Source organism: Saccoglossus kowalevskii, chromosome 2, assembly GCF_978046115.1.
Source record: "Saccoglossus kowalevskii chromosome 2, keSacKowa6.1, whole genome shotgun sequence".
In the NCBI taxonomy this organism is placed as follows: Eukaryota; Metazoa; Hemichordata; class Enteropneusta; family Harrimaniidae; genus Saccoglossus; species Saccoglossus kowalevskii.
The window spans coordinates 6,624,578-7,193,850 of NC_140642.1; the positions used below are offsets into that span (position 1 = coordinate 6,624,578).

Here is a 569,273-nt window from a genome sequence, read left to right on the forward strand (position 1 = left end):
GCACAGCATCTCCACCTTACACTGTACAGTACACATCTCCACCATATACTGTACAGTGCATAACATCACCACCATACACTTTACAGTGCACAGCATCTGCACCATATACTGTACAGTGCACAGCATCTCCACCATATACTGTACAGTACATAACATTTCCACCATATACTTTACAGTGCACAGCATCACCACCATATACAGTACAGTGCATAACATCTCCACCATATACTGTACAGTGCATAACATCTCCACCATGCACTGTACAGTGCATAACATCTCCACCATACACTGTACAGTGCACAACATTTCCACCATACACTGTACAGGGCATAATATCTCCACCATACACTGTACAGTGCATGACATCTCCACCATATACTGTACAGTGCATAACATCTCCACCATACACTGTACAGTGCATAACATCTCCACCATACACTGTACAGGGCATAATATCTCCACCATACACTGTGCAGTGCATAACATCTCCACCATACACTGTACAGTGCATAACATCTCAACTATATACTGTACAGTGCATAACATCTCAACCATATACTGTACAGTGCATAACATCTCCACCATACACTGTACAGTGCATAACATCTCCATCATGCACTGTACAGTGCATAACATCTCCACCATACACTGTGTAGTGCATAACATCTCCACCATACACTGTACAGTGCATAACATCTCCACCATACACTGTACAGTGCATAACATCTCCACCATACACTGTACAGTACATAGCATCTCCACCATACACTGTACAGTGCATAACATATCCACCATACACTGTACAGTGCATAGCATCTCCACCATACACTGTACAGTGCACAGCATCTCCACCATACACTGTACAGTGCATAACATCTCCACCATACACTGTACAGTGCACAACATCTCCACCATACACTGTACAGTGCATAACATCTCCACCATACACTGTACAGTGCATAACATCTCCACCATACACTGTATAGTGCATAACATCTCCACCATATACTGTACAGTGCATAACATCTCCACCATACACTGTACAGTGCACAATATCTCCACCATACACTGTATAGTGCATAGCATCTCCACCATACACTGTACAGTGCATAACATCTCCACCATACACTGTACAGTGCAGAACATCTCCACCATACACTGTACAGTGCATAACATCTCCACCATACACTGTATAGTGCATAGCATCTCCACCATACACTGTACAGTGCATAACATCTCCACCATACACTGTACAGTGCATAACATCTCCACCATACACTGTACAGTGCATAACATCTCCACCATACACTGTATAGTCCATAACATCTCCACCATATACTGTACAGTGCATAACATCTCCACCATACACTGTACAGTGCACAACATCTCCACCATACACTGTACAGTGCAAAACATCTCCACCATACACTGTATAGTGCATAACATCTCCACCATACACTGTATAGTGCATAACATCTCCACCATACACTGTATAGTGCATAACATCTCCACCATACACTGTACAGTGCATAACATCTCCACCATACACTGTATAGTGCATAACATCTCCACCATACACTGTACAGTGCATAACATCTCCACCATACACTGTATAGTGCATAGCATCTCCACCATACACTGTACAGTGCATAACATCTCCACCATACACTGTACAGTGCATAACATCTCCACCATACACTGTACAGTGCATAACATCTCCACCATACACTGTATAGTCCATAACATCTCCACCATATACTGTACAGTGCATAACATCTCCACCATGCACTGTACAGTGCATAACATCTCCACCATACACTGTACAGTGCATAACATCTCCACCATACACTGTACAGTGCATAACATCTCCACCATACACTGTACAGTGCATAACATCTCCACCATATACTGTACAGTGCATAACATCTCAACCATATACTGTACCGTGCATATCATCTCCACCATACACTGTACAGTGCATAACATATCCACCATATACTGTACAGTGCATAACATCTCCACCATACACTGTACAGTGCACAGCATCTCCACCTTACACTGTACAGTACACATCTCCACCATATACTGTACAGTGCATAACATCACCACCATACACTTTACAGTGCATAACATCTCCACCATACACTGTACAGTGCATATCATCTCCACCATACACTGTACAGTGCATATCATCCCCACCAAACACTGTACAGTGCATAACATCTCCACCATACACTGTACAGTGCATAACATCTCCACCATACACTGTGCAGTGCATAACATCCCCACCATTCACTTTACAGTGCATAACATTTCCACCATACACTGTACAGTGCATAATATCTCCACCATACACTGTACAGTGCATAACATCTCCACCATACACTGTACAGTGCATAGCATCTCCACCATACACTGTACAGTGCATAACATCTCCACCATATACTGTACAGTGCATAACATCTCAACCATTTACTGTACAGTGCATAACATCTCCACCATACACTGTATAGTGCATATCATCTCCACCATACACTGTACAGTGCATAACATCTCCACCATATACTGTACAGTGCATAACATCTCCACCATACACTGTACATTGCATAACATCTCCACCATACACTGTACAGTGCATAACATCTCTACCATGCACTGTACAGGGCATAATATCTCCACCATACACTGTGCAGTGCATAACATCTCCACCATTCACATTACAGTGCATAACATCTCCATCATACACTGTACAGTGCATATCATCTCCACCAAACACTGTACAGTGCATAACATCTCCACCATACACTGTACAGTGCATAACATCTCCACCATACACTGTGCAGTGCATAACATCCCCACCATTCACTTTACAGTGCATAACATTTCCACCATACACTGTACAGTGCATAATATCTCCACCATACACTGTACAGTGCATAACATCTCCACCATACACTGTACAGTGCATAGCATCTCCACCATACACTGTACAGTGCATAACATCTCCACCATATACTGTACAGTGCATAACATCTCAACCATTTACTGTACAGTGCATAACATCTCCACCATACACTGTACAGTGCATAGCATCTCCACCATACACTGTACAGTGCATAACATCTCCACCATATACTGCACAGTGCATAACATCTCAACCATATACTGTACCGTGCATATCATCTCCACCATACACTGTACAGTGCATAACATATCCACCATATACTGTACAGTGCATAACATCTCCACCATACACTGTACAGTGCACAGGATCTCCACCTTACACTGTACAGTACACATCTCCACCATATACTGTACAGTGCATAACATCACCACCATACACTTTACAGTGCATAACATCTCCACCATACACTGTACAGTGCATATCATCTCCACCATACACTGTACAGTGCATATCATCTCCACCAAACACTGTACAGTGCATAACATCTCCATCATACACTGTACAGTGCATAACATCTCCACCATACACTGTGCAGTGCATAACATCCCCACCATTCACTTTACAGTGCATAACATTTCCACCATACACTGTACAGTGCATAATATCTCCACCATACACTGTACAGTGCATAACATCTCCACCATACACTGTACAGTGCATAGCATCTCCACCATACACTGTACAGTGCATAACATCTCCACCATATACTGTACAGTGCATAACATCTCAACCATTTACTGTACAGTGCATAACATCTCCACCATACACTGTACAGTGCATAGCATCTCCACCATACACTGTACAGTGCATAACATCTCCACCATATACTGTACAGTGCATAACATTTCAACCATATACTGTACCGTGCATATCATCTCCACCATACACTGTACAGTGCATAACATATCCACCATATACTGTACAGTGCATAACATCTCCCCCATACACTGTACAGTGCACAGCATCTCCACCTTACACTGTACAGTACACATCTCCACCATATACTGTACAGTGCATAACATCACCACCATACACTTTACAGTGCACAGCATCTGCACCATATACTGTACAGTGCACAGCATCTCCACCATATACTGTACAGTACATAACATTTCCACCATATACTTTACAGTGCACAGCATCACCACCATATACAGTACAGTGCATAACATCTCCACCATATACTGTACAGTGCATAACATCTCCACCATGCACTGTACAGTGCATAACATCTCCACCATACACTGTACAGTGCACAACATTTCCACCATACACTGTACAGGGCATAATATCTCCACCATACACTGTACCGTGCATGACATCTCCACCATATACTGTACAGTGCATAACATCTCCACCATACACTGTACAGTGCATAACATCTCCACCATACACTGTACAGGGCATAATATCTCCACCATACACTGTGCAGTGCATAACATCTCCACCATACACTGTACAGTGCATAACATCTCAACTATATACTGTACAGTGCATAACATCTCAACCATATACTGTACAGTGCATAACATCTCCACCATACACTGCATAGGGCATAGCATCTCCACCATACACTGTACAGTGCATAACATATCCACCATATACTGTACAGTGCACAGCATCTCCACCATACACTGTAGAGTGCACATCTCCACCATATACTGTACAGTGCATAACATCTCCACCATACACTTTACAATGCACAGCATCTGCACCATATACTGTACTGTGCACAGCATCTCCACCATATACTGTACAGTACACATCTCCACCATATACTGTACAGTGCATAACATCTCCACCATACACTTTACAGTGCACAGCATCTGCACCGTATACTGTACAGTGCACAGCATCTCCACCATATACTGTACAGTACATAACATCTCCACCATATATTTTACAGTGCACAGCATCACCACCATATACAGTACAGTGCATAACATCTCCACCATATATTGTACAGTGCACAACATCTCCACCATACACTGTACAGTGCATAGCATCTCCACCATACACTGTACAGTGCATAACATCTCCACCATACACTGTACAGTGCATAACATCTCCACCATGCACTGTACAGTGCATAACATCTCCACCATACACTGTGCAGTGCACAACATCTCCACCATACACTGTACAGTGCATAACATCTCCACCATATACTGTACAGTGCATAACATCTCCATCATACACTGTACAGTGCATAACATCTCCACCATACACTGTATAGTGCATATCATCTCCACCATACACTGTACAGTGCATAACATCTCCACCATACACTGTACAGTGCATAACATCTCCACCATGCACTGTACAGTGCATAACATCTCCACCATACACTGTGCAGTGCACAACATCTCCACCATACACTGTATAGTCCATAACATCTCCACCATATACTGTACAGTGCATAACATCTCCACCATACACTGTACAGTGCACAACATCTCCACCATACACTGTACAGTGCAAAACATCTCCACCATACACTGTATAGTGCATAACATCTCCACCATACACTGTATAGTGCATAACATCTCCACCATACACTGTATAGTGCATAACATCTCCACCATACACTGTACAGTGCATAACATCTCCACCATACACTGTATAGTGCATAACATCTCCACCATACACTGTACAGTGCATAACATCTCCACCATACACTGTATAGTGCATAGCATCTCCACCATACACTGTACAGTGCATAACATCTCCACCATACACTGTACAGTGCATAACATCTCCACCATACACTGTACAGTGCATAACATCTCCACCATACACTGTATAGTCCATAACATCTCCACCATATACTGTACAGTGCATAACATCTCCACCATGCACTGTACAGTGCATAACATCTCCACCATACACTGTACAGTGCATAACATCTCCACCATACACTGTACAGTGCATAACATCTCCACCATACACTGTACAGTGCATAACATCTCCACCATATACTGTACAGTGCATAACATCTCAACCATATACTATACCGTGCATATCATCTCCACCATACACTGTACAGTGCATAACATATCCACCATATACTGTACAGTGCATAACATCTCCACCATACACTGTACAGTGCACAGCATCTCCACCTTACACTGTACAGTACACATCTCCACCATATACTGTACAGTGCATAACATCACCACCATACACTTTACAGTGCATAACATCTCCACCATACACTGTACAGTGCATATCATCTCCACCATACACTGTACAGTGCATATCATCTCCACCAAACACTGTACAGTGCATAACATCTCCACCATACACTGTACAGTGCATAACATCTCCACCATACACTGTGCAGTGCATAACATCCCCACCATTCACTTTACAGTGCATAACATTTCCACCATACACTGTACAGTGCATAATATCTCCACCATACACTGTACAGTGCATAACATCTCCACCATACACTGTACAGTGCATAGCATCTCCACCATACACTGTACAGTGCATAACATCTCCACCATATACTGTACAGTGCATAACATCTCAACCATTTACTGTACAGTGCATAACATCTCCACCATACACTGTATAGTGCATATCATCTCCACCATACACTGTACAGTGCATAACATCTCCACCATATACTGTACAGTGCATAACATCTCCACCATACACTGTACATTGCATAACATCTCCACCATACACTGTACAGTGCATAACATCTCTACCATGCACTGTACAGGGCATAATATCTCCACCATACACTGTGCAGTGCATAACATCTCCACCATTCACATTACAGTGCATAACATCTCCATCATACACTGTACAGTGCATATCATCTCCACCAAACACTGTACAGTGCATAACATCTCCACCATACACTGTACAGTGCATAACATCTCCACCATACACTGTGCAGTGCATAACATCCCCACCATTCACTTTACAGTGCATAACATTTCCACCATACACTGTACAGTGCATAATATCTCCACCATACACTGTACAGTGCATAACATCTCCACCATACACTGTACAGTGCATAGCATCTCCACCATACACTGTACAGTGCATAACATCTCCACCATATACTGTACAGTGCATAACATCTCAACCATTTACTGTACAGTGCATAACATCTCCACCATACACTGTACAGTGCATAGCATCTCCACCATACACTGTACAGTGCATAACATCTCCACCATATACTGTACAGTGCATAACATCTCAACCATATACTGTACCGTGCATATCATCTCCACCATACACTGTACAGTGCATAACATATCCACCATATACTGTAAAGTGCATAACATCTCCACCATACACTGTACAGTGCACAGGATCTCCACCTTACACTGTACAGTACACATCTCCACCATATACTGTACAGTGCATAACATCACCACCATACACTTTACAGTGCATAACATCTCCACCATACACTGTACAGTGCATATCATCTCCACCATACACTGTACAGTGCATATCATCTCCACCAAACACTGTACAGTGCATAACATCTCCATCATACACTGTACAGTGCATAACATCTCCACCATACACTGTGCAGTGCATAACATCCCCACCATTCACTTTACAGTGCATAACATTTCCACCATACACTGTACAGTGCATAATATCTCCACCATACACTGTACAGTGCATAACATCTCCACCATACACTGTACAGTGCATAGCATCTCCACCATACACTGTACAGTGCATAACATCTCCACCATATACTGTACAGTGCATAACATCTCAACCATTTACTGTACAGTGCATAACATCTCCACCATACACTGTACAGTGCATAGCATCTCCACCATACACTGTACAGTGCATAACATCTCCACCATATACTGTACAGTGCATAACATTTCAACCATATACTGTACCGTGCATATCATCTCCACCATACACTGTACAGTGTATAACATATCCACCATATACTGTACAGTGCATAACATCTCCCCCATACACTGTACAGTGCACAGCATCTCCACCTTACACTGTACAGTACACATCTCCACCATATACTGTACAGTGCATAACATCACCACCATACACTTTACAGTGCACAGCATCTGCACCATATACTGTACAGTGCACAGCATCTCCACCATATACTGTACAGTACATAACATTTCCACCATATACTTTACAGTGCACAGCATCACCACCATATACAGTACAGTGCATAACATCTCCACCATATACTGTACAGTGCATAACATCTCCACCATGCACTGTACAGTGCATAACATCTCCACCATACACTGTACAGTGCACAACATTTCCACCATACACTGTACAGGGCATAATATCTCCACCATACACTGTACCGTGCATGACATCTCCACCATATACTGTACAGTGCATAACATCTCCACCATACACTGTACAGTGCATAACATCTCCACCATACACTGTACAGGGCATAATATCTCCACCATACACTGTGCAGTGCATAACATCTCCACCATACACTGTACAGTGCATAACATCTCAACTATATACTGTACAGTGCATAACATCTCAACCATATACTGTACAGTGCATAACATCTCCACCATACACTGCATAGGGCATAGCATCTCCACCATACACTGTACAGTGCATAACATATCCACCATATACTGTACAGTGCACAGCATCTCCACCATACACTGTAGAGTGCACATCTCCACCATATACTGTACAGTGCATAACATCTCCACCATACACTTTACAATGCACAGCATCTGCACCATATACTGTACTGTGCACAGCATCTCCACCATATACTGTACAGTACACATCTCCACCATATACTGTACAGTGCATAACATCTCCACCATACACTTTACAGTGCACAGCATCTGCACCGTATACTGTACAGTGCACAGCATCTCCACCATATACTGTACAGTACATAACATCTCCACCATATATTTTACAGTGCACAGCATCACCACCATATACAGTACAGTGCATAACATCTCCACCATATATTGTACAGTGCACAACATCTCCACCATACACTGTACAGTGCATAACATCTCCACCATACACTGTACAGTGCATAACATCTCCACCATGCACTGTACAGTGCATAACATCTCCACCATACACTGTGCAGTGCACAACATCTCCACCATACACTGTACAGTGCATAACATCTCCACCATATACTGTACAGTGCATAACATCTCCATCATACACTGTACAGTGCATAACATCTCCACCATACACTGTATAGTGCATATCATCTCCACCATACACTGTACAGTGCATAATATCTCCACCATACACTGTACAGTGCATAACATCTCCACCATGCACTGTACAGTGCATAACATCTCCACCATACACTGTGCAGTGCACAACATCTCCACCATACACTGTACAGTGCATAACATCTCCACCATATACTGTACAGTGCATAACATCTCCATCATACACTGTACAGTGCATAACATCTCCACCATACACTGTACAGTGCATAACATCTCCACCATACACTGTATAGTGCATAACATCTCCACCATATACTGTACAGTGCATAACATCTCCACCATACACTGTACAGTGCACAATATCTCCACCATACACTGTATAGTGCATAGCATCTCCACCATACACTGTACAGTGCATAACATCTCCACCATACACTGTACAGTGCAGAACATCTCCACCATACACTGTGCAGTGCAGAACATCTCCACCATACACTGTACAGGGCATAACATCTCCACCATACACTGTACAGTGCATAACATCTCCATCATACACTGTACAGTGCATAACATCTCCACCATACACTGTATAGTGCATAGCATCTCCACCATACACTGTACAGTGCATAACATCTCCACCATACACTGTACAGTGCATAACATCTCCACCATACACTGTACAGTGCATAACATCTCCACCATACACTGTATAGTCCATAACATCTCCACCATATACTGTACAGTGCATAACATCTCCACCATACACTGTACAGTGCACAACATCTCCACCATACACTGTACAGTGCAAAACATCTCCACCATACACTGTACAGTGCATAACATCTCCACCATACACTGTACAGTGCATAACATCTCCACCATACACTGTACAGTGCATAACATCTCCACCATATACTGTACAGTGCATAACATCTCAACCATATACTGTACCGTGCATATCATCTCCACCATACACTGTACAGTGCATAACATATCCACCATATACTGTACAGTGCATAACATCTCCACCATACACTGTACAGTGCACAGCATCTCCACCTTACACTGTACAGTACACATCTCCACCATATACTGTACAGTGCATAACATCACCACCATACACTTTACAGTGCATAACATCTCCACCATACACTGTACAGTGCATATCATCCCCACCATACACTGTACAGTGCATATCATCTCCACCAAACACTGTACAGTGCATAACATCTCCACCATACACTGTACAGTGCATAACATCTCCACCATACACTGTGCAGTGCATAACATCCCCACCATTCACTTTACAGTGCATAACATTTCCACCATACACTGTACAGTGCATAATATCTCCACCATACACTGTACAGTGCATAACATCTCCACCATACACTGTACAGTGCATAACATCTCCACCATACACTGTGCAGTGCATAACATCCCCACCATTCACTTTACAGTGCATAACATTTCCACCATACACTGTACAGTGCATAATATCTCCACCATACACTGTACAGTGCATAACATCTCCACCATACACTGTACAGTGCATAGCATCTCCACCATACACTGTACAGTGCATAACATCTCCACCATATACTGTACAGTGCATAACATCTCAACCATTTACTGTACAGTGCATAACATCTCCACCATACACTGTACAGTGCATAGCATCTCCACCATACACTGTACAGTGCATAACATCTCCACCATATACTGTACAGTGCATAACATCTCAACCATATACTGTACCGTGCATATCATCTCCACCATACACTGTACAGTGCATAACATATCCACCATATACTGTACAGTGCATAACATCTCCACCATACACTGTACAGTGCACAGGATCTCCACCTTACACTGTACAGTACACATCTCCACCATATACTGTACAGTGCATAACATCACCACCATACACTTTACAGTGCATAACATCTCCACCATACACTGTACAGTGCATATCATCTGCACCATACACTGTACAGTGCATATCATCTCCACCAAACACTGTACAGTGCATAACATCTCCATCATACACTGTACAGTGCATAACATCTCCACCATACACTGTGCAGTGCATAACATCCCCACCATTCACTTTACAGTGCATAACATTTCCACCATACACTGTACAGTGCATAATATCTCCACCATACACTGTACAGTGCATAACATCTCCACCATACACTGTACAGTGCATAGCATCTCCACCATACACTGTACAGTGCATAACATCTCCACCATATACTGTACAGTGCATAACATCTCAACCATTTACTGTACAGTGCATAACATCTCCACCATACACTGTACAGTGCATAGCATCTCCACCATACACTGTACAGTGCATAACATCTCCACCATATACTGTACAGTGCATAACATTTCAACCATATACTGTACCGTGCATATCATCTCCACCATACACTGTACAGTGCATAACATATCCACCATATACTGTACTGTGCATAACATCTCCCCCATACACTGTACAGTGCACAGCATCTCCACCTTACACTGTACAGTACACATCTCCACCATATACTGTACAGTGCATAACATCACCACCATACACTTTACAGTGCACAGCATCTGCACCATATACTGTACAGTGCACAGCATCTCCACCATATACTGTACAGTACATAACATTTCCACCATATACTTTACAGTGCACAGCATCACCACCATATACAGTACAGTGCATAACATCTCCACCATATACTGTACAGTGCATAACATCTCCACCATGCACTGTACAGTGCATAACATCTCCACCATACACTGTACAGTGCACAACATTTCCACCATACACTGTACAGGGCATAATATCTCCACCATACACTGTACCGTGCATGACATCTCCACCATATACTGTACAGTGCATAACATCTCCACCATACACTGTACAGTGCATAACATCTCCACCATACACTGTACAGGGCATAATATCTCCACCATACACTGTGCAGTGCATAACATCTCCACCATACACTGTACAGTGCATAACATCTCAACTATATACTGTACAGTGCATAACATCTCAACCATATACTGTACAGTGCATAACATCTCCACCATACACTGCATAGGGCATAGCATCTCCACCATACACTGTACAGTGCATAACATATCCACCATATACTGTACAGTGCACAGCATCTCCACCATACACTGTAGAGTGCACATCTCCACCATATACTGTACAGTGCATAACATCTCCACCATACACTTTACAATGCACAGCATCTGCACCATATACTGTACTGTGCACAGCATCTCCACCATATACTGTACAGTACACATCTCCACCATATACTGTACAGTGCATAACATCTCCACCATACACTTTACAGTGCACAGCATCTGCACCGTATACTGTACAGTGCACAGCATCTCCACCATATACTGTACAGTACATAACATCTCCACCATATATTTTACAGTGCACAGCATCACCACCATATACAGTACAGTGCATAACATCTCCACCATATATTGTACAGTGCACAACATCTCCACCATACACTGTACAGTGCATAACATCTCCACCATACACTGTACAGTGCATAACATCTCCACCATGCACTGTACAGTGCATAACATCTCCACCATACACTGTGCAGTGCACAACATCTCCACCATACACTGTACAGTGCATAACATCTCCACCATATACTGTACAGTGCATAACATCTCCATCATACACTGTACAGTGCATAACATCTCCACCATACACTGTATAGTGCATATCATCTCCACCATACACTGTACAGTGCATAACATCTCCACCATACACTGTACAGTGCATAACATCTCCACCATGCACTGTACAGTGCATAACATCTCCACCATACACTGTGCAGTGCACAACATCTCCACCATACACTGTACAGTGCATAACATCTCCACCATATACTGTACAGTGCATAACATCTCCATCATACACTGTACAGTGCATAACATCTCCACCATACACTGTACAGTGCATAACATCTCCACCATACACTGTATAGTGCATAACATCTCCACCATATACTGTACAGTGCATAACATCTCCACCATACACTGTACAGTGCACAATATCTCCACCATACACTGTATAGAGCATAGCATCTCCACCATACACTGTACAGTGCATAACATCTCCACCATACACTGTACAGTGCAGAACATCTCCACCATACACTGTGCAGTGCAGAACATCTCCACCATACACTGTACAGGGCATAACATCTCCACCATACACTGTACAGTGCATAACATCTCCATCATACACTGTACAGTGCATAACATCTCCACCATACACTGTATAGTGCATAGCATCTCCACCATACACTGTACAGTGCATAACATCTCCACCATACACTGTACAGTGCATAACATCTCCACCATACACTGTACAGTGCATAACATCTCCACCATACACTGTATAGTCCATAACATCTCCACCATATACTGTACAGTGCATAACATCTCCACCATACACTGTACAGTGCACAACATCTCCACCATACACTGTACAGTGCAAAACATCTCCACCATACACTGTACAGTGCATAACATCTCCACCATACACTGTACAGTGCATAACATCTCCACCATACACTGTACAGTGCATAACATCTCCACCATATACTGTACAGTGCATAACATCTCAACCATATACTGTACCGTGCATATCATCTCCACCATACACTGTACAGTGCATAACATATCCACCATATACTGTACAGTGCATAACATCTCCACCATACACTGTACAGTGCACAGCATCTCCACCTTACACTGTACAGTACACATCTCCACCATATACTGTACAGTGCATAACATCACCACCATACACTTTACAGTGCATAACATCTCCACCATACACTGTACAGTGCATATCATCTCCACCATACACTGTACAGTGCATATCATCTCCACCAAACACTGTACAGTGCATAACATCTCCACCATACACTGTACAGTGCATAACATCTCCACCATACACTGTGCAGTGCATAACATCCCCACCATTCACTTTACAGTGCATAACATTTCCACCATACACTGTACAGTGCATAATATCTCCACCATACACTGTACAGTGCATAACATCTCCACCATACACTGTACAGTGCATAGCATCTCCACCATACACTGTACAGTGCATAACATCTCCACCATATACTGTACAGTGCATAACATCTCAACCATTTACTGTACAGTGCATAACATCTCCACCATACACTGTATAGTGCATATCATCTCCACCATACACTGTACAGTGCATAACATCTCCACAATATACTGTACAGTGCATAACATCTCCACCATACACTGTACATTGCATAACATCTCCACCATACACTGTACAGTGCATAACATCTCTACCATGCACTGTACAGGGCATAATATCTCCACCATACACTGTGCAGTGCATAACATCTCCACCATTCACATTACAGTGCATAACATCTCCACCATACACTGTACAGTGCATATCATCTCCACCAAACACTGTACAGTGCATAACATCTCCACCATACACTGTACAGTGCATAACATCTCCACCATACACTGTGCAGTGCATAACATCCCCACCATTCACTTTACAGTGCATAACATTTCCACCATACACTGTACAGTGCATAATATCTCCACCATACACTGTACAGTGCATAACATCTCCACCATACACTGTACAGTGCATAGCATCTCCACCATACACTGTACAGTGCATAACATCTCCACCATATACTGTACAGTGCATAACATCTCAACCATTTACTGTACAGTGCATAACATCTCCACCATACACTGTACAGTGCATAGCATCTCCACCATACACTGTACAGTGCATAACATCTCCACCATATACTGTACAGTGCATAACATCTCAACCATATACTGTACCGTGCATATCATCTCCACCATACACTGTACAGTGCATAACATATCCACCATATACTGTACAGTGCATAACATCTCCACCATACACTGTACAGTGCATAACATCTCCACCATACACTGTACAGTGCATAACATCTCCACCATATACTGTACAGTGCATAACATCTCAACCATATACTGTACCGTGCATATCATCTCCACCATACACTGTACAGTGCATAACATATCCACCATATACTGTACAGTGCATAACATCTCCACCATACACTGTACAGTGCACAGCATCTCCACCTTACACTGTACAGTACACATCTCCACCATATACTGTACAGTGCATAACATCACCACCATACACTTTACAGTGCATAACATCTCCACCATACACTGTACAGTGCATATCATCTCCACCATACACTGTACAGTGCATATCATCTCCACCAAACACTGTACAGTGCATAACATCTCCACCATACACTGTACAGTGCATAACATCTCCACCATACACTGTGCAGTGCATAACATCCCCACCATTCACTTTACAGTGCATAACATTTCCACCATACACTGTACAGTGCATAATATCTCCACCATACACTGTACAGTGCATAACATCTCCACCATACACTGTACAGTGCATAGCATCTCCACCATACACTGTACAGTGCATAACATCTCCACCATATACTGTACAGTGCATAACATCTCAACCATTTACTGTACAGTGCATAACATCTCCACCATACACTGTATAGTGCATATCATCTCCACCATACACTGTACAGTGCATAACATCTCCACAATATACTGTACAGTGCATAACATCTCCACCATACACTGTACATTGCATAACATCTCCACCATACACTGTACAGTGCATAACATCTCTACCATGCACTGTACAGGGCATAATATCTCCACCATACACTGTGCAGTGCATAACATCTCCACCATTCACATTACAGTGCATAACATCTCCACCATACACTGTACAGTGCATATCATCTCCACCAAACACTGTACAGTGCATAACATCTCCACCATACACTGTACAGTGCATAACATCTCCACCATACACTGTGCAGTGCATAACATCCCCACCATTCACTTTACAGTGCATAACATTTCCACCATACACTGTACAGTGCATAATATCTCCACCATACACTGTACAGTGCATAACATCTCCACCATACACTGTACAGTGCATAGCATCTCCACCATACACTGTACAGTGCATAACATCTCCACCATATACTGTACAGTGCATAACATCTCAACCATTTACTGTACAGTGCATAACATCTCCACCATACACTGTACAGTGCATAGCATCTCCACCATACACTGTACAGTGCATAACATCTCCACCATATACTGTACAGTGCATAACATCTCAACCATATACTGTACCGTGCATATCATCTCCACCATACACTGTACAGTGCATAACATATCCACCATATACTGTACAGTGCATAACATCTCCACCATACACTGTACAGTGCACAGCATCTCCACCTTACACTGTACAGTACACATCTCCACCATATACTGTACAGTGCATAACATCACCACCATACACTTTACAGTGCATAACATCTCCACCATACACTGTACAGTGCATATCATCTCCACCATACACTGTACAGTGCATATCATCTCCACCAAACACTGTACAGTGCATAACATCTCCATCATACACTGTACAGTGCATAACATCTCCACCATACACTGTGCAGTGCATAACATCCCCACCATTCACTTTACAGTGCATAACATTTCCACCATACACTGTACAGTGCATAATATCTCCACCATACACTGTACAGTGCATAACATCTCCACCATACACTGTACAGTGCATAGCATCTCCACCATACACTGTACAGTGCATAACATCTCCACCATATACTGTACAGTGCATAACATCTCAACCATTTACTGTACAGTGCATAACATCTCCACCATACACTGTACAGTGCATAGCATCTCCACCATACACTGTACAGTGCATAACATCTCCACCATATACTGTACAGTGCATAACATTTCAACCATATACTGTACCGTGCATATCATCTCCACCATACACTGTACAGTGCATAACATATCCACCATATACTGTACAGTGCATAACATCTCCCCCATACACTGTACAGTGCACAGCATCTCCACCTTACACTGTACAGTACACATCTCCACCATATACTGTACAGTGCATAACATCACCACCATACACTTTACAGTGCACAGCATCTGCACCATATACTGTACAGTGCACAGCATCTCCACCATATACTGTACAGTACATAACATTTCCACCATATACTTTACAGTGCACAGCATCACCACCATATACAGTACAGTGCATAACATCTCCACCATATACTGTACAGTGCATAACATCTCCACCATGCACTGTACAGTGCATAACATCTCCACCATACACTGTACAGTGCACAACATTTCCACCATACACTGTACAGGGCATAATATCTCCACCATACACTGTACCGTGCATGACATCTCCACCATATACTGTACAGTGCATAACATCTCCACCATACACTGTACAGTGCATAACATCTCCACCATACACTGTACAGGGCATAATATCTCCACCATACACTGTGCAGTGCATAACATCTCCACCATACACTGTACAGTGCATAACATCTCAACTATATACTGTACAGTGCATAACATCTCAACCATATACTGTACAGTGCATAACATCTCCACCATACACTGCATAGGGCATAGCATCTCCACCATACACTGTACAGTGCATAACATATACACCATATACTGTACAGTGCACAGCATCTCCACCATACACTGTAGAGTGCACATCTCCACCATATACTGTACAGTGCATAACATCTCCACCATACACTTTACAATGCACAGCATCTGCACCATATACTGTACTGTGCACAGCATCTCCACCATATACTGTACAGTACACATCTCCACCATATACTGTACAGTGCATAACATCTCCACCATACACTTTACTGTGCACAGCATCTGCACCGTATACTGTACAGTGCACAGCATCTCCACCATATACTGTACAGTACATAACATCTCCACCATATATTTTACAGTGCACAGCATCACCACCATATACAGTACAGTGCATAACATCTCCACCATATATTGTACAGTGCACAACATCTCCACCATACACTGTACAGTGCATAGCATCTCCACCATACACTGTACAGTGCATAACATCTCCACCATACACTGTACAGTGCATAACATCTCCACCATGCACTGTACAGTGCATAACATCTCCACCATACACTGTGCAGTGCACAACATCTCCACCATACACTGTACAGTGCATAACATCTCCACCATATACTGTACAGTGCATAACATCTCCATCATACACTGTACAGTGCATAACATCTCCACCATACACTGTATAGTGCATATCATCTCCACCATACACTGTACAGTGCATAACATCTCCACCATGCACTGTACAGTGCATAACATCTACACCATGCACTGTACAGTGCATAACATCTCCACCATACACTGTACAGTGCATAACATCTCCACCATATACTTTACAGTGCATAACATCTCCACCATACACTGTACAGTGCATAACATCTCCACCATATATTTTACAGTGCACAGCATCACCACCATATATTGTACAGTGCACAACATCTCCACCATACACTGTACAGTGCATAGCATCTCCACCATACACTGTACAGTGCATAACATCTCCACCATACACTGTATAGTGCATAATATCTCCACCATACACTGTACAGTGCATAACATCTCCACCATGCACTGTACAGTGCATAACATCTCCACCATACACTGTGCAGTGCACAACATCTCCACCATACACTGTACAGTGCATAACATCTCCACCATATACTGTACAGTGCATAACATCTCCATCATACACTGTACAGTGCATAACATCTCCACCATACACTGTATAGTGCATATCATCTCCACCATACACTGTACAGTGCATAACATCTCCACCATACACTGTATAGTGCATATCATCTCCACCAAACACTGTACAGTGCATAACATCTCCACCATACACTGTACAGTGCATAACATCTCCACCATACACTGTGCAGTGCATAACATCCCCACCATTCACTTTACAGTGCATAACATTTCCACCATACACTGTACAGTGCATAATATCTCCACCATACACTGTACAGTGCATAACATCTCCACCATACACTGTACAGTGCATAGCATCTCCACCATACACTGTACAGTGCATAACATCTCCACCATATACTGTACAGTGCATAACATCTCAACCATTTACTGTACAGTGCATAACATCTCCACCATACACTGTATAGTGCATATCATCTCCACCATACACTGTACAGTGCATAACATCTCCACAATATACTGTACAGTGCATAACATCTCCACCATACACTGTACATTGCATAACATCTCCACCATACACTGTACAGTGCATAACATCTCTACCATGCACTGTACAGGGCATAATATCTCCACCATACACTGTGCAGTGCATAACATCTCCACCATTCACATTACAGTGCATAACATCTCCACCATACACTGTACAGTGCATATCATCTCCACCAAACACTGTACAGTGCATAACATCTCCACCATACACTGTACAGTGCATAACATCTCCACCATACACTGTGCAGTGCATAACATCCCCACCATTCACTTTACAGTGCATAACATTTCCACCATACACTGTACAGTGCATAATATCTCCACCATACACTGTACAGTGCATAACATCTCCACCATACACTGTACAGTGCATAGCATCTCCACCATACACTGTACAGTGCATAACATCTCCACCATATACTGTACAGTGCATAACATCTCAACCATTTACTGTACAGTGCATAACATCTCCACCATACACTGTACAGTGCATAGCATCTCCACCATACACTGTACAGTGCATAACATCTCCACCATATACTGTACAGTGCATAACATCTCAACCATATACTGTACCGTGCATATCATCTCCACCATACACTGTACAGTGCATAACATATCCACCATATACTGTACAGTGCATAACATCTCCACCATACACTGTACAGTGCACAGCATCTCCACCTTACACTGTACAGTACACATCTCCACCATATACTGTACAGTGCATAACATCACCACCATACACTTTACAGTGCATAACATCTCCACCATACACTGTACAGTGCATATCATCTCCACCATACACTGTACAGTGCATATCATCTCCACCAAACACTGTACAGTGCATAACATCTCCATCATACACTGTACAGTGCATAACATCTCCACCATACACTGTGCAGTGCATAACATCCCCACCATTCACTTTACAGTGCATAACATTTCCACCATACACTGTACAGTGCATAATATCTCCACCATACACTGTACAGTGCATAACATCTCCACCATACACTGTACAGTGCATAGCATCTCCACCATACACTGTACAGTGCATAACATCTCCACCATATACTGTACAGTGCATAACATCTCAACCATTTACTGTACAGTGCATAACATCTCCACCATACACTGTACAGTGCATAGCATCTCCACCATACACTGTACAGTGCATAACATCTCCACCATATACTGTACAGTGCATAACATTTCAACCATATACTGTACCGTGCATATCATCTCCACCATACACTGTACAGTGCATAACATATCCACCATATACTGTACAGTGCATAACATCTCCCCCATACACTGTACAGTGCACAGCATCTCCACCTTACACTGTACAGTACACATCTCCACCATATACTGTACAGTGCATAACATCACCACCATACACTTTACAGTGCACAGCATCTGCACCATATACTGTACAGTGCACAGCATCTCCACCATATACTGTACAGTACATAACATTTCCACCATATACTTTACAGTGCACAGCATCACCACCATATACAGTACAGTGCATAACATCTCCACCATATACTGTACAGTGCATAACATCTCCACCATGCACTGTACAGTGCATAACATCTCCACCATACACTGTACAGTGCACAACATTTCCACCATACACTGTACAGGGCATAATATCTCCACCATACACTGTACCGTGCATGACATCTCCACCATATACTGTACAGTGCATAACATCTCCACCATACACTGTACAGTGCATAACATCTCCACCATACACTGTACAGGGCATAATATCTCCACCATACACTGTGCAGTGCATAACATCTCCACCATACACTGTACAGTGCATAACATCTCAACTATATACTGTACAGTGCATAACATCTCAACCATATACTGTACAGTGCATAACATCTCCACCATACACTGCATAGGGCATAGCATCTCCACCATACACTGTACAGTGCATAACATATACACCATATACTGTACAGTGCACAGCATCTCCACCATACACTGTAGAGTGCACATCTCCACCATATACTGTACAGTGCATAACATCTCCACCATACACTTTACAATGCACAGCATCTGCACCATATACTGTACTGTGCACAGCATCTCCACCATATACTGTACAGTACACATCTCCACCATATACTGTACAGTGCATAACATCTCCACCATACACTTTACAGTGCACAGCATCTGCACCGTATACTGTACAGTGCACAGCATCTCCACCATATACTGTACAGTACATAACATCTCCACCATATATTTTACAGTGCACAGCATCACCACCATATACAGTACAGTGCATAACATCTCCACCATATATTGTACAGTGCACAACATCTCCACCATACACTGTACAGTGCATAGCATCTCCACCATACACTGTACAGTGCATAACATCTCCACCATACACTGTACAGTGCATAACATCTCCACCATGCACTGTACAGTGCATAACATCTCCACCATACACTGTGCAGTGCACAACATCTCCACCATACACTGTACAGTGCATAACATCTCCACCATATACTGTACAGTGCATAACATCTCCATCATACACTGTACAGTGCATAACATCTCCACCATACACTGTATAGTGCATATCATCTCCACCATACACTGTACAGTGCATAACATCTCCACCATGCACTGTACAGTGCATAACATCTACACCATGCACTGTACAGTGCATAACATCTCCACCATACACTGTACAGTGCATAACATCTCCACCATATACTTTACAGTGCATAACATCTCCACCATACACTGTACAGTGCATAACATCTCCACCATATATTTTACAGTGCACAGCATCACCACCATATATTGTACAGTGCACAACATCTCCACCATACACTGTACAGTGCATAGCATCTCCACCATACACTGTACAGTGCATAACATCTCCACCATACACTGTATAGTGCATAATATCTCCACCATACACTGTACAGTGCATAACATCTCCACCATGCACTGTACAGTGCATAACATCTCCACCATACACTGTGCAGTGCACAACATCTCCACCATACACTGTACAGTGCATAACATCTCCACCATATACTGTACAGTGCATAACATCTCCATCATACACTGTACAGTGCATAACATCTCCACCATACACTGTATAGTGCATATCATCTCCACCATACACTGTACAGTGCATAACATCTCCACCATACACTGTATAGTGCATAACATCTCCACCATACACTGTACAGTGCATAACATCTCCACCATACACTGTATAGTGCATATCATCTCCACCATACACTGTACAGTGCATAACATCTCCACCATACACTGTACAGTGCATAACATCTCCACCATACACTGTACAGTGCATAACATCTCCACCATACACTGTACAGTGCATAACATCTCCACCATACACTGTACAGTGCATAACATCTCCACCATACACTGTATAGTGCATAACATCTCCACCATACACTGTACAGTGCATAACATCTCCACCATACACTGTACAGTGCATAACATCTCCACCATACACGGTACAGTGCATAACATCTCCACCATATACGGTACAGTGCATAACATCTCCACCATGCACTGTACAGTGCATAACATCTCCACCATACACTGTACAGTGCACAACATCTCCACCATATACTGTACAGTGCGTAATATCTCCACCATATACGGTACAGTGCATAACATCTCCACCATGCACTGTACAGTGCATAACATCTCCACCATACACTGTGTAGTGCATAACATCTCCACCATACACTGTGTAGTGCATAACATCTCCACCATACACTGTACAGTGCACAACATCTCCACCATACACTGTACAGTGCATAACATCTCCACCATGCACTGTACAGTGCATAACATCTCCACCATACACTGTACAGTGCATAATATCTCCACCATACACTGTACAGTGCACAACATCTCCACCATACACTGTACAGTGCATAACATCTCCACCATACACTGTACAGTGCATAACATCTCCACCATGCACTGTACAGTGCATAACATCTCCACCATACACTGTACAGTGCATAATATCTCCACCATACACTGTACAGTGCACAACATCTCCACCATACACTGTACAGTGCATAACATCTCCACCATACTCTTTACAGTGCATAACATCTCCACCATATACTGTACAGTGCATAACATCTCCACCATACTCTTTACAGTGCATAACATCTCCACCATATACTGTACAGTGCATAACATCTCCACCATACACTGTACAGTGCATAACATCTCCACCATATACTGTACAGTGCATAACATCTCCACCATGCACTGTACAGTGCATAGCATTGGGATAAATTAAATAGTTAGTTACTGTAAAATTCTTTATTTTCGCTTGGCATTATTTTTATGATTTAGTGAAAATAAAATCCAGCGAATATACCTTCATTCCTATATTTTACATTCAACTGTCAAAATAATTCCAGCTAAAATAAAGTACGGTTTGTCAAAAAAGATGTTTTATAATAGGACGCTACGCTTAATACAACGCTAACTTCCATTCGGAGGACTAAGGATATGTGTAACAATAACATAACACTTGGAGTGTCAACCGCCCTCTATAGACACCGTCTCAATAAAACGAATGTCTATGGCGTCACTTCCTAGCATGGTAATTTTGACATAAATCGAGGAGTATTCTTTTTTTTTAAATGCTCTTGTTTAAGAAAGTAAAATAAACATTTCTGTTACTAAAACACGGGCTATAAACAATTGACACTTTGAACCCAAACTCATACGCACAGTATGTTTCTAAAGAAAACTAACAAGGGGCGAAAATGGTAGAGGAAGTATGAAATTAATTAAAACACATTGTAAAGAGGAAGTTGATTTGTGAAAACTTGAAACGATTTCAAGGAGACACATATCACACATGTAGGGCGTATTATCAAAATATAAGTTCATTGATCCTGAGCATATCGAGGACAAAGTTTACGTGTCTACAAAAGACCAGCAGTAATCATGGCGATGGAACGAACTCATTGTGTGTAATTCACTATGTATGTTCGGCGATTCCATGACTGACCCGTAAGCCAACAATTCGTTGAAAATGTCCTTGCGTTCACAGAGAAAAGAAATAACACAAAAGAGTGACATATTTACGAGCCCTCTCCCAACTGACTATAATTTAATTAGTTTATCTTTCGACATCATAGTAGTTAAATTGGTCTACACCACGACGCAAATTGTAATACAGATTGTCAAAGGTAAATTAAATGTCTCGACTTACTTCTGAACTTACAATCAGCGATTGACGTACGGGAGTAAACGAACATGAACATTTGACCTTAATAGTGCGTTTGCACACATCTAATATTGATTTATTTCCCACAAATACAAATTTAAACTGCTAAAATATATTGAATATTAGTTATACAGTGTAAAACACGGTGAACGCCACTGTTAAATGTCAATGTAAATCAATACACTAATTAAATGAGTCTCTGCATATGACGGCTGGTAATTTACCATAAAACTATACAGTCAAGCCACACCAAAAACGTTCCCAAGGCGAATATATACATATCATTTCTAGAATAATAACTGGCACAGGAAGACACGCATTGGGACTGTGATGGAGTAAGATAGTTAGTGTATGCTGACCAAAGTAACGCAATGCGGCACTGTACCAGCGCACCCTGGAGTCAATAAATACTCAGACCAAGCACAGACCTGCATCCACGTGTCGTTGTCCGTAAAGTCAACAAAAATCAATGCAGAAGAATGATTTATTAAAGGGTACCTGGATCAGTTCTGTAATATGACCTTTCACCAAGTAAAAATCTGTACAGCATAGTCAAACGTACGTAAAGTGTAGTTCAATTTTTTCATACTAACATTTATCAAAAATAATATAAAATGGCATAGGTTCGTATGGGATTTGTGATTTGCACACATTGGCTAATTATTGATATTTAAAACATAGTAAGTAGACTGGAGCTGATCGCTGTCTGTGTAAGGATCATGCATCGGCACGTTCAATCATTTTTGCTTGCAAACATATAACTCATTTTTTTTGATATCACTGAACACGTGTGGATTAATGTTGATTTAAAATTATGATAAAAATGGCCATGACAAAGATAAATGTTGAAGATGATTTGGAAACTATGACATGATGAGGGGCTCTCCAAACAGAGAGGGACAATATTGCTACACAAACTTGTATTCGATTAGACTTAAAAGCAAAGACACCAGAGATTCGACCTCTTCTTTGGTGTATTTTGTCTAAATTAAACGTTTTATTGACGAGTACAAGAGTAAATGTTTTGTTTTAAGTATTAGGAGACACCTCTACATGAGTGTTGTGATCCGTTTCATTTGCATAACACGTCTTATATAAGTCGATTATTAACACAGACATCTTCACTTTGCACCTGATCGGCTGTCGTGTAATCCAATCCACAACTACAATCTTATCCAGCAACATGGCTTTCTTGGGGAAATGGGCTTTTGTGAAAAATGAGAAGATGAGAGAGTTTGTAATTGCTGCCGGAGCACCAGAAGAAAATGTAAACAAAATGATTGATGTAGATATAACAGTGGAGTGCACCAGAGATGGCGACTATTACCAGATGTCTTTCATCGGACCCAAGAAAACCGTCGTACAGAAGTTCAAGCCGGGCGAACAATTCAAAGAGGAAATCGGGCCTTTCGGAAAGCACCGACAAGCTATCGCTACATTCGAAGGTGGTAATAAGCTGATCATCAAAGGAGTCAATGAAGGCGAAGCTGTGGAAACAAGAGAGATAAACGGTGACGAAATGACCTTCACTTTCACCAAACCTGGAATTGCATTTGTTGCAAAGCGTTTCTTCAAAAGGGCTTGAACGTATGTGCTTTGAACTAATTCCGTGTTGCTATGCAGTGATTGTCAACTATTCTGAAGTTACTACACCCATGGAGGTGTACTACCTCCATGCTACACCTATAGTGAATATTTTTACGTACACCAAATCAAATATGCATATTCTGTCGCATTTACTCTCTCTATTTCATATATTCGCTGTGAATTAACTTTTATAGACAATAGTAAAGCTCTTTTAAACGTTACATATTCAGTTTGAGAGTCATTCCTTTTTCTAATATTAAATCTAATCTGTCACATTGTATTCTGCATTCAATCGTAACAATGTGCATAATGAATGCCCTACACTGTACACTAAGAATATTCATCGGGTCCAAATCACTCAGTCGCGCTAAATCCATTTTTAACAGAAGAAAATGCACAATTTAAGTCAGATCAGGGTTTATTGTTCGAACTACCACATCGACCCCCACCCCCGCCCACATCGACTTACTTACAAGTGTGTTCTCAGTAATCCAATATCATCCACTACTCACTTCCTATCCCACAAGAGATATTGTGGTTTCCATCATTGATGATCGCCGGGTTACCCACGGTGTCATAAATTACAATCAAACAAACTGTCGCTTTGCCCTGGTGAATGACCATTACTTCGACTTCGACTCTGCTACTCATGTAAAACAAACAAACAACCCATTCTGTGTAGTTGACCATTAAAACACCCCGATGATCAATAGTCAAATGTATGTTCGCTTGTTAATGGTTGTCCAAGCGACGACATCATTCTAATCAACCAAACTGTCTCTTAAATGATGACCGTATTGAATATTACACAACATCAACTGAAAGGAGGAAATAGTTGATGTGTTATAGCTCTTGTATTATATTTGTTTTTCAACAGAAATATACACACTCGGTTTACACGCAGTACATAATTCAAAAAATCTCGCCTAACTACCGGTCGTCGATTTCAACCACTCGGTCGTAGCTCTCGATAAATGTTGTTACCTTAAATTATCTATTCATGAACACACTTTGTTGATAACACCACAACAATATATAGTTTCAAATGCGCCCACTCATTAATGTGTCAAAAAGTAAAAGGGTGTATTTGACCAATGTCTGTTCCCATTCAAGACGATAACCCCGTTCTATTAGTTTCTAGCCATGTTTGAGTGACCAAAAAACACAAAGGACGCCCACTGATTTGTTAATTTACTGTTATTGCAACAATCAGTGAATGTCTAGACGAGTGGACTTTTTGACACATAAATTCGTAATTCGCGAATTGGAACCGAGTGGTGGAAATCGACGACCGGTAGTTGCAGAACTTTCCTATATGTACTGTGTGTAAACATTTCTGAAATAAACATGCGCTAATTCACGCTTGACTGTGTACGAAGACAAAGAAATCTCTAACATATGGTATACACTACACAGCACGCGAAGTAATTAATTAGCTAATTAATATGAGACAACCGCTGGTACAATAAACCATTACAGCAAGTCTCAGAAGTATTGGGGCAGCCAGATTCGAAAGCCAACCGCTCAGACAAAACCAAAGCAGTTAACCAATTCGCTAGCGAGTTTGCAAATTGGCTGCCCCAATACTTCTGAGACTTGCTGTAACTATTTACAAATATCATTACAAGTCCCCTTATTGTCTACTTAAATCATTGGATATGTTGTGCAATTCCACACTGCTTATTTTTTTTAGAGAAAGTTAAACTTTATGTATAAAATGTGGGAATATGAATGATACAATTGGTATAATTAAAACATAGTTATTATTTGGGTGTGATTGAAATTAGTATACGGTTTGTCAAAAAAATGTTTTAGAATAGGATGTTACTCTCAAAACAACGCTAACCTAAAACCGGAAGAATGTGGATATATTTAACAATTATAAAATACCGTTTTCGACTGATAAAAGCTGGATGAATTATAAATAAAAAGCGAGTGAAATGCCCAGATGGCATAATATTATATGGAATGTCAACCGCCCTCTACAGACATCGTTTCAATAAATCGAATGTCAACATCTATGACATCAACACTTAACAAGGCAAATTTGACATAATCTGAAAACCCCAAGAATCAAGAACACATTTTTTCTTAACACTGAGAAGATGCGTTGTAGCATTAAATCTTTTCGTGAATATGGTAAGAAGACTGGTTTCGCACTGTATAATAAATGGCATTTGAGATCTAATCGATAGTTAAAAAATAAAATGTTACCTACTGGTTCCGTCCAAATATCATTTCAAATTCTCTTATCAATTATATGTTGTGTAATTTCATACTGTTTATTTAACTAGAGATTATGTTATAAAGCAGGCCCTGCAGCCTATGACATGACGTTTCCACTAAGTATTTTGTAAATACAATAATAGTAATTTCCATGTCACTGAACTTTATTCGCTAGATGAACCACACACATATACATTACTATCACGTTATGGTGTTAAACTGCATCGTGAAGGGATGAATAAAAGTTCAACTATGGTCTTAGAAATAAGGTATATGGTTCAACGCAGTCTATTGGCTGCATATCTAATCCATTCATTTCAGTAAATCCATCTGTCATTCTACAATATCATCGCGCATTCTTTCCAATCTTTCAAAAAAAGCGACGGGCAAGAAATCATGCAACAAATATCTTATATCACAATATGCCTGTCTGGTTTGACCCTAAATAATAGACGATACGAAACGATAAACCAACTATTTGACATGTTCATTTCACAAATATCGTTTTCTGGTTAGCGCGGAGTTGTAACTAAACGTTGAGTACATGATGGCATGATTAAAAAAAAAAACATTATGTGCTATAACAACCCCAAATATATGAATACCAACACGATTTCAAAACACAATACATGGTATATCGACCCCAAATATATGAATACCAACACGATTTCAAAACACAATACATGGCATGACGACCCCAAATATATGAATACCAACACGATTTCAAAACACAATACATGGTATATCGACCCCAAATATATGAATACCAACACGATTTCAAAACACAATACATGGTATGACGACCCCAAATATATGAATACCAACACGATTTCAAAACACAATACATGGTATGACGACCCCAAATATATGAATACCAACACGATTTCAAAACACAATACATGGTATATTGACCCCAAATATATGAATACCAACACGATTTCAAAACACAATACATGGTATGACGACCCCAAATATATGAATACCAACACGATTTCAAAACACAATACATGGTATGAGGACCCCAAATATATGAATACCAACACGATTTCAAAACACATTACATGGTATATCGACCCCAAATATATGAATAAATACCAACACGATTTCAAAACACAATACATGGTATGACGACCCCAAATATATGAATACCAACACGATTTCAAAACACAATACATGGTATGACGACCCCAAATATATGAATACCAACACGATTTCAAAACACAATACATGGTATATCGACCCCAAATATATGAATAAATACCAACACGATTTCAAAACACATTACATGGTATATCGACCCCAAATATATGAATAAATACCAACACGATTTCAAAACACAATACATGGTATGACGACCCCAAATATATGAATACCAACACGATTTCAAAACACAATACATGGTATGACGACCCCAAATATATGAATACCAACACGATTTCAAAACACAATACATGGTATATCGACCCCAAATATATGACGAATAAATACCAACACGATTTCAAAACACATTACATGGTATATTGACCCCAAATATATGAATAAATACCAACACGATTTCAAAACACAATACATGGTATATCGACCCCAAATATATGAATAAATACCAACACGATTTCAAAACACAATACATGGTATGACGACCCCAAATATATATGAATACCAACACGATTTCAAAACACAATACATGGTATGTCAACCCCAAATATATGAATACCAACACGATTTCAAAACACAATACATGATATGAAGACCCCAAATATATGAATACCAGCACGATTTCAAAACGCATTACATGGTATATCGACCCCAAATATATGATGAATAAATGCCAACACGATTTCAAAACACAATACATGGTATATCGACCCCAAATATATGACGAATAAATGCCAACACGATTTCAAAACGCATTACATGGTATATCGACCCCAAATATATGATGAATAAATGCCAACACGATTTCAAAACACAATACATGGTATATCGACTCCAACTATATGATGAATAAATGCTAACACGATTTCAAAACACAATACATGGCATGTCGACTCCAATTATATGACGAATAAATGCGAACACGATTTCAAAACACATTACATGGTATATCGACTCCAATTATATGACGAATAAATGCCAACACGATTTCAAAACACAATACATGGTATATCGACTCCACCATACACTGTACAGTGCATAACATCTCCACCATACACTGTATAGTGCATAACATCTCCACCATATACTGTACAGTGCATAACATCTCCACCATACACTGTACAGTGCACAACATCTCCACCATACACTGTATAGTGCATAGCATCTCCACCATACACTGTACAGTGCATAATATCTCCACCATACACTGTACAGTGCATAACATCTCCACCATACACTGTACAGTGCATAACATCTCCACCATACACTGTATAGTACATAGCATCTCCACCATACACTGTACAGTGCATAACATCTCCACCATACACTGTACAGTGCATAACATCTCCACCATACACTGTACAGTGCATAACATCTCCACCATACACTGTACAGTGCATAACATCTCCACCATACACTGTATAGTGCATAACATCTCCACCATATACTGTACAGTGCATAACATCTCCACCATACACTGTACAGTGCACAACATCTCCACCATACACTGTACAGTGCACAACATCTCCACCATACTCTGTACAGTGCATAACATCTCCACCATGCACTGTACAGTGCATAACATCTCCACCATACACTGTACAGTGCATAACATCTCCACCATACACTGTACAGTGCATAACATCTCCACCATACACTGTGCAGGGCATATCATCTCCACCATACACTGTACAGTGCATAACATCTCCACCATACACTGTATAGTGCATAACATCTCCACCATGCACTGTACAGTGCATAACATCTCCACCATACACTGTGTAGTGCATAACATCTCCACCATACACTGTACAGTGCATAACATCTCCACCATACACTGTACAGTGCATAACATCTCCACCATACACTGTGCAGTGCATAACATCTCCACCATACACTGTACAGTGCATAACATCTCCACCATACACTGTACAGTGCATAGCATCTCCACCATACACTGTACAGTGCATAACATATCCACCATACACTGTACAGTGCATAGCATCTCCACCATACACTGTACAGTGCACAGCATCTCCACCATACACTGTACAGTGCATAACATCTCCACCATACACTGTACAGTGCACAACATCTCCACCATACACTGTACAGTGCATAGCATTGGGATAAATTAAATAGTTATTTACTGTAAAATTCTTTATTTTCGCTTGGAATTATTTTTATGATTTAGTGAAAATAAAATCCAGCGAATATACCTTCATTCCTATATTTTACATTCAACTGTCAAAATAATTCCAGCTAAAATAAAGTACGGTTTGTCAAAAAAGATGTTTTATAATAGGACGCTACGCTTAATACAACGCTAACTTCCATTCGGAGGACTAAGGATATGTGTAACAATAACATAACACTTGGAGTGTCAACCGCCCTCTATAGACACCGTTTCAATAAAACGAATGTCTATGGCGTCACTTCCTAGCATGGTAATTTTGACATAAATCGAGGAGTATTCTTTTTTTTTTAAATGCTCTTGTTTAAGAAAGTAAAATAAACATTTCTGTTACTAAAACACGGGCTATAAACAATTGACACTTTGAACCCAAACTCATACGCACAGTATGTTTCTAAAGAAAACTAACAAGGGGCGAAAATGGTAGAGGAAGTATGAAATTAATTAAAACACATTGTAAAGAGGAAGTTGATTCGTGAAAACTTGAAACGATTTCAAGGAGACACATATCACACATGTAGGGCGTATTATCAAAATATAAGTTCATTGATCCTGAGCATATCGAAGACAAAGTTTACGTGTCTACAAAAGACCAGCAGTAATCATGGCGATGGAACGAACTTATTGTGTGTAATTCACTACCCATGTACGGCGATTCCATGACTGACCCGTAAGCCAACAATTCGTTGAAAATGTCCTTGCGTTCACAGAGAAAAGAAATAACACAAAAGACTGACATATTTACGAGCCCTCTCCCAACTGACTATAATTTAATTAGTTTATCTTTCGACATCATAGTAGTTAAATTGGTCTACACCACGACGCAAATTGTAATACAGATTGTCAAAGGTAAATTAAATGTCTCGACTTACTTCTGAACTTACAATCAGCGATTGACGTACGGGAGTAAACGAACATGAACATTTGACCTTAATAGTGCTTTTGCACACATCTAATATTGATTTATTTCCAACAAATATAAATTTAAACTGCTAAAATAAATTGAATATTAGTTATACAGTGTAAAACACGGTGAACGCCACTGTTAAATGTCAATGTAAATCAATACACTAATTAAATGAGTCTCTGCATATGACGGCTGGTAATTTACCATAAAACTATACAGTCAAGCCACACCAAAAACGTTCCCAAGGCGAATATATACATAGCATTTCTAGAATAATAACTAGCACAGGAAGGCACGCATTGGGACTGTTATGGAGTAAGATAGTTAGTGTATGCTGACCAAAGTAACGCAATGCGGCACTGTACCAGCGCACCCTGGAGTCAATAAATACTCAGACCAAGCACAGACCTGCATCCACGTGTCGTTGTCCGTAAAGTCAACAAAAATCAATGCAGAAGAATGGTTTATTAAAGGGTACCTGGATCAGTTCTGTAATATGACCTTTCACCAAGTAAAAATCTGTACAGCATAGTCAAACGTACGTAAAGTGTAGTTCAATTTTTTCATACTAACATTTATCAAAAATAATATAAAATGGCATAGGTTCGTATGCGATTTGTGATTTGCACACATTGGCTAATTAATGATATTTAAAACATAGTAAGTAGACTGGAGCTGAACGCTGTCTGTGTAAGGGTCATGCATAGGCACGTTCAATCATTTTTGCTTGCAAACATATAACTCATTTTTTTGATATCACTGAACACGTGTGGATTAATGTTGATTTAAAATTATGATAAAAATGGCCATGACAAAGATAAATGTTGAAGATGATTTGGAAACTATGACATGATGAGGGGCTCTCCAAACAGGGAGGGACAATATTGCTACACAAACTTGTATTCGATTAGACTTAAAAGCAAAGACACTAGAGATTCGACCTCTTCTTTGGTGTATTTTGTCTAAATTAAACGTTTTATTGACGAGTACAAGAGTAAATGTTTTGTTTTAAGTATTAAGAGATACCTCTACATGAGTGTTGTGATCCGTTTCATTTGCATAACACGTCTTATATAAGTCGATTATTAACACAGACATCTTCACTTTGCACCTGATCGGCTGTCGTGTAATCCAATCCACAACTACAATCTTATCCAGCAACATGGCTTTCTTGGGGAAATGGGCTTTTGTGAAAAATGAGAATATGAGAGAGTTTGTAATTGCTGCCGGAGCACCAGAAGAAAATGTAAACAAAATGATTGATGTAGATATAACAGTGGAGTGCACCAGAGATGGCGACTATTACCAGATGTCTTTCATCTGACCCAAGAAAACCGTCGTACAGAAGTTCAAGCCGGGCGAACAATTCAAAGAGGAAATCGGGCCTTTCGGAAAGCACCGACAAGCTATCGCTACATTCGAAGGTGGTAATAAGCTGATCATCAAAGGAGTCAATGAAGGCGAAGCTGTGGAAACAAGAGAGATAAACGGTGACGAAATGACCTTCACTTTCACCAAACCTGGAATTGCATTTGTTGCAAAGCGTTTCTTCAAAGGGGCTTGAACGTATGTGCTTTGAACTAATTCCGTGTTGCTATGCAGTGATTGTCAACTATTCTGAAGTTACTACACCCATGGAGGTGTGCTACCTCCATGCTGCACCTATAGTGAATATTTTTACGTACACCAAATCAAATATGCATATTCTGTCGCATTTACTCTCTCTATTTCATATATTCGCTGTGAATTAACTTTTATAGACAATAGTAAAGCTCCTTTAAACGTTACATATTCAGTTTGAGAGTCATTCCTTTTTCTAATATTAAATCTAATCTGTCACATTGTATTCTGCATTCAATCGTAACAATGTGCATAATGAATGCCCTACACTGTACACTAAGAATATTCATCGGGTCCAAATCACTCAGTCGCGCTAAATCCATTTTTAACAGAAGAAAATACACAATTTAAGTCAGATCAGGGTTTATTGTTCGAACTACCACATCGACCCCCACCCCCGCCCACATCGACTTACTTACAAGTGTGTTCTCAGTAATCCAATATCATCCACTACTCACTTCCTATCCCACAAGAGAGATTGTGGTTTCCATCATTGATGATCGCCGGGTTACCCACGGTGTCATAAATTACAATCAAACAAACTGTCGCTTTGCCCTGGTGAATGACCATTACTTCGACTTCGACTCTGCTACTCATGTAAAACAAACAAACAACCCATTCTGTGTAGTTGACCATTAAAACACCTCGATGATCAATAGTCAAATGTATGTTCGCTTGTTAATGGTTGTCCAAGCGACGACATCATTCTAATCAACCAAACTGTCTCTTAAATGATGACCGTATTGAATATTACACAACATCGACTGAAAGGAGGAAATAGTTCATGTGTTATATAGCTCTGGTATTATATTTGTTTTTCAACAGAAATATACACACTCGGTTTACACGCAGTACATAATTCAAAAAATCTCGCCTAACTACCGGTCGTCGATTTCAACCACTCGGTCGTAGCTCTCGATAAATGTTGTTACCTTAAATTATCTATTCATGAACACACTTTGTTGATAACACCACAACAATATATAGTTTCAAATGCGCCCACTCATTAATGTGTCAAAAAGTAAAAGGGTGTATTTGACCAATGTCTGTTCCCATTCAAGACGATAACCCCGTCCTATTAGTTTCTAGCCATGTTTGAGTGACCAAAAAACACAAAGGACGCCCAATGATTTGTTAATTTACTGTTATTGCAACAATCAGTGAATGTCTAGACGAGTGGACTTTTTGACACATAAATTCGTAATTCGCGAATTGGAACCGAGTGGTGGAAATCGACGACCGGTAGTTGCAGAACTTTCCTATATGTACTGTGTGTAAACATTTCTGAAATAAACATGCGCTAATTCACGCTTGACTGTGTACGAAGACAAAGAAATCTCTAACATATGGTATACACTACACAGCACGCGAAGTAATTAATTAGCTAATTAATATGAGACAACCGCTGGTACAATAAACCATTACAGCAAGTCTCAGAAGTATTGGGGCAGCCAGATTCGAAAGCCAACCGTTCAGACAAAACCAAAGCAGTTAGCCAATTCGCTAGCGAGTTTGCAAATTGGCTGCCCCAATACTTCTGAGACTTGCTGTAACTATTTACAAATATCATTACAAGTCCCCTTATTGTCTACTTAAATCATTGGATATGTTGTGCAATTCCACACTGCTTATTTTTTTTTAGAGAAAGTTAAACTTTATGTATAAAATGTGGGAATATGAATGATACAATTGGTATAATTAAAACATAGTTATTATGTGGATGTGATTGAAATTAGTATACGGTTTGTCAAAAAAAATGTTTTAGAATAGGATGTTACTCTCAAAACAACGCTAACCTAAAACCGGAAGAATGTGGATATATTTAACAATTATAAAATACCGTTTTCGACTGATAAAAGCTGGATGAATTATAAATAAAAAGCGAGTGAAATGCCCAGATGGCATAATATTATATGGAATGTCAACCGCCCTCTACAGACATCGTTTCAATAAATCGAATGTCAACATCTATGACATCAACACTTAACAAGGCAAATTTGACATAATCTGAAAACCCCAAGAATCAAGGACACATTTTTTCTTAACACTGAGAAGATGCGTTGTAGCATTAAATCTTTTTGTGAATAATGGTAAGAAGACTGGTTTCGCACTGCATAATAAATGACATTTGAGATCTAATCGATAGTTAAAAAATAAAATGTTACCTACTGGTTCCGTCCAAATATCATTTCCAATTCTCTTATCAATTATATGTTGTGTAATTTCATACTGTTTATTTAACTAGAGATTATGTTATAAAGCAGGCCCTGCAGCCTATGACATGACGTTTCCACTAAGTATTTTGTAAATACAATAATAGTAATTTCCATGTCACTGAACTTTATTCGCTAGACGAACCACACACATATACATTACTATCACGTTATGGTGTTAAACTGCATCGTGAAGGGATGAATAAAAGTTCAACTATGGTCTTAGAAATAAGGTATATGGTTCAACGCAGTCTATTGGCTGCATATCTAATCCATTCATTTCAGTAAATCCATCTGTCATTCTACAATATCATCGCGCATTCTTTCCAATCTTTCAAAAAAAGCGACGGGCAAGAAATCATGCAACAAATATATTATATCACAATATGCCTGTCTGGTTTGACCCTAAATAATAGACGATACGAAACGATAAACCAACTATTTGACATGTTCATTTCACAAATATCGTTTTCTGGTTAGCGCGGAGTTGTAACTAAACGTTGAGTACATGATGGCATGATTAAAAAAAAAACATTATGTGCTATAACAACCCCAAATATATGAATACCAACACGATTTCAAAACACAATACATGGTATATCGACCCCAAATATATGAATACCAACACGATTTCAAAACACAATACATGGTATGACGACCCCAAATATATGAATACCAACACGATTTCAAAACACAATACATGGTATATCGACCCCAAATATTTGAATACCAACACGATTTCAAAACACAATACATGGTATGACGACCCCAAATATATGAATACCAACACGATTTCAAAACACAATACATGGTATGACGACCCCAAATATATGAATACCAACACGATTTCAAAACACAATACATGGTATGACGACCCCAAATATATGAATACCAACACGATTTCAAAACACAATACATGGTATATCGACCCCAAATATATGAATACCAACACGATTTCAAAACACAATACATGGTATGACGACCCCAAATATATGAATACCAACACGATTTCAAAACACAATACATGGTATGACGACCCCAAATATATGAATACCAACACGATTTCAAAACACAATACATGGTATATCGACCCCAAATATATGAATAAATACCAACACGATTTCAAAACACATTACATGGTATATCGACCCCAAATATATGAATAAATACCAACACGATTTCAAAACACAATACATGGTATGACGACCCCAAATATATGAATACCAACACGATTTCAAAACACAATACATGGTATGACGACCCCAAATATATGAATACCAACACGATTTCAAAACACAATACATGGTATATCGACCCCAAATATATGAATACCAACACGATTTCAAAACACAATACATGGTATGACGACCCCAAATATATGAATACCAACACGATTTCAAAACACAATACATGGTATGACGACCCCAAATATTTGAATACCAACACGATTTCAAAACACAATACATGGTATATCGACCCCAAATATATGAATAAATACCAACACGATTTCAAAACACATTACATGGTATATCAACCCCAAATATATGAATAAATACCAACACGATTTCAAAACACAATACATGGTATGACGACCCCAAATATATGAATACCAACACGATTTCAAAACACAATACATGGTATGACGACCCCAAATATATGAATACCAACACGATTTCAAAACACAATACATGGTATATCGACCCCAAATATATGACGAATAAATACCAACACGATTTCAAAAACACATTACATGGTATATTGACCCCAAATATATGAATAAATACCAACACGATTTCAAAACACAATACATGGTATATCGACCCCAAATATATGAATAAATACCAACACGATTTCAAAACACAATACATGGTATGACGACCCCAAATATATATGAATACCAACACGATTTCAAAACACAATACATGGTATGTCAACCCCAAATATATGAATACCAACACGATTTCAAAACACAATACATGACATGAAGACCCCAAATATATGAATACCAGCACGATTTCAAAACGCATTACATGGTATATCGACCCCAAATATATGATGAATAAATGCCAACACGATTTCAAAACACAATACATGGTATATCGACCCCAAATATATGACGAATAAATGCCAACACGATTTCAAAACGCATTACATGGTATATCGACCCCAAATATATGATGAATAAATGCCAACACGATTTCAAAACACAATACATGGTATATCGACTCCAACTATATGATGAATAAATGCTAACACGATTTCAAAACACAATACATGGCATGTCGACTCCAATTATATGACGAATAAATGCGAACACGATTTCAAAACACATTACATGGTATATCGACTCCAATTATATGACGAATAAATGCCAACACGATTTCAAAACACAATACATGGTATATCGACTCCACCATACACTGTACAGTGCATAACATCTCCACCATACACTGTATAGTGCATAACATCTCCACCATATACTGTACAGTGCATAACATCTCCACCATACACTGTACAGTGCACAACATCTCCACCATACACTGTATAGTGCATAGCATCTCCACCATACACTGTACAGTGCATAACATCTCCACCATACACTGTACAGTACATAACATCTCCACCATACACTGTACAGTGCATAACATCTCCACCATACACTGTATAGTGCATAGCATCTCCACCATACACTGTACAGTGCATAACATCTCCACCATACACTGTACAGTGCATAACATCTCCACCATACACTGTACAGTGCATAACATCTCCACCATACACTGTACAGTGCATAACATCTCCACCATACACTGTATAGTGCATAACATCTCCACCATATACTGTACAGTGCATAACATCTCCACCATACACTGTACAGTGCACAACATCTCCACCATACACTGTACAGTGCACAACATCTCCACCATACTCTGTACAGTGCATAACATCTCCACCATGCACTGTACAGTGCATAACATCTCCACCATACACTGCACAGTGCATAACATCTCCACCATACACTGTACAGTGCATAACATCTCTACCATATACTTTACAGTGCATAACATCTCCACCATGCACTGTACAGTGCATAACATCTCCACCATACACTGTGTAGTGCATAACATCTCCACCATACACTGTACAGTGCATAACATCTCCACCATACACTGTACAGTGCATAACATCTCCACCATACACTGTACAGTGCATAGCATCTCCGCCATACACTGTACAGTGCATAACATATCCACCATACACTGTACAGTGCATAGCATCTCCACCATACACTGTACAGTGCACAGCATCTCCACCATACACTGTACAGTGCATAACATCTCCACCATACACTGTACAGTGCACAACATCTCCACCATACACTGTACAGTGCATAACATCTCCACCATACACTGTAGAGTGCATAACATCTCCACCATACACTGTATAGTGCATAACATCTCCACCATATACTGTACAGTGCATAACATCTCAACCATACACTGTACAGTGCACAACATCTCCACCATACACTGTATAGTGCATAGCATCTCCACCATACACTGTACAGTGCACAACATCTCCACCATACACTGTACAGTGCACAACATCTCCACCATACTCTGTACAGGGCATAACATCTCCACCATGCACTGTACAGTGCATAACATCTCCACCATACACTGTACAGTGCATAACATCTCCACCATACACTGTACAGTGCATAACATCTCTACCATATACTTTACAGTGCATAACATCTCCACCATGCACTGTACAGTGCATAACATCTCCACCATACACTGTGTAGTGCATAACATCTCCACCATACACTGTACAGTGCATAACATCTCCACCATACACTGTACAGTGCATAACATCTCCACCATACACTGTACAGTGCATAACATCTCCACCATACACTGTACAGTGCATAACATCTCCACCATACACTGTACAGTGCATAACATCTCCACCATACACTGTACAGTGCATAGCATCTCCACCATACACTGTACAGTGCACAGCATCTCCACCATACACTGTACAGTGCATAACATCTCCACCATACACTGTACAGTGCACAACATCTCCACCATACACTGTACAGTGCACAACATCTCCACCATACTCTGTACAGTGCATAACATCTCCACCATGCACTGTACAGTGCATAACATCTCCACCATACACTGTACAGTGCATAACATCTCCACCATACACTGTACAGTGCATAACATCTCTACCATATACTTTACAGTGCATAACATCTCCACCATGCACTGTACAGTGCATAACATCTCCACCATACACTGTGTAGTGCATAACATCTCCACCATACACTGTACAGTGCATAACATCTCCACCATACACTGTACAGTGCATAACATCTCCACCATACACTGTACAGTGCATAACATCTCCACCATACACTGTATAGTGCATAACATCTCCACCATATACTGTAAAGTGCATAACATCTCCACCATACACTGTACAGTGCACAACATCTCCACCATATACTTTACAGTGCATAACATCTCCACCATACACTGTACAGTGCATAACATCTCTACCATATACTTTACAGTGCATAACATCTCCACCATACACTGTACAGTGCATAACATCTCCACCATGCACTGTACAGTGCATAACATCTCCACCATACACTGTACAGTGCATAACATCTCAACCATACACTGTACAGTGCATAACATATCCACCATACACTGTACAGTGCATAACATCTCCACCATACACTGTACAGTGCATAACATCTCCACCATACACTGTATAGTGCATAACATCTCCACCATACACTGTACAGTGCACAGCATCTCCACCATACACTGTACAGTGCATAACATCTCCACCATACACTGTACAGTGCATAACATCTCCACCATACACTGTACAGTGCATAACATCTCCACCATACACTGTACAGTGCATAACATCTCCACCATACACTGTACAGTGCATAGCATTGGGATAAATTAAGTAGTTATTTACTGTAAAATTCTTTATTTTCGCTTGGAATTATTTTTATGATTTAGTGAAAATAAAATCCAGCGAATATACCTTCATTCCTATATTTTACATTCAACTGTCAAAATAATTCCAGCTAAAATAAAGTACGGTTTGTCAAAAAAGATGTTTTATAATAGGACGCTACGCTTAATACAACGCTAACTTCCATTCGGAGGACTAAGGATATGTGTAACAATAGCGTAACACTTGGAGTGTCAACCGCCCTCTATAGACACCGTTTCCATAAAACGAATGTCTATGGCGTCACTTCCTAGCATGGTAATTTTGACATAAATCGAGTATTCTTTTTTTTTTAAATGCTCTTGTTTAAGAAAGTAAAATAAACATTTCTGTTACTAAAACACGGGCTATAAACAATTGACACTTTGAACCCAAACTCATACGCACAGTATGTTTCTAAAGAAAACTAACAAGGGGCGAAAATGGTAGAGGAAGTATGAAATCAATTAAAACACATTGTAAAGAGGAAGTTGATTCGTGAAAACTTGAAACGATTTCAAGGAGACACATATCACACATGTAGGGCGTATTATCAAAATATAAGTTCATTGATCCTGAGCATATCGAAGACAAAGTTTACGTGTCTACAAAAGACCAGCAGTAATCATGGCGATGGAACGAACTTATTGTGTGTAATTCACTACCCATGTACGGCGATTCCATGACTGACCCGTAAGCCAACAATTCGTTGAAAATGTCCTTGCGTTCACAGAGAAAAGAAATAACACAAAAGACTGACATATTTACGAGCCCTCACCCAACTGACTATAATTTAATTAGTTTATCTTTCGACATCATAGTAGTTAAATTGGTCTACTCCACGACGCAAATTGTAATACAGATTGTCAAAGGTAAATTAAATGTCTCGACTTACTTCTTAACTTACAATCAGCGATTGACGTACGGGAGTAAACGAACATGAACATTTGACCTTAATAGTGCTTTTGCACACATCTAATATTGATTTATTTCCAACAAATATAAATTTAAACTGCTAAAATAAATTGAATATTAGTTATACAGTGTAAAACACGGTGAACGCCACTGTTAAATGTCAATGTAAATCAATACACTAATTAAATGAGTCTCTGCATATGACGGCTGGTAATTTACCATAAAACTATACAGTCAAGCCACACCAAAAACGTTCCCAAGGCGAATATATACATAGCATTTCTAGAATAATAACTAGCACAGGAAGGCACGCATTGGGACTGTGATGGAGTAAGATAGTTAGTGTATGCTGACCAAAGTAACGCAATGCGGCACTGTACCAGCGCACCCTGGAGTCAATAAATACTCAGACCAAGCACAGACCTGCATCCACGTGTCGTTGTCCGTAAAGTCAACAAAAATCAATGCAGAAGAATGGTTTATTAAAGGGTACCTGGATCAGTTCTGTAATATGACCTTTCACCAAGTAAAAATCTGTACAGCATAGTCAAACGTACGTAAAGTGTAGTTCAATTTTTTCATACTAACATTTATCAAAAATAATATAAAATGGCATAGGTTCGTATGGGATTTGTGATTTGCACACATTGGCTAATTAATGATATTTAAAACATAGTAAGTAGACTGGAGCTGAACGCTGTCTGTGTAAGGGTCATGCATAGGCACGTTCAATCATTTTTGCTTGCAAACATATAACTCATTTTTTTGATATCACTGAACACGTGTGGATTAATGTTGATTTAAAATTATGATAAAAATGGCCATGACAAAGATAAATGTTGAAGATGATTTGGAAACTATGACATGATGAGGGGCTCTCCAAACAGGGAGGGACAATATTGCTACACAAACTTGTATTCGATTAGACTTAAAAGCAAAGACACCAGAGATTCGACCTCTTCTTTGGTGTATTTTGTCTAAATTAAATGTTTTATTGACGAGTACAAGAGTAAATGTTTTGTTTTAAGTATTAAGAGATACCTCTACATGAGTGTTGTGATCCGTTTCATTTGCATAACACGTCTTATATAAGTCGATTATTAACACAGACATCTTCACTTTGCACTTGATCGGCTGTCGTGTAATCCAATCCACAACTACAATCTTATCCAGCAACATGGCTTTCTTGGGGAAATGGGCTTTTGTGAAAAATGAGAAGATGAGAGAGTTTGTAATTGCTGCCGGAGCACCAGAAGAAAATGTAAACAAAATGATTGATGTAGATATAACAGTGGAGTGCACCAGAGATGGCGACTATTACCAGATGTCTTTCATCGGACCCAAGAAAACCGTCGTACAGAAGTTCAAGCCGGGCGAACAATTCAAAGAGGAAATCGGGCCTTTCGGAAAGCACCGACAAGCTATCGCTACATTCGAAGGTGGTAATAAGCTGATCATCAAAGGAGTCAATGAAGGCGAAGCTGTGGAAACAAGAGAGATAAACGGTGACGAAATGACCTTCACTTTCACCAAACCTGGAATTGCATTTGTTGCAAAGCGTTTCTTCAAAAGGGCTTGAACGTATGTGCTTTGAACTAATTCCGTGTTGCTATGCAGTGATTGTCAACTATTCTGAAGTTACTACACCCATGGAGGTGTACTACCTCCATGCTACACCTATAGTGAATATTTTTACGTACACCAAATCAAATATGCATATTCTGTCGCATTTACTCTCTCTATTTCATATATTCGCTGTGAATTAACTTTTATAGACAATAGTAAAGCTCTTTTAAACGTTACATATTCAGTTTGAGAGTCATTCCTTTTTCTAATGTAACGTGCAGATAGACACACATAGAGACACGCATGTATGTCATTCACTGCGTTCTTTTATTCCAAGTTCATACTATGGTTAAGATAACATAAAACAAAAACAAAACAAAACAAAAAAAGAAACCTGTGTAGACAAAATATGTAAACACATTAATAAGTACATTTGACTCAATGAAGTGTCAATATTATACAATTAGTTATTGCAATAAATTTCGATAGGCTGTCTAGCTCAGGGACTACATGTACATTTTGATATCAGGGAGATATAAATACATATTTGTCAGAAAAACAGAAAGTTTATGCTGCTGGCAAACATGATAAATAAAAATATATTCATCTAAGAAATATAACGGCAATAAATCTCAGAAATACAATATATAGAAATATACAAAATAGCTCACCCTGACTAGAACAACTTTAAATTGAGTGAGATACAGTGCTCTCCTCAGCTTCAGGTTGCCATTCACACAGCTCGAGCTCTATATGTCAAATACATGCAATTGTACACATTTTAGAAGATTATAAAGAAAAATGTGCTTGACTGACAATAAACTCATAAAAATTGGGCACAGAATATATATCAAGAACTTTAGCAATGATATCCGAAGGGGATGTGACATTTTATATAAAGCAGAAGTACAATTCAAAAATGTCATAGACGATATGCATTAAGTTCAACACAAAATATAAAAGTTTCGAAAATATTTTAAATAACAACTTCAGTAACCTCAATTACAAAGATTAAACTTACCAGAAAATCATGAAATGGTTTTCAAACTTCTAGAGACTGATAAAGATTGAAACTGGGTGAAATTGCAGACAGCAAACGAAAAGTGTTTGCAAACAGAAGTTTACAAGATGGAGTCTGTCATGTCACATGACCTCGGCAAAAGAAGTGTTTTCTCAAAATTACAAAATACATTGAAATAATACATTACATATCCTCTACAGAAATTAATAATAAAAATAAAGAATTTACAATACATCTCAAAGGTAGAAATATGAATATTTAAAGAAAATATAAATAACACTCAAGGATGAACAGCGCCCTCACACACTCAAGAAGGGTAAACAGCACTCTCACACAGTTCCCTGCTTGAAGGTTGGTGCCCTCAACAACCAAACAATGAATAGAAATTACAGAACAGAAGTTTTGTAATAATCAAAAAGATTCATAATGACATCATGACCAGTTAACAACTAAACCAACATGAACTGGATCCACAAAGACGCGCTAAGAATACGACGCGCATCAAATAGAACAAATACAGTGGCTCCAAATGCAGGTTGCGTTACGCTGTTGTGAAAGGGTCATTATCATATTAACACTTAAACATGTTCATTGAACACAAAGAAGAAATTACAAAGTACAAAGTTCAAATAGCAAATAACCCAATACAAATTACATTTGCGTTACATTACTGTGAAAGTTAAACATGGTTTATCCCAGATAACATCTGCATCATCAGCATATTGGACTGGGCCAAATTAGCATGGCTTTGAACCATATTTGCTAACATTTTAGGATCATATTTTACACACACAGAAGTTTCTTCGATGACTGATTTTGGTAAATTATGTGGGTTGGAATGTTGTCCAGCTGTAACACGAGTTGATCTTCGAGGTTCACTTATTACGTTTTCTGAACTAGTCAACTTTTCCGCTGATCTATCATGAGGAGTTTTATTAGCAATGGTTTCTGTTTTAAGGCAAATACTTGGTTGCTCAACCACTTTATCAGGAGGTATCAGAGGCTTTGTAGGTATGCTTGGATTAGACCTTTCATTGTTATCCACATTAACTTCAGCAGAAGGAGGAATAGTACGCAATTCACACCTGGTCTCACTATCAATACGAAAGTCACACTCTTCATCTTCAGAGTCACTGTCAGATATTTTTTCAGACTTAACATCTTCTTCTGTGGCACTGCCAACTTCCATGTCTTTGACAAGACTTCTGGAATCTAGCAGCTCAGTTCGATGTACAGTCTTGCGCGGTAGCCCACCAGTGACAGGTTCCACTACATAAGTATTTCCACCAGTGTCAAGTCTTTCAATGACCATATATGGTTCAGGATTCCATTTATCTTGGATCTTATTGCGCCCTATCACTCTATTCTTTAAGAACACACGAGCACCAAGCTCCAAATCAGTTTTGTCAGCTTTACTATCATTCCTGACTCTTCTTCTTAGAGCTTCTTTCTCAGTCTTCCGTGAGGCCATTTCAAATGCATTTGTTAATCTTCTGTGATGATCGGCTATCCATCCATCTACCAAGCAATCATCCTTGCACACATCAATGCCAAGTAGATGATCGACAGGAAGTACAGGTTCTCTGCCAAAAAACAAATAGTGAGGAGAGTAGCCAGTAGATGAGTGTGGAGTACAGTTGTATGCATACACTAGCTCGGGTAAGTGCTCAGACCACTTTGACTTCTTCTTCGGAGGGAGTGTGCGCAAACGATCATGGAGAGTGCGATTAAATCGCTCACACTGTCCGTTGCCCTCTGGATGGTATGGAGTTGTGCGACTCTTTGTGATATTGTAGATGTTACAAAGTTCTCGAATAATTTTGCTTTCAAAATTACGGCCTTGATCGCTATGAATTCTACGAGATACTCCAAATCGAACAAACCAGTCACGAACTAAGACACGAGCTACTGTTGTCGCTTTCTGATCTCTGGTTGGTATTGCTTGAGTGAACTTGGTGAACACATCTGTGAGCACAAGAACATTCTCAACACCATTCGAGCTGGGTTCTAGTACAGTGTAGTCCATAGCAAGTATCTCCAATGGCTTTGAAGCAGTCAGGGATCCCATGGTGGGATGGAGCCTCTTCCCTGCTTTGGCCAAAGTACAACGTTGACATCTATTACAGTACTCAGCAATCTCTCCAACCATTCCTGGCCAGTAACATCTTTCTCTCACCAATGCTGTTGTCTTCTCAGCTGCCTGATGCCCAACCTGATCATGCACTGCATTCAACACTTGGTTCTTGATCTGTTCTGGGAGCACTAGTTGTTTCACTTCTCTACCAGTGTCATGGACAATTCGATACAGCACACCTTCATCTTCCATGATCCGTTTCCAACACCGGAGCAACTTACGTGCTTGTTTGGTTTCCCTCATTAGCTGACGCTTAGTAGGAGGGTGCCTAGTTTTCCAGTAGAACCAAAGTCTGCTGATATTTTCATCTAGCATCTGCATACGTGATAAGTCGGTCTTAGAGATAGACGGCAAAGTAGAAATTGTCTTTGGCTCTGTGTTTTGAGTTCTAACGCGAACTTCTCTAAGCAACACTTCAGTAGACATCCTTTCAGAACATGCACGAATGGAGTCTTCAAGAACAGTGGAAACAGGAGTATCAAGAGCGTTTTCAGCAAAATGTTCACTTCTGATTTCCTCCAATGTAACAGATAAACAATCATCCCCATGACTAGTTTTTCTACTAAGAGCATCTGCATTTCCATTGCTCTTGCCGGACCTATATTTTACTGTGAAATTGAACTGTGCAAGGTCAGCTGCCCATCTAGTTTCGGTGGCACCTAGTTTCGCTGTTGTCAGGAAATAGCTTAATGGATTGTTATCAGTATAGACTACAAATTCAGCTCCAATAAGAAGATCTCTGTATTTTTCAGTGATTGCCCACTTTAATGCAAGCAACTCTAATTTCATACTGGAGTAGTTCTGCATATTGCGTTCATTAGGTTTTAAACTTCTACTAGAATACCCAAGTACAACAGTTTTATCACCTTGTTTCTGTGACAAAACAGCGCCCAACCCTAAAAAACTAGCATGAGTTTCTAAGATAAAGGGCTGTTTGAAATTAGGATAGCCCAAGACTGGAGGGGATGTCAGTGCATTTTTCAGTGCCATAAATGATTCTTCACAAGACTGGTTCCAACATTCATTGACATCACATGACCACCCCTTATTGGTAGTAACTCTTTTCTTCCTCCCTTTCTTTGACTTCCCTATGACATCATCAGGCTTCTTTAGTAAGCTGTGGAGTGGGGCAGCCACTTTAGCATATTCTGGAATAAACCTCCTGTAATACCCAGACAATCCAAGAAACCCACGTAGTTCACGTTCTGATTTTGGCCGAGGCCACTCTTGAACTGCACGCACTTTCTCCGGATCTGGGGAAACACCATTACCAGACACCACATGACCCAGATAGCGTACTTTAGTGTGAAATAAATGACACTTTTCAGGCTTTACCTTGAGATTGAGCTTAGTCAAACGAGAAAGTACTATATCGAGTCTCGATAGAGTTTCTTCAAAAGTAGAACCAAAAACTAAAATGTCATCAAGATACACAAGAAGCGTCTGAAAATTGATATCACCAAATACTTTGTCCATCAACCTCATAAAGGTGGCAGGAGCATTACATAGACCAAATGGCATTTTGGTATACTCAAAAAGACCTCCTGTACCTGTACGGAATGCAGTCTTCTCAATGTCCTCCTCAGCAACCGGAAGTTGATTAAAACCATGTGCCAAATCCAGGCTACAGAAATATTTGGCGCCTCCAAGTACTTCTAAAGCTTCCTCTATCCTAGGTAAAGGATATGCATCTTTGTGAGTCTTCATATTCAAGGAGCGATAATCCACGCATAACCTCAGCTTACCATCCTTCTTTTTTACTAAAACTATTGGTGATGCATAAGGGCTAGACGACTCTCTAATAACACCTCTCTCTAAAGATTTCTGTAAGTACTCCCTCACCTCATCCCAGTGATGTGGTGGGACTCTACGATGTGGTACTTTAACAGGCTTATCATCAGTGGTAATTATTCGATGCTGTACTAAATCACAAAATCCAATATCATCCTCATCCTTACTAAATGTGTTCTGATATTTATCAATCAGCATATTTAACTTGTTCTTCTGGACTTGACTAACATCACCAACATTCATTCTTGAGATAAGGTCTTGTACTTCAGGAGCTGTGACATCACTGCCTGGTGCTTCTGTCACTTGTACTTCATTTACATTCACAGCATGAAACCTAATAGTTGGCTCTAAAGAAACAGACTTAGCCACTCCCACTGGGGTGCGAGGGGTTAAATAAACATCACGATCACTGAAATTTGCAATTTGCATAGGCACCCTACCAGTATCAGTCACAGTCACATATGTTGCACCAATGGCCACTCCACTCTGCAACTCTGCAACATGAACTTCATTTCGCTCCAACAACACATTGTATGTCTGTCCAATGGGGGCAGGTCTGAGAGATCCATCAATTACACGTATAGAACGAGCAGGAATCAATACAGGTTTCTTCCCAGCAATTCTCACAGGTCTGTTCTCCACTGAAACTGCAAACACTTCTTCATTGTTTACAAACGTTGGCTTGTAAGCTTCTAGTATATAAAGAAAGTTAATCTCATTCACACTAAGCCCAGTTTGTATTTTCTCTCTAAAGTTATCACCATACTGCCCTACCAATTCATTTCTTATATCCCTAAAAACATTGGACCCTATAACACCAGGTACTCTTTTCTTTCGTGACTCAACAGGAGTATTGGTTGGGTCACGCACAACTAAGAAACCCAAATTATTAAATGTATGATTACAAATAGTAATAGACAGCTCCACATAACCAAGGTAGGGTATATCAAGGCCCTGAGAACCAGTTAACTTAATAAATGATGCAATATCTATTAACTCTGCTTTAACAAGATATTCTCTAAAAAACTGCTCCGTTACTGTTGAGACCTGGGCACCGGTGTCAAGTACACACACACCATCTGTACCTCCCAACTTTAGAACAGCTTCTGGACAATCTCCCACCACGCTATGTATAAATGAGCCTCCATCAATCCTAGTCTCACCTACCACACGGCTCTCTGCAGCAGGCTGGTTTAGTTTAAATCTTGGGGTTTAGGCTTTGGTTTGGACTTTCTCTTAGGGCAGTCTCGGTTTAGATGATCTGGTGAGTTACATGTCCAACATTGAGGTTCATTGTCAGTTGACACAGGTGAACGATTCTCAGGTTTCACAAATTTCTGTACCATTGATGTGAGGGTATCAACTTGTTTTGAAAGCATAGACACCTGTTGAGCCAGTGCTGCAACTTCTCCATCACTTTTAGATTGGTCGCTTAATACCTCACGAACAGCAGCTTCACGTTTTGCTTTCAAAGATTTGCCCCTTTGACCCATCAATTTGATAACCTGGTCACGAGCATCGAAAAAACTAAGTTCTGGCTGATCTGCATTCAGTCTTCGTAACTCCATTCGCAAACTGTCATCTCGAACAGCTTCAGCTAAACGACTTTTTAACTGACTTTCTCTACCTGGTTTGAATGACGAATCTAGTTGTACGATTCTGTCATACAAACAAACTAACTGCAAGGAACATGCAATGATGTCTTCTCCATCAGACTGTGTATACGCAAAGAACTGTTGCTGTAGCTGGGGTAAACTATCACCGTCACCAAACACTCTTATAAGTATTGCAAATATCTTACTTGGATCACTTTTGACGGCATCTCCACGACCAAGTATCTCACGTCTGGCCTTACCAACAAGATGTTCAATGAGAAATGCAGCCTGTTCACTCACATCTAGTCTTCTGGAGGATATAACTGCTTGGGCATCTTCAATCCAGTCCTCTACTGACAGATCACTGGCTTTTTCAGGCTTGTCATGAAACCTGTCAAGTTTCCTACTCGGAGACATGTACACCACCTTTCCCATACCAGTACTAGAGTCTGCACTGACCTTAGATGTCTCTCGTTCCAAAGCAATCAGACGCTTTACCTCCATACTAGATGCTTCAGCATCTGCCCATGCTGCAGCCACTTCCTCATCTTTTTGTGTAACAGCCAACTCCAATGCTTTAATTCTCTGCAACATCCCTTGGACATCAGCCTCAGTAGCAGCTTGCTCTGTATCAGACATGATAGTAGGATATACAGCAAAAAGAAATTGTGAACCAGCAGTACACAAATAGCATTAAACTAAAATAATCTACACTCAAGTACTAAATACATACAGTGTGACCTTAATAACAGATTATCACACAGTAAGGGATCCTATACTACTACATTCACACAATAACAGCTTCAAGTAAAATTTTACAGTGCACCACGTGTAAAAACATACACTGCAGCGATCTACTAAAAACAAACACTGTGAAAATTCTGTGAAATACACAAGTACAAAATAAACATTCAAACAATTATTGTCAAACAAACTTCAATAAAAGAGTCTATTTGAAAGAGTTCACACAAACTTGTCTTTTCATCCTTGATGATGTGTCATCAGCCCAGGTTGAACATCAGTGTCTTCTATGAGAACACAGTAGCACAGTTCAGGTGAAATGTAGCACACCACCCAGGAAACACACTTTCAACTTGGCCTTAATTCTCTCTTCAAGTCAGGGTTTAAACCATGTAGAAGTCGCACTTGGATCCTGCCGACTACGCCAAAATGTAACGTGCAGATAGACACACATAGAGACACGCATGTATGTCATTCACTGCGTTCTTTTATTCCAAGTTCATACTATGGTTAAGATAACATAAAACAAAAACAAAACAAAACAAAAAAAGAAACCTGTGTAGACAAAATATGTAAACACATTAATAAGTACATTTGACTCAATGAAGTGTCAATATTATACAATTAGTTATTGCAATAAATTTTGATAGGCTGTCTAGCTCAGGGACTACATGTACATTTTGATATCAGGGAGATATAAATACATATTTGTCAGAAAAACAGAAAGTTTATGCTGCTGGCAAACATGATAAATAAAAATATATTCATCTAAGAAATATAACGGCAATAAATCTCAGAAATACATTATATAGAAATATACAAAATAGCTCACCCTGACTAGAACAACTTTAAATTGAGTGAGATACAGTGCTCTCCTCAGCTTCAGGTTGCCATTCACACAGCTCGAGCTCTATATGTCAAATACATGCAATTGTACACATTTTAGAAGATTATAAAGAAAAATGTGCTTGACTGACAATAAACTCATAAAAATTGGGCACAGAATATATATCAAGAACTTTAGCAATGATATCCGAAGGGGATGTGACATTTTATATAAAGCAGAAGTACAATTCAAAAATGTCATAGACGATATGCATTAAGTTCAACACAAAATATAAAAGTTTCGAAAATATTTTAAATAACAACTTCAGTAACCTCAATTACAAAGATTAAACTTACCAGAAAATCATGAAATGGTTTTCAAACTTCTAGAGACTGATAAAGATTGAAACTGGGTGAAATTGCAGACAGCAAACGAAAAGTGTTTGCAAACAGAAGTTTACAAGATGGAGTCTGTCATGTCACATGACCTCGGCAAAAGAAGTGTTTTCTCAAAACTACAAAATACATTGAAATAATACATTACATATCCTCTACAGAAATTAATAATAAAAATAAAGAATTTACAATACATCTCAAAGGTAGAAATATGAATATTTAAAGAAAATATAAATAACACTCAAGGATGAACAGCGCCCTCACACACTCAAGAAGGGTAAACAGCACTCTCACACTAATATTAAATCTAATCTGTCACATTGTATTCTGCATTCAATCGTAACAATGTGCATAATGAATGCCCTACACTGTACACTAAGAATATTCATCGGGTCCAAATCACTCAGTCGCGCTAAATCCATTTTTAACAGAAGAAAATACACAATTTAAGTCAGATCAGGGTTTATTGTTCGAACTACCACATCGACCCCCACCCCGCCCACATCGACTTACTTACAAGTGTGTTCTCAGTAATCCAATATCATCCACTACTCACTTCCTATCCCACAAGAGAGATTGTGGTTTCCATCATTGATGACCGCCGGGTTACCCACGGTGTCATAAATTACAATCAAACAATCTGTCGCTTTGCCCTGGTGAATGACCATTACTTCGACTTCGACTCTGCTACTTATGTAAAACAAACAAACAACCCATTCTGTGTAGTTGACCATTAAAACACCCCGATGATCAATAGTCAAATGTATGTTCGCTTGTTAATGGTTGTCCAAGCGACGACATCATTCTAATCAACCAAACTGTCTCTTAAATGATGACCGTATTGAATATTACACAACATCGACTGAAAGGAGGAAATAGTTGATGTGTTATAGCTCTTGTATTATATTTGTTTTTCAACAGAAATATACACACTCGGTTTACACGCAGTACATAATTCAAAAAATCTCGCCTAACTACCGGTCGTCGATTTCAACCACTCGGTCGTAGCTCTCGATAAATGTTGTTACCTTAAATTATCTATTCATGAACACACTTTGTTGATAACACCACAACAATATATAGTTTCAAATGCGCCCACTCATTAATGTGTCAAAAAGTAAAAAGGTGTATTTGACCAATGTCTGTCCCATTCAAGACGATAACCCCGTCCTATTAGTTTCTAGCCATGTTTGAGTGACCAAAAAACACAAAGGACGCCCAATGATTTGTTAATTTACTGTTATTGCAACAATCAGTGAATGTCTAGACGAGTGGACTTTTTGACACATAAATTCGTAATTCGCGAATTGGAACCGAGTGGTGGAAATCGACGACCGGTAGTTGCAGAACTTTCCTATATGTACTGTGTGTAAACATTTCTGAAATAAACATGCGCTAATTCACGCTTGACTGTGTACGAAGACAAAGAAATCTCTAACATATGGTATACACTACACAGCACGCGAAGTAATTAATTAGCTAATTAATATGAGACAACCGCTGGTACAATAAACCATTACAGCAAGTCTCAGAAGTATTGGGGCAGCCAGATTCGAAAGCCAACCGTTCAGACAAAACCAAAGCAGTTAGCCAATTCGCTAGCGAGTTTGCAAATTGGCTGCCCCAATACTTATGAGACTTGCTGTAACTATTTACAAATATCATTACAAGTCCCCTTATTGTCTACTTAAATCATTGGATATGTTGTGCAATTCCACACTGCTTATTTTTTTTAGAGAAAGTTAAACTTTATGTATAAAATGTGGGAATATGAATGATACAATTGGTATAATTAAAACATAGTTATTATTTGGGTGTGATTGAAATTAGTATACGGTTTGTCAAAAAAAAATGTTTTAGAATAGAATGTTACTCTCAAAACAAGAATGTGGATATATTTAACAATTATAAAATACCGTTTTCGACTGATAAAAGCTGGATGAATTATAAATAAAAAGCGAGTGAAATGCCCAGATGGCATAATATTATATGGAATGTCAACCGCCCTCTACAGACATCGTTTCAATAAATCGAATGTCAACATCTATGACATCAACACTTAACAAGGCAAATTTGACATAATCTGAAAACCCCAAGAATCAAGGACACATTTTTTCTTAACACTGAGAAGATGCGTTGTAGCATTAAATCTTTTCGTGAATATGGTAAGAAGCCTGGTTTCGCACTGTATAATAAATGACATTTGAGATCTAATCGATAGTTAAAAAATAAAATGTTACCTACTGGTTCCGTCCAAATATCATTTCAAATTCTTTTATCAATTATATGTTGTGTAATGTCATACTGTTTATTTAACTAGAGATTATGTTATAAAGCAGGCCCTGCAGCCTATGACATGACGTTTCCACTAAGTATTTTGTAAATACAATAATAGTAATTTCCATGTCACTGAACTTTATTCGCTAGATGAACCACACACATATACATTACTATCACGTTATGGTGTTAAACTGCATCGTGAAGGGATGAATAAAAGTTCAACTATGGTCTTAGAAATAAGGTATATGGTTCAACGCAGTCTATTGGCTGCATATCTAATCCATTCATTTCAGTAAATCCATCTGTCATTCTACACTATCATCGCGCATTCTTTCCAATCTTTCAAAAAAAGCGACGGGCAAGAAATCATGCAACAAATATATTATATCACAATATGCCTGTCTGGTTTGACCCTAAATAATAGACGATACGAAACGATAAACCAACTATTTGACATGTTCATTTCACAAATATCGTTTTCTGGTTAGCGCGGAGTTGTAACTAAACGTTGAGTACATGATGGCATGATTAAAAAAAAAACATTATGTGGTATAACAACCCCAAATATATGAATACCAACACGATTTCAAAACACAATACATGGTATAACAACCCCAAATATATGAATACCAACACGATTTCAAAACACAATACATGGTATATCGACCCCAAATATATGAATACCAGCACGATTTCAAAACACAATACATGGTATATCGACCCCAAATATATGAATAAATACCAACACGATTTCAAAACACAATACATGGCATGTCGACCCCAAATATATGACGAATAAATGCCAACACGATTTCAAAACGCATTACATGGTATATCGACCCCAAATATATGACGAATAAATGCCAACACGATTTCAAAACACAATACATGGCATGTCGACTCCAATTATATGACGAATTAATGCGAACACGATTTCAAAACACATTACATGGTATATCGACTCCAACTACATGATGAATAAATGCTAACACGATTTCAAAACACAATACATGGCATGTCGACTCCAATTATATGACGAATAAATGCGAACACGATTTCAAAACACATTACATGGTATATCGACTCCAACTATATGACGAATAAATGCCAACCCGATTTTAAAACACAATACATGGTATGTCGACCCTAAATATATGACGAATAAATGCCAACACGATTTCAAAACACAATACATGGTATGTCGACCCTAAATATATGACGAATAAATGCCAACACGATTTCAAAACACAATGCATGGTATATCGAACCTAAATATATGATGAATAAATGCCAACACGATTTCAAAACACAATACATGGTATGTCGACCCTAAACATATGACGAATAAATGCCAACACGATTTCAAAACACAATACATGGTATGACGACCCCAAATATATGAATACCAACACGATTTCAAAACACAATACATGGTATATCGACCCCAAATATATGAATAAATACCAACATGATTTCAAAACACATTACATGGTATATCGACCCCAAATATATGAATAAATACCAACACGATTTCAAAACACAATACATGGTATGACGACCCCAAATATATATGAATACCAACACGATTTCAAAACACAATACATGGTATGTCAACCCCAAATATATGAATACCAACACGATTTCAAAACACAATACATGACATGACGACCCCAAATATATGAATACCAGCACGATTTCAAAACACAATACATGGTATATCGACCCCAAATATATGAATAAATACCAACACGATTTCAAAACACAATACATGGCATGTCGACCCCAAATATATGACGAATAAATGCCAACACGATTTCAAAACGCATTACATGGTATATCGACCCCAACTATATGATGAATAAATGCTAACACGATTTCAAAACACAATACATGGCATGTCGACTCCAATTATATGACGAATAAATGCGAACACGATTTCAAAACACATTACATGGTATATCGACTCCAACTATATGACGAATAAATGCCAACCCGATTTTAAAACACAATACATGGTATGTCGACCCTAAATATATGACGAATAAATGCCAACACGATTTCAAAACACAATACATGGTATGTCGACCCTAAATATATGACGAATAAATGCCAACACGATTTCAAAACACAATGCATGGTATATCGAACCTAAATATATGATGAATAAATGCCAACACGATTTCAAAACACAATACATGGTATGTCGACCCTAAACATATGACGAATAAATGCCAACACGATTTCAAAACACAATACATGGTATGACGACCCCAAATATATGAATACCAACACGATTTCAAAACACAATACATGGTATATCGACCCCAAATATATGAATAAATACCAACATGATTTCAAAACACATTACATGGTATATCGACCCCAAATATATGAATAAATACTAACACGATTTCAAAACACAATACATGGTATGACGACCCCAAATATATGAATACCAACACGATTTCAAAACACAATACATGGTATGACGACCCCAAATATATGAATACCAACACGATTTCAAAACACAATACATGGTATATCGACCCCAAATATATGACGAATAAATACCAACACGATTTCAAAACACATTACATGGTATATCGACCCCAAATATATGAATAAATACCAACACGATTTCAAAACACAATACATGGTATATCGACCCCAAATATATGAATAAATACCAACACGATTTCAAAACACAATACATGGTATGACGACCCCAAATATATATGAATACCAACACGATTTCAAAACACAATACATGGTATGTCAACCCCAAATATATGAATACCAACACGATTTCAAAACACAATACATGACATGACGACCCCAAATATATGAATACCAGCACGATTTCAAAACACAATACATGGCATGTCGACCCCAAATATATGACGAATAAATGCCAACACGATTTCAAAACGCATTACATGGTATATCGACCCCAAATATATGACGAATAAATGCCAACACGATTTCAAAACACAATACATGGCATGTCGACTCCAATTATATGACGAATTAATGCGAACACGATTTCAAAACACATTACATGGTATATCGACTCCAACTATATGATGAATAAATGCTAACACGATTTCAAAACACAATACATGGCATGTCGACTCCAATTATATGACGAATAAATGCGAACACGATTTCAAAACACATTACATGGTATATCGACTCCAACTATATGACGAATAAATGCCAACCCGATTTTAAAACACAATACATGGTATGTCGACCCTAAATATATGACGAATAAATGCCAACACGATTTCAAAACACAATACATGGTATGTCGACCCTAAATATATGACGAATAAATGCCAACACGATTTCAAAACACAATGCATGGTATATCGAACCTAAATATATGATGAATAAATGCCAACACGATTTCAAAACACAATACATGGTATGTCGACCCTAAACATATGACGAATAAATGCCAACACGATTTCAAAACACAATACATGGTATGTCGACCCCAAATATATGACGAATAAATGCCAACACGATTTCAAAACACAATACATGGTATGTCGACCCCAAATATATGACGAATAAATGCCAACACGATTTCAAAACACAATACATGGTATGTCGACCCCAAATATATGACGAATAAATGCCAACACGATTTCAAAACACAATACATGGTATGTCGACCCCAAATATATGACGAATAAATGCCAACACGATTTCAAAACACAATACATGGTATATCGACCCCAAATATATGACGAATAAATACCAACACGATTTCAAAACACATTACATGGTATATCGACCCCAAATATATGAATAAATACCAACACGATTTCAAAACACAATACATGGTATATCGACCCCAAATATATGAATAAATACCAACACGATTTCAAAACACAATACATGGTATGACGACCCCAAATATATATGAATACCAACACGATTTCAAAACACAATACATGGTATGTCAACCCCAAATATATGAATACCAACACGATTTCAAAACACAATACATGACATGACGACCCCAAATATATGAAGACCAGCACGATTTCAAAACGCATTACATGGTATATCGACCCCAAATATATGATGAATAAATGCCAACACGATTTCAAAACACAATACATGGTATATCGACCCCAAATATATGACGAATAAATGCCAACACGATTTCAAAACGCATTACATGGTATGTCGACCCCAAATATATGACGAATAAATGCCAACACGATTTCAAAACACAATACATGGCATGTCGACTCCAATTATATGACGAATAAATGCGAACACGATTTCAAAACACATTACATGGTATATCGACTCCAACTATATGACGAATAAATGCCAACCCGATTTTAAAACACAATACATGGTATGTCGACCCTAAATATATGACGAATAAATGCCAACACGATTTCAAAACACAATACATGGTATGTCGACCCTAAATATATGACGAATAAATGCCAACACGATTTCAAAACACAATGCATGGTATATCGAACCTAAATATATGATGAATAAATGCCAACACGATTTCAAAACACAATACATGGTATGTCGACCCTAAACATATGACGAATAAATGCCAACACGATTTCAAAACACAATACATGGTATGTCGACCCCAAATATATGACGAATAAATGCCAACACGATTTCAAAACACAATACATGGTATGTCGACCCCAAATATATGACGAATAAATGCCAACACGATTTCAAAACACAATACATTGTATGTCGACCCCAAATATATGACGAATAAATGCCAACACGATTTCAAAACACAATACATGGTATGTCGACCCCAAATATATGACGAATAAATGCCAACACGATTTCAAAACACAATACATGGTATGTCGACCCCAAATATATGACGAACAAATGCCAACACGATTTCAAAACACAATACATGGTATGTCGACCCCAAATATATGACGAATAAATGCCAACACGATTTTAAAAACACAATACATGGTATGTCGACCCCAAATATATGACGAATAGATGCCGACACGATTTCAAAACACAATACAATGTGAGTGGTTGGGCAGAGGCGAACAATGAACAGCGGTTATTTAAGTCTTACCATGCGGATATTTTTAGCATAAATGAGTAGTAGAAGTATTGGTTCCAGCAATGAAGGATAGGTTAAATGTGGCAGAATTAGTGTGTTATATAGAAGGATTAGTATTGATTTAGGGACATAGTGGCGTGTGTCAGAATTAGTGTGTTATATAAAGGGATTAGTATTGATTTAGGGACATAGTGGCGTGTGTCAGAATTAGTGTGTTATATAGAAGGATTAGTATTGATTTAGGGACATAGTGGCGTGTGTCAGAATTAGTGTGTTATATAGAAGGATTAGTATTGATTTAGGGACATAGTGGCGTGTGTCAGAATTAGTGTGTTATATAGAAGGATTAGTATTGATTTAGGGACATAGCGGTGAATACGAGAAATTATGCCTACTTTGGGGCTGATAATTTTCTTAACTTTTTCAATGTGAGTTTTCCATGTCATTGATGGATCAATGCTTACCTCTAAGTAGGTGACAGAAGGTACGCCCTCTACAGGTGAACCGTCAACGTCTAGACAACCTTCCAGCTGGGTAGATTTTTGTGGAGTTTTTATGTTCATATAGTTAGATTTTTCCACACTTATTGTAAGTTTGTTAGCTTTACACCATTTAACGACTTCACTGAAATCTTTATTAATATCAGTAAGGTTAATTTTATTAGTGTTCAAGAATTTAAATAAGTTTGTGTCATCAGCAAATAGACGGAAATCAAAACGGTTAGATGCATGATTAATGTCGTTAATGTAGAGAAGGAAAAGAAGATGACCTAAAATTGACCCCTGGGGAATTCCACAACCGACCCGCTTTAGTGATGACAAGGTCCCATTGATGATGACGACATAATTTATGTCGTAATTTATATGGGTATTGTTGGCATGGCAACTGACTCGTTTATTAAGTTTATATACATGTCAATTACCTAGATAAAAAATGTTCTCTATTCTGTTCCTGTAGTCATGAGGGTTTGCAGTTTGTTAACAAATTTTTCAAATTGTTTTCAGATGTTTTTTTGATGATCTGCCGCCAGCAAATCTACTATGTAAAAGAAATGATACCGAAGGTTTTTGATTATTGTTAAATAATCTATATAATTTGAATACTGATAATATCATTAATTGAAGCGATTTGAACTTTCGTATTGGATCATCAAACGATATAATTAATTGTGTTGAAGTTGTAATCACCAATAGACCCAATAGGCCCATTTAGACCCCCTTCCGATCACCAAGATTTAAAGAGGGAAATCACCAATCACCAGGAATTCCAATTACCTATTCACCAATCACCAGGAATTGTTGTTAAATATAAAAGCATTTATTGAAGATATTTGGCATTAACTTTGATTGCTGGTCAGACCTAGTAGTTAGACAGACATTTCTTAACTGATCTTTCTGTTTGAAACTATCTCCTCCGATTCTAAACTGCTGTTCTCATCATTACTGTAGTCGTCCCATTGTGCACACCCTGCTTCTCTTTGTTCAGCAATTCATGAAATGTCACTGCTTTCGTGTTATCTACTTCCTCAGTTTCTGAACCACTGTTTGCATCACTACTATATTCGTCTCTCTGCTCATCAATTTTCTCAGATGTGTCCTTCTCAACAGCTGACCCATCTGACAAATCATGTTTCTCTCTATGCAATGTTTCACCAATTGGTATCTCCTTCTCGTACAGATTCAGTGGCAATGTACCTGCCTTATACTTTGTGTTTTCTTGTCGGATTGATCTTTGTCTAACAACTTCCCCATTGTCAACAGCCCAATTTCTCATTTTCTCTTGATCCTTTTTTCTCATGCGTACAACTGGTAATGGTTGGAGCTTTGGAGTGTCTCAAAATGAAACTTGGTTTGTGGTTGGTGGATAAAACGATGAAGGATTGGTGAAGTAATAGACTGACCAATTACATGATCTTTTCAAACTTTCTTTAATTGTGTTCCCAAATGATCTGGCATACTGATACAAAATAAACAACTAAATTAAGTAAAGATGACAAAAAATAGTTTGTCAAATAAAAATAACATCAAAGAAAGCTTAGAAAGAACTCTCGTGTGCTGAGTAATGAAGACAGATTAAAAATTAATTCACAATCACAAGTACTTGAGATATTGATGGAAAAGCTTAAAACTAATTATGCAAATCAGATAATTAATATGAGAGAGATTTTTGTGTAAAACCAATAAGGTCTGTGCAATGTAACAGACCATCCATGTAGCAAGTTTCATTTAAATGAGATTAGAACCCAAAACAATATACTATATTATGCTAATCAGGGAATTAATATCAACAGATTTTAACCTAAAACTAATCAGGTTTGTACATTGCATATATAGCCAAATAATGACTTTAACTCGTGATCTAGAAATGAATAGAAATCAGTAAATATGAGGGGAAGGGGGTTAAAGTATGAAGTATGAAAATAATTTGCACATTAAAACCTATTCTCAAATGAATAATTCAAAATTAATTCTAATAATATACGTCCCTGTAGAACAGGAGAAAAACGCTTTGACATTTTTTTCTTGTCTACTATACATTATTAAAAGTGGTGAGCCCTTTAATATTCCATTAGAAAACTATGACGTAATAAGGAATCAATAAACAATAAGACAATTTAGAAGAAAATTATAATTTATCATGTAATAAAGCGTGTTAGCATTGAAAGACGTACATGAAACCACAAGTATTTCCTAGACACACCAGCAAACCACAGGCGCTCGGAACGTTTCTTGGATAATAAAAAATGACCTAAAGTAGGGTCGGCATAGTTAGTCAGTCGCCGATACATTCGCCTACCACTCATACAATAACAAGACGGCGCCAGCGAAATTCGAAAGCCAACTTTTTAGTCAAAACCCAAGCAGTTAGCCAATTCGCTAGCGAGTTTGCAAATTGGCAGCCCCAATACTTCTGAGACGTACTGTAATCATTATAGAACAGTAGATTTGATTTGTAAAAGATCACCATACACTTCGAAGAATTGACCAATGGGAAGAACTCTCATACTACAAGTACACGAGTGTATATAAAAAAAACTCAGGTGTACCAATTTTAAACTATTGGTGGCGCAATTTAGCGTACAATACAGAGAACGGGAAATAAAGTCAAAGAACGCATAACGCGAAATTAAAAGTTGCGAGAACGTATCACCGGGAATTCATTACACCCAATAACGTAGAACGAGAAATTAGCTGAGAACGAAATCACCATGAATTAAAAATCCCGAGAACGCATCACCAGGAATTAAAAAGCCCTCATAACGGATAACGAAAAAAGTATAAAGGGGCCTGAATAGACAGATGATAGATTCCAATGTAAGCCAACATGGTCGTCAAATTCATTCGTCGAATTTCTGAATGATGTCAGATTGTGTCTAAAAGTGATAGCTTGTGGAATCCATTGCCACTTCACAAGTAGAGTGCATTTTTAGTTGTATTACACGTTTCTGTGTGGATGAATACTATCGGAACATGAACAAGTTAACTCTACAATTGGATTGCTCGGTCCAAGCAGGGAAGCTTTATGAGTCACAAAAACCTTTTTGGAATTATAATGAATACAATAAAAATGCTATGAAACGAAATGCGTTAACAGGTTTAACGAAAAGTACTCGTATCTCAGAGTACAATTTAACACAGAACGTAAATAATCAGAAACGTTGTGGGAGCATATGGGAGTATATATGTAAAACACAATAACAATGTGTCTGCGGACTTTTATTTGTACTCAAAAAATAAAAGTATTCAAAAAGTGATTCACCGATAATGATGATTATAGTCATAACAAGCACCGTTAATTTGTTTCAGAATTCATGTGTCAGATTCGTTTATGTCTCTATTAAAACATAAGCAATACTTCAAGTTTTTATGAGATTAAAAAGGTGGATATGAGAAGTAAACATAACAAATCGACGGGTATAGATAATATTACACATGATGTATTAAAATATTATGACGTAGTTCAATTCATTTGACTAGTACGTAGCAGGAAGATATACACAAAATGTTAGATTTCATGACTGATTGGTATTATAAATGGCGTTCTGTGGTTAACAATAACAACTCCCACTTTTGTGAAATCTGGAAAGATAAAAGGTAATTATAATTAATAAAATTATTTTTGATTATTTTTGATTTCTGCTTAACGACCATATAATTATTGGGTTTTATTAACCACCACTTTTAATATGTTACATATATTCTACCAACTACCTCTATCACTTTCCATACCAACTACCACTTTTAATATGTTACATATATTCTGCCAACTACCACTATCACTTTCTATACCAACTACCACTTTTAATCTGTTTCATATATTCTACCAAATACCTCTATCACTTTCTATACCAACTACCACTTTTAATATGTTTCATATATTCTACCAACTGCCTCTATCACTATTCTATACCAACTACCACTTTTAATATGTTACATATATTCTACCAACTACCTCTATCACTTTCTATACCTACTACCACTTTTATTATGTTACATATATTCTACCAACTACCTCTATTACTTTCTATACCAACTACCACTTTTAATATGTTACATATATTCTACCAACTACCTCTATCACTTTCTATACCAACTATCACTTTTAATATGTTACATATATTCTACCAACTACCTCTATTACTTTCTATACCAACTACCACTTTTAATATGTTACATATATTCAACCAACTACCTCTATCACTTTCTATACCAACTACCACTTTTAATATGTTACATATATTCTACCAACTACCTCTATCACTTTCTATACCAACTACCACTTTTAATATGTTACATATATTCTACCAACTACCTCTATCACTTTCTATACCAACTACCACTTTTAATATGTTACATGTATTCTACCAACTACCTCTATCACTTCAACCAAACTATCTATCAAAACAATCTCTATAACTAATAGTCCTAACTTGGACTTTTAATATGTTACATACAATTTTATTTTCTGTAACTGACACTTTTTCCCCAGAATTGGTTTATTTGTTGCAAACTGTCAAATCTAATGATCAATCAGGCAGAAGCGTGCAATGACAAAGGTACAAAACATATTTTGTATTTATGTAATAATGTTGAATTCTTCAATTTTATCGAGAAATACTCATTAAAAAGTGTGGGTTCACAGATATAAACCCACAGTTTTGGTACAGTAAAATGCATTTTTCAAAAGAATAAATTAAATCACATTATGCAGATAAAAATATACGGAAAAAGTGGAAATAAATGCATGAAACTAACATTCAGATCTAGGACACCATTTATTGAGCGTTGTCCATACAGGATCTTAAATATAAAACCTTCTTTAATGTATTCTCTACAGAAACAACATTTCTGAACACAGATTGCGCTATTTTATCCAGTCCCTGGGAACAGTAGACAACTAAAAAATCAGCGGTAGTATAATAATCTAAAATTACATTACATTTACCAAGATATGTATATTCAAATATTTACTAAGGTGTGTAAATGTTTAAAAATCATTTTGTACGTTTCTTTCTTGTCAACAGTAATGACCCGACACTGGTTTTGTATACAGCAAATTCATACAATATAATAGCATTTACACTACGAAGTCATGAAAATAATCATTTTATAGACTTCACACTAATATTTGTAGTTCGTGTTTCCAAGGTTTCTATGACCAATTTCCAAGGTTTCCATGTTTCCGAGGTTGCCATGACCAATTTCCAAGGTGTCCATGCTTCCAACATTTCAATGACCAATTTCCAAGGTTCCCATGTTTCCAAGATTTCCATGACCAATTTCCAAGGTTTACATGTTTCAGAGGTTTCCGGCAAGTACACTCTTCGCTATATACATATTGATGTCCACTCCAGCATAACTGACCCCAGAATTCATTGACACAATTATCCCTGGCTAATTGTTGTTTTCATGTATGTTTACACCGTATCACCTTGGGAAGGGATGGAAAGGCGTGGTAACAAGGTGGGACAGATGCGGTGGCACGAACTTTTGCACGAGTAGGCGAGGTCTGAAATTTAGACTCTCTGAAACGCTATTTCCAGCATTTTGAGGGGGAAATTTTGCTGACACAAAGGATTTCAGCTTGATTTGGGAGGGCGACGCCCTCCAAAAAGATTTCAGGGTGGGCGACCACCCATTCTGCCCCCGGGACAGTTGAACTGTGGCACTTAAACAACGGGCTGCACTGTAAATCTAGGTGTTTTGAAATATGACACATTTTTGTACCCACTTTAAAATCAAGTAAAAGTGTTTTATAATTAAAAACATTTAGTGTTTTTTCTCATTTTTATCGTTTTGTGATAAAACACTTAAAGTGTTTATAATCTGCATAATTGCGAGAACTGTATATTATGCAAACACTTGCAGTTAGTGTTTTTATTTCAACACTTCGAGGTGTTTTTGTACATAAGACATTACGTAAAGTTTTTCCGTTTCCAACACGTTTTAAAAGTGATTTCATTAGACATACTACATTTTGAAAAGTGTCTTCACCACATGTATAAAAAGTGCTTATTATCGCAACACTTTTAAAAAGTGTTTTTACTAGACACGTATTTTGAAAAGTGTTTCCACCAGGAACATGTATAAAAAGTGCTTATTATTTTACTAAACACATATTTTATAAAGTGTTTATGATCACGACTCGTAGAAAAGTGTCTAAACCGAAGACATATTTTAATGAAGTGTTTCCCATCACAACTCTTTAAGAAGTAGACACTAGACACACATTTGAAAAAATTTTCCACTAGAAATATGTATTCAAAAAGCGTTTACCATCGCAACACTTTGAAAAGTGCTTTTACGGAAAACACTGGATATCGACAAGTGCTTGTAACAGATCATACACAATTAAAAATGTATTTACACTGATAATATTGTAACATTATTAACATTATCATTTTGAAAAAAACAAAATAAATCAAATACATATCACATATATAACAATTTTCATTCTCAATATGTAATTATCACTTTAAGCTCTTATAATTTTATGTTTTAAAATGTAAATTTTATTGACCACGGAACGAGTAACTAACCTCCTTCGACCTTGCTTGGTATCTTGGCAAGCGGGAAATCGCTCGGGAATTCCAGATGGATATTAAGCAATTTAAAACCACATTGGAAGCACTAACTGAAAAAAAGCACAAGAACAAGGCAGTCAAAAGTCCAGAATACCAGCAAGTGTATTTACGCAATGCAATGTGAAGCATTAGTGTAATTCGCGTCCAGGTCAAACCTCATACTTGTGATTCCCATTAGAAGAGCGCATTTGATTGTCTGAAAATCAATGTTTATCAACACAAATTCTGCAAATGCGCAGCGCGACGACCACTGCCCGACTGCCCTAAAATATCCATCTGAAATTGTGTTCACTGGTCGTATTTTCTGATTCTGAGTCGTCTATTTAAACAACTCACCTTGACCAGTGTTTCGCGTAAGAAAGTATATTATCATAAAGGTCAACGCAATGAATTTTCTGGTAAATATCTACTCTTTTCATTGTTACGCCATTTCACTTTCCAGCATTTACAGAAAATGGCGTACATTTTATATAACTCACAGTCTCTTGAATGGAAGATTAGTTGTTCTGGGGTCAAACTGCGTCTATTATACCCATACTAGTGTCAACCATGCTCAAATAATCATTCCTCCAGTGCATCGGTTTAGGTCAGATTTATTTAAAACACGGTGAATTCTATAACATAAAAGCAATACAGACGCTGTGAAAGTAACTGTGAAACTATTTGTAACCATGAGTTAACGATCTCACTTCATGAATGACTTTAGAAATATCACACATTTCCAGTAACACAATGTAACAAACAGGTCTTAAATAAGCGTTCAAAAGATTGTAGACTTACATCGTTGGGTCTCTAAAGCAGTATTTCGGTTGAAATGTTCGGTAGACGCTGCGTAGAAATGTGCTCGTAGCTTTTCATCATGGCTGCCTATTATAAACAAGCGTTTTAGCGCGATTCGAACATGACCTGTGATGGCGCACTCTACATGCGTAGGTGGTGCTATTAGCAGCCTTTCTGTTTTGACGAATCACGAAATAAAGATAACAATTGAAATTCTAAATAAACTTGTGTACAGCACACTCCCCGTCTAAAATGCACGGTAGAGCGTGATTTTACTAACTAACATATTTACTAACTACTAACAAGTCTTAAATGTCCATCTTGTTGTTTCTCTGAATTAAAACAAGTTCACTAATCGGCCTTTGGTAAACACGTCTGGTGTTATCACGACAGACCATCATGTCAGCTTTCCTCACTAGGTTGTCGTCACTGGGGTAGACCTTGATTATGCGAGCTAGTGGCCAGTTGTTTCGACAGTGTTCTTTGTCACGTAGCAGAACAATGTCACCTTCCTTGATGTTTAGGGTTGTTTCATTTCATTTGCGCCTTGTTTGACGGATCTGCAGAAATTCTTTCCGCCACCGAATCCAAAACTGATCGGCTAGATATTGTGTACGTCGCCACTGCTTTCTACTGTAGAGGTCTTGTTGTACAAAATCTCCTGGGGGTGGGGGCGAGTGTGGTTTCATGGTCAGGATCATATCTGGACTAAGTGCTTGTGGACCATTGGCGTCAGACGGTATGGTGGTTATAGGCTTCGCATTGACCACAGCACATACTTCCGCCATGAGGGTTGTGAGAGTGTCATGTGTGAACTGTGGTCTTCCAAGCTGTACGTGCATGGATTCTAGAATACGTCTCACTGTGCCGATCTGCCGCTCCCAGATGCCTCCAGAATGTGAAGCATGGGGTGGGTTTAGAATCCATTCACATTTGTGGTATGTAAGGAACTTCTGTATCTGCTTCTGGTTAAGTTCCTTGATGGCGTCATTGAGCTCATTCTTTGCACCTATGAAATTCGTGCCTTGATCACAACGCAGCCTCTTAACAGGACCACGGATGGCCATGAAACGACGAAGAGCGTTTATGAATGCAGAAGTGTCCATTGAATCAATTATTTCTATGTGTATTGCTGTCGTGTATAGACAAAGATAACTGCCCATCGTTTAACTCCTGATGCTCCGCCTCTGGTCCTCCTAGATACTATGTTCCACGGACCAAAGACGTCCATACCGACGTTAGTGAAAGGTGGGGTGTTAGCCATTCTGTCTGCAGGTAGGTCTGCCATTACTTGAGTCAACGGTTTTGCTCGTAATCTTCTACATGTTGTGCATTTATGTAATATGCTGCGTACTAGGTTGTGCAAACCAAGTATCCAGTAGCCTTTGGCTCTTACTGCAGCCAGTGTGAGATGTCGGCCTTGGTGTTGTGTTTCTTGGTGCACATGTTCTACGATGAGTTGTGAGATGTGATTGTTCTTCGGCAATACTATTGGATGGCAACTGGATAGTTTGAGATCTGCTCTGCGAATTCTTCCACCAACACGGAGTAGTTGATCTTCATCCATAAATGTATTCAGTCGATAGAGAGGGCTATCTTTTCTCAACTCATTACCACCAGTGTCTGTTGGCGATAATTTTTTGAGTTCCTTGGGAAAAGCGTCCTTTTGTACTGTGCGAAGTATATGATTCTCTGCACGTTCCAGGATCTTGGGTGTAAGTCTTACGTCGGTAACTTCTTTACAATTAGTCTTGTAGGACTGTATCTTCAGTATAAGGTTTGCTACTGCTCGTCTGAGGGAGGTACATGATGAGAACCTTAGAAACCTTTTAGAGCCTAGGTGGCCAGACGGGTTATCTGGACTTGGTTTGCGTTTTTTGATGTCTGTTGCAAACACGCAAGATTTTTTGCGCACTTCAGGATCTTCATCACTGATGTCATAAGTCTGTTGACCGTTGTTTGTTTCAGGTGTGTGATCTGGCTGCCAGAGAAGTTGTGGGCCTTTGAGCCACATGGTGTTACTAAGTTGATGGGCTGGGACTGAGCGTGTCGCTAGGTCAGCCGGGTTCTGGCTTGTGGGTATATGACACCACTGGTCTGGTGAGGACGAGTTGTGGATTTTCTGAATGCGGTTAGCCACATATACATGGAATCGCTTAGCTTCATTATTCAGGTATCCCAGGACTATTGTGCTGTCCGTGTAGTAGACTGTACAGTTTGTGGGACTTCTGATTTCTGCCTTTATCTTGCCTGCTAACTGAGTGGCTAATACAGCTGCACACAGTTCTAGACGAGGTATGGATACTGCATTGGTTGGGTTCACTTTTGCCTTTCCTAGGAGGAATGCTACATTTACCTCATCTTTATCATTTATTTGTCTCAGGTATGCAACTGCTCCAATAGCTACGTCACTGGCATCACAAAAGATGTGATATTCCCTTCTCTTTACTGGCCCAAATGCATGAGGGGTGTAACAGCGAGGTATATGAACATTCTCAAGGTGGACCAGACTGTCTCGCCAGCATTTCCACCGTGGTAGGTATTCTTCTGGTAGTGGGTCATCCCATCCTACATGCGTGTCTTCCTTTACTTTAGAAGTTTCTGCTATTAGACCACGTAGAATCCGCTTACCCTCTATTGTGACTGGAGCCAATATGCCTAAGGGATCGTAAATGGAGTTCACGATAGCTAGAACTCCCCGCCGTGAAAATGGCTTCTCTTGAAAGTTAACTTTATACGTGAAAGTGTCCAAGTGTAGGGACCACTGGATACCTAAGGATCTCTGTGTGGGTAGCATGTCTTGGTTAAGATCCAGGCATTGTAGATCTTTGGCGTGTATATCACTGGGTACAGAGTTCATGACTTCTTTGTTGTTAGAGACAATTTTGTGGAAGTTTATATTTCTAGTAGACAACATCTCTCGTGTTCTCCTGATGAGACTGACAGCTGCTTCTGCATCTGGCTGAGAGGTAAGTCCGTCATCTACATAGAAGTCTGAATATACAAATTCTCGAACATCTTCTCCATATGTTGTATAAGTCTCTTCTGCTATCATTCTTAGACCGTATGTTGCAATGGCTGGTGACGAAACATTCCCAAACAGATGAACATTCATCCGGTACTGAATCACAGGTTTCTCTGGATTGTTTTCTTGGAACCAAAAGAAGCGTAGATAGTTCCTGTGTTCCTCATTCACATGGAAACTATGAAACATCTGTTCTATATCACCCATAACTGCTATAGGGTGACATCTAAACCTCAGCAAGACACCAATGAGACTGTTCATCTGGTCTGGCCCTTGAAGCAATGCATCGTTCAGGGAAGTTCCATTACACCTTGCACTGGAGTCAAACACTACTCTGATCTGTGCTTTCCTTGGGTGGTATACCCCAAAGTGAGGTAAATACCAAGCGTTGTCAGAAGCTAATTCTGAATCAGGAACAGGACTGGCGTGTTGACGTTCTATTACCTTCTCCATGAATTGTAGGTATTGTTCCATCATCTCTGGTTTTCGTTCTAGCTGCTTCAAAAGATTTTTGAAGCGACTCATTGTTGTCTGGTAGTTGTTTGGTAGTCGCCTTGGGTTGTATCTAAATGGTAGGGGTAGTTCTAAATTTCCCTTCCTGTTGATGTGGGTACCATTTTGCATGATGTGCAAGAAGCGCTTGTCTTCTATAGAGTGGGCTTTCTTCTCATCATCTGGTGTTTCTCGAAATACATCTTCTCCACTGGCTGTGTCAGGTGCTATATTTTCACTGATACGAATGTGATTGTCACATTTAAGTGGGTTCTGTATAGTTGTCCAGCCTACTGGGTTATGGTTGTTGAGACTTATTTTTGTGCGACGAACAGATGCTCTAACTGTACCTCTAACTGTTTCAAAGCACAGGTCGCCAGATACTGTCCACCCTAGGTCGGTACGTTGAGCCCAAGGTGCACTGACTGGTCCATTCCTGGATTCTCTAATTTTTAGGGGCTCTGGGCAGTTTCTCCCTATCAGGAGATGTATCCCAATGTCATCCTGTATCTCTGGGATTTTGTCTGCTATTGGTCTGAGATGAGTAAATGATCTGCATATTTCAGGTGTTGGTATTTCGTTCTTGTCGCAGGGTATACTGTTGTTCTCTAGTACAACTGGGAGGGTGAATTTCTTCTTACCATCAGTAGCCTCGATGATAATGTGATTTCCTCGCCTACCTCTTCTATTTTCCCCTTGGCTGCTGCATGTGGTGAGTTCGTATTCCAGTTCTGGACCTTGTATTTTTAGTGCATCGAACAGGTATGTGTCTCCCATGCAGGCATTGGACTGGTCATCCAAGACAACATACGTTTCTATGATGTTCACTGGATTGTGTTGCATGTAGACTTTTGCAGGAACTATCTTACCACATGAGCGTGCACCTGGACACTTGTTGAGCTTAGTACACTTTGATGTGGCCTCCTGACTTGTTTCATACTTTGGTGTTTCTGTTTTCTGTTCTTTTGGTCTGGTTATCACACCAGGTGTGGTGTGTAGACATGAGACATGTTTGATACTGTTGCAGACTGAGCACTTCACATCAGTGTCGCAGTCTCTGGCCAGGTGTTTGCGTGTGCATTTGAAGCACAGCCCTTTATTCTTACAAAGTTCTATTCTGTCTGCTATTGGAAGCTTTGTAAATGCCTTGCATTCTGTCAGGCCATGCTTAGATGTCTCATGGTAATCACACCGCTTCTCGGTGTCCAGCATTTTCGTAGCGCGGACTCTAGCACTGCTTTTGGCTTGTTGGTTCGATTTAGCCTTGTCAGATGTAGCGATTGAGTTAGCAAACCTCGGTATATCTGGGTCATTCTGTGTCCTAGCTGTATTTCTAAGAAATTCTGCAAAGAAACAGAATGGTGGGAATTTCCCATTGCTTTGCTTGTAACAGGATACCTTCTCTCTCCATTTGTTCAGGATGAATGCTGGTAGTTTTTCAACTATGGGATTCAGAACATGTGGTGTGTTCAATGTGCTGAGATCAGCAAGTTCTTCCATGTGTGCCAGTGTGTCGGTACACAGATCAGCCAAATCTAGGAGCTTCTGGTTGTCATCTGGACGAAATTGGGGAAATGAAATCAGCTTCTTTATGATAACAGCTGTGATCACTGCTGGGTTTCCAAACCTGTTTTCTAATTCTTTCCATGCCTCCTGGTAGGCAGTTTCGACATTCTTTACGAACCGCAGTCTAAATCTGTCAACTAAGATCTTAGGTTCTCCTTTGGTGTATTTACTGAGAAAAGACAATTTCTCAGTTGTTGGCACACACGCTGTCTGGACCATAGATTCAAAGGTTCTGCGCCACGGCAGAAACATGATAGGATCACCACCATATACTTCAGGTTCTTGAACTGGTAGGCGTTGACAAGCCAATATTTTGATGTATTCACTGGGAAGATGTGAGGATTCTGCATTTTCGCCTGCTGGTCTGAATTGCTGTTGTGATGTGTTATTCTGTACCATACTTGCATCCCCTGGCTGTTTTGTAGTTTGGAGTGGGGAAATTGTATCATACCCAGTAAGTGTAGTTGGTGGTGGAGGTCTTGGTTGTTCTAGGAAATAGGGTGAAGCTTGTGGTTTGAGGTTATGTTCGTTACGCGTACGAAAACGTAAGGCGTGATCATTAGACGTTTCCTGAGGTAATGTGAACATCTGTTGTGTTGCAACTTCTTCCACTACTTTCTGAAATGCTTCTGCACTTGCCTGTGTGACTGCTGCCTTTTTCTTTGCTTCTAGTATTTTCAAATTGGCTTTGAAACTGGCTTCCATTGCTGCTTGCTCTGCTTGCTGTTTGGCTATGGTTATTTCATACTCAGCCTCTTCTGCTGCTGCTGCTGCATCGGCAATTGCTTGTGCATGGGCGGTGCTTAACCTTGACGATGCCCTTGACATGACTGAACCCGATACTGAGAGTGCGTGTTGAGGTTCAGGTTTAATTCTTGAAGTTCTCTGCCTTGCCAGTAAGTCTGTTATTTCCATTTCAACAAGTTGTTTATTTCTACGGAAACGTGATTCTGTATAAGCTGCGTCATTGCGCGTTTCTTCTGAATGGTCTTGGTCATAAAGATTCATCACATCTACGTATGTACATTCATACTGGTGGGTAAGGGTACCTAGTTCATTCGTAATTAACGTGGGCTCACTTCGTGTGGTTGGAATACTCAACATGAGCTTATTTATTCGGTTCCAGATTGCTAACATGCTTTTTTCTGCATCACTGATGGCATTTGCTAGTGCTTTAGGTGTTAGCTTTCTTTGGCGTTGAGGGCGCACCTCATCTCCGTGTTCACTGACAGATTCATCTTTCTGCTCATTTTTGTTATTTTGTTCATCATACTGTTCAGAATACACTGGAGTTTTATTGTCACCATATTCTGTCATATCTATTCCATCGAGTTGGATTTTACTATTTTCTGCCATTTCTATTCATAGGAGTTCATTAACAATGTTCTATGGGTTAATAACGGTATACACAAGTGACATCTGAGTTTACCACTAACCTGCCTGATAATGTATGTATGGTATTACATACAGATTGTTTCTGTTCACACTGGTGTACTTATACAGTACAAATGTTCAGCCTAGCGTATCATGTAGAGGTCACGCTAAACATCAGTATCCCTTGTGTTTACTGCCGCTGTACACTGAAGACATCAATAGATTTACTGCAGTATGGATTCCGATAATTCACTGTTCTGGGGTCAAACTGCGTCTATTATACCCATACTAGTGTCAACCATGCTCAAATAATCATTCCTCCAGTGCATCGGTTTAGGTCAGATTTATTTAAAACACGGTGAATTCTATAACATAAAAGCAATACAGACGCTGTGAAAGTAACTGTGAAACTATTTGTAACCATGAGGTAACGATCTCACTTCATGAATGACTTTAGAAATATCACACATTTCCAGTAACATAATGTAACAAACAGGTTTTAAATAAGCGTTCAAAAGATTGTAGACTTACATCGTTGGGTCTCTAAAGCAGTATTTCGGTTGAAATGTTCGGTAGACGCTGCGTAGAAATGTGCTCGTAGCTTTTCATCATGGCTGCCTATTATAAACAAGCGTTTTAGCGCGATTCGAACATGACCTGTGATGGCGCACTCTACATGCGTAGGTGGTGCTATTAGCAGCCTTTCTGTTTTGACGAATCACGAAATAAAGATAACAATTGAAATTCTAAATAAACTTGTGTACAGCACATTAGTGAATAGCAGAGTTGACTTTGCAGAAGCCAAAAACTCAGAAGTCAGGAGTGTCAAAAGAAATTAAATGTGTAATCTCAACATATTCAAAGAACATGATATATTTGCCCATAAATCAAATGTGGATAATATTTCGTTGCGATTTTTTTAAATGAAACAAATCGTTATGGTCAAGTTACAATTTTCGCAGCACTTTCAAGGAAACAATACAATCAATTGCAATTACTTTGTGCATAGTGTCTGAATGCATATGTATTATTAGTATGTCATCATATAAATATAATTATATAATACTGTTCCTGTCGAGATTCAATGCTAGCAAAATTTCCTAATGTTGTGCCGTTTACTTGGAGTTTCTTCAGAATTAAGAGCGTATCCACAATTATATTCGGACAAAAACAAAAACACTGTGACATACAAAACTATATCCTGAAAACGTATAAATAATATCATATTACTGATCATCAATCTGTTTCACGATGTATTGACAAAACAATCAGAGAAAATTGCAACAAAATACATAATTTACTATCTAATTTCTTGTTATTTAGAGGGTTTAGCTCCCATTAATTTATGAGCTCGTTTGAGTAAATCACTGACCGGAAACATTTCAAATGTTCATGCTGTACCATCTGCTTTATCTCCGTTCATTTTTGCGCAAATATAACAAATTACTGCAATGGTGAATATGCTGCAAATATATGAACACACATTGCCTAAAAGCGTAATGACGTGACTTCTCTGTGGCAACCATTTGGGCAGAGTCAAAGGTCGATACTGAGATGCGACGATTTTATTTAATATGGACAACTTTAATGTCAATCTCACTAGTCACAACAATTTATTTTTACACTTCTGAATTTTTGGCTGCTGACATTTGAGCTTCTCACTTCTGAGCTTCTGAAAAGTGAACCCTACCTTTAGTGACCATGTTTCTCTAATTGAAACTGTTGAATTGTTGACCTGAATTGAATTAATATGCTTTCGAAATTTTGTTTGAAAAGTGTTTTAGTTGCTCTTATGAACTTGTGTACATGTCGTATAAATATGCTTGTGTGTTTGGTTTAGAAAGTGCTTTAGGATAAAATAAGTGTACTAAAAAGTACGATTATCATTCTTTTGATACCCTTTCAACCTTTGCTATAACCTTCATCTATTGTGTTCATTCCAAAATTAGATGGGCAAGTTCTGATAATAGTTTGTGTTATTACCACGATAGATATAAATCAATGTGAGTTTATTTTATAGAACTTTATAACTTGCCAAATAAGCAATGCTAGACATTCGTAATGTGAAAGTGCGAATATGGTTAAGACATGTACAATACAATACATTGTAATATTAACTTTAGGTGTTAAATGAGGAAGTCAAGGCAAACAACATGATGCTCCCAGATGAAACCATATTCTCATTTTTTTTATGAGATACGGATATGATGTCATACTTTATCTATACTTCTTTGCGGAAGAATCAAGATGGTTGACTACAAAACTGATGAAAAGTTGAATATCTAGAAAATGAAAAGTGATATAAAAATCTGTAAATTACATGTTTTACATTTGCCGGCTCTTTCACCTAGAAACATTATTTTGTTTGCCTTGACTTTTCGTTCAAGAATATAAAAACAAAGGTAATATTGCGTGTTATATGCGGGCGACACACTAGATTGCTGACAAACCACACAAATTACTACATTATTTATGATGACAGATTAGAAGCCTGATTATATGCTAAACATGACTACTATTAGAAATGATGTTAGCTAAATAATTAATTGTAGTTACTCAAATAGGCAACCTTGCAGGAAAAAAAGTGCTTAATATTCGATTTTCAAAACTCATTAAAAGCACACTGTAATTTTTGGAAGCACTTTCAATTAAAGACATGTGTACTAGTATTATATAATAAAATACTTTTGTATTAAAACAATAGTGTTCTTTCTATGATTTTTAGAAAAGTGTTTTTGAGTTATTAGCACTTGTTGATGAAAATTAAGCACATTGTAAACACACAAAAATACACTTGTTCATAATCAAACACTGAGTGCATTACGAGGGCATACATGTGTCATTGAAGTGTTAATTGTAAGACATTTATGGACATCCAACTTTATGCGAGCAGTATTAACAAAATTGAGTGAAAAGTCTCGTAAGTAAATATTTGGAATATATGCCAGCTAGACAATCAACGAAGGTGAAGTAATTCAACGCATAATGAGAAGTGTCATGACATTACCTGTGTGGAAAGGTTATCCAAATCTGTCTAAACTTACCCAGGGTAATATGACAGGTCTTGACACGGTTGTCCATGAGTGGCGGGCATATCGGGCGGACAAACAGCTATATACAGTATTTGCATCTATGTCGTACAATTTGTTCATACCAAATTAGTCAAATGAGGAATTTGACTTTTTCCATACTACAGACATTCGCAACATTTGTTCGTTTCTCAAATAGTCTGTGTGACATTACACAAGAACATATTCAAGACATTCACGCACACTTACACCAGAAGACAGAAATAACGACTTATGTAGTATGATACCATCAGCTTTATTCAGATTCGTGTAGTGGGTTCTTTTACGGATCGAGTGATCCTAAAAAAAATACATGATTTCCATTATTGAAAAGTTCATAAAAACGTCCTGCGATTATATTATGCACGCTTGAAGATCCGCTTTCCAACAACACTGACGCCTGGTTTGCTCAAGCTGAGTACCATCTCATCACCGATGACTTCACGTGTCTCTACCACTGTGTTTCCTTCTACAGGCTTGATGAATAACTTGTTGGCGCCTTCCATTGTGGCCACGACCATTCTCTCTGTGCCCAATAATTCAATGTTTTCCTTGAAAGGCACACCGATTTTGAACTTCTGCTCCATGGTAGATTTGGGTCCGCTGACCTTGATAGCGTGGACGTCACCGTCTTTGCTGCAAACTACTGTAGTGGCGGAGTTTGCTATGAGTTCGCCCTTACCAGCATCCATACCTATAGCAGAGACGAATTCCTTCATATTCTCGCTTCTGGAGAAATTCCATGTTCCAGCGAAAGACATGGTGATCAGTTCGGTTGTTGAAAGGCTGGTTGATGAGAGGGAAGTAAGTGATGAAAGAAGTGACTGAATCTCAGCGAATCTACCCTTTAAATAAGACCACATATGTATATGAGGGGGTCGTACCATTCTGGAGTAGGTAGACTAAGATATGAGCACACACAGTTGCGCTCGTATGTTGATTTATAGATAACCTGCTTACGTACCCTGTGCTTGAATTCTTGAATTGCGCATCCAAATGTAACCTTTGCACATATTGAACATTAACATATTTACAGCCTTGTCGCGATTTTACAACTGCTCTTGAACCAATTACCCTGATTCCTGTTCGAGGCAAAAAAGTCATGACATAATGTCTAAAATTGTTCCATGGTTTATATTCTCGAAATCAAGCGAAATAATAATCTTGTCATCAGTGTCAAGTACATTGTAATCGGGATTCAATGTGTGTTATCAACATGCAAATAATTAATTAATATATCTTGCGAGTTTATACGAAAAAAATATTATCTAACTCTGAAAATCTTCCCGTGGTTTATCAGAGGACCCAGCACATTATCTAACTCTGAAAATCTTCCCGTGGTTTATCAGAGGACCCAGCACATTTACTTGAAAGTTCTTCAAACTTTGATCTTCTCAATTTAAAAAATTAATAATGATTTCATTCATCCCCCACAGTGTCGTATTATGGGCATCATATGTCTGACCAGTGTAGTACGGTGTCTAAAAAGTACGATTATCATTCGTTTGATATCCTTTCAACCTTTGCTATAACCCTCATCTCCTGTGTTCATTCCAAAATTAGATGAGTCAGTTTTGGTAATAGATTACCGCGATGGATATAAATCATTGTAAGTTTAGGATCGCACGATCCGTAAATGAACCTACTACACGTACCTGAATAAAGCTGATGGTATCATGATAAAACATAATCGGTATTTCTGTGTTCTGATGTGAGTGTGTGTGAATGTCTAGAATATGTTCTTGTGTAATGTTACACATATTATTTGAGAACCAAACAAATGTTGTGAATGTCTGGAGTATAGGCAAAGTCAAATTTGGTGTGAACAAATTGTACGACTTAGATGCAAAGCTGTTTGTCCGCCCGGTATGCCCGCCACTCATGTAGACCTGTCATATTACCCTGGGCGAGTTTAGACAAATTTGGATAACCTTTCCACACAGGTAATGTCATGACTCATCTCATTATACATTGAATTACTTCACCTTCGTTGATTGTCTTGTTGGCATATATATCATAATGTTTACTTACGAGTCCCCAAACTTTTCACTCAATTGTGTTAATACTGCTAGCATAAAGTTGGATGTCCATAAATGTCCTATCAATTAACACTTCAATGACACATTTATGCCCTCGTAATACACTCAGAGTTTGATTATGAACAAGTGTATTTTTATGTGTTCAATGTGCTTAATTTTCACCAAAAAGTGTTTTAATAACTCCCGAAAACACTTTTCTAGAAATACTAAAACACTACTGTTTTAATAGAAAATACACAAGTTTTAATTACAATAGTGTGCTTTAAATTGAAACAATGTGTTTTAATGAAAAACATGAAAGTGCTTCCAAGAATTACAGTGTGCTTTTAATGAGTTTTGAAAATCGAATATTAAGCACTTTTTTTCCTGTAAGGTTGCCTATTTGAGTAACTACAATTAATTATTTAGCTAACATCATTTCTAATAGTAGTCATGTTCAGCATATAATCAGGCTACTAATCTGTCATTGTGTAGCTTGTCAGCAATCTAGTGTGTCGCCCGCATGTTATATTACTTTTGTTTTTATATTCTTGAACGAAAAGTCAAGGCTAACAAAATAATGTTCCTAGGTAAAAGAGCCGGCAAATGTAAGAAAATGCAATTTACAGATTTTTATATAACTTTTTATTTTATAGATATTCAACTTTTCATCAGCTTTGTAATCAACAATCTTGATTTTTCAGCAAAGGAGCGTGGGTAAAATATTACATCATATCCACTGTTGCAAAAAATTGAGAAAATGGTTTCATCTGGGTGCGTTATGTTGTTTGCCTTGACTTCCCCCCCCTTTAACACCTAAAGTTATATTACATTGTATTGAGCATGTCTTAACCATATTCGCACTTTCACACGTCTACCGTAATTACGACTGTCTAGCATTCCTCATTTGGCAAGTTATGAAGTTCTATCCAATCACATTTACTTATTCTGATTGGACACTAGATATAGACAAGATTTTTACTTTGTTTGAGTAGGCAAACAACATTTAAAAATTCATGCTCTTATTAGATCTAAAATATAGTACTTGCCATCACTATTGAACGCCCTCTATCATCCAGGTGACTCACCTGAATTTGGGTCGTTTATCTTATTTTACCCTATTGTGAGTTTTGTGTCTGGTCAAAATAAACTCACATTGATTTATATCTATCGCGGTAATAAAACAATCTATTATCAGAACTGGCCCATCTAATTTTGGAATAAACACGGGAGATGAAGGTTATAGCAAGGGTTGAAAGGGTATCAAAATGAATGATAATCGTACTTTTTAGAAGCCGTACCACACCGGTCAGATAGAGGATGCCATAATACGACATTGGGATGGATGAATGAAATCATTGTTTAGTTGTTAAGTTCAGAGAATCAAAGTTTGAAGAACTTTCAAGTAAATGTGGTTGGTCCTCCGATAATCCACGGGAATTCGAAGTCTTTCCAATGCGCGGATCTAAGCAAGATTTGTTCGGTGTTAGATAATGTTTTTGTCTCATACTGGCAAGATGTATTAATTGATTCAGTTATTTTGATACGTACGACCCATAAATTGCACATAATAATACGTATTATTCGTTGTTAGTCTATTGCACCGGCTCTGGATCATACACAGACTTGGCTTAGAAGTTGGCTATTACATCGTTTCTTTGCGTATATAAAATATGACACTTTAAGTGTAATCCGGTTTGTATTTGCATGTTGATAACACACATTGAATCCTGGTTACAATGGACTTGACACTGATGACAAGATTAGTATTTCGCTTGTGTTTGAGAATATAAACCATGAAAGGATCCTAGACATTACGTCATGTTTTTTTTTCTCTCGAACAGGAATCAGAGTAATTTGTTCAAGAGCAGTTGTAAAATCTCGACAAGGCTGTAAATATGTGAATGTTCAATATGTGCAAAGGTTAAATTTGGTTGCTCGAATGTAGAATGTTCAGAGAATTCAAGCATATGGTACGTAAGCAGGTTATTTATAAATCAACATACTTTTTGTTATTAATGCAAAATTCGATTCTAATCCAATAATTATTAATAAGTATATGGAATCCTGATTTTGATAATGTACGATTTTAATTTGAATATACGAGCGCGACTTTGTGTGCTCATATCTTGGTCCACCTACTCCAGAATGGTACGGTCCCTCATATATATATGTGGTCTTATTTAAAGGGTAGATTTGCTGAGATTCAGTCACTTCTTTCATCACATATTTCCGTCTCATCAACCACCCCTTCAACAACCGAAGTGATCACCATGTCTTTCGCTGGAACATGGAATTTCTCCAGAAGCGAGAATATGAAGGAATTCGTCTCTGCTATAGGTATGGATGCTGGTAAGGGCGAACTCGTAGCAAACTCCGCCACTACAGTAGTTTGCAGCAAAGACGGTGACGTCCACGCTATCAAGGTCAGCGGGCCCAAATCTACCATGGAGCAGAAGTTCAAAATCGGTGTGCCTTTCAAGGAAAACATTGAATTATTGGGCACAGAGAGAATGGTCGTGGCCACAATGGAAGGCGCCAACAAGTTATTCATCAAGCCTGTAGAAGGAAATACAGTGGTAGAGACACGTGAAGTCATCGGTGATGAGATGGTACTCAGCTTGAGCAAACCAGGCGTCAGTGTTGTTGGAAAGCGGATCTTCAAGCGTGCATAATATAATCGCAGGACGATTTTATGAACTTTTCAATAATGGAAATCATGTATTTTTTTTAGGACCACTCGATCCGTAAAAGAACCCACTACACGAACCTGAATAAAGCTGATGGTATCATACTACATAAGTCGTTATTTCTGTCTTCTGGTGTAAGTGTGCGTGAATGTCATGAATATGTTCTTGTGTAATGTCACACAGATTATTTGAGAAACGAACAAAAGTTGTGAATGTCTGAAGTATGGAAAAAGTCAAATTCCTCATTTGACTAATTTGGTATGAACAAATTGTACGACATAGATGCAAATACTGTATATAGCTGTTTGTCCGCCCGATATGCCCGCCACTCATGTAGAATCGTGTCATATTACCCAGGACGACTTTAGACAAATTTGGGTAACCTTAAATACGAGTAAGTTTAAAGTCTATCTTGTGCTTCGGAAAGAATAATATGCAACAAACAAGTGCTCCTAACAAGTGCTCCTAAACACTAATTGTCTAACTCGTTTACCCAAGTCAAATAGGTGTAACTCAGCACATTATGCGATGTGAATTATGGTATATTGAAATGCTTTACCTGGGTAAAGATTATATTGGAAACTATTTGACTGCTTCACAGATACTCTTAATTCAGACAAATCTGGCAAGCTACTGATGCAGGTTTGTATCGCATAGCTTCAATTCACCAGAAGACATCACCCGCATCACATTCCTAAATACCGGGAAATATGTGATCGTGATCAAGTCTATATCATGAATTCAACTATACTGGTTGTATTGAAACGTACTGGGAAAATATTACATAAGGCAAGTTAAATTTGTTATACAAAGATGCTGTGTTATACTAAATCAAATCATTAATGCCACAACATACAGGCAGATAACACCGTACACCGAAGGTGCTTAACTTGAAGTAATACAGATATTTCGTGGCAAAGATGCGGTAGAAATGGTAAAAAAATGTCTGGAATTATTTATGTGTGCGTGTACTTTGATGCGTACCCCGTACGTACTATGATCGACAAGTTATTTTCAGCTGTTTGTGATTTCAGATGATAGCTCTCACAAGTACGGTCGCCATAAAATTTTAGTAATTATTAACTATTCAAACATTGTCAGTGTTTCTAGATCAGTGCGAATTGTGTGTCTGCTCTACCTCATAATTAAAATGAATGAAATGACAGCAAGGACTAAAAAGGTGGCATAAAAGATGATCATCATTATGTTTTTTTTAGACATGACCATCTTGGGACAGCCAGATTAATGATGTCATAACATAACGGGATGAATAAAATAATTACTTAATAAGTAATGGCTGCGGCACGGGACGGGGCAGAGGGAAGGTCGCTCCCTCCAAACTGAAATCTGAAATCCTTTGTGTCAGCAAAATTTGCCCCTCATGAAATGGCGTTTCAGAGGTTCTAGATTTCAATTTGTTAAGGGAGAGCATGCCCCCGGGCCCCCTAGTAAGGTCGCGAGGTTGGTGAGCATATCTCGCCCCCTCGTGCATAATTTCTTGCCGCCACCTCTGACAGAAGTCAGCGATAACACAGAATTCTGAATTTAGACTGGCTTTAATTAATTGAGATGTGAGTAATGACATATGGAAATAAAGTTACTACTAGTTTCAAAATTATTATTATTTTCCGCTCTGTAAAATAAATGCGATATAAGTGTGCCCTGTATACTGGGCAATTCGTAACAAAATGTTTTTCATCTTCAAATTTGTTTTGTGTACATTTATGTCTCCCAGTTTAAATTTTGAGACAGTTACTAATTATAAATATACTCGGGGTCATACACGTTTGTGATGTCAAGGTAACTTTGATTAATACATCAACATAGTATGTCCTTAGTTCACCGTTTTTGATGCGTGTATAGAGATACCAATGTAACGCTTAATATGACCAATTTGGGGTGCAAGCCATTTTCTATTACAAGATTCACTAAAGTGAGGTACAGTAAGGGTAGAAAAATGTCTAAAAGACACACAATCGTTTCAATATATATTGAAATCTCTGTATTATAGTGAAATCTCTGTATTATAGTGAAATCTCTGTATTAAAGTGAAATCTCTGTATTATAGTGAAATCTCTGTATTATAGTGAAATCTCTGTATTAAAGTGAAATCTCTGTATTATAGTGAAATCTCTGTATTAAAGTGAAATCTCTGTATTATAGTGAAATCTCTGTATTATAGTGAAATCTCTGTATTAAAGTGAAATCTCTGTATTATAGTGAAATCTCTGTATTATAGTGAAATCTCTGTATTAAAGTGAAATCTCTGTATTATAGTGAAATCTCTGTATTATAGTGAAATCTCTGTATTAAAGTGAAATCTCTGTATTATAGTGAAATCTCTGTATTATAGTGAAATCTCTGTATTAAAGTGAAATCTCTGTATTATAGTGAAATCTCTGTATTATAGTGAAATCTCTGTATTATAGTGAAATCTTTGTATTATAGTGAAATCTCTGTATTAAAGTGAAATTTCTGTATTAAAGTGAAATCTCTGTATTAAAGTGAAATCTCTGTATTATAGTGAAATCTCTGTATTATAGTGAAATCTCTGTATTAAAGTGAAATCTCTGTATTAAAGTGAAATCTCTGTATTATAGTGAAATCTCTGTATTAAAGTGAAATCTCTGTATTATAGTGAAATCTCTGTATTAAAGTGAAATCTCTGTATTATAGTGAAATCTCTGTATTAAAGTGAAATCTCTGTATTAAAGTGAAATCTCTGTATTATAGTGAAATCTCTGTATTAAAGTGAAATCTCTGTATTATAGTGAAATCTCTGTATTAAAGTGAAATCTCTGTATTATAGTGAAATCTCTGTATTAAAGTGAAATCTCTGTATTATAGTGAAATCTCTGTATTATAGTGAAATCTCTGTATTATAGTGAAATCTCTGTATTAAAGTGAAATCTCTGTATTACAGTGAAATGTCTGTATTAAAGTGAAATCTCTGTATTAAAGTGAAATATCTGTATTATAGTGAAATCTCTGTATTATAGTGAAATCTCTGTATTAAAGTGAAATCTCTGTATTAAAGTGAAATCTCTGTATTATAGTGAAATCTCTGTATTATAGTGAAATCTCTGTATTAAACTGAATTCTCTGTATTATAGTGAAATCTCTGTATTATAGTGAAATCTCTGTATTAAAGCGAAATCTCTGTATTAAAGTGAAATCTCAGTATTATAGTGAAATCTCTGTATTATAGTGAAATCTCTGTATTAAAGTGAATTCTCTGTATTATAGTGAAATCTCTGTATTAAAGTGAAATCTCTGTATTATAGTGAAATCTCTGTATTAAAGTGAAATCTCTGTATTATAGTGAAATCTCTGTATTATAGCGAAATCTCTGTATTAAAGTGAAATCTCTGTATTATAGTGAAATCTCTGTATTAAAGTGAAATCTCTGTATTAAAGTGAAATCTCTGTATTATAGTGACATCTCTGTATTATAGTGAAATCTCTGTATTAAAGTGAAATCTCTGCATTATAGTGAAATCTCTGTATTAAAGTGAAATCTCTGTATTAAAGTGAAATCTCTGTATTATAGTGAAATCTCTGTATTATAGTGAAATCTCTGTATTAAAGTGAAATCTCTGTATTATAGTGAAATCTCTGTATTATAGTGAAATCTCTGTATTATAGTGAAATCTCTGTATTATAGTGAAATCTCTGTATTAAAGTGAAATCTCTGTATTATAGTGAAATCTCTGTATTGTAGTGAAATCTCTGTATTATAGTGAAAATTTAGCATAGCTACCGCTGTGAAATAAAGATTCTCTTAACACTGAGAGCGGTAATACCTAATAATCAAGTTAAAATATTCGACGTGAGTTATTGCCTTTCAAAGAATATATGTAGAATATATGTGACACAGCACTGGCATCCAGTAATACAATATCTATCTCGTATAGGGATTTCAATAAAGTACAATAGACATATAACAATAACATTATACATGGAACAAAGAACATTTACACACATACATAGGTCAGTGTTTACAGTAGTGCATAAATTATTGTGCCACACGAGAGAAATGATCAGACTCGGGGCATTCACAACAATTAATATGCAATAAAATTATATATGGACCTCAAGGTCAAGACCAAGAAGTGATATCAGGTGTGTGCAAATAAGTGAGCATACCCTGCTCTACCAGTAACATCCACAATATATCAATCTGAATAGTCAATTCATATAAAAAATTTCCACATAGGACAAATGATGTTAAAACCGAGATCGTCTGCCTCGGTGATTTGTCGTATTTTGTAACCAGTTCATGATATCTGCTGTAGAAGTGTTTGAATGTTGAAATAAGACGATTTCTTTAAAAAACTTGACTTGGTAGCTTGGGAGACAAGAGTATATGACGTTTTTCAAAGTCATCAAAGTGAAAAATCTAGCATATAGAACAAGTTGTGAAATGAATACACCACATGCAGGTGAAAGGGGAATATTACTACATAGTCACCCTTAGATGAATAATCACCCTTAGAATCAAATTCAAGAACATTAGCATATGAGATATTAACTTGGTTCTGTGGTTTCTTTGACTTTAAGTTCAGATGCATACATAATAGAGAGATAATTGTTGATGCAATGAAATTACACGATTAAAAACCTGAAGGTTCAATTGAATGGTTTTGTCTTCCCGCGTCTCATTTTTTTACAAATTTCTGAAGAAATCCTGCCTCAACTGAGTAAAGAAACAACACGACCAGCACAATTAGAATGCCAATGCTTTTCTGAAAGATATGGCCACCAAATTGCACAAATATGTTATCACCCAAATATTCAAGCATACTGACGATGTTATATTTTGATAATGTTTGCATCAGTTTTATCAGTAACAAAATAGTTTCTGTTGTAACCTGTAGCAAAGAGTTTGAAATTTTGGAAATTCTGCAATATCCACATTTGAAAGTGATAGAGGTAGTTGGTAGAATATATGTAACATATTAAAAGTGGTAGTTGGTATAGAAAGTGATAGAGGTAGTTAATAGAATATGTGTAACATATTAAAAGTGGTAGTTGGTATAGAAAGTGATAGAGGTAGTTGGTAGAATATATGTAACATATTAAAAGTGGTAGTTGGTATAGAAAGTGATAGAGGTTGTTGGTAGAATATATGTAACATAATAAAAGTGGTAGTAGGTATAGAAAGGGATAGAGCTAGTTGTTAGAATATGTGTAACATATTAAAGTGGTAGTTGGTATAGAAAGTGATAGAGGTAGTTAATAGAATATATGTAACATATTAAAAGTGGTAGTTGGTATAGAAAGTGATAGAGGTAGTTAATAGAATATATGTAACATATTAAAAGTGGTAGTTGGTATAGAAAGTGATAGAGGTAGTTAATAGAATATATGTAACATATTAAAAGTGGTAGTTGGTATAGAAAGGGATAGAGCTAGTTGTTAGAATATGTGTAACATATTAAAGTGGTAGTTGGTATAGAAAGTGATAGAGGTTGTTGGTAGAATATATGTAGCATATTAAATGTGGTAGTTGGCATAGAAAGTGATAGAGGTTGTTGGTAGAATATATGTAACATATTAAAGGTGGTAGTTGGTATAGAAAGTGATAGAGGTAGTTGGTAGAATATATGTAACATATTAAAATGGTAGTTGGTATAGAAAGTGATAGAGGTAGTTGGTAGAATATATGTAACATATTAAAATGTAGTTGGTATAGAAAGTGATAGAGGTAGTTGGTAGAATATATGTAACATATTAAAAGTGGTAGTTGGTATAGAAAGTGATAGAGGTAGTTGGTAGAATATATGTAACATATCAAAAGTGGTAGTTGGTATAGAAAGTGATAGAGGTAGTTGGTAGAATATATGTAACATATTAAAAGTATTAGTTGGTATAGAAAGTGATAGAGGTAGTTGGTAGAATATATGTAACATATTAAAAGTGGTAGTTAATATAGAAAGTGATAGAGGTTGTTGGTAGAATATATGTAACATATTAAAAGTTGTAGTTGGTATAGAAAGTGGGACAGGTTGTTGGTAGAAAATATGTAACATATTAAAAGTGGTAGTTGGTATAGAAAGTGATAGAGGTAGTTGGTAGAATATATGTAGCATATTAAAAGTGGTAGTTGGTATAGAAAGTGATAAAGGTAGTTGGTAGAATATATGTAACATATTAAAAGTATTAGTTGGTAGAGAAAGTGATAGAGGTTGTTGGTAGAATATATGTAACATATTAAAAGTATTAGTTGGTAGAGAAAGTGATAGAGGGTGTTGGTAGAATACATGTAACATATTAAAAGTGGTAGTTAGTATAGAAAGTGATAGAGGTTGTTGGTAGAATATATGTAACATATTAAAAGTGGTAGTTAGTATTGAAAGTGATAGAGGTTGTTGGTAGAATATATGTAACATATTAAAAGTATTAGTTGGTAAAGAAAGTGATAGAGGTTGTTGGTAGAATATATGTAACATATTAAAAGTATTAGTTGGTATATTAAGTGATAGAGCTATATAGCACATGAATTGTTAACCAGACCTCGTTTTTACATATATTGAATATGTTTTGTAATATTAAGAATTTTACACGGAGATATATCTTGGCAAAGAGCAAATGTTTTTATTATCCTCTTATAGTATTGTATTTGAATAACTATATGCCACATGGGGCCTTCTCAGCCGCATACTGCAATAGGATAAAATAGAGACGAAGACCTAGGGACCCTGACGCCAGAATTTGAAATATCTTTTAAAGTAAACAAATAATTCTGATGCATTTTACGGATGAGTGAGATCATGTTACGTAAATCGTGCTGCAAAGTTGAGTGCGACAGTTCGGAGTTAATATTAAACACAAAATATATACAAGTGACTATTCACTGAGAAATCGTCGGATTCACTCGGTGGGGCAATTCTTTGGATTCGGCATTCATGCATGGCCACATGAAATGCTAAATAACCGTATGATAAAATATTTGGACGATAGTCATACTAAATCTGAGCTATCAATATTTGGCTTTCATTTCGATAGAGCTTCGCTTGACATATTGAAAAAACTCATTCATTTCATTCATTATTTCACTTGACATTCTGCGATCAAACGTCGTTAAAAATGTGTTCGTATAACAATGCGTTCGTCACAATTCAAGTCGTACAAAGAAACAACGATCAGATTAAGCCCGGTATGTTTTAATCCATCATGGCCTGGTTGCCCCGACATCCGGCCTGTTATTATTGTATTCCTGCACACTGTTAATCTAAATTGCAGACATTTGTGTCCCGTTGCAAAAAGTGTTAATGTTAATGGCTTTCACTCGACGCACATTTTGTATTTTTGATCATGGCACATGTCTCAACCGGAGACATGCTATAAAGAACTATTCATTATCACGTCATTTATGAAAGTGCTTTTGCTTAGACATATTTTAAAACAATTGCATTTTTTTCAGATAAATTAATTCCAGAAAAACTGTAAAAGAGCTCTGGGTGTGCACAGGAAATTTGGTGATATTTTTAAAGATAAGCTCAAATGTTCGTATCGTATTTGTTGAACAATTGTTAACTTTTACAAGTGTTGTAAAGAAAATTTTGAATTTGAACATTAATTAGATATTAAAATAAAAATAATAGAATAGCTTATACTAAATTTAGAACTTCCGCACATTCTCTTCCCATTGAATCCGGTAGACATAAAGGTATTTTGAAGAAAAACAGGCTGTAATCTCCATGAATGCAATGCAGTAGGGGATGAGAAACATTATATTTTATATTGTAATAATTGTCAAATCAAAGAACAGATAACAATCTAGATTCGAATGCTTTGCTGCCCTGTACATCTATGCCCCAAAGTTGGAAGATTGTAGCATGGACGAATAAAATGATATGATATGATATGATATGATATGATTTAATTAATTAATATCATATCATATCAATGCATTTTTGTAACCCATCTTGGGTTGTAGAAAACGATAGCAAGTCATCAGTATATAACAAACAATTAAGCTTCAAGCCATTAAATCTAAAAGGTAAAAATTGTTTATATCATCACATATTCCAGTAACAAAAATATTAAAAGGTTGAGAACTAAGGTTACACCTTTGTTTTACCCATCTGCATGAATTGAAATATGGAGTAATCCCTGCATTCAATATATTTTATGCTATATTTAGTGTTTTTATAGATAGATTTAATAACCTTATACAAATTTCCTCCCACACCTCACCGACAGTTTATATAACAGTCCTTCTCGCCAAACTGAATCGAAGGCTTTGAGGAAATCAGGGGAAATCAATGAAAGATGAAAACAAATAATTACCTGATTTTTCAGTTTGCAATTGACATATTTATTAATTAAGGATTTAAGAATATAAATTTTATCTATAGTATGATGGTTTATCTTGAAGCCAAACTGATTATCCACTACTTTGACTAGTTTTGTAAGTACTTAGTTAATCTAGTATTTAGCATCATAGTATATAATTTAGATACACAATTAGAAATGGCAATGCCTCTATAGTTATTAGCATCCTTTGGGTTACCTAACTTAAAAATAGGAATAATGACTATTATTCCAATGTGATGGCAATATGCCTGAATTTAAAACTTGTGTGAACATTTCAGGGATATATGAACGTAAATATCACCCTGTTACAAGTACACCGACAGAGGGCGCAGTAGTAAATCTGTTTAGCTATTAACAAATAACGCATTACTAGTATATGGCGATAGTTTATTAATGCAGATTGTCATGGAGTATACTCGCTTCCATCAGAGCTGTCTGGACAATCGGTCGTGGTGAAACAACTTGAAATCACAACCAAATGAACGTGTGGGGTTGACAGTTCAAAGGTCAAGAACTACGCTTGCGCACAAAATTTTCAAAATTTCATTGATGACTGTGGGTTGTGAAATAGCAGGATGGAATTAATTTTCGTGTTCTTGTGGCGTTGCCGTGGCAATGAGTAATTTGTATGATCCCGTGGAAATTATTTACGTTAAAAATCACATATACATAGGTCGCTGCGTTTGTATTTCATGACTCTCAAGTGACGGTTCTGTGCGATAAACTGTGCAGTACAGTATTGTATCCGAGCGCTAAACCACAGTTGTAAAGGGAAAATGTCGAAGAGAGTGTGTCCCAATTGCGGTGGCAGTGACATTGACGTTGACCAGGCACGTGGCAACGCTGTTTGTGTTGCCTGTGGGTCGGTTCTTGAAGATAATATCATTGTATCTGAGGTGAACTTCGCCGAAAACTCCCTGGGAGGAACTTCCGTTATTGGTCAATATGTCTCCGCAGAAGGTCAGTAGTCGGGTCGCATTTTAGCAATATATACTGAGCAAAGAATTTAATGAATATTGATATTATATACTTTATTAGGATCTTGCGGTAACGTCCATGACAAACTTCAAAATAAAATAAACACACGAATAACAATTGTATAATACATCCATACACATACCGTTAACTGAACACAACAAAACATGGAACAGTATTGACACTTTGACGATTAGTATTTGTTCTATTAGAGTGCATCTCAAATACAGGTACATGTACTTATTTTATTAGGCTATCACCTGATGCCACTTTTAAAGCTTGTTGATACGAGCGAGGCCAGTATTATCCATGAACCAAAGGTGAGTGGATAATACAGCCAATAACACCATGAGTATCAACCAGCTTCATAAATAAGTGATATCCGGTAGCAATCTTTTTATCACATAACCAAACCTGATTGCTGATATTAAAACTGTAATGTTTCAGAGCTACACTTACGAATCATATTCTAATTTGTACATTTGCAGTTGATTGTGGTTGCTGTTTTTTGATGATAATCAGAATGATTACCCTTCTTTGTTTTACCCGATTTGCTCTAATAGAAGCACATGTCAAATAGCAGCACACATGTGACAAATATTGCAAATAATGTATGCTGGATCATTATAATATGACTTATTATACATCTGTCACCATAACACCATAAGTTACAGCGTGCCCTAATTTTGCGATATTTCACAGAGTATTTTCATCGTACCAGGAAATGCGAATTCCTCTAATAATAAAAACAAACAAGGCTGCCACCAGAGTTTGACCCGACTCCACACAAAGAAGTTCGCTGATTCTGTACTAAACATTTTTAATTTTGGCATTCCCATGGTGTATCTGTAGAAAGAAAAGATGTATAATAATAAGGTTATTACAAGGATACCTCAAGTATGCACTCAAGTATGCCGTGCATCGACCTTCGTTGCATGCCAGTCGATAATCCAGCTGTACTGTCTTTGTGCATACTTGAGGTATCCTTGTAATAACCTCATATTATTTTGACCAGAGACTTACATCTCTAACTGAATACCAGTGTACATTACTGCTTTTATATTTTCAGCCAACAATGTTTCTTTTGTTGTGACAAAATTACACTGACCCATTTATACTAAATGTGTGTCCTTCTAATAAAGTAAATACATTAACAAAGTTAGATAAGGCATGCCACTTTCATAACTGCAGGATGATATGCAATTAATATGCAAACTTATGTATTTTGTATGGGTCAACCCTTGTATTTGTTTAGAAAAGTACTCACTAGCAGCAAATTGTATAAATAGTAGTTCAATTGAAAGTATTACTAAAATACTTAGAATTATCTGAATGTTCCTAAATTTCATTTCTTTAGTCTCGAAAGGTTGAGGTGTACATTTGTAGCTAGACTTGGTTCCAGACCCTCTGTACTAGGCTACTGTTACTTGGGCACTTGCACTAGAGACTCGGGGAAAGGTGGCATTTATTTTGGCAGTAATATAAGATTATTATGAAAACATTGCAAGGTATACATGAAGGCAGTATGACAATCGTATCAACGAAGACATTACAGAGGTCTATGCAATGCCGTACTGCCTGAATGCATAATTTATGGTATTCTCGTGATAACCTTATGTACATTTTTTTGCACTATGTAAGCATATTTAAGTACCTGTAAAATATAACTGCCAAAAATGGCAGCAAAATCCTTACTGCATGATAATTTGTGTCCAGTGACTTGATTCTGTTTTCATCACATGCTGCGTTCGATGTAAATTTCACGAGGCAATGGCAAAATTTTGTTGCATTGAAAATTGCTCTGGTGTCAGTGACTTTCGCAAAGTTTTGTCTTTACGAATGCCATAAAATCTAGAAAATTATACAATTTACAGTATGATGCCTACTTATTATTGAAGATGTCTGTAACACATTGGAACATGTGCATTCAATAATAAAGATAATATTTTATTAGTCTTTGAAACTGTAAAAAGTAAGATACAAGTCAGCAACAAGAAGAAAAAGAAAAGAAAAAAACAATCTATAAAAGCATTCATACATGTAAATTATTCAGTTTCTCGTTTCTGAATTTCCATAGGTGGGTGAGAAAGTTTCGGATTTCGTTTGATGTATTATTTCTCAAATCCTTATTGATTGCCCATAAAGCATCACTGAAGAGAAAACTAAATTTGAAATTAATTCCTCCTGAAAAAATCTATCTACAATAGTTGATTCTTCACTATCTTTATCCTCACATCGTCTATCTTTCTGAAAACAATTTTGTCTAGTAAGTCAGTTTCTTCAACAGGATTTTACAGACAGTTGAATTCCATTGTGTTCTGTGTCAGATGAACAATAATCTATTTATTTTTGAGTTTGTCCGTATGTTATTTTCTTGTCTCTATCATAGGAGGAAAGTCTCATTCTCTTGGAAGTAGTTTTCATCATGGTTTTGGGAAAGAATCAAGGGCTGTAACACTTCTAAATGGTAAGCTGCCAAACTTATTCACTAACTATATTTAGGGGTTACGTACATGTACGTGCATTGTATTTTTAAGTAAAATTGCAGTATCTTTAAAGTGCCTGCGAAATGGCTGCTATTTTCACGCCTAAAATTATCAATTGATACATAAATATTATTAATTTTTATGTTTCTAAGCATGAATTATTTTTTTTAAATGAAAAAATGTGTTTTATACTCAGTCTACGGCAACTTTATTTTTGTGTATTTTAAAACGAGACTCCTCATTAGCTTCTCATTTGCATACAGAAATTTCCTTTGTGACATCAGAAGGGGAAGTCGCATGGCAGCTTGCATTGCCGATACGTGTAAATATGGCAAATTTCTTGTGCAGTTTTCTCGTCTTTGACTATATTGTCACTTATGTACTTGTTCGCCGAGGAAGAATGGACCATAATGAACACATAGTATCAATTTTTGTTGCATGGGGTTAAGTTAGATGTGAAATATGTCCGTTCTGGTGTAGCTGGTCACCGTGATCGTCACCGACACCGGCGCACGTTTGTACATTGCTGCTGGATAAAATAGAATTTGACGTCAGAATTATCTCGTTATTTAGCAGGTTACTAGGCACGTCACTACACTGTTTTATTTCATCGATCGTCTGAGTAAAACTTTCAAAATTAAAATAAAATAGAACATATTTTTTACATTCTATACATTAGACTATAGTGATCACTATAAAATAATTAAAAAAACGACAAATCACAGTTACTAAATAAATGACAGCCGCGTGGAAATAAATTGACATTTTGTTGAAATAGGTGAACGCGTCGGGTCACGGCGAGGGCAAGTGCGTTAAAAGCGGCGTTTAATTGGATAACAAAAATAATTGAGATCGACACACATACAGATAAATTCAGAGTGGATTTGAGTTAGCTTGGTCCATGGTGTGATTGTCATAATTATAACATCGTATTAAAACTTTATTTGGTGGAAACACATTGACCAAGCCCGGATTCTTATTTCATAAATTATTACGCAGATCAAGCTGCAAGCATGGAGGTAAAAAAAGAACAGAGGTGTGAATTCGACATTCAACACAATCCACCAAACAATTCAGAAACTTTTAGCCTTCGAAAATGAAAACAGTTAGCAGTGTGTAAGGGCTGTGTAATTTTCTGTTTGTCCGACGCTTCGTTTTCGTGTCACTGTCAAAATTACTGTTACCTTTTACTTAACAGGGACTAAATGGTTTCTATAAAACGATAATCAGGATCGCAAAAAAAGTCAACTGATTTGAAACACTTGCCGGACATCGCTCTCTCTTCTGAAATCCGCCTTGGTGATCATGGGCTGGTCCGGAATCTATTTCTTTCAAAAGTGTTGCGCCAGGTTTACGTTGTCAGCGTTTCTCTTTAAACCTAGTCGGGTTTTTTTATGGACGAGGACAGTTGAATGATTCTAAGGTTAAGTGATGTCGCACCTTCGGATCGATTAGAAACGTGTGAATACATACACTATGGCTATACGTGACACTGCAACTGCCCACAACACAACATCTAAAAACTCTCTCTCTCTCAAAAAAAAAGAAAAAACGCCGACCGAAAAATGTATATCGTTTAAAAGTATACTGAACGGCCAGTGTTATTACGGCTCAGGGTATGACTTCCTCTCACATTTTGTCATTTGGTGGCGCACTTTCGGCGAGAGCCGGAAATCTGGAAACAGTCAACCGTTTCACGATAGGTGGGCGTGGCTACAACACGAGAAATATCCCAAATTTACTTGGATACGAGTAATCATTTTCAGCAAAAAAATCAGTAACTACCCATTTCAGTGGGACACAGATCTAAAATGGGAAACGTGAGGGTGGGCATTACACAGGCACTTTAAAATAACAAAATCATGATACAATTTTGTTGTTGGAAATGATGAATGTTGATAAAAAGTTAGAAATTAATGTTCAAAATCGGACAACTGAATATCAACTCACTTGCCTTAACAGGCTATAGAAAATATATAGGCAACATGCATTTTGGACAAGTGAGTTTAAAATATAATGCTCTGATAGTGTATAATTATTCAAAATGTTGGGGTGTAATGTATGTTATCATGACTTCTGTCACTATGATACAACTCCATGAATGGAAATACATGTGCTGTCCACAAGTTCAATGAGCCATATTTGATGTTGATTTCAGGTAAGAGAAAGATTCAGTCGCTTGGTGCACAGCTGAAATTAAATCAACACTGTATAGACACTGCATACAATTTTTTCAAAATGGCGGTTTCCAAGAGATTGACGAGGGGTCGGAAGACGAGTCATGTTGTCTCAGCATGTTTGTATCTTGTCTGTAGGACGGAAGGTACACCACGTATCCTTTGCATAAATGATTGATTAAATCAGTATTTGTTAAAGTTGCACTCTGAGAGCATTCATAGAACTTTTGTGTTGAGACTACTAGTAATATATGAAATATTTGATGGTCTGAATTTGTGCATGAATTGTTTAGAATTACTGTGAATCAGAAGCAATACTTTGTAAATCTACATGTGTACAAATGCTATAAAAAAGTGTTAGCAAAGGAAATTCAAACACTATTACTAGTATCAAATGGGAAGCCAAAACGATTGGACATGCAAAAAAGTATTGAAATTTGAGTGTTTATTATACATTTTCTTCAATTCCAGTAATTTCAGACTACTGGTAATGTGGATAATGGAAAAGCACATTTAATTGTACCTTCAATAGTACATTGTTCTTTTCAATATATTTTCTTACATAAATTGTTAAACAGATATGCTATTAGATTTCAGTGACATTTTGCAGGTGAGTGGTTTTTCAAAGTATGTGTCTAGAGTGCTTGTTGTTGTCTTCTGGTCAAAACATCTGCCACAAAAATCAAATGATTTTATTTTGAACTTAAATTAATTTTTTTAATAGTTCAGTGTCAAAATGCCAATCTTCAATATCTGAATATGGCGTTGAGATACTCTTACTTCATTAAAATGACCATCCTCAAATGTGTATAGCAAATTATGAAGCAAGAAAATTTTCCAAAAATACTTTTGCATTTGGCAAATCATACATGATGTTGACACCACTACAACAATATGACCTTTGTTTTTACATATGATTTCATGCATTTCATGGAATCTCACAGTGAACGCAAAAACTTATGCCAGAGAAAAATTGACACCATGTTATAAAATCGTTCTAATGCTCCAGCACTGATCTCCAGAAATGGACCATAATAACTATCCATAATTGTCCACTGTTCATGGAAATCAATGCTTGACCATTATGAAGAAATTACATATTATCGTATTCGCTCTATTAGTAGCACATCTCTAATAGAAGTACATTATAAACCTAAAAACACAATTGTTGTATACTCAAATATTACTTAATTTTACAATGGAAACGCCTCTCTGCATGTGCTACTAATAGAACAAATACATTATGACCCAGAACTAGAGCTGGACTACAATTTCTGTTCTTTAAAATGAAGTTCCCTTTATGTGATAGTTATCATGCATGACTTGATATGACGATTAGTCACCGAGACGAACCATTTGACCATTAGCAACTATTTATCACTGAAACTTATGCATATATTTGCTGTTGAACACCCCTCAAACAAGAATTGTTCCATCACAAAGCTAATCTAGGTACAAGTACTGTGGTTACTGGCATTCTTCCTAAATTTGCTGATAATTGCATCTTTATTTTCCTTTTTAATAGGTTAATGTATATGTGCTAGGTAAAACATACCTGAAGTTGTCAACTGAATTACATATAAATGTTCCTGCAATAGGTAAATTATTTATATCATTACAATGTATTTTTGTTGTTGAAATGAAATCACTAATGAAGATTAGTATATCGTATATTAGCCCATCCACCAACTTATCTATCACATCACAGTCAGTCATGTAACCCATTATTCTGGCGGAGCTGTTCATATAGGTGATTGTCTGTCGTCGAACGTCAACAATTGCTGACTTCTTTTTGAAAATTGCCAGCTCAATTGCTTTGATATTTGGTATGTATGTACCTTGTTGGCCTCTGTAAGATTTGTTCATTTTGTGACAATATCTTCAATTCTCTATTTTTGTCTAATATTTTTGGTCAAAAATGCTATTTTTGACTATTTCTTGAAAACTACCAGCTCAATTGGTTTGATGTGTTATACTTAAGTACGTTGGGTGGACCTCTATTAGATTGGTTCATTTTGTGTCGATATCATTAATTCTCTATTTTGGGCAAATATTTTTGTAATTTTTGGTAACAAATTATAATTTTGAATTCTTCTTGTAACACGTACTGCGAATTACAATTATTTTGATGAAGTTAAGTTGACATCTTCTCAACTGCCAAAACCAAACTAAGTGTGCGTTGCTCGACTTAGCTACCACAATGTTATTGTAGGACAGCAGAGCTATTTTGACCGTTATTTTTCTCCAGCATCCATCAAAAACTGTCTATGTTTACTTGTTGATCAGGCAATTTCAGACAGAATTTGTTCTGTCATGATGAAGGTGCCCAAGAGAGCAACTTTCTCCATACTTTTTTAACTTAAAAGAACATTTCTTCTGATCAGCCAAGCTGTGAAGTAGTCACTCCACCAACTGAGCTGTACAGGTGGTCGATGGGCAATGCAACGAGTAGCCGTTGATTACATTGCATTGTCTTGTCAGGTGTGCCGTGTACAGGTCATTTTTTCTGATCTGATCATCAGCTCATTGTTCATCTACACAAATGGAGTTACATAACATACACATGCATCCACCACAATGGGGTTTGTAGCAACTACTGAAACTCACCAAATTTGTGATATAACAGGTTATTCAGACACGTATTGATTAAACCGAATGTTTTTTTGGGAGTTCGCAGTTACTAAAAACATTGCAAAGTAATTCAGAGAGCGTCCTCATACCTGTTGGTTAATCGATTTTAAAAATAATTTAGTTGAATACCAAGAAATTCATCATATATACATTTAACCATTAGAAAACCCACACTTTCATTTTGTTTATGCAAACCCTGCAGTTGTATTTACATGTGAATTTTAATCAACTACAGCTGAGATTGTGAACCAGCATTGTATTAGTTAGATCACATATTTTGTAAATCTACACAGACCAGACTATTGCATCTTGGTTAAGACTATAGTTATATATAGTTTTTCCTCAACGACTGAAGAAGTTGGTGGGATTCAAATTATACCCACAATGCAAACCAATTCCAAACCATACAGTTACCAATACTTTTCAGATCTGTGGTGACTTCTAGGAGAGAAGTCTACTCAATTGAGATAGACAAACACACTAACCATTGAGATCAAGTGCACATTTGCAAATAAAAATTCAATTTGAAATATTAAAATTATTTTTATTAGCATAACTATCACACCATGTGTTCAATAAAAATTCTATTGTACATTGAATGACAGTTATGTGAATATAATCTAGCCATCAGGCATGTAAATGTTACAGTCAGTAGAAATCTAATAAAAATATGATTCTGTTCAATAAATAAATGTACCACATTCCTTTACTTTAGGGTTGGGATTTCATAATATTGGTAATATTCAATGTTTTGGATTCACTACATACATGTACATAAAATGGCTATATTTCACATTTATATGCAAATGCTACCGGGTAAGTTGCGTTGAAATAACAGTACCGGTATGCAAAATAAGATATACTTGTAGGTACATAGAAAAGAAGGTTATATTCTATTATCAGACTCACTAGTGTAAATAGTTGCAAGCTCATGAATCACATACAATTCTCCAGCCTTTGACTGTGAACTCTTGTCCCAACTCCGACAATTCTAGGTAACTGAAAATGTTCATTCACACACTCTACATATAGAACACAATGAAAACATTTTTCTCTGAATAACGTGTATTAACATAGTAGTCATAAATGCATATGGCTTGGCAAAAGTTGTTAACAGTATGAGCCTATACAAAGGCCTAATATAGTGGAGATTTTATAAGGGGAAACTGTTGCATCTAAAGATCCGATTTGAACTAAGGAACTGATTTAAAATTGCCAGTTACATTGCAGCATGGTTTGCACCATTTGTGATCACACCAGCCATTCTAAGAAATTATTATCATGCAACTTCCAATCCTATAAAATTCCCAGAATACTACTATGTTTTTATCATTTCATTACACTTCTTTTTGCTCGGTGTTAACCACCAATGTTTCGGCAACTACACATGGTATCACGTGACAGTCATATAATTGATATAGATTATTCAAATAAAATAATTTCACAATTCTTTGATGTTTAAAATTGTTTGCATTATGACTTCATATTATTGCTTTTCCATGCCATGTATATTAAAATAATGACACTAAGCATGTGGGATCATCATTCCTGTTTAACTCTTCACATCACTTGTAAGGTATTGTCTACAGCTATTTCACGTCTCAGAACAATATTCAACCTGCATACAACAAATACATGTCTATTTATTCATGCTCAAGTCATATATGAGTGTGTTCAGTGAATTAGCAAATTTGCATTTTTCTTCACAAATTAGGCGTGTTTTGAGCTTTGACAAGTACCAGGTAACACATTTAGTGATTAAAAAATCATATGTGTAGATACATATGTTGTAGTATGAAAGTTGGCAGTTCAATAAACTAATTTTATAATCAGTTGTTTAAACTTTAATATTACCCTGTTTCAAGGTACATGTACCACACTTTCAGCATATACCAGTACATGTAATAGGAGAAAAAAAGGTTCAAGATTATTAGGCATAAAATATCATCTCTGGTATTTGCCCTCCTTGAACACCAGTTCCATTTGTACTCTCTGTGGAACATTGAAATTGAAATATAACGTCCCCACATGACACTTCAGGCAAGCCTTCTTGTCCAAAGTAGCTGAGTTCTGTTCCATCTAATATTACACTTGCTGTATAGTAGGCATCTGGTTCTATCTGAATTGGATGGTCAAACAATACAGGAAAGGTATTACTTGAGCCATCTGTGTAGAACTGAGTCTGTCTCTGTCCAAGAACTTTACCTGCACGTTTTAATTCAATTTTGATCTTGTAATCATATGAGCCAGAACTAGAACCATAAAGACCGTAACCAGCAATGAATATACGCTTATCAACTGAAAACTGAATGCTGTCTGTTCGTCCTCTATATCGCCACTGATTGCTACGATAGGCAGAGGACTGAAATCTGTGAACTCGTTGTGGTTTGAGACCAATTCGAGGTTTTGAGCAGAATTCTAACTGTGGTTTTTGAAGTGCTGTAAAATGCAAGAATACATCTGTAGTTTCTTTCAGCGTAAGCAGACCAGACTGTGCAACGGTGTTTGCAAATTCCTCAATGGGCATTGCTGGTATGCGAACCAGATGTAATGAACCACCGAGTACTTTGCGTTTATTATCAGGGTTAATCTTTATATCCTGTCTTACACATTCTGCTTCAGACCAACGTGAGGCAGCTTCAAAAACTACACTTTCCTTGGCATTGAGTGTTTCTCTTGCCAACACAGATTCCAGAGTAGTACAATCAATATCACAGAATTCCTCTGATGTGAGTGCTTCTTCAGCTTGAGCATCAATCACTTCCCAACAACGTTTTGTTAACTCTGGTTCCTCAAACAGTCTGCTCTGACTTAAAAACACACATGCATTTCTAGCACTCAGGCTTGTTTCCAGGAAGCTTACACATGCCCTCGCTAAATGAGGAACAATGTATTTCTTAGCTGCATACAGTGTACTTAGGACGGTATCAGCTACCAAATCTATCTCATCACAGTATAAATACCTACAGGAAAAAAACAATAGAAATTCAGGAGTCAAGAAGGACTATATTAGTTGACATGGTACCATATCTTATATTAAAGTAAATTTTGAAAAAGTTGGTCTTAAAAATATATGGCTATGTTCATTGGTTTAATAGGTATTGTACAATTTATGAACCTGAACTACATGGTAACATGACACAGTAATGAGAAAATTTGACATAGAATTCCATAGAACCATAGACCTTAGAAAACAAGGTCTATGATAGAACTTACTGCATCAGTCATATTTCATTTTTTTTTTACCTATCTGACACCAGTCAATAAATTGAGATACGATATGTACTATCCACCATAGGAACAAATTTTAGAAGCATTTTAATAATGACATTTACTAAAATATACTGGTGACCTCAATTTTAATTTCGAAGTTAAAATGATTCTTTTACTAACTGAGAGGAGAATTTATTGCAAAATGGATAAATATGAGTATTTTTGTTCGTGAGAAGGCTTCTTCCTCCTTCAAAATTACTGTAGCAGTTAATGTTATTGTAGGGTCTAAGGCATCCAATTCACAAGAATTTAATCTAATTCAAAATAAATCTAGTTTTGATTTTAATCATAGATTTACTTTTATTAAACACATAAAATTCCCCAGGGGGAATTAAAATGGTTACATTTACACTAAACAAAACTAGACTAATAATACAAAAGACTAAAGTAGTGATTAAAAAAAATAATAATTGAAATAAAAGAAATAAAAAAAACATGAATATAGACTATACTGTCTATGTTTTAATAACCAGTTTCTAAAACCGGTAGAAAAAACAACCTACAGCCTAGCAAGTTCACATTGGTTGGGTAATATTTCAAATCATATAAACTATACAATTTAAAATCAGAGTTAATACCGCTGCACATACCGGAGCAAATTAATAAATGCTTGAGGCTCCACATCTGGTATTTCAATTTCGGATCTGTTCTCTGCCAAGTCACCATAAAACATCGCATAGAAGACGGAACTGCCAGTGGCAAGGACGTATTTATGTGATGGCATCAGTTGCGCCGAATTTTTCGGACCGACTAAGAAGTGAATGTCACTCATAAGTTCATTTAGAAACATGTACGAATTTCTTTCGCAGACTGTAGACTTCTCTGCTTGCCAGTTTTCCAGAACTGTCACCGGCGGAGTTACTGGTGTCTTCGGTTTAATACACGATGACTTTTCATTAGTTGGCAACATGACTTGTTTAAAACTATCACCGCGATTTAAATTCATTTTGTCGGTCACTGATCTATTGAGGTAGTACGGCTACTTATTAAGCTGTCTGGCAAATGTAAACAAAAGAAGACTGTCGTGGGAACCCTGGTTGGAGACTGGGGGTCAGCGACCCCGAAAGGAAGGAAGCTGGTATACTCGGATTTCCTTGATGACAGACTGTATACTCTTAATGCATCCGTGCAACGAAATGATAGATTCCAAAGATTACGCATAGAAAATTCTGATAAAAAACAAGTGTCTCTTTACGTCGAGCGAGGGTCCGTTCGTCGGCGGCGGCTTTGGTTAGCAGTGATATTTTTTTCTGTATAATGAGTTGGCAGCACAGTACGATTTCTTACCGCGAATCCTAATATCAAAAAATACAAATGTCTTCAGCAAGACTGCATACCGCCGAAAGATACGCAATTAATTTTGATCAAGTTCTCGACTGCAAAATTAGGAGTCAAAAGGGTCGGCCATTTTTAATAACAATATTACCCATAATTCAATTCGATGTCAGAATGATTGACAGGAAATACCACCTAGGAGACCCGTCAATGAACCATTCTTAGGAGAAGTACTTTATTTGCTGACCGATAAGCCAATGGACGTTCTCGAATTTAATAGCGAGGCATTGTTTATTCTCTTCTGATTAATTCCATGTGTAAATAAATAAAACAAATAAAATGAAAAATAGAAAATTGTTTTCAGGTCGTCACTAAAAAAATTACAACATTCTAAATCAAATTTGCATGCTTAAATATTTCAATGCGCGGTGAATTTGGATATTGGAGTCAAAACTATTTTGTCTAAAATGGATGTTTGACATGGGCGTTATGTGAGCATAGTTCAAAATAACTGATGCATGTGATGACCAAAAATAAAAATATTTCTATTTTTAATCTTGACATTCCTAATTAGTCTTCAAGTTCATTATACTTTTAGCCAGGTTTGTTATAGTTTTCTGAATAGTTATCACTGTACATTGAATCTAGATTTCTTCATGCCTTGGTATAGCATGAAGTATTAGTTATGCAGTACTACCAACAACAAACCCATTCCCCTTATTTTTATAAATCTTCATAAATTTCACAATTCAAACTGAAACAAGTTTTTAATGGCCGACGGAATAACATTGGAATATTTACAAAAGACTTCATTGCGCACTATGCTCGTTGTTTGATCTTTGAAATTTATAAATATGTTTAAAAATGAAAAGATTGGGTTTGTTGTACAAATGTATGTATGTATGTATGTATGACACTATAAGGACAAACATCCTAGTGCATTTGTTCCCCCACAATCAATGATAATTCATTTACTTTTACCAAAAAAATGAAAGCAGCTATTATCATTGAAGTTCAAAAAGAATAAAAGTGGTACAAATTGAGGTATAATATTAAAAATGATTACTTTCTTTTAAAGTTCTTTGCTGTTATAGAACAAAAACTGCCAGGATATGTGAGCTTTAGGAGTTGCACTTATTAAGGTTCATCGGTACCATGTTAAAATAAAGAATGATTCATATTTTTCTTCCCAGATCCTTGTTTGTATATTCCACGTTTTGCCCACAAACTAGAGTTTGGTGATAAAACTCATGATGTTTCCATGACAGCATTGCGTTTGGTGTCTCGTATGAAACGTGATTGGATGCATACTGGTAGAAGACCATCAGGACTTTGCGGAGCAGGTACTGAATATTTCTAGCTTAAAAGTGTTTGTGGTTCTCTAAAGAAAACCACCCCAGTAGACTTTTCCTATAAGTCTTGTCTTTTAGTGGTGATTGAAACACTCCTGTGATGTCAAAATTTCATAGATGGGAGAAAGCAATTGTGTAGTCTTTTGTCATTTAAAATATAGTAAAACTGTTGAGCACCATAGTTTTTCCAGCCAAAATTTTGTGTCATTTTGCCTGTTTTTATTATGTATTTTTTGCATAATTTTGACCAAATGGATATAAATTCCCATTGAGTTCAGGTCCTGCATATAAAGGGTTAAAACAATATGTCACTATGAGCTGTAGTGGCTTTCCTTTCACCCATTGTAATCATAAAAATGCTGGACGATACAACGTATGTATTTCATTTATTATGTAAGAGTTAGAAACTATTGAGTTTAATGATGGGAATGGTTATTAGCAGTCAAGAGTTAGTACTGATGTGGGCTTACGTTTGACCTTTGCATTTCTGTTTCAGCTCTCTTGGTATCAGCAAGACTTCATGATTTTAATCGAACGCAAAAAGAAATTATTCGTGTGGTTAAAGTATGCGATGCAACGTTAAGGAAAAGGTAAAATCACTCCACCAAAAATGTACATAATTTACAACACATTGCATTTTGTGCTATGTTCTATGTATGACTTTGGATGGTCCACTCACTTTTGTAATACTTCTAAGTCATTGTATTACAGATTGACTGAGTTTGAAGAGACTCCTTCAAGTCGGCTGACAATTGATGAATTTCAGAAAATAGATTTAGAAGAGGAACAAGACCCACCAGCATTTACAAATGCCAGGAGAAAAGCCAAAAAAGCACAGGTAAGTTATTATGTATGATGACAAGGAATTATGAGATGAGGGTATGCAACTCTGGTATCTATGTCATGAAAAAAATATCACCTCTTGTAATATCTCAAGCTTATTTCAACCAATGACATCACAGAACACTGTGGATGTTTGGAAATGTTCAAGCTTTAATCAAAATGGCAACCCACATGTAATACATGCATTGCAAATAAGCAGGACATCTGCAGAACAGCCCAAGCAGAACACTACCCAGCTCTTTCACAGAATCACTTATTTGCATTAGTATTTTTAGAAATATTTTCCTTGTGATTTTCTTCGAACAATCACCTTGGTGTCCTTCAAAAAATTCACATTATTCCTGTATACTTAGTCAAAAAAGCCATGGAACTAGGTGCCCTGTATACTTAGTCAAAAAAGCCATGGAACTAGGTGCCCTGTATATTTAGTCAAAAAAGCCATGGAACTAGGTTCCCTGTATACTTAGTCAAAAAGCCATGGAACTAGGTGCCCTGTATACTTAGTCAAAAAGCCATGGAACTAGGTGCCCTGTATACTTAGTCAAAAAAGCCATGGAACTAGGTTCCCTGTATACTTAGTCAAAAAGCCATGGAACTAGGTGCCCTGTATACTTAGTCAAAAAGCCATGGAACTAGGTTCCCTGTATACTTAGTCAAAAAGCCATGGAACTAGGTGCCCTGTATACTTAGTCAAAAAAGCCATGGAACTAGGTTCCCTGTATACTTAGTCAAAAAGCCATGGAACTAGGTGCCCTGTATACTTAGTCAAAAAGCCATGGAACTAGGTTCCCTGTATACTTAGTCAAAAAGCCATGGAACTAGGTTCCCTGTATACTTAGTCAAAAAAGCCATGGAACTAGGTTCCCTGTATACTTAGTCAAAAAGCCATGGAACTAGGTTCCCTGTATACTTAGTCAAAAAAGCCATGGAACTAGGTTCCCTGTATACTTAGTCAAAAAGCCATGGAACTAGGTGCCCTGTATACTTAGTCAAAAAGCCATGGAACTAGGTTCCCTGTATACTTAGTCAAAAAGCCATGGAACTAGGTGCCCTGTATACTTAGTCAAAAAGCCATGGAACTAGGTTCCCTGTATACTTAGTCAAAAAGCCTTGGAACTAGGTGCCCTGTATACTTAGTCAAAAAGCCATGGAACTAGGTTCCCTGTATACTTAGTCAAAAAGCCATGGAACTAGGTTCCCTGTATACTTAGTCAAAAAGCCATGGAACTAGGTTCCCTGTATACTTAGTCAAAAAGCCATGGAACTAGGTTCCCTGTATACTTAGTCAAAAAGCCATGGAACTAGGTTCCCTGTATACTTAGTCAAAAAGCCATGGAACTAGGTGCCCTGTATACTTAGTCAAAAAGCCATGGAACTAGGTGCCCTGTATACTTAGTCAAAAAGCCATGGAACTAGGTTCCCTGTATACTTAGTCAAAAAGCCATGGAACTAGGAGGTATGTAATGGCAATCTTGAGCTTCAACCTGAGCTTGCTCAGAGTCAACCTGAGCTCCACCCTGAGCTCCACCCTGAGCTTCAACCTGAGCTCCACCCTGAGCTTCAACTTGAGCTCCACCCTGAGCTTCCTCAGAGTCAACCTGAGCTCCACCCAACTTGAGCTTAGGAAATTATTTGGTATACTGATTTCATGCAAATTTATCTTAATTTATCATTTGAATAAAATATCTTTTTTGTCCAATACGTTTAGGATAGTATATCTAGTTTGGGTGAAAATCTATACAAATTAATACTGCATAATAATTTGGTAGATTTAATTTGGTTTAAATCACATGTGGATATTGCACAATTCTAAAGAACTTTTGGAAAAACTCTGATCTAGATCTTTATCTGAAATAAAGTCTATTAAAACATTCAATTTTAGATATTGTTCATCAATCATTTTTTCATAAGAATGGTTCTCGGCGATATAAATATATTGTTCTAAACTACAATTCCACTTATTTCGTCAAGAATGAAACTAATGCCACCACTTTTTACAGTGAAGAAGACATTGTCCTCATGCTTGAATTTGTGATAGATAATATATTTGTTAAGTTTGGAGGACATATATTTAACTGTGCTCCCTTGCTGACCGACTTGGTTTTATTCTTGTATGAGACCGAGTTTCTTCAGAAACAAACAATTAAAAGAAGCTAAATCTTTTAATTTTACATTTAGATATATTGATGATGTCCTTTCCATCAACAATCCTAACTTTTGTGATTCGCTCCCATTGATATATCCCACAGAACTAGACATTAAAGAAACTACAGAATCAGCTTCCTCGGCCTCATACCTTGACATTTATCTCGAATTAGACAACAATGGTCATCTTTCTACCAGACTTTATGACAAAAGAGATGATTTGTAAATATTGCCTTTTGTCATTGATTGTTTGGATTATAGTTGGATATTGTTGCTTGGATTTACAGCAGAAACTCAAAACGAATTTGGCGCACCGACACTGTGCTCCAACTTGAGCATCTGAGATCGAATCAGCTCGGTTTAAGTCACCCGTTAAAGCAAGCGAAAGAAACGCACTCACTAGCGAAAATGCACATATCTCTAAATATAGTTTAAACTTGTCATCGAAAATGATTGCACGGTTTGTAAAATGAAGTCTCCCATTGATGGTAGTTTTTTTTTATTGAAATCAGCAAATATGGCAACAAAACTGAGCGTTATACGACCTGGGCGTAGAAGCCAAAACGGGAAATAATTTTACCCCAGTATTAATAGTGGAAGATCATTACAATAACCATGGAAGAACCCCTTACTACCTTCCATGAAACCTGAGCGCTGCGCCACGCTGAGTTTTAACTTGAGCTTGGCATATTGTTTACAACGGAAGCTGAAACAAAGTTGGGGCGCCTACACAGAGCTCCAACCTGAGAGTTCAAGGTCACATCAGCTGTGTTGAAGCATGGAGGTAGAAAAGAGAAGTTAAATATTATGTTTCCAATTCTGTCATCGCCCAAGACTTTCTGATGGCACAATAAGAGCGAAATAAATTCTTGAAACATTATGTTGAAAATAAATCTCACCTTTCTGTCAAAATATTACTATGATACAGTGTATTTGTAGTTTTGTTGTGCTTTTAAGATGTTTTTGTCTCTAATATATTTTATCTTTTGTCTATTCATGGAGCTTTTTTTTTAGCTCCATGGTCTTTTCGACCAGGGTTGTTTATGTTTGAACAATCTAAGGTAACAAATCACTAATAATCGGCTTTATCTGTCATTTACTCATCGAATCTTAGGGTACCAGTATAACAAATTAAAGTGCAACAACACAGAATAATTAGCAGCTTGTGTCTATTCACAGTATTGAGCTCCATCCTATATAGAAAGGCTGTGGTATATAGAATAAAACAAATAATAATAATAACTTTGTTGTTATCGAATCTCTGTTGAAATATAGATAAAATTACAATAAAGAAAAAAATCATAATAATAAAAAAGTAAAAACAGAAAATTCCATTGAGACAAGCGTAAAATAAGTACACGTCAAAAGTACACGTCAAATACAATACATTTATAAAGAACACATCAAAAGTCTGTTTTGGGGTGGAGAGGTGTTAGACCTAGCTTTGTTTATAATAATAATAATAATAACAATATTCATTAGACGCATAAAATCCTTAGGAAAGGATAAAAGGGTCTTACAGAAAGAAATTTAAAAACTATAATCTAAAAAGAAAAAGAAAAACCTATTCTAAAAATATAAAAAAAATCAAAAACAAATATGAATAAACAATAAAGACAATTTGCAACCAATGGTGAATACAGAATATAGAATGAACACAAAATGTAACCTAATACACTGATAGTTGTTGCTGTTTTGTTCCATAGCTGTTTTTTAGGAAGACAGCTAAGGCTGGTGCTAGAGTATGGTGGGCTGTACATTTCATTACAAAATGCTACTCATCCTCAATTATATTTTGGCTGCACAAATCACATGTTCTTTTATCCAGTACGTGGCACATTATTATGTCTTATTTACTAAGTAGGCTTCTCTTAATAATATGTTATCAGAGTTTGTTACTCGGTTGAATATATATATACTTAAGTCGTTGTTTCTTGATAAAACAGTCAATTGGGTACCTTCCTAGCTCACCATAAACAGCCATTTTTGGTGTGAATTTGGAGAGACCAAGAATGAACCGACAAAATGAAAGATGGACATCCTTGGTTTGGTCTTAATGTAGCTTGTAATCAAACCATAGTACATCCATGATCAAACAAACCAGGGCATAGTCAAGCCTGGTTTTTACTCATCAAACTTTGCAAAATTTTGTTTTTTAATTCGGGTTAGATAATCAAATTTACTCAAATCCCTTTCAAATACCAATATATGTACATATATCCCTGTGCTTATAAGTATGCTAATTTTTGTTACGAGGGTTAAAATGGCTGGACAACAGGAAGTGCTCTACCTGCTGCCAAGCTTCAAATTATGATATCACATATTTAAACAATGTTTTTATCGGTACTTTTAATTTGTTTCCAGTTGACGTTTTTGATGAGCAGAAAAAAAAACAAGCGGGTGACGGAACAATCTTTTCTGTTCTGCAGTTTTACTCAAGGAATTGTACCTAGTGTTTATGTGTATTGTTTATGTGTTAACGATGAAAGTGTTTTGTTCTGCCTATGTTATTTGGGGATCAAATTGATAAACCAGTTCTAATGGGCGAGAAACCTATAAATTGCATCCAATATGCAGATGACCTTGCACTTATTTCAGAAACGGAAGACGGCCTACAAAGCTGTCTGAACAAATTAAATGACTATTGTATAAATTGGAATTTAGAAGTAAACGTAAAGAAAACTAAAGTCATGGTATTTAATTGCAGCAACAGACTGATTAAAAACATGAATTTTAAAATCAACAACCAAGACATAACAGCTGTTAGCGAGTTTTGCTATTTAGGGGCAATATTTACTCCAAATGGGAAATTTAAAACAAACTTATCTATGTTAAAAAATAAATCAATGAAGGCTCTTTTCAGCATCAGACAAACAGTCTTAAACCACAAAATAATCTCACCAGCACTTAGTTTGAAAATTTTCGACCAATTAATTTCACCTATACTCATGTATGGTGCAGAAATCTGGGCCAATGAAATCACAACTGACAGTAACAGTTTAGAGCAAGTTTGCAGTCATTTTTACAGGTTTATCCTAGGAGTGAGTAAAATGACGCCAATTAGTGGTTTGAAAGCAGAACTTGGTAGGTTACCAGTAAAATTAAAAATTAATTTGGCTCAAATTAAATACTGCCATAGACTATATAGTCTGCCAGATAATCACATTTTAAAATTAGCCCTGGATGAAATGATAAAAATTAATTCAAACTGGGGAAGGACTATTAATGCTACACTGGGACATGATCTAATTAAAATAAAAAATGATCACAATATGGAAAATTGGAATCAAATACTAAAAAAAGTAAAACTCAGACTATCTGAGTTTTATATTCAAAGATGGAGAGAAAAACTAAATTTCAGTGAAACCAATGAAAATAGGGGAACAAAACTGAGAACATACAAACTATTCAAAGTAAGCTATAATATGGAAAATTATTTGCAAAACATTTCAAATTTCAGCCTCAGGAAAATGCTTTCAAAATTCCGTCTGAGTGACCACAACTTAGAAATAGAATTAGGTAGAAGAACAAAGCCCAAAATAGAATTAGAAAATAGACACTGTAATAAATGTAACACTAAAGCATTAGGAGATGAAAAACATTTCCTGCTATTTTGTACTGGCTATATAGAACAAATAAACAAGCAGCCTGTCGGCTGAGATAGCTCCGCTGTTAGCAATGCACATGGCAATTAAAGAACAGAAGATATCATTAGAAAATGAACAAATCTGAGAGAGGTCCACATGTAGTACCTATATGTATAATATATCAAAGCAATTGGACTTGCGGTTTTCAACAAGAAGTCGAAAATATCACTTTTTACCAAAAATTACAAAAATATTCATCAAAATTAGAGAATTAAAGATATCATTATGAAATGAACAAATCTGAGAGAGGTCCACATGTAGTACCTATATATGTAATATCAAAGCAATTGGACTTGCGGTTTTCAACAAGAAGTCGAAAATATCACTTTTTACCAAAAATTACAAAAATATTCACCAAAATTAGAGAATTAAAGATATCATTACAAAATGAACAAATCTGAGAGAGGTCCACATGTAGTACCTATATATGTAATATCAAAGCAATTGGACTTGCGGTTTTCAACAAGAAGTCGAAAATATCACTTTTTACCAAAAATTACAAAAATATTCACCAAAATTAGAGAATTGAAGATATCATTACAAAATGAACAAATCTGAGAGAGGTCAACATGTAGTACCTATATATGTAATATCAAAGCAATTGGACTTGCGGTTTTCAACAAGAAGTCGAAAATATCACTTTTTACCAAAAATGACAAAAATATTCACCAAAATTAGAGAATTAAAGATATCATTACAAAATGAACAAATCTGAGAGAGGTCCACATGTAGTACCTATATATGTAATATCAAAGCAATTGCACTTGCGGTTTTCAACAAGAAGTCGAAAATATCACTTTTTACTAAAAATGACAAAAATATTCACCAAAATTAGAGAATTGAAGATATCATCATGAAATGAACAAATCTGAGAGAGGTCTACCCAAGGTACATATACACCAAGTATCAAAGCATTCAGGCTTGTAGTTTTCAAGAAGAAGTCGAAAAAGTAAAACATTGACACGGACGACGGACGACGACGACGACGACGGACAATCACTCATATGATAAGCTCCGCTCGACAAAGTCGACAGCGGAGCTAAAAAACTGTTTGATGAGTGTTCAATAAATATTTACACAATGGATGTGAATTCCATATTTAAAAAGATTATGGAGAATAATATAGCTTTAGCAAAATACTTAAAGAGCACAATTTTTAAAACCACAGAAAGTAATTAATTTATTTTTTTATTTTATTTTACTAACATTTTATTTTTATCTCTTATGTATTGTATGTATTTATGTTCCTTACCATACAAAAACCCTCTGAAGGTTTTTTAGTAGTGTAATAAAGTTATTATGTTATTATTATTATTGTTATACCTCAGACTACTATAGAACAGACTAGCAACACCTATTGTATGTGTGAATTGGGGGGCATGTAAGAGAGGAGGTGTGAACCATGGCTAATATGCTGGTAGTTAATTGACACGTCTTTACCCGAAGATCGCATGTTTTCGTAATGTCATTCTAGTGCATCGCACATATTTTCAGATCTAACTGAAATTCGAATCTGAGTTTTGAAATGAACAAATCTGAGAGAGGTCTACCCAATGTACATATACAATGTACACCAAGTATCAAAGCATTAATTGTAAAACATTGACACGGACGACGACAGACAATCACTCATCCGCTCGACAAAGTGGACAGCGGAGCTAATAAAACTGAAGATGAATTACATAATAAAACTGAAAATAAAAACAATTACTTTCAGGTACTTTTGTTTACTATTACCTTTATCTTATTATTAACCAACTCAACTTCCATTTATTACTTTATTGTTGTAGACTGATAGAAAAATAATATTAAATTAACATTATTATTATTTAAATAATTAGTCAATTTTTCCTTTTCAGAATAAAATAAAACTGTAACTGCAGAAATAAAGATTAGAATAAAAAAAGGAAAAATGTTTCATGTGTGTGAAACAACTGCTTTAATGTGTGACTCCAACACAACTGATTTGAATTTAGAGCTTTTGTTGTAAACAATTTCCAGGGTTCAAGTTGGGTGGAGCTCAGGTTGACTCTGAGGAAGCTCAGGTTGAAGCTCAGTGTGGAGCTCAGGTTGACTCTGAGCAAGCTCAGGTTGAAGCTCAGTGTGGAGCTCAGGTTGACTCTGAGCAAGCTCAGGTTGAAGCTCAAGATTGCCATTACATACCTGGAACTAGGTTCCCTGTATACTTAGTCAAAAAGCCATGGAACTAGGTTCCCTGTATACTTAGTCAAAAAGCCATGGAACTAGGTGCCCTGTATACTTAGTCAAAAAGCCATGGAACTAGGTGCCCTGTATACTTAGTCAAAAAGCCATGGAACTAGGTTCCCTGTATACTTAGTCAAAAAGCCATGGAACTAGGTGCCCTGTATACTTAGTCAAAAAGCCATGGAACTAGGTTCCCTGTATACTTAGTCAAAAAGTCATGGAACTAGGTTCCCTGTATACTTAGTCAAAAAGCCATGGAACTAGGTTCCCTGTATACTTAGTCAAAAAGCCATGGAACTAGGTTCCCTGTATACTTAGTCAAAAAGCCATGGAACTAGGTGCCCTGTATACTTAGTCAAAAAGCCATGGAACTAGGTTCCCTGTATACTTAGTCAAAAAGCCATGGAACTAGGTTCCCTGTATACTTAGTCAAAAAGCCATGGAACTAGGTGCCCTGTATACTTAGTCAAAAAGCCATGGAACTAGGTTCCCTGTATACTTAGTCAAAAAGCCATGGAACTAGGTGTCCTGTATACTTAGTCAAAAAGCCATGGAACTAGGTTCCCTGTATACTTAGTCAAAAAGCCATGGAACAAGATTCCCTGTATACTTAGTCAAAAAGCCATGGAACTAGGTGCCCTGTATACTTAGTCAAAAAAGCCATGGAACTAGGTGCCCTGTATACTTAGTCAAAAAAGCCATGGAACTAGGTGCCCTGTATACTTAGTCAAAAAGCCATGGAACTAGGTGCCCTGTATACTTAGTCAAAAAGCCATGGAACTAGGTTCCCTGTATACTTAGTCAAAAAGCCATGGAACTAGGTTCCCTGTATACTTAGTCAAAAAGCCATGGAACTAGGTTCCCTGTATACTTAGTCAAAAAGCCATGGAACTAGGTGCCCTGTATACTTAGTCAAAAAGCCATGGAACTAGGTTCCCTGTATACTTAGTCAAAAAGCCATGGAACTAGGTGCCCTGTATACTTAGTCAAAAAGCCATGGAACAAGGTTCCCTGTATACTTAGTCAAAAAGCCATGGAACTAGGTTCCCTGTATACTTAGTCAAAAAGCCATGGAACTAGGTTCCCTGTATACTTAGTCAAAAAGCCATGGAACTAGGTGCCCTGTATACTTAGTCAAAAAGCCATGGAACTAGGTGCCCTGTATACTTAGTCAAAAAGCCATGGAACTAGGTTCCCTGTATACTTAGTCAAAAAGCCATGGAACTAGGTGCCCTGTATACTTAGTCAAAAAGCCATGGAACTAGGTTCCCTGTATACTTAGTCAAAAAGTCATGGAACTAGGTTCCCTGTATACTTAGTCAAAAAGCCATGGAACTAGGTTCCCTGTATACTTAGTCAAAAAGCCATGGAACTAGGTGCCCTGTATACTTAGTCAAAAAGCCATGGAACTAGGTTCCCTGTATACTTAGTCAAAAAGCCATGGAACTAGGTTCCCTGTATACTTAGTCAAAAAGCCATGGAACTAGGTGCCCTGTATACTTAGTCAAAAAGCCATGGAACTAGGTTCCCTGTATACTTAGTCAAAAAGCCATGGAACTAGGTGTCCTGTATACTTAGTCAAAAAGCCATGGAACTAGGTTCCCTGTATACTTAGTCAAAAAGCCATGGAACTAGGTTCCCTGTATACTTAGTCAAAAAGCCATGGAACTAGGTTCCCTGTATACTTAGTCAAAAAGCCATGGAACTAGGTGCCCTGTATACTTAGTCAAAAAGCCATGGAACTAGGTGCCCTGTATACTTAGTCAAAAAGCCATGGAACAATGTTCCCTGTATACTTAGTCAAAAAGCCATGGAACTAGGTGCCCTGTATACTTAGTCAAAAAAGCCATGGAACTAGGTGCCCTGTATACTTAGTCAAAAAGCCATGGAACTAGGTGCCCTGTATACTTAGTCAAAAAGCCATGAAACTAGGTGCCCTGTATACTTAGTCAAAAAAGCCATGGAACTAGGTGCCCTGTATACTTAGTCAAAAAAGCCATGGAACTAGGTGCCCTGTATACTTAGTCAAAAAGCCATGGAACTAGGTGCCCTGTATACTTAGTCAAAAAGCCATGAAACTAGGTTCCCTATCTACTTCTGTTTATTTTTAGTTTGGAGAAGCTTGTAAACTGCCAGAGCTGGAAGGTGAAATATCATGTGTACAGGAAGAAATTGAAAAGGCTTTACATAAAAAACACAGTAAAAATCCAAGTAAGTTGGGGAATACATTAAATACATTTATCATAGTTTAAATAATAACAATGGTTCATATCATAGCGCAACTATATTAAAAGTTAATTCAACTGTGTGGGTGTGTATGTGTGTTTGTGCAATCCAACCCATACCTGTTATCCCTACCTACTTTCTTTTTGGGATGTACACTACTTTTAGCTATATCAAGTTTCAGTAGCTGCGACACCACAGTTCTATCAAAACAGTTACCACTGCCTACTCCTTGTGTAACAATGCTGGGAGATACATTGTATGCAAGCTCTGACAGCTTTCTTGTTTGAATTCCTACTCTTCATGCCTGTACAATATAATAGTAATTACCCATTTTATCACTGTGTACCTGTTATTTCAGATTTATGTGAAGGTTCACTATCTCAGTCAGATGACTCCCAAGATGTCCAAGAAACGTCACAGTTTGTGGAAGAGGAAATCTTGCAGCAGGTGGAAGAGGAGACGGAAATCTTACAGGACGCGAAAGAGGAAGCGGTGGCAGAGTCGGCTGTGATGCAAGAACCTGTGAAAGACTGCCATGTAGATGATGATGTAGACGATGATGTGGGAATTGACAATCATTGTACCAACAGAAATAATGAGGAACTTGATACTTTACTACTTAGTGAAGCATCATGGGAAGGGGCGTATTCTGGGCCACGGCCATCTGCTGTAAGTCTAGGACTAACGCAAACAATAGAGGAGTGTATGCAAGTGCCAGAAGAGGAATGTGAGTTATAACTAGAATATATATAAATCATTAACAGGGTATTTTTTTGGAAAAAATGAGAGAGTGGGAGCACACACTGGCGAGGGAGTGAAGCAACGCCATATCGGAAGGTTTCTGCGTCGTTTTAACAGTATCTATCGCCATAGAAATAGTTTTGAAGTAATTTTAGTGTATTTGGTGTCCAGACATATTGTCAGCTGGTGTTGCTGGAAAGATTTCACAAAAAAAATATACTAGTATTTAAGAAAGATTTCATGTACCGCTCAAGAAATATATTTATGACTTGAAAGTTCAATCTGCAATTCGGTGAGAGGGAGCCAACCAAATGTCAGGGCCCCTGTTCCCCAGTTTAGAAAAAACCCTGCCTAATTTTCTGTATTGTTGATTTATTTACTACAAAGGGACAGAGAAATATAAAGAATTACATTTTCATCGCTCAAGTTGTTCACCATTTAATGATTTAAGAGTGTCTGTGAGGAAAGAATATAACCATAGTTACAGTGACTACCTAAAGGATTCTACTTAATTTTTCACTGCTACAAAGTTTCGAACACATTCTCCTATAGACACAATTCAGGAATTTCTATTTGTTTGGCTCTGCTCATCAATATGCTTATGTATGTTATAGCTACCTTGATTTTAAAAGAATTTTTCTCTCAAAATACAGCTGTTCCAGAAGATGATGGTGAGTTAGATCTTACTGGAATTGACGACAGTGAGTTGGAAAAGGTATGTTATAACTCTAAACATTACTCAGGTCATGTGATATCTTCTACCAATCACTATTGGATGAGACTGTTCAACATTTAGTAATAAAACACTATGTACATCTTCTATTTGCATTTTGCCTGTGATCAGAAAACCACAATATAGTTTGGAATAGTTCACAGTTGTCCATCCTTTTAGGATTGTTTTACAAACTGTTCTGCAGCTGGATCTAACTAAAAATTGCCTGCTTACAATTTGCCTATGTTTATACTATACCATGCTCCAATGTTTCAGTGACAAAAATACACAATATAAATGTAGTAGAAATTATATAGAAATTAATCTTTGTGGGCAAAACTTGAGAGATATTTTGTTTATTTTCTAGTTTATTTTAAGTGATAATGAAGTTGAGCTAAAAACTGAAATTTGGATGAAAGAAAATGCAGAGTACCTCAAGCAGCAAAAAGGTAGCTATTCATCATTTTACTAAACAGTTTCCTGCTCATTGATGAACCCGCCATTTTGGTTGTCCTGGTACTCATTGGGTTAATGTCTTATTTGAAGTCCCATTATTTCCTGAATATCTAAAATCTGTGATATATTGTCTAGTAACAAAGCTATAAAACAAAACAATAATTTTTCAGAGTTTAAATTACATGGCAGTGTTTTATTAATTTTCTATCATATAAAAGTTGGTAACCACTTTGTGGTGTAAATCCACTTAGACATTCATGTTATTTCATTTCACTGAAATACTAAGTACTAGAGTGTCTTGCTAATATTTATATTTTTGTTGTTGAAATGTTTTGTGAATATTTTAGAAAAAGAAGAAAAAGAGCAGAGAGATCGAGAGTTAGGAATTTCAAAACCTGAATCAAAAAAGGTATAGTATTATGATATTTCTAAACTATAAGTAATTTTTAATAACAGATATCTGTATGTAATTATACTAGTGGCATCTGTAATACATCAAACATCAATCATCTGAATATCATATGATTACAGTGAATTCATGGGCAGCATTAAAACTAGCTAATGAATTGAGAGAATATGACTTGCTATGGTTCAGCTTTGACCTTTGAATCTGAATATTTAATAATAAGGTAAATGGGCATATTAAGACTGTACATTTCGCTATTTTCGCCAATGAGTACGTAAAATCCACTGAATTAAATCCTATTAAAAAGTTTTTGTGAAATTGCTGAAAGCATCAAAATAGGGAAATTAAATGCCAGTGAAAAAAAATGGTTTTAGAGGTCTTAAACCTCAGATCTAATAGATTCTAGGCTAAATGCAATTGTGTGATACTCTTCATTTCTCCAGAAAAGAAAGTACAAAAAGAGAGTTCCCTTCCAAGCAAACACTGCCGGGGAAGCCATTGAAAAAATGCTACAAGAGAAAAAAATATCCAGTAAAATAAACTATGATGTTTTAAGAGATTTGAACAGAGAGAGTGACTGCCAAGGTAGCAGCAAATCACCACCTAAACAGGAAAGTATACCAGAGTCAACAATGTTATCACCATCACCATCACCGATAGCAACGACGAAATCAAGAATGTCAAGTGGAACAATGAAAAGGATACAACCAAATGTAAATAAAAGGAAAACTGACCAATCACAGGTACTGTATCATTCACGAGTAATCTACCAATTTAACACTGATTGCAATCTATAATAATTCAGTCAGATGTTCTTTTAAGAACTATGCCTAGTCTTGCAGTGATAAATGTGTATCTCGAAATAAATTCATATAAATCACATTATTTTAATTACAGCCATCTCTTGCTTTCTTTTTGCAATTATCTTGTTTATTCACACCCTGGCAAACCATGAAATCACTGCTCTACTCGGACACCATCCAACTTATCTTTAGTTTAGGATTCAAGTTCTGGTTTTAACTTGTCACAAACTGAATAAACAAATGTATATTTAGGATGCCAAATCTAATTGATGTTTACCATTACTTCACTAGGTTACCAGCTCAAAAATGGCCCGATTGGAAACTAACTTTCCTGAAAGTCTAAAGAATGAGGATGCTGTTGTCGTGGAGAGTGGACCAGTTACATTTGATAACAGTCATTTGGAGGATGAGGATGCAGACTATTACGAGGAAGAGGAAGGTGAACCAGTCAGTGCTCTACAATTAATGGGACATTCAGGTACGCAGTCACATGGCAATTTTTTGTTTGATTCCAGTATTTTTGAACAATGTTAACTTTCTTCTGGTTGATACAATACATGCATTTAAACATACATTAACAATTATCTCTCTTGTTGATGAAACCAGGTTAATTTGATTGAGCGCTCACATAATTAATGTATGCCTGCCGTTTCTCTTTTTTTAGGGTTGGATAGTTACCATGACTATGATATGGATGACATGGAATAAGTGGTTTTACATTGTCACAAACCAACTAGCTACAATCAAATCCATTCTCATGGGAATTTTTCACTTATTAAATGTAAAGTGTAAATATGAATTATTTTATTGTAAAAATTTTTTTGTTGAAAAACAAGCACGAGAATGAACTGTACAATTTTAGCTCTAATATACTTTTTCCAAGTCTGTGTATAGGACTCTAGTTTATTTATTAATTAAAATACTCAAATCTATCTATTTTGTACATTGTGCTGTCATTTAGGATTGGTTCACTCTGCATTCCACCATTTCATTGTGTACACATAAAAGCAAAGTTAAATTTTAACTATTATTGTTTGGAGCACTATTGCAGATAGACATTCAACCAGTATGTTATTGAGCTAATGATCTGATCAACATATTTACCACCATGTATGGTCATGTGAATTTAAAATGCATAACTATCATATTAGGATCACTATTGAAGATATAAGTGTTCAACCGGAGTTTTAAATAAAGATGCTAGGGTATCTGCAATTCTTGGAAGCCTTGATTGTTTGAAATGAAATCAGGAAACCCCTTGCTTGATTTCAACGCCAACTATTGATGAATATTTGAACTGCCTTGACAAAATGGCACCTTCATTGAAATTTACCTTGCATATAAATAAACAGGGTGACAACATAAAACAATTGGTCATGCCAACATCAATATTTTGTTTGAGCAGCTGAAGTTCATCACGCTAAAACAAAATAAAAAACCTGCGACAATATAAAGTATTTGGATTAACTTTTTAATGATTAGTTACTTGAAATTAAATTTATCTCGAAGTGGTTTCATTCAACGATTACATATCAAGTGATAAAAACATATTAAAAATGTGTTAAACTTGCCAGGCAAACTACCACATAGTTATGGTAATATATTTTGTTAATAGATTGCTGACTGTTAGGACAATGTCAGATGTTTACAGAATCTGCCCTCATGAATGCCATTAAAACATGCCATTTTTCGACATCATTATGCATTAACATTAGCTGAAAAACTAAAGCACCATTTAGCATAAATAGCAGCTATGACATCACATATCGGGTCTCGGAATTGACTGAGGTCATGACTTTGGATGCCCCGGGATTGACTGAGGTCATGACTTTGGATGCCCCACCAACTGCCTTTATATACTCGATTCCAAGCTAGGGCAGTTATAAGTTGTGGGTGACTTTAGATTAGTAAAGTCAAAGCTCTGACACATCATCGTTGTATCTTATGTTCAATAAACTCCAGTAAGATGGCTTTAGATATCTTGTCTTCATCATTCATCCCTTGATCTTCATGTACTTTTACACCACTTTCCCATATCCAGTGATAACGATTCGTTCGGCAATCCCTAATAATAACAAAGAGTTATATGAAGAGAGTGATCACAGTATTGTATGAATATAAACGTAACTAGAGAGACACGTTCAATTGACCAGTAGCACTGGAATAGTCCCACTGTTCATCTGTGACTAATTACTGGTATTTAAGACGAGCAGCCTGTCAGCTGAGATAGCTCCGCTGTTAGCAATGCACATTGCACTTAAAGAACAAAACTATGTATAGTATCAAAGCAATCAGACTTTTCAACAAGAATTCAAAAATATCACTTTTCACCAAAAATCATCAAAATTAGATAATTGAAGATATCACCACGAAATGAACAAATCTGAGAGAGGTCCACATGTAGTACCTATATATGCAATATCAAAGCAATCAGACTTGCGGTTTTTAACAAGAAGTTAAAAATATCGCTTTTTACCAAAAATTACAAAAATATAGAATTTGAGATTTTGACATGAAATGAACAAATCTGAGAAAGAACCATCCAAGGTACTTGCATATCAAATTTAAAAACAATTTGACTTGCGGTTTCAAAGAAGATGTTGAAATTGTAAAGTTGATGCCGACGACGACGGACAATCAGTAATATGAACAGCTCCATTGTGTCGACTTTGTAGACAGCGGAGTTAAAAATTATATTGTACCTTTTATGTTATCCAAATTGCTAATTGGGGAAACCAACTAAGATTATGGTAAACAAGTTATCCAAATTGCTAACTGGAGAAACCTAACTAAGATTATGATACTGTAAACAAGTTATCTAAATTGCTAACTGGGTAAACCAACTAAGATTATGGTAAACAAGTTATCCAAATTGCTAACTGGGAAAACCAACTAAGATTATGGTAAACAAGTTATCCAAATTGCTAACTGGGGAAACCTAACTAAGATTATGATACTGTAAACAAGTTATCTAAATTGCTAACTGGGTAAACCAACTAAGATTATGGTAAACAAGTTATCCAAATTGCTAACTGGGAAAACCAACTAAGATTATGGTAAACAAGTTATCCAAATTGCTAACTGGGGAAACCTAACTAAGATTATGATACCGTAAACAAGTTATCTAAATTGCTAACTGGGTAAACCAACTAAGATTATGGTAAACAAGTTATCCAAATTGCTAACTGGGTAAACCAACTAAGATTATGGTAAACAAGTTATCCAAATTGCTAACTGGGAAAACCAACTAAGATTATGGTAAACAAGTTATCCAAATTGCTAACTGGGGAAACCTAACTAAGATTATGATACCGTAAACAAGTTATCTAAATTGCTAACTGGGTAAACCAACTAAGATTATGGTAAACAAGGTATCCAAATTGCTAACTGGACTACTTACTTGAATCCTGCAATAGACGATGATGGAGTCTCAAACACAGACTGTCTGGTTTGCGTGTCATAAAAGTATTTCCTTTTATGAGTTCGACTTAATTGCATCATCCACGGATCTGAAAAATCAAACAATTTGTGTAATGCAGCTATAGGATGCATATTAGACTGACCCAGCTGTGGTGTTTTTTTTCAGTTGAAAAAATTGTGAAAAAGTTTTGCAAAAGGTGGGGTGAACGCGAAACCACCACAGACTGGTCTTATTGGCAGTGAATCTGCTATTATTTATTCATGATATGTAGTGACATCACTAAATGGATACAAAAAAGGAGTGGGGGCGTGCGCGCTACATAATGAGGTAACATTGTGGGGGGTTCTGTGCTGATCGCGCTTCACTGTAACCCAGGCGAGATAAAGCTACACGCAGGCTACTTCTGTCCATTAGAATAATTTGTACGGAACGTTATAAATAGTAATTCGTTTGTTATGATTAATGATCAAGAAACTTGAAGAAAAGTGAAGTCTTCAGGTACAAAGGTTAACTAGATATAGTTTAAAGGTCAAATTACTCTGATTGGGCGCTCTTGCCTGTCATTCTGCTCATTAACATAAAAACTAGTATGAAAACACACTAGTTCCTGCTTTCACCACAGAGGGCGCTGCAAAAAACGTCCAGTCTGGGAGATTTCGCAGTTACAGGAGATTTTGCGTTAACACCTCCATTTTGCTATTTTTTTTTATTTAATTTTAAATTTAAAAAGAAATAAATCGCCCAGACTGTGCCAGTCTAGGTGCATGTTACAATGAATGAAACCATACTGCTCTGTAAGGTGTCTGTTCACTTATTACATGAACATAAGTTTGACTATCATATGTATGTCATTGAAAAGTTGTTTGAATTTGAATCTGTCAATTTTGAAGTCTACTGTAAATGCTCTATTAGAAGTGCACATTTCATTTATTGTATACTAGATCATTAAAATATCAGTTATTTTTTCAAACACCAAGTCATTTATGTAAGCACATGAGTACACATATAGCAAGTTGGGCAAACCAGTTGGACATAAAGGTATAAAGATGAAGCAGTGAGACGAATAGTCGTTCTTACCTTTGGTTGTTTTCACAAAATAAACCCCAGTTGGTAAAATATAGCGGCCATTTTTAGTTGTATAACATAATCTTGGCTCTCTTGATCCCTTCACTACCTTCATTTCTAAACTAGATAGATAGAGATAATTATATATGCTTTCTGTACAGTTATAGTTGTATATTGAGTAGAACATCTATAGAAACACTCTATCATTTTGTACTTACTTTTTAAACAACATGTGCAGGTCTTCCATTTTATAGATATGTTTTGTCCTTAATGCTGCTAAATCAGATCTACTTGGTTTATGTATGGCTTTCACAAACTTCTCTGCAAGAAGCATTCTGTCAACAGAAACAAACAATGCCACAAATCAGTGCAAATGGAGTTCAGGTCAGATTAACTTATTTTGGTTTTGGTTTATGGAGATTTTACATCAATAAAATGTCAAAGTTTGGGAGACATTGATCAGCCTTGTTGATTTGCCAATGCCAATTTTTGATTTTGACCGTGATAGTACAACGATGGTCCATGTTTTGTGCGTAAAGTTTGATCATTGTCCTTTACTAACCTCAATAAGGATTGTGATATATGAGTTACATGAAAACAGATAGCCGCTAGACTATACCCAACACAATGTTAGCTGTTTAATACTAGCTATATATATACAGTGGTTTAACCTACCTTTCATTGAAGTGTAAATTCCTCAAATCTTCTCCACCAAGACACATAACATCTAAAATATGAACACTTTGTATCTTCCGTTGACCTCTGCCCTAAGAAAGGATTTCAAAAATGTTGGTATTTTTATTCAGACTATAAAACCATAATGTACCTGGTGGTAGATATTATAATTAAACATCAAATTATTAGTCATATTTAACCTGAATATATTTTTTGTTTCCAAACAAATTGTCTGAAAAAATTAATTAATTTGTTACAACATTCATTCGCTTAGACAACTTTTCCCGATTTGATAATTTATGGCTATACACAAGTCAAAGGTTTGATCAGTGGAAGAGCTCAAAATGGCTCAATAGCATTTAGAATGTGATAAATATGCACGAATATGCAAGTAAAAACTATTCAGGGGTAAGGTTTATCCCAGAATGCAAGTTTGATGACAATTTATTGACTAGTTATTGAGATATCAGTGGAATTAGGTGATTAATATGTACGTATTTCCTCCCCCACATCAGATCATATATATATATATATCAAAATTCTTTAAAAATATATTGAGGTTGATCACAGGCATTAACTATTTTTTTATATCCAAAAATAACCTAATAATTTACTGTGGAAATTACATGAATAATATCCATAGATTTCAGCAAATTATATAAGAGCATGTACATGTCAAATTTCATTGAAATTCATTAAGTTTTTCTTTAGATATGAGCAGACATACAGACTCACTTTTTGTCAAAAGTCAAAAATTGTAGGAACTATAAAATTAAGTTTTGTATTCACCTCTCCTTTCAGTTCCTGTGTAATTTCAGCTTCTATCAACGAATTCTTTGGTATTTCTAAACTGATTGTATCAATCAACTTTGTCCACCTTGATGATATGTTACCATCCCATTTATAAACATGTGATCGCTGCATAAAAAATTACAAAAAAATTAGTGAGTTGCTCTTACCAACACTTAATAACCACAAAAATGTGTAAGTACTTAAGTCAAGACTCAGTATTAATGCTAATACCCAACAACATTTGAAGTTGTTAATTATGACTAACTAACTTGGTACTTACGCCAAAACTCACTAACTTGGTACTTACGCCCAAACTCACTAACTTAGGACTTACGCCAAGACTCACTAACTTGGTACTTACGCCAAAACTCACTAACTTAGGACTTACGCCAAGACTCACTAACTTGGTACTTACGCCAAAACTCACTAACTTATTACTTACACCAAGGCTCACTAACTTGCTACTTACGCCGAAACTCACTAACTTAGGACTTACTCCAAGACTCACTAACTTGGTACTTACGCCCAAACTCACTAACTTATTACTTACACCAAGGCTCACTAACTTGCTACTTACGCCGAAACTCACTAACTTCGTACCGTACTTATGCCAAGACTAACTATTAAACTTGGTACTTACGCCAAAACTCACTACCTTGGTACTTACGCCCAAACTCACTAACTTGGTACTTACGCCCAAACTCACTACCTTGGTACTTACGCCAAAACTCACTACCTTGGTACTTACGCCCAAACTCACTAACTTGTTACTTACGCCAAAACTCACTACCTTGGTACTTACGCCCAAACTCACTACCTTGGTACTTACGCCCAAACTCACTAACTTAGTAGTTATGCCAAAACTAACTAACTTGGTACTTATGCCCAAACTCACTACCTTGGTACTTACGCCAAAACTCACTACCTTGGTACTTATGCCAAAACTCACTACCTTGGTACTTACGCCCAAACTCACTAACTTGGTACTTACGCCCAAACTCACTAACTTGGTACTTACGCCCAAACTCACTACCTTGGTACTTACGCCCAAACTCACTACCTTGGTACTTACGCCAAAACTCACTACCTTGGTACTTACGCCAAAACTCACTAACTTGGTACTTACGCCAAAACTCACTACCTTGGTACTTACGCCAAAACTCACTACCTTGGTACTTACGCCCAAACTCACTAACTTGGTACTTACGCCCAAACTCACTACCTTGGTACTTACGCCCAAACTCACTACCTTGGTACTTACGCCCAAACTCACTACCTTGGTACTTACGCCAAAACTCACTACCTTGGTACTTACGCCAAAACTCACTACCTTGGTACTTACGCCCAAACTCACTAACTTGGTACTTACGCCCAAACTCACTACCTTGGTACTTACGCCAAAACTCACTACCTTGGTACTTACGCCAAAACTCACTACCTTGGTACTTACGCCAAAACTCACTAACTTGGTACTTACGCCAAAACTCACTACCTTGGTACTTACGCCAAAACTCACTACCTTGGTACTTACGCCCAAACTCACTAACTTGGTACTTACGCCCAAACTCACTACCTTGGTACTTACGCCCAAACTCACTACCTTGGTACTTACGCCCAAACTCACTACCTTGGTACTTACGCCAAAACTCACTACCTTGGTACTTACGCCAAAACTCACTACCTTGGTACTTACGCCAAAACTCACTAACTTGGTACTTACGCCCAAACTCACTACCTTGGTACTTACGCCCAAACTCACTACCTTGGTACTTACGCCAAAACTCACTACCTTGGTACTTACGCCAAAACTCACTACCTTGGTACTTACGCCAAAACTCACTAACTTGGTACTTACGCCCAAACTCACTAACTTGGTACTTACGCCCAAACTCACTACCTTGGTACTTACGCCCAAACTCACTACCTTGGTACTTACGCCCAAACTCACTACCTTGGTACTTACGCCAAGACTCAGGATAAAACATCTCTCACCACTGGATATCATACATCGATAATCATAAACACTGTGTAATTTCTGATGCAAGATTTCTGGACTGAGTTTTGTAGCTTTGAAGTGAAAGTAATCGTTATTCCTCTCCTATGAGTAAATAAAAATAAAATATATTAAACCAATGAACTACATCCCTGAGTTAATTGTCTGCAAGCCATTATCAAGATACAGATACTCTTATTGTGTATCATTCAGATATTTGACCTTTACTTAGCCTTGGGTTAGGTCAATATTTGAAGGAGGTAACTACAATTATACTAGAGAGTGACTACCAATAGTAGTAAACACAGGAGGTATTAAACTACAATTGCTACGTAATACAAGAGCTGACTAGATCCACTACAACACTAGTAGTGACTAACCATTACTAATACATACTAGATGTAACTACCATTACTCGTAAACAAAGAAGGTGACTACCATTGCTAGTAAAAACTAGAAGTGACTACCATTATTAGTAAACACTAGGGGTTACTAACATTATTTGTAAACACTAGGAGTGACTACCATTATCAGTAAACACTAGGAGTGATTAATATTATTTGTAAACACTAGAAGTGACTGCTATTATTAATAAACACTAGAAGTGACTAACGTTAATTAGTAAAAACTAGGAGTGACTACCATTAATTAGTAAACACTAGGGGTTACTAACATTATTTGTAAACACTAGAAGTGACTATCATTATTATGAAAACACTAGGGGCGACTAACATTACTACTAAACATAGGGGGGGTGACTACCATTAATTAGTAAACACTGGATAGTATACCTTAGTGAGTTCGTAGAATTTATCCATTGCACTTGAAATCTTTGGAGCTGACCGAGTATCACCTGGAATCTAGAATATGAATGTTCAATCGTAGCGCTGTGTTGTATGCTTGGTGCAAGTATTACACAACAAGATAGTATTAGCAATACAATTTCTAAATGATCTAAAATATTTAATATGTATAGATTTATGACTACTGTTTTGTTATTAATATTTAGGGACTGTCATTACTTGAACAATTGTTACTATATATAAATTAATATAGCCTGATATTTACTGGCATTTCAATCATTCTTTGAGTGATAATGTTTGTGTAAATGTTGTGATATAAAATAATGTCACTTACACCCCATTTTCTTAAGCATTCCTTTCTCATATCTGCTTGCTTTGAATCAAACAAGTTTGTATTTTGAGCATATGCTTGGATTTTCTTTAATGCTCTTGCTTGTTGTATGGCTAGGCTGAATGAAAAAAAGATACATTTACACATACATGTACTAGAAGTTTGAATCCTGACAGACTTACAGTTTACAAACAGTTCAAATCCAGCCAGATTTCCAGTTTACACAAAGTATGAATCCAGACAGATTTCCAGTTTACACAAAGTATGAATCCAGACAGATTTCCAGTTTACACAAAGTATGAATCCAGACAGATTTCCAGTTTACACAAAGTATGAATCCAGCCAGATTTCCAGTTTACACAAAGTATGAATCCAGCCAGATTTCCAGTTTACACAAAGTATGAATCCAGACAGATTTCCAGTTTACACAAAGTATGAATCCAGACAGATTTCCAGTTTACACAAAGTATAAATCCAGACAGATTTCCAGTTTACACAAAGTATGAATCCAGCCAGATTTCCAGTTTACACAAAGTATGAATCCAGCCAGATTTCCAGTTTACACAAAGTATGAATCCAGCCAGATTTCCAGTTTACACAAAGTATGAATCCAGCCAGATTTCCAGTTTACACAAAGTATGAATCCAGCCAGATTTCCAGTTTACACAAAGTATGAATCCAGACAGATTTCCAGTTTACACAAAGTATGAATCCAGACAGATTTCCAGTTTACACAAAGTATGAATCCAGACAGATTTCCAGTTTACACAAAGTATGAATCCAGACAGATTTCCAGTTTACACAAAGTATGAATCCAGACAGATTTCCAGTTTACACAGTTTTTGAATCCAGACAGATTTCTCATTTCCAAAGAGTTTGAATCCAGACAGATTTCTAGTTTACATAGGGTTTGGGTTGTGAAAGTTCTGTTTACACAGGGTTTGGATTCAGAAAGCTTTGTTTACATAGGGTTTGGATTCAGACAGTTTGTTCACATAGGGTTTGGGTTCAAAAAGTTTTGTTTACACAGGGTTTGGATTCAGAAAGCTTTGTTTGCACGGGGTTTGGGTTCAGAAAGGTTTGTTTACACAGGGTTTGGATTCAGACAGGTTTGTTTACACAAGGTTTGGGTTCAGGTTACTAGTTACGAGTATTGACAGAATGCAAACTATTTACCTTTCATGTGACTTGGTAACATACTCAAAGAAATTTCTATCTTCCTTTATCATCTCCAATGGCACAACATCAGTGATGTCCTGATTTGTGTTTTCTAATTTATTTAGATGGATATTGACTTCAAATAAATAATCATGTATTGGTTTGGTGTCAGATCGCAGACCTTGGCATACAACATACCTAATTATTAGAAACATACATTAGTCAGGTCTGAACCTGATGAAATGGTGAAGAAACACCCAATTACTGTTAATCACTTCGAAAATCATCAACATATTCACACAGAGGAAACTGTTAAAACATTTTCTCCAATGGATAAGCATGTGAAATAAACAACTCACCTTTCGGAATTTGCAGGTCTACTTGTGACAGGTTTAAATAAAGTTACTCTCTGAAATGCTCTGTACAGGAGATAAATTAATCCAACACTGAATGGAGTAAATAAGTCAAATGTTTTACAGACAAAATTACCACCTGAAACAAATAGAAATTGTTCATTACAGCACACTTATTGTTGTCATAGGATTATGAACACAAAGAAATGGTACACCACTAACTAATTACGTTCTTGTAAAAGTCTACGCAATCTCCAGTAATCAACTACTTTTTAAGCATACATGCACCAAGGACAGGAATAACATACACACAGGACTGACATCTTTGTGTCTCTTCCAGCTGGATGCAGTTTTCCAAACCAGTAACATCACTTTTAATCAAGATACCATTTTAACCCAGTAACATATCATTTACAACAAATTCCATTACAAAAATCAAAAGAGACCACGTCTTGGCATATGGTAACTAGGAGAATGGCCTGGTGAATCACAATGTAACTACGTAATCAGCACAGAATTCTGTGTGATTACTGATTGGCTATCTCCAAGATTTCAATATATTATCATGGGAATCTGCATGTACAAACTGACTAACGACTGACTGACTAACCATACGTAATGCCCACCCACAACACTCGATCAATTCACTTGTCCATTGTTCATAGATTTTTAAAAATATTATGATCATAGATGGCGGCTCGTTAACTAGAAATATAGAAAAAAAGACATACCTTCTCTAATTATTGACAACGCACATAAAAATTGACATAGTAAAAGTTGTTTGCTGAGAATCTCTTGAATATTCTCTTGACCTGCCACGGAGAAACCCTGTTAAATTAAAAGTGAAATAAAAATAACAATTTCAATAATAAATATTGCCAGTTATGGAATATTTAAAACTTGGTGAATGACCTTAATAACTTGGTCAACTGAAACTTGTTTTACAAAATGAATGTTAGATATTCTTTCAGTTAGTTCACCAATCACCATCTTTAATCCTTGGTTCCCAAAACATTTAGTTATAGTTAAATTATCAATAAAATTGATCAACTTATGTTTTAGTTTTAAAAACAATATGTTTCCCAATCATCAGGTTTTAATAAGATTGCAAATAATGAATGTAACTTTGCCTAAATTTATATTCAAAGTACTGTAGTAATCATGAAAATACAATATTAAAAAAGTAGAAGTTTGTGAGTAACTTACACCATCTGCCATGACAAAATGAACGCCTTTACCATCTGTATTTTGCAAAACAAATCTTTGAAATTCTTTCAGGTTATCGGATCTGTAAATGTTACCATCGCCATCTATACCATCAACACCTGTGTAGTAAACAAAATAAATGTCATGTGACCAGTGTATATACACAAAATGTCATGTGACCAGTGTATATACACAAAATGTCATGTGACCAGTATATATACACAAAATGTCATGTGACCAGTGTATATACACAAAATGTGATGTGGTAGAGGTCAAAGGTTAAGAGGTATATATACAAATACTTAAAATTTTCAATCATATGCAATCTACAACGTAACATATTATTCTTTAATTACCAATGCTTACCGTAGTAAGGTTCAAATAACTCTGGTGAAGTAGAAAAGAAATCTTCTAACTTGAAATCATTGGCTCCTTTGAGGGTAAAACCAAAACCTTTAGCATGCCAATTCTTTCTCCAAAGGACATACTCAGAGAAACCACCAGGTCCGGCACATATATCAGCAAAATACAACAATTCATTACCCTTGACAAGCGGTTGCTATGCATAAAACACAATAAATTAATTTTGTGATGTAATTTTGAATATCAAATATTTGTACATAAATTTTCATAGCCAAAATGACACACAAATGAGCATATATACATGTGTCCAGTTTTACAACAGTTTTCTTGAAGAAGCCCTAATTCTAGGGCGAAACGTTGGAATAAATATCACAGAACTGACCAGGTGTATTGTTGTGAAAATCTTTGTGTTATTTGCATATTATCAACCCGCAATACTAGTTACTGGGGATCGTCTGATCTATTATTGTTGAGTGTGTCCAGTGAGTTAGCCCTTGGCAAAACACAGATATTTCTTATATTATTCTTACACACTATAGCAATTTTTATACCATATTAGAATTGCATCTCCATAAGAAGCACATTAAAATCAATAATAACATTTAGTGTATACTGGATCATTGATTTAATAGGACACACATACAGTTGTAGACACACCATTGTCATTTATGTAAGTTCATGCACTACACATAGAGTAATTACAATTTGTGGTATGACATCCAATTTTTTTCGTTGATTCCATGAATTTTCTAGTTTCTTGCAGGTTAGCTAAAATTTCACACATGTAGTCCCTGATATATAAACCTATTATCACAAGTTTAGTAAAAACTAGAAAAGCATGTGCTACCACATTTACATTAAAACAATAAAGTTGTTTCAATCCAAAATACCCTTTATCTTACTGTAGCAGTTCACTGTGGTTACGTAGAGACTTGGAATATCAGTAAGAAATGTGTGAAAGTTTTACAACTTACCCCATCTAGTGTTTTTGGATTGGTGAACATAAAATCAAACACATAATCCATATTTGCCATCTTCATGGCTGCTCTATTCAGAAATATACCGCCACGTATGGTTTCATAGGGATTGGATCGTGTCCTTGCTTGTCTCATTTCTTCAGAATCCAGCTTGTCAAATGTGCTCTATAGTTAGTGAATAAATTAGAAATTCACTATAAGTAGAATTCACAGATATGTGTATAAGGTTTGAATCAATCAACTTTGGGAGGCAGCAGATTTCTTGTGATCAATTCAAACCAATGAATGCCTTCAAGTTACACTGGTTTATTTTGTGAAAGACAACAGATATTGACAACAGCGCCCAAATGATCGAAGTAAATAACCAAACCTATCCGTTTTCTCCAATATCTAAGCTTTCAAAAAATATTTGATTTGTAATTGGTACGAATAGATAAATTACGGAAACTGTCAATGATGACAATTTCCCAAGTTACTAATTTGATGTGATCAATATATATTGAAACATATAAAGATCAATAACATATTTTGAAATGGCAAATGACTTTGATAGCAGCAATTGACAGCACACTGAGAAGTGGTCATCACATTACAAATATGTTCAGAACAATGTAGCTTTTCCACAAAGGAAACAATAATAAATGAAACATGGCACAATCCCCGGTAGTTATCAAATTTAAGATATATAGTTTTGTTTATAGCAATATAAACATGTCAAAGATATGGATATAGAAGATGATGCTTGATTATGATGATTTCTTAACATTAAAATGATTGACATCTTGTATCTGATCGTCAAACGAGTACTTATCCATATTGAGAAATATTGCTCTGGAACAGCATTAATTAAAACAAAATGGCCAGCGGTCTGCCATTGTGAATACATCTATATACTTATAACATGATGTCAGAGATATGGCTCTATAACGCATTCATTAAAAAAAAATCACCGCCAGCCATTTTAAATCCGATCTGAAAAATAAAATGATGTGCATGAAGGTTCCATAATGTTCAACGGATGTACCAAGTTTGAACAAAATCCATCCATAATTGCTTGATATTATGATTTTTTCGGCCATCTTGAAACAGATTGTGAAACAAATTGATGTGCATATGTATAATATTAATATATGATGCATGTGTGAAGTTTGAATGTGAGTGGTCCAGGCATGTCTAAGATACAGACGCACACACGCACGCACAAATGTTAATTGATAAGTCCTCGTTTTCGGTCCGAACAGGGACTAATAAAAAACAGCATACCTTGCACGCCAGCAAATTCATTAATGTTTGTGGATTGCAAAATTCGTTTTCATCATCTATCCGACGTTTTCTCTGTAAAATTAAAAAGTAACTTGATAATACAATCACAACTATTCCTCTGATTGGTAGTGAGTGGCTGCTATCTGTTATTAAATACATGCATGTGAAATTCAAGTCTGAGAGAAGATATTGTTTTGTCCTTTGCAAAAGTTTGAGTGAGTAGAAGTAACTAGTAGTATAGTCTAATGTTGCTATTTTTATTATATATTCTTTACTTAATACATTACTATGTTTTCTTTTTACATTACAATTTTTTATTTAAATTTTTCAACTTCATTGATGTACATAATCAAAAAAAGAAATGTAATATTTGTTACGTTCTATTCTATTCTATTCTATTCTATTCTATTCTATTCTATTCTATTCTATTCTATTCTATTCTATTCTATTCTATTTTTACTGCAATAATTATATTATGGCAGTCATTGTGTTATTGTATTGTTTATTTCACTTACTGGACCTTGTTCCATCCAAGTAAGACATTCTTCATATTCTGGAATCGGTAAATGACATTGTGGCAACCAATCAACAGTTTCATCTGATGATGCCTGGGAGTAAATATTAATTAATCATTAAAATTAACAAGAAAAATAATTTTATTACTGTCATCACAATAATGAATGGAACACTAAATCAGCAATAATGTCAGTTAATTGTCCAACTATACAGTTGCAGTGATATTAATAAATAATAAATTTGAAAGCAAAAAAAAAAATTTAAATTATTATAATTATGTATTACTCATTTGAAACGTAGTTCATCTTGCAAGATGTCAACCATAAAAAATGATGGACGAATCAGAAAACCTGTTTGTTTGTGGTACAAGAGTAGTTAGACAGATCATCAGTTCAATCAATAGCTGTGTTCACAAGGAAACCACTTGGTACAATTCATAATATGGTAAAATAAAATCAACATACTGGAATGGTAAAAACTCAAAAGCCAATCGGTCGCTAATTGTTGAAAACAAGCAAGCCATCATTGACTGAAACCAAAGTCTGTAGAAACCTACTTGACAATATTTGAATTATTTATTATCGGTCATAAAATTTTTTTTTGAAAAAAGGTTCGAATACGAGTCACTTTTCTCAGAGTAACACTGTTGAATCTTTCCTCTATATTTTATTCGAATCTGGTAAAATAGTAAAATCTCAGGTATGAATTTAAAGGATTGAGAGTGTGACCCTTTGCAGTAAATATAATGCATCCTCTTGATAATAATTCGACTCCAAATCAAATCATAGGTTCCATTGTTAGCTGTATGGTTTGCCAAATAGCTGGCAATATTGCTGATTTGTTTCATCCATTGTTGCCATGACAGTAACAAACTACTCCAGTGTGTTTGCAGCCAATATAGCAATGACCAGAAAACAATCATTTGTTCACAATAACAATATACTGGGCATTGTGGGTTTTCTACCAAAGTTTGAGTCAAAGAATTAGAATTCCTAATTTCCATAGTAACTTACTTCCTCTTCATCTTCCCAATTAACATCTTCACCTCCTTCAAATCCTTCAACCACTAGACCAAGACCTCGTCGTCCTCGCTGTTTAGAAGCCTCAACGATATCCACTCGCCCCTCTCCATGCTTTCCCAGACCTTTTCCTTTCCTGTAACCCATTTTTTGCTGAATTAAGAAAAAGTAAAAAATATAACTTATTATAACGTTCATAAACTACACACTAATAAATTATCAATTCTCATTAGTAGTTTAATTACCATCATTTTCAAAGCAAGAGGATTATATTTGCTTTCATGTGGGACAGCTTCTGGTTCTGATGGCGATGAAGTGTTCGCATTTTGAAAGGTAGAAACTTCACCACCCCCAAAACCAAATCCGGCAATCTGTAGTCCATCGCTGTCTGAATCTGAAATCAAAACACAAATTTGCAAATTAATTTATACCATTAACTTTAATTTGGAGCAATCATGTACCAGTGCAAATTCCACTGGGGATTTTTTACATGGATTGAGTCACCAGTGACTTATCAAATTTATTCATCAATTATTTACCTAACTGTGACATTTGTGGTCAAAAAATTTAATGGTTTACACTTAAAAATACAGTTAGACAGTTTCCCACCAGGTAGTTTAATGTTGATTAAATATGTCAAAAAATTACTAAGTTTGTCTTCAGCAAACCATGGAGCTCCATGAGCAAACATATTTGTGTTTCCAATTGTAAAGCTTGATTAATATCACCAAGGATTGAATCAGTTCACATTTGTCCACTATAAATATTTTATTTTACTTTTTATGTTATCTTGCTCGACGAATGCATAATGTAAACAAATTATTGTCAGGCATATGTGAAAAAAAAAATTCACCACGCCGATTTGAAAATGTTAACTCCCTTACTGAGAATACTAGTAGTACTAGTACATTAATTTACATATCAGCTGTTCAGTGCAGAGAGGTGTCTCATCAGATCATCTCAGTTAAAAAAGCATAGTTCCCACCATCATAAACACAGGCTATAAACAACGAAATAGCCAATTATTATAAACAGAAAATGCGTATGCAGGCTCTAACTGAGACTGACCTCAGACTAGACTGAGGAAATATTATGTTTCGTATTGACCATTGTCTAACAAGGTAATGTTAAAGTTCGCTTACCATCTTCGCTAGATTCTGAGCTCAATCGCTCAACTGCACGACGTTTTTTTATTTCTGGTCTCTCAAATTCATTGCCTACAGCTGCAAGCGCACGCTTTTTCGGTAAACGATCCATTTCTTGAAACGATACAAATAATGAAAATAAAGCGCATGGATATGAGTTTTTATGTGTAGGCAGCCATTTTGGCTTTCCAAGAAAGGTTGACACAAACGAAAAAAACACAAGTTTGCCATCGGTGGCGCTGTTCATTTGTAAAGCCTCTTTAATAACTGCATTAAAACCTGGACAGTGACACTGTAGAAGGATGAAAAATACTAGTAGTTACGAAAATGGTGTCTTCTCCTAGTACGGTTTCCATTTCTTGTCTTATTTATTTATTTATTTATTTATTTATTTATTTATTTATTTATTTATTTATTTATTTATTTATTTATTTATTTATTTATTTATTTATTTATTTATTTATTTATTTATTTATGGAAAATAGAACCAATGTTTATAGTTTTCTTAAATTGATACGTGCCTTATTTATTAGAAGCGCACATCCAATAAAGCAAATGCGGTAGTTTTTTTTTAACATGACTTGATTAATTGAATGCGTCAAAATTATTAATTATGTCATTAGCATGTTCAGTTCATTATGATGCGATCTGGTGTCTCTTTAAATTCTCTGTGAAGAGACAGACATTTTTGTTAGCGGGTTTGTTCAATTCTGTGTTACTTTCGGCTTTATTTTCCATTACTTCTCTTTGCCAATTGTATTATGTAATTACTATTTCGAGGATTATTATGTTATTGGGCCACACTAAACCTTTTTTTAAAAAAGAAAAAAAAAACTTTGGCTTTTGATAGCGACCAAGAACATGTCAATTATGATTATACAACTTTTACATCGCTTCACGGTGTTGGAATTCGGAGGGACCCACCATTCTCAGGTAAAGCCTGACGAAAAAACACAACTATAGCAAAGCTTATTTATAAATATGAAATAAATATATATATTAAGTATTTATTGTGGATATTTGGTGACAAAATGAAGAAAAGTGAAGGCAAGCTACCCCAAGGCAGCGCCATGATGGATACGTCGGAATCAGGACAAGCAGGTAGTCACTCCCCGGGCCGGCAACCAGAACAGAACCGCAGGACTGAGAGAGATAAACCTAAATACACCCAGGTCGTCAAGCACGCAGTGGTGATGACAGGAAACATGACAATACTCTACGACCGAGCGCTAAGCATCGGGAGAGAATTGAGGTATGTGGATACGACGTACGGGCAATTTGCAGCAGGGACACCAATCACAATGCAGATCAGCCTAACATATCTAGCGATCAATGACATGGACACAGCGCCCCCATGGACGAATTCACACGCACACGTATCCACTTCCGTGTTAGTACTAGCTCGCATATAACCGCATCAAACATGGCACAAATTCAAGACTCGGTGAGGGGAGTCAGTGAAATTCTCAATGAACATTTTCTCTGAAATATTTGCTGTATAGACCACGCCACCAAATGTATATTGATATGTACATACATGTTAAACACTGTTCAAACGTGAACATTTGTTTTCCGGTGATATTTGGATAATTCGTGTCATATAAGTGTTGTTTACTACGCTGAATAACTTATGCAAATCACGTACGAGGTCGAAGTTCGGCATGCGTCCCGGGTGGCCATTCACTGCACTGCGCCACGTACAAAGACAATATACACAGTATGTTTCACGTACATGCCATATAGTGACATTTAACATGGTGAATTCAATGTGTTCGGGATACTATACAGTACAGCTACATATAATATCGCTCCACAAATGATTGCGGCGATAGATAAATGGCTGCCAAGGGCGATATTGATAAAGTATAAGTGCTTAGTAGGGACAGAGTCTTCCTTTTCCATGTTTTCTACACATTTTAATTTATCAATATCCCACTTCAATGTTACGACATTGTTTTTTTATCCATCGCCACCCTATTTACACAACAGCCTATGCAGTGTGCATGGGGTTATGGCGTTGATTACCATGCAATTTGTTCATCTCAATAACTCTGAGATGCAAAGAAGATTTTTGGTTCTACGGCAGACAGCCCACGTAATAATTCCCTCTCTCGGGTCATCTATTTGTTTAATAATGTGCAAACTAACGAATTAAAGAAGGGAGCAAGGGGAGGGTAGCTGATAAAGGTTACAGGAAATAAAAAAATAGTATTTACGTTTTTCACTGGAAATAAAATGAGTTCCATTTACAGTAAAAAATGGGTTTTTACATTTCACAGATAAAGCAAATTCCATTTTACATTTTTATAATATATCTGATAATTTGTGTTTGAGAATCAAAATTGAAAATTGAATACGAAGTGCTTTTATACGCTTACAAAAAATAAGATCATTGTGCAAATTACGGACTAATAAAATAGTTGATTACGTTTTACACCTTGCCGATGTCTTTTATTTATTGAAATTATATTATTACCAAAATAAAAACAATTGATTAAAGCTTACGAAAATACCCCTTGCCGACCATCATTAAAAGGCGGCAGTCGTCATGCCACGCATGCGCGAGATATGGGTCTCATAATACTAGTATAGCGAATTTAACTGTTGAGCATACCAACGAGTACAAACTGAGAGGTTACCAAGCTTTAATTAGGTGATTTTTTTTGTTTTGGTTATTGGAAGGTAACGAAGAGTCGCCCAGGTCAAAACTCGTGATTTTATTAGAAGAGCGCATTGGATTGTGGGAAAATCAACACAAATGTCGCACATGCACGGCGTGACGACCATCACCCTTTAACCTAATTTGTATATCATATTATATATACCTTCTTCTTCATAAGAATCGAGTTAAACTTTGGCAATATAATTTCCCACGAGCATAATTAGCATTTGATTAGACTGTTGCTTTTCGGCGATAGGCGTTGGCGGCTACATCAAAGGGGTGTGACGTAACATCATCACTGTGTTTATTTTGAATGCGCGTTCCAGAAAATTGTGATACAAGTATTTAATTGGCGAGATGCTTTACGTAAACACATATAAATAAACCTATTACTGATCAATCTTGTCTGTGAATGCATAACTTTTTCCATTTCTTTTATTTGTCCACAGCGATTTTCTACGGTATATGACTTTGTAATGCGTGAGTTTGATCAAAATGTAGCTTTGTTCACAAGATTCGGAGCTTCATTTCTAAATTTATATATTATTCATTAAGGTTTCATATGAAACAAATGCAGCCAATCAAAACACGAAATTGCCACCACACCTATTTACAGGTTTATGTGCACCTCCATTTGGTGAAAGATACAGAATGTGACCCTTTAATTAATTTGCATCCTGCACAAGAGTTAGCAAGTTACATGGATGGAGGAACAAATACGACATTATGTTACGGGCTGATGCCGTTGTAATTATGAAGTTTTAATAAATGAACAAATTAGTTTCATAGATTAGACATTTAATTCAACGGAATTCGTACAGCGTTCCGTGGAATACTGTAAAATACTTTAATTCAGTGAAAATAAAATCCAGCTAATATACTTTTTTTCCTATATTTTAAATTCAACTCGTCAGAATCAGTGAAAATAAATTCCATACAAAACACACAAAATAGTCTTTTCAGTGAAAATTAATTCCAGCTAAGTATTTCAGTACTCAATGATGTTTTGTTGACATTGTAAATAAATACACGGATGTGACGTAGCGCCACTGAGACACATAACTCACCTGAAAGTTGTTAGGTGGCTCACAATGACAGTGTGTTAACCAAGCCCACATTCCATCGACACGGGTACAACTCAGGCTTAGCCGAACGAGTCTCGCAACACCCAGTCAGGCAGATATTAATCTAAGATAATAATGCCACACAATATACAACGTACAGTGAATTCTTTATATACCCTAACCGTTGGTACCAATTGCACGATGGCACTGAGAGACTAAGATCATTGTATCTCTGATCACACATCAAATACATTTGTAAGAGATCGGTTGGTCGTGTCGGGTTGGTTACCTGGCTGGTCGGTTTCTCGGTCGGTTGTTGTTTGTGTGATAGTCTGCTCGATGGATTGATAGGTTGATTTATTGATTGATTAATACATTAAACTACACAAATACACCTGAAATCAAAGAAAGCTTAGAAAGGACTCCCCTGTTCTGAAGGTATTGGAGGCAACACAAAAGCAAATACAGCATTTATAAATATAACTGCAAGGTTTAACCATGGTTTAACCAAAGACACTAGAAAACGAGGGACGTGCAACTGCGTTGTTTTCTTTGATCTCACGTATGTTGGTGACCGTTAAAAGGATTAAAATAACGGGGTGAAAATCCCGATGTTGGACATACTGTCGCTATTTAATCCGGCCCTGTCTTTGCAATGACGTCAGGAAAAAGTCCTTAAATCCCGCAGAATCCCGCGGTAATCCTTGTTTTCACAGCGTGGTTATGCAAATTACACGATTATTTACAAAATGGTGTCATTTTCAAAGATGTGTGTGGCGGTACTTATGGAGAATTTTCTAGTGTCTTTGGTTTAACAATTGTAAATATTTAATGAAATAATGACCATATTGTATTGTTATTTTGGTTATATATCTTATTAGACAAAATTATAGCACCGGTTGAATGTCCCTATCAGCAACAGTACTTATATCACATTGATTTCAACCTAAAACTAATCGGTTTTGCGCATTATCCCGGGGCATCTACGTACCACGTTTCATCAAAATCTGTTGATTAGGTTATTAGTATGCATAGATTTGAACCAAAAACTAATCAGGACTGTGATTAGTTATAGAGCATCTATGTATCAAGTCTCATTGAAATGTGAAGATTGGTACTTGAAATATCAGTGGGAAAGCTAAATAAATACTTATTATACAAATTAGGCAATTAATATGCACATATATTAATCCAATAATTATCAGGTCTGTGCATTGTCCTATGACATCTATGTACCAAGATATCAGTGGAATAGTAAAAAAAAATAACAAATCATTATACAAATTAGGTAATTAGTATGCATGGAATTTTAACTAAAACTTAATGTACCTATGTACCAAGTTTCATCAAAATCCGATGAGTACCTCTTTATATCAGTGAAAATCAGTTAATTGTCATGCAAATTAGGTAATTAATATGCGCGGATTTTAATCAAAACCTAATCAAATCTGCACATTAGCCCAGAGCATCAATGCATCAAGTTTCATTAGAAACCAACATATCGTTCTTGAGATATCAGTGGAACAGACGGACACACACACATACAGCCACACTGCAAAGATTCCCATTGTGTGTTTCGCACACGGGAGTCAAAAACGATAAGATGATAAAAACTCTTCTTTTTTTTCAAAATAGTGAAATGTAATGCATTAATGCTTTTTTGGCATTGATTAACATGTGAGATATTGAATATTTTTTCAAATTCTAATAAATAAACTATCTCTAACATAATTTACTCTACCAATGGGTACGTCAATAAGACTTTGTGGCGAGTAAACATTCAACTAAACACACCATGGTAACAATTACGTTGAACTTAGAATTAAACGTTTATATACTAACACAGTATCAAAAATCACCAAACTACTGTAGTTTTTAACTCCCGCGTGCGAGCAATGGGAGTTTTTTGTGGTTAGTGCATCTGTGTGTGTCTGTTACACTTATATCTCAAGAACCAATTATCAGATTTTGCTGAAACTTGGTACATATATGCTCTAGGATAAATCTCGTGCATATTAATTACTTAATTTGCATATTATTCAACCAAATTTAAGCATTTTCACTTGTTGGAATAATGCGCAGACTCGATTTGTTTTTGGTTAAAATCCGTGCATATTAATTAATTAATTTGCATATTAATTAAGCGATTTTAAGCATTTTCACTTGTTTAAACATTCAACTAAAGACACCATGGTAACAATTACGTTGAACTTAGAATTAAACGTTTATATACTAACACAGTATCAAAAATCACCAAACTACTGTAGTTTTTAACTCCCGCGTGCGAGCAATGGGAGTTTTTGTGGTTAGTGCATCTGTATGTGTCTGTTACACTTATATCTCAAGAACCAATTATCAGATTTTGCTGAAACTTGGTACATATATGCTCTAGGATAAATCTCGTGCATATTAATTACTTTCATATTATTCAACCAAATTTAAGCATTTTCACTTGTTGGAATAATGCGCAGACTCGATTTGTTTTTGGTTAAAATCCGTGCATATTAATTAATTAATTTGTATATTAATTAAGCGATTTTAAGCATTTTCACTTGTTTCTCATGTACCATTAAACAGATCTGAATGAAACTTGGTATATACATTTCTGAGATAATCACTTGTTTCTATTCAACAATATCATTCAACAGATTTGAATTATACATGGTGCATAGATGTTATTAAAACCGGATTAGTTTTTGATTGAAGTTCGTGTAAATTAATGACCTAATTTGCATATAAATTAGCCAATATTTAATTCTTTCACCAATATCTCAACCACTCATTAGATTTAATGAAACTTGGTACATACACATGTTCAGTTTAGGGTAAAATTTTGCGTTACTAATTACCTAATTGTATAAATTAGCCAATTTATAGATGCTGCATAGATATTTTGAGTACCACTGATGATTACTTCAGGGTTGAAATCTATGCATATTAATTACTTGTTATTAGTTTTATGTGTGTTTGTATAACTGTAATATACAAAGTACTAGTACTGTTGCAGTTAGGGACATGAAACTGGTGCTATATAACTACTTGAAACTAACCATTTGCTCTATTAGAAGCACATGTGATTGTTATAAAAATAAAGGAAAACTACAAGTATATATATAGTAAAAACAAGACATATTTCAATGATTTTGCATTCAATAAATAAAATGCTTTAATTATTTGTAATAAAGATGTGCTTCTGTTATAGTAAATACAGTATTTCTTAGTTGTACTTCATGGCTCCAATACATTCAGCACACGCGAGTTCTTTCTAAGTTTTCTTTGATTAAAGTTTGCAGATTATATAATTTGTGTAAAAATAGATAAAACACGACATGATATAAAAAAGTTGGCGTAGAAAGGTTAAATATTTATGTTTTGCTCTTTCTAGAATCCTGTTGGCTTAAATGTGGTTAATGTTAGTCCAAATAATGAGTGCATATTCTAGTAAGGTCGGTTAGTTTTTTCGAGTTGGTTGGCTGGTTGAGTTGATCGGTTGGTTGTCGGGTTGGTTGATTTGGTTAGTTGGCTGGTTTGGTTGGTTGGTTGACTGACTTGATTGGTTGGCTGGCTGTGTCTATTTTGGTCAATGAAATTTGGTAAGAAATTATCAAACAACACACGTTATCTCGTAATTTTAATATATGTGGAATTTAGTTTTCTGACAAAAATAGAATCTCATAAAGATAACGCGATACTGTATGGTAATACATACCAATTTTTAGTTACAATATTATGTGTATTTTCCAGTAATGATTGCCGTAATTATTCCCTTTCACTGTTCCATATATTAATCACGATAAGAATGTGGTAACAAGTGATGTCAAATGTGCCATGGAACTCTTCAAGTTGCAATGACTCCAATAACCACCATACCGATGGGGGGGGGGTCTTACTCTTTGTGGTTGGCGGCTCATCTAAATCTGGGTTTAATAATTGTTTCAACAAAAAACAGGTAATTCAAATTGAATTACGAAATGAAGTACGAAGCTTGATGGCCACATTTTGGTAGGTGGAAAACAAGACTTGTAATATGGACGCACAGACAAGGATTTGAATACTTTACGCTCCCCAATGGAATTTGACAATCATCGTGCTCGACAGAACAATATCGATCACTATCTATCTACCGCTTATAGACAGTCAGTCTAACAACTTTAAATAATGTTCCAGTGAACGAGTAGATATACAGTTTGTGACAGCCTACGCATGAATGCGATGTGACTGAAAGTTCGTATTCAGCGTGGGAGATTCCAATATCGGAGAGATTTAGGTGTGTTACACTGAGAGAGTGATGTTCTTCTTGACATGCACTGTAATCCAAAACCAACAATCGACAATTTGCTTAATACAAATCATTAACAGAAAATGAAAAGCACTGATACATTCCAATCGTCCCGTTATTCATTGTTTACATTTACACAAAAACTATTATTAGTGATTTATTTATTTTAATGTGAGTTCTGCTCGTAGGCCAAGGTTAGACGAACAAACACCAAGCATAAAACAACTTTCATTCAAATCTTAACTAAGTTCATTGCTGCCAAAATTTGACGACAATACGGTTTGATTTTATATGGAAAGAATCAACTCTTCACAATACATACCAATTGAATTGAACGCTTATTTATACTGTTTATAGTAAAAATTTACCCTTACTCTACGTTTTGGTTTCTTATTGTTCAGAGAGTTGCTTTAGAATATATCGGTAGATGAAGGCGTGTTTTTAAGCCGCCGGATCTAATTGTCGTGATTACCCCCGGGGCTTATCTTGTCTAACATTGATTGATTAACATAGGGCCGCGTCTATAATTATAGGGCTCACTCAAGTCAAGTTCAGCTCAGGTTAGGTCAGGTCAGGAGAGGTTTATTTGACTTTGAAAAAAAGTTAAAAAAATTATAAATAATAAACTTTGTAAGGTCATGTAGATTGTAAAGAAAACAATTACTTGTCATAGTAAACTAATGCCAAGTTTGTAATATGGACGCTCGAGGAACATTATTTCTTGAGAATTTGTAATTAGATTAGATTTGTAATTTAGCTTAACCATAAATGCATTCTGATTGCTGTAAATATTTTCATTTCATGTCTCACTCTCCACCCTACCTTAAATTACGACTTCCGTTGCGTTTGTTATGCTGTCTGACATCTGTACTGATAAGGTACATATTTTAAGGCCAAAAATTGTAACAACGCTTCTGCAAACATAAGGAAGGGCAGTTGTTAAAATATGTGGTATTTCACCAACATCGGAGACGCCATCAGTTCAATCTAGGTATATTGTTACCACCGAACAATGTCCATTGTGTTATGAGAAAACGGAATTTGGTTAAATTGACTTCATGCAAAATGTTATTGTTCCGACCTCAATGGTACACTTCGCATTATTCAAGCGAGTAAAAAAGCATTTTAAGATTTCTTTTCCATCGCGGCTGGCATACCACCTGGAACAATAGTGGTGTTAGCCTCTTGGGCATTTTGATTCATAATCACCAATGATAGCGTGAGAAATCAGTTTTTTTTTACAATGATCAATCTACAGGAAATGTTCTTAACTAACATTGCATGATATTCAGTGTTATCGTATTATTAACGGGTGAAAGATAGAACAGTGGTAGTACGACTAGTGTATAAACACCGTGTATAATAATAACTTTGGTACACGCGTAATTTGGTAACCTCATCAAAACAAATTAACGTATGGCGAGGATGTAGCCACTGGATCTTGAGATGCCTCTAAGCATTGTTCCAACTCCATGAGTTGTAGTCCATGTTCCCACAGCTTATAAACTACCGAGTCATTACAGCTCTGCAAGCGACCACATCTGCTTAAATTGGCAATAATTAACGACTCACTGTGACAGTTTGATTGAATATACTTCAAATCAAAACCTAAACATAATCAAAATAATCATTGTCAGGACAATATAATCATGAGTTCGTAAGCTGACACTGTCGGCAAAATTATTTTACGTAGATCACGCGCGAAACGAAAAAGGACGCCGGGTCCCAGTGAACGGGTGTAGTAATCACAGTTAGAACAACATGACAACCATGCATAGCAGTATTTTACCTCGTAATAACAGTTTTATTTATTAATTTATTCAAAGGTCACAAGTTCATAGAAACGTTCATACATAATATATGAATCAATGGGTTACCCACTGAATAATAGAATGTATTATAATTAAACAGTAACGTATTCATAATATACATTAAATAATAAAACACCGGGATGAATTACTACATTATTAATACAGTGCACTTAAATGTATTTTATCACCTATCTTAATTGCGCAATATAACTACCCATTCGTGGGCCGTGATGTTCGTAATGGGCGAATGTATAATTTTAGTTAGATTTAGGAGGTTAATGAATGCATTTTGCTAATGACGTGGTATGCAAATCAGTCGAAAATAGTGTACGTCATCGGGTTTGCTCGGAAAAACGAAACAATGGATGTAAAAAAAAAGACTTAATTGCGAGCAAAGTAGACGCTCACCGTGGGGTATAAAATTTGACCTCCAAGGTCAGGGAGAGTTTTGTTTGTGTAGGAATTCAAGGTGAAGTAATAACGAACTGGCGGGTGTTTAATAAATGTAATTGTGATGAAAAGCCAGTCTTAAAGTCGAGACCAGACAATTACTGCTACAACAATCAAAGGGATGAGTTTAACCCATTTTCAGTTCATTCGGAACACGGTTTAATTCATGAGGTTATCCGAGATGAATAAAGCTGCTGTTCCATTAATGATAGGACCTCTCCCTTGGGACATAACTACGGGATTTCCATCGTAAAAAAATTACACTACACACGGCTGCTATACCTATTTGCATACAATCAGGGCGTCGACAATGCGTCATGTCGCAGTGATAGAGGAACTGTGGTCATAGTGTACATATGTTTGGCGATCGACAATTCCATGTCAAATTGTCATAAATTGTTCTTCAATTCCATGATCTGCAAAAAAAATATTACAATTACAATTAACGACACCAGGCCAAACGTCAAATTGAGCGGTTCGTCGATAACACCATGACCCAGGGCTGAGTCAAGCAGCATTATTGGAATTCACCCTGGCTGTCACTCAGGCATGTTCATTATGCTTAATAAAGCCTAAATTGGAGAGGTTTAAAAACTCCAATAACATGTCCCAGTAGAACATTAAATTACATTATATGACGTATGCCGTCATGCACTCAGTTATAGTAGGTCCACTATAAAAATGAAAGCGTGCTAACATAACCTGCAGTTACATCACGTACAATGAATTACTAATGAAAAATAAAGAACAATTGAAAAATAAATTAACAGATATTTCCTCTACGCGACCGTAAATAGACCTCGCATCTAAATTACTACTGTACGCATTTTAAAATTACTATTCTTGAACGAGGTTGATTAAAATGTCCCATTTGCAATTTCGGGGTCAACCTAATACATCTACGAGTTCGACGTCATGCATGTATTAATCCCGCCGAGGCCTTTAATCCCAATATAGATACATGTGCCACAGCTGGGAGCACAAAGACTGGATAAATACAAACGTTCAAATATTATCTTTGTTAAAAAAAAATCACAATAGCACCCACCCGCCTATATACTATATAAGTTGGGTTTATATTTTATTGCAAAATTTAATTTCAGAGGAAACGAATTTTTGCATTTGCTGTGAAATAACGTTAGTTAAAATATCTGCTCCTATTTATTGTATTTATGTATTCAAACATTCGTGCATATTTTATTCATTATATAGCCACTTTATGAAACACAATGTTTGCTTTTCTAGTCAAGTACATGTTATAACATGCGACGCGCACTATATTGTTACAGTAGGAAACATACGTCCTTTTTTAGTTACGTTCTAAATTATCAACGACGTGCTTGAATTTTTAATTACATTTTGAAGCCATAAAACACTGTTAATGGCCTTATCACAATCCGTTCAGTAATTATCATAGACGTCAGTGTCAAGAGGCTCTTATTATGAAACAAACTGTTAAAACTAACGAAGCTAGGTATAACAAAATAATAATTTAGAAGTGTGTCCATCTTTCATTATATTTAGAATGTCCATCGTTAGATACTCCGGGAACATTACATCGAATGACCTCAATCATGTCATACACCTAGATGTTGAGAAACATCGATAATTCAAGTCTAATTATTCGATGTTCTCGTTGTCATGCTCATATGATTGAGATCAGCGTATTTGCGATATCTGGCGATGCTCTGCAGCCAGCAGTGAAAGTTAATACGGTGATTCTCGGCGAACCAGTCACTGGCGTAAGCCGTTGCAATCAGCATGTGTACATCGTGCTCGTAGTCATCTCCACAACGAGCGTAATTCTCATAACACCGCTTGATGCAGTTAAAAATGCGATTTCTATCCACAACTTCAGGTTTATCTAATAAATTACGGGCAATTAAAAAAGATAATTGCGCGATGCTTTCAGGAGCGTATCCGTAGGTATACTCGGGATCGAAATCGTGCATCTGAGAACTCAATACTTCACACTCGTCTCTCTTCTCATCTAAATCGGCTTTTACTTTGGAGAGCTCTCTTTCCAGTTTCCTATTCTTGGTCTCCGTCGCTTCAAGATCTCTCTTCATTCTTTTTAACTGCAGCTCAAGAGATGCGATTTTACAGAATAGCTCCTGGTAGTCAATCGATCTGAAGCTAGCCACACCGTCCGAACTCATTGCAGAAGCAGTATGCACGGCTGCTGCAGCAGTAATTTCTGGGCATTGTATTTGATGTGCAGCAAGTTGGTATCGATTGAGACCCATCCCACATCCAATGCACTCGACTGGGGCATATCCACATGATTCCAGGTGAGCGCTGAGGCTTTCCATTCGCACTACCATCTTACAGCCTCGTTCTTTGTGATCACACTCGATATCCAGGCTATTGACTATAGCACGAAGCGACCATACAGGACTGACCTGATATTTACTAATCCGGCCACGACAGCACGGACATGTATCGGTATTCGGACGGGTTAGCCATGTATCCAAACATAGTTCACAAAATGTATGTCCACATCGCGTTAACACGGCATCTTCAACAACGCAGCTACAAATACCACACAGCAAATTTTGATCCGGTGTTGTCACAAACCTCTGCACTCCGTAGCCCATCTTGGTTCGACGTGTAGCGAGATATAAACGCTGTGGACGGGGATTTCAATGAACCGAACAATTTCAATGAGTATAGTACCGCGGTGCCCTGCCAATCACAAAGGCGAAGCGAACTCACAATTTAAATGTCGCGAACAGCTGTAAATATGTATACAGGTCATTCAGTAGTTTTTACAGAAAGACCAGTAGAACGTGAAAAATAAAGGCTTTTCAATGTATTGGTCGGACTTCCCCCATGTGGGCTGAGCGCATGCGCAGATGAGAAATATGAAAAGATCCTGGTAGCTGGTTTGACACGTCACATTGTTATAAAAATTCTATTTATATCTATAATACGCCAACAGCAGTGACGCGAAGGACAAGTTACATTTATTCAAATAAACAATAATATTGCGAGTAACCGATTCAATAGTAGTCATGACAGTGAGACATGTGTACACCGAGAGTTCATTAAATGACCGGCGAATATTAGACGCCATGAAATATACAATTGAATGGATAATATAATTAGTGGCCATTGAAAGCAGGCCATTAACGGGTCATTAGAATAACCCGTACACTTTCTCAATATGTAAATTATCACCAAATTTACATTTACATAAACGCAGCAACGAAACAATTAAAAATATTTTTTCGCGGAAAAAACAATCTGGTGTGCATGTTATGTTTCAACAGATTTCATCAATAGAATGGTTTTAAATAAATAATGATGTAATCCGAGATGCAGTGTTTCGTGGATATTAATAAAAGTCAGGATATTAATAAAAAAGTGGCACTATATGTACCGGTAACAATCGAACTATTATCGACATGGGAATATTGTATTGCTTACTCTATCCTAGACTATTCTTACCAAATATATAATAACAATATTCAAAACAAAAAATCTATGTTACCTATACATGTAGTAATTATCGTGCTCGGATATACTAGTAAAATCGTAGTTTTTTTCATTATCTATTGGCAGTGTCAACTCTTTCATATATACTAGTATATCAGCATTTTAAATCTAGCTACTATGGATAGAAATATCCATTAACGGAAAATGTGGCTAACACGCTAGACTGCATACAACACTGTAACGAATCGACCTAGAATAAATGCCATCAGCGGGTGGCCTGTGCACTACTCCATCAGTCGATGCGATCAATAACCTCACTCGTTGACGTGGTAAATTCATCATTTTCTTTAAATACATTATCATTACACTATTTACAACAGAACAGCGCAACTCGAGCGTCACTTTAAAAACAAAACATTCAAAGTGCTTCTCTTTGTGTTCTTTGTTTTTAATTTACAATTGAAATCTCTATTGCGAAAATAGCCTTAACCATTATTTAATACCAAGTATATGAAATAATCGAAATCAGTGTGCTTTCGTCGAAAACAATCTAAAACAATCTAACGAAACGATGCGATAAAGTTTAATATCACATCTTTAATATACTTCTATTTCTAAGAGTGAAATTACTGAAGTGGTAGACACCTGGCGATGAAACGAACAATGTATTAATATTCATTGTCAGTGATCAGAACAAACTGAACAAATGTATAATAATGTCAGTCCAAGTTTAGTAATTCACATCGTAGATACACCGTATACTGTACTTGCATTCACTGGCAACATTTAAATGTAATAAAATAAATAATTACTGTTTTCAGAGATACACATTTTGATATGATTATGTTATACAACATATATAAGTTAAAATATTCGAATATTTATATTGTGTCACTATAATTGTTAATTTAATAATTTTCTAATGTCTCACTAAAAATTGTCGCTTTGAATCCCTCCTTCCAGTGAAGTCGCACTAAATTACAGGCCTGACTCGAACTAGGAAATGAATTAAAACTTCGTGTTACAAATGAGCATTTTACCCATAACCATACATCACTCAAACGGAGAAACTTGTCATTTGCTAGCTTCCGCAAGTCATAAATTATAAATACCGTGCACAAAAATTACTCGATGAAAGGACACAGGAACCTAATGACGTCACCACTCGGTATTAAACGTCATTTTCACCTGTCTGCTAATGACCCGGAGGTCAAAGAGCGACAAAGTTGGTGACATGTCGAATGACAAAAGGTGAAACTGAAAGGCTAATTTATTGGTGGACGGGTTATACCCAATATGGTTTGAGATTGCATTGAGTTTGTTGCGGGTATATGCATATGCATGTGTGGATAATATCTGCAACATATGTGTTTCAGAATCTTTACATTCATACATAGGTTTACCTTGTCGTGATGAAAATATCGCGATTTTCACTACCGATCTGCAACACAATATTTCACAAGAGATGTCATCATAATGATTTCATTAAAATAGTTTTTATTTACAGCGAACATGGTATCATGATGCGGTGTATTGGTTTCAGTCCAAAAATGTGACCGTGGGTTACCCCCCCCCCCTCCACACACACACACACACTAATCACGAAAACGTTATACAGCTACCTTTAATACAGGTGCATCTGATGACGTTGGTAAAATCTGGTATTGAGTTCTCTGTTACCGTAATTTGATGATAATTGGTCGTTGCTAGTGCACACGAACACCTGGAATTCTTCAAATGTATCTTTTCAAATATAATTATGTAGTTATGTAATGAAGTGACTTTTATCAACTACAAATGTAATACGCCCCACTCACAAATGCAATAAACGCATCTACCTACAAATGTAATTACCATCAACTACAATGTTATACAACTTTCCGTTGTTGGACACGATGTAATTTCCGTGTTCAATAATTGGTCTGTTCATATGTTCTCCGATATTAGCCAGATGTATCAAAGTGGACATTCTTAAAATCCACTACACGAGTCATACTGGGATTTGTCAATAATACACACATATACATCAATTATACGTCACATGCCTCTGACGTTTTTATGAAAATACTCCTACTAAGTATGTCATTAATCTCCTTCAATTGATTCATTGTCAGTGGTTCAACTAAAAGGTGATATAATGAACACCATGATTATTTAGTTAATTTTTGTCTCCGTGTTTATTTTACTAATTTAACTGTTTCATTTTAAATATTGATCATACATTTTGGGCTAGAAAATAATTATTATGGTTACAAATTATATTTACAAATTTCATTTACAGAAGATGATAGCAGAAATGACATTGGTTTGTTCAATTCATGGAGATTTAGTATTTTATATACATGTATTAGCTCACACAACAGTTCCTCTACATATATATTGGGACTAGTCTAAATAGGGAGTAAAAAGCCTTCTCTACATTTATATTCATAATCTGGGACAAATAACAAGTTAGAAAACAAATGCAAATTGAACGCTGCCTGTAACCACGCATGGACTATGCGACGAGAAGACATTTGCGTGCTGCAGCAAGAGTCGTCAAATAAAAACGCCCGCTATAGGCGATAACGTGCTTATCAACATTACCTCGCGAGGGTACACTCACCATGCACCAGCACCATGAAAATGACAGTTCGTTGTTTAAAATACAATACCCTAATTCGTGACGCAAATTAGAAATCGCTGTTGAACTGTTAAGACGTGTTCTTCATTTCATTCATATTTTAGTAAACAGTAACCACGGTTTTATACAGAATAACTCACTATACTCCACAACGCCTAGAATATATTCAGTGTTCCACTCATTATACTTCACTAACACCTAGAATCTATGCAGTTTTCCACTCATTAAGCTTCACTCACACCTAGAATCTATGCAGTGTTCCATATATTATACACAAGTGCCTAGAATCTATGTGGTGTTCCATTCATTATACACAAGTGCCTAGAATCTATGTGGTGTTCCATTCATTATACACAAGTGCCTAGAATCTATGCAGTGTTCCATTCATTATACACAAGTGCCTAGAATCTATGTGGTGTTCCATTCATTATACACAAGTGCCTAGAATCTATGCAGTGTTCCATTCATTATACACAAGTGCCTAGAATCTATGCGGTGTTCCATTCATTATACATAAGTGCCTAGAATCTATGCAGTGTTCCATATATTATACATAAGTGCCTAGAATCTATGCAGTGTTCCATTCATTATACACAAGTGCCTAGAATCTATGCAGTGTTCCATATATTATACATAAGTGCCTAGAATCTATGCGGTGTTCCATTCATTATACACAAGTGCCTAGAATCTATGCAGTGTTCCATATATTATACATAAGTGCCTAGAATCTATGCAGTGTTCCATTCATTATACACAAGTGCCTAGAATATATGCAGTGTTCCATATATTATACATAAGTGCCTAGAATCTATGCAGTGTTCCATTCATTATACACAAGTGCCTAGAATCTATGCGGTGTTCCATTCATTATACACAAGTGCCTAGAATATATGCGGTGTTCCATTCATTATACACAAGTGCCTAGAATCTATGCAGTGTTCCATATATTATACACAAGTGCCTAGAATCTATGCCGTGTTCCATTCATTATACACAAGTGCCTAGAATCTATGCAGTGTTCCATATATTATACACAAGTGCCTAGAATCTATGCAGTGTTCCATATATTATACACAAGTGCCTAGAATCTATGCGGTGTTCCATTCATTATACACAAGTGCCTAGAATCTATGCAGTGTTCCATATATTATACACAAGTGCCTAAAATCTATGTGGTGTTCCATTCATTATACACAAGTGCCTAGAATCTATGCGGTGTTCCATTCATTATACACAAGTGCCTAGAATCTATGCGGTGTTCAATATATTATACACAAGTGCCTAGAATCTATGCGGTGTTCCATTCATTATACAAAAGTGCCTAGAATCTATGCAGTGTTCCATATATTATACACAAGTGCCTAGAATCATTATACACCACAAATACCTAGAACTATGCAGTGTTCTATTCATTATACATCACAAACACCTAGAATCTATGCAGTGTTCTATTCATTATACACCACAGATACCTAGAACTATGCAGTGTTCTATTCATTATACACCACAAATACCTAGAACTATGCAGTGTTCTATTCATTATACACCACAAATACCTAGAACTATGCAGTGTTTCATTCATTATACACCACAAATACCTAGAACTGTGCAGTGTTCTATTCACTATACACCACAAATACCTAGAACTATGCAGTGTTCTATACACCACAAATACCTAGAACTATGCAGTGTTTTATTCATTATACACCACAAATACCTAGAATTATGCAGTGTTCTATTCATTATACACCACAAATACCTAGAACTATGCAGTGTTCCATTCATTACACTCTACTAACGCCAAGAATATATGTGGTGTTCCATTCATTATACACCACAAATACCTAGAACTATGCAGTGTTTTATTCATTATACACCACAAATACCTAGAACTATGCAGTGTTCTATTCACTATACACCACAAATATCTAGAACTATGCAGTGTTCTACTCACTATACACCACAAATACCTAGAACTATGCAGTGTTTTATTCACTATACACCACAAATACCTAGAACTATGCAGTGTTCCATTCATTACCCTCTACTAACGCCAAGAATATATGTGGTGTTCCATTCATTATACACCACAACTACCTAGAACTATGCAGTGTTTTATTCATTATACACCACAAATACCTAGAACTATGCAGTGTTCTATTCACTATACACCACAAACACCTAGAATCTATGCAGTGTTCTATTCATTATACACCACAGATACCTAGAACTATGCAGTGTTCTATTCATTATACACCACAAATACCTAGAACTATGCAGTGTTCTATTCATTATACACCACAAATACCTAGAACTATGCAGTGTTTTATTCACTATACACCACAAATACCTAGAACTATGCAGTGTTTTATTCACTATACACCACAAATACCTAGAACTATGCAGTGTTCTATTCATTATACACCACAAATACCTAGAACTATGCAGTGTTTTATTCACTATACACCACAAATACCTAGAACTATGCAGTGTTTCATTCATTATACACCACAAATACCTAGAACTGTGCAGTGTTCTATTCACTATACACCACAAATACCTAGAACTATGCAGTGTTTTATTCATTATACACCACAAATACCTAGAATTATGCAGTGTTCTATTCATTATACACCACAAATACCTAGAACTATGCAGTGTTCCATTCATTACACTCTACTAACGCCAAGAATATATGTGGTGTTCCATTCATTATACACCACAAATACCTAGAACTATGCAGTGTTTTATTCATTATACACCACAAATACCTAGAACTATGCAGTGTTCTATTCACTATACACCACAAATATCTAGAACTATGCAGTGTTCTACTCACTATACACCACAAATACCTAGAACTATGCAGTGTTTTATTCACTATACACCACAAATACCTAGAACTATGCAGTGTTCCATTCATTACACTCTACTAACGCCAAGAATATATGTGGCGTTCCATTCATTATACACCACAAATACCTAGAACTATGCAGTGTTTTATTCATTATACACCACAAATACCTAGAACTATGCAGTGTTCTATTCACTATACACCACAAATATCTAGAACTATGCAGTGTTCTACTCACTATACACCACAAATACCTAGAACTATGCAGTGTTCTATTCATTATACACCACAACTACCTAGAACTATGCAGTGTTTTATTCATTATACACCACAAATACCTAGAACTATGCAGTGTTCTATTCACTATACACCACAAATACCTAGAACTATGCAGTGTTCTATTCACTATACACCACAAATACCTAGAACTATGCAGTGTTTTATTCAATATACACCACAAATACCTAGAACTATGCAGTGTTTTATTCATTATACACCACAAATACCTAGAACTATGCAGTGTTTTATTCATTATACGCCACAAATACCTAGAACTATGCAGTGTTCTATTCATTATACGCCACAAATACCTAGAACTATGCAGTGTTTTATTCATTATACACCACAAATACCTAGAACTATGCAGTGTTTTATTCATTATACGCCACAAATACCTAGAACTATGCAGTGTTCCATTCATTACACTCTACTAACGCCAAGAATATATGTGGTGTTCCATTCATTATACACCACAAATACCTAGAACTATGCAGTGTTTTATTCATTATACTCCATTAATGCCTAGAATCTATGCAGTGTCCTGGGACATTCATTATACTTCACTAAGACCTAGTCAATGTGAGAAGTGTCAATCCCTTAAACATTGCATGGTCCTCAAAGTGCATTGCATGAATTGCAATGAAATAAGTTGAAAGCTGGTCAACATTACAAACCAATCATAGTGTATCTCTCCAATTTTAAAATCAGAGATATGAATCTGATAAACCTTTTATAAGAGATGTCTTTCTGTATATTTCAGTGTGTATAGTGATTGTACTTGATTTCGTAGTCACTTGATGCCATTGTACCGAATAAACGACATAAGAGTTACGTACGCACTATAGTCTACCTTGTCTCTTCACTAGTGTTATCACTACACAAATGCAATAACTGCAGTTTCTGAACCTGATCAAGTGTGAGCAATAAACCACAAAAAATACACTTAATAGGGTAAGCAAATGGCATGGAATCTCCAATACCACACGTTTTCTTTATAGTGTATGTATGGTAACAATAAACACAACTAAGTTTTCAGAAGTTTGTAGCTATCCTGTTTATTACCTTAAAAGGTTATTTCATGTATTCCACAACAAAAATTGTAAATGACAAAAAAAACCACCACCAATAAATGCTATCATTTGGTTTTCAAAACATTACTGTGCTTGAATGATTTATTATTATCTACATGTAACATAGATAGTTATTTTCTAAACAGACAACTAAAATTACTTACAAAATCATCTGTGCGGTGTATATGGAATATGTAAAATGACAATATTTTGTGTTCTTTGTTGCAAAAAAAAAAGCTGATGTGTAGTCATATGGGAGCGATAACTAATTGAATGAATAAACGGTGGTCACAACTGCATCTGTTCTATACAGGTTATAGCAACATACAAGTGTGTCTGTTCTATACAGGTTATAGCAACATACAAGTGTGTGTGTGACAAGTAAATGAAACAGTCTGACGACCACTGTGTCCTTTTGTCAATTCTCCATGTAATTCTAATTTTTCAGTGAACATTTTAGTAGTGACTGTGAAAATAAACTATAAGTATCTCTGAAATACCAATACATTTAGCAGGTAATCATACAGTAGAAAATGAATTGATTTTGGCATGTAGTCAGCTGTTTCATAGACACTACAAGTACACATGTTAAACCCTAGTAGAACTAATGTGTGTGGGTCACCAGTAACTTGATAATGTTGTGTTTTTCAGTTAGTTACCATGACATTGAAGTCTTCAGTGACAAGAGTAAACATGAAAAGTGACTTGTTAAATGATGAAAACATGGAAATTAGAATTGCAAAACACTACAGTCCCATTTTATCATTAATTAATTATCAACTGGTCTAGGGAGTCCAGTAGATCAACTGGCAGGTTTTGATTAAAATTTTCACGTCACACATGTAATACATTGTTAAAATTGTGCTTTTAATTTAAATTTGTTTGCTTACAACAAAAAAATTAAAACGTTTACATTTTTGCAAATCATAACTTCTCAGAGTAAGGGAACGCTGTAACAGACTGTCACATCAGACAGCTGTTTTGAATTACAATAAATTTAGGTTGAATTTTATGCAGATTTCGTGGAAGGTGCACTGTGTTTAATCATAGCACTTCAGAACTTCAAAAATATCATTTTTATAATGGTAGAATTGTTACAACTTTGTAGCCATAATATCATCTACTGGGTATGATTTCTGGAGCTGCGGGTCTCTAGCCGCTTGATTACCTCACACACAATAATCTTATTGGTCAATCAGAAATATGCAGTTATGGCATATATTAATTATAATACCAGCTTTTTGACCTGTACTGCAGGCATCAACATTGTCTTTTAATGTTTACAAAATGTTCGTAAAATATGAAAAAACAACAACTTATTTTTCAATTTAACAGACGTATGAAGCAAGACACAATATAATTTTGGTATCTGTATGTGCACTGTAAGATATCAGTGGGGACAAACCCAACTGTTGGAAATATAAATATGTACAAATAAAAGCATGAATTATAAAATAAATTATTAAAATAAGAATTTTGTTCCTTAAATTTATAACACAAGTTTCTTCTTTTTCGCTTGACCTTATTATTGCTGACCCATGGCCAAATATTTTATTAATCGCACAAACAAAAACAACATAATGTATAAACCTGTCTAAACCAAACTAAGTCATAACTAAACTCTGTCCAAACTGAAGACAATTTTTCAAGAATATTTCCCACAGATTTGCATACAAGACATCTGTACACCAAACACACCTGTCAACAATTTTCTCAGTCTCCTTAGACGTCAGTTTGAACATGTTTCACTGTATTAAATTCAAAAAGTTCTAGTTGATTATTTTTTTTTATTCAGAAATGTTAATAAAATGAAATCAGCCCATAAACATTTTTTAATCAACATTCTTAGAACATACATAGAAACTATGGCAATGTACTAATATATTGAAGGCTGTCTTTGGATCTTTCTAAATGACTACATTCTGAAGTGTTAAGAAGATGGACATTTTGCACCATAACTGAGACTAAAGAAGAGGGTGGATGGGAAAATATTGGGGGTTTGATCTGAGCAAATTTGTATTTAACCTTACAGCAAAATGTACTGATTTAGCAATAAACACTGCATTTCACACAAAAAATATTACCCACGATAATATTAAAACATTTCCACAGTATCTGCTATAGTATCATAGTTGTTTGGGAGTATGCAATTACAACTGTAGACATAAAACAGGCTGTAACAGAGCTACATCAATGCCCAACTTTCTGTGGCACACACTGACATAAAAGACGCAGCATTTGTGTACATCAATGGTTTGCATTGTAAACTTGATAGTATGCAATAATCATGAGAGACGTGTATTTTCTGAATTTGTTCTTAGTGAGATATCTCTACTGAGCATCTCTACTGACAATTTCCACCACTTCTAATCACAGGAATGCTCCTGTACTTGTGTTGCATCTACTGTAAAATCTGTATTAGAAGCAGCGGCTTCTATTAAAATGGCACAATGCAACAGAAGGGATGCGGCTTCTATTAAAATGGCACAATGCAACAGAGGGGATGCGGCTTCTATTAAAATGGCACAATGCAACAGAGGGGATGCGGCTTCTATTCGAGCATCTACACATATGAGAAATGGTGAATTTTTGGTTCTCAATTGCTCAAAAAAAATAGGTGCGACTTCTATTAGTGATGCGGCTTCTAATACAGACTTTACGGTACATCTCCATTTTGAGTCACAGGATACTGCAAGTCTTCCAATATGAGGGGTAAATGACTTCCCTGTCAGTAAGTGAAATCTTTACACAAATATATGGTTATACTTTAACCCCAAATCCATTTTTTTTATACATAGAAAATTCAGTTAGTGGTTAAAATCATTAATAAAGTTAATCATATAAAAGTTGACAGAGAATGGCAGCAAAATTTCCAGATTATTCAGTTATTGTGTTTGTTCAATTAGAAGCATATGCTCTCATGTGAATGGCTGCCAAAAATTTACCATTACTGTGACTTGAAATCTCACCAAAATATTGTATTTGACTCACATTTACCGCAATTAAAATGAATCACATTTGTATGTACATATAACAACCTGTTTTAGATTTCTCTAAATGTAAATAAAGTTGAGATTATAAATGTATTGAACCCTAACCCAATGAACACCATATATGTATTTTCAGATTTCACTTACAATCTACTCTGTCACTACAAATCGTCTTTCTCATAGCATTCTTTACAAACCCTGACAGGGTGGTCCCATCCTCTGGATGGGACGGCTTTACGTGCAGAAGAACACAATTCACAGACGCCATCTCCACATGCACGACAATGATGGATCACCAGTTTAGGACCAAACTTCTCTTTACAGCAACAGCACTGTTCAATTTCACAATCTGCTCTCCAGTATGTTGGTCTAGCTGCGTCAATGACCAAACCTGAAATTAATTAAATTTATTAATTTGCTTATTTATTCGCTTACTGCTAATTAAAAACTGTAGATGATTGACAAAAAAATAAATGAATCCTGGTATTTTTAATAAATATATCACTAATGATCTCTTGAATCAATAAACAGTACAGAAGCATATGCATGATCTACCTTTAGGATACTCAATAGCCGTAGCCACCAGACTAAATGTGCTTCCAATTACTTCGCCTACTTTCCTGGCAGTTACCGGATGACTTTCCGGATCTCCAACAATTGTGCTCTCATTATCATCACCTGAAAAGCATGATATATGAATCATACATTTTATTAACAATGTTAATTGTTGTATATATGTATTTTGCCTTTCATCATTAATACTGGTAAAATATTTTGACTCTATTATACCTTTATTCTTACAAATTCAAGTAAACATACATGCACATATCATTCATCCTTTCAATCAATGGAAGCCACCTTGGATATCAGCAAATAGATATTACCGGTAATAGGTGATTTTCCATTCAATGTAAGATCTTGCATATTGCATGAAAGGTGTGGACCGAACAAACGTCCAATGCAAATATTTAACCATTTGATTTTGGACATGAATTTCTTTTTTTATATAGTCCAGTGTCATAAAGCTGATCTTTGAGAGGATGTATTTCATTCAGATACCTTTACTTCATCAAAATCAACCATAATTAAATGTGTGTTGCATATTATAAAGCGTGGGAATCCTCCCCAAATACTTTTGCGTTTGACAAATTCCATGCGATATTTGACATTATTATAACAATTGAATATGAACTTTGTTTGTCCTGTTCCTACATTCAATTTCACACATAATACAGGATCATGCAGTGAACAGAAAATAGAATGCAATATTTCATCACAGCTCATATACAATACATACAAATTTCAATGAGGCATTAACAGATGGTACAACACATATGCCCAAAGTACTTATTTTCTATACACAAAGCAACATACGTTACATGAAAGACTATGTTAATATAAATCATCCAGGGTTTGGTACACTATATATTGTTAAACTTAATAATTTATTGGGTGTTATATAAACTAAATTTCATGAAAGTCACTATGACCCCCTGTCTTGAGAACTCAACTGAAATATTAACTTCTATAAAGTGTTCCCTAGAGTGTGTATTTTTACTTACAGCATATTGTATTGTAACATTCATCACATACTCTAACTGGGGTCTCACCCCAACCTCTCTCTGGGACAGGAGCCGTATTTGTAGTACAATCATCACAGAATCCTTGACCACAGGCACGGCAATGATGTTTAGTATCAGTGACAGCAAACTTATGTTGACATCCAGCACATTGCTATGAAAATTGAAAAGAAAAATTAGGACATGCCTGCAATTTAGCATGTACATGTACTGTAATTGTTCTATTATTGGCTTTATACAAAATATTACTAATTTTGATCATAGGAAAATGTCTGTAAGCACATGCGCTTCTAACAGAGCAAATACGGTATGGTTAAATTGACACATTGCCAAAGTTATAGTAGCCATAATTTTATAGTTGACATAATCCATTGTTGACATTATTTATTCATAGAGCTTTTTTCGCCATAAAACATGTAACATAGACAAAAAGTATACTATTCCAGCATGTACATGAATAGGAGAACAATATTTTCATATATTTACATGGATTTGGCTATTCGGTATCCAATAAGCTGGTGCAATTTGATCTGTCATCCAATCACTGAGCATCTTGGTGGGCGTGGCACTCATGTAACCCACAGTTCCAGCGACGTGACTGATACCGTCTAAGAGTTTTCTAGCTGCATTGTGTGTACCCTGTAGTACTGGATTACCCTGTAATGTTAGACAGTGTGTGTATTAGCCTTGTAGCATACAATGTACAACACATCATGGAAACAACTTTCTTTCATACTGGGGATGTACAGATATTTATACAGTATAACAGTATTCTGCAAGAATAATTCATGATGATATACTTACTCCAGGCCATACATGTCGTATTTCAGTTCTAACTACTGTTTCTACAGGATCTCTGTTTCCATACCAATACTGACGACTGCGATAGATAATGCCACATTTTGGACATTCTAAGACATAGCTAAAAGAAATATTGGAGTGTGTAAATTGTCACTGTTGCCACATAGCATATGGCACCTGGTGGGTTGTAATAAATCTGTGAGGCAGTTTCATGTTATTTTTTAAATATGGTCTATCAGTGTACCATATTGTCTCCAATAGAAGCACATTTCCAAAAGAAGTGCACATTGACCAAAAATAGTACTTATTGTATACTAGACAATTTAAATATAACTTAGTTTGACATGAACTAATGATATGTGAAATGCAGCTATGCCATTGTACCGGTAATTAAATAAAACAATGTTTATACATACCCAGACCATGCATACTTGGCAAGTCCCATCCATGACGTGTCTACAGAGGCTGATGTCTTAGGCACAACTATGACCTCATCCCCTCCCTCATAACACTTCTATAAATGACAAAACATAATACCAGTCATGTAATGTAATGATAGTACACCCCCACCCCATTATTATGTTACCGGGGTAACTGTATTCAAGGGTCATTTGTAGCAACTTATGCATGTTCTAAAAGTTAATTAATTGTGGGCAGATTGAACAATCCAACAAAAACAACAAAATAAATTGTTGAATTCAAATTCTTGCAACGTGATTTTCCAAAATGATTCGCATTTAATATGCATTCAATATATTTTTAATCTCATCAAAGGTAGATAAATAGATAAGGGCATGCATTTTGCAAAACTAAATGTACCCGGTAAGCATGTTGATATGCGATGAAAATTCCATTCAAACTACTCAGGACTACTTATTACCTTACATGTGTAGACTTTATTTTCATACTGGTGTTGGTATTTACATCGTCCTTTACAGTCATGGCTTAGATTGTCTTTAATGTGATTCATGCTTCTAACACAGCGCTCTCTACAGTTAGTGTATAACAACAGATATTATGTTTTGTATATGAAAACCACTCACACTAACAAACAGACCATCATGGCACCAACAAAAGAACTGATGAGAAAATTGTTCAGTTTACAGATGTCTTTTATAAAAGTGAGTTATGGCTTATACAAATTTGTTAGTAACTGTGGCTTATACAAGTTTGCAAAGTAAACTGTGATGAGCATATTAATGTGATTTCTTGTGGACTACTGTGGGAATACAGTGTACTATATTTATCTGAGTAAGAGCCCATGCCCGAGCAAACGCCCACCCCCCACTTTTGACACAATAAAGAAGTTGAGGTCATATCCGGACATACGCCCAAGGGGTCTTTTTCTACACAAAAAATAACAAAAAGTTCAAAAGTCGGCAAGTCTATAACAAGAGTTGGCAGAGCCATCTCGATGCTGGGAAAATAAGAGTTTTAAAGGTGTGTTTTGAAGCAATGGATTGGCGAACAGACAGAAAAGCAATTTCAAAGACTTTGACTTTGTTTTAATGAAAACTTGAAGTATACATGAGGGTACGAATTATTTGTTTATTTTGGAAACTCAATTTTTAACTGAAGGAATTAAACTAAATTAAATAATCTAGTTAGAAATGACTACTGTTCAACTCTGGACTAGTTGTTTAATTGTACTTAGCGAATGTTGCTATGACAATCAACCAATTCGAGAAAAAAACAGTCAACAATGACTAAATGCATGGTCACAGCCAAATCGCTGTTTAATTGAAATATAAAAAATCAAAGAAAACAGAGAACTCTAAGACAGGAAGAGAAACACAAGCGATGTAGTCGAACAGGCATTACGGCAACCATGTTTGTTTCACCTCAATCAATACAGTATTACCCACGATGCACTATTCCCATAAGCGTGGATATGTGGACGTTCATAGCTAAGCGTACTGCGGTCAAGAACAAGGTAAGAAATTACGTGACGAGACCATCCCGATTTGCCGTTGATTTCTGGATTCGGGTGCGTTTCATAAAAGAAGATCAATACGAACTACACCGCCGAGTGTAGTAGACATAATTCCGATGGCAATAGAAAGTTCGAAGGAGGCTCACACAGTTGATTTATAACAGACTAAGTAAATGGAAATCACTTTTCAGTCCTCGTTGCGGCACAAACGTATTTAAATGAGAGACGATGGCAACTCCACGTTGTGGCAGATTTAATACACACTACTACAGTTTGACAAAAGTTTACAAACACCACGGTCAGTCACACAAAGTCCCCCAAATTCAAAAGGGATTTTTAAATGCACCGGGGAACACGAGACGAACAATTGTGCATACTTAGATGTCTTCCCGTTCGCAAGAACACAAAGCCTAAACTATCAGTAATTCGAGTGATGGTATAACAAAATAACTCATCATTTGTAAATTCAATCCATCGAAAAAATATAAAGAACATTTTTATAAACAATTTTTAATTAAATAAATACACTTTGAAAAAAAACAAGATTTATAAACATAAATCTATTTAAATACATTCTCACTACAAATTACACAATACTTATTTACTAATGGAGTTTCTTCACAGCACAAACTATTGGAATCATGCACACGTGTGAGTACTTCGGTGACACATTTTATAGCTACGCCCAAAATAGTCCATCATTTATTACGTAACTGTGACCACATGACATCATTCTGTTAAAGGGGAACTAAATAGAGCCTATTTTGGTGTTTGTATTTATCAAGTTATGTATATTGATTATAAATTTGAAAAAAAAATGATTATCTTCAGAGTTATGATGATTTAAATATGAGAAACCATAAACCTGCGAAGGACTTCTGTTTGCGCCATCTTGCCATAAAAAAAACGCCCTCATGAGGTATAAACAGGGAAGGTAACAAAGCATGATGACGAAATAGTATCTGATTAAATATAAGCAACTTAGGGAGCCATAGTTGGCTGGACTGGTGAATTGACTTCTAGTCTAGGTTTTTTCGACTTTTACGTTAATGTTATTTACAAGCGTATCAACATACAAACATTATGGATGTGCGATTGATCGAGACAGGCATTTTGTTTTGTTTTTTGTCTAACTGTCTAATAAATGCTGTTTCCAGTATTGCACTGTGTGGCGTGCAAATTATTCAAAGTATGGATGCTGGAGTATGCAATCTTGAGTTCGTAGGGTGGTGGTGGAAACATTTTCGTCCATGTATTCATGGGGCTGCACTGGCAAATCATGGGACAAGTGTCACAGGAACACCAAGCAGATTGTTCACAGACTTCCGTGTAATTTGAAATAAAACTTTCATCCGAACAAGGGGCATCGTCGACGATATACTCTCATCACTCACACTGGACTGATCTGAATCGTCACAGTATACCGTACTTCCCTGATCATAAGCCCGGAGGCATGAACACGTAAAGGAAAAGTAAGGGATGATCTTGTACTCGAGGACCAACTCAGAAAAAAATGATTTTGTTTTGGGGTTAAACACTGTAACCATCTTGCAAACAACGAAAAATTATCCCAAAAAAATATTCGTTCACCACGCCCGGCTCGGGAAAATAATACTTATTTTTGAAAAAAAAATGCGTCATTGATTTGAACGATACTTACAATGAAGAAACAAACATGTTCATAAAAACACACACATTTTATTACAATACGATTTACATACCGTCTGAATTTACGGTGAAATAATGGGTAGGGTCTGTGAGGAAACAGTGGACGAAGGCATTTATCATTATCTTCGTTTTGGTATGTTTTCGATCGTACGCAAACTCACGACGCAAAGCAATTTTTCACCATTAGGTTTTTCAGCACGATTTGACCTGGAACAACTCTCTTTGACATAACAGGTCATGTCTTTCATTAACCAATCAAAATGATGTGTCGTAATGATGAAATTTTCTGATTATTGACGATGATTTTTTATCGCAATGCGGAAGTGAATTACCGCAATGTTAAAATGTGATCTGTAGCACTGATTGCAACAAAAAAACGATGATTTTTTTCCCCTAAAAACTGGTGATTCGCAATTTCCGAAATATAAACGACGGTTAATAGTAACCGTGGGTAAACTGAGTGTGGAGGAAGAATTTAAACACCTTTCTCGGTCACCAACATGTCTCATCGTTCAAACCCTAGGCCTTTCATGATAGTCTCAAAGTAAACCATGCCCAATAACCAGGTACACGCCTTGACGATCACATTTTTGCTTTCGAAGGCTACTACTGTAAAATCTGTATTAGAAACCGCGGCTTCTATTAAAATGGTACAATCCAATAGAGGGAGTGCGGCTTCTATTAGAGCATCTACACATATGAGAAATGATGATTTTTTGGTTCTCAATTGTTTAAAAAGAATGGGTGCGACTTCTATTAGGGATGCGGCTTCTAATACAGATTTTACGGTACTCAAAGAAATATGGATTACTTCAGAAATGCAACATCGATGTTCATCCTGGGTAAATGACAGAATAGAAACGATGCGAATCACGTTGTGTACGTTCGCCATGCACTCTGAACTTGAAATTAGTGCGAGTTTTCTCATAAAACTAAAAGCATGAACCAAACTATTAAACATGCCAATCACGATTATTATGAAATGAAACACACCTTTTACACGCATATTTTAAAGAATATCGTCGACGCCCGGTAAAAACACTCTGGGCTCAGTGTTCTCCCCAGGCTCAGAGGCAAGCATGGCGGTCTAAACTGCATGCTAATTTGCATACTAATTTGCATACTAATTTGCATATTTTCAGGATTCACTCTCACAAAAACAAACATACAAGACAGTATTAAAATGTATGAGAGACTTTATTTAAATTACATAATACTTTACATAATATACCATAATTTGACAAGATCGTCATTTAATGTGAACTGTTCCATAAAACTTAGTCTAAACTAATCCTTCTGACTTTGTTGTGCTCCAAACATTGGCTGCCTTACTGTAGTTAAACTCGTCATAGACGTGCTTTGAGCATTAACTGCACAACATTCCTAGTGGGAAAAAATGAAAAATAATAAAAAAAAAACAATGAGGATTGAGGTTCAAATAAATGTAAACATAACGATTGAATTGTGCCACGATCGGGAACCCAGTGCCGTATGGATAGCATTTCGTCTGCAAAACATGTTGTTTACATGTTGGTTTTGTCAGGTCAACGACAAGGAGACTCGGGAATTTTGAGGAAAAAAAACATGAGGTCACTATTCAATTAAAATTAAAACGTAACTATAGAATTATGTATACAAATCGGGATTCCATCGATCATAGCGCGTGATGATAGCAGCTGTCGTACGCAAGACGTTGACAGGCCGCCATCTTGGAAATACCTACACAGGTCAACATGTGACCGGAAGATTACAAAATTCGATTTTTTTTTTGCTTGGACAAATTATAACATACGCGTACCCATTAATCTATGAAGATATCCATAAATAATCTAAAAAAAGTTGACAGTAACGAGTGATGTTTTTTTTTTCATGTCGTGTCTATACCAGCCTCGTGTCTAAGATGTTGATTGAAATTGGTGTAGGCCTACCATGTTCGGTGTTCTTACGATCGGCAAAATATACACACACTGGCATTTTATTTCTAAAATTACGAAATCTTACCTGAACAATTGACCTTAACCAGGGAAATGTCTTTTTCCACGATTCATCAAAACCAGCCTCACGCCGTTTCCGTGTTTCTACACGCTTCCGTTTCTGTGCTGTGCTAGCGGTGATTGTACGTTTTAGCCGGGCGGCATCACCTATTTTACCTTTACATGTTTAGTCGTATAGATCTCGGTGTTTGCAACTTGAGTGACAATTTGTTCCCCATTGACAGCGTCTGTACTTCACACGTGTTTAACAATGGGACTGTTCAATTCGTCTCGGCAAGTTCAAACCGCCGTGGCGTAGACGGTGATAATTTATGCAGTGCTACGTGTGAGCGGGTCAAAAGGATGTCAACAATGCATCCTATTAGCATGGCGGTGAAGTTGTAAGCATGGCGGTCCGAGCCCAAGCGTGGCGGCCGGGTCGCCAAGCATGGCAGTACCGCCATGCTTTGTTCTATGTGGGGAGAACACTGGGCCCCGGCTTATAATCGTGAATGCTCTCAACTCGATAAATATCAAGTAAAAACATAGGGATGGGCTTCATACTCGGGAGGGGCTTACGATCGGGGAAGTACGGTACTTTAACGCAATTGGGCTTTCACTCTCAGAATACTGTGGTTCAAACGTATAAGGCTCTAACCCAAGTTTTAAAAAGCACATTGTGCATATAAAAGCTGAGTTTTTACTAATAGTACACAATGCTTGGCAGCATGAACGGCTATGTACAATGGCGTATACGAATGCGATCAGATACTAAAACGTCATAGCTTTGAAAAGTACCCGGATGTTAAATATGTTCGTTCGTTAATTATTCCCCTCCATGAATGGCCTCCATGGCAAGCACTTCAAATGCCTATCCAAGCTACAGTTATAATTAAAACAAAATTAAACCACTGCAATATTATTTCGAATACAGTTTAGAATATACACAACTATAAATTAAGGCCGCATTTAGGTTCGCTTTAACATCCACACATTTTCATAAAATCTCCATGCACTTTTTGACCTTTCATAAATACAATACACTACAATTTACTCCAGAAAAACAATTTTCTTGGTGCATTCCTACATTCTTGCATACTAATGAGGGATTCAGACACATTCCAAGCTGAACAATTTTCTTGGACTAACAACAAAGCTGATCAATCCTTTCCCAGCAAAAATGTATATTAAAGCATAAATGGTAGTTCTCTTTTTAAAATATGTTGTGGCCCTAAAAAGGGCCGGCCGTTTGGTTTGTGCTTTCTTAGAAACAATTCAAGCAACTCATATAAGGAGAGCCGCGAAGCAAGTGTGGCACTCGGTCAGCCGTAGCGCCATCAAAAATTAAACCGACATTGCAATATTGTAGCAGCCCATACTGAGAGAGTGGTTGAAATCACGTTATTTTGGCATCACCGCTATTGCATTTCTGTCATGAAAACTATTCTTCTGTTGTTGGATAAAAAAAAACTTCCTATTTCAAGCCCACCGCGATATACATATAGTGAGACATTCAAACCATCGGAACTTGCTGAATGATAACTTTCATCATGATTGATAAGCGTCGAATCTGATAAGAAAGCAATGTCATGATTTGACCTTTATTATGAAACACTAGTAGTGATGTAATTCTTAGCCAATCAGTAAAGCAGATGCATAAGGTCAAAGATGAATGCCAGACTGTAAAGAAAAGCATCGTGTATCATCGCAGCAGAGCGACCCCATATTTCTTGTCTCTTTATTGTGATTAGACATGAATGAAAAGTGCCAAGCTACCAGACTGCGAAATCCGTTGATTAAAAGTGCTAAGTCCAAATTGTGTGGGACGATATCGACGAACTTCAGGACGAAGCTGTAGGGATTTTGTTCGACGGCTACAGTGACGCCGACTTGGACTGTGAGGGTTTTGAGTTTGACGAAGATGGCAATGAACGTACAAATAAAGATCTGAGAAGTTTTTTCAAACAGCTATGAATTTTTATAATTTTTACTGTGTAAATTATTATTGATCTTGTATGACAGTTGATCCGTAATTTTTTGAGACCGGAAATAATTTTACGCAGTTTAACCCCTGACATTTTAGTTCATTTTGAGTTCAAGCGTATTGGGTGTGTTTGTCCGCGATGAAAATTCAAATGATTCCTCACTGTCGATTATTATTATCTCTGGTTTATTTGTCACATTATAAGCAATACATTATTTTTGTTTTACTTCTAATGTTGCATATTGTTCATTTATTTCTGTTGCATGTTTTCATTTGCCGTTCTATTCCCTGCAGCAGTTCGATCTGAGTGTTGTAAATTTTCGCAAATTTTCATGTTTTTTTGCAGGGGATATCCAGGCAAACGCCCACCCCTATTTTTTTGGCAATTTTCCATGTTCAAGACCCTGGGCTCTTACCCGGATAAATACGGTATAAAACAAAGTAGATACAAAGTTCAAATTCCAAAATTTGTCAGTGAATGAAGGTCACAAAAAAACATCCTTTAAATAATTATGAACTGCAATTGAGAGATATATGAATATTAGTCTACGTTGATGTGATAATTATACACCTAATCTAAGCCAAAGCTCCCAGTTAATAATTGTTTTTTCATCAAGAATTCCGGTTGAAAGAATTTTCTCGTAAAAATCGTGTAATGATTTGAATGACTATGGTCTTAGTGGCATGCACTGAAGCACGCTGTCCAACAACCTGGAACTACAATGCAACAGTAACTGTATAAGGAGATATTTATCCTATTTTCAAAATGATTATTTGTCAACCCAGATGATCACCTGGTTGCATGTTTGTTTATGTATTCAAATTGCGTGCTTTATTGCTTTTGTGTTAACAGAAATTAGAGTGGACGCAATCCTGGCAGCTCCTCACGCAATGCAAGTAAAATATTGTTGTGGTTTACTGCATCGTAATTGAAAATATTGTTTAGATTGTCATAGCAATCAAGTGTGCATGGTTGACCTACATGAAGACTCCATTAGTAGAATGTCAACATGATTTGCATAAACTAAGGGGTATATTGTAATTTATTACATTCCACATGACTGACTCCCCTCCAATCAGCTTGGCATACTAGAATATGAGAGATGACAAATGTACTTACCCACATGACAAGCATTTGGAAGAGCAAGAGAAGTATTCATCAGGAAATGTATCAGGAATGATATTTTGAATTTTCTCATTAAATTTGTTATTTAACACCTATCACAAAGAAAATAGATGTTACATTAGATAATTACGATCAATTGGATGTGTATGAAATTTCTGAAACTACTGAACCCAACCAAAATAACCTATTTGTGGGTTTCTGTGCGATGGTGATATTCTGTTTTATCACATAAATCATAAATTACGGTTGTTCCATTGTACATGTAAGTCTTGTGGCCATTAGTCATGAATTGAATAACGAATTTAGTCCAAAATTACCCGGTAGTACTGATAATTATGTTAAAAATGTATCCATGTCACTGTAAATATATTGCTGACCGCAAAAACAAACATACTCCCAAATCACAATACTGGTATATAGAAACAATTATCGTTTATGCAAATGACACTTCAAAATCAAAGCTCACAAAATATAATTCTTGTATTATTATTTTTTGCATTTAAAATTTGTGAACAGAATATATGGAATAAAGAGGATATAAAAATTCTGACTCGACAATATCAGATTTAGTAAATCATGATGTACCGTAAAAACTTGATTAATTCGCGGTCTCTATTAGTTCGCGCACCCATTTTATTTTCGAACGCTAATTTTTAAATGTATCCTTTTAATTCGCGGCGTTCAAAAACATGTTTAAAATTGTATCCTATTAATTCGAGGGCCAGAATAAAGTGGAGAACTCAGAATATATTGCATGAAGACATTAAAAATATACATATAATTTTATGTTATCAGTACTTGGTGTCGCCGCAATCGCAGATGATCTCCGTCATCACAGCCTTTCAATTAGCAAGCAGTTTAGGTTCGGTAAAGATTTGACGCGAAAAAAATCATTCCCCCACGACACTACATATGTTGGGCAAGATTATTACTTAGTCGATAAATATCCATCGGTAAGCACATCGATTACGAAAAGTTTCGTGATGGAAAGCTTAGTACAGGACTTTTTCGTCGCTGGTCCACAGGGTTGCATCCCGGGGTTGCATCGACCATGTGTCCGCCATTATTCTATTACGTCATTTAAGTGAACCGCCATATGGTGCGTAAATTGACATTTTTGATTGGTCGGGCGATTGACCTCTTGTCACATTTTCATAATACCAGATTTGGTAAAAAACAGAGTTATGCGGTCATGTATCTTCTATAAATCTAACCTTGCACACATAATCTTGTACTGACGTGTTTTTTGTCCAAGAAAGACGTTCCCTTTCATTTAACCCCCAGTTAACTCTTCGCGTCCATGGTATTTGTGAGAGTTGAAAGATTCTTTGAACAAATGACAAGTAACTATATTGATTTGCGTCAAGCTGGGTGGCCCGAATTTAAATATCAGTGCATGAACTCTGGATGTCATTGCCCAATTAAATTTGACGTATGGTATGTTAATGTTTGCGTAATTATTACGAATGCAACGAATTATCAAGTCGGTGATATTGAAATATTCACAGACCCAATACCCCGGGTCAGTGCCCTAACAATAGTTTAAAAAACTAATTATCATGAAAGCAATACATTACGAAGTTGAAATATTCAGAGCCGGTACAATATTGTAAACAAATTTGCGTAATTAGAAAAGCAGTGCACTAAGTAAACGACGTTGATATATTCAAGCCAGTACAGAGTTGCATACAAGTTGCGTAATTACAGACCTTCGGATATAATAAAAATTTTACTAGTTTGACGTGCAGGGCATGAAAGAAAAAGGTTGCTAAGGTAACGCGCCAGTTCAGTGCGTGACTTGGGGTCAAACTTCGGTCAACACACACTTGATGTCAGCATCGCTGCGCAACAAGTTTCGCAAAAAAGTACTTGAAGTTCAATTGCGTCTCAAAATGATGTCGCTGATCACTCGTGTGTTGCAGCGTGTGTTGTGTCATGTCCATGATGCACCCAGTTTCGACTTTGGCCTGTTTTTCCTTCTTGTTCACGTAAAATGCAACCTTTCACCAATGTATTAAAACACTTTGAATTTATACTTTGCATGATTATATTTGGTCAACGCGAAACATTATTTTTTCTAAACATTTTCTGAGACCATTTTTATCAACGCAGGGTTATTTTTCCAGACAAAATGGGCTTTGTAATATCTGCCATAACATCGCAGTGCAGCCAAACGGCTACTTTGTAGCCACGTGTTCATTGTTTGTTTGTGTACAGAGTGACCTTTGCCATTTTTCACTGTTTCATTTCAAGTGTAACTTGGTGCCTGATCCTTGACGCAGTGCGTGTTCTCTGCCCGACTATATGCCATGAATGTCGCTAGCCACGAGTCTCAGAGGCACTAAAAAAACGTCCTGTAATCGTGTTCATTGGAAAACAAAACAAATTACTAATAAATTTATGAAAACAGCTTATTTTTGAATCGATCTAAAAGTACTCTTTTAATTCGCGCACCAGAAACCAATAATTTCCGTTTTTACTACCGCGAATTAATAGAGTTTTTATGGTAATTTACATTCACTAAGACTTGCACTCAATCTTATTGATTGTGTCAGCAACTTAGTTCACAATGTTCATGATTGCATATACAGAAGAATGCATTAGACGGTAACAAATGTGTCAGGATTTCAAACATTTACCTGCAAAGACGTGCTGCTGTGATTACAAAATTAACAACTATGAAAGCGACAATAAGATATGATTTTGGCAATTTTTGTTTAAATATAACCCCGTGATGATGACCAAATCTTACAGAAATATTTTTAAAACACAATTGCATGTGCAAAATTGACAGAGAAGCTTAGCCCCTTAAGATGATGACATTTTTGAAATTTCAACCAGGAACTAAGTTGTTATCTTATGAGGGAAACCCTGAGGTTTGCTTGACAAAACTGGACTGGACAATAGATAGCGCGCTCTGGAGACTGGGACACAAACCAGTGGCTATCTTTATTCACTTGCAAGGGATTTAATGTACAATGTATAACATTGCTATGCAGAGTTTATGCTATGCTATCAGTGTTCACATTACGACGATGGCCATTACAAACTGGCACTAATGACATATAAAATAGTTTATGAAAAAAAAAATTGGAGAAAAAAGATCCACAGCTATCGCTGCTTGAACAAACATAAACAAGTTTTAATAGCACATGAAACTTATAAATAGTCATGTATATACAGTCTCTATCATATTCTATGGGTAGTTCTAATATGCAAAATAATTATGTTTATGATATATATAAGAATATCATTTCAAATACCTTTAGTGTTTGATAGATGATGGCTGGTGATCTTGGAGAACGAACTGACTTGTCATCAATATTTTGCTTAATAATTTGTTGTAAAGTTGTGAAAACAGATTCCTGGGTGGTTTTTATACCAACATAATGTAGTGAACTGAATGCATCAATATTGAGACCTGAAGTCTTGAATCGTTCTTTGAGTAACATTACTGGTGTTTTGTTGCCAATTCCTGGTGACTTTCCTTTAAAAAAAAATAGAATATAACATTACTATTATTCTGAAGGTTACCGGTATGTAGTACAGAGATTTTGTACCCTCAAATTCCATATTTTTTTATAATCTAAGTTGTGCTGGCATGCAGAAGCCACAACACTGATCTGCTTTTACGTTCTGAGAGTACACAGATGCCTCACAGGTCAAGTTCGCATTACTGATTATTTTGTTGACTTGACAACACTTGTTAAGCTACACTCAGTTGGAAGAAACAGATCCTACATGTATGTAAAAATACAAATAGTCAACAATGAAAACCAAATTTACTGCTAGATTAATGAATTTTATTTAGCTAATCAAAGCAAAAGATTTGGTAGTACATGTACACTTATCTTATGTGGCATCTGCATGCACACAGATCAACATGCACACACCAGTGTTGTGACTTCTGAATGCCTGCACAACTTACCCTCAGATACGCTTTTGAAGTACCTGAACCTGTTGGTTGGGACAATATTCTAATAAGCATCATGAAATGAACAAACCTAATAGAGTTCCACACAAGGTACATCATTTCATACTAAATATTGCAAATAATAAACACTGAAAAAAAAAATTTAAGAGAATCTACCTAATGGATCTGTGTGCTTCGTTTCATGGAAAACAATAACAGCTGGTCCCAAAGTTTGCAAAGGTACTTCCATTTTCCATCTATCAGAAGCAGCTTTCAAAGCATCAGCAAAATGTTTACTATAGGCATGGGATGCATCACCTAAAAACCTAAACAGATCACTGTGTAATCTGTCAGCACATGTGCGATATATGATAATATCAGATATTGCCAATACTTTCAGGAGAAGCCTGGTTCTTTGGTTCTCATTTGGTGATACACCTAATAATCCCTCAGTATCTAGAGTGATGACATTTTGTGAAGAGTCAAATGCTGCCCAGACACCAATAGTACATGAGTCTTGAGATGCTGAGGTGTGAAACACTTCTTGACCCTTGTAAAATGCATGATTCAAAGTATGGGATTTCCCATCTCCAGTATTACCAAATATAGACACAACTTTCACAGTATCATCATCTCTGCAGTTTAGTCTGGTAATGAAATCTTCAGCTGATGCTACCTGGAAATGATAGAAATGTGAAGCACGTCTTATAGATGAAAGGTATGGGTGCTAGTTAATATCATTTGCAACTTTAAATATCAATAACAATGTCATATTGATTCTTTGGAAATAACATTTTCATCACTGTACAGCAATAAGGTAAAATAGTTTAAAATGAAAAATAAACTCTCTCTCTTTTAATAGAAAAAATGTTAAATAAAAATTTTCCAATCTGTCCAACCATGTGTTTTTCAGTTGAACTGTACTCCTTAGGTAAATAAATTTCTGCTCTTTTGATTATTTCTACTTTTCAGAAGTTAAACACTTGGAAGGAATTTTTTTCAGTGTTTTCTATATTTTGTACATTCCATGAAGAAATGTTGTTCATTTTCAATCTTTTCGTGTGTACAATATTTACATGTTCTGATTTCCAGTGTTCATTTTGATGTAATGAGTGTTACAGTGTACATTTGTGGTTCTTAATTTCTACTCGTGAAATCATATCGCTGCTAGACAGCAATGACCGTCAGATTGCTGTTAGATTGCTGTGGTTCTGTGACTCTCCTTATACAGGCAACTGACTTCCAGTTTTCTATTTTCACATATCTGACGTTTTTTTTTGTTTGGTTGCATTTTGTATATGAAGTCAGATTTTGACAAGTAAGTAAATGGACCAGGGCATAGCCAACACGGGAGTGGAATCACAGGTATGCCCTGAAGGTAGAGTCACCACAATGCATTAATGTACAAAATTAACATTACAATCACACTGGATACGATATACTGGAAAGTGGAAATAATGTATCTTTTAAACCACTGTCGATTTTTTTGGTACTAAAGTCATACAGGGGAATCCAAGAACACAAAACAAACTGACAAAAATCAACAAAAGAATCCGCAAGAACAACTACACAACATAGTCAAAGAGAAAGATATATGGACACCATGGTAGATGTATACTGTAAAATGACTAATTATCACTGGGTTTAAATTTGGCTAATTTACCATTTCAGACATATTCAGTGGGTTTTAATTTAGCGCATTTTCCAGTCAGCGAAACAAGCAAAATTAAAACCCAGTGAATAATTAACCCTTTTACAGTACATGAAAATGTAAATACAAACAAAATGTCTGTGAATGCAATAATTTATGCTAATTAGGCCACCCACCTGCTATCTTGGAATGTGAAGAACACTGAGAATTGTGAACAAATACAAGGTGTCCTATGGTATTCATAAAATGCTTGTTTTGGTAAGAGAATTGTTTTTTTTTTGCCAAAATCGATAGTTTATAAGACTTTCTATAATATCCACCAATAATGCAGAGTTCTGATCTGCAAGCTAGATTTGGTGAAAATTTGTTTACCCTGATAATTTTTCACAGATTTAATACACAATTGTTCATCTTGTGTTTTATCCCATTTCATGTTGTCCATATTATCAACACCCCATATTGATGATCCATATAGTCTTGAATAGATCTATATAGCCTTGAATAGATCCATATAGCCTTGGTCTTGTAGTCTATTTCTGGGTAACACTTTTTGAAGGCCAAACATAGCCTTGGCAACTTTATTTGTTAGGCAAGTTCAAGCCTCATTTAATTCACCATTTGCTTGTGAAACTATACCAAGATAAGAGTATGTATTGACACATATTAAATGTTGAGTTTGGTAATTAAATTGATTTTTGAAAATCATAATTTTAGTCTTGGTTAGATTCACCTGAAGCTTCCATTTATGACAGTACCGTATTCCTGTAATAGATTTATTGAATTCTGTAAGGTGTTTCAGAAATTTGTAGTAAATTATCAGCATATAGTAACAAACTAGAACTAACCTTAGTACATGTATTATCTAACATAACTTGATCATTAACATAACATTACTATCGTACTCACTAATGTATTATGCAAGTCATTTACAGGTAGATACATGTATAGATTAAATAGCAATGAGTTGAACTAAAAAGTTAAAAATTTAGCTAAATGTAAATTATAAGCCCTTTCTTGGATTATCAACATGTTTTATTTACACCACAGCAGTGTTTGAGTGGAACCAACAACTGAATGCAAATGTTTCCCACACGTCCCTGTATTCTCTAATGTTTTTTCTAGAATAAGCTACATCAATAAAAGAAAATTGATACTTATTCTTAAAGTCTGTGGATACATGAATACTGTAGTTGCTCTATTAGGTGTGCATTTCTAATAAAAGTACACACGCACCTCTGTTCTTTACAAATAGAGCAAATTCAGTATATTATTTTGCTTACGCGTATACTGTAAACAAATTAATTATCACAGATTTTTAATTTCAATATGTTAATATTTAAGAATATTCATTTAGTTTTAAATTCACAAATTTTCCAATAAAACCATTTCTGTTTTACATACCTCTTCACATTTAATTGATCAGATTTCACCAAACAGGAGTGTTCCCTCTAAGAAAATTGTTACTGAGAAATGTTTTTATATCAACTTAAAAAACAACTCGAATCAAGTGCTTTCAAATACAACATACTTGAAATTACAAAAAATGTTTCTCAGACTGCCAAACTTCACTGAAAATCTGACTGAGAAAATACAAAAATAAGGCTCAGAGATAACACTGCTTACATTGTACCAGAGAAGATGGTAAAAATAATTAAAACCCATTGTACGTGACTACAGCAGTACTTGTATACATCACCAACTTACCTGTAATTTTTCAGTGTCATCAACCAACAAAAATCCTTTGAGATCCATTTTGGCTTTTCCAAACTCTTTTACATCATCCTTAGGCGAAGAAGCCATGCTGCCTTCACCCATCACATCCATACCATTCTTTCCTTGCATCTCATCAAAATTTGCTTCTTCGATCCCTTTTTGCAGCTGAGGACCGGCCAATTCAAGAGTTGCAGGAAGGGTGGGAGATGGTTCTTCCTTCTTTATTTTCTCTTCTGATGGATGCGGTGTTACCATGGCAACTGCAGTATGAGGATGACTGATATCTAATGGAGTGATTATGGCTGCTTTTCCGGGAATGGCAATAGGACTAGTTTTAGATTGAGCAGGTGATGAGGGCTTAGCAGGGGGAGATTTATTAATACTGAAATGACATGTTATAAAATCAGCAGACTTAAAGTCATCATTGTTATCTGGATGCTCTTGCTTTGGTGTTGCTATTTTTGGTTGTGATGCAGGCCGTGAACTTTGCTCGCTAAGGGTCAACTGTATTATTTTTCTTTCATGGGTTCTCTTTTTCCCTTTAGAATGTAATTTGGCGTCGCAATCTGCACACATAAAAATGTCACACTCTTCACACCTTATTACAGCATCGTTCGGGGGATTGCAGAACACACCACACATTTTCTGTTCCTGTTCATGAATTAATTTTTGGCGATCGTGGAATAGAAATTTAGGTAGCTGATGCAGGTTCTTTTCGCAATGATCGCATTGTAATGTTCCACACTCATCACATTCATACACAGCGGGGTCGCCGCTGCAAGCGAATTTCTCTTGACAAAGCCGTCGATATGGTCTAATACGATTACCTTTACTTCTGCTGGCCATCCTACCAGTTTCTTGATAATCCTGAAAAGTAATTGTAGACATCGACATTTGGAAATCCCCGTATTTCGTTAGTCACTACGGTGTCGCAGCTGACTATGTATGCAAAGGCGAAATGAAAAGGGGTCATAAGGGTCACGTGACAAAACATTTAAACATAGAGATATTTGTTTTACATTATTATTATTCAGTGTTTTTTTTGTAGGCAGATAGTTCAAATGAAATTTTTGATATAGTGTATTTTTAATTTTATGATATTAAAATTTGAACTTATTTTATTTTAATATATACAGCATATATTTTGATAGCGATCCAACTAACTAGCGAAAGAGGATAATAGAGGACACATTTAACAAACTATCAAATGCAATAGCGTGTTGTGTTGTGGGTAATTTGCGCCTTGTCTGTTTGTCATTAGACTTCCTCGTTTGATTTCACTACTGTTTGTCTTCGTTGAAACGACCCGTTATTGGCCATGGCTACGAAAATTGGAAAGAAAAGGAAGAGTCGAATTCTTGTCGATTCCGAAAGTTCTGACAGTGACAGCCCTGCTGATCTTGATGAGGTACCAGCACCTATCTAAATATTCGTCTTAGACAGTAAAAGAAAAAATAGTGTGTTTTGACAGAATCACATGCATCACATGGATTTTGGAGGAACAAAAAGACCGTCACAAGTACCCCCTGTGATTGCTTGTGATAGCAATCTTCTAGTCCGTAATATTTAAAACAAATAGTCCATTATATGTGAAACAGTCTCCAAATTTGGTTCTTAGTTCATAAATATTGATTGCACGAGTATTTGAGAGTTTCGCGTCGTGTACTATTGCAGAGAAACATTCCTAAAAAGTAAACGAAATTCAAATTTTGGAAATTATGAGAAATAAAATTAAGAAAGTAACTAAACTGGTCAATAAATTAAATTCAACTTGTTCTCTCTACTCAGTTTTGTAGCATTGAATATTTCCAGAACTGCTGGACCTAGGTGTATGCTTACAAATCAACTAGTGTTATTAATTATGCTGTCCTATTTAAATATTATTTAAAAAGATACCTATCTTGCTAAACAAAATGTTATTTGAATTTTGCCTTATTCTCACCAAATATTATAATTTTGCAAATGAGTAATGGAACTTCCAAATTTTGTAAAATAAACAGAATGAGTTTTTGCACCCCTATCCTAACTCAAATCCTACCGTCCAGTGCTCCCCAATTTAATTGTATATGCTCTTCTAAGGACACCTATAATTATCTAGCGGGGACATGTACAATTGATTTGCAGGGCTGGTGTTAGGGTTAGTGCTGAAACATTACTTGTGTATTCAGTGACCCATTTACACCTTTGTCACTATTCTGACAAAGGTTTTTTGAGTTCTTTATAAATTCAGAAAAAAACATTTAACTTACCTCAATTAAAAAAAAAAAAAAAAAAAACTGGAACAATTAATGACAGCACTAAAAGTATGCGTAATATTTTTCATGAATATATATTTTATGCCAGTCCCTTTCTGAAAAAAAGTAATGTGATAAAAAAACTTTGACTAGAATCATATACAACTATCAAAAATTACCAATAATTTTTACTCTGGAAATATTTTTTCATTATATACACATACATGCTATACATACTATTTAGAATATGAACAGCGACTGGATTAGTCACCCGTCACGTTTTACACAGAACACTGAGCCTCTGTGTTGTCATGCTAATTAAATAGCATTCAATGTAATTCTGTGTCATTTTGTTAATTAATGTTGCACTTTTGTAACAAACCCTTCATGTCAGTTTTCTTATTAATAATAATAATAATAATAATAACTTTATTACACTACTATGCCATCAGAGGGCGCAGTATGGTTAATAAAATACAAATCATAAGAAAAAATACAGTAGCTAGACTATAAGATAAAATTAAAAATAAAAGATGTTAAAAGCTTAATAGGAAAAACAACTTAAGGATAGTTACAGGATTCTCCCAATGTAGAGGTGATAGCTATCATATACCTGATTTCTGTTTTGCCTTATTTAGAAACTTTGCCAGGGGTATGAAGCACGTCATTATTTTAATGAAATTATCTGTTTTATTTAGTTTATTTTTAAATCCTATTTCTTGAAACAGCTCCCCTCTTTCTTTATTGAGAAATTCACAATCTAGGATAAAATGTTGTTCGTCCTCAACTGAATTTGTATTACATTTTTTACAAAATCGCTCATCCGCAGGAATTTTTGGTCATTGTTATTGATAGCCAGTAATAAATTGGGTGTACTTGGTCAATCTATAATACTGAGTGAAACTGCCCTACACTGCATTGTATGCATCAATATTCTAATTGTTCTTGCAAATGTGTAAATAATGGGGACAGTAGCAGATCTTCATTTTTAAGCACATTGCTCCATATTATATATGAAGCCATGGAATCTAATTTACTGCAGCATAAACATATTAAGCTGCAAGTTGTTTTTTTTATTTCCATTTTAGGACTTGTTATCCCTTGCAAAGAGAAAACGTTCAGCTGAACCAGAACCACAGAACAACAGTCAGAAAAGTGAATCCTCAGGTTCTGAAACCTCAGACAGTGACGATGAGGTAGGTATTGTAAATTTTATACATAATTTATGGTTCTTTTCTTTGAACATTTGACCAACATTATCAGTAAATGCCCAAAGCAGTATACATTTCAGTTTGTTATGGTGCAAGAATTCAGTATGTATCAATTAATGCAATATTAAAACACCCTGTTTGAGATAACACTTCAAACACCCATCACCATGTACCTTGATGGGCATTCAGTGTCTCCAACTTCGAATTGCTGTGATGTAAACTAATCAGTTGACTTCTTTCATGTGAATTTACTATTCACATGCAGGATGTTTTGTGAGTCCTCTAACAGGCTGTATACAGTCGTCTCAGTCTGCTGACAGATATAAACTTGTTTTTTTTCTACTAAACTATTATGCGTTTTATTTCATCCCTCCATAGTGGATGGCAGGAGGCAAAAAGAAAACTAAAAGACCACTCAAGAAGAGGACTCGTAAAACAGCTGCCTCTGATGGTTCAGCTGCAGAAAGTGAATCTGAGAAGTCATCTTTGGAAGAAGGTTTGTTTGGTTTAGGGAAACATTCAAAATCATCCAATCATCCAATTTTTTTTTCCATGTCCAATGAACATCCAGTTCGTATAATTTGTGCAATTCTTCCACCATCCCCCCACCCAATGTTTTTAATGGTCAGCTTCTAAGTAGTTTGGGCATTGGTGTAGTTTAAGGTTGCGTAATAGTCTTGTCATAGGAACGGTATATTTAAAACCATGGTTAGTGGTGTAAAACATTGTTGAAATAGCAATTATTTACTAGATGAATATTCAATGTAAACCAAACTGAGCATTCCATAGTTTTAATAAAGGTGTATTTAGTGGGTTGTTGTCTACTTTTAGGGGAAGTATCAGACTCTGAAAGCAACAAGTCATCTGGGTCATACTCAAGTGATTCAGATTCAGATGAATTCCGGGATGGTTATGCAGATGATATGATGGGTGATGAAGAGGACAGAGCACGATTAGAACTTATGACAGAAAAAGAAAGAGAACAGGAATTGTTCAACAGAATTGAAAAAAGAGAAGTTTTAAGAACAAGGTATTGCTTGAGGCATAATCTGCTCTTCAGTATTTTATTATTTTTTTTAGATTGAAAATAATGTCTCAACTTTAAGCATTTCAACAAATTTTGTTGAGTGATACATGTTTAGTGAACCACTCTCACTCTACCAGTACAGTAGGGAAAGGACTACAAGTATATTTTTATGTTTGTTAGTTTTATCTAATGATCTCTGACAACTTGCATATAGGTTTGAAATTGAAAGGAAGCTGCGGCAAGCCAAAAAGAAAGACATGAAGAGACAGAAGAAACATGAAGGAGAGGCTAGACATGTTCACAGAGTAAAAACCACACATGAGAGAAGCCAAGAAAGGAGGCGGACAATAGATGAAAGAAGAGATAAGAAAGCTGAAGCTATTAAAACCCTTAGAGCAGAAAGAGAGAAGAAGCGAAAGACAGGTACTCTTGCTTCCATAACCTGTTTATCAATTCCTGATAAAAAGACTTTGAAATTCTCTCAAATAATTAGACCAATAGTGAAAGTCTGGTTGTTACCCACCTACCAATACCTACTCTGTCTACCAATAGAGTTGCCCTGGGTAGATTCACAAACCAATATAGGGTAGTCATCATTGTGCACCAAAGTGCGAGAACAAATAAGCAACACTGTTACTGTATACAGGTATTTGTATTTTTTGCTATGCTGTCCATTTTGTAACTTGTGTATATCAAAATATATTTACTGAAATACTGTGTGTATTTCAGTGTCTAGAGATAGGCTGAAGTATATTAGGTAGCTAATTTACATCATTAATGTTTAATTTTAATAATTTTGCATGTATCACACATGGTAGCTGATTTTGGAACATAAATTGTTATTTTACAAATGACAACATTTCAAGACCTTATATTTTCATCTTTTAAGCCGAGGCTCAAGCAAACAAGAAACAGCCAGTTAAAGTGAGTGATGTGTATTCAGAAAGTGAAAGTGATGAAAATGATGATTCTAGTGGAGACCAAAGTGACGACTCATACCGGGCTTCAGACAGAGACGATGAGGAGTAAGTCGTGATGTAATAATGTTCATAAACTGTGTGGCCACAGACATTAAAACAAAAATGTCATATATATATTGATCATTTTATAGGAAGTCTGATCAACACTTATGCAAACAAGTTTATTTGCTATCAGTAATTTATAAATTGTGTAAATAAATGTTGTATTATAGTGTACTATGCTCATTTATGTTTTGTATTTCAAAAGAAAAATGGGTTAAGAAAATGTTGTTCATGTCGGTACATGTGATACACATTCTGTATTCCAACCATAGCTACCGGTATATCCTGAATACATATGTGTTATTCTACTATAACAAAGGATTTAAACAGATTAACTGTATATAGCTTTTAATCTCATCCCCAGTCTGTCGTCATATTTCTGTACTATTGTGGGTAAAATGACCAGAGACCATCATGATTGGAGGAGAAATATTTTCAGAAAATAAATTTTAGTGATAGTTTGCTGGATTACATTTCAGTGATAATTCTGAACATTTCAAAGATGGTGCAACAAACTCTTCTGTTCCATGTATTTCATCAGCCTCCTATGTAATAATACTTTTATATTTTGTATGACAGTGTATATGAAGAGCGTAGGTCCCATACTGTGAACAGTAAAGATGATTTACTCAGGGTCAAACTATCAAGGCATAAACTTGAAAGGTAAGTTTTACATGCATGTTTCAACATTTCTAGTTTGATGCTTCAGTGAAAAGGTGTGCTGTATATAAAAACAAATAAACAAATTCATGAAACAATGAGATGTGTTTATGTGTACTATTAGGCATTAAGATCTCTCTACACAACTGATCTTTCTGTTCTATTGGATGAGTTTCCTGCAATCGGCCAAGTGCTAACACTGCTCCATGTTTACTGCAACCCAAGTGCTAACACTGCTCCATGTGTGCTAACACTGCTCTATGTTTTTTATTTACTGCAATACAAGTGCTAACACTGCTCTATGTTTGCTATTTACTGCAATACAAGTGCTAACACTGCTGCATGTTTGCTATTTACTGCAATACAAGTGCTAACACTGCTGCATGTTTACTCTTTACTGCAATACAAGTGCTAACACTGCTCTATGTTTGCTATTTACTGCAACTCAATTGCTAACACTGCTCTGTTTGCTATTTACTGCAATACAAGTGCTAACACTGCTGCATGTTTGCTATTTACTGCAATACAAGTGCTAACACTGCTGCATGTTTACTGTTTACTGCAATACAAGTGCTAACACTGCTCTGTTTGCTATTTACTGCAACTCAATTGCTAACACTGCTGCATGTTGGCTATTTACTGCAATACAAGTGCTAACACTGCTGCATGTTTACTGTTTACTGCAATACAAGTGCTAACACTGCTCTATGTTTGCTATTTACTGCAACTCAATTGCTAACACTGCTGCATGTTGGCTATTTACTGCAATACAAGTGCTAACACTGCTGCATGTTTACTGTTTACTGCAATACAAGTGCTAACACTGCTCCATGTTTGCTATTTACTGCAACTCAATTGCTAACACTGCTCCATGTTTGCTATTTACTGCAATACAATTGCTAACACTGCTCTATGTTTGCTATTTACTGCAATACATGTGCTAACACTGCTGCATGTTTACTGTTTACTGCAATACAAGTGCTAACACTGCTCTATGTTTGCTATTTACTGCAACTCAATTGCTAACACTGCTCCATGTTTGCTATTTACTGCAATACAAGTGCTAACACTGCTCTATGTTTGCTATTTACTGCAATACAAGTGCTAACACTGCTGCATGTTTGCTATTTACTGCAATACAAGTGCTAACACTGCTGCATGTTTACTGTTTACTGCAATACAAGTGCTAACACTGCTCTATGTTTGCTATTTACTGCAACTCAATTGCTAACACTGCTCCATGTTTGCTATTTACTGCAATACAATTGCTAACACTGCTCTATGTTTGCTATTTACTGCAATACATGTGCTAACACTGCTGCATGTTTACTGTTTACTGCAATACAAGTGCTAACACTGCTCTATGTTTGCTATTTACTGCAACTCAATTGCTAACACTGCTCCATGTTTGCTATTTACTGCAATACAAGTGCTAACACTGCTCTATGTTTGCTATTTACTGCAATACAAGTGCTAACACTGCTGCATGTTTGCTATTTACTGCAATACAAGTGCTAACACTGCTGCATGTTTACTGTTTACTGCAATACAAGTGCTAACACTGCTCTATGTTTGCTATTTACTGCAACTCAATTGCTAACACTGCTCCATGTTTGCTATTTACTGCAATACAAGTGCTAACACTGCTCCATGTTTGCTATTTACTGCAATACAAGTGCTAACAGTGCTCCATGTTTGCTCTTTACTGCAATACAAGTGCTAACACTGCTCTATGTTTGCTATTTACTGCAATACAAGTGCTAACAGTGCTCCATGTTTGCTATTTACTGCAATACAAGTGCTAACACTGCTCTATGTTTGCTATTTACTGCAATACAAGTGCTAACAGTGCTCCATGTTTGCTATTTACTGCAATACAAGTGCTAACACTGCTCTATGTTTGCTATTTACTGCAATACAAGTGCTAACACTGCTCTATGTTTGCTATTTACTGCAATACATGTGCTAACACTGCTGCATGTTTACTGTTTACTGCAATACAAGTGCTAACACTGCTCTATGTTTGCTATTTATTGCAACTCAAGTGCTAACTCTGCTCCATATTTGCTATTTACTGCAATACAAGTGCTAACACTGCTCCATGTTTGCTATTTACTGCAATACAAGTGCTAACAGTGCTCCATGTTTGCTATTTACTGCAATACAAGTGCTAACACTGCTCTATGTTTGCTATTTACTGCAATACAAGTGCTAACACTGCTCTATGTTTGCTATTTACTGCAATACATGTGCTAACACTGCTGCATGTTTACTGTTTACTGCAATACAAGTGCTAACACTGCTCTATGTTTGCTATTTATTGCAACTCAAGTGCTAACACTGCTCCATGTTTGCTATTTACTGCAATACAAGTGCTAACACTGCTCCATGTTTGCTATTTACTGCAATACAAGTGCTAGCACTGCTCTATGTTTGCTATTTATTGCAACTCAAGTGCTAACACTGCTCCATGTTTGCTATTTACTGCAATACAAGTGCTAACACTGCTCCATGTTTGCTATTTACTGCAATACAAGTGCTAGCACTGCTCTATGTTTGCTATTTACTGCAATACAATTGCTAACACTGCTCTATGTTTGCTATTTACTGCAATACAAGTGCTAACACTGCTCTATGTTTGCTATTTACTGCAATACATGTGCTAACACTGCTGCATGTTTACTGTTTACTGCAATACAAGTGCTAACACTGCTCCATATTTGCTATTTACTGCAATACAAGTGCTAACACTGCTCTATGTTTGCTATTTACTGCAATACAATTGCTAACACTGCTCCATATTTGCTATTTACTGCAATACAAGTGCTAACACTGCTGCATGTTTACTGTTTACTGCAATACAAGTGCTAACACTGCTCTATGTTTGCTATTTACTGCAACTCAATTGCTAACACTGCTCTATGTTTGCCTTTTAGGTGGGTTCATATGCCATTTTTCACTACTGTTGTTAAAGGATGCTTTGTTAGGATAGGAATTGGTACAAATGATGGTAGACCAGTTTACAGGGTAAGTTGTATTTTGAGTTTACATGTTGGGTGTCAAAATCACATTGCAGAACCATATTTTATATGTTCTCAATAAAATAAATTAGAGCTTATACAATATAACCGTGGTTGTCATTGGTGTGATCTTTTTCAAGCGTGCTTATAAATTAACAATCTGTAAATGTTGTATGGTGTGTTTCAGGTTGCTGAAATTACGGATGTTGTTGAGACTGCTAAGATCTATCAGCTAGGTAGTACCAAAACAAATAAAGGTCTCAGATTAAGGTAAGGTAGCCACATACCATGGTGACACTATTCTTTATATACTAATGTTGAATATCAGAGAGCCTTTGTATTACAAAATAAAGCTCTTCAGACACATATTTAAAAAAAAGGATATTGGATACTCATTTTATTATCCAAACATCTGACAAATGGCTAACAGGCTTGTTCGAGAGTATTCATCATGAGTTTGACTTCTACTTTTTGGATAATCAGAATGCATGAGGTTCTATATTTTTCTATATTTATAGAATACATTTTCATTGTTAATTTAAATGTTGGACAAGATTCAAGAACAATCTAAAAGTTTATGAGAAGGCATGTTTTATAATGATTGTCAATTACTGGTTTATTCAAATGAAAGTGTTAATCCAGGTTGTTATAGTGACTATGTGCTTTGGAAGTAGACAATTGTTTACGTAAGATGTTAGCAAGTGGAATTATTTAAAAAAAAATATTTCTATGAAGTGTAAGATTTTGAAAACCACGGGCAGCCATAACTACAAATGCATGTTTGATTTGTGGATAATACTAGCCCATGATGTCGCACATATCAACCTGCTCTACAAACGAGTGATATCAGGTGATAAACTAGTAGTATAATATTGAGTCATCTCTTCTTTTTTTGTTTATATCCACATAGACATGGAACACAGGAAAGAGTCTTTAGGCTGGAATTTGTATCAAACCAGGAGTTCTCAGAACACGAGTTTTTTAAATGGAAAGAAGAGGTTTGTGTTATTTGTTATTTGCATTGGTGAAATATATAGTCTATATCTGTGGATAATGTAATGTATGATATGTAATGTATCACTGACGTACTAGGGATAAAATGTCTGTTTAAAGTTGTATTTTCGAGATATATTTTGTTTGTAGCCTTTAATGAATTAGTATGTGTCGTATACCAACTGTAACAATTACACTATTTGCAAGATATTCTGTGACATTTTGGTAGATTTGATTGTGATTGAGTTTTCTGCGGCTTGGAGTCCACTGAATCGTAAAGCAGCAATAGCTACATTTTTGTTTAAATATTACCACATGAAGAGGATCAAACCTTACCGAAATATTGTCACAATATTTAGACACAATTACATGGGCAAAGGGACCCTTCTCAACGCTAAGGGTTGAAATAGGTCATGTGATCATGTGATGGGGATTGTAGAAAATTATGATGCACAAAACAGTGGGAGGCTGTGATGTGATGTACATGTATCACCCACGTGATGTACATGTATCACCCACGTGATGTACATGTATCACACACGTGATGTACATGTATCACCGAAAACTGAATTTCAACGAGGATGCAACTCTATGGTTGTTTTTATGATGTATTATGCTATGCTATGGTTTCGATGATGGCTGTTACATACTGACAGATCGTTTTCAAACATTCCCAAATCACGAGAGTTTACTTCTCATTTGCATATCATTGTACATGATTATGGAAGTTGCATACCTTAATCTTTATCCTTGATGACACCTTATATTTGCTTGCAATGTTTTCATACTTCCTAGTCTTAGGCTAGTTGTGCTGTGCTGTGTTGTGTTGAACATAATCTGGAGCAGGATTCAAAACAGTTTTGTCTTGTTTCAGGATAAATAGCCAATGAGTGACAAGTTTCAACTTGTGAATGCCATAACTATCGATTTTGGTTCGTGACTCAATGTTACCACTAATTTTAGCAGATTATACAACTTTAATCTACAATTTGCATTATTTGTCATTAAAATCTTAAATATTATTTGTTATCATCAGCTAATGTTAAACGGTCTTCAGTTACCAACAAAAGAAGAAATTGAGGATAAATACCGAGAAATACAAAGTGCATTGAAATACAACTTCAATGAAGATGATGTTGATAAGGTTAGTCCACTGATCCCTAGTATTTGGAAACATTGTAGATATACTATGATGCAGAATAGTCTCATCGTGCAGAGTGATTTTCACATAATTATGTTTGTATGGATTGATATATGGGCTCTACCTATTTCATGAATAAAAATTGTAATGGTCATGTGTCTTTTTCGCCATGTTTTTTTCCCAGAAAAATAGAATGCATTGATCTGAAAATTTATTTAACCTCTATGTATAATGTTATAATGGTTTGGCTACCATCTTTGAACAGAAAGTAGTTTTTTTTACAGATGCCACATTCATATGATTATTTTGAAATTTGGCATTTTGCATTTCCATGCCGAACGCCTGCAGACAGCAGTAATGTGATTTTGCCACCATATTGGATTTCTTATTAGAATTTTTTTTTTTTTCATCACTGTTTTAACAGATCAACTTGATATTTTACCTACAGCATGTATGACCAATGCTTATTATGGGAAAAATAACAAATGTTATCCGCTGTCTTGTATTTCTAAAAAATGGCCATAAAGTGGAGCATTTTGTGTCTCATGAATGCTTTAAATGACCAGCTTGTTATTTTGCATGTAGCATGTATGACCAAAGTTTATTCTGTGAAAAATACCAACTTGATATATTGAAGAATCAATGAATTTAAAACTTGCTGAATATCACATACCTTCCAGTCTACATCAATGCTGTTGTCAATCTTACCCAGATAGTTTGGTAAACATTTGGGATTTCATCAAAACCAAAGTACTAAATATTTTGAATTTTCAAAAACATGCAAGTATTGCATTTCTCGTATTTGCAGTGGTCAAGGAAGGCAGTCTGAACTGAATATCATACTAACACTGACATATAGGCTACTGATTTCATGAATCAATGCTATATATTAGGAAATATTCTGTCAGCCTCGGTCCTGACAAACTTGCTCTGCAGTCTAAATAACATTTATTATTTATAGATGGTGCAAGAAAAAAAGAAGTTCCGAAAGAATCCCAGAAACTACGCCATGAAGAAAACAGATTTGATGAAACGAAGGGTGAGTTAATAATTGAGCACTTATGTGTACATTACACCCATCTTTGTTCATCAAACATGAAATGATCTGGACTGGACTTCTGACACTTGGAATATTGTTTGTATTCTTAGGATGAAGCTGATCAACAAGGGGATGTGGAACAAGTCAAGATGTATGCCAAAGAGTTAGAAGATTTGGAAGAAAGAGCTGAAGAGTTGGACAAACAGAGAACGAAGAATATCAGTGCCATCAGGTAAGTACCTCAGTAAGCAGTATCAGAGAAAAAAGAACAGTATTAGAGCCAGGAGAGAACACTTAGTTATTAGTAAGTAGTTGACCTTACAAGACTGGATGGGAATAGTAGAAACCTGGATAATGTGGGTTCACAATTGGTACCTTTGTTATCATGTGACCATGTTTATTATTTCAGTTATATAAATCAGAGAAATAGACAGAAAAACATAAAGGATGCCGAAATAGCTATGGCAGAGGAAATTAAAGAACTCGTCAATGCTAAAGACGATCCATTTACAAGAAGAAAATCAAAGCCACAACCACTAGTGACAAGGGTAAGAACATTTCAAATCAATTGTTTTATGGCCTTCGGCTAGTCACTGAAATAATTAAACATATAATTTCATCTATTCCTTCTCACTTTTTTAAACAGTGTAATTGACATGTATAGATGGTATACCCATTTTCCCTTCTGTGTATCTGGCTTTTTAGAAAATAATTAATACTGCATTGTTGTACATGTACCGGATTCGGCTGATACCCCCCCCCCCCATCCTAAAGCCCGCCCATGGGTGATGTTTCAAATAGTGGGCGATGTTTTGGTCCACACATTGCCTGACTGAACCAACAAACATTTTTACAGACCCAATTTTCCTGTCAGACACCTTGTATCGAGCGCGCTATTTCAAATATGACGCTAAAAATAATTCACTGTGAAGTCGAAAAGCATAAAACTCCAATAAAACCAATGCTGTATACGAATTGTTGTTGCGTATTATTACTCGTTAAAATACATTTCACTTACGTTTATTAGACTCGAATAAAGTCTACGCTTGAAAAGAATGTTATTTACGAAGTTTAAAATAGCCAAGCCTTCCTTATTCGAGCCTCTTGGTTGTTATCAGTAATGTTTAATCTTTGTCTGTATCGCATTCCAGACAAAAAGTTCAAGATCGGTAAACAAGAAATGGGCGAACTAAAATGTCTCCTGCGTTTCACATGCGACATGATTATTAAAAAACAGAGTTAAGCGGTCATGTACGCTCTATAAATCTAACCTTGCACGCATAATCTTGTATTGACATGTTTTTTTGTCCGAAAAAGACATTCCCTTTCAGTTAACCCCCAGTTAACTCTTTGCGTTCATGGTATTTGTGAGAGTTGAAAGATTTTTTTAACAAATGACAAGTAACTATATTGATTTGCGTCAAGCTGGATGGCCCAAATTTAAATATCAGTGCGTGAACTCTCGAGGTCATTGCCCAATGCCGCACGTGGTTATTAGAGTTCAGACTAAATGTACGTGAATATTGCAATCGAAGTGCGCTGTCCAGAGTTTATTATATTATAGTAAAATTTAACTTGACGCATAGTATGGTTTATATTACATGTTCACTTCATTTCGAATAAAATAATTCACCATTGGAACATCGATGAATCACAAGTATTTACAATATTTTCTTGACTTTCCGTAGACACCTGACTACTATTATTTTCAATGATTTAAATGCGCCCATGTTTATGTTTGCGTAATTATTACGAATTCAATGCATTATCAAGACGGTAATATTGAAATATAAACAGACTCAATACCCCCGGGTCAGTGCCCTAACAATAGTAAAAAATAACTTTGCGTATTTATCATGAAAGCAATACATTACACAGTTGAAATATTTAGAGCCCGTGCAATATTGTAAACAAATTTGCATAATTAGAAAAGCAGTGAACTAAGTAAACAACGTTGATTTATTCAAAGCCAGTACAGAGTTGCATACAAGTTGCGTAATTACTAGTACAGTACCGTTGGATATAATAACAATTTTACTAGATCGATGCGCGGACCACGAAAAAAAAAAGGTTGCTAAGGTAACGCGCCAGTTCAGTGCGTGACTTGGGGTCAAACATCGATCAACACACACTTGATGTCAGAATCGCCGCGCAGCAAGTTTCGCAAAGAAGTACTTGAAGTTCAATTGCGTCCCAAATTGATGTCGCTGATCACTCAGTTGTCGCAGCATGTGTTGTGTCATGTCTATGATGCACCCCGTTTCAACTTTGGCATGCTTTTCCTTCTTAGTGCATGTTCTTGTTCACGTAAATGCGACCTCTCACCATTGTATTCAAACACTTTGAATTTATACTTTGCATGATTATTTTTGCTCAACGCAAAACATTATTTTTTCTAAACATTTTCTGAGACTATTTTTATCAACGCAGGGTTATTTTTCCAGACAATATGGGCTTCGTATATCTGCCAAAACATCGCCCGGGCGATCTTTTGTTCCACATTTTTCTTTTAAAAAATCGAATCCTCCATAACATTGCCCAGGGCGGGGTATCAGCCGAATCCGGTATATGATGATTTGTTTTGCACATGTTAAATTGCTAAATATTATGCAATATTTTGTTTATTTCCTCTAGACTCGAGACATACAGCCATCAGTTGAACTTTTAACAAAATTAGCAGAACAAGCAAGACGAGAAGAGGAAGAAAGGAAAAAAGCAGAATTGGAGAAGAAGGAATCGGAAGATGTAAGTTAACAAGATGAGACCACAATGGTTATATGCTGCATTTTGGTGTAAAGATAAATTTGTGTCCATTACATTGGGTGTGGTCATTTGAACTGTACATTAACAATTAAGTGAAAGCTCAGCTGGCTATTTAGCACTGATCAATACAGGTTGGAGAAAAGACGCACATTAATGTATATAACTCGTATAGTATCCTCCGAAACATAGCCTAACACAATAGCTAATTTGCATAACAATTACCTATATTATGTTTATTGTTATGCTCCACATGTTCTATAATGTATCCAATATTTTTTAGGACATGGATATGTTGGGACTTGAATTGACTGCATCTGGTAAATCTACAGCACAAATGCCAGAAAGAAGGGTATCTGAAGATCTGTTCCATGCACATGACTTTGACATTAAAATAGACTTGGATGTCCCAGGTGGAGGTAGGCATAGCTTTCATTGTTGTACATGAGTTATTGAAAGATGAATGCGATTAAGGTAGTGCAATCATGACTGAAAATAACCACAAGACTCAACACTTCAAAGGTTGTTGGTAAATGTTCTCTGTTTCAGTTGGCTCTGCTTGATGCATGCATTGCAAGAACAGATGTTTGAAACATAGGACTGTGTATGTAGGTGCATTTAGTGAAAGCAGCCTGAAGCTGCTGTGTTGAATCTGTAATTTTGTATGTGTTTATTGTATATTCATAATGTTGCTACTTTGTGTTTATAGAATGATATAAAGTAAACAAATCAACTCAGTAAAATATCGGAGTTACAAAATCACTTTCATTGTTATATAGATAATGGTCACATGCATTACTACATAGTGACCAACAATGTTTCAGAATAAGGATGTTATGTCTTGAGTTGTGCGCTGTGTGATGTCAAAAGACTCACACCGAGATCAGGAAATACCACAGAATACAAATTATAGTTGACTTCTCAGTTGCTCATATGATACAAATTATAGTTGATTTCTCAGTTGCTCATATGATACAAATTATAGTTGATTTCTCAGTTGCTCATATGATACAAATTATAGTTGACTTCTCAGTTGCTCATATGATACAAATTATAGTTGACTTCTCAGTTGCTCATATGATACAAATTATAGTTGATTTCTCAGTTGCTCATATGATACAAATTATAGTTGATTTCTCAGTTGCTCATATGATACAAATTATAGTTGACTTCTCAGTTGCTCATATGATACAAATTATAGTTGATTTCTCAGTTGCTCATATGATACAAATTATAGTTGATTTCTCAGTTGCTCATATGATACAAATTATAGTTGATTTCTCAGTTGCTCATATGATACAAATTATAGTTGACTTCTCAGTTGCTCATATGATACAAATTATAGTTGATTTCTCAGTTGCTCATATGATACAAATTATAGTTGATTTCTCAGTTGCTCATATGATACAAATTATAGTTGACTTCTCAGTTGCTCATATGATACAAATTATAGTTGACTTCTCAGTTGCTCATATGATACAAATTATAGTTGATTTCTCAGTTGCTCATATGATACAAATTATAGTTGATTTCTCAGTTGCTCATATGATACAAATTATAGTTGATTTCTCAGTTGCTCATATGATACAAATTATAGTTGATTTCTCAGTTGCTCATATGATACAAATTATAGTTGATTTCTCAGTTGCTCATATGATACAAATTATAGTTGATTTCTCAGTTGCTCATATGATACATGTGTTGTATAATTACTGGAAGCTCTAAATACCTACAGCCATTCTAATACTATGAATTGTGGTATCTTTCAGGTCCACAACCAATCTCTGCACAAAAAACTGCAAACTCCGCTAAGGATGGAGCTCCAAGGAGGTCATTGAATCTTGCAGAATATAAAAAGAAAAGAGGTTTAATATGAACATAGATTTGCATTTTTCTCACTTGTATTTACTGCAAAACATACATTGTCATGAGGGGATGGCAAGAAAAACTAATAGTTTCTAATCTCAATCTACAGAGTACTCTACATGTCCATTGCTTCCCTGATACATGTAGTTCCAAGTTCTGATTGCTCATTTTAATAAATAAGTGATATTTATGAATAAAATGTTGGTATCCATGAACATTTCATGGTGTAATATTTTAATAATTGGAAAACCCAAAAATCATGGCAGGTTTTTGATGATTATGTGTTTTAGAAACTCCACAAAATTAAATTTTGGGAGCTTAATTGTTTCAGAAAATTATTTAGTTTTGTATATTTGAAAAGAATGTTCAGTATAGGGATAAGGTTGGGAGATGTTTTGTGTGTCCATGTGATCTCAGCATTCAGAATATATTTGACATTTTATAATTCTCATATAAAGATTGTGTGCTTATTATAAGGCATTTCTGTTTGTCTTTGCGCAGTTACTCTGCTAAGAAATCAATTAATATTCTTGTTGTTGTGATTGACTCTTCTAGTAGTCGATCTCTTCACTGCCACTCACACAAATGCAAATAACCTGATTTTAATAGATAAAATTGCCTAACATCTGTTCTACCATCTTCTATAATTTGGATACCATATTTGTTCTATTAAAAGCCATATGCTTGTGTAAATGCCATGCCAGTTTTACATAGGCACATAAATGCCTATATTGGAAATTTGCTTCTAATCAAGCAATATACTGGTTGATAACAATTGTGGGTTCACATTTTTCAAGAATAACTCTATATTCAAAGCACTTCTTTAAAGGGAAGTGGTTGTCACACCATGCATGTGCTACATTTGTTTGATAAAAATTGATTTCCCCGCAATCCAATGAGTTTTTACAATGGAAATTATGCATACGTGTTTTGACCAAGGCGCAATATACACTATTAAATTACCGCTGGTGACTTTTTTGATATCATCCAATCACCAAAGAAATTACATAGTTAAAGCTTAGTAACGTCCAAGTTTGTACTTGTTGCTCTGCGCAACAGTCAAAGTTGCTATTGTTGTTCATATGAGTCCCATACCTTGCACTTACATGACATGACTACCACTGCCCTTTAATATCAATACATGTACAAAATTAAATGTTTATTTTTGTGTTATAAAATTTCCAACATGTCTGTAATCTAATACAGAGAAAAATGATATATGAACCTTGACTGTCTAAATGCATTGAGCATCTACTGTAAACTGCTTCTCGTTTACAACAACATTTCAAAAATCCGAAAAAACTCTAAATGTTGTAGCAGTGAACATTTCACTTGGCATCCTGAAGACAATCCCACTAGCTTTTGTCAGTTTTCATCCTTGTGAAATTTCGCATTTATTAAATCACAAACATTTAAAGATTCACAGTACTCTGTTATATAATAACATGTCCATGTTTCGATGTAGTTTGAAATGGGGACTTAAAAATTTCACCTTTGGTGTGCGTCTGTCTGTCTGTGCATCCGTCCGTCTGCTCATTTGCCTATTTCACACAGTCCATCTAGCTCATAAGGGATCATTTTGAAGATGTACAAACAGAGACTGTCATTTTGAACGACTTGTTTTTATTCATCAAAAAATTGTGTGTATATTTGAGTTTCCATTCTAGTATACTATATTACTGTGTAAAGATAGTGTTTTAATTTTACTAGAATCTTTGATTCTTATTTTTCTGACTATCTTTGAATGTTTTGCTCTTATTAAACACAGTGACAACTCCATAGTTATTACTTTGTGTAATAAGTATCAGATGGCACAGGGTTGTCATAGAACATAGTATATTCACAATCAATTTTTTCTTTGATACTTAATGTTAACTCTGCAGCTTACTTGGAAAAAAATGTTCAGCCAGATGTTGTTTGCATGTAATACTAATACGATCCTAAATAATCTGGGCACGGTATTGTCTTGTCACTAAATTGTGACAAATAACTGCACAGCTTGAAATTTCAATAAAACTTCATTCAAAAATATTTTTTAATCTACCACTATAACCCATTTACAGATGGTTTGGAGTTAGAAACGTCTTTTTAAAGCTCCCTATAAAATTAAAACCACTGAGCATTTCCAAAATTATATAATCAGATTGTCAAAAGAGTGAAGTTGTTTCCATGGCAATGTTTGTTTTCACAAATTTTAGGACATGACCTGTTTATTGGATTGTTAATATTATCCAATACCACTGTACATATAGTTTAATTGTATTTTAGTTCAAGAACAGGTAACACATTGACACATGTAAGCCAATGGTTTGGATGTTCCGAACATTCAAACACACAAGATTCCTATAGAAAGTATTCACACTTTTTTGTATATACTTGTATTGCTTTCACAGAGAATTTTGTAAATTATTTACTTTTCTGCCATTCCCATTTGTAGTTTTTTTTTTCCACAATGAAGTGATGTTTATCATCAAAATAAATTAATAAAAACAATTGTATTTCATCATTGCTTTGTAAGTGTGTCACTACTAACACAGGACAGATAATTAATTTGTACGAGTGATTGATAAAAGTATTTCATCTTAGTTGTTTGCACTGTAAGAGTATTACTAACACATAACTGGTAAATGTTTACTAAAGCCCTCGCCAAATGTGCTTGGAAATGTTTACTTCATTATTTCATATTTTAACCAAATCAAGAATTCTACAAACTGTTAAATGAAGCTTATATAACCCTTATACATATTTCAAGCTAGATGTTATATTATTCTGCCTCCCAAGTTTGATTTAGTTACCACACTCTTAATATTGATTGGTGCCCCAAAAGAATCTCCCTGAATCTTTGATGTGCAATGAAAACCAGGATCTCGGAAACTATCTATTCAGCATTGCCAATGCTTACATGCACAATTCCAATAGATCAACAGAGGCACAGTTCACTGAATTAATTTCCAGTAAGAAAATGCTTGCATCAGTGTGTGTGTGCGTGCGTGCGTGCGTGCGTGCGTGTGTGTGTGTGTGTTAAAATATTGTGAATTATTTTTTTAACATGTTAACAGAAAACGCTCGTTGAGTGACGTTGACCATATGATTTTTTTAATTTGCCACACGAGGAACTCTGTAGTCTCCAGGGATGTCAAATATTGTGAAGCGGAAGGCTGATTAAACGTGACGTGGTATTTTGGATAGTCTATAGTTGGTGATGCCAAATAAGACTATTGCATTGCTATAATCTGTGATGTACAGTGCATCAATGAGTCTCTCGGTGGTACGTGTGTCAAGTAGTGGCAGTGGCAGATTCAGCAAAATGTATTGGGGGGGGGGGCAAGCTTCGCTTAACATTACGGAGCGAAAATCGCAGAGAAGCTATGCGTAATCCAGATGATATGAATCGTCATGCATTGCGGGGGGCATGCCCCCCCCCCCTCTGGATCCGCCACTGAGTAGTGGGCAGTGAGAGATAACGTTCCTGCTTATTTTGGCTAATTAATATGAAAAAAAAACACCAAGCTTTCTTGACATAAATAGAGGTAATATTATATAAACTGCCCAGATTTATCATGTTATATTTCCTAATTGCGTTAACTACATCCATCCTTACTTGCAGTTGATTTTCTGGAAGTGTCATAAAATAATTCATTATCAAAATGAAATTGTCAATTTCAACGGGAAAAAAAAAGCAGACCTATGTTCGAAGTCCACGGTAATTTGTTAGGCCAACGCGGTTTATCGTATAACGAAACGTAAGGTTAGAATGGTATTTCCTGGTAAAATAATCTCTCATATTCGATTTCATTGAACACATTTTTTTTATATTTCAATCCCAACTAAGCCAGTTTTCGGGCAATTTTCGTTATTTATTTATCGGGTGATTTGGATCATACAAATGTCGCCGAAAAGTGTAATTATACAGACTATAAGTATATATAATGTATTTGGGACGAATTTGACGCCATTTGACAATTTAAACAATTTATTGTCCAGGAGATAGATATTTAAAAAAAATACGACAAAGAAAAATATGCAAAATGTGTTATAACAAAGCCCCGTTTATATGTAGGTGCATGCCCTCGTCCTCGGTAATCTTTAATTGCCTAAGCGGTATGGTGATTTTCAAATTAGAACCTAAAAATAGGAGTAACTCCTACTCGCAGTAGAATCATTCTGAGATCAACCAAACCTGTAAAATATTCTATTTTTTGTTCTGTTTGGAAACTAGTCTATGCAAAATATATTTTGGCATAATATTGTACAGTTTCTGAAAATGTTCCAGTTGTCTCGAACTACAAGTTACAGAGGTAAAGTATGCAACAGATCAACTATAATGTATGTACATAGATCATAATTAATATTTAGTACTTGTATTAATTTGCATATTCATACGGAAAGCAAATTATTCCGAGCAGGTTTTTTTAAAACACTAATTTGAGCAACGTTATTTCGCAATTGATTTTTAAAAATAAAAAAAAAGGTGAAAATTTCACTTCTCGCTACCTTAAAAACGATTATTGGTAAAAAAAAAAAAAAAAAAAAAACACGACGCCAAAAAGTTAAATATGTGCATAATGAAATAGTGCAAATACACAAAATACACAGTGTGCGACTCAGATAACTAAATTACATGTTTTTTTTAAGGTATGCAGCGCTTGAAGCTGATTTTAAAACTTTTAAATGCTCGAATAGACGTCAGTTTCTTTTAATCTTGGTGGTCATGGCGGCGGTCTCCATGTTGTTGTTACGAACAGAAGTACGATGTACATAAGTCAATGTTCTTTTTAAAATGGCTGTTATACTTGATTTTTAGTATTATCAGTCAGTCCAATGACGACGCAAGAATAGCAGATAGAAGTTATAATGAAGGATATTTGTATAGACACCGTGGCGGTGATTCAAGTAGTGGTTTATCCCGGGGGTTTATCCTTTTGCCTACATTTGATAACGTAACGTGCATTCCTGGGAGTCTGCATTGCATGGGGAGGGTTCAATTAGTTTGCAAAGCGGGCGACACTAGCTGCAGTTCTGTAGCTCGCTTGGTTTCGCTGTCGGTTATTTTGTTCGTCGTGGTGTTAACGCGAAACCAGGGAGCTACAGAACTGCAGCTAGGGCGACACGTAAACGGGCGGGCTTCTCGTAAAACAGTGCCATCATGCTTGAGAAATTTGACATTATACTGACAGAGAGGGCGCTTCTGGTTAAAACAGTTGTACAGCATCGAGCAGGAATTGTGTCCGGTTTTCGATATTTGCTGTGTTAATTTGAGCATTTAAAAAATGTATTCTACAATACTGTACAACACCATTGTTGTCTGTACATATACACTGAAATTGCGTCAAATGTTGATAATGTATATTTCATTCAAAGTCATTGCATAGACCCTACCATAGTCGTTGTTACTCTCAATTTTAATGATTGTTTCAGTATTTCAGTAGCCTCAAGTAGTAGTCCACCAAATGAATCACAAGGTTCATTGGATAGACTGGGCCTTCAAATTGGGTATATGTACAGTGGCCTGGATATATGGTATTACAGTATGTGTCCCTCTATCATAGAGGGACTGTGCTAAGATGTTCCATCCATGACAACAATCTTTCAAATTAGTTGTTTCAACACAGACATCTTAAATTTGATCTAGAAATTCAGTCATATATAATTAAAGACCACACAGCTTATGGTTCATACATCCTCTGTCTTACTCGTATCATAATTTTGGGAGCATTTTTACTATACTATTGCCCATAGTCATAACACGTTTCAGCTAGAGCCCGGGCGTGAGGTCATGGTAATCATATTGACACGCGTACGAGACAATAGCAATATCGTTAACGACTTTCGCAACTACTAGTATCTTCTTGTCTACCGGTATACTTACGCGAAATGGACCCAAGTGAGTCATTGTTACCGTCGACCTTGCTATTACTTTTACTAGGATAACCCCGCCGTTTTATATTCAGTATTGTGTTGTATAGCTACTAACAGTCACAACATTTAGTGTATAATTGTGAATCATTACAAATTATGATCAAGGTTTTGTTTTTAAAATAAAAGTTAAACTTGGCAATGAACAGAGTCGAGCGTAAAAAAAAAAAACATCACGCGAATATCTTTTCCCCAAGGGGGAATTGGCGACTCACTCCTTTTCTATTGTTATTGGGCGTGTGTCCATTTATGAAAGCGAGGCCGTTTACAAACGGGGAAAGCCTTCCGTGTCCTTCGTCTATTTGAATTCAAATTGTATGGTATTTTGATTCAGTGCAGACCAGAGATATCGTGTTGAGGTCCACAAAGTATAACACAATTGCCGAGTACGTTTCGTTTTAGAATTTGTGGATATTACGTCGTTTGTACTGGAGCCAAACATTTGCGGCGATTACCGGTAACCATTTGCGCGACTCTGTCTGGACAACTGCAGCTTGCTTGCTGTTCTCTGGTTGCAACGCCGATCACTGTCTGCTTGCAGTCATTCTGATATTGGCAATACTTGTTTGAAAGTCTGCATTTTTAACCACTTGTAAATATTTGTGCGACATTGTGGAAGCGAAGAGTGAAACAATAAGCACGTTTACGCGTACGGTGAAATGTACACAACAAATATGGCGTCCTGTACACAATAGCGGTAAGAGTGAAAGTTATCGCACATATCAGCTGGTATAGCATTTTTAGGAATTAAACGACTCTAATCACAATGATAATTCGGATCTATCTAAAAATGCATTCAAATAAATTACTACTCGTAGCGTTGTGTTCCATGGCTACAATTTTTATCCAATGTAGTGCACAGGGTTCATTCCCACAGCTGATCAACGCAGGACGACAAAAACCTATCTCAACAATCCCTGATCAAGGAAACTGTGGATACTTAGCCGACGGTTCATCAGTGCGTAGTGCGTACTGTAGAAGTTCTGTTAATGCAATTTATGTGACTGTTTGTCAGCAAGGTATTTGCCTCCAGGATTGTCCACATAGGATATCGACGCCATCGCCATCGGCCGTGTTGTTGAGTTCATCGGGCACCTGTGTCACGTTAGATACAAGCAGTATTAGACCCGGATCATCACCTGGATCACAATCCTATTTATTTCGTAATAACCCCCTGTGTTATATCACACCGTCTGTTATACCCATTGTCGGGTCAAATGGAGCTTTTACTCTGACGGTCTGGTTGAGATTGGACACACCTACCACTGGGTATGTATCTTTTTCCGATAGTAAACACAATTTATAAATTTATTGGGGCTATTTTAAGGAACTTTTATTGCCATGAAAGTGAATGAAAATAAATAAATTTGTGACTGAAAATCACAAGATCATTTTAAGATTATGATTCTTCTGCATAGGAAGTGAATTTCTAATTGAAACATTTTGTTATAATTCCTTGTAACAGAGTATTTCAGTTTGCTGAACTAGTAATTCTTGTTTTGATATACTTAGTTGAACATAATTAACTTTGATTCTTGCACAAATAAGTTATGAAAGAAGCAAATCAAGTGAATATGAACAAGTCTAGTTTGTAAAACATGGATTTAATGAACCACCTGTTTGATCTAAATCTCATCAAATTATTGCTGATATTCAATGAAAATCGTCCAAATTCTTATTACCACAAGGGCTTGTAATTTTGTGTTTGCATCATTCCAGCACACCACTATCACATGTGGTCTCTACCACATACATTTGATTCCATATACATATATACAGCTTCCTGTTAAAATGCCCTCAACAATATTTGATATTAATATTCAGCTGACCTGTTCACTTCAGGATGCAGGATATTTACTACAATGTCACATTACTAATTTTCTCAGGCGAGATTATTCTAGTATAAACTATTAGCATTACAATAAAAAAATGAGGTCTGTTTCTTGAGAAAATTATTCACTTATCTTATGAGGAAAAAGTAAAATACAACCATTTCAAATATAATAAAAAAACAGGAGGAAAATGATGAGAAAAAAATTATCTACAAATAAGAGTAATGGATCACTGCGTCACCAGCTTTTTTTAAGTGGTATTCAGATTCATATTTGCACCATATGTAGGATAAAAAATAAAAAAAGTTTTTTTTTTCGATGAAATGCTTCCACATATACTTCAAAGATTTTTTAACATAGAAACTATTTGGGTTCTATGTAGCATATTCACAAAGGTTCTATTTGAGTCACTGAAGAAGTGCAGTACAATTTTCATTGTAACAAAATTAGGTGGTTTTTCTGACGCATGACATTGTTGGCACTGCTTCTTAATAACTCCCTGGTCAATAGCAGTTATTTAAACTATTATTGGTATCTGACTGTAATTTATTTCACTGAATCATACATGTAGATCTTAGAATGACTGGCTGACTCTAAGGTCTATGACTGAATGAAACAATTCAAAGAGACAAATAAAATAATTGTTGTTATTTTCCAATAGAACAATCATTGAAAAGAAGACGACCAATAATGAGATTATCTTCGCTGTCATGGTGTCAACTACAACTATCAACTTTGATTATAGAACTGCCTCTGGTCTGAAGACTCTGACAGTAGCAAGAGGTCTGAGTCTGAGTACATGGCAGAACTTGGCAATACAGGTATGGCATTAAATATTGCCTCAGAGCTCTCTACTTGGGTAGAATTCATGGTTAAGATTAGATTGGTACTGAACAAGTCATTATCCCATTGTCTTTGAGCAAATCATAGTGATTTGTGTTTTTATCAAAAATGTTCTTTTATACAATAAAAATGAGATGTGAAAACCCCAACATCTTGTCAATGTTTCACTGTATTTTGTCAGTCTTTGTCAATAACCTCACCAAAACTGGATTGGTAACAAAATACCAGTAATACTACCAACTTTTTTGTGGAGCATGTTTATGAAAATCCCAGAATGATGGATAAGAGAGATATGCACTGCTGGTGTTCTGCAGTACAGTCTAGATTTAGCATACCGATATGCACTGCTGGTGTTCTGCAGTACCCCCTAGCATACCGATAATTTCCAAGCTAGATATTAACTCATTTTGCTTTGTCTTTAAATATCAGTGTCATGAATAGTTTCAACTTATTCTTTGTAGTTTTTACCTATGTCATTAATATGAGACATATTTTGGCAGATTACTCTACACAATGACAGCTTTGAGTCTGAGAAGCTTTGAGCCATCCTAAAGCTAGCTATTAAAGTGTTATGCTCGAACTGCACTGTATGTAAAATGTGCAATAACCACTCAATAAAGGCCAGTTTGTTACAATTCAGTAAATGGGTGTTGGTAAAAATCAACCAAAAACTGTTATTTTCCTTTAAATGAGCTCTTAAACTGGTGTACTTTTGTTAGTTTTTCATTCTTGATTCTTTCTGTTATGCAATGCATATACATGTATGTTGTAATGAAAATAACCACCTCCAATAGCTTGGGGTAAGTGCTAAATATATTACTGAATAATCATTGTGTTTGTATCAATTTTCTTTAGCTAGGGCAGTATAGTTAGATTATACCAAGTTAGCTGAATAAAGTTATTATCTAACACCAGCATAGATCAGTGTAAATTATCCTTATAGAACAAGACTAGGGTAAGTGTAGGTGAATTGCGTCAAAATTATTGATCAGACACTGCAAAGCTTACCCATCTATGAGGTCACCGCATTTTGTAATTCACTGCTTTCATTCCCAAATAACACTGCATCTACTGGTCCTGTAATTATTGTTTTCTTGTTATCTAGATTTATGATGCTAAAATCAGTGTTTTCATCAATGGTCTTGAATCCGATGGAAGTCCTTACGATACACAGACTTTGATGGGACCTATCGTAGATTCCAATAGTGCCACCATTAGAGTTGGACAAAGATTGAATGGTTAGTATTACATGAATTTATAATTGTTCTCCCAAGCTGAACTTTCAAGTATGGTTACTGATTTGTATATTTAATTTGTAATTATGAACAATTAGTGTATTACCGGTAATGCTTTTCATTTGCTAGGAAGAAAATTTCATTAATTATATGATCGTCTTTTCCCCAGATCATAATTCAATTTATACTTACAGAAGTGATTGGTGTCAGGTTTTGCATAATAATCGGTATTTTCGTAAATTTGTTGGGCATTAAGTGGTTGGATTGACCTATAAAAAAATCTGTGGTGGTAGTATAAAACGCTGACTGGTGAGTAAATGTGGTGGCATACATACAAATTATTGAATGCCACACCCAATGTATGTGTCATTGTGTATTTACAACTGATAACACATATCATTGCGAGACATGTTGTAGTTCAATGACCTATTGACCTCTATGATGTCACTCATTCGCCGATTGACCTCTATGATGTCATTCATTCACCTATTGACCTCTATGATGTCATTTAGTCTGCATCAGTCGTGGATTGACCTCTGTGCTTGCATTTATACATGTCCAAGAGCATTTGGTGTTTTCTGTATTCTGGCAGTTGTTGTTTTAATTTGGTATTATTTCCAAACTTTCAGCTGCATTATACTTCATTTTTATTTGGATTAGTTTTTTATTGTTGTTGGACAGATAGAATAGCAACAATATATCTCTACTCATCGTCCTTTCTAGTATGCCATAATTTAGAACACTTGAAAATATAATAACAAAACTCTTACTGATATTGTTTTATGATTTCAAGCTTGGATTCAAGAAGACATCATGATTATCTGTACACTGTACTTACAACATATAGACTGGTTATTTTTATCACTATAGTACCTTCCTTTCTATTATTGATTTATAAATAGCAAGTATAATGTGATCATTCTTCTGTTTGTCATTTATTCTAGTATACAAATAGGGAGAAATTCTTTGTTTTGACTGAATATCTGATACACCATTAGTTTCCTCTCTTCATGCATTGGATTACTGTCAATCATATTTGCCTGTAAAAAGATACAATTTAAAAAAAAATAATAGTTCAATTTTGAATATAATTCGATGTTCAACGATAGCCTAATTTAATAAAATAACCTGCTGTTGTAAAGTGATAATTGTATCTCTGACTGTCACATGCTGAATTTTTCATTCAAAATGATTACTTATATTCTATATCATGGTTGAAGTAAAGCTCTATTATAAGCATATTATAAGCTGTTGATTTAAAAATGTTGAAAATATCACATTGATAACGTGTGATAATTCAGTGTTCTCTATAGATATTTCTTTGTAGTATCATAGTGTGACTACTGTACAAAGAGAAATGTTCACTTTATTTAATTTTCGTGGATTTGATGTTGCTGAGATATTAACTTGGGGTTTGAATAAAACGATAATGTTAAATTTAAGTATTCACTGTTTTAACTATCAGTGAAATAAGTGAATATAAACCAAGCATGATATTTAAAACTATAATTTTAATAAACAAGTTCAATATAATTAACATACCGTATTGTCATGTAAATCGTCCACAGTTTTTAACAATTGATAGATGAATTGATGTGAATGAGTTTTTCAAATAATCTCTGTAAGTTCATGATGTGCACATATTTGGGTAATTCTTTTGGAGAGAGATAAATTGGTTTGTCACCAAGTGTAATTGTTTTCATGTTTATGTTCACGGTTGCCTACGCTTTCATTGTGGTCCTTCATATGGAATTATACACTCATGAGATTACCCGATTATTCAAACTACGCATCACGCTGGGCAACAGATGTGGGTGTCGCCGTCTCTATATGCATATGTCCCCATGACATGGTGCATTCATAGTGCTGTATGATAATATGTTGAACAATGTCAGTTTGTGGTGATTATCTGTCACTTAACATGGTACAGTGTAAAACCACTTTTCTTGGGTAAAATGCACATGGTTATTTATTATTATATTATTATTTCTCTTATAGACTCTATGGAAAATGTTTACTTAACCATTCTATACCTCCACATTACAGACCAATAAATATAATATAAGAACAATTACACCAAATAGAATTTTTTTTTTTTACATTGTTTTAAAACATATCAAAGGAATTTTTCATAAAAAAAGGGATTCTGCTCCAAATTGATGTAGAGGGAAGTAAAAACAGCTTTTTTAGTATTTTACAGATTATACCAGATTGTACCAATGAAGTGTATAATTTGAGGAAAGATGGTCTTGTTTCCATGGAAACAGGATAACATCTATGTCTATCATTATGTATTATGTTAAATGGCAACCATTTTATATGCTGTATTTTCTCTATTACCCAATACATGCGCATTTTTAATAAAAGCTCACATAAGGCAAAAATTGCATGTACATGCACAGCTCTGTCATTTTTGTATTCATATACACTACTTGTACTAATAGAGCAAATGCAGTATTATAGTCTGGAAATGTTCTATTAATTAAGTTAATTTCATAACATTTTCAAAAATTGGACTTTCGTTATTTAATTATTTTGTGTGCATTTTGTGCATACAGAGTCATAAATTGGCTCTCCAGTTGCAAGTCAGGGATGGGGACCCCGATTTTTTTTTAAAACATTAAAATATATACTTGTGAAAAGTTCATACAACAAATATTAGTAACTTGGACTACTTTATGTTACTTGATATTTCAACTCTCCTCAAACACTTGCTGTGCTGTCTGTTGGCATATTGTATACATGTACTGAATGAGCCAGTATCCTGTAGTTGGAGTTCTTTCTGCTTCATTGAGCTCAACAATACATGTATTGTTATGTATTGTGTGAAACAAGAATAGACATGACTTGAGAGAAACCATTGTGCATTCTATTCTTTACAAGTTATTTGACCCTATTTATTTTACACCGTGTAAAGTCAACGACAATCATAGATCATACGCATCATAATAGAGGAAATGAACATGAGTAGAAAAACTTTAATCGGTGAATGAATATACAGAACTCCACCCCGTTTATTCTGATGTGATCAATGTAGAGAGAAATTGATATAATGATACATTTCAATTCATGCTGGTGTTGTGTCGATATCCGTACACATAATGTGTGCTTTCACTTTTAAAGTGTATGTCAAGTTAATTTAAATAAATGGTCATATTTCAAGATGGATTATTTTAAGAAAATTTTAAAAGTAGAACAATTGGGTAATTTCATATGGTCATAGATACATGGTGCATATGTCTGTAGTCATAGTTACATCGTAATCCATGACATACAATGTAATGGTTTTCTATAATTTTTTAAATTCAGAATGTGTTCATGGATTTCACTCACTTTTATTACAGGTGCCTCTCAATACATTGGTCGAATGCAAGAATTTCAATTCTATAGCCTGACATTAACAAACAGAGAGATTCACTTTATTGCCACCGGTACTTGGTTATCTGTCCATGTGCAGTCTGAATGTCGTTGTCCAGACAGCCATCCAAGGGTCAATCCTACTGATTCACGTTTCTGCATCAAGAACGATGAACCTGATACCACAAGCAATGCTGAATGGCGAGTTAATCAGTTTGCACATCCGTTAACATTCGCCAACGATGGGGATCTTAGCAGTTACTGGATATCAGCTTTTCTTGATGACATCACTATTGTTATTGACCTGAATAATGGACAGTACCAGGTAAATAATTATTGGACCTTATATCATATTTGAAAAGTGCTGTCTAAAATTACTATTACATAACAGGTATTTGCTGATGGTAATATCTAATAAAAGTATTAATGGGATAACAAAAAATTTATTCATAGTTGTGAAAATTTTGAATAATATTTAAACCTTGTGAGCTTGATTTGATATAAACTTATCAAATCAAAGAGTTTCCTAAAATGTAAACAATGTCTATTTCATTGTAGGTATTCTATGTAGTACTACAGTTTTACAGTCCACAGCCTACGGCGTTAACGATACAAAGGAAGAAGAGTGATGCGTTGTCATGGGAAGACTGGCAGTATTTAGCGCAAGACTGTTTATCTCAGTTTGGTCTTCCCAATGATGGACCATTACTGCAGTCTACATCAGTAAATTGTTTGCAGTTTACAGGGTATGTATAAAGTGAAATTGTATCTATATGCATGCGTACATTACTATTGGTTGGTATAAATCATGTGACTTGTCTCTATGGGTTACGTGTTAACATTCATGAAAAGCAAGTGATGAAAAATTGCAGAAATTAAAATGTGAAAAATGTTTTCATGCCAAATATTTCTCAGATGTTCTATGATTGTGTTTTATTTAATTATTTATTATGACGATTCCTACTTTACTGATCACTCTCACCTTCATGGTGCGCACAATATAGTAGCACTTTCTTGTGTTATTGCAACATGAAAACCATCATTGCGAGGACTTTTTTCATCAAATTTATACCAGATATTGCATTTCACAAACACTAAATGCTAAAGTTGTAGTTCCCCAAAATGTGTGTGTTTTATGCCACAGTTTTTGTACCTTTGAAACTGGGCATCTGAAATTAACAATAAAAAGATAACAATAACTATGATAACTCTTTGTTTGATGATTGGGTCTAGTCGTCAACAGCGATGAACAAATTTAACAACCTGTATACTGAATTTCATGTTCGTTCCTAGATATTTTTCATGACCATCAAATGCCAAGTACAGAATAATTTGACATGTGTTAGTTTGTGATATGAATCATATAGATCAATATAACAGAGTATGTCAACATTATACTGGTTAGATTCATGTTTACGTATTTCATTAGTGTCCTGGAAAAATAAAAAATTTGATTAATTAATATATGTACATTGTATATAACTATGGAAAGATATGTTCTGAAAATGTTATTTCTGTTTGTAACATCAATTTTCATATTAATTTCTACTTGCCAGTACTGCAGATGATCAGATCCCATATTCCAAAGGTAACATCACCTTTCAGCTACTTGCACCAGAACCAGTGGCTCGTCCCGGATACAATGATTTCTATAATACTCCAGAACTGTTAGAGTTTGTCAAAGCTACGCAGATTAGACTACGACTGCAAGGACATTACTATGTGACCAATCCCAGACATAACTATTTTGGAATAGAAGAAATTACTGTCAGTGCGAGGTAAGTTATTTTCATTAATCTTGTAAGAGGTCAATTTGTTTATATCAAGTCCTCACAATTATCATGCCATGTTGCTATGCATACAACACATTGTTCCATTAAAAGCACATCTGAAATAGAAACGCATTTAAAATAAAAATTGTGTTTGTTTTATACTGAATCATTGAAATGTCACTTATTTTGACCTATCAAACAGTTTTGTAATTTACATTTTAGCTTGTTTTGCTGTAGGGATGATTCAGTGGAAATAAAATCCAGCGAATATACCTTTGTTCCTATAATTTTACATTCAACTCGTCAAAACACTGAAAATAAACTGAAATGCAGGATGGACAAAACTGATGATTTAAACTTTGAGATTGCTAATTAATTTTGATTTAAGGGCAGTGTATTGTTGTTTGATACAAGACATTGGAAATAAATATACTCAACAAAGTTTCATTTTAATTATTGAATTTGTCAAGTGTGAATAGCATTGACAAATTATTTGTGTATTAAGACTAGGTTGTATTACTTCATTTCGCCATTCTACATTCTCCACAAAAAAAATGACAGAAGACCATCTAAACATTTACGCAATTTCCCGTCTGGCCAACTGAGGACGTGCAATGCAACATGATATGCCTCGACTTTGAAGCTCTGTATCTTTTGTTTGAGGCTTTTATTCAGAAAGTATTGTCTGATTGCTTGATGTAAACACATCAAAACATTTGCAGTGGTTCTAATTTCACAGTGTTATTGTTTTTTCTTCTTTTTACCCGGTACTTATTTGAAAAAGACTTTTTTTTCAATAATGTGGAAAGACACAAAAAAATCACCAGAAATAGTTTTAATAGGTTCATTTCCTATATAATACTGCAGAAAAACATTCCATATATAAACTTATGATTTTGTGTGCTATACTGTATACAATCACTCTTATAAATTTTTTTTTACTGACGTATTATACATGATTGTTGACAGGTGTAATTGTCATGGACACGGCAGTACATGCGATATGAGCACAAACCCCTACCAATGTGATTGCTTGGCAGACAGTTATACCGAGGGAACTATGGTAAGTTGAACCAAAAATAGATACTCAGAAAACACTTAATATATAATAATATAATAATAATGAATTTATTGCATCCTTAGAAATAGTTTCCATTGGTTGACAGCAATAAAATGTTAGTAATAAAGTACAATACATATAAAACTAAAAGTAAATTGTCAGTTATTGTTATTTCTAATTTCAAATATATACCGGTATATAAAAGAAATTTCATCTTGGTTAGAAAAATATTTTTTTTTTTTTATTTTTAAATAACAACAATGCTAGTTTAGATGATAAAAAATAATACCAAGATCATAAATAATTACATTTTCTGTATTGATTCATAGTGAATGCAAAGTTTTAATTATTCTAACTTGTAACATATGTAATCATGAGGCTGGTTCATGGGATTACCGGTAAACTCCATGTGCCGTTCATAACCAGCTGTCACCGATCATATATCACTCTTATCAGGGGGGGATATGTCATACTAGGGGAACATCTCACATACGTCAAGTCAAGGGTCTGATGAAATATTTTACAAACTGTCTTTATCATGTTCTCACTCTAGAAAGCATAACACTGACATTAGTTGTGCATGGTAATTAAATAAGCACCTGTAATGTGAGAATGCAGTTTAGAACCCCAATTTACTTACATTGTGAATGGTCACTATTATAAAGTGCTTGTGTTTAAGCCTAGTTTTCTGTTCACATTAGTCTTTTTATGTCACGATTAATATTACATAATTATTATATGGCTACTGATACATCCCCTCTAAGGAATGTTAATGCACTATGGTGTTTCAATGAAAGTCAAATCCAGATTATAGACAGCACAGACAAAGGGGATGAATTTCTGTTTCTGGTGTTTTACTGGTACATAGTTTTATAAAGGGGAAGCTATCAGTCCCTGGGAGCACACCATGGAATCATGGGATACCATTTTATGCTAATAAACATCATTAATCCATCAGTCATTGTAATTTTTATTTAGCTTATAGCAAAATGATAATTTTAAGGAATTCTGTACATAATTTTGAATCTTTTTCACCTAAGTTAAGCAAGCATAGGTACAAGATAGTGTTTGGATGAAAATGATTTTTCTGTTTTGACCTTCATTCAGTGTATTGCAGTTGTCATTTAGAACAGACGTTTATCTTCCATATATTGAATGTGACTGAGTATGGTGATACCTTTGACCTTTCTAATACCTGAATTGTGTATGGAATTACAGTGACATTACCCCGGGTACTTGTTTGTAGTGGCCTAATTCCTTAATTATATACAACAAGTTTGCTTATCCACAGATGAATACATTTAGAATATAAGATAAATATACTGTACTTTCCTGATCATAAGCCCCTCCCAGAGTATAAGCCCACCCCTCAATTTTTAGAGATTTATAGTGTTGAGGGCATCCCAGAGTATAAGCCCAAGTGTTTTTACAGGGCATTGATGAAATTTATTAAAATATGCGTGTAAAAACTTGTGATTGGTATTGTAGTTTGTTCATGCTTTTGTGAGAAAACTCGCATTAATTTCAGAGTGCATGGCGAACGTATGCAACATGGTCTGTTATTCACTCAGGATGAATCCTGATGTTGCGATACTGAAATAAGCTTTCGAAACTCCAAAAATGTGACCATCAAGTCATGAAACCTGGTCATTGGAAATTGAGATGGAGTGTGAACGATAGCTGCAAAACAATGTTTTTCTAAATATTTTGTGTATTATTTTTTTTAGTGTGAACGTTGTAAACCGCTATACAATGACAAACCATTTCGTTATGGAGACCAAGTCAATGCTTACAACTGCAAACCGTGTGAGTGTTATGGACATGCAACAAGTTGTTCTTATATTGAATCTGAAGATCCGTTTCCTAATGATCATAACCGAGGTGGTGGTGGCGTCTGCACTAACTGTCAACATAACACTGCTGGTAATCGATGCGATCAGTGTAAGACGAATTATTACCGAGAACTAGGGAAGTCACTTGATGCGATAGACGTGTGTTCAGCATGCAGCTGTAATATTGCTGGTGTAGTTGACGGTGGAGATTGTGCTAAGGTATGCAGCCTTCATTTTTTCAACCTTCCTCTATTGTTTCATTATACAGACTTTTTTGAAAGCTATTATTAAGTGCCTTACGAAAAAAATATTTCATCAAATTTTGACAATAAAAACCCATCTTGTATGTCCTAACATTAATTATGATTGGTTTATATGACATTTTACTAGTTTATATATTAAATTCAACCAAGAATCTATAAAAGTAAGATTTGCAACTTTCATAACCATGTATGCAATAAAGATCTCACAAGCAATGAACTTAAGCGCTTTGTAAGCATTTGAGAGTGATTGTATTCCATGCACATTAATCAAACATAGTTCTAACCAATAGTATGGCAGAACGCAGTGGGAGCTTAGAAATGTTTGATTGCGTCAACAGCAATGAGCGAGACTATTATTTCATTCTAAAACAAAAAGTAATTTGCATAAGTATTTTCACAAATGTAGGTGTAGTATTTGTGTTTAAATTAAATTCATAAATTCATATTAAATATTAATCACATATCACACCCTTGTATATGAATATCTTATAAAAACCATAGTTCAATTTCATATTTCATATTCTGTTGATTTCAGGTGGGAGGGCAGTGTAACTGCAAACTGTACGTTACCGGTCGTCAGTGCGACACTTGTAAGACTGGATATTATAATCTTCAGTCCTCCAATGTTAATGGATGTTCATCTTGTGTGTGTAGTCCAGCAGGCTCTATTGGATCTGGTTCATGTCAGCAGAATACTGGTGACTGTGTTTGTAAAACCAATGTTATAGGTAAGTCATGGGAAAGTTTAGATACTGTATTTGCTCTATTAGTAGTGTATACACTTACATAAATGACATAGATGTGTCAATGATAAAAATAAGTAAAAGTTATATTTTTATGATTCTGCGCACAATAAATGCAATTTTTGGGTTGTGTATACTTCTATGCACCATCTACAGTAGTATTTTATTTATTGAAATACTTGTTAAAATTGTGATGTGTCTCTAATAATTTTCTTTTTACAGGAATTAACTGCAATCAGTGTAACTATGGTTACAAAAACCTGGATATTAATAACCCACTTGGCTGTGACCCGTGTAACTGTGACCCATTTGGTTCTACCAGTCAATACTGTGATCCAGTGAGTGGTCAATGTCAATGTCAACTAACAACCATGGGATTACAGTGTAATTCATGTAAAGATAATTACTATGGATTGGATAGTGGTGGTTGTAAGCCATGTGATTGTGATCCTAGTGGGAGTCTGCCTGGTATAACATGTGACCAAGTTACTGGACAGTGTGTTTGTAAAGCTAATGTACAGGTGAGTACAATTCATGGTTGAGCTAATGTGTCTGTCTGGATTGGCTTCAAAGTGTTTATATCTCTTGTGTGCCATCCATACAGATAAAACAACAGTCTAATATAATTCAACTTTGCACTTTGTGATTAGATTGAGTTTACATATAAATAAAATCATGTGATTTTGTTTTTGTTTATTATGAATTGAAATGATTCACTGGGCGCAAAATACATATAGGATCTTATGACCTTGTCGTTGTTATTACTTATCAATTTATATTTGTATCCCAACAGGGTACTAAATGTAACGAATGTAAAGATGACTACCACAGTCTACTGAGCAGCAATGGTGATGGCTGCATGCCATGTGGTTGTAATACTGATGGTACATTGGCTGGATCCACTGTGTGTGATAAATCAACTGCCCAGTGTCCATGTAAACCACTGGTACAGGGAATGACATGTAATCAGTGCCAGGGTAATAGCTGGGGATTGAGTGTGTCTAATCCTGATGGTTGCCAGGCGTGTAACTGTGATGCATCAGGTATGAAAAGCAGAGATTGGGTACTAAACCCCAAAATATGCTAAGACTCTTAATGATTTTTGAGATAAAAATACAATAGTTTTAAGTACTCCACATTTTAATATATGGTCTCATAGACTTTTGATGACTTCCACCATGTTAATTATGCAAATTATATGCTAATTATTATCTTTCAAGCTTTTTAGTTTGTGCTTAACATTGGCCAGGCAGTATATTATTTACTAATAGCTATTGCATTTTACCATTTCTTGGACTAGATCACTAATAAGATGTTCACTGATGTAATGTAATTAGTATTACGGTATTTTGTTTTGTAGGTACTTTATTTGGTGATCAGGTGTCACCCACTGATCTGGTATGTGATCAAAACAGTGGACAATGTGCATGTTTGACTGGTCGAGAAGGAAGACAGTGTAATAGCTGTAGTTCAGGTAAGATTATTTTACTCTTTGGTTTTCTGTGTTGCCATTGCAATAAGATATGTTATATTTCATATTTTCATAACTAATGACATTGTTTTGTCACTTTGTGCTGTCCTTGCTCATTTTTCAGGTTATTATTTACCCGATAACAATGGCCGTGGTTGCTTGCTGTGTGCCTGTCATCCGATAGCCACACTACCGGGCACCACATGTAGCAGTACAGGTGGGCAGTGTGTATGTAAAGGTAATGGTGCTGGTGTGTCTGGAAGGCAGTGTAACACATGTCTAACTGGATATTATAATTTCAATGATGCAACTGGGACGTAAGTATGATTCATAAATACTTAACTTGAAAAAGTTTAGCAATTCCTCAATTTTCTAATATTTTGTGTATCTGTTCTAGTTTATTCTTTCGAATTGGATACATCATTGTAATCTTATAGCTATGTATATAATCATAAGCTTAAAACAAATATTGATGGCTGATTTAATTAATAACATGGTTGTAACAAAGTGTGGGTTGTTCAGCTAATTATGGCTGATCATTTGGGAAATGTTGAATTCTATATTGGCGATTCAAATGACTCATGACAAATTATTCACATATTTGTGAATTTGTGAAGTCATTGTATTCTAACAACCTGCTGTGTTTTTTCTTTTAATTTTTATAGATGTACCTCATGTAATTGTAATATTGCTGGCAGTGTGGGTACAGGGTGTGATGTCAACTCTGGTGTCTGTCAGTGTAAGCAGTATGTCATGGGAGTCAAGTGTGATACTTGTATACCAGGAAGTAGCAATCTGGATGCTGGAAATCCTTATGGCTGTACAAAATGTAAGCGAAACCATCAACTTTTATCTGATGATTTTCAATGAAGATTAATTTTTTGAAAACGTATGGAGATCATACATGTATGTAAATTAAACTCTGCACTCTTCATAATATGCAAATCATATTCAAATTTAACTCTGCACTCTTTTTACATAGTAACACAAATGTTACTCTGCATTCTTCCTAATATGCAAATAAAACTGCATCTTTCTGTATGGAAGCCATATGCAAATGAAACTCTGCACTCTTTCTAATCATGTGTAAATAATAAGTAAATAATTCCAAATATTGAAATCCCAAACAACATTATAGCACATAATTCCCAGGGGTGAAATTACACTAGCATTGTATAAATCTAACTGTAAAATCTTTTTTCAGCTCCATCACAACAGCCAGCTCCTACTTGGGAAGCATTGAGTCCATATTCTATTAAGCTAACATGGGAACCACCTGATGAACCGAATGGTGCTATACAATCTTACAGTCTGTTCAGAGATGATGTCTTATTGTTTCAAGGAATTACGAATTCTGACCCACTTGGTAGGACATTTATTTATCTTGCTGCTCAAACTTCACCGTTAGTAGTTACAGCTTTCTTATCCTGCTATTACTTGCCGTTCACACACTGGAATTGCTAATGTTGTCAGCAAGTGATGCGTTAACACTATATAGCAATTCCTTTTTTAAAAAATAAATTGTAGTTGTATGTTGTAGTAATAAATATGATGTATTCTGTTTTACAGTGACCCAGGAATACATAGATACACAGAATATCCAACCATACACAGAGTATATTTACTATATTGTGACTGCCAACACCGCTGGTTCAACTCAGAGTCCATCAGTCACAGCAAGAACACCTGATAACATTCCTAATGGTTTTGATATACTGATTGTCAGTAACATACAAGCTAGATCAGCTGATTTTACATGGTCTAGACCCAATGGTATGTCATTGTCAATTGCTTGCAAACAAACATTTTTATATATTATTACCAAATTATTAATATGTATTTATCATATATCTGTAGGTTGATATTTGATGAAGATCCTATGAGTTCCATGTATACATCATACTTCACCTTGGAAAAGTTTAATTGCTTAAACAAAAATGATTGAAATTATTACTGTTCTCGAAAATGCAAAATGCATAGTCCACGCAAAAACACTTACGATACTCGAGTAAAACAACAAGAGAAGAACACTAAACATTTGCATTCATATTTCTAAAAATTTACCTTGTGTCATCATCTCACAATTCGTTATGTGATTTCAAAACTGCATCTCCTATCATAATTGATGGCATATCATCATCTTAAAGAAATGTTAACAGTTGGTTTGTGAAAATCACCAATTATTGATATTCATGCACTATTTGTTGGTATGGGAAAATGCCATAAACTTATCTTGCTTTGTTTTATTCAATATGGATAGATGTCAAAAATAGGCAGTAGTGCGTAGACAACAACTTTGAATTGAGAAGGCAATATTCACCATTTTCAAGTTGATTTCTTTGTAGACAACTAAAACAAGCACGGATATCCTCAATTTTGTATGTAAATATCTGGGAATGTCACAAACTTAGATTCAAGTTAAAGTTAACATGTACTATATACAAGAGTATTAATTACCAGTACCGTAATTAATATTTGTCATATTCTTTGTCTTGCTTTTTAGATGTAAATGGTCCAATCTTAAGTTATACACTGAGCTCAGTTTCACTTAGCGAGCCTGATTTCCCCGTTGAATATTACAACGGTCTAAATACCTACGTGCAGGTATCAACACTTATCCCGTTCACCAATTATACCTTCACATTGACTGTCTGCATTGACAGTGGATGTGGTACTGGTGTACCGGTGATAGTCATCACACCACAAGCAGCTCCTCAAATGCAACTGCCACCGATAGCTACGCCATTAAGCTCTACTGAAATATTTGTGTTGTGGCAACCTCCAATGGCACCTAATGGTAAGTCGTTTTTGCTTTGTGTGTGAAATTAATTAAAAGTTCAGAAAAGTGATATTGGTGTCAGTACCAAGTAAATGATGATAATATCCTGAATATATATCTTGATATCCTGTGATTTTATTTTCAGGTGTCATCACACACTATGAGTTATTCATGAGAGGTGCCCTTGGTCCTGATGGCACCAGAGACCCAGAGGAAAGTCGTATATTTTTTCCTGCTGGATGGTACAATCCAAGACCTACTCTGAGTCCTCTAGATGATCCAGTTGACCCACCAGCTACACAGTACACAGTTGAGGATCTGTCACCCTACACACAGTATGAATTCAAAGTGGCATCTAGGAATTCAGTCGGCTCTACAGAAAGTGCTTGGAGTATTGCCACTACTCTAGAAGCAGGTAAATGCATGTAGTAGTATTTCTTGTTGCTACTAGAAACGACAATTGAAATTCCTAACAGTAACGGCTCTCAATGTTGTAGAATTGGATTGTTACTTTGTCATTTGTCATTATCTTATTTCCTTTATTTTTTTGTGTCTCAGCACCTTTATCAATGCCAACTCCTGTGATATTGACTGTGTCAAGTAGTACACTAAGTGTTACATGGCAGAAACCAAGTAATGATCAAAGTCAAGGTCTTATTACTGTCTATAATGTCTATTGGATGATGTCCAACACTGATCCATTTGGTCCACCAATGATTCCACAGGTATGTTGTCACTTCACTTTATAAAATTATCAGATATGTAATAAATTTTGCATGTATACAAAAAAAATTAAGGGTTATCAATCTTTTTCACTAATTTCAAGCCTCGAAAAGTCTCAGATTAAAAATGTCTTCCATGTAAATACAAAAATTGATTTTAATGAAATGATTTTGATGTTTTATTCTCATCTTTAAACCAATTTAAAACTAAAAATAAGTGTTCTCATTTTATAAGTTAACATCAATGGTGAAAATATTTACCATATTTACTCTATTGTATTTACATCTTAATAAAAGTGCACATTAAATCAAATATTGCATTTAATGTATACTGTATCATTAACATACAACTTATTTTGACAAGAGACATACGGTATCTCTGTCATTAAATATAATCTTATGCTCTACTAATAGAGTCAGTATGGTAGGTATTGTCAGGAAATATTACATTAAGTTTAATACAAGTATGTTTGTTTTTCAGTTATTGTACAGTGCTACTGGTGATGAGTTCAGTTATCTGGCTGGCGGCTTTGAACCATTTAGTACACAGACATTTTACATTGAATCTTGTAATAGTGTAGGATGTGTGTCCAGTTCTACTGCGAGTGGACAGACATTACCTGCTGGTAGGTATACACTTAGGTTGTAACAGCTTTCTTGATTGGACTATTTTTAGGTTCACTTTGAATGTTAAGTAATGTTAACCAATGGCTATGCGTCTTATGAGTCATTAAATTTTGTTGTGTTCATCTTCCGCTGTTATGCCATTTTTCAAAAGTAAATTCAAGAAAATAAACATATGATAGTATTGTATAACAATTTAATAGTGAAAATAAATAATAGAATAATTTTGTTCATATACAATTCAGCTCCATCAAATCAGAATTCACCATCTGTAGAAGGTTACAATTCTACCACAATGTACATCAGTTGGATACCTCCATCTTTATTGAATGGACCAGCACCTAGTTATCAACTACAGAGAACTATGGCATCGTTTAGTATACCGCCACCCAGAGTTACAGAAGGGAGACGTTTTCCCGGTGGTGGATATTATTTCTTTCCAAGTGGTACAATACCATCCTCATCTTACACTGGTAAGTGTAGTGCTATTTTGGTGAATGTTCTAGGATTGTTAATGTTTGAAGTAATATATTGTGAGAATTTATGTGTGATACATAAAGATCTGTATCACAGAAACATTACACCATTGATTCTTTTCTTGTTATTTCTTTCAAAATACTTTCTCGTGTTTAAATCATTGCGTAAAATCATTTTGTTTCTAATTACATATTTTATTAGGTATTGAACTTGACTTTCGAACTCAGCGACCCAGTCCTGCCAGTGCTCCCCTGGATGCATTGCTTTTATTCGCTGTATCTGACGGGCAACAAGAAGAGTACATTGTGATTCAACTCAGAAGTGGCCGGCCTTGGTTTTTGATGGATCCACAAGGTGGAGCTGTTGCCATAACAACATTCAATGATGCAGGTAAAATGTATGATGATGGAGAATGGCATCATATATTAGTTTTGAGAAATGGAAATTTTGGTTCTATCACAGTGGATGAACAATATACAGGTAAGTTTTATGTACAGTGTATTACTGAAACTGAACCATTTGAATCTGTCTGATTGTGTTTTTCATAATTTGTTTTGCGCTCTGGTTGGATGTCAAATCAATTCAATGCAATAAATTGCAATAAATAAATGGTAGAAAAATTCATGTAAAAAATGTGTCACAGTTATACAAAATCTTACAAAAAATAAAACTGACATAATCATAAAATGTACAGCATTTGAATCTAAAATCAGATCTAATGAGGACAACGTTTGCTGACAATGAAGACATTTTTGAAATAAATTGTGTTACTTTGCAGTGATTTTCATAGCTTTTTTGCGAATTCTAAAGAAGATTATTGCCTGAACAAAGTCCTGGAGAAATTATTTCAATGCTACAACAATTATAAATCTGTCTTTTGCTATTTTAGTTTTTGTTCACTATTTTGTTGTACGAATCAAATCATTGTGAATAATTAATTACATTACCGGTTTGTAATGCTTACTAGTGTGATTTTAAACAAATGATATTGCAGTTTTTATTGTGCTCCATGTCTTGTTTTCCATAATAATCTGTTGACCTGCTCTGTATATTTGTACTGTTTTCACTTGTGTGTCTCCCGTTAACAGGTGCTGGCACATCATCCACGTCATCTCAAGTGATTGGAGAAACAATCGGTGTCTACATGGGAGGTCTACCTAACGAATTTGTGATTATCAGATCGGATTCTGGAAACACTGAAGTGGTTCGACAAGGTTTTGTTGGGTGTATGCGCAATGTGAGAATCAAGAAACAGCACACGCCCACTGAGGTGTGGGAGGATTTGGATTGGAACACAGCTGTATCAAGTTCCCATGTATTTCCAACAATGGAAGGATGTCCAGCACAATTGCAACCTGGCATTCAGTTTCTAGGGAGAGGTGAATTAATTTGTTTTTATGTTCCAATGTATGCATCCAATAATTTGAAAAGAATGAAATACAAAAATACTGTTTTCTATTATGAAAACGTTAATTCTAATTCATGCTGTCTTTGCAGGTTATGCTGTTCTGTCATCTACTTACTTCACGGGAGGGTTCAGTTTTTCCATCAGTTTTGATTTCCGAACTGAAATTAATTCTGGACTACTCATAACTGCAACTGGTACTAATGGAGCTTACATCTTGATTCAACTCATTGATGGCAACTTGCAGGTTAGCTAATCCTAAATATTGTACAGCAAATCCACATATGGATAAATAACTATCGTACTCTATGTAATCACTGGCTGGCCTTCGCTATATTTGTCAGAATTAAATACATAAATATTTATAGAATGTATAAAATTTCCAGCCATTTCCATGTTTCTAATAATTCCATGTTTAAAATAAATCTGTAGTTCCAGATATATACTGATATTGGTGTGTCAGCTTCTGTGGCATTGATGGATTCATCAAACTCTCTCTGCAATGGACAATGGCAGAGTGTAACATTCAGCAAAACTACCACCCAGTTGTCAATCACTGTACTCAATGTTGCATCAGAAACAAATCAAGTTACAACAGATAACCTGCAGATATCATCCAGTCTCAACATTGGAGGTGTGTCTGACCAATCAGATACAGGTAGAATCCTCAGTAATGCAGGAATAACAGTGCAGTCTGGTGAGTTCATTTATCTATTCATTCAAAACTTCCATGTTTGTTGATGGAGTGATTAAACTCACTTTCTTATTAGTTTGACTGATGAGATCTAATTTCACTTGAGCACACCAATTCAACACAGTCTATTACCATGATGATCTGTAATGAATATTGTCTTGATTTTCATAAAACATTTTATTGGTCTCAGGTTATGGTGGCTGTCTGAAGAACCTTCGCATCAACAGTGGAACTGCCATTGATTTCATGAAGGATGTAACAGAGATAGTGAATGTGAATTTAGATGGATGTCCTCCGACTGTGTCATCTCAGTCAACGTGTACAGACCCACAGATAACTACCATCTATCAGGGAGTTACCAATTCATATTATGACACAGGATTACAAGTCTACACTGGTAAGAAGGTCATCTTTATGCAATATTGTTATGCAAATGAGTTGTATACATTGTTTTCCTTATTTGTATTGTGCCTCAGTGACTTAGATGATGCAACTCTAGTCTGAAATGCAGATTAATTACAATGAATCATCTCTTCAACCATATTTGGTGTATCATTACAGTATTTGTAAGCCAATATTACATGATATCTTTGTCTGATCTGTTTCATAGAATATATTTACCGTGTGATATCAAGTAATGACCAAGGAAGTGCTACCAGTGAATGGAGCAGTGGAAGAACATTGGAAGGAGGTAAGATTTTAGAAAGTATTACATAATATGGAAATTACACATAGTGCCAGGTAATTTCTGTTACCTGATGTGAGATTGCAGATTTATTATAAGTAAAAGATCGTTCTATCGTTTAAAATTATTACTAGCAAACAGAACATTTTCACTAATGCTACTATTCCTGATTAAGAAAACAAATTCTGAAAACCTTGCGTTTTTATCTCCATAATGGAACTTAACTCTGCATATTTATTTTCATAGCACCGACTGGTATCTCGGCACCGAATGACCCAATATCACCTGATGGTTACACCATTGAAGTACGCTGGCAGCAGTCAGGTGGTAATACAGGTCTTATTACACAATATATACTATCAGCATATAATCTAGATAGTGCATCAGAAGACCCAATCACTGCTGTATATACTGATACCACACAGTTGGAATATGTTGGTAAATAAAATAAATTCTATCTTTTTATTGTTTATATCAATTCATTCACAGGTACTACTAAATAAATGGGAACAAACTAATTTGTATTTTTTTTTATTATGTTCTGTGAATTTAAAGATATTTCTGTCTTCTATTGAAATGTTTATGACGTAATTCTTCTATTAGAAGTACATACACACCCAGAAACATGTTATATTATCTATTTCTGAACACTTCTATATTGTAGTATAAGATAATTAATATTTTTAGTTAACACTGAAGTTCAAAGGTCAGAATAACTGTAGGCATGGTCATAACTGCAGTATGAATGGACAACATGTTTGGCTTACTATATGCTTTTAATATAGCAAATACAGTACAGATAAATGAAATGTTTCTCTCTAGATGTTTTGATTGAGAAATTGAATATGAGAGAAAACAACTACAATTTTGAGATGTTAATTGTTATACAAATACAGAGTTTTATTTCCTTATTTGATTTTTTGTATTTTGATATACATGTACTAACTTGTGATTGTGTTCCTAAACTGTTGCATGTTTATGACATTCACGCTAATTCGTTTGGTGGAAGTCACCGTTTTCTGTCTACAGGATGTGATGTGTCATTTAATTACTACTGCTGCTTTATCTTGTAGCTTATTCCAGTTTTCTACAGTTCTCTTTCAATTTTTGCTTGCTTTATTTAGCAAGTCCTATTTCCAAATTTATGATGCCTTCATTTATTGGTTTGAGAGGAGTTCCCAATGGTTGAGTGAATTGTAAAAAGTGAACAACTCTCTTAGCCCTGTTGGTGTACACATCTGCTTCTGATCAATAAGAATGTGTTCACTAACAAAATTAATCCTTTTTACAAATAAATGATGTCATCAATTACCATCATATTAACCCTGTTATTTTTCCCACTATAACTAATTCACCCTGCTCCATTTTCCATTGTCATACTAGGTTCTTTTCTTGTTGGTAAGTCTTCCTATTCTGCCTCCATTGCATGACTGAATGTCTGGTATGGTTTTATGTTTGATGAAGTACTACCATATATGGACTGTACATGTCCCATATATGAACTGCACATGTGCCAAATATGGACTATATGTGGCTTGAATACATGCCATATATGGACTGTACATGTGCCATATATGGAATGTGCATGTACCATATATGAAATGTACATGCACCGTATATGGAATGTACATGTGCCATATATGGAATGTACATGTGCCATATATGGAATGTACATGTGCCATATACGGAATGTACATGTGCCATATATGGAATGTACATGTGCCATATATGGAATGTACATGTGCCATATATGGAATGTACATGTGCCATATTTGGAATGTACATGTGCCATATATAGAATGTACATGTGCCATGTATGGAATGTGCATGTGCCATGTATGGAATGTACATGTGCCATATGTGGAATGTACATGTACCATATATGGACTGCATTCTGTGGTCATGCATGAACTACGCACCATGTACCACAATTGCATACATCATGTGATTTCACATGCAGACTGCATCATGTGGCATTGTTATGTGGTGTTAATAACAATACTTAACAATATATATTTAATTATCTTTGATAACCAAATTATTCCCATTAGAAAAGTAATATTTTCATGGGTAAATTTCAACAACAAAATTTCAACAATGTGAATTGGTGATATGGATGTATAAGTTTGTTGCTTGTTATATAACTTCATTAGATGAATGGGTGTATTAGAAGTTGGAATGATTATTGCTTGTAATTGGAAAACTAATTTAATATGTTGATAATTAATGGAACCACTAAATTGCCAAGCTTTCATACAATGCCATACATTTCAATGTGTGTGTATGTCATTTAAATTCTTCCTAAAATGGTCTGTAAAAGTAAAAGTAGAAGTCTTGAATCAAAGTGTAAATATATCTTACATGGTTATGATTCCATTTCTTTTTGAAGGTGAATGTTTTAAATTAAAATAATGTGGCTTCAAAACTGTCTGAATTCTTAAATAAACCTAACATTCAACTAGGAAATGTCATCACAGCTAGAAAGATCCTTGATATACCAATCAAGTACTTATACATTTCAATTTGCACTTTATAGTCAAAGTACAATTAATTATTAATTGGTTTTTAATTTAGGTAAATAGTGATGAACAGGTAAAAATTGATTAAGTTAAGATTGTAAATTTAAATTTATAAGTACTTGGGTATTCTATTTCTACAACTTTTCTCTTCTACCTAGTTCTTTTATTACAGTAGTCTGAGACTCTGATGTGGTGTTTCTTTCTGCAGTGGTGAGATAGTCAAAACACTTAGGAGGACCTTAAACCATGAATCCCTCCTCTGAAATGGAATGACCCACTTGGAAATTTAAATACCGTTATGTTCTCAGTTCTAAGTGTCTTGACTATCTACATAATAGCTCAATTTTTTCTTGATACTTCATGGGGTTAAAGGTTAGGTGAATAACAACACAGAAGTCTTCCAAATACTGGATGTAGTAATACTGTGGAATAAACATTGTCAGTAATGATCACACTCGCACACTGATAGTCCAGTAGTGTCCATGGTGAAAATATAACCTCTGTTGTCCAAGTTTAAATAATTAACGGAACTGTTTCTGAAATACTAAAAATTGATATCTGTAAATTAATTAGTTATTCATATTTAATGGGATGAAATTTTCAATTCTAATCTTAACAATTATAATTTTGAGTTGTTATTTAAACTTTGGACAATGTGGCTTAATTAATAGACAAAACCTGTTATAAAGATTGTCTGATTCTATTCACAGGTAACATTACTGGAGTTATACCATATACAAATTATAGAGTGACTGTGACAGCCTGTACTGCTGGTGGATGTACAGAAAGTGATAGTGTGTTTATACAAACCAGTGAGGAAGGTATGTATATCCTACATAAGTGGAAATTAAAAATAATAGTATTACCCGGTAATTATACGCCATCATTTGCATGCATTAATTTGCATTCAGTTATATTTAAATTTTCACATGCAGTAAATTCTGGACAGTAATTCTGATGATGACAGTCAGCAGGGAGACTCTTACAACAACAAATATATTAGAAGAGTTTAATATAAATATTAACAGATTATTATTCAGACATGAGAAGCATTTCTGTAAGATGCGTAATGTAAAAAAGTGATATATCTTTAGAAGGAAAATTTAAATTTGGTGATTGTAAAGTAATTACTGAACTGTTTTCTTTCCACAGAACCAGAAGGAGTTAATCCTCCTGTAGCAACAGAAAAAATGTCAACGTCCTTGAAACTAAGTTGGTCTGAACCATATCGTCCTAATGGAATCATTACTGGATATGCTTTATACATGGAGAATTCTGTCATATATAGTGGTAACCTTATGACCTATACACAAACAGGTCTCAGTACATTCACTAGTTATCAGTTTAAACTCACTGGTAAGTAATTTTATCATGTATTGTATGTGATATTGTTGAATCATTTATGACAAAATTAGTTTTATATCCAAGTCTCAATGAATTTAGTATTCACCAAATATGTTCATTTATGTAAAATAATTACCGTACATTACAAATGTTTCAATGGTTGTTCAATGTGTGGATATGTAAGTGGAACTCCAATCACAGAATTAGTTAAAACTTGTAGTAAAATCTGGTTTCAATCCATTGTAAAACATTGGATGAAAGTACTCAAAAACACAGGGAATTTAAAACTATTAGGCAATCAAGGTTTTTAATGTCAAGAGTATGTCACTTTTTATATCTCATGCATTTTAATTTCTTAACATTACTACTATATTATTCCACTAGCATGTACTGTGGTTGGCTGTACAGATAGTGATGTTGTCTCCATATCCACTGGGCAGTTACCACCCAGCTCAATTGATGCACCGACTATTTATGTGGAAGGACCGAGAACCATTGAAGTTGAGTGGAATCCACCGAACCAAATGAATGGTATATTAGAGAACTATGTACTCTATGTTTCCATCGATGCCAGTGAATTTGGGGATGTTGTGTATAACTCTACAGCTACTGTTATAACGTCATATACACTTAATGACCTCATGCCAGGAACTACATACTTTATTAGAATAGCGGTAAGTTAGCTTTCTTTTCTTTTCAGTATAAAGTGTTTCCAGCATATGACTTTGGTTCTAGTATTAACATATTTCCCCTGTTTAAAGAAGTTGCACTTACAGCATTCTCAAAACTAGTTCATATACTTGTAAAAACAGCTGTAATACCCCAGTAGCTTCACAGCTTCTGCACATGCGTCAGACTGCCATAGCGTGTCATTGTTTACAAACAAACGTCTACCATGAGCCTTTGCATTTTTAGCGTATGTTGTTATCGCTTGGGAATTCCCGCATGTGCGTAGGGGATGACACTCCTGCTTTAAATTAATCTGGAATATATTATGGATAATCAGTAACACTCCTGCTTTAAATTAATCTGGAATATATTATGGATAATCAGTAACACTCCTGCTTTAAATTAATCTGGAATATATTATGGATAATCAGTATTGCACCTGACTTGCAACACTGCAAATTTAATAGATATTATTTGTGCAGTTTTATTTTCACGTAATCAAAAACAATTAGCATGAAAATAATGCATTATTGCATTTTGCAAAATATTTTGTTTGACTGGTATTTTACTTTGTTATGGCGTTGGGGGTATTTCTCATCCGTACACTATATATGTCATGTTGTGAACATGTTACTCAATGTTTTCAATTGTATCAAAGTCAAATACACTTAGGAACAAAATAAGTGTCCATTGGGACTTATGGTGTTTAGTCTTGATTAAGTCAACATCATCTTTGTATACATCAGGATCAGACTTGCAATGCTTGATACACACAGCCGTTGTACACATCTTGTTGTTATTGGACACATGATGATGACACATTGTATGAAGTTTGATTCAGCATGAACATTCTGCTCATTTTCTGCCATTGTTAATATTAATTTTATTTTATTATGTGGTTGTTTGGAGGAATGATAATTTTAAGGAATATAGTAAACTGAACAATTTTCAAAATATTCAGTACAAAACATTATTTATTTTTCAACAGGCATGCAATGGAGGTGGTTGCATCACCAGCAGTGCAAGCATAGCAACTACACATGAAGATCCTCCACAGGGGGTGCCAGCACCTTCTGTAATAGCATTGTCGCCCTATTCTCTCTATGTTAGCTGGACTCAACCAGATCAGCCAAATGGTAAATATGACTACTGTTGTTCACCCAACTGAAATTTGACTGAAATATACAGTGAATGTTGTCTACATATATAGTAAACCAAGAAAATGCTGTTAAAACCTTAAAAAAGTAATTTATGTTTGTTTGTATGTCTAGATGACCTTTGGTGAGATATTTTGAGTCACTATGCAAAACATAACATCATTCAACAGTGTTTGCTCTCATAATAATCAAAAACTCAAGAGAAATTTGAGATGAACACAATCTTGGATAACCATTCTGTACCCGGTCTAAATTTTAGAAGCCAATAAATTATAAAAATATGGTGATAAAATGTTTACAGGGAGACAAAATTTAGTTGTGGAATTTTTTTAAAAACTTTTTCTAATGCTGTCATTTACTGTTTATCTCTTAGGAGTAATAACCAGCTACTCCCTATACCAGAATGGAATAGTCATACAAACAGGTCTGTTAACGACATATACAGTCTTGGGTTTAACTCCATGGAGTTTACACACTTTCCGCGTTGAGGCGTGTACAACATCAGGATGTACTGTCGGCTCCGCAACTGAGGCCCGTACTCAGGAGTCCCCACCTGTTGGAGATATTACATTCCAAGTGAACGTCATCGATGCCTATAGTGTCAGTGCTTACTGGACGTCACCAAGCCAGCCAAATGGAAGGATCATATATGAGGCCATGTTTACTGGTATATTCTATGTATCTCCAGGTAAGTCTGTGCTTTCTTCTCTTCTTCTCGAAACACACAATGAGAGTCTTTGCAGTTACCCTGTCTGTATGTGTGTGTGTGTGTGTGTCTGTCTGTCTGTTCCACGGATATCTCAAGAACCATATGTTGATATTTAATGAAACTTGGTGTGTAGATGCTCTGCACTAATGTGCAGATTTGATTAGGTTTTGGTTGATTACCTGATTTGCATGATAATTAGCTAATTTTTAGCTGTTCTTTGACTGTTTCACTGATATCTGATAGAGCAATTCATTAGATTTTGATGATACTTGGTACATAGATGCTCTAGAACAATCCACAGACCTGATTAATTTTAAGTAAAGATGTGTGCATATTAATCAACTAATTTGCATAATTAGTTAATTTTTGTCTTTTACATTGATATCACATGTACTATTTTTTATTCCATTTCAATGAAACTAGGTACTTTGATGCTCCAGAACAATGCACAGACCCGCTCAGTTTTGAATTAAAATCAGATCATATTAATTTCCTAATTTGCATAATAATTTTAATAATAATGATAATAATCATAATTTTTGGTTCTAATCACATTTCAATAAAACTTCGTACATAGACTGTCTGTGACAGTACTTATCTTAATTCAATGAATCTTGGTACATATGTACTCTAACACAATGTAATGATCAAATTAGTTTTAGGTTTATATACATCTATAATAATTACCTAATTTCTAACTACTGCATGGTATAGATACTGTAAACCGTGAAATTTTTACAATATTAGGATTGTGGGGCATTTGTGAATTCAACATTTTGTGAATGTCACTTCATTTTGTAGAATCTCAGAAATATTTTACTGCTTCAAATTATCATGATTTTCTGTGACTAGTGAAATTTGTCTCAAATGCTTGTTTGTTGTATTGTTTTAGATACTGGTGACTATACCATAGAACAAGACACCAGAATTCTGTACAATGGCACAGAAGCTGAAACTGATATAGTTATAACTGGAGTAGTCCCATTTACAAATTATAATGCACAAGTGAAGGCATCTAACACTATGGGGATGTTGATGAGTAATGTACAATCATTCAACATGCCTGCTGCAGGTAGGTCAAAGGTCATAACATCAGTATGAAAAACATACTTTTTTTACTATGAAATATTTTATACCTCACTGATATCATTTTCACTGATATCATTGTTGACATATTTTTTGGATTTCATATCTTAATTTAATAAATATGTGAAAAATAAACAAATAATATTTTGCCTTGAATGAAAAAAAGTGTTTGCGTGTGTGACCAAGCGCATTAATATTCATTATTAGCTCATTAATATTCATAAGTGTCAAGTACCCAGACTTTTTCCAAAACAACAGTTTCTCATTTTTTAGTAGAATTAGCCCACAAAGTGAAATTATTACTTTCTGCTTGATACAATCTGCTTGATTGTTTTACCACAAAAATGATTGATGTATATATTATCTGTCATGCCTTAATCTTTGTTTTTTTTATAATTCTGCAGTATATATTATTGTTATATCTGTGTAGTTCTGATTCAAAAAACTTTCAATTATCTGACAGCTCCTGATGGTGTTCTGCCACCAAATCTTACACCACTGAGCCCCACATCTATCCAGGTCACATGGCAAGCACCTGCAAGAAATAACGCTCCAGGACAGTCAGTATACCAGGTTGTATATAGACCAGCACAACAACCACAACTAGAACAAAAGTATGTATTAGTCATGATTTATTGAGATACAAGTACATTTGTAATGTGATGTACTGCTTGATATGGATGGATTGTTAAAACTCATTAAAAAAAACAATGCAAAACAAAAAACATATTCATGATTACAAGAGTTAAGGATTTTCACTTGGTTTTCAATTTCATGAAAGTTAATGTGATTCTGACACATACTTAATTGAAGCGTTTTAATGCATACCAAAACCTTACCAAGCAAATGTGGGTTTTATAGTTAGTATTAGAAAAATGTCAGTTAACTCTAGGTGGCGCTGTCATAAATGACTACACGTTTCATATTTCTTTCACAGTTTGTTCAGCTTTCCTATCAGTTCTACAAGCTACACTCTGACTGGTTTGACTTCCTTTATTGAGTATGAATTCAAACTTATTGCCAGCAACAGCATTGGATCCACACACAGTGAATGGGTATCCACGGTTACCAATGAAGATAGTAAGTTTCTTTTTATTTTTTTATGTCACTGTCAATTTCAACGTTTTAAATTTTTTTTGTCAGTGTTTACTTTCTTTCTACTATTCTGACAAAAAAAACTGTTTTTCTGTTTGTAGGTCCAGGTCCAATTGATCCTCCAATGGCGACAATACTTGGTCCGACCTCAATGATAGTGTCATGGGAAGAACCTGCAGAACCAAACGGTGAAATAATTGAAGTTAAATTATATCAAAACGACCTGCTGAGAATCACTGTAAGTATAATGAGCATCACCTCCCTATCCCCTCATATTGTGAGTTCATATACTGATACACACATACATCCTGACCTATTGTTATTTCATTGTTCTAATCTTCTAGTTACCTGGTGATACTGTCAGCTATACACTGGATGATTTGGTTGCAAATACTGCTTATTATTTCAAGGTAGAGGTGTGTAACTCAGCGGGATGTACTGCAAGCGATAACTCATTAACCTATACCACAAATGCTGCAGGTATGTACAAACAAGTCAGATTTATTCATATTATCAATTTTGCTGTGACAACCATTGTTGTGACAATCATTGCACAGATGGGAAAAAAATCTGCTATCCGGATACTACTGAAGACTGAACTGTTAACTCCTGTAATATTTTGTGACACCACAGTCTAGTATATAAAATCAATTTTAATTTTGAAAACTGACATCACTGTGAACATATTGTTTTCATAATACATGTTTTATTTATAAGTAAACAAAATGAAAAGTTAATTTGAGCTTTCATTCACATGTTTTCACTTTCTTAGCACCAAGTGGAATAGCAGCACCCACCCTGTTTTCAGAAACACCTACCTCTATTCTAATAAGCTGGTCACCCCCACAATATCCAAATGGTGTGCTCCAAAGCTATGAACTTGAACGTCGCCTCCAGGGATCTAACACGATAACAACTGTCATCATCGTTGATGCTTCGGCACAGCTTGCCTATGTCGATCAGTCGTCCATTGCTCCTTTCACAACGTACGAATACAGAGTCATTGTAAAGAACAGTGCAGGTAGCACTTCCAGTGAGTGGTCGCAGATTACAACGAAACAGGCTCGTAAGTGACCATTTCCAAGTCTGTTGTGATTACATTAGTTAGAAATATTTATATGCCGCAATCGTCAGTACATTATATTCCATGTATGTTTGATCAAAATTAAAAAATAAATCAGATTGTACTATGAGGTTGTATTGCTGTGTATCTTGGGAAAAGTCTCTTTTCATGTGGAGGTGGGGCTATCAAAATGATTGTATCTATTGTGCATGTAAAAACTCTTATTCTTTGAGTCTTCAGTGTTCTATTAATGATTTATAATAGATATATTTGAAGAAATGTCAATTATTAAAAATAATTAATAAAACATCTATTATTGTCTGTACAGAACCTTCTGGTCTTGCTACGCCAATTGTTGAAATTCTTAGTTCCACATCCATTCGTGTTGCTTGGCAACCACCTGCCCAACCCAATGGCGAGATCGTTAGTTACACTGTCAAGATGCCGAACCCCAGGATTCTGATTGAAAATGTGACTGTTACTGAAATTATTGTAGAAGATTTGGTACCGTATACGCAATACACAGGTAAGAATATCTGACATTGCTAGTATTTGATACAACCACATTGTACTGATATGATATATAATTGAGATGAACATTGATCAAATGATAACATTATTTGTGTTTTCTCTGTGATCCACAGTTACTGTCCAAGCATGCACTGGTGGGGGATGTACTGAGAGCAACTCTGTTGTCATAACAACGGACAGTGATCTTCCTGAAGGATTAGATGAACCTGTAGCCACGGCAATAACCCAGAATTACATAGCTGTTGTTTGGACGCCCCCAAATCGACCTAATGGTGATAATATCAGATATGAATTATCTAGAATGAAGATCAGACAACCGTTGTCTACAGGTAAATAGTAAAATCAGAATTATTATAGTGTTTATTGTAATTTCACTGTTATCCAAGTCATATAGCAGTATTCAATAGCAATAGCCCCGTTGCTTTCAAATTGCAAAGACTTTGTGTAGGAAGTTATAGTTTTAATTTAAATTACTTAGTTGATACTGTCACAAGATGATCAATTCAAAAATACCACACTTTGGATTCGCAATAAAAAACAAATACCCCTTTAAGATCAAGAAACCACCTTAACACATGAATTCAACAAAATACAACCAACCATGCATACACAGTATAAAAACACCATATTTTATACAAGAAATATTCAAAATGTTAACAGGACAGTCAAATAACACATAACAGTGAAAGATGGGCCATCATGCATAAATCTTATAAATTTCTTTTACTGACATCAAAACACATCCACATAACAACATTCAAAAAGCTGCCATTACTATCTCTCTCCTTTGCTTCGCAAATCACATCCTCTATCGGCTTTAGGCATTTTTACTTTCATTTATCTTACTAAAAAATATTAAATACATAATATTTTACATACATATACACATACTAATGCTAAAACATGTATATGTTGACGTGTATCATAACTAAATTTGATGTTGTGATGTAACTTTGTCATAGTGACAGACATTTCTTAAAACAAAACCATAGGCCCAAAATAGAGCTATGAGCATCCATTGTTAATAAATGTGTGCCTGAACTCACCAATACATCTGTCAGAGGATCAAATCATTTGAAGAAAATTAAAAAAAGAAAATTTTGGAATAAATCCTGAACTATTTTGCGTGTTTTGATTAGTTTTATATATGTGTTGTATTTGTATAGATCCTATACTTGGACTTGGATTCTGGGAATTGGTATACTCAGGAACACAGACTTCATTCCAAGATTTAGGTCTGCCATTATTCACTACATACCAGTACAGAGTGACTGTTTACAACACTGTTGGGCAGTTGACATCTGACCCATCAGATGAAGTGACCACACTAGCTGGTCAACCAACAGCTTCTGGTACATTGTCTGCTACGACCATTGACCATACATCGGTATTTTTGGAGTGGACAACACCAAGTAAGTTTGGATTTTGTTTAATAAGTTTATTATAAACTTGTGCATACAGGTTACTGTGCATAGTATGGGATTCATATCAAATACACGTGGTCACAGTGATCACCATCCTCTAATAGGTCACATGTATATGGTGTTTAACATGTGTAACTTGTTTGGAGTGTACCATTCATAATCTAGGAGGCTCGGAAGTTTTTAAGTGTTAAATTTTGCTTTAAATTCTGTTTGATATTTTGTGATTCCAGAGAAGTCAGTTTCAAAAAAACGTTTTCTCTCTAGACCCCCTCTCTTCTATTCAAAATGTTTGAGCAGCTTGTTCATATTTTCATGCATATTTATTTATATGTATTAAAAATGACAATGAAGTCTGAGTTTTCAGTAAAAACACTTCTTGAAATAGGTCTATTTGAATACAAAATTCATAAAATTAAAAGGAACATATTTCACAGAGTGTCCAATTTTTATGCTAAGAAAACTAGGAACCTTACTGAGAACATTATGAAATTACAGCTTAGAAGGAACCCTGATTGTAAAAAGGATGTTTTCTGACATTACTTTATTTGTTTGCAGGTCTAACTGAATTACAAGGCAACGTTGTTGAATACATCATATCGTACAGTAAGACGCCCGGCGTTATTCTTTATGCCACCTATCCAGCTGGTGTGGAGAGTGCTACATTGGTTGGTCTTACTCCAAACACATTGTATGAATTCAAACAAATCATTGATAATGGTGCTTATAATATCACCAGTCCATCAGCGTTTGCTCGGACGTTATTTGGAGGTTTGTACAATAGTGTCTTTCAATTTGTTTCTGCATGTTGTAGGTAATTGTTATAAGATGACATTACTGTATTATTTTTGAGTTGAATTCCAAACTAGGAATGAGTACCAAAAAAAGAGCCTCACACACCAATGATGAGTCTGCCATGGATTCACATAGCATAGCCAAAGCATTGTCAGTTTTGTGTTGCTACCAGGATAGTATTTTAATATGACATAGTGTTACAACATGGCGGTCCCATGCAATGAATATGGTTGCTGTTGAAGAATACTCTCTATTTGTGAGTTCTTCTTGTGGTTATCAGTTAACAAATTTAGGAGAGGTATATCTGCTCATTAAGTTTTTCTGAATATTCAGAATCTTTGTAATTTGTGTGCTGTATGTGCCGTGTTTATCACTGTTTTTATTTTCTTGCAGCTCCAGAAGGGTTTTCTCCACCCAACGTGTATGCTATTAATAGTACAGCATTTCGTGTATCCTGGCAACCACCAGAGAGTCCCAATGGTGATATATTGAACTATACAGTTTATGTTGATGATGTGATAATTGATACTGTGGATAGTGTTATTACATCCTATGTAGTAACCAATTTACAACCGTATACAGTGTATGATGTTAAGGTACGTGTTGACATGTGTACATAGTAACACCAAGTGTGATCAAAATTAAAATGTTAAAAGATGATAAAAAGATGAGAATACTAAAACAACATCATGAAACGTTAAGAGCTTTCTATGCATTTTCACATTTATTCAGGTGGAAGTGTGTACTTCATTTGGATGTTATATGAGTGATGTAACCAAGGCAACCACACAGGAAGCATCACCTAATGGAGTAGACCCACCCAATCTACGTGTTCTAGGTTCAATCTCTATTGCTGTTGATTGGCTGCCACCATCACAGTCAAATGGTGTACTTCAAGGCTATGATATATATAGAAGAACTTTAGTTGCATGTAATACAGAGTAAGTATAGATCGATTTGTCGGTAAATCTGACATTTTGTATATTTCATATCCATTTTGAGAAGTATCTCGACCCATGTTGCATGAATTTCTCTCTATTAGTATTGACTTGAGCATTGTGTAACTAAAGGAGTTATATGTATACTCTTGGAACCTTATTTGTCTACGTAAATAACAGTGTCTCTATAATAAAAATGAGTTGTAATTAAATGATCCTTTATACATAACGTGAAAATTTCCTAAAACAAGCAAATTTGGTGAAGGAATTGTACTATTTTTCTTTATGTCTGGCAAAATTTGCATAAAAGCTTGGCTGATTACATCATATGAGATAATACACTTGAAGGTACAGTGCTTGTTTCAGAGGGAAACTTGATTTGAATTTTAAATATTGATTTGTTACACTTTTCTTCACAGACCCCAGACACCAGATATTTCAGACAGTAATAGTTGTTCTTATGTGCAGTGTCGAATTACAGAGAGTTTATGTGGCACCACATGTTATTCTGGTAATAAGGTAGGTTGTGTACTTGTTTACTCTCTCCATCGTTATGACAGTATTTACAGAATTACTTGTATACCATAACTATGATGTGAATCTGAATGTTTTCAAAATTGAAAAAAAATTGTCCACCAAAAAAAAACATTGGCCTGCATTTAATTACAGTAACTGTATTTTATTGGCTTTAAGCATACCATCTCCGACCGGAGATAAAACAAATTTATCTGCTTTGGAACAGTAATGCTAGATGCAACTAAGGCCAATGAGTGCAAATGGCTGTGTTAAACTTTTTTTTATTTCATTTTTGCAGGCATGTTGTAATTCTAACATTTACGAATACCGAAGTAACTATGAATGCTGTAATGATAACTACATTCCCATGAGGAATAGTGGATCTGATATTTGCTGTGGAGGACAGTTTCATAGCTTTCAAGCCGGATACCAGTGTTGTAATGGACAGTACCTAGCTGTACTTCCAGGACAGATATGTTGCATTGACACCAATGAGAATAGAGCTATAGTTGGTTATGGTGATGCATGCTGTGGAGGAATTCCATATACTAGTGATGGTCCTCAGATTTGCTGTAGAGGTTAGAATAATTTCATTTCCTGTATTGTTGTAATGGTCAATGTTATCACAGATACAGTGAATATTTAAAATATTTTTACCTGGCATTTTCTATGCAAATACTGTAATTAACCTTTGAACTCCACTATCAACTGATGTAATGTTGCCTTTTACTAAATAAACCCATGTATTTTTTTTTATTTTGATCAAGACATGCAGGGAATGGGAAAGCACATGTATTTGGCAAGGAATTAATATCAAATTACAGTAAAATGTTGAAAATGTGGTTTGTTTTTGAAATTATCAGACACTACAATAAACCTCTCATTGATTTCTAGGTATGTTCTATGATGGTTACAACTCACAGTGTTGTGGTGACTCTGTTGTGAGTGACACCATGGTTTGCTGTGAAGACACTGTTAGTGGATCGGCCTATGCACCGGATAACACCAAGCAATGCTGTGGTACTGGTTATGTGGAGCAATCCACTACACTTTGCTGTGAAGATGAAACTGGCAATAGTCAGGTAGGAACAAAGGCATATCATGTGGGTTATGAATATTGTCAGTATTTTGGAAATGATGAGTTAGCTAGCCAGGCTGGCCCAGGACCAGGATGTTGTGCTTGAGTTGTACCTTATAATTTTGCTTAGAGTTTCTTTTGTTCGTTATTGTATGTATCAATAGTTTCAATTACTACAACTATTGTTTAAGTTAGAAATTTGTCAAATTAGATAAAGGGGGTTTGACTTGGTGTCAGCCAGTCTACCCAAAAGGGTTCATGACACCTCCTGGGGTTCCAGGTAACACAGGTAGATAATTTAGTTTGGCCTATTTTTTCATGCTGAGGTACAGAAACTCCTCGAGAGAAACATGCAGGTGTCTGGGGAGTCAGATGCGTAGTGTAATTAATTGGCAATAAACAAATGGACTGGCTGGAATTCAGTTTATTGCTTGACAAGTGATGCAAACTGTACGCGTACTCTGTCTTGTATATTGTATTGGAACACTTTGTTCTTATTCACAGGCTCATTCATACAGCAGTCTTACAGAGAAGCTTGCATCTAATGAGAAATGCTGTGGTCTGGAAAAGATCTCAGTAACTCAACAGTGCTGTAACAATGCTGGATACAATCCATCAGAAGAAGTCTGTGCTGATAAGGGCACACTTGGTGCCCAGGAATGCGGTACAGGCGTGGTCTGTCCAATCATGTATGCAACGAGCTCGTACTGTGACATGTGTGACTTTGATCGTAATAATTACATCTGTGGCTCAGTCTCGGGGTATTATGAACAAGTCCTTCCAATTGATCCAGGCATTGGTGGGAATGATTTATGTGCGACCACAGCACAGTTGGTTTATTCTGCTGACATTAATACATTCACTTATATAGGTAAGAAAGTCAGAAAATAATAATTTATTGTGCATTTGTTGCTGGCCATTGTGGTCATTAGAACATAAATGTAGTACTGTAAAATCTGTATTAGAAACCGCGGCTTCTATTAAAATGGTACAATCCAATAGAGGGGGTGCGGCTTCTATTAGAGCATCTACACATATGAGAAATGATGATTTTTTGGTTCCCAATTGTTTAAAAAGAATGGGTGCGACTTCTATTAGGGATGCGGCTTCTAATACAGACTTTACGGTCGTAATACATTGACATACACATGTCAGCATTCTTGTATTTAAGGTTAATGGGTTTTATTGAAGACAGTATTAACAAATTCTAATGCATTTCTCTGCCAACCCAGATGATGGATTATCTGCATTTACCACCTATGAGTATGCCATCATGGCTACCAACACTATAGGAAGTGTAACAAGTGAATACAGTAGAGCCACAACCGAGGAGTCCACGCCAGATGGTGTACTGCCACCCCAATGGAGTGTTAGACCGGGACAGTTAGACACTATATACCTGTCATGGGTAGCACCTTCATCACCTAATGGTAAGTGAGCATATACTTGCCCTTTTGAACTAAAAGTATGTGCTTTTAGTTTTATATTTTTAGTTTTATGTATTATTGGATTCAAGCGTAGAATAATTCTTTGCTCAAAATGTTTTTATTCACCTACTGTGTTTGAGTGTAAGTGTTTTTTACTGTATTCTAGTTATGTATTGTCTACAAATTAGTCGAAATTAGTCTATTGTTGTAAACAATCAACAACATAAAAAACATTGGTGGATGGAAGATAGTCCACCACAGAGAAACATAATGCCCATGAAATCAACCATCCACAAAGCACCATCTGCAATATTGATTATAAACCACAGTTGTACTTTAAATATGACGCTATTCAAACATTGTCTATAATGATGTTCAGCCATATCTACAGCCATTACTGACTTTACCTTCTCTAAGTAGCATGTAGTTTTAACATGGGTAAATTACTGTCCATTACAAACTCAGGGAAGTGTCTAGAAGCGTTGATTTGTTGTTATCGAAAGTACCAATATTAAAACAAACACTCCTAGAAATGCTCTATGGATTATTCCAATGTTAGAAGAAAAATAGGGATATATTGGTTTTCGTCATCGTTTTATTTCGGTGTTCACTGTTTAATGTTTTGATGTACATATGTACTTGTACATTTACTTATTTCAGTTCTATAACAAACTGTGTGTAACATACTTATAAATTTATATCTCATAACCCTGATATATATTTTTAGGTCAAATTACAAGTTATATGTTGATACGAGATAATATTGAAGTGTATCGTGGTATGGATATGAGTTACACAGATACCAGTGCTATTCAGCCGTATGAAGACTACCAGTATGTGCTACGTGTGTGCACATATCAAGGGTGTACAGACAGTCAGCCAGTAAGTAATCGTAGTGAGAATCGTATCATAAATTGTGAAATGCTATTAATTTTAATATTCACACTGATGATTGAAATTCTCTGAAACTCTCTGTTTTGTTTTGTTTTGAAGGTCACCGCTGCTACACTTGAAGCCCCGCCAGCTGATGTTTTTGCCCCGGGGCTAAATGCTATCAGTTCAACTAGCATTGTTATAACTTGGCAGATACCGGGTCAACCTAATGGTGTCATTACACAATATCAAATATATCGTGAGGGATATACAGCACCGATTTATTTATCAGATACTAGTAGTTTTAGTTATACGTACACAGGTATGTGTTCTCTGTTCCTAATTTACTTTTACCTCAACTATTTTCTTGTTATCAATATTTTAACCTTTTGTGTTTTTTTGAAGATAAGTGTCAATACATGAAATATTTATAAGAGATATACAAATGTTACTGTGTTTAGCAAAAATATTGCTTCCATGCTTAGTTGTTAAGACTGCTGCTGAAACATTCTCCTTAAAGGGAAAAACAGGCAAAAATCTAAGTATACCACTGTCACTCTCTCTGTTTGATAAACTAATTAGACCAATTCTCATATATGGTAGTGATGTATGGGGAGATGAAATTTCACCAAAATCACCAATTGAAGATGTACATATAAATTATCTTCGTTTTCTTTTGGGTACATCCAAAAACATTACAACAATGGGTTTATACGGCGAACTTGGACGTTACCCATTAGAGACTTTTATCGAAAAAAACAAATGATAAAATATTTTAATCGTATAAAGAACTCGTCAAATCCATTACTAAAACTAGCTTTCCAAGAAAATAAAGAAATTAATAGTAAATGGTACACCAATATAGATTCCCTTTTAAATAACATCAACCAGTCTTACCTGATCGACAGCGATGAAACTCTAACAGCAAGGCAATTAGGACAAATCAACAAAAATATACAAACATCATTCATATCAACTTGGAAAAGTTAATTACATAATGACAATCGATCAAAACAAAATAAAAAAAAAAAATTAAGAACATACAGAGAATTAAAAAAAAAACAATTTTGCTTTCGAAACATACCTTGTTACCCTGAAAAACATTGAGATGTGCAAAAATTTAACTAAATTCCGCCTCAGTGACCATAACTTGAAAATTGAGACTGGCAGACACAAAGGAATACCCCTTGCTAATAGATTATGCAGCCTTTGTGATCAAAATGAAGTAGAAGATGAGTATCACCTCATGATGTCATGTAAAAGATATACCCCCGAAAGAAATGTCCTATTTGAAATGGTAAAAACCAAAATCCAAAACTTTAAAAATTTGCCACCAAAGACACAATTCATAACCTTGCTAAACAACAGTGGCCTAACACTCCCCGTAGCAAGGTACCTAAAGAAGTGTTTTGAAATAAGACAGCAACCCCGGTGACAACCTTCTTTCACTATTTGAGTTTTGCATTTTGTTTTCTATCTATCGTAGTATCATAATTTTATACTTGCTATTATCTGTAATGTATTAGCTTAGATTGTTTTTGTTTTTCTATTTACTGTTTTGTAACCTTTTATTCCTTCTTAAACTTTTGTAACCATTGCCAATATATAATATTGTGTATTTATTTCATCCTCTACATTTGTCTCGTAGGTCTTGACGCATATACTGAATACAGTTTCAGCGTTACTGCTTGTACTGTGATTGGTTGTACATCAAGTGATACAGCGTCGGTGACCACGCTACAAGCGCCACCTCAAGGTATGATCTGACAATGATAAAACAATATAACCCTATTTAACAACACTTTTAATAATGAAATGAATAAAGGGTACAGAGCTTGTGCAACCTGTTTGAACCCAAGATTATTGGGATTTATCTTTACAACATGTTGGGCAGAGATGGCCAGGGGTCAGCCAATATAAAACATTGACTAATCACAAATGCTATAATATATAAATTACTGGCATATAGTTGAGTTAATCTCACATTTGTATTAGTGTTCCAATAATGTGTAATCTTTCACTATATCTGTTGTACTAAATCTGTACTAACTTTAACCAATATTTTCAACTATACTGATTTTTGTTCCTTGTTGATTGTTTATTAGGCGTTGAACCACCAACACATGTTGTTGTTAGTGCCACAACACTGGAGATCTACTGGTATGAGCCGACAAAACCAAACGGTGAGATCATCAACTATCGTTTGTTTCGTGATGGCGTTGATATCTACAATGGTCTAAACCTGATGTATTCTGATGTTGGTCTCTCACCGAATACCAGATACTTGTATGCTATTGAAGCATCTACGATTGCTGGTACTACAAAGAGTGTGGATTATATTGTGACTACTCCCAGCAGTACACCTATGGGAATACCGATACCTAGAGTTACTGTAGACAGCTCTACACAGATTACTGCTCAATGGGATCCACCTGTTTACCCGTATGGTCAGATTATTCAATATGGAGTGATGATATGGAGTGGTAGACCTGATCAGTTCATAAAGTACGCCGGTTTAAACCTACAGGTTACTGTTGATGGTCTTTTGCCATATACTCAATATGATGTGCGTGTCCAGGTTTGCTTAGTAAGTGGTTGTGGAGTGGGAGCCACAGTTATTGTCCAGACACTGGAATCGCCACCATTGCAGCAACTACCTCCAACAGTAAAAGCTCTAGGTTCCGCTCTGATGGAGCTGACGTGGGACCCACCAGTTCACCCAAATGGTGATATTACTAAATATTATATATTAAGACGACTTTACGGTACAGGACAGGAACTTTTAATCAATATTGTGGATGGTGATGTATTGTCTTTCCTTGATGCGAGTCCAAACCTGGAAGCATTTACCATGTATGAATACAAGATTAGAGCAGAGAATTCACAAGGATCTGTTGACAGTGGTTGGGCCCAAGGGAAAACGCTAGAATCACCACCATCTGGAATGGGACCACCTAACCTACAGGCACTGAGTTCATTTTCAATTCTTGCAACTTGGAGTGAACCGCTATTCCCTAATGGTGTCATTGTTGCATATAGCATTGAATATCAGAGGATTATATATGATCCAACTTTGGAGTCTCCTATTATCAGAGTGGCTACTGTTGATGGTGAGACCTTAGAAGCGCCATTTTATGGTCTGGTCCCATTCACCAAATACAAAGTACGTATTGTAGCAATGAACTCGGCTGGTGAGGGTAGTGGAACATGGGCGGAGGTAACAACACTGGAAGGAGTGCCATCTGGCATTCAATCATTCATTGTGGAACAGATGACAGACGGTAGATCTGTATTATTGAAATGGAATGAACCGACATCTCCTAATGGTGATATCACTGAGTACAAGATATATGAAGTGGATACAGCTGGGCAGATGGTTTCTATTTACGTCGGACTGAATCAAGAGTATCTTTTCAGACGCTTAGAACCTTTCACAGATTACACACTGGTTTTAGAAGCATGTACTAATATGGGATGTTCCAGAGGGGAGCAACAGGTTATTACAACAGCTGAAGTTCCTCCTGCCAATCAACCTGCACCAACTCTTGGGTTCACAAATGCGACAGCAGTGGAGCTGCAGTGGAAACCACCAATTGATCCAAATGGTGCCATTATAAGGTATGATATTGTAAGGCGATCGGTAGCGATACAGTTAAGAAAGAAAAGAGCTATAGATGATCCTGTATACACAGATAGTCGGGTTGTGTATTCTGAATTTGACACAGAGTCGGAAGATTATAGCTATCTGGATTCAAATTTACAACCATACACACACTATGAGTACAAGATACGAGCAGTCAATTCAAAAGGATTTACCGACAGTGATTGGGTTGTTATGGAAACAGGCCAAGCACCTCCAAGCGGTGTTGATCCACCACGGGTTGAGTACGTTACCAATTATCCAACAAAACTGAAAGTGAGCTGGTCAGCGCCTGCACAGAGTAACGGAATTCTCCAACCATACTTAATACAAAGAAACACCAGTACACCATTTAGCTTTCCTACTGACGCTCCTAAGGAGTTCATTGACACTAATCTTCAAGCTTACACGGTATATATGTACACTGTTACAGCATGCAATTCTGGTGGTTGTACCACTAGCAATCCAACCATAGTGACAACATTGGAGTCTTCACCTGGTGTTGTTTCTCCACCGGAGCTTACACCGTACAGTTCTACGGCCATTCAGGTGAAGTGGACCAAACCACCAATCAGTTTTGGTGAAATTAGTCGCTATGAAATCGAAGTGGATGGAGAATTACGATACACCGGATTGTCACTTCAGACATTAATCATGGAATTGACACCGTATCAGGAGTACGAGTTTGTCTTGGTTGCATGTACAAGTGGTGGATGTTCAAGGAGTGAACCTGTCTTTGGACGACCGCTGGAAGCACCACCAGAGAATATGGAGGCACCGTTGTTATTGGTGATCAGTGCACGGGCGATTGAAATCACATGGAGTGAACCTTTGAATCCCAATGGTGAAATCAACTTGTATGAACTCAGACGTGACAGTCAGTTGATTTATCAAGGCCAAGGAATACGGTATCAGGACTTTGGAGAAAATGGGAGGGGGCTCACACCGGGACGGGAGTATGCATATGTCGTTACAGCTTTCAATAATGAAGGCAGTGCAGTCAGCCCACCAGCAAGGGCAAGCACTGATCAATCAAGTCCTGATGGTGTACAATTAGACAGTGTTGTAGCAGAGTCTTCGGAATCCATACGGGCATCATGGTCTCAGCCTTTGTTTCCAAATGGTGAAATTATTGAATATAACTTATATGTTGACCAAGAATTGGTGTTCTCAGCTCTAGAGTACAGTAAAGTTGTTTATGGTTTAGCGCCGTACACAGAATATGAATTCCGTCTTCAAGCTTGCACTGAATTAGGATGTGCATTTAGTGACAGAGAAATGGTGTACACACTCCAAGATGAACCTACGGACCAAGGATCACCGTTATTATCGCCACTTGACAATGGCGTTCACGTTAAATGGTATCTGCCACAACAACCGAATGGTGTTATTCTTGGCTATGAACTGAAGCGTAGACACTATGAGACATACACAGGACATACAAATGGTCTTGTCTCGGTTGTCAATACAACTGACCTGGAATATAATGATATGGATCCATCATTACAGCCAAGCTATGAGTATGAATATCAGGTCATCTCGTACAATAGCATTGGTAGAGCTCCAAGTTCATGGTCACGAATCAAGATGCCTGATGCACCTCCAGAGGTAACTGTCATTTTTACATTTTTTACATATCTATATTTTCACTTTTATTTGTGTTTTTATGTGCTGTGTTTTTCAAAATATGTACGTTAAGAAATTAAACAAATGAATATTGCATTTTGGAATGTCTTAATGTTAATGTTAATGTTATAAATTTGAATTATAGGAACATTTTATTTCAATAAGTTCATAAATATACCAGTACTATTAAACTATGATACTATGAATATATTTGCTGTAAAAATTATTAATCTAACATTGTGTGTTTTATTATAGGGCATGTTGCCGCCAATAATATCTGATATCCATGCTTATCAGTTGACATTGACAATACAAGAACCTCTGGAAAGCAACGGTATTATCATCGGTTACACAATTAAACAGAATGAAACTGAGGTAAATTATCAACAAATTTCCGATTAAACTTCAAATGTTGAATTTCAAGTGGAAACTATCAATATTGAAATGATCTAAACTTTTATTCTTTCTCAGACTCTTGTTGAAACCAGGCCACTGGTACATATCATCACTGGCTTGCAACCCAACACATACTATCAGTACAGCGTTGTGGCTTGTACTTCTGAAGGATGTGCTGAAAGTGATGCAGTTGTCATAGTGACAGAGCCTGGTATTCCAAGTAACCAATCTGCACCTGTTGTGAAAGATGTTGGCACATCATGGATGTACCTGACGTGGCAGTACCCGGCTCAAAGTAATGGACCAGTTACCAGGTAAGGCTTGTCAGATCTGTCAGGATTGACAAATTTGATGTAAATTTGTTGATAATTTACCTCAGTTTCATTCTGTTTAATTGTGTAACCGATGATAATACCGTTGCTTTCCAGAGGTTCTTGTACATCAATTATACATTATACAAGATAAATTTTGTTTTTTTTATGAAATCACATCATGCACGTTTGAATGAAATTGGTATGCATGGCCCATCAGACTCACCTGAATTTCAAATAAAAGGGAACAATTTAACTTTTGATGATATACTGTGTAAAATTGTGACTACTAGAACTAATTCCTTGCTTGAGCCTATGATTAGATGTAACACAGGACACCAGTAACCAACATCTTGAAATCGTCAGGATACAGATCATGTGAATCTCATGTTCATATTTTTTTTCCTTCAAATTTAGTTTTGAGCTTCTAGGTCGAGAGAGTTGTCCCACCGTGTCACAGCCTGTAGATGTGGTGTGTGTTGAAGGTGACTTTGAGGTGTACTACACTGATATAGACTTAGTGATGGAGTTCAATGCGACTAGTTTACAGCCATATACTGAGTATGATTGGAAAGTGATTGTATACAACGTGGCAGGTTTTGCTGAATCTTCCATCACTACCGGTCAGACTTATGCAAGATGTGAGTATATACATTATTGTCATCTTCAGAATTACGATGGGTTCTGGTGGAAAAGAGAATGTCAATGTACATGTATGAAGGGATAAGCCATCAATTGTAATTAATTAAAAACTAAATTTCTTGATTTTTTTGTGGGAAATAATTCCCATAGTGGTGTTAGGCAATAGAACATCACTGGATAAGAATATATACCACATTTCAGACCAAAATATTGTAAAGTACATTGTTGTCAATTTGCATTTAAAATTGGTGTTAATCAATTCTGCAATTATTTTATTCAAGTTTAGTGGCCACTGGTTATAATTATACACAATAAATATAAATGTACACTGAATGCAGAAACAACAAATTTCTTGCCTCATTACATAGTTAAGTTCAATAAAAATGGACCGGTTTAAGATCCAGAAAGTGGTTGTTTATTTGTGAGAATTATGATTATCATAATAAACAGATCTGAAATCATATTCAGAAGATGCAGATATAATGCAAAACACTGATGATTTCACTTCAGTGTCTCCACAATAACAACAACAACAGTGTCCTTTGACCTACTTTCTACATATCGTTTTCCAGTGCCTGATTACGTGCGACAACCGAGTATAGTGTCTAATAGTAGCATAATCATTGTGGATTGGAGCCAGTCTTTTAGACTGAATGGTAAATTGGTGGAGTATACTTTAACTGAAAATGCTGCCAAAGTGTACAGTGGTCATGCTACTAAAGTGGATAGACCCAACAGTCAATCAGGTAAGAGCAGGCTAAGCTTGTACATAAAATATGGTTAAAAAAGAAATAATTTTGCAGTACAGAGACTAAAATACGTATGGTACACTGTGACACAAGTGATGAACAATTGATTAGACTGTGAAGTAAAAAAAAAACACTCATGTTTTGTTATTCTTGTTTAAATAACGTGATCAATAGAAGGCGACATGCTTGCATCTTATTAGGAATTATCTGACAGATGATCGCATACTGGTATCTACAGTATTGGTACAGTGCTAGGTATCAAATGAAAAACTATTTGTACGTGCAACTAGTTTGTTACTGCCCTCAGCCAGATATGAATCACCTATAGTACTGTGGGTTCTTGATTTTTCAATGATTATGCATTTTCTAAATCCCAACATAAAGTTTGGATATGCTTTAAAAGATTTGAGTTTGTTTAACATGGTTAGTCATATAATCACTGTATTTTTTTTCAGCATATGAATTTGTTGTGTCAGTGAGAACCACACATGGAGAGGCGTCGTCTCCACTTATACTGTATGAACCATCAACATTTGGTAAGTATACTGTGTAATGGATGTACATAGTGTAATGTGTTGTTGATAACTTGTCGATGTCATCGGCATTTAACACCCATTGCTACATCAAATACTGGGATATGAAACATGTTAGCAGCGTTATTGAAGATTTACAAGTTTCTAGGTTTTCTGATAAAGCCCTATAAAACTCATTGCAATATGGACAATCCACCATTCTGATCTCTGGTTCCAACTGAGCAGTATGTCTGAAGAATGATATGCAGTCTATCTGTCCTTGATAAGTCACTTTTTTTTGCTTGGACTTAGCAAGAGGTCACTGTGATTATCCAGTAAATATTAATTCATTTACAGTATTCTGATTTAAATTTTGTATTTATTCATTGCTTTGTGTATTAAAGGTGGTGGTAGTGGCGGTGATGGCGGCACATATGAAGCACAGTCAGATGTTCTATGGTACCAGTCTGTCTGGTTTATTGCACTTATTGTGCTCTTGGTGTTATTGTTATTATTTGTTATCATTGCCGTCTTCTTGCATAAAAGTGGTCCAAAGCAACCGTATGAACGACAGAGACCACCTCTACCTCCAAGACAGAAAAGAGGAAACTATTTATTTAATGCATGTGGATATGCACCCAGTGAAAGTGTTATGGTATGTATAGCTTGGTTGCTATAGTAATAAGAATGTTAGCATGTGTTGCCATAGTAATACATGCCTACCTTTCCCGGCTTAAAATACTTATCCTTGTATTGAATAACTATTCAATTTCCAATGCACTCAGCAGCCCGGCACATGTGTAATTTGGCTTTCATTTCCCATTTTCTTTCCACTGTACTCTAGGATCCAATACCACAGGCACCCAGTCATGTCACGAGTCATCCAAGTGTTACACACATCAGCCACAAATCAGCTGGTCCTAATAATGTGTACATACCGACAGTACTCACAATGCCCGTACATGGCAGTACAATGCATTTAATTGACGATAAAGCGTCTTTAAAATACAAAGAAGAAGAAGATGGCATTTGGGATCATCATATACCGTTAACAGAGAACGGCATTGCTAGTTTAGCGGTGAGTTTGTTTTATCTGTTAATAGTCAGCAAGCTATCAGTTTGTATTCCCATCCCATGTGATTATGTACTTCCTCAAGAGTTGACAATTTTGTTTAAAAATATCTTTTAAACTAAACATTTCTCTTTACCTTGACATCAACAAATGTTTTCACTGTGGAGATAAAACTAACTACACATCATGATGATGTCACTAACCACACTTTCTGATGATGTCACTAACCACACTTTCTGATGATGTCACTAACTACACATCATGATGACATGATAAACTTTATGTCACTTTATAGAGTGGAGTAGAACAAGATTTATTTAACAACTCTTTCTCATTTTTTTTTAAATTTTCTTTGCAGTATGAAATGGATGATGACGATGACACAATGACCCATGAAAGTCGTCCTTACAGCATTACAAAAGAACAGACTATGTTTACAGATACTCATCTCTAGTGCTTCTCAAAACAAAACAAAAATATCACCTTGAAAATTTTTACTTTTTTGTATGTCTTGATTATTTCATAATACCGTAGATCATCTTTTGAGGGGTTCCTCTGTATTTCCCGCCTGATTAAATGGGAATTTGAGTACCAAGAAATGCCTGCCAAGTTCAGATGCTTTGTGAAAGTCTCACATTGAATCAGTAATTAAATGTTACATCAGAAAATCATGTCACTGACACCTGTATTTATCCAAAGTAATTTGTAATAATAATGAAATATGGAATCCAGATTGATTTAATCTTTTTTTGTAATTCTGTGAAAATTGCATTATTTGGAAACTTTCATTTGCATCAATTCAAAACTAACTTTTTATTGTAACAAAATGTAAACTAAAATGCAATTTTTATACAGTATGTAAATGACTTTCTATATTTGGTATGCATATTGACTGATATGTAAATAGATTTCCATATTTGGCATATCTATTGATTGGAAAGAGGTATTTTCTATGCAGTATTTTACAAATTGTATATTTATCTCAGTCTATATTATAAGATTTTTATACTTCCAGGATGAGTGGAATTATTAATGTATGTGTGGGTGGATTTCAGTGTACCTACTTGATAGGTTTGTTTGTATATTACGAGCATTGAGATATTCTAACCATGTTTGTCATTTTGGTCTCCATTTTAACAAAAGATTATTTATTATAATAACATTTTTAGGGTACTATTTGTATATTTTTGCAGCTTTGTATACTCCTTTCTCCAAGGGAATTTTTATCAACGAATTGTTAATTCTTCCACTGTTTTGGAATTTTATTTGTTCTTTTCCTTTTAAAGATATACTTTTAGAAGTATGTGTGTGTGATGTGCAATGTGGGTTCAATAACCTGTACAACAAACAGAATGGTGTTAGTGCCAAAAAGAGAACGTTTTGTATGCATTCCTTGGTATAATATTATAAAATGTGTTATTTTGTTACACCTTCTGATTATGCAAACAATACAATAATTATTAGAAATGTGATTTAAAAACCCATCCCCGTGTATGAAACCTTACCATTGTATTTACCGGTAGTCATTGTGAGACTACCATGATTTCAGTAGGCTTTGTGCATGACGCATAAAGGTCAAAGGTCAGGGTCACACATCCTGGTTCTTCCAGGGGTATAAGTTATCAATGAGAAATTTCACATGGTGGCAATGAATAAGATACATTATTGGATATTTTTGTAGGGGTCATGCATGAGCAGAATGTGTTTGTTAATCCACTAATAATACCGTACACATAAAGTTTGGCGATAAGCTTAGGGGAAGTAAGATTATTAGATTATTATCATGGCGTACACATTAGAGATAATATTAGAGATCTACTTGTAATAGAGGAAATACAGTACATTGACACCATACCAGTCATCAACACCACACCCTTTCATATTTTGATACAGCTACCAACGCTTTCTCCTACTTACTTTGTTGTCATGACAACCTTGCTTTTGTGTTCATTACAATCAGGTGAAGTCAATGCTTTTTTCAGAATCGACCACTTCCGTGTTTTGTTATTTTAAATTTTGTTTGCATGCTATGGTGTGTTGTGTATGTTTCCATCGCAACAGATTTTTTATTTGCAGTTTTCTGATTTTCATGTGATGTAAGATTTTATTGATTGTTATTTATCCAAGATGATTTTTTTGTTTGTTCATAAAAATGAATAAAATTGCAATAAATTTTACAGTATAATCAGCGTCCGGGTGTAACAAATAGTTTATGACATCACAAAAATTACTTCTACTCTTTTTAATTAATTTGTTTTAATTAGACAAAGTTACTTAATTTTTGCATGGACGGGCAAACAATTTGGCAATACACAAGCATATTGGGCAAGTGTTTTCTTAACCGATACTCACTCACATTCACAATATTGATGTGGTGTCAGTGATTTTGCTGGAACTTCAAACTTCTGTATTCTCTTGCCGCAAAAAGATGTGTCAGCTTTCTTGAAATTGATAACTGACCATTGTAAAACAAGTAAAAAAAATTCTTACGAACTTTGTCGTTGAATGGATTGATGAAACTGGTGAAGACAGGCACAGCTAAAGGGTTCTCTAATACCTAAATCAATGGCACAGTAATGAAAGTGTTAACTAAACTGACCAGCAGCTGCCAAAATTCCATCCTGTCGGGAAAAGTGAGGAACTGAAAATACTACATGTATTACCCATAATCCCTCGGTATGCCATGCATCTGGTTGGTGATACCATTTAAGACCCACTTCAAACTGGCACATCAGAATCAAGATAAAATATCACGTTAATGTATACTTGGTAACACATCTCAGACATCAAAATATAAACAATAATGATGTATGACCCAGTTTCCCAGGTGTCGGCCCAAAGGCCACACCTACAAAGGCACACTCAGAGTTACACGCCCCGTGGGCAATACGGTCACCAACTCATCTCGCACATCACTAACTTTACCAACAACTAACACATACTAGTACTATGTATTGTTAGTATGTACTAGTATATTGATTTGTTAAATCACATAAAATAAACTACAATACAATTGGTCGCTACTTAGAAACAGGTATTTATGACACCGTAATGACTGTAGCGAGCGATGTTTCCGACTCCCTGAACAGTCCAAGCGTATTATAACAGCCGTTATAATTATAATAGACAATAGATGTAGAAATATCAAAATATTATATTCTCATGTAAGAACTCTATCTTTTCACATTGACACATAATGATTGGTGACAAGATTGTAAGTGTAGTATTTTATGCTATTCCAAACACTATTTCCATATAATATACTATTTACAGTTAACCTTATACATTGACTTTTCGTAAAAAACAGTCTTCAAAATGTAAACACCTTGTAGGGAACACTTGACATGGGTGGGTCAATAGCCAATATGGTGCATAGTACCACAGATACATCGTGGGGTAAATATAGAACTTTGGCATAATATTCAAGGCAGTGTTATACTGTATGTAGTAAATATTTTGAAATAAATAACTCGAGCAAGAAACGGTAGGGAATCCAGATATGATTATTTCCGGGCGTGGCAGCAGTAATATTGCCTCCGTGTTAGCTCTAGACATGCTGCGTGACAGGGTACTCCACCCATTTTATTATTGTCGTCATTTTCTTCTACCGCAGAGGAACACACAGAGAGCATGCTATTTTGAATGCACAGAAGAGACATACATTTTCACTCCGAGCCTTGGGGGGGGGGGAGATTTTCTGACACACAGTTGTTTGTTCATTGTACGAAATAAAAACAATATAACCTAATCGATAAATGGTTTCGGAATGTCAGATCTTAACTAATCACAAATTATACGACTAATGAGAGTGATAATATAAATAGTTAACAAATAGTTTTATTTTAATTAGTAAAATGTTTAGGCAAAAATTAAATGTCATGTTCGTGTATCAACAGATTTGGGAAATATATATATATTTATATTTGAGCTTAGCCCCTTGTTCAAGTTCAAGCAGATTTCGCAATTTGCTCTGTTTTTTAATAAACTGGCTGTGAATTCATGTATACAATGTTGTGTTCTTTGGTGGAAAGTCAGTCGATAAGCATTTTTTGAGGTGGGTGTGCAGTATTAAAGTTTCAGTATGAAATTATTTGTCTGTTTCTCATGGTTTTATTATATTATAATGCTGGATGTTGCCTTTAAGTACTAGTATCTCGATTTTTGCGTTGATATAATGATAAAGCAGTGTTTTCCAAATTACCCGGTTACATAAAGTTCGATAAAGATCCTGCTTCTTTGTATGGGAAGGACAGACACAATTCATAGCAGCTGCAAATATTTTGTTTTAATTGTAGTTCCTTTATCTAAATTTATTGGCTTTCACGCAGTTCAATATTGGCAAGGTCTGTTATGTATTTTTGAATTCAAATTTCTTTTTAAAGTTTGTTCTTGATTTATTTTTGTAAATTTCTTCTGTCCAATGTTACACGAAGAATTCTTTAAGTTTTTTTTTTTCCTTTTGCGTTGAAAATGTTTGAATCGGTGTTTATAATTACAGTTCGATCTATTTTTTGTTATTCGGCTTTTCACCATTTACCTTTTTTATTGTCTTCTATCTTATTTGAGTAGTAAGTTGTCTGTAGTTAATACACGACTGTAATATTTAATCAGATTTTTTTTATTAATATATCCAACGGAAATCGACCCAATTTCCCATGAATACATATTATTGGTGTATTTTTGGAAACGCCTAGATATCTGAGGTAACTATTATGAACCTCTTCAATGGCAGACTTGTGCGAGCATTCATGCTCCAGACATCACTACCATAAGTTAGGACTGGCCGGATTAATTTATCAAAAAGGGAAAGCAATCTAGTTATTTTATATTGTGTTTATATTCTGTATGAGTATCATTTGGAGAGAGCAAACCTTATCAAACCTTAGTCATCAACCACCTTCTCAATGACTCCTTATTTTCATATTACGTCATTTTCATCACAGGAAGACAGCATTTATATGTGTTTGTGGAGGACACATGTGACAAAATCCACTTGTAAGTTGTCTATATATTCAATTTGCTAATTTATTAGACGCAGTTTTTGTATTGAAGTGAACATACTTTTAAACTAATACATTTCCTCCTTAAAGTTATATTTCTATAAACCGTGTATTTGTGTGGTTTGTCGCATTTGTCTGTATACCCTTCCCTAATAAAACCTCCATGGAGTATATGGGTTAAAGCACATTCCCTCACGAAAAGACTGTGGTTAAAGGTACTGACTATCAAGGCAAAATTCATTGTTTGATCCACAGTCCCTACATCCTAACTCGATCAAAGGTTGCCAACTATATTTATAAAGTTGGGTAGTTACAATTTATTGACTAATGCATGGTTTTCTTTACAAGCAAAGCCATGGAACATTGCCTGCATAGTTTTTCTTTGAAAGAATTCCGTTAAATTTTCTCTTTTAGAAGTTATGTGCACAAATGCTGACGTCGACTCTTTGATAAATATTCATAGCCAATTATAGATAGGATTCAAACACGTTTAACTTGATCGTGTTGTATTATTGTATTAAATATTTGATTGCTATCATCACTTTGTTGTTGTTGTTGTTGTTGTTGTTGTTTCAGTTACTAGTATATCATTCAAAGTGTGAGTGAAAAAGTTCACTGCACGGTTTAATGGTCTCCAATGCGCAACGAAGAATATTATGAAACGTAACAAAGGATATGACGTGGGTAATTGCGATTATAAGGTGTTCGTGGGAAATGATTTGTTCACATTAATTGAGTCGCAACATCCGTCAGTGTAGACGACACAGTGACACCTTCTGTACTCTTCGAGAATTTTTTAATATTTGACTATTAATGTTGTTATTCAAGTCAAATTAGAATTTTTAGTAAACTAAAAACCTTGTTTTTGCAATACGCTGTGTAGTATTGGTAAGATGAAAAAAAACACACTACGCGAATTAACAGTGCGTACATGAGTATGTAATCTTTCTGGAACCCTGTTTTGAAATGAAGAATAAATCCCTATTATGTCATGTCAGTTTGTATCTCAATCTTTGGGAGTTAACTTCGATATTTTTTAGTGACATGCACCAAAGAGATATATAGCTGCAAGGCAGGCAATTGACCGACTACATTATTATTCTGTAAGCATGGTTCGATAACACTATGTATGATTATCGGTTTTAAGTCCGCCATGGACTGTGATGCTTACAAAAACATGACCGCTATTCTAACTTCCACAAAGAACTGCGTCATGTAATACCTGTAGATTTAATGTTTGATACACAGTCAGTATCCAGTGACAGTCAGTATGGTGAATAGAATGGTGTGAACTATCGGATAGCTTATGTCATGTATACTATATGTAATTAAATATCCATCCTTTGTTGTATATCATTTGGCTTCATTGGTTTAAACAATAAATCATAGCAAACAATTACATTTACATGCGACTCTGCAAGTTATGTAACTTGAACCTTATTGTATACTAACTATTTCTGAACACATGAGTGGTGGTCTCCGATCTGATGTGTCACACTGCCACAAAAAGTTCGTGCGTGTCATGTTCACCACCACTTGCCTGCCTACAGCTGAGCTGTCGTGATAGTTTTTTTCACAACCAAGCATGCGATATTAGACTGCCAGGCTGAACCGAAGCCGGACTTTGTTTGTTATTCTGAAAAAAAAAGCATCTTCCTTTACCAATAATGCCATCAGTGGGAGTCATATTGAAAGGCATTTTTGCCCGTATTTTCTACGTGATCCACGGTTTGCTCTGCGTTTGGAGACTGACTGATGTCAATGGGAATATGTATTTCTGGGCGGTTATAGTACCAGTATTACTCTTGCCGTTGGAGATGGTGATTACTATGATGGTTAACAAAACAAAAGGAGAGTGGAAATGGTAAGTAATTCCTCATGTCCTGTGAATCAGAGAAAACTTAATTTGTCGATTTGAATATAATATATATTCATTGCATCATGGTTAGTTAAATTTATCAAATTGAACTCCACAGTTGCCAAGCTATTTTTCTGGAGTGTCAATGTTCGCTACATACTTAATGTGGTAGTTCTAACGCGATGATATTTGCGACTAATTCGACATTATTAATATAATAATAATAATAATTTATTTCTTTACCCATGCAAATATAAATAAAGGAAGGTTTTCTTGAAAAATCGATAATTGTGATGACGTCAAAACAGTGACGTAACTCTGTTCACATCGTTGTGTCGGACGATGACATCGATATCTCTGTTTCAAAATTCAAACGACGATGAATCTCATTTTGTTTTTCACTCAAGATTGCTATTGTTATTGTGGTCAGTAGATTCTTGGTAAAAAATATATCCCTGTGTCCGGGTGACATGCCGTTGAACAAATTTCATATATAGTGACTCACAGGGTACAGTTTGTTTTTTATTATTTTTAAAAATACATTAAATATTGAAATAATACATATGTGACTTTATATTTGACAGGGTGTGTCCCAGTATTTTCCTGTTTTTATGTTGTTCTGTGACGTCAATTTATTTAATGGAAGTGGAATTGATGGAGGATAGAATCGAATACAGAGATGATAACAATCTACAGTCATGTGATATAGAAGAATCAGATCTCTATGCCAACCAGAGCGAACTATTAGACATCCAAGGAGTAAGTTTACATTCAACATTTTACTGAACAATTTCTACCAAATTAAAACAAAAACAACAATCTGATTAAAGGGTAATTTTTAATTGGTCACACTTTGTCTATAATTTATTATATGAAATATTTATTATATGAAAGTGTACAAACAATTTGAATAGGGACATTGTCAAACGCAAAAAATGTTTAAAAGATATATAAAATAGTATCTTTTGACGGTAGAAATATCTATGTAAATGCGCACGCGTTTTGATTACTGGAAGGTACTATCAATTCACAGATATTAAACACAAATTATGAAAAATTATCAAAGTTATCTATATTACTGCTTTGAATAGAAAATAAGAAACATATTAAATAAACTACCAACGTATGTTATATGCATAATACGTATTTTACTTACCACAACAGGTGACAATACCAATCGCGTTTACCAGCGACTATTGGGTTCTGACGCTGGAACAAATGTTGCTGTGTATCGTTATAATCGGTCGTTGGTTTTTACCGAAGGGGAGCCTAACACGGGAACAGTTGTCATCGTTACTCTTAACATACATAGGTATAGCAGCCGACATCTTAGAATTCCTGTTAGAAGGATTGAAGGAACCGCAGGTAAAATGCGATCGTTTTGTAGTCTATTGTATTCTCAGCTTATGGGCAATTAGCATGGCGCAGTTTGCGGTGGTACGAACGGCCAGTAACACCGAGAAGAAAGGAGGCGACGAAAAGAAGAGACAATGCTGCACATGTTGTAACAGCGAAGTGCGCGGTATTATGATCTCTTCGTTGATGCAAGATCTACCATTCTTGGTAATGCGTCTGACGCTGTTACTTTATTACAAAGTGGTGAATCATATGATGGTGTTCTTCACGTGTAAAAACATATTAATGTTGATGTTACAAAGCTACCGTTTTGTGGTGATTATATTTGAAGAACAGGGCGACCCAAATGATGTTGTTCCTCTAGGAAAAATACAGGTTGACGATCCTGCTAAATTCATCCCTGAAGCGAGTGATTTCAAAGGAAACCCAGGAGTTCAAGACACTGTACATAAAAATGACAGGATCCCATGAAATATGCAAATTATATGAGTCAAAAAGGTGAAATAAGTGAACGTCCTAAAGTGTTTGTTATATTTCCCTTAAAAATCAACATCCGATTGTTTTTTTATAGTTATACCATGGAAGGTAGTACCTTCCATGGTTATACAGACATGTAGGTTGTATGTGGAATTGTAACGTGTGTATATATAACATATAACATTTACACTTTCCCTGGTGACTCGTGTTGGCAAGATCCAGGCTGCTCGTCTACTCCTTCCAGCCCGATGTGCCAGTGATATTACAGGTTTGGAAACCGAGCCATAATAGCATGTGCATTGGGTGTACGTAAAATTGTGTAAAATCTGATCATGGGCACTATTATATGCTCTATGTCCGTGACTTGTTTATTTGACTCTGCTCTAATAATATATTTAGTGAACCTCGAAGATTGAATATAATAACAAATAACACATAATACCTCGATTAGATAGATAGATACGTCCTTACTATTATATAATTTTGTTGTTGTACACTATTGTATTTAAACAATAATGAACGACCTACCAACCCATAATGGGCGAAAGCTCATATATGCACGAGGCGTGAACCGAGTACATATATGGAGCACAAAGTGTGCTTGAGTCCATTATGGGTTGTCGGGGAGTTCATTATTGTTATTATTTTGTAGCGTTGTCATTACCAGTGGATTTGCTGCCTCTAAAAAGCGGGGAAATTTGGAGAAAAATCTACAGTGAACGGAATACCGTAGTGTCATGAATTTGTTTTCGCGTATCTGTTAACCGACTTAATTAGTTGATTATTAGCCGAATTGCTGTGTTATGTCTGTCATCGTGTAGGCCTATTTGAAGTTTTGGACGGAACTTGGCTCAGTGATTTGGAACTAATTACCAGATAACCGCCACTTTTTAGACTACTCATTCTGACAGTTGGTATCCATAGTTATTAATGTAGTGAACGATTAATCAAAAGATATGACGTATTCAGTACTTAGTGTGATTGGCTTTATGATTGAAGGTTACGCCCTAGAGTCTTTTACTGTTTTGTAATTGGTTAGAGTTTTGAAAATGAATAAAGAGAGTTTGAGTTGGTCTTGGCGAATACTCCACGACAGACGCAGTCGAGAGTCCAGTCCAGGGGCGAGCCTTGAGGCAGTCCAGTCTTGGGCGAGTCTTGGTTCAGCCTTGTGAGAGTCTTGGGGACTTTTCCCCAGGGCGCTGTGTCTTATAGAGTGCTCCAAAAGATCGACTAAGACGAGAGCTGAAACGTATTTCGTTGTGTGTGTCTTATTTGACTGTAAAGTTAAAGTGACTTCCCCGATCCCGTACCTCAAGGGGACGAGATAGAGCGACGAGACGAGTTTCCCCCTGGCAAGTGTGGAGGACCCCGAGAGAGAAGTTTCCCCCCCTGATAGTAGTTTCAAAGTCACTGGCCCGTGAATCTGAATAATTTAAAATTCCTTTCTGGAAATCTCATATGGCAAACTAAGGAAGAAACTAGTTTTAATCCATCAAATATAATTGTATTGAACTCATTTACATTGCGAGTGAATGAGTGACTGATGTGTGATGTGGAGTAGCATTACAGTGATCGCCCGAGCGAACGGCACACCGTGACTGGTACCGGGGACTGGAACGTCGTATCGGTGTCCACCGCGGCTAGCACTACACTACGCTAGATCGCCGCCGTGGTCCAGCTGGATCGACTGTGCGTAGGGATGCGTACCCGGGCACATGTACGTAGTTGCATCGTTACCCCATCCCACTAGTGTTTTCAAACAATCAAGGTAGATATTATTGGCAACTGTTCTTTCTGTGTAATAGTTATTTTAAATTTCACGGGAGGGCGGGGATTTGACGAATACTATGAAGCCAAACGTAGCGTAGCGGGCGAACGAACATGACCGGAAAGCCAGTGTATAAATAAACAGATACACACCTTGGAACATGGATACTTTCATTTATTTATACAAACTGTGCCCGGACTGTTACATGTACCGGGAGTCGACGCCGAGGAAATAAGAGTCACGTCGCGGTCTTTCGTCGATCTCGTTTCGCAAATTTTGTAGTACAAAAACAGAACAAATTCATCTCTCTGTACTCGTAGACATACATTGTACCCCCATTTTGTTTATCGCATTTGCTTGGATAAATTATCCTCGGTTACCCTCACTTCAACAACACGATAAGGCGAACTAATCAGGAGGCCACCAGGACAGCAGCATAAGTTGCGGAATCTAGAAGTGCGCGTACTAGATGGAACGCTTCGACCGAACACGCGTTGGCGTACAGAGCAGACGACGATGCCTTCAAAATATTGTCTGATTTCGATATTGAAATCCGCTGTTATTGGTTATGGACCGTTTTATTTGATGTCGATTGTGGTATTAAATACTTGTTATCTAACAATATTTCGTCTTTTTCAATAGTTTCTTCTTTATTCGTTTCTTCTTTATTCGCCTTGATGCTCAATAATGTAATACATTATCGCGAATAATCTGTTGCAATGACGTCATAAAATCCACTGGTATTGATAATGCTATAATATAGTTGTTGTTATATCATATTTAGTAAAAATATCTGTCATCTTGTTATACATTGCGATTGTAGCGGTGACCTAGGTAACTGTAGAAGCTTTTAGCGCAATGTTTATGATAGTATCCAAAGTAGACAAGGCTGTGCATGCATCGTGTGATACAATAGTAATATAGTAACACAGTGTTTGTTTTAAAGGGACATTGTCGATTTTGTTTTATCTGTGCGTTTTTGTTCGAATAAGTAGAAGTTTTGAGTGAGATGGATCATGGGTTATCCTCCGCTGTCCAAGGAGAAGGGGATGAAGTAAAAGCCTCAGCTTACCTAGCGCCTGGATCGTCTTAATATAATATTGGCATGGCGCCATGTTTGTCCATTTCTACGTGACGTTCACCTGGGTAGAATTTCAATTGTTTAAATAGTGGTTATTCTAGTACATCCAAACCGCAACGTGTCTCCTGTTCAGTTGAGTCGAAGCATATATGAAAGGCAGAATTCGATACGTCTAAAAACTTGCCGACAAACAGGCTGCTCTCAGGGTGTCAGGGTTGGGTAACCAATAATAGTTACTATCTTGTAAGTAACTTTATACCTTAGTTTGGACGGATGAAACCATAGTTTCGTGTCCATATAGTAGGTTTATTGCTATTAATATGCCACCGGCCCATCGCAAAAATAATTATAACTATAACAATATGAAACTATGACCATAAAGTTTTAGTCACGGTGCAATGCCTAAAGTTCCATTTTTCCCGAGTAGACCAGTGCCGCGGCAAAAAACATACCCCCTGTGGTGCTGGTACAGAGGGTATTCAAAATGAAGGTGAAATGTGTCCATAATACAGCATCACAAGCTTCAAACAGATATCTAGAAACCATCTTTTAAATTAATCTGTTATCATAAATGTAATAGTTTACAAGTCGGTTACTAATTGCCGCTGGTGCATGTCCACGCAATTCCTTTGGGTTAAATTTAAATAGATAAATAGATGACCTGTTAAAACTCCCAGGTGTTAGATTGTACGATCTGTACAAAGTATGTTGTTTGTATTGTCATGGTATTGCCCATCTGTTGGCATGAAATCTAGTATTTCGATTGGTTAACTTGGCCAATCAATTGCGGGAATCGAGACTTCATTCAATTCCTCTTTTCCGGAGAGTAACTAGCGACACTTTGTAAATTGTCAATTTTGACTACGAGTAGTGTTATTTGTCCAGTGACAGCGTGTCGTCATTTTCAAGCTGAAAACGACACCATGAACAAAAGAAGTACAGCAACACTGCGTCCTGTTTCCCAGAAACTGATAGGACTCACAAAGAGCTCTTATCGAAGCAAGAGCGGAGTGGCGACCCTAAAGACAGCGACAGAACCAGACGAGAATTCACCAACCTTTATACCACCTCAAATTAACAAACCAGCCACTGTTCCACTACCATCCTCTGATTATTCACGCATCGTGTTCGATCTTGAAACCACATCGTTAGGTAATATATAGTCTTATTATTTTTGATGATATATGACACGTTACTCAACTCGCTAGTTGAAAGTTATGGAGAGAGAAATGCAAAAAAGGAACCATGGCAACACAGTACATCATAATGCATCTATGAATCGTGTTCTCATCAATGATATACCAGTGATGAAACATTTGTCGTTACTAAAATAATACAGTCTACCAATAGTAAGAAATACGCTGCGATTGACATCATATTTAAATTATCACGTGTAACGTTGGGTTTGGTAACGTTTGCGTTTGTTTTACAAATCTTCATAATATTATACAAATCTTGTAGGTTTCACACTATCATTGAAACTCTAATAAGAGCGCAATATCCTTTCATTAAAGAAATCCGCATAGATACCTTACTAATATTTGAACTTATTGTACTGATAAGCATACAGGAATAACTAGGTTTGCGAGTGGTGTTTAATGACAATCAAATGGCAGGCTGACACTGTTACATCTACATTTTCTAATATTACCCAGTACCAGTGTAATTGAATAACTTGTATTTTGAGGAGTCAAGTACTATGGCAATGTTATTTAATCACTATGGTGATATTATTTAGCACATAGTGTTAACATTGTCAAATATGAAACATTTTCAACAGTTAGCTGTTTGATTCATTTCCAAGTGACTTTTGTCATTGAAAATTCAGTCCCAGTTATCGTATACTTGGTGTATATGTGTATAACAATATCACCTTCTCTACAAATTGTGTCGAAGTTTTCACTCACTCACTCACTTACATAAAGTCAGCTTTACTTAAGATTAAGTTTTCATGGAGAGGGATGGTTGAAGTTGTTATTTCTAGGTCTATATTCAGAGTTTATCGTTTTCAACTGTAACGTTTCATTTATGCGAACGTATTACGTAATGGCTAACTGTTTTTAATTTTATACAATTTCCAAACAGGTGACAATGCCGATATCGTACAGTTGGCAGCTATCCATGACAAAGACGTGTTCAATTGTTACATTCTCCCAAAGAAAAAAATGACAAAAGATGCTTCTAAACTCACCAAAATTTATGTTCGCCGTTACAAAGTATACCACAACCGAAAAGTGGTCCCATCCACTAATTTACTTCGCGCCCTAGAAGGGTTCTGTAAATGGCTGTCTAAGTATCGCAATCCACTTCTCGTTGCCCACAACGCAAAGAGGTTCGATTCCCGTGTGATTGTACAACAGGCTGATAGCGTCGGTTACCTTCCAAAATTACAACAATTCATCGCGGGGTTTGTGGATTCACTACCGCTATTTAAGCTGATGTGCCCAGACATGACATCGTATACGCAAGAGCACCTGGTGAAAGAAATACTACATCAGAGTTACGACGCTCACAATGCAGTCGGAGACGTGAGAAGTTTATCGGATCTTATTTCGCATCTTCATCCGACCGTAGAACACCTTATCAGTCATAGTTTCAGCGTCTCTGATGTTATAACTTATTTAAAATACTCTGCCACAAAAAAGAAAAACTTGTCCAGCTTACAGAAACTAGTATCCAATAACATACTGTCTCAGTACATGATTGAGAGAATCGCCGGATCAGGACTAAATTTTAGGCATTTATTGCTGTGTTACAAACGAGGTGGGCAGGATGGTCTGGTTGAATTATTTCAGGAGAAAATAAATGGTGAAGTTAGAGTGACCGAGAAAACTACCATAGTTGCAAAGTTGGCCGATCACTTGAATGGGTACAACCTTGAGCTTCTCTGAAAAAATGTCTCCATACAAATATTGAAAACGATTCAATGAAAGTTCACCGGGATTAAGACTACAGAGTGCTTCAAAATTCATTGATTAGAAGCTGAATACGACTTAACGTTTTCACAGCATGGATTGTTCTCAGAGTACGTAATCTCATTAGGGCATGCTGTGTTATTTCGTACTGCGAGGTGTATACGAGTTTAGTTTGTCTTAAGAAACTCAAGTCTAGTGACGCAGAACATTGATTTAGCCGAATATCGTCGCCAACTTTGCAATCTATCATGCGGAACTGTCATCGCCTTTGTAGTATATCTGTTAGCTGCCGATAACGGTCTGTGCTGATAAGAGGGATTTTTTTACAATGAATATAACCAAGGGTAGCGTTGCTTTTTAACGATTACATAAACAAAGCCTCTTATAGAATTTGTAGATTTTGTATTCCATATCCACCGTGATGTTGTTTACTCAAATCTTAGTCCGAATGAAATGTACAACTGTACCTTATAAAGAATGGAAAATAAAATATATTTTTAATGCTCTAATTGTTTTTGTGTTTTTTTTCTTGTTGATAGTGAATGATAAACATAACGTGGTTTATATACATGCTAAATTTTCGTTTTTTTTGATATCCTAAATTAGATCATGGGACAAGATGTCGAGCTTTGAAATTGGAGATCGACACTTGTGATGACTTCTTATCAAGATGGCGGTTGGGCATTATCTTGGTGCTGGTGCATCGCTGGCAAGACATTATCTAGACAATGTCTTGCATGGGACAATCGGTCAGATATTATGGCTTCACGAGAACAAACGTACATTGTTGAAAATTTATATACATGTAAATATCAAACTTTGGTGTTAGGGTACTAGAAATATCTTATTTGTTTGGATTCGAACTTTCACTTTGCATTGTCAAGATCTACCAGAATTTCGATGTCATATACCGGATTTTGTACCTTGTTATTTTAAAAGTGTAATCATAAATATTCATAAGTTGATGCAGCGTACGTCGCCCGTCTACGATAAATTTAAACACCTGGCTTGAAATGTACATCTTGAACAAGAATTCACTGGATGCGTATTTTGCGTATTGGATTAATTCACTACGTTCAATTACCCACCATAGACTCCGGTCAGTCAAAATGACTATTTTGAACTGTAGGCATTAATCAGCGATTCTGCCGGTGACGGAGAGATAGAATCTAGGTCAGGGAAAGCCCCATGACCTCAATATTCTTTTACCCCTTACGTCACGAACCCACGTGACCGAGGCCACATGGCAACGCCATAGGCAGCCGTCCATCACTCTTTGTTTCTCTCCGCCTCGTCGGGGAATGATTCTGAGCGGCTCTGCCTGGCTTTGTTGCTTTTTTCCTGTCCGGGTTTCTAGCGTGGGTCGTCGCCGCAGCCGCGGCATCCGACATTCTAGCTGGTAGGATAAGTTTTTCTTGTCGTTTTACCCTCGTGTCGTTTTCCCCCTTTGTGTGTTATGCCTTTTCACAGCAAAGAAATCAAACCCGGGCGCCACCACGTAGTCACATGTTGATTTCATGGCGGCACCTTTTACAACTGTAATACTTTTCCCTCATGCTTATCGTCCTTTATTTTTAATGTGTTTAGAAATGGACAGATGCACTGGCAACGACAGAGGCTCACCGCCGGTTTTGTCTCCTCAGTTTTTGAGGCGAGTTTGTACTGAGTGTACGCAGCCATTGCAGGAATGGAATCCGCATTCAAAGTGTTACCGTTGCTTTACGTGCGTTCGGGGTTCGGGTGTTTGCCCAGAGAATTTGTGTAATCACTGGGTTTCGGAAGCCTGGGAATCGTTCCGGTTCTCATACCGGGATACCAAGCAAAGGGCCCGATAGTGGGGGTGCCGATTTTTTTCGGTCTCCCCCCGCTGATCGGAGGGCATCTACACAGTCTGTTTTTTCAGGCAGTGGGTTTCCCAACTTTACCGGCAACAGCGAGGCTGTGCCCCTGGAGGTCTTTCCTCCTATGGGGCCCGCGCTGGGTCCCGTTGTGGACCCATCCTCGCGCGGCGCCGGTTTTGCCACTGAAATGAGGGCATTGGTCGAAGGACTGTCAGGGCAAATTGCGTCCTTGGCAGGCAGAGTAGATCACCTGCAGGCGGAGCGAGCTGTCTCCACTGCGGCCTCTCAGCCGGCAAATAGGAAGAAACACAGAAAGCACGGTTCGCATTCTAAACACGTCTCTTCCAGGGAACCCCCCGTTCCCAGCCGTGACCCCCCCGCTGATTCGGGGGAGGCCGAGGCGCAGGCTAGTGGCAGCAGGTCCCCTCGGGAACCTCAGACACGTATCACCAACGGGGACGCTGGTAGCCAGGACTCCGTTTTCGGGGCAGGGCATTCGGGTCAGGACATACTTTGTACCTCCCCCCCCCCGCTTTCAACCAGCCAGGGTTCACCGCGCGGTACCGGACTGGTTAATTTACCCTCAAGTCAGAGTTCCGCTGTGGGTTTCTACTCCCTTCTCGCCGACCCACAGGCGTTCCCAGAGGGAACCGACCCTGTCATGAGACGCACTCTTGAACACGCTCTCGCCCACATATTTAGGCTGAAGGGTGGCAGTTCACTCGCGTCGGATACAGTGGGTACCTCGGGCGGTCCCTCAGAGTCCACATTGCGTAACGACTCAGTGAGCCACGCCGTTGGGGTGATGCGGAATATTATCAGTCCAGGTGACGCTATGTATATTCCCCCACCCTCGATCCTAAAGCAGCCGCTTACGGTCGCTTCTACGCTGATGGGATCACAGGCGCCGGGATCCAGATCAACCCCAGCCGCACGTCTCCCCTGGTCCAGCCGAGCGCTGAGCGCGGGGGACGGCGCGCAGACGGTGTTGAGGGGCGGTCGTTGGTCAGCCGCGGAGGAAGTAACGCCGAAAGCCCCGGGCTGGGGTAATCTGTTGCATAACTCCTTTCGCTGGACTAAACGCTACCCCATTGGGGCAATCTCGGATTCGGACCCCAATTCATGGGATGAAACCAGAAGTCCCCGACCGGACCCCAAGGCTCCTTCCCCGGACCCCGGTACCACAAACTTCTGTTTTGCCAGCCGGGTGAAGGGGGATGGCCGCGTTCCATGGTCATTCTCATCGACTCATTCTGAGACTATCCAACATGCTCTGAGAGCGGAGTTGCGACCAATAAATTTCCTTGAATTTGTGGGCGCCACACTGGAGCGCATTCTTGTGCGCGCCCAGGACTCTGAGACCTCAGATGCAGAACGCACTCGCCTCCTAGAGCAGGCGACACAGTTAATGGTAGGCCACCATACGGCTATGTGCGATATCCTCCAGTGTCATATGGCTCTCTTGGCCGGGGCTACTACTGTGCAGCGAGATGCGGTTTTAGACGCGTGTGTTTTCGCCGGCAAACTGAGTCAGGGGGTACGTCACTGCCTCAGTTACGCAGACTGGAGATCCTCCACCCTCTTTGATGGGGAGATAGTGGGGTCGCAGAGCTTCGGGGTGTAACAAACCAGATGGTCCAAGTCGAATCCGCTAGCCAGTTGGCCGCTGCCAAGGGTAAACGGAGGGCGCCCCAGGCACAGAAAGCACAATGCTCTAGGACTAGCTCCGCTAAACAGAGTCAGCCAGGAGGCAAGCGCTCGTACCCATCCGCGGGAGGGAAGGGTAGCGGCGCGCCCCCAGGAAAGAGGGGACCAGGTGGTGGCTCCTCCTCCTCGGGCGGTCATCATCCCCGGCAGCGGGGTAAGCATGTTTGACGCTTACCTCTGTGACGGGGGGGATGGGCCTGTGTTCGGCAAGAGATCAGGCTACAGCTTAGTAACCCCAGTGATCTACGGGGAGGCTCACCTCACGGTAGAGGAGAACCCCCCCCCCCGCCGGCAACCGCCGAACCCATGGCCACAGATCCCTGTTGCACACAGATTGCGCCGGTGCATTCCGGCTTGGAGGCAGCGGGTAACCGATCCCTGGACGCTCCAGGTGGTCACACACGGTTACAGAATACCACTGACATCTCCTCCTCCCTTGTCAGTGTCCCCCCCGTTGGGGGCACTGCCAGGGGACCCCTGCAAGGCAGAAGCAATCAGACAGGAAGTAGACAGTTTGCTAAGAAAGGGCGCCATACGCAGAATAGTTCAGCCGGCACTAAGTCCAGGCTTCAACTCAAATGTATTCGTAGTACCAAAATATACAGGCGGCTGGCGTCCGGTTCTGGACCTAAGCAGACTAAACCAGTATGTGCTTCTCGATGGTTCCGCATGGAGACACCATCCAGTGTCCTACTCTCCATCCACCGGCTGGACTGGCTAGCCTCTTTAGACTTATGCGATGCTTACCTGCACATACCAATGCACCCAGCGAGTTGCCCTCTCCTTCGATTCGCTCATCTGGGCCAAGTATTCGAATTTCGGGTGCTCCCCTTCGGGTTATCCACAGCGCCCTACGTATTCACCAGAGTGATGAATCATGTAGTGCTGCTGCTCCACCAAATGTCGGTACAGATCAATCTGTACCTAGACGACTGGTTGATACACAACCCAGACAAGGGGTTATTAGCCAGACATGTAAGGCTTACACAGGATTTACTTCACCAGTTGGGCTTGTTAGTAAATCACAAAAAGTCCCATCCCGACCCGACGCAACAGTTGGTGTTTCTGGGCATGGAGTTCGACACCGAAGTAGGCCTGGTTCGCCCATCTCTAGCGCGTTGCCTAGCGCTAAGCAACCTAGCAGAACGCCTAGTCAGCGTACCTTCAGTGTCTCTCCGAGAACTAATGCGGCTCATCGGAATGATGACCTCCGTTCGAAGGGTAGTTCCCCAGGCCGCATTACGCAGCCGCCCGGTCCAACGCTTGTTATTGGAATACCGAGCTCACCTACGGGAACTAAACAGACGGGTATCGATCCCGGACCAAGTAAAGGAAACCCTGTCCTGGTGGTCGTCACTGACCAACCTCAGACAGGGGGTCCCCTTGGACCCACTCGTCACAACCATGACTCTGGTAACAGACGCCTCCCTCCAAGGTTGGGGAGCGCATCTATTGGACAAACAAGCCCAAGGAATATGGCCCCCGCAATGGGTTCGGGACCACCATATCAACTGGCTCGAGCTGAAAGCAGTGCACCTAGCACTTTCACACTTTCGACCCGAAGTTCGAGACCACAGAGTCCTGCTCCGCACAGACAACACAGCGGTGGTCTCCTACATCAACAAGGAGGGGGGGACGCGTTCCCCATCGTTGTCGGTCCTAGCGGAGCAAATTCTCCTTTGGTGCCTGGAATACAATGTGGAGCTAACTGCACACCACCTTCCAGGGGTGAGAAATGGTCTGGCAGACGCCCTTTCGAGGCGACTCCGTCTCCAGAACACGGAGTGGCAGATCCCCCAGTGGGTAGCCTCCAGACTGTTTCGGCTATGGGACGGTCCAAAGATAGACCTGTTTGCAGCACCCCGGAACGCCAAGCTCCCGACGTACGTAACACTCCTGCCGACACCAGGAGCATGGGCCGTGGACGCCTTATCGATCCCCTGGTCCCACATGGATGCGTACGCCTTTCCTCCCTTCCCGCTAATTCACCGGGTACTGGAGAAACTTCGACAAGAGCCCACCTGCATTTTAACTCTGGTGGCGCCCAATTGGCCGACCAAGGCCTGGTTTCCGCTACTGTTGGAAATGATAGTCGAAACTCCAGTAGTACTGCCGGACATACCGGACTTACTGTCCCAGCCGGACGGCACACTACCAACAAGCCCAGCAGTGTACCACTTACACGCATGGAGGCTCTCAGTAGACTCGCGCAGACGAAAGGTCTATCTAAGCGGGCTGCCAACGTCCTGGCCAGGGCGAACAGGGATTCCACCAACGCTGCCTACGACTCGAAGTGGCGAGCATACACCGGTTGGTGTAGTGGAAGGGAGATTGATCCATGCCATCCCTCTATCGGCCAGGTAGCAGACTTCTTTGTCCACTTGTTTGACGAAGTGGGTCTGTCCTACGCAGCGATCGTTGGCTACAGGTCAGCCTTGTCCCCTGCCATAGAAGACTCTTTGGGGTCAAGTTTAGCCGATTGTCCCATTATTAGGAGACTGTTTACTGCTTTCCATAATCAGAGGCCCAGGGCCCGTTCAAAGGAACCGCCCGCTTGGGACCTGTCGGTTGTTTTATCAGCCCTAAGCAGACCTCCCTTTGAGCCCCTCTTTTCAGCACCACTCAAGTTTTTGACGTGGAAAACAGTCTTCCTACTGGCCCTCGCCTCAGGTAGGCGCCGGTCAGAGCTAGGCGCACTGTCCTTTGCGGACGGTTGTGCCGCCTTTATGGACGATCAAGTTGTACTAAAGACACGTATCGGGTTTCTCGCCAAGAACCAAATCCCAGGGCACGATCCTCAGCCGATCGTCCTCCCCCGGCTGTCAAATATTGTCGGTCCGGAGGACCAGGAGGAATTGCTTCTCTCTGCCCGGTCCGAGCGCTGAGTTGCTACGAGAACCGTACCAGGTTTTCCAGACAGGGAACCAAACACATGTTTTTGTGTTACGGCCCTGGCAAACAAGATAAGCCGGCTTCCCCGACTTCCATCTCCAGGTGGATTACTGCGACTATACTGGAGGTCTATAGAACACTATCCTCCTCAACACAAACCTTGCAGAGACACCAAGTACGAGCACATGAGGTCCGTGCGATTGCTAACTCACTAGCGCTAGCGTCAGGCGCCCCCCTCGAACACATTTTGAGGGCAGGCTTCTGGAGGACGCAGAACGTCTTCAACTACTACCTAAGAGACACCCAATCTATTGAGCAGGGTCTCTTCAGGTTAGGCCCCGTCGTAACGGGTCAGGCCTTGTTTGCTGACCCAGCCCGTACGACTGCAGGGGCCCCTGCGCATAGGCGATAAGTCAGTCTCGGCATTCTTGCGGGCAGATTGTCTGTACCACTAGCACTCCCTGGAAGCTCCCAGGTTTTCGCTTCTTTCGACCTACGCCCTCATGTGAACTGTTTCGGTCCTACTTCAAGCTTATCACCCCCGAATTCGGCTTGGGTCTAGCTTTCTCGGGCGCACCGAACCCTGTCACCACAGCAGCATTGGCTTCTTGCTTCGTGGACAGCACAGGCAAGGTAAGACACCACCCTTCTTGGGTCTTAACTTAGGTTTTTGAGTTTGTTTTCATCCCGGACGGGGAAAAGACTTTCATCATTCCTTTTTTTCTGTTTACTCGGAAAAACCCGCCACCTATCGGTGTCTGACTCTGCCTACAGTTCAAAATAGTCATTTTGACTGACCGGAGTCTATGGTGGGTAATTGAACGTAGTGAATTTAGGCGAGGGTTCTTCAAACCCGCCTATTCACATAGTTCATACCCACCATAGACTCCGGGTCCCCCCCCAACCTCCCCACTCTTTCCGTCGCGTTGGTCTAAGTCCTCGAGGCGGAGAGAAAGGAACCAGAGTGATGGACGGCTGCCTATGGCGTTGCCATGTGGCCTCGGTCACGTGGGTTCGTGACGTAAGGGGTAAAAGAATCTTGAGGTCATGGGGCTTCCCCTGACCTAGATTCTATCTCTCCGTCACTGGCAGATGCGCTGATTAATGCCTACAGTTCAAAATAGTCATTTTGACTGACCGGAGTCTATGGTGGGTATGAACTATGTGAATAAGCGGGTTCGAAGAACCCTCGCCTAATTTCGTTAGCTATTATGTAATTTATTTATGGACAAATAAGAAAACTACCATAGTTGCAAAGTTGGCCGATCACTTGAACGGGCACAATCTTGATATTGAAAATTCCTCGGGGAAAATGACTATAGAGTGCTTCACGGTCCATTAACTAGACGCTGAATAAGACTTAACATTTTCACCGCATGGATTGTTCTCAAGAGTACAGAATCTCATTAGAACATACTATACCATCTGTATTATAGAAGTCCATACAGCGAATGGAAATGGTCCAATGCTCGAAGTGCGACAATTTATTATTTTTCACAAAGACCAACAAATCATAAGTTTATTTTCATGAGTTAGTTTGACATAACAGTATACTAGTAACCACCCCGTATATTTTAACCCATATTCTATTATGTCATGTATTTGTTTTTATTTCGTGTTGCGAGGTGACGCCGAACAACCATTTAGTCTTTGTAAAAAGCAGCTTAAAATGCTGAAAACTATCGCTAGCTTTGCAACCTATCATAGAGAACAGTCATCGCCTTCATTGTGTATTGCTACCAGTCAGTGCATGGGATAGAGGGATTGATTTACAATGAATATTAGCGGGGGTAGAGTTGCTTTTTAACGATTACATAAACAAAGACTCGTAAATTTTGTATTCTATAACCATCATGAAGTCTGTTTACTTTATAGCCCGAGTGAAATGTACCATATAAAGAATGGAAATAAAATAATGAAAAACTAAATGTACACAGGAGTAGAAACATTACTATTAAATATTAATGAAACACAACTATTACAAAAATGTGATATACTTAGTCCAACACAGATGAAAATTATTGATGAAATAATTGAAATTATGTTTATTATAAAATGAAAAAAAAATGAAATTCATAATGATACTCGCAAAGTAACGTATCAAAAGTTTAAATCTGATTTGGGATTAGAAGTCTACTTAAAGCAACTCAAAAATGCAACAATGAAAAGTTTAGATTAAGTGATCACAGTCTCAAAATTGAAACATGGAGACACAATAGAACACCAACCAATAATAGAACCTATGATATGTTAAAAACAATAACAAGGGAGATGAAAACCATTTTTTGATGGCATGTAATAAATATGATGAATGAAGCCAAAAAATGCATAAAAAACTTTCATATTATTACAGAAGAAAAACAATTCACCAAAATAATGTCGAGTAGCAAATTAATAATTCAATTAGACGTGACAATATAACAAAAATCTACATGGACTTAAGATACAAACACCTGCCGATATAATTACTATAATTGTATGCGCTTCCTTACTTTATCTTTGTAGTATATAGTTTTTTCTTCTTTCTTTCTTTTATCATTAGTAGTTTATTTAGTTTTTGTTTGTTTTACTTTTGTAACCATTTCCATGTGTAAGTGTTAATAAAGATTTGAACTATATATATTTCACATTGACCGACATGAACGTCTACTCGCGCATTATCCTATGCATTTACGCCATTTCAAATTTACAGACTTGATGAAACTTGAATGTGCGAATCGTACTAACTACATTGCTTAAAGTTTATTGAAGACTTTGATTGTGTAATCTAGTAGAGCGCCTCCAACCGGTCAATTTATAAACCATTGAGCACGACAAAACTGAGTACACGCTCCACCCAACTTGAAACCCGCCATCAGCGGTTACAACTAAATTTGTATTTATTGTAACCACCCAATACATTGCGATCACACCCGCTATTTAATACAAGTTAAAGACATTGGCACGAAATAAGGTACGAAAAATGTTTCTATCCCTAGAAGAAAATATGGTCCACTTTTGAACTAAGATGACGTCACGAAAAGACTAATTTCATGTAGAAGTTTTATTACAACATTTCAGTTTTTCTTTGTTTTTAATGATACTCATTAAAATAGATTGACAAAGTTGAAACCTGTCTTTCACCAATCACCTGCTTTTTGAAAGTTTGAGTTGTGGTCGATTAAAACACAAATTCTGACTGGTGTACAACTATCGGTTTTAATAAGACATTTAAAAACAAATGATTGTTAATTTGCTAAATTCTTAAAGCACAGCTCTCGTATGATTTTTAAAATTGTCCACATTTTTTTCCACAAAGAATCGGCCCTAAAATAGACCTTTGTGGCATCCCACTGCGTCGAATGCTTTGGGGGAAACAACCCAATCAGGCATCAGTTATACGATACATGATAATTCTGTTCACAGCCTTGATTAGTGACAGGAAATTAAGTTGTTAGTTTTGATAGTTATACGCTCCATTAACTTACATCAATAACACAGGTCTATAATTAATTGGTAGTCACCGAGAATATTTCTTGTGCACTGGTGTGATGTTTGAATCAAGCCCCAATCCTCAGTTTTTAATGACAGATCAAATATAGTTTTGCAATGAAATGATTAGAGACCTGTATGAAAACATTCACGTGCACACCACGTGGACTTGATACTTTAGTTTAGGACGTAATGCTTTTGACTCAAGCTACAGGTGTGACACCTTTATTCTATTTACATGCTAACGATAGGGATAATAGATTTTTTTTTTTTTTTAGATTTTAACATTAACATTTAACATTAATATTACAAATAATAACTCTCAGTTAAGTACAAGTTTTTAAAACTTAAATCAGGAACACATTATTTTGTCATAAAAATCGATATGTGTACATTTGTTAAAAACTGTATAGTATTAGAATATGCCACTTTACATTAACAAAATTTTACATGATATAACTTGCAATAATCAATTGTCCTTCTTCACACTTAGCAAGTGCTTCATTGATACACCATCGACTTATAAAGTAGTCTGTGTTCATGTAGTTTTTGAAGTAGTTATATTCGATAGGAATAATAACCTATGAAACAATTTACTCGAGATGGTGCCCAAATCCCAATGTACTTCTGTAAAATGAATAAGTGTATTTGTTTTATCCAATCTCCTTTTAAAACTGTTTTTAATATTTTATTTGTATATTGTGATATTTTAACCATATGTTACGTTTATACATGATTTTCCGACTCTCTGGAAATTAATAGTCAAATGTAGCTTGTATCCAGATTAAATAAAATAAAACTAATACAATACGTGATTGGCCCCAATGACGGAACATTTCGACGAATTCACTACGGTACAATAATATACCTCGTAATCAGGTTGGCATTACGTGTGGTACGAAAACAACAATATTCACACGATACTAGCCAAAAAAGCAAACAAACAAACAAGCATTTTTTAATCAGTTAAGATTATATGGGTATCATTCTCGAAAACGGAAACATAATACATTGTAAGATATGTCCCGGTGTGAATGGTGTAAGTGTACGGTGTAGCCATTGTATTTATGTTCAGAGTTACGAATGACGAATATATTGTGTCTCATAATATTTTCGCGCAGCTTCGATGAAATTCGTTTTTGATAACGCCAACTCCAATCCAATGCCAAGACAACAAACAAATCAAACAGATATGAGTGATTCGTAAATTCTTGAATTGTTCCTTTAATATCACTCTCACACCTGTTTGCGTCCCTCGAGTCACTGTGAAATGATAGTCCGCCACAATGTTGACAGGTTATCCCCATTATGTTACTATGGATACCAATTATGATTAATTTGATTAACAAACGCGTAGTGATGGATATTAAAAATCAATCGTCAACTCATTTCGTATGCTAATCAAATGCAAACCAGCCTTACAAACTTTGGCAGTGGTGCAACGGTATCGCACATTACGAATACATTATAATCGCGACACAGTCATTTATCCTCTCGCTAACCAGTATCGTCGATTTCTCACCCGGAAACTAACTGGAACTATGAAGTGTCTGGCTATATCGTTGATCAAGGCCATACTTACCAGGCTGCTCTTCATTATACACGCATTTATAGCCACATGGAAAGTAGTTGACACAAAATCTGACGGTGTCTACTGGATACTGATTCTACCGTCGTTGATGCTCGTCGCGGAATTCTTTGTTACAACTATAGTGAAGAAAGGTGGAGAGTGGAAATGGTACGTTATACACAGCACTGTACTGTTAACCAATTTGACACCATTTAATAATATTTTTATTCATTGGTGAATGTTGACAAAACGTAACTGAGTAAGTAGAAACGTTGAAGTAGAAACTGAACATGTCCCTGTGAGCGAGCTCTGTTATAAACTTATTGATTTATTTGAATTGCGTAATTATTACGGGATTCTTTTTGTTCACAGTGAATCTAGAGCACGAAATCTTCGAAAATCGTTATTGATGTTCACCTGTCAGTTATACAAGCTTTTGCAACACAAACGCATGATAGGTACAAGGTCTTCATTTTGTATTCGACCCATTGGTCGTGCCCCTAAATAAATATGACGTTGGTAGTTCTGGTGAATGCATGGCTATGATGAAAACAAGCATGTTAATACACTCGTGTTACACTTTCCCTTAATCGTATGAAATGGTGCGTTACGCACGACGTGTAGAAGGCGATTAACTGTAGTTGTCGTCACGTAGAGTGACGTATACATATGATGTATGATTATTTATTATAATATATTGTATGAAATTGCTACATTTGTATTAATTGTTCGTATTTATATTTGACTGATATATACCGAGTGGCATTAATAATAATATTAACTCGCCCAAACGTGACCTAGACAGAATCAATGCCAAAATACAAGTTATTTATCAAAAAGTATAAAGCGTTCATTAATGTACAATATGTGCCCAAGTTATACGGACTATTTTGCGTGATTTGGCGATGAACAATACATCCCTACGCAGCAAGTGGTCAATATTTGTCTAGTAATCCTAACGCCATTACCCGATTTGCAAATAACCCCTTGAAATTAGACAAGGTCACCAACTAACAACCTTCATTACACCTGTATAAATATGACAATGTTGATTCGCCAGGCTGCCTCTTTCAATCTGCTAAGTAAAACGACGAGTTTTACAATTGTTATGCGTTGTTCTACAAGCATTCAACTAAGGCCATTCAGTCTTCAACCACAAAGCAACCTCGTTGGGCATTGTTTTCACAGTATACTGACAATACACTTCAACGACAAGTGGTAGTATCGGTTTAAACATGTATGTATGCGTCAACAACTGTTTTACAACTGTTTTTGTAATTTGAAAGTAAAAATACTTTTGTTCCACAGGGTCCTTCGTTAAAAATTTTCAGATTTAAAAAAGGGAGAAACAATTACTGTGACCCCGTGACTATGCAACAGTGTCGGTATTTTATATCCTATGTATAAGAAATATTAATATTTACGGTTTAATCATTTCGCAATAATGTCGTTCATTTGTTTCCAGAATTGTTAACGTACGTTTCGATTTGGTGGGAACAATTTTACTTAAATTCAGTTTAACTAAAAACAATATTGCCATATGGATAAACCGGCGAATGAAAGGGTTTACCCAAATAAAAGCAGAAGAAAAACGAATTGGTGTTGCCATAGCAACATGCTCTTTAATCTCATTTCACGCAAAACTGAATACTGAGTCGCAAAGGTGACTTGGAATCCCCAAATCAGTTTTAATCCTTAAAACATCGCCGCAAGCCAATATTCGTCTGAATTTAACGAACACATATATTTCGAAGGACGTATTTTATATTGGGCTACCCAACGGCTGTCGCGTAGATTGTTATACATTTGGATCCAAAGTGTATATTGTACTGGCGATTTACGATGGGCGGCAATACAATGTGAATTTAATACAATATAAATAACATAAATGTAGATTCCATTATCCATGATTCAATTTCGAGAATCAAAATATGTTGTCGAAATTATTGAAATTAAATAATACTCATTCAATATCTCCCATATCACGTTGTTGTGTATACATTTAAATATACTGTTTAAAGATAAATTTAAAGTGACACGCGATAATTAAAAAACAAAACAGTCACATTCATTATTGACCCATGACCCTGAAAATAACAATGTATGATGTTGTCAGCGGATTTAACCTTCATTTCACAGCTAATGCGTGTCTATTACCTAAATTCGTTCATTCTCTTTGATCGGCATCGGAAAATGTAACACAGTGGTAGTTGTTATTCCAGTTACTTTGTTGCATAAATCACTTCATTATGTCTACCCCTGACTGGAGGCAACAAGTGGTACCAAGCACGTGTGACGTCACAAGTGGAACTGATATATCGAATAACGCTCGCTAGTTTTCAATCCGACTATGATCCGATGGCACAGTGTTGTTCAATGCATTGAACTACAGTAGACTAATTACCGCTGCGTTACCATATTGGATCAATAGAGAACACCCGTTAAAACAATCTGTAACGAATGGATGAAACCCGCAAAGTTGCGGTAAAAAAAACATTTTCCCGCAAAAATGAATACACGATGTGGTAAGTGTTTTAGAATTGTATGTATTAGCTAATTTAGCTAATCCATAATTTCTCTAATTCAAGATTTCGCTGACATAAAATAAAGTTAGTTCTCACAATGATTCTGTTAATTCATGCATTGGGTCACGGTCAAATTTGCATTACATTTTTAACGTATTTTACAGTACATTGATGAAACTAGATTTGCACTACTGGTTTGAAAGTATCAGTCACGGAAAGTATATCCAGGATTTGGAAGCGTTTTTTTTAAACTGGTAATTGTACTTGGAAACCACTGGCTAACTGAGGATGGCAGGGCACATCCGTACACATCCGATGTTGAATATTTGGAGAGTATGAAAGATGCACTACCGCCGTCGCTCAACCAATCTAAAGACACCTCAGAGATAAACCAGCGTAAACACACAAAAAAATAAAAATTAATGAAACTTTATTAAATTACACAAGCCGACAGCATTTCTTCCATTTGATGAAATCTCAGTTTTGTTCAACGAAGAAAGAGAATATTACGTCTAATTCATTATTCATATGTTAAATGTCACAATACATTGTCTTCGTCAGACTTACTCCCAACGTCATTGATATGCACAGTGCGTGATGGGATGCGACACTCGTACGATTGCATTATAAGTCAAGCAGAACGAAATATGCAAATGAATATTCAAATGTTCCAGGCGAAACAGCATAATTAAAAATATTCAGAAAGTTTCTTAGGACACAAAACTTCAGTATTCAATGATTTTTCACAGATTACATTTGAAGGTTTACGGATAAAATATTACAATATCGATGATAGTCGGTTGAGTGATCTATTAAATAAGAGGAATGCCGGAAATTAATATTTTAATTTATTTTAAACATACTGTCTCGCTTAGTATGACGCATTATAAGTAATAAGCTCATGTTCAAATGATATACCGAAATTAAAAATCTAATAAAGAATTTTAGAGTAATTGATTTGAGATTGGAATGATTCATCGCATACTGATAACTTATCATTATATTGGACTTATAGGTGTATTTTACACTTAGGCTATTTTTATTATATTCATGGTGATCAAACAAAGATATGTATTATACTTAGCGCCGACAACACCAAGATATTTTATTGTATGTTTCTATTATCTTTTGTGACACACAAACTATTAGCTGACCGAACAATATTCGAGATATTCTTGGTGTATCTTTAGAATTTAACTTGAATTTCCTATCCTATACACAATGTGTCATGACTATCCAAGTATAAGCTAAGGCGTAATATATTATATAGAATTGTTTTTACATTTTTGTTGTGGTATTTATTTCCGGGATACGGTAGATATTTACATCCATTTGTCTATAAAGAGATATCGCCCTCTACCCGAGGTTATGATAAATCCTAACACCCCGAAATATCATCTTTGACTTGCACACACATTACGTTCATGCATTCAAACCCGATATTATGGAGTAAGTATACCAGTGTTAACTGGTCAATGGGATATCAAACTAGACTCCCATTCCCACTGGTGTGATTACATGAAATTCGGGTATCTTGCGGGGGTATTGATTGTGTGAAAACCTAGAAAATGTCAGAATTGTTGTTGTGTGTTAAAGTAAGCAGCGATACACAATGTTGAGCAACTGAAGAATACCACGTGGTTTTTTTTTTTAAATACCCATCCCCAAAACGAATGCGCGATAGCCAATAAGGATGGAAGGTTGAATTAGCATTTCCAGAAATAGGATTGATATCTTAGGGTACTTGTAGTGAAGTGATATCTTTACTGCCTGGAACTATAAGGAAAGTGCTCTTCAGACAATGCACTTTATATTATTCATCTTCCCCATTTTATGAGTGGTATTTAAGCGGTATTATGTCCACATTCTAAATGAGTGTTTGTTTACATAATTGCAAATGTTTTATTCTATATTAATTTAGTTGTTTATCTCTGCAGGTTTTGTCCGAGTGTGTTCCTCTACCTAGGCACCATAATACCCTGTATATGGATTCTGGAAGAAGACCTTCTCGATAAACGACTACGAATCATTGCAGACACGGGTTTACCCTGTCGTTTAATTGATGACGTATATTATATCAATCAAACCACGTTGTCAGAATTGAGCGGGGTAAGTGACAATGAAAACTTCAGTGACAGTGAACGCTAAACAGGAATCGAGCGTCTTTAAAACAAAGGTTCACACATAAAAAAAGAAAAATAATCTCAACAAACAAACATACATTACATAATTCAAAAATGGTGAATACAAACAATTATTGATTTTGTCGCTGCCAACTCTTTTTAAAACATAAATTAAGTAAACAATAACATGTTGTGTAAAAACAGAACTACAGCCCCATCCCTCCTTGCATATGGAGCATATGGCACAAGCGGTGTAGCCCCCACCGTGACCCCTCTCGGAAGACTGAGGAATATAAGCGGTGCAGCCCCCACCCCTCCAAGAAGATTGAGGAATATAAGCGAAGTAGACGCACCCGCCCGGCAGCTACAAAAGTATACTAGTATACGATGCATCCCATCCCTCCCGGCACAAGGAAGATTTTAAGCGATGCAGCCTCCACCCCTCCCGGCAGATGGAGGAATATGAGCGATGCAGCCCCATCAGCCAAACAGGTGGGGAAATATAAGCGATGCAGCCCCGCTCCTCCTAATGTCATGAATTTGTTTACGCGTATCTGTTGACCGACTTAATTAGCTGATTATTAGCGAATTGCTGTGTTATGTCTGTCATCGTTTAGGCCTATTTGAAGTTTTGGACGGAACTTGGCTCAGTGATTTGGAACTAATTACGAGATAACCGTCGCTATTCAGACTACTCTTTCTGACAGTTGGTATCCGTAGTTATTAATGTAGTGAACGATTAATCAAAAGATATGACGTATTCAGTACTTAGTGTGATTGGCTTTATGATTGAAGGTTACGCCCTAGAATCTTTTTACTGTTTTGTAATTGGTTAGAGTTTTGAAAATGAATAAAGAGACTTTGAGTTGGTCTTGGCGAGTACACCAGAACAGTGGCAGTCCTGGAGAGTCCTGGAGAGTCTTGGGTCAGCCTTGCGATAGTCTTGGGGATTTTTCCCCAGGGCGCTGTGTCTTATAGAGTGCTCGACTGATCGACTAAGACGAAAGTTGAAACGTATTTCGTTGTGTGTGTCTTATTTGACTGTAAAGTTAAGTGACTTACCCGACCCCGTACCTCAAGGGGACGCGATAGAGAGACGAGACGAGATTGCCCCCTGACAAGTGTGGAGAACCCCGAGGAGAAGAATTTACCCCTGATACTAACACAAGGACGAATATAAGCGAAGTAGACGTACCCGCCCGGCAGCTACAAAATATATACGATGCATCCCACCCCTCCCGGCACAAGGAAGATTTTAAGCGATGCAACCTCACCCCTCCCGGCACATAGAGGAATATGAGCGATGCAGTCCCATCCCTCTCGGCACATGGAGAAATATAAGCGATGCAGTCTCACCCCTCTCGGCACATGGAGAAATATAAGCGATGCAGTCTCACCCTTCTCGGCACATGGAGAAATATAAGCGATGCAGTGCAACCCTTCTCGGCACATGGATAAATATAAACGATGCATTTTTAGTTTGCATGTGCAGATAATTTGATTCCTCGAATGATTATTTGAACAGTTTCAGTTTTGTTTCGTGTGATTTTGCAACCATTTCTAGGGATTGAGTTACGTGTTATAAAACTTGATTCACTATATCTAATGCTCGCGGAGATATCACAAAAAAGCGTCCATTCTCCCCAATGTTTCATCATACTTCTTTGGAAGAGATAATACCAGTGATGATCAATTACACTTAAAGAAAATAAAAAAACTTACATGTGTGGGTTTCTGTCAAAAATGATTAGATGAAGGTAAATATCATCGAAAATAAATGTTTTGCACTACCGAGTGGCTTTATCGCTAAGCAGCATAAGCCTCGCCAAACTTAACGTATTTACCATTTTAGGTGTTAAGGTAGCGGGACTATTATTTGCATACTTGTTTTCATCTTCTAATTGTGACTAAATGACTACAAATAGACCCGGGAAAGTATATATTTTTAGAATCGCCAGACTTCAAGCTTTTCACAAGTGTATTTTGCATGCCCGTATCTGCATCAAAGGTGAAAAATTACTTTTTCTGTAAAAAAAATAATTACGCATTTATGCTGGCGATAAGAAGTATTTTTTTTCACTTTTCCTAGTTGTTCAATAGTCTGATAAATTGAATGTGTCTGGTTAGTTTTATTCAAGCAACGCGTTTTAAAAAATAGTGTCCTGAATTTCAATTACTGTTTTAGTCGCATTGCCCCCAACTCAAACCACAACTCGTTGGTAAATAATCGATGAAATAGTTTGTCTGGACACATTCAAGTTCCTCTCATTGTCACCTTAAAGCTGTGAAAATTTGGTGTTAATCCGACGACAATAAGTATACGTTATTTTTTGTTAAAGACCTTGTATTTTGAAAAACATAAACTCCTAGAAAACGTCCATAAAGTAACAGCAAAGATTTTCAAGCTTGTTTATCGGCACAATCAATTTGTTTTCCCATCAAGGTCTGTTTTACCATGTGTAGGGACATCCAAATGTGTAAGGCTATTGGAAACCAAAATATAAAGGAATGGGATAGCTATAATTGGATAAATTCGGCATATGAAAACACCAAAATCAATGATTTTTTTTCAGTGGCTGTGTGACCTTGTGTCTGACACATTCATATGCAAATGACTAATCTGTGAAACAAACAGGGGCGGAAACAAACCACTCAAATGTTTGGAAACACTCATTGTGTGTCAGATAGCTACTGATAACACATCCTAACATTGCTTTGTCTTGAGTTTATCTTTGAAACTTATAGGCACACAGATTAAACCTGTGTTGTTGATTTTGGAAAACACTACTGAGGCTGCCTTGCTTCCCTTCAGAAAATCTATATTTTAACCAACTTACATGACATTCTATGTTATAATGACTTTATCATATGAAAGTTTATGGTGCATTTCATCAATTAATAAATAAATGTGAAAATCGTAATTTTCAACACAAATAATAGTCTCGCTACCTTAAGTGTACGAGTGTAGTGTACTGTAGCAAACTCTTAGTCAATAGTTACCCAGTTGCGCTGTGGTTCGTTGTAGGACATTTTCACACCCATTGGCTCGCTAATGAGCAGTCAAATTGTGCTGTACTGTTCACATAAAATATTAAACTTGCAAGAACAAATCAATCTCCATACATGCAGGTCTTTTTTTATTATTAAAATGATATTTAAGAATAATTTGTTACCAATTTAAGTCACCGACCCTTAGTGATTTACAGCGGAATACGGTATAAAGTAGTAACATTTTATTAATCAATTAATATGTAAATTTAAATACAAGGAGATTTCTGACATCAATTGCGGCTTTTGTAGAGTGTAATTGTTATATTTGCAATTATGTATTTATTTGTGTGCTCACTCGTCGCTGGTCCCCTGGCAAGTGACTAGCCAAAAGCTAGTCTTTCCTGCCTCGATGTACGAGCCCAGGTGGCCATTTGCTCAGCCAATCAAATTACCTTACTACTCCACCAGGTGCTGTTTAACTTAGCACAAGAACGACTGCCACCAAAATGTGACATTTGGGTAGATACTATTTCATGTAGTTACATGCCAGATATTGTAGCAATATATGGTACTCACCGGAATCCCCAATTTCATTATTTAATACGTGGATGACTCAAGGCTTATGTTGATGTCTACCGATTACTATTGCCACAATAAGTTCTGAATCTAAAACGCGATTAAAATTTATCATTACATTAAATATACAATGCTAGTTTTTATTTGCACACAATTCAGAATAGCGCAATTGTCGTTTTGCATCTGTATTGGTTATGAAAAGTGAACACTGGTAATGATAATAGTTTGTACTATTGCGTGTTTTGGGCAATATTCGTTTGTATGATGAACACATATCTTATGTTTATAAATATATCGTTTTGTATTACGTATTGTGAAAAGACCTATGTGCGTTAAGACTAGTCACGTGGCCACGTTATAATGTGCAGCCTTTGACTGTCAACACATTGCTTCGCTGCCCTACAATTGTATGCTTTATGGAAATGTAATTCAATGGTTAGCAACCGCACTGGAGGCGGGAGGTACATGTGTTTGGTGGTTGAGTTGGCGTATTGCGCCATTGTGGTAGATCGGTTGTGAAATAAATGCTGGAATATCATCAAGAACACTTTGCTTTGGGTTCTTTGGGTCGAGTCCGCATTTGAAAAATGAAATTATCGTTGAAAAATTCCACCGCTTATCAGTATTTAAACGGATATTCCATAACAAACACATAAATGTCAAAGCATGTATATCTACCCCAAATGCCACTATTGCTTCAGTGTTTCATGGATTAAAAATATAAAATAATTTGCGTAAAACGCAGACCATGCTTTTTTGGAACGATGACGATGCACACTTTTGCTTTCAAAACATTGTGCAATTTGCCCCGAGTTAATGGCAAGCCGCGCAATCGCACCGTTTGGGTAAAAGATTCTACGATAGTTGAAATTTATGAACCAATTTTATTCGGGTAGTATTGCACCACTAATAATGTACATGTAATAACATCATTGTGGTCGTACTTTGAATTTTGTTAATCACAACTTGTTATTTTCTGCGTGTTGTAATTCGATATTTGTTGTTACGACTATGCCGTGCATTGATTAATTTAAAATAGTAAGTTGATTTCCCCTGCGGCGTTGAACATAAATAACTGACTTCATTGTTTTTTTAGTTAACTTAATAATATGTTAATCTTTTGGGACAAGAAACCGATTTGCGGCCCGCGGTTGTACTTGACTTGCCCGAGCATGCCAGGTACAACGACATAAAGGTGTTTTTCAAAAGCGCTAACAAGTGTTTAATAACTACAAAGTAGTGGGAATGCGACAGAGCCTGGGACAACGTGTTATACATTTTACAGACACGTGACTTGTCAGGGGTCGTACTTCCATTTATTGATATTTTGGGATGACAATATAGCCTAGGAGTTCTATCGAGTATTTGGTAAAGGTTTTTAAACTACACTAATCAGTAATAAACCGGTATAAAAAGACCAAAAATCCAAAAATAGGTAATTTGTAACTGTGATCATGATCCATAATTTAAAGCATATTCTAATATCGTCCAGTAAATAATAAAAAAAAAACATAGTTCTGATTTCTAGAAGGCCATGACACTTGTGAAGCTAATTTACGTACGGTAAATACACTGTGCACCAGTAATGTGAATATTTACATTTACTTTAAATTACCATTTCACTGTTTACACATATATCTTATTGCATTTGACAAGTCGCGTATAGAACTACTTTCCATTAGACAAATTGACTTAAGTAAACGATATTCAATTAAACATTCAGGCCGTGCATACAATACGTTTATTTAGTAGTTTTATTAAATACAGCCACATACAATATAATGGCTGTATTTAATTAAACCGAATGTTGACGGTGTTCTGGTTTCCGAAGGGAGGTGTGTTTTGGATGGCGGTCCACTACAATTTAACTACAAAATACTATAATAATAGTATGAATATTGCCACATAATTCAAGTTAGTGAAACATCACCGGAATTGTCCGATAGACGAACGCACGTCTTAATTGTTTCTTAATAAAAACACACGTTCACATGTAGTATTTTAGAATACATATTCAACATTTGAATTGTGATAATGATATATTGCATTAGAGTTGTGTTCATGGGTTATTACCTACTAATTTATCATAGTTGTACTCATTAACGTACTTATGTTATTTATTTATTATTTAATTGTCCAGATAACTATACCAGTAACGCTATCTGATGACAGTTGGATTCTGGCTTTGCAACAATTGTTGATGTGCCTCATTATTTTGGGAAGATGGTTACTACCAATGGGCGAAATAACACGTGACCAGTTATCACAACTCCTATTGGTTTATCTTGGGATGGCTGCTGATATATTGGAATTTTCATCAGAAAGCATCGAGGAGAATAGCGTAAAGTGCGACAGAGTTCTCGTCTTGTGCATATTGATGATTTGGACCTGGAGCCTCCTACAGTTCACTCTAGTTCTGACAGCCACAAAAGCTAGAAAGCCGAGGGTTTCTGGTTTGAAAGTGCAGAACGTGGTGAAACCAGAAGACGCGGAACATAACAATGATAGTGATCACGCGTGCATGTTCTGTGAAACTGAGGTATGGTCCATCATGATATCCATAATGATGCAAGACGGACCTTTTCTCTTAATGCGGTTATATCTGTTGTTTGGTAAGAATGCTGTCAGTCAGATGATGCTTTGGTTTACTACCAAAAACGTGTTAGTAATCGCATTACAGATATACAGACTTGTGGTACTATACATCGAAGCGCGATCGAAGAAAAAAAACTTATCAACAGAAAACACCGTGTCCTCCGACAAAGAGTTCGAGGCGGACGGAAAACAGGATGAACGAATCATTGGAAATCGCGAAAACGACGAGAAAAGCAGTCACGTACGATTACAAACCTACGTAAATGAAGCCTACCAATAAAGCGCAAAGCTGATCGACTGCTGTGATGTAATGCGACAGTCAGCAGATGTAGAACTGGTAATAAATTTAATTTACTGATATTTAGTATACAAGGGCTTGAAACTAAATAAAGAGTCATAAAGTAAATATCGGTAAATTAATCGTATTTATTATATTATCACGTATACGCCTGCTGACTGTGGCGTGATCATATTTCTTATTGCCATGAATATTATTTATAGAAAACGGCAAGTGTTATACCAAAACAAGCTGTTTCCAATGTCCTGCCAAGCCGTTATTATTATTTTTTTAGTGGTGTAAATACGTCTGTTTGTTTGAAAATAACAAAACAGCAATTAGCGATGGTTCTAATATTTTGTAGGGAACGATTTGAGTGAAGCCATTGTAGCCGTTAGCAACGTATCACATTTCAGAGAGTTTATCTTTCGTGTGTGTGTGTCAGGGGTTCTTTAAATTGGCAGGAATGCCTGTTTGGTGTCGAACATTGCCCAATATATTTATTTACAATACTGTAACATCGAAATAATCTCGCATAGCGTTTTCATATTTATTGCAATTCTCATATATTGTGATGTTTTCATAAATTTATATATAATTGTATATAATATATACTAAATCGTTTTGGAAGTGTGTACGTTATGCCTTTTCAACCGTATCATGTCATATTTGTTCGTCCTTATGTCATATACACGAAGATGTTTCGTCTGTTCGTCAAATTGAATGGATGACCCTAATAATTTTAATAATAACAATAAAATTTTCAGAAATATAGAGGTTAAATACATAATTTGACCAAAAATAATGTAAATACAGAAGTGGTTGAATATATAGGTAGTTGGTGTGTTTATTTATATCGCAAAACAAAATGTTCAATTCAACATAGTAGTTTTATCAATAAGGAAACATTACAATAATTCCATGTATTATGTGATTTAACCAGTTGGATAAACAAAATTCGGATGAGTCATAGCTGTGTATGCTTGTTATATTTCTACAAATTTGGGGAATATTGTTTTTGTACTTAGTGGTTGTAAATGTATTATGTATATTCCCATTTCCACAGTTGGACAGTGTAATATGTGATGTGGTTAGTGATAATGTTGAGTGTATTATTGTTATCGCTGTAGAATTATTTCATATTTACAGTGTTGAAATGTTGATTTTTAAATAAGTTATTTTGACCACTTAACTGTTTATCGATATGACGTATTTCATAACATACAATGAATGTAGTGGCAGTGTAAATATATAATATTCCAAGAATTAATATGTAAACTCAATAATAATACGCACAATTATCATATGCCATTTTATGTTGAATAAAATTACAAGCACATTTATTGATTTGTTCCAGAAAACTTAATTTAACTGAGCCATTTTACTGATGTTGCCAAAGCAACTCAATATATTAATTCAATAAACAATATAGACGTCGCACAATATGTCAATGTTTGTGTGGTTTAATCAAATAAAATATTGACTTCTGTGAATGATTGATTAGTATCCATAATGCTTATGTCGCAGTAATAATAACAGGTTAACTCTTTGGTGCTAGTCATGTCTTGTAATACAAGACATGGAAACTTTGAAACTATGTATGTTGCACGTAATTAAAAGTGCCATTTTGTGTATTGTTGTTACAGTATGCTCTGATTTGCCATTTTCATAGATTAAGTAGACATGAATGGTCCATCATAAAAATCTTATTTGCAATTTCCGCAATGTGGTTAGATGGCATGGTGTCTTATTATCTAGCGAGTATCAAATTCAGTCATTGCACATTATTAAACAAAGCACACGAATTATTGTAGTTGCGTAACCAACGAAACTAAATGTAGCATATAATGACGGGTGATTAACAAATGATTTAAGGCCATTGGCTGGCATATAGCAACTGGTATGTAGAGAAGGCTTGAATGAACTTTACTTTGTTACGATTGATCTCGGGACATGTATATCTGTCCAAAATCACTTTGAACTTTGTAGACAAAGGTTGAAGAACTTGTAGTATTGATGTTACCAGCCCAAGAACTACATTAAAAATCATCATTTAATTGTTGCGTCAATAAATACTGGAATTTTCTCTCAAGAGTTACATACTATATAGAATAACTCAGAGTTGGAGCATAAATTACTGAAGACAAACAAATATTAAAATGAGCTTTACTTTGAAGTACTCCCCTAAATTCTACTGGTCGGAGTATGTTGTTCGAAGATTTGTGGAAACTCTACAGACATCCACAACACTGCAAGTCTCATTCCCAGTTACTATAAGAATAACTAGTGATGGGTTCTGGTGATCAATGCAACACCCAACAAAGCCTCATTTTACTTATTGCTGACTTGCAATTTCTACTTTAAGATCCTGGGCAGGATTGATTACATGTATATAATAACACAACTGTGCATTTGTAATCAAAGCGTGCTAACATTTTTATTTTTTTTATTAAACTAAATGTTGACCCTACAATATAATGTACCCTCTAGCTGTATCTACAAAACAATGTTTTATATTTCATTATATCATGACAATGTTGATTTTGTCATATGTATGTTAGGAAAGTAGAAATAGCCTACAAACTCAACTTATAACTTGGGTACAAGTAGGCGACATATTGACATAATTACAAGCCCAAGCGTATAAAATGTTGCTGTAATTCATAATGGCATACTATCATCTGTGAAACACTGATATCCCACATTGCCACACAGTTAAATACTAATGTATTCAATATGTATGAAACATTATTCTGAAGACGTGTCATGGTATCATCCCTTACCAAATGTGGTATCATGGCGTCAATGTGAATGAAAATCAAGCAAACTTTATGATTGTTCTCCAAAATTTATTCCTGAATCAATTGTTAGTTTATGGCTTGTGTGTATTCTATGTTTTTGTAAATATGTCAAAGTTTGCATTCAGTAATCCTGAAACAATACAAAGGAATTGCCAATGCCCTGGTGGAGTAACACCATGCATATAATCAATCAAAGAAGGCTAGCAAGAACTCCAGTGTGCTGAGAGTATTAGAGACACTTTAAAATTAATTCAAAATTTAAGATTTTCTTTTTCAAACAAGAAGCTTGGCAACTTATTTCTGTCTGCTATATATTTGAGATGTATAACATGAAAAAAATGTAATTCACATTATCAAAATTTATAATACATACAGAAAATGCATCCATGGTTTTAATCTAATTAGTTCCAGAACACCTGTGCGATGAATTCAATTTAAATCAGATTTTTTCTGATATCAGAAATGGGCTAATAATAGATAATCAATATGCATGTTTATAAACATTAAACTAATCTTGTCTGTGGATTAGCTCAATGAACCAAATGAATTATACAAATTAAGCAATTCCGATTCCCGAATTACCGTCAGACGTATTGTATTATGCAAATTACGTAATTAATATAGACGTATATAAACCTAAAACTAATTCGATCATCACATTGTGTTAGAGTATATATGTACTAAAATTCACTGAATTAAGATAAGTACTGTCACAGACCATCTATGTACGAAGTTTCATTGAAATGTGATTAGAACCAAAAATTATGATTTATTATGCAAATTAAGTAATTAATATAATCTGATTTTAACCCAAACCTGAGCGGGTCTGTGCATTGTTCTGAAGCATCAATGTACCAAGTTTTATTGAAATGGAATAATTAGTACATGTGATATCAGTATAAAAGCTGAAAATTGGCTAATTATGCAAATTAGGTAATTAATATGCACTGATTTTAAGCTGACACTAATGAGGTCTGTGCATTGTTCTAGAACATCTATGTACCAAGAATCATTGAAATGGGATGATTAGTACTTGCAATACAGTGTAAAAGCCAAAAATTAACTAATTATGCAAATTATTTGATTAATATGCACGCATTTTTACTCAAAATTAATCAGGTCTCTGGATTGTTCTAGAGCATCTATGTACCAAGTTTCATTGGAAAGTAATGAAGTAATAGTACTTGAAATACCAAAACCATTGAAATTGAAATACCAATACCATTGTGTGCTTCGCACACGAGTCAAAAATTGTTTTATTTAATACCAATATCCTTATAATACAATAAATCAAATATAACAATGTGTTGTTGGATGTACTATAAACCACATTTCCCAGACTCGTTGTTAAACAGAGGTATTAAGAAATGGATATTCCTAGCTACAACTTGTGTAGTAACGTCGTATTCAATTTGAAACCTGATAACCATGAATAAATGACCCAATTGTGATAATGCACCAAAAGAATATTGTTTTTTAATTTAATAGTTTGTTCTAAATGGTTGGTTAGTATGCTAGTTCACCTTGGAATATGAAACCAAGAATTATAAGTGGTGCTAATGAACACATAAAACTTGTTAATAGATGTTGCACTGACTGTTGAAATCTAGAAGGTTGGGTGTCGCACACCTTCATAAATTACAGGTGGGTATGGTAATAACCAACAATTATTAATAATTAATACACCATATGAACTTTGAATTTTCTTTAGCTTATACTATCCCATTACCAGTATATACTCTCTGTGAATAAAGGTGAATGTTATATATGCCACATAAAAAATATTTAGTAAATTAAAATATACCATAAATACCGTAAAAGATTATTTAGAAATTGACATATTGCACATTTAGTAATCATCGTTTTTGCACTTTCATGATAAAATACCCCCTCCCTTTCACAATTTACCAGCTACCAGCCTCAATCTTGAAGTATTTCTCATTTCTGAGTAAACTGGTGTTGAATAAATTGAAAGTGCTTCAACTCCTGATCAGAAACTGATGGAGTGAGTGAATGAAGTGCAGCCATGAAATCATCTTGTTCTACTGATACATTAGTCTCTGATTCGCTGCATTCGCCTATGAACAAAACAGACAATAAATATATAAAACAAAACAGCAGTGATTACCGGTATTTCAATAAAATCCAGTTTATCAAGTTCAATTTAGTAAGAATCAACTGTATAATAAATGAAAAGCAATATAATTATTTACTATTCTGTGTAACTCTAATATGAGCATGTGACGATTTCACTGTATTTTACATATTGCATCATGGGAAAAATGTGACCAAGACTTCAAGCAAAGTCCTGCAAACTTAATGTTTATTTAGTTGACAGAAAAACATTTCCTATGGTCAAACATTATTTTCTTTGCATGTTTGCAAGCCCATCCTATGTGCCTTTAATATCATTTTTGTACAACACAAATAGAAAACTGAACATGTTGTTCCTGACAATTTGAAAGTTATATAATTACCACTGAATCAAATTATGAAGAATTCTTTTGAATTCCATTGCATTATTTGAAACTTACTATACAGACAAATTAAATAAACATAATAATTAACAGCTACCACTTTCTATAGTCCTATTGTTATTGTTCTTACCTATCTGTATTTGATGTATCTTTCTCTTCATGGCATTCAGCATTGCATCTGAACACAGTGAATAAAAGTCAGCACCAGTTAAATTCATTGGACATTGATCCACTATGTCCTTTAATTTACAACTTTCACCCAGTTTAAACCTGCAAATGAAAAATGATTTGGCTGTATAAGTAATTCATACTAAACTCTTTGATCATAAGAATATTAGGTGAGAGTTAAATATTACTTACTTTCTTGTCAGAGCCATGACAATTTTATACTGTGATGATTTATCTTTGCTCACACCAAGGTACAGTAGTTTATCAAACCTGAAAGATGTATAAATACAATAACTCCACAGATTTATCCTGTAATAACTTCATTATTTTAACACATTGCCTGCTATAAGCCTCAATGGATAGCCAAAATGAATGAAAACAAGCCATGCATGGCACAGTCCCCGTTAGTTATCAAATTTAAGATATATAGTTTTGTTTATAGTACCGTATTACCCCGGGCACGCGCCCAGGGGCCAGAACATACAAAATCGGGAAAAATTGGGGGTGGGCGCTTACCCGAGGACCACCCCAAAAAAGATTTAAAAAAGTTGTTTTTGTGATCGTATAAGGTCAAATAAAGGAATGCTTTCGTACACTTTGTACACATACTTATTTCTTGATTTATGCGAGGTTTCAATAAACGTGAGCACTCGGTCAAGAACTGTGGGAACACTAAGACACAGGGTCGAATTTCAAGAATAAAACTTGTTTTATGTCAGCGAATTTAGTAACCGTGATCAGTGCAAGTCGAAACGGCCGGGAAAAACTACCGCTTGTAATCCAAGATGGCGATGACCTCATTAGCATAATTTTGTTCACGCACGTATTGATACATCGCATCGTAATTACTGAAGAATAGCAGACAGGTTTATGAAACAAATAAACCTTTTATTACTGATGTGAAATGTTCACAAACTATTGTGAATACATAAACATATCCAAATGGCGATACATAAAAAACATACTGAAAATGAACTCTGGTCGACCTTATTCACATGATTTATTCACGCACCCACACACATGAAAAAATTACAAAAATAACGATGATGCAACAAGTTTCCATCGTCGGCATGCCTCATTATGGTTATCGTAATGGACTTGAGGTCGGCAAAATGTTTTTTCTTCAACGACAGAAAAATAATCCACATGACCGTAATGCCATAGCTGTGATGAAGGATGGAAAGAAAGTATGGATTCACAGTCAGCGAAATACTACGTTTTGAAACCAAAGCTAAGTGCATCAAACCACTCACCAAGTTATGGATCGTTGCAATATTGCAATATTGGATTCATTGTGAATGAAGAGAAAGCAGAACATGTACGCCATATGCTGCGTGGTTCATCTTACATCGTTAAGTTCCAATGAGTTTTTACGTAAAAACACAAACAAAACGATCCTTTTCAGGGCCACCACACACTCCAAAAAAGAGAACTACCGTAACAAACACACTATTTAAATAAATCAAACGCGTTCGTTTTTGACAAATAAAACTTTATTGTTGACCCGGTTTTTGGCTAAAAATCACCCTGGGCGTTTAACCAAGGATTTCTCCAACATGTAACTTTTGTGAAAACAGGGGGGTGGGCGCTTACCCAGGAAGGGGCGCGTGCCCGGGGTAATACGGTAATATAGCTGGAATATAACCATGTCAGGAATATGATTTTTTTAACATTAAAATGATTGACATTTGTATCTGATCGTCAAACAAGTACTTGTCCATATTGAGAGAAATTGCTCGGAAACAGCATTCAAAATCAGCCATTTTGAATACATGTATATATATAACATGATGTATAATGAATATATAAAGCCCAATCATTAAAACAAAATGGCCGCCAGTCAGCCATTTTGAATCCAATCTGAAAAATAAAATGGCGAGCATCAGGAACCCACCCATAAATGCTCGATATTTGATGATTTTTAGCACAAAAATGACCACCATTCGGCCATTTTGAATAGGATAGTCAAACCAATATATCTGTTTATCTATGACATGATGTATAATGAATATTTAAAATTTGAAAATATTATCAGTCAAAACAAGTCAGACATTTTGGTCTAGAAGCCCATTCATTAAAACAAAATGGCCACCAGACAGCCATTTTGAATCCAATCTGATAAATAAATGATGTGCATCAGGAACCTGTAATGTCTAATATATGTAACAAGTTTGAACAATCTCCATCTGTAAACAGCGAGAAATGGTTGATTTTTAGGATTTTTTAGCACAAAAATGGCCGCCATTCGGCCATCTTGAAACAGATCGTAAAACAAAATGATGTACATCAAGGTCCTATAATGTCTAATGTATATACCAAGTTTGAACAAAATCCATCTGTAAACAACGGAGAAATGCTTGATTTTGATGATTTTTAGCACAAAAATGGCCGCCATTTGGCTATCTTGAATCAGATTGTGAAACAAATTGACGTGCATATGTATAATATCACGTATGATGTATGTGTGCAGTTTGGTTGTGATTGGTCCAGGCATTTTTAAGATACAAGTCCGGACACACGCACAGACACACGCACGCTCACATACACGCACACACAGAGGTAAAAAACATAAGTCCCTGTTCCCGGACTGCGTCCGAACGGGGACTAAAAATGCTGTCAGCAACACATGGGTTAACAAAGTACACATGGTCAATTGATTTAGCACCATATTAAGTTTGTTTTTTGTGAGGGGAAGTTCATATACACTGGGATAAAACCAGAAGAGCATTTATTTTATTACTGGAGTAATTAGATTTGTAATTAACCAACCTTCCAGGTCTGAGTAAAGCAGGGTCTAGCAGATCAGGTCTATTAGTAGCTCCAATTACAAACACATCATTGGCTTTATTAAGTCCATCTAATTCAGCTAGTAATTGAGATACCACCCTGTAAACAAATGGTAGAGAAGAACAAAAGCTATGTTTAGCAAAAGCTGATTAAAGTGTAGTTGGCAAAAGGTATATCCTTGTTGTATTCATTCTGAGGATAAATCACAACTGGATTTAAATGCTGTGATTGATGTATGTCTCATTTGCATGAATTAATATTCATGATAATGAATGAGCTGACAAAAGAATCAAAAAAATTGCTGTAAAGGTGTTTTTAAGACATGTTTTTTGTTATCAGAGCGTAGTTAACTGTTGAAAGTAACCACAGATTTTCATACTGTCGAAAAAATATGAGGAGATTGCCAGGAATAATACAGACCGTAACAAATTTTTTTTTTTTTTTTTTTTTTTTTTTTTGAGGTCAATACCCAAGTGTCAACAAAAATCATAAAACAATACTAGTAAATTGCAAAATATATAGCACGTTCTTCTAATTTGCCATAAAAAGAATCAATAAAGTGAAAGGTATGTGTGGTAAAATACAATGTATTGCAGGAAAAAACTTCAAAGAATGAGACTGTTCAGGCAGCCCTATGTAACTTCTAATTGAGGTACAAAATGTAGGCCATCAGGTAAAACTTTTTTCACAATTAATTGAACCTTGTAAATACAGCTGGAATTTATATTTTTGTTTATATGCAACCTACTCCTATTATATTATTTTATAATTTTTTTCCTCCAGTAACACGGCCAAACACAGTTTTCAGACAGACATAACAAGGTGCATGCCGAGGATGGTCCGAGTCCAAGAAGCGACCGTAAACAGTCGCTATTGTTGGCTTGTACCAGACAAGGTTTCTTGACAATGCTAGTCGACCACACATGCCAAGAAATCTGCATTCATCTGAATGCAGTAAATGTGACTAGGCAGGTAATTCAATCAGAAAATGAAAATAACACTGAGATGAAATGGAAAATTATTAGATCAAATCTCCCAGACCTTTCTGATGTTAAATTTATTCAAAACTAAAATAAATAGCAATACCTGTTATGTTTTGTTAATCTAAATCAGATTAAAATCTTGCTACAAATGTTGACATTGTTCCGTAATTGGTTTATAACTTTACTAGTAAATCAATAAACTATACTACAATTGTCTGTTTGTAGACATAACATCTCAATTTTGAGCCCTGAATGTTTGATTGTTGTTAATGAATTTCTAAATTATCTCTCCAGGTTGGTAATTTAGATATCAATTGTGTGATGTTTTAGTGTTTTCTCCAACTATAATTATTTTACCAAAATGATACAATTCTGACTGATACAAAAGTTTGTGAACGGTTCAAATTTAATAGAGTAAAACTAGGAAATGCGTAGGATACAAACTCAACAAGTCATTTTTAATGACACAGTCCTCGTCTAAAATTGCTGATGAAGTCATTGAGATTATATTGAAACCATTAATAGGAGATGGATTTGTGAAAAATTATGATTTAGTGCTTCTACATAAGAATTGGACAGTCATATTGAATCAAATTACAAAAATCATGTTTTTGCAGATGTATCTCTTGGTATACTAATTTTGTACAAAATTTAAACAGAAACGTTCATTGCATTCAAGATAAAGTAGCATGGGTACCATGAAAAACAAGATGGTCGCCAGTCGGCCATATTTGTTTGAATCATGAAAAAAAAAAATGATGTGCACCTACAACCCAATATGTACGACCATCATACCAACTTTGATCCAAATCGACCCAGTCATCTCCAAGAGACTGCTGCGGACACGTTTAGGTATCAGAAATAGAAAATTTCACATCCAAAATGGCCGCAAGTCAGTCAATTTTTCTCCGATCATAAAGTAACTTGACGTGCATATGTAAGACATTATGTATTTTCTTCATGTAAAGATTGAATGAAAATTGTCAATGGGTGACCAAGATATAGCGTATGTACGTACATACATGCGGACGGAACGATCCCAAATTAATAGTCCCTGTTTACTATAAATAAAACATATACCAAACAATTGAATTACTAAAATAAAATGTATAAATTTTTTTTTTGTGATGTTCATTGTATGTACATAAAACATATCAAAGAACTGTAAGAAACATGCAGACTCTTTGACCATATGGCGGTGTACGTGTCATACCCGGTAATGTATTATATGGTAAGCACATTAGTATCCTGGAAAAACAAACCATAAGGTCTCCAATTTCACAAAGGTTGGTAATAAAACCAATCAAAAAAATAAATGCATTCGCATTCCAACAACAAAAATACAAAACATTTATTATACATCTGTTAAATAAAGTAGTTATTCAAATGCACTTCTATTATAGAGGTCTGAAATGTTTGAAAATACTGCGTCACATTTGTGCACAGTTGGACAGCAATGATTGCATAGAGAAAACAAGTCAAAGATATCACTAGCTTAGGGGTACTATTCAATTGATGAGAAATTCACTTATTTGGTGGAAAAATTGATCATTAAATATGAAAGCATATTGTGCTCCACAATTTTCCCCAAATCATGTCATAGTTTGTATTGTAGGTTACTACAGATGCATCATTCTTTTGCAAGAATACCGGTACACACACAAACATACATACCAGAGCATAATGGAAGTCATACTTTGTTTGGTGTGGTCTGAGTACAATGCCTCATGTACAATACGTAAAAACAGTCTTTTTGTAATTACTAGCTGCCAATGACAATTTTGTTATTTATGTGAATATTGAAAAGTAATTCTGAATATGGTCAATGAATGGGAACACTATCAAATAAGTTATATGTATTCTAGTTTGGGTTAGTCAATATTACCGATATCACTACATGTATTTATTTTATTAGTAGTACATGTGTTTTAGTAGTAAATGACAGAGATAAGTCTCACTCTATGGTGATATTTTTAATGACCCAACATACATAAACAATGTTTGATTTACGTACAATTCTATTACAGATGTGCTTCAAAGAGGTAACACAGTACTCTATTTATGAAGGTTTTATGAAATTTAAAATTATTCATAAATCAAATATTATTATGAAGTTCCCCATTAAAATATAATTATAACATTAAATACTTGAACCATCACTTATTACATTTAACAATTGCACTGTTATATAAAAATAAAGATATTTATAATTACCTATCCATGACTCCACCAGAGTCTCCACTTCTCCCTCTGTTCGGAGCTAAGGAATCCAACTCATCAAAAAACACAACACATGGTCTAGCATTGCGAGCTCTGCTGAACACTAAAATTGAGAAATTAATGGTGGTTGATACAAAACTTGAATAAAATGTGTGATTGTACGTTTTGATATTAGGTAGATCATACTAACCTTCCCTGACATTTTCTTCACTTTGTCCAACATACATATTAATCAGTTCAGGGCCTTTAACACTGTAATATGAGGACAATGTTATAAATAATGAATTGCCATCATATATTCATGTGTTATTTCATGACTTATTGATTCATGCATTAATAACACTCTCATTGTATTGGATTTGGATCAATATCTTAAGGTTTGACAACTATTAAGATACACAGCTCCTCAAAGTTTCACATAAGTATAATTAATATAAATACTGACCTGAGAAAGTTTAAAGAGCATTCTGTAGCGACAGCCTTAGCCATTAATGTTTTTCCTGTACCGGGAGGGCCATACAATAGCACACCTGTAAGCAATCATGTATTGACGTTAGAAAACCTAGTGTTGTGCCGACCACTAAATATCAGAAATGACAAAGTGTACTGTAATGGTATTTACAGAAAACATGTAAAAAAAAATTGTGTTACAAGAAATCTAATAAAACCAAACACATTTTATAAGAAATCAATATATTGTAAATCATTCCAAGTTCAAAAATTTTCTCATCCTGTGTTTAACATTTAACACTAGGTTTCAAAGTCATGCTAGGTATATGGTTACAAACTAACCTGATCTTCTAAGTCCTGATGCTAATAGTTCAGGATGCTGTAATGGTAACTGGATTGTATCTAGTATGTCAGTTTTGACATCATTCAGACCACCTACATCATCCCATCGCACATTAGGCACCTGTCAGTCAACAGATATCTCAAATTTTATGGATTTATCACAATTTTCTTTTTTGTTTCAAAGCATAATATTATGAATATAACCTACTATTGAGCAATTTTCCTGTAGTAAAATTGTTTAAAGTGTACAACACATTTGGAAACCTTCAATAACAATTCATATTCTTGGTGATGGTCAAATATTGGTATAATAGTATATTGTATGTTGACTTTTATGTTTGATTTTTGAATTTTTGCTGGTGGGAACAAATGTTATTGTATTTATAGCCTAGTGTAGACAATAACACATTGCCTGCTGATTTTTCCCATTCATGGAAGTTTTCTGCAGGCAATGTGTTACCATGTACAAGTACAAGTTTAGCTAATCACAATTATTAAATTGCTAATTGAGTAGTTGCAGTGATGAAATGAAAGTGTGAATAAATAACTTATTAATAGAGGAAAAGTACTAATTTGTGATGACTTTTGATTTTAACACTAGGTGGCGCTATTCTCAAACAGGTTACTGCTCAATTCACAGCATTAATTTTGTAGATCATGTTTATAGCACCCGGTAAGTGGTTGTCTAAATAAAAATTAAAAATGTGTATATATTTTATTATGTAATAATACTTTAACTATTTATAACATATACATGATGATAATATTCTGTATCTTGTGCACTCAAACAACTTTCATATTCTTTACTGAAGAGTAACACTGAATATATTGCACACTCTATTAGTTAAATTTATAAGTACATTATTTGCTCTTATTAGAAAATGTACACATCACAGCCTTATTAGAAAATGTACACATCACAGCCTTAATAGAAAATGTACACATCTGTGCCTGTAACTTTTTTTTTTAAACTAAACATTGCCATATTGTATACTGGATCATTAAAATGGATCTGGAGTTATTTTGATCATAGTCATCCGTCATTTAGAGCAAATACAGTAATCAAAATATTGATTAATATCTTTTCTTCCTCACCTTAGGAGCACCTAATGCATCTGAATGAGCCGATTGATAGAGATCTAATGCTGTTTCTATGTCTTTCATATGAACCTGTATACCAGCACTGCATAGATCCTTCTCTTCCAGCATGGACAGTCTGTTACCAAAAGAACTACACAACACAAAATCAGTTACACATGTGATGAAACAAAAAATAACTTTTCATGTTAATTGAAATGAAAGTGATTGATTTACCATGTCTGAACAATCCTCTTATAAGCTGCTCTATTTGTTGATGCCATGAAAGCACAAAGATCTCCTAATACCATACCCTGCAAAGATATTAGTTTTAAAGTTAAATATACTATATATGAGAATATTTTGAGATGAACCAAGAAAACCAATTTACTAAGGCACAGTTCATTTGTTGAAAGAAAAGCAACCTCCCAGCTGAGACAGTTCCGCTGTTTGCAATGCAATTAGATAGAAATATCTTCCCGAAATGAACAAATCTGAGAGATGTACACCTGAGGTAATTAGTTTTTCAAGTATAAGCTGAAAATATCACTTTGCACCAAAAATGACAAAAAATATCCATCAAAATGTTAGAATTAAAGTTATCACCATTAAATGAAAAAATCTGGGCAAAGTCCACCTGAGGTACCTATACATGTATATATATCAAAGCAATCAGACTTGAGGTTTTCAACAAGAAGTCAAAAATATCCATCAAAATTAGAGAATTGAATATGAAATGAACAAATCTGATTTTCTTTTCTGAATTTTAAATTTTCATAATAGTCTAAGAGCTTTTATTATGATTTTCTAATGAGACTGTGATGTGAACATTTTCTAATGAGGCTGTGATGTGTACATTTTCTAATGAGGCTGTGATGTATACATTTTCTAATGAGGCTGTGATGTGTACATTTTCTAATGAGGCTGTGATGTGTACATTTTCTAATGAGGCTGTGATGTGTACATTTTCTAATGAGGCTGTGATGTGTACATTTTCTAATGAGGCTGTGATGTGTACATTTTCTAATGAGGCTGTGATGTGTACATTTTCTAATGAGGCTGTGATGTGTACATTTTCTAATGAGGCTGTGATGTGTACATTTTCTAATGAGGCTGTGATGTGTACATTTTCTAATAAGGCTGTGATGTGGACATTTTCTCATAAGGCTGTGATGTGTACATTTTCTAATAAGGCTGTGATGTGGACATTTTCTAATAAGGCTGTGATGTGGACATTTTTTAATAAGGCTGTGATGTGGACATTTTCTCATAAGGCTGTGATGTATACATTTTCTAATAAGGCTGTGATGTGGACATTTTCTAATAAGGTTGTGATGTGTACATTTTCTAATAAGGCTGTGATGTGTACATTTTCTAATGAGGCTGTGATGTGTACATTTTCTAATGAGGCTGTGATGTGGACATTTTAATTGTTTACTCACAGCAGTCTTTTTTGCAATCTGTGACAGAGAGACATCTTTAGCCAATGGAGTCTCACTCAAAATAGCCTCAAGAAACTCCAATCTTTCATCTTCAGTGGGAACCTGGAAAGGATGCAAAAATATTGTAATAAATAAATTACATCATTTTAATTATTATTATTTGTGGCTAAAAATGCCCAATAATATAAGCCAAGTGTTCGGATTAGGCTTGGTATTAACATTTGCAAATGGTGATATACTTTCAGCTCACCTCAATTACAAAGTGTTGCAGAAAACAACTATGGACATCACTACTCATTCCCTTGGGATTTGTTGTTGTTGCTATAACAACAAGAGGCCATTGTGTTTGTTGTTCTGTGTATGATATCATTATCTGAGATATACTATTAGCTACTCTGCTATCTAAAAAGGAAACATCACACATTGTATTAAGTTGTACATTGTCATCATGTGAGGATACTGGATTCAGAGATAAATGTCGCAAAAACATTTTATATTATCAAAGTGCTATCCTTCTAGAAAGGTCCATTTTAAAGGGGAAGTTAATGTGGTGAAACCTGAAAGATGAACAGGACTGTCTATAATTTAAAATTTGGTCAAAATTAAGTATTTGATGATTATAAAATGTTGAAAACGAGAACCAAACTAGTTCATATTACCAGTATAAGATGTCAACTTTTAAGTATTTCATTCTGAACACTGATATGTTTTGATATTAACATAAAAGCTACCTTCACCAGTTCCATCTTTGTTCTTTGCAAGCACATCAATGTTTTTAAGATGACAAATAGATGGAGAGCACATGTTAGCTGTCAAATAAAGTGAAACATTATCAACACATGAATATGTTCAATCAATCAATGAAATATGTTTTGCTATCTGGTATAAAACCTTATATTGCAGAATACAAATGTTTTTTATTTTCGCTATTTTTACTTCAGGGATGAGTCAGTGAGAAATTAACCCAACGAAATGTACCTTTTTTTCTATATTTTACATTCAAATAATCCAAAATGAGTGGGAATTTCCATACAAATCATCCAAAAAGTTCTTTCAGCAAAAATTAATTCCAGCTATTAAAACAAGCCATGCATGGCACAGTCCTGTTCGTTATAAAATTTTAGATATATAGATTTGTTCATAGTAATATGGATTCAGAAGATGATGCTTGATTATGATGTTTTTGTAACATTATTTTAAAAATGATTGACATCTTGTATCTGATCGTCAATTGAGTACTTGTTCATATTGAGAACCATTCCTCTGGAACAGCATTAAATTAAAACAAAATGTTCACCAGTCGGCCATTTTGAATACATCAATAACATGATGTATAACGAATATATTGAATTTGAACATAATCAGTCAAAGCATATCAGAGATATGGCTCTAGAAGCGCATTTATTAAAACAAAATTGCCACTAGTCAGCATTTTTGAATCCGATCTGAAAAATAAAATGACATGCATCAGTAACCCCTAATCTTTAATGTATGTTCCAAGTTTGAACAAAATCCATCCATAAACGCCAAGATCCAGTTCTGGAATGCCAGAAATGCTTGATTTTTGATGATTTGTTAGCACAAAAATGGCTGACTTTCGGCCATTTTGAATCAGATCATGAAACAAATTGATATGCATAAGTATAATATTATGTATGATGTATGTGTGTAGTTTGATTGTGATTGGTCCAGCCATGTCTAAGTTACAAGTCCGCGCAACACACGAATGTGTCCGAAGGGGGACTAATAAAGTAGTTTAAAGTGTGTTACTTAAGTATATTGCAATATTATTGAGTTCAATATAGAAAAAGATTCTAACACTTTAATGACTTTATTTCCAAGCAAAAAGAGCACTTTAAATAGTGCTATTTGCAAGTACATGTACATGTACCATACCTTGGTGAAATGTGTTTTTTAACTTGGCTTCAGTAGAGGCAGCTGTATCACCACACAGGTCATGACAATTGACAGACATCATATGTAAATTCAGACGTCGACTTAAGGATTTTATCACCGTTGTTTTTCCAATACCATTTGGTCCACTGACTAAAACACAAGGCAGTATTTTGTGACATCCAAATCTAGATAAAAAAGGATAACAGGTACTAAAATAGCTTTCTAAACGAATGGATTATTGCTGGCAAATTTTTCAAACTGGAACTCTTGAACAATACTCAATGGTGAAGTAATAGTGAAAGCAGCCTACAAGTTATGTGGCACTAATATCTCATGAGAGTCAGTAAACAATGCAATCATCTGTAGATTTCTATGACATCCCACAGTGTGTATGACATTTCTATGGATCTAAATAGGTACTGATATTACTAGCATTGTACTTTAATAGGCAATATATTCTAGGCTAAGGAGAAAGGAGCAAATTGACTTGTGCATGAATAATAAACCAATTTTTGTTTTGAGTACTAGTATATTGAACAATTATTGAGTTTGTAACAACCAGTAATTTATTCAATCCATTCTATTACTGAGTTACCTTGGCTGTAGAAATGTGACCAAGTAGTCCTCCATCATATGAACATATTTATTGAGACCAGCTGGTAAAGGTGATTTCCATATGCTATCATGATTGTTTTTAATGTAGCTATCCATAGTTACTGGAACATAGCTAGAAATTGGCACCTCCTACAACAAAACACAACTTCAAATCAAAATGGCAGATTTTTGTTTGCCACTTTTAACTTGTTATTGATTGTATATACAACTTTTCATGCCATTTTTTCATTAAACCATTTATAATATAGTCAAAAAATGAACAAATCTGATAGAGGACCACAAATATATAAAATATGAAAGCAATCAGATTAGCCATTTCAAATAAAATTGATAATAAATTTTCAAAAATATTCACTAAAATTAATACACCAAGTTACCAATCATCCAAGTTACCTGCGTATCAAATATCTAAGAAATTCTCCACAAGGTTGTCTACACAAAGTTAAAAATATATTTTTGAATTCACAGGAGTACCTAACAATGCAACTTGCATAACTTTCAGTGTCTGATTAAACCCATTGACATACCTGAAATACTGATGTTAGATTCATATCTACTCTGTACATTATGGCATCTTCCACAACTGGAATTACTTTCATAACTTTATAATATATGATATCAGGTATAGAGTTATTATCTGGCTGTTCATCTTTAAAATTCACTTGATTATTGAGTGCCACACATATGACGTCATCTACATTCACCAATCTTAAACAAAGTAAATTTTCACACTTGTTTATAATATAGACTTTTCACATGAACATAAAAAGAAACGACTTAGTAGTTCATGTATTATAAAAGGAAGTGACTACAGCTTGACATTGTGACACCTCAACAATACAACAATACAAATATGAGTTTAAAATATTATTACGTACCACAAACACATATTCACCTGCTATTTCAAGTAATGATTCAAGTAATGATTCAAGTATCATACAAATGTGGAATGTTTTCCCCAGATTCTTATAAACATAATGTCCACTATGAAATGAAAGAATAACCTAAAACTGAATATTTTGCCCAAAAGAACACTGATGCCTTTGAAATGCATAATTATGTATTATTCTCTCATAACTTAAAAGTAATGAAATATTACCTGGAAATACTGAAGTGTTTCTTGACAGCATCATCAAACTTACTGTACATTGAATAAAAAGGTGACTTGACTAAAGCAATATGTAATTCTTTAGCCACTGGTACACTCTCACTGTTATCAGAAGTATCAGGATTTACAGACTGTTGATAAAAAACATTCAGTTGTTAATAATTTACCATCACTGATATTGAATTGTAATGACAGCATTACCTCATATACAACTCAATGTGGTTACAGATGCAGGCTACTAAATTTTAAATATTTCAGTTATACTTTTACCATTTTGTATGTTATACCTTTACCTGTCAACATTCTGAAACGACATCTTGAAAATTTACTGTAGTAAATTGCAAAACACTTAAATTGATAATTTTGATGTCAGAATTAAAATAAAGATATACATTAATTTGCATATCAATGGATGATTAATGGAGTTCAGGGTATTTTCTAAACCGGGGAACAGGGATGCAGCGCCCTGATACTCTCGGCTGGCGCCCTCTTTCCGAATTGCCAATTGAGCTTTCAAGTTATAAATATATTTCTTGGGCCACACACTTCAGTGCTGCCGTACAACATGAAATCTTTCTCAAATATATTTTTCTTCCTAGCAACACCAGCTGACAATGTGTCTGGACACCAAATAGACTGAAATTACTCCAAAAATATTTCAATGGCAATAGATACACCATTAAAACAGTGCAGAAACCTTCTGATATGGCATTTCCAAGTCGATTGCCTGTGTGTGCTCCCTCTTGTTCATTTTTTCTAAAAAAACCCATTGAGTTGCTGCATTATTATTTTAAATGGTCATGAAATGTTTTGTGACATTTTGAGCCTGGTAAATTGTAGGTAAGCATCTCAAAATGTTTTAAAACTATTTCATATTTGACTGTGTGATTTATTGGTTATTTATTGGTTGTTAATTTTGACCACTATTTTAAGCCTTTTCATTTATGATAGAGCTCTGAAATTCTCATAGAATAAATAGATATACTTATAGATTCTATAAAATATAAAAAAAAAGGTTCATTTTGATTAACGAATGCAAAATAACTCATCCTCAAGACTGACATGAGATGTGTGCACAATATTCAAGCAGCAAATCTAATTATTTAGAAACCAAGATGGGAAGATAAATGCCCTCACTAATTATCCTATCATCAAGACATTTTATGAAATTAGATGCAAAAGAAATGCTAACCTTCACAACAATCTGGCTGTCACACTGAATCAAAGACGATGGTTGCTGCTGTATATTGAACCACATTACTGGAGACAGGTATATGCAGCTGTCCTGAAATGTCATTACATCTCCCTCAGATTCATTCTGACCATTTTCATCTCCAACAACAAACACTCTAGCTAGCTGTGGTTTCCTGCTATTTACTGACCGAATCTGTTTCTCTTGTACAGTTGTCTCTACTTCCAAAATGATGGAACCTTCCTTCTCTGCTTCCTCCATATACAGCGATACCCATCCACCATTGTAATTGTGTAACTTTATCAGTGTACTCTGAGTGACACCAACACATATTGATAGGTCAACCTGACCTAAATCTGTACAGCAAGTGGCAGCATTGGTAATTTGTTGGAGATCATCAGATTGAGGCACAACAATAGGTTTCAGAATTAATGCTGTTGTTACAGTCTGAGTAAACTGTTTTGAGGACTTTATCTTGGTAAATGTATTGCTGGCTTCAACAGCTTTCACTGATTCCAAACAGAGAAGGGATGCAGTGAAATCTACAGTATTCAGGCAACTAGTGAAATCAGACAGAAGGACAGGGAGGTCGTCATCACAACTGGGGCTGATTTCAAGACTTTGTGATTCAGTAATGTTATTTTCTTCGAATGGCATAACAACCACTGATGTGTGCACAGTTATTGTCCCTTGCTTACAAGGTTCGCATTCAAGACTGACTAAATTCGAGCATAATTGAAAAATTTCTTCCTGCTGTTTGTTTTCTTTACCATTCGTCATAGTACTCAATGGAACAAGTAGTATATCTCCAGCCCTGGCAAGTAGTTTCTGCTTGCAACTCGCCACCAACATACCAGTGCTGAACGAATGACCTTTGCACCACTCATAACTTGCACGGCTTTTTGCAGACAACACAACTTTTTGTAGAGGAAACACACGAACTGGTCTAATAAGAACTGTGAAATCCGATTCTAATTTATAATGCGTATGGAAACAATTGCTTGTATGAAGTATAACTGCCTCGTTAGTTTGGATACCATCTCGGGTTACCGGAGCTCCGCAGTCGAGTGGGCACTCAGTGTCGATGATTTGCAAGCAGACGAAAAGTTCACTGACACAGTGACCAGATTTTCGCGGAACCCATCCATGTGGACTTCGTACCTGGGTTATAGCTACCACAGACCCGTTTTCAGCTTTTTCGCCTAATATACTAGTTATATGATTCTGATATATACCAACGTATAATGGATGAAGAGCTTCAGAATACGAACATTTACAGAACTTCGCTAAAACTGCACTTTTCGAAGCCATGATGAATAAAAGACTCCCTAGGTTACTATTATAAGTATTTCAAATTACATTCGTTTTATTTTTTTCAAAATAATTATCACAACAGTTCTTACAATGTTTTCTTTTTATTACCATATAATAATAGTACCTTAAACGGTCAATTATAACCCAAGTACTTGCACCCAAACTCTAGAATCGCAACAATATTACATCTTCAAATCAAAGAAACTAGAGGGTCATATTAAAACTTCCGGGTTAAAGGTTACGCGATAACTGCAAAGTCAACACATGTGATTAGCAGATATCAACAGTCAAACGCTACGACAGTATTCCTCTCTGTTTTTATATGGAATAGAACAAATTTCAGCATGAAGTGAGCACACATTTAGTGTCTACCATATACAATACATACGTTGACGTTATAATAATAATGATTTATCTAATCTAATATGCTAGCTATTTCCTTAATCTTATTACAATATTTCTGTCATATTTTTATTGTGTGTACAGATTGAATATTGATGGTTTATTGGTGTATTTTCCATATGACTTCATTTATCCTGAGCAGTATACTTACATGCAAGAACTTAAAAGATCTTTAGATGCAAAAGTAAGTTTTGGTTATATATTTTTCAAAATTATTATTTTGATGATTATTTATTATTTATTATGTTAATGGAGATAAAACTTTTTAGTTTTTCACAAAGCAAAGTGATATATTTATTTTCATCGGACTCAAAAGGTCATTGGTGTGCAAACATTTATATTAACACTTCTTTTATTTTAGGGTCACTGTGTCCTTGAGATGCCATCAGGTACAGGAAAGACTGTATCATTGCTATCACTCATTATTTCTTACCAAAAAGCCCATCCATTGGACACATCAAAATTAATTTACTGTTCAAGAACAGTACCAGAGATTGAAAAGGTAATTCTCTTATTGACGTTTTTAAAACCACTTTAACAAAATTCATATTACAATGATTTTATTTAGACAAACATAAAAAAAGTTACTAAATATCAAATTATGTTTATAATCCTGCAAGTTAACAGCATCCCAATATTTATCATAATATATGTTGTTCAGAAGTGTACTTGTACATACTCCAGGCAAATTAGGTTTCACTTCATTAACCAGTACTACACCTCTTCCTAAATTATATACACAATATTGCACAATGAACAACCACATCACTGTTCAGAACATCATGTCAGACAAATGACAAAATTTGTCCCAGCACATTATACATTTTTTGGAGGTGCTTAATTTATTTAGAAATGTTAATATTCTACTAGCAAAAATAAAATGATAAATCATACACCTATATACTGGTATATTTGTTGTATTTTGTATTTTGGAGTCCAAATGTATATGTGTGAGTATAACTCGATCTGAGTGAATATGTTTTTCCTTACCCTATTCTGTGTCTTTTATTTTGATTAAATATCTTTTTATAGGTCCTTGAAGAATTGAAATCTCTAATGAAGTATTATGAAAGTGAAACTGGAGAAGATCCCAAAATTCTAGGAATAGCATTAACTTCTAGAAAAAATCTTTGTGTTCATCCAGAAGTATGTTCTTTGGATTTTAAGTGGATTTTACAATATTTAACAAATTACGCAACTGAGATAAAAGTAAAAAAATAAATTCAGTTGTCCATAATTTTGAGAGTTGAATGGTAACTTGTATATTGCAGGACCAATTTTGTTTACCACAATGAATTCCTGCTTCTTGCTTTTTAATATTTTGCAAATTTCAACCTCATTTAAGTCTGATCGTATACTCATCTGGAAGATGCAAATTGAAGCAGTGAGTCTATTTATTATTAGAAACACCAAAATTGAGTTTTGAATGAAAATTCCTCTTCGCAGGTTAGTAAAGAAAATTTAGGAAAAGTTGTGGATGGTAAATGTTATGGTCTCACTGCTACACATGTGAGAAACAGACATCGACATGATGTGTCAGTTCCAATATGTTCATATTTTGAGGTAAGAATGAAAATACATTAAAAATATAAACTTGATTAACACTATACATTTATATGAGTTGTGTGTAGCATATTGATTAGTGTTTTAAAAAATACTCACTTTTTACTTTCCTGGCTTGCAGCATAAATGGTTGAAAATATGCCATCGGATTGAGTGTACATGAGAATACTGGTACTATTTACAATATATTACAATATTCTTGTAACAATGAGTAGTGCATTATCACAAAATGATTGAAACTCTCCTCCCAAAAAAGAACTCTGTGAAAGTTAGGCCTGTGGCGTAATGGGCTATTAATCAGGAATTTTTTTTAAACAAGGGAACAGAGGCGCAGCGCCTTCATGCCATGGCCATGCGCCTTCTTATCCTGGGGAGCAGATCCTCTGGCAACCATAAAATTCTGATTGACCAGGGATCACATGTGGCCACAGTCTTCAACTGATAGTAATTTTGGCCCCAAAGAATTCATGGAATGCTACATTTTAACTTAGAATTATCAAAAACTCCACACCCTGGTAGGGAGAACCCTATCTCCCCCTCTTGGTGGTGCTGCTGAATTGCAGTGCTCCCTCTCGCAGTTTTTTTAGAAAAAACACTGAACAATAATAATAATAATAATAATAATACCTGTGGTCGATATCAACAGCTGCATGGCAGAAACTGCATATGCTTTTGTTATGTTTAAGACAAGTGTGGCTGTCATTGTGTTCTTGGTATTTATTGTATACATTATAGGAGTTTGACAGTCATGGTAGAGAGGTACCAATACCATCTGGAATTTACAGCATTGATGATATGAAAGACTATGGTAGAGAACATAAGTGGTGTCCATACTATCTGGCCAGATATTCTGTGAGTATTATTATGGTTTAACACATGTGTCTCTTGTACATGTATAAATGTAGTTGTAACCAATAGTGTCACAGAGTGCAGTGGTATTTGGAAACATTTTATTGTGTAAACATTAATTATTGCCAGATTCAGAAATGTAGAACTTGTGTATTACATACTATGTACACAAAGACACTACCAGAAACACGAACCAATTCTTTCAAAGACTCACTAATTTGCATTAGGATTTCTAGAAAGGTCATTTTGTGATCATATCACAATTTGAGTGACTTCTTCAATTCACGTGTGATATTTGATTATTCCCCCTTACAAGTTACAGCGTGCCGTATTTTCATCCTACCATATAAGAAAATGCAAATTCCAAATATGAAATGATTATGCACGTAAACGTCCTCTAATAATAAAAACAAACATGGCTGCCACCGTGGTTTGACCGGACTACATGCAAAAAAGTTCGCTGATTCTGTTTTAAACTTTTTGGATTTCGGCATTCCCATGATGTATCCTTGGAAGGAAAAGATATATAATAATAAGGTTATTACGAGGATACTTCAAAGTATGCACTCAGACAGTACGCCTTCGCATCGAACTCTGCTGGGCGTGGGTTGATACTCCCTCTGTACTGTCCTCGTGCATACTTTGAGGTATCCTCATAATAACCTCATATTATACAAGGGTATCATCCAGAAGTATGATGAGAAACTAGTACTTTATTTAACAAATAATTATTTCTTCTTTGGTTTGACAGTTATTACATGCCAACGTGATTGTCTACAGTTATCATTATTTACTTGATCCAAAGATTGCTGACATTGTATCAAAAGAATTTTCGAAAAAATGTGTAATAATTTTTGATGAAGCGCACAACATAGGTGAGTACAAAAGTTGTTGTACCTACATGTATGCAAGGAATATGTTCTCTCTCTCATACTCTAGTAGGAACCACACAAAATCATTGCATGCATTATTTTAATGTCAAAATTCAGAAGTAAATGCCCCTAGAACCTTCCTGGTGTTTGAAACTGTCCTACCATGAAGCAGATATTGGCCAAATTCATTTTATCATGGAATTTGTGTAAGAATTCATTTTATCATGGAATTCGTGTAAGAATTCATTTTATCATGGAATTCGTGTAAGAATTCATTTTATCATGGAATTCGTGTAAGAATTCATTTTAGTGTGATGTATTCTATACATAAAAAAGTGATTGTTGGATATTTGACATAGAGCACCTGTTTGTGTTTAATATTATTTAACTTCAGATAATGTGTGCATCGATTCACTCAGTGTTAATATTACAAGAAGAATTATAGACAGATGTCAAACTAATTTAGATTCTTTGAAAACAGAGATAAATAAGTAAGTAATTTATTACAGAATTGTTTTTATTGTTGTGTTTTTAGTCCCTGTTCGAACGCAGTCCGAAAACGGGGACTTATGTTTTGCCCTGTGTGCGTCCGTCCGTCCGTGCGTCCGTCCGTGATCACCTGTATCTCGAACATGCATGGACCGATTAAGTTTAAACTTCACTCATACATCACACATTATATGGGACATATGCACATGCATTTTTTTCATGATCCGATTAACGATAGCCGAATAGCGGCCATTTTAAGGCCGAAAATGCATCAAAATCGCACATTTTCACCATTCCGGACCCGGATCTCAGTTATGCATGGACGGATTTTGTTCAAATTTGGAACATACATTAAACATAATAGGACCTTGATGCACGTCATTTTTTTTTTTGGATCGGGTTCGAAATGGCCGACTGGCGGCCATTTTGTTTTAAAGAATTCAGTTCTGGATCCGTATCTGAGACATGCTTGGATTGATCGAGTTCAAACTTCACACACACAAGGTACATCATGTCACAAATATGTATGTGCATTTGTTTCATGATCTCATTAACGATAGCCAAATGGCGGCCGCTTTAAGGCCGAAAATGCATTGAAATCGCACATTTTCACCATTCCGGACCCGGATCTCAGTTATGCATGGACGGATTTCATTCAAATTTGGTACATACATTAAACATAATAGGACCTTGATGCACGTCATTTTTTTTTTTGGATCGGGTTCGAAATGGCCGACTGGCGGCCATTTTGTTTTAAAGAATTCAGTTCTGGATCCGTATCCGAGACATGTCTGGATTGATCAAGTTCAAACTTCACACACACAAGGTACATCCTGTCACAAATATGTATCTGCATTTGTTTCATGATCTCATTAACGATAGCCAAATGGGGACCGCTTTAAGGCCGCCGAAAATGCATTGAAATCGCACATTTTCACCATTCCGGACCCGTATCTCAGTTATGCATGGATGGATTTTGTTCAAATTTGGTACATACATTAAACATAATAGGACCTTGATGCACGTCTTTTTTTTTTTCGGATCAAGTTCGAAATGGCCGACTGGCGGCCATTTTGTTAAAGAATTCAGTTCTGGATCCGTATCCAAGACATGTCTGGATTGATCAAGTTCAAACTTCACACACACATGGTACATCATGTCACAAATAGATATGTGCATTTGTTTCATGATCTGCTTAACAATAGCGGAATGATGGCCATTTTAAGGCCAAAAATGCATCAAAATCACGTATTTTCACAATTCCAGAACCGGATCTCAGTCATGCATGGATGGATTTTGTTCAGATTTAGCACAATGTGTTGTACATATGCAGGTGCATTTCGGTCATGATCTGCTTTGAATGTATATGTCACTCAAATATGAACGGAACGGGGACGTGTCATTGACAATGACTTGTTAAAAGTTATATGTATAAAGTTCATGATATCAGCACTAACAAATGAAAGAAAACCTTTTGTTTTCATAAAATTAATAACTAATTTAATATTTAGTGCCAGCCATCGAACCCTTTTGTTTTTGTTATGGTTTGCATTCAGTGTTTGCAAGCTTTATTTAATAAATGTTGAACATTTAACACATATCTTATTGTGTTGTGTTATTAAATAATCTTAATACAAAAATACTTACCAGTACTTAAAATATATTACGGTACTTATTACATACAATATGCTGTGTTGAGAAAAAGTGAGCAGAACTTAAATGGTGTTGTGACAAATACCACATTCCTTATTCTATGGGAATCTGTTCTTTATTAATGTTAACCTCATACCATGAGAATCCAGTAAGAATTTCACTTTATTTCACTCATCTACTTAGAATTAAAGAGAAGGATGCTAATCGCCTACGAGAAGAGTACAACAGACTTGTTGAAGGTCTGAGGGAAGCTAATGTTGCCAGGGAAACTGATGTGCAATTAGCTAATCCTGTATTACCTGATGAAATATTACAAGGTAAATAATCAATCCAGTTAACTCTTGCCACATTCACAAAATAAAACCATCTATTTAGGGGATAAGAATTTGTGTTCAATCAAAATTAATAAAAAATGGTGTTCAGAAGATTACTCAGTAAACTACCAATTACAGTCGGTCATATCTAGGTGTGTGATGACATTATATACAAGTAGCTATGCTGTTTTCATATAAGCATTACACTCACTTGATTGGACGTAAGGAAGACAATCTGTTATCCTGAGAAAAGTGTTAAAGACAAATAACTATTACTGCATTATTCTTACACTATGGAGAGGTGTACAATGTCTTCAGTGCTGAAAACTTCAAATGGTAGATAAGGTATAAAGGTCAGAACTGTGATGACATACACCGAATGTTCCACATTTAATCCTAATTATAATTCTAAAAAAAATTGAAGCAAATGAGTGAATGAGTGATTCTGTGAAATAGGGTTCATCTTGGGTTTTTTAAGCATTTTAACATATTTGTAGTTTGTGTCATTTTCACTTTCTTGAATATACCGGGAATCACATGATCAGCAATAATGATCGTTTTTAAACCCAAAATAGTTGCATGGTGTTCTGTTCTTATATTGGTCATAAGAAAACTGTGTAATTTCAGTGAACTCTTCATCACCTGTTGGTATGCATGGTTTTGCAATCGCAGACTGAATAATGGTCCCTTTATTTGTATATGATTCATTGAAAGGTTTAAAATGGTAGCATCCCCCTTCACAATCGTTAATTAGGTTTGTTGACCTTTTATTGCTGGGTTGCCATTCAACAACAAATTTCTAGTTCATGAGACATTCTCATAATCAATTGAGATATCAATTTCCACAAAATGTTTTTTACTGGCTTTTATTAAATGGTTGTAGATTTGTTATTTTTTCATCCTAGAAGAGTCAGCTAGATAATTATTAACACATTGCCTGCTATCTGTGTATCTGTGGTAATCAAAAGGTCTACTTACATGTATATAGTTTAGCAGCATTATAATATTGTTTTTCAAACCTAGAAACAGTGTTACAAATTCCACAAATAATGTGGTAGACACAAGGGCTACCATCTCTTAAAAGTTAGTGGTCTTAATGAAAAGTTGGTGGACCAACTTGCCAGTGCTATTAAAATATGCACAGGCAACATTCAGTATATGCAACACTGTGAATAATGATGTGTTTCTTTAATACATGTGACAGAAAACATACTAGATATTCATACCATGGAACTACAAGGGTGGTTTGTAATTTACACTTATTGAAAAACGTAGACTGAAACATGAGAAACATAAAAGTCACAACGATTTTGGATAACTTCTTTTGTATATTTGTTACATTCATCAGAAAAATAAGTTTGTTTTCACATTTATATAGTAAAATCTCTAGAAAGTAAATTAAACAAAGGTTGCCATGACTGTAATGTTCAAATACATTACATAAAATCTCTAGAAAAAAATGATGATGAGTGCCTGCTGAGTAGTACTTGATCAGTTTGATGTGGGAATTAAATCAATGATATACTACATTGCATATCAATAGGTGAATAGTACCGGTAAAGTTGCTGTAGATAACAGGAAAACATGTTTTACATCTAAAGATGTTTTACAACTATCTAATTCCTGACTGAATATTTGTTTATAATAAAAAAAATATAAAGTGAAACAGGTTTACTAGATGGTTTATTACTGACGCTAATCAACCATTGGGTGGACAACCGGGCGATGTCATTACAAGTTTTCGTGGCTCGGCAGAAAACTTTGGTGACCGGGCAACCGGTAATTTCAAACACTGCCAGAAAACATAAATTTCAACCATAGAATAAACTGCACAATTCAGTGATAAAGTTATGAACAACACTAAGCATTTGATTGGTTAATTAGCTGAAAGTGAGGCTACGATTTTAAACTTATACAAAGTGCATAGCAACCACTAGAATGATCAGCATACCTTTATCTATTATCTGATCTTCACTGATCAGTTCTCAATTCTTTTTGTTGCAGAAGCAGTACCAGGAAATATTCGAAACGCAGAACACTTTGTTGGATTTATGAAACGTTTCAGTGAATACATAAAAATGCGATTGAGGGTGCAACATGTTGTATCAGAAAGTCCGCCATCTTTCCTCAAGGATATCTATAGCAAAGTTTGCATCGAAAGGAAGCCCCTCAGGTTGGTAGCAAGAAAGCCCCTCAGAATAGTAAATTTTTGCATAGAAAAAAAGCCATTCAGGTTAGCAAATTTTCATAGAAAAGGTTACAGTAAAGTTTGGATGAAAATAAAGCCTCTCAGTTTATAGTTAAATTTCTGATCAATAGTTTTAATAAAATCAATATGGGAGATCTATTTTGGCGGTTAATGTTTCTGTGTGTATATATATACGTATATATACATGTATGTGTGTGTGTGTGTATGTGTGTGTGTTCTCCACTGATATCTCAAGAACTAATTATCAGACTTTAATGATACTTGGTACACAAATTTCAATGAACAACTTGATACATGTATGGTTTGGGATAATGCACTGATCTGATTAGTTTTGGGTTGAAACATCTGAATATTAACTACCTGCTCCTGGTAATATGCATATAGATTAGCCAATTTAACCAAAACTTGTTACATAGGTGAGGCTTATATATGTTTATTTTAGGGTGAAATTAATTATATACCTTGTATAAATGGGTTCATAATAATCATAAGTGTAGTATCTCAAGTTTTGTTGGAGATAAGGACATTCAATCAGTGCTATAATAAATGCATGCAGCATACCACATGTCCACATATGGTCATGGACCTCATTAATAATAAACGTAAAATCTTAGAAAAAGGCAAGTCTATGGTCAAAATAAAACATACTTCAATAATTTTGCGTGCACAATTTTTGTGTGAATTGTGGATCTGCTTCTAATATAGTAAATACAGTATTCCCTATTTGTACTTCATACCTCCAATACCCTTAGCACACTAGAGTTCTTTCTAAGCTTTCTTTGATTATTATTTTAAAATTGGACTTTTATTTCTTATGACTATGCAATTTTTATTTTTTCATATTTTCTCATAAAAAATTTGGAAAAAGCTGTGACATATACATGTATACTGATGGGTTTGGTTAGCAGACATCTGAATATCTGTTTTTCTGGGCTTCTTTTATACCATTATTTTATGGGCATCAGCTGTGCATGTTTATGATTTTTTATAGTAAATATTATTATGATTTTCCAAAAATGATAATTTCCAGGTTTTGTGCTGAGAGGTTACATTCGCTACTGAGGACCCTAGAATTAGCAGAATTACATGATTATTCAGCCGTGACATTAGTTGCTAATTTTGCAACACTTGTGAGTACATATGCAAGAGGTAAGAGCTTGTTCGCACTACTCTAAAGTATGGGATTCCCATGAACAATAACAGTTTTGAAATGTTGATACTGCATTTGATAGCGACAAGCTGTTCATGTGTACCAATTTTTGCCGGTGGAAGGGGGTTTTATTCATAAATATTACAGATAATAATAGGAATAATGAATTGATATTTTTTTTTAATTTTTATTTGAAAACTCATTATAGATAATATCTTGCATATTTCACAATATATATATTAACTAGTGCATCTCCTATGGTTCTTTCTCAAATGATGCATTAATGAATTGTCATCCATTCACCAAGTACCCATTCAGAATACATGTTAACATTGTTTTCAACGAATAATATTATATATTTGATAACCAATTTTATTATTATATGCAAGGTTTCAGTTTAATCATTGAGCCGTTTGATGACAGGACCCCAACCATTCCAAATCCAATACTTCATTTCACGTGAGTAAGGATATGTTTCAAACAACAACCTGATTGTTCCAGACCTGTATTTAGTTTGAAGTAAAACTTTGTAGTTCCATATCATATTATGACTAATATTTAAGTTTTTTGTTTAACAGATGTATGGATGCTTCCATAGCTATTAAGCCAGTGTTTGACAGATTTCAAACTGTAGTGATCACATCAGGAGTAAGTGTTTCATTTATTTCTCATTATTACATGCCTTAGTAATCAACTCATTGGAGTTTTCCTGAATTCAGCTGCCAAACAGATTAGCCTATTACCAACCTGCAAATGGCCATTCAGCTCTTGTTAAGAGAAAGAGAACAACAAAACTTCTTTTTGACCCTCAAATAGTGCCCACTGTTTTAGTTACCATGGTTACATGGGGGACAGTAGACAGTATGCTAGTGGCAATGGAACACCATTTAAATGGTAGGAACTAGTCTTGTGATTCAATAAAACCTCTACAGACATTTTCGTCCATTTTAGTCTTAGAATATTGATTCTAATATAAAACAATTATGGTATTTAAAAGTATCTAAGTGTACAGGATTTAAAATATTTACTATGTTTGCAGTCAGTATCTGTTACAAATGAAACATTAATTGAATTTATTGACACTTTAATGAGCATGTATATTTAAATTTACTAATTCTTAGACACTGTCACCATTGGATATGTATCCCAAGATATTGGATTTTCGACCTGTAACCATGTCATCATTTACAATGACATTGGCCAGGAATTGCATATGTCCTATGGTAAGTCATTAATACTTATATAGTATGTATAAATCGTGCCAGTAGAATGTATTTGTTTTGACTGTTTATTTAATTTTTTGAAATTTTCATTAAATATTAACTGTATACATGTATGAAGTAATTTGTAATTATTTTATGCTTTCATTAATTTCAAAATTGTAGATTATTGGGAGAGGCAATGACCAGGTTGCGATGACTTCAAAATTTGACAGCCGGCAAGACATTGCTGTTATTCGTAACTATGGTAACCTATTAGTGGAAATGTCTTACATAGTGCCAGATGGAATTGTATGTTTCTTCACAAGTTATGTTTATATGGTGAGTTTGTTTATTCTGCTTTCAGGCAATGTAGTCAAATATGTAGATAAAAAAGTTAAATATTATAATGAAGTTCATTTTATTTTATTTTATTTTATTTTATTTTATTTTATTTTATTTTATTTTATTTTATTTTATTTTATTTTATTTTATTTTATTTTATTTTATTTTATTTTATTTTAATTTATTTTATTTTATTTTATTTTATTTTATTTCTCCACTTGATGTAAAGTAATTTGCCCAAATCAAGGCTTTGTGAATTAGGAATTCATATTCTATGACCATTGTCTGTTTTTGTTTCCAGGAATCCACAATATATAATCATTGTCTTCTTTTGTTTCCAGGAATCCATTGTAGCTTCATGGTATGAGCAAGGAATTATTGATAATATCCAGAAAAATAAACTATTATTTATTGAAACTCAAGATGCAGCTGAGACCAGTGTTGCATTACATCATTATCAAAAGGTAAAAATTCTTATGTTATTATTTCATAATAATAATAGTAATAGGATATTAGTAACAATTTATTACATCTTTAGAAAAGACAATTTTTATCAGTGGTTTCACAATAAATATATAGGTAACAAAAACTGCAAAATATGAATATGTATCCCTGGCACAGTAATAGCTATAAACATGTAGAGATGAACTGCTTATTTTTCTTATGCAGGCTTGTGAGAATGGTAGAGGTGCTGTGTTACTCTCTGTTGCTAGGGGAAAAGTGTCAGAAGGAATTGATTTTGGTAAGACATATATACTGAAAGTTCATTGACAGATTCAAGATTTGACCATTTGACTGTGAATAACTTGATTCAGGATTCTTAGATTCTTAAATTCCCTAAGCGGTTTTTTGAAGAGCAGTGTAAAAATACCCATTAATAATATCTGATGATCCTTGATGATATCAATGTCACTTGTCTGGTGGTGTCTTGTAGAAACCATTTGTGGAGCAAACATTCAACATCATTTTAACTATGTAACATGACGTGCTTATTTGTTTGTTTTGTTTCTGTGGGTTGTAGTGTACTTGTCATTACTTGTCCGTTATATGTTTTGTGTTTTTGGATTAATATGAATTTGGATTTTGTTTAGGTATGTTATTATCTCTACTATGGTATACCAAATCAAAATCAAAATTCATAATCCAAAAACAGAACTTACAAAGATGAATATTTTTTTTTAAATTGCTTAATAATCAAGTTGTTCATGTCTAAGAATTCATTTGAAAGTTGAGATACAATTGACCAATAATAAAAAAAAAATGACTGACAAATAATCCACAAGTACAAAACAAAACAATTGATCATCATTCCACAATGTTAAATATGCTCAATATGTGTATAATAACATCTCACTTGAGGAATAAAACATATATTTCTTGAACGGCATCATTATTTTCTAGACCACCACCTTGGGAGAGCTGTGATCATGTTTGGTATTCCATATGTATACACACAAAGCAGGATTCTCAAGGCACGTTTGGAGTATTTACGAGATCAGTATCAGATAAGAGAGAATGATTTCCTGACTTTTGATGCCATGAGGCATGCAGCACAGGTAAACATTACAATTTATGTGTAATTTAATGAATTATACTATAGTAGTTTTACCCAGTAAAAGTGATGGCCAATTATTTATTTATTTATCAAGTAAATATTAAATGTGTTGTTATGCTATGAATGTCACGATGTCATGAGTATAAATTACATACTGAACTGCTGCTTGATATATTGTGTGCATTGTGTGGTGTAGAAAAGATTAACCAGAAAACGTTTCTGTTATCACTGTAGTGTGTTGGTAGAGTCATGCGAGGGAAAACAGATTATGGTATTATGGTATTTGCTGATAAAGTAAGAAATATTTCAACTCATGTTTTTGGGGGAGAATTTCAAGAATCCACTCTCATAAGTATTACACAGTACAATATATTTATCATAGTGATAATATCCCATATTCTTTCCAATACCATCTTAATTATTATTATAAAGCTGGTTTATTAATAGAGCTCATTGCATGCATTCTAAGAAATTCATCAATACTGAAACTAAAGATTTCAAGTATGTTGGTAATGAGTGTTTAGGTGTTAATTACAATAATCAATCAATATTCTATGCACTGCACTGTATTTGTAAAATAATATCCTGGAAGATATGATCATACATAAAACTAATAACTAATAATCCCGTATTTACTCTATTAGAAGTTAATCTCCAACAGAAGGACATATAAATCACTACTAGCATGTTTTGTATATTAAAATATGACTTATTTTTCCCATATAAATACACCTGTAATGTTCCTAAGTGTATGTGCTTCTATTAGAGCAAGTAGTCTGAAATAAAAAATACACACAAGTTTTATGTTTTGTAATAAAGAGGTTTTCCAGAGCTGATAAACGTGGCAAACTACCGAGATGGATTCAAGAATACCTGAAGGACACTGTGTCAAACCTTTCAACTGATGAAGCTATACAGATTGCAAAGAAGTTTTTACGGATAATGGCCCAACCATTCAGACGAGTTAGTGTATTATTTTTATTTACAGTTAATCCATCCTAATTACACAAAATGATTAAAATGAATGTATGTGGACTTTTCTCTTATCGTATTTTTGCATATATATTATGGATTTATTTCTTAACGAACATATGGTTCATTTTTACACTAACAACATGGGTATGCAGCCATTATAGCTACCATATCGGTATATGGGAGTAATTTATGGTAATGTTTGTGTCTCATTTGTTAGTTTGCAAATTTAACATGAATTAATTTTTTTTATTTAAAAGGAAGATCAACTTGGTTTATCTTTGCTGACCTTAGATCAATTACAGTCGGAAGAGATGCAGAAAAAGATAGAAAAGACGTCCCATCAGCAATGAGTGCTTCATGGTATCCGTATCTGTAATGTAACCAAATACTTGCTTGCTGATTGGTTGATGAGATGAGTGGGAGGAAGGTTCTGAACCTGTCACAATTGTTTTGATACAACCCGTTTTTATACAGTATTATAAACCACATTTAAACTATGAATAAAATTCTCAGTTTTATATGTTTTACCTATATGGATATATATTTAGTAAATAACCTTAGAACATTTAATTTCAACCATAAAACATTGGAAAGAATTTACAAAAAATTGTGTTCCCACTTAATAACAACAATAATGGTTCTTTTGTTATCACTATTTAATCTTGTACAGTGAATCAACCAGAGAGTAGATAGTATATTTACTATTGGCAGGCTGTTATGAAAAGCATATTTCAAATTTATGTATCAAATATCCCAGAAATATCAAGACACTTAAAAAAGGATCATTTTATGAAGTTTATAACAAGCAAAGGCAAACAAGAAATAATTATTGTGCCTACTATAAAGATTATTTTTTATTTAAACTGTTAATATGGGAATGTAAACTTGTCAACTGAAAGACTGATGAGAATACTGACTTTATTAAATCAGATACCTAATGGAAATGGTGTTCTGTAATATAATTTTAGTCAATCATACAGTTGACTAATTCATATAATAATAACTTTAATAACCAATCGCTACCAATACTTTTTATTGTTAGATTATTGTCTAACTAGTCTAATGCTGCAAAATCTAAACAAATCTACAATGTTCTGTGTACGCCTCTCAGGTTGGCTATCAATGACGGGCATCCTAGGGCTACTATATGTTTTTCTCCATGTTGAAGCAGCACAAACACTACCAAGATGTGACATATCACCCAGACATGCATATGCAAGGGGCACAATGTCGATATTATAGGTGAACTTGGACATGTATGCATTTCCACCAATTCACATTCTAATTAGAGAAAGTAGTGGCTACATTGACGTCATCATGACAGTGGTGATCATTCATAGTAAAGCCTACGCCGACCAGGCGAGCTGTTAATATTGACACAAAAGCACAGGGAACTTCCCTGGCACTGTTTCAATTGCGCACATGCCAGCTATCCAGCAATTGGCAACTAGAGGCTTTCCTAGCCGAGTCTCCAACAACATTGCTAATCAGGATTCTATCCCATGCTTCTATGAATGTTCATGTAGCAGTCCTAAATTAGAGTAATAGTAGACAGGCAGATCCACTGGAGCCATCTGTTCCCATAGAAGCTGATTTTTAGATTTTTCTCACAAAAAACATTATGTCCTTCACTATTAAAGGACCCAGTCTAGTGATAATAGTTTGGGTATAACCCAGTGTTTACCAAAAAACACATCCCTAAGAGGTTATTGACTGGAACGTCAGTCTAGTACTAGACTCAATACATAAGTTTTTACTTGAGTCATTTTTATTCAACATCAAACTGTATATAAACAGACTAGATTTGAATACATGACAACAGAAAATTACGCAATTACGTGTTTGATTAAATAAAGTACATGTATTACTAATTCCAGAATCATTGCATATACTTTTTGAACTTACTAAACCAGAATCACAAATAATATTTATCTGCAATAATATTTATCAGTTGTATTTAACGAGGTCCGAGCTGAATTGAAGATTATATGTCATGTTCATCATACTTTCATTATTTATAAGTTCATACCATCAGAAATCTAAAAATAAAAAAATTAGGGTCACTGGATGATTTTTTTGAAATACAATATTCGAAATATCATGGAAAATTGTAATTTTTACACTCTATGGTGAGATTATTAGTCCCAAAATGGGGACTTATAAATCAGTCTCCGTCCATCCGGAGTCATATCTCAGAATCCCTTGGACTGATTCCGTTCATTCTTTGCATGTGCCTAGTACTTTATGTGGGACATATGCATATGCAGTTGTTTAGCGATTCGATTCAAAATGGCCGACGGCAGCCATCTTGTTTTTTGAAAATGTTGGATTTTGGACATGCTTTGTCAGTTTTTATTCAAACTTGGTACATAGATTATACATGTTAGGATACATGTCCATGATGATTTATTTCACAATTGGATCGAAGATGGCCGACTGGCAGCCATCTTGTTTTTTCAAAATGTCGTATTTTGGACATGCTTTGTCAGTTTTCATTCAAATTTAGTACATAGATCATACATGTTAGGATGCATGTCCCCGACTGTTCGTTGAGTTGCTGAGTCTGTCCGTCAGTCTGTCCGTCTGTCTGTGCGTCAGTCTATCCAATGTCATATTTCAGAATCCTGTGGACCGATTCTGTTCATTCTTTGCTTGTGCCGAGTACCTTATGTGGGACATATGCGAATGCAGTGGTCTAGCGATTCGATTCAAAATGGCCGACTGGCAGCCATCTTGTTTTTTTGAAAATGTTGTAGTTTGGACATGCTTTGTCAGTTGTCATTCAAACTTGGTACATAGATTATACATGTTAGGATACATGTTCATGACGATTTATTTCACAATTGGATCAAAGATGGTCGACTGGCAGGCATCTTGTTTTTGTTTTTTTATGCGGTATCTTGGACGTGCTCTGTCAGTTTTCATTCACATTTTGGCATATACATGTACTTTATACATGTTAGGATATGTCCATGACAATTTGTTTCAAAATCTGGTCAAGGATGGCCGATTGACAGCCATCTGACTTTTTGGCCTTACTACTTCAAGTTTCAAGGACACGCTCGCGACAACCCCTCCGCTTTAATATGACGAGCACAAAGGGAACTTAACGGGACTGTGTCATTTTCAATGACTTGTTGAAAACAATCTGACTCGTATTATTATGGTTCATAATACTAGCAGCTTGCAGGCTGTGGCACCCATGTATTAAATTTGATGTAAATCTGGTAATTAAGATACAGAAAATTGAATTTATGTACAAAGATTCATTGTGATGTGATGAGATATCTGTGGGACACAAATCTATCGAGTGGTTCTTGAGATACTGGCGGTACCCTAAAAATTGGTTAATTATTGTGCAAAGTAGATCATTATGTGCAAATTGTGACAAAAACTAATCATGTACCAAGTGGACAATTGACAGCTGACGTGATCAGGCGATTACCGGTGATTTTGTTTCCAATTTTTAATATCCACATTTGATTTATAACTCTTCTGGAAAAGATGACATCACAGTATTTTTGGAGCCCCTTACTTTTATTCGTTTGATGGTAGATAAATTATATGTTAATATTTTGGACATCAACTCTTTGGTTGAACATTTATATGATCCAGTGATAGGTTTTCTACGATGTTTTATGTAGGGTTTGATATACAATACACGAACAATGTATAGGTACAACACAAAGTAGTATGTAAATGAGATCTCATTATATACATATGTATATCTGATGTATCGAATTAAAATATATATATATATTACAATTCCATCTCTGTTCTTAAAGGCATAACCCAACACTTAGTTTATCTTCCTATAACAATTCTCGGGATATAATTCTCTCATTATTAAGATCACATTTCCGAATGAAATGAAACTCATCTTCAATGATTCCATGACTATCGAATCTAAACAAATCTCCCAACTGAGTATTTAGAGAGTGACAGGGTACGCGAAATCAAGTCATCCTTGCTAGCTACGCAAAACACCTTCTAAAAATATTGACAAAACAAAAATCCATCAATTCCACGATAGTTATTGCACTTGCTCCAAGCAGCAATCCCATGGAACCACCAATATCACCTAATGAATAATAAATAAAATAGTATAACTAAGTAAAGTTTATTTGAACTACATAGTTATATACGTTGTTTGTGATGTCCGATATTCGACTTGTGGGTTACCATCTAGTCGCTGTGAAACAGTATTCACTATATGTCATCATTTCCTACTCCGTTTAAAGCACTGTGAGTGTGGCCTCGTAGGTAGCGCATCTGCATCCAATGGGGAAGCGATTACTGTGATTATGAGTTCGCGTCCTGTATTTGACCTTCAAATATTTGTCTGTTTTTGCATGCACAATTCATATTAGTATTCTTGAAAAAGCTGTTAGAACGATGTTTGCAAAAAAAGTCTCATCAATGCTAAACCAAAGATGGATTCTCATCAAATATAAGTCTAGTACACATACTCACACCAAAGCCGATACAACTCGTATGCTTCTTGTTGTTTGATATCCTCGTAACTCATGGCCTCATAAAATACTTCTATTTGTGCATAATTGTCTCTTAAATGTTAGAAACAAGAGGTGAAATTAACTACCACATACAAACAGTACATAATTTAGGAAGTTAAAGCATTTCTTCTTTCAAAATTGTGGATTGTCCTTATTTGTGAGACTATCCTATTTTTTATATATCACTATATTTATATGACGTAAAAGAAATACTTTTATTATGATGTAAGGGTTTTAGAAAACATCATCAGCTTTAATGATCAAAACTACGCCAGTATTAACACAAACAGAATTAGCATAACAACTGAAACAGACATGTCCATACTATCATTGTGATATGATTTGTGATTCTTTCCCATGAATATGGGCTGCATTTTTTAAAGCAACCCACACGTAGATGGATTGGAAGTAACGTAACGTAAAAGTAACGTTAAGATAAAACTATCTCCGAGAAACGAGTAGAACACATGTCAAAAATTCTAAATGGCAACCAGTTGGCAATTTTTAATCAAAACGCGAAACAAAATGATGTCAAGTTTAATAAAATTGGTCAAACAAGTGTTGTTTTGGAGAATTAATATTTCAAACAATTAACATAAAATTAATATCAGCCTTAGCAATTGGCATATAACTAATAAGTAAGTTGTTTTGTATATGTTACAAAATATCGCAAAGAATTTGATCAACTAAATATAAATAACATTGCCCTATATTGGTTCCACAAAATGAAATTCTCCGTATGACTTTAGTAAAAGTATGGAATTTCTGAAAAGAAAGTTCCGTTTGTGTTTGTACATTTTTCCTGATTCGTGCATCAAATGTATGGTGGCTGTCACTGTATTTTGTGTACCAGACAACAGAAACTTTTAAACATAAACAAATTGCTAGTGTGCGACTGAATGAAAGTTATCTGCCAGCTAGAGGGGGGGGGGATTGCAAAGCAATGATGAGATTGCCGGACCCCGGGATTTAATTTTCACGCAATAAATCGTGATTTTAAGTCAGATTAACTTGCAGTCATGCTGTCATTGTGTATACAGAGGTGGCCATCTTGCTAATGAAGAAGATACTATAACACACCAATAATAACGAATAGCAAATGAAACCAACATCAGACAAGTACGGAACAAGCAAACATTACGCTTAAAGAGAGAAACCATAACACAATTGTGAAATACGGAGAGCACGAAAAATATAGATCAGTACAATTGAAATGTACATATAGTTCAAATGTGTATTTTGTTTTATGTTATCGGTCTTTTATTTTTAATTTAGTAATTATGGTTTTCAAATTTTGATTTTGTCTGATATTGCCTCAATTGTTAATCATAATCACAAATAGCAAATAACCTACGGGATGTAATCTTCTGTTAAGTTGTTATTTGCTGCTATTGTCTCTATCGTCTGCTTACTCAGGGATGCATATGATAGACTGTGTGTATATGTGACACGTGTACATGGGATTGGACAGTCACACTGCCGTATACCATCATTAGCAAATGAACCTGTAGTAAGTAAACATATAATTAATAGAACTATCTTTATTTATGTAGTAATTATGTATTGATCGTTGCAGGATATATCACTTAGGAAATTAACTGACTTAAACGCTGTTTAAGTCACCAATAATGTCTGATACCTATTGTATGTGAGGAGTGCAAAATAACAGATTGTATTAATATTATGATGACGTAATTACCATAGGAAATGTCACCTCCTTAAAATCTTAAAAAACAGCGTCTAACAGGTTACTGACACGATGTATGTGTCTCATTCCTCAGATATAACGTTTGTGTTCAGTCGTTGACCGTTAAATACATACGTTTACAACAAATCATGTCTAAATAAATAAATATGTAATAACCGATGGTTACTTACTTTCTGCGATGTATCCGCACACATACAGTTCTTCTGGATTACACTCTGTTGCATTGCCTATAATTAAATTAACTTTAAAATGTAACTTGCACTGCTGTACCATATGTATTTGCAGTGATTTGTGAGGTGCAAACAACAATCAAATTACTATCACGTGATACTATCACTGTGACAATGAAATTTACAACAAAACAATACCAGTCATACTGAGGACGCAAATAACTAGCAAACAATGAATGACAAAAAAAGCTGCGGGACATTAATGAAAAAGAGCATTAAAAAAGTGCCTCATAGCGTTGAGTCTGGCGGCTATTTTGAATTACAATTTTGTCGAATTACATACAATTGAAGTTGGTTGCCATGCGTTTTTCAGCCTATAACATGGAATAACTTGGCAGAATTGCATTCTTTACAAGGAACGCAAAGCGATAGTACTTTTCATTACTAACTAATTATATACGTATTCTGCACATTGCAAAGTATTTGGATTTACCTGGCATATAGAAATTACGACATCCACATTTGCCAATCAAGTAATCTGTTTCACATTCCATGAGACACGCACTATATGTGTACGTACTATAATATCTCAAAAACCGCTCCGCACACTTTCCATGTGGTGACGGCAAATTGGTCATCTGTAGAAGATATTATGTCATTTGTTTTACGTTCTCAATAATACTTTCTAGTTAGCCAATTTGGGTAAGAAATCATTACCTGTCTTTTTTGTATTCCGATGAGAGTTCGTGTTCCTGGTGCTATAGCAAATCCAGAATCTCTGATCATTGGTATTTCAGTTTGTCCATGGATTGCCAGACGAAATCCAGCTACTTCACTTGCACCTAGAATGTAGTCCCACTGTTCCAAGTTAAGAGTCACCGTCAATGCGAATCGACTTCCTGTTTCGTGTTACCAATGTGAAAATAGAGAAACATTACGTTGCAAGTCACTATTTTATGTGCGCCCTTTTGACCGAAATATTCGTGAAATCGACAAAACTCAATACTAGTAGTTAAAGTTGCATTGCCATTCCGTATTTCGCAGAATAACTCAAAATGTTTAATGTAATCACCATGGGAAATGATCGGTTGTTTTGACAGAGACATTGCATGTTAAAGGCACGGTGTCAATCCCGGCGATAGCACCAGGTAACCATAGGACACCATTCTATATGTTGCTTACATTATTATTCTAATTTTGTTTTCTTATGAAATGTTAATTCAGTGTGTAAATTTGCTATCATATTATGTTTTAAGAGAAGTGCTCCCTTTCTAACTTTCATTTTTGTAACCACTCGAGGCTATTTGCATGTTTGTCGTGCTTTTAAGTTCATTTCAGGAATATGTTAGATAATATTTCCGATGAACTGTCACTAAACTGTACACAATGCAAATTTAACTGTTGTAAATAACGAAAAGCAATATCTCGTTAAATTTGAACTCAATACCACAAACCCCAATGAACAGGACATTGACTAGCTTTATAAGCACACTCCTCCCGGACTAACAGAAAATTACGAGCCCAACCAATAAAGAATAAAAATAACACAATTACCCAATTATAAGTATCATTCTTAATATAAAACATAGCAACCCGGAACAAACTGACTATTGTCAATCGATGCATATACAATACCTGATAAAATCAATTTAATTTATACTAGTAAATAAATGATCACAAATATCTGAGAAAGGTGTCTGATAACTTCGATTATTATATTTGTTCACTCCTATGGAATATTGGCAATCATGTTTTTTACACGTATAAAGACTAACCTACCTTTAGCCTCTACCTGCAATAATTCCATGTCAATGTCACCAGAATTGAAAGTGTAGCATACACCAAAGTCTGTTAAGGTCATCGTAAAATTATCTGAACTACAAGGCTGTTGCTTCCAAGAACATCTACAGGGGAAACAGAAAAGTGACGTTCAGTATGATTCGGACCAGGTAAGCAATGATAACAATATACCAATATATAATACATAGATGTACGCATACCTTGCAACCATATCCTCCTTTGTGTGAGCTGTTTCTATGCGGAAGGCTGTCATATCAAACCCTTCAAAGTCAATATTCGAGAAATCCGGAGGGTCAGATTCTACTGTGTACACGGTGAACATAGCCGTGATCATATTCATAATGTCGTCTCCATGCGATTGCACAATGTGATTTCTAACAAAAATTGCATCGTTTATTAGTGATGAAGAAATTAATATGTATTGCTCTATTTTTATAACTTTTGCAACGTATGTAACACATAAAGGTCTAATACTGATATAGGATAATACTGGCCATTAAGTAAACAGCATCCAGTGACAGGTTGGGGTTTTCGCGTAAGCAAAAGCTGTGGGATAGATGAGTAGATTTATAATGATTAGGGAGAAATTTATATAAATCTAAATATAAAAAATCAAAGTCTTATTCTTGAACAGAAAAAGCACGGGTGAACTAAAATGAAATAAATTGTTGTCGTGGTTACGACAAAGATGTCTTATGTCACGTTGTACGAAACATTATTGACCAATAAGGAAACCAAAGTTACCTATGGTAGTGTATATGACATCATATAATCAATACTACTTAAAATTGGAGTTATCGTGGGAGGCGGGTGATTAGTAAATTTAATAGAACAACGAGTACCAAATATTGTCTACAATAGTAAATTGATTAGTCCCGCCTAATCACCTTCGATATGCCGATACTCACCTCAATGGATTATAGTTACAAATAGTTACAGCGGGGAAGACCATTTTGTCAGCATACTCAATTTTCATGTTAGTATTGGTTGGCCAAGATTTGAAAGTAGTTATACTAACTATAACTTGATAACTTAACCCGGCGAGTCCAAGGATGACCAAAACCAACCAGATAAATCTGTAACGAAAATATATTGTAGCTGTATATTTTTTATAGATACCAACAGGCGCCTCTACCACTCGTATTGTCGTGCGTGTAAGTGAATACAATTAATATTTCCAGTATGGAAAGTTATTGCGCTATCCCGGTGTCAACCAGCTCGACACACGCACCCATAAGTTAATGAAATGGCATTTATATTATCACCAATTACTTTATATACACATACCCACTGTAAATAAAAAAATATACGACATTCCTCAAACCATTTGAAATGTAAAGGTGAATAAAAAGTAATGAATATTTGGATATAATTAATCATACAATGAATCTACACTACACTCACATTATGTACGTATATTTTCTGCACAATATCAATATATGGCGAAATAGCTGTACATATTTGCAACCCAAGTCAATCTATAGCGGGCTTGTGCATGGCAACAAATAGACAGTTACAATGATGTCCACCATGTCCATAAAACGCAATTGGAACGTTCGTACAAGTTGTTAAGTACATTTTCCTACTTGGTATATAGTATAGCTTCATCATCTACTACTTGTAATTCAAACTGGTATTCTTATTGTGGATAAGATTCAAGACACCTACCGTCTAAGTATTCCCAGATTGGGGTCTCCAATATACTTAACGCCACCTATGCTGATCTCTTTAGAAAATCCATAAATCAACCATAGACAGGAATTGGACTGTCGCGGTGACACTGCCACGTTGTGCGTATCCTGGTCAACCACGGTGTTGTCACGCTTTCCAACGTGCGATCCATGTAATTGGATTGTATCTTCTCTCACAATCTCTGAGTTTGGATGGACTGAGCTCATTGTTCCTCACCGACGATATCTTAAAACTCAAGTTTAGACTACCGCTAGTAATTATATCCTCATCACCAGTTTATTCTTGATGTTGGAAATATCGTAGTTATGAAATTGTAATAAACAATCCACGGAAAATAGTACTTATCCTAATCAACTTTAAAATGTTGATATGCGCAAAAATGCGGTTGTACACTAGGAACATTCTAGATACATATTTACATGGAACGAAGAACAGAATTTAACAATTGGAAATCGATAAATATTTAAGGTACAAAAACAACTAAATGTGAAATTGTCAGACCGAACGTATTTTGTTTACCCAAAGTACCCAAAACTCTTTGCTTATAACATTCATAACATACAATTTCACTATTTCACAGCTCACTCGATACTATAAAAATGAATCTATGCTACTCACAATCATTCTTATCGACGTATGCTGCAAGTGATGTGAGCTGACAAGTCACACAGTCAAAACGTTTCCCTTTCACTCCGTCACTTATTCAATAATTGATGATTACACAAATTAAACATTGTGTTAATGGAATCATATGAAGACTATTGACATTGAATTAAAGTCGTTACTGCACATGCGCCATGTATTTTATTTCATTCTCATTGTTGGATCTATACGTATTAGTTATACTGAGTTCGTGATGGTTATGAGTAAAAAATAAGGTTTCATATATCCACCATATTTTATTTGTTATTTGGAGTAAAGCATGAACTAACACTTGCATATGTGCATTTTATCTGAATAAAGCACCACTTTTTGTATTAATCATATTAATTAAATAGTGTTAAACATGTTCATTGTCTAAACTACAATATATTCTGAAGGCCTCTAATATGACATGACAAGCAATAATGGTTAAGCAGTAGAACTATAAATTGCATTTACCATCCAATATATGTCCCATGGGCAGGTGAAAAGGTTGCACACAATACAGACATTGATAGATATGTCAATATATGTCACATACATTAGAATGAAAATGTTTATTAGAAATTACATTTTATAATCAAAAGCTTTTATATCCCTTCAAGTAGCACGACTTGTCAGGGCCTTTATATCGCCTCACTAATGGCATTCGTGTAGGAACAATGGTATTCTCGTTGGATAGAGCATGTGTGCTTCAAATCCCGCTAAAATGTATTCATTGATCAAGAAAGATAGTGGCCACACAAGATAGTGATATCATAGGTGATGTGTGTCATTATGATTGCCAGAGATGAGTATCACATATTACAATTAAATGTGGGAGATGCATTCGAGGTAACGCAGTGGCACTCTGCTATGAATCGGGAGTAGACAGATCGGTTTATTGGCTTGACGGTGTAAATGGAAATACAGTAGTAAGATGGCTAGGATACTCGCGATACCCTGTTCTTGAACGTATAGCTAAAATTGGGAACAGAGATCTGAACTCTCGACGTCCCGACGACCAGCTCCAATCTCTATTTTAAACAGAATCTTGTCAGAGTTGGTCCCATAATTTCTAATTTAAGATATTATTCCATTTTCTAACAACTGCACCATTTGCATCAAAAGCAAGCAGAGCAAAGTTTTATCGATCGAGCAGTGCAAAATACACACTAAGATTCCACGTGACAATTGTAATATACATACTACACGTCATGTCATTCAAGTATGACATTGTACAATAATTAAAAACATCAATATGAAAAGATGTGACGTAAACCATTAATTAGGATATATAACGTATTCATAATGAATAATTTCAATTGATTTATCCAGCCCAGAATGTATAGTTACTGGTAATTCAGTTGTATTTAGTACAATAGTATTATGAGATACTATTGTTCATTGGTATTCAGTTATTGTTATTTTAATCATCTAGTACAAATATAACAAAGTAATATATAAGGCCTAACCGAAAAATAATTTTTCCGTTCAAATTATTAAGCAAAACAAAACGCATGATCCTCGCAACATTTTAGTTAAAAAATTGGCCAGAAACATTTAAGAAGACTAACACTATTGTTTCAGAACCAACTCCTTTCAATACATTGATGCATCGTTGTTAAACAAAATACCTTATTTGCATAATGTTTTTCAGTGCCTGATTGTTTGTTACTTCTGATCTATTTTGACAGTGATCTTCTACTGCATAGTTGAGATCGGCAATGCCATGAACCAATTTAACTCAATGGAATTAGTGAAATTAAACAGTGTTTGCAGTTCTTACCTACTAACAGTACGCCTACAATATTGTATTACTGGTTATGTAATCATTTTTACTTAAATTTCAACAGAGCAACATCCTGTTATAGTAAAGCGTGTTCCCATATTGTGTGCATTATCCGGAATGATATGGCGTGTTTGCGATCGTCACCTAGACATGTAGACATGTCAAGAAGTTATATGAGTGCATGGAACATGTTTATAGGATGACCCAATATTGTAAAAAGCATGCGATCATATATTACTGGGGCATATGTATAGGAATTGATTTCAAATATACAAGTGTAACGTTCAGATAGAACCTCACATTCCAAAGCAATCATTAATTTGCAGCCAGTTTCTCAGCTTTTTTTTGTGTGTAAACCTTGTTCATCTAATGTAGTAATCCTAAGCAACATCCTTTGGACATCAGTCTCAGTAACAGCTTGCTCTTGATAAGACATGGTAGTAGGATATACAAAAAGGGAGTACCAGTGCACATACCAGCACTAAACTACAATAATCTATGGCAAGATGTATTGTATATATGGATGTATACGTTGACTGCATTATTTTATTCCACATATAACATAATGGTAAATAAAAAAGAATGACAACTTAACAGCTTCGGGTCGCCATTCACATAGCTCTAGGTCAGAACATTATAAAATGATTTTCAAGCTTGGGTGGCAAACAAAAAATGGCAGATGAAATCGAATTGCCGACAGAAAAAAAAATCTTACTAAACAGAAGTTATCAAGATGGCGTCTATTAACCACAACAGAAGAAAAGCTGTTTTCAAATTACTTAATCCAATGGAATAATACATGATCATCCTCTAAATAAGTTAATAATAACAAAATATTGAAGAATTTACAATGCATTACAAAGGTAGAAATATGTGTAATTAAAGAAAGATCAGACTCAAGAAAGGTGAACAGCGCCCTCACACACAAGGAATGGGAAAAGTGGCTTCACACACTCAAAAAGGGTAAACATCAGACATAAGCAAAACATAAACAATATCAATCTTATATCATAGCTATTACTCAACATGGATTACAGTTTCAGATTCAAACCATTATATTATATTATATAACACAGAATAATAACTGATGTCCAAATTAGCATCCAGGGTCTGGTATGCAGAATGGTCCTCCACAGAAATAATAGAAACTACAGCAAGAACAAATCATATCATGGATAAAACAAACATCCACTGCAATATCACAGCACTCAGTATAGTCTCCACAACATCCCCAGTCGTAGCCTCGAATATACCAACCAAGATTGAACTAAAAGATAGAATGATAATTCCGAAAAAAAAGATTAATTAATTTTCTCGAAAAACGGTTATTTAAATAATTGTTATTCTCAAGACTCAAATTATTATCGTTTCACAGTGATCAGAGTATCCCTGACGTCAATTGTTGTTTTCTTTCGGACACATTTGTTATCACTTTTTGTCGAATGATCAGGATGGTTATAATTGTTCATCGTCACATAAACAATACTAGAAATACTTATATTATTATTTGTTTTACCTTTTCATCTTCACAACCGATAGATTTACAGCTGAAACTTCCACATGCCTTCATTCTAGCTAGATCTTCTGCAAGTTCTTGGAGATTCGAGTGTAAATCGTTTCCTGAGATAGATCCAGCTTCTTCCGTGATTATACTTGTCCCACTGCCATCTGCATTACGTTCCCTTCTGATTATACCAAGTTTATCCACATGTTCTTGATATTCTTGTGAACACATGAACACTCCCTGGTGATGATAGGCTTCATATGGTGGACAAAGTATGTCAGCATTATAGGCAGCTATGCCATGATGGCTCAGTCTCACAGCCGCATGACCCACTGAAGAATGATACATGAGCGAGTAATGAAGCTGTGTAAGTTTCACGTTACTTTTCAACAAGTTAGCAAACAACTGCTCAACGACTTCATCGTAATCCTTGACAAGACTCGCAAGAATTATGCTTTTTTGTTGTGTTACTGTCAACAAATCCATGGCGGCCATCTCAATTAGATGTGTTATACCTATTTAATTGAAAGATAAAGACGCAACTTTTATAGATGACATACATAGGCAACAATTCACTTGTTAGTGGTTAAATCCTAATTTGCTGCATTTAATTCTGTAAAAATTTGGTCTATATAGTTCAATTGTTGTTCTTTCAATTGAATTTTGAGTTCCAGAATCGATTCAATAGAGTCTCGGGAGCCTACACAATCAGAAAGCAGCATGATGGCAACCCATCCTTGCACATGCCATTGTAAAATATGTGACCATAGTATGAGAGCTTATAATACCAAAACTTAATGAGAATGCATTTTTTATTTTAGTGCGAATTGTAGAGAATACAAATACTGTATGTAAGAATCTCTCGGTACTGATCGCAGTCCTTCAAATACAAGAATCTCGACTCAACTGCTGGTGGACAACACTTAAAACGACCATGTCTTTATGCGACAATCGAAGGTGAAATAATTACATATTTATACTCAGCATGCAACTTGTTTTGTTGGGGCGCCCTCTCAGACATGCTTTCCATCTCGAAAGATTATCAAGATTATTCAGCAATTGTATTTCAATTGGGACGTTATACAGTATGACCAGTGTTGGTATTTAGTATATTTTTATATGTCACTTTACAAACTGTGTGTACCTTTAGGCAGCCTGATATACTAGTATCACTTGGTTAGGCCATGGTTAGTAACCTGCACTGCACTGAACCATTCTAGATTAAAGATGGACACTCATTTATCAGATGTTGTTATTATGTCATTAATGGCGCCTTTGGAGCGTTTGAAGTGTCTTGGCATTGGTTGTGGGTTGCTCAATACAACCACTATATTAAAATAAATATATCAATTACAATTATATTTACATATCTGCATACATGGCATTACATGATATGTAAATTAGCGAATCACTAACTATAATGTGACATATAAACATTGCTTCAATGTAAACTTATCTGAATTTATGAGATAAACTGTGATAAATTTAACACTCTTGTCTTTAGATCCAAAGGTGTGCATATATTTTGGTAAAAAAATTCAAGTATGGCCAACAGGAATGTGTGCGACGTTTCCTGTATAACCCGCTGTACCATTCTTGGGAACTGGGGTTTTAACCGCTTTCAAAATACATTACATAATAAAAATGCGTGATCCGAAATGTGCCAACCCCGTACAAAAATAAAATATCCTTAATCTTCGATCCCGGGGTGTTTCCTATTGCCATCTATTTTATAAACCAGTTTATAAGGAGTTTTGTCTATTCTATCATTTGATAGTCCCATCAGTCGACTCAATATTTAATGCACCTAACAATCGAGTAAACAAATATCGACGAACGTCCACACCCTCCCAAACACCGTCATTTGTTGTCGCTGGTCCAACCACTAAAATTCTTTTTCAAAATTTTAGTTATACTCGTTCGAGGTGAATATGTGGTCTGAATCCTTCGGGAATTCACGAATCTTGGCTTTACTGACATGCTAATACTATCGAACATTGTCAAACATATCTCGTAGCTGATTACACGAACATTCAAGCGTAAACCATCTGAACATTGCCTTATTTGTTTGCTTTGACAGGTTGTGAACTGCCATGTTCTACGTGTTTTCTACACCATGAATGTCATTTCGTTTGTTTTTTATTTGTTGTTTATTTGCATTTATTCCCATTGTTCACAGAACACTAGAGTTCAAAGGAGGGGCAGTACATTCAATAGCTTGTTGTACGTAAATACAAAACAGTGGACATTGACTTCAATAGTTTAGATTAAAACGATATAGTTCATGCTATTTTTGTACTACTCGGGGCATTAGTTTAGAGTGGTATTAATGTTGGTTCGGTGTGGTGACTCTTTCATCTACATACATACCTATAAATTATGCGAACACTTATGTGATCTGAGATATACAATAAAGGATAAAACTGCTAATTAAACCAAAGCAAATGTGACACTGTTAAATAAACTGACCTTTGACTTTACGTTCCAGCATGTATTTCGCTGGAATTTTCAATTTTGATAACATGACGTTTTCCCCATTTGTCATCCATGTGAATGTAGAAATGATTGTCGACTCTGAGCATTCATCAAGTATGGCCAACAGATGAAACACACACACGTGGTTATCGTAGTGTGCTTCAATATAACTACCGTTGTAATGGAGTTCATACAAGTATTCGTTCATCTCGGCTGCACACGATGCAGCACAAATATAAAGTAAGATTGAGGGTGCCAATATTTTAAACGTTTTCCACATTCGTGGTGTGCAGCAACTGAGAACAGGTAGCGTTTCTGTCGCCATGTTAGTAAATAGTATCAGTAGTATATATTATCGAATTGATCTGTGTCACCTTTAGACTTTAGCCAATATTCTGTTTATAAATCCTGGGAGCATTAAAACACACCGTTTAAATTGAAAGCACACTGTTGACATTAAAACAAATATCATGTGTATTATATAATAAAACACCAGTTTATCTTCTATCAAAACAATAGTGTTTAGTATTTTTATAAAAGCGTTGTACACTTTCAAGAGAAACACTTGTTGATGAAAATTAAACGTGTTCTTGAAGTATGCATTGGTAAGACGCCGGTGCGTAAAAGGGCTGCTACAAGAGACATAATTCTCTTGTTTGTTTCGCAGTAATCCGGCTTTCGCCATTTATTATTATTAGTAGTAGTAGTATTATTGTATATGTTTCATATTAAGTGTTTATGTATACAACATGCCCACACACTTCACCATTGTTAGCAGACATACTGTGCATATAGCGATAATTGTATTGATTTTAGTAATTACAATAATAGTTTTACATATTCATGTATTTTGCGCGTGTGCCTACCATGCACCTGTCATAAGCTTAGTAACCGACGGAAAAACATACACGGCGTTATCAATTCTCGTGTTAGTAAACTGGGTGAGGCGCATTAGATAAGCGTTAATCCCTGTGATCTAATCAATAGATTGATTATCTTCATAGCTATTATACTATTGGACTAGTGCTGCGAAAGGAGCGTATATGTGTAGAGGACGTCGACTCGCTTGACAGATAACACTTGCAATGTAGGTTCGAGCCAAATGAATACACACTTGAAGTAATCACAGATATACTCTTTATTTATCACTATTTGGCCATACACGAAAAAGCCCGGCTTCCAACTCCCTACTTCCCAACTCCAAAACAATTGCTTACACTTCTGTTAAATATCTAGACGTATGTTATATGTTATTCACCAATAGCTGCAATCCGTTGACGAATTACGTAGTTCTGGGTCTCGACTCTCAAAACTAAATAACCTGCAAATTCTTAATACAGTATACATTTGTATTTATAAACATGTGTTTACCATTAGATAGGATATACGCCCATAATATGCATGATTTATAGAAGATAATATTTGGTAATCGTAGTCCGAAATAACTATTAAAAATAGCTAGACGTTTCGAGCAATGGCTCTTTATCGATAGCATAGAAGAAAGTGTTATAACGTACAGGTAGAACATAGGAACGTAAGAACGCGCATGAAGTATAAGTTAGAATCACAAAAAAATCCACAATAGAACAAATAACGCGCCTTAGGTAGTGAGCTCAACAAATGAGTTGAACTGTTTGTTAATACCATGGGGTTCTTTAGTTCCAAGGCGGAATATAGTTTCCTCCTCGACACGCCTGAGCTGATTTTCGTTGCCATTGACAACACATACACCAGAAATAGACATATCTGTAATATTATGTCCACTAGAATTAAAATGAAGTGAAACCGGATAATAACGATTTTTTCTGTCTAGTTTGCCGTAGATGCTCAGCAAACCGATCACCCAGTCGACGAACTGTAGAACCAATAAAGAGTTTCCCGCATTTAATACATGAAATGCAATATGCAACATTCATAGTGATACAACTGAACGGATATTTGACCTCAACATCTCCCTTGGGACCAAATATACGATTAGAGTCTGTAATAAAAGGACAAGTATTACACCTAGGACGATTACACGGGATAGAACCATATTTCTCAGGGTCTCCCCTTTCACCCGTATGCACCAATAACCTCCTTAAAGTGCCTGTGCAATGCCCACCCTCACGTTTCCCATTTTAGATCTGTATCCCACCAGGTAACAATGGTGTGACACTCAGTTCGTCACCACTAGTTAATCGTCAATACAGCTCAACACAACCAGCTTTACAGGTGCCAGATCATCCAGTGGTATAACGTAATTATAAACGCGAAATTCCTAATGGTGTAGAACACTTGATTATGAGCGATTCACAGACATCCAATATCAACAATGCCAGATTAGCGAAGAACCAAATGATACTGTCATATAGAGGTGCTACAATAGATACAATGAAGAAAGCCATCCTGGAAAATGAATTTCCATCCTCTATGAAAAGTTTGACACTCAATATTGGAGGTAACAACATAGATAATGGAGGGCCTGTAGATGATACAATCAAGTGTTAGGAAGATCTAGTTCTGATTACTCATGAGAAATTACCAAACACAACCTTGTTCCTGTGTGATGTGACAAGAAGATTGGTCTGGGACAAACAACAAATGCATTCAATAAAGTCATTCAATATTGCCATCCTTTCAATGTGTGATACCGATACCAGATATCATATTAGTATGGCAAATATTGAGGATTGCAACCTTAGCAGCGATGGGGTGCATTTGAATAGAGGTGAAGGTACTACTCTCCTAATTAATAATATAAAAGCATTTATCCTGAACCACTTCTAGCTAGAAGCTCGTCCAGTAGCAACAAATAACAAACCAACTTACAGGTCTGACCATGAATCTGCTAAAAGAACTTACACCAGCTATTCTGCAGCAGCAGCTTCACCAATCAAGAAGAGAGTTGACTACCAGGGACGAAAATACAGATATGCTAATAAACACAACAACATCCACTTACAGCAATCACATCTACTTTCAAGAGTAATAAACCTTGAATCGCAATTGAACACAGCTAAAAAACATATTGTACCTTACCAATTGCTTAACATTGGCCATCTTAACTCAGAGGGACTACGTTACAACTATATACCAAATCCTTGCAGTCATGATCAAATAACCAAAGGTTTGTTAAACATTCAACAAACCATTAAGAACTACCATATCTATGCTGTCACTGAAACCTGGTTAGATGCTAACTCCACTGACTTACTGCCAACACCTGTAGATCACTTTGCATTCCATAAAATTAGGAACAAATCTGAAAAGGCATGGAGAAGTTCTGGTGAACTTAGTTTGTACATTAGGAAAACACTTAAACCTGGTGTTACAATACAAGAACAGTCTAGTGTTTACACTATGTGGTGTAGATTAAAAAAGACTATTTCAAGTTAAAGAAACACATCTTTTTATGCACAGTTTACATTCCTCCTGCAAATTCGTCGTATTACAATAGGATCAGTGAAGATCCTTTCAACGTTCTTTCAACAAGAAATCACCATGTACAAAGAAAAAGGGGACATTATTCTACAAGGCGACTTCAATGCCCGAACAGCAAACTTACTGGACATAATTGAAAATGACGAGAATAAATTCAACTTTGCACCAGTTAATTACCAGTGTGACACTAGAACTAAAATGCGACATAACATGGATACACATAAAAATGCATTTGGTACAGAATTAACTACTCTATGCAAAGCTAATGGTTTAATCATACTGAACGGTAGAAGTATAGGTGATAGACAAGGTGTGTTTACCTGCTATGAATGGAATGGTGCTAGCACAGTTGATTATGCTATTACTGATACCAATCTACAGCACCAAGTCATGAACTTCAAAGTACATGAACCCACAATTGCATCAGATCACTGTGCAATATCTGTCATACTTTAACTGCCAACCATCCATGCTATAACTAGCAACCCAAATCAACACCTATATAATTCTCCTAGTTATTATAAGTGGACAAATGAAACAAAAGATCTGTACTTGCTATACCTTAAGACTCCAAAAGGTGAAAGTGTTGTTAACAACTTTTTACACACAGATTTTTCAAATCACTCATCAGATGATATTGCCAGCAAATTCCAACATACCATTAAGCAACTCGCAAATGACTGTTTATTTGACAAGAATAAACACTTTAAATAAAGAAAACTCAGGAAGAAATCATATAAGTATACCGATAGAAACTGTAATATACTCAAACAAGAACTTAAAACATTAGCTAAATCCATACAGCACAAACCCTGGGATACTGATATGCACAACATTTATTTTACTAAGATAAGAAGAAAGCCTTTAAAAAGCATATTAAAACCATGCAAAGACAGCAATGGAACTCTTTTCAGGATAAAATTAATTTGTTGAATTCCGATACTAACACAGGTGATTTCTGGAATTTACTCAAGACATATACCAAATCAAGAAGTACAAGTCTAGTTTCAGATATCCCCTGTGACAAGTGGATAGATCATTTCCAGTCTATCAGTAATAATTCCAATATACCAGAGAATAGACAAGCTGAGATCCACCAGGTATTGACCAATTTTGAAAATCTGGACAATCTCAATTCCAGCATTAATAAGGAGATTGCTATGTCTGAAATTAAGACAACTCTGAAGAGGCTAAAAACAGGGAAATCACCTGGTTATGATGGCATACCAGCTGAAATGCTTAAATTCAGTAGTCCACATATTATTGCAGCCCTTCGTAAATTATACAACCATGTAATGGAGAAAGGAGAATACCCTGAAATATGGAACATTAATGTCATTACACCAGTTCACAAAAAAGATGATTCACTAAATCCAAATAACTACCACGGGATATCAACTAACAACGCAATAGGAAAAATCTTCAGCATGATTCTAAATGACAGAATAAACCAGTATCTACATGATAATGATATTATTCACAAGAACCAAGCTGGTTTCAGGAAAAAACATAGAACAACAGACCATATCTTAACACTGCATACCATGGTCAAAAAATACCACTCAATGAATAAGCCACTTTATTGCTCTTTCATTGACCTGAAAAAATGTTTTGATACAGTTTGGAGATCAGGACTACTGTATAAATTGCAAGCCAACTGCATTAATGGCCGTCTCTATAACATCATCCAAAGTATGTACAATAACATTACATTCTACGTTAAACTGGATGACAAGATGACACCAGCATTTCAGACTGATAACGGAGTAAAGCAAGGCTGTCCACTTAGTCCTACTCTCTTTAGTTTATTTATTAAAGACTTAGTTGAACTATTAGACAGTACAGCCATTGATCAACCAGTACTAGATGGACTAACAATATCCAGCCTCCTCTTTGCTGATGATATAGTTATCACTTCAACATCTAAAGAGGGACTTTAGTCTTCCCTTATTCATCTACATGACTATACTAATAGGTGGGATTGAAAGTAAATACAGGCAAATCCAAAGTCACGATCTTCACAAAATATGGCCACAGATCTGATAACATTGCTCTTAAATATGGTGACACAATTCTTGAAAAAAACAATCAATTCACATAATTGAGCATTACCTTTAATACTAATGGTTAACTCCACAAAACTATGCAGAGACTTACTGATAAGGCAAGGAAAACCAAATATTCAATTGGTAACATCTACAGTGAAAAGTTTAACAATATTAAGTTGAAATCCAAACTGTTTGACTCATTGCAATTACCAATTTTATTGTATGGATCTGAAGTTTGGGGTGTTTTAGAGACTGGTAAATGGGACAAGACTGACACAGAGAAGTTTCACTTAAATTTCTGTTGTCACGGCGCCAGGCAGTAGTAGGCATTAGTGGAAACGTAGAACTTGTCTCCTCGCTGGTCTGTAAAATGTGAAAATGTTTGTACATAATGTTTTTAATCCTGACATTTAAAGGATGGTACGTAAGTGCCAAAATTACACGATCCTGATTGTCACAGGAAATCGTAGATCCAATACAATCCGTTCTTGACATTGACACAACCTTGGCCAATGCTTTCCCAGTGACATTACGAGGATAACCCCGTTTTCTGAAATAATTACATAAATTCCTTGCCTGGTTACGGAAATCAGTATCATTGCTGCATTTATTGTCCACTAAAATTCCGACCGGTCACAGAATAGTGCTATTTGGGGTTCTCCGAAAATGTGTCCATCTTAGACTGTTTTGAGCTAGGATTAAACACTAGTTGAACTGCGATGTTAAAACATCATATTGGTAACAAAATATCCATACGTCAAAATTGTAAAATTAATGATATCGTCATAAAAATATGTAAATCTGATAGATATCCACCCATGGTACCTTTATATAACATATCAAAGATGTTGGACAAAGTCAAAAATATTAAAAATTACAAAAACAAATGCCAAAAATAGATTAGAATAAATTAATAATATCATGTCAAAATGAACAAATCCAAGATACTTACATATAACATATCAATGCAATCAGTAAAGACTGTTCAATCAACAGAGGTGTCAGCCTCACAAAAAGTGGTTTATTGCTATGTAAGAAATGTGAAAGAATTTGTTTTCCTGTAGTTGACAATCTAACAACTACTGTTGATCAGTTTGATGGCAGTATAGATACTAATGGTTCAACAGCTTGCATTACCCATATTATTGTCATCTGATGCATATACACTGATTCAGAAGATGAACTGTGATGGTGAAGGATGCCACTTTCAATTGTCACTGAGGAAGCAAGTGGAAATTGACTACTTGAACTGAAATTGATCAATCACAGGAAGAGAATTCTAAGAGTGAACCACCAATGATTATCAATTGTTGGCGATTCTCTTATTGGAGATGTTAAATCAGAAACATTGGTCAATACTGATGTAGTACTACCTATAAATGGTGCAATGGTTCCGAACATTGGTATTGCAGTGAACGATATGCTTGATTACGTCATGTAGTTGTGCACTGTGGCACAAATTGGATTAATGTGCATTCACACCACAGCCAACAAATGCGAGACAGTTATAGAATCAATCAAGACTTACAATGAGAATGTTAATGTGTATGTGTCAGGCCCATGCCATGATTAGATGGTATTCCTATGTTGAATGTTGTTTTGAGCAAAAAAGCAGACGAAATGATTTGTACATATATCAATAACCAGGACCAGTCGGCCAATTTTGAATTAGATTTAAGCAGAGGGTTTTCAACCCACCTATGCATTTAGTTCATACCCACCATAGACTCTGGTCAGTCAAAATGACAATTTTGAACTTCAGGCATTAATCTCTGATTCAGCCAATGGCGGAGTGGGAAAACTAGGTCAAGAAAAGCCCATGACCTCACAGATATTCTTGCACGTCACATAATACATGAAAAAAGTCAAGTGGTCAGTGTCATCTTGCCTTATGTTCATCCGCCCTGTTTTCTTTGTATGAACTAGGTGAATAGGCAGGTTGAAAATCCTCTGCCTAAATTCACTACAGTCAATTACCCACCATAGACTTTGGTCAGTCAAAATGACTATTTTGAATTATAAGCCCAGAGTCAGACCCCGAGAGTTGGTGGCTTTCAGAGCAAAACAGAAAATAAAGGAGTACTCAAAATGAAGGGTGTCTCGTCCCAAGACAAATTTTACTTATGACTACCACCTAGTTAAGACCAGTAAAAAACGGTGTCTTACCTTGCCAGTGTCGTCCCATAGTAAAAGCATAGGATGATAGGTCGGCATTGCCCGAGGACGCTAGACCCAAACCCAATTTTGGGGGAAACTAATATTCCAAAAAGAAGAGGCCAAAACAGTTCTGCATTAGAGAATAGGTCGAAAGCGAGACCTGGGAAAGTTCAGGGAGCGCTGACAGGAGAAACTTCTCTGCACAAATATGTAGCCGAGACTGCTCTATTGCCTATGCACTGGAATCCCTGGGGTCGTCCGGCTGGATCAACAATCAAAGTCTGACTGCGTGTAATAATTAATAAAGACGTTTTGCGTTCTCCAGAAGCCAGCCTGTACGAGGTGGGATCAATAAGATCTCGGCCTCCCTCATAAAATGTTACAGAAGGAAGATTTTTCTTACACAATTTTTCAACATAGTCCCCTCTAAGTTCAATGCACTTTGTCCATCTATGTTCCAGTTTTCCTATTCCCTGCTGGAAGGTTTTATCTTGATCCAGTTTGGATAACATCATCATCAGTCTCAAAACGGTGAAATCCGATGGTGCCAGGTCAGGTGAGTAGGAAGGGTGAGGTAAGAGTTCAAAACCACATTCGGTTGCTGCTGCCACTGTCCCATGTGCTGTGTGGACAGGTGCATTGTCCTGGAGCAACAGCACACCAGCTTTCCTCTCCTTTTCTCTTTGATTGCTGTTCTTAAATGTCGCAGTTCTGAAGCATAGTACTCTCCATTGATTGTTTGATCCTTTTGCTAGTAGTCAATCATGATGACTTCCTTGTTGTCCCAGAACACAGAGGCCATCATCTTGCCGACTGACGCCACTCGCTTGAACTTCTTGAACATTTGGGGCACCCACCTTGCAGACAGCTTGCTCATCCCCAAGATGTTTGACAAAACATTTTGAACTGTGCCATAACTGATGCCTAGTGAATGCCAGATATGTCGGATAGTGGCACGTCTCTCATTCATTACCATGCGATGGATGGCCTCAACCTGATTGTTCCCAAAAGAGTTCTCAATGGTGGGCGACAAGGCTGACCTATAGCCGATTGCTGCATAGGATAAACCTAACTCATCAAACAGATGGAGTCAAAGGCTGTGTTGGTGGAACCCCTATTCGCCCTGGCCAAGATGTTGGCAGACCGCTCAGATAAACCTTCTGTCTGTGTGAGTCTACTGAGTGCCTCCATTTGTGTAAGTTGTACACTGCTGGGTTCATTGGTAGTGTGCCGTTTGGTTGGGACAGCAGATACGATATCCAGAAGCACTACCGATGTCTCGACTAACATTTCAAACAGTAGTGGAAACCAGGCCTTGGCTGGCCAATCGGCACCACCAGCGTCAAGATACAGGTGGGCTCCTATTGAAGTTTCTCCAGTACCTGGTGAATCAGGGGGAAGAGAGGAAAGGTATATGCGTCCATGTGGGTCCACGGGATCGATAATGCGTCCATGGCCAATGCTCTTGGAGTCGACAGGAGTGTAACATACATCAGGAGCTTGGCAGTCCAGGGTGTGGCGAATATGTCTATCTTGGGACCGTATCACAGTCGAAACAGTCTGGAGGCTAACCATTGGGGTACCTGCCATTCCATGTTCTGGAAACGGAGTTGCTGTGAGCGTCCACTTGACTGTTCTGCACCCCTGGAAGGTGGTGTGCAGTTAGCTCCACATTGCTCCGCCAGAGCTGACAGCGACGAGGATTTTTCCCCCCTCCTTGTTGATGTAGGAGACCACCGCTGTGTTGTCCGTGCGAAGCAAGACTCTGTGGACGCAAACTATGGGGAGAAAGTGTGTGTGCTTTCAGTTTGAGTCAATTGATATGGTGGCCCTGAATCCAATGCAATATTCCTTGGGCTTGAATTATTCGTCTATTAGGTGTGCTCCCTAACCTGTGAGGTAGGCAACGGTGATCAGAGTCATAGCCGTGGCGAGAGGATCCAAGGGGATCCCATGCCTGAGGTTGGCAATTGCCATCCACCAGGGCAAGGCATCACTCCCTTTGTCCAAGAGAGTTACTAGTACTCGCCTCTCCAGTTACACTGGCACAGGGCCTCTAATAAGAAAATGTTATCCTACCAGACACCACGTCTTTCTGTTACCAACGGTCACATGAGGAGTACCTAAGAAAACTTGGTCAAACTGCTGACTGAATCACACCATTTTGCTCCGATGCACACTTGGTGCAGAGAAAAGAGAGTGAACATAAGGCAAGATGGCACTGACCTCTTGACCTTGGTCATGTGAAGTGGAAGAAAATCTATAAGGGTCTATGAAGAAAGTCATGGGGCTTCCCCTGACCTAGATTTCTCTCTCCATCATTAGCTAAATCGCAGACTAATGCCTACAGTTCCAAATAGTCATTTTGACTGATCGGAGTCTGTGATGGGTAATTGAACGTAGTGAATTGCCAAAAAATCTGATGTGCATCAGTAATAGCAAGGTCAAGAACAAGTTTGAATGAAATCAGCCTAGGTATGCCTAAAAAACAGTTGATGACATTTTCAAATTTCAAGGCCTGTCCCAGAAATTATGTCGGACGAATGGACGGACAGAAGAAACCCAACCCAAAACACAAGTCCCTGCTAATCAGCGTTCACCTTGTAATATACAGTTGTACTTTTTTGTTGACTACTCATGTGTACACAAATTTACCAACAAGAAAGCCACATCATATCTTGAGAATTATAAATTATATATACAGAACACTGTTCAGATGAAATAATCATTTTTATTATAAACAGCAAGGTAACCATCACCTCAAGCCAGTTATAAGTAGGAATATGTGAATATCTGGTGAAATAGGTGATTATTCATTACAACACAAAAAGCAGTGTGCAAAGTTTAATTTCCCTATATATAATATTGAAAATATAAATATTGGAGATGTTTAAAGTAATCCAATTAATGAACAAACCTGAAAAGTTGGAACAATTTTGAGCTCTTAAATTATGTGCAAGGCTGCCAGATCCTGATGATTATTAGACATATTTTTGGAAAGCAAGTTGAATTGGAAAACCTTTTAATCATTATTTCATAAATTACTATAGATATTAAATACAGGGAAATTCATCTAAGCTTGGATATCTGCATCAGAAATATTTGTAGCAATTAAAATCTAGACACGAGACACCTATTATGTCAATAAGAGAAAGAAATTATTGTCCAATACAAACATTGGTTTTCACCACTAGTGTAGGAAAATAAACGACCAGAATAAACTAGTAAATGGGACTTTTGTTTTTGTTTGCAATTGACAACATATATATTTATTTACATGCAGTTATTGCAAATATACTAGCATTTTACATCCAGCCGGTGAAAAATAGGTATTTCTATCATTACAAGTATGTTGATGTTCAACAAATTTAATTATAGACTCAGGCAGACCATGCTAAGAAGGGTATTAATCTCCAACCATAATTACATGTAGCAATGGCGGTGGTCTGGAAGTGTAACCATAACAACCATGGTCAACTATGAACTACCAACTATATACAATGTATAGAAAAACAGACATAAGTGATATTTTTATGTATTTACTTCACCAATTACAACATGAAAAAAAAACTAGTTTATAGTCGAAAGCTGGTTTGCCTGGGAGTAGAAACATTGCTCATGAATTTCAAAAACAAAGTACAAATTATAATTAAAATTCAAAATTAATAAATCAATAAATAATGAGAAATCAACATACAGTTTTAGTCAGTTGGAACTGAAAATGTCTAAATACAGAAAATTAAAATGCGATGCACTAAAAGAACTAAAGTTGAAAGACCAAGGTATGCAGAGTAAAGTTGGTCTACCAATCCTGAGTGTGTTCCCTCAAAGTATCAATGACCAGCCTGGTGAAATAAAACACTTTTCAGCTAGACATGTCATATAGAGGTATAACATCACTGAGAATGGGTGAAGCAGCTTAAACTGAAATAAAAAAAACAGAGATACATCACATTAAAAATTGTCAGTGTCAGATGATAGTAAATCACTTATGGACAAATGAGGATTGTTCAATGACAATGAACTGTCATGTGCCGCGCATATGTAGTTGAATCACTAAAATTGTAATGAGCAACCGCAATCCAGTATTTTGAATTATTCTACCAAGTTTGAACAACATCATGCAAGCAATCTCAGAGAAACAGTTGTTAAAATGACATTTTTTGTTGGACTGAGAACTTTTCAACTGTTGCCTAATTTAGAATTTATTGGCAATCAAGGCCTTTCATGCTTGCCTGACACCTAATTAGAGTGATGTCTAAATAAGAATACTTGTGGTACTTGTGTACAAACTTTCAACTGAATCAGGCGATATATTAGCGAGAATCAACATATAGGTAGTCATGAATAAAAACAAAATGGCCACCTATCAGCCATTTTTATTCAAATCTCAAAAAAATATGACATGCACCTGTATCCCAATATGCATGATCCTAGTACAATGTTTAAATAAAATTCATCTGTTCATTCCCAAAAAACAGTTCCCGACAAGCATCTTATTTTAACAAATTTGAGTATACTAGATCACTGATACATGTATGTTCACTTTTTGTTTAATTTCTTGAAAATGCTCAATTACCTATGAAAACCAATGATCAGCAGTCAAGTATTCATTATCTGCTTGATAATGCATTCTCAATTCCAGCAAAAATCTTCTCATACTTGGCTTGAGTGTCAACATAGCCATCTCCATTCTAAAAAAATAAAGTCAATGATGTGAGTAGTTTATCAAAAATCTTAATTGTTTGATGAAATGAAACCAATTTCCTAGTTATCATTTACCTCTGTCACAAAAATAAAACAATTTAAAGCAGATTATCAGATACATAAATCTTCATTAGTTTTTTCGCTTTTCAGTACAGCTTCAAATATATGGATTGTTACTATGGTCTGTCCTAACTGTGGACAAACTGCAAATTACTTTTTTTATTTATACTACCTGACAACACCAATACATACACAAAGACATAAACCATTTGCACATTATGTGCTGGAATTACCTACCTTCTTGGAGTGAATCAACTTCCCACTTGCTTCAATTTCCAACCACCCTGTTATTGTGGGTGTGGCTTTAGTACTCTGTAAAAATAACCCACATTTTACGATCAACATTTATGGCACTATTTGCAGTTGCTAAAACTAAAAATTCCAGTAAATTAAAGTAAAATAAAAAATATGAAAATGAATAATTATATATACATGTACAATATAAAAAAAAAAAAAACGAAGCCTAAAGTAGGATGGCGGTTGTCGTGCCACGTACTGTTTGATATGGAACTCGTAGGGACGTACACAACACATATAAAACACAATGTTTACATGAAATTTGAACATGCACAGTGCGACAACCACTGCCCTTCAATTATAAGCAACACAGTTTAAGCAATTTATTTTGTTACACTTCATAACTAACACACAAATTATATGTAGTACTTACAATGTCCAGGATACCAGGGAATTTTTTCTCAAGATCCGCTTTTATTTTGCGAACCTAATAAATAAAAATTGATTACAATCATAAACTGTGTTTTTTTCAATGACTATTCAGGAATCCTCCATAGACCTGGATACATGATAATAAAGCTTTGAATATTACCGAATATATATCTGGTTTTAGCCATTAGAGAACAGTTAAATTTGTTAAAAAGTAAAAAGAATGAATTGCAGCCACTAAAAGTGTAAAAATGAATTTTCAAAACATTTCTCAAGAGGGTAAAAGTTAGATCAGCTTCTGTTCTGTGAACAAATTACAGTTTTCAACAAACAATGCGAAAACAAAGGGCTTTACCTGTAATTATGTAAATGGGCAATTTTCCAATAGTGAAAATTATTTCCTGTTTATTTTATTCCTGTAACTTATTTCAAGTTTACTGAATGTGCATTGTGTAAGATGATAAATTAAGCCCATGTCATTTCCCAAATTAAATATGCAGTAAACAGACATTTAAAATTAAATGTAAAATAATAGATAAATCTAAAGTGCAAAGAACACAGATAATAGAAATAAATTTGTGCAATTAAAACAAGTGTCTTTACCTTGGATCCATATCCTCACCCGCCTCTGAAAGAAAATAGTCAAAAATTAAATTAGTGTCTTTGACATACCAAATTATCCTAATAATTGCTAATTAATATACAAACCATGTTGATAGCTACTCCTGTATATGCTAAATATTGTGAGTCTACAGTACAGTCCTTGGTTAAGCTGTAATGTACACGTTCTTAGATAATGAAGTGACAAACAGTGCAAAACAGTGTGACAGCATTATTTTCAATGATTTTTTTATTTGTTAATACCTTGTTAATGGTTAGCCAAAATGACCTTTGTTATACCATATACACACTTTAAAACACGTATTTAAAACTAAAAAAAAAATGCAATAAATTTGTACCTCCAATTTCTTCCATATTTCATGTGCTTTGGGAAGGTCTCATTTCAATTTTGTGTCAGTAATCACAATGAATTTTTAATGTTCCACAGCAGCGCGCACCGAGCCCATAGAAATGCCCATAGCTCCGCCCCCGAGGATTGGATTGTTTGAGCTATTACTTATAAAAAAAATGGTGGTATTTTCTTTGTCCCTAAGGAGTCATATTTTTTAATGCACATATTTTTTATATGGTTTAGTTCAAATCAAAGTGGCTAATTTATGTAGAATTCTCAAAATCACTCCATAATGACAGGCATTGTCCGGTTGCTAAGCACCTATCTAACGACTGTGTACTTAAATCTAGAGTAGTGCACAACAAAAGAATATACCAGTAATACCATGACTTTGCAAAAAAAAGTGTTTTATTGGGTTTTTTTAAATTTACCCGTATGAAGGAGTTTTTTTTTTTAATACGCATTTTGACATTAATATAAAATGGTTTTTTTTTGCTTAACGGACAATTTAGTAATGATAATGGAAGTGACCAGTTTATGCAGAATTCTGACAGTTCTTCCCAGAGTGATCGACGCATGAAGACTAATTACATGAACAACCTTGTTACCGTAATATTATGTACAGCACATCCGGGTTTGTATATACATTCCGTTATTTTTAACTGGTGCAGCGATGTAAACTTCTCTCAAAGAAAATAACTTACCAGTAGGTTATTTTGACTTTTAAATTCATATTTGTCCGTTTTCTTCTTCGCAGTCTCCGTCTGTCAGATACACACAGCTAAGGAAGAACGTAAACTTGAGCCAAAGGAAATATGTGGGCGATATGGCGGCGTAATGTGTTCACGTGATTTATAGGTAATGAACAAACGACAGCTTAGAGGGTCTCATAAGAAAGGAGGCGCGCCATTTTCAAGATTCGTATGTTTGCGGGGAACTCGATTGTAACATAACTTCGCTATAATTTTGAGCCGGCATCATGCAATCAGACGAAACATTTAAAGTGTATGCAGTAATGTCAGTGCAAGACACGCCGAAAGAATTGTTCAGGTAATTCATGATAGAGTAATTTAATTACGATTTGTTTATACGGGGTTGTGGACTCGTCGCCCGATCAGGACGGTCAGGCCAGGTTAGGACAGGACAGTCTACTACGTTGCGGACTGTGGTGCAAACCTAGACGTACAACGTTTGGAGGGATTTGTAGGTACATAGAGTGAATGATTATATATATATTGATCATTGTAGTTACAGATATCTTAAAATTTAAAGACACGCGTACGGTCGTCAGGGCGATGCGTTATTTATATGGGCGGGTATTACCCGCTGATAACAATTCGTGTATGTGCATGTTACTACATTTCCCTCTTTGTTTATATGGGTTCCCTTTAATTTTGTTACTACAACTCTATAGACATAACTGGATCAGCAATTAATTCCCATCACCGATTATGTGCAGTGTCACAACATTTTGGCTAATTTTTAACAAATCCAAAATCACTCTGGATAATTATGGTTACTTTGTATGTGAACTATGTTTGCATTTGAAGTTTTGATGATCTGAGCAATTCAAATCAAAACATATATATATATATATATATATATATATATATATATATATATATATATATATATATATATATATATATATATATATATATATATACTATATATATTCTGAAAGCTGAAATATTCAGGAATTTGATAATTCATGTTTTGCAAAGATTGTTTACATAGGGGTCATGTGACTGGAGATTAACTGGATCTTGTCAAAATAACAAATAAAAAAGTTCTGCTCGACAATTTAACCATTTGTTTAGGGTTTTTAGAATAATTTTGCTGTGAAAGGTTCTTATAAAGCGTTGATAAACGTTTGTATTTGATTATTTTTTTTAATGGCTCTCGTTACGTATGGAAGTTATTTCACGAGTGATGCGGTGACGTGTATCCTGCGGCCCTACTTTCACGAGCGAGAACTGTGAGAGGAAGTACCGCCAATGTTTATTTTTGATCACTCGATCACTTCAGTAAAAAACGCAGAGCCACCATGTTTGTGACACATTAGTTGATCGGCATGTGTCCTTTGACCTGATGGGTCAAGAATGCCATTAACCAATCAGAATGCTGCATGGTATTGTCGGTAGAACCTAAAGTTTCCCGAATAGTAGTGATCCTTAAAATTGCATTGCGGAAATAAAACGATGTCATAGCACGATGTGTTGGCATGGATTTCAGTTGAAAACTGCATCATTGAGGTGATTAGCAATTTTTAAAAGGAAAGAGAAGTTATGATTGAAGAGTTTTGTATTTTATCCAATACTTGAATACAATCTAATCATCATGATTTCTGCTTTCGCCATGAGTGATACAACCCTTTGTTTCCATAACAGACGTTCCAATAATGTATTGTTAAAATATTTTGATTGACATATAAAAATTCTTTATTGGAACAGATTATGTTGTTGATTCACCAAAAAAAACTTTGCTATCTATCTAGACACATAACAAACTCAAAACAAATGAAACCGTCCGATCCAAACAACCTGCTTCCTCAAAATTTGAGTATCATCGCCCTTTGAGGTTGAAAACAACTGATTTGTGCCCAATCTTCGATGATATCATATGACATCCAACTGTTAGATAGGTTATTTATTAGAGATGCCCGGGGAACCAACATTTGGAATGACTATGCACAGACCTGATTAGTTTTGCGTTAAAATCTATGCATATTAATTACCTGATTTGTATACTTAACCAATTTTCAGCTTTCACACTGATAGCTCAGTTACTAATTATTCCATTTCAATAAAACTTGGTAAATAAAAGCTCTATGACAATGCACAGAACTTATATATTAGTTTTACACTCAAATCTGTGCATACTGATTATCTGATTTGCATAATTATCAGTCAGTTTTCAGCTATTCCATCAATGTCTCAAGTACAAGTAATTTTGAATTATTTTTAATGTGTCTCCAATACTCTCAGCACATGGGATTTCTTACTAAGCTTTCTTTTATTAGTATTGTTGTTTCATACTGTAATGTTAATGAATACATCAAACATTGATTTACAATGACCTGAAAATACTTTTGATTAAACAATAAAATATTCTAATACACATCTGTACCGATTGTTTTGGTACAATAAAAATCACTGCATATGCATATTAGTGATTTTTCATCAGCCTGTTTCTTTTCAAGTTTCTGCAAATATTTTGTTTATAGACGTAACTATTGTACACTATATTTGTGTTTGTATTTCATTGTAGTAAAGAAGACTGCAGACATTACCATTGCCATTTTCCTCTCCCATTGCCAGAATATTTAGTATGTTTTACATTAGGGCAATGGGATAAAACTGGAAGTGAGTTACATATCAGAATTGTGTTGGATAGTGAAACAGAACCAGTTGAAATTGGAATCCTCACTCAGAATAACAGGTGAAGTACTTGTCATGTTTACCACAAAATATCTCAAATACATGCAACATACAACAAGTATTTTGGTAAATTCAACCTGATTAGGTAATATGATAATGAAATTGATACCTGTCATATATTCAGAGGAATTTAGGGGCAAGTAGAATGATATTAAAAAAAAAATTCTTCATACACTACATATATGTCTAGGCAAACATGGAGTAAAAACAAAACTTAGAACATATTGAATATAAAGTTTAACTAACCTGAACTTGAAACTTGCCTCATCACACAAAACAAATATGAGCTTGGCAACTCACTAAGTTTTATTTAAAGTAATCATAGTCTTGACAATGAAGTAAAAGAATGGTCTTAAAATGAAAATGTGCAACCACGACATTCTTTTAGTGGAATGAAATAAATGCATTGCACATCTTTTCATTTTTTTTCAACAGAAGCACAGTAGAACATAGGGAGATTGCAGTAATCTAAAGTTTATTTTTAATCGTAGACCATTATGGTAACGATGCTTAACACATAAAATATAACTGTATTATGTTTATAGAGCTGTATGTTGGCAGGGAGAATGGGACAGTGACTTTCATAGGAAAAGCCTACATATGTTACAACAAGGGAGAATGGCCAAACTACAAGTAATAGCTGAAGATGTCCCGTCCATCACTGTAGATAGTGGTTTAGAATTGTCAAGAAATGACATGCTACAAGATATATCAACAGCAATGAATAGTGCAGATGAAAACCAGGATATTGAAGAGAGTTTTGTTACACCAAAAGTAAGTGCACCTAATCCTTGGGATTGTGGTGTGTAGTCTAAAACAGATGTGCCATGTACTGTACTGTACTAGCGTGTAGAAATTTCCACCATGTTGTTTTTCTGCACGTTTTGACCTGAAAATTGTCCTCTGACCTGACAGTTCAAGTTTGTTGTCATACTGAATGCTGTTTCATACTGACACAATACCCTGCAAATTTCCAAATATTGGAAAGTAAATGTGCTGTGATCTATTAGCACTGATTTTGATGGCAAAGTGGCAGCATTTTTTTTTACAAAAAACGGTGATTTGAAAAGTGAGGGCAGGGTGGAGGAATACTTCACTTTTGTCAACAGATCACATTGAAGAATAGTTTTAATCGTTCACAGCCATTTCATGAGTATCAAGAGACACTGACTATTCAGAAAAATAAAATAATTTCCAATGACCAGGATTCATGGCAGTCACATTCTTATCGTGGTAAAATGTAATTTTAATTTGACTTTCCTTTTATGTAGGTCATGAATGGAGACTCAAAAACAAAGTCTGCTAGAGGTAGCAACAAAAAAAAAAGGAAACCAAGCTGTGAAGAAACAGAAAATACTCCTTCTTTGAATCCAGTAACAAAGAAAACTAAAAATGCAACTAGGAGACTACAAGAAGAATGGAAAAATAGTCCAAAAAAATGTGTGTTTTTTTTTTTCACTCTGCAACCACTATAACAAGTATTATTCAAATAACCTATTCTCTGAGGCTGATTACTGTGCTCAGTAATAACTGTTATTCTTAAAGTCTATCCATTTCTTCCCAGCATGCACAGCTTGCTTTGGATGAACGTCTGCTTCATGTCCATCTTAGGGACCATTATTTATTTGTTATAAAAGTACTAGGACTAGTATTTACAGATCACCAAATTTATGCAATAGTTATACCAGATGGTACTTATCAGCTGTATTGTACCTGCAAAATATTTTATGTATGAAATATCTATAAAATATCACATATCACTAGATATGATTAGCATGTCACACAAAATGGCCACACTAGCTCTAAATCTTATGCAGGTTGATGGCACTAAATAATTCATTATACAAACACAGCATGTCATCCTAACTCCTTTCTCTTAAACTCAAGCTTCAAACAATTTTCTACTTTAGCTCCAAGCGAACGATGGGGTCATTCCCTGTGTACAATTAATAGCAGTGAAGCGATATTAATTGGAGGTCAGGGAACAAGACAGCAACTGAGTAAAGATTCTATTTGGCTACTCAATACAGGTAAGTCATCTACTCAAGAAGTTTGATTGACACATCTATAAAATTTTAATTAAATTCTCTAGTAAAGTATGCAATTTGGTTATGAATGTTATATACCCTTTTATCTGTACTAGTACATGTACTATTTTTTGAACAAGGTACTAGCCAATAATAATAGTCCATACACTTGCAAGTATTTCTACCAGCTTCACTGGACTGCAAAATACCCAGTATGTTCTTCACCATGTAACAAATTTATGTGGAAGAAAACGTGTATTTATTATTGCTTTCTCACCAACAGAGCAGAAAACATGGAGAGTACCAACCATCTTAAACAGTGATAATGCCAAGCCACAGTACAGAATGGGTCACTCTACTACGTATGATCCAATTGTCAAATGTGTGTATGTATTTGGTGGATCTAAGAACCTTAGATGGTACAATGATATTCATGTACTGGATGTAGAAACATGGACATGGTCATTAGTCAAGGTATGATCAACATTTTATCAACAATTGTCATTCTCATTTGCAATTCTAGATTGGTAGAGTCTGCTTGCTAAAGTGGATGGAACACAATCTTATTTACTGTTCAGCCCATGCAAATATCAAATAATTTTAACTCAAGTCATTAACAAAAATTAAAAAGGAATACAGTATTAATCAAGATGTCACAAAGCTAAACTTTCAAAAAATCTCTGCAAGTCACTGTCTTGATATCTGGAAGAAGGACATGCAAAGGGCTGATTCAAAACTTAGAACATATCAGCTTTTCAAAAATGATATAAAACAAGAAGTATACATAGATCAGCTTAATGATAAACAGGCAGACTAAGCAGCCACAAATTACATATAGAAACAGGTAGACATACACGCCCAAAAACAAATATTGAGGACAGAAAATGCATCAAGTGCCAAGTCATAGAGGATGAAGTGCACTTTATCACAGAATGTGTACTTTATGAATCTGAAAGACAGGAATTATATTCCTTGTTTGATAACATCAATGGTATCAAAAACAAGGACAAATTTATATGTATTATGAATGCCCATACTAGACAACAATTACTGGGGTTAATTAAATATATCAAAACAGTGTATACAATAAGAGAGCAAATAATATTACCACAGTAGTTTACTTTTTCTTGTTTGTTTGTCACACTTTTTGTTTTGTTTGTTTTTAACTTTATTACCTTCTACATGTGTAGAAACCAAAAAAGAATTGTCAAATTCAAAGCAATATTCTATTCTATTCTATTCTATTCTATTCTATTCTATTCATTGAAGAGATATTCCTTAAAGTGCACATTACCTCCACTATATCGCTATTCTCACATACCTGACTGCTCAGATCGAGTGTGAAAAAAAATAGGTGATTTTCCGTACAATTGCGAGATCTCACGAGATGCATGAAAGACGCGCGTCGAACGTCTGCCGCAAAAATCGAACGATTTGATTTTGAACTAGAATTTCTTTATTTCGTAGCTTACATTGACCGGCTAATCTTCGACAGAGGAATATTGCTTCCGAATACCCTTACTTAATCGAAATTGTCTATCATCAAATGTGGACAGCACATTATTAAGCATGGAAATGTCCCCGAAATACTTTCGCGTTTGTCGAATCCCACGCGATGTTTGACGCGACTACGACGCTATGACCTTTGTTTGTCCTGTTTTTACGTTCGATTTCACGCATAACGCGTGATTCTCGCAGTGAACGGAAAATGGTCTATTTATCCCACACAGTGTGGGAACATTTGCAAACATAAACATGATTTGATAATAACAGAGACGCACAGATTACTTTCCAATTGCACAATACTTAACACATACAAGCTGAAACTACAATGTGAGCAGGCATGGTCAATGCAACATTGTTAAAAACATTGCTTCAGACAAAATCCACAAATGACAGACTAGATTATATGATTATCGAATACAGAATGTGCTATATTGAATGTTTTGTCTGTTGTGTGAATGTTTGTTTATTTGTTTGTAATTATATTCAATGGATGATAGAGAGTATGGTTTGTGATGCAAAATTAAACATCCACATCTACTCTAAACACACAAGCTTAATTTGTTTGATAACCTTTTGATGTGATGTGAGCAATACAGATAGAATCCCAGATACCAAGTTCCTAAGATGAAATTTCTCACACATAGAGATTTGTCGTCTCATGATCACCAATAACCTAGGGGTTGAGATTCTATTACTGTCACTTTTAAGCCAAATTGAGTAGTGTGCAGGTAACATTTGCTCTAATGCATGCACTTACATAAATGAAAGATTTTAATGATATTTGCATAAAATAAATGCAATTTCTAGTTTATTGTTGTTTATCTGTTTGTTGTTTATCAGACAAATGGTAAAGCACCAACGAGAGCATATCACAGTACGACTTTATTTGGTAGTGAGTTATTTGTATTTGGTGGTGTATATCCAAATCCAGACCCACAGCCAGATGGTTGCAGTAATCAAGTACATGTGTATAACCCAGGTAGGTGATTGAAACCTTTACTGTTATTGTTACATTTTATCTACAAGGCGGTATTGATATTATAAAATTAATACAATTTTAATAAATGATTTTGTTTTTCATTCAATAGCAACGGAGAGTTGGTATGAACCAATTGTAATGGGAGAAAAACCTCTTCCTAGATCAGGGTGAGTGCAGTTTATTATAAACTATGAACCAGAACATTTCCTGAATTTGGAAAAATTATGAACTTGCGTCTCTGTAGTACTATAATTACACTGGGGTCTTTAGATGACTAAAGAAATTTTGAAATTTTTAGAGGTTTGAACATTTTTTAAACTGACTGATTTTGAACAAACATAGAACACAATACATGACGACATCTTTGAATATTGTATATTCAGCTTTGAGATAAAAACTTGTGTAGGGCTTGAACTTTATAGAGATGTTGAAGGCAATTGCTAGAATCACCATCATTATGTGATGGAACTTGTAACTGAAAGAATCATTTTTGTTGCCATTTTGGGCTCTTATCTCTCAGTAAATCTATACTACAAGCAGAAAAAAGATTTTAATAATTTTATTATTATTAAATTATTATTGTAGGATATAAAAACTTCATACATCCAATATTTAAATAACAAACAAACATATAAAAAGAAATGACATATAAATTCAATACACTAACACTAGAGAAGGTGTAGCGTATACCTAAGTTTACAAAACAGAGCGTAAAAAAAAAAAGCGTGTCAGATGATGAAAACACTACAACGATCCTATTGTCACTTGTAGTAAGATGAGTATAGATTGAAAAAAGCATGTTTCATCTAGCACTACAGTGGGCGGAGCAGGAATAAATGAAATGCATACACGGTAGATTATGATCACTTTTGCAATAGTGTTTAAGCCGAAACTGTGAACAACACATGTTAGGACAAAAGGTTTGGAACAATGTAATTTTAAGCATCACTGTTGTAACTAACAAAATTTGTATATTGACTCTGCCAAGAATCAAACCTGTTTTGAGTCTGCGTCATCCATACAGTTATTAGTAACAACAGATAAACATGCTTATACACAATTCTAACAAAAAGGTTATCCCAGGAATACCAAAAAGTAGGATACCATCAATAACCGCTATGTGATGGTTGATTGGCTCACCGTGTATACTTTATTATTTCTTGTGACAAACTCGTATTATACTAGATTCACATGCTGCAATTGTTAATTTTTACGAGTTTGTGATATTCCCTGAATTCATTATTTCCATAAGGTGATACTGTTAATAATAATGTAATATATTGTGTACTTTCAGGCACTCGGCGACTTTAGTGAATGATAAGCTAATTATCTTTGGTGGCTGGGATGCACCTATCTGTTATAATGATCTACATATTCTGGATCTTAGTGAGTATTGAACTTTCCTGAACTTTGATGCATATTAATTTCACGTAAGAGTTTTCATAACATATTCCAAAATTCCAAAAACATATAATTTAATGAACGTATATATATGTCGTAGGGTGACAGATTTTATGTTAAGGATCTTCTGGAATAAGAAGTCCTCCTTGTGGCCTTGACACTTTATCTTGGACCAGAAAAACCTTTGTGCTTGGGCTATTAATTGATTACATGTTCAGATTGCCACATAAAAATGAACATTGCTGAAATATTGTTTACAGGCATGATGGACTTTACAAAACCAGAAATTAAAGGAACACCACCCTCTCCTAGAAGGTGAGTACCAAAATATACAGCTGATATAAAGCCATATAAGGTTTGGATGTTAACACATAGTAGACTCAACCTGAATATGCATCAAATGCGATTACATTGTCTTTTTTATTTTGTAGTTGGCATGCTGCCGTTGGGTTGTCTAATAATCGGTTGTTAATACATGGTGGCTTTGATGGTGACCATGCTTTGGGAGATTCATTCATATTCCATCTTGGTAAGTGTATTGTTAACACAAACTCTTATCAGTGTTGTATAGATGATATATATGTCAATCATGTTGCAAAGAACTAGCCACCTGATTCTTTGACATGTGATTTTGAAAGGGAATACATTATTTTCTCAATAACAAGCACATCTCCAATAAAAGCCCATTCAAACCAATAAGTGTATCTATTGTATGCTGGATGTGCGTATACACCACTAATTGAACAAATTTGTCTGAGCCACTTAAAAGTGTAAAAAAATTATCTTGTGTTCCTTTCAACAGATACATGTATATGGACACAACTGAAGCATTCCCTACCAATAAGTGCACGGGCCGGACATAGTATGATATGTCTTGACAACCCAGACCAAAACAAGGACTCGACTTTTAAAAGGCAAAAAATATTAGTCTTCGGAGGAGGTGACAATGAGGGATCCTTCTTTAATCAAACCACAGTCTTCATGGTCTCTGATCAACTTTGAACATCTGCTTCTTGAATTTATGGTACATGTATCTGACTCACTCACAACAAACAATACTGAAACATCTAGTAGTTGTACATTAAAAGTTTGTGTGTTGAAATAGTTCAAAGTATGTAGACAAATAAGTGAGGGTACATGAAGTGAAGTGAGGGTATATGACTTGATTTTTAGCTGCCAACTTTGACAGTTTATCTTTCTGTACTCTTTGTTGAACTACTAAATAGATTCTGCTTTATTGTTGTAAGCTAGATAATTGCGACGACAGAAGTTTGAATTAGCACTGTCCAACTTTCCTAACCATGTGAATGTATGTTGCATTGTAATGTCATGGCAGGAGATTCTCGTAACATGAGATATGCATATGTCAAGCTAACAGCATTGCAGCAGATTGTAGACATGATTCTTATACTAGGTTATGAAATGATATCACAGTAGCACTAAATTCGCAACATTTGATAGTCTGTCAAGTGACATATATTTACTGAGAGAGTTGAACATCTTATTTGAAGTACCATACTTAAACATTAAACAAAATTTTTTTATGAAATTAGTGTGCCCATGCAACAGTAACTGTGTATGCAAAAATGAATTCACTCAACACTACTCTGGAATAATTTGCTCTATTACAAGCACATCTTGAATAGAAGTGAAACCAATATTAAATGACTATCTTTCACTCATTTGTGATAGTGTTTTAAACAGTTGTCTTGTATTTGTCTTCTGACTAATGACACATTCATGTACCTGTACCATTAATTTAAAGGTTGGTAAAATATTTATCAATTGTAAAATTATATTATAAATCATTAATAATTAATTTGGACATTTGATTCTGATGTCGTTAGTTTTGATAAAATTAGTAATGCATTATTCAAGATCTGTAAGATACAACAGTTAATCATTGTTCTTACATTGTTATTTTAAGTGAACAATTCAGCCATGGTAGCATCTAGTATTATCTCTAACATTATCAGTCCTATTATTTTAAAAACTAAAAACATTATACTTCAATCAAATTTTCAGTAAATCTTCCGATACATTTTAAAACCTAGTCAGAATCCCTTAGTCTGTAACTGTATATGTATAGAATTTGTCAGCCGACATGTTTTTTCCCCACAACAAACTGCAATACGACATTTTTTTTCGTTTAAAAGTTTTACATATTAATGAGAAAATCAATCTTCAAATCATAACACTGATTATTTTCTTCTTACATACAACTTTAATACAAACAAATATTTTTATTGTTACCATGACTTGAATTCATTGTAATATAAACGTTGGCTGGTTAAGAAAAATAAGGACCACACAAAATTATTTTGCTTGAATACAATGCACAATCCGGATCACACATTTTAGCAAGAAATACATTGCAAGAAAAATTACAAGGGTATTGATTTCTAAAATTGAATATCAGTTGAATTGAATTTTACTGAATGTGCATGCCCTTTCTTTGCTGTATACATGTATATATAGAGTGTTGCCTCGTCTTAAATTGGGATATCATACTGTATTAAACACAAATGTTTCTTTCAACGTGTACTGTATTTTATTCAAATTTAATTTAATTTTGTACAAATAAAAAAAGTTTGTTCATTTTGAAAGATATTGCTGTTTTTATTGTAGAATTTAAACTTTCATAAATCTGCTAATTCAAGTGTTGATTTTTTTTTATTGTCTCTGGTGCTGACACAATGGTTGTCTTTGTACTTACTTTGTGTGTATATATATGTTCCTTGGATATCTGCAGAACATCTTGTCAGTTTTCAATGATACATCTAAATTAGTGCACTGGGACAATGTGCAGACCAAACTAGTTTTCAAAAGTTCAGATTTAAATTGAAATACATTTGAAGTATTATTTATCTTTAAGTAGAAGAACACTTTATTACACACTTGCTTGACAGAATCTGCAGACCAAAGAGTATTTCTTCAGCTGCATGTCATTATGAACGACAAGCTGTGAATTCCCCATAGGCAATATGAATGGAGTATCTCACACTGGAAGCCTTGTGATGTAATGGGAAAGACGTACATTGTACATGTTGAGATGATGGCTGAATAATCTGAACTTGGCAGGCAAAGAGCCAAATTAAGTCTGCTTGGGTCACTGCACCCTATTTTGTAGTTACTGGGTAGCAAATACGGCACACAATGCTTTTACAATTTTGAATATAGTATACTGTTTCTTAGACATGCCTAGACAAATTTTACACTAAAACAAGGTATGTATGCACCTATTTATGTTCATTGACCTTTCCTTTTGTTTAAAACTTCTGATGTTTGCATGTCCTAGTATCCATTTTCAGATACTCTTCACCAGTTAAAGTTGGGGTAAAGGCAAGACATAATGTTAGTGAATTTTGTCTTCAGTTTTTTTTGCATTTCGGTGAAATTTGAATGACTGATGGATATTTTAGTAATAAAAATAATATCACAAAATCTGAACTTATAAAACATTTCTCAGGAGCCTGGGCCAATTTTATTCAAACTTTATATGAACATCACACATGGTGGGTTACTGATGCTTTGTGATTTGATTAAAACTGGTAATCTGGCAACCATGTTGGTTTTATTTTCACACATGCTCAACCATTACCCAAACATGCTTTAACTCATTTCGACACAAGATGGCACTCTGGTTCGTAAATCCTTCAAAGCTGCAGCCTGAATTACAGGAACACCACAATAACCATAATTCAACTGTCAGACTAATTTTATGGTTAGATGATAATTCTGTACATGGAACTAAATCACATAAACATTCATAAAATCACAGACTGAGTCTCTTATAGTTATTTATTAGTCAAGTTACTCAAAATGTCTTTCACATCTTTTAATTTTTTCAAATCTTTCAGTCCTTCAAGTGAAAGATATGAGATTTCACACTGTGGTATTGCCATCCGTAATGAATTCATGGTTGACTCTATATCCTTCACCGCTGGCAGGTCACATAGAAATAATGTCTGCAACTTGCTGCAATAAGCAAATGTAATAAATAAGATGCACTTCAAGCACAGAAAACATTATTTTCAAACATAATTCTATAAATATAACCAAACAACATATACCTCATAAAACTCACCAACATAACTGTTAGCTTTCTATTGATTTGAGATGTGTTTAATCCAATGTCACAAGATTAAGTAGTTGTTTTTTTTAAATTACATTACAATAAAGGCTTACATACATTTGACACATTTTTACTTACAATTTACACTTCTACACAGCGCTACCGTAATACAGTTCATACAACGTGGTGTAACACAATTCACATCATTTAATGTAACACAATGCATACTATTTAATGTAATACAACTCACAGCAAACACTTGTGATACAATTCATACCACTTACTATAACAATTCAAACCATTTGCTGTAATGCAATCCACACCACTTAATCTAATAGAGTTCACATCACTTACTGTAATACAATTCACATCACTTACTGTAATACAATTCACACCACTTACTGTAATACAATTCACACCACTTACTGTAATACAATTCACACCACTTACTGTAATACAATTCACACCACTTACTGTAATACAATTCACATCACGTACTGTAATACAATTCACATCACTTACTGTAATGCAATTCACACTATGTACTGTAATGCAATTCATGCCACTTACTGTAATGCAATTCACATCACTTACTGTAATGCAATTCACACTATGTACTGTAATACAATTCACATCACTTACTGTAATACAATTCACACCACTTACTGTAATACAATTCACACCACTTACTGTAATACAATTCACACCACTTACTGTAATACAATTCACACCACTTACTGTAATACAATTCACACCACTTACTGTAATACAATTCACACCACTTACTGTAATACAATTCACACCACTTAATGTAATACAATTCACACCACCTAATGTAATACAATTCACACCACCTAATGTAATACAATTCACACCACCTACTGTAATACAATTCACACCACCTAATGTAATACAATTCAGACCACTTAATGTAATACAATTCACACCACTTAATGTAATACAATTCACACCACTTAATGTAATACAATTCACACCACTTAATGTAATACAATTCACACCACTTAATGTAATACAATTCACATCACTTAATGTAATACAATTCACATCACTTAATGTAATGCAATTCACATCACTTAATGTAATGCAATTCACACCACTTTCTGTAATACAATTCACATCACTTACTGTAATACAATTCACATCACTTAATGTAATACAATTCACACTACCTATTGTAATACAATCCACAGCACTTTCTGTAATACAATTCACACTGCCCATTGTAATACATTCCCCATCACTTGCTGTAACACAATCCACACCACTTACTGTAATACAATTCACACTACCTATTGTAATACATTCCCAATCACTTACTGTAACACAATCCACACCACTTTCTGTAATACAATTCACACTACCTATTGTAATACATTCTCCATCACTTACTGTAACACAATCCACACCACTTACTGTACACATCACACTGTGATACACTCCCCATTCACATCACTTACTGTAACTGTTGTAATGATAATAATCCCTGATCACTGACATCACCACAGCTTGTCACCTGTAAATCTTCTAAAGTGTCTTTCAAATAATGAAGAGATGCTAGACATTCATCAGTCAGGTATGTACAATGATGTAACTTCAATGATCGAAGATGCTCTAAGCCTTCTGCAAATTTAGTAAATGGAACATGTATGCTTTTTTAGAAACATACGAGTTCATAAAATATTGTTTCTACAGAAAACAAGATGTGTAATGAAATAATGCACAATAAAAATACACTGAAAAAATAACCCCATTATGCTTTGGGTTCTGTTGGCACAAAATCTTTTGAATTTCCACAAGTTTAATGAGAAGTGTAATTTTGCTACAACAAACAAAACATACTTATTTTGTGTATACCTAGGGGGACAAAATTTATTTTTAGCTTAATCACCAGAAGTTTGTAAATCACTTTTCTTTATGATAAGGTTGCTGTGATATTGACATGTGCTACACACAGGTGAAGCATGTGATTGACACTGAATATACTCATTACTACTTATCAATGTACGACCAAACAAGTTCTGTAAAGCATGTGGTATGTGACTTAATATTGCTAGCGCATTATTATTGACCCTGTTTCATATCAAGCTTTTAAAATTGTTCAACTATTGAAAATCTAATATTCAATTATGTCAGTTTTGTCAAGTTGAGCTGACCTAATGGTGGGTAAATGTATCCTAAACTATAATTTGAGATTTTGCTTAAACAGGCTATATAGCCAGACATTCAAAGATATAGTGAAATTTATCAGGCTGAAATGAGATAATATACAAATTAGCTACTTAATATGCATGGAAAAAAAAACTAATCATGTCTGGACATCACCCCAATTAAGGTACCAAAATTTGATACAAATCCGCAAATTGGAGCTAAAAACAGTTTTGTAATTTGTTCGACCATTATTTACCACAAATCAAAGCAATCTTTTTTATATTAGCATTATAATTCCACACTTAGAGGTGTCAATACTGCTAAGTTCTATGACAGATATAAGTCATCTTATCACTCACCAAAATGTGGAAAACCAATATGCATAATACTAGAATCTGTTGCATCCACTGCTTCTATTTTATGTTTCTTTATAGGTCCAGTTGGTAACATATTGTAATCTTCATTCCATTTCTGGAAGTCTTTAAATTTTACATGAGCACCACATCGCAATAACCATTCAGCTGCTGCCCTATCAGGACCTACATCACTAATTCGACCATAATCAACCCTGGAAACACATTGCCATGGTTACAGGACATTATTAGTATCTCAAGTGATTAATTAATATTCCACCTTCCATGATCAGGAAAGCCAGTCTCATCACCGGAATGTGGTCTTAAAACCTACCAGAGTGGAGATAGAAACTGGAATGACCCAATCCTCAAGGGGATACATGCAATACCCTTTAGGAAGAGCAATAACTACAGTCAACTATTCCCAAATTAGAGTCATTTTCCAAACAAAATTTACTGAAATGGTTCTTCATTTATCAATATACTACAACACCATCAACACACGGTGGAAAATTAGTAAGTCATATTAAATGCATGTAATTTAAACACACTAGTTGTTCATAGTTGAATCAGTGATTGCTGCCCAGAAATTGAATTGTGATTTATGACTGTATTTTACGTAGAATTTATTTAGCACAAATTACAAGTAAACCAGGGTGAGAACAATTCCCTTCATTAGCACTCTTTGTAGCCATGTACTCTAATATAATAAAGGTTAATGTATGGTCAGCCTATGGTTGCATGAATTGTAAAAATGAAACCAACATCCTGTACTGTACATTTTGTATTTCAATCAAAGATTATGAAGAAACAAGTGGATCAAATAACATGTCATTACTGAGATGACTAAACCCTGTGTACATGTCTGCTGATGTGCCAGCTATGCCACCCTACCCTACACACATACACCCTGTAGTTTGACTTCACGGCAAATAACAGACATCTCCTGGCGTTACAGCTGTTTATAGCTAGTTTTCTAAGGTAAGTATACAGTGGCGTTATTTAGCCAAGTAGTTTTGTCCTCGTTTGACCTCAAGAAAATATCTTTCACAAGAATTACGTACGGTTTCTAGAAAAAAAACTTCAAACAGACCTATATTAGAAGGGTTTTAACGCTGCTGAGTGTTTAATAAACATACTATCGATTGGTGATAGTTTCGATTGTGTGATATGATGTACCGGTATACTTTTATCAATTTTTATTTGCGATGCCATCGCACGTTTGTGTTACGCAAGTCTAAGGGAACCTGGACTTATCTGTGTCAATACAATACCCACCGCTACCGATCTAGACTAGGACGACCACAGCAACCACTTCATCAACAACAACATTACAATGATCCAAGGTAACTGAACAGTTTAAATGTATACTTGCCTATTAAATATGGCATTCAAGATTCCAAACAGATTTCTTCTTTGTATATGATTAGAAACAGGAACATGGCTCTTACTTGCGAAGACTGTTGTCAACGACGTGGCTAAGCGACCACTGGGTACCACGCCTCCACAATAATTGGATTTCCGTAATATTCCTTTCACAATGCATCCATTCATATCATGAGCCGAATATTTATTTATTTATTTACAGTTACTCTGTGATGCAGTCGATGCCAGCGACATAAAAATGTAGTGATCATGCACCCATTTTGTTTTTGAAACTACCTAAGCAAAGTGAAAACAGCACGATTTTGGTACACCTAAGTTGATGGTGATGTTGATGTCGCCGGTGGCGCTGTTTTTCACTCGTGTACTTTAGGGCTCATACCACTAATTGAATTAAATAAGTTGAAAAAACAGCAATAATTATGAACAATTTGCCAGTACAGTATACTACTTGGCTAAAAATTTGTTCTCCACAACATCATCTGCAAAACTAAAAAATGTACTAAGTATTCAATTTGTTTTTGTATAATATAAAAAAATCATTAACTTACTCTGGCGATTTTAAAGTTTGCCCCCCCCCCCCATAAACAATTTCTGTATCCGCCCCTGGTACCTCATAGCATTCAAGAGTTCTCTCCCCACGGTCATATTCAACTTGGTCGCATTTTAGGGCGATAATGTTTTATTAATTTAGCTAACAAACGCATGAAAAATAAACAAATAAAAACAAGCTAACTTCTAAATTAGTCCGACGATTTTCTTGGAATGAAGACAATATATTGAGGTTGCAAGATGCATTCAAAATTTAACAATAAATGGGATTCCTTTGTAATTTGAGGCCGTTGAACTAATGAACCTTGGGCCAATGCACACTCGGAATAGCAAGCTGTCCCCGTGTCCAACACCCCCATTTTCTTCCTTAACCACTTCTACTATATCGACAAGACATGTCTTAAATCACCATTTTCTTCAATGACTACTTCTACTATATCCACAAAACATTCATCTCATAATCTACAGTTGTCATCTTCTTGTGACTTGAAATGATCCTTGTCATGTGACTTTTGTCGTATTTTCACCAATATCAAATCATCTATCTATAACGATTTTTTGCATGTACCATTTTTTTTTTGTTTAGACTGTGTTCCACTAGTTCCATAATCTCTCCAATCTTATCTCCCATTTTAATCTGCTACTGTTTCAGCTTCCATAAAGCTTTTGGATATTTAGTAGTATAATCACACATTAATACATACTTATTACCATTTCCACCTTTTAGTAATGGCCTACCATATCTATCACTACTTTCTGAAATGGTACATCCACAATTGGCATTAATATCACCGGCACTTTTTCATGAGCCAATATCCTAGCAGACTGTTGGAATTCGGCATACGTTCTGCAATAATGTTCCACATCTGAAAATGTTCCTGGCCAATAAATACGTTGCAATAACCTTTGTGTTATCTTCTCTATTTCTAAATGACTAGCTAAAGGAATATCATTACTGTCAGTAACGGAACCACCAACTGAGTCACCTGCTTCCGAGTTCATAGGTCTCCATTGACGAAATAATAGACCATCCTTCCAGAAAATGCAAGCTATATTTGCTATCATATTTTCTAGCACTATTGCTTTTCGCATCTTTTTCAATGTTGCATCTGATTGCTGCAATTTTATCAAATCCCGTCTTAATCATGATTACCTCATTACCCAAGATAACATCTTCAGCTAAGGCATCTAAAACACCTACATCCAGTTTTCCTTTATAAAAATTACATATGTACTCTTGCCATGAGTACTTGCCTTGTACTACTAACACACACACACTGTCCCAACAAGTATGCACATCTTATTACAAACCTTGACCTTATCAATGTCCGAGTACACCCTGTATCTTGTCAAACTATCACTGGTTGTCATTTCAGCAGTCCCTTACACATTCATAAAACTACCATATGAACCCTACATTTTTTTTGATTCACCTGCATAATAAAATAACTCACTCCCCTTGCCTGATCCAGTATTTGGTCTAGGTCTAAGATTCATAGAACATGTTTACCACACTTCTAACATGGGTTTAATGAATTAGATTGCCATTTTCTAAATTTTCCATTTGATACAATTGACTTATCTGTTTTAGGTTTACCATGAGCAGCAATATATTGCTCAGCTAATTTAATGACCCCACCTTTTGATTTAGGTTCCTGTTCCCGAGTCCATTTCTTCAATTCATAAGGTGAACTCTCTATATAACTCTCTCCACACCGTCAACTTCTGCTGCTTCCAACAAATGTTCCAATAAATTCTCTGTTCTGGCACCCCATTCAGTAAACGACTCACATCTCGCATCCCACTGCTGCCACCATATGTAGACTGAGAGCTGACTTATCAGAGTAGAGTGACCCAAGTGAGTATGCATACACTTATGCCCAATATATAAATTACCACTTTTGCCGCATAGTTGCCACAAAATTATGTTTACTCTGTGTTGTGGCAATGTTGCCACAAATAACTAAGTAGTTGCCAGAATGTTCTGGCAATCAGATATGCTTGCGCTATGCTTGCCACAAGCGTGCGCACTAGTTGCCACAAAAAAACAGTTTGGTAAGGGTGGTCACCGAATCCGAGAGAATAATGCACTGGAGAGGAGCACTTTGTAACTAAGATGTTTATTATTTAACTGCTAGGCCTGGAACTGAGCTCATGTCCTCACAAGATGTTCCAAACAATTTATCAATATCAATTTCATTGTATATGCCTCTTCTAAGGACACCTATAGTTATCTTGAGGTGGGAATATAAAATCGCAACTCTTTTAATCTGTTTTTCATCATGTGGGAACAAATTCTGGGAAAGTGTATGTCTGCTCATTGAACTGCATACACTGTGTTCAAGTGTCTTTGTGCAAAATCAAGTATATGCTATATATGCAAGTAAATGCTATAGATAAATAATTGGTCATGTATCCCTGTGACATGCACTGGTCATAACATATCAGAGTTGTTGTGCATATCAGTGAAGATTAAACATAATTACATTGATACATAATGACTATTGCATGAACATCTTCAAGCAAGACAAAAAATGAGTTTTTGTGAGATTTAATGTACATCAAACAGTCACTGAAATATTTATATGAAATGTTTTGATAAGTCAAAATACTGTGAACATGTTTGTGCCAAGGTCAAATTTTACTCTGAAAATGTAAATCAGATAAGAAATATACCGGTAGTTTTTTAGTCTAAAAGAATTTTTCAATTTGTATTAATCACATTTTTATTAATCACATATTGGCCAATCAGCAGCTGACAACACACACATTTGTATTCAATGGAGGCATCAAACTATGTAAATTATGAATTATTTATAAAGCTAAATATAAAAATGAGACACAGTAAACAAGATAATATTCAAGACATTCCATAATAACTTTCATTTTTTAATTACACATTTATTTAACTCACTAACAAAAATGTTACATTATCTTTTTCATTTCAATATAGCTCAATTTTGTTCGGTTCTATATGAGATCGTGAATTTTTGCAGAATGGTGTGTCTATGATCTAAATAAGTCTTTTTAAAATGATCCAGCATGCAATAAAGGCAATTTACAGATTTACCCGGTAAATGAAAATTTAAGAAATAGTCCAATGCCAAACAAACAAATAATGTCATCACTCATCTTCACTGATGACATTGTTCTTACAGTTACATGAAAAAATTTCATCATTACATTAACAGATTTGCTAAAGCTGTGACTAAACCATGTGAAGAACATATCAAAATGTTTCTGACTATATGGTCATTATTTGAGTGAGTACAGGCAGTAAATGGCTTTAAAACCTACTCTCATCAATATCAACTTATACACAGACCATTAATGCAAGATGAATCTCAGGGCTGAAAAGCAAACCCAGCTTTCCCTTCTTCAAATTTCTTGAACGTTTCTAAATAATGATTATCTATTTGTTCTTGTAGTTGTTTGGGTACAACATGTGAACATTTATAATTCTCACAGATTTTCTTGGCTTTTTCGTGTGTATTAAATTCAATAGCAAGTGCACAGACACCTATGCAATAAAGAAAAAAGTATATGTAAGGCTGTGTCTTAATTTGGGAACAGGGTAAAGTAGCTATAATTCAATTATAATCGTTGCAAGCTTACTTGTCTGTGAAGAAAGTATACAATAAAGGAAAAGAGGAAATAAAAAAAAATGGTGAAATTTGAAATGCATATATCAGTGCAAGACAGCATAAATCAAAGTTCATGTATTTGCCACTTTAAAAAGTAATTTGAGGTTATTACGAGGATACTGCAACGTATGCAAGAAGACAGTACAACGGAAGTATCAACCAACATGCAGCGAAATATACATCTTTTCGTCCCAGGAATACATCATGGGAATGCCAAAAGCCAAAATGCTTAGAACGGATTTAGCAAACTTGTGGGATCTGGTCAAATCCTGGAGGCAGCCATATTTGTTTTTATTATTACTTATGAGCGTAATCGTTCCATATTTCATGTTTCCTTATATGGTAGAATGAAAATACCCAGTGCAATACTGCAAAATTTTGGCATGCTGTAACTTATGGCATTACGATGTTATAGAAATAATATAATATTATTTTTTCCTACCAGCTACTATTCCTTTCATTCTTTCCACTAATGTAATAGCAGCATGCATGGTTCCACCAGTCTCTATCCATTGATCAACCAACAACACTCTAGTACCTACAATATAAAATAATTTAACAGTATAAGTATTAACTGAATTTACATATTTTTGTGTAATTTACCTAACTGAGTTCATTCTTGACAAGAATTATTATATAATTATTTGCCAATAATGCTGAAATGTAATAATACAGTACTCATAATTCACCTAGAATATTGAGCATGTTTATTTTTGACTCCCATGTGCAATGCACACAATCAGAGTCTTTGCAGTTAGTGCGTCTGTATGTGTGTGTATGTGTGTGTAGGTGTGTGTCTGTCTGTGTCTGTCTGTGTGTCTGTCTGTGTGTCTGTCTGTGTGTCTGTCTGTGTGTCTGTCTGTTCCACTGATATCTCAAGAACCATATGTTGGCGTTTGATAAAACTTGATGCATAGATGCTCTAGGCTAATGTGCACATTTGATTAGGTTATTTAATTTGCAAGATAATTAGCTGATTTTTAGCTGTTCTATGACTGTTCCACTGATATCCACAGAACCAATCATTGAATTTTAATGAAACTTGGTACATACATGTAGATGCTTTGGGACAATGCGCAGACAAGATAAGTTTGGGGTTAATATCCAGGAATATTAAATACATACCTAATTAGTAAATTGTTGGCTTTTCTGCTTAAGTCTTGTGTACTAATCATCAATTTTCAATGAAATAGGTAGATGGATGCTCCAGGACAATGCACAGACCTTATTAGTTTTACATTGAAATCTTTGCAATCAATTACCTAATATTGCAATCAATATCAAGTACTTATCATACTTCAACAAATCTTGGTACATAAAAACTTATGTATGTAATCTAAACTTTTTTGTTTATATACATCCATAATTATACATCCATAATAATTACCTAATTTGCATAATAATTAGTCAAAGACAAAGTTGAGATCAATTTGCTATGACTAATGTTTAAGATGAATATATATGGTCAATAATATGCATAACTGTAATATCTTAAATACTGTTGCAGATTGGAACATGTAACTAGCGCTGACCAAAATATCAAGGCATCATATATGGTCAATATTTCAATAAATATTTATAATTATTAAACCATAGCTATTTGGCACCATCCTGATCATTGCTTGCAGTTATATTTTTAAATCCTGTATTTTTGTAAATATATAGTAAATAGTATTTCTTATATGTACTTCATACCTCCTATACCTTCAGCACACGGGAGTTCTTTTTAAGCTTTCTTTGATTTTATTTGACGTAAGAGGGTATTTCTCTACATTGTATTTAATCATAAATAATGGCAATGTAATATTTGAAAAGTAAGGGTAGGTCATGCAAAAATAAACTAGGTAGTTGTCATGCCACACATATGTGAGATATATAGGTCCCATATGAACTAATTTGGTGACTTTAACGAGCAGTAACACATTGACAAGTATTCCAAGTACTATCAATATTTTGGGCCATTGGGAGAATAAATTGGACAGTGGGAAAAAGTTTATCACACAAATATGACATATGCATGAAGCGATGACCACCACCCTTCTGGAATTAAGATTTATTTATTATTTCTGAATTAGCATCAGACACGGTTAATTCTATTTGTGCATGAATAACCTACCTAGCAACGGGTGAGGGTAGGACAAAAATTTAAAAAGTCCAGAAGAAGTCAGCAGCATATTCAAAACAGTTTTTTAAAGATAGCGGAGTGAGTGTGGGTAGGTACAAACAAAAGTAGCTATAATATCTATTTAAGACAGATGATTTTTCATAGAAAATGAACTGCAATTGAGATGGTACGTGTGTGTTTCACAGAGTAAATATGACCAAAAACCTGCAAATAATATGAAAATATTACACGCGATAATTAAAGATAAATTGCATACTCATTATTCTTACTTAGGCAGTATAATGTGCAACTTTTCGAAGGTTGGTACAAGTAAGTTAAAAGATGGCAGTTTTATTTCAGGTGAATTTTTACATTGCGAGTTGGAAACATTGATGTTCGGTGCACTGCGACTCTGCACATTTGAAACATTCAAAATCTATCTTACCTTCCAGTTTGTTGACCCCAGGTCACGCAATATGCGCAAACGTGCAAACGATGAACACGCAAACGCTATCAATTCGGGAAATTTCAACAGCATAGCCGCTATCACTGCTATAGTAATGACATATTTTATAATATCATGCAAAACATAGATAATAAATCTACCTTCAGGAAAAGGGTCAGTTCTTATTTCCAAGGTTTTTTTTGTGTTTTGATAATCTGTGTAATGTACATCTGAAGTGTCAACACACAGACCACCTTTCTTTCTCAATGCAAGAAACCCTTTATCTAAATAGTTTGCTATAGATGAACCTAAAATTAGAAAAAAACAAAATTACTTTTTTGTGGTACCACATGAACACGATGATACGTCATGTAATGACATGCTAAGGGTAAAGCATGCATATATCTTGTTTTTTAGTTCCATGCATATACATACCGAGTATAAATCCCATGGCATCAATACCTGCTACAAGATCTATTTCATTTGTATCAAATGGCTCTAATAAATCAATAACACAGTCTCTAAATGCCTGGTAGTAAAATAACAGAATTATTTAATTGTTTCATTATGGTTGAGGTACATGTTTATGTGTTGTATATTAGGATTTTTGATGATATCTATTAAATCACAATTTTGTGTCTAATAATTACCACAATTACTATTACTGGTACCCCGGTATATCATATCATTAAATCCTTCATAGATGCAGGAACTTGTAATAAATTGATCACAGCGATATCACAAAGTGGGTACAGGGGCATTACAGTTATTATGCCAGAATGAATCTTGTAATAACCTTGTTATTATATATTACATCGGCCCATGGGACAAATTGGCTGCCCACAGAACATAACCAGTAACTTGCATGTATTGGGTATTCACATACCTCACGATTTGCATACAGTCTGGATGGGTCTAACCAGGCAAAACCAGGTCCTTTAACATTAGGTGCTACCAATGACCAGTACCAGTATTTATCTTTTGTGGTGCCCATAATAGACCACAGCACGCTCTATTTGTCAAAAAAGAAGACATTATAAATAACAATATCTTGTTAATTAAAATAATTTATAACAATTTAATTTTTTTTTTAAATAAAGAAAAAATTAACACTTTAATTTAAACACTTCGCATTTTCTGAAATCTCACTCACATTGAAAGTTATATGGGCCCAAACTCCACTAAAACAATTATTAAACAGATATAGCAATGCACAAACAAGGTATGAATATCATTAAAAGAACATGAAACATATGCTAAAAAAACCAAATGATAATGTTTATAAAAATAACATTAATATTTTTATTTACTATCATATCCCTTTGACCCTCTTCTGCACTATGCAGATGCGTCAAGGAACTGTCATGCACACTGTGGAACTAATTATAACCTTGATATTCTTAGAAAATACTAAGCTGATTTCCATTTTTCCTGCACAAAAATTTGGATACATTGGCTCAAATTGCTATATCAACATTTTTGTGAGTTATAGTTATTTCAATACAAGTATGATGGAAAAAATTGACATACAAGCTAGGATGAGGACATGTGAACATCATTAAACATAAACCCAATACTAGTGTACAGGTGTATATTTCTATAAGCGTCAAACATGCCAAAATAAATCCAACCAACCGTTAGCGATGTTCTTAGCGAGTTAGAATGTAATCAGCTCAGGCGTGCCTCAAAAACAGTTGATGACATCTTCAAATTTTGCAATTTTATTCATTTTTCATAAAAATGGCCGCCATTTCACTAAATTTTATTGAAATCTAAAAATAATTTAAAACAACGTTTAACCCATTATATCTTGCCTTTGTGCCAAATTTAAACCCAATCTGTAAAATCATCCCTGTAAAATAGCAACCATTCTGCTATTTTGTATTGAATCATGAAAATAAAAGATGAGCATTAGTAAGCCACAATGACTGATGTTCGAATGAAATTGATCAAAGCATGTCCAAGAAACGGTTGATGACATGTTTGAATTTTGTGATTTTATTCGTTTTTGATGAAAATTGCCACACTTTGGCTAAATTTCAATGAAAACGAAAAGTAACTGAAAACAATATTTAAACCATTATATCTCGCCTTTGTATAAAATTTAATTTAACCCAAATTTGTACAATCATGTAAATGAGCAGAACACTCGCATAAAACAAAATGGCCACCAGTCCATCACTTTGAATCGAATCACAAAAAAGATTATGTGCATCAGTAACCCACCATGACTGATGTCAATGCCAAGTTTGAATAAAATCGGTCAAGGCAAGAAAAGTATTCTCCTTGGGGAAAACAACAATAATTATACAAACCGCGAACACATCGAGAAGAGTCGACAATCAGGAAAGGAAACTCAGAAGTGTACTTTGTAAATCAGACAATCATATCACACTTGTGTTAAAATACATTTTTGTGGTAGTATGTTCTGTAAGAATATTATTTACCGGGTAAATCTAGCAGTCTGTCGGCTGATATAGCTCCACTGTTTGTGATGCATGCTCTGAAAGCAATGACTAAGAAGAAATTTAAACTTAATGCTAGCTGCTTTAATATCGCAAGACACCAACTTTCTTGATTTTGTTGCAGAGAATATTTCACTAAAATTAGAGAATTGAAGATATCTTTACAAAATGGACACATCTAATAGAGGTTTACCCAAGCTGCATGTGTACAAGTATTGAAGAATTTGGACTACTGGTTTTGAAGGACACGTCAAAAATATGTTTTTTGATGAAAAATTTACCTCACTGCTTTTCTTTTTATATATTTTATTTTTATCGAATTCAATACTATCTTCAAAATATATATTGAAGGAACATCTCATGGTTCAGTCGTCAAAGCGAATCAATAAAGTTCACCATGAGTATTATAAAGAGTACCCGGTACATGAAATTCAAAATTGTTGTTAGGTTTGTAACAAATTTTATATTCATTTTATGGTCGGTAATAAAAGCAATTTTTTATAGGCGAATTTGTATCATTTTAAACCTTAAAAATAATCTGCCGAACTGAAATAAACTTCCCCTCCTACCATCTCTCGGCACCACAGTAAATTGTGTACATTTGTTCCTGGCGTTCAGTGATCGGTATAGAAAACGTTAACCTTTCACTGTAAACGAAACGTCTTAATCAGTTGTATCAGAGGTACATTACTTGGGGTTTGCAACTCGCATAGTACTGTATGGTGACATCATGTCAAGATCCCATTCAAGTCTCTTCTCGTAGATAGCGAGACTGAGGCTACGACCTTCTGACATGACACATATCAATGTTCAAGGTTTGTAATGAAAAAATAAAACTTTTCTTGTCACTATCATAGTGAAAAATGTAATACATCGAAAATGTACAGAAAATATAGTTCTCGTAATCCGTCATATCGTGGGCAGCTATTTTGATCCACCTGGACATCCCAGTATCCTAGTTACCTCGGGCATGCACATTCGCATTTTTCTGAGTTGGAACGCTTATGCGAGAGCGAGATTGTGACGGGATCTTGGTATCATGTCATTGTAGTTACAAACTCCAAGTAATGTACCTCTGGTTGTATTTAAAAAAAAATGAGTGGAAGTTTTTCAGTGCTCATTATAACTCTCCTACAATTCATTGCACCATGGAGGTAGAAAAGAGTAATGTCCGACTTTTGCGATGAAAAAAATCAAGAAACAAGTAATCACTAATCTTGGAAGCGTTCGCATGCAGAATTACCGGTACCTACAAGTGTGAAATGACCTTTGTGATCTGATAAAGGTCATTGCGCATGCACAATTCTTTTATTTATGGTTTGCGCATTCAATTTTATAGACGATGTTTAAACGGAATTTATTTTTTCAGTTTTACTCTTGTTTTCTTGTGTAAATAAGCGGCTATCATCATGTATAATCATGACTATAATCACATGAGAGTTCGTAAACACCAACAGAATATCTGTTGTTGTACTGAACAAATGAGCTTATCACTATAATAATGATAGTATAATCCTAGCCCTGCGTACAGTGCTGTGTGCACGGGGACGCGTTCGGTTGATAGATGTCCCCACCATGTACACACAGCACTGTACGCAGGGCAATCCCCACCACAGCCCTGCGTACCTCCATAGACAAAGTCCGGGACTTTGAAAAATATACATTTTTTAATGAAATAACATGCCCAGGTACCAAAAATGATGATCGATCACCAGATATATCCAGAACTCCCAGTTCGGAGCCCAATTGTGGATGAAATTGGCTACTTTGCCCTAAAAACAAACACATTCTCTTTCATGAATGAAATTAAAAATGGCGGCGTTTGGTGGATAATTCCTCCGGTACCTACGCGTTTACATTTTGTCCGTCTTTACTAGTCACTTTTTAAAGACATTTCAGTTTCAGATAACTTTGTAATGGTTGTTACGGATAACTATCGTCATTTCAACAGATTTCGGCTGGGAAACTACTTATTTTCAACTTGCGCATCAATTACGGTGCGCTCCCGGACTTTGTCTATGGAGGTACGCAGGGCTGTGGTGGGGACATCTATCAACCGAACGCGTCCCCGTACACACAGCACTGTACGCAGGGCTGTGGTGGGGACATCTATCAACCGAACGCGTCCCCGTGCACACAGCACTGTACGCAAGGCTAGTAGTATAATATAAATCCTCTTCGGAAACGTTGTAAGCAGAAATGTCCATATATAAATCGCATTATGACACATACCTGTATCTGTGTATTGAATGCGATCTCGGCGGGTCACAGGTGTTGGGTCAGAGCCGGGAACCAGTCACTACACAGCTAGCGTGTGTCACTCTGACTAACGTTTGCTTTACATCTCAAATATGGCACTTGTTATTAAGGATCACGGCGATTGCAGAGGGCGCTCCATGAACGAAAAAGTTCTGCTTACGTTCTGAATCATATTCCACAGTCATGATTTTTATTTTAATCCTACTAACGTATGAAGTCAATTCAGAATTGTATTTTTTTTTTGTGCAATTGATATGCATCATTAAAACAACCTATAATAATAATAATAATAATAATAATAATAATAATAATAATAATAATAATAATAATAATAATAATAATAATAATAATAATAATAATAATAATAATTGGAATCGTATCCACAATGGGGTACTGATAAATACAATAAAGGTAATATATATATAAAAATAATGACAAAACAAAATTACAAATATAACTAAAACTAATGAAATACATAACAGTTAGAAAAAAAGAAGATAATTTATAAAAAACATGCATAGCAAAAAAAATAGTGTTTCTTTGTTATGAGGCAGCTGGAAATACTTTTTTAAAACTGTCTTCCCTCATAATAAAGCACTGGTAAATAAATTTACTTAACTCTTTTAATATTTGTTTATCTTTTAGTTTTAGTATGTTCATAACATTTCGTAGTCAGAGTAATTGTCTGCTTGGTCATCGCCGACCTGTGTTTTGGATTAATAGTTTCCAGATAATTTTCAAAGGTGAAATCTTGTTTTATTTCTCTAAAGGTTCGTAATTTATTTTTGTGGTTTCCGCCTTTCTTATCATCGTGTAGTGATTCCTTTAATTTTTTTTTATATACGAAATTAAAACCACGCGAATAATTTCTACTTCTACAGTAGCAATGTCACAATGTATTACTTCCGGGTTCAACTTGAGTTCGCTGTATTTTGAGCATCAAGAGCATGGGTGTCATAGGCAGATTGGCAAGACTAGCAGTACCTCTATCATTCTTTGGCACAGCTGTCGGATGTACCGTACTTGTAAAGTAAGTTAAAGTTTTCGGAGACACTACGAAAAGGTACCAAAATGATGTCACGTTTCGCGGTTCGAGATCTGATTTCGATCAAGTGTTGGGTTAACTCAGTACTGAAATCTACAAATACAACACTATCAGATATTGACAATAATGATCTAAAATCGTCACAAATGTCACGGATATATGATAAAATAAAAAATGTATTTATAAAGCATTGGATTAACTCAATTAATGATGATAACAGACAAAACACTAATACAAAAAACAAACTGAGGACTTACAAAAAATTTAAAACAAACTTCATTTTGGAAAACTACTTAATTAAGCTAAAAAATAAAGAACTGAAAAGTACCCTAACTAAATTCAGACTGAGCAATCACAGTTTAGAAATTGAAAAAGGAAGACACAACAGAATCAAAAGTAGCGACAGAATCTGCAAATTGTGTAATAAAAATGATATTGAAGATGAACATCACTTCCTCATAATATGCCCAGTATATAGTAAAGAGAAGGTCGTTTTATACAATGAAGCTGAAAAGATTATTCCTGACTTTACTAATCTCACACCTGAAAATAAATTCATAAAAGTAATGTCAAATAATAACTTAGCAATTCCTCTGGCACAATATCTGAAATACAGCTTTGCTATTAGACAGGAGCACCTATATACTTAGTCATTGACATTGGGTTTTTGTTTTTATATTCAGTTTATAGTTTTTTGTTGGTGTTTCATTTTACTTTATTATATATTTCCGTTACTAACTTCAATTTAGTCTGTTTTTGGTTGTCTTTAAACTATTAGCCATTGTAATTTGATTAATTTTTATCTGTAATTTTTGTTGTTGTTGTAACCTTTAACCTCCTTCAGTAGGTTGTTATGAGTTAATAAATTGTTGTTGATAGAGTGAACCGTGTGAGATATAATAATACAGAAACTGTTGTATAATTTAGTTGCACTTCTTTATGCTTTGCTATTGAGGAAACCATTGGGAGTTATTTTGAATGCAGAGGGATTGTGATTTGAACTTGAACCCAGATTATTTGCATTTTGTTTTAACAGCGCCACCTAGAGTTGAAACTTAATCAAGTTCAGTTCTGCCTAGTCTTGACTTATTTTCTGGGTTCACCCTTCTGTGTTCAACCAAACTTTAGTTGTCTGTGTAATGTGTAACCACAACCTGAATTGTTAATTGTAAATTTAATGTTAAAAACAATAAGAAATATATGTTTAAGTTTTGGTTTTGGTTGATATACATGTACATGTATCTTGTATTTTAATCCAAATCCTAATGTTAATGAAGACATGTTAAATTGAATTTAACTCACATTTTCATTAAACTTCATTTTAAAGTTTATAATACAATAATCTGCCTTCTTATATAGGATTGCAATTTAATTGAATTGAATTAAACTTTGATTGTAATTGAACTAATATAATTTTAATAACTGAATTTAAGATAATAGCTTAACTTTTCATGGGAGATCTATGTTTCCAGATCCTCTTCTGCATTTTATAGAAAACCCTGAATGATTAAACATTACATACCTAAATTACTTGTGTTTAACACTCACCCAATGCCAGGATCTGATGTGCAATCTATATAATTACTGTCATTGTGAGAATAACAGCATTGCTAACAACATTGCTATACATCTAGCAGTATTGCTCATCAATTAATAATACTAAATATTGCAACATTTCATTATCCTTGACTAAGCACCACCTCGCATTAAACTAAACATGCCCAAATCGCTCTCACTGGTGAACTTGACTTCTTGAACTCCAGCCACACTACACTGATTACACATTTGAGTGAAAGCAAGAAATTGTTTGCCAGGAACATTTAATTGATAAAAATAATAAATGCACATAGCAGAAAATCCATAGTTTTCTGCACAAAAAACTAAACACCATGTATAATTTTTTGAGCTTTTCCCATGGAAACAATAATTTTGGGTGATGTTAGACACCATCAATTTAATGTGAATTTGGGTTTTAGTAAGATAAAAATAATATAACTACAAATAGTACAACTACCTGGTATATGAACAACTAATACAATTAGACTTTTGCTCATAGTTTTCATTTCATTTTTACCATTGACAAAAATTAACATGTGACATTCTGGTCAAACTATAAATTGCTTCCATAACTCTGGTCGGAAGACGTACATTATGTTGTCAATATGATTCAGTTTCATGAAAAATATTGCCTAGATAGAAATGGTACCTTCCGCATCAATGAATCAGAATTCGCAGTTAATTATGCATCTTTACTGGCAAGTATACTTAAATGCATTCCATATTTTGAACAAATTTCATCCGAGCTGACTCTAATACGATACAGGGACCTGACGTGTGTTTTCACTCACAATTCGTCTGCTATGCGAGACTTATGGAACTGCATCGAGCAAATTGAACTTCTATGGGAAGAAATCTCCAAAAAGAATAACATTTAGAAGTTAATGAGCTTGATTGACAGGCCCAAACTTGGTAACCATTTGTCACTCCTACTGTGATAACAACAAATGTGGACATCTTGTTTGATGGAAGAGTTTCTGCGTCACAGACTTTGTCTTCTAACAGCTGTGACCTCACCTGAGAAGCAGTCATCTTCAAACAGTCTTCAATGTATTCCACTAATTGGGAATCGAATACATCCATGTCCTATTATATTCCTGAGTTGTCATTTAATAATTTGCCACTAGGTAATGAGCATGTGCTTATGTGTTACAGAACATATATTTAGTCTGTATGCAAGCATAACATTTGATGGGATACAAACTGTAGCGCTTTCTATGTGGGGTTAATAATTTAGCTTGCATTCATGGGTTGGTGTACATTCACAATAGTTTGTGGAAAAGGGAAAGAATCCATGTGGTCTTCAATTTGCAAAATAAAATGACTTCAACAAGCTGGTTCTATTTCAGGTCAAAATACTTATTTTGCTGAGTGCATTTGCATTCTGCTATCTCTGAAATGATAATGAAATGTGCTAGGATGTTGTGAAATTGTGGCACCTCTTAGTCTTGGGATATGGATACATTGTCACAATATCTTGTTTACGTTTGATTAATTGAGCAATATGGTACTGTTCATGTATAGAAATGTATGAAAAAACAGTGATGTAAATTACCCAAGGGTTTTTTCTCGCAATGGCAGGTTTTCTTGAATTTTACTGGATCCAGATAAAAATATATGGTCATAAAACTACTTTTTGCAAAAAAAAAAATGAACCAAATAATGAAATATCACTAAAAAATGGTTTCTAAATTAAAAAGGTCTCTTACATATTTATTCTGAAATAATGTATTCACATGAATTCCTATTTTTGAATTTCATACTGGGTAAAAAGTTTGGTATGCGTTTTTTGAACCAAAACAATTTCTGAGTTAATGTATCATCAAGCAATTCTGTGACCTCTGGTATTCCTCTTGGTATAAAGGCATGAGTAATTGTTGCATGTTCATGCCAATTTATTTTTAGTCTCAATAAAATTCTGGTTTCAATGTTTGTCTTAAAAATTCCACATGCCATCATAGTAAACTGATTCCTTTTAGTCATGGCTATGGCAACAAATATGACTACTACCAGACATTTTGTTTTGTATCCCTAACTTTTTTCTGACCTTGTTTGCTCTGATATTGTTTTTTGTTTTGATTAAATTTAATTAACATCCCACTGACATTCAGACTTCTAAAACGAAAGTATTTGAACATAAATTCTGACCACTAAACAAGTGATTCAAATTCATCTCCTCCCATGTCTGTTTAGATAACTCCGTTTTTGTTGTTATTTATTTTTTTTTATAAATAAGAGATTATTACAGTGGAGCAAGATATTCAGGTCAGGCAAGAATAGATGGTAAGACAGTCATCATAACAGGAGCAAACACTGGTATTGGAAAAGAAACAGCAAAGGATTTGGCTGCAAGAGGTAATTTTACTCTTTGCAAATCTGTCTTCACATGATTAAATATAATATATTTGAATCCAAAATGAATTTATGTAAGTTTCATTTATGATCTTATAGGAGGCCGTGTCATCTTAGCATGTAGAGATACTAATAAAGGTGAACAAGCAGCTGAGGAAATCAGACAAAGCACTGATAATAAGAATGTTTTTGTGAGGCAGTTGGATCTATCATCATTGCAGTCTGTAAGAACATTCGCCGACAATGTTGTCAAAGGTATATTTATCAGTACAAGACATAGTGTGGTTTTACTGTGGTGTTACATGATAAAGTACATCAATATGATTGGTCAGAGCAATTTTTCTGTCAGAATTAAAAACTATCACATTATGAACTACAGTCAAAACCAGTACACAATGAATACAAATAAATGCAAACTTTGAACAAAAGATGTATTTTAGAAATATACCGGGTATATATCATATCAATAAACCTTCATTGCAAACATATATGTAAAATTGCTGATGCATCAACACTTTTAAATGTTCTTTTTTGTGCAGTATATCTCAAAGTGACAGTACATTTGTTATACTGCACCTGCAGTACCAGTACATTTGTTATACTGCACCTGGAGTGGCAGTACATTTGTTATACTGCACCTGGAGTGGCAGTACATTTGTTATACTGCACCTGGTATGGCAGTACATTTGTTATACTGCACCTGCAGTGGTAGTACATTTGTTACACTGCACCTGGTGTAGCAGTACATTTGTTATACTGCACCTGGAGAGTGGCAGTACATTTGTTATACTGCACCTGGTGTAGCAGTACATTTGTTATACTGCACCTGGTGTAGCAGTACATTTGTTATACTGCACCTGGAGTGGCAGTACATTTGTTATACTGCACCTGGAGTGGCAGTACATTTGTTATACTGCACCTGGTGTAGCAGTACATTTGTTATACTGCACCTGGAGTGGTAGTACATTTGTTATACTGCACCTGGTGTAGCAGTACATTTGTTATACTGCACCTGGAGAGTGGCAGTACATTTGTTACACTGCACCTGGAGTGGTAGTAGATTTGTTATACTGCACCTGGAGTACCAGTACATTTGTTATACTGCACCTGGAGTACCAGTACATTTGTTATACTGCACCTGGTGTGGCAGTACATTTGTTATACTGCACCTGGTATGGCAGTACATTTGTTATACTGCACCTGGAGTAGCAGTACATTTGTTATACTGCACCTGGTATGGCAGTACATTTGTTATACTGCACCTGGTATGGCAGTACATTTGTTATACTGCACCTGGTATGGCAGTACATTTGTTATACTGCACCTGCAGTACCAGTACATTTGTTATACTGCACCTGGTGTAGCAGTACATTTGTTACACTGCACCTGGTGTAGCAGTACATTTGTTATACTGCACCTGGAGTAGCAGTACATTTGTTACACTGCACCTGGTGTAGCAGTACATTTGTTATACTGCACCTGGAGTGGTAGTACATTTGTTATACTGCACCTGGTGTAGCAGTACATTTGTTATACTGCACCTGGAGTGGTAGTACATTTGTTATACTGCACCTGGTGTAGCAGTACATTTGTTATACTGCACCTGGAGAGTGGCAGTACATTTGTTACACTGCACCTGGAGTGGTAGTAGATTTGTTATACTGCACCTGGAGTACCAGTACATTTGTTATACTGCACCTGGAGTACCAGTACATTTGTTATACTGCAACTGGTGTGGCAGTACATTTGTTATACTGCACCTGGTATGGCAGTACATTTGTTATACTGCACCTGGAGTAGCAGTACATTTGTTATACTGCACCTGGTATGGCAGTACATTTGTTATACTGCACCTGGTATGGCAGTACATTTGTTATACTGCACCTGGTATGGCAGTACATTTGTTATACTGCACCTGGAGAGTGGCAGTACATTTGTTATACTGCACCTGGTGTAGCAGTACATTTGTTATACTGCACCTGGTATGGCAGTACATTTGTTATACTGCACCTGGTATGGCAGTACATTTGTTATACTGCACCTGGAGAGTGGCAGTACATTTGTTATACTGCACCTGGTATGGCAGTACATTTGTTATACTGCACCTGGTATGGCAGTACATTTGTTATACTGCACCTGGTATGGCAGTACATTTGTTATACTGCACCTGGAGTGGCAGTACATTTGTTATACTGCACTTGGAGTAGCAGTACATTTGTTATACTGCACCTTGAGTAGCAGTACATTTGTTATACTGCACCTGGAGTACCAGTACATTTGTTATACTGCACCTGGTGTGGCAGTACATTTGTTATACTGCACCTGGTATGGCAGTACATTTGTTTTACTGCACCTGGAGTAGCAGTACATTTGTTATACTGCACCTGGAGAGTGGCAGTACATTTGTTATACTGCACCTGGAGAGTGGCAGTACATTTGTTATACTGCACCTGGTGTAGCAGTACATTTGTTATACTGCAGCTGGAGTGGCAGTACATTTGTTATACTGCACCTGGTGTAGCAGTACATTTGTTATACTGCACCTGGAGTGGTAGTACATTTGTTATACTGCACCTGGTGTAGCAGTACATTTGTTATACTGCACCTGGAGAGTGGCAGTACATTTGTTACACTGCACCTGGAGTGGTAGTAGATTTGTTATACTGCACCTGGAGTACCAGTACATTTGTTATACTGCACCTGGAGTACCAGTACATTTGTTATACTGCACCTGGTGTGGCAGTACATTTGTTATACTGCACCTGGTATGGCAGTACATTTGTTATACTGCACCTGGAGTAGCAGTACATTTGTTATACTGCACCTGGTATGGCAGTACATTTGTTATACTGCACCTGGTATGGCAGTACATTTGTTATACTGCACCTGGTATGGCAGTACATTTGTTATACTGCACCTGGAAAGTGGCAGTACATTTGTTATACTGCACCTGGTGTAGCAGTACATTTGTTATACTGCACCTGGTATGGCAGTACATTTGTTATACTGCACCTGGTATGGCAGTACATTTGTTATACTGCACCTGGAGAGTGGCAGTACATTTGTTATACTGCACCTGGTATGGCAGTACATTTGTTATACTGCACCTGGTATGGCAGTACATTTGTTATACTGCACCTGGTATGGCAGTACATTTGTTATACTGCACCTGGAGTGGCAGTACATTTGTTATACTGCACTTGGAGTAGCAGTACATTTGTTATACTGCACCTTGAGTAGCAGTACATTTGTTATACTGCACCTGGAGTACCAGTACATTTGTTATACTGCACCTGGTGTGGCAGTACATTTGTTATACTGCACCTGGTATGGCAGTACATTTGTTATACTGCACCTGGAGTAGCAGTACATTTGTTATACTGCACCTGGAGAGTGGCAGTACATTTGTTATACTGCACCTGGAGAGTGGCAGTACATTTGTTATACTGCACCTGGAGAGTGGCAGTACATTTGTTATACTGCACCTTGAGTAGCAGTACATTTGTTATACTGCACCTGCAGTGGCAGTACATTTGTTATACTGCACCTGGAGTAGCAGTACATTTGTTATACTGCACCTGGAGTAGCAGTACATTTGTTATACTGCACCTTGAGTAGCAGTACATTTGTTATACTGCACCTGGAGAGTGGCAGTACATTTGTTATACTGCACCTGGTGTGGCAGTACATTTGTTACACTGCACCTGGTGTAGCAGTACATTTGTTATACTGCACCTGGAGAGTGGCAGTACATTTGTTATACTGCACCTGGAGTAGCAGTACATTTGTTATACTGCACCTGGAGAGTGGCAGTACATTTGTTATACTGCACCTGGTATGGCATTACATTTGTTATACTGCACCTGGTATGGCAGTACATTTGTTATACTGCACCTGGAGTGGCAGTACATTTGTTATACTGCACCTGGAGTAGCAGTACATTTGTTATACTGCACCTGGAGTAGCAGTACATTTGTTATACTGCACCTGGTGTAGCAGTACATTTGTTATACTGCACCTGGAGAGTGGCAGTACATTTGTTACACTGCACCTGGTGTAGCAGTACATTTGTTATACTGCACCTGGAGTAGCAGTACATTTGTTATACTGCACCTGGAGAGTGGCAGTACATTTGTTACACTGCACCTGGTGTAGCAGTACATTTGTTATACTGCACCTGGAGTAGCAGTACATTTGTTATACTGCACCTGGAGAGTGGCAGTACATTTGTTACACTGCACCTGGAGTACCAGTACATTTGTTATACTGCACCTGGTATGGCAGTACATTTGTTATACTGCACCTGGAGTAGCAGTACATTTGTTATACTGCACCTGGAGAGTGGCAGTACATTTGTTACACTGCACCTGGTGTAGCAGTACATTTGTTATACTGCACCTGGTGTAGCAGTACGTTTGTTATACTACACCTGGAGAGTGGCAGTACATTTGTTATACTGCACCTGGAGTGGCAATACATTTGTTATACTGCACCTGGTGTAGCAGTACATTTGTTATACTGCACCTGGAGAGTGGCAGTACATTTGTTACACTGCACCTGGTGTAGCAGTACATTTGTTATACTGCACCTGGTGTAGCAGTACGTTTGTTATACTGCACCTGGAGAGTGGCAGTACATTTGTTATACTGCACCTGGAGTGGCAGTACATTTGTTATACTGCACCTGGAGTGGCAGTACATTTGTTATACTGCACCTGGAGTGGCAGTACATTTGTTATACTGCACCTGGAGTGGCAGTACATTTGTTATACTGCACCTGGAGTGGCAGTACATTTGTTATACTGCACCTGGTGTAGCAGTACATTTGTTATACTGCACCTGGAGTGGCAGTACATTTGTTATACTGCACCTGGAGTGGCAGTACATTTGTTATACTGCACCTGGAGAGTGGCAGTACATTTGTTACACTGCACCTGGTGTAGCAGTACATTTGTTATACTGCACCTGGAGTGGCAGTACATTTGTTATACTGCACCTGGAGTGGCAGTACATTTGTTATACTGCACCTGGTGTAGCAGTACATTTGTTATACTGCACCTGGAGTGGCAGTACATTTGTTATACTGCACCTGGAGTGGCAGTACATTTGTTATACTGCACCTGGTGTAGCAGTACGTTTGTTATACTGCACCTGGAGAGTGGCAGTACATTTGTTACACTGCACCTGGTGTAGCAGTACATTTGTTATACTGCACCTGGAGTGGCAGTACATTTGTTATACTGCATCTGGAGTAGCAGTACATTTGTTATACTGCACCTGGAGAGTGGCAGTACATTTGTTACACTGCACCTGGTGTAGCAGTACATTTGTTATACTGCACCTGGAGTGGCAGTACATTTGTTATACTGCACCTGGTGTAGCAGTACATTTGTTATACTGCACCTGGAGTAGCAGTACATTTGTTATACTGCACCTGGAGAGTGGCAGTACATTTGTTACACTGCACCTGGTGTAGCAGTACATTTGTTATACTGCACCTGGAGTGGCAGTACATTTGTTATACTGCACCTGGTGTAGCAGTACATTTGTTATACTGCACCTGGAGTAGCAGTACATTTGTTATACTGCACCTGGAGTGGTAGTAGATTTGTTATACTGCACCTGGAGTACCAGTACATTTGTTATACTGCACCTGGTGTGGCAGTACATTTGTAATACTGCACCTGGAGTAGCAGTACATTTGTTATACTGCACCTGGTATGGCAGTACATTTGTTATACTGCACCTGGTATGGCAGTACATTTGTTATACTGCACCTGGTATGGCAGTACATTTGTTATACTGCACCTGCAGTACCAGTACATTTGTTATACTGCACCTGGTGTAGCAGTACATTTGTTACACTGCACCTGGTGTAGCAGTACATTTGTTATACTGCACCTGGAGTAGCAGTACATTTGTTACACTGCACCTGGTGTAGCAGTACATTTGTTATACTGCACCTGGAGTGGTAGTACATTTGTTATACTGCACCTGGTGTAGCAGTACATTTGTTATACTGCACCTGGAGTGGTAGTACATTTGTTATACTGCACCTGGTGTAGCAGTACATTTGTTATACTGCACCTGGAGAGTGGCAGTACATTTGTTACACTGCACCTGGAGTGGTAGTAGATTTGTTATACTGCACCTGGAGTACCAGTACATTTGTTATACTGCACCTGGAGTACCAGTACATTTGTTATACTGCACCTGGTGTGGCAGTACATTTGTTATACTGCACCTGGTATGGCAGTACATTTGTTATACTGCACCTGGAGTAGCAGTACATTTGTTATACTGCACCTGGTATGGCAGTACATTTATACTGCACCTGGTATGGCAGTACATTTGTTATACTGCACCTGGTATGGCAGTACATTTGTTATACTGCACCTGGAGAGTGGCAGTACATTTGTTATACTGCACCTGGTGTAGCAGTACATTTGTTATACTGCACCTGGTATGGCAGTACATTTGTTATACTGCACCTGGTATGGCAGTACATTTGTTATACTGCACCTGGAGAGTGGCAGTACATTTGTTATACTGCACCTGGTATGGCAGTACATTTGTTATACTGCACCTGGTATGGCAGTACATTTGTTATACTGCACCTGGTATGGCAGTACATTTGTTATACTGCACCTGGAGTGGCAGTACATTTGTTATACTGCACTTGGAGTAGCAGTACATTTGTTATACTGCACCTTGAGTAGCAGTACATTTGTTATACTGCACCTGGAGTACCAGTACATTTGTTATACTGCACCTGGTGTGGCAGTACATTTGTTATACTGCACCTGGTGTAGCAGTACATTTGTTATACTGCACCTGGAGTAGCAGTACATTTGTTATACTGCACCTGGAGAGTGGCAGTACATTTGTTACACTGCACCTGGTGTAGCAGTACATTTGTTATACTGCACCTGGAGTAGCAGTACATTTGTTATACTGCACCTGGAGAGTGGCAGTACATTTGTTACACTGCACCTGGAGTACCAGTACATTTGTTATACTGCACCTGGTGTAGCAGTACATTTGTTATACTGCACCTGGTATGGCAGTACATTTGTTATACTGCACCTGGAGTAGCAGTACATTTGTTATACTGCACCTGGAGAGTGGCAGTACATTTGTTACACTGCACCTGGAGAGTGGCAGTACATTTGTTACACTGCACCTGGTGTAGCAGTACATTTGTTATACTGCACCTGGTGTAGCAGTACGTTTGTTATACTACACCTGGAGAGTGGCAGTACATTTGTTATACTGCACCTGGAGTGGCAATACATTTGTTATACTGCACCTGGTGTAGCAGTACATTTGTTATACTGCACCTGGAGAGTGGCAGTACATTTGTTACACTGCACCTGGTGTAGCAGTACATTTGTTATACTGCACCTGGTGTAGCAGTACGTTTGTTATACTGCACCTGGAGAGTGGCAGTACATTTGTTATACTGCACCTGGAGTGGCAGTACATTTGTTATACTGCACCTGGAGTGGCAGTACATTTGTTATACTGCACCTGGAGTGGCAGTACATTTGTTATACTGCACCTGGAGTGGCAGTACATTTGTTATACTGCACCTGGAGTGGCAGTACATTTGTTATACTGCACCTGGAGTGGCAGTACATTTGTTATACTGCACCTGGAGAGTGGCAGTACATTTGTTACACTGCACCTGGTGTAGCAGTACATTTGTTATACTGCACCTGGAGTGGCAGTACATTTGTTATACTGCACCTGGAGTGGCAGTACATTTGTTATACTGCACCTGGTGTAGCAGTACATTTGTTATACTGCACCTGGAGTGGCAGTACATTTGTTATACTGCACCTGGAGTGGCAGTACATTTGTTATACTGCACCTGGTGTAGCAGTACGTTTGTTATACTGCACCTGGAGAGTGGCAGTACATTTGTTACACTGCACCTGGTGTAGCAGTACATTTGTTATACTGCACCTGGAGTGGCAGTACATTTGTTATACTGCATCTGGAGTAGCAGTACATTTGTTATACTGCACCTGGAGAGTGGCAGTACATTTGTTACACTGCACCTGGTGTAGCAGTACATTTGTTATACTGCACCTGGAGTGGCAGTACATTTGTTATACTGCACCTGGTGTAGCAGTACATTTGTTATACTGCACCTGGAGTAGCAGTACATTTGTTATACTGCACCTGGAGAGTGGCAGTACATTTGTTACACTGCACCTGGTGTAGCAGTACATTTGTTATACTGCACCTGGAGTGGCAGTACATTTGTTATACTGCACCTGGTGTAGCAGTGCATTTGTTATACTGCACCTGGAGTAGCAGTACATTTGTTATACTGCATCTGGTATGGCAGTACATTTGTTATTTCCTGTAATTTTTCAGATGAGCAAAAAATTGATATTTTAATCAATAATGCTGGTGTGATGTGTTGTCCCCAGTGGAAGACAGTTGATGGCTTTGAAATGCAGTTTGGTGTTAACCATCTAGGTAATTACAGTGTAATTCCTGTCATGTGATTTGTCACCTGATATTTATTCAGATTATGTAGCATTTGGTTTGCATGGCAACTTCTATATTGTAAATTGAGATAATTTCAACTGAATTTGGACAAAATGTCCATGCAGATATACACAAATAGAATCTTACTCTGTTATGCATGTATATTATCAAAGATTTATGAGAATAGGGTATGCAACATTTATAAATATGCGAGATTTGTGAACATTTGAAAGTGATTTCATTTTATGTGCAACAGTCACATTTATTTCTAACCTACAGTATTCCAGAATGCAGTGTGTTTGAAAATGTTTGATTGCATAAACAGAAATGAACAAGATTGAGTAAAAATGTTAAACATACATTTTACACACTTTGCAAATAAGAACTGACATTGACAAAAACTGTCTGAGAAGGACTTGAATTAGTTTTATTCATAGACTCACTAATTTTCATTAGGATTAGGATTTCTAGAAATGTAGCATTCTTTAGCAATTTTGTTACCATATCACAATTTGTATGACTTTTTCAATTTGCATATGATTTTAATTTTTCAAAAAAAAACATTTACCGGGTAATAGACAACAGGCAACATGCTTCAATGACATATTTATATATTCACTGATCTACAATTCTGTAAGTTTCAATCATCTGTGACTCATTGAATTTGTCAGAAAGTTATTCAACTTGTAGTGTTTGTAAATTGCAAACACCGGTAAACGTCTATCGAAGGTTGTAATACTATTTCTGGTTTGTTTGTCCAGGACATTTTTTTCTTACAAATCTTTTACTCGATAAACTGAAAGATTCTGCTCCAAGCCGTATCATCACTGTCAGCTCTGTATCACACAGCAAAGGGGAAATAGATTTGGATGATCTGAATAGTGAACGACAATACAGTAGAACACAGGCATACGCTAACAGTAAACTAGCTAATGTGTTATTTACCCAGGAACTGAGTAAACGATTAAAAGGTAAGTGTCTTTTATTGTGATTATTATGAATTCCAAACTGTCACCTTAACTGGTAGCATAGTGGTTGTTGCATCAGATTCTTGATTGGTAGACCCAAGTTCAAATCCTACCTTAAGCTGAACACCAAAAAGGGTTAACCCCTACAGTGGGTGAGTGTGCCACAGACTCATTCAGTAACGAATGTGACTTTGGGGGAACTATGGTTAAGGTTCGCAGGTGCTTGTGTTCCATTGAGACTGGATAGTGTATTAAATTGCATTTGATAGAGAGATGGCCGCACAGCCATGTCATGTACAAATGTAATCCCAAACATGAATATGACTTCTGTGGCAAAAATGCACTACATGTCAGCACTAGCACTTGCAATTTGCACATACAAAAAAAGTCAGGAAAGACAACAGTCACATCCAATGTCCAGAACTCTGTCGCCTTGCACTAAAACTGAAAAAACTAACCAAAAGCATATTTAAAGATTGGTCTGTGATGCACACCATTGTTTCCTGTATAGCCATTAGGTCCCTCCCTTTTGAATTCATAGGATGACTATTTTACTATATATTGCAGACAACTTTGAAAGGTCAAACATATCAATGCTGCTATAATTTATATTATGAATGTATCATATATTCATCACAGTGGTTTCGCTTGCAGAGATTTTTGCTTGGCACTAGTTTCTATGGTGAAATTAATTTTTCATATCTCAAAATGTTTCTCTGGGATATGGGATGTAAAAGTCATTATTGATATGAATCATGAGATTGTTAAAACATTTAAAAATTGCCATGTAATTTAGTGAACTTCTAAAGTGATAATTGTTTTCTATTGCATACAATGGGGAGTATATCCCATAATACAATGCATATATGTGCAGTGACAAGCTAAGTTGCATACAATGGGGAGTATATCCCATAATGCAATGCATATATGTGCAGTGACAAGCTAAGTGGTGTAAAATTTTAATTCAACTTAAATTGCCATAATTACACTTCATTATTCTTGTGAATAAAAAAGTTGATTGAAATTGTCCAAAAAGTTTGCAGTAAGATTTGTCATAAATTGCCAACCATTGGATGAAACATCCATGCATTCACAGATTAATTTGAATGTGCTAATTAATTGATAGGTACTGGTGTTACAGCAAATGTTCTTCATCCAGGTGTTGTTAAAACTGAGATTGGTAGACACACAGGAATGCACAACTCTGGATTCACTATGGCTGTTCTTGGACCACTATTTTGGTTATTTGTGAAAACACCACAACAGGGTGCCCAAACTACTATATATTGTGCTGTTGATGAAAAACTTCAAACGGTTTCTGGGAAATATTTTGTGTGAGTATTCTTGTAGCATATTTTGTTAGTTAGTTAGTTAGTGTGTGTAAACGTATCCCGCAGTATTTTGCACATGCTTCAACCAATAAAGTTGAATCATATCAGATTGAACATTGTCATTTTAAGGCCAAAAATGCATCAAAATCAGATTTTACATCAATCGGAAGCAGGATCTCAATCATACATGGTGAAATTTCCTTGAGTGAGAATACACGGTTTCAGATTTCATCACTAACACTATGAAAAGAGACTGGTAGTATACTAAGATGTAGACTTTTACAACCTGATACAGTCGTTGAAGTGTCAAAAAATCGTTGAAGTACAAAAATCAGCCTTTCGTAAATTCAGGCACATATCACTTTTGAAACCAGTAGAAAAATGTAAATTTGTTGATCCATGTAAAAATTGATGAGATAACATACTGTCATAACTGATGGTATGCTTAAAAATTATATTTTTTCTATTAATAGAGACTGCCAGCAGAAGAAATGTGCTGCAATGAATGACGATGATGAAACTGCTAGGCGACTGTGGGAAGTTAGTCAAGTCATGGTTGGTCAATGCAAGACAGACACAAATAATAATACAAAAATGCCAAGCTGATATTTCATAATATTGCTCTTTATTATTTCAATTTTATTTTTGTCAATAATTTACATTAAACTGGTGTAAAGCTATCACGTGTGTTGTTTTTTGTTCTAAGTGTTGAACCACAGAGAGCCCCCCGAAAAAAATGGTACACATAGGCATACTAGAAGGAAGTATGTTCATCATAAAACTATAGCAGAATAGCCTCTATATCTTTACTCAGCTTGTTGGGGTGGGGGGTGTTTTATTGCAACCACTCATCTTTCCCTGACTCCCTGTGATTTATTAATACTGGTATTTGTGATACTTTCAGTGATAGAATGAGTGTCTTTCATAAATATTATTCACAGTTCTGACTTAGTTTTCTGATTAGTTTTTATAGCAATAAAATCTGGTTTGGCTGAAAAATTTGATGTAACACAAAATTACTCTGATAATTATGATCTATCAAAATTCATTCAAGATGATTGACTTCAACATTCAGTAAACATTGTTGTGATGTGTAACTTCTTGCTGTTTTTTAACAAGTTTTGCGGTATGGCAATTATGATGTGTGATTCCCCATCGAGTCATCCGTAGTCCAGATATGGTGGTATCAAACTCATCCTTGTTCTCATTTTTCTGAAAATTTGAAAAAAGAATTTTATATACATATATATGCATTTAAGAGAAATGTTTTACTATACAATGTAGATTTTTTTTTACATAAATGTTGATATTTGGACGAGTTATTGTTCATACATGTATTACAATAATTTAATTGCATTTTTAGAAATACTTTCCATCGGTGTATAGCAACAACTAAAGGTACCGGTACATGTATAAATGTGGATAAGTTGACATATGTTGATGTCTAAAAAGAATTGTGTACAGAATTTCCCCATGTTTTCGTCATGTGTGTATTTCTTGAAAATATGTAGTAGGAATGGAGACTTAGATATCAATTCATGAATGAGACGAATTTTTTGTAAACTTGAGTGGTACAAATATTGATTAGACTGACTGTATGCATTCAAACAAGCACTAAATAATATAATCTAATCACATACCACATTTCTATCAATAACATGGTTTGGTTCTTTACTATAGTTCTAATCAGTATATTATCCTTCATACCAAACATGTCACCAGGTAGATCAGATTTTTGTCATTGTAAGTCTTGACTCTAATGTGCTTCAGATTTGTTCTCTAAACTAGAAACAAAAACAGTGTTTTCAGAAATGTGTGAGTTTCAAAAAATGTTCAAAAGGGAGCTCATAAAACAATAAATGTTGATATAGTAATAGCAGCCAGTAGAAATCTGCTAAATGCATTTTAGTAAATTCAATCAATTGTCAAAATTATGTACCATCATAAGTTGAAGGTATTAATGACTGTGAGTATGTTTATTGCTTTTGAATGAACTGTGGTTATGAGGCTGTGTTATGTATGGGATATATGTCAAGACCAAACAGAAATAGACAGACTGGATTTCGTAATTTCGACTGAAAGTTTATTTTACTTTGGTAATTAATCAGCATGAATATGAATAAAACAAAATAGCCACCAGTTTGCCATAGAAAAAAAAATGCACCTGTAGCCTGTTATGCTTAATCATATTACACAGTTTGAATGAAATAGTTCCGAACACATTTAAATATCAGAATATTTGATATTTAAATATTTGATGACTGTGGCAAATGGTAAAAAATATCACCAGGCGTATGTAAGTTATAATACATGGTCTTTAAGTTCGAAAAATAATCGAGCAAAGCATGTTTAAATATGGCTTTGGATACATGGGACCTAGTTCCCAGCCTTCATTCAAAATGGGAACAAACAAAATACTGATAAGGTAATATTTCTGCCATTTATTGATACCGCCAACAAATGAGCATCCATTGATGTGCTAAGATATCTTGTCTTATTAGCATAATATTTGTAAATGGAGTTCCGTAAAATTATGATTTGGCTGTAATATATTAACTGCATCAGAAGCCAAGTAAGCAGTACCTATGGTGTATATGAAAATGCCATATTAGTCTGCTAGCTCATATATACTCACTTACTTTCTTCAATTCTTTAAAGCAGTTGTTTGAGTGGACAAAATTGAATTCTTAAAATTTATATTCAGGAAATACAGATGCAACAAATTTATGGACACTAATTCAACTGACACTGCAAACAAATGAAATCTGATTGTAGCTCACGTACCTTGGTGCCAAGAAACTGTGGCTTCTTTATTGTTTGGTGTCTATTGATATAAATAAATAGCCGAGATATTATAAAAAAAATTATTCAACTTCTATGTTACCATAGTAATATATGGATCTAATTCTGCATGAGTTACACACACTTGTCTTGAATTTTATTCTAACCAATAATAATAATAACTTTATTGCATCCTTAGAAATACAATGTTTCTATCAGTTAATAGCGATAAAGATTTGTTGTGATAACTACTACTACAAAAAGAAAGTTAGTTGTTAATAGGATAAAGCAACTGTTACATATCAAATGTCATTTTCATTTCTTGATTGAAATGCGTTATGAATATAATTGCCAATCTTTTTTATTATTACATCATCTTTTGAAGTCATCAAGAAATTAAATTTCTGGAGATCATCCTGTGTTTCTTCTGGAAATGCAGGTATGTACGACCTAGAAATAGTGCCGTATGCGAGTACCAAGTTGCGAGTCGCAAGTAGCAAAATATGCCATATGCTAGTGGTAAAAACGGCATATGCGAGTGGTAAAATGTATCGTTTGCTAGTAGCAAAAAAGCCCTATGCGAGGGGTAATACAAAGGCTTGTAACGTTTGCTTATAATATAACAACGCACGTTCAATTGTGTTTTATCACAGTAAAATCAAATATTTACCATGGTTATGAAATGATGTGTACATGGTTGGTTAAGATTGGCATGATGCTGTATTAAAAAGTTCGTTCAGTCGTTTGCATAGAATCGATGTTTGCTCTTTACGAAATTGCACAGGAAACGTGAAAGCACAATAATTTAATAAACGGCCATGACCAGCCAGCACACTCCGCATAACATGCGAAATTTTTTTTTTTTCGGTAAAATTAGTATGAACCCGTGGTCAGCGATTAAAGAAACATAGAATTATAATTGTAGTTAATAACGGGTGCATGTTCACGGAAGGGTCACAGAATTCTTGTGTCACGCGCCGCCGTTTAAATGAAGACAATGGCAGGTTTCAAAAGTAGTCACACTTCGGAGAGGTGTTAAATTTGTCACAACCCAAGTGTTAACTAGCACGCAAATCCATAATACATAGTATATAATAAAGAAATAAAGTGCATGTTGAGTGATAAGTCCGCATGTTTACGAGACGTCCCTCACACATGGAATGTATTTACACGCAACCTGGATCAAATTTGAATTGAAACAAATTGAAACAAAGAAGCGTCTGCCATTGCTTGGTCAGGATAGAGACAATTTTCATGAGTAAATGCTAGTAGAAGACCCTCAATGCCTCAAATACTTCGACCTAACCACTTTATTTTTACAAGTAGAAAAAGTGTTATGTTTCGTTAAAACATAGACCTTAGAAAAGATAATAACAATAAAAATATACAGTTCACATATATACTCTCAAGCAAAGATCCTGGCATAATTATAGAACTGGCCAATTATATTTACACAACACAAAGATTTATTTAACATTTAAATCCTAGTTAAGTCCTTTTGTATTGTTTTTGTACAATTCTTACATATATCTTGTTATTATTTTAAAACTCTTTTTTGCTGTACTTATCCTATGTAAAATTTTTTACACGAAGGCAATAAAGTTATTATTATTATTACTACATGCCCGGGACTTCACGTTCAAGTATCCAACTTTCCAATACAAAACATGATTAGTATCAGCAATAATTTCTAGCACTGCCTGGATAATTGCGTATTATTAGTTGACATTTTTCTTGTGGTGTTTTTCGTCAATGTATTAAATATAAGTGCGTTGGGAAATAGCATAATTATATTGCGTGAGTGAAAGAGGCTGGTGATACTGTGTCACAACGCAGTTGAATGCGTTCTATTTATTTCCAACGCGCGTGGTCGGCGCCTCTGATTGCGATTATTTTGTATTTTTATTTTCGAAATCTATCACTGGCTGCGTTTTTTGTTGTTACGTCTCGCAAATGTCCAAGGTCCAAGTAGTCTGGTTGAAACGTGCGTTCCCATTGGTCGACAGAATCAACAGTTTATAGGAGAATTTAGCTAAGGGCCTGTGCTTCATTACAAAGCTGTTGAAATACCACGAAATTAACATTACGTTATTCCTAATCAGCAAAACAGCGAGTTTGTTGTCCATGTCTTGTCTGAGACAAAATTGCTTTGAAATCAGCCATTGTTTCCATTGGCTCGCGTGTGAGTTCCTGTTCAGCGAGTCTACTTGTACTGATGATAACTGTACTTCTATGATTATTTCAATGCTAACATGCCCATGCTTATTTTAACGAAACATAACACTTATTCTACTTGTACAAATAAAGTGGTTAGGTCGAAGTATTTGGGGCATTGAGGGTCTTCTACTAGCATTTACCCATGAAAATTGTCTCTCTATCCTGACCAAGCAATGGCAGACGCTTCTTTGTTTCAATTTGTTTCAATTCAAATTTGATCCAAGTTGCGTGTAAATACATTCCATGTGTGAGGGACGTCTCGTAAACATGCGGACTTATCACTCAACATGCACTTTATTTCTTTATTATATACTATGTATTATGGAATTGTGTGCTAGTTAACACTTGGGTTGTGGCAAATTTAACACCTCTCCGAGGTGTGACTACTTTTGAAACCTGCCATTGTCTTCATTTAAACGGCGGCGCGTGACACAAGAATTCTGTGACCCTTCGGTGAACATGCACCCGTTACTAACTACAATTATAATTCTATGATTCTTTAATCGCTGACCACGGGTTCATACTAATTTTACCGAAAGAAAAAAAAACAATTTTCACATGTTATGCGGAGTGTGCTGGCTGGTCATGGCCGTTTATTAAATTATTGTGCTTTCACGTTTCCTGTGCAATTTCGTGAAGAGCAAACATCGATTCTATGCAAATGACTGAACGAACTTTTTTGATACAGCATCATGCCAATCTTAACCAACCATGTACACATCATTTCATAACCATGGTAAATATTTGATTTTACTGTGATAAAACACAATTGAACGTACGTTGTTATATTATAAGCAAACGTTACAAGCCTTTGTATTACCCCTCGCATAGGGCTTTTTTGCTACTAGCAAACGATACATTTTACCACTCGCATATGCCGTTTTTACCACTAGCATATGGCATATTTTGCTACTTGCGACTCGCAACTTGGTACTCGCATACGGCACTATTTCTAAGTCGTACATACCTCGGAAATGTAATGTCTTGAATGATTTGTTGGCGTATTACTTTATATTGTGGACATATCATGATAAAGTGCTGTTCATCTTCTATTTTATTCTGTGTACATTGTTTGCAAATTCTAATGACAGAACTCAAATATGGACGCTGTTATTATATTAAATATTTTTGTATTCAATTTTCAGTGTAATTTTCATGAATAAAATTGCTTTGTAAACAATTGATAAGGTGTGGGTTTTATAGTATAAATAATATTAAACCGTAATAAATGATGAGTTCATCTTGAGTTAAAGTAATAATGTATACAAAAGTAAAATAAGAGACAATTTTTATGTTTACTAAATGAAGTATGATCAGGTGTGTGTCTGAATGAACTTGTTTGTCTTAGAAAAGCATACAAAGTTCAGAATTTGTTTTGAAAACTTGTTGTACGTTTCTGTACGCTCAGTGTTGTAATTGTCACAGGTTGTAATTAAATTAATTTTACATGTTAAAAGGTTGTCTAAGTAAACAATGCCTGTTTGTGCCATCATCTGTCTTTTACCTCATGGTGCATCAACAGTTTCCATTCGCAAGGAACGCCGGGAAGAAGCGAAATAGCGGTGTTAATCTGCGCCACCACCGTTGACCTGAGAAGTGACTTTAACATTGGCTCTTGTTCCATCGTCAAACAGATACTGTGGTACGTAGATTATTTAAAACTACATGATTATTACGTGCATTTCGTCGACATTGTACGTGACCGTCCTGTTCGGTTTGTGCAGTACCAGGCAAGCAGCCGTATAGTATTTGTACTTGACTGTGTCTGGGGTAATCATTCATAACGAACTCGGGCGGTTATCGTCAAATGATTTTTAAAATACTACTTTACTAGTCTTATCATGGAGTTAAATATTGGTATATCCATAATTATTGTGACAACCACAGACAAATCTGAAATTAAATCTGTAGTCTATGAATAATATTTTTATTTGATGCAATTTCTTTTCATCGAGTCAGTTCATGGCCGTAGCGTGGAGTAGCCGTGGTTTCGCGGAGTTTTTGGTCCGGAAAGGTATTTTGCTTCGTCTGTCTTGCACATCATCGTCCGGACCAAAAACTGCGCGAAACCACGGCTAAGCGTGGAGGTATTCAAAACAACCATACTAATAACCTACATGGTCATAAGAGCAAATCAACCAACCAATATGAACTTAGAAATAAAATAAATGTTTTATTTCTCAAATTACGATGATTTTCCTAAAAATTATCATGTTGTCTGAATTTTCCCGACCACCATTTTCTTGCAGATTTGAATTTGAACTGATTATTAATGTAATTTTAGTGAGGTCTTTGTTCCACCATGTTGGTAACTTATTATTTTTAACAATATTTACAGTTTCCCTTCCCAGACTCCTAAAGCTTTTTAGATGGGAATATTACTATGTGAATATTTTGATGGTCTGAATTTTGGGAACTCTGGGAAATGAATTTCATTTGTACACTGCATCAATTGTTAAAATAACTTCCATACTCGATCCACACACGTCAGGACAAGGTCATGGCGTTCTGGTAATATTACATATGTTCCCAGACTTTACAAACAAATTTCACAAAGTCAGGGATTCTATCTATTAATTGGTTAATCCAGAATTCCATTTTATTCTCTTCATGTGCAAAAGTTGGCAAAAGGTTTTATTATTCCAATATCCATAGTCATAACATTAATACAAATATAAAGTGTTGAAATGTACTGTGGCATTTCAAGTTGTGCATTAAATGACTTGAAAAAAAATCAATTTTATTTCATTTTCATATTTTTGCAATCGATACCAATTATTACACAAGCTTATGAATACCGCAGTAAATATGTAATAATACTTCTGATCTGTCAATATCCATCATAACCACAACAGTCTAACTTGTTTGAACGGTTTGTATGCACGAGTATACGCACAGTGACTGGTTAACAAGAATCAGCATCCAAAGACAAATAAAATACTGTAAAATACTTGATTTTGCTTGGAATTAGTTTTCGTTATTTTTCACCGAAGATCACAAGCTTTTGTGAAATTTATCAGACATTCTGATACTAGTTGGTAAAAATGTAAATAAATGACGTCAGTGTGTTGGCAATTACAAACAGTCTTATATTTCAAAGGACTACAACGTCAGGATAAACTATTGAGGGGCTGGAACGTAGATAAATGACTGATATCTGTAATTGAGCTCATCTTATTAAAATAAAATGATAAATCATTGACATAATCCATGCACAGTATCTGTAAACTATGGGTCAACAAAAATGAGATAAAATGTTTTGGTGGTGGAACTTCTTAAGCGATTATATAAAATAATACCATGGTCTTTTATGGAGTTGTGATATATCATAATACGCTGATGACACCCTTTTGACGTTGCAATATATTGAGATTATTAGTTTCCATTCAGCCGAACTCCAAAAACAGATGTATGTCCATATATCCATCCTTCCACATCTGTATCTCAAACATGCCGGAATCATTTTCAAACTTGACACTTGAATGATTCATCATGTCACACATATATCAACAGGTGGCTAATGGCAGCGTGGTTGAATTCAAAGACATTATAATAGATATTATGAGAAAACACATACAGGACAGTGACCCATGTATATCAAATCTCAGACAAGTACTAAAAGTCACTTGATACTTTAATACACTATCATAACATTTTGGTCATTATCTCTTATCACAATAATACATAACCTATTACAATGAGTAAATGTATTTTTCATTCACAATATACAACTTGTAACAGACACTATAGAACAGTTACTATGTTTATGTGCATGCATGATGGGAGTAGGAGCAGCCATTTTAAAAGTGCATCAAAATTTCTGTATCTCTGTTGTATGCACATGAACAAATTTACTTAGAACCTAGTACAATGTACATGATACATTGGACATAATGAGATCTTGATGCAAGTCATTTTGGGTTATTACTCATTATTAGCTCTGCTGTCTTCATAGATGGCTGAGTAGAGCTGTTTATATAGCTGATTATTAGTCGTCTTCTTTCAACAATTCCAATTTCAGCTTCTTGAAAACTACAAGCCGGATTACTTTCATATCTCGGTTGGACCTTTGTTAGATTTATTCATTTTATGAAGATAAGATTAATTCTTTATTTTTAGCAAATATTTTTGAATGTTTGGTAAAAACTGATATTTTTCACTTCCTCTTTATTATTAATTATCAGCCTGATTGCTTAAATACTTAATACTTGATATGTAGGTACCAAGAATAGACCACAGTCAGATTTGTTCATTTTGAGATGATATCATTGATTCCTTATTTTTAGCAAATATTCTTTATTTTTGAATCCCTCTTAAAAACAACAAGTTAATTTACTTCAATACTCAACTTAAAGATGCCTTGGGTAGAGCTCTGTAAGATGTGTTAATTTTGTGACGATATCATTAACTATTGTTTTTCACAAATATTGTTATCACGCTTAGCACAAGTTGATATTTTAAAAACTACTAGCCTGTTGTCTTTGATATTTGAGGTGTACCATAAAAACTCTGAAATTGCGACCAGTTTTTTTTTGAAAGTCGAATTGTTAGACTCACAAAACCACTTAAAACTCTAAGACAAACAAAATTTCGGAGTGGTCGAAACTCTAGAGTTTTCACGGTATATAATTTTTGTTTTGGGATTGGGTATATGTGCTATTACCCCGGTATATGAGGATAGTCAGATTGCAAGTTTTCAACAACAAAAAATAGCCTGTAGGTATACCATTTATACAATGTGTAATAATTTGTATATTACAGATTCTCAATTATGCTGAATGATGGAGCCTTATCTATTTTTGTACGCTTCTATATATATGCTATTCATGGTTACTTTGCTGAAGTGATGTTCACAGCTGGATGGGAGTTTGTTATCAACATCAACTGGAAGTTTCCAGGCTGCTCTAGTGTATGGTCATTATTTATATATGGCATTTCCACTCTTATCATAGAGCGTATGTATTTGTCCTTGTTAAAAGATCGTTATTCTATACTTGTCAGGGGACTTATTTACACTGTATGGATATACTTGTGGGAATTCTCTTCTGGATATGTGCTCAAACAGTTTGATGCATGTCCCTGGGATTATACCCCGTTTGATGCCGACTTCATGGGACTTATAACGCTGGAGTATGCCCCAGGATGGTACATAGGATCCATTATGTCAGAGCAGGTATTGATTAAAAATGCACTACGTCTGCAGTTCACTTCACCAAATTTCTTATCTACTGAAGAGAAGAATTCAACTGAGAACACAACCTCCAAGAACAGTGGACTGAAAAATAAAAGTGAATAATCATAAGTTATTTTACATCTTGTGTATTTTGAATGTGGTTTTATCAATGATACCAATTTTGATGTTCTTTTTTTCAAAATCGATTCACTGAAAACATCAATCTTCGATGACTCGTTCAAAAGCCTACAACCATCTGTTAAACGTTTGTTTAAATTATTTAATAATTCATTTATTGGGTTGTGTAAAAATATTTTGAATGGTCCTATAAGGTTTTAATCTTCACCGAATATACTTTTAATGTTTTTAATCCAAATTGAAAGCAGATGATGCTAACGTTAATACATAAAATGAGTATACACTAGATAATCACAGTACTAATCTGTCAGTTTACCTGGCTAGAATATGAATTGTTTTCCATCTGTCTAGGTGCTTTCAATGTTTGCACATCCTGTATAATTGTACCAAAGACACTATTTTATAGTATCTCTGATTATACCCAATATACATTTGGTGCCACAAAATTCATTTTGATATGGTAATACATAGATTGAAAAATACAAATAGAAAGAAAAAAATGCAGCTGATGATATTGAATCCTAATACAAGTGTTGTATATATATATATATTACTAGCTAAATATGGGTACTTATCCTGAAACACAGAAGATAATTTGCCAAATGTTAGGATGGCAAACATACTCTTTGCATGAGGACACAAACATCCATATTTGGGATGGAATATTTATCATTACATGCCTCTCAGATGGTAATGGTACAATTCTTGTTTTATTTTCAGATATTTATTTAGTCATTCATTCTCTTGTGTATCATTTTATAAAAACTGGTTCCAGCTTTAATTTATTTATATAAAGTCACTGCCAATTACTTACACTATCTATATACAGGTACAGTTAGATATCTGTCTAACTTAGACAAAAGTAGGAATTATTTGCTAACTGTATTCAAATAGTGGCTAATAGTGACATAAAGACTGAATTTAAATACTGATTTTATGTCCAACAACCAAGAGTTTTGAACCATTAATAACAATTCTGGGTTGAGACTGATTTTATAATAATAATTCTCACTCTTGTTATTAAGTTAGACAGACAACTAATAGTGGTAATAATTGGCTAGTGACAGCATAAACTTATTTATATAATAAGCATTTATCTCAAGTAAATAATTATGTATTCACTTTTCTTAATATATGTATATTTTTATGATATTATATATAAAGAAATTTTATTATAATTATATTTATGAGGCCAAGAAAAAAACTATTACTGGGCATTACACAAAGCAGGTGAAGTTGCATTTTCCACATCACTCCCAGAACAATGTGTTAAAATGATGCGCTTATATTTCCAAACATGTCATGAGTTCTGAAGGCTATTACTCCTTAGATAAACATACCTACTATAGCAACATTCACATTATGGGATCTCGGCACATGTCGAAATTTTGATATAGGAACCAAGATTAAGTTTCTTTTCGACACGTGCCAGGATCTGTAATGTGAACGGCATTACTGTGACCTTCAAGCACAAAAAAAGCTACTTCATGTTGTGAGTGTCTATTGTTTAAAAATCTAACTTTATAATTTGACAGGCCCACTTAAAATCATATTCTGCAATTAATTTTTTATATACCAGTAATACCCATTCACAATTGCTTTTTGGCATATTTGGCATGGCATATAAAACCAGTGGACCAAATGTTTTTCGTAACATACTTCTAATTCATATTTTTCTTGTGATATCCACAACATTAAATATTAGAATTAATGAATTACTACTCACTTAGGCATAATTGCTCTCACACTTAAATGCAAGATACGAGGTGCCACATATGCAAACTCTTTTTTTCTTTGTTTACATCAAAGGCACAACATGAAATAGGATCCTGTCCTGACATTGCAACATGGTTTTTGCCTTTAATTATCTGTTATTTAATTATTTCAAACAGGGAAAAGATGTGTTACAATATATTATAAATGAAAATACTGCAAAGTATGTACACAGGCAATACAGGATCACAGCAATCTCTGCTACATGTTCGTTGATATGATTACCATACTGCTTTTGTACAAACTTTGCAGTGTTCTTGTGAAAACCTTGTAGTATACATGTATTTGAACGTCCAAAACTGATTCATTATTTTCTGCTACCAAAGCTGGTAAAAATGACAGGATATGTGGGCATTGTTATCCATTTACACTGTATTTTTATGAAGTTATTTTCTTGTACAGGGTACTGCATTTCTTTGCTTCACTTGAACAACTGAACTATACATTGTTGAATCTATATTGCTGCATCAATGAATGCAACTATGGAGTTATATATATTATTTTTTTGGGGAATAACAACTGCTACTAAAATAGTACACTGGACTATATTTTTTCCCACATCTCGTGATTATCAGAAATTGGAAAACCAATTATTTCAACAGTTTATTTGAAAATGTACATTCTTTCTACTAAGAATACTATTTGTATTGAAATCTTGACTTTCTGACACTATTTTTCACATATATTTGGAAATAACAGATAACATACATTTTATACAGTTCCTATTTTTATCTTGGAAGCACATCCCCTATTGCTAGGAGTGTATTCAAACTAAAAATGGCATTTGTTGTATATTGAATCATTAAAATGCAACTTATTTTGACCATAGAAACACCCTCATAATTTACACAAGCACATGTGCTACTAATAGAGCAAATATGGTACTAGTATTCTTGTTCTGTTCTACAGTATTTATTCTTTTGCATCATTATTCCATTAGAGTATTTCTAAATGTTTGCATGAAATCTGTTCATTTTCATGACGGTGCTATGATTGGCCAAATCACTGGCCAAATGGGCATTAAGTAAATTTGTATGTGGTGCTACTCCAGCTTTATTATCACTTGTGTTAAAGTTTTCAAATATTGTACTTAATATGCAGATCAGTGAATGAACTATTTGACTGCAATATTTGTAATGTGAATTTGGGGAATTCAGTGTAAAATAAAATTCAAATGATCTTGTGCATTGTTTGTGTATCACTCTCCACAGTAGCAATTAGTTGGTGATAGGCGTCATGTTCAGACTGGATTCTACTATACATAGAATCCACGTTTGTTTTCTAATTTGGTGAATGACAACAGAAGAGTGTATGTTCCTTATAAACTGACTGCATGTTTTCAATTGCACTGATCGATGCATGCATACCTGTACAAGTGTCCTACATTTTGGCTGCATATCAAATTTGATCAATATGTTCATTTAAAAAATCAGATTGTATTGCATAGTAAATATTTGAAAGTTATTAGCACCATTTGTTTGGCTTAAAAATATACCAGGGCATTTCATTTTGCCTTGCCTGTAATATTTTAATATGAAGGGCAAAAGATATTGGGGGTGAAACAGAAAATCCTTCCCAAGTTCAACTGACTATGTCTTGTGCAAAAATATCAAAAGATTTTGTAATATTGTGCTCCAAAAATTTTTTTTTAACTGTATGCATCCAAAATGTTCATTGGTTCTGTCTGCCTTCAAAATTGATCTCTGTAAATTCTTTAGAATACTGGACTGTGTCTCAATATCAACAGTTTGGTGGCGCTGAAAATGATACAAAATGTATACTATATTGGACATGTATAATTCACTTGCCATGGGAGCACATTAAATGAATGCTTGTTTTGTCAATGTTTACAACTTCATAAAATCACAATTCATTATAGAGCTTTCATAATACTAAAGACTTTTTAAAGACAACTTTAATTGAAATCAACAGGAATATAATTGAATGGAGATATCCACACTTTATTCATTATACATCACTCAACTGAAGTATATAACATGATGTAAAAATAACATATCTGAATTATATTTAAAAAGTGACAAAGTTACATACAATGTATAATAACCTGTATCAAATTATTCATTTCATCAATTTCATTTTTTTTCAATGAATATTATTGTTTTTGGTAAAAAAATTATATAAATCTTTCTGAAAACTATTAGCCAAATTGCTTGTATCAGATTTGTTTATTTTGAAAATATTTTTTAAATTCCTTATTTTAAGTGACTACAGGTACATGTACGTTGTCATTTGGGGTAAAAATAAGATATTATTGGATTTCTCTAGCAAACAACCAGCTTGAATACTTTGATACTTGGTATATACATGTACTTTAGGTGTACATATCAGATTTTCCCCCTGTTTGTGATCATACCTTCAATCTAATTGTAAAGAATACTTTGACAAAAATTTATATTATTGTGTTATTTTTGAAAACTACCAAAATATTTAATTACTTCTGCCTGATAGTGATTGTTTCTTGGTTATTTTTGTATTCAGCATGTTCTGAAAATGTATTTACCAATTTAGGTATGCTTCAAAAGTCAACATGGAATTCATATAATAAAACTGATCGTAATCAGTCTGTTTTGGTAAATTTAGCATCATCATTTTCTTATATTCAAACCATTATTCAGAATTCTCAAATATCGGTCATTGAATGCTTACATTGTTTCTTCTCAATTTTGGTTATTTTATCTTGGGTTTATCATACAAGTGACAATACTTTCAAAGAATAAAAACATAGAGCAAGGTAACCAGAGTTTAAATAGGTTTATGTGCATGTATCATACTGATAAAGACATCATAAAGTGATGTAATATGATGTCATTACTTAGTTTTAAAATCCCCACTTTCCACATATACATGATCAATTTGTAAATACCTTACAACTTTCCACTTTTATGGAATTCATCCCTAACCCAATTGTTCAAATTGGTTAAATTTTCAACTTTATAGAACCATACATTGCAACATAGATTATCCAATATTAACAGTAACTAATCATGATGAAAAGCAATGATTCTAAATGTATTACAAAGTACTGAGAAAAGTAGCAGCAAAGCTATTAATCAGGGAAATCGGCAATACATATTTTGCAGCAAGAGACAACAGTGACATTCAATGTCCAGAACTGTCGTCTGCTGGCACAACAAAATTAAAAAAAATACAATTTCCTAATCTAATTCAAAACGAGACAATAAACTAAAAACTTGTGCTGGATAAAATGATAAACACAGCCATTTTAATTATTCTTTTTTCCATGGTTTCTTTTTAGTAGGATCTTGGAAACACACCAGACACAGAGATCCATCACCTCGGTTGGCAGTGTACCTATAAAATACAATGTATGAATCACAAGTATGTTAATTAAAAAGGGAATTATATACTCAGTATCAGTGATACAGAGTCAATGTGTAATTACTACAAGTGATATTTTCAATAGAACTAATAGGTATTATGATTTGTTTATCAAATCTGTATATATTGGGGAAAATAAAAATAAATGTTGTGGTTTCTAAAACATGCCATTAAACAAGCAGCCTCTCGGCGGAGATAGCTCCGCTGTTAGCAATGCACATTTCAATTAAAGAACAGAAGATATCATCAGAAAATGAACAATATGTATAGTATCAATGCAATGGGGCTTGCTGTTTTTAACAAGAATTCAAAAATATCATTTTTCACCATAAATGATTGTGGTTTTTAACAAGAAGTCAAAAATATCACTTTTTACCAAAAATGACAAAAATATTCACCAAAATTAGAGAATTAAAGATATCATTACAAAATGAACAAATCTGAGAGAGGTCCACATGTAGTACCTATATATTTAATATCAAAGCAATTTGACTTGCGTTTTTTAACAAGAAGATGAAAATACCACTTTTTACCAAAAATGACAAAAATATTCACCAAAATTAGAGAATTGAAGATATGATCATGAAATGAACAAATCTGATAGAGGTCTACCCAAGGTACATATACACCAAGTATCAAAGCATTCAGGCTTGTAGTTTTCAAGAAGAAGTTGAAAAAGTAAAACATTGACACAGACGATGACGACTGACAATCACTCATATGATAAGCTCCGCTCGACAAAGTCGACAGCGGAGCTAAAAATAGAGTAGGTAAGTGGGGATAAATTTTTTAACCTTTTTTTTTAATTATAATCAAGATCATGCATATAAGGGCTATTTTGAGTGCAATATGAGTGTCAACAATCATGTTTAATGTAATGAATTTCTGTAAATTTTCATTCAAAGCCTGGCACAATTTGGTGAAGCTTTCTCAAATATGGCCAAAGAACTTTAGGATCGGCCAGTAAAAAATTAAGTACTTGGTAGGTCAAAATCTATGTTGCTAGCAAATTAGTGAGGAAGTATACTTTTGAGACTTGCTGTATTGTAGCACATGAGCAATTAAATACTGCATTTGCAATTAGGATATTCTGTATAAATGAACACACTAGCAATACTGAATTTTCTCTGTTTGAAAGGCACTTCAAAATAGATGTACTTGACTCAGTAATGATTGAACAATGTGCAGTTAACCTAGTTGACTTACCCCAGTCTCAATTCACAGTATTAAAATTGGGATAAGTGAAATTGAACTTGCGTTGTTTCACAGTTTTAGCATTTGCCCTTCTAGCAGGGGCTAGGTCATAGCACTTACTTCCATCCTTGGGGCACCAATACTATGTCATCTTTATTCACTTCATACTTGGTCTTCTCATCACCAACAACCAGTTCAGATTTACCCTCCTGTAATAGTAAGTGTATAAAACTTTTAATCATGTCACAAGTACAACTTTTGCAACATTAAATATGCAATGGCATTCTTGAAAACAGAGCGTCATACTGACTTTTGCTGTCTCGCAGGTTTGTAGATTTTCACAAATATTTCAGTCAACTTATTAATAATTAATTTCTAGTAGTAGTGGGTCAATCAATATTTGTATACAGTTGATTATGTCAGATTTTGTTTCCCAGAGCAACTATTGGATTAGCATTAGAAAATATTCAAGACAAATGTTTTCACAATTAGTATTTTCATAATTAATACATTGGAATTGTTGTCATACCGTTTTTATGTATTTATTTGAAAACTAAATATCTGAGTACCGGTATATATATATATGTAAGTACATTTAGTCGACAGCCTCATAAATAAGTGTGTCGACTAACAAGCTGATGATTTTTAATGTCTGCGTTTTTTCATGAAACTCTCCCATGTCTTTGCATTCTGTCTGTTGTTGTGGAATTTGTTGCACAATGGTCTAACTACACTAAACTGTTTTTAATATTATCTTCTGTTATTCCAAATATACGTCCAGGGTAGGTTGTGTGCAACACAGTGAAAGTAACTCACTTCATATTAAATTTATCGCAAACCAAAACTCCAGTACCTGGTTTCACATTTTCTGTGGAATCTTCATTTATTTCAGAACATCAACTGTCATTTTGAATGCATTGTTTAATCAAGTCAGTAAATGTCTGATCCAAATTCACAGAGGTTAACGTCTTTGGCATTAAAACATTTCTACCTTCACGGCGTACACAGACTATAACGTTAATACTCATCTTGTAAGTTCTTTATTCAATGTGGTAACCATCACTCAGGAAACAAAATTGATGAAGCAATGCAGATAAAAAGATAGCAATGAGAATACAACTTCAATAAATATAACTTTATTATAACTATAACCCTTGAATTAAATGCCATAATTTTTCTCAAACACAATCTGCACATTTTTATATAATTTTCCCAGATTATTCATTACTAACTTTATTAGCTCTGCTGTCGACTTTGTCGAGCGAAGCTTATCATATGAGTGATTGCCCGTCATCGTCTGTGTCAACGTTTTACTTTTTCAACTTCTTGAAAACTACAAGTCTGAATGCTTTGATACTTGGTGTATATGTACCTTGGGTAGATCTCTCAGATTTGTTCATTTTGTGATGATATCTTCAATTCTCTAATTTTGGTGAATATTTTTGTCATTTTTGGTAAAAAGTGATATTTTCGACTTCTTGTTAAAAACCACAAGTCCGATTGCTTTGATATTACATATATAGGTACTACATGTGGACCTCTTTCCGATTTGTTCATTTCGTGATGATATCTTTAATTCTCTAATTTTGATGAATATTTTTGGTAAAGAGTGATATTTTCGACTTCTTGTTGAAAACAGCAAGTCTGATTGCTTTTATATTACATATATAGGTACCACACATGTGGACCTCTCTCAGATTTGTTCAGTTTGTGATGATATCTTTAATTTTCTAATTTTGATGAATATTTTTGTCATTTTTGGTAAAGAGTGATATTTTCGACTTCTTGTTGAAAACAGCAAGTCTGATTGCTTTGATACTATACATATTGTTCATTTCTAATGATATCTTCTGTTCTTTAATTGAAATGTGCATTGCTAACAGCGGAGCTATCTCAGCCGACAGGCTGCTTGTTGTCCTTACATTGTATGCTGAGATGAATAATATAATTACTCACTAATTGCCACATCCAGATCTCTGCAACATCGCTACCACCCTTCTCCTCACCACTACCCCACACTGTTATCTACAAAGAAAAGACACATAGTGGTAAATGAATGGAAATAATATAAATTTGATGTGTACACATACAATATGGGAGCATTTCCTCAAACAATTTATTATTGTTACATGTATTTAGTATAAAACTAATAGAAGACTCACAGAATGCTGGTAATGATCAGCAAATATCTTCTTATATCCTTTAGATTGAATTTCTTCTTTATTCTTTTCTATCCATCCTCTCAACGAGAATGGCATTTCAACTGATACATCTGAATCTAATTCCACCGGTGGTTTATCAGGTAGCTCCTCTAAGAGAAATAAAAAGTCACAATGAGTAAGATTCAATAATTGTAATTCCCTCTCATTACATACACACTCCAGTATGTAACTAAAGCCTAGCTCTTTTGTCATCAAGTACATTAAGGCACGTCCCTACTTTCAGCGAGCAAGATCAGTATTAACAGATTAGCGTCAATTTATGCACCAATCATATTGCATTCAAACGTGCATTCCCCAGAGTGCTTGCATGTTCCTTATGCAGAATAACTGTGCAGTAACTGTAAACTGAGAAATACTATCTTTCTCAGTTCTTTAAAGACCTAAAGATTGAAACAGTTGAAAATTAAATACGATTTTGATTGATGCCAGATGATAACTAACTGTGCAGCATTGCACAAACAAATATACTTATAAGCATTCAACATTACGAGGAATTACCAAAAACGCACTTAATAAATTGGAATATAACAGCCACTATATACCAGTCAAATTTTTTTATGAAACAGTTCAAGAAAAACAAGTTACGTCCATATTGTCTTACCAGGGATAGGTTTTCCTGTTTTATACTGCTCTGATTCAAAGAATGCATTGATGACTGGAACTAACTGAGTTCCCAAATCTGTACAGTGGAACCATTTCTCATACAAGGAATCAGTTGTGCCTTCAACATAATACCTGAAAAAATATACCATCTTTAAGAGTGCAAATCGTTAAATTTGAAAGCACATGTTTCTCATCCTATGGATAAGTAAAAACAATGTGGTGACATGGTTTTAATTTTTTTTTGCACACAACGTATGTTTAATGTTCAACATTTATTGAATAGTGCTTTTAAATACAAGCATTGAAGATCGATTGGAATCTACAAAACATTCTTGCTTGCCCTCTATATGTATGAACGGGAAGATCATAGCATAGGGTATGTGGGATATCATTATATATGTGGGGCAGACCACAGCATAAAATGGCAACATAGACTAAGAATATGAAAGATCACTGCATAGGTTGGGAAAGGTCATCTATGCATACAGATTAAACCATTTATACAAGTTAATAGTAATCACCTAATTAGAATGTATGGTAGAAAAAAGGAAAATCAAAAGCAGGTGTAATTTAGAGAATTGAATGATTTGACACTATAATTGTTAATTTGTTTACCAATTAACCTGATTAGATTAGTTAAATTGCTAGAAATCATGACTGCACATCCCTCCCTATTTTGCTGAATGGTTTAGCCCTAATTAATATCACCACAAATATTTTTTATAAATTTTTTGAATATGTTAAACACAAATTGAACAAAAATTAAAGGGCACATTTAACATAATAAGAAAATACTGAAAAATAGCAAAAAATAAAATAATTTTAAAAAAATTATAGAATTCCTCAATCAAAAATTAAAATAAAGAAAATTTGTGGTACCTAGATCAGCTCTAAAAGCTATACATGTCAACTATGCAAGGCACATGTTTCAAAATGATGTGTGCGATGATGAAAAGTATAACCAGATTAATGTTTGAGATAATGCACGAATTCTCAGAACAAATATTTCAGTTGTTGGCTGTACTCGGTGTCAAATCCTTGGTAGTCCCTGTTAATTAGGCACAGTGACCTTGATCAGATGCTGTACATGTATAGTAATTAATCTTAATTACACCTATAAATTGTCCTTTTGAAAAATTAGTAGCTTTATACATGTTATAGTACTTGTCTACTGGTTTTCCCTCTCCCACAATATTGCTGTTTGGATAAAATGTAACAAAAATTGCAAGTATAACCTTAACCCATCCAGTTCATCTTCAGGTCTCTCCCTCTCTAACACCAAACCAATGGTGTTCTTCTGTCTTTGAGGCGAGTGGGCAACCCTTGCTGGCAACAGGAAAATCTACAATTCAAGTAAAAGTCATCTTTTTAATTCCTTGTTTTTAGTTCTTGGTCAACATAGTTGACTGTGACATTTACCCCCAGAACCCGGGAGTAAATAATTCACTGTGAATAGTTGATTGTGACTCCCTAGAACTCCAGTAAATAATTCACATGAACAGTTGATTGTGACTCCCTAGAGCTCCAGTAAATAATTCACATGAACAGTTGATTGTGACTCCCTAGAGCTCCAGTAAATAATTCGCATGAACAGTTGATTGTGACTCCCTAGAGCTCCAGTAAATAATTCACATGAACAGTTGATTGTGACTCCCTAGAGCTCCAGTAAATAATTCACATGAACAGTTAACTGTGACTCCCCAGAACCCTAGTGAATAATTCACATGAACAGTTGATTGTGACTCCCTAGAGCCCCAGTAAATAATTCACATGAACAGTTGATTGTGACTCCCTAGAGCTCCAGTAAATAATTCACATGAACAGTTGATTGTGACTCCCTAGAGCTCCAGTAAATAATTCACATGAACAGTTGATTGTGACTCCCTAGAGCTCCAGTAAATAATTCACATGAACAGTTAATTGTGACTCCCTAGAGCTCCAGTAAATAATTCACATGAACAGTTGATTGTGACTCCCTAGAGCCCCAGTAAATAATTCACATGAACAGTTGATTGTGACTCCCTAGGGCTCCAGTAAATAATTCACATGAACAGTTGACTGTGACTCCCCAGAACCCCAGTGAATAATTCACATGAACAGTTGATTGTGACTCCCTAGAGCCCCAGTAAATAATTCACATGAACAGTTGATTGTGACTCCCTAGGGCTCCAGTAAATAATTCACATGAACAGTTGACTGTGACTCCCCAGAACCCCAGTGAATAATTCACATGAACAGTTGATTGTGACTCCCTAGAGCCCCAGTAAATAATTCACATGAACAGTTGATTGTGACTCCCTAGAGCTCCAGTAAATAATTCACATGAACAGTTGATTGTGACTCCCTAGAGCCTCAGTAAATAATTCACATGAACAGTTGATTGTGACTCCCTAGAGCTCCAGTAAATAATTCACATGAACAGTTGATTGTGACTCCCTAGAGCTCCAGTAAATAATTCACATGAACAGTTGATTGTGACTCCCTAGAGCTCCAGTAAATAATTCACATGAACAGTTGACTGTGACTCCCCAGAACCCTAGTGAATAATTCACATGAACAGATGACTGTGACTCCCCTGAACCCTGTGAGTAGTTCACTGTGAGCAGTTGATTATGACTCCCTAGAGTTCCAGTAAATAATTTACATGAACAGATGACTGTGACTCCCCTGAACCCTGTGAATAGTTCACTGTGTGCAGTTGATTATGACTCCCTAGAGTTCCAGTAAATAATTCACATGAACAGTTGATTGTGACTCCCTAGAGCTCCAGTAAATAAATCACATGAACAGTTGATTGTGACTCCCTAGAGCCCCAGTAAATAATTCACATGAACAGTTGATTGTGACTCCCTAGAGCTCCAGTAAATAATTCACATGAACAGTTGATTGTGACTCCCTAGAGCCCCAGTAAATAATTCACATGAACATTTGATTGTGACTCCCTAGAGCCCCAGTAAATAATTCACATGAACAGTTGATTGCGACTCCCTAGAGCTCCAGTAAATAATTCACATGAACAGTTGATTGTGACTCCGTAGAGCTCCAGTTAATAATTCACATGAACAGTTGATTGTGACTCCCTAGAGCCCCAGTAAATAATTCACATGAACAGTTGATTGTGACTCTCTAGAGCCCCAGTAAATAATTCACATGAACAGTTGATTGTGACTCCCCAGAGCTCCAGTAAATAATTCACATGAACAGTTGATTGTGACTCCCTAGAGCCCCAGTAAATAATTCACATGGACAGTTGATTGTGACTCCCTAGAGCCCCAGTAAATAATTCACATGAACAGTTGATTGTGACTCCCTAGAGCTCCAGTAAATAATTCACATGAACAGTTGATTGTGACTCCCTAGAGCTCCAGTAAATAGTTTATATGAACAGTTGATTGTGACTCCCTAGAGCTCCAGTAAATAATTCACATGAACATTTGATTGTGACTCCCTAGAGCCCCAGTAAATAATTCACATGAACAGTTGATTGTGACTCCCTAGAGCTCCAGTAAATAATTCACATGAACAGTTGATTGTGACTCCGTAGAGCTCCAGTTAATAATTCACATGAACAGTTGATTGTGACTCCCTAGAGCCCCAGTAAATAATTCACATGAACAGTTGATTGTGACTCCCTAGAGTCCAGTAAATAATTCACATGAACAGTTGATTGTGACTCCCCAGAACCCTAGTGAATAATTCACATGAACAGTTGAGTGTGACTCCCTAGAGCCCCAGTAAATAATTCACATGAACAGTTGATTGTGACTCCCTAGAGCCCCAGTAAATAATTCACATGAACAGTTGATTGTGACTCCCTAGAGCTCCAGTAAATAATTCACATGAACAGTTGATTGTGACTCCCTAGAGCCCCAGTAAATAATTCACATGAACAGTTGATTGTGACTCCCTAGAGCTCCAGTAAATAGTTTATATGAACAGTTGATTGTGACTCCCTAGAGCTCCAGTAAATAATTCACATGAACAGTTGATTGTGACTCCCTAGAGCCCCAGTAAATAATTCACATGAACAGTTGATTGTGACTCTCTTGAGCTCCAGTAAATAATTCACATGAACAGTTGATTGTGACTCCCTAGAGCTCCAGTAAATAGTTTATATGAACAGTTGATTGTGACTCCCTAGAGCTCCAGTAAATAATTCACATGAACATTTGATTGTGACTCCCTAGAGCCCCAGTAAATAATTCACATGAACAGTTGATTGTGACTCCCTAGAGCTCCAGTAAATAATTCACATGAACAGTTGATTGTGACTCCGTAGAGCTCCAGTTAATAATTCACATGAACAGTTGATTGTGACTCCCTAGAGCCCCAGTAAATAATTCACATGAACAGTTGATTGTGGCTCCCTAGAGCTCCAGTAAATAATTCACATGAACAGTTGATTGCGACTCCGTAGAGCTCCAGTTAATAATTCACATGAACAGTTGATTGTGACTCCCTAGAGCCCCAGTAAATAATTCACATGAACAGTTGATTGTGACTCTCTAGAGCCCCAGTAAATAATTCACATGAACAGTTGATTGTGACTCCCCAGAGCTCCAGTAAATAATTCACATGAACAGTTGATTGTGACTCCCTAGAGCCCCAGTAAATAATTCACATGGACAGTTGATTGTGACTCCCTAGAGCCCCAGTAAATAATTCACATGAACAGTTGATTGTGACTCCCTAGAGCCCCAGTAAATAATTCACATGAACAGTTGATTGTGACTCCCTAGAGCCCCAGTAAATAATTCACATGAACAGTTGATTGTGACTCCCTAGAGCCCCAGTAAATAATTCACATGAACAGTTGATTGTGACTCCCTAGAGCTCCAGTAAATAATTCACATGAACAGTTGATTGTGACTCCCTAGAGCTCCAGTAAATAATTCACATGAACAGTTGATTGTGACTCCCTAGAGCTCCAGTAAACAGTTTATATGAACAGTTGATTGTGACTCCCTGGAGCGCCAGTAAATAATTCACATGAACAGTTGATTGTGACTCCCTGGAGCTCCAGTAAATAATTCACATGAACAGTTGATTGTGACTCCCCAGAGCTCCAGTAAATAATTCACATGAACAGTTGATTGTGACTCCCTAGAGCCCCAGTAAATAATTCACATGAACAGTTGATTGTGACTCCCTAGAGCCCCAGTAAATAATTCACATGAACAGTTGATTGTGACTCCCTAGAGCTCCAGTAAATAATTCACATGAACAGTTGATTGTGACTCCCTAGAGCTCCAGTAAACAGTTTATATGAACAGTTGATTGTGACTCCCTAGAGCTCCAGTAAATAATTCACATGAACAGTTGATTGTGACTCCCTAGAGCCCCAGTAAATAATTCACATGAACAGTTGATTGTGACTCCCTAGAACTATTGCATTGATGATTTTTATTTACTACAGTAACTTGCAGTAATTTCAACATAGAAGTAAACTACAATCGAAAGACAACATTTCGCAGGGTCTTTTAGACATCACCATAAACAGTTTGAAAACAAGCTGTTTCAGCAGAGCACAGTCTTACACTTTAATATTGGTATTGCAGGAATCTTGAAGGCTATAAATTGTGCATTGGTAAATCTGTTGGAAATATGAGCACTATAAGCATGCCAGTGATAGACATATTTCATGCTCATGCTTGTTTTAATTTGATGCTGATCCACTGTTTTATTGTCGATGATTTTATGAAAACAATCCTGAATCCTAGTGAAAAACAAAACAAATAACTACAGGCATATCGCCATTGTCTCCTCTAAGATTTTAGAAACTATTATCTCAAAGCTGCAGTATGTTTCTTTAACATGCTCAATTTGGTTTTAAACCTGGGCACTCAATGGATACATGTGTATGTGTATTTATCAACCATCTGATGTATGTCGATGGCTTGGTTATCTTGATCAAGCCCATCTATCTGTGATTTGCAAACTCTTGTTAATGCTTGCTATGAATATGGCTCAGACCTTGATTATATCTACCATGCTGAGAAGTCTGAATGTTAGTAGTGTATTCTAAATGTGCTCTTAAAAGCAGTGTACTAAATATATATAGTATATGTATATGTATATTTTTGTCATTTCTCATTGTTTGATTTTTTTACTGTTGCTTTGCAAATAGGCCTCAGAATTGTTAAGTACCTCGGAGTTTAGGATATATAGTCTGTTCAACTTAATGTACTAAATTTCATGAATGTATCCATTACCTTGTGGTCAGAACTAAAAATCAATGGCTCACAGGTACATTTGTAAGACATCATTTTTTTAGTCTATGACCCTATGGTCACCTAAGATTCACATATATCAGTATCAAGGCAATTGTAGTAGAAATTTTCAAGAAGTCAATTATAGCATTTTCTCCTAAAATATTCACTGATATCATCACAAAATTTAATACAGGGTCCATATATACCATACCACGTATCAAAGCAATAGATTTAGTACTTTTCAAGAAGAAAAAAGGTGGATGCTGGATGATGATGACAACAATGGACAATCACCTATACAAACATTCTGCCTTTCAATTTCCATGGCAAATTATTATGCACATTAGGAAATTAATATGCAAAGATTCCAACCAAAAACTAATCAGGTCTTTCATTTGTTCAAAGACATCTATATACCGAGTTATATTGAAATCTGACAAGCTTTTCTTGAGATATTTACATACATACAATGATGCATTGACAATGGAAAATGAACTGAACAGAAACTTGCTTTAACAAATTAATACATGAGAATACCAGCAACATATGGAAAGAGTTCCTTTTGTACCCTCCAATTCTAATTTCACCCCCCGAATTCAATTGTATATGCCCTACTAGATAACTATAGGTGTTCTTAGGCGTATATAAAAAATAACATTATGTTCACAAGTAAAGACAATGAAGGTCATTTGGATTATATGCAATGCATGATGAGAAGCCATGTTTACCTCCCCTTCCTTTATTGGTATGTCTCTGTGCTTTCCATGTTCTACTATCTTTAAGCACATGTCACCTTTCTCCATATAGAACATCTGAAAAGAAATATATATATTTACTATTTATTTATCAGTTATATTGTACCTACATGTATGTGGAATTTATTATGGCACATTAAATCTTTTAAACTTTAAGTGCTATATAATCTTGTCAACCAAAATTTTTAGTCCTGTGATGAACAAACATAAGTATGTGTTTTGGACTTCTTCCAAATGAGAACTAACAAATCTAGCTCAAACCAAAGCAGGAAAAAATAATTTGAACCATTTTCATATCAAGCCCTTATTTTTTTTTTATAACCAAATGTATTCAGATCAAATGTTCCCTCTCACCTCTTCTCCTTCCTCTATGTGGTAATCTTTTCTGATATTTGGTCCACCAACAAAAAATGATTTCATCTGCCCCTTTTGGTGCCTATTTAACAAATCAATTACCATATAGTAAATATATCAAATAATATATAAAAGCATAAAACAGAAATGAATGAGTTCTGCTGGTGAATTTTTGGGAAACCAATTGATAATGTAAATCCAATTGTCTTCCACCCATATGCACACAAGATAAAAGAATAATTGCAAAGTAAATACTAATTTATTATAACAGCAATATCAACTGATACAAAAGTAAAATCTTAATAGTCCATGATTTCTTACATTACATTACATTCGCATAACAAATTTGAGTTATTATGACGTATGTTGAATTACAATTCCTATGACAAGAGATACAGATCAGGATTCATCTAATATAAACACAGGGAAATTGATCGTAAACCCGAATACCGTGTCACAATGTACAATTTAGTCAAACTATTTTTGTGTCCCTCATACAAGTTGTTGCTCTTGTTCTTCTAGAGAAATTATAATCTCACACCGATCTACAGGTTACTGCTTTGTTCGATGTAATGTAATGTAATGTAATGTGATATAATGTAACTCAAACAGGCAACATAAATGTTCAGTAATTTGCATATGAATAAATATGTAGGTAACAGACATGTATACAATCTGCAACCGCAACAAAGTCAATGTTGCAAATCAAGTAATTTAAACACTACTGTCGTCATACTGCATTGTGTTCAACATAGGACTTATAGTGACCTAGAGAACACACATAAAATACGTTGATATTTTTTACTGCATAGCAGTTTAAGTAACATCAATATGCAATAGGTTTTTCGCTGTGATGTAATTTGAAAAAATAAAAAAAAAGTCAGTATGTACATTAGGTCAGTATGTACATTCACCCAAAATTAGTAAACTGCTCACGGCTGTTTTACATATGTGTATGTGTATGTAAATACTAAACCTATTATCTCTCTGGATAATCTATTATAAATAACCACTGAATTTGTACACTGGTTCACCAAAATAGAATAAAAATTTGAAATGATCGACTAGCAAACCATAGGGTCTATATTTAAAATGGTGACCTATATATGGTTATTATGTTTCTGTGCCTCTTAGCAATGGTATTAAAAATATAGATATATATATACGCATATAATCATACTGTAATGCAAAGTACTTTATTTTAGCTGAAATAAATTTTCACTGAAAAGGATTTTGAATGTTTCGTATGGGAGTTTATTTTCACTGATTATTGAGTTGAATGTCAAATATAGAAAAAATGAAATATTCACTAATCTTTCCTTCAGTGAATATAAAAGATTTTACAGTACTTGAATGTTTTGGGAATGTTCATTATAATGTTAGAGATCGACATATTCATTGTGATGACGTCATACGCTTTAGCACTTATCTGCCATTTGTGGATAAGGCCAGACTTTTATTATCCATTGTTTCATGAACCCGCCGAATGAAGAGGAGCCGAAAATGAAATAAAAATAAAATTTTATTTCAGCGTAATTTCTCGCGCCCACCGACTTGTAAGTGCAAAAAATTGCTAAAAAAAAATTAATTTTATCTTCATTTTGTTTCCGCCCGCCGCATAACAAAGCCAAGTTGCATTTTCGTGGGAGTATCATGATCAAAGTACCGAAGTCTCGCACAGATGAGAAACAAGATTATACATGGAATAAAATTTTATTTCATTTCTTCTCTCCAATCAATGATCTCACTTACAATTCATTGAGAATCACACAAATTTAATGGAAAAAAAAGAATTAATTTTTTTTTTTTTTCGCCCTCCTCAAAAAAATTTCCTTATAAAAACTCGAGAAACAAGGAATAACAAGTACTTGTCCATATTGAGAGATATTTCTCTGGAACAGCATTCAAAATCAGCCATTTTGAATACATATATATATATAACATGATGTATAATGAATATATAAAATTTGAATATAATCAGTCAAAGCATTTAAGAGATATGGCTCTAGAAGCCCATCATTAAAACAAAATGGTCGCCAGTCAGCCATTTTGAATCCAATCTGAAAAATAAAATGACGTGCATCAGGAACCTGTAATGTCTAATGTGTTTTATAAGTTTGAACAAAATCCATCCATAAATGCAAGAAATGCTCGATATTCCAGGATTTTTTTAGCACAAAAATAGCCACCATTAGGCCACTTTGAAAAGGATCGTCAAACCAATATATCCGTATATCTGTGACATGATGTATAATGAATATTAAAAATTTGAACATAATCAGTCAAAACAAGTCAGACATATGGGTCTGGAAACCCATTCATTAAAACAAAATGGCCGCCAGACAGCCATTTTGAATCTGATCTGAAAAATAAAATGATGTGCATCAGGAACCCGTAATGTTTAATGTTTGTACCAAGTTTGAACGAAATCCATCCAGAAATGCCAGAAATGCTTGATATTTGATGATTTTTTAGCACAAAAATGACAACCATTGGGCCATTTTGAATAGGATCGTCAAACCAATATATCTGCCTATCTATGACATGAAATTTGAACATAATCAGTCAAAACAAGTCGAAGATATGATTCTAGAAGCCCATTCATTAAAACAAAATGGCCACCATTCGGCCATTTTGAATGTTATCTGAAAAACAAAATTATTTGCATCAAGGTCCCATAATGTCTAATGTATATATCAAGTTTGAACAAAATCTATCTGTAAACAGCCGAGAAATACTTGATTTTTATGATTTTTTAGCACAAAAATGGCCGCCATTCGGCCATCTTGAATCAGATCGTAAAACAAAATGATGTGCATCAAGGTCCTATAATGTCCAACGTATATACAAGGTTTGAACAAAATGCATCTGTAAAAAGCCGGGAAATGCTTGATTTTAATGATTTTTAGCACAAATATGGCCGCCATTCGGCCATCTTGAATCAGATCATGAAACAAATTGACGTGCATATGTATGATATCATGTATGATGTATGTGTGAAATTTGATTGTGATTGGTCCAGGCATTTCTAAGATACAGGTCTGGACGCACGCACAGATGCACGCACACACGCACGCACTGACACACGGAGGTCAAAACATAAGTCCCCGCTTTCGGACTGCGTCCGAACGGGGACTAAAAAAAGTCTGGCCTAAATACCAATGAGATTAGGGTCACCACTAAGTGAAAACAAATGCTGTTGGGACTATTTATAGATCAACAAAATTTTAATTGTTATTACTGATGATTGATATTTGTTGTACAGGTGCATTTCTCTGATATGATTATATATTTAAATAACTGTATTAGGCCTTATTTGTGCTCATAATATTTACATACGATACACAAAAATGTGTGTTTCGGCAAAAGTTTTCTATCTCTCGACCTAGCGACAAAATTACAAAGGATAATAATATTAATTAGTATCATTGTAGTTCTCACTAGAGCACATTTAAGTTTAAACGGTGATGGTCGTCACGCTATGTCATGTTTTATATGGGACTCATAGCGACATAAACAACACGTGTAAAATACATTGTCTGTTTACGTGAAATTCAAATACATGCTGCAAACACTCAGAATTTTGTCATTTTCCAATAAGTTGTAAGATATTGACTTGAAAAAAGTTGGGGGTAACCAGCTTCATTTCCAAGAAAATGATGGTTGTATTTTAGTGTATAGTGGCAATTTAGGCAATAATATAGTGCTTTTACCTTAGGTTCCTATGGCAGAAATAATATGTTGTATCTTAAATTGTAGGTCAGTGACACAAAAATTATATATTGTGAATGATAGGGGTACTTTTTGTTGTTCTCAATTGTTTCAAAAATCTTTATAAAAAGTGACAAAAAATGCAATTTTTCTTTAACATTGTGCTCTATGGAATTGTTCTAAAAATAGAGATTTTTGAAAAATAGTTGGCCAAGTTTTCCCAATATGTCACTGTAACACACAAAAGAATGCTATTTCATGGTGACACGTGACAATAGTTTCATGAATTTACATAATAAACCAATGAACACTGTCATGTGATTTATGACCAACCAGTTTGCCTTCGGTTCATCTGTTTATTCACAAGCATCGCGCACCAATTCGCAAAAACGCAAACTCTGACCACAGGCACAGGGACCATATGCGCTGGGTACAGTTTCTGGATAATAAAAAGGAGCGACTAAGAAACGTACCGAGCGCCTGCGACTCTGACAACGACGTGGTTCCAGGTATGTGTTAAAAACGATGACCCAGGGGCAGGGCTATTGTAGGAAGTACTTACATCATTTTGTTGCACACTGGTGGTTGGAAGAACTGTTTATTTGCATTCAGCCATTCCTGTTTATTGTTGATAAGGACGTTGCTGGTCATCTTCGAAGACTTTTAGATCTATGTCAACGGCAATATGTGAAAAACACGGCACCGACACCTCCTGAACGATGTATTGTCAACTGACCCTAAGCTTACAATTGATCGGTATAGAGCAGTTCTCTAAACGTCCTTCCCATAGGTCTTTGCAGTACTTTGCCTCGTAGCCCTGAGTACAGTCCTGTAGGTTGGCCTCCTTCCGTTGATCATTCGGCCCCCACCTGTGGGGGCCGAATGATCAACGGAAGGAGGCCAACCTACAGGACTGTACTCAGGGCTATTTGCCTCGTAGTGCGTATCAAACGGGTTTGGACCCTTGTCATGCAGGTAACTGACCTCTTGGCATTTAACCTTTAACATTTATTAGCCTTTATCCAATAAAAAGACAGAACTGAAAAATATATGAGTTGCTCATAGCTACATGCACATGTTTATTGGAGCTTATTTTATTTCATTCGAAACTGTTCCAACAGGTAAAAAAATATCTAATTGACGGTTTCCGGGTTCTTGGTAAAGAGGAAAGTTTATTCAATTTCCACCGTAAGCGGTCGCACGCGGTAGGTCAATGTGACCTGCTGTTTGTCAGTACGCACGGAACACGATATAGAGAAACGTACTCAACAGACCTTTGACAGACCTGTATTACGCCACACCAATTGTTCATACGCAAATACTTTGTCAAAAAGTATTTCACAATAAGTTACATTTTCATGTTTTAATTTATTTGTTTTTAGTGTGTGTTATGTCGCAGCAACTAACGTAGTATTTGACATAGAGAAACTCAATATCAGCGTCTTATATTCACTTGAATATATAACAATATGTATTAATTATTATTTAGTACTATTTAATGATAAAATAAAAATGTTGTAATGACAACAAAAAATACTGATTTTTTTCAAAAATTAAAAACACTATTTATTTATTTATTGCTTCCCTTTTGTAACAGGGGCTCACTATGTAAATTAGGAGCTGCACCAAATAAATAATACATTTCACTCAAAGACCAATGAAAAAACTTTTGATAGACAAAAAGAAATTAAGTTACATGAACTAAAATAACAAAATATAACAACAACAAAAACATCTAAAAGTAGCACAAAAAATATGAAAACTAAAATATAAGAAGTACACTGTAACAATATTAATTGTTATCTGTATACTTCTTTCTACTCTTCATGACATCAACTTGTTTGTAAAAGTATCAATTTCGTCACACAGGACTGAATTATACTGCCTTGTACTGCCACCCAGGATTAAACATAGCACTTCTTTGTTTGCTATGAAGTCTTTATATAAATTTATTTCATTTTTGTTACGTAGGAGCATTTTAATCCCTTCCATTAGGGTTTTTCTCTGTGCTGAGAAACACTCACAATGTAATATGAAATGCTCCAGTGTTTCAGGTTCCTTTTTGCAACAGGGACAGATACAATCATTATTATCCAAGTTTGCCCATTTCCAATTTTAGCAAGTTGTTGCCCAAACGTAACAGTATCGTTGGGGAATATAATAACGTTATAAAATTGGACTCATACACGTAATTTTGATCCTTCTGATAACACTATACGTTTTAAATCAGGATGTGTGTTTTTTAACAAATCAGTATCGTTCCACACTGAATGTTAATAATCAAATACTTTGTTTATTTTCTAATTTATTTTTTATTATTTTTACCAATAGTCTCCAATAATCAGAGTTTAGATCTTTGATGCTATTTGGGGGGAAGGGGGGTAAGTTGTATTTTCACTGGTATCCTTATTCAATATTAATGATGCAAATGTTGACCATGGCTAAAGATGGCCAAGTGAATATCTAATATTTTCTGGAATCTTACATAATTTTGTTTTTTGGCGTAATTTCGATTGATGAACTGGCGGTAAGTAATCACAATTCAAATTTTAGATATTTCCCATTCAACAATAGGAATTAAAATAAACAACGAAAATCCAAATCCTATTTTCAATTTGAGACTTTTTATTGACACGCTAGGGATATGTTCAGTTATGTGCAAATAATGGATAAGAATACTGATATATATCTAAGGTAAGTCAATTTCAATTTATTAAAGAATACTTAAAACTCCACAGAAGGAAGTACAATGGTTGCATAAGAAAATATGCACTCCTAACAAAACTCACAATAATTACAAAAATACAATTTTAAATACAGAATTCAAGGTATAACACTGTAATAAGTTAATTTGGAAGGAGGTGTTGCTGTCTTATGAGGAAACTTTTTTAAATCTATTTTAATTGCCAGTGATATATGAATCATAGTGTTTTTGCTTAGTTGATTTTTAAGTTTAAGTTGTATGTTCTTAGTTTATTTTTACCTTTCTGGTTAGTATTTATATTATTGTCATTGACACCATATATGGCACATCTGAATAATTTATCTTTCTTTCTTTCTTTCTTTCTTTCTTTCTTTCTTTCTTTCTTTCTTTCTTTCTTTCTTTCTTTCTTTCTTTCTTTCTTTCTTTCTTTCTTTCTTTCTTTCTTTCTTTCTTTCTTTCTTTCTTTCTTTCTTTCTTTCTTTCTTTCTTTCTATTTATGTCCGCTTTCCATTGCTGTTTAGTAACACTCCTCGGTAGTTAAATTGTCTGACCACGTTGAATTCTTCATTTTTGTGGAAAATAAATAAGACTGTTGCTTTTGTAGAAAATCATGACATTTGTCTTCTCAACGTTTACTGTTAGCTTCCACGTGTGTGTGATGCCAGATTATATAAATCGTTTTCTAAACCAGTTTTATTTTCAGATAGGATGACGATGTCATCAACGTACATTAGACACTGATTAGACAGCTTATTTTATTATTGGCAACAGGATCTAGTAAATCATTCATAAATATATTGAAGAGTTTGAGCTTAAATCACAGCCTTGTTTGACTCCTGTCTGTGATAAAAATGGTTTAATTATACCATCATTCACAATTATTTTGTAGTTTACCTTACTATACATGTCTTTCACAATGTTATACATATTATCATTAATGCTTGACTTCAATAACTTTAAAAACATGTGATCGTGTCATAAGCTATCAAAGGCCCCTTTTAATTCAATGGAGCATGCTACTTTTAGGCTTACATTTCTGATTGTAATTATTTGTATCCGCTATTGTATCGCAAGGATGGCAATATGAGTATAGGTATAAACATATTGACCGTTGTGCGGCAACTCTATTTAAATTCAAACAATGCTACTTGTAATGGGGCACAATCATACTGAAACTTGGGGGAAATTCTTACTTCTAAAAACGATATTGAGATATTGAACAATTTCTGTGAAGCATTAAATTAAATGTGGTGTGACTGTCCATATTTAAGAATTTCTTCGATATTTTGTCTTTTCTTATTTCAGTTTTTAAGATTGGTCCATTGATATCTGGATTACGGGCCAGGCTGTTTTCTAACTCTAAAAATAATAATAAAATGCATTCTCGATTGAGACTGAATAAAGATTCTTTTTTTTAAATAAACCAACCATTCATCTGGTATAATTGATTAATTTGTATTTCCATCTCTTGTCTCGTTGTTGAGTTCATGTAGTATTTTCACCTTTCGTATTCTCGCGTTCGTATATTTGCGCGATTTTTAATTTTTTCCTCTTTTTAATACACTTTTTATATTCGTTTCTAATATTAAAATATCTGCCCCCGATGAGTGGATCCCGAGGATATTTTGGAGAAGAATCGAGATGCTTCTAAATTCTTTTCGTAGAGCCAACACCCATAGTCACGGTCAAACCACAATTTAGTCATTCTAGATTTGCTATTTTTAATCTTTTTTGGTTTACTTGTTTTCAAATTTTAGTGAAACGAAATCTGTAACTGCATCAGCAAATTCCGATTTCCCTGCCCTCTGCCATTCGTAAAGCTGCTAGAAATATACTGTTGCCATTTATATCCCAAACGTATTTTGGCAGCAAAGGCCTCAAATAGTAGGTGTTACTTTGTATACTCTGTTCCAAACATCATTAACTTTCAAGGCAAGTGGAATTGACAAGGTTTCTAATCAGTTGGGGCGGGGTTGTACACTACATTTTTGTATAGGTCAATGACATTTTCATTGTCTGTAACGAAATTTAGTAGTTTATCTGGAAAATACGAGTCAGAATAATGTTGGAGGACGGATAGCTATGTAAAAAATTCCATACGCCGCCCCCAAATATAAACTAACCAGGAAATAACTCAGGCATCGAAAGTAACAAATACAAAACCATACCGCCGTTCCCACGCGGCGATTCAACAGCTGATCTCGCCTGTTTGTCAGGAACGCTGATATACTCGCACAAACACAGCAGATATACACAGTATCCAAGACTATGTGTCTTGGAGAAACGAGCACGGATTGAACTAAGTGAATATTGAAAAGTGGGGGTTGGTGATGTTAGAACAACCGTTGTTGGTCATTGAATTCCCATAGCCGCATACTAAGATAACAATATGAGCCAATTTTTCAATTTCAATTGTTAAAAGTATATCCAGAAATATTGAATATGATAATTTATAAAGTGTCATTTATAAAGTGCATAACTACGCAATTTACAGCCCATCTTGTGATCATCACAGCATAAAGCCAACTGGATGATCACCTTTGGGACCGTGAAAATATCGGACAACTCACCGTGACTGATGAGTAATTTAACAAGTAAAGCGCTAAGTACACCTTGCTTTACGTCAACTGGTTTATAGACCAGAGTTGACTATTTCCACATACTATACGACAGAGTAGATGCCTTGCTGAGTTTTAAAGAACACACCACCGACACCATCTCTGTGCAAGTTAAAAATTAGATTTTTTAAAGTGGTGTCAAAGTCCACAAAACAGCAACTTGAACACAATTCTGCTTTTACTAAATATATTTACATACTTGTCGATAATAGTCTTTAAAGTATGTGGTCAGCAGTGCGAGTGATTTTTTCCTAAAACAAATTTGGCAAATGGGGACCAAGTTATTGTAAACTAGTCCCGAAACCTAGTCAACCTCGTCTCCTTACATGATTCATATTTTTCACATAATAATTAAAGAGGTGTGTGATGAAAAAAGACACAATCACATTATACTGAGTGAAATACGATTCTAGTAGAGATACTCGTATATATAAATAAAATAATGCACTGGAAAAAATAATATGAGGTTATTACGAGGATACCTCAAAGTATGCACAAAGGGATTTCGCGGTCACATGACTTTCGCGTTCACTCCTCGTTTACGCAATTTATATTTATTTTTCAAGATTTTTTCATCGGAATCGCAACAGACTGCAAGCAAGTCTAACCCTTATATAGTAGAATGAAAATATCTCGTAAAATATTGCAAAATTACGGCACGCTGTAACTTATGGCGTTACGGTGACAGATGAATAATAATAATATATAATTTAATATAATAATAGCATAACACCAGTATAGCTGAAATTGTTTTTGATTGTGTGCTATATCGGTTGTGTTAAATAGGGGCCAGTTTACCAGTCGCATACTCATGTAAATACTCACGGGTCGGCGCCGCATCGTTAAACAATTTTGTAGAGCGCCATCAGTGACGACAAGTCTATTTTCACGTAGAAATAAATTAACTTTATTATAACTAACTAAAATACTGTACTCATACTTGTTTATTTGACTCTAACCGTTGCAATTACAACAGCGGCACACAACACTGTTATTTAAAGGGCGGAGGTAATAGCGCTCTTCTGCACTAATTGCCGGCGAAAACTCCCTCGATGCCTTCCAATCACCAAGGAAATTACCTAGTTGAAGCTTGGTAACGTCTCAATTTGAACTCGTTGGTCCGCGCCACAGTCAAAGTCACCATCTTTGTTCGATATATGAGACCCATATCTCGTGCATGCGTGGCGCAACGACCACCGCCCTTTAATTTTTGCTTGCGAGCGACTGATTCTTTCAAGCCAGTAAATGCGCATGCACACGCACGAAAAAAATCTAAACAAGTATTCGATCTAATGAAAATATACTTTATTCAGTATTTTAATAACAATATCGATACTTATATACAGAATGTGAATATCTTTCTGTCGGTCAGATCAGTGCATTGCTGGCTTTTGCAAACCACTTTCCTACAGGACATACTATATCAATATAGTGTCTGCCGTTCCAGAGTATGACTATACCCAGTCTATATATGCAAAATAAAATTGGATGAACAAGACCATTTACACCGGGTGCCATAATGTTTCGTAAATTCAATCAGCAAACGCGCCGGTGGTACTGCAATAGATTACTAGAATCCGGTGGTACTGCACTAGATTACTAGAAAAGACTTTTCACGACTTAAAGAGCTAAATTTTAAAGAGCTAAATACTTAGCATCGATATGTTATGCCTTTCAGCTTCATCCATCAATTTTTTTGGTAATGTGTATTAGTGAATATGAAGGCATTACCACAAGTACCATGAACACCATCGGCATTTATAATAATGTCAAAGCTGGTATGAAAATCCCAGGAAAACTTATAGCTACTAGTCTTTGCATCACGTAGACACCATCTTTCAATTTGTAGAATTTTCTGCATACAAATTCTTTTCCAAGAAAGATACTAATACAATTTTTTTTATTTCATTGTTTTCCATTGATCATTATTTACTAAATAAATTTGGTTTTTAGAGCCAATGTAAGTATAATCAATATGTTCAATATGTTGAAGTCTGAATTGACGAAGACTATCATCTGACGCTTTTACTATAGAACACCTTGTTATGAGAGTGATCAGTTTCTCATTTGCATCATACTTTACAGAGAGATCAGTGTATTGGATGAGAGATGGGAGAGAAACTCCACGTTTTTCACAGGGATCTATTATTGAAGTATAGCATGCCGTATTACTATATTGATAGAGAAGAATGCACATGTTGCTTTCCCACGATTTGTGTTAAGCATCTAGAATTAACGATATGTTCTAATGGTTATATTTTCCATGTTGTAAAAATGCACCAAACGGCCATTTTGAATATATGCAAATTAGGTATATTTCGGAAGCCTAGATTTTCCTAGAATTTTAGTATGTCAATCTAGGCACTTCTCCAGAATAAATTGTGAAGAAATTATTTCTGTTGCAAACCATAAATTGACTGGGCTATATATACACGATATTTGTAAACTTTTTGTATGGTAACGCTTTAATTGCAAGGATTTTCACCTATTAGATCGAATTCACGAAACACACTGGTAATGTAAACAATTTTTTTGTCATCAGGTTTGAAGTGGCATTTTTTATTGTGTTAGCCAAGAATTATGTTCAGAAATGTGTAATATATAGTTCGTTAACATGTATATAAACTTAAAGTTTATAGTAGCATGAACAAATTGTCTGAATATTATTGTATACACTTTATCAAAAATGTTAGAGACGAAATAACGATTTAGCATCCACATTGTCAAATTTAGCCCAGACAACGAATACAATTGATATGTTACGAAAAAGCCTTAGTGTGTGTAATACGGTATATCGCAAATAGTGATCCTCGCAAGGTTCCTTGGTGAAGAAATATATGAACTATTAAGTTACGTGATTAAAGTTAATGAGATAAATATGTGGGAGAAATAAATTGAATTAACGAGATAATTAATGAGACACACAGAGAGTAAATAAAGTAACTTCCTGTAAAAAGAGGTATAAGACAAGTCCATTACTATTCAACCTCAACATAAATGACGTCAAACATCATATAGACTCATCTGACAATGACCCACCTACCTTACTAAACAATCACTCTTCATGCCTACTCTATGCTGATGATTTATTAATTCTCTCACAGACAAAACAGGGCCTACAGAATGCTATAAATGGGAAATCAGAGATAAATATAACAAAATCAAAAGTAATCATATTTAATAAATCTGGCAAATTATGAAATTTCATGTAAAAAAACAGGAACTAGAAATGGTATCAAATTATGTTTATCTTGGAATTAAACTACATAAAACTGAAAAAAATTGACATGGCACAAATAGATTTAAAAAACAGGGCTATGAAAGTTTCAAGATTAAACAATTACTTATCTCTGAAAACAATTTCCTTATAAAAAATATATTTGAAAATGTTTGATTCAATCATCAAACCCATTCTTTTGTATTGCAGTGAGGTATGGACATCCAACTTCATCAATTCAAAGAAATTTATGTTAGACACCTCTTCTCTAATGGAGAAACTTCATGCGAAGTTTTGTAATTTCCTATTGAAGGTAAACTGCAAAGTAACAAACTTTGCATGCATGCTAGAATTGGGCAGATACCCTCTGATTCTCTCTAGCATAAAGCAAATGCTAAAATATTGGCTTAAAATAAATAAAATGCCCCATAACACACTGGTGGCAGAAGCTTTCAGTCTTAAAAACCATTTAGATAGTTTAGATGTTAAAAACATTTTCAATCTACTTGATGTAGATGCCAACGATGACAATATTATAAACGCAGTGTCTGACAAATTAAAAAGTATGTACACTGAACTTGCCAAAAATGCACGATGACAATAAAAGAAAAAATCATAAAAACAAACTCCGTACATACAGGCTACTAAAAACTGATAATATTTTTGAAAAATATTTAGAAGTTGTTAAAAACCCATCACATAGAGCTGCAATGACAAAATTAAGAATCAGTGCGCACGTTTTACAGATAGAAACAGGAAGACACAACAACATAGATATATCCAACAGAAAATGTCCCATTTGTAAAACTATTGAAGTAAAGGATGAACTACACTTTCTTCTAAACTGTAAATTATACATAAATGAAAGAAACGATATTATCAAAGAATTAAAAATACAGCCTGAAAACAATACCAATAGAGAGAAATTAGAAACTCTTCTAAATAACAAAGATGACATACACAGAGATTGCCAGCTGCCCTGAAAATATAATGCATTCTTACATTTATATGTAAAGTATTTATTTACTACTTTGTAAAAGACTTTTTTACTGTTATTTTCTGCTATACTTTTATTTGTTGTTGTTGTATTTTTTGTATTTTAAATATATATTTTCTGTATCTTTTAATCTTTATTGTATGTTAGTCCATGGAGATAGGTTGACAATAAAGTTATTATTATTATTATGATTGTGTGTGTAAAACGAAGTGTACGTAAGTGTGAGCATATACTTGTGTAGTAATTTACATGTCTGTACAAGTCATAAATCGCAGACCCGAGTTTCGTTCAGGAAACATGTAAGATGTTATACTGCGTGACCATAGGGCAATTGTTGGAATCATTGTGTTCAATGAAGACGCTGATTGCCACAATATATTGCCTAATATGATTCTAGTTTTCAACTATTTTAAAGCTTTATTGTCATGAATTAGCATATTATGGGAATGGGGAAGAAATTATCCAAACAACTGCTCATTAGTGTTATTTTAGTACGCGACCGTTAGAAACAATCTTAAAACAACTTTTGTCATATTCTACAAATGATATATAAAATACGCCACTAGAACCATGGATAAAAACACTGGTTGAAATATAAAATAATGATGTCTTTTATTCGTATAACTCACGACAATTTTGATATCAATGAGCTTGTCTCTGAGATTGTGTAGAACATCGGATTTGTGTCATTATTTTCTCACAAATACACCTTCATATATTCACGATATCATTGTGTAATGCATAGCATTATAATTGTCTTGTTTTAAAAGATACTAGTAGTAGGGAAATATGAATTTGATTTTGTATGAAATAGAATGACATTGCATTATTAAATAACACGGCAAACTAACATATCGCTTAACATAATACAAGAACATGTGACAAATGAAAATGTTTTTAAAAAATACTCTTTTTGTTGTCTACTATCATAATTGGGATAATAAAAAAAACGCGTATACAGTGTAGTCAAATCAGTAAGTAAAAGATACTATGGAACCTATGATATACATAAAAATTTAACTATAAAATAAATGTCAGTGAATACAATATATACAAAAATACAAAAAAATCCTGCAGCCACCATGGACATTAAATCTCATTTATTAGGATTTCTGCATGAAGTTACACAAATATTTTTGTAAATAACACTGACTACGAAATACGCCCACCGAGAAGTGTTACAATTTTAATTGGTTGTGTTGCAATACATGAGTAATGATTAATATATATGTACATATACATTTCCTTAATTCATTGCTGAGGATGTGTTATACATTAGTTTCGTACTATAATTTCTTATCTGTTGCTCTTGCTCTGGGGATTATCAAATTCAATAAACAGTAATCAACTATCCTTCTGCAACAATAATAAGATCCTTGCTTACAGTATGTCACTAAGCAATATAATAAGAAAGCATATAGCAAAGCCCATTCTATGAATGGTCAAATGTTTCTTGGTCTAAATAAGAAACTCGGGGCATTACCAGAGCATGGGTCTTATTTACTAACTCCTGTCAGAACAACTGCATAAATCACAAGGGCAAATTAACAGCTACAGAGGATGGTATTCCCAGATTAAAACCAATTGTTAAAGACACATAAAACATTAATTATCAACTCAGATGAAAGGACTATTTACTGCCACAAAGCCCTACTCCCTGCAACGCTACTCATGCGAAATCCACTTGCCGCGAAAGCCACTCACCGCGTAGCTACTAGTACTATAGTTTATTTATAGTTTTATTTCGTATGTCATGGCAGTTCAATGTGATAAAGCATAAGTGTAGCTTCTTTATTAAAATCATATCCTCTTAAGGAATTAAGATTAAAGTTTGAGCATGCTAATAAAAACAATTATTGTTCAATGAAATGAAACAGCAATACAAAGCAGAATTACAATGCAATTCGGGATCGTACATACACCATAGCTTGCATAGCATTGTTTGCACTGATCCCGCGGACCTTTCCAACCGTCATACTTAGTGCATTTTGAGATAGTGTTACTCACACTGGCCACCTATTCTGCATCGATTACAACAGCCAAACACCGATTATTTACAAACATGCCAACTTTATTTAAACCTCCCCAAACAAAAATCGTCCTGATGAAATTTATTTTGTTTTATTTAGCTCCATGTATTAAAATTATTGACAATAACCGTGACAGATTATAATTGAATGTTGTGGCAGTATTCAGCATGTTACCTACAGACGGAGTGAGAGCCTCTAGCAATAAGATCATTCTCATATCGAACAGGGTCGTGAGAAATTGTGATATAAATAATCGGCAATTTATTTAAGATCATAGTAACGGGTAATCAAATCCAATTGGCAAATGCCACACGTCAAATACATGTCATGTGACACTCCATGTGTCTTTAGTTTACATCTGTAAACATTTTTTTCTGAAATGTACCTCTGATAGTACTGATCAATAAAATACATTGTTGTCCTTTGTTATTGCAGAAATCCTGAACAAAACTGCCAAACCCAAATCTATGCACCACAGTCCCTCTGTACCTGTGCGTGACAGTATGGACGTATTTCTTTGGACTTTCATTATTGCTCAAACCATGTACCACGACTGGTCTATGATTTACAACATGTAATGTGTCCAATCCGTGCCCGTGATGCTCTCAGTAGTAGTCATTGACGGCACTTGTTTTGGGAAAAGTTGCTCCTAGTAAATACTGAAAAGCTTTTAGTTTTATTCTGTTGTCTCTTCCAGAAATGGTATATGTTTTTTAATATTTTTGTATTGTTGTTTTTTTACTATAACAAAATGTTATTTTGAATTTACTGTTATAATATGACACGCAACAAATAGTTCTTACATTGAAACGAGGTTATGAGATGGAGAGGTGGTATGTGAGCCATTTAAATGATGGTGTGGTCGAATTGTTGTTCGTTCTTTATTCACAGATGTCTGTTGAATTGTTTTTATATAATGAAATGAAATAAAATAAATTTAGTAGGCAATAGCGTGTTTACTATAGAAGTTTGTAAAACGTTTCTAAAATTATTAGCCCAATAATGAAACATATTTTTCTATATATATGTACAGCTGCACCTTCCAAGATACAACACTAAATGCGTGATCGCATGTCTGCAGTACATTCACCCACACAGTACTAGTGTACGATTTGTGCAAAAATGGTTGAAAATGTAGCTGTTCTGGGATTTACTCACCAATTTACTCACAATCTCATGAATAAATAGGGTCAACTACATATAAATTATGTATTTTTTTGGAAATTTCTTATTTTTCCTGAATTAGTATTTGAGGTCTCGTCGTGGTAAAATTGTAATTACACAAATAAACCTGTATGAACTTGATACGGCATTTGCTGCCCTCGGTCATACGGCTTACGCGTCCTCTCAAGCTCGGGCGCTTCTGCTGCACGAACTCTGGTCGAAAAAGCCGTATCCATTGACGCACTTTTAATAGGATAGGATGGGATATTTTTTTGGGAACGTTACACAAAAATAATGTTTGAGTAAAGTCCAATATAAGAAACATAGAATAACACAACTAATCTAGTATAATTTCAAGTTTAGAATCTGAAATACAAAATTAGCTAAAACGTTATAAACAGATTTGTCTACACTTGAGAAAATCGTGATAAACAATTCAGTTGTCAAGATTTGGTAATCAGGTGAGTACATACATTATTTAATAGTGTACAGACGAATTGTTCCTGTGTTCTAAAAATCTGTTATGTTTACAATGAAAAATGTAATGTTTTTCATCATCCACGTCATTAAAGTCACACTTGTTACATACCCTGTCAATTTTATGTACTAGTATTCCCCTGTGACGCCGCGGCCTGTTTCAATCGGCAAGAAGTGGGCTGAAATACGGAATTTGGTTAATGCTACTCTGTTTTTTTTTTTGGTTTTTTTATACCATCCAAATTTATAATTATTTTTGAATGTTTTATATGTACTTAGTTTATTTTAACCAATTTGTTCAACAGACTTTCCACGTTTGTTAATTAAATGATTTGGTTCAACCTTTCTTTAACAGATTGCAAAAAATTGCCTGATTAGTATCTGTGTTTGTCATTTTTGTAATTTGTAGAATTTTTTTTGACAAACTTATACCAAGGATCGTATTAAAACCCACCACTTTCTTTAAATGCAGCTTCGATAATTATGTTGTTTGTTTTCTTACAGGACAACCTTTGATAACATTTTATGACAGTAGTACAAACATCAATTACAAGTGGGAAACGACCAAGTTCACCTCTACAAGCAATATTTGATGCCTTCCCGTGTACTCCCAAAACTCCCTTACAAAACTTTATATGAAGTTTTTCTGGTAATATTTTGTCGGAGAATAGCTTTGATACGAAAACAGCATTATCATTCTTTGATTTGCTATTGCCAGTTCCGCTAAATAGATTAGTCAGACAACTACCCCAAACCTCTGACCCATGAGGAATAACTGGAGAATCAAACAGTTTACAGGCTAGACTCACGGGATGGCAGTCATTTGAATTCCAGAGCATTTTAATACATTATAAATGATGCTTTGTGAGCCTTTCATATCACCTTTGAGTAAGATGTGTCTATTGACATGCGCCCTCTATGATCATAAACTTTATGTAAGCTGCCATTTTGTTTTGTTACTTTACCTGATTATTTAAACTACGTAATAATAAGAATACTAGTAATCAGCCATTCTTCTAAATGCAACCTACTTGGTTGTCACTGAGTGAGTGCGAGAAAGCAAGTGAGCAGTATCGTGAAATAAGGGCAGAGGTTGAATGAAAATATGCTATTACATAATACCAGTAATGTAGCTCTGATAATACATAATAAAATCGCGAGTATCGTGGTCTATGTGCCGGTAGTAGCTGTATCTTCATTGAATTATATTTAATAATTCAGTACAATTTATTTGCATTTCATTTTTGACACTTCTGAACCTGTGAGCTTTTGGTTTCCGAGTTCTGAGTTTCTAACTTCTGAGCTTCTTCAAAGTCAACTCTACTGAGGCCGGGGTCAACTGAGGTCAATTTTGGATTTGTAGACTCGCATTTGAACACAATATTTTACAAAATTTGTTCCAAAAACGAGTACAATTTGAGTTTTTGAATAAATGTTGTTAATAAAATTGTTACATCTCTATTTTATAATAATTTCTTCTTTGTAAAACGTCTCATTATACTTATTACTTGTAACTGAATTCGTTGCTCAAAACATCATAACAAAACAGCTAAGAAGACGTCAACACGGACTGCACAGAAATGCATGTTTTCGGTTACGGTTCACTGATTTGGAAGATAGATTTTCCTTATACCCGCAGAATAGTAGGACATATACGCGGTTACAAGCGGAGATTCTGGCAAGGTAGCACAGATCATCGAGGAGTTCCAGGCAAGGTCAGTGCTATGACATTTCTGTTTCTATATACATGTAACACCAAAGTGATCTTCGTAGCATTTTTGGGTCAGGATTTGTTTTGATATTTTTGTATAATACTCCCATTTGTAGTTTGCCACAAATATTCTGAAAAAACGAAAATTCTTTGCATAAACAAGTTTAGGCATCAAAAACATTATTATCATGTATGTACGACCGGGAGCCCAGGAACTATAATCAACTGTACGCAGTCCCTGTGGGGGGGGGGGGGTATCTTCACAGGGAGCCCAGGAACTATGATCAACTGTACGCACTCCCTATGAGCGGGGGGGGGGGTATCGGCTGGTATCTAGTGTAAGAAATAGACAAGGGATAAAGGCTCCAGCCAGCTCATATTTTTTAGACTGGAAAAAACAGACGAACAGAATAATAATAATAGTAATAATAACTTTATTGCCTCCGTGTAAAAAGATTTACGTAGGATAAGTACAGCAAAAAAGAGTTTTAAAATAATAACAAGATATATGTAAGAATTGTACAAAAAACAATACAAAAGGACTTAACTAGTATTTAAATGTTAAATAAATCTTTTTGTTGTGTAAATATAATTGGCAAGTTCTATAATTATGTCAGGATCTTTGCTTGAGAGTATATATGTGAACTGTATATTTTTATTGTTGGATGAAAGTAGTGTCATAATTTTTTGGATGAAATTTTCCCTGTGTGTGTTATATTTTGGGCAATTCAATAGAAAATGTTCTTCATCTTCAATTGAATTTGTGTCACAGTTATTGCATATTCTTTTATTTATAGGTTTCTTAGGAAATGAATATCTGCCTTCCTCTATTGCCAAGTTATGGTTACTAATTCTATATTTTGTCAACATTTTCCTTTTATGAGTGTCAAGTTCATTCAAATATGGCTCAAAGATGTATTCTGTTTTAAATTTAGCATATGTTCTCAGTTTGCTATTTTCTTTGGAAATCATTTCTTTCCAGAAACATTTTAAAATTTGATTAATTTGATTTTTTTGTTTGATAGTGAATGTTTTTTCTTTTATGAAGTTTAGTGAATTGTCTTTCAATATTGTATGTATTGCATTTAGCCATTTGTATTGTATTGTGTTTAGCCATTTGTATTGTATTGTGTTGTGTTTGTTCTAGGTATGCCTGTTTTGTAAGATTATCATCTGGGAGTTCCTTTATATGCAACCAGTAATTAATAGCTTGAACTTTTGCACTGAGTAGTAGTGGATAATGACCCACCTCTGCTCTTGATGCTAAGTTACAGGATTTTTTATTTACTTGTAAGATTTGTTTGCAGAATTTAATATTGATTTTTTCAATTGATGTTTTGTCCCATTTAGCATTGTCCTGAATGTCCTGCAAGTCTAGGGCCCATAATTCTGAGCCATAAAGCAAAATTGGTTTTATGTAAATGTTAAATAGTTTCATTTTTAGTTTTATGTCTAGATTTCTTAAAAGTACTTTGTTCATGATGTAAATTGATTTTCCAGTTTTACCTGCTAAATTTGACATGGCATCAGCAAAACTCCCATTTGATTTTATTGTGATTCCTAGATATGTATAACTGTTTGTTATTTGAATGTTATCATTTCCAAAATTGAATTGGTATTTTTTTCTCAATGTTGATGAATCGAAGATAACAACTTGAGTTTTTGAAATTGCAATATTCATTTAGCGTATTTAATGATGTCTGTAGACCAGCCTGGGTAGTGGAAATAAGGGCTAAATCATCTGCATATAAAATAGAGTTAACAGTGTTATTATTCAGGAGTGGTGGTTCAGTATTAGCATTATCCAAACTATCCTTTAAATCGTTAATAAAAATGTTGAAAAGAGTTGGGCTAATTATACATCCCTGTTTTACTCCTCTATTAATAGTGAATTATTTGGTTATATAATTATTTATATTAATGCAAGCTTTTGTTTTTGAATACATGTTTTTTATTATTTTGTAAATCTTGCCATTAATGTTATTTTTTAATAGTTTATAGAATAGCCCTACTCTCCATACAGTGTCAAATGCTTTGGCAAAATCTACAAAACAAACATAGAGTTTTGGTTTATTTTTAATGTGTTTTTGAATTAGAGTTTTTAATACAAAAATTTGATCAGTTGTTCTGTGGTTTTTTCTGAAGCCGGCCTGGTTGTTTTTGAGTATTTTATTTTCTTCAATGAAACAGTTTATGCGTTTATTTATAATGGAACAGAAGACTTTACCAATACAACTTGAAACTGATATTCCCCTGTAATTTTGAGGGTCTAATTTGTCTCCTTTTTTTATAAAGATGAGTAATGCAACTTAAATTCCAAATATCTGGGAAAACTGAGCTACTCAAAACTAAGTTAAACAATTTGGTAAGTGAATTAATTAGATAGTTTGAGCTGTATTTTAATAGTTCTAAACAGAAACCATCCAAGCCTGGTGCTTTTTTGGATTTTAGCATTTTCAGTGCTCCACTAACTTCTTTTTCACTAATAACCTTATCTAAGTGATCATTTACTATCATTTTCTCTTCATGCTCTGATAATTCTTTCATTATATTTTCCTGGAAACTATTATCATCTTTTTTATTGTTTAGTGTTGCATAATATTCCATCCATTTAGTTGCTGAAATTGGATTATCACTATTTTGATCTGTATTTTTCATATGTTTAATAATTTTCCAAAATTCTTTTGAATTTCCTTGTTGAAGATAATTTTCTTGGATTTTGTTTTTCTTTTAAGAAAATTATCTTAATAAAATCAGAACTCTTCAACAAGGAAATTCAAAAGAATTTTGGAAAATAATATCTATAAAAAATACCAGGTTGAAGAATATTAGTTGCTCTTTCAAATTTCGCCAAAGCCTTACCTATATTTTACCGATACCTGCAGAATAAATCAAGAAAACTACACAAATTGACTCTGTTAAATTATTCATAAATGGAGTCAATTGTCTATTTCTTACACAAGATACCAGCCGATACCCCCCCCCCCTCCGCTCATAGGGACTGCGTACAGTTGATTATAGTTCCTGGGCTCCCTGTGTATGTACCAAAAAAGGAATGTCAAATTTTCTTTACGGTTATAATAAAGTATTCTATTCAATTCTATAGTGAAAAATTATGCTGGTGGAATAATAGTAATTGTGCTTGTAATCTATATGTGGTAGGAGGTTGAGGTTCATCAGATCACCCACCCATCATAATTGTTTATTTCCTGATATCATGCTATGTTGTTCATTGAATTTTTGGATTCATTTTCATTATTTTGCTATTTTGCCAAGTATACACTGTAACTGTATGTACACATATTACAACCAGTACATGTCATAGCACCATCAATTTCATCTCTCATTTGTATAAATATGAATTTGTGATATTTTTTTTAATATATAGTAATGTTATTAATTGTTTACAGCCTGGAAGAGTTGTAACACTTATCAAAGATCCCAAGGTCAGTGAAAAAAGTGTAAAGCATATATTATTCGTTTTGGGTCACATGCGATTAATACAACACATGTAAAATACATTGTTTGTTCACACAAAATTTTAAATGTGTACTTCCTTATGACAGTGTCATTTTCTTAATATATTGGAATCTGCGTCTAATAGTAACATGGTTCATTAGAAAACACAATAACTTGTATATTAATTTATCTGTTTACAGGAGTGTGTTTGGGGAGTTGCGTATGAAGTCCCTGAAGATGAGATTGAAAGAGTAAAGGATCACTTGGATTATCGTGAAAAGGGTGGATACACATGCGAAACGGTTAAATTTTATCCACAAGATACAAGAACAGAACCATTCTCTGTTACTATCTATATCGGGACTGAGCAAAATCCTAATTACCTTGGAGAAGCTAATATGGATGACATCGCTAAACAAATAGTCCAATCTATAGGACCCAGTGGTAAAAACACAGAGTACCTGTTTGAATTGGCCAATGCAGTCAGGAGTCTATTCCCAAATGTAGAAGATTTTCACCTATTTGAATTAGAGCAAAGAGTTAGAAATTTAGGTAAACACATGGATTATACACCCATTAACACAAGTTGATGTTTGATAACCGAAATAATTTATCCAATAATTACTATATACTGGTAAATATTTTGACAAATGTTTTCTTAATTAAATGATCTAGATTTGATTGCTATTGTACCTGTATTGTTGGTTGTATTTTCCATCTGTGTGCTTTAATTACCTAATTTGCATAAACAATTTTGGATTTTCTCCAGTGATATAATTTGATTCACTATTTGATGAAATTCTGTCAGAGGTATTGCTACATGATGGTTTATAAACATGATTATGTTTTGTTATGTTTCTATGGTTTTCAAAATGATATTTTGGTTTATTTTTAGAAAATATTACTGTTTATTTTTAGGTTCACTTTAAAATGGTTTCAAAACCATTTGTCTGACATTTTGATTGGTTACCGTATTGCATCAACATGTTGGTCTATTGACTTTGCCCAGTTCTGCTCTGATTGTAGTGAACAGATATTTAAAAAAACAGTTAACATAAAATCCAATATAAACTATAATTGTTACCTTCCCCGTATCATCAAAGATGGAAGGGAAAGGTATATGTAGGGAAAAATGTCTGTCGTCATTGTTGTTGTCGTTGTTGTTTTTGTTATTGTGTGCACAATAACTTCCCTAATTCTATTCCAAATTTGTTCAAACTGGGTCACCTAATTCATCAATATAAAATCTTCCCTTAGTATGAACGACAGATGTCCTGTGTAAAAATATTTCTATTGAAACAAACTATGATAAAGGAAATAATATTATATAACAAAGGGCAAGGTTACCAGAGTTCAACTATGTGTTTTTTGTATTTGGTCAATGAAAAGAAGATTTGAAAGCTATATATAACATGACATTTTTATCATCTGTAATGATTCATGTAAAAGGTGCATTTACAATGGTGCATCTCTACCTTAAATTGTTTAATATAATATTCGACTTGATCAAAACAATTTTTGACCTAGTTTCTGAACGATGCCTGTGCATTGTAGGTTTGGGGTTAATACAAAACCCCCAATAAACAAGAGTTCTTTCAAGGCTTTCTTTGAACTTTACAGTGTTAAAATTAAAGGTCAACTTATGAACTTTCCATAGCGACTTCCAAAATTGTATACTGTGCCATTGAAATATGACTTGCTCTGTAATTTACTCAAGTTCTACAGCAAATACGGTATTATGATTTTTTGGCAAGCATGTATTGAAATGCACCTTATTCAATATTTAATGAATTGGCACAACATCCGGTTGTACCAGTACCAATTCACTAAATATAGAGTTGTATTGAAAGATTTACACCAACATCGTATTTACCTGGCCAACATCAAAATAATTAATAAACTACATGTACGTGCTTGCAAACATAATCTGAGGATCTGTTTTAAACCATGATTGTTAAATTTTTTTTTTTATTGGCAGTGGGTTTTATTACTAAACAGGAACAGTGGTGCCCCATTACTTTTACTCACTGCAATTTTTGTTAAGGCAGTTTGATCCAAATTTGCACTACTGAGCATATTACTGCACATACCCTCGGTATATATGCTTAATGGGAAATAACCTCCCACTGTATATAATATGAGGTAATTATGAGATACCAAAAAGTATGCAAAGACAGTACAGCAGAAGTATCGACTGATGCGCAGCGGGGGTCAATAAGATCGTGTACTGTTTGAGTGGATACTTTTCTGTATCCTCGTAATAACCTTATTATTATACATCTTTTCCTCCCAAGGTTACATCATGGAAATGCCGAAATACAAAAAGTCTAGAACAAATTGAGTGAACTTCTTTGTATGGGGTCCAGTCAAACCATGGGGGCTGCCATGTTTGTTTTTATTATTATAGGACACTTACGCCGTAATCGTTCCATATTTGGAATTCACATTTACCAATATGGTAGGATGAAAATACCCTGTAATATTATGGTGACAGATGTATAATAATAGAAAATAGTACCAGGACTGTCACTAAATTATTTAAATTTTTTGAAATGAAAAATTTTGAGATAGCAATAAACAAGTCAATATTAATGACATAGTTCCTGTTGGAAATGTCATTTGAGGGAAATGTTATTCATGCCAAAAATAAAGTAATATGGACCAAAAGCATAGTTAATAATTTAGAGGGAATAAATGACTTTTCCAAAATCGTAATATACATGTATAGTCAGAAATTAAACAGGATATACTATTCATGCATTTTTTGTATCCAAACTGTCCAGGCTCATGTACAGAGATACAAAACGAATCATCATGGACATATATCTCAACATGTATAATGTTTGTATCAAATTTGAATGAAAACCGACAAAGCATGCAGAAGACATTTTCAAAAAACAAAATGGCTGCCAGTAAGCCATCTTGAATTGAATCAGTAAACCACTGCATGTGCACATGTCCCAGATAAAATACTAGGCACATGCAAAAAATGAACAGATTTGGTCCACAAGGTTCTGAAATATGACTCCGGATGGACGGAGACTGATTTATAAGTCCCCATTTTGGGACTAATAATCTCACCATAGAGTGTAAAAATTACAATTTTCCATGATATTTCGAATATTGTATTTCAAAAAAATCATCCAGTGACCCTAATTTTTTTATTTTTAGATTTCTGATGGTATAAACTTATAAATAATGAAAGTATGACGAACATGACATATAATCTTCAATTCAGCTCGGACCTCGTTAAATAAAACTGATAAATATTATTGCAGATAAATATTATTTGTGATTCTGGTTTAGTAAGTTCAAAAAGTATATGCAATGATTCTGGAATTAGTAATACATGTACATTACTTAATCAAACATGTAATTGCATAGAATAGTCAATACTAAATAAAAACATTACTGATATTATTACACTCAGCACTTCATAGTAGGACATTGTTTAAAATTCACAACTTTAATAATTGTTGCTTCTGATTCATATGCGCTAAATTTCTCAATGACAGATGTCATATTTAATAGTACACAATTGTTTAACTTTTTGAAAACCATATTCAGCCAAGTCCATTTGAATTCTGTCAAATGTTTGTGCATGCATTATTGAGTTTTCAAATTGTGTATATTATTGAATTCAATTTCAGTTTATTTATTATTTCTTCTCATAGTCTTCAGTTAAGAATATCTCATTGACTTAAATATAAATGAATTCAGCTACGGTAACATTTTATCAATACGACTCTTCCACAATGGAATGGTATTGTCACAAAATGCTTTTCTTGAGCCAGTAAACCACAACCCCCTGACTTGTAGTAAGAGGCGGAAGAGGTGGTGGGGGAGGGGGTGGTGGAACAGGAGACTCATTAGTTGGCAATTCTTTTGGCATCTTTGATTCCTTATTACAAGACTCTGCACACTTTGTAGAACAAGAGGTTTTGCCTTGGGAAGATGTATCATCACATCCAATCATTGGACAGTCACATGTCTCTAACATCTATCAAAACAAATACATTAATGTGTATTACAAAAGATGGCATGTCTCATTCTGCAATTAAACCTATTCATCACAATGTAACAACATAAAAAGCAGGGCTATTTTATACATGGGGCCAAGTACAAAATGTACCCCCAATTTGAGAAATTTAAAAAAAAGTGGCATGTCTTGTTTCTATAATAGTATTAACTGTATCATCACAGACGTTGAAAGTCTGCAAAATGAAGTTGATTCAACCACACTGAAGATATTGGACAAATTTAACTAGCGTAGTATTTGCTCTAAATGTGTCAATCCACCATTTTAAATCAGTTGGTTTTTCACTAAAATTTCACTCAAAAACTACAAAATTGTTTATTCTGCTATCAAAATTTTACTGTGTGGGCATTCATCAAGCTTCATTGGGGTCTTAGACGACTATGCAAAGTATTTGATGGTCTGAATTTGAGTACACTTTGAGAATAAATTACTTTGAATTACAGATTAGCTAAATTAGCAAAAACAACATTCTAGCTGAAAGATATGTTTCACAATACTACACACAGCACAAATTCAGATCATCAAATAATTCACACTTCAATACCATGTACATACCTGAGTAGCTAATGTGTTAGATGTGAGCCAGCATGGTAGTCTGGACACGTCAATACCATGTACATACCTGAGTAGCTAATGTGTTAGGTATGAGCCAGCATGGTGGTCTGGACACTTCAATACCATGTACATACCTGAGTAGCTAATGTGTTAGGTATGAGCCAGCATGGTAGTCTGGACACTTCAATACCATGTACATACCTGAGTAGCAAATGTGTTAGATGTGAGCCAGCATGGTAGTCTGGACACTTCAATACCATGTACATACCTGAGTACTAATGTGTTAGATGTGAGCCAGCATGATAGTCTGGACACTTCAATACTATGTACATACCTGAGTAGCTAATGTGTTAGATGTGAGCCAGCATGGTAGTCTGGACACTTCAATACCATGTACATACCTGAGTAGCAAATGTGTTAGATGTGAGCCAGCATGGTAGTCTGGACACTTCAATACCATGTACATACCTGAGTACTAATGTGTTAGATGTGAGCCAGCATGATAGTCTGGACACTTCAATACTATGTACATACCTGAGTAGCTAATGTGTTAGATGTGAGCCAGCATGGTAGTCTGGACACTTCAATACCATGTACATACCTGAGTAGCTAATGTGTTAGATGTGAGCCAGCATGGTGGTCTGAACACTTCAATACCATGTACATACCTGAGTAGCTAATGTGTTAGATGTGAGCCAGCATGGTAGTCTGGACACTTCAAAACCATGTACATACCTGAGTAGCTAATGTGTTAGATGTGAGCCAGCATGGTAGTCTGGACACTTCAATACCATGTACATACCTGAGTAGCTAATGTGTTACATATGAGCCAGCATGGTAGTCTGGACACTTCAATACCATGTACATACCTGAGTAGCTAATGTGTTAGATGTGAGCCAGCATGGTGGTCTGGACACTTCAATACCATGTACATACCTGAGTAGCTAATGTGTTAGATGTGAGCCAGCATGGTAGTCTGGACACTTCAATACCATGTACATACCTGAGTAGCTAATGTGTTAGATGTGAGCCAGCATGGTAGTCTGGACACTTCAATACCATGTACATACCTGAGTACTAATGTGTTAGATGTGAGCCAGCATGGTGGTCTGAACACTTCAATACCATGTACATACCTGAGTAGCTAATGTGTTAGATGTGAGCCAGCATGGTAGTCTGGACACTTCAATACCATGTACATACCTGAGTAGCTAATGTGTTAGATGTGAGCCAGCATGGTAGTCTGGACACTTCAATACCATGTACATACCTGAGTACTAATGTGTTAGATGTGAGCCAGCATGGTGGTCTGGACACTTCAATACCATGTACATACCTGAGTAGCTAATGTGTTAGATGTGAGCCAGCATGGTAGTCTGGACACTTCAATACCATGTACATACCTGAGTACTAATGTGTTAGATGTGAGCCAGCATGGTAGTCTGGACACTTCAATACCATGTACATACCTGAGAAGCTAATGTGTTAGATGTGAGCCAGCATGGTAGTCTGGACACTTCATAACCATGTACATACCTGAGTAGCTAATGTGTTAGATGTGAGCCAGCATGGTAGTCTGAACACTTCAATACCATGTACATACCTGAGTACTAATGTGTTAGATGTGAGCCAGCATGGTGGTCTGGACACTTCAATACCATGTACATACCTGAGTAGCTAATGTGTTAGATGTGAGCCAGCATGGTAGTCTGGACACTTCAATACCATGTACATACCTGAGTACTAATGTGTTAGATGTGAGCCAGCATGGTGGTCTGGACACTTCAATACCATGTACATACCTGAGTAGCTAATGTGTTAGATGTGAGCCAGCATGGTAGTCTGGACACTTCAATACCATGTACATACCTGAGTACTAATGTGTTAGATGTGAGCCAGCATGGTAGTCTGGACACTTCAATACCATGTACATACCTGAGTAGCTAATGTGTTAGATGTGAGCCAGCATGGTAGTCTGGACACTTCAATACCATGTACATACCTGAGTACTAATGTGTTAGATGTGAGCCAGCATGGTGGTCTGGACACTTCAATACCATGTACATACCTGAGTAGCTAATGTGTTAGATGTGAGCCAGCATGGTAGTCTGGACACTTCAATACCATGTACATACCTGAGTACTAATGTGTTAGATGTGAGCCAGCATGGTAGTCTGGACACTTCAATACCATGTACATACCTGAGAAGCTAATGTGTTAGATGTGAGCCAGCATGGTAGTCTGGACACTTCATAACCATGTACATACCTGAGTAGCTAATGTGTTAGATGTGAGCCAGCATGGTAGTCTGGACACTTCAATACCATGTACATACCTGAGTAGCTAATGTGTTACATATGAGCCAGCATGGTAGTCTGGACACTTCAATACCATGTACATACCTGAGTAGCTAATGTGTTAGATGTGAGCCAGCATGGTGGTCTGGACACTTCAATACCATGTACATACCTGAGTAGCTAATGTGTTAGATGTGAGCCAGCATGGTAGTCTGGACACTTCAATACCATGTACATACCTGAGTACTAATGTGTTAGATGTGAGCCAGCATGGTAGTCTGGACACTTCAATACTATGTACATACCTGAGTACTAATGTGTTAGATGTGACCCAGCATGGTAGTCTGGACACTTCAATACCATGTACATACCTGAGTAGCTAATGTGTTAGGTATGAGCCAGCATGGTAGTCTGGACACTTCAATACCATGTACATACCTGAGTAGCTAATGTGTTAGATGTGAGCCAGCATGGTAGTCTGGACACTTCAATACCATGTACATACCTGAGTAGCTAATGTGTTACATATGAGCCAGCATGGTAGTCTGGACACTTCAATACCATGTACATACCTGAGTAGCTAATGTGTTAGATGTGAGCCAGCATGGTGGTCTGGACACTTCAATACCATGTACATACCTGAGTAGCTAATGTGTTAGATGTGAGCCAGCATGGTAGTCTGGACACTTCAATACCATGTACATACCTGAGTACTAATGTGTTAGATGTGAGCCAGCATGGTAGTCTGGACACTTCAATACTATGTACATACCTGAGTACTAATGTGTTAGATGTGACCCAGCATGGTAGTCTGGACACTTCAATACCATGTACATACCTGAGTAGCTAATGTGTTAGGTATGAGCCAGCATGGTAGTCTGGACACTTCAATACCATGTACATACCTGAGTACTAATGTGTTAGATGTGAGCCAGCATGGTAGTCTGGACACTTCAATACTATGTACATACCTGAGTACTAATGTGTTAGATGTGACCCAGCATGGTAGTCTGGACACTTCAATACCATGTACATACCTGAGTAGCTAATGTGTTAGGTATGAGCCAGCATGGTAGTCTGGACACTTCAATACCATGTACATACCTGAGTAGCTAATGTGTTAGATGTGAGCCAGCATGGTAGTCTGGACACTTCAATACCATGTACATGTACATACCTGAGTAGCTAATGTGTTAGATGTGAGCCAGCATGGTGGTCTGGACACTTCAATACCATGTACATACCTGAGTAGCTAATGTGTTAGATGTGAGCCAGCATGGTGGTCTGGACACTTCAATACCATGTACATACCTGAGTAGCTAATGTGTTAGATGTGAGCCAGCATGGTAGTCTGGACACTTCAATACCATGTACATACCTGAGTAGCTAATGTGTTAGATGTGAGCCAGCATGGTAGTCTGGACACTTCAATACTATGTACATACCTGAGTAGCTAATGTGTTAGATGTGAGCCAGCATGGTGGTCTGAACACTTCAATACCATGTACATACCTGAGTACTAATGTGTTAGATGTGAGCCAGCATGGTAGTCTGGACACTTCAAAACCATGTACATACCTGAGTAGCTAATGTGTTAGATGTGAGCCAGCATGGTGGTCTGGACACTTCAATACCATGTACATACCTGAGTAGCTAATGTGTTACATATGAGCCAGCATGGTAGTCTGGACACTTGAATACCATGTACATGTACATACCTGAGTAGCTAATGTGTTAGATGTGAGCCAGCATGGTGGTCTGGACACTTCAATACCATGTACATACCTGAGTAGCTAATGTGTTAGATGTGAGCCAGCATGGTGGTCTGGACACTTCAATACCATGTACATACCTGAGTAGCTAATGTGTTAGATGTGAGCCAGCATGGTAGTCTGGACACTTCAATACCATGTACATACCTGAGTAGCTAATGTGTTAGATGTGAGCCAGCATGGTAGTCTGGACACTTCAATACCATGTACATACCTGAGTACTAATGTGTTAGATGTGAGCCAGCATGGTAGTCTGGACACTTCAATACTATGTACATACCTGAGTAGCTAATGTGTTAGATGTGAGCCAGCATGGTAGTCTGGACACTTCAATACTATGTACATACCTGAGTAGCTAATGTGTTAGATGTGAGCCAGCATGGTAGTCTGGACACTTCAATACCATGTAAACTCATAGTTGCTGTCGACATAGGAAGTAAAGTAAGCAAATAACACCGAATAAACGGCAAGGTAAAGACTATGTCTAATTATAGTAAACACGTACTGCGTGCGTGACTCGAACCGGCGCTCACGTACGGCACCTAATCGCCTAGCTTCACGCCACTACACGTCTTCCCCTCGGCCACCGGGCATCCCCAAAAAAGGATGCTTAATAACCGAGCTTATTACGTGCAGAGAACATGAAACCCGTCCACGCGATCCGCGCCACACAGCGTGGCCAGAATGCGGCAAAGGCCTTCAGATCTGGCTGTAGTAGGATGGTGAAAGTAATGGTACAGCATTATAACAGTGAATAAGTACTGAGAAATAATTTTAAACTCATAGTTGCTGTCGACATAGGAAGTAAAGTAAGCAAATAACACCGAATAAACGGCAAGGTAAAGACTATGTCTAATTATAGTAAACACGTACTGCGTGCGTGACTCGAACCGGCGCTCGCATACGGCACCTAATCGCCTAGCTTCACGCCACTACACGTCTTCCCCTCGACCACAAGGCATCCCCAAAAAAGGATGCTTAATAACCGAGCTTATTACGTGCAGAGAACATGAAATCCGTCCACGCGATCCGCGCCACACAGCGTGGCCAGAATGCGGCAAAGGCCTTCAGATCTGGCTGTAGTAGAATGGTGAAAGTAATGGTACAGCATTATAACAGTGAATAAGTACTGAGAAATAATTGTAAACTCATAGTTGTCGACATAGGAAGTAAAGTAAGCAAATAACACCGAATAAACGGCAAGGTAAAGACTATGTCTAATTATAGTAAACACGTACTGCATGCGTGACTCGAACTGGCACTCGCGTACGGCACCTAATCGCCTAGCTTCACGCCACCTCACGTCTACACGTAATAAGCTCGGTTATTAAGCATCCTTTTTTAAATATAAATGAATTCAGCTACGGTAACATTTTATCAATACGACTCTTCCACAATGGAATGGTATTGTCACAAAATGCTTTTCTTGAGCCAGTAAACCACAACCCCCTGACTTGTAGTAAGAGGCGGAAGAGGTGGTGGGGGAGGGGGTGGTGGAACAGGAGACTCATTAGTTGGCAATTCTTTTGGCATCTTTGATTCCTTATTACAAGACTCTGCACACTTTGTAGAACAAGAGGTTTTGCCTTGGGAAGATGTATCATCACATCCAATCATTGGACAGTCACATGTCTCTAACATCTATCAAAACAAATACATTAATGTATATTACAAAAGATGGCATGTCTCATTCTGCAATTAAACCTATTCATCACAATGTAACAACATAAAAAGCAGGGCTATTTTATACATGGGGCCAAGTACAAAATGTACCCCCAATTTGAGAAATTTAAAAAAAAAGTGGCATGTCTTGTTTCTATAATAGTATTAACTGTATCATCACAGACGTTGAAAGTCTGCAAAATGAAGTTGATTCAACCACACTGAAGATATTGGACAAATTTAACTAGCGTAGTATTTGCTCTAAATGTGTCAATCCACCATTTTAAATCAGTTGGTTTTTCACTAAAATTTCACTCATAAACTACAAAATTGTTTATTCTGCTATCGAAATTTTACTGTGTGGGCATTCATCAAGCTTCATTGGGGTCTTAGACGACTATGCAAAGTATTTGATGGTCTGAATTTGAGTACACTTTGAGAATAAATTACTTTGAATTACAGATTAGCTAAATTAGCAAAAACAACATTCTAGCTGAAAGATATGTTTCACAATACTACACACAGCACAAATTCAGATCATCAAATAATTCACACTTCAATACCATGTACATACCTGAGTAGCTAATGTGTTAGATGTGAGCCAGCATGGTAGTCTGGACACGTCAATACCATGTACATACCTGAGTAGCTAATGTGTTAGGTATGAGCCAGCATGGTGGTCTGGACACTTCAATACCATGTACATACCTGAGTACTAATGTGTTAGATGTGACCCAGCATGGTAGTCTGGACACTTCAATACCATGTACATACCTGAGTAGCTAATGTGTTAGGTATGAGCCAGCATGGTAGTCTGGACACTTCAATACCATGTACATACCTGAGTAGCTAATGTGTTAGATGTGAGCCAGCATGGTAGTCTGGACACTTCAATACCATGTACATACCTGAGTAGCTAATGTGTTAGATGTGAGCCAGCATGGTGGTCTGAACACTTCAATACCATGTACATACCTGAGTACTAATGTGTTAGATGTGAGCCAGCATGATAGTCTGGACACTTCAATACTATGTACATACCTGAGTAGCTAATGTGTTAGATGTGAGCCAGCATGGTAGTCTGGACACTTCAATACCATGTACATACCTGAGTAGCTAATGTGTTAGATGTGAGCCAGCATGGTAGTCTGGACACTTCAATACCATGTACATACCTGAGTACTAATGTGTTAGATGTGAGCCAGCATGATAGTCTGGACACTTCAATACTATGTACATACCTGAGTAGCTAATGTGTTAGATGTGAGCCAGCATGGTAGTCTGGACACTTCAATACCATGTACATACCTGAGTAGCTAATGTGTTAGATGTGAGCCAGCATGGTAGTCTGGACACTTCAATACCATGTACATACTTGAGTAGCTAATGTGTTAGATGTGAGCCAGCATGATAGTCTGGACACTTCAATACTATGTACATACCTGAGTAGCTAATGTGTTAGATGTGAGCCAGCATGGTAGTCTGGACACTTCAATACCATGTACATACCTGAGTAGCTAATGTGTTAGATGTGAGCCAGCATGGTAGTCTGGACACTTCAATACTATGTACATACCTGAGTAGCTAATGTGTTAGATGTGAGCCAGCATGGTGGTCTGGACACTTCAATACCATGTACATACCTGAGTAGCTAGTGTGTTAGGTATGAGCCAGCATGGTGGTCTGAACACTTCAATACCATGTACATACCTGAGTAGCTAATGTGTTAGATGTGAGTCAGCATGGTGGTCTGAACACTTCAATACCATGTACATACCTGAGTAGCTAATGTGTTAGGTATGAGCCAGCATGGTAGTCTGAACACTTCAATACCATGTACATACCTGAGTACTAATGTGTTAGATGTGAGCCAGCATGGTAGTCTGGACACTTCAAAACCATGTACATACCTGAGTAGCTAATGTGTTAGATGTGAGCCAGCATGGTGGTCTGAACACTTCAATACCATGTACATACCTGAGTAGCTAATGTGTTAGGTATGAGCCAGCATGGTGGTCTGAACACTTCAATACCATGTACATACCTGAGTAGCTAATGTGTTAGATGTGAGCCAGCATGGTAGTCTGGACACTTCAAAACCATGTACATACCTGAGTAGCTAATGTGTTAGATGTGAGCCAGCATGGTGGTCTGGACACTTCAATACCATGTACATACCTGAGTAGCTAATGTGTTACATATGAGCCAGCATGGTAGTCTGGACACTTCAATACCATGTACATACCTGAGTACTAATGTGTTAGATGTGAGCCAGCATGGTAGTCTGGACACTTCAAAACCATGTACATACCTGAGTAGCTAATGTGTTAGATGTGAGCCAGCATGGTGGTCTGGACACTTCAATACCATGTACATACCTGAGTAGCTAATGTGTTACATATGAGCCAGCATGGTAGTCTGGACACTTCAATACCATGTACATACCTGAGTAGCTAATGTGTTACATATGAGCCAGCATGGTAGTCTGGACACTTCAATACCATGTACATACCTGAGTAGCTAATGTGTTAGATGTGAGCCAGCATGGTGGTCTGGACACTTCAATACCATGTACATACCTGAGTAGCTAATGTGTTAGATGTGAGCCAGCATGGTAGTCTGGACACTTCAATACCATGTACATACCTGAGTAGCTAATGTGTTAGATGTGAGCCAGCATGGTAGTCTGGACACTTCAATACCATGTACATACCTGAGTACTAATGTGTTAGATGTGAGCCAGCATGGTAGTCTGGACACTTCAATACTATGTACATACCTGAGTACTAATGTGTTAGATGTGACCCAGCATGGTAGTCTGGACACTTCAATACCATGTACATACCTGAGTAGCTAATGTGTTAGGTATGAGCCAGCATGGTAGTCTGGACACTTCAATACCATGTACATACCTGAGTAGCTAATGTGTTAGATGTGAGCCAGCATGGTAGTCTGGACACTTCAATACTATGTACATACCTGAGTAGCTAATGTGTTAGATGTGAGCCAGCATGGTGGTCTGAACACTTCAATACCATGTACATACCTGAGTACTAATGTGTTAGATGTGAGCCAGCATGGTAGTCTGGACACTTCAAAACCATGTACATACCTGAGTAGCTAATGTGTTAGATGTGAGCCAGCATAGTAGTCTGGACACTTCAATACCATGTACATACCTGAGTAGCTAATGTGTTACATATGAGCCAGCATGGTAGTCTGGACACTTCAATACCATGTACATACCTGAGTAGCTAATGTGTTAGATGTGAGCCAGCATGGTGGTCTGGACACTTCAATACCATGTACATACCTGAGTAGCTAATGTGTTAGATGTGAGCCAGCATGGTAGTCTGGACACTTCAATACCATGTACATACCTGAGTAGCTAATGTGTTAGATGTGAGCCAGCATGGTAGTCTGGACACTTCAATACCATGTACATACCTGAGTACTAATGTGTTAGATGTGAGCCAGCATGGTAGTCTGGACACTTCAATACTATGTACATACCTGAGTAGCTAATGTGTTAGATGTGAGCCAGCATGGTAGTCTGGACACTTCAATACCATGTAAACTCATAGTTGCTGTCGACATAGGAAGTAAAGTAAGCAAATAACACCGAATAAACGGCAAGGTAAAGACTATGTCTAATTATAGTAAACACGTACTGCGTGCGTGACTCGAACCGGCGCTCGCGTACGGCACCTAAGCGCCTAGCTTCACGCCACTACACGTCTTCCCCTCGGCCACCGGGCATCCCCAAAAAAGGATGTTTAATAACCGAGCTTATTACGTGCAGAGAACATGAAACCCGTCCACGCGATCCGCGCCACACAGCGTGGCCAGAATGCGGCAAAGGCCTTCAGATCTGGCTGTAGTAGGATGGTGAAAGTAATGGTACAGCATTATAACAGTGAATAAGTACTGAGAAATAATTTTAAACTCATAGTTGCTGTCGACATAGGAAGTAAAGTAAGCAAATAACACCGAATAAACGGCAAGGTAAAGACTATGTCTAATTATAGTAAACACGTACTGCGTGCGTGACTCGAACCGGCACTCGCATACGGCACCTAATCGCCTAGCTTCACGCCACTACACGTCTTCCCCTCGGCCACAAGGCATCCCCAAAAAAGGATGCTTAATAACCGAGCTTATTACGTGCAGAGAACATGAAATCCGTCCACGCGATCCGCGCCACACAGCGTGGCCAGAATGCGGCAAAGGCCTTCAGATCTGGCTGTAGTAGAATCGTGAAAGTAATGGTACAGCATTATAACAGTGAATAAGTACTGAGAAATAATTGTAAACTCATAGTTGCTGTCGACATAGGAAGTAAAGTAAGCAAATAACACCGAATAAACGGCAAGGTAAAGACTATGTCTAATTATAGTAAACACGTACTGCATGCGTGACTCGAACTGGCACTCGCGTACAGCACCTAATCGCCTAGCTTCACGCCACTTCACGTCTACACGTAATAAGCTCGGTTATTAGGCATCCTTTTTTGGGGATGCCCGGTGGCCGAGGGGAAGACGTGTAGTGGCGTGAAGCTAGGCGATTAGGTGCCGTACGCGAGCGCCGGTTCGAGTCACGCACGCAGTACGTGTTTACTATAATTAGACATAGTCTTTACCTTGCCGTTTATTCGGTGTTATTTGCTTACTTTACTTCCTATGTCTACAGCAACTATGAGTTTAAAATTATTTCTCAGTACCTATTCACTGTTATAATGCTGTACCATTACTTTCACCATCCTACTACAGCCAGATCTGAAGGCCTTTGCTGCATTCTGGCCACGCTGTGTGGCGCGGATCGCGTGGACGGGTTTCATGTTCTCTGCACGTAATAAGCTCGGTTATTAAGCATCCTTTTTTGGGGATGCCCGGTGGCCGAGGGGAAGATGTGTAGTGGCGTGAAGCTAGGCGATTATCTGCCGTATGCGAGCGCCGGTTCGAGTCACGCACGCAGTACGTGTTTACTATAATTAGACATAGTCTTTACCTTGCCGTTTATTCGGTGTTATTTGCTTACTTCAATACCATGTACATACCTGAGAAGCTAATGTGTTAGATGTGAGCCAGCATGGTAGTCTGGACACTTCAATACTATGTACATACCTGAGTAGCTAATGTGTTAGATGTGAGCCAGCATGGTAGTCTGGACACTCAAAACCAGGTACATACATGTACCTGAGTAGCTAATGTGTTAGATGTGAGCCAGCATGGAAGTCTGGACACTTCAATACCATGTACATACCTGAGTAGCTAATGTGTTAGATGTGAGCCAGCATGGTAGTCTGGACACTTCAATACCATGTACATACCTGAGTACTAATGTGTTAGATGTGAGCCAGCATGGTAGTCTGGACACTTCAATACCATGTACATACCTGAGTAGCTAGTGTGTTAGATGTGAGCCAGCATGGTAGTCTGGACACTTCAATACCATGTACATACCTGAGTAGCTCATGTGTTAGATGTGAGCCAGCATGGTAGTCTGGACACTTCAATACCATGTACATACCTGAGTAGCTAGTGTGTTAGATGTGAGCCAGCATGGTAGTCTGAACACTTCAATACCATGTACATACCTGAGTAGCTAATGTGTTAGATGTGAGCCAGCATGGTAGTCTGGACACTTCAATACCATGTACATACCTGAGTAGCTAATGTGTTAGATGTGAGCCAGCATGGTAGTCTGGACACTTCAATACTATGTACATACCTGAGTACTAATGTGTTAGATGTGAGCCAGCATGGTAGTCTGGTCACTTCAATACCATGTACATACCTGAGTACTAATGTGTTAGATGTGAGCCAGCATGGTAGTCTGGACACTTCAATACCATGTACATACCTGAGTAGCTAATGTGTTAGATGTGAGCCAGCATGGTAGTCTGAACACTTCAATACCATGTACTTACCTGAGCAGCTAATGTGTTTACAGGATCACAATACTTGTAGCCCAGATGTTGATAGAAATCTTGTTTATCTTTGGTACACAGATACATTGTATGAGAGCCCATATTACGAGCATGTTCTTCTGTAAGATCCATCAGTTTCCTACCCAGACCCTCTCCTCTTCTTTTCTTGTCAACCACCACTGGGAAAACAAAATAAAAATGAGTTTAAAATGCATCAATTACACAAAATTAGTTCTTTAAAAGAGTGATAACAGAATGCATAACATTTTTTATCAATTTTCCTGGTGGAATCATCTACACACAATTACAACATTTACATAAAGATGTAACATGGATGAAAACAAGACATTTTTATTAATGATGTTTTGATACAGTGAGTATTCTCATTTACGCAGGTGCACAGATTATTTTGATACGTATGATAACAATCCATACGCATGGTGTTGTGTGTGCTGCACAAGAAACATTTTTAGCACATGTATATTGCCACAGTGTAAGGCCTGCTCATTCCTATTGAGAGGGGCACCCACACGACTCACACAGGACAGGGGCTTCTTTCACTGCTAAAATGGGGTAGACAGGACAATAGTGCTGGAAATGAAATATATATGATAAATCTTAAAATGATTTGGTCTAAACCATGAAATAACAATGCAACAAAATATTTTTTCATCCATATTGAATCCCTAAACTATATACATAATTCATAATGGAATTATATATTAAACACAATTACAGTGTTGATTTCCATTTATGATACCTTGAAACAAAAAATGATACCGGTACTGACATAATGAGGGAAAAAATATTACACAGCATCAAGGGCCGAAAGTCCTTCCATATCATCTGTTTGCTTTATAACAATCTAGGAAAACAAAATAGACTTATAATATATATACCCAGCTGTATACAGCTTATGGGGAGACTATAATGGTTGTATAAATACCTGATTCAACCAGTACTGCATGTGGTATTCCAATAACTTTACACAGTCTACTATGTCCTAGTACAATTTCCTTCTCACCACATCTCTCTGTCATCACCATAGAATATGGTAACTCATCTTTAGATTTATCTAAGGAATGCAGTCTGTAATACAGAATAGAATAGAATAGAATAGAATAGAATAAAATAGAATGGAATAGAATAGAATAGAATAGAATAGAATAGAATAGAATAGAATAGAATAGAATAGAATAGAATAGAATAGAATAGAATAGAATAGAATAGAATAGAATAGAATAGAATAGAATAGACTATTTGGATCAAAATAATGTAATAATAAGAAATTACAAAATGTTTTGCCAAAAAACGAACAAAAGACCAAACAATGTCAATAATAAATACAACAAGAAAACATTCAACAAATATTATAAATTTCTGAGATTTTATGAATAAAAATCTCTTGTGGCAATGAAATTATCTTTTGAAACTAACAGTTCCCTCATAATGATCTGTTTTGGCAAACTCTCAAATTCTTCATTGTACATTTTGATTGTTTTCAAAAATTTGCTTCTAGTAGTTTCCATCTCTGGGTTCTTGCAATCTAAGAGAGCATGCATCTCACATGTACATGTATATCAGCATTATTATTTCCAACATATCTATATCAGATCATTCAATAGCAATAACTCTGTAAGATCTGTTTTTCATACATAAACTGTGTCTGGTTCATATAATTAATGTAGTTGTTACCATTAAAAATAATCATCAGATTTCTTTGACAGACAAATAAAATATGATCACCCAATTACTTTTCACACTTTTTTTAACTATATCAATTGTACCTATAAAAACGTCTGCTCAATTCCCAACTGTGGAACTTTTTATTAATTCAAAAGTGGAGCACTTCTAGTTTCTAGTTGCACCATGACGCTAGACCAAATATTCACACCAACATGTATGATGTGGTGTACTATGAACAATTCATTGGAAAAATACTTCCATTTAGCAGTACATATACATCACTAGTGGTCATTTTTCTGATATTCACTCTACTGTGATCACTTACTTTTTTTTATAGTTCACTATAATGTTTTGATAAATTAACTTGTTATCATATCATATTTTGATTTTCAGAAACATAATAATTTATCTTAGGTAAATTCTGATGATTATTGTTTTTTATGAAGTAATGATTTAACATGGATATTTTTGCATTTTCAGTTTTTATGCCAACAAAATTTAGTACTGGATAAAACAGTTTGTGTTGAAATTATGTAACCATTCTGAAACAAAGCATTATCACCAATCCATAATTCAAATGAATGACCTTAAAACAACCTATAGAGAGAATATGTATTAAAATACTGCAGAGAATGAGTCATATTCATCACTTGAAACTGATCTGCAGAACCGTTATTTTCAATTCATTCATTGAAATATACAACTTGTACATTTGCTTTAAATATTTTTATGTTATCCAACTTTTTAAAAACAATATTTCTGTGTAATATCATTGTATGTTGGGGAAATATAACCATCATAAAATTTTTTTAAATATATAATTGAATACATACCCGCATGTATACTACCAATTAAATTAAAATTAAATAAATAAAAAAGTAAATTTTTAAAATTTGGCATATTTTATGGGATCACCTTGACATAATATATATAATTAATACGTGGTTCAGCAAAGTTCAAACCACCATGTGATATACCGTTCATTGCCGATGACCTACATCAAGGATAAGATGATATGAGAAAAACAAACTGAGAAAATATCGGCTAATCAAATCAGATTTCAACCTTAGTCAAGCTAAAAAACTTTGAACTGCGTAGTATGCTTACCAAATCTCAAAATTGAAATGGATCGTCATAAAAAAATTCCCTTAAACAACAGGGTTCATGACATGTGTAACAAAGGTCTAATTGAAGATGACATTTATTTTCTGATGGAATGCAACAAATATAATGAGTTGCGTACCAAACTGTTCAATAAAGCTAAGGATATGATCCCAGCATTTGAAAATAAACCTGCAGAGAAAAAAATCATGGAATTGTTACAGAATGAAAACATTATTATACCAGTAGCACAGTTCATAAGTAAAAGCTTTGAAGTCAGGAAGCAGGGTAATATAGCTTACTTGACATTTCAATGCCTGCTGTCATTTTAGTAATTTCATATTAGTTAGTATTATAGTGATTTTGTATTATTTAGTAATTTAGTGATTGTATTTTGTTATTTAGTATATTGTTTTTATATTTTTTTTCTTGTACTTTGTGACCATTTTCTTTCACTCCGGGGATTGTATAAGAGTCAATAAGTAAATAAATAAATAGATATACCGGTAATGTATTTCGAATCTCACCTAGCCGTATTACTTCGGGGCCATTGACTATTCATCAGTTCACAACATTCTTGCTTTAAATCTACTCTTCTGTGCAAAGCGTGGATCTCAATAACTTCTGCCATCTCAGTAACACCTCAAAGATAAGAACTACAATCGCATGACACTTGACATTTGTTCAGTACTTCCGGGTTATTGACCTTTGAACTCTAATGATCAGGTGATCAGCATGGCTGAGAAGGTGGATGAAATGCCGGAGCCTTTGTCGGCAAAATATGTTGAGTAAGTAAATATTCAATGGACTTGTTAACCGGCATGAGTTCAATGCTTTCATACCTTGGCTAACTAACTAACTAGATAAGTGTATAGTTCGTTCACATCCCACATTCTATTCCTATCACAGTTCTCTAAGCTCAGAGGAATTCATAGGCGGGGGGGGGGGGGGGGTTGCTCCTGCTGTGGTGAAAAAAATGCATTTAAATAGTATATGCCAGTGTTACTACTGAGTGTTATACTAGTTATATTTTCCATTCACTGTAATTACTCTATTAAATCATGTGCACGTTAAGAGTTCCTTGGAACCCCTCTATAAACTCTAAATTTGTAAGTAAGTAATGCCTTTATTGAAATCATAAAAAATACAATTGAAATCATAAAAAAATACAATAAAGTTTCAAATACATACAGCAAATGAAGACATAATGAAAACATAATAAAATAAAAACGGAGAACAAGGAATGGTTAGAAACACAAAACAGAAAAGGTATCTTAATAAGTTATATTAATTATAAAGCAGCTGGTATTTTTTGTTTATGAGTGTCATTTCTTAAATTGAAGCACTCAAAGATATATTTTGCCAAATAAATTAGTGATTGTTTATCTTTTGTTTTTAGAATGTCTACAGTGTTTTCAATATCAGATTTGTCAATTGCTGTACAGACCTTTGTGGTATGGAGGAACTTGTTTCTTAATATAGAGAACATTTTAATAGAAAATGGCTTTCATCTTCTATTTGTTTTTCCTGACAGTAGTGACATTTTCTCTCTTCTACTGTTTGGTTGATGTATCTTCCTTGTATTGCATATGTCCCTCTTCAAAACACTTATATTTAAAGACAATGTCCAGCATTACATAACTTTGTGCTGAATAACCATCTTATTACCGCTGTTAATGAATTTTGTTATCTTGGAATTATTTTCAGTCCAAATGGCAAATTCAAACTCAACCAGTCAATGCTTAAAATAAAGCTATGAAGGCACTATTTTCAACTTGGTAATCTGTTCTGAGACATAAAATGATTAATCCAGAATTGTGCTTGAAATTATTTGATCAATTGATTGTGCCAATTTTGATGTATGGGTCTAAAATTTGGGCTTGTGAATTATGCCAACAACTTGGAACAGGTGTGTAATTAGTTCTATCGTTTTGTTTTGGGTGTTAGCTAAGTGACCCCAACCATAGGCATCAGGGGTGAATTAGGCAGAATTCCTATTAGATTGAAGGCCTCAATTTCACAAAATAAATACTGGTATAGACTGAGCACTTTGTCTGGTAACAATATCCTTGAGGCTGCTTTAAATGAAATGGTAAAATCACAGTCAACATGGATTAAGCATGTAGACAACATTAGGGGAACATGATGTTAGCAAAATTGAAGAAAAAATTTAGTGTGAGTATCAGTAATCAATTGTCAAAAGTAATTAAATTAAAACTGACAAATGATTATATGGGTCTTGGGAAAAATCAATTAACAAAAGCAAATAGTAAGGATGGTGAAAGGAATAAATTGAGGACTTACTGTTTATTTAGAGAAAATTTTGAGTTTGAAAATTATCTGAAAAATATAAATAATTTCAACCTAAGAAAAATGTTAGGTAAATTTAGACTCAGTGATCACAATCTAGAGATTGAACTAGGGAGAAGGAACAAACCAACCAAAAATTTTGTTAGATTACAGAACATGTAAAAGATGTAACATTCTCTTGATGATGAGAAGCATTTTATCTTTCACTGTCCTTTCTTTAAAAGTGAAAGGAAAAGACTTTTTGAAGATTGTAATCTTAAGTCTAATTTACAAGACTATATTTTTCTTGAGGTAATGAAAAATGCAAAAGCCCTTTCACTATACCTTAAAGATACTATCTATAAATCCCCTGTTTAAAAGTTGCGAAAATAGTGAAATTCACTACGTTCAATTACCCACCATAGACTCCGGTCAGTCAAAATGACTATTTTGAACTGTAGGCATTAATCAGCGATTCTGCCGGTGACGGAGAGATAGAATCCAGGTCAGGGGAAGCCCCATGACCTCAAGATTCTTTTACCCCTTACGTCACGAACCCACGTGACCGAGGCCACATGGCAACGCCATAGGCAGCCGTCCATCACTCTTAATTTCTCTCCGCCTCGAGTGGAGATGAAATCTAGCGAGCTCTGCTGGATCGCCTGCTTTTTTTCCTGTCCGGATTTATAGCTTGGGTTGTTGCCGCTGCTCGGCATCCGACATGGTAGCTGGTAGGATAAGTTTTCCTTGTCTTTTTTTACCCTCGTGTCGTTTTCCCCTTTGTGTGTAGTATTTTTCACAGCAAAGAAATCAAAATCCGGCGCCACTACGTAGTCACATGTTGATTTCATGGCGGCACCTTTTACAACTGTAATTCGTCTCCCTCATGCATGTTGTCTTTTATTTTTAATGTATTTAGCGATATATCGATGTAATGACAGCTCCAAGGCTCGCTGCCTTTTTCTTCCGGTCTCCTCGTCTTTCGAGCCGACCGTACGGTGGTTTATTCAGAATCTACCAGCATAGAACCCGCATCCGAGATGCTTTGTCGTGGCTACGTGTGGGTTCCGGGTTTTCTTTTTGCGTGAAACCGTGTTTTTTTGTTTTTTCACTGGAGTTCTGAGGCCTGAGATTTTCTTTCAGAGCCATCAAAATCGCTGACACTGACCGCGTCACAGCAAGGTCGCGCGTCCAGTAAACAAATCGGTTAAAGTGAGTTGCGTGTTTTGCATGAGTGGAAAGTCCTCACGCTCGGCTACCGGTACTTCATGTACCGGGACGTCGAGTAAGAGGCCCGATGGCGGAGGTACCGATATTTTCTCGGTCTCCCCCGCTGATCGAAGGGCATCCTCACAGTCTGTTTTTTCAGGCGGTGTTTTTTACCCGATTTTACCGGCTGCAGCGAGGCTGTGCCCCTGGAGGCTTTCCTATGGGGCCCGTTGCGGGTCTCTTCGTGGACCCTTCCTCGCACGGCGCCGGGTTTGCCTCCGAGTTGAGGGCTTTGGTCGAAGGACTGTCGGGGCAATTGCGTCCCTGGCAGGCCGGGTAGATCAGACGCAGTTGGAGCGAGCTGTCTCCACTGTGTCCCCTCGGTGGGCAAGCAGGAAGAGACACGAAAGCATGTTTGCATTCAAACACGTCTCTTCCGGGGAACCCCCGTTCCCAATCACGGCTCTCCTACTTTTGGGGGGTGGCCGAGGCTCAGGCTAATTACACCGGTCCTTCTCTGGATCGGCGGGCACTGAATGCCAACGGGGTGCTGGCAGCCAAGTCTCCGATCTCGGGGCAGGGCTTTCAGGGCAGGGCACGCGTTGACCCCCCCCCACTTTCAGCCAGCTAGGGTTCGTCACGCGGTAACGGTACAACGGTAACGAATTTATCCTTGTGTCCGGTCCCCGCTGTGGGTTTTGACTCCTTTCTTACCGACCCACGGGCGTCCCCAGAGGGAACCGACCCTGTCATGAGACGCACAGTCGAACACGCTCCCTCTCACATATTTTAAGTTAAAGGAGACGCGTTCGCTCGCGTTGGATACAGCCGGTACTCCGGGCGGTCCCTCAGAGTCTTCCATCTGTATGACTCGGTGAGCCACGCTTTTGGGGTGAGGCGGAGTATCATCGTTCCCAGTGATACGATGTATATACCCCCACCCTTGATCCTAAAGCGACCACCTAAGGTTGCTTCAGCGCTTATGGGATCACGGGCGTCGGGATCCAAAGCAACCCCGTCGGCACATCTCTCCCCTGTCCGTCTGAGTGCGGAGTGGGGCGCAGAGCACGCAAACGGTGTTGATGGGCGGCGTTGGTCAGCCGCGGAGGATGTATGCTTAAGGCCCCCGGGTGGGGATAACGTTAGGCAACACTTCCCACTGGACCAAACGCTACCCAGTCGGTGTGTTTCGGGATCAGACCCCATAGCGTGGGATGAGACCAAAACGCCCCCAACAGGATTCCAAGGCTCCTTCCCCAGACCCCGGTACCACGAATTTGGCAAACCGGGCAAAGGGGGATAGCTGCGTTCCATGGGTGTCTTTGCCAATTGAGGACGACCCATCTAGCCCTGAGGGCAGAGTTGCTTGAGCGTATTATTATGCGTGCCCAGCACTCTGGTGACCTTGGAGGCAGAACGCACCAGCCTCCTAGACCAGGCGACTTTTTTACTGGTGGGCCACCGCACATCTACGTGCGACACCCCCTAGTGTTGCCTGGCTCGCTTGGCCAGGGCCACTACTGGGCTACGAGACGCGGCCTTAGACGCACGTGTTTTCGCCGACAAGCTGAGCTGGATTACGTCCCCCACCTCAGTGACGCAGACTGGACACCCTCCACCCTCTTTGTTCAGGGAATGGTGGGTACAGTCTTGGAGCTTCGGAGTGCAATGAATCAGAGGGTTCAGATTGAATCCGCTAGCCAGTTGGTCCTGCCATGGGGAAGCGGAGGGCACACCAAGCACAGAAAACACAACGCCCTAGGACGTTGCCCGCTAGCCAGAGTCAGCCAGGAGGCAAGCGCTTATACCCTTCCATGGGCGGATGTCTACCCGGCAGCAGGGGAAGCATGTTTGACGCTCACCTCTGCAACCGGGGGAGACAGGCACGTGTTCGGTGAGTGGCCAGGTCACAACTTAGTGACTACTTCAGGCCTTGGGGAACTCGCCTCATGGGGGAAGGGAGCACCCTCCCCCCTTGCAACTGCCGAACACATGGCCACACATCCCTGTCGTACACAGATTGCGCCGGTGTAGTCCGGTTTGGAGACGGCGGGTGACCGACCCCTGGACCTTCCCAGGTGGTGACATCCGTTTACGGCATACCGCTGAAATCTCCACTTCCCCCCGTCAGTGTCTCCCCTGTTGGGCACTGCCAGGGGACCCCCGCAAGGCGGAAGCAATCAGACAGGAAGTAGCAGTTTGCTGGGGAAAGACGCCATACACAGGGTACATCAGCCGGAACTAAGTCCAGGCTTCTACCCAAATGTGTTCGTAGTACCAAATGTACAAGTGGCAGGCGTCCAGTTTTGGACCTAGACAGACTGAATCAGTACGTGCCCCTCGATCGGCTCCACATGGAGACACCATTCAGGGTTCTTCTCTCCATCCACCGTTTTGACTGGCTAGCCCCGCTAGATTTAAGCGGGGCCTACCTGCACGTACCGATGCACCTAGCGAGTTGCCATCTCCTTCGAATCGCCCAGCTGGGCCAAGTATTCGAACTTTGGTGCCCCCCCACTTCGTTCGGGTTAGACACAGCGCCCTACGTGTTCACCAGAGGGATGAAACAGGTAGTGCTGCTGCTTCACCAGATGTCGGTACACCTCAATCCGTACCCTGGTTACCAACAACCCGGGCAAGGGGTAATAGCCAAACGCATCAGGCTAACACAGGATTTACTTCACCAGTTGGGCTCGTTAGTAAATCGACAAGTCCCACCTTGAGCCAACGCGCAGTTGGTGTCCCTGGGCATGGAGTTTTGACACAGAGGTAAGCTTGGCTTAGCTATTTCAAGCATATTGCTTAGCGCTAAGCAGCCTAGCCGAATGCCTAGTCAGCGTTCCCTCGGAATTATGACCTCGGTTCGAAGGGTCGTTCCCCAGGCCGCATTACGCAGCCGCCCGGTATAACACTTGTTATAACGCCGAGCTCTTCTATGGGAACTAGATAGGCGGGTTTCGATCTCGGACCAAGTGAAGGAAGCCCTGCCCTGGTGGTCGTCACTGACCAACCTCGGGCAGAGGGGCCCCCTTGGACCCGCTCGCCGCAGGTATGACTCTGGTAACAAATGCCTCCCCCCAGGGTTGGGGAGCGCATCTATTGGACGAACAAGCCCAAGGATATGGCTCCCGCATAGTTTTGGGACCACCATATCAACCGGCTCGAACTGTGAGCAGTGTACAATTAGCCCTACCACGCTTTCTACCCGTAGTTCGAGACCACAGAGTCCTGCTCCGCACAGACAACGCAGCGGTGGTCTCCTTCAAGAAGGAGGGGGGACGCATTCCCCATCGTTGTCAGTCCTAGCGGAGCAAAATCCTCCTTTGGTGCCTGGAATACATTGGGGAGCTAACCGCACACCACCTTCCAGGGGTGAGGAACAGTCTGGCGACGCCCTTTCAGGGCGACTCCGTCTCCAGAACACGGAGTGGCTGATACCCCAGTGGGTAGCCTCCAGGCTGTTTCGGCTGTGGACAGTCCAAGGTTAGACCGTTTGCCGCACCCCGGAACACCAAGCTCCCGACGTACGTAACACTCCTGCTGACTCCAGGAGCCTGGGCCAGGGTCGCTTTGCTACCCCGCGGATCCACTTAGTTGTGTACGCTTTTCCTCCCTTCCCGCTAGTCCACCGGGCACCGGAGAAGACTTCGACAGGTGCACACCTGCATATTATCATTGGTTGCACCCAATTGGCCGAACAGGGCCTAGTTTCCACTTCTGTCGGAAACGATAGTCGAAACACCAGCAGTGCTTCCAGACTTACCGGACATGCCGTCCCATGCTCCAAGGCTCGCTGCCTTTTTCTTCCGGTCTCCTCGTCTTTCGAGCCGACCGTACGGTGGTTTATTCAGAATCTACCAGCATAGAACCCGCATCCGAGATGCTTTGTCGTGGCTACGTGTGGGTTCCGGGTTTTCTTTTTGCGTGAAACCGTGTTTTTTTGTTTTTTCACTGGAGTTCTGAGGCCTGAGATTTTCTTTCAGAGCCATCAAAATCGCTGACACTGACCGCGTCACAGCAAGGTCGCGCGTCCAGTAAACAAATCGGTTAAAGTGAGTTGCGTGTTTTGCATGAGTGGAAAGTCCTCACGCTCGGCTACCGGTACTTCATGTACCGGGACGTCGAGTAAGAGGCCCGATGGCGGAGGTACCGATATTTTCTCGGTCTCCCCCGCTGATCGAAGGGCATCCTCACAGTCTGTTTTTTCAGGCGGTGTTTTTTACCCGATTTTACCGGCTGCAGCGAGGCTGTGCCCCTGGAGGCTTTCCTATGGGGCCCGTTGCGGGTCTCTTCGTGGACCCTTCCTCGCACGGCGCCGGGTTTGCCTCCGAGTTGAGGGCTTTGGTCGAAGGACTGTCGGGGCAATTGCGTCCCTGGCAGGCCGGGTAGATCAGACGCAGTTGGAGCGAGCTGTCTCCACTGTGTCCCCTCGGTGGGCAAGCAGGAAGAGACACGAAAGCATGTTTGCATTCAAACACGTCTCTTCCGGGGAACCCCCGTTCCCAATCACGGCTCTCCTACTTTTGGGGGGTGGCCGAGGCTCAGGCTAATTACACCGGTCCTTCTCTGGATCGGCGGGCACTGAATGCCAACGGGGTGCTGGCAGCCAAGTCTCCGATCTCGGGGCAGGGCTTTCAGGGCAGGGCACGCGTTGACCCCCCCCCCACTTTCAGCCAGCTAGGGTTCGTCACGCGGTAACGGTACAACGGTAACGAATTTATCCTTGTGTCCGGTCCCCGCTGTGGGTTTTGACTCCTTTCTTACCGACCCACGGGCGTCCCCAGAGGGAACCGACCCTGTCATGAGACGCACAGTCGAACACGCTCCCTCTCACATATTTTAAGTTAAAGGAGACGCGTTCGCTCGCGTTGGATACAGCCGGTACTCCGGGCGGTCCCTCAGAGTCTTCCATCTGTATGACTCGGTGAGCCACGCTTTTGGGGTGAGGCGGAGTATCATCGTTCCCAGTGATACGATGTATATACCCCCACCCTTGATCCTAAAGCGACCACCTAAGGTTGCTTCAGCGCTTATGGGATCACGGGCGTCGGGATCCAAAGCAACCCCGTCGGCACATCTCTCCCCTGTCCGTCTGAGTGCGGAGTGGGGCGCAGAGCACGCAAACGGTGTTGATGGGCGGCGTTGGTCAGCCGCGGAGGATGTATGCTTAAGGCCCCCGGGTGGGGATAACGTTAGGCAACACTTCCCACTGGACCAAACGCTACCCAGTCGGTGTGTTTCGGGATCAGACCCCATAGCGTGGGATGAGACCAAAACGCCCCCAACAGGATTCCAAGGCTCCTTCCCCAGACCCCGGTACCACGAATTTGGCAAACCGGGCAAAGGGGGATAGCTGCGTTCCATGGGTGTCTTTGCCAATTGAGGACGACCCATCTAGCCCTGAGGGCAGAGTTGCTTGAGCGTATTATTATGCGTGCCCAGCACTCTGGTGACCTTGGAGGCAGAACGCACCAGCCTCCTAGACCAGGCGACTTTTTTACTGGTGGGCCACCGCACATCTACGTGCGACACCCCCTAGTGTTGCCTGGCTCGCTTGGCCAGGGCCACTACTGGGCTACGAGACGCGGCCTTAGACGCACGTGTTTTCGCCGACAAGCTGAGCTGGGGTACGTCCCCCACCTCAGTGACGCAGACTGGACACCCTCCACCCTCTTTGTTCAGGGAATGGTGGGTACAGTCTTGGAGCTTCGGAGTGCAATGAATCAGAGGGTTCAGATTGAATCCGCTAGCCAGTTGGTCCTGCCATGGGGAAGCGGAGGGCACACCAAGCACAGAAAACACAACGCCCTAGGACGTTGCCCGCTAGCCAGAGTCAGCCAGGAGGCAAGCGCTTATACCCTTCCATGGGCGGATGTCTACCCGGCAGCAGGGGAAGCATGTTTGACGCTCACCTCTGCAACCGGGGGAGACAGGCACGTGTTCGGTGAGTGGCCAGGTCACAACTTAGTGACTACTTCAGGCCTTGGGGAACTCGCCTCATGGGGGAAGGGAGCACCCTCCCCCCTTGCAACTGCCGAACACATGGCCACACATCCCTGTCGTACACAGATTGCGCCGGTGTAGTCCGGTTTGGAGACGGCGGGTGACCGACCCCTGGACCTTCCCAGGTGGTGACATCCGTTTACGGCATACCGCTGAAATCTCCACTTCCCCCCGTCAGTGTCTCCCCTGTTGGGCACTGCCAGGGGACCCCCGCAAGGCGGAAGCAATCAGACAGGAAGTAGCAGTTTGCTGGGGAAAGACGCCATACACAGGGTACATCAGCCGGAACTAAGTCCAGGCTTCTACCCAAATGTGTTCGTAGTACCAAATGTACAAGTGGCAGGCGTCCAGTTTTGGACCTAGACAGACTGAATCAGTACGTGCCCCTCGATCGGCTCCACATGGAGACACCATTCAGGGTTCTTCTCTCCATCCACCGTTTTGACTGGCTAGCCCCGCTAGATTTAAGCGGGGCCTACCTGCACGTACCGATGCACCTAGCGAGTTGCCATCTCCTTCGAATCGCCCAGCTGGGCCAAGTATTCGAACTTTGGTGCCCCCCCACTTCGTTCGGGTTAGACACAGCGCCCTACGTGTTCACCAGAGGGATGAAACAGGTAGTGCTGCTGCTTCACCAGATGTCGGTACACCTCAATCCGTACCCTGGTTACCAACAACCCGGGCAAGGGGTAATAGCCAAACGCATCAGGCTAACACAGGATTTACTTCACCAGTTGGGCTCGTTAGTAAATCGACAAGTCCCACCTTGAGCCAACGCGCAGTTGGTGTCCCTGGGCATGGAGTTTTGACACAGAGGTAAGCTTGGCTTAGCTATTTCAAGCATATTGCTTAGCGCTAAGCAGCCTAGCCGAATGCCTAGTCAGCGTTCCCTCGGAATTATGACCTCGGTTCGAAGGGTCGTTCCCCAGGCCGCATTACGCAGCCGCCCGGTATAACACTTGTTATAACGCCGAGCTCTTCTATGGGAACTAGATAGGCGGGTTTCGATCTCGGACCAAGTGAAGGAAGCCCTGCCCTGGTGGTCGTCACTGACCAACCTCGGGCAGAGGGGCCCCCTTGGACCCGCTCGCCGCAGGTATGACTCTGGTAACAAATGCCTCCCCCCAGGGTTGGGGAGCGCATCTATTGGACGAACAAGCCCAAGGATATGGCTCCCGCATAGTTTTGGGACCACCATATCAACCGGCTCGAACTGTGAGCAGTGTACAATTAGCCCTACCACGCTTTCTACCCGTAGTTCGAGACCACAGAGTCCTGCTCCGCACAGACAACGCAGCGGTGGTCTCCTTCAAGAAGGAGGGGGGACGCATTCCCCATCGTTGTCAGTCCTAGCGGAGCAAAATCCTCCTTTGGTGCCTGGAATACATTGGGGAGCTAACCGCACACCACCTTCCAGGGGTGAGGAACAGTCTGGCGACGCCCTTTCAGGGCGACTCCGTCTCCAGAACACGGAGTGGCTGATACCCCAGTGGGTAGCCTCCAGGCTGTTTCGGCTGTGGACAGTCCAAGGTTAGACCGTTTGCCGCACCCCGGAACACCAAGCTCCCGACGTACGTAACACTCCTGCTGACTCCAGGAGCCTGGGCCAGGGTCGCTTTGCTACCCCGCGGATCCACTTAGTTGTGTACGCTTTTCCTCCCTTCCCGCTAGTCCACCGGGCACCGGAGAAGACTTCGACAGGTGCACACCTGCATATTATCATTGGTTGCACCCAATTGGCCGAACAGGGCCTAGTTTCCACTTCTGTCGGAAACGATAGTCGAAACACCAGCAGTGCTTCCAGACTTACCGGACATGCCGTCCCAACCAGACGGCACACTACCACGAGCCCAGCGGGTATCACTTACCCGCATAGAGGCTCTCATTAGACCCGCCCATACAAAAGCTTTATCTGAGCAGGCTGCCAACGTCCTGGCCAGGGCGAACTGGGATTCCACCAATGCAGCCTACATTTCTAGGCTGCGAGCATACACTGGTTAGTGTAGCGGAAGGGAGATTGATCGATACCATCCCTCTATTGGCCAGGTAGCAGGCTCCTTCGTCCACCTGTTTGACGAAGTGGGTTTGTCCTACGCAGCGATCGTTGGCTACAGGTCGGCCTTGTGCCCCACCATTCAAACGTACGGGAACAAGACTAACCGATTGTCCTACTATTAGGAGACTATTTACTGCTTTCCAGACGCTGAGACCCCATGCAAGGGAACTGCCCAACTGGGACTTGTCGGCTGTGTTGTCCGCTCTAAGCAGACCGCCTTTTGAGCCTCTCCAATCAGCACCACTCAATTTTTTGATGTGGAAAATAGTCTTCCTACTGGCCCTTGCCTCAGGTAGGCGCCGGTCAAAGCTAGGCGCGCACTATCCTTTGCGGACGGTTGTGCCGCTTTTATGGGCGATCAAGTTGTACTAAGACACGAATCGGGTTCTCGCCAAGAGCCAAATCCCAGGACACGATCCTCAACCGATCGTCATCCCCCGGCTGGCAAATATTGTCAGTCCGGAAGATCAGGAGGAGTTGCTTCTCTGCCCGGTCCGAGCGCTGAGTTGCTACGAGAACCGTACCAGGTTTTCTAGACGGGGAACCAAACACATGTTTTTGTGTTACGGCCCTGACAAGCGGGATAAGCCGGTTTCCCAGACTTCCATCCCCAGGTGGATTACTACGACTGTACTGGAGGTCTATAATACACTATCCTCCTCAACACAGACCTTGCAGAGACACCAAGTACAAGAACATGAGGTCTGTGCGATTGCTAACTCACTAGCGCTAGCGTCAGGTGCCCCCCTCAAACACATTCTGAGGGCAGGCTTCTGGAGAACGCAGAACGTCTTCATCAACTACTACCTAGGAGACACCCAATCTATTGAGCAGGGTCTCTTCAGGTTAGGCCCCGTCGTAGCGGGTCAGGCCTTGTTTGCTGACCCAGCCCGAACGACTGCAGGGGCCTCTGCGCATAGGCGATAAGTCAGTCTCTGCATTTTTGCGGGCAGATTGTCTGTTCCACTAGCACTTCCTGGAAGCTCTCAGGTTTCGCTTCTGTCGACCTACGCCCTCATGCGAACTGTTTCGGTCCTACTTCAAGCTTATCACCCCCGAGTTCGGCTTGGGTCTAGCTTTCTCGGGCACACCGAACCCTGTCACCACAGCAGCATTGGCTTCTTGCTTCTGGGACAGCACAGGCAAGGTAAGACACCACCCTTCTTGGGTCTTAACTTAGGTCTTTGGGTTTGTTTTTCATCCCGGACTGGGGGAAAGTCTTTCATCATTCTCCTTTTTTTTTCTGTTTGCTCGGAAAAACCCGCCACCTATCGGTGTCTGACTACAGTTCAAAATAGTCATTTTGACTGACCGGAGTCTATGGTGGGTAATTGAACGTAGTGAATTTAGGCGAGGGTTCTTCGAACCCGCCTATTCACATAGTTCATACCCACCATAGACTCCGGGTCCCCCCCAACCTCCCCACTCTTTCCGTCGCGTTGGTCTAAGTCCTCGAGGCGGAGAGAAAGGAACCAGAGTGATGGACGGCTGCCTATGGCGTTGCCATGTGGCCTCGGTCACGTGGGTTCGTGACGTAAGGGGTAAAAGAATCTTGAGGTCATGGGGCTTCCCCTGACCTGGATTCTATCTCTCCGTCACCGGCAGAATCGCTGATTAATGCCTACAGTTCAAAATAGTCATTTTGACTGACCGGAGTCTATGGTGGGTATGAACTATGTGAATAGGCGGGTTCGAAGAACCCTCGCCTAAGTTTTTATTAGCTCCGCTGTCGACTTTGTCGAGCGGAGCTTATCATATGAGTGATTGTCCTCCTCCGTCGTCGTCCGTGTCAATGTTTTACTTTTTCGACTTCTTCTTGAAACTACAAGCCTGAATGCTTTGATACTTGGTGTATATGTACCTTGGGTAGACCTCTCTCAGATTTGTTCATTTCATGATGATATCTTCAATTCTCTAATTTTGGTGAATATTTTTGTCATTTTTGGTAAAAAGTGATATTTTCAACTTCTTTTCTAATGATATCTTCTGTTCTTTAATTGCCATGTGCATTGCTAACAGCGGAGCTATCTCAGCCGACAGGCTGCTTGTTTTGATATTTCTTTAATCTTTATCTTTTAAGTTTTTTTATTGTTTATTTGTTTTTATTACATTTGTTTATTCTTGTCTTGTTATTCTCTTTACCTTACTAATCCTCTGATGATTTAGTTGTGTAATAAAGTTATTATTATTATTATAATGCCTAGCTGTGGTTTCGCCCCAACAATTTCATTTGGACGTCTTCTTTTCAATTTTGTTGTTGTATGTCGAACATAGGCCGGCCAGAGTAAATAATGCGGTTGGCAACATGGGGCTATGATTTGACAGCTACCGGTATATAATACCATGAACAAACAAACAAACCAACAAATAAGTCACTCGCTGCCAAGTCAGCAAGTTACAGACATTGAGCTCCATGCTACACACAAACCCCCAAAATAACAAAATGATGGCTTATAGTAGAAGAAACAAAATGAAGCGAAACAAAACGAAACGGGATGACACACATAATGAAAATTAAACTGTAATCAGTGAAAATGGGTTTTATATGTACAATATTTACAAAATATTGGCCGAAAATAACAACACTTGTTATGCTGTTTACAGCTTTTCGATTATCTGTAATTAGCGAAACGAAAGATTTACTGAATAAAATACCTTTATTTTAATTTATGTCGTTATATACATGACTGAAAGGTGAATATACTGGTCAAGTTTCAACCGACAATTACAAATATTGTATGTGTAATACCCTTGTTTTGCTGATTACAGATTTTTAATTTTCTGTAATTAGCATTTACTGATTAAATATTGTTATTTTTGGCGAATATATTGTAAATATTGTGTGTATAAAACCCATTTTCACTGATTAGTTTTCAATTTTGATTATGTGTGTCATCCCGTTTTGTTTTATTTCATTTTCTTTTGTTTTTTGCTTAAAATGAATCAACCAACCTCTGTACACATGCAGTAGTGGGGGAATATGTTCACATATATTCTACATTATAAAATATTCAAATTAAGGCATTAATAATACAGAAAATAGCAAAATATATAATGAAGCAGAGCATCATGGGTATTCTCTAATTAACTCCTGTACTCTTGGTTATGTCTGTTTTACAGTTGTAATTATTTTAAAATCTCATTAAAAATTGTCTGAATGATTGAGCAAATTATATCAAGGAACAAGTGTAGGCATACAAAAATGTACAGAACGATACAACATTGTAAATATATCAATAGTTTTATCTGTTTTTTTTTCTACATTTTGTCACAGTCACTTTATGATAGAGGGACTGTGATTTTGTACATCTTTCAAAACATTATCAACTTGTTTACACCTGTGGCAAAGCTGACTGTGTCAGTTGTAAAAGTAGTCCCATACTATATTACACTAGTGTACTAGTATGGAATTTATAACATACATGTGGTGGTGACATGTCTATGTGTATGATGATATAATTATTTCATCAGTCCTGAAACAAGGACTAATCAAACATGTTAAAGACAACAAAGGAGAAATGAAAGGAGTAATTGGGTTCATGGTAAAGTTCAGTACAGGTGGTCACATATTTGTGATTAATAACCTACACACATTTTTGCTTGCTTTATCAATCGTTAACAAATATTTGATTAAATTTGGCAGAAAAAATCTACAATATCTAAAATAATTCAATAATTACATGTGTATACCAAAATGCGGCAAATGCTGTTAGATGAGTTTAGTTGAAAGCAAGACTCCTCTCTACCTTCCCAGTTTCAAGGAGACAGACATCGTCTGCAACCAAAATGAGGTCGAAGATGAGATGCACTTCCTCCTTGAATGCAAGTTTTATAAAAATTAGAGGATTCAAATGTTAAAGGAACTAAATTTAAGATAGTGCAACACTACAAATGCTAATAACTTGGTTACAGTGCTAACAAATAATAACAGTCAAACAATAATCAAATTTCATGCCAGATAAAATCATTTCAAAAATAATACCAGCTGTCCCAGTAAGTAAAGTAAACTAATTATTCTATTTTTAAGCATTTTCAGTTGCATGTTTGCTTTATTTGTTCTGCATTTTTATTGTACTATTCTCTTGAGTCAATATCCACTATTTTACATTCCCCACACCAGAGGCATAATCTTGTTGCACAGATCCCCACCCCAGTATCATTCCCCACACCAGAGGCATAATCTTGTTGCACAGATCCCCACCCCAGTATCATTCCCCACACCAGAGGCATAATTTTGTTGCACAGATCCCCACCCCAGTATCATTCCCCACACCAGAGGCATAATTTTGTGGCACAGACCACCCCAGTAATTGTGATGTGTAAAGGTTACTTAACATGACATGCATAGCAAATAGAAGAGAACATTTTCAGTTACATGTGAAAGATACATTACTCATAAAATAAACATACAGTGAGTACATGTATCATTTCTTTCAGTTAAAGTATGTTTAGCCCCATTATTCAAAGAATTTTGCATTCTATAAGTTTATGAACAAGATTTCCTTTAGATTGGCATGCAAGTCATTCAAGTCAACCTTGTTTCACCATATTTGAACATATTCCTATATATTATTATAGATTTATAATAGCAGAAATATATAGCAGAAATAATATTAATAACTGAAATAAATGAAACACAAGTAGCTTGAAACACTTGCATTTTTTTTGATAGAATATACAAGATATATGATAAATTCTTTATGGACTGGGAACTGTTTTACAGCTTTCATTTGTAAAGCTAATGCACCCACACAAGCTTCTGGCGTATGAATTCAAAAGCCATATCTAGTCTATAAAGTTTAATAGATGCCCACATATTTTTGTGATTTCCCACAAATAGATCAAATAGCATCAGACAGAAAACTGCCCAAAATTAGAAAACCTGTCATATATTCTCAATAAAATATGTTGATCCAAAAATAAAAAAAAGAATACTACTTCATATTAGGCACCTCTCAAACCCAACGACCTTAAGGTATGGTAGAACTAGCAACATTAATATGCTAATGAGGGTGTAGATGTGGAGAGGAAAATCATTAGCTAATCAGAAAGCTGTATCACAAATTGGAACACTTATTCTAGGTTGCCAGAGTTAGCCACTTATTCTAGGTTGCCAGAGTTAGCCACTTATTCTAGGTTGGAAGAGTTAGCCACTTATTCTAGGTTGGAAGAGTTAGCCACTTATTCTAGGTTGCCAGAGTTAGCCACTTATTCTAGGTTGGAAGAGTTGGCAACTTATTCTAGATTGCTAGAGTTAGCCACTTATTCTAGGTTGCCAGAGTTAGCCACTTATTCTAGGTTGGAAGAGTTAGCCACTTATTCTAGGTTGCCAGAGTTAGCCACTTATTCTAGATTGCCTGAGTTAGCCACTTATTCTAGGTTGCCAGAGTTAGCCACTTATTCTAGGTTGCAAAAGTTAGCCACTTATTCTAGGTTGCCAGAGTTCGCCACTTATTCTAGGTTGCAAGAGTTAGCCACTTATTCTAGGTTGCAAAAGTTAGCCACTTATTCTAGGTTGCCAGAGTTCGCCACTTATTCTAGATTGCCTGAGTTAGCCACTTATTCTAGGTTGTCAGAGTTAGCCACTTATTCTAGGTTGCCAGGGCTAGCCACTTATTCTATGCTGCCAGAACTAGCCACTTATTTTAGGTTGCCAGAGTTAGCCACTTATTCTAGGTTGCCAGAGTTAGCCACTTATTCTAGGTTGCCAATGTTAGCCACTTATTCTAGGTTGCCAGAGTTAGCCACTTATTCTAGGTTGCCAGAGTTAGCCACTTATTCTAGGTTGCCAGAGTTAGCCACTTATTCTAGGTTGCCAGAGTTAGCCACTTATTCTAGGTTGCAAGAGTTAGCCACTTATTCTATGTTGTCAGAGTTAGCCACTTATTCTAGGTTGCCAGAGTTAGCCACTTATTCTAGGTTGCCAGAGTTAGCCACTTATTCTAGGTTGCCAGAGTTAGCCACTTATTCTAGGTTGCCAGAGTTAGCCACTTATTCTAGGTTGCCAGAGTTAGCCACTTATTCTAGGTTGCAAGAGTTAGCAACTTATTCTAGATTGCTAGAGTTAGCCACTTATTCTAGGTTGCCAATGTTAGCCACTTATTCTAGATTGCCAGAGTTAGCCACTTATTCTAGGTTGCCAGAGTTAGCCACTTATTCTAGGTTGCAAGAGTTAGCCACTTATTCTATGTTGTCAGAGTTAGCCACTTATTCTAGGTTGCCAGAGTTAGCCACTTATTCTAGGTTGCCAGAGTTAGCCACTTATTCTAGGTTGCCAGAGTTAGCCACTTATTCTAGGTTGCCAGAGTTAGCCACTTATTCTAGGTTGCCAGAGTTAGCCACTTATTCTAGGTTGCAAGAGTTAGCCACTTATTCTATGTTGTCAGAGTTAGCCACTTATTCTAGGTTGCCAGAGTTAGCCACTTATTCTAGGTTGCCAGAGTTAGCCACTTATTCTAGGTTGCCAGAGTTAGCCACTTATTCTAGGTTGCCAGAGTTAGCCACTTATTCTAGGTTGCCAGAGTTAGCCACTTATTCTAGGTTGCAAGAGTTAGCCACTTATTCTAGGTTGCCAGAGTTAGCCACTTATTCTAGGTTGCAAGAGTTAGCCACTTATTCTAGGTTGCCATAGTTAGCCACTTATTCTAGGTTGCAAAAGTTAGCCACTTATTCTAGGTTGCCAGAGTTAGCCACTTATTCTAGGTTGCAAGAGTTAGCCACTTATTCTAGGTTGCCAGAGTTAGCCACTTATTCTAGGTTGCAAGAGTTAGCCACTTATTCTATGTTGTCAGAGTTAGCCACTTATTCTAGGTTGCCAAAGTTAGCCACTTATTCTAGGTTGCCAGAGTTAGCCACTTATTCTAGGTTGCCAGAGTTAGCCACTTATTCTAGGTTGCCAGAGTTAGCCACTTATTCTAGGTTGCAAGAGTTAGCCACTTATTCTAGGTTGCCAGAGTTAGCCACTTATTCTAGGTTGCAAGAGTTAGCCACTTATTCTATGTTGTCAGAGTTAGCCACTTATTCTAGGTTGCCAGAGTTAGCCACTTATTCTAGGTTGCCAGAGTTAGCCACTTATTCTAGGTTGCCAGAGTTAGCCACTTATTCTAGGTTGCAAGAGTTAGCCACTTATTCTAGGTTGCCAGAGTTAGCCACTTATTCTAGGTTGCAAAAGTTAGCCACTTATTCTAAGTTGCCAGAGTTAGCCACTTATTCCAGGTTGTCAGAGTTAGCCACTTATTCTAGGTTGCCAGGGCTAGCCACTTATTCTATGCTGCCAGGACTAGCCATTTATTTTAGGTTGCCAGAGTTAGCCACTTATTCTAGGTTGCCAGAGTTAGCCATTTATTCTATGCTGCCAGAGTTAGCCACTCATTCTAGGTTGCCAGAGTTAGCCACTTATTCTAGGCTGCCAGAGTTAGCCACTTATTCTAGGCTGCCATGGTTAGCCACTTATTCTAGGTTGCCAGAGTTAGCCACTTATTCTAGGTTTCCAGAGTTAGCCACATAATATTCTAGGTTGCCAGTGTTAGCCACTTATTCTACAGGCTGCCAGGGCTAGCCACTTATTCTAGTTTGCAAGAGTTAGCCACTTATTCTAGGTTGCCAGAGTTAGCCACTTATTCTAGGTTGCCAGTGTTAGCCACTTATTCTACAGGCTGCCAGGGCTAGCCACTTATTCTAGTTTGCGAGAGTTGGCCACTTATTCTAGGTTGCCAGAGTTAGCCACTTATTCTAGGTTGCCAAAGCTAGCCACTTATTCTAGGTTGTCAGAGTTAGCCACTTATTCTAGGTTGTCAGGGCTAGCCACTTATCCCAGGTTGCCAGAGCTAGCCACTTATTCTAGGTTGCCAGAGTTAGCCACTTATTCTATGCTGCCAGGGCTAGCCACTTATTCTATGCTGCCAGAGTTAGCCACTTATTCTATGCTGACAGAGTTAGCCACTTGTTCTAGGTTACCAGAGTTAGCCACTTGTTCTAGGTTGCCAGAGTTAGCCACTTATTCTAGGTTGCCAGAGTTAGCCACTTATTCTATGCTGCCAGGGCTAGCCACTTATTCTAGGTTGCCAGAGTTAGCCACTCATTCTAGGTTGCCAGAGTTAGCCACTTATTCTATGCTGCCAGGGCTAGCCACTTATTCTAGGTTGCCAGAGTTAGCCACTTATTCTAGGTTGCCAGAGTTAGCCACTTATTCTATGCTGCCAGGGATAGCCACTTGTTCTAGGTTGCCAGAGTTAGCCACTTATTCTAGGTTGCCAGAGTTAGCCACTTATTCTATGCTGCCAGGGCTAGCCACTTATTCTAGGTTGCCAGAGTTAGCCACTCATTCTAGGTTGCCAGAGTTAGCCACTTATTCTATGCTGCCAGGGATAGCCACTTGTTCTAGGTTGCCAGAGTTAGCCACTCATTCTAGGTTGCCAGAGTTAGCCACTTATTCTATGCTGCCAGGGATAGCCACTTGTTCTAGGTTGCCAGAGTTAGCCACTTATTCTAGGTTGCCAGAGTTAGCCACTTATTCTATGCTGCCAGGGCTAGCCACTTATTCTAGGTTGCCAGAGTTAGCCACTCATTCTAGGTTGCCAGAGTTAGCCACTTGTTCTAGGTTGCCAGAGTTAGCCACTTATTCTATGCTGCCAGAGTTAGCCACTTATTCTAGGTTGCCAGAGTTAGCCACTTATTCTATGCTGCCAGAGTTAGCCACTTATTCTATGCTGCCAGAGTTAGCCACTTATTCTATGCTGACAGAGTTAGCCACTTGTTCTAGGTTGCCAGAGTTAGCCACTTATTCTATGCTGCCAGAGTTAGCCACTTATTCTATGCTGCCAGAGTTAGCCACTTATTCTATGCTGACAGAGTTAGCCACTTGTTCTAGGTTGCCAGAGTTAGCCACTTATTCTATGCTGTCAGGGCTAGCCACTTATCCCAGGTTGCCAGAGTTAGCCACTTATTCTAGGTTGCCAGAGCTAGCCACTTATTCTATGCTGACAGAGTTAGCCACTTATTCTAGGCTTTTAGTATCAAAATAAAATGACTCGTAACTTATAGATCAATAGATTCCAATCCTGTGTTTGGGATTTTGTTTTTCACACATCACCTTTATGTTTAAAGTAGATGCGAGAGCGCTCAATCTAGTGGATGTATTCAGCATCACAAAATTTACCTGGGTATGCAACAGATACAAGTTGGATATCAATATATTTTGAATATGATTACCAGCAAATTGAAAAAGAAAGTTTACATACAGACACAGCATACAGGCTCCTCAGTGCAGGAAAACACACTAACCACTGAAACATATACTTACTTGCCCCAAAATATCTCGAAATGACCTGTAATAAGTACTCCTTGCAGCAATATTAATTTTAGTATATTAATTTTTTTTGCTATTCATTTTAATTATAATTGTTCATTTATTTTTATTATTAATAATTATTTTTACAATAAATTTGCTGCACCAATGGCTTTCAAAAAAAAACACAATTCTTCCAGAAATATAGTTGTAACGTCAACAAATAATTAAAATAATACATACAAAAAATATATATAAGAAACAAATTAAGCCAACCAGGATCTTATTTTATTCACATTGTCTTTACAGTGGGGAATCTTAAATGACACAAACAACATATAGTATTTTAACTATACATCTGAAAGTCCTTGTATTCATGATTCAATATGAACCATCTACATATAAACCAGAAGCTGATAAAAACAAAAGTTAGTCACTCAGGGGTACATAATGATGCCAGCACATTCTGCATGGTTTGTATGGGGGGGGGGGGCAAGGGGGGTTTGGTAGCTGGTACAGTTTTACAGGAAATAAAAAGGGCTTTTTACAATTTACAATGAAAATAAGATGTTTTTACAGTTTACAGTGAAAATTGAATTTTGCAGTGAATTGTGTCATCTAGTCGTTTTACGGTTTTGAAAATGTAATTTCCCTGGATTATTCTTTACGACTTTTTTATTTGGATGTAAATTCTTGTACGTACCAAAAAAAATTACACATTTTTACAGTGTACGAAAAAAACATTTGATTGATTAAGTTGTACGTCTAGCCTGTGATTACAGAATTATGGAATTTATTTTTCAATTTACGTTGTACGAACAAAAAAATATTGCAATTTCGTTGAATGAAAATAACCCTTGCCCCCCCCCCTCTTGTATGTATTTATGCTGAATGATTCATATATTCTGCAAGCAATAAAAACATCTATTATAACACTTTGAAGATACCAGGAGGTTCAGTCTGTATTTGGTAATCATATTAATAATCTGTTATTGTTTTTGTCAATGTGGCATTCGTCATTACTGAAGCCATCATGTTTTTGATTTCCGCGCTTACTTCATATGTTAATGCATCACCACATTGGACAGTATTGTGTCTGTTGAAATGAAGTGTGGGATCAATTTGTTCTTGCGCTCCCAGTGGCCAGTGATGTGAGAATGGTATTTATCATGTTCATTGACATGCTTCATATGATGGCATTTTCACTCAACTAATAACATTTACAGTCAATAGCCGACCATATTGTTTTCATTGATGACTATTGATGCCATTTATTTATATTCTCATTTACCTAGGCTGAAGTTTAATGACCTCACAGAGCTTCTGTACATGTTACATCATGATTAATTAATAAATTGGAAGAATTCATAATTAAAACTATTATTTCTTACAGTCAGTTTGCTTATCCTACTGTAAAAGATCGTCTGCCTGTAATCTTAACGAAAGTTATTGATACAGTTTACCAGTATAAAAATACAGCTGCAGAACAACATGGTGAGGTGTGTATATTTGCTATATTGTATCTCCATCCATAGTATTTTACTGTCCAATTAAAGCGCTGTAGTAGTCGCGCAGCGCGTGTTCGAATTTCATGTAAATAAACAAAGTATTTTACACACGTTATATATGCCACTATGAGTCCCATATCGAACAGGAAGCGGCACGACGACTACAGTCCTTTAAGCATAATGTAGACTTGTGCTTCATGGTAAGGATTAGGTAAAATTGTTGTTCATCACCAAAGTTTGCCAGGATGAAAACCTGTAATTGTTTTGTTGAGTAACTTTTGTAATACTGAGTGGCATGTAAGTATTATGTCCAAATATGGAAGTTTTCAATTGTAAATAATTTTTATATTCCTGTATTATAGGCTGGGAAAGAAGACTGTAAATTTATTGTCAGTAAATTATCTGAACTGAAAAATGCGATCCAGACAGACAAACCACTAACCGTACTTGCAGATGGTAGAGGCGATGTCAGTATTTGGAACAAAGCAATTCAAAAGGAAATTGATGATCATGGAAACAAGCATCCAAGTTGGTTCAAATCACCATGGTTACTGACAGAATGTTACATGTACAGAAAAATTAATGAATCAATTAGAATGAGGTGTGTAATCATTGTAAATTATACATAAAATGGCAGCTTATGTCAATGCAGTCTGTGTGTGTGTGTCTGTAGCTAGGTTTGGTTCTAATAATGTTTAAAGATCAAACCAGTCTGCATAACCTTGTATACCTTAATTCAGATTCAGTATTGAACAAGTGCAATCTCTGATAGATTTTAGTTCAAATTTTTGCATATTGAGTAACCTGATTTGCATACTATGTAATGATTATTATTCATATTCTGTTTGTTTGTTGAACATATGGTTGAAATGATGTTAAAAAAAAGTATAAAAATATGCATATCTTAATATAAGTCATAACTTTTTCCATCTGCTGATCTAAATACATTTTTTTTGTTTTAGTTCAAAACTTCAAGAATTTGATCCATTTGGCGAACAGAAAAGGAGTGCTTTGAAAAATTCTCATGATGCTTGCATAGTACTGGCTAATTATATTCATGATATCACTAAGGATAACAAGGATGTGACCTATGAGCAGTTTTCAAAGATCTTACAGGTATGGATCTATAGTCAACACTGAGGGCGCTCTATATGTTGAATATCCATATGCAATTTAAATGTTTAAATTAAAAAATTGTTATCTATTCTGCAACTACTGAATCATTTGCTAAACACAATACCATTACATGATCTTGTCTAAATTATTAGTTCAAGTACAGATTGTGACCACGCTTGGAATAGTTTGGTCTGGTTACATTATAACAAGATGTAATTTCGAGCAGATGAAATATCATTATGTGCATGTTCAGTAAGATATATGCCATCATCTAATGATGATATTTATACATGTAACTACCAAGATGCGATATAAAGCTGAAAATAACATCAGACATTGTTCTTTTAACATTTGGTTTTGCTTGTTGATATCCAAAATACAGGAATTGAAAGAATTTTAATGTACAAGAAAAATCAATTTTGATGATGTTCGCTGAAGCCATCCCATTGGTGAAAAAACATAAATAAATTTTAGCATATTTTTCAAATTAAAAAAAATACATACCTAAACAAATGAACGTGGACTGCCATTGTATTAGTAGGAATGTATTTCATTCAATTGTAGTAGTTGTCTGTATGTGCTCAAACACCCCCCCCCCCCTTTTATCATTTATCATTGTCAGAATCAATGAAAACACACTTAGTCTAATAATTTTTGTTTTCTCTTTCCCAGATTGCATTATGGGGAAATAAATGTGACTTGTCAATTTCAGCTGGGGTTGAGAATTCGCAGAATGTGAGCCCCTTGCTTTACCTCAATGAGATGGCAAGTAATATATTGGTTGACTCCACTCAACAAGTATGGCAGGCTCTATTGGAAGCAAGAAAGAATGGGAAACAAACAAGAGTTGATATAATTTTAGATAACATGGGATTTGAATTGTTCAGTGACCTCTGTTTTGCTGAGTTTCTACTTCGTACTTCTCTGGCGCATTCCATCCACTTACACTACAAGGTAATGCCATGGTTTGTATCCGATGTCACGCGTGAGGACTTCTTATGGACCCTGCAGACATTGAAGGATAGTCCAAATGAAGTTTTGAGTAAGCTCAGCGAGACATGGCAGAATCGCTTACAGGATGAATCATGGGTGATTAAAGGAGATGATTTCTGGACAACTGCGTGTGATTTCCGGCAGATGAAGTCAAAGGCTCCCCATCTGTATGATGATCTAACCAGTTCATCAATGTGTTTTTTTAAGGGTGATCTCAATTATCGAAAATTGGTGGGTGATCTCAACTGGAACCATACAACGCCATATGAACTGACATTGGGAGGGTTCCACCCGTCACCCCATTGTGCCCTTAGAACTATCAAATGTGATCTTGTGGTTGGTCTTCAAGAAGGCAGAGCTGAAGAAATCACTAAGCTGAATGCTGATTGGATGCTTGGTGGTGATTATGGCGTCATCCATTTCTGTGATCTCATTGAGAAATAAAACATCAGAACCTTATCATTCATTCATTGCCTTAGATACAAGAAAATGGTCTAAATCAAAGTATCATTTTCTGTGAAATTGTTAATAAAGGGTACTTCTTCAACATTGATTAAACTTGTCAAAGTTGGTCATTATTTCATATCATTTGTATGTTGACACACAAAATTACGTTTTAATAATTATTACTTAGATAGAAATATGTCATGAGTTGAATAAAAAAAAATACTATAGGATATAAATTGGTTTGTTTTAAGTGTTGTTCAGTCATGTCTTATTCCAGAGACCTTAGTTGTGGTGGGTCCGAACTCAGTTTGATTGCTCAAGTACAAAGACTTTTATATACACAGACAGAAAAGAACATTCCAAGACTGACTTCCAATCTTCCTAAGTTATTTGATAACAAGATAGGTAGCATTGAATGAAGCTCTTGACCTTGACTGAGGGTGCCTTGACCATTGTTAAGATACTATGGCTGGATTCTCGAGATCAAGCTAAAACTAGCCAACACAGGGATGCTCCTGAGGGAAGGCAGACACAACCAATAGGCCGAATTCCACTGGTATTGAAGGGGTTAGTTCCAGTAAGAGTGGTACTTATAATGTGACTTGCAGGTGTTGTGCATCATCTAAACCATTTCTTCCTAACCACACATGAATATCATCGACTCGATCAAGATTATATCTCGCACTATAAACCCGGTTGCAGAATAATTTCATGCATAACTGATAACATAATTCAGCTTGAATGTTGCCCGCAATAGCAAATCCAGGCACACACCCACTGATGCTCATCCGGTAGTCAAATTTGTTAGAAAGTATCTCACCATATAAGACCACATTGTTTATTCTTAATTTCAGTCCAAGACAATATGCGACCATTCATGAACATTGCTAATAAGTTGAGAATAAATAAAATCAAACATAGCATAACACACCCTTTGCCCCTTAATAATACCGCCCGTTTACGTCTTTTCAGAAAGTGTCTCTCTCAAATTAAATATTGCAAAATATTATATATACTCGCCTTTAGTTCGCCTATAAATTGTGTGCACAGTGTAAGGACCAATGGGTGACCAATCATGGCCATGTCTTATTTGTCACAATAATTAATAAAAATGACTGAGAACAGACCAGTGGTGGCTTAGAGACGTGCAACATGAAAACAATGATTCACATTAATTAAGTTTATAATATTTATAGATAATACAATAAAGCACCACTATTTAAATGTGATTTATTGAAATACTAGAAATTGGTTAATAATAATAAGATAATCAATACTATGTGAATGTTTTTCAGTATTAAACCCCCAAAATGGGCAAATATTATGCAAATTAAGAAATTATTATGCATAGACATAAACCACCAACTAATCAGGTATGTGTATTGTTTCAAGGCACAATTCTTTAAAAATCGATGGAAAGCTAAAAAAACATTATGCAAATTAGGTAAGTAATGTGTACATGTATTAACCCAAAACGTAAATCGTGTTGTCAAAATTAATGTTTTAGATTATGTGTAAAACCTGTCATTGATAATCTCACCCTGGATACACCCTCTCGCAAACTGTAGTCACAGATTCCTGCACGACGGGTACAGTAGTCTTCCCCCCTCTGTTATGGTTTACAATCATAATGGTACAGTATCAGTGCCAGTCTCAGTGCATAGTTCTTTGTGTGACTCACAGATTCCGTTCCAATCAGAAATGGTATAGTTTCCTGTACATGGCGTGTCTGTCTATACGATCCGTATTCTTCACAGCTGGTTTCCAGGCCACTTAGACCCATGCCACAACCACCAATAGGTCCAAGACCAGAAATGTCTCTTCCTCCTCCTCCTCTGGAAGCAAAAACCATCTGGACTAGTGAAAAACAATCAGCCTGTCGACTGAGATAGATAGAAAATGAACAATATGTATAGTATCAAAAGAACAGGTTTTCAACAAGAAGTCAAAATATCACTTTTTACCAAAAATTAAAAAAATATTCACTAAAATTAGAGAATTAAAGATATCATCATGAAATGAACAAATCTGAGAGAGGACCACATGTAGTACCTATATATGTAATATCAAAGCAATTGGACTTGCGGTTTTTAACAAGAAGTTGAAAATATCACTTTTTACCAAAAATTACAAAAATATTCACCCAAATTAGAGAATAGAAGATATCATTACAAAATGAACAAATCTGAGAGAAGTCCACATGTAGTACCTATATATGTAATATCAAAGCAATTGGACTAGCGGTTTTTAACAAGAAGTTGAAAATATCACTTTTTACCAAAAATGACAAAAACATTCACCAAAATTAGAGAATTAAAGATATCATTACAAAATGAACAAATCTGAGAGAGGTCCACATGTAGTACCTATATATGTAATATCAAAGCAATTGGACTTGCGGTTTTTAACAAGAAGTCAAAAATATCACTTTTTACCAAAAATGACAAAAATATTCACCAAAATTAGAGAATTGAAAATATCATCATGAAATGAACAAATTTTGTAGTTTTCAAGAAGAATTTGAAAAAGTAAAACATTGACACGGGCGACGGAAAATCACTTATATGATAAGCTCCGCTCGACAAAGTCGACAGCGGAGCTAAAAAAAGGACCGCAGACAGATTCATGCTATCACTGACAATGAGCGCATACAAAATGCCTCTTATTACTTCCCCTCTACTGAAAACAAACTTGCTGTATGGACCACTTCCAGGGGATTGAACATGAACAAGCCACATCATATATATTCCCGCTATGAGAAAAAATGTTGGCTGGAATAAGTATAGATCATTATAGTGCTATCACGATTGAATGTTCTACTCGAGGCATACAAACTCAAATATTCATTTGCAATGCGGAGATCTAGAGTGAGCACAACACTATCAAGAACTTCATGTCGGCTTACGAAGATGAAGATAACTGTATAAGATTCTGTATGAAGCTAAGGTACATGACCTAAGAACTATTGACAACTATATTACTTTCCCTGGCCATAGATCATGTGCTAGAAGCAGTACTCATGAGAGCTAGAGTTTCGTCCAAACTTGTAAAAAATAAAGGACAAAAGGAGCGAAATCATCTCATCTCAACATCAAGCGTTTCTACAGCAGATATCATGAACTGGTGACAAATACAACAAATCACCGAAGCAAATGATTTCTGATGTATACTTTGTTGAAGGTGCCTTCAACCCATGCTCCCTAAAGGTGTGTGTATATGCTACATGAATACAACCAGACCATGTTGACAAGTAATTTGTTTAGTTTTTGCGAATGAAAATATATAGCAGCATGAAATGTATTTTGTTCAAACCTAGAGCTGTGGTAATATGTTAATATATTTATCAGAAGGATGAGTCAAAGCAACACGCATTTGTACTAAATATGCAACTGTTAAAGCGGGGAGGGGGTCGTCACAACACACGCTAAAAACGCAAATTCTCAAAAACACTTTTTGTAAACAATGACACGCTATGGTCATCTGACGCATGCGCAGGTGACGACTCCCCCGCTTTAACTAAAGTAGGTCACACAAATATATATTTGAAAGGCATAAGATTTGCATTGCCTCATGAGTGACCTTTTTGAGAATCAAGCATATTTATATACAGTAAACATTATTTCATTTCCGTGTACATGTATATTACAATTCTCAAGGGCATGCAAATTCGGGGGGAGCTCTTATAATGAGATGATAGCCAATGCAATATGTGATGGAGAAATGAATGATTAACCCACCTTATAATTTATGCTAATTATTGTGGTTTTGTCAAAGAACTGTGCTCAGCTGATTTCAATATATTCATAAATATGCAATTATCACCGCCATTTTGAATCAATAAAATACAAAAATCACGCAAAATGTGAACATGAAGTAACAAAAATGTCTTTCAGTATCTCAAATATATTATTCTCACTTTCAGAGACCAAAATCCATAAGACATTCTATACAGAACCCAAATCCAGGTTGTAGAAACCACGTTGTAGATTTATATTAGCATTTATTAGACGAACTTAAGAAAGATAGACATAACAGTACTGAAAATATAAAATGCCATGACAGTATACGCCTACAGTATCTAAACAAATAAATACATCGCCAGTAATATAAAAATAAGTGATAATAAATACAAAGTTTAAGTACGAAATAGTATAAACATTTTTACAGAAAATTCTAGAAGCATCAAACAAGTTATAAAGTATGTAAATTGTAAGTATACCATAATTGTTTCAATAGTGTTCAGTGTATTATGGCAAGCAAAGCACTTCATAAAAAAATATTTGAATGTGTATAAAAACAAAGAACGGTAACTCACAGAATGACCGTTAGTATCGCTGTTAAAAAAAACGTGTTAATGAAATACAGTGCCAGTACTAATAATAAACTAATAAATCAGGCTGAAGTGTGATCTATTTCATAATTACATGTGTGTCATTTATTGTGAATAAACAATATATCGTCATTTATCTTACACTTTTCGGCAACTCCTAACTGAACCACGTGACCAATATTTTGTGAGATAGCTACATGTTATTATTAGTGAATTCGAGTCAATGCACGAAGTAACAAAATATCTGTCTGTGAAAATATGTTTCTTTTGGATTAGCTCGAACTTAGCTAAAATAACATGCTAAAAAAAGGTCAGGGTGAGTATAATACATCAGTAAAGTACATCACATTAGCCAATAATATCTGAAACAGTTTTACAAATACTGAAGATTTTATCAAATAAACAAATATAAAAGAACAAATACATCTCCACACAGTGGATGTGGACAACCTGCAGCTGCTAAATCAGTACATTTCATATATTTGTCAAAGGAAAGAATTGACTGGATGAAAAGGACAAGTTTTTGAATCCATACAAAAATGTCCATTTTTACAAAGCTAAGACATAGTTAAATTTAAAGGCTTGTGATTTTGGAACATTGTACTCCCTACACGCCTCCAGTAACAACGTCACCTCGCCATCCCGTGATCGAAACTCGAAATTATTTTCTCTGTGTCTTGCAGGACTTTTCGGCATGTGATGGGAATTTCTGCTCTTTGTTACTGCTTCTCTTCCATCGATAATCATTTCTTTTTTGTAGCCCTTCAATTCATAAATCTTCACTCCCTGGTATTGCGGGTCGATAAAACATCTGTTAGAAACAAATCAAACTATAGCTATTAACACATTAATTTGTCAGTGCGCCGCCTATCGACGATTCCCGGAATTCTTGTTCGTGCAAGTAAAAATTTGTGAGTTTTAAAATGGGTGAAAGTTCAAGTAAACCGTGACTCATAGATTCCTGATAAAGTAAGCCTTTAATTTATCCTGTAGTTTTGCATGTCCTTTCAAGACATTAGCAAGATGACCCACGCCAGTGGCACGACTAGACAATAATAATGTCATCAGGGTTATGTTAGCAACAAACATGCACACCATTTGGGGAATTTATTTAAATTAATTGCCCGCTGTGTCAAACTATCACTGACCTACTGACCTGTAGATACTATCTAAATATTCGAATAAATGCAAACTAGTGGAATTTATAAGTGATTCTTGATATTGCTGCAGTGGTGTATTAGTTGGTTCAAGATATTGAAATATTAACATGTCTGTCATTCCTTCAGTCTGCCCTAGGACGATTTGTCCGTACATATTCAGATCAAAGTACACACTTTTTATTGCCACTCAATAAACACAAATCATTAACAAGTTTTATATGATGTGAATACATACTCCTTTTCTCGTTGTGAGTAAGTAAATGTGTATTTTATAAAATATTTTACCTCCAAAAATTACTAAACTGAAAACTTATTTGTTTTAGTAAGTCGCGCCCTTTTGCGACGATGCTGTTTATTTATTTATTTATTTATTTATTTGTTTATTTGTTTGTTTGTTTGTTTGTTTGTTTGTTTGTTTATTTATTTATTTATTTGACCTTTTATTTATTAAATCTTTTATTTATTAAACCTTATTTAATGAGGGTAGCTTGGTAAGCTTCAACATTAAATACAAAATCAATTATACAATTATATTACAATATAACTATACATGTATAAATACATGTTCTTTGACATCAGCGATGACACTCAAAGAGACAACTCTGATTGTGTAGTCATTCATAACTTAGAATATAATAAGTTTGTAAAAACAGTATTATATTGGCACATGTGGTTTTCATTTAGGTCCCGGATTCAGAATCCTACTGTAGATAATTAATCAAGCAGATTATATATCTCTGCTGTAGGTCGGGAGGAGGGGGAGGGTACTACTATATAGAAATGTGATGCCAAATGCTGCCACTTCTTTGGCCAAAAAATGGGTAAAATCATATACAGTCGTAAGGATGAGATGCATTCATGTGTGTGTTTTTTTATTACGAATGATCTTTTGTTGTTGGTGTTTTAGGATTACACATTTTTATTGTATAACTCCCTAATAAAACACGAATTAAACGATTCTAAAATACTACATCCATTGATAAATGAGAATTCGGTATAGCATGTGTTTTGCATGACAAATGGCTGATAAAAGTATTTAACTATATGAATGTAACAATAAAGTTCCCTTGAAACAACATTACATCGAATTCACTAGGTCATTTACAAGTGTTATGAGGTAATTATGGCACGAAGAAGACGATTCAGCAAAATATCCTTGTCCGACATTTTTAAATAGTCATCAACTTGAGTTGAAATGTTGTGACATAATAATAAGATTGAACGTAAAACTTAATAGCGTAATTGATGAAAAACATAAGAATAGACATTTTTTATTTTATTGTTGTATCAAAATACAAAACAAATCAAGCAAACGTACAAGTCATAAAAACGTGCCCGACTCCGTTTCCATCCTTCTCAGTGATCAGATTAGCATAGATAACACCGATGTAGTGCACTATGGTGCAACGATCCGTGGTACATCGTGGCCATTTCACAATGTAATCTCATCCTTACAATTAATTAAATACAAATTTAGTATATTAGTTTTATTTTTGACTCGTTGTTAACATAACTCTGTACTATGGTATTGGTGATATATGAATTGGGTGCCATAGGATGGTACTTGATGGCCAACCAACCTAATCAAATATGTATTTTGCATTGTACGAGTGCAAAATAAGTTATTAGGAAATTAGGATATTAGTACCAGCTGTTTTATACGCATGCGCATTGGCCGATCCTGTCAAATCTCGTCATCTGTTTTGGGGCGTGTCTAATGATGTGAAATTGCTTCAGCCATTGGGTAACGGAATTAATTGGTGTCGGTGTGAAAACCTCTGTAAATAGGCGGTAAAATGAATTTGCGCGGTTTCTGCGCTGCCATTTTTTGAATTATTTGGAGCAGCAATGGAAGCCAACCATTTAATTGATACAAATCTTGTCCAGAATATGATTTTAAATGGTCGAACTTATGGAGAAATCAGTCACGTATTGGAAAGCATGTTTCCGGGAAGGAGAGGTATCGAGGTGAGTAGATTTTCTCCCCAGGACGCCGAGTTGGGCGTCGGTACCGAGAAAGAGGTGGTGAATAAGGTGTCGAGCGGCCAACATAGTAAACCAAACTTAGAACTCGCGATACTGGTGCAGACGACTATCCGAACAACCATGAAAAATAAATGGCGGGATTTTGGTGTTGCACATTTAGCACAGAAATAAAAGACACGCCCACAGTTGGACAACAAATCATTTTATTATTGGTCACGATGTACCACAGATCATCTACACCCCCTTTGTAAACACCACATACACGATGTGCCACCATCCAATGGCGGAATGAGCGGCTTCCTTTGTGCACAATCAGCGTCAACTTTATGAGAAAAACACGACGCATTTGCGAAACCGTCTGGTGGCGCCCTACTATTTCATCAATAACCAAATATACTATTATCCTGTTCCCGAATTGGACATTTGTTTATTTGGAGTAATTTCCAACTCTACGCCAGGTCCTTAGTAATTAATGATTCCACGTATGTATTTGGCCGTTATTTGACAGATGTAAAATGCCATAATGTTAATCCGCGAAAATTTGAACACTGATACTGATAATAAATTACAAATTTGGCAAAAAATACTAAATTTGCTATCCCATGGAAATAATTGAAATCAAAATATTTGGCAATATATTAAGTTTTGCGTCGCATGCACACGATTGAAATATCATATAAAATGGGCTTTATATACTAATGTTGTTTTTAGTTAATTGTAAGAACGAGTTTACATCCTGGAATGGCCACGATGTACCACGGATCTGCAACACAGCTCATATCGAACATTTCGTCCCACGAAGGGGTATACATTTTGTGCTGTCTACAAAGTTAGTACATGTATCCCCTGTAGGTCACATGACTAGTGATTAGTATTGAAATGCATCATCCTAGGGTCACGTGCTATACTTAGGTTCAATACATTGCACAGAGAACCGGATCTAGCTGGTATGAAACCTGACAACACAAAGTATTCTTAATATCTGTTCCTAAAACACATTTATCTTGCCAGACCGGTCACATCTGGATAAATCCGGATTTAATTGTCAGTGCAGAACATCAATTATTGACTGAATTGAAACATACCTAAAATCATCTCCTGTTTTGCCGTACTTAAATTTCACCTCAATGGAGCCTCTTGGATTGGTCCATAAGAGATATCCCCTGTCAGCCGTTAGTTCAACCAAATCCACGGGATGAAAGCCACTGCAACAGTAAGATAGAAAAAAAGGTCAAGGATATGATAGCAACATGGAACATATGTAGCTACTTTCTGACTGATAACAACCCTTTAAGTTGTTGACGTCACACACCAAAACAAGTTGATGTTGTTTTTCTGGAATATAATGTCACACATAAATTGCTGTTTTCAGGGCATATGCAGTTTTAGGTGTATCCTCTATTTTTATATTTTCTTTTGAACCGACATTTTCTACCAACTATACTCATTGAAAATGTTGTCTATTCAATTATGTAATAAATTGTGGTATCAACAATCTATCGACACCAAACACTCATATAACTAACTTTTTTTATAAATCATTTACATATTGTATGAATTTTTGTCAACCATTGTGGTTGTTTAAAAAAATGTAAAATTCATAATATTTTAAAACGGTATGGTTGTATCTACTCGATCATTCGTGACTACATTAATTTGTAAACACCAACTTTCGCTCAGCATTTTATATTGTGAGGCCGTGTCAAAAACGTTGATTTAAGTATGGAACCTTTCGTTTAGAATCTAATTTCAGTTTACATTCTCCATATGAATACAAATATGGTCATTTATATTCTCAATATGAGTTCATCTATATATGGGTCTTCATATGAATACAACAGTGGACGTTTACAATCTCCATGCGAATGCAAGTGTGGACGTTTACAATCTCCATGCGAATGCAAGTGTGAAAGTTTACAATCTTCATAAGAATACAAGTGTGGGTGTTTACAATCTTCATATGAAAACAAGTGTGAAAGTTTACAATCTACATAACAATACAAGTGTGGGTGTTTACAATCTCCATACGAATACTAGTGTGAAAGTTTACACTCTTCATACGAATACTAGTGTGAAAGTTTACAATCTTCCTAAGAATACAAGTATGGGCGTTCACAATCTTCATACGAATACTAGTGTGGAAGTTCACACTCTTCATACGAATACTAGTGTGAAAGTTTACAATCTTCCTAAGAATACAAGTGTGGGCGTTTACAATCTTCATACGAATACTAGTGTGAAAGTTTACACTCTTCATACGAATACTAGTGTGAAAGTTTACAATCTTCCTAAGAATACAAGTGTGGGCGTTTACAATCTTCATATGAATACAAGTGTGAAAGTTTACAATCTTCCTAAGAATACAAGTGTGGGCGTTTACAATCTTCATACGAATACAAGTGTGAAAGTTTACAATCTTCATAAGAATACTAGTGTGAAAATTTACAATCTTCATAAGAATACTAGTGTGAAAATTTACAATCTTCCTAAGAATACAAGTTTGGGCGTTTACAATCTTCATATGAATACAAGTGTGGGCGTTTACAATCTCCATACGAATGCAAGTGTGGACGTTTACAATCTTCATATGAATACAAGTGTGGGCGTTTACAATCTTCATATGAATACAAGTGTGAAAGTTTACAATCTCCATACGAATGCAAGTGTGAAAGTTTACAATCTTCATAACAATACAAGTGTGGGTGTTTACAATCTCCATGCGAATGCAAGTGTGAAAGTTTACAATCTTCATAAGAATACAAGTGTGGGTGTTTACAATCTTCATATGAAAACAAGTGTGAAAGTTTACAATCTACATAACAATACAAGTGTGGGTGTTTAAAATCTCCATACGAATACTAGTGTGAAAGTTTACACTCTTCATACGAATACTAGTGTGAAAGTTTACAATCTTCCTAAGAATACAAGTATGGGCGTTCACAATCTTCATACGAATACCAGTGTGAAAGTTTACACTCTTCATACGAATACTAGTGTGAAAGTTTACAATCTTCCTAAGAATACAAGTGTGGGCGTTTACAATCTTCATACGAATACTAGTGTGAAAGTTTACACTCTTCATACGAATACAAGTTTGGGCGTTTACAATCTTCATATGAATACAAGTGTGGACGTTTACAATCTCCATACGAATGCAAGTGTGGACGTTTACAATCTTCATATGAATACAAGTGTGGGCGTTTACAATCTTCATATGAATACAAGTGTGAAAGTTTACAATCTTCATAAGAATACTAGTGTGAAAATTTACAATCTTCCTAAGAATACAAGTTTGGGCGTTTACAATCTTCATATGAATACAAGTGTGGGCGTTTACAATTTCCATACGAATGCAAGTGTGAAAGTGTTCAATCTTCCTAAAAATACAAGTGTGGGCGTGTTCACTCTTCATATGAATACTAGTGTGCAAGTTTACAATCTTCATATGAATAATAGTGTGAAAATTTACAATCTTCCTAAGAATACAAGTGTGGGCGTTTATAATCTTCATATGAATACAAGTGTGAAAGTTTACAATCTTCCTAAGAATACAAGTGTGGGCGTTTACAATCTTCATATGAATACAAGTGTGCAAGTTTACAATCTTCCTAAGAATACAAGTGTGGGTGTTTACAATCTCCATATGAATGCAAGTGTGGGCGTTTACAATCTTCCTAAGAATACAAGTGTGAAAGTTTACAATCTTCCAAAGAATACAAGTGTGAAAGTTTACAATCTTCCTAAGAATACATGTGTGGGCGTTTACAATCTTCATACGAATACTAGTGTGAAAGTTTACCATCTTCCTAAGAATACAAGTGTGGGCGTTTACAATCTTCATATGAATGCAAGTGTGAAAGTTTACCATCTTCCTAAGAATACAAGTGTGGGCGTTTACAATCTTCATATGAATACAAGTGTGAAAGTTTACAATCTTCCTAAGAATACAAGTGTGGGCGTTTACAATCTTCATACGAATACTAGTGTGAAAGTTTACCATCTTCCTAAGAATACAAGTGTGGGCGTTTACAATCTTCATATGAATACAAGTGTGAAAGTTTACCATCTTCCTAAGAATACAAGTGTGAAAGTTTACAATCTTTATATGAATACAAGTGTGAAAGTTTACAATCTTCATATTAATACAAATGTGGACGTTCTGTATAGACAAGTGTGGGTATATAGTGAGAGACGGGCCATCGGCATGAATGATGGGTCACATGACCACGAGTACATGTAATATTAAAATGTTAAAATACAAAAAATATCAAACATACAAATAGTAACGGTAATCAGATACATATAACTGAAGCTATTTCCACATTACTTAATGTCTAGCAATGCTGAATTGATCAGACAGTGTAATTCTATAACTACTAACCACCCAGGGCACACTAGGATTGTAGGCAACTACTGTACACTCAGCCACCCAGCACGGGCTAGAATTTCGTTTCTCTTTAAACTCATTCTTCAGAGAATTACACAAACATAAGATTGTTTTCACAAAATAATTATATGCCATATTGTTTCAATCTTCGATTACACTCACTCCCAGAAACATATTGCAGGGAAGAATAAAATTAAGGAAAGTAAACTGTGATATCTGGACACAGTCTTAAGACAGAATCTCCGCAGTCTTCAGTTGAAGCCTTACCATCTCCATATGGTACATTCCATAGAGCCGTAGCAAATCTCAGCATACATATATAACCAGTGGGATGGGCAGGGGTGGGGGTATGAGAGGTCATAATTGTAATTACAAGACATTTTTGTATTGTTTTTCTTTTGCCCTAAATCATAACAAAAAGTAACTGATAACCATTATTTCTGCTACGATTGGAATGGATTTTGTGTTTCTATGCCATATTCAAAAGATAATTTATTAGCACCTAACTATTATTGCAGCTGTGAGTGTGAGAGTTTAGAGAAGAATTCATGTAAGCAATCAATTACTTTATCTTCATCATTACATCATGTAGGGCAAATAATGGGTTTAGGTCACTTAGGACGCATTCATCGACTTAGACACTGTTTCATAATTTAATCTATTATATGAACAGATGACACTTTGAATCAAACAGATATTTGTCATTTTCAAAATAAATGTGATGGTCATAAGTACTATCACAGTGTGAGAATTACGTAATGTATGTGCTCATGTAAACCATCCATGCTCCACTATTATTAGGAAGGAAGCCAAATACCACAATACCGCACACTGCGAAACAATCCGTGACATACAACCATCTATTTACTGGAACAATCTAGGCTTATACTACAAATGTGTTTTCTTTATGATATATTTTGTATTTACAACTCAGCAAAGAAAAAGGAGTAAATAAAAAAACAAGCTATCAGAAGGTCAAAATAGCTCCGCTGTTTCAGCAGAGCATATTCTTGCAATGGTAAGTGTATAGAGAGGAAATAAAATAAATTTGGCTTTGTTTACATTAATTTTAAATCTTGCAACTCCAGTATTTAGATTTTATCACTGAGAAGGATAAGTTTAAAAGTTATGGATTCATCAACCCAAGTTATAGAATATATCTGTGAATTAGTAATGAGTTCTCTTATGTTACGAAATGCTCTAATGTAATGTAATCTAATCTAATAGAGGGCTGCCAAAGGTACACGCACATATACGTCATGTATCAATTAAATCAAACTAGTAGTCATCAAGAAGAAGTCGAATAACATTTTTGATCAAAAATGACAAAAATATACGCTGAAATTACAGAATTGAAAATATGTCAAGATCCGCCAAAGGTACATGTATATCAAGTATCAAAACAACCGGAGTAGCGGTTTTTAATAAAAATTACAAACATATTCATTGAAAATAGAGAATTGCAGTTACCGTCACAAAATGACCAAATCTCATAGAGATCCAAGCGAGAGACATATGCACAAAGTATAAAAGCAGTAGAGTTAACGGTGTTCAAACAGAAGTCATGGTCGGGCAGGGATATCGGAAGTGGTAACGTAGTTTTTTTTTCCTGTCCTGTAACTTTGAGTTTAAGCACAAACAAATAAAAAATAATATATAATAACTAAGGGTCACTCCCAGATCTTGTTATGCCGTATGTCAAGACCACCCATTAATACAGATACAGACACGCAGTACGTTCATGTACGGTCTTATATCAAGTTATACACGAGATTAAAATACAAAGCCTTGAGGTATCATTAAATTGAAAATAGCTAATTAAAACATCACAACTTGGGAATTTAAAAACAATTTGCTATTTTGGTGTTGCAATTTGGTCCTGCCAAACTGTTCTAAGTAGACGCAGTAGTGTACAGGAATGTTACATTGCGTGTAGACCAATTAATGTATGTATGTTTTGACCACAAACCTGATTTGGGTAAATATCTATGTTTGCCCAGCAGGAAGTGGTGTTTAGGGCAGTTATCTTAGCTTTCGTGGAAACTAAACTCATGTTTCCGGCAATTTGGTACCTCGAGTTTTTTGATGTGTTCTATATTTTCATGTGAATGTGTCAAGCTTTGCATTTCCATTTTGCACATTTGTGAGGTAGTGTTAACATCGTTTATGGGTAATAAAATAACTTCAGATAATGAATTTGTAAACAGACACTCATACGCTAGGAAGCTTTGTTTGTCCTTGAAAGTCACTTATACGTTTAGTTATGATTATGCGATAAGAACTTCCAGTAATCTCAATATAAAATGTGCGGGAAAGTCAGGATAACTACTTTCAATATTTTATCTTATTTTGCATAAAAACGGCTAATTGAGTTCAATATACATTCATAAAAATTCAAAGTAATAATAATGGTAATAGTTTATTGCATCTTTAGACAAAAGAACATCTCGATTAGTTGTTAGCAATAAATATAAAACTAACAATTAGTACATGCACATTTACAAGTACGTAAATTGTGGAATTAATATGGATAAAAAAATCCAAAATAGAAAACTTTACTAAACTAACAGTAAACGATTGCTAATGTGTAAACCAAGAATCGAGACTATTCTTGAATTTATGTTGGGAAAGATATAAGTGAAATGTACGGTTAAATAATCACAAAATACATTGTATATACGTAAACATCGAACTGTCTCTGTCCTTGTAAAACATGTTTGAGATAATTGATACTCGGTAGAACAAAGCTTGAGATGGCTACAGTGACAGGGCACTGCGCCACACATCAGAAGCAGTTTACGTTTACGTGTGTGCGGCGTGTGTGGTGTTCTATCCGGATGTCATTGTAACTTTATCTTTGCATACCCCTCATCTCCCAGCTCAACTAAATATTCAACGCCCCATTAGTGTCACGGAAAGATGTTTACTGAAATCAGTGGGTCGGTGACCCTTAATGGACCCCTGTAAATGTCCCAAGGACATCCATAAGTCATTTAGTGCAGCCATAAGGTACCGAGGACCTTGACAATAGATGCAACAGTATCAAAACGAGGTATAAATCCATGCTGGTTTTACAAGGTAAACAATTTGACAGGTGCAAAATTTACGGGTCTCTATTTTGTAGAGCAGTGGCTTCTAAACACACTGCACAATATATGTATTCTTATATAGCAACTATTAAGAGACTGAGGGCTCATCCTCGGCAATAATTAATTGGCTTCCCGTCACAATGTCCCGTCACGTGTCGCTAGGGATAGAGATGTAAAGCAGCCCTTCTCTCCAAATATGATAATTCAAACAATAACGTCTAATACATCCCAATCCACACAAGACACAGTAAGCCACATGGTGGTATGGATACACGAGAAAGATGAATTAAAACACGTTATATCACAGCAATAAGAAACCTACCACACTTGTCTCCTAAAACGTTCGCATACCAGTAAATTGTTTATTATGTTTGCGTGTGATCTATTTTAATTTTTTCTCAATATGAAACATGACCCGCATACGCAGGGAGTATGGCCGAGCATTGACCTTTAAATGACAGCAAGTTTAGTCGTGTTTTAAATTCTCCCACCATTATTGAAACATGGATATAAATCAGATTCATAATGATTATGTTTTTTTGTATACAATTTTATGTTTTTGTACGTTGACCCATAGTCACTACAATTGATTGGAAGCTTTATGGTTGACCTTGCTATGGATATGAATCCTTGACAACTTTTCGAATCCATGACTCATGCAGTAGTTTTTGTATTAATGAATTTGTGTTACCCTGGTACGAGTCATGTAAATATTCAGTAATACTGCAGTCACTAAAATTAAAACAGAATTAAAACCAAAGTTCTGCGTTTGTTATGCTACAAATTGATATAATGGCGGAATTTGTCCTTGTATGAGCTTGTTAAAAAACGAGTTTTGAACAACATTGCATATTTAATACAGTGTTATTGGAATGATGTAGACGAGATCTACGACGACGACGAGAGGAGACTATACTAACTTTGTCAAAGACGTTGTCGTACAACGTAATTGAAGTTTTCAATAATGTTATTTATATAATGTAACTATTGATAAATTCGTATTGTCTTGTTGCTAAAGTCACTTAGTTAATATTAAAGATATTAAAGTATGAAATATTGTTGCTACGCATGACTGCTTCCTATTGCGCTCATCAATTTAAATGTGAAATAATTGCCCACTGACCGTACACTTGTGGCATCTCAATTCAATACACTTTTATGCAAAGTATTCTTAATTAATAATAATAATAATTAGTGATGATAATTTAATATGTTTGTACAGCTAATATCTAAAAAATATCCTTGACTTTTTATAATTTTTTTATGTCAACTGTGTTGTTTCATATTGACAGAAAGGAAACAGCTGTGTGTGTGCTGAACTAGTGCAGTATGACAACGGAATGTTCACAAACTGACAAAGTAAACACCATAAATATTAATATTGTGTCAAGAAAACGATCAGTGTGCACATAAACCTACCGTTCTTTCTTTGCACGTGCGAGAAGTCGAAAAGGGGAGTCCACAATACTGGTTTTATCGCCGGAACGAATAATAATTCTAGTGTCCTTTTCCCATATCACGTCTGTTAAATAACTGAAATCCAAGGCGATACTAAAATAACCGCGTCGCTCCCGTCTGTACGGAGAAATATGGAAGTCTGCCCTTTGGTAAGGACGGAGACCATGCGCCGTCATCGTTCGTTTATGTTTTAGAAGTTTGCAGGAATTTGTTGATTGTACGTCAGCGCCTGTCTGAAGTACCCCGAGTTGTAGTGCGGTTGTATATTAAGTTTGCATTTTATATTCGTCAGTCGCATGCGAAGGGTTGCCCAGTAAGGCCTCAGTATCTATGTATGGCTTGCTGTGAAGTAGGGACCTCACTACTTCGGCTATTACGTCGGTTGTTCCATCAAATAAAATCAACCCTGTTTGCAGTGAACATAATGACAATATATAAATGTCGTTGCACCTGTTTATACGACAAATGGTATAATTGACGGAATTGTGTTTAGAACAATGTTTTAACATGGGGTGCCAACACTTGACACTTGACATAATCGATACTAATCGATTATTCAGTGAGATATATAAGTAACAAGATGAGCAATAACACTTGAAGGTGTATTTATTTACACACAGTACAATAACTGTCATTTACACGTGATAGGAATGAATCAAAATGTTATTATTGATACTATTATACTATAAAAATCACACAATTTTGGTTAAAATTCGTTGTTTTCCACATAAACAAAAACATGGATTAGATTAGATTCTATACAAATTTTATTTTAATTATTCCATTCACCAACTACACTAGACTTTTTGTTTAATTTTCGGTGTTTTTAAAAATATTATGGTAGTGTAAATGGTGAAAGGCCATTTTTACAACCGCAAAATATTTTATTTTATTTTAAAAGAAGAAATCAACAAGAGATTGTATGCAAGTCTACATCTACACTTGCTTTATTGTAAATCTCTGTATTGTAAGCGAGTAAATTGTAGTTCATGTTTTCGGGAGTGCGAATTACTGTTGTGACAGCTTCACTCAACGATATGGACAATCTATGCGGTGGAACATTGTATTCACGAATTGGTGTTCTTTTAACGAATTGAAACCGGCAAATAAAAATAATCTTTACATTACTTGCATTGACGTTAATTGTCTTAACCTTTTAATTAAACGATCAAGTTCAGCCTTTCTCTCCACAATCAGGCTCATGGACAACGTTCTCATGTGTCACCCACCCCTTCGTAAGAAATGATGTCTGCCTTTCGCTCTGGTACCTTATACTTATACAAGCTAGGGATATCACATATCAACACATATTGCAATGAAATCTGTTTACGGCCAGGTACGAGGTCAAAGTTCATCGTATATGTAGCAATGATTATCATAACGATGTACATATTGATATATGTTTGATTGATATATGTTTGACGCCACACAAAATCAATCTTGAGGCAAGATATGAATGTATTTTACGCTGTTTAAAATCGACCAGAACACTGAAATAATTTCCCACACGAACACTGGACTTTGTTCAACGTTAATATGACGGTGTGTGTACATTAGCTCAACTGACAGTGTCTCATCTGCTACCATATCATGCACTGTGTCTACTTTTCAAATATGTAGTTCAATTTCAAGTACGTTACGCCCGTTGATAGACATATTGGTATAAATAAATAAATAAATCAAATAACAAATGATGAAATATGATGTTGGTTTTATATGCGACGCCCATATCACGTGACAGCAACAGAACTGCCAATACCATAACCATAAACATAATATGTCAACGTTAAATATGACTCCAGCCACAAAATGACATTGCTTAATCATTATGCAATGTTTCCATGTACTACACCACACATTGTTATTTGGCAGCCATTCCACATGTAAGTTATACCAATTGATTAGTTAACTCAGCCTCACACAGTGCTACAAAATAGTTAGTGACACTTCATACATCACTGTTATTTGCGACATACAAACCCAGCATAGCGTTATCTGACGCAATACAACAATATTTGAATCTCTACAAATCCTAAATATACAAATCAAAATATTCTAAAGGATCGTTTGAATGTGTGAAAATGATGTTACGGTAAAATGTTACTTCATACACTGTTTGTTTTTGTGTAATACTTGCCAGAACTTTGTGTTGGAAAATGGCTTCAAGTGGGGTGATTGGTGAGTTTTGTTGCTTGCAATCAAATAAAGCTTGTGTGTGAGTATTGGAGACATATTACAAATTAATTCAAAATTTTCAAACAAGAAGCTTGGTGACTAATATCAAGTTATCTGCTATTTGAGACACATGAAAACGATGTGATTCACATTGTTGAAGTTTATTGTATTTTTCAGTCTAATTTATTCCAGGGAACTTCTATCACACGTTCAATATAAATCTGATTTGTTGAGATATCAGACATTGGCTAACGATAATTAATCACTATAATCACTATACATTAAACTAATCATGACTGTGGATTACCACATAGCTTCTATAGGATGACTATAATATTATGCACATTAGTATGCTCAAATTTCAACCCTAAACTAATTAGGTCTGCATTATATTCCAGTGCACATATGTACCAAGTTTCACTATAATGTTATGAAATATTGATGGAAAAGCGAAAACTGACTGATTATTATGCAAATCAAATAATTTATATGCATGGATGCCACAGACCTTCTATGTATCAAGTTTCATTGAAATGTGATTAGAAGTGTGGATATTAGTGTAAAAGCCGAATATTGGCTAATTATGCACACGGGAGTCAAAAATATCTTTTGCGAAATTGGTATTTTAATGCGCGATGGCGACCCCCCCCCCCCCCCTTCCGTCTCGGGATGATTTTGTATTGTACCGTATACTACCATGCACACAACCAATTTCGGGTAGATAAAATAGTGTTTATGTTAATTAAACAAGCGGACTTTCTTAATTCTATCGACCTTGATAGACCGTTGATAAGTTATTAAGTCGCCATGTAAGTATGTGACCGAAACCTGTAACGTGAACGTTACTAGTAAGTCGCCACATTGCACCGCCTACTGTATCAAACTCAGAGGACCTGGCCCAGAGGAAGCATGACATATATTTATCATATGGACTGATATATAGTTGCATTTAATTGAAAAAAATGACTAGACATTGCACTCAGACTGAAACATAAATAAAATAACTCCGCTGATGTACTATGTGATTTACGTGGATTATAGAGGTTAACTTACAGTCTCTCGACATCAGTGTATTCCTATGCAAGATCACACATGTACTATTTTATTTAATAAATACTTTGATATAACACTACTTTTCAATGTCATGTCATGCTTGGTACGCCACTCATTTGTTCTATCCCCAATTTATCTAATTGTGGATTATTTGGCACAATTATATACGAAAGAAACTATGAGTTATTGTTTGGTGGCGCTGTTGGTGCCTGGCAAATTCAGAAAGAATTCGTGCTCCAGGAAGCATGGCTCAATTTTATTTTTATTTATTTAATGACACGAACCTTTGGAAAGTGCAGCGACAGTAAAAAAAAGTAATTAAGAGTACAAGATAAAAAGTGCATATACGAGTTACAAAATTACATTTACAAAATAAAAGAATCACTGCCATTAACATACGAAAATACATTACAAAACATCTTTAGTTATACTATGGGGTGCTGCGGTTTTAATTTGTGTGCATAATTTGTTTAAAAAGATTATGGTTATGATAAGCCGACAATAGAAGTTGCTGTCTCATAATGAAGCTTATAAATTGTTCAATGCAATATTAATTGCAATGTTTGTATTTACCCATTATCATTATAAATTTGTTTTATTCTGTAAAATTTGTGAAATCATTTATTTGCTTTCCGGCCTCCTCATATAATTTTTCTTTGATGTTGTACAAAGGGCAAGTTGTTATAAAACGGTATTCGTCTTCTACTTCATAGATGGCGCTGTTTACTGGGTCGTCGTTCTACCCCCGTATCGTCGTTCTGACAGTTACCGGTATGTTAAGCATGTGAATGTGATGCCTATCGTATTGGTTCATAGTGTGTGCATTTCATTCCAAGTAAAGCAATGGTTTGAAATACATGGGGAACAAGGTTGCAATTAACAATCGTCCCCCTTTTGCGTTACAAAAAATGTATTGAAGCGTCTAAATAATATACGGCACCACCAATCGGAGATGAAACAACCTAATACATAGGAATGTACACCGAGGCTTTGCAACACCGATCCCGCCAAGCCTGGTGATAGTACCCCCAATTGGCAGACAGGTAAATATATGAATGTAATATCGGCCCAGCTGTGTCGGGAGCGAAACGTAACAGAAAATTGTAATTGACCGTCACAGTTAATTTTTTAACCCATCCAACCCCGTCCTGCTGTCACTTTGAAGGGTGTCATACTGAACTATATTGTCCCTGCGAAAAGTGTAACATTTCTAATTACACCGTAGTAAATGCCAAGAAAACGACAGGCTGTCGTGTGGGGCGCTGTTCCAAACATGTGTTTATTGTGGGTCCGTTATGTAAATATAGGGGAAAATAGGATTAAAGTAAATTCAAAATAGTTGTTTGAATAGTGTTATACCACAGCTTCCTATCCCTCTTTAGGATCTATGAGGCAAATAACTAGTTCATTACTACATAATGTGGATATATACCCTCACCAAGTACTAAGGGTACCAGACCAGTGGGAATGGTGAGCAATCGTTTGTATATACTACTGTGGTACAAGTACAGTACTAATAGGTTATAATACGAAAGACGGGAACAATGCCATTCATGACAGTATTCTGTATAATTAAAAATTAAATCTCTGTGGAAACATCTTGCTACTACTAGCTCACCTTCACAGGACAATACATTAATAGATCGAGCCAATTAAAATTCGCCTAATTAACTTGACGTGAACGAAAGTCACATGTAAGTGAAAATGGATTTTAACTCACGGAGCAGAGCGCCGTTCGTGGTGATAGTGGCAGGGTAGGTCACACAAGTCAATAAAAACAAAAGCAATATATTGTCTTGCCGTTGTGTGACTGTATTCATGTATACGTCATCTATTGGGCGATGTTTCATTTACTTGGGAAAATGATTTTAGAAATGTCTATGGGCACATAAATGTTGATCATCAGACTAAACTAAACTAAATTGTATATACTAAGCACAACTGTATCACGTGATAAATAGAAGGATTGTCTGACAACTGAATATTCTAGTTTAAAACATTAATTAAACGTACCAAACGGCAAGCTATATAAAAGTATATGGATACAATTGATACTGGGTTATCAGAAATGTTTTAATCTTCATTAGCCAAGGGACACTTGGGGGATGTACCAGAAGATGCAATTTAAAATAAAACTGGCGTTAAATACAATGTACGTGGAAAATGATCGTTATCATTGAGGAAGATAGGCATAGAGGGTCACGAGATCCGGTAGTTGTAAACTTGTTTAACTTTCCCAGTTAAGGAAATTCAGAAAAACTGAACGTATAAACAAAGTCAGAACACCTAACTGTAAGGCATTTAGAATCAAAGTAATCCATGACGAACAACAACTGACAAAGTTACAAACTAAAACGGCCCTGGTGCTTTTGAATAAGAACACACACAAACAATGGTTTATTAGGGGCTAGTGGAAATGGAAAACCCGTACACAGGTTGTTATTTCAATGCAATATGTAAGCCATTAGGACGGATAGAGGATTTCTGAAAAAGGGCCAGAAATTAAAACTCTCAGTGCAGATTGTCAAATTCGCTTAAAATCTGTCACCAGATTCAAAGTTACTATATTAAGGAAAAACTCATAGTTGTAATTGGGACTTGTCACTTGTCAAATCATGCCACTATAGCAATGTATATGTGTATATACTATCGGAATGATGTCACTAGTATGGAAAATAACAACGCGTTTCAAGTCATGTACTGGAGGTACTGGACGACGGCGGCAATGGACAATCACCTATCCTATCCCAACATCTCTGCCTGTTATCGTCGATGCAAAAATGGGTGACTTGGTCAAGAATTGGAGGAGTTACCGAACATTCTTGTTTTTAATGAATAGGAAATTATCGAAAATGAAGAAACATATTGTTTTTTTAATTAAAACAATTTTAGACAATTGCACAGTGGTATCTATACTACATCTTGCTGACTGTCAGGGTATGAATAAGATACAGGGCTATGCCAATTAATGAATCATCGGGCGTCTACTTTCATTGAGACGCATGGACCCAAATGTAAAAAATGACAAAGTTATTTTTCAGAAATATATACTTCGTGGGGTAACAGTTTTACGGCGAAGACAGTTACTCAATTATAATTTAGATTCTAGATGCGAGTATCGTGTCAGAGGTGGTCACCTGGGAGGATGCAAATCAATAATTACATATTCAGTTATGACTTTAATACGTGGAGTTATGTCACTTGAGTATGATACATATGTATGAGCGAGTTTTCGTGTTACAGACATGCGCACTATCAGACGTGTGTCCCGCTGCAAAAATACGTTTGCGTGGTCATCACCCTCTACGAGCAAAGACGGATTTTTTTCCAAACAAACTCATACTGTGTTTAGGTGAAATCATTGCTTTTATTATTATTTAGTTTTGTGCAGTATATCTTAGAAACTAAATTTTACAAACACCCAATTGAAAAATAAGATTACGTAAAACCTTCTTGCAAGGGGTCGTGCAATACCCCCTGTAAGTATAGGGCCTAGACTCACTCTGACAATAATATTCTGCTAGCTCTATGTTGATTTTTTCCCCAATTGTGTTTCAATCCCAAACTACACACGCTCCTGTTTCCGTTCTTCTGTACTGCAAGGTTCATTCCTCTGTTACATTGCATTCTCGTTACCCACAGTATTTTACTCTACATTGGTAAAATACAATTCCATCATGATGGCTTAATTTTATATCTATTTGCATAGTACACTATACTATAATAGTTCATTGTTCATGTACTGGCATACTTAACACAAATATTTGCATTAAACGTGAAAAACAAAGGGATAGTACAAGTAACTATAAATCTGCAATAATAATTGCATCTCACATCTCAAATGTCAGATATGAACATTTACTGACATTTCTAATTGTTTGGGAATTTAAGTAATTGTGTAAACTTAACAACATTCGGAAAAGTGTACAAATTGGATGGGATAAACTTGTTTAGTACTATGTGAAGTAGACACCTCAAAAGAAAACGGAGTTCGTTCTGGACACTATCACATTTGGGAGCTATGATTTACATGAAAACAACGTCTTGAAAGCAAAGGATCAATCAGCGCTCGTTTTATAAGGGGGCTCTGACCTCCATACGTAATAGATTGGTCCCCTGGGATGGACACATACTGATCGGTACTTTTGCTAGCTACTGAATGCTACATATTTTACCACAGCTTTCTTTTGTTTTATGCGGCGGTACATTGTTACGTATGGGACCTCTCAAAAGGCAAATATATTAAAAGCTGCCCAAGAAATCGGTATAACTTATATTTAGAAAGATGACAACCGATTGACTAGACATTATTACAATTATAATAGAATAAACAGAACGCTTAAGAATTTCTCAAACAAAAATTCTCGTCTAAAATTAAACATCGATTAGATACTGGTGACTGACAACCGAAGAATTTTAATCGACACTCCGTCTGTACATTGCAGTGATTTGAAAACGTGTCAGTATTACGTGCGCCAGACACAGTGTAAATATTGGTGAAAAAATACGACCTGTATAGAAGTAGGTCACTATCTAACGATCAACTGAAACTTATTACTGAAACAATAAACATTAAAAAGGGTTAATTAATGTATACAGCAGTAAGCGAATAATTTAGTCTCCGTCTCATATGGAAACTTAGGCTGTGAATCACCGTGTACGTCTGGTATTTCTTGCATGTACTTCCACAGTTTGACGGTTACAGCTGTTATTTAATTGACTTTTGTAATCAAGTACATACCATCAAATATATATCCAAGGTAATATCTGATTCAGTGATCGGTGAAACTGTAAAACTTATTTATTAGAATAATTCGGAATTTCTGTTCAGACAGACGATCAAAACATGATTACTCTCATGATGTTACTCTGCTCTGAGCTACAATTTGCCAAATCACCGGCGATTGTCACTACTGGCATTGTCAATCATTATATTGCATATATTATGACGTCATTATCTGTACGATACTACAGTATGAATCATCTATGGGATTTATTTCAATTTTAACAACAATTTTAAACATATCGTTTAAACAATCCTGTTCCCCCCAAAGACTGCATGATAATATTACAAACTCGTATTATTTTCAAATGTTATACCAAAACAAGCAGCCTATCGGCTGAGATAGCTCCGCTGTTAGAAATGCACATTTCAATTAAAGAACTGAAGACATCATCAGAAAATGAACAATATGCATAGTATCAAAGCAATCGGACTTACAGTTTTTAACAAGAAGTCGAAAATATCACTTTTTACCAAAAATTAAAAAAATATTCACGAAAATTAGAGAATTGAAGACATCATCACAAAATGAACAAATCTGAGAGAGGTCCACATGTAGTACCTATATATGTAGTATCAAAGCAATTGGACCTGCGGTTTTTAACAAGAAGTCGAAAATATCACTTTTTACCAAAAATGATAAAAATATTCACCAAAATTAGAGAATTAAAGATATCATTACAAAATGAACAAATCTGAGAGAGGTCCACATGTAGTACCTATATATGTAATATCAAAGCAATTGCACTTGCGGTTTTTAACAAGAAGTCGAAAATATCACTTTTTACCAAAAATGACAAAAATATTCACCAAAATTAGAGAATTGAAGATATCAACATGAAATGAACAAACCTAAGAGAGGTCTACCCAAGGTACATATACACCAAGTATCAAAGCATTCAGGCTTGTAGTTTTCAAGGAGAAGTCGAAAAAGTAAAACATTGACACGGACGACGGACGACGGACGACGACGACGACGGACGACGACGGACAATCACTCATATGATAAGCTCCGCTCGACAAAGTCGACAGCGGAGCTAATAATCATGCCCTACATTATTGAGAATAATTTGACCTCAAATTAGTCTGGTTTTGAAATATTACCGACTCAGCTTCACTTGCGCAACTATTCCAATCAATTGTTGTCATATTGGTGTCTACTTTTATGTTTGAAATCTCATTATACCTCTTCTCACTCATTTCAACATTTGCCAACCTTGAAGATATAGTTGGATTACAAAGTAAATTAGATCTCTAATCATGGTGTAATACCTATAAATTATCGTCGTAATCTATTACGAGAGGTATTTTTTGAAACAGTTGATAGTAAAAGTAAATTAGCGACGCGTTAATCTAGGATATCCTGTTCATTATTATGCTACAGATATAATAAAACAAAGCACAGAATCTTAAAAGATTATACACCGCGGCCATTTTTGCATATACAGATCTATGCCAATAATGCATAATATCGAGTTGAATGGATGACATTCCTCTGTCACAACAATTTATAACCTCCACTAAGTGAGATACAATTACGCCCCCATTCACATACGATACAGTGTTACAAACATGTATTTGGAGAACCTCCTAGGAATTAAAGTATCATTATTATTTAACGGGGGTACACTGTTTTGTACTTTACATCGTCGCTGTGTTATTAACATGACAAAAGATGCCATGATTTCAGTAATTAACTCATATTTTAAACAAGATAGGTATCGGAAATATAACTAGCCGAGCTTGATGTCGATTTAGGATTCTGCTTACAAATAATTTAGCCAATCATAGTACGTTAATTTTAGCCAATAAAACAACCTCATTAATAGTTATTTACCTATCAGCTCGTCTCCCTATTACCCAATCATCTACAAGGCCAACCGCCAAAATACAAGGAATGTAAACTTGTGTATATAAGTGGGTGCTTTGACACATCACGGCAGGAGTTTCAATAAAGTCATATGTTATAGTGTACACCAGTTCGTCTCTTGTTATCCACCCCTGAACCTTATCTTAACAATTGCACACACGTAGGCTAAAAGCTCATACTGAGCCTTGGCTATCTTGTTTTGTGTTTATTTCTTGTATGTATCTATGCGTTTCGTTAACATAGAAATCTATATGAAACTTCGGAAAGTTTTGTCCGGAAACAAAAAAGTTCCACGGAATATTATAAGAACCAAATCAAAATAGTTTTCGAATTTACATTGCATCCCTAAAGTTTATCGGGAGAATCTAAAGGTCTAAAATACCATAGTGTCAAAAGGGGGGATAATGTCCAATATAATAAAAATGTAATTCTAGCTCAAACTAATTTGTGCTTACGTAGGCATACAATTGCACCAAGTGTTATCTGGGACGTATAATCGGTAAACTACATTTTCTTTAAAGACGGGGTTCTTTCTAAATCTAAAAAGGTTCAGTTCAAATTCAGCTACATTTTGATAACGCATGAGTCTATATTACAACATCTAAAAATAAATTGTACTACTGGTAATTTGTGTGCATCGAAAATTAAAATAGATAAATGCGGGAATTTTTATATAATGTCATATTTGAATGGAATTAATTACCTACACATTTAAAAACTGTGTTTGACAAAACTCATTTTCAAAACTGTAAACAATTCCATGCTGAACAAGATACAATTAAATAAACTGGAACTTTAAAATACACTTAAACTGTAAAATTATCTCCAGAATACAATCTCCAGAATACGATGTTTCGGTGTCACATCAACCATCGCGATTAAATATTGTCACAGTTTCAATGTATTCGGAATATCAACTTATTGTTTGTACTGAGTGTGTTGAGCTTTATTGTCACTTGACTTGTCCAAACGCAACGAATTTTATTATGTATATTCTCATCTAGTAAACTTCACATGTTTTTTGAAGAATACTAACATGCTATATTTCATAAATACCAAATTATTTTATTCAGATTTCCGGTATTGAAAGCCAGTCCTGTGCGACCAGTGAAAGACCTTTAGCAAATGATGATACTATGTATCTAGTTAGCTATATTTTCCCAAAGGGGATAGTTAGCGATATATGACGTAATCATACCGATCAATGTGCGTAATATACTGGGATCAAATGTGTGTTGTTATACCTATGACGTAGTTAGACCAGACACATGTTACACCATCGTAATTACTGTTTACTGCTTCCATTTATGAGACGTGGGAGTTCATTTGGATCAATCTGTAGTGAACTTTATTTCACCTTCTGATTCCGATGTACAGATATTATCGAAATAAAAAAACCTGCAATGAGATGAAAATTGCGAGTCGGAATAGTTTAGATCATAAAAATGATGAGCGTGTGCTTGAATGTGAAGAGATGACTTCAACACATTATTATTTAAGCCGTTCTCAATTGGCGTTTTTAAGTGAGACAGGAAATCCGTAAAAACGCGAGACAATGTGTCTCAAGATTGCAGTATTTTAGGAATGCAGTGTCATATGAATATATAACGATAGCGTGATTCACGGCCCGGCGTGTACAATTGGAAGTCATGTTTTGAAATGTTATCTCATCGTTCTGCTTAACGCATTGTATGCTTTTGCGCACATTGCAATAATGTGGTTTTGCCCTGGAGCTTAAAGCGATGAGACAGGTGTACTTTAAATTTAATATAATTATGTGAATAGTGTTACAACTACTAACTTAGATTAAGTAAAAAAAAAGTGTATAATTAAATTGGAAGTGACTGCATAGATAGGATTGATAAATGAATGAGTAGTTTATTTGGCATTTTTTTGGCAAACACTGAGTCAGCAGAGAGACGAATCGAACTATTTGGGTGATGCAGACGTCGTTCTTTTAGAAGATGTTACTCCAGTCAATGGCCGTGAGTATTTTTAGACATCACAAATCAGAAGACGAGTAGCTTTGACATTAATGACTTCCTTGTAGACCCACACACACATCTACATTACTGTGATATCGGTCACATTGTTAAAGGAATTTATGATGTATTTGAAAGTCTAAAAATAACGGTATGTAAGGTATGTACAATCATTCATGTGTTTCTTCATAACTACGCACTAAATCGTAAAGTAAACAGTAGACTACCTTTACAAAGACCACTGTGACAATTCAATTAAAGCCAATCCCGTCACGTGTTGACCATATTCAATCTGTGATCCTTAAAGTAGATCGCACTAAATAACTAACAGATAATGACAATTGTTATATTTTTCAACATTATGTTGCATCGATCACGTGACACACTGTAATTAAAAAGCCGGTGTTTGTTTCCATGAGGACAAAATATTGTGATTTGCTCAAACTGATATGCTCTATATGGTGGTCATTTTAAAAATTGGCATATTCTATATTAATAAGGCACCTATTATTTCCTACTTGAACCCTAAAAATACAATAACAAAGAATAACTTGAACAATTTCAAGAAAACATTGGATGGATAAAACCGCACATCGTTATAATGTCTTATTTTCCTAGATTACAATATATTGTGTATTTCAATTCACACACTAGCGAGCGAACTAAGTTTGGAAACTTATACTGCACGTGAAGCGTCAGTCTGAGAGTAGTTTTAGAGTTGCTGGTAAATAATGTCGATCTGTTATGAGGTTATTTCAACAATCGTATTAAATAAGTACATCCTTTATTTTACAAGACCTGCATGTAATCATTTAAAAAAAGAAAAGTTCGTATTACAAATATAACAAATATAATGAATATCTGGACATCGGTCTAAAGAATGAATGAATCATTGTTGTAACTTATATTTAGAAAGATTAAAAAATGAACAATACCATATGAAAAAAACACGGTACGTATTAAAGGTACTTACTCAACTAAGGCTCTGCCATCATAAATATTAATACTGCCATCCAACGACATTATAGGATATACTATATTTAACATACTCATTTTCACCTTTATAACAAGACTGGTGTTTTCGATAAAATGATTCACGGTGGTACTGCTACTCGTGGTGTGTCGCTGCCTATATAAACTATCCCAGACCCACGATCGGATGTTGATAACGAATTCTTGTACTATCTAAACAATCTAGGCAGTGTCTCTGTGTGACTTTTAAGCGCGTACTGCGTGTCAGCATTGGTAACGCGAGAGTTGTACGGAGATATTGTGATAATGTTTTATTCGCGCGAAGAGTCTGCGCATGCGTCCAGTCATTCAGTAAACTCACGACCCAAGCATCCAATCAAAGCATAGTATAACAACATACCCATTGATTACGATGTAAAGTAAATATGAATGCTTACTTATAAGGGCATTTACCCACAGAGTGCTGGCCCCGCAATGTAGAGGTCATACCACCTGGAGACCTCGCTATTACATACGACGACGTATACGAAACATAAATAAAATACCATCGGAGGATAGGATATAGCTTAAGGGTGAATGGACCCGTGAATAAAATCGTTAAAAAATATTTATAATAACCGTTTCTGGCCGCCATAAAAGTTTAGAAACTCTCCTAGCATAAGGGTGAATATATTGGTGTGTGTTTCAGACAAAGCCCTTCAAATTTTAATTTGTGGTTCTTATCATTGGTTAAGACACATTCAAATATAGTTACCATCATTGTATCTTTTACTATGTTAGTATAATACATATATACAGAAGACCATTGGGACACCAGCGTTATTTTATAATGGATTAAAGAGCATTTGTGGACACCAGCTACATACCAGATATCACCTCATGTAGGAGCGCGTGGAATCTGAGACCGTGCTCAGGCACATTAGGATAGACTGTTTGTTGGCATCAAACTGAGCTTTATATATAACTTAATAATCATGTTTCCAGATAACATATCATAACATACAAGTCACTTCTTTAATCAGAATGTACACGGCTCAAGTCGAAATGTCTCTTTCCAGTGCCCAGTCAGAGAACTTTCCAAATCCTTTCTAGATTGAAATCACAGACCCCACGCGCGGATAGATGTTACAACGACCGAGATGGCTGGCCCAGATATGCCAAGCTTTTCGAGTACGAACACGTTTGTATATATGACCAATATAGCACATGTGTTGTTTATGTTACGTCCTGCTTCGTGCAATACAGTCACATCCCCCGAGACACAAAGTGTAACTGTAAGCAGATGATGTCTCAATAATTTTGAATACCGATCTTCTCATATTTCTGCTACTCAGTAATCACTGTGTTTTACTCTTCGTCGTCACAGGAAGGGGGTAATCCATTCACTCACATATGTACATATATATATATATGTATATGTAACACATAATGGGGTGATATTTATTTGTATAACAGTGCATGGTTTACTGGTAATCTGGTTGCATATGTATAATTCTGTCTCATATGTTATGTATAATATGTGCCGTCATCCTCTTCGAAATACTCAACTAACTTTTAGTTGACTATCACCATGTTCAAAAATTATGGAATGCATTGCAGGCGGGCGTAGTATTATTCAACGAATACAGTGTAATAAAGTAAATATAGTTTTAGGTATTTTAAATGATGACAATCTAATTTTCATTTTACTGTTCAAAAAGTAAATTTATAGCTGTAGAAGAAATGCTACAATCCCTTTTGCAATTGCGTTTAAATCACTAGTCCGTGAAAATAGAAAAATAGAGTTGGAAATAGCCCTATATAAAGGAAAGGAACAATATCACTATCGTAAATGGGAGCTCTTAAATAATTGGTTGGCTCAAAAGTCAATTAATCTTGTTTTTGTTTTTGTCTCACCACCGTATACCAGACAGGGTTTGTCAAGTACATATTTTTTTCAGAGGGGATTTTGTCATCTGCTCTGTATCTTTTTCTTCATTGCGAAATAATTTTTTTTATTAACACACAAAAAAAGTGTTTGAAATAGTTACCAATGTTATTAGTATGCAAATTGCATATTTTGCATGTTTTATTTTACCAGTTCGTAGATTGTAGTCACTATATGATCTCATCAAATTATTAATTTTAATATTTGTTCGAGCATGTACACATTTATATGTTTCCATTCATCGTTAATTAATCAATTCCTCCGTCTTTGTACCCATTTCAAATCAATACACGTTCTATCTATAATTTTTGCGGAGAATTCGAATTTTATAGATACTACCATCTCGGCAACAAAGTTCGAAAAACCGAACATGCTAAAGATGCTAATGCTAATGCTATGTTTGGATTTGAAGAATTTGCATTTATTTTTTTAGATTTTTATTTTATGTCACAAAACAATGTACAAAAATGAAAACATACAGTATCACAGCTACGTGTTCATAAAACCGATGGTTAAGATATATAGTTTATAACCCCAATAAACTTATTACTTGTATACGGGTTCAAATCGATTATGGTACAAAGCACCCGCACAGACAACTCTTGTGATAGCTTGCAATGTATCACCACATGCCGCTACGTGTAAAGCAAACAACAACGTTACTGCGTATGGGCATTCCAACGGCTTTACTAATTGGATCACAGATTTCACCAACTGGTTTTCTATGACAATTTCGTAGATATTCGTCACGCCCATCAAGAATGTTGTGGGCGGTTTAAGATTCCATGTACACTGCTATCATATATCATACTCCGACTAATTAGTCGCTATACTATATCACGTATCTGGTATTACAAGGTCGTATCTTGTGGTCGTATCAGGATAGACAATGTGATATCGAGTATATGTGATGGGTTTGTAATCAGTGTGAAAGCTAATTTTAGGAAATATACACGTCTTTTTATTGTCACGTGAGGAAATTAAATTTTACTATACATTTATACTTTATTGTCTACATTAATGTAGACCATCTCGACGACTCTCAAGCTGTCTTGATTGTCTTTTCTTATTTTAATTGTGCGATATGATATCATGAAATTCTAGGTTTCAGTCAAACTCACTGTGAAATAAGTGAACTGACCGGATCTCTACATTTCTGTGGCTCATATTACCAGGGGCGTTGTTCGTATAAAATGAGAATTTGTTGAAAAATAATTGCACATAAAAGTTGATACAGCGTGTACTTAGTTAAATTTATAAGAATTATTCTTCTTTTTTTCAAGTTTGTAATTTGTATGAATGAGAAACTGAAGAACAAAATCCCGACTTGCACACTGCATTTTTACGGGATATGCTAGCGCCACCAACGGTAAACTGACAGCGACATCATTAATTGTTCTTTCTTGCATGGTATGTCATGCGTATAATGATCAATGTCACCATAGATATATCTACACACCAATGCCGCTATTGAATGATTTCCATACATATGAAATATATACAGTGTTAAACTAAAGAGTAAGATGTAATGTAATGTAATGTAATGTAATGTAATGTAATGTAATTTTACGTAATAACGTAATATAATTTAATGTGAAAAGCTTAAAGATAAAAAATGCAGTAGGTAACCATGCATACGAAATATATACACAGTTGCACTACAAGTGTGTCGTGGATGCTTACCCACTTCTGTGTTTCCTCATTGATTCTATTTGTTGTTGTTTATTCAGATTTATTCATTCTTGCTCGAAATTTAGTTGTATTATTAGATCATGTTTTGCTTTATCTATTCGTCTTTATTTTGTTCAATTACAAGCAGTATTAGCTGAGATATAGCCAGTAGAAGCTATTACATGTCAAGATTTCACACTTCAATACATGTATCTCTATTATAAATTAACACAGAGTCGAGTTACATAAGCCATTTAATAATAATCAATAGACAGCACGAACGCAATAGGAATCAGTTGTAAGGTCGATTTTAAGCCGATGTATCAATATTGAAAACCTATCACTGTGTCTCCTTCCTATTTTAATCCATAGGTGTGAATCCTACTGAACCCTATAAAAGGGGCATTCTATCGTGTATTCATCAGTTACCTTCTTGTTACATTGTAGTTTCTTTGTTGTAACATCGCCATAATAAACAGTGTATTGTTTAAATGTACATTACGCTTCCTTTATTGTACGATCCAATGCATGCAGTTTGAACCTGATCGAATGTGAGCGAATATCACCCACAAAGTGTAAGATGTAATATAATGTGATGTAATGAAATGCGAAAACTTAAAAGATATAAAATGTAGTAGGTGACCATACATATGAAATATATACACTGTTGCACTGAAAGAGTAAGACGTAATGTAATGTAATGTGATGTGATGTGATGTAATGTAATGTAATGTAATGTAATGTAATGTAATGTGATGTGATGTAATGTAATGTAATGTAATGTAATGTGATGTAATGTAATGTAATGTAATGTAATGTAATGTAATGTAATGTAATGTGATGTGATGTGATGTGATGTGATGTGATGTGATGTAATATTATGTAATGCGAAAACTTTAAAGATATAAAATGTAGTAGATAACCATGCATATGAAATATACATTGTTGCACTGAAAGAGTAAGACGTAATGTAATGTAATGTGATGTGACGTGATGTAATGTAATGTAATGTAATGTAATGTAATGTGACGTGATGTAATGTAATGTAATGTGATGTAATGTAATGTGATGTGATGTAATGTAATGTAATGTGATGTGATGTGATGTGATGTGATGTGATGTGATGTGATGTGATGTAATATTATGTAATGCGAAAACTTTAAAGATATAAAATGTAGTAGATAACCATGCATATGAAATATACATTGTTGCACTGAAAGAGTAAGACGTAATGTAATGTAATGTGATGTGACGTGATGTAATGTAATGTAATGTAATGTAATGTGATGTGATGTGATGTAATGTAATGTGATGTGATGTAATATTATGTAATGCGAAAACTTTAAAGGTATAAGATGTAGTAGATAACCATGCATATGAAATATACATTGTTGCACTGAAAGAGTAAGACGTAATGTAATGTAATGTGATGTGACGTAATGTAATGTAATGTAATGTGATGTGATGTGATGTAATGTAATGTGATGTGATGTAATATTATGTAATGCGAAAACTTTAAAGGTATAAGATGTAGTAGATAACCATGCATATGAAATATACATTGTTGCACTGAAAGAGTAAGACGTAATGTAATGTAATGTGATGTGACGTGATGTAATGTAATGTAATGTAATGTAATGTGATGTGACGTGATGTAATGTAATGTAATGTAATGTAATGTGATGTGATGTGATGTAATGTAATGTGATGTGATGTAATATTATGTAATGCGAAAACTTTAAAGGTATAAAATGTAGTAGATAACCATGCATATGAAATATACATTGTTGCAGTAAAGAGTAAAAATTCCAAGTATAACAAACAAATTAGCAACATATAAACAAGTCTACGTTTATTGAATTATAAAGGTCATGTTATGACCTGCATTATGTGACCCATGACCTAGGTCATAAACCCCTTTTGTTATGTCGCCAGTATGCAGCAGCTGTTATCAAATATAGAATACGTTTTCAGGTTGGAAAATTCTTTACGACACACTATAGAGGGCGCCATACTGAGACGTCATGCAAATACAGCGACAACTAACTTGCAATGGTATAGAAATCAGCACCAACACTGTAAAAGTATGCTATATTATTTTGAGCGGAACGGGAATTGCTGTTCATGTCAGGCAATGGGCCAGCGTTAACTGTTATAGCTATCACTGGCAGCATCGCCAATCAGTTTGTATAACCAACACAGGTGCAGTATTTGTTTGTACAAGATAGTTTGCCAAACAGTGCGAATCTGCCATAAAAACATGACCATCATGTACACTTGACGGCTGTACGAGGCACTAGTCAGAGCCGTCGCAACGTATAAACTAATATAGACGTACGTATGTAATATAGAAGTTATCGTAATTAAAATATCATTGAATTCAATTACGACTTATAGATCAATAATTTATACGTAAGTAAAACTCTTACGATTGATATGATAATGTCTTAGAAATACGACAAGTGGTATTTCTCAAGTAATTTTATGTGTTTGAAACAGGATCATTGTAAACATACACTGAACATCCCGACATCGTTCATGGCACTGACACCAAGCACTGACATATTGAGGCCATGTGTGAGATTGTGGTTCACGGCAAGTGTACGTACATTTTATTGCTCGTAGGATTGTTAGATGCGTTTGCTTTAATTGGATACGCATGCTTGTTTTCTCGATGAGGTGTCGTCTAATAGTTTACTATGTTATGCCTGCAGGGCACGACAGTGTATGTTGTGTACTGTATATTCACACACTGTGGCTTTGATTACGTGGTACCCACGATGTGTTTTATAATACATGGCATTTACATAGGGTGACCTTTAGCAGAGAAGAATCGGGCACTTAAAATTATTGAAATATCTCTGGTTAACCCATTCTCACAGTGGCGGGAACGGTGCAAGTCCTAGCAGTGCTGCTGTGTTTATTAATAAAATATCCTGTTTCAGTGACCCCAGTCAAGCTATAGTTTACAAAACGTGAAAATGGGACATATGGGAGTAGTCTGTTTATGGTACAGTGATGCCCAACAACCATGGCCATGAGCTAGTCTTTCAACTACTTTCATATACCGTATCTGTCACATCAAATGCTTCCAACGAGACAGCTGGTTTCTTAAAAGACACACAGAAGTACTAACAAAATTCTGAAATTCCTGAAATCCTATTTTATGTTTAAGAGCTAGAGTAATTCAAATAATGCGTGTATTGTAGTTGTTTTTATAACGGATCGTAGGGGTGTCATGGAACCTGCTAGTGAATGTAACATAGTTTCGTACTTACTCTCCAACCCATCGTCCTCCCTCGGCAACGTGCTTGACCACTCCTGTGTTGTCATCATTAGGTTCCAAAAATTCTGACCACTTTGATCTATCTGGTTTTTCGAACTGTTTTTCAGTAGAATTCGAACCATCAGGACTGTTGCTTTCGTCGTCGTGTTTGGTGATTGTGGGACTCAGTGGTGATATATCAAGATCGTCCCGACTGAAATTGAGAGTTTTTGGCGTGGATACACGTGGACTTGGCGGACGTTGGGCGAAGCTGGAAAAACGAGTACTGGTCGATATTGGACTGAACGGGGTGGTTGGTATTTCAGCATCCGTACACGAGGAACTACTTCTGCTACGGCTCGGAGTACTGTATTTCGGGGAGTATTCGGCATGCGTCCGGGAACTATATGACGGTGTGTAACTCGGACTTGTTAGTGAACTTCTTCCTGATGAATATGAGAAGGAATCGTACGATGACGGTGAACGGTTCCAGCTGGTGGTCGGCGAACGAGTACTTCGATATCCATTGTAATCTAGCCCAGTACTCCGATAGCGTGCCGTGTCAGCACTACGATTACCGTGGTGGCTGCCGTGGTGGCATCGTGTATGGTATCCTGTACTTGGAGGGGTGATATAGTTAGATATTCTTGAATTATAAGACGAGTACATCGTGAGATCGGTACATGTATCCACGCGTCGTGTATAGTTGACTTATTCTTAGCCACGATAAATAGAAATCAAACAACACAATCACGGCTGTAATATATCTGGCTAGGGGGACATGCAAAGTATGTACATTCAATAGACTAGTTTCTTCATTCCTACGCCCCGCTGAACACACAGGCTATTGTGTCGCTTGACCTCAGAGGCCATTATTAAAATAAAGACGATACATTACTGAGTCTGCAATTCGTTGACATTGAGTCTTTATTTATCTTAGGACACGGTATAAAACCCGTCGTTCTATAAGAATTAAGTATTGTCTATAATTCACATAAATCTCCGTACGAATGATTGGAACGTATAACGGTGAATAATTAAAGGCAATTAAACTGAAAGAAATATCTTAAGTCAAAGACATTGTACCCTTTCACATTTAATAAAACGCGAACCATTTGTGAAATTTGTAATTATTTTAATTATGATTGAACTGTTACTTGGTAATATATCTAAAAAATGTAATACAACACGACAACGTCAATAATGGTCACTGTGCGTATTTATATAAAAACTGGCGTTGCAATGCATTTTAAATGAACTGATAATTTCCTACTGTATTTATAACGGATAGATCTTGAAATGTCATAACTCATCATAAAATGAAATAAGGAAGAATGTCGCCTTATATAAAATAACCACCATGCCAGGAAACATTTAAACATTACATTTTAAAACACATAGGTCATCCGGTATACGTCTCAGGATATCCTGACAAGACTTAGAGATTGAATTATTTTCTATTTTCATGGACGGCAAAACATTGTCACGAAATTATTGTGGTTGTTAGTTTACTATGTGTGAGTTTGTATGAAGTCATGACAACATTATTCGTGCTGTCACCAATCTCGTCACGCCAAGATTATTCAGATCGAAAGAACACGTTGAATTTATTTAATCTATCGGGTAGTAAGACTGCTATCTTTCATGCTTGAAATATCATGATTGTTTATCAGATTGCCATGGAAAACACAAAGTTCTCAGTCTCTGTGTACGACTAGCAGGTATATTTCACACGTTAAAGGTATGTATCCTAAATTTAGAAAATAGACTGGTTTGTTTAGATATTTAAAACATGATTTCGTCAAACAATTTCACCATAATATTTATCCCAAACAAAAAAACCGAATTAATCACAATGAGAGTAACAGTATTGTATAAGTTGGTCTCGTCACTACAATCCAGCTACTTAATTGTTGTATGTGTTCCAATTCCAATTCGAACTCAAACAAATACCGCCGGTGAGCATACATCAGAGCACCATGGTATTCTCCAGTTAATAACTGCACACAAACACCAACATGACGAGTGTCTAACCCACTTTAAAATTGCCTTCCATCGACCATACAACATAAGCTTCTGCAATTTATAGCACACATAATGCTAAATACATGCCTTCATTCACAATTTCACTGCAAAACGTTATAGTTTGGCTGTATTTTTGAAGACTGTATTTTTATGCCATTATTAAAATGAGAATTTTTTTATGTTTGAGCACACACAGTGGAAAGAATGTCACATTTTGCTCTGTTTTTGTAGTAATTCGCTGTTTTGTGTGACTTTTTCGCCAGGTACATATCTATGGACATATCACCTTGGCCGTACATTTATAAAATGTTGTGTTCTTTGGTGGAAAGTCAGCGTTTTTATGGGCTGTGCACTGATCGAAGGTTCAGTAGTGAATGACTTGATTGTTTGTTCACGGTATCATAATGCTGGACACTGCCTTTAAGTACAATTGCTGTGTCTATTTTAGAAATGAGTCCAGACACACTGCATACGTTTTTAACTTTTGTTTTGAGTTTATAAATTTACCACAAACCACGTACACTGATAACGTGAAAAGAATGCAAATATCAAGTAGTTAAATATTGTGATGATTAAACCTAACATTGATACGGTACTAACTCTAATATTAGTTATAATTTAATGCCGTTCCCGTGTTTTGTGGTTTGGTGAATATTATGTTATTGTTTGAAACTAGAATGAACATGTCTGTGTAGTTGCCATGGAAACAAGCATATACAACACCTATCAGAAATATTCAAGTGACTTGTGTTTATTATTTCATTTAACAAAAAACAATTTGGAAGCGGGTACAATCGTCTCACACAATAATAGTGTAGTTCGTATGCTGAAATCAGTCAACGTTTTTATGTATAATTGAGCACACCACAACCACAGAGGCATTATTAGCGATCGATTCCTGTGGTTGGTTGCTCCACGGAAGGTACTAACGGAAGGAGCCTCGACGCTATTGTTTTAGCTTTACCCCACGATCATTTGTCAATGTTTGTTCACAAACATTGGTTCTTGTTAGCTCTTAACACCTTCGTACAATGGGTTACACTAGAAGGGCATGCCTAGACACTTTTTCTGTGATAATATTTTGTATGAGTCTTTAGGAATTCTTGTTACAGTTGCTAATAATTAAAACAAGTGAAATACTAGTACGTGAACGAAGTCAACTTGAAACGTTCATCTGTTGAATTTCCGGCTGTATTTTGACCTTCCGCACCTAAACAAACCGAGTGCGCATGTGTGATGACCCATGGAGTAGTCTCTTTTCTACCTCCATGGATGACCGTAGTTTCATAATGCGCATACATTTTATGGTCACATTTAAAAATCGGCAATGTTATGTCATATTCCGCTAACTCGTTACTTGTGTAAACAATCGCAAACTATCATAGACATCAAAGATGAGCTAGACAATGTCCTCATCAGGATTAACTTGGGTTGAAACAAAAGAAAATAAGCCTGTAAAGAAGCTTAAATGGCCACCTGAGAGGCGTCGTGGCTCCTTCTGTTTATACCTTCCATGGTTGCTCCATAGGGGTTTATAGTTCCATGCTTCAATACACTGAGGGTCTTATCTTTGTTTAAAATAATAGATCTTATATGATTGAAACAGTCATGTAACGCAAACATATATCATTAAATTTAGTCATCCGCGCTCCGAAACAAATAAAAAATAAGTAATACTTGTTTTGTCCGATATGCCTGCACTGTAATAACCACGAGCAGAAAAAAGTTGCAGTTGTGTGACTTGAGGGCGCCCCACGAGTGCCGTACAGACATGAACTTCGTCGGAAATGCTGGGAAATTGGATGAAATATAGAATTTATATGATTAGGGCGACATTTTTCATCACCGTCAGCACATGTACCTGGGTTGGACAAGGTATTTAGAATTTTGAGGCATGACTTTTGGCAGCAAAAAAATTGTGTTAGATCGTCAGACCCCTTTCACTGCAATGCGCATACTATACACATCGATTTCCCGGGAAGTATTAGTATATTTGGTGGGATGTACGAGTTAATTATGCTAAGATGCCAGAGAGGTATTATATAGGCTACCAAATAACTGAGCGTGCTGTTTATAACCCCATTATAAGCTTAGTTATTTAGCCAGTATTTGTCGAATTAAAGATGGAGATTACCCACTCATTTATTTTTTTATTTTTAGCAGATCAGACCCTTTACGGACTCGGAAATGATGGACAGTAAACTCAAGGAAATATATTAAGAGAAATACGCCAGTTGGCGGAAATCCTGCTCTTTGCGCGAAGTACAACTGAATGCATGGAGCCGGGAACAGCTCTGGCGGCGCTGTATACAATCGAGGCCTATTGAAACTTGCCGTAGCTCATTTAGATTTGAGTGTAAACCGCAGAAACAGTTGTTAAATTTGGTGACCAGTTAGAATGATAGAAAGCGTTTACAGTCTTCAAATAACCACAATAGACAGAGTGGGGGTCAAGACCGAATATACGTGATTTCGGCTTCCATGATAAATGCTTCCTATTAATAATTGCATTTTCAATTACTAGTAATATTCATGAATTATGTCCACGTCATAACCTCGTTGAAGCGTTATAGCATATTGTGAACGCAGTGCGCATTCTGCGGTCCCTTTTTCCGTATTCCACAACCAATGCGTCATCACAGTGAGCTCAATTGCAATTTACGTTTTATGTAAGTGAGATTCAGCACCGTGATAGTGCTGAACGTTGTGCTTGTATTCGAAGCCCACGCATTAGTGACGCTACCAGATGTATACACAAGCTTCGCCAGCCAGATTTATCCACACTCCTACCATGTCATATTAAGTAATATACAATTCTGGTTCCCCAATAACTGGATCTTTTGTGTGTACTTAGGAAAGGAATAGTACAGAGGACTGACAATTTTACTGATGACGAGCGGATACGCAAACCATTGTGTCACAGATCAGGTTCTTGACATCTTGAATTTTCAAAGTAGAGGGAGGAATGTCTGAACGGAACAACACCGTGCAGGCGGACGATGGGTTCTTGAATAAACTACTATCGATGTCGAATCGCAATAATTTTATTTTAACATTTTTGGCAATAATAAATCCTCTTAGTATTGTACCAGATTTCCCTGTTCTGATCAATTGAACATACACCCTGACCACTATGAACAGTGCTCGCAGTTGGGTGATCTCAATTATGTCACATGTAGATATGTTTGTTTATAAATGGGGTTGATCAAACGTGTGTGGGTTCTATGGTGATCTCAATTATGTCACCTGTAGATATGTTTGTTGATAAATGGGGTTGATCACGTGTGTGGGTTCTATGGTGATCTCAATTATGTCACATGTAGATATGCTTGTTTATAAATGAGGTTGATCAAACGTGTGTGGGTTCTATGGTGATCTCAATTATGTCACCAGTAGATATGTTTGTTTATAAATGGGGTTGATCACGTGTGTGGGTTCTATGGTGATCTCAATTATGTCACCTGTAGATATGTTTGTTTATAAATGGGGTTGATCACGTGTGTGGGTTCTATGGTGATCTCAATTATGTCACATGTAGATATGTTTGTTTATAAATGGGGTTGATCACGTGTGTGGGTTCTATGGTGATCTCAATTATGTCACCTGTAGATATGTTTGTTTATAAATGGGGTTGATCAAACGTGTGTGGGTTCTATGGTGATCTCAATTATGTCACCTGTAGATATGTTTGTTTATAAATGGGGTTGATCACGTGTGTGGGTTCTATGGTGATCTCAATTATGTCACCTGTAGATATGTTTGTTTATAAATGAGGTTGATCAAACGTGTGTGGGTTCTATGGTGATCTCAATTATGTCACATGTAGATATGTTTGTTTATAAATGGGGTTGATCAAACGTGTGTGGGTTCTATGGTGATCTCAATTATGTCACCTGTAGATATGTTTGTTTATAAATGGGGTTGATCACGTGTGTGGGTTCTATGGTGATCTCAATTATGTCACATGTAGATATGTTTGTTTATAAATGGGGTTGATCAAACGTGTGTGGGTTCTATGGTGATCTCAATTATGTCACCTGTAGATATGTTTGTTTATAAATGGGGTTGATCAAACGTGTGTGGGTTCTATGGTGATCTCAATTATGTCACCTGTAGATATGTTTGTTTATAAATGGGGCTGATCACGTGTGTGGGTTCTATGGTGATCTCAATTATGTCACATGTAGATATGTTTGTTTATAAATGGGGTTGATCAAACGTGTGTGGGTTCTATGGTGATCTCAATTATGTCACCTGTAGATATGTTTGTTTATAAATGGGGTTGATCAAACGTGTGTGGGTTCTATGGTGATCTCAATTATGTCACATGTAGATATGTTTGTTTATAAATGGGGTTGATCACGTGTGTGGGTTCTATGGTGATCTCAATTATGTCACATGTAGATATGTTTGTTTATAAATGGGGTTGATCACGTGTGTGGGTTCTATGGTGATCTCAATTATGTCACCTGTTTTCAACGTACCATCAGTCCTAGGCAGCACCACAGAATGTCACGTGACCCTTGTTATGCAGTTTATAATTTCACGTTCTATAGTGTACGCCGTGCGTTATGTTTTTCTACGGTTTCCATTACGTGATCGATTTAAAAAAATAACATCTACTCGATCCTTGTGTAAGGTCACTTAGCCCATGCAAATGTGTCTAAAACAATATTTCAGTAAGATTTAGTCATTTTTATGTGGTTACGATATTTCTATTTACAATATGGACACGGCCAACTGGCAACCAAATTATTCTTTTTTTTCTTCCCAGTAATTGCCCGAAATCTGTCGAAAACAAAATTCCGTTCACATTTCACCCAGACGCTTAATCGAACTTACAATAAAACAATGAAAAAAAAGCAGAGTCATTGCTATCGACCACGGCAAAACCAATAGAATTTTGACAATTACCAAATTTCAAAAATTTACTATTGAAGTTGGAAACATGTGTCGCGAACTAACCACTGTGACAAGTGACGGAAATGGCATTCTAGAGTATGAGTGATTAAACTATATACCGCTTCTTTTCACACTTCGTATTTCGGAATTCGTGGAAATTGTGAGTTTTCAATGCATTATGCCCAATATTTAATTAATTCGTGTATGGTAACTAGAGAAGCAGGTGAATAATCAAATACGTATTAAATGACGGCCAAACCCTTTCAAACACTGTTTTCATACAACGTAATATAATATATAATATATAGATATAGTATACGTGACGAATCTACTCACGCGATACATATTAGTCCGGTATAACGTCAATCGTTCTCGATAAACAAGCAACGAAATATAATGCACAATGATACAGTATGAGGTAGAAATAAAATCAAGAAAATTCTGTTGTTTCCATATAAATATGGTATATTTAGTTCTTGATTAAATATTATTCAATTTAATTATGCGCACGTAACCGAATTAGATATGTAGGGTAACACGAACCGTGGTTCTCGAGCCAGGTCAATATATACAGCCATAGAAAATATATAAGTTTATTATATCGATAATAGTTTGTCTGTGGAACTTTTTTCTAATTAACTGTGTGAATGCATTCAAACGCAAGTTTTGTCATATGTAAGCTTAAAATTCATAGTGCACATATCTGTCTTGTTGCCATGTTAATTGAATTAGAATCAATTACTGGAATACAATGAATACGCCATTTGGTCTTATACAAGCCTCTTTCTACAGCTCGCAATAGTTGTTTGATGTTGTTGTTGTCAATATGGGTATTTAATTAGAAACCCGACAACATTGCCTTTAACTAATTATTCATTTTAATAAAAAAACAAATGAAAAGGAATGAAATTACGTAAAGAAATACAAACAATCTCAACTATACCAGATGTTATATTTCTTACCATAAGTTAACCCATTTCATGTACAAAGATTTCCTACCGTGTGATTTGTTATAAATATTTTTCCAATTCGCGCTACACTACCAGTCCGCATCAGGACAAGCTCCAGAAATGATTTTTCGAGTTCTTTTTGTTTGCCTTCTGGCGAACTCTATCCATGCTCAAGATTTTATTTCAGCCAACTCCGACAACTTTGACTCTGTAATCGACACTGCTGCGTACGTCCAAGAAATACCTGAGTACGCCAAAAGCATTCCACTATCATGGGAGACACAAGATGAACTACTTCAGCTGGAAGACTCGCTAAAATTCCAAGCCCGTACAGAGAACGGTGAGTTTCCCCCAAATAAACACAAGAACAAACAAATATGCTAGTAGTATATTTAAAAGAGGATGCGGAATTAGGGCATTCTCCAGCAGTTACTAATCACGTAAGTATGGCAAATTATGTGTTTTCAGAAAGCTGAGATACATACAAAAAATACTTTCGGGTAATTTTTGCTTAGAAGATTAAGCTATGGGTAATTAAAGAATAAATATGAGATTGGCCGTTTCTCGTTGTTCGTTCATTTTAACTTTTAATTGTTACTTTACAATCGGATCTCAAAATTTGCACACGCCGCCTAGTTCTTGAGATATATCTCGTCAAACTAGTCAATCGACGGCGTACCAGAGATCCTTTAATATTATACATACATGCGTACGAGTTTCGAGATGAAGCGCGAAACAAAAATCATTCTACTGTTTGTTTTTTTACATTTTCAGATTATTATCCAACTCCAATTTATCGCAAGGATTTGCCAAGAGATTACGTCGCTTACTGGGAGATAGAAGTAAATGATAACGATCACGTTATTTTGTCTGCTGGACCCCAAACTGGAGACACAAAAATCGTTCATCAAAGTGACCGACCATCACCAACTCAAAGACTAGCCAGAGAAGCCAAAAGTATCGGAGAGACATGCGTTCGTTACTATATGTATGCACCTGAAGGTACGATGTTCTGTGAGAATGGCAGTGGTAAAGTTGTCGCTACAACTCTAGATCCCTCAGTGGTTTACGACTACTGTAATGACAATTCGACGGTACGTGCTCCTGACAATACTAACAGTTATATTTTTAAGAGACAAGAGGCATATATTGACCACATAGATTTTCTGGTATAAGTGTTTTTTGTTCTAATGACAGTATAATTTTTTTTATAAAAATGTGTGCTTTATCATCACCGACGAATGTGCTTTTCGCTATATTCACCGCGAACAAGTGTTCGCGTTTCAACCAATAAATACTTTTTATTGACAGTTCTAGTTATTTCGTGTTTTTTAAGGAATCCAAAGAAAAAGTCAACAGTATGCTGGAAGAGCTTAATGAGTTGGCAGAGTCTGATTGGGTGGAACATGCAGAAAGGCTCAAACAAGACAGTGTCCAATGGCAAATTGCCACTGTATATGACCGAATTGATTGCGAAGACGATTTATTAACGATCGATAACGGAACTTCCATCGCTGAACAGGCCATACATCCCGGTATGTTTCGTCATTATTATTAAACAAAGCATTCATACAGTCGTATTACTTATTGTTCAGAAATAAGGGGTTCCAATAACCTCTTGTCAAGTTTCTTGTTGAGGTTCAACTATCGGTTGATGCTTGTGTTGACACACAGAAATCCGTCAATTACTGGTCGACACGTTAGAACCAATTATTATACTGACAGAAACACTCGAAATTCAAAAGGCTGATCTAGTACAATTTTCTAAATCTAGTCTGTGCATCATTTATATTTGTTTTCACTGCAGTGTAGTTTAGTTTGCTTTTCGTATGAATATTTGACATTATTATTATACTGAACAGATATGAGACTACTCCTAAATTTATTCAAATCGTATTCACATTTAAACAACCAATATGAATAAATAATATATAGAAGTCGAAGTTAATGTATACGGTGATTATAATTAATTATAAACATGTCGGTGTTGCAGTACTCACAGCAATATTTGAAAAAACCATACAAATATCTAAATAGAAGTTTTTATTCTACCCGAATAGGCGAAGCTGTACTCGTTGCTATTGGTGGTGACCATGAGAGCATCAAAGTTCGTTATGTCTCATTTAGCGGTGACGTGACAGAGGAAGATGTCCAGAGGATGCAAGCTATTCTCTGCAATCAGGCGCTTGACAATCAACTATGCAAAGATGACGGAACTGTAACTGACGACAAAATAGAAGTTAGCGAATTAAACGGAATAAAGTTTATCGCTGTTGCCCTGTCGGAAGATCGGAACATGTTGAGGGACGCCTTCGATGGGAACGAAATCAGCTTTCAAGTCGAAATTCGTTTGATGACAGGCAAAGCAATAGTACGTAATTTTGGCATCGAATTAGAAACACCAGATCCACCGGAACTAGAAGTTGATGACGAAGAAGTTCCACTCGTTCCCCAACGAAAAAAACGATATAAGCAGTATAAGTCTTGGACCAGCTTTACCTACCACAGTATTCTTTACGAGCAGAGTGCATTTCCTAAATATTGGCAGAAAAAAGTCGGAAGTTGTTATTCTGGATGCGGCCCCGTAGCATGGGCAATGGTGTTTGGATACTTCGATCGTATGGCACACATGTATGGCGTGAATGGTGAACTACGTGAACTCTGGAGAAGTGGACCTGATGGAACTACAGGCAGCCAATGGGAAATGGCACCTTATTGGATGAACAATAAAGTACATTTATACATTAAGAAACTACGAAATATTCTTCATACGTTCTGTCTCTTCGGACAAGGTGCCACCTGGCAGTGGAGAATGGACGACATCGAAGGCTTCTTTACTGCGAGAGGAGGAAGTCACGTGAACCTATGGAAGACAGATGGTCTTGTTGGTATATACAGCAGCAGTATTCGAAACAAAGCTCGTAATCGAATTCGAGATGACGATATTCCCGCTGTGATCGGTCGACGTGTTTCTGGATTCTTTTCTCAACACTATCCTGTTGCAACCAGATATCGGTGGAGGAAGCGACAGTATCGTATCTGTGTCAAATTTCTTTGGTGGAAGAAATGTGGAAAATGGCGCTGGGAGTACGACCGTGATTTCTATCTACACATGGGGTGGACCAATGGTGGCAGTGATGGATGGTGGAGTGCTAAAGCTTTTATGGCCGCCGCAGCGTATCCACAATAAGGAATTACGACTAACGCGTATTTAACATTCAATTATACTACTATTGCTGGTTTGTTTTGTGGGCTGTTAAGTACTTGCAGGTGACGGGTCAGAATTCATCAAATAAAATATAAATTGCAAAATGTAATGTATTTTGTAAAGTGAATGTTTCCATGGTCACATATTGTCACATGATAGCGAATCGTAATCCTCTCTTTATGCAGAGGTATGGTTGAACGTGATGTAGTACAATTTAATAAGCGTAGCATAAGTCAGTCACAAACGAGTCAGTGAATACAGAGTAAGGCAAAACAGATCTTTTTCTAGTCTAAAGTTTCTTTAAAAAACAATGCGATTTTCTTTTTTTTTATGAAACTTCTAAGTCGGTCCACATATGCAAGAACAAAATATTGCGCCACTAACGGCAAGCAATTCCCTCAGCCCTTTTAATCTTTGGAACAGATCTATTTTTTTGGCCAAACACTCAAAACATAAGTGCCATGTTATGGAGTGGTGAATATTCCTGAAAATGTCTCTATGTTTGAGTATTCATGGCGTGTATACGTAATAGTGGTCTGAAGTAGAGTTCATGTTTTAAAAAGTTGACCAGTTTAAAGTAATTTCAACAAATTATAATTGTGTACGAAAAATGACATGCATATCATGTAAGCCATCGGTTCTTACAAACTTTGCGCGGGAATTTGTCGTGAGCATTTGAACTGTTCAATACCATAATCACTAGAAAAATTTGGTCTTTTCATCGTTTTTAGACATTATCAGGAAAGTAATTTCTTTAGGAAAATTATGCGGATAAACCATGATGTTTCCCTACTCCATATATTAAATATTAATTATTAATACATTTGTCAGGTTAAATTTCCTGTGTTTAGGCCATTACAAATGTCAAATGCCTTTTTATTCACTGGTATGTGTGAACTGATTTTTACATTAGAATAAACACAATCCTTATTTCTCGTCGATTTTGATTTAGTCAATAAGGAATTCCAGCATACTGATACTAGTGTAGGAAGGTTGTAGACTTGACCTTAACAAAGTAGGTACTATCGTATCTAACTACTATGTATTTACTGGGACAATACACATCTTCATTAAAAAGCATTACGGATGCCTAACTCCAATTTATCGTGTGGCATAGTAGTGTCATGAATTTGTTTTCGCGTATCTGTTAATCGACTTAATTAACTGATTATTAGCTGAATTGCTGTGTTACGTCTGTCATCGTTTAGGTCTATTTGAAGTTTTGGACGGAACTTGGCTCAGTGATTTGGAACTAATTACCAGATAACCACCGCTTTTTAGACTACTCATTTTGACAGTTTATATTCATAGTTATTAATGTAGGGAACGATTAATCAAAAGATATGACGTATTCAGTACTTAGTGTGATTGGCTTTATGATTGAAGGTTACGCCCTAGAGTCTTTTACTGTTTTGTAATTGGTTAGAGGTTTGAAAATGAATAAAGAGAGTTTGAGTTGGTCTTGGCGAATACTCCACGACAGACGAGTCCGAGAGAGTCCAGGGGCGAGCCTTGAGGCAGTCCAGTCTTGGGCGAGTCTTGGGTCAGCCTTGTGATAGCCTTGGTGATTTTTTCCCCAGGGCGCTGTGTCTTATAGAGTGCTCCACAGATCGACTAAGACGAGAGCTGAAACGTATTTCGTTGTGTGTGTCTTATTTGACTGTAAAGTATAAGTGACTTTCCCGATCCCGTACCTCAAGGGGACGAGATAGAGAGACGAGACGAGTTTCCCCCCTGACACGTGTGGAGAACCCCGAGAGAGAAGATTTCCCCATGATAGTAGTATCGAAAAATCAAAACTTTTAGTTGAAGGCACATTTAAAAGTGAATTGCCAAATATAATTTTTTTAAATATCAATATTCGACACATATCACTTCTCTTAGACAACTCTTTGGTTAAACTTTTGATGGCAATACATTTGCTTCGTATGGTGTTAAATGGAGTTTGGGTATTCAACACAAGCTGAACAAATCATCCATTTTTTCCTTTATCGAAATGTTTGTATTTGTCTTGACTTGTAATTATTAGGAGCGTAAAATGTAATTCTGATTGAAATTGGCAAAATAGTGCAAGATTAGCTAACATTTATACTTTCAACTATGATTGAATGGTTTCCCATTAATTCTGGCATTTAGATCTCGATCGGAGGTAGATAAATTTCCTAAATTCTAGGAGGTTGTAAACATTTATTTTGTTTAACTCGTCAGTAAGTTTACAATTTAACTCAGATACAGTTTTGACGGATGTGTGTACTGTGGAGTCATCCTCGTACATATCAATATCTGTGTGACAAACTTCAAGTGACATGTCATTAATACACATGAATAAAGACCTAGAATGAACACCTGAATGACCCCAGAAATCACGGGTCCATTTTCACAATGAACACCCTTGAAATTGACACAACAAAGTATTAGGTAAGCAAAGTAATAGCTTTGACATTGATATAATGATAATTAAGTCTACTGAAGGCAGTCTCACATGGATGTTATTGTCTCAAACCTGACGACGCTGCTGCCAAAAGGCCATAATCAGAATGTGATTTTCCAAAACGTTTGAAACCACTGGAAAAACAGATATTTTACGTTACAGTCTTATCACAGAAGCGCACAACTCCACACTTAAAATAACAAAACGCCCTCATAAGGGGAACAATTTAATAAGAGACCCTTCATTGATTCGAGAATGTTTAGGCTCATTGAAATCAGAGCGCCCTCAGTGACATACATGTCATGTATATGACAAGATTTCAAAAGTTGCCCGTGAGAGGCTCAAGAGAGAACTATGGTTTGAACTATTACAACATTTCCTTTACCAAGGCTGTTAGGCACTGTTTCTATATCACTATATGAGTCAATAAATACTCACATCTTTTTACGTGTCTTTGTTTTACTTTTTATATTTATATACCTTTAACTGATCACCATAAAGTTGTATGGGTGCATTTTGATGTTTGCATAACTTGCTTTATTTTATACTACTGGATACGATTTCGCATAAACTGTACAAAACTCTTCCGATTGTTATAGAGAATAGTTGGAGAATTTCAGCAACATAGAGTAGCGGTAGAGAGGTTGTATTCGTAATTTGTCGCCTGGTAATTGGTAGCGATCGAGTTCCAAACTGTAAAAAAATCCGATAGAGTCTAAAGTCACATCAAGGTGTCCTGGAGCCATCTCGGCGCTAGCATGGGTCAAGAGTCAAGCAGTTTGGAAGCAATCTAACGAGGAAGCTCTTGGAACCACAGTCAGCTTACATGTGAGTTGCACACAGCATGAGAATAAATTGTGTTTGTACAAAACAAAAACTCAAAGACATAGATCCAGAAATCAAAGGCCTTATGTTAATACGAATATGTCAAAAAAAAATGTGTACTTACTTACTATTTGTAATTCATTTTGTGAATATTTTCAACAAAGCGGTATCATTTATTTATCTAAAACAGATAATTATTTAACCCCAGGTACAAGTATATTAGGCTCTCTAGTCGTACGTACCATCGAATATAAATATACTCAAAATTCTGAATATTGAGTTCATGATTTTCCTGCCTGTAGGGTGTGATATACACGCAATGAATATTTTAAACAGCTTTATGATATTTGAGTACTTGCAAACGTGCACTAAACTTGGCCAAAACAACCTACATTCGTTATAAAGTGTGCTTGCCTTGACGTTTGACGTCTGTCTTGTATAGAATCGCCCACGTACATTTGCAATGCATTGTGGTATTCACCAAAGATAAGAATCGTTCAAAGACCGAAATGTGTTTAGCATGTGGCAGCCTTATTCTCATAAATTGTCTGGATATTGTAACGTATTAGAAAATAAATATACATGGATTTTTATTCTAGACGTGATGGTGTATATTTATAGCGGTGACATTACCCAGGGTACTTATTATCAACAACAATGATATTTATCCATTTAACGGCTCTTTTCGCCCGTATCGGTTGCCGTTCATTTGTTGCCCCCTACCACGCCAATTTGATGTTAAGATAGAAGGTCACTATTCTTTAATATGGTGTTCACAACATCTATCAAATACGACTGGCATCTGTCACATCTGTTCAATTTGACGTCTCATAGCATGTCATCGTCGTTACTCAACTTGTAAAGACGTGCATAAAAATTACTGAAATAATATGTCAGGCATAGCATAGTAAATGGTGCCTGTAATTTGGGTAGCCGGTGAAATTATAGGTGTCACCGTCATTCACCAATCTGCACATGAACAACCCTATTTATCGTTTGGGGCATGTGACCCTGAATACGACTTGATCTCGTTATGAAACAAAAATATTGAACAAACCACAACACGTTAAGATACAATAAATTGATTTTTGAAGACAGGACGTAAACATATATAACACGAACGACACAACTAATGAATGTAACATAGGGAGATACTCGTGTATGTGCGATATCTGAATCTGTACAAATCCCCGAAAAGCATGTGGTCCGAATAATGATTGATAGATTGAAAACTCTCATGCTGGTTCTGAATACCACATATGACAAAACACAGAGACGTTAGTTTATATTACACTGGTGATTTGCACAGAGTGGATGTTATCATCTATTTATTACCTCATGACACTTGCAATTAATGAGAAACATGTGTCACTTTAAAGATCACCGCGTGCAATCATGTTCCACTCCAGCCAAGTTCTTAGTTACAAAGATTTGTCCGTGAACTGTCAGCTCACATACTACCCGTTGATTGTATTAGTGTTATGAGGCTGTGGTTCATGGACAGGTCTTCACATATTTCACGCAGTGACATGGAATGAAAAAAAATCATGATGGATGATGCGTGTACTTCAATGAACATTTGCATGAGACATGAATTTAAACGTTAAATATGATGGGATGTTTTATAAAACTCAGAGAAGCCATATGGATGTTCCATGATAACTGATTTCGGGGTTAAATAGTATGCTGTGTACGTGTTACATACATACATAACGTACCCAAACTTAGCAATATGATTTAATATACCAAAAATAAAGCAGACTATACATCATAAATCGAAGATAAGTCACGCTTATACAAATTATGCTTCATTCTATCGATGTTGTGCGTGTGTTCCTTCTTGCATTATGGTTATATCAATTAATACAATGATGGTTAAGAAAATGGCTCGTGTATTGGTTTTTTCTGGGTCCCATTTGTTGACACAATAAAACTAAACTAGTAGTTTTACTCAGTCTATGAACAAATCAATGTGTCCGCACATATGGTGGTGAACTCGTACTCTATTTTGGGACTGTTATTATTTGGCGGTTTTGGAAGTTTACCAAATTAAACAAACTTAATCGTCATCAATGGTAGCCAGCAGCACATTCCTCTTGTGTATACTGCCAGCTTAGTTGACCATACGTCATAAAGTAAATTAGTCCATGATTTGTTTTTGTGTGATTAGTTTTCTATGAGGTTTTACTCAACCAGCTCTCAAACAGTGATTAATTATTTAGTTCATAAATTATAGGCATATGTATGGCTTGGTCATAATATACGAGTCAAAAAATGTTGCGTAAATGATTGAGTAGATAGCCGTTCAGATATAGTGTGATACCAAGTCATGCACGTTACAGACTGACCTGCTTTGTTTCGCCTGGCACTACAAATCTCAGCATAAGTGTCTCACGAGATTATATGTGTATATATCTTGTTACCAAACGACCATATGTATATATATATTATGAATGTGTTACTATAATTAAAGAATGGTTAGTTGAGTCGGTTAATCCGGCCAATTTATTGGGATACTGATTAATTGTCGGGTTATGGGCAAGTTTTCGTTCATGTTAGGCGTGTACTTAGACCAAATACTCCAGACGTATTTGTTGAATAAATCAATTTATCCATATTTACTAATGGACAACGGTTTCAATTTTATTTAATTTTATCAGTTTCAGAGCACATTTGACGAGAACGAGTCATTGCAGTTTGATTGTTTTCGCTGATCTGGGACGTTTTTGAATTGTTGCAGGCCCTAAGAAAATAATGTTGTTTGTAATATAATAGCCCACACCAAAATGCAATGTTTTAACTCGAGTTTAAGATATATAATTGCCATGGGAACCAAATTATAAACGATAAACATGTTGAGTTATGATCTATCAGTGACCGAATTCGTTATTCCTGTAGCACATTAGTGGTTTATTATAATTTATTGTATGGTCTTGTTGTTATGTGTAATAACAGTTTTTATTTCGAGATCCAGATCATAAAAAAATTAAAAACCTGGTACATTGGAAACATCTGGAAGAACCCTTTTCCAGTAATTGCTGTTCTCAACATGTCAATAGACATGGCTGCCATAATTAAACAATTCTCACAAGCAGTCAATCTTGTGTAAAAGCCAGCTCGAGACTTACGCAGAACACTTCAATATGTCCAAAGACAATTTACAATCTGAGTTATAGAAATACTCAAGTTGCGATTGACATAAAATAACATCATTGTATAACATTGTATAACAACAATCGTTGCATATACGTATTAATGTTTTGCATTTTCATTGAACGACTAGACCATTTAATGTACTTATTATCAATATTTCATTGTACACAATACATGATACTTCAGTTCGGTTCTTAGTATGCCATATAAAATAAAAGATTTTTAAATTTCATGATTTCTTATATATTGCATTTTTAATACATAACATACCACTTATTTACATACATTTTCTACATTTGAAAACTTCCTTAATAATAAATCATATAATGGAGTCTCTGAATTGTAAATGAGTCATTATTTTCAACATATGAACAAGCTATATAATTTAGTAGCTTTGACTTTTTGACACGCATCATCAAACTATATTACGAGGTTACCTTGGAAGCATATTATTTTTTCTAAAGCATCCAACTATAATCTATGTTAAGCCTTTAAGAGGGCTGACATCACCAGCGGGAGAGGATAATAATAAGTCTTATTTTGCCTCAAAACATCTATTTTTATTTTTCACCAGCATACGTACAATACGTGTGATTTGCAGCATGGTTTAAATCACATTTATTCGTCGACAGATATTACCCCATTTGCTAGATCTATTTAAAATGTGAGAATGCGATAAGTTGCACTAACCAGTAAAACAAACAGAGAAACAAACTATAGATTTAGTAAAGGATTTCATCGGGAACATGATACATCAAGTAATTGCTAATATCATATTAGTTGATTATAAAATACCTAAACCTGCATAGTTCAACTAAACTGGGGCATATCTGATTATCTAACGGAATGTGGTTCTGAAGTGGTAAAATGATTTATTGTTCTTCAGATACCACTAAGATTCGTTCGTTCGTGTAGGACCCTTGATTTAAGGTGTTGTTCTATGATGTGCTAGAGTGGTCATTAAAATCCACTCCGTAGCATAGACTTAAATCCTGTCCAAGATTACAAACTAGCGAACAAGTATGACCATTAAAATATGCATTTAAACGAGTATTAATAACAACGATACACAGTTCTAAATAAGTGAGATTTAAAAGATAAATTGCTAATCTCTCATAATTGCCCATTTAGTTGCCAAGGGACACCACATTTATTGTATGGAGATTGTAACATGTACCTTTATTCTATTAATTTATGCTGGTGTCATATTGTTTGTAGTGTAGTCTGCAAGTATCAACGTTGTACAAGATGGATTTGAGAAATACCATGACGTTGGGGTAATTAGATATGTATTTAAACTGTCATACATAATTAATATTGGCTCGCCGCGTACATAGAAAAGATGTCGAAATTTATTGCTGATAACAGATGTTTGAAATTTGTCGAAAGATTGCCAGTTATGCAGAATACCAATATTATAGACCCCATGCAGACAAATACTTGTAGGTAGGAAAACCAGTACTCTGTATTTACAAACAACTCGATGTGACCTTAATTCTACTCAATGTACAGTGCTATCGTCGATATTCCCCTTTCCTAATTGACAACAGACGTTCCAACATAATCGGTTAACATCGAATTCCTTCCTTCACGCCAGAGTGACCTCGTTTACAGTGCCCTCGTTGATCTTGTCTATTTTCATTTTACACTTTTGCTTTGCAAAATGATGATTATTCAAGTGCAAAACAAAACTGTTGAACAGTCAGTCAGTCAGTCAAGCTTATCTAATATATTATTGTGATAATTATATAATATATTGAAATTGTCAGCAAGACTGCCATCCCATTGATGCAACTAGCATTCTTTTCTCACATAACTGGTCCCAGGCGAGATAAATAGCTCTCGTAAATCACAAATTTATTACAAGCCGCGAGACATCAAGCGTCCGCAATGTTATATGGAATATAAATAGATGTTATATATCAGCCATATGCTACTTGACGCACTAAATTTAGCTTGAAACCAAATAAGGCACGATTTTATTGTCGAGCATCGAATGACAGTAATTGTAAATCATGGTTATCTATTGGTTTGATTAGTTATTAATAGTAATACGCATACAAAGTGAATACTTTTTGAATATACGCCTAAATATGCTTGGATATTACTCGCACTGTCTGTAGTATTTGGTCATTATTGACTCCCTTCGTCTATTTTTTTTATAGCTTCCTAAGCAGAATGTTCGTTAAAAAGATGGCCGGTTTTCAAGGTGACCTTTTCAGCTGCATCTTAATTTACCAATTATTTGGTCAAACCGACTCGAATAACTCGAATAAGTGGTGAAAATATCAAATGATGTTCAATTTCAACTTACGTGATGACACTTACCGACGTTTAGGTGTTAAAGGGTGTGTAATAGTTCTGTCACAGGAACGCCATTTTTAATTCCAGGAGTTACGAGTGCAGTACTTAATACAGTTTGGGGTGAGAAAATAGCGTTAGGGTTGAGGTAGGTTATCAGAGGCCCGTATAATTTAGGGGTTTTGGTTATGTTGGTGGTATGAGGTAATATTCAAAATGGCCAAGTAAGCCAAACCTATTCTCATTTACGCGCCTCGAATATTTTTTCTCCGGTCTACAACAATGAATATTGAACTTCACGTTGTTTGTTGTTGTTTTTTATAAAAATGGAGGTATTACTATTTTATGATATTTCCGAGTGATCTTGGTATTTCAAGTGACCGAACGATATATATATTCATATATCAGATTTAATAAATAGATTGTTCCAATCCCGTGGCAAAAACGTCTGCAATTGTCAGTTTATCCTATATATCGATTTCGCAGCTAATACACGGAAGTGAATACGTAATTTGTGAGCACTCTCTCAAAACTTTTTTTTTTTTTTTTTATTTATTTATTATTATTTCACCATATAATAAAAAATACAAGACACACACAGAAAAAATAATGGAAAAAAACTAAACAAAAAACAAAAAACATATGTTCACAATAGCTGATCTAATAAAAATAATCTGAAAGACTTTGATTTTACATTGTATATCCTTATTTTGTACATATCTATTTTCTATGCTAAATAATTAAATTAATTTACAAAAGATGGCTTTACATTCTTGTACCTACAATTGAAAATATATTTTCTCATCAGCAGTAAAAGGTAATTTAAACAAAGAATGTAGTCTGAATTTAAATTAGATGAAAAATTATTTGATGAAAAATTTACCGAAATATTACAATTATCGTCAAGGGTCGATTCAAGATCGTGACGCCCTGAGGAAACATACATACAATTATAGAACAAATGAAGCAGTGTTTCAGGAAAATTGTTACAAAAAGTACATTTATCAGTATCAACTATATTACGTATTTTTAAAAACCTGTTTGTAGTGGTAATTCTATTAATCAGTCTGTATTGAAAATTTCTGAGTGACACATCATCAGTAATAAGGAAAGGTAGTTTGAAATAATATTCAAAATTTAGGTTTGTGCCAAATAACCTCTCCCACTTTTCAACACAGGTTTGAGTTTTTAGGTTTAACCTATTTACTCTCTCTACGATTTCTGAGTAAGCTCTTTTAATATGGATAAGGGTAGCTCCATTTTCATTATCTCTGCTATTCAAGGAAACTAACCAATTTCCAGGAATAGCATCAATAAAACCAAAATACTTTAAAAATTGATTTGATGATATGTTATATTTGTCTGAGAAAGGTTTAAAGGTGAAGAAATTGCCACTATCATCCATTACATCCGATAGAAATACAATACCACTCTGGTACCAACCTCAATAGAAAATAGTTCGCTTATTAATTAAGATATCTGGGTTAAACCAAATGCATTGCTTTGAGTAAGGGATTGTACATGTAATTGTTTAGACCAACTCAGAAAAGCATGGTACCAAAAAGGGTTTGACTTTAACCTTTTTTCAGCAAAGTCGGCGGCTTGTTTCTGACTGAAAACTTTAAAACAAGAGCAATCCATATAAGTATAAGCTTGAAATAGCCGTTTCCGGCCACTTTCGTCATGTTGGCTAGATAACAGCTTATCTACCCAGGAGACATGAGGCGATTCGATAAAAGATGGTAAATGTGTTAGGCTCAAACCGCCGTTGTGGTATTCACAACACAAACGAAGACTTTTAATTTTGTCTTGTTTTTTATTCCAAATGAATTCATAAAAAGCGTCCACAATAGACTTTGTCTGTTTTTCTGGCATAGGAGGTAACACAGATAATATGTGTACCATTTTTGACAACGCTAATGTCTTCACTACTGTCACCTTGCCACATAATGTCAAAGGTCTCCAAGCCCAGTTTGACAGGAGTGACTTAACTTGCAAGGCTTTATCATCAAAATTAATTTTCTCACACAGAATTAAATCCACGTCAAAATTTACACCTAATAATGTAAAAGGCTTGTCAGACTAATTTAAATTTAGGTGCGGAAGCATAGTTTCTCCACTCTCTCAAAACTTTGTTCGCCGTTCCATGCATACTTGTTACAGTTTAGTCTCATGCAATTACAGAATATGCTTATGGATATATTAGCGGGTAACTGGTAACATAGCCACTGATTTTAGAGTCATTATAGTAGACTCCGTGGCTTGTATATAAACCGTAAGAAATAGAAAATATAAACAGCGGAAACAAAGTATTGCATGTGATGATAAGCTAAGCTTGCGAGAATTTAACATAGCGCCTCTAACTTTTTACTTTTCATCAATGATGTCAATCGTGCAATCTATGTGCACGGACTAATTGGCTTACTGTAATGTGTATTTGATATGCTTTACCACATGGAAGTGACATGATATACTTGATAAATGCTGTCATATCATTCATTTTCTTGACAATGTCCCTCTTGATCGAAGTGTTTGATTCTGTTCGATGGCGTGTTTTTCTCCATTTTTTAAAATTATACCGAGATTACGAGTTTATCGGATCGAGGTGTTATCCTATGATGACAGTGTAGAGTGCATCACCCAGTTAACACATCTTCACTAATAAATATATCACATGATGAGTTCACAGCAAGGGTCTAATTGAATACCAATGTTTCAGGTACAAAAATTACCAACCTTCAACCCCTCTAACTGTGTAACACTTTTATCTATTTTATTCACTCTACCCGTCAAGCCTACGCAATTATCGTACCAGACTGGTTTACCAAATTATCACTAACCAATAAATACATTTTGCGTCACTTCTCTGTATTTCTTTTCATTTGTATGTGTCAATCAAGTACATACAATATGTGTACGTGTACTAATCCATGTGCCGACCTAGCCAATTAACATTTGCTCCCGAATAAACATTCTTCTGTAAACAGCTCTTTGCGTGAAACATGCTTGTATATCAACATTTTTACCATACCCATTCTATAATGTTTATTTTCGGTGATCACATTGTGTAAACTAAAGTTGTAATCGCTAGACCGCTTCCCAGTGATATGTAAGGACATTCACCACGAGTAGCACTCAGCATACCGAACCAATTACTAGTATGCGGCAAACAAGCTTTGATGCACGTGAACCATGCTATATTTAGCACGGAATAAAACGGTCGTTTACACGTACATTTACCTGCTATGCAGATGTGACCTTTCATGTTTAATATACGCAAAATATATACTGCACACTTTAGATTTGATGTGTATATAAGGGCCTGGCCAACATGTGTGTGGTTATAACCATAAATTCAAGTTATAATGTCCGTTATATTACCGTAAATACTACTAAGAATGTGAGATACAATATTAAATGAAACAATGGAATGACTAAGGATTTCATATCACTCAGAGGTGTACGACAGGATTGTAACATCAGCCCAATACTCTTCAATTTATTCCTAAGTAATTTATCAACTAGATAAGTCATGTAAACCAGTCAAGTTGAACAACAAATCAATTAGTAGCTTATGACGTTGTCTTTGTGTCAGAAATTGAAGAAAGTTTACAAAATTGGTTCAATAAGTTGGCATCCTACTGCAGTATGTGAAACCTAAAAGTCTAAAACAAAAATTATGATTTTTAATAACAAGCGACCCAACGGTCGAAATAGCTCCGCTGTCTTCATTATCATGGAACAAGAATCAGTAAAGTGGCATTGTGGTTGTAATATGCATAGTCACTCATTTAGAGAACATTGCACTTGAGTTACAGTTTCTTGCAGTTGCAATTATGAACTTTTATAGTGTCTTTTATAGTTGTCGAAAATAAATAAAATTACAAAAAATTACAAAAATATTCACTACAAATCCAAATTTGCATATTTTTACACGAATTTAACAAATCTGACAGAGAACCACCCCCAAGTACTTTGGTACAAATATGAATGTAATTGGTCAAGTAATTGGTAAAGAAAAACGCCTGACGCGGGACGGACGACGCCGAAGAGACCCCCATACTAATAGCTCCACTGGGTCATCTGCGATGACAGCGGAGGTAAAAATGGAAAATTATTAAATCATAAGTATAGTGTTTGTTATGAAAATGAAGAACTAGATATAGTTACAAATCATAACTATTAGGAAACTAATATAAATAGAATTTAAACCAAGTGGAAAGTTTGATCTAGCAAAAGAACATTTGTATAAGAAAACATTAAAAGCATTTAACAATATCATAGCAACTTGGATCAACATTATTGACCATGTAATAATCCCAATACGAAGTTCAGTTCATAGAATTATACAGATAAAACATACATAGAAAAATTAAATTTAAAATTGTGTAAAATGCTTCTACAAGTTAACAAGACAGCAAACCTATCAGTTCGTAGGGAATTGGGCAGACATCCAATCTCAGCTCTCATTTAAAAAATGATGGTCAGATATTGGTATAAAATATGTAACAAAAATGAACAAACTAGTAAATGTAATTTCCTGTAATATTTTTGTATAATCACAATGGAAAAAATCAATACAAGAAATAATAGGCGAAAGTGAAATTAATAATTTCTGAACAGAGACCAAGAAAAGCATACATCACATAAGTGATCAAATAGAAGCAAGATTTGTGGAGTAGTGCAATTAATTTTCATTAATTTCTCTAAATCTGAGAAAAATAATAAATTGAGAAAATACAGTAAATTCAAAAAAGAATTGCAAACAGAGCAGTACTTGACAAAAATCCAATTTATAGAAAATATATATGCAAACTCAGAATTAGTGATCATAATTTAATGATAGAGAAAGTTCGTCACAGAAGACCAAAATAAAAGCGGATGATAGAATGTGTGAAAGGTGTGGTACTAATAAGGTTGAGGATGAATTTCACTTTCTGATTGTCCACAGCACAAAGAAGCAAGAATGAGGCACAGTCAGCACAAACCTCAAATCATCATTTCAATATGTTAGATAACAAGCAAAGTTTATATATTTTATGGGCAATATACATATAGAACTGGCAGTTAATAACGGAAAACCGGCCATCTTTTTTAACGAACATTCTGCTTAGGAAGCTATAAAAAAACAGACGAAGGGAGTCAATAATGACCAAATACTACAGACAGTGCGAGTATTATCCAAGCATATTTAGGCGAATATTCAAAAAGTATTCACTTTGTATGCGTATTACTATTAATAACTAATCAAACCAATAGATAACCATGATTTACAATAACGGTAGTGCCATTTTCTAAACCAGTGTCATCAGTTTATTTATTTTCATCCTTTCTTTTTTTCTTAGAATAGCATTTGACTATGTTCTATTTAAAATGAATAATGTCAAATAAAGTTATTATTACAAAAGCCAACACAACATTCATTAATCTCATGGTCGTCGAAGTCCAGTTGATTTGCGTAAAGGTACATTGAACAATGGAGAGCACAATGTTTACTTTATTTGCTCATTAATAATTCATTAGCTATCACGTGATACTGAAGGTATCTTTTGAATGTGTTTATTTGCAACCTAATACTCTGATTGAGTAGTGAATATAACCAATACACAAGTTTCACACGTGACTCGACCTTGGTTTGACATATTTACTGTTTAAACTATCTAACACATATGACATGATAATTAACAGCGATACTCACTATTCTGGTCTTGTCATAGCCATAGCTTATTATAAATCTATTCCAATGTACCTGTTGTACGTTTTATGTTCATCAACACGCCAGTATCGTCTTATATAAGGCGATTGATGTAGGTAAGTTCATTTCACTTAACTCAGCTTAGCTTATTACGACTTTTGTTTTACCTTGTAAATATATTTTATTGTACACCTGGAACTAGTATAAAACATAGCAATTAAAATCCCGATCTGCGATGTGAATTGTCGTTCCTATTTCCTTAGTAGATATGACTGCTCGAATATGTAATTGTACAGTCTATTTTGTAACTCCACGAATTTAGCAATGGAGAAAATGCGAATAGATACAACATGTCTATAATTTTAATGTAAAATGTTGAAAGTAAAATGTATATTTTTGTACGTCAATAAAATGTTGTGAACAGACAGACAGACAAACGAACAAAAAACTTAAAATGTTTGTCTTATTTATTTTGGCTAACAAAAAGCCCAACATATACAGCATATACAATAACTTTTAAATAGCTTCCTTCATTAACAAGTAATAATATTACTCTTTAATGAAAATATATATTATATCCAATATATTCAAAATGATCAAAAAAATACACATTAACTACTGGGATTAAACATTGTCCTCATTAACGAATAGCGTAATAATACATCCCGTGTGGGTAGCGTCATTGTGGCTGTCTTATGTGCCTACTAAAATGGTATATCAGTCATGTGCCCATATTGCCTCATCACTAATGTGGAATATAATGTATGAAGCCCCACCAACACCACCGACATCATGGATATAGAAAAACTAATTCATATCAGTGACGCGAATATGGTGAGCTTTTCTTGAAAGCATTTCCCGCATTTCCGCCTCGAAATCTCAAGAACACGTCTGAAAGTTGAGAAAGAAAAAACAAGTGTGTACTTAGTGATTGCTTATGCTGAATAAATACACTGTGTTATGATGATACGATATAATAAGATGCTATATATATACTTATAATGTACTAGATATCGAAGTTTATATTTATTAACTATATAAGTATGTATGAGACATTTGTACTTTAATTAATAATTACTCTACTTACACATCATTCGATATTCTGAAATAATTCTTGAGATATTTTTTCCATTACATTTACAATGTGTTTTAGATGAATCACATAGTTCGTCGTACAACAAACATTCGTCATGACATTTGATTCTACCATCAGTACAAACTAGATATAAATATAAAATATCATGTAATATCATTAATATAAATTCGGGGCAATGTGCATGTGAAAATAAAATAGAAGATGATTATTTACTATTGCAATTATTGCTATATCACATAGAGTGTATATATTAGTAGCTTTTTGATTGTCTTATTAATAGAATGAAACAGATAATGTGATTTCAACCCATAATCGGAATATACGTGGCAAATTCAGGGCTACTTACACTTTGTGTCTTCGAATAACCACAAATCAAAAAATATTTGTAGATCGTAGTGAGTGCTGATACCGAAGTTTGGAACACCTGTACAGACAAAACATAATTATAATACTAGACTAAAATACCTCAACACTTTTATTATTTATAATATAATATAACAAATTATCCTAACCTTCCTATAAAAATTAAAATTAATCCAAAAATGTAATAGGAACAATTAAATATTTCAGGAATCTTCAGATAGGATGGATTTCAACGGGAATACTTATGCCAGTATTAGAAAAAGATGTCATTAATGGACACTAGCTATGCAAATATTTAAAATGCCAAAATTTTAAACCTACCTACGGTTTGAATTAAAGACAGAAAAATAGACTACAATGAGTACATAACTGATTCAGAAAAACTGAATATATATGCAATAAATCTAATTGACTAGTACATACCATTCGTAGTTAACCATTGAACAGCTTTGTCATGCTGACAGCCAGTATTGATATAATCTTCACGACAGCTAATAGGGTCGTCTTGTGAGTCACAGAATACGTCCATACCGCAGACCATATCCCCATGACATACCTCTGCTAGACTAGAAAAACACTCATCGGTTCCTTCACATGCTAATCCTTCGCCAGATGAACAAGCTGAAACACAAAACATAAAATTCTGTTTTAAAGTGTTGTTATATTCAACATACTTCATGGGGTTTCACAGGTTCAATAAGTCTTATATGATTGTGGACGTACTTCTTAGGTCAAATAACGTATCAACTTTTATCAGTCTGTCCACGCCGCGTACACTCCTGATATTTCATCTTTAAATGGTATATGTATCTGTTCAGGAATATATTTCATTTTTACGCCACACATGGTGAAACTAATAGATTTATTGACCATAACACTAACCAAGTAATGATGAAACTAATAGATTTGGTGCTCATAACACTAACCAAGTAATGATGAAACTAATGGAGTTGGTGCTCATAACACTAACCAAGTAATGATGAAACTAATAGAGTTGGTGCTCATAACACTAACCAAGTAATGATGAAACTAATAGATTTGGTGCTCATAACACTAACCAAGTAATGATGAAACTAATGGAGTTGGTGCTCATAACACTAACCAAGTAATGATGAAACTAATAGAGTTGGTGCTCATAACACTAACCAAGTAATGATGAAACTAATAGAGTTGGTGCTCATAACACTAACCAAGTAATGATGAAACTAATAGAGTTGGTGCTCATAACACTAACCAAGTAATGATGAAACTAATAGAGTTGGTGCTCATAACACTAACCAAGTAATGATGAAACTAATAGAGTTGGTGCTCATAACACTAACCAAGTAATGATGAAACTAATAGAGTTGGTGCTCATAACACTAACCAAGTAATGATGAAACTAATAGAGTTGGTGCTCATAACACTAACCAAGTAATGATGAAACTAATAGAGTTGGTGCCCATAACACTAACCAAGTAATGATGAAACTAATAGAGTTGGTGCTCATAACACTAACCAAGTAATAATGAAACTATTAGAGTTAGTGCCCAAAACACTAACCAAGTAATGATGAAACTAATAGAGTTGGTGCCCATAACACTAACCAAGTAATGATGAAAGTAATGGAGTTGGTGCTCATAACACTAACCAAGTAATGATGAAACTATTAGAGTTAATGCTCATAACACTAACCAAGTAATGATGAAACTAATGGAGTTGGTGCTCATAACACTAACCAAGTAATGATGAAACTAATAGAGTTGGTGCTCATAACACTAACCAAGTAATGATGAAACTAATAGAGTTGGTGCTCATAACACTAACCAAGTAATGATGAAACTAATAGAGTTGGTGCTCATAACACTAACCAAGTAATGATGAAACTAATAGAGTTGGTGCCCATAACACTAACCAAGTAATGATGAAACTAATAGAGTTGGTGCTCATAACACTAACCAAGTAATAATGAAACTATTAGAGTTAGTGCCCAAAACACTAACCAAGTAATGATGAAACTAATAGAGTTGGTGCCCATAACACTAACCAAGTAATGATGAAAGTAATGGAGTTGGTTCCCATAACACTAACCAAGTAATGATGAAACTATTAGAGTTGGTGCTCATAACACTAACCAAGTAATGATGAAACTAATAGAGTTGGTGCTCATAACACTAACCAAGTAATGATGAAACTATTAGAGTTGGTACTCATAACACTAACCAAGTAATGATGAAACTAATAGAGTTGGTGCTCATAACACTAACCAAGTAATGATGAAACTAATAGAGTTGGTGCCCATAACACTAACCAAGTAATAATGAAACTAATAGAGTTGGTGCTCATAACACTAACCAAGTAATGATGAAACTAATAGAGTTGGTGCTCATAACACTAACCAAGTAATGATGAAACTAATAGAGTTGGTGCTCATAACACTAACCAAGTAATGATGAAACTAATAGAGTTGGTGCCCATAACACTAACCAAGTAATGATGAAACTAATAGAGTTGGTGCTCATAACACTAACCAAGTAATAATGAAACTATTAGAGTTAGTGCCCAAAACACTAACCAAGTAATGATGAAACTAATAGAGTTGGTGCCCATAACACTAACCAAGTAATGATGAAAGTAATGGAGTTGGTTCCCATAACACTAACCAAGTAATGATGAAACTATTAGAGTTGGTGCTCATAACACTAACCAAGTAATGATGAAACTAATAGAGTTGGTGCTCATAACACTAACCAAGTAATGATGAAACTATTAGAGTTGGTACTCATAACACTAACCAAGTAATGATGAAACTAATAGAGTTGGTGCTCATAACACTAACCAAGTAATGATGAAACTAATAGAGTTGGTGCCCATAACACTAACCAAGTAATAATGAAACTAATAGAGTTGGTGCTCATAACACTAACCAAGTAATAATGAAACTATTAGAGTTAGTGCCCAAAACACTAACCAAGTAATGATGAAACTAATAGAGTTGGTGCCCATAACACTAACCAAGTAATGATGAAACTAATGGAGTTGGTGCTCATAACACTAACCAAGTAATAATGAAACTATTAGAGTTAGTGCCCAAAACACTAACCAAGTAATGATGAAACTAATAGAGTTGGTGTCCATAACACTAACCAAGTAATGATGAAACTAATGGAGTTGGTTCCCATAACACTAACCAAGTAATGATGAAACTATTAGAGTTAGTGCTCATAACACTAACCAAGTAATGATGAAACTAATGGAGTTGGTGCTCATAACACTAACCAAGTAATGATGAAACTAATAGAGTTGGTGCTCATAACACTAACCAAGTAATAATGAAACTATTAGAGTTAGTGCCCAAAACACTAACCAAGTAATGATGAAACTAATAGAGTTGGTGCCCATAACACTAACCAAGTAATGATGAAACTAATAGAGTTGGTGCCCATAACACTAACCAAGTAATGATGAAACTAATGGAGTTAGTGCCCATAACACTAACCAAGTAATGATGAAACTAATAGAGTTGGTGCCCATAACACTAACCAAGTAATGATGAAACTAATGGAGTTGGTTCCCATAACACTAACCAAGTAATGATGAAACTATTAGAGTTAGTGCTCATAACACTAACCAAGTAATGATGAAACTAATAGAGTTGGTGCTCATAACACTAACCAAGTAATAATGAAACTATTAGAGTTAGTGCCCAAAACACTAACCAAGTAATGATGAAACTAATAGAGTTGGTGCTCATAACACTAACCAAGTAATAATGAAACTATTAGAGTTGGTGCCCATAACACTAACCAAGTAATGATGAAACAAATAGAGTTGGTGCCCATAACACTAACCAAGTAATAATGAAACTATTAGAGTTAGTGCTCATAACACTAACCAAGTAATGATGAAACTAATAGAGTTGGTGCCCATAACACTAACCAAGTAATGATGAAACTAATAGAGTTGGTGTCCATAACACTAACCAAGTAATGATGAAACTAATAGAGTTGGTGCTCATAACACTAACCAAGTAATGATGAAACTAATAGAGTTGGTGCTCATAACACTAACCAAGTAATGATGAAACTAATAGAGTTGGTGCCCATAACACTAACCAAGTAATGATGAAACTAATAGAGTTGGTGCTCATAACACTAACCAAGTAATAATGAAACTATTAGAGTTAGTGCCCAAAACACTAACCAAGTAATGATGAAACTAATAGAGTTGGTGCCCATAACACTAACCAAGTAATGATGAAAGTAATGGAGTTGGTTCCCATAACACTAACCAAGTAATGATGAAACTATTAGAGTTGGTGCTCATAACACTAACCAAGTAATGATGAAACTAATAGAGTTGGTGCTCATAACACTAACCAAGTAATGATGAAACTATTAGAGTTGGTACTCATAACACTAACCAAGTAATGATGAAACTAATAGAGTTGGTGCTCATAACACTAACCAAGTAATGATGAAACTAATAGAGTTGGTGCCCATAACACTAACCAAGTAATAATGAAACTAATAGAGTTGGTGCTCATAACACTAACCAAGTAATGATGAAACTAATAGAGTTGGTGCTCATAACACTAACCAAGTAATGATGAAACTAATAGAGTTGGTGCTCATAACACTAACCAAGTAATGATGAAACTAATAGAGTTGGTGCCCATAACACTAACCAAGTAATGATGAAACTAATAGAGTTGGTGCTCATAACACTAACCAAGTAATAATGAAACTATTAGAGTTAGTGCCCAAAACACTAACCAAGTAATGATGAAACTAATAGAGTTGGTGCCCATAACACTAACCAAGTAATGATGAAAGTAATGGAGTTGGTTCCCATAACACTAACCAAGTAATGATGAAACTATTAGAGTTGGTGCTCATAACACTAACCAAGTAATGATGAAACTAATAGAGTTGGTGCTCATAACACTAACCAAGTAATGATGAAACTAATAGAGTTGGTGCTCATAACACTAACCAAGTAATGATGAAACTAATAGAGTTGGTGCTCATAACACTAACCAAGTAATGATGAAACTAATAGAGTTGGTGCCCATAACACTAACCAAGTAATAATGAAACTATTAGAGTTAGTGCCCAAAACACTAACCAAGTAATGATGAAACTAATAGAGTTGGTGCCCATAACACTAACCAAGTAATGATGAAAGTAATGGAGTTGGTTCCCATAACACTAACCAAGTAATGATGAAACTATTAGAGTTGGTGCTCATAACACTAACCAAGTAATGATGAAACTAATAGAGTTGGTGCTCATAACACTAACCAAGTAATGATGAAACTATTAGAGTTGGTACTCATAACACTAACCAAGTAATGATGAAACTAATAGAGTTGGTGCTCATAACACTAACCAAGTAATGATGAAACTAATAGAGTTGGTGCCCATAACACTAACCAAGTAATAATGAAACTAATAGAGTTGGTGCTCATAACACTAACCAAGTAATAATGAAACTATTAGAGTTAGTGCCCAAAACACTAACCAAGTAATGATGAAACTAATAGAGTTGGTGCCCATAACACTAACCAAGTAATGATGAAACTAATGGAGTTGGTGCTCATAACACTAACCAAGTAATAATGAAACTATTAGAGTTAGTGCCCAAAACACTAACCAAGTAATGATGAAACTAATAGAGTTGGTGTCCATAACACTAACCAAGTAATGATGAAACTAATGGAGTTGGTTCCCATAACACTAACCAAGTAATGATGAAACTATTAGAGTTAGTGCTCATAACACTAACCAAGTAATGATGAAACTAATGGAGTTGGTGCTCATAACACTAACCAAGTAATGATGAAACTAATAGAGTTGGTGCTCATAACACTAACCAAGTAATAATGAAACTATTAGAGTTAGTGCCCAAAACACTAACCAAGTAATGATGAAACTAATAGAGTTGGTGCCCATAACACTAACCAAGTAATGATGAAACTAATAGAGTTGGTGCCCATAACACTAACCAAGTAATGATGAAACTAATGGAGTTAGTGCCCATAACACTAACCAAGTAATGATGAAACTAATAGAGTTGGTGCCCATAACACTAACCAAGTAATGATGAAACTAATGGAGTTGGTTCCCATAACACTAACCAAGTAATGATGAAACTATTAGAGTTAGTGCTCATAACACTAACCAAGTAATGATGAAACTAATAGAGTTGGTGCTCATAACACTAACCAAGTAATAATGAAACTATTAGAGTTAGTGCCCAAAACACTAACCAAGTAATGATGAAACTAATAGAGTTGGTGCTCATAACACTAACCAAGTAATAATGAAACTATTAGAGTTGGTGCCCATAACACTAACCAAGTAATGATGAAACAAATAGAGTTGGTGCCCATAACACTAACCAAGTAATAATGAAACTATTAGAGTTAGTGCTCATAACACTAACCAAGTAATGATGAAACTAATAGAGTTGGTGCCCATAACACTAACCAAGTAATGATGAAACTAATAGAGTTGGTGTCCATAACACTAACCAAGTAATGATGAAACTAATGGAGTTGGTTCCCATAACACTAACCAAGTAATGATGAAACTAATAGAGTTGGTGCTCATAACACTAACCAAGTAATGATGAAACTAATAGAGTTGGTGCTCATAACACTAACCAAGTAATGATGAAACTAATAGAGTTGGTGCTCATAACACTAACCAAGTAATGATGAAACTAATAGAGTTGGTGCCCATAACACTAACCAAGTAATGATGAAACTAATGGAGTTGGTTCCCATAACACTAACCAAGTAATGATGAAACTAATAGAGTTGGTGCTCATAACACTAACCAAGTAATGATGAAACTAATAGAGTTGGTGCTCATAACACTAACCAAGTAATGATGAAACTAATAGAGTTGGTGCTCATAACACTAACCAAGTAATGATGAAACTACTGGAGTTGGTTCCCATAACACTAACCAAGTAATGATGAAACTAATGGAGTTGGTTCCCATAACACTAACCAAGTAATGATGAAACTATTAGAGTTAGTGCTCATAACACTAACCAAGTAATGATGAAACTAATAGAGTTGGTGCCCATAACACTAACCAAGTAATGATGAAACTAATTGAGTTGGTGCTCATAACACTAACCAAGTAATGATGAAACTAATAAAGTTGGTGCTCATAACACTAACCAAGTAATGATGAAACTAATAGACTTGGTGCTCATAACACTAACCAAGTAATGATGAAACTAATAGACTTGGTGCCCATAACACTAACCAAGTAATGATGAAACTAATAGAGTTGGTGCTCATAACACTAACCAAGTAATAATAAAACTAATAGAGTTGGTGCCCATAACACTAACCAAGTAATGATGAAACAAATAGAGTTAGTGCTCATAACACTAACCAAGTAATAATAAAACTAATAGAGTTGGTGCCCATAACACTAACCAAGTAATGATGAAACAAATAGAGTTGGTGCTCATAACACTAACCAAGTAATAATGAAACTATTAGAGTTAGTGCTCATAACACTAACCAAGTAATGATGAAACTAATAGAGTTGGTGCCCATAACACTAACCAAGTAATGATGAAACTAATAGAGTTGGTGCTCATAACACTAACCAGTAATGATGAAACTAATAGAGTTGGTGCTCATAACACTAACCAAGTAATAATAAAACTAATAGAGTTGGTGCCCATAACACTAACCAAGTAATGATGAAACAAATAGAGTTGGTGCCCATAACACTAACCAAGTACTAATGAAACTATTAGAGTTAGTGCTCATAACACTAACCAAGTAATGATGAAACTAATAGAGTTGGTGCTCATAACACTAACCAGTAATGATGAAACTAATAGTAGAGTTGGCGCCCCTAGCACTAACCAAGCAATTGTGTAACAACTATTGGTGAAAATGGGATGACACTTGCAGTGAAATTGAGCTGAATTATGATTCAAGGTAAATTATAAAAAGAAAAAACTTTCTATTGTATATCGAATCCTGCACTCGGTAGTGGTCGTAGATAATTGAAATACCTCCAGGGGGGAATTCCTTCAACCTATTATCTGTGTTGTTCTCTACCTGGTTGTATTGAATAGATTCCCGCCACACGTAAGTAAAAGCGAATGTCAGTGGGTGTTTGTACACTATTAGATAAAGCGGAACATCAAAGAACACAATACGGGTTATTTGGTCTCGAAATCCCATGAGGGATAGATGTATCCCCGTGTACTGTAGTTTAAAGGCTCATTCCTAAAACAAATATTTCGCTCTAGACCGATTTCTACAATTTACAATTTTGGCAAAAACCTTTTCTCAAGAAATAGGATGAAATTTCCGTAATCGATTGAAAAATAACAAAACGTAACCAAAATACGCGCGTGAACATTGATCTGGGTCATTAATATACGTAATATAATGATGTTGTTGTTAATATTTTAGCTATTTCAAATATCTAAAAACACTTTAGTGATATGAGTAATACATATGATCGCATGTCCCGATTAATTGTTATATATAATGTCCTATGTCCACTGTCTATATTCTAAATACTAATCTCCGGCTATATTTCTCTTGGGCACCATCACTATAGTCCTATTCGTGATTCTCGCATAAAAATAATGACTTTTAAATCCTTGGGAAGCACGTCATGCAATTTAAGTGCACATGTGATCTTAAAAACACCCCAGGGGTAAGTAGGAAGTATCATAAAACGTGTCTCGAGATTCGAAATCATTAGAAAGATCGCTTTTGTATAAAGTCAAAGAATATTAAAGTTGTAAATGATTTTACAGTTGCCACTCGCACTCCTTTAACATCTGCCAACAGGATACGGAAATCTCAAGCGGCATGGAATATAATGAAGAGGAGATTGGGTATCCATATGACCTATTCGATCGACTACTTAACCTGTCATCAAAGATATTTCATGTACGGAAACCTATTTGGGAATCGGTCCATTGGCAACTCTTGAATGAAAATAAGCAATCAATAAGAGCCAAAATCAAACCATGTAAATGTTACGTCATAGTACACTTGTACATCATAACGTAGGTACTACCTATAATACGGGTACAACATGTGAGTTGTGGGTTGACAGTGCAATGGTGCCGATAACAGCAGAAGAACTAAATAGAAGTACTGATATAACATTTCACAACTAGAAAAAACGTTGTAATTTCAAAGCAAATAGGTTTTTAAAGCTAGTTTTAAGTGTATACATATAACCCTTAAATTAAACGTTGATGACGTTCGTTCTTAAATCCCCTTCGAATTGTCGTCACACAATATAATCGCTTTTGTGAAATAACTTAGATCACATAGCCTGGTATGTAGAGCTCTGCGCCGAAAGGTGCTATGAATTACAGAGGTATTGGGTAGGATGGATGTCAAACTTCTGAAATTATAGTCTTGTAACTATTCAAGAGTAGAACTTGATTTGTAATTTTTACAAGTGCCCAGTGATAAATTATAACGATTAGTTCTACACTAGATCAATTTCACATACAGTGATTAGGCCCGGGTCATCATGTGCGTCATTGCACTAATAGGCAATGTGATAGAACCTTCTTTGAATTAAGAGTATTGATATATAATACATTAATGGATTTACCGTTGCTCAAGCTAGTTTGATGGAATCCCGTGGCGTTGTGTGTGTTGTCAATGGCAACTACCGCGCTAAGTAATTTGATAAGTTAATTCACTTCTTCTCAGAAGTGTCTGGTTAGAATTTATTAGACTTGCTCAGCTGTGAGCAGTTGTATTTTAGTGTCGGTGTTTGCTGCGATCATGTGATCATAAGTATTTGCAATTGTATACGAGTAATGATTTTTGAACAGCGGTTTTATGGCTTCAAATATTGATTTTCAATAGCGAAAAACGAAACAGACACACAGTGGGAGAAAGTGGATATATAGATTTAGGATATTCAGAAATTTACATCAGTGTGAACTAATACATTTGGGAATTACAGTCACATTACAAACATATATAATTATAATTTCTAAATAGATTATATCTACTGAAGGGTGGGTTCAACGGGAAACCATGCAATAATTTGGAATATTTTAATAATATTGTATGCAACTGTCAAAATTGTTCAACTACTGAGATTATATCTTCTAAGAGCCATGCTTGAGATTGCTCCCCCTCTTTATTTTCTAGTCTAACTTCAGTTATTTATACTGATCAGTAATATAAAAATAATTAAATATTAATAATTTCAGCGTTGCAATTACTCGCATATGTGGAAAATAAACAACGTATGAGTTACTCAGGTAATTTACAGGTCGATCTCTTAAATTAAGACATTCTGTAGATCCCTAAATAATAACTTGCATTATTGTACACAAATGTACACAATCGGCACTCTTTGAGTCGGTATTTGTTTTATGCTTTAATTACATGGAATATTACGAATAAAGCTAAAATCCAAGATAGAATTGGGTCGTGTAGCAACGCTTCTCATACAATGGTAGATATATATAATCTAATTCTTCTTATCAGCGTATTTAATATGTCTTAAAGTTATTATATTTAACTGAAATCGATTGACACGGGGTTATAGTTGACACAATTGGTATCGTTTTCTTATAGCGATATCAGTTGACACTGTGGCGATATATATGTATATCGACGGCGCCATAAAAGTATGATATTTATGGCGCTGGTCTAGAAAAGGGTCTGAGATTTAACAGAGTATGCAACTGTATTAGTACTCTCTCATTACTAGTCAGGGTGATTAAGGTCATTGAAGATATGAACAAAAACATAAATATCTCCTACTCCCTATTTAGCTTGTAGGTCACATAATCAACCCTGAAAGGAATATTGTATTTTGTATACACACCAAGTTGTAGCTATTCCGGGTGATTCCATTTCCATGGTATGGTCATAGCACAAATTAGATCATTGATGAATGTAAAATAAAAACATTTCAAAGAATCTCGCACAAAAAAATATTGTTGTGTGACTCTTTCTCTCAAAATAGTAATTTTTGTCCTTTTGATATCCTGAATTATTACATGCGTAGCTCAATTAAGTCAAATCCCTAGACGAATTTAAGTATAAGTAAGAAAAATGAAAGGCTGCTCATATTCCTACTCGTAATTGCACAATTCGCTTCCGCAAATACCTCCACGACTTGTATACTGTAATATATCAACCATTATCCCATTAAGAACACCAATTAGGAGTTTGAATTCAATATTTCATCATGTCGGACTATTCGAAGGGAGTTAGTACATCCAATTAAATATAGTTATGGTCTGTCGTGGCAGAGAGCTTATAAACCAAGTGGTTGAACACTAATTTAACTAATATGCACACTTTTCCAGGAACGAGTATTCTAAAAATGTTAATGAAAGCGAGTTCTCGATAATGTTTTGTCATTAACACCCTTCTTTAATCTAGGTGATCGATTGGTGGTGGACTTTAACGGCTCCGCATCGATCATAAACATGGCTTTAACTTCAATGTCGTAAAATATGATAGAGCATGGAAATAGCTACTTTGCCGATAACATGCAAGTGTCTTGAACTGAATATACACCACACACTAAAACATTATTCTGTTATCTGTGACCCCAATTGATTAAATATGGTAGTGTCGACTAATTTTCTTATCATGGCATTCGTTTAAAATTGATCGGCCGTTAATATTGGGCTAAGAAATGAATCAAATATAATACTAAATACAAAAAATGTACTCACTCAACCCTGTGTAATATACCATATAATATACACTATCACAATGTTGTTTGATTATCACATGCTTTCTGTACAAAAATAGTGCAAGTATTTGTATATGTAATGTGATTATGCATATCCCAGTAAACACACTTACGTGCAAGATGTAGGGCTCGCAATGCCTCTTCTTCTGTGAATGCATGTGGTGGTAAAACTTCCTCATCCTGGCCACTCCCCTGCAATCAAGATAAATGTGTTAAAAACTCGTTATATTGATTTTTGTTTGATTGGCAAATCTTAACAATGGCGACTGATTACAAACCTATCATCAAGTTGACACACATATGACTACTCGTTATACCAAGATACAACAATGTAAATTAGGCAGAAATTCTACAAGAAACATTGAAATGGTCAACGTGTGATTTCGTCTACCCATAGTGAATGTCGTTCAAATCTGAAAAGTACTACGTTGAAGAAAGTTATCGCTATACAATGGGATCTGTAATTCATACGTTAGTTTATTCCATGTGAGTCACTCAACATTACAGTTTACATTTCCGTACACAACTACACCCCTTAACCCATCGACCCGGTGAAACACTCGAGATATTTCGCTGATTTGTTGTCAAATACGTTCACTGAACCTTTAAAAGTTTGTTAAACTTTTCCAGCATGAATAACAACGCGTGGATCTGGTGTTTTTCTGAATTACTGTTTCCCCTCGTAGCTATATATACAAGCAGTAATCCCCTGGTTTACATTTGAATGCTAAGATTGTTCTAACATATACTTCAAAAATTTCATGTTCAAACATTTTTAAAAGGTTTTCCATACTAATCCACTTATTTAAGGTATTACATATTTACATACTTAGATTATACATGTGGACTACTTAACTTCTGAAAGGTGTATTGTTTTGTGTAAGGATTACCACAACCATTACAAAATAGGCTTACATAATACAAAAACAACTTTAGATAAACAGAACACAGATCCGTGGGAAACGGATTTCCTCGCGTCATTTATTCAATTGCTGAAAGTTGAAAAAAACGTTGTGTATTTTTTCTGAAAGAACGTTAACATTTAGTCTACGAAACACGTTATATCAGTATATATAGCTACATGAAATACTCAGTAGTGGCGTTGGTCGAGGCGAGCACCATTTGTGGCGCACAACGTCTTTCGATGTAATAGCTGTTCAGCTGAAGCACGCAAGTTACATCCCGGGGATGGTTGCCCCGGGAAAGGGGGTATCAAGGTTACCAGCAATATTGGGGAGTTTCCTCAGGGATTAGCATACCATTTCAACCCATTTTCTTTAATACCCAACATTTCTCATACTACTTTTCGGGAACTTTTTTGTCACAACAGCACACATTATCCGAGTTGACCACGCTTGGGAATGTTATCATATCATGTACTTGATCATATGAATTCTGAACATTGTCAGACCCTTTCTCAAACCTGGAAATCAATGTAATGTCAATGTAACTTTTCGTGCGAATCCACACCTTTCATTTATATGTTATGAATGCCCCTCTGTCAGATGGTTGATCAATATTTCGGCACACTAATCACGCGTTTTGAATATTGAACTGTAAATGTTCCCCCAAATCACGACTAAAGTCTAGCTGCCTCTTTACACTCATTATCCGTTCTTCGAGATAGCGCAGTATGGCTACAACTATAACAAACACGTGCACGTAATGAGAGACTGCATATTCGCTGCCATACCGTTTTTTAATTGAAACACTGGAACACGACACTTAACACGTACGTGTCTTTTAGAAAAGTGTAAATTTAAAGGGCGGCAGTCGTCGTTCCGCGTCCTGTTCGTTATGCGACTCATAGCGACGTACACAATGCGTGTAAAATACATTATTTATTTACATGAAATTCGAACACGCGCTGAGCGACGACCACCGCCTTTAAACGGGTGAAATCAACATCAGGAGAACTCAAGCAACATAAACCCAAAATAAAACGACGTGTACTGTCACAAATGACCGAACGCAAGGTCTCTTCTATTTCAAAGAATTGCACAAACGACCTATGGTTACAAGTATGTGTATATAAAGACTAGGCATAGCACTTGAACGAGTGCACATTGTTGGCAGCTATTTTATACACGAGAATTCGTCCGGCATCACTGATTAAATAAACTGGTTGCAGTGTAGACTACAGGGGTCATTTGCAAGCAATTGGTCACTGGAAAAACCGCACGACTGTAACTGGATCCACTGTATTAATGAGGGTGAAGAATGTGACAGTTTCTGTATTTATGATTGACGCAGTATTGCTTACAGCCACTGTTTTGCGTCGATTGATGCAATTTGGTATTTTGTAAAAAAAAAAAAAAAAAAAACAATCGCAAAAATACGATGGAAAAATACATATTCGTGCGTGTGCAAAGCAAAGAATATTGACTCACCGATGTTTCTTTACCCGTGTTCATAAATAAACTGGCAAAGTTGGGAAATGCCTTAATTTGCGTACAGGCACACATCAAACCAAAATGTATGAATATTACGTAACACAGTTTCATGATGACGTGAGTGTAAGGCAACAGGTGAAACACTGTGGAAAGGGAAGGAAAAAAACATACATGAAGTTTAGTTGGAAAAAAAGCAAGAAATGCGAAACTGTTGATGCATTAACATTAATCGAATGGCGCATCGTAAACGCATACATGGTTGTTAATACAGTCTACGCAGTTTACCTTTATGTCGGCAGAACTCTCAATAACTACTCTTCGTCTTGGATTGATGAAACGACTGACTTTTCTCATACAATCCGGCTTGTTTATATACCGTGACTTCGTCCCACTCGACCTGGGATAGTAAGTTAAAAGCCGGAGATCAAATGCGATGTCTTTGCCGTGATGACGTCGAAGCAAGGAACGACTTATAGAGTGAGTTAATTTGATATTATGTTAATTTATGGAAAACGTGCTGTTTCTATGTCGGTCGTCTCCTGAGTCTTGCCCACTGGTTTATCGACGGATAATGCATACTCGCAAGTTGAAAACACGCCCGTATTCATTCTCTTTTGGCATAAATATATAGGAATTCGGTAATAGCCAAATTCATTCACACAGGACGTGTTGAAACTATTATTTTACATATGGTTTAATTATAGAGAGAAAATATATTTATATTTAATGACGTTCTGCTCGTTATTGTAACCTTTGCTAAGAAACGTGCCAGCGAACACATTCATATCATTATGTCAGTAATGGTTCATTTTCCTATGTCTTAAAGAAAATTAAGAAAACGCCCATATTACGTGTGCTCAAATTTGCATGGGATTATCTCGTATATCTGTCATGTTAATTCATTGTTAACACATTTATTTCCATTCTCTAGCCGCAGAGGTTCGAATTGATGATATGGTGATATATCTTAGTCAAACAGTAGAACAGTAAATGTTGTTAAAATGTGACCTAATGAGAATTCCCAGTACAAAGTAACCTTTGTCAATCACAATATGCTATAATGTGTTTTCTAAGGGCATCTCTGTGTCTCATAACACACCTACGTTGCCAGCATTCAGCGTCATATGTCGGGGTTGATGATCCAATGTATATTTACATGTAAACGTGGTATGTACGTAACATAATAACACGGATTATTGACACGAATTGTGGTATTTACGTGAGATTCCAAATGGCGTATGTGTTTTCAAGATAGAATAAGCCTAGTTTCCGAACTGTTGTTTCCTTTTCCAATGAATAGCATACTGTTCCCATGTACTTGATGGCGCTGTTCTTCTCGTGGTACAGTGGTAACGTCATTTCACTGTACTGTAGCATTGTATTTTGGGAATTACATAATACAATATTTATTTTTCATAGCGCTATTAGCCAATCCGATTCGCGCGTTTGGCGGTTGATATATTTGTATATTGACATATCAGCGATCAAAGGCGTCATATTAGGCTTCTGTGCTTGCGTGGACTGTTGTGGTAGAACTAAAAATCGATGCTTTATCGTTGAAGTTTGTCTGCGTTCTCTAGGTGGATCACCTCTAATTTGTGAACAGGTCGTATGCGTATGCACAACGGAGTTCGATGCGACGGCGTACTGTCCGACTTCATACGTCGAGGTATCTTCGTAATAAACTTATTTCAATAGTACTTCATGGGATGCCGAAATTCAAAAAGTTTATAACAGAATAAGCGAACTTCTTTGTGTGTAGTCCGTTCAAACCCTGGTGGCAGCCATGTTTGTTTTTATTATTGGAGGACGCTTACGCGCCTAATCATATATAATATAAATTTACAACTTTACGCGGAAGTCTTTTTTCGGGATCCATATATCCAATAACATCTCTCTATATAATTACAAAACTTGAGATGAAATGCACGTCATGGGCTTACGGCGTACCGTAGATACAATCATTGGAACGAGCGATCCTTAACGTGAATCTTTAGGCTCTGTATGCAACTGTGCGATGCATTGTCTAGATATTGCCCCCCCCCCCCATAATTGAATGTTACAAATCACCAGTGGCGGATCCAGCGGGGGGCCATGCCTCCCAAACGCATGACGATTCATATGATCTGGATTACGCATAGCTTCTCTGTGATTTACGCTCCGTATATCTTAAGCGAAGCTTGGACCCCCCCCCCCAATACATTTTGCTGGATCCACCACTGCAAATCAATAACAACAGTTAACGACAAAATCACTAAAATACAGAAATACTCTCTTCTGTGACAATGAACTACCGAGGGTGAGTGTGTTGCTGACTTAGTTCCATGCAGTGGCTTATATAAATTGCTAGTGGGATTATCATTATGTCGTAGACATTAAATATTCAAATTGCTGGTTTAACATGTGTTTTTAAAGTTTATGTTCTTTTGCGTTGAGGATAGTGTTTTATTTTTCATTGTATACTGGGCAAGATAGAAAAAAAGTGCATCTCATCATCTTTTTTTTTTCATTGTTCTGTCGTCTATCGATGTCTTTGGTTTAGCATGCCTACCGGTTTCTATTTTCAGAGTGATTACATAGTCAAAATCTATTCAGTCGATCGCGTAAATCAATGTTCTTAATATTTTTATATATATATTTCTAATCTGAGTTTTTTTTTAATATTCTATATGTTATCACAATGTGATCATTGTGGCATGTAAATGATACAATACAACCACGGAACCACGAAAAGTGGTTCGTCAGTACCATCCATCCTGTCGACGTGCAGAAAGTCAGACACTGACCACTCCTGTCATGCATCATTCAGATATTTTACTGAACGCCCTGGTTCCCGTCAATTTAAGAACGAGTGCACTTTAATCATGCATACACAAACACGTCATAGTATTCGACGTTTCACCTATAGTGATGCAAATATATACACCCATATAAGTCAAATTGTCATTTTATTGAGAACGATCAGGACCTACAACTAACTTGAAAGGTTGTGGAAAATTTTGCAAGCATTCACACTTTTTTTATTTTGAGGCAGTTGCATAGTTACATAGTTACATAGTTACCACTCCACGACTATGACATCCTGCTTGAAACATCCAGAATTTAGCATCAGGTGTACTTCCAATCAATATAAAGATATAAACGTAATATGCTGGGGGCCTATTTTCCAGAAGATTGCGGTCAGTTTATCTGTACTGCTTTTGACATTGATTATTGGCGAAGCTATTATGCCGTATCTCAAATTGTATTCCTGGTATACTGTACATGGTGAAAACAATATACATCCTGACTAATAGGACACTTTTCTCTTTTTCAAAAACTGGTCTATATTCTAGGTAATCTCTTCAAATAACGCTTACCATCTAGTGAGACTAGTTTCAACGCGGGTTTCTCCAATCCTCGTCACGAGGGCTCTGAAGTTATATATTATATAGCGATTTATGAATATGTGTACAGTGTTTCTATTTTGATATTGTAGTACAAAACACGTTCTTTTAGGAGGAAAGCATACAAAATATATTGTTATAAAAAAAACTTTGGATTATTCACATTCCAGGATTAGAGTTTTGTTTTCTTTGATGATAACGTTATTAAGTATTTTTTTAAATGCCATAAATAAACAAAAGAAAACTGACAGAATAGTTGTTTGTTGACCTATTTTAGACTTTTAAAATCTTACATTAATGATGAAATGATTAACACTTGAAGAATTGACACTTCCTTACATTGAATTCTTGCACGTATACTTATTACCTCATTCGTAATCAGGTCACGTGTATCGAAACAATTCCCCAGTGTTTCTGCTGATATAATGTTACAGTATCTCTCACACTATCACCAGTGCCTATTTATACATACAATTCAGTGTGGTTATAGGCTCGCTTAGAACTACGTACGACTGGTATTCATACGCTGTGCAGCCATGCTCATAGATAGACGCTGTTGAAATATGTATCCATACTTCTATCTAAAAACATTTGAGACTCACTGGACTTTACATATCATTATGTTGCTAGGAGACAAACTAAAGATTCTCTAACATTTAACATTTAGTTATCACTGTATAACCAGGCAATATATAGTCTGTTATCGCTGTATGGCCTGGCACAATAGTAATAGGGTTCTGTTGCCGCTGTATAACCAAATATGGTTATATTACCACTTTTTGACCAAACACTATTGTTATGTTACTGATGTATGACCAGATACTATGATTCTATTACGACACTATGGTTCTATTACGACACTATGGTTCTATTACGACACTATGATTCTATTACGACACT

General features: G+C 36.0%; 32 protein-coding genes, 5 long non-coding RNA genes and 1 pseudogene across 39 annotated transcripts; 17 read left to right on the top strand and 21 right to left on the bottom strand.

Annotated features, from left to right (window-relative positions):
• Window positions 1–26,009: 26,009 nt before the first annotated feature.
• LOC102800506 (fatty acid-binding protein, liver-like) lies at window positions 26,010–26,411 on the top strand. Its single transcript, XM_006814392.1, has one exon. It carries the CDS (start codon window positions 26,010–26,012, stop codon window positions 26,409–26,411), a length of 402 nt encoding a protein of 133 aa, XP_006814455.1.
• Window positions 26,412–34,057: 7,646 nt separating this feature from the next.
• On the top strand, window positions 34,058–34,459 carry LOC146748078 (uncharacterized). The gene is made up of 2 exons (XM_085504427.1): window positions 34,058–34,141; window positions 34,226–34,459. The coding sequence occupies exons 1-2, from the start codon at window positions 34,058–34,060 to the stop codon at window positions 34,457–34,459; spliced, it is 318 nt and encodes a 105-aa protein (XP_085360553.1).
• Window positions 34,460–43,851: 9,392 nt separating this feature from the next.
• On the top strand, window positions 43,852–44,253 carry LOC102803585 (fatty acid-binding protein, liver-like). The gene has a single exon (XM_006822584.1). It carries the CDS (start codon window positions 43,852–43,854, stop codon window positions 44,251–44,253), a length of 402 nt encoding a protein of 133 aa, XP_006822647.1.
• Window positions 44,254–50,379: 6,126 nt separating this feature from the next.
• On the bottom strand, window positions 50,380–51,420 carry LOC144346467 (uncharacterized). The gene has a single exon (XM_078007227.2). The coding sequence runs from the start codon at window positions 51,418–51,420 to the stop codon at window positions 50,380–50,382; it is 1,041 nt and encodes a 346-aa protein (XP_077863353.2).
• Window positions 51,421–67,773: 16,353 nt separating this feature from the next.
• LOC146748079 (uncharacterized) lies at window positions 67,774–68,090 on the bottom strand. Its single transcript, XR_014931050.1, has 2 exons — window positions 67,977–68,090; window positions 67,774–67,810 (listed from the first exon to the last, which is right to left on the bottom strand). It is a non-coding gene; the product is annotated as an uncharacterized LOC146748079 (long non-coding RNA).
• A 487-nt stretch (window positions 68,091–68,577) lies between these two features.
• Window positions 68,578–69,082, bottom strand: LOC146748080 (uncharacterized; annotated as a pseudogene).
• A 14-nt stretch (window positions 69,083–69,096) lies between these two features.
• Window positions 69,097–74,415, bottom strand: LOC102801573 (uncharacterized). Its single transcript, XM_006822034.2, has one exon. The coding sequence runs from the start codon at window positions 74,413–74,415 to the stop codon at window positions 69,097–69,099; it is 5,319 nt and encodes a 1,772-aa protein (XP_006822097.2).
• Window positions 74,416–74,761: 346 nt separating this feature from the next.
• Window positions 74,762–75,078, bottom strand: LOC144358025 (uncharacterized). Its single transcript, XR_014931051.1, has 2 exons — window positions 74,965–75,078; window positions 74,762–74,798 (listed from the first exon to the last, which is right to left on the bottom strand). It is a non-coding gene; the product is annotated as an uncharacterized LOC144358025 (long non-coding RNA).
• A 2,655-nt stretch (window positions 75,079–77,733) lies between these two features.
• LOC146748081 (fatty acid-binding protein, intestinal-like) lies at window positions 77,734–78,330 on the bottom strand. The gene has a single exon (XM_085505987.1). It carries the CDS (start codon window positions 78,260–78,262, stop codon window positions 77,861–77,863), a length of 402 nt encoding a protein of 133 aa, XP_085362113.1. The 5' UTR covers window positions 78,263–78,330; the 3' UTR covers window positions 77,734–77,860.
• Window positions 78,331–81,710: 3,380 nt separating this feature from the next.
• On the top strand, window positions 81,711–82,321 carry LOC146748082 (fatty acid-binding protein, intestinal-like). The gene has a single exon (XM_085505992.1). It carries the CDS (start codon window positions 81,793–81,795, stop codon window positions 82,192–82,194), a length of 402 nt encoding a protein of 133 aa, XP_085362118.1. The 5' UTR covers window positions 81,711–81,792; the 3' UTR covers window positions 82,195–82,321.
• An 8,757-nt stretch (window positions 82,322–91,078) lies between these two features.
• LOC100375384 (transcription factor IIIB 90 kDa subunit-like) lies at window positions 91,079–119,816 on the top strand. Its single transcript, XM_006820505.3, has 16 exons — window positions 91,079–91,491; window positions 93,896–93,973; window positions 96,151–96,324; window positions 96,748–96,779; window positions 97,695–97,767; window positions 104,542–104,691; window positions 105,197–105,290; window positions 105,412–105,538; window positions 115,652–115,751; window positions 116,125–116,493; window positions 117,161–117,222; window positions 117,587–117,668; window positions 118,023–118,084; window positions 118,525–118,824; window positions 119,176–119,362; window positions 119,549–119,816. Exons 1-16 carry the CDS (start codon window positions 91,308–91,310, stop codon window positions 119,590–119,592), a joined length of 2,118 nt encoding a protein of 705 aa, XP_006820568.1. The 5' UTR covers window positions 91,079–91,307; the 3' UTR covers window positions 119,593–119,816.
• Window positions 100,660–103,483, bottom strand: LOC100375232 (BTB/POZ domain-containing protein 3-like). Its single transcript, XM_002738031.4, has 2 exons — window positions 102,664–103,483; window positions 100,660–101,763 (listed from the first exon to the last, which is right to left on the bottom strand). The coding sequence occupies exons 1-2, from the start codon at window positions 103,017–103,019 to the stop codon at window positions 100,731–100,733; spliced, it is 1,389 nt and encodes a 462-aa protein (XP_002738077.3). The 5' UTR covers window positions 103,020–103,483; the 3' UTR covers window positions 100,660–100,730.
• A 523-nt stretch (window positions 119,817–120,339) lies between the features above and the next one.
• On the bottom strand, window positions 120,340–136,161 carry LOC100375537 (cap-specific mRNA (nucleoside-2'-O-)-methyltransferase 1-like). Its single transcript, XM_002738033.4, has 20 exons — window positions 135,962–136,161; window positions 135,065–135,213; window positions 134,814–134,972; window positions 133,800–133,892; window positions 133,285–133,356; window positions 132,019–132,186; window positions 131,048–131,240; window positions 130,682–130,800; window positions 130,207–130,303; window positions 129,482–129,614; window positions 129,141–129,320; window positions 127,968–128,082; window positions 127,622–127,690; window positions 126,801–126,935; window positions 124,835–124,963; window positions 124,046–124,137; window positions 123,589–123,705; window positions 123,383–123,492; window positions 122,285–122,393; window positions 120,340–120,949 (listed from the first exon to the last, which is right to left on the bottom strand). The coding sequence occupies exons 1-20, from the start codon at window positions 136,074–136,076 to the stop codon at window positions 120,814–120,816; spliced, it is 2,490 nt and encodes an 829-aa protein (XP_002738079.1). The 5' UTR covers window positions 136,077–136,161; the 3' UTR covers window positions 120,340–120,813.
• Window positions 136,162–145,752: 9,591 nt separating this feature from the next.
• Window positions 145,753–178,788, bottom strand: LOC100375831 (zinc finger FYVE domain-containing protein 1-like). Of its 2 annotated transcripts, XM_085508527.1 has the most exons (12): window positions 177,818–178,788; window positions 174,640–175,138; window positions 173,813–174,036; window positions 170,544–170,641; window positions 162,746–162,854; window positions 162,282–162,379; window positions 161,869–161,986; window positions 161,551–161,721; window positions 161,047–161,218; window positions 160,040–160,162; window positions 159,632–159,875; window positions 145,753–146,646 (listed from the first exon to the last, which is right to left on the bottom strand). In XM_085508527.1, the coding sequence occupies exons 1-11, from the start codon at window positions 178,718–178,720 to the stop codon at window positions 159,646–159,648; spliced, it is 2,745 nt and encodes a 914-aa protein (XP_085364653.1). In that variant the 5' UTR covers window positions 178,721–178,788; the 3' UTR covers window positions 145,753–146,646; window positions 159,632–159,645. The 2 variants fall into 2 exon arrangements, with proteins under 2 accessions (XP_085364653.1, XP_085364650.1); XM_085508524.1 differs by lacking the exon at window positions 145,753–146,646 and having other exon boundaries at window positions 156,454–159,875.
• Window positions 166,645–168,167, bottom strand: LOC146748083 (uncharacterized). Its single transcript, XR_014931052.1, has 2 exons — window positions 167,468–168,167; window positions 166,645–166,849 (listed from the first exon to the last, which is right to left on the bottom strand). It is a non-coding gene; the product is annotated as an uncharacterized LOC146748083 (long non-coding RNA).
• Window positions 178,789–179,027: 239 nt separating the features above from the next.
• Window positions 179,028–197,302, top strand: LOC100375978 (RNA polymerase-associated protein RTF1 homolog). Its single transcript, XM_085508532.1, has 17 exons — window positions 179,028–179,234; window positions 181,149–181,256; window positions 181,650–181,767; window positions 182,103–182,301; window positions 182,513–182,721; window positions 183,188–183,323; window positions 183,900–183,983; window positions 186,917–187,007; window positions 187,188–187,270; window positions 187,911–187,998; window positions 189,030–189,137; window positions 190,096–190,173; window positions 190,284–190,405; window positions 190,583–190,721; window positions 192,808–192,918; window positions 193,217–193,352; window positions 194,703–197,302. The coding sequence occupies exons 1-17, from the start codon at window positions 179,145–179,147 to the stop codon at window positions 194,807–194,809; spliced, it is 2,007 nt and encodes a 668-aa protein (XP_085364658.1). The 5' UTR covers window positions 179,028–179,144; the 3' UTR covers window positions 194,810–197,302.
• Window positions 197,303–201,505: 4,203 nt separating this feature from the next.
• Window positions 201,506–250,863, top strand: LOC100375904 (usherin). Its single transcript, XM_085504456.1, has 63 exons — window positions 201,506–201,984; window positions 203,209–203,368; window positions 204,496–204,628; window positions 207,970–208,307; window positions 208,541–208,732; window positions 209,555–209,760; window positions 210,724–210,817; window positions 212,542–212,865; window positions 213,445–213,637; window positions 213,875–214,173; window positions 214,446–214,695; window positions 215,013–215,126; window positions 215,248–215,440; window positions 215,789–215,952; window positions 216,328–216,489; window positions 216,693–216,896; window positions 217,627–217,920; window positions 218,048–218,317; window positions 218,461–218,627; window positions 219,106–219,250; window positions 219,494–219,721; window positions 219,927–220,205; window positions 220,814–221,104; window positions 221,223–221,377; window positions 221,563–221,827; window positions 222,015–222,221; window positions 222,435–222,515; window positions 222,756–222,947; window positions 223,893–223,907; window positions 225,739–225,849; window positions 226,181–226,384; window positions 226,757–227,046; window positions 228,030–228,177; window positions 228,572–228,886; window positions 229,800–229,979; window positions 230,457–230,607; window positions 230,931–231,073; window positions 231,190–231,326; window positions 231,433–231,568; window positions 231,861–232,154; window positions 232,480–232,677; window positions 232,796–233,011; window positions 233,849–234,094; window positions 234,662–234,874; window positions 235,292–235,494; window positions 235,631–235,839; window positions 236,256–236,355; window positions 236,651–236,930; window positions 237,247–237,434; window positions 237,935–238,301; window positions 238,663–238,860; window positions 239,585–239,739; window positions 239,851–240,052; window positions 241,379–241,486; window positions 241,836–244,978; window positions 245,252–245,371; window positions 245,468–245,706; window positions 246,121–246,344; window positions 246,918–247,091; window positions 247,550–247,630; window positions 248,011–248,261; window positions 248,451–248,684; window positions 249,037–250,863. The coding sequence occupies exons 1-63, from the start codon at window positions 201,506–201,508 to the stop codon at window positions 249,130–249,132; spliced, it is 15,648 nt and encodes a 5,215-aa protein (XP_085360582.1). The 3' UTR covers window positions 249,133–250,863.
• A 1,321-nt stretch (window positions 250,864–252,184) lies between these two features.
• LOC100376050 (transmembrane protein 26-like) lies at window positions 252,185–257,363 on the top strand (the record flags this gene model as incomplete). The annotated part of the gene is made up of 4 exons (XM_002732047.2): window positions 252,185–252,218; window positions 255,356–255,542; window positions 256,121–256,295; window positions 256,701–257,363. Coding segments are annotated over 4 exons (1,059 nt in total), but the record flags the coding sequence as incomplete, so codon positions are not given.
• A 3,631-nt stretch (window positions 257,364–260,994) lies between these two features.
• Window positions 260,995–263,642, top strand: LOC102809360 (uncharacterized). The gene is made up of 2 exons (XM_006813122.3): window positions 260,995–261,370; window positions 262,304–263,642. The coding sequence occupies exons 1-2, from the start codon at window positions 261,142–261,144 to the stop codon at window positions 263,107–263,109; spliced, it is 1,035 nt and encodes a 344-aa protein (XP_006813185.2). The 5' UTR covers window positions 260,995–261,141; the 3' UTR covers window positions 263,110–263,642.
• A 10,943-nt stretch (window positions 263,643–274,585) lies between these two features.
• LOC100376201 (transmembrane protein 26-like) lies at window positions 274,586–287,146 on the top strand. Its single transcript, XM_006813126.2, has 3 exons — window positions 274,586–274,782; window positions 279,077–279,248; window positions 284,970–287,146. Exons 1-3 carry the CDS (start codon window positions 274,586–274,588, stop codon window positions 285,702–285,704), a joined length of 1,104 nt encoding a protein of 367 aa, XP_006813189.1. The 3' UTR covers window positions 285,705–287,146.
• Window positions 287,147–289,726: 2,580 nt separating this feature from the next.
• Window positions 289,727–306,570, bottom strand: LOC102810233 (peroxisomal ATPase PEX6-like). The gene is made up of 18 exons (XM_085504466.1): window positions 305,260–306,570; window positions 304,059–304,198; window positions 303,487–303,667; window positions 302,940–303,088; window positions 302,345–302,529; window positions 301,180–301,257; window positions 300,699–300,850; window positions 300,449–300,550; window positions 299,244–299,320; window positions 299,025–299,160; window positions 297,930–298,050; window positions 297,583–297,667; window positions 297,328–297,389; window positions 297,132–297,240; window positions 293,917–294,033; window positions 291,340–291,417; window positions 291,110–291,249; window positions 289,727–290,580 (listed from the first exon to the last, which is right to left on the bottom strand). The coding sequence occupies exons 1-18, from the start codon at window positions 306,568–306,570 to the stop codon at window positions 290,441–290,443; spliced, it is 3,363 nt and encodes a 1,120-aa protein (XP_085360592.1). The 3' UTR covers window positions 289,727–290,440.
• Window positions 306,571–306,807: 237 nt separating this feature from the next.
• LOC100376354 (general transcription and DNA repair factor IIH helicase subunit XPD-like) lies at window positions 306,808–320,675 on the top strand. The gene is made up of 21 exons (XM_085508538.1): window positions 306,808–306,922; window positions 307,060–307,159; window positions 307,337–307,477; window positions 308,008–308,121; window positions 308,422–308,538; window positions 309,274–309,390; window positions 310,139–310,262; window positions 310,654–310,750; window positions 312,585–312,718; window positions 314,720–314,888; window positions 315,955–316,073; window positions 316,464–316,533; window positions 316,653–316,722; window positions 317,196–317,297; window positions 317,460–317,615; window positions 317,960–318,082; window positions 318,288–318,360; window positions 319,020–319,174; window positions 319,408–319,467; window positions 319,993–320,136; window positions 320,406–320,675. Exons 1-21 carry the CDS (start codon window positions 306,918–306,920, stop codon window positions 320,496–320,498), a joined length of 2,283 nt encoding a protein of 760 aa, XP_085364664.1. The 5' UTR covers window positions 306,808–306,917; the 3' UTR covers window positions 320,499–320,675.
• A 3,447-nt stretch (window positions 320,676–324,122) lies between these two features.
• Window positions 324,123–330,238, bottom strand: LOC102810337 (acid-sensing ion channel 3-like). Its single transcript, XM_085504471.1, has 10 exons — window positions 330,009–330,238; window positions 329,249–329,416; window positions 328,541–328,714; window positions 328,320–328,444; window positions 327,258–327,439; window positions 327,034–327,178; window positions 326,541–326,597; window positions 326,017–326,167; window positions 324,622–324,713; window positions 324,123–324,229 (listed from the first exon to the last, which is right to left on the bottom strand). Exons 1-10 carry the CDS (start codon window positions 330,236–330,238, stop codon window positions 324,123–324,125), a joined length of 1,431 nt encoding a protein of 476 aa, XP_085360597.1.
• A 17,337-nt stretch (window positions 330,239–347,575) lies between these two features.
• On the bottom strand, window positions 347,576–350,460 carry LOC102809586 (selenoprotein W-like). Its single transcript, XM_078006958.1, has 6 exons — window positions 350,445–350,460; window positions 350,089–350,102; window positions 349,490–349,543; window positions 349,057–349,131; window positions 348,632–348,746; window positions 347,576–347,976 (listed from the first exon to the last, which is right to left on the bottom strand). The coding sequence occupies exons 1-5, from the start codon at window positions 350,458–350,460 to the stop codon at window positions 348,666–348,668; spliced, it is 240 nt and encodes a 79-aa protein (XP_077863084.1). The 3' UTR covers window positions 347,576–347,976; window positions 348,632–348,665.
• Window positions 350,461–351,261: 801 nt separating this feature from the next.
• LOC100376506 (kelch domain-containing protein 2-like) lies at window positions 351,262–361,491 on the top strand. Its single transcript, XM_006813124.3, has 12 exons — window positions 351,262–351,487; window positions 353,708–353,878; window positions 354,423–354,651; window positions 355,149–355,317; window positions 355,788–355,907; window positions 356,188–356,378; window positions 358,251–358,389; window positions 358,499–358,556; window positions 359,684–359,775; window positions 360,051–360,105; window positions 360,222–360,319; window positions 360,593–361,491. Exons 1-12 carry the CDS (start codon window positions 351,417–351,419, stop codon window positions 360,790–360,792), a joined length of 1,593 nt encoding a protein of 530 aa, XP_006813187.2. The 5' UTR covers window positions 351,262–351,416; the 3' UTR covers window positions 360,793–361,491.
• Window positions 361,492–363,577: 2,086 nt separating this feature from the next.
• LOC100376658 (ATP synthase subunit s, mitochondrial-like) lies at window positions 363,578–368,059 on the bottom strand. Its single transcript, XM_078006955.2, has 4 exons — window positions 367,763–368,059; window positions 366,394–366,602; window positions 365,344–365,506; window positions 363,578–363,768 (listed from the first exon to the last, which is right to left on the bottom strand). The coding sequence occupies exons 1-4, from the start codon at window positions 367,939–367,941 to the stop codon at window positions 363,588–363,590; spliced, it is 732 nt and encodes a 243-aa protein (XP_077863081.2). The 5' UTR covers window positions 367,942–368,059; the 3' UTR covers window positions 363,578–363,587.
• A 3,143-nt stretch (window positions 368,060–371,202) lies between these two features.
• On the bottom strand, window positions 371,203–379,348 carry LOC100375755 (uncharacterized). 2 transcript variants are annotated; one of them, XM_085508559.1, is made up of 7 exons: window positions 379,213–379,282; window positions 376,963–377,031; window positions 375,402–375,527; window positions 374,951–375,044; window positions 374,677–374,823; window positions 372,409–372,504; window positions 371,203–371,842 (listed from the first exon to the last, which is right to left on the bottom strand). In XM_085508559.1, the coding sequence occupies exons 3-7, from the start codon at window positions 375,507–375,509 to the stop codon at window positions 371,667–371,669; spliced, it is 621 nt and encodes a 206-aa protein (XP_085364685.1). In that variant the 5' UTR covers window positions 375,510–375,527; window positions 376,963–377,031; window positions 379,213–379,282; the 3' UTR covers window positions 371,203–371,666. The 2 variants fall into 2 exon arrangements, with proteins under 2 accessions (XP_085364685.1, XP_085364679.1); XM_085508553.1 differs by lacking the exon at window positions 376,963–377,031 and having other exon boundaries at window positions 379,213–379,348.
• Window positions 379,349–380,121: 773 nt separating this feature from the next.
• On the top strand, window positions 380,122–395,673 carry LOC102804882 (retinol dehydrogenase 13-like). The gene is made up of 7 exons (XM_085506015.1): window positions 380,122–380,269; window positions 384,078–384,196; window positions 384,293–384,448; window positions 392,578–392,682; window positions 393,456–393,665; window positions 394,789–394,996; window positions 395,467–395,673. The coding sequence occupies exons 1-7, from the start codon at window positions 380,187–380,189 to the stop codon at window positions 395,597–395,599; spliced, it is 1,014 nt and encodes a 337-aa protein (XP_085362141.1). The 5' UTR covers window positions 380,122–380,186; the 3' UTR covers window positions 395,600–395,673.
• Window positions 395,674–396,097: 424 nt separating this feature from the next.
• Window positions 396,098–401,539, bottom strand: LOC146748084 (uncharacterized). Its single transcript, XR_014931053.1, has 4 exons — window positions 401,496–401,539; window positions 397,778–397,817; window positions 396,634–396,777; window positions 396,098–396,205 (listed from the first exon to the last, which is right to left on the bottom strand). It is a non-coding gene; the product is annotated as an uncharacterized LOC146748084 (long non-coding RNA).
• Window positions 401,540–401,555: 16 nt separating this feature from the next.
• Window positions 401,556–408,260, top strand: LOC100372366 (transmembrane protein 229B-like). Its single transcript, XM_085506022.1, has 2 exons — window positions 401,556–401,633; window positions 404,753–408,260. Exon 2 carries the CDS (start codon window positions 404,763–404,765, stop codon window positions 405,285–405,287), a length of 525 nt encoding a protein of 174 aa, XP_085362148.1. The 5' UTR covers window positions 401,556–401,633; window positions 404,753–404,762; the 3' UTR covers window positions 405,288–408,260.
• A 1,786-nt stretch (window positions 408,261–410,046) lies between these two features.
• LOC100372516 (3-hydroxyanthranilate 3,4-dioxygenase-like) lies at window positions 410,047–426,265 on the bottom strand. Its single transcript, XM_085508567.1, has 9 exons — window positions 426,049–426,265; window positions 421,776–421,857; window positions 421,395–421,478; window positions 415,690–415,796; window positions 414,453–414,586; window positions 413,792–413,940; window positions 413,586–413,654; window positions 411,750–411,838; window positions 410,047–410,408 (listed from the first exon to the last, which is right to left on the bottom strand). Exons 1-9 carry the CDS (start codon window positions 426,135–426,137, stop codon window positions 410,324–410,326), a joined length of 888 nt encoding a protein of 295 aa, XP_085364693.1. The 5' UTR covers window positions 426,138–426,265; the 3' UTR covers window positions 410,047–410,323.
• A 13,977-nt stretch (window positions 426,266–440,242) lies between these two features.
• Window positions 440,243–444,640, top strand: LOC100372665 (putative glutathione-specific gamma-glutamylcyclotransferase 2). Its single transcript, XM_002733540.3, has 3 exons — window positions 440,243–440,408; window positions 443,815–443,850; window positions 444,064–444,640. Exons 1-3 carry the CDS (start codon window positions 440,274–440,276, stop codon window positions 444,451–444,453), a joined length of 561 nt encoding a protein of 186 aa, XP_002733586.1. The 5' UTR covers window positions 440,243–440,273; the 3' UTR covers window positions 444,454–444,640.
• Window positions 444,641–453,607: 8,967 nt separating this feature from the next.
• Window positions 453,608–463,580, bottom strand: LOC100372816 (N-alpha-acetyltransferase 80-like). The gene is made up of 4 exons (XM_002733541.3): window positions 463,432–463,580; window positions 461,064–461,206; window positions 460,118–460,296; window positions 453,608–454,167 (listed from the first exon to the last, which is right to left on the bottom strand). The coding sequence occupies exons 1-4, from the start codon at window positions 463,533–463,535 to the stop codon at window positions 453,937–453,939; spliced, it is 657 nt and encodes a 218-aa protein (XP_002733587.1). The 5' UTR covers window positions 463,536–463,580; the 3' UTR covers window positions 453,608–453,936.
• A 30-nt stretch (window positions 463,581–463,610) lies between these two features.
• Window positions 463,611–487,922, top strand: LOC100372967 (damage-control phosphatase 1-like). The gene is made up of 5 exons (XM_002733542.3): window positions 463,611–463,692; window positions 485,141–485,246; window positions 485,618–485,856; window positions 486,218–486,371; window positions 487,044–487,922. The coding sequence occupies exons 1-5, from the start codon at window positions 463,640–463,642 to the stop codon at window positions 487,806–487,808; spliced, it is 1,317 nt and encodes a 438-aa protein (XP_002733588.2). The 5' UTR covers window positions 463,611–463,639; the 3' UTR covers window positions 487,809–487,922.
• Window positions 487,923–491,791: 3,869 nt separating this feature from the next.
• Window positions 491,792–524,668, bottom strand: LOC100373111 (uncharacterized). Its single transcript, XM_085508580.1, has 3 exons — window positions 523,933–524,668; window positions 496,373–496,492; window positions 491,792–492,952 (listed from the first exon to the last, which is right to left on the bottom strand). Exons 1-3 carry the CDS (start codon window positions 524,586–524,588, stop codon window positions 492,691–492,693), a joined length of 1,038 nt encoding a protein of 345 aa, XP_085364706.1. The 5' UTR covers window positions 524,589–524,668; the 3' UTR covers window positions 491,792–492,690.
• Window positions 515,428–517,380, bottom strand: LOC102810186 (uncharacterized). Its single transcript, XR_013422607.1, has 2 exons — window positions 517,058–517,380; window positions 515,428–515,500 (listed from the first exon to the last, which is right to left on the bottom strand). It is a non-coding gene; the product is annotated as an uncharacterized LOC102810186 (long non-coding RNA).
• A 7,189-nt stretch (window positions 524,669–531,857) lies between the features above and the next one.
• LOC102809957 (uncharacterized) lies at window positions 531,858–535,113 on the top strand. The gene is made up of 4 exons (XM_006823274.3): window positions 531,858–532,136; window positions 532,571–532,890; window positions 533,133–533,331; window positions 533,857–535,113. The coding sequence occupies exons 1-4, from the start codon at window positions 531,917–531,919 to the stop codon at window positions 534,984–534,986; spliced, it is 1,869 nt and encodes a 622-aa protein (XP_006823337.1). The 5' UTR covers window positions 531,858–531,916; the 3' UTR covers window positions 534,987–535,113.
• A 14,745-nt stretch (window positions 535,114–549,858) lies between these two features.
• LOC100368538 (uncharacterized) lies at window positions 549,859–565,410 on the bottom strand. The gene is made up of 7 exons (XM_002740106.3): window positions 565,273–565,410; window positions 564,985–565,130; window positions 562,708–562,786; window positions 551,292–551,489; window positions 550,852–550,929; window positions 550,497–550,628; window positions 549,859–550,300 (listed from the first exon to the last, which is right to left on the bottom strand). Exons 2-7 carry the CDS (start codon window positions 565,096–565,098, stop codon window positions 550,227–550,229), a joined length of 675 nt encoding a protein of 224 aa, XP_002740152.1. The 5' UTR covers window positions 565,099–565,130; window positions 565,273–565,410; the 3' UTR covers window positions 549,859–550,226.
• Between the last annotated feature and the right edge of the window lie 3,863 nt (window positions 565,411–569,273).

What these genes read in the sequence shown, in the direction of transcription:
- LOC102809360 (XM_006813122.3), top strand. Translation starts at nt 261,142, where the DNA reads ATGAACAAAAGAAGTACAGCAACACTGCGTCCTGTTTCCCAGAAACTG. An exon ending in TCTTGAAACCACATCGTTAG is followed by an intron (nt 261,371 to 262,303) that starts GTAATATATAGT and finishes ATTTCCAAACAG; the next exon opens with GTGACAATGCCGATATCGTA.
- LOC100375232 (XM_002738031.4), bottom strand. Translation starts at nt 103,019, where the DNA reads ATGAATTTAAATCGCGGTGATAGTTTTAAACAAGTCATGTTGCCAACT. An exon ending in GCATTTATTAATTTGCTCCG is followed by an intron (nt 101,764 to 102,663) that starts GTATGTGCAGCG and finishes TTTTTCCTGTAG; the next exon opens with GTATTTATACTGTGATGAGA.
- LOC100375904 (XM_085504456.1), top strand. Translation starts at nt 201,506, where the DNA reads ATGCATTCAAATAAATTACTACTCGTAGCGTTGTGTTCCATGGCTACA. An exon ending in GTTATACCGAGGGAACTATG is followed by an intron (nt 210,818 to 212,541) that starts GTAAGTTGAACC and finishes TATTTTTTTTAG; the next exon opens with TGTGAACGTTGTAAACCGCT. An exon ending in TTGTAAAACCAATGTTATAG is followed by an intron (nt 213,638 to 213,874) that starts GTAAGTCATGGG and finishes TTCTTTTTACAG; the next exon opens with GAATTAACTGCAATCAGTGT.
- LOC102809957 (XM_006823274.3), top strand. Translation starts at nt 531,917, where the DNA reads ATGATTTTTCGAGTTCTTTTTGTTTGCCTTCTGGCGAACTCTATCCAT. An exon ending in CCAAGCCCGTACAGAGAACG is followed by an intron (nt 532,137 to 532,570) that starts GTGAGTTTCCCC and finishes TTACATTTTCAG; the next exon opens with ATTATTATCCAACTCCAATT. An exon ending in ACTGTAATGACAATTCGACG is followed by an intron (nt 532,891 to 533,132) that starts GTACGTGCTCCT and finishes GTGTTTTTTAAG; the next exon opens with GAATCCAAAGAAAAAGTCAA.
- LOC100368538 (XM_002740106.3), bottom strand. Translation starts at nt 565,098, where the DNA reads ATGAAACTGTGTTACGTAATATTCATACATTTTGGTTTGATGTGTGCC. An exon ending in GTTATTCGAAGACACAAAGT is followed by an intron (nt 550,629 to 550,851) that starts GTAAGTAGCCCT and finishes ATTTATATCTAG; the next exon opens with TTTGTACTGATGGTAGAATC. An exon ending in TTCAGAATATCGAATGATGT is followed by an intron (nt 550,301 to 550,496) that starts GTAAGTAGAGTA and finishes CTCAACTTTCAG; the next exon opens with ACGTGTTCTTGAGATTTCGA.
- LOC102810337 (XM_085504471.1), bottom strand. Translation starts at nt 330,238, where the DNA reads ATGAGCTCAGTCCATCCAAACTCAGAGATTGTGAGAGAAGATACAATC. An exon ending in GTGCGGATACATCGCAGAAA is followed by an intron (nt 326,168 to 326,540) that starts GTAAGTAACCAT and finishes TACTTACTACAG; the next exon opens with GTTCATTTGCTAATGATGGT. An exon ending in CGAGTTGTATCGGCTTTGGT is followed by an intron (nt 324,230 to 324,621) that starts GTGAGTATGTGT and finishes ATTATTCATTAG; the next exon opens with GTGATATTGGTGGTTCCATG.
- LOC144346467 (XM_078007227.2), bottom strand. Translation starts at nt 51,420, where the DNA reads ATGTCTGATACAGAGCAAGCTGCTACTGAGGCTGATGTCCAAGGGATG.
- LOC102809586 (XM_078006958.1), bottom strand. An exon ending in TCCCTGGTATCCTGGACATT is followed by an intron (nt 349,132 to 349,489) that starts GTAAGTACTACA and finishes TTATTTTTACAG; the next exon opens with AGTACTAAAGCCACACCCAC. An exon ending in AGTTGATTCACTCCAAGAAG is followed by an intron (nt 348,747 to 349,056) that starts GTAGGTAATTCC and finishes TTATTTTTTTAG; the next exon opens with AATGGAGATGGCTATGTTGA.
- LOC100372366 (XM_085506022.1), top strand. Translation starts at nt 404,763, where the DNA reads ATGCTGAATGATGGAGCCTTATCTATTTTTGTACGCTTCTATATATAT.
- LOC100376354 (XM_085508538.1), top strand. An exon ending in CAATATGTTCATATTTTGAG is followed by an intron (nt 308,539 to 309,273) that starts GTAAGAATGAAA and finishes TATACATTATAG; the next exon opens with GAGTTTGACAGTCATGGTAG. An exon ending in TTATGGTATTTGCTGATAAA is followed by an intron (nt 319,468 to 319,992) that starts GTAAGAAATATT and finishes TTTGTAATAAAG; the next exon opens with AGGTTTTCCAGAGCTGATAA.
- LOC100372816 (XM_002733541.3), bottom strand. Translation starts at nt 463,535, where the DNA reads ATGGCAGAAGTTATTGAGATCCACGCTTTGCACAGAAGAGTAGATTTA. An exon ending in CCCCGAAGTAATACGGCTAG is followed by an intron (nt 461,207 to 463,431) that starts GTGAGATTCGAA and finishes TCTGTATTACAG; the next exon opens with ACTGCATTCCTTAGATAAAT. An exon ending in TAAACACATTAGCTGCTCAG is followed by an intron (nt 454,168 to 460,117) that starts GTAAGTACATGG and finishes TTGTTTTGATAG; the next exon opens with ATGTTAGAGACATGTGACTG.
- LOC100376201 (XM_006813126.2), top strand. Translation starts at nt 274,586, where the DNA reads ATGAAGTGTCTGGCTATATCGTTGATCAAGGCCATACTTACCAGGCTG. An exon ending in AAAGGTGGAGAGTGGAAATG is followed by an intron (nt 274,783 to 279,076) that starts GTACGTTATACA and finishes TTATCTCTGCAG; the next exon opens with GTTTTGTCCGAGTGTGTTCC. An exon ending in CGTTGTCAGAATTGAGCGGG is followed by an intron (nt 279,249 to 284,969) that starts GTAAGTGACAAT and finishes TTAATTGTCCAG; the next exon opens with ATAACTATACCAGTAACGCT.
- LOC100375831 (XM_085508527.1), bottom strand. Translation starts at nt 178,720, where the DNA reads ATGTCGATGTCTACAATTACTTTTCAGGATTATCAAGAAACTGGTAGG. An exon ending in GAAGCACACAGATCCATTAG is followed by an intron (nt 174,037 to 174,639) that starts GTAGATTCTCTT and finishes TTTTTTTTAAAG; the next exon opens with GAAAGTCACCAGGAATTGGC. An exon ending in TCATCTATCAAACACTAAAG is followed by an intron (nt 170,642 to 173,812) that starts GTATTTGAAATG and finishes TCTTTGTGATAG; the next exon opens with GTGTTAAATAACAAATTTAA.
- LOC102804882 (XM_085506015.1), top strand. Translation starts at nt 380,187, where the DNA reads ATGGGTGTCATAGGCAGATTGGCAAGACTAGCAGTACCTCTATCATTC. An exon ending in GGATGTACCGTACTTGTAAA is followed by an intron (nt 380,270 to 384,077) that starts GTAAGTTAAAGT and finishes TTTATAAATAAG; the next exon opens with AGATTATTACAGTGGAGCAA. An exon ending in CGCCGACAATGTTGTCAAAG is followed by an intron (nt 384,449 to 392,577) that starts GTATATTTATCA and finishes GTAATTTTTCAG; the next exon opens with ATGAGCAAAAAATTGATATT.
- LOC100376506 (XM_006813124.3), top strand. Translation starts at nt 351,417, where the DNA reads ATGCAATCAGACGAAACATTTAAAGTGTATGCAGTAATGTCAGTGCAA. An exon ending in GAAAAATAGTCCAAAAAAAT is followed by an intron (nt 355,318 to 355,787) that starts GTGTGTTTTTTT and finishes TTTCTACTTTAG; the next exon opens with CTCCAAGCGAACGATGGGGT. An exon ending in GGACATGGTCATTAGTCAAG is followed by an intron (nt 356,379 to 358,250) that starts GTATGATCAACA and finishes GTTGTTTATCAG; the next exon opens with ACAAATGGTAAAGCACCAAC.
- LOC102810233 (XM_085504466.1), bottom strand. Translation starts at nt 306,570, where the DNA reads ATGGCTTCGAAAAGTGCAGTTTTAGCGAAGTTCTGTAAATGTTCGTAT. An exon ending in ACAGCCAGATTGTTGTGAAG is followed by an intron (nt 304,199 to 305,259) that starts GTTAGCATTTCT and finishes TTTTATCAACAG; the next exon opens with TCTGTAAATCCTGATACTTC. An exon ending in TGCTCTTTAAACTTTCTCAG is followed by an intron (nt 297,390 to 297,582) that starts GTCAGTATTTAT and finishes CTCATATTACAG; the next exon opens with TGTTAAAGGCCCTGAACTGA.
- LOC100375384 (XM_006820505.3), top strand. Translation starts at nt 91,308, where the DNA reads ATGTCGAAGAGAGTGTGTCCCAATTGCGGTGGCAGTGACATTGACGTT. An exon ending in GATGCAACGTTAAGGAAAAG is followed by an intron (nt 105,291 to 105,411) that starts GTAAAATCACTC and finishes ATTGTATTACAG; the next exon opens with ATTGACTGAGTTTGAAGAGA. An exon ending in GCAAGTGCCAGAAGAGGAAT is followed by an intron (nt 116,494 to 117,160) that starts GTGAGTTATAAC and finishes CTCAAAATACAG; the next exon opens with CTGTTCCAGAAGATGATGGT.
- LOC102803585 (XM_006822584.1), top strand. Translation starts at nt 43,852, where the DNA reads ATGGCTTTCTTGGGGAAATGGGCTTTTGTGAAAAATGAGAAGATGAGA.
- LOC146748081 (XM_085505987.1), bottom strand. Translation starts at nt 78,262, where the DNA reads ATGTCTTTCGCTGGAACATGGAATTTCTCCAGAAGCGAGAATATGAAG.
- LOC100375755 (XM_085508553.1), bottom strand. Translation starts at nt 375,509, where the DNA reads ATGGGCACCACAAAAGATAAATACTGGTACTGGTCATTGGTAGCACCT. An exon ending in TGCCATGGGATTTATACTCG is followed by an intron (nt 374,824 to 374,950) that starts GTATGTATATGC and finishes TTCTAATTTTAG; the next exon opens with GTTCATCTATAGCAAACTAT. An exon ending in AACTGACCCTTTTCCTGAAG is followed by an intron (nt 372,505 to 374,676) that starts GTAGATTTATTA and finishes TTTATATTGTAG; the next exon opens with GTACTAGAGTGTTGTTGGTT.
- LOC100373111 (XM_085508580.1), bottom strand. Translation starts at nt 524,588, where the DNA reads ATGTACTCGTCTTATAATTCAAGAATATCTAACTATATCACCCCTCCA. An exon ending in GGAGGACGATGGGTTGGAGA is followed by an intron (nt 496,493 to 523,932) that starts GTAAGTACGAAA and finishes TTACTGTTGCAG; the next exon opens with TGGCTTTCATCCCGTGGATT. An exon ending in AAAACAGGAGATGATTTTAG is followed by an intron (nt 492,953 to 496,372) that starts GTATGTTTCAAT and finishes TGTTTCTAACAG; the next exon opens with ATGTTTTATCGACCCGCAAT.
- LOC146748082 (XM_085505992.1), top strand. Translation starts at nt 81,793, where the DNA reads ATGTCTTTCGCTGGAACATGGAATTTCTCCAGAAGCGAGAATATGAAG.
- LOC100372967 (XM_002733542.3), top strand. Translation starts at nt 463,640, where the DNA reads ATGGCTGAGAAGGTGGATGAAATGCCGGAGCCTTTGTCGGCAAAATAT. An exon ending in CTGCAGAACAACATGGTGAG is followed by an intron (nt 485,247 to 485,617) that starts GTGTGTATATTT and finishes CCTGTATTATAG; the next exon opens with GCTGGGAAAGAAGACTGTAA. An exon ending in AATGAATCAATTAGAATGAG is followed by an intron (nt 485,857 to 486,217) that starts GTGTGTAATCAT and finishes TTTTTGTTTTAG; the next exon opens with TTCAAAACTTCAAGAATTTG.
- LOC102801573 (XM_006822034.2), bottom strand. Translation starts at nt 74,415, where the DNA reads ATGGCAGAAAATAGTAAAATCCAACTCGATGGAATAGATATGACAGAA.
- LOC100372665 (XM_002733540.3), top strand. Translation starts at nt 440,274, where the DNA reads ATGCATGTTTTCGGTTACGGTTCACTGATTTGGAAGATAGATTTTCCT. An exon ending in ATCGAGGAGTTCCAGGCAAG is followed by an intron (nt 440,409 to 443,814) that starts GTCAGTGCTATG and finishes AATTGTTTACAG; the next exon opens with CCTGGAAGAGTTGTAACACT. An exon ending in CACTTATCAAAGATCCCAAG is followed by an intron (nt 443,851 to 444,063) that starts GTCAGTGAAAAA and finishes ATCTGTTTACAG; the next exon opens with GAGTGTGTTTGGGGAGTTGC.
- LOC100376658 (XM_078006955.2), bottom strand. Translation starts at nt 367,941, where the DNA reads ATGAATGGATGCATTGTGAAAGGAATATTACGGAAATCCAATTATTGT. An exon ending in TATTGGTTTTCCACATTTTG is followed by an intron (nt 365,507 to 366,393) that starts GTGAGTGATAAG and finishes CTAAATTTGCAG; the next exon opens with AAGGCTTAGAGCATCTTCGA. An exon ending in TTATCATTACAACAGTTACA is followed by an intron (nt 363,769 to 365,343) that starts GTAAGTGATGTG and finishes TGCTTATTGCAG; the next exon opens with CAAGTTGCAGACATTATTTC.
- LOC100375978 (XM_085508532.1), top strand. Translation starts at nt 179,145, where the DNA reads ATGGCTACGAAAATTGGAAAGAAAAGGAAGAGTCGAATTCTTGTCGAT. An exon ending in GCCCTGCTGATCTTGATGAG is followed by an intron (nt 179,235 to 181,148) that starts GTACCAGCACCT and finishes TTTCCATTTTAG; the next exon opens with GACTTGTTATCCCTTGCAAA. An exon ending in TTTTTAAATGGAAAGAAGAG is followed by an intron (nt 187,999 to 189,029) that starts GTTTGTGTTATT and finishes TGTTATCATCAG; the next exon opens with CTAATGTTAAACGGTCTTCA.
- LOC100375537 (XM_002738033.4), bottom strand. Translation starts at nt 136,076, where the DNA reads ATGGATCGTTTACCGAAAAAGCGTGCGCTTGCAGCTGTAGGCAATGAA. An exon ending in CACAGGAACTGAAAGGAGAG is followed by an intron (nt 124,138 to 124,834) that starts GTGAATACAAAA and finishes ATCCTTTCTTAG; the next exon opens with GGCAGAGGTCAACGGAAGAT. An exon ending in TCGTCTATTGCAGGATTCAA is followed by an intron (nt 120,950 to 122,284) that starts GTAAGTAGTCCA and finishes TGTTATTATTAG; the next exon opens with GGATTGCCGAACGAATCGTT.
- LOC146748078 (XM_085504427.1), top strand. Translation starts at nt 34,058, where the DNA reads ATGGCTTTCTTGGGGAAATGGGCTTTTGTGAAAAATGAGAATATGAGA. An exon ending in CCGGAGCACCAGAAGAAAAT is followed by an intron (nt 34,142 to 34,225) that starts GTAAACAAAATG and finishes ATCTGACCCAAG; the next exon opens with AAAACCGTCGTACAGAAGTT.
- LOC100372516 (XM_085508567.1), bottom strand. Translation starts at nt 426,137, where the DNA reads ATGACCAGCAACGTCCTTATCAACAATAAACAGGAATGGCTGAATGCA. An exon ending in CCAGTGTGCAACAAAATGAT is followed by an intron (nt 421,858 to 426,048) that starts GTAAGTACTTCC and finishes TTTGTTAAATAG; the next exon opens with GCACCAAAAGGGGCAGATGA. An exon ending in TTGGTGCCCCAAGGATGGAA is followed by an intron (nt 410,409 to 411,749) that starts GTAAGTGCTATG and finishes TGTATTTTATAG; the next exon opens with GTACACTGCCAACCGAGGTG.
- LOC102800506 (XM_006814392.1), top strand. Translation starts at nt 26,010, where the DNA reads ATGGCTTTCTTGGGGAAATGGGCTTTTGTGAAAAATGAGAAGATGAGA.